The following is a 576,716-nucleotide window of genomic DNA, read 5'->3' as shown; positions in this document are numbered from 1 at the left end:
GAAGACACTCAAATCTTGAAATGCTTGTATTTTTCTGAATTTTAATGAACAGTGTGGCAGCTGAGGGTACAGTTGTTTGGAGAGGTTATTGAAGAAGAGCTCTGTCCTGTCTGGATGCCCTGGCAAAGTTGCCTTCTTGCCTCCTCTCTCTCTCTCTCTCTCTCTCTCTTTTTTTTTTTTTTTGGTTCTTTGTCTTGCATGAAACTCTCTCACTTTCAGAAAACATTGATCTTCCATCATGTATGGGAATGTCAACAGGAAGTTAATGGGGCTGTGAAAGGTGGTAAGTGAGAGAATGGGGGTAAGAGGGGGAGGTGGGAGACCATCACACATGGTTAATAGTTGCCTCTTTAATATTTCAGTAAATCATGAGATGATGGTCTTCCCTGCTTTCCCTTTCTGCTGACTGTACTCAGGAGATGAGAGAGTGTGTGCGCGTGCACGAGTGCAGTGCTGGGGTTCTGTCTGAGCCTTGGCTGAAGGTCCACAGCCACTGGTATCATCTCTCTCACGTTCTGGAACCTGGTGTGCTCTCAGCCTCCTAAGCCTACACTGAGGTACAGAGACCATAGCTGCCCACCCACTCCCGGTTTATAGAGAGATTGAGAGGCCCCAGAAGAAGCTGAAGATTAGGTCAAGGATTTCTTTGGAGAGCTCTAGGCTCTGGGTCCTACTCCTGCCCCTCACAGAGGGGTAATGGGGCGTTTCTCTCTTTCCTGATAAACTGAGCTTTGAGAAGCCATTGATCTGTGACCCCTCAAGTCTGAAGAATGGTGTCCCACCCCCACTATAGAAATCTGAAGGATTTCGGGCTGGCTGTATTACAGAACCAAAGAAAACCCACAGGGGAGAACAGGGGCTTGAGAGAGAGGGCGGGGGTGCCGGGCAGGGGAGACCTGTCATCACTGTGCTGGGGGCCTGCAGGTCGGGGAGGCCTACAGAAGCGTATCGGCCAAGACTCCAGCAAAGCCCGCCATGAAAGGACATCTCCCACAACCTTGACCACCGCAAGGTCAGTGTCGGTGAAGTAAGACTTTCAGGCTCTACCTCTCTCTTTCGCACCCTTTCCCCAGTGAGTGAAATAAAGAAGCTAATCACACCTCCCTCCCTCCCTATGACATTCTTGCCTGAAGCCGGCCTCGGCAGGTGGTCTGGGAAGCTTCTAGATGAAGTTTTGAGTTTGATTACTACCTTGGACTGGATACATCAAGAATACTGAAATGAGATAAATTGAGAGATTAAAGAGAGCAGAGGTGCTTTAATTACCCAAGGCTCGAGGCCTCCTGGGGAGTTTCTCCAGGGCAGGGGAGCGAGAACCGGCCATGGAGCAGGTTTGATCACGCGGTGGACAAAAAACCAAAATCGCTTGTGATTTGCCAATGCTAGGACGGCTCTTTCAACATCCCAGGTGCCTTCCTTAGTCAAAAGCAAATTTGAATCTCAAATACAAATTTGAAATAGTGCTTTTTTAAAAATTATGAGAGAGCTGTAAGTTCTATACCTACTATGTAACTCAGACTCAAAGAATTCTACAATCTCTAATCAATATAATACCTCTTGCCAAAGTATTATATGAGTCATGGCACTATAGAAATATAAAAAGACACTGGTTTTAGTTTCTGGGGAAATGCCCCAGGCATAAAATTAAGAGTCCGCCCACCACTGAGCCGCTGCTCTAGGCCTTGCTGGAGCTTCTGTTGTTCCGTCCTCTTCCTGGGGCTAGCAGGCTGGCTGGGATGTGTTCTCGAAGTGACAACAAAGGCCCAAGAGGACAAGGAGAAATAGGAGACCCCTGAAAGCCTCGCTTGAAACGAGCACATTGTCACAGCTGGCCACATCCCCTTGGCCACACGTCTAAGTCCAAGGTCAAGTGGCAGAGATGAGCACTTCCTCTGTAACATGCCCATAGCAGAGCCCCAGAGGCAGGAGGTGCTGGAGAATGGGAGCCCCCAGCATCGACCAGAGCTGGATCCTTGGGAAATAAATGTTGAAGGTTCAGAACTAAACATCGCATTCCGGAGCGAGTGGGTACCTATTGTTTCTGCAGTTTGTGCCATTAGTCCAGATCCGTGTTGGGTGCAGATACCTTCTTACGCTTCTGTAGCGCCATGACCCAGACAAGGAGCCGGCAGGGAGAATGCGTGGCCAGTCTCCTGAGGGGTGAAAATTCAATGTCCTTTCCTTTCGCCATTTCAGAAGGCAGTTAGAACGGAGGAGCCAGCTTTGTCATTCTAGTCAATAGGCCTTAACATTTGCTATTTTGGGGGTGCCTGGGTGGCGTAGTCCCTAAGTGTCTGCCTTCGGCTCAGGTCGTGATCCCCAGGGTCCTGGGCTCCCTTCTCAGCGGGAAGCCTGCTTCTCCCCCTGCCCCTCCCCCTGCTTGTGTTCCCTCTCTTGCTGTGTCTCAATCTCTCTGTCAAATGAATAAATAAAATCTTAAATTTTTTTTTTCTATTTTGGAAGTCTGTTTCTATCCCCTTATTATAATTATTAGAAAATCCTTGAAATCATCGTCCTCGAGCTCATCTGGAGGTATGTTTTAGCAGGGAGCCGAGGAAACCCTATGCTGCCCTCAAGTCGATCTTCAGAGGAGACAAAGCAGAGCAGACTGAGCAGACGGTGGTAGCTTCTCTGGGGCAAGAAAAGCGGACTGAGCCCTGGGCTCTACGCAGTGGAAGCATAGCAAGGGAACCGTTATTTACTGCATGCCGACTGCATTCCAGGGCTGATGCTAGATGCTAGGTTTTGTGGAGCATCTGACTAATCTCCACCAACAAAATGCTGTGTGGGCGTCAGTAACCTCCTCATTTAATGAATGTGGGAACCAACGCAGGAAGCGGGGAGACGCCCGACCTAAGCTAACACCCCGGGACCCGCATGAGGTTCATGGAGAAGCAGATCCGTCCTGTGTCCACTGCTGCAATCAAGCCAGAGGCACGGGCTCCATCACAGAGAGAGTTCCTAGGGATCCGCAGGGCTCCAGGCTCACACACGTCTGCTGCGGTCCACACTCACACCGAGACTCGGGAAAAGTGCCCAGTGGGGGTGGGGAAGGTGCCTTCTCAAGATGAGACCCGTGATGGGACTTGAAGGGACTTGATGAGACTGTGGAACTCCTATCAGCACTTCCAGAAAAACCTCGCTACCCAGTCATTATGAAATCTTGCCTTGTCCCTCAGACGGAGGCTCCCTGTCTCCCAGAGTGAACAAGTCGAATCCGTATCTGGTTTCTTCTTCAACAAGAGAGTACCTCTGCCTTTCTAAGGTCCCAAGCAATCTCTCCATGTGATTCCTGCCCGTGGCAGGCCCAGAGGCGTGCTCCCCGTGGGCCCCAGCCTTCATTAGTTCCCAAGAAATAAAAACACAGGCCCTGCATCTCACCATCATCTTTTCCTGGGCCACATGCAGGAGAGCGTTGTCATGGCAACTGCGGCAGAATTTAGGACACAGGATATTTTGGCCCTGCAGCATCTTTGACCAAAAGCTACGCCATGTCACTGTGACAGCATCATGACTGCCCATTTGGGCTGTGGATCACGTCTCCTTCTCAGAGTTATGAGCATTTCGGTTAATTATTTTCTCTTCTCATAGGCTGAACTCACTCTTGGTACCCTGCTTCCCATCCAACTCTCCAGTCAGGATACGTTGCCTGTATTCAGACGTCTGATTGCCAGGCAGGTGGCGGGGGAAAGCATGCTTGTGGGCTCGGCTGAGCTGTGTTGGCCCATCCTCACAGCTGTCCTCAAGTCTCCCCGCCCCCCCCACCCCACCCCAACACACTGAAATATCCATCCCACACAGACTTCTGAGGTCAGTGACTGAGTTGGGGACATCTTTGGAGGATTTCTCCAAATTATTCTTTTTTTTTTTTTTTAAAGATTTTATTTATTTATTTGACAGAAAGATATTACAAGTAGGCAGAGAGGCAGGGGGAGGGGGGGAAGCAGGCTCGCCACTGAGCAGAGAGCCCGATGTGGGGCTCGATCCCAGGACCCCGAGATCATGACCTGAGCTGAAGGCAGAGTCTCAACCCACTGAGCCACCCAGGCACCCCTCAAAATTATTCTTAAAATTCATGTTACAGGGCACCTGGGATGGAGCCCCGCATGGGGCTCTCTTCTCAGCAGGGAGCCTGCTCCCTGCACCACCACCACCCCCCGCTCTGCCTACCTCTCTGCCTACTTGTGATCTCTCTCGGTTAAATAAATAAATAAAATCTTAAAAAAAAATTCATGTTACTGTTTTCTTTTGGGACAACTGGGGGGAAGTTTGAATGGATTGGATGTTTGACGTGGTGAAAATTAATTGACAAGGAAAAGTGGCAGTTGTTAACAGATCTGGTAATGACATGAAGATGTTATTAAGATTCGTCTCTGATTTATGGGCATATGATGTATCTACTTTCTTGTTTTGCTTAATTTTTTAATAATGCATATATATGTGTGTGTGTGTATATATATATATACACACACACACATATATATACACACATACACACACACACACACACATATATATATATACACACACACACATATATATATATGCTGCTTTTGTAAAAAGGAAAATTTGTCTTAAATTATAAAATAAGAAGCCAGTGTCCTTTTTTTAATACTACTAAGATTCCAAAACTGGCTAAAGTTTGTGACTAAAAACAAATGAAAACAGAAGACATGGCTTCTGTTTTCTTTTCATACCGCACACACAACCCCAGAAATTCTGATTTTCAACCCCTGAAGAATCACTTTTGAATATGTAAAAGTAAAAACATGAATGAGATTATGGAAATCAGTGCTTCTTGACCAATTGTCACTTCCTCCATCCAGGAGCCTAAGAGCCTAAGATACTCGAAGTGCACAATGAGAAGTTTGACAGTGACTGTTCTTCCTCTGAAGCATCACACCTGGGACACGTGGGTAGCTCAGTCGGTTAGGAGGCCACCTTTGGCTCAGGTCATGATCTCAAGGATCCTGGGATCGAGCCCCACAGTGGTCTCCCTACTCAGTAAGGAGTCTGCTTCTTTCCCTCCTTCTGCCCTCCCCCTGCTTGTTGTCTCTCTCTCTCTCAAATAAATAAATAAAATCTTAAAAAAAAAGTCACACCTTCCACCAGTCTGGATTATCACACAGCGAGGACCCTTTGTAAAGGGGGATATTCTACCACCTTGGCCTTGACTGTGTCATCTGGGAACCAGCAGCATCAGCATCACCTGGGAGCTTGTTAGGAAAGCAGATGCTCAGATGCCACCCTAGACTTATGGAATCAAAACTTGCATTTTGGTAAGATCACCATGAGTTTCAAACAACATTAAAATTTGAGAAGCACTACCCCCTTTACCACCTCTGGGCCCGAGAGTGTTTCTTACCTCTCAGACAATGGGGAGCCCACTTATTCTTGGTTCTCAACAGCTTGTACCCCTATCAGGTACATGGCACACCCTGTGAACGGGTCATTTTTCAACCAAATCCAGTACATGAAACAACAGATGTGGACCAACATTTGGCTCTGCTGTCCTACAGCCAACACTTGTTCCTGTTTAATTCCTCCTTGTTCTGTTACCTCTGTTACAAATGCCCCCTTGTATTAATTACCTCTACAGCAGACTTAAGCATAGTGTCTGAAAACAAGTACCTGTTATCTCGCAGTTTTCTGTGGGTCAGGAAGAGCCAGTACAGCACAGCTGGCTGGTGTTTCTCTGTCAAGTTCTAGGTCATCAGATTTAGGAAATAAAAAAGCAAGGTGCCCAGTTAAATTGGAATTTCAGAGGAACAATGGATAATTTTTTAGTACCAGTCCCATTCAATGTTTGGGACACACATTAAATACAAAAGTTATTTTTTGCAATATGGTCTAGGCCTCTTGGGAGGGAGAGCAAACTATTGACTACGAGAGTTACCATTCTGAAACATTACAAGGAATGGTGGGGTCATTAGTTTCATGTGTCAGCTTGTCTGGGCCAGGGGCTCACAATGCTTGCCACTTGGTCAGTTATTATCCTGGATGTTCCTGTGAAGATGTTTTTTGATGAGATTAACACCTGAATTGGTAGACTGAGTGGTCTCATATGGTGGGCCTCATCCAATCAGTTAAAGGTCTAAATAGACCAGAAAGACTGACCCTCCCATAATTAAAGTGGAACACTTCCTACCCGACTGCCTTGAGCTGGCTCAGCAGTCTTTTCCTGTCTTTAGACTTGAACTGAAACATTGGCTCTTTTTGGGTCAGTCTGCCAGATTTGGGGCTAGTAGTCAACATCATCAACTCTCTTGATTCTCAGGTCTTTGGACTTAGATGAGAACCACACCATTGGTTTTCCTGGGTCTCCAGCTTGTTAACGGTAGATCTTGGGACTTCTTAGCCTCCATAATCATGTGAGCTAAGTCCTTATCATAAATCACACCATACATGTATGTATGTACATACATACATACATGTACACCTACACACATCGTATTGGTTCTGTGTTCCTGTAGACCCCTAATACAATCTGCTTCTGAGCACTCTTACATGGTGGTTTGATTCGGTCCTCACCATGTGTGTCTGTCTACAGGACTGCCTCAGGCCCTGGCTTCTGGGTGAGCCATCCATGAAGGAACAAGAGAGAGTATGAGTGTGGGAGCCGGTCTTTTCATAACCTAATCTTGGAAGTGATATCTCACATTCCAATACTTCTGCCACATTGGATTTGCAAATCACTAAGTCCAGCCCACGTGCAAAAGGGGGAATTACATAAAGAAGTGAAAATCAGGAGACAACAAGTACTGTGGGCCATGTTAGAGGCTGCCTACTGTATTCTTGCTTCTTGAAATATGGAAATATGTATACGTGTTTCCTGGAAATACGGGTTAGAAGGGAACATAGATACTAACGTGCAATTTATATTCTGGAAGCCTAGAAGAGTTACAGGAAGGTAGTGAAGGCTGAGCCTTACTCATAAAGACATCGATGATCCTTCCAATGATATGAAGATGGTGCAAAGAGCCCTGGGAAAATGGATCTGGGAATTAAAGTGGCAGGAGGGCCCTGTAGGGTCCAAAGTCCATGCCTGGCAGCACAGCCCCTGGTTCCACCACCAGGAGTTGCTGTTGGGTTTCCCTTGGAGATTCCTATATAGACACCCTAATTTTCTCCGATTTGCCAAAATTCATGCTAGGATCGAAAGAGATATGTCCCCACAATATTTTATTTAGCCTTTTAAATACAAAGTGTCTTTAGAAGACTGAGGAAGTAGGACCAGGGATGGGAAGGAGGATGTATTCTAGAAAAATCATCCAAAAGGGATTCTTATTTGAAATTGCATTCCCAGTGCTCATTCCTGCAGACAGAAAAGTAACTCCTTTGCTTCCTTCCATTATGCCTTTCCCTTCCCTGTGTATAGAGAGAGGAGTCACAGATGTGACTGCCCTGTAGGCCAGCCCAACTCCAAATCCAATTGTGCTCAGTACGTTTTATGGTTGGGGAAAATGGGACCAAATATAAAGGGAAATAAAATGGCAGTGATGAAGGGCTTTGAGCCAAAAGGACCATTAAAATAAAAACATGAAATAAAATACATTTAACCATCTTAAGGTGTTTTTGTTGGTGGTTTTTTTTCCTTAGAAACTATGCTATGCAAACATTAAGAAAATTATTTTCACAGAACTCTGCTTCATTTGAGGCAGCCATGCAGAGCCAATTCCTAATAATTATAAGGCGTTCACACAAAAATAAAGCTAATTTCATGGCAGTCTATCAATTTAAATTATCACAAAGCAAATGTCTTTCCAGTTTCCATTAAGCATGGGCTGACCTTGCAAGCATATATGTATTTGGTTAAAAAAAAAAAGAATTAGAAATAAGTGAAACAATTGAAATAAGTGGTTTTTACATTGAGTTCTCAGAGCATTTTGTACATCATAAAACATCATCTGTATTCCAAAAGTAGTTTATTCATTTACATTTAATAGGATAAAATTGAAACCAGGTTCAATATGGAGATATCCCCAGTGACCTGAGAATTTTCCTTTTACTTACGTGACAAAATTTGGATAACATCCCTTGTTTAAATTTATCACAAAAACAAGGCTTGTTGCAGGCTTCTCTTCCAACTCCCTCTATTCCCTTCGGAAAGAAGGAATTTCTTGGAGGGTCTAAGAGTTACAGAGTTGGGTATGCTAAGAATACTAGCATTGGTATTTTCAAAAGGGGCTTTGGTCTTGAAAGGCAAGAAAAGAACTGGATTAGTTTTTCTCACAGAACTGTGTTCCCTTTATCAGGTTTTCTCTGTATCTCTCTCTCCCAGCCCCCAACCAATTCAGCGGTTTTTTAAAAATTCATTAAGTGTTCAATTCAAAATATAGCTATTGTGTTAAAGGCCATGTCCTAACAGCAGAAGAAAAAGGTGGTTATGAAGCAATTTCTGCCCTCTAGAAACTTTCTGTCTGGTAGAGGGGGAGTCCAGGCCAATGTGCCATGCACAGCCATTGTTAACTTTGTTGATGTGCACACTTATGTTTTAAGCATTGTTCCTGGTGCTTTATGGGAATTTACTCATTTAATTCTTTTAACAGTCTCATGAAGGAAGTTCCATTATCATCTTCATATTATGAGTGAGGTAACTAAGGCTAATAGAGATGTCAAGAACTTTTTCCAAGGTAATATAGCTGGGCTGTAGCGTAGACAGTGTATGGGATGAACCGTGTCTCTCCAAAATTTATATGTTGAAGCTTTGACCCCCGGTACCTCAGAAGATGACTGTGCTTGGACTTGGGGTCTTTTAACATGTAATTAAGTTAAAACGAGGCCATGAGGGTGGGCCCAAATCTCATATGACTGGTGTCCTTATGAGAAGAGGAAATGTGGACATAGGTAGAAAGGGAAGACCATGTGAAGCCACAGGAAGAAGATGGCCGCCTACAAGCCAAGGAGAAAGGTCTCAGAAGAATTCAGTGTGGTCAACACCTCAATCTTGGATTTCTAGCCTCCAGTACTGTGAGAAAGCACTTGTGTGGTTTGAGCCACCCACCCTATGGTACTTTGCTATGGCAGCTCTAGCAAACAAATACAGGTGGGATGCAGACCCAGATCGGCTCATGTAAGTGTTCACATTGCTTACCACGCAGAGCTCTGTTATGTCACCTCTTTTAATTTACAAACCACATGAGAGAGGTACAAGCATGTGGCAATAGAGTCAAAGGGTGGAGCAGTCGACTATCTCTGATGGTTGGGGGAAATAAAAGGGCTCTTACATAAAGAGGTACTTGAGATGGTCCTTGAAGGTGGGAAGGATTCAGAAAAATTCTGACACTGGGGAGAAGGCATTTCAAGTGGAACAAACGGATGGAACAAAAGTGCTGTAGTCAGAAAGTGTGGGGTAAAGTTGTCAAACGAGGTGCTGCCCTGGCCTGGATGGAGTGCTGGGTTTGATAGCTAACACGGCGGGTGGGGGGAAATGACTCTTCAAACTTTATTATTATTTTTTGGGTACCTTCTACTTCTTTGATAACATGGCCAAATCTGTGCATGTCTTTGTAGATTAATGTTTTAATTGCTTTAGAAATATTTAAAAAATGTTTAAAAATAGTTGTCAAAATAAATATTAATAAGTCAGATTAAGAATTAAGAAATTAATAAATTAAGAAACACATGTGCTTCTTTATGAATACATTCGGTGAGCCGATCCAGTGGTAGGTCTAAGTGCTTAATTAACTTCCGTAATTTGGAAGTGAGGATGCGCATGTGTGGCATTTTGAAATGTCTGCTATATATGCAGCATGATAGGAAAGTGTCTGGAATGTCGGCTGAGAAGAGCATAGAGGCTGCAATTACTTACGTACTTTGTGGCCTCATTCATAATCAAAAGAAATGCTAGATTTCAGAGATTAGTAAAAATAAGGATCTACTTTTTCTTTTTTCCATCTAAATTCATAGAACCCCGACCTTGAGCAATGGTGTTTAGTCTCTCTGGGTTTCTTCACTCCTTCTAGAATCTGATGCAAGCTGTAGATCTTCCTACCTCCAACTTTTGATAAATAAATAAATAAATGAGTAAGCACATATACATGTAACCCAATTCTGCATGCAATTTGGGAAGATAAGTGGACTGCTAGCCTAGAAGGAGAGCAGACTGGAAAGACAGGTTCAGACTGTATTATACAGGATCATGAATAATAAGAAGACTTTCTACTGAAATAGATAGCTAATGATAGATAATTGGAAGGTTTTCAGTAGCAAAGTCATGCAGCTAGAGATGTGCTCTCAGAAGACTTATCCTTATCATAAACTGTTTCTTGAAAAGTCAATCTCATCTTGATTGTCCCTTAATTTAGTTTTTACAAATCTATGCACTGTTTACTTTTTAAATACCTGCATGATCCTAATAATGCATTTTTCATGGAATTTCTTAGTAATGCAGTCTTCTTGCTTACTGACATGTGGAGAATCAATAGTAGAAGAAGCTCCAGCAGAGTTTGCATGGAAAGCCCTGGTGACCACCATATCTCCATGTGTGTTCATGGTCATGGCTGAACACTGGACCATTGATCACCTGCCAAGTATTCAATCCAATTTATTTGTTAAAATGGCTGGAACAACTAGACAAGTACCACTACAAATGCTTAACCACAGAGCTGGCTTCACCACTCATCCATCAATTGATTTTCTTTTTTTTTTTTAGCCCATATGACAGCCAAGAAACCGAAGACTAATCCCCCAACAGTTTACTCATTGGCATTCCACAGACTCAGCTGCTCAGGTGAGAGAGCACCCTTCCTTTTCTCCCTGGTGCCATCTGCAGCAGGATCTATCACCACACTCTTGGAGGAGGGAGTAGGTCACAGTCTCTGACACAGTGAGGATGGGCAAGAACCTTTCAAAACTCAGCGCCCTGGGGCTCCGCCTTAGGGAGAACCCATGGTTGAAGCATACAGTCCTGGGGAAGTCAGCCAAATACTTGACTCCACTTTGCAAAAGCCACATGGGGATCCCTGGCAACAACCACTGGAAGCCTCTGACTTCTGTTTACTTCCATCACTCCCTGCAGGGATTCTTGAGAACTGTCCCCACAGTCCTTTGCCAAACCTTTCTCCACTCCTAGGCAGGTCCTGCTTTCAACTCAAGCTTCCCCTTTTAGTTCCTTCACTTCTTTATTATGTAGATAGACCAAACCTTTCTCGAGCTGGAAGGAATCCTTCCTGTTTTAAAGGAGAGTGGACGACGGAGGGGCTGGCGGTTGTAGGACTGTCTTTGCAGGGATAGATCCTCAGGGGGCTGTGAACAATCCACAGGAATCATTTTAGTCTTTGCATCCAAAGTGAAGGCTGCCTTGGAAACCATGAATTTACGGATGAAGAGAGAGATGGTATCAGAGAGGTAGAGTTATTTCCCTCACTCTTTTGGCTCTAAGTGACAGAAAAACTTAAACTGGCTTGAATCAGAAAGGGGAGTATGTTGGCCTCTGTAACTGAAAAGCCCTGGCATAGTAAGTAGAGTGTTCAGGAGTAGCTGGATCCAGGTGTTAACATGAATTTACCAAAATATCTTGTTCCATCTTCCTGTTCTCTGTTGAACTTATTCCTGGGTAGTTACTTCTGAAGTGGTAGCAGAGTTGGTCTGCAATAGCTCCATGTTACAATCCCAACAGAAAGAATGAGCTTCCCAGCCCTCATGGTTGCAGAAAAAGTTCCAGGGTAGACACTTGGGTCCAGAGGAGTCCATGCACCCATCCCTCAAGAAGCCTGTCTGACTGTGATTGGCTGTGCCTAATTCTTGTGCTTGTTGCTGGAACTAGGATCCGCTGAGCATGTGTGCATTGGGGAGAGATAGATGTTTGACCGAAGAAAACAAAACACTATTAGTAGACAAAGGGTTGAAAGGATAGTTGGCAGTAAGAAAAAGAAATAAAAATGCTCAAAGCCCTGCAGCCTGGTTGCTGGCAGAGGGTTGCTACCCAAACAAGATTCTGCAGGTACCCTCTGGTACAGTTAATTACTGTTCTTCTGTGAGGGCTCCTGGCAATATGGCTGAAATACTGAGGATTTCAGCAGAACTCCTAGGACTAATGCTTGCAAATGCTGAACCTCTGAGTGGTTCAGTTTGCCAGCCTGGCCTCTTCACTCTGGGTTAGCTGGGAACCTGGGTTCCTCTAACCCCACCTGCAGGACATGGCTAGATCATCCATCTAGGACCTGTTTCCTGTCTTATTGTTTCCAGGCTTGTCTGCTAGGTATTGGGTTTCACTTTTCCTGTTTTCTTGGACGTCATGCTTGCTCTGTTTGGCACTCCCCTATTCCATGCTGTGCTTCCAAAAACAATGTCTGTTGCCAGTCCTGCTTGATTGGTTTGGTTCTCCTTGTATTTCAATAGCTTCTTGGAATTGGGCAAGTTTTGTTGCCCCTTCGCTTGGACTTAGGTGCTATTTGTCAAGATCTCATTGTGGTTGACATTTTTGCACCCATATTTGCCTACATACAACTCTGTATCCCTAGACCTTGGGTCCTGTGCACCTTACATGTTTGGTAGAATTCATCAGTGAACCCATCTGGGCCTACTCCTTTCTGTTTTGGAAGGTTATTAATTATTGATGCAATTTCTTTAATGGATATCTGCCTATTTAGTTTGTGTATTCAAATCATGTTTCTAAATTAAAGAATTCCATATAATCCAAATCCAGTTAGGGAATCTCATGCTATAAGACAATTGCTTACGTTTGTTGAATTCCTGCTTTGTGCCAGACACTGTGCTAAGCACCATGGATACAGCAATTAACTAGGAAGATCATAGTACCTGACCCAGGAATTATTAAGAATATTGGAAAAAATGCATAAGAAAATACTTATAATTAGTTAACTATAGTTCTGACAGTATAGTAGCACAACAGAAGAGCACAGACCCCCGTGAGAAGAGGATTTAAATTAGACCAAATTAAAGAAGGGCTTTCAGAAAAATTTCCTACCTGCTTGATGACTCCTATTCACTCTGCCAGGCTTTGCCAGAAATCCTGAGCACCTAGCACCATGGGTTCTCAAAGTACCCATGAAATCTTCCCTGCTAGTACTTTACCTCTCTTACTCATTTTAACATTTCCAGAATAAAGTACTTGTAAATTAACATATGCCCAGACTTCTATGCTCTGCTTTGTAACCTTGAGTTGGGAGAAAGAATGGCCGCTCTTCCAAGCTTCTTAGTTTTGAGCATCCCATCCTCTTTCTTTTGTCCCCTCAGTTCTGGGGGTGATAACTGTTTCCTGATGTTTCTAATATCTGGCTAGCCCACCAACGTCTTTTTGTCTTTTGTTCTTTTAACATTGTGCAATCCATTCTTTGTATTAAATCTGCTCTCTGTGAAATAACCCAACATGGTTTCTGCTTTTCTAATTTGATCCTGACTGATACAAAAGTCAAAATATATGTGTTTCAATCTCAACTGAATTTGGTCTCTCTATGTGAAGCAGCTGTTGTGCAAAGATGTTGTTTTAGGGGGGAGAAATGAGTTCTGGTGATAGCTCAGCCAGTATTTCATAGTTTGACCTTAGGCCAACCACTTTGCCTCGGTGGGTCTCCATTTATTCATCCACAAAATGAGGGGTTGAACTTCATCACCTGTAGGGTTTCTGCCACCTAAACATTCTATGATTCTGCGGTTTAATCATTTTAGCTTCATCTCCAGTTTCTTGTGAACAGTTTTCTAGATCTTCCAGTTCTCTTTTTGGTGGATCTCTTTATACCTCCTAATCATTTTAGAAAATCCTTCATTTTTACAGGCGTTGTTTTTCCTACTGAGAACAACCTCCCTAGCTTAACTGTGGTTAAGTCATCTTTTGGCTGGACTGGTTTTGTTGAGGAGAATTTAGCCATCCTAAATAAAATTACTTCATTCTTTCTAAGACAGCTTAAGGATGACTTTACTTCACATCTTGGTTCAATGAACTCCTAAACTCTTCTCCACCCCTCTGAGTTTAGTGCTAAACTACTTTCTCTCCTTAGTATGAAACTACATGTCTCAGCAATTATTGCGGGCAAGTCAGTATTCTGTCTACACACTCTTCTTGACACGGAGCAATAATAGCAATCATAAAAAGAGTAGACCAAATGTGTAACAGATGCCAAGTGCAAATTGAGGTGAATGATTGTGGATAAAGAACTGTCATCACCTACATCACAAACATATCCAGCTGGTATCTGAGACATAATTTATATGGAAATGTGGAATATACCCTCAACCTTGAGCCCTAAAGTAAAATAAATATTGTATTATAATGTTGATGAAACCAATAAAACACTTAGGATATCCCTCACCAGTTTTAAACATGTATGCCTTTTAGAACTTGGTTCATCGCTATGCCAGAGTGGCCCGGTTGTTATTCTTGAGGAACAATACCAGAATCTTGGGCCAAAATGGCTGAAATGATTGTGGGGTCCTCATCAATGGACAACGTCCTTCAATGAGGCGACATGTGACTTTCATCAGTGCCATGGCAACTGCTAAGTTGGAGACTGATGTTATTGCCAAAGTTATTGCAAAGAAGAGAAAGAACACAGCTGTAGGCAACAGGGTTGATTTTTTTTTTTTTCTATTTCCAGGCAATCTTTCATCGTTAATTTTCATTGGTTAATAACTCTGATTTCCAGGAAATAACAATGGAAGAATGTTAATTTTTCAGTGTCCAGTTTAAGTATCTCAGACTATATTATGATGGGCTTTATCCATTGTCCTGAGAAGCAGTAGATGAGGAAATGCACATATCCACTGAGAAGGCAAATCTTTCTCATCTCTGGGTTGAGTACCAACAGCACCACTAGTCTCTTAGGGGATTCTTTTAGGGCCACTTAACCACTTTGACAGCTTACCATAGATTGGGGAAGATGTCAAAAGGAAGAGGGACTGGAGTTTGGATGCCACATACTGGGAGATCTTTTCTAGCTTTAGATCCATGAAAGGAGACAATGCTTCATGCTATAATGTTTACTATCATTTCAGAGCCAAAGATCTTGATTCCTTCAATTTACATTGTCATCTTCCAATTATTTTCCTTTCAAACCTCTCAGAGACTCTTCTACATACCCAAAAAGTCCTTCCACAAGATACTCTATTGGGAAAGAGTTTAGGGTTTATTGACATCAAATACTGTGAATGGCATTAATGGTATCAGTGTCCTTGGTTTTATTAAATGGTGCTCATTTGAGTGATTGCCTGGTGATGCATGGGGTCATGGTACCCCTCAGGAAGAAAGAGACACAGGGGTATTAAGTACTGGATCCCATTCTCAGGTCCAGACAATATTGTTCAGCAAATAGGTTTATTTCTGTCTATTGGTTGTCGTTGTCTTCTTGTTTTTGTTTTTTGTTTTGTTTTGTTTTTTCTTTTCCCTTAAGACATCTCTTATCTTCTTTCCTTTTCTCTCAGCCTGGTATCCTCATTTTCATTCTTCCTTCAAAAATCTTTCAATAATGGATCTAATAAACTCATTTACATTGAATTATGTAAGGCAGATGGGACTTAAAATGTGTCCATTATCATAATCAGTTGAGATAAAAGATAAGAAAGCATGATGGGGGAAGTACCCAGAGTAGTTCACATTTAAAAGGAACTAAACTCCCAAATGGAAGAAGTAAGTGTCTAATTACAAAATGGAAGACATCAGTGAGTTGGTGGAAATGTTTTAAAACCCCAGAATTATTCTACCTCCAGGATCATCTATTCATGGGTAATCTTGCCCAACTCTCGAAGTCTCAACTACAGACGTCAAAACTGACATATCCAATTCTAGGAGTTTGGTCTTTTGGGTGTTCCTCACTCTGAATTGACATTGTGAGAATTTGCATTTCTTGTGGGGTGGAGATGGTCCAATTTACATAGAAAAGTCAATGGTCTCATTGTATACATAGCTGACATGCTAAAGGAGCATGTAGTCAAACATATTTGATTTTTTTCACCTCACCTTTATTTTATTTATTTTATTTTTAAAGATTGTATTTATTTATTTCAGCAAGAGAGGGAGAGAGAGACACACAGAGAGGGAGAGCATGTGGGCTCACGAGTGGGGCAGGCAAAGGGAGAGGGAGAAGCAGACTCCCCACTTAGTATGGAGCCTGATGCAGGGCTCTATCCCAGGACCCTGAAATCATAACCACGAGTCGAAGTCAGAAGTTTAAGCCACCGAGGCACCCCCTCCACCTCACCTTTAAAGTATATTGTATGGAGGAATCTTTTATAAGTCCTCTGGATGAAAACTTTACTGGTCCTGGACTTTTCTAGTCATTCTTATGTAATAGACATCCTTACAGTAACTTTACAGCATGGAGATGGTCCCTTTGAATAATCAGAATGTCTAGAAGACATCAATCAAAATTATGGAGCTCATTTAAAGTGAAATTATCTCTTTATCTGCAACTCTTGAGAAAATGTAGTTTTCTGAAGCTCTTGAAGTGGTCCCATGAAACCTCATTCCCTGGGCTTTAGGTAAAAAAGGTAATACTCCTTCCCTCACTCTCTTGGGGAATTAGAGACTCAGAGTAGCAACAGATATTTTTAAGGAGCTATCCCCATTCTCTTCACATTATGTCTAACTTTTCTAGCCTTGGCATTGCTGAAGGGTCAAGGGTATGAAACTAGTTCTCCATCATTTCTTTGAAAAATTATGTATGTGAGTATTTGTCTCACGCTCACTTTGATTAGCTGATTTTATCTTAGAGATATTTTAGTTGAAATTAAGACAGGAATAGTCCGTTCTAACAATGGTCTTTTATCATTTAACTGGTCTTTCCCTTAGTGGTTTCAGTTTGTAAGTTAGAGTTTGGTAGGGTCCCCCTGATCAGAAATGTTGGGTACTCTCTATTCTGTGGCTTCAAGCACAGAACTGGTATTTTATGTCCAAACAACAACTACATGGATTAAGAAAGGCAGTCATTGATTAGAGACATCTGTTAGATATCACAGAGACTTTTATTTGAAGCTAATTTAAATTTTCCTTTCTGCATTAAAGTTCCATGGGACAGTCTGTACAGTCTTTATAATCATGGATCATTATTCTATAAGTGTTGTTCTTACTCCCTGGAAAATGAAATATAAGAACTATTTTAGTTATGATTTTACAGATGGAAGGGTGAATCAGAGATATACTCTTTCCACTGTGCCAATGAAAAACATACTAAAATCAGCCCTTGGTCTCATTTCACCATTGCATTGTTTCCCCAGCTACACCTCATTACAATTCTATGCCAACGCAGGCACATCACTGTTCTACTTAACTGCTGCAGTGCTAGGGGTGATAGTGTTGGCTGAGGGTGAGACAATCATCACAGCTTATGGTAAAAGCAAAATGGAACATAGGAACATAACTGTCACCATCCCCACAGGTTATTGGTCAACATGAGTGTTTCTCTTTCATTCCCAGCTTATCTTTTATTTTTGTAAGGGGCCATTGTCTAAAATTCTGTAAATATGTGGCATGACTTTCTGGATTCCCTAAAGTTTATGGAGTTTATGGTGACTTTTTTGTGTTATTTCACACCTCTGCTAATAAATCTTTTATTAAACTTAACCTAGAGAGAATAACAAATTCAGTCAACTGTCCAAAAGGCTAGGCTTGATTGTAAAGAAACCAGCATTTATACTCTTATTCGGAAGAGTACTTGGTAAAGTCCTTTGTTGATTAAAAATATTCAGCTTTTTCATTGATAATTATAGCCCCCCTTTAATATGGTTCTATTTTTATACTTTGCTTTTATGTGCCTTCTCATTATGAATGATATTCCTCTAGTAATGACCAGAGATCGCCATGGGCAGTGGTGAGGTGATTGGCATGAGGCCAATGCCAACAGTTAGAATTCAGAGATAAAAAAAATATAATGAACTTAATTATGAGACAGTAAATCTTTTGATTTAATGGATACATGACTAGTGAATCCATATACTGCTGGTGATGCCTTTGAACTATGTCCAGAAATTCTGTGATACTCCTCCTTGCGAGAAGTGGAGTTTAGTTCTCCTGCCCTTGAGAGTGGGGACATAGTGACTCACTTCTAGTGAATAAAATATATTGAACATGATGGAATATTAACTTTGTAAAAGGCAAGGCAACTTTAGCCTGTCTCTCTTGGGTCTCCCATCCTGGAGGAAGACAGCATGATGGCATGAGAATGCATCAGCAGCCATGGAGGGGTCATGTGGCAGAGAACTGAGCCTTCCTGTCCACAGCCATGTGAGTGAGTAGTCTTGGGTCCACCAGCTCCAGTAAAGCCTTGGGATTATTGTAGGCCCAGCTGATATCTTGACTGTAAAGTCACGAGAAACTCAGATTCAGTACGACTTAACTAAACCTTTTTCCAAATTTCCTGACCTATAGAATCTCTGAGGTGATAACTGTTAAAAGCCTCTAAGTTTTTAAAAAAATTTAATTTATTTTATTTTTTTCAGGGTTCCAAGATTCATTGTTTATGCACCACACCCAGTGCTCCATGCAATACGTGCCCTCCATGATACCCACCACCAGGCTCACCCGACACCCCACTCTTCTCGCCTCCAAAACCCTCAGTTTGTTTCTCAGAGTCCACAGTCTCTCACAGTTTGTTTTCCCCTCAGATTTCCCCCAACTCACTTCTCTCCATCTCCCAATGTCTTCTGTGTTATTCTTTATGGTCCACAAGTAAGTGAAACCATATGATAATTGAATCTCTCTGCTTGACTTATTTCACTCAGGATAATCTCTTCCAGTCCCATCCATGTTGAGACAAGAATTGGGTATTCATCCTTTCTGATGGAGGCATAATACTCCATTGTATATATGGACCATATCCGTTGAAGGGCATCTTGGTTGTGGCCTTTGCTGCTATGACTATTGGGGTACTGATGACCCTTCTTTTCACTACATCTGTATATTTGGGGTAAATACCCAGTAGTACAATTGCAGGGTCATAGGGTAGCTCTCTTTTTAATTTTTTGAGGAATCTCCACACTGTTTTCCAAAGTGGCTGCACCAACTTGCATTCCCACCAACAGTGTAAGAGGGTTCACCTTTCTCCACATCCTCTCCTACACTTGTTTACTGTCTTATTAAGTTGTGAGGGTAATTTGTTATGCAGCAATAGATAACTAATACACCTCTGAGTCAAGCAATACTTTTTCCATGTCTCTGAAATGGATATTCATTGAAGTCTAATTGAGTTGAAGATTCACCCAGGTCCTAGTGATGAAATGGAGGAAAAGTTCATTAAGTGTTAGATGGTTTGATCTCATTAGGAAGAGAATTGGTTGGCCCAAAAGTGGAGTCTTTGGGAAACTTGCCAGTAGCAGTAAACATTATTGGAGGATTTTCTGGTAAAATTTCTAGTCACTGAAATTATTGAAGAAGGCAACTGGTAACAAGAGGTTTTTTATATTGATAGAAAAGGAGAAAATAGAACACATCTTCGAGGGCATTTTCATTTACCAAAAATAGAATCTTAGGGACATTCACACACTAGATTTGGCAGTGAACATATTCAAAATATAAAAGCTTAATTCAAACCCAATTTGAATATCCCAACAGAATTGAGGAATGCCTATACTTGCTGTAAGAAGATTATCCTTCCCTCGTGCCCCAGGCTCCTGCACTATCCCTTACAGTTTGCTTTCACCGTGCCCACACCTAAATGATAACGAAGGCCCAAACTCGGGCCTTTATCGCTCCTTGAACTTCTTAATTTGAGAGTATCATCTTTTTTTTTTTTTTTTTTGCTGGTACAGCCCTTGGAGATTTTCCTGAAACCCACAATGTTGCCTCTTTGTCTACAGGTAGGGACTGAGCCCTATGAAAGGCAGGGCCACATCATTTTTATCTGTGGCCCAGCAGCATGTCTGGCCCATGGTAACTAGTTAATACAAGCTTGATAAATGTGTAAAGAAACAAACTCAGAGGAGATAGAATCAAAACATATACAAAGCAAGGGAGTGAGAGAAAACACATTCATCAAAGGAGTGTATTCTGTATGAAACGAAGAAGTAATACACTCTATGTCCCATATTACAGAACTTGGGAATAATATAGAAAGCTGTATATCTTTCAGTTCTTTTCATATAAAGCTTGACCTGTAAGGGTAAGTTTTGGGTTTAAGAGCCTTCTTTGCTCTTTCCAGTTTTCTCTTTCCACTTTTATAAACTTAAGGCATTTAAACTTTTGTACCCTCAGTTCCTTCATCTACAAAATGAGGATAACAAAACCTATATGTAAGTGTTGTTATAAGGGTTTAATCAGGTTATGTTTCTAAAGCATTTAGTGTAGGGTCAGACACTGGGACAGAGCTCAGTAAATAAAAACTTTTATGTTTTGTGTGTGTGTGTTTTTCAAGGCATGATGATTTCCCAAAAGACGTACTAGTTGAAAATTAGGTCAATATAAAAGCTTAAGCCAATGTATGCTATGGATAGTATTTCTTCCTTTATGCTACATTATAAATCCTGTACTCAAAACACATTAGGCTGTCTGAGTCTGTATACTTGGATGATTACTCAATCAAGAATTATGCGTTGGGCATTTCCATCCTGGCCTCCTTCCTGTGTCAGCTAGCCTTCTACCTTAGGACCTTTGCACTTCCTGTTTTCTCTGTCTCAAAAGCTCTTCTCAGATATTAACATGTCTCCATGATTCACTTTTCTCAGATTACTGTGCATATGTAACCTGTTCACAGGGGTCTTCCCCATACCAAGCTTTACTTTCCTTCATAAACCTTATTACTCTCTGGTATGTAGGCATAATTACTTCTTGGTGTATTATCTGTCTTCCTAATCCCAGTGTAAGAGCCAGGAGTGCAGAGATTTTGCTGTGTTCACTGCTGAGGCCCAGTTTGTAGAACAGTGCCTAGCACCTGATGGGTACACAATAAATACTTGAAGGATGAATGATTGAATAAAATTCTAGGAGTTAACGAGGATAGTAGTGTACGATGTCTCACCATAATGACAGACTATCCACCTGCCTTTGTCTGTTTCTTCCCACTCAAAATACCCAAACTCTAAATTATTAAATCCCTATTATAAACTCCATTTTTAAAAAGATTTTATTTATTTGAGAGTAAGGGGGAGCAAACAAGTGAGAGAGAGTGAGCAGGAGCGGGGGGGAGGAGAGGGGGAAGCAGACTCTCCACTGAACAGGGAGCCCAATGTGGGGCTCCATCCCAGGACCCTGAGATCATGACCTGAGCCAAAGGCAGACGCTTAACTGACTGAGCCACCCGGGTGCACATAAACTCCATGTTTAAGGTTGATCTTCAACTCCCAGCCCCAATTCTCAACTTTCCCCAGAAAGATTTCTTCACTCAGTGCAATTTACAATGATATATCCCTTCTTTGATATCCCTTAGGTTAGATAGACCCTGATCGACAAAGAATAATTGAACAGGAGAAGATAATGTGATGGATTGTCGGTTTAGGAAGGATGGTCTGTGCTTTGGTGGAGGCAATGTCTATTGAATTGCTTCAGCCCAATAGTTTTGTGAATAAGCACAAGTTCCTATATACTCACCTGGGGTTTGCAGCTGTGTTTTCCTCTTAGAGCTTCCTGTGCTGCCCCATAGGTGGCCGGGGCCGGGCAGGGGATGAGGGGGGAATGGGCACATATACTGCATGACTCAATTTCAAATACATTCGCTTTCTGATCAGACAAGGGAAAGAATATATACGATGTTATAATTCTATTCCAGATCCAGGAGACCTAGAAGATGACTCAGTCATCAGGCAGAGAGGTGATGGGAACATGAGGCATTTCCCAAGATCCTAGGAGTGCATGGAAATTTGGCTCTAGGGTCAGATGGTCTGGGTTCAAATTCTGCTTCTCCTTCTCCAGGAGCTCTGTGTTTTTGAGTAATTTGCTTAATTTTTTTCAAAATTCAGTTTTCTCCTCTAAAAATTGGGAATAGTATTTGGCCAACTTCCTGCATAAGGATGATCTAGGGATCCAAGGACTGCCTGTCTGAAATGCCTTCATGAGATAGATAGTAAGAGTTTTCTAGTAAGTGAAATTTACCTTGGTTTCGGTGCCCAGATTCTGTGATTTTTAGCAGAGAGCTCCTGCGTTCTGTAACCAGGCAAACACAGTGGGTGGGGGAGGGGCTTTGATAGAGCTACAAGCTGCTGAGCTTGCTTGCCAGGACCACCGTGACAGAGTACCATAGACGGGGTGGCTTAAATGACAGAAATGTATTATCTCAAGGGGCTGGAGGCCAGAAGTTCTAGGTCAAGGTTCCTGCAGGGTTCGTTTCTGCTGGGGGCGGTGAGGAGAATCAGTTCCATGCCTCTCTCCGAGGTTCTAGTGTTTTCCCAGAAAACATCTTTGACATTTCTTGGCTTCAGAAACATCACCCCCATTTCTGCCTTCTTCACGGGGCATTTTTCCTATGTGCATGTGCCTCCACTCAGATTTCCCCTTTTTGATACAGACACCAGTTAAAATGGATTAGGTCCACCCTAATAACCTCTGAACTTAACTAACTGTATCTGCAAAAACCCTATTTCCAAAGATCACACTCCGAGGTACTGGGGGTTAGGACTTCAACATACGAATTTTGGGGAGACACAGTTCAACCCATAACAATTGTATGCCCAGAATCCCAATGCCTGATCAGGTTACTGAGAGGCAGAGCTTTGTTTCTGACTTAATCTAACATACCTTCTCTTAGGATACATCCCCTCTCCTCTATCCATTATAATTTTGTGATAACTTTCTGCTGGTTTCCTGGACAGCAGGGGCATATCCAGGAAGAGAGAAGAGCAACCCCTTGGGAATGAATGCTCTTTAATTCCTGTTGTCTAGAATTGCTGGTATAAGGTGATTAATATTACAATATTAATATTCGTATTTTAGCTATAGATTTCTTGCAGAGTAACTTTGAGTCGGTTTTACTGTTGCTGTTAAACCCTCTGCAGACAATGCACCCCCTTACTGCCAGCGCCCAGGGCCAATTGCTCCCACTTCCCTGCTCTTGATAAACCACCACCAGACCTGCCCAGATATGTCTCAGCTCATCAGCAGGAACAGCATAAATAATCTCCCAGGATGCCCCTCGGTCCCTATGCAAATAGTTTCACCAAGACTCATCCACAAGTGAGCACACGTGCCCAGGTGTGCTTGTTAAGAAAAATGATCCAGAACTTGTACAAGAAAGTACACATGACTTTCCAAGGACATAGTGGGGTGTGGTTTAACAAGTCCACCCAGAGACTCTTTAACTCTCTGTGGGAATGTAGCTTTTATGGCTCTGTTCTTCTATTATTAATTAAAGACTCAGACTCTGTGAAGTTACATGTTAACTCATAGGTCTTTTCTGGCAGAGATGGAAATAATTCTTGTCCAGTAGAAAAGATAACCCCTTTAAGGAATATACTTAGCAATATTATTCTAATAATTATTCTTTCTTTTTTTTATGATTTTATTTACTTATTTGACAGAGATCACAAGTAGGCAGAGAGGCAGGCAGAGAGAGAAAGGAAGGGAAGCAGGCTCCTTGCTGAGCAGAGAGCCCGATGCGAGGCTCGATCCCAGGACTCTGGGATCATGACCTGAGCCGAAGGCAGAGGCTTTAACCCACTGAGCCACCCAGGCGCCCCATAATTATTCTTTCTTAAATGGCTGTAAATACCTGGTTTGTCAAAATATTCTTGCCATCAAATTTATCATCTCAGCGGGGTCATAATGAATGAGTTAATACAAATTTGACACCAGTGAAAATGCACCGGTCAGCAGCAGAAGAATACGCTCAAGCCACATCCCAATGTTTACAGCGTGTGGCTTATTTCCACTAGAACCCTTAGTGTTCTGAAGTTTGGGAGCTAAAGATCCTGATAATTTCTTTTGCTGAAGAGACTTCTGCCCCTTCTTTCCTTCTCACTCCGGCCCTTGTCAGTGCCTCTTCAGGTCAGTGCCTTTTCAGGTCGATGCTCCACACTCCTTTACTCAATGTGAGAAAGAGCAACAGAAGAGGCAGGGGGCACGTTTTGTTCTGATACATGCACAAGAGCATTTAGAAGAAAACTTCTGAGGATGTGAGGGCAATCTGGCGGTGACATGCTATTTTTGCTTTTGCAGGTACTAATGTAGGTCTTTTGTAAAAGTGAAATGGTGTTAACATGCACTTTCGAAAAGCGGGGTGTTCCTGTCGAGTGAACCGTCTTGCATTTGTACGATCAATGTTAGTTTCTGGGCAGTTGGTGCCTGAATAGAGAGAGGGGATATGAGCTGTTACTGGTGGAAAACCCAGAAAAGTGACTAAATGAGGGATGTCACTGGATATTTATTCCCTCTAGAACTTTTTCCAGGACTCCTGAGTACGAGGTTTTTCTATTTTTCTAACCAAGGAGATTGATCGCGAAGAGAGAGGGCAAATTCTCCATTTCATTGAAATTAAAATGCTTTTTTGCAAGCTCCCAAATTGGTCATCGCTGTGTGCATTGCCAGGTTTTGGTTATAGAAGGGGGTGTTAAAATGGAAGCTTTGGTAGAGACCCTTATGCAGGAAGTATCAGATCTTAAAGTGAGTTACAGCATATTACCCTGCAGGATTTCAAAGAAGAGAATCGAAACTCAGTTACTCCCCTAACCTCCTTCAGACTATAAAAGGCTCTAGATAGGAGTAGATGAAGGGAAGATTGGTGACAAGGTTTCTTTGAAGGGAGTTGTGCTGAGCCCTACCCACCTTCCCTTCCCTAAGAGAAGGGATGCTTCCTCTTTAGAGAGAAGCTGTACCCGAACTCCTCTAAGAGCTTGTCTTGGGTCCCCTGAACTCAAGAGTGCACAGGGGTTCTTCGATGTGGAATTTTACCTGATTAGTAAAACGTAGTGCTTCCATCTTCATCTCCTTCCTTCACCTCACCTGCCCTGTGACTTACCACTCTACCATGTGACTTGATTTGTAATGGGATGTTAAGGGATGCGATTCGAGGAGGGGCGTGGAATAGCGCGCGTGGTTGGCCACGCCCTCCCAGCGCCTCTGCCTCTGACGCCAGAGGAATACGCCTGGCTGGCCCCCTGGCCCAGGGAGCATGAAAGTCACGTGGAACAGATCTTTTGCTCCAACCAGTCTACAGGTACAGGTACAAACTACTGTTCTTTTAGCCCACCAGCATCTGGGGTAGTTCCATATGCAGTGTCATCACGGTCCTTGCTCACCACTACTTTGGCTGCTTAAGGGAAAGGGGGGTTGCCTCTTGCTGCGTTAGAATCAGCCCCCGCTCTCTGTTTGTCGGAAGACAGGCCCCATTGTTTTCTGGGGATCAGATGTGTGCTGTGTGCTGGCAAGAGACTCAGCACGGGATTGTGTCAGGAAAGACTGAGAGTTTCGGCTGGTAGAGAAACCAGGATCCCTTTCTCGATTCAAGCTGTTTATTACTCACACAGCAAGAGCAGAGTAGCAAATGTGCTAGCTGTCTGTGTCCCTTGTTCCACCAGACGACACCAGAGCAAAAGAGGCTGGATGATTACACGAGTGATGAAGCCTTCCTGGTGCTGCCGAGCCCGTGCCCTGCTGTAGCTACACGTTTTTATAGCCTGCAGCTGTACCCAAAGTGGGAGTGCGACAGAAAGCCTCGTACCTTGGAATCCAGGAGGCAACGAGAAGCTGTCCCATGAGAGCCTCCTGGGAAGACCGGGCGGCCAGTGAAAGAGTTCTCGCAGCAGTTCCTTCCACTCTGTACATTATCATTAGTCTTTCAGCTCAAAAAAGTGTTTGAATGGACTGCTACCAGAAGTATTTTCAGATTCTGAAACTGCAAGCACATTTTCAAGTGCCAAGATGAAATCTACTGTAATAATAAAATATGTACTAGCTCCATTTATAATTACAGAGATGATCAGAGATCTTTTTAAGGCATAGCCATGGATAGAAGCAATCACAATGCAGAAAAAAAGTTTCCCTTTCCTTGTGCAATATGTATATTTTTCTTACAAGAAGACTGGCTTGTAGGCTACTGTGAATAAAATTCCTTCCAGATAAAAGTTCAACAATAATAGTGAATTTTGGCTGCGACTCCATGGTTGAGTTGGACTTGGTGTGTGGGGGGAATATATATATATATATATATATATATATATATATATACACACACACACACATGTATGTATGTATATATCTATATCTATCTATCTATCTATCTATCTATATATATATTGCTTTTAGGGGAGATAATACAAACACAAATTTTAGTAAATATTTGGGTAAAAGTGCAGATAGTACTTATTCAGGGTTGAAGCAAAGCACAGACAATTCTATGGAAGATATGGTCGTCCTATCCATAGTTTGCAAAATGCTCTTCAAATAGCATCTGATATCTTTTCTAATGACATCAAAGTAATTGTCAGGAAATTTTTCTTGTATTTCAGGCATTTATATTGTTTGAACTGAGCAATTAAAGGATTTTTGCGACTTTGTTGGCATTTAGTAGTCTTCAAACATTCTCACGTTCAAAAAGCCCATTGGCTCTCTTTAGGAAATCTTCAGTTTTATTTGAAGCACTGAAATCGTATTTTAATTCTGAAGAAAAGGTCCTCCAAATTCTTGTTGACTTTTTAAATAATCTATTGAATGAAGTCTTCTTATTTTTTTCTTACAGTTTTCAGTATCTTTAGCAATAGGATTATGCAAATGGAAAGAAAAGCAAATAGCATTACTGAAGACTCCATTGCTTACAGAAACTCATTGAATGTGTTAAAGAAAGAAATGACAGAGAAATTTACCTCTTTAAGTGGCAAGGCTGTTCTTTTTTTTTTTTTTTTAAGATTTTATTTATTTATTTGACAGACAGAGATCACAAGTAGGCAAAGAAGCAGGCAGAGAGAGGAGGAAGCAGGCTCCCTGCTGAGCAGAGGGCCCAATGCGGGGCTCCATCCCAGGACCCTGAGATCATGACCTGAGCTGAAGGCAGAGGCTTAACCCACTGAGCCACCCAGATGCCCCCCCCCCTTTTTTAAAGATTTTATTTATTTATTTGACAGACAGAAATCACAAGTAGGCAGAGAAGCAGGCAGAGAGAGAAAGAGAGAGAGAGGGCAAGGCTGTTCTTAAAAAAACAAACTTACTTGTGAACAGGAAAAGAAATTCTGACTTGAAATGGATAATTATCACCACCATGACTTGCCATGACTATCTTTTGAAATGGATTTTATCCCCTGAAGAATTAAATTATGTTGTACGGATGTTACTGAGAACTCTCAACAGCATGTGTAGTGCTGAAAAAGAAGGCATTTAAAATGGATGACCGTGATCTTCTTTTGCTTTTGTTTTTGGTCAGTGGACATTTAAAAAATTGGTGAGATTCAATGCACCTGTGAAGAATGGAAAACAAGTTACATCGTGAAAGATGCCCTTATATGTTGCTGGAAACCAAGTTTGAGGAGCAGTGCCTAGACTTGTTAGCTTTCTGTAAGCCTGTGGTTAGTATTCGAGCCCGTAATGCTTCTGTTGAGCATGGCTTTTCATTGATGAACATTTGACGGACAAAAGAGCTAAGTAAGTCGATGGGATTTCTGTAGAAGCTATGTCATGGGCACAGAGTCTATAACAGCAAGAAATTTTATGAGCAGATTCTGCAGAACAAGTAACTGGTCAGGCAAGCCAAATCGTCTAAGAAATAGAATTAAGAAAAGAAGGAGGCAATTTAGATCAGCTTTATCAGATAAGCAACAAGTAATGCTTAAGTATAATATATCCCAGACTAGATTTTTTTTCCGCAATTCACAATGCATGAGCAATTCAGAATAATTAAAATGTACCTAGGTATTATAGATGTTTATTTGCTTAATCTGACAACTGCAGGGAGGGGTCAAATGGAGGGTGACTCAGGGCTGTCCTAAACTGTCTCATTTACTTAGCAGCCAGTCTTTGGCAGAAGCAGAACATGAAACAAAGAAGTAGGCTTGAGGGGCGCCTTGGGGGCTCAGTTGCTTAAGTGTCTGACTTGGGCTCAAGTCCTGATCCCAGGGTCCTGGTTTCCAGCCCTGCAATGAGGGGGTTCCCCTTCCTCTCCCCGTGGAGCCCCATGTCTGGCTCTGTGCTTGCTCCCTGGGTGGGGAGTCAGCTTTCCCTCTGCACCTCCCCCTGCTTATGTTCTCTCTCTGAAATAAATAAATAAAATCTTAAAAAAAAAAAAAAAGAGGTAGGTACTAGAACCCCAGAGGTTGCCTTGTCCAACAGCAGAAGAAATTCCATCACTGCGGACAGCCTTACGGCCCTGGGTCTCAGTAGCCGACGCTGGAGAGGCGCAAGTTGACGGTCAGTGTGCTTGTTGTATAAATTCCTCAACACCTTATGGGCTTTTTTTTGAGGTCACAGTTTACATAAAAGCCATTTCTGGCTCTTGCTGACTCTAGATGAAGCGGACACCGACCTCTGGAAGATGTTTCCCTTGAAGGAATTTGCTTTGAGCACCAAGGAGTGTGGAATCCCGATGCTGAGGCTCTCCCATCCCTGGGGGCAGTCGGAGACTGGGAGGCCTTTTTAGTATTTCTTAAGTAGCAGGAGCAATTCCATTAACATACTCCCTAGTTAGAAGGTAAACTTCATTCATGTAAATGTTCTCTAGGGTTTCTTGTCTTTCTAAAATGCTTTCTAAAATGCTTCTCCTAATGGTCTCTCAAAAAAAATTACATTTTCTATTCCTGTTTTAATTTTACACCAGGAAGCATTGCTGTATCCTGGCAGGCGTGTGGGGGTTAGTCCAATCCTAAAACCATGCTTCTGCCTGCAGGTTATCATTAGAAGTGATAAGGAAAAGCAAGAACAGCAGCAGGTGGGACTCACAGCAGAAATAAGACCGCCCTCAGGTCGCAGAGATCCTTCCCCACGGGGAGGTCACCGAGGGAGGATGCAGAGTGCCACTGACCAGAAGCCTAGAAGGCACCTTGCACACAGCCAGAGTTAAGCCTTAAGAAGTGGAAGTGAAATTCATGATACATTGGTATAGGAAGGAAGGAAGGAAAAGAAAGAGAAAGAAAGAAAGAAAAAGAGAAAGAAAGAAAGGAAAAAAGAAAAAAGAGAGAAAGAAAGAAAGAAAAAAAAAAAAAGAAAAAGGAAGGAAGGAAAGAAGGCCGGCAGGCTTTGGAAGAAAGAGCAGTGGACTGATGCTCTTAAACATTTGTATTGTGACAGGTTGAGTTCAGGTTTTTGCCTCTTCAAATGTGTATTTTCTTCTTTTATTTAAGAGAGAGGCGGGGCAGAGGCAGAGAGGGAGAGAGAATCTCTCTCTCTCTCTCTCTTTTAAGATTTTATTTATTTATTTAACAGAGATCACAAGTAGGCAGAGAGGCAGGCAGAGAGAGGGGGGGAAGCAGGCTCCCCGCTGAGTAGAGAGCCCGATGCGGGGCTCGATCCCAGGACTCTGGGATCATGACCTGAGCCAAAGGCAGAGGCTTTAACCCACTGAGCCACCCAGGCACCTAGGGAGAGAGAATCTTAAGCAGATTCCCTGCTCCCGAGGGTGGGCTCCATCTCAGGACCCTGAGATCTTGACTTGAGTCAAAATCAAGAGTCAGATGCTTAACCGACTCAGCCACCCAGGAGCCCCAAATGTGTCTCTTCTTTTGGAAAAGAGATGAGGCAGATACCTTTTTCACAAAATTGTGTGAGGATTAAACACACAACCCTCATTAAGTGTTATTTGTCATTTGTCTTTCTTTCCATTTAATCATATCTCTATAAAGTCATTCAATCGACAAATGTTTATTGAACACCTACCTTGTGTTGGCCAAAGAAAGACAAAACTGTAAGCTGCTAAATAAAATATGTGTTTATTCAGGATCTTAGAGATTGCAATGTGGAAGACACAGAGTCGACCTAAACAGAAAGCGAGCTCCAGAGAGACAAAAGAGGTTAGAGTTTTTACAGAGGAACACAAAATTTACACAGGTTGTTTTGAAGGAAATGTGCTGGTGTAGCTACAGTTATGCTAATCTTCATGTGATTGTTCGCCAGGTGTAGTGTTTCATGGAAAGTCCATTTGTCCTCCTTTTAACATAGTGCTTTTTAAAAATTTTTATTCTTATTTATTTCTTTTTAGAGAGGGAGAGAAGGAGAGGGAGAGAGATGAGGGCAGGGGAGGCAGAGGGAGAGGGAGAGAGAGAATCTTAAGCAGGTTCCATGCCCAGCACAGAGCCCAGCTTGGGGCTCGGTCTTGAGATTACGATCCGAGCTGAAATCAAGACGTGTGCATCTTTTAAAAATTATTTATTTATTTATTTCTAGAGTGGGGAGAGCCCATGTCTTGGCTTTAGGTGGAGGTCAGCAAACGTGCCAAGAATTTGAGGCAGAAGATGTTCATGAACCCTACTTCTTCAGCATCCTCCTGGCTCCATTTTCAGTCGCCCTCTTAGCAATGCTTACTGCCCTTTATTCTCTCCTTTGTCATATGTGATGGCACTCTTGTAAGTGCTAGACATACAGTGAGACCCAAACTCCACATCCCCCAAACAAAACCCCCAAACCCCACGACTCTCACCTTTTAGGGCATCTATGCTGGCCAATGAGACAGACAATAAATTACACCTTAGACCTTGAGTATAACTGGGATGCTTGATGGGAAGGGAGAAGATTAGGGGGTATCAGGTAAGCTTTCCCTGAGGAAGTTAAGACTGAGTGTGGATTCCGGGTAAGTAGGAGATAGCTATGCCAATAGGGACTAGTGTGTACAAAGTTGGGAGGGAGCAGGAGGCACCCCAGAAAAAGAAAAGGGCCATCAAGGATGAAGTGCATTGGAAGGCATAAAACAAAGTGGGGAGGGTTAGCAAATGGGTTGGTCTTATTGGCAAAGCTGAAGTAGCCGGTATCAGAACACTCCTATCGGCCCTAAAATTCAGTTCACACAACCTCATGCTCCACCACACTGACCCTTTGTGGACTGACTCAGTGCACAGCGATGGATTAGATTTTCCCTAATGGTCACTCAATTCAATTATTCATTGACCAAAGTAACCAGATCATAAACAATTATTTCGGTCTTCTTAATAACACATTAGCTTGATTACAGCAATAATTGCGAAAGATGACCCAGTTAATTTGTTTAGGGGAAAATGGGTTTTCCCATATATGTAGGACTTAATGTAACCTAATATGGTTTGGTTAGAATCTAGTTGGAAATGGAAAGATGTGTTCATGACAAGCTAGTTGAGGTTTTAAAATTATGTCTTTGTTTATGATCTTGTAGTACTGATCTCATACTGACCTGGTGTGACCTGATGTATTATGCATGGCTTCCAGGGTCCGAGGATATGTCCATATATCTGTCCAAGAGTCTTTAGCTGCAATACCAACCCTGAGTGTTTAACAGAACGAGCCACTGCGCTACAGTGGGAGAAGGCTAAGATCATTGCTATGCTGTTTATCTCCAGATAGTTTGACAGATCGAGCTTGGGATTTGGAATCACCCAGACTGGGGTTTGAATCTAACTTTGGCCATGAGCTGTGGGCCTTTGGACAAATGGCCTAGGTTGCATGGAGCCTTAGTTCTTCATCTGACAAATGGGGACAATAATTCCTATTTCTCAAGATTCCATGAGATGAAATACACAAAAGCAGACAGTGAATGAATATTTCTTGCTTTATCTTCTTCCTTTTGTAAGTTTACCTGAGGATCCCAACCATCCACAGTGTGGAAGCTTCCCGGAAAGCAGAAAAGAGTGCCTCAGGGAATGACGGCAGAGTCCAGTGGAGAGAGCGTCAAGACAGGACTCAAGGACAGAGGACAATGTTTGGGCTCAGAGGATTACATCACCCAGAGATGGGGATGTCTATCGTGCTTGCTGCTGTACCCGTTCGGCCTGTCTGCAAAGGGGCCAGTGTGCTTGAGAAGCCAGGAATAACTTAATGTATGTGGCTAAAAAGACCAATATACAGATGGCTGCCCTTTGCTCTGAACAAAAGCATGGCTCTAAACATTTTTGTTTCTTCAGCTCTGAAGACACTGGACTCAAAAGGCCCGGGGGAACTGGTTTGCCAGATCTGGGGTCAAGTTATTCTTGTACTGACTGAGTCTACACAGGGGGGCTGGCTGTCCTTGCTACCATCCTCTGCGCAAGAAACAGGGCGCACATTCTGTGGTGTTCCTAGATCCTTATGGACTCCTCAGGCCGCCAGAGAATTCTGTCTGCCCTCCCTCGGAGCTGGCTGCAATCTCGTGTTAAAATCATGATCCCATTAGCCATGGAACTATTAATCTTCTTATAGACTGTTAGGCAGAAAACCACAGGCAGTGAAATAACAGCTGGTTGGGGGTGCTGAAATTTTAAAAAGGGCATGGTGGAGAGGCCCGGAGTGAAACCACACCAAAGCCCAGGCTTCGAGCAACAAACCTGATTACTCTCCCCCACAGGCTGGCTGAAACACGTCCAGAGCTGGAGAGATCCACAAGGTGGGTGTGAGAAGCCTGAAATGGTCCGTTACTCATGTCACTCACTGCTTAAGCCCTGGAAGAGCCAGCCAAAAAATAAAATCTCCGAGTTCACAGAAATTCTGACCAGCTTACAACACATTTCTCTCCCTTCACTTCCCACACTTATCCTTGTCAGTAATGGCAGGGGCACTGGCGAGGTGCCTGGAGAAAGGTCTGGGTGCAGGGCGGAGAGTTTCTTTTCTATTAGGACTCATATTTGCTCTCAGAGCGATTTTCTCTGTACCGACTCTGGGCTTCAGCTCTGTGCTGGCATAGAGAGCTGCATTATTTAAGCAGAATTTAGCCCTGTGACTCCCAGCACTTAAAATGAGGATAACGGTAGCCAATCAGGTCAGCCACAGGGGGATTATCGCTTGAAGGACAAGAACCACTGCCAAATTTCTGAGCTCCCAATGGCTCCCAGTGGTCGCTAGGCCTGGATATGTAAGTTGGATTTGGTGCAGATATAAAATTACCCAGTCTTCTTCCATGAGCCTGGCAGAATATCCATGATAAAGAGAAATTCTAATATTCCGCTGTGAATTGTGACACATGGGGCCAGAAGTTATCAGAACAGGACAAGGGTGCTCTTTGAGGAAGAGCCAGCAGAGCCCCGTGTCTTTGGGGCAGGACAGCATTTTCCTGGGTGACCTGTGAGATAGATGTGTACTGCGGTGACGACTCAAGAGTTACCTTCTCTACTTTCCAGGGCTTTGCTTTCTCAGATAGTTTCCTTTTATGATTTGCCAAAAGAAACCTCCCCCATGAGGATGTGGAGTGATCGGAAGCCTCTTACCTTGCTGATAGGACAGGCACTTTGCAAAAAAGCCTGGCAGCACCTCAAAGAGTTAAACACAGAATTACCATATGACCCAGCAATTTTATTCCTAGGTATCTACACCAGAGAACTGAAAGCACGTCCACAAGAAAATCTGCATATGAATGTTCATAGTAACACTATTCGTAATACCCCCACATGAAAACAACCCAAATGTCCATCAGCAGATAAATGGGTGAACAGAATGTGGTATATCCATATAATGAAATATTATTCATCCATAAGAAGGAACAAAGTATTGTTCCGTGCTCCAATATGGATGAAACTTGAAAACATGCTAAGTAAGAGAAGCTGGACACAAAAGGCTACCTAGTGTGTGGTTACATCTAAATGAAATGTCTAAACGAAGCAAATGCATAGAGGCAGGAAATAGATTAGTGGTTGCCTGGAACTGGGGTAGGTGGGAGAGGGAGTGACGGCTAACGAATATGGGATTTCTGTTTGGGGTGAAACTGATTGGGAATTATTGGTGATGATTGCACATACAAACCCCCCCCCCCTCACCAAACTGCAAGGTTTAAAATGGTGAATTTTATAATCTGTGAATACTATCTCAATTAAAAAAGAAGGAATCTCCAAAATGAACTGACAGCCCAGAACTTTATAACTAAGAAACAGATCCTGAATTTGTGTTTGGAGATTCACATGCTTATTTTGACTCCGGATAGATATATTTTATTTTGAGCACTTTATGATGTCTCTAAGAGGCAGTTTTTAAAAAAAGGGTAAAATCATGAATCTCATACAAGTGTAAAATAAACCCATATCAGAGGCTTCATTTAATTCATGAATTAATGAGGGAATTAGTAAGATTAACAGCAGGTTCAAAGGAGAATTCAAAGAATGAGAAATATATGAGCAATAAGGGATAATGGAATGAACCTTCAAATAATTATAAATAACTGGTCTATCCACGAGGCAATAATCAATTGTGTCTCACAGGACATAATTCATTTCCATTTCTATGGATAAGAATCATTTGCATTATTGTCGATTTTCTCCAACTTACGAAATTGTAAAATGGCTCAAATCAATAAAAGGCAGAGGAAAAGCCCCAGAAGGATGTGCTAGAGAGGAGACCTAGTAATCAAAACTTTTTGCCCATTTCTAAGGTCATAATTTTCTTGGCTTGTCTAAGATACTGTAGGCACTTTGATGGTTGAACGGAAGAATGAATGAATACTGTTATTTTCATCATGAGTATTCAGACTTACAGATTCCATAAAAATGACAGCCATGTCGATCACCACCCATTTGATAAACACATATTTGGTAGCTACTGTGTTCTGGGCCAGGAGGTTACAGTGTAGTTGGGGAGAGCTGGGTGGGAGGCACAAGAAGTATTGAATATGAAAGTGATTAGCCTCTTAATGAGAAGCACTGAGTGTGCAGGATGGATTCCAGAGAAAGGAGAAATCATTGTGGGCAGGAGCAATCTTTGAAAGGAAGTGGTCCTTGGAACTGAAACTTCTGCACAACAAATATTTAATAACCTGTCACTAAAGGCAACAGACAAACCTATGTGCTCAGGTTCAGGAGATAGCCAACCGGACTGCATCCCAACTTTACTATCTGTGCAAACTTGGACAACTACATAACCTTCCTGCACCTGAGTTTTCTTGTTTTCAAAACAAGGCTAATAAATGGAATTTATCTCATGGGTTTCTTGTGAGGCTTAAATGAGATAGGAAACGTAACAGCCCCCTGCACATAGTAAACCATCAGTAAGTAATATGTACGTCCATCAACTGCTACTGAGGTCCATTCCTTGCCCTGTAATAGTTCGAAGTCATGCAGAGGAAAAGGGCACTGATTTATTAACATGTCTGTGCAGTGAAGACCCCACTTGACTCTTGTATATATGGCATCTCCCCTAATTCTTACAACAATTCTTACACAATTCTCCACTGTGAGTTAAAGAGCATCATACCCTTCTTAGAGGTTAGGAAAAGCAAGCCCACCTTGGGCTGGGAATCAGGGTTTGGCACATGTATGCACTGGGCTGAGAGCAGGGATATATGTGCATTGTGCTAAGAGAACACAGAGGAGGACTCTTTCCTTCTCAGGAGATATACTGTGGCAGGAGGACAGCCTTCTGTGTTGGGAAATGGCTGAACAGAGGTGCAAAAGCAAATGAGAAATGGTGTGTGTGTGGGGGGGTGGTTCTAGAGATGATGACAATGGACACTCGCAGCAATGACAAGACAAATGGAAAGGCTAATGATATCTTCATATTTGGATGTAAATGCACAGGGAGAAGGGCACAAACCTGAGAATGGGGTCAGAAGGAGGGTGTAGGCTACCTTATCTCCTTTTGGCCTTGCCATTTTCCCTGGCTCAGTGTTGTCGAGCATTTCATGAGGGCATCAGCATCCTTTTGTTCGAGCACAACCTAAAACAGGTCAGTTACAGATGGCCTGTGATGGAGGCTGAAGCTGGAGACAGACCTGGAGTCTTGCCCACCTGGCTTTCCCTGCCTCCAAGGACAGAATTTGAGGAAAGTCTTTGAGGCCACAGGGTTTCTCAGGGTTCCCTGGTTCGTGGAACATTGTGCAAGAGCAACTGAATTGGGTAGAAATGACTGTCAGTCAAAGCAACCTGGAAACCGATAGGCACAGGGCAGGAGTCTGGGGGCAGAGACAGGATGTCAGTGGTGGAGATGGTGATGAGGAGAGAGTGAGGCCACTCACAAGAATCAAAATCTGGATCCGATCCACAAAACCAGGGTAGTGGGCTGGAACTCTATAGTGTCAAGTCCAAGTCACGGGCTGGAAGTCCCTGAGGGGGAGATGTCACTCCCAGAATCTTTGGGATACAATAGATATTTGTGGATTTCTGGTGATTTTATACCATTGAGAGCTTGACCATGTGCCTGAGTCCCTTTCTCTGAGAATCTCCATCTGAACATATACTCTACTGTCATGTCAAAGACAGAGTCACATCTTGGAGTTGGCCACAGCGTGGTGATGTAGCAGGAGGTTTTCAACCCCAAGACATTCATCATGTCCAACTGAAAGGGTGGTTGAAGCTTCAAAATTTGGGCCAAGCCCTTCTCATCACTTGAAACATTCTTTTTTGAGGGTCTTGGAGGTCTCTGAACTCAAAAACCTTGATGGTAAACACTATTGGCTAAAAGTCATGAGGTGTCTGAGGGCTTCAACTTACACTAATCAGTAGAAACTTACCAATATTTTTGATGGGTCTTGTCTTTGGATCGAAGCCCAGATGATTTCAGGGTTACACTCCTCCTGGTTTTTAATTTCAAATTTTCCTTAATGAAGAACCTTTAGAAAAATCAATAAAAAATGTTCTAGCCAGACTGCTGATGAAAGGAATGGCCTTTCACTTGTAAAAGGAAAAAATATACTAGGCTTCCCCATGGTGAAGAAGAGACGAAGTTACGGAATTTTCTTTGCTAATTGTGAATGTCTTTGTGTACAGTAGTTTGTATAATATTTGCTAAGGGTTATTCGAATCTGATAAGCTTCTTTGTTGCTTATGAACAGACCATGCATGCTGAGAGTAACAATCTAATTATCCAAACTGCTGGTATCCAAGATACTGTCTCTCAAGATTAATGTGTTTGCATTATGAGTTTGCCTCTGAGTGAGAGACAGTGGTCCTAAATAAATTGCACTGAAACGCTGTAACAAACAATAAAAATAAATCAACTTCTTGTGTCAATTCTAGACTAGGGTGATTTCCACTGTGGCTAGATCAAGGCCAGTCTTGTGTGCTAGAATTAAAACAAAGTAATTTTGTGGACCGTGAAGAACCAGGGCAATCCTTCTTGGCTAACGAACTTACTTGCTGCCCTTCTGAAAGCACTTTCCACCACAGTTGTCCTTTTTTATTATTCCTTCTGCAGATGTTTGTTTCGCCCTGTGGCTTTTGAACCTGCCCAGAGACATTCTCCTAGTCCTGCAGGCTGTCCCACCTGTGGGAGAGAGGTTCCACGTGTCGGGATTGGCTCTAATATAGTGATTAAAAAGTGACCCTGGAGCCACATTGCTCAGGTTCAAATTCTGCTTCTCGATTTACCGTGCACCCTTGCAAAGCACTTAAAATGTTGTGCTTCGGTTTCATTGTCTGTAAACGAGGATGATATTGCAGAGATATTTTATTTTACTTTTTATGAGGATAAAATGAGGTCTGGATGTAGGTCTTTAATAATGCTGGTTATCATGATCTTCGCTGTCATTACACAGTGTGATGGACAGGGTCCTGGATGCAGAGTCAAAATCGCTGGGTCCAAATCTTAGTTCTGCTGTCAGCGTTCAAGATCTATGAATTTGGGAGATGTTATTTCAACTCTGAAGTCCGTTTTCCATCTATAAATGACAGTGGCATCTACCTTCTAGGGTTTCTGAGAGGGTGAAGTAGGAAAGCACATGCAAGCAGGGGCAGAGCGACACGGTGACCTGGGGCATAGATTCTAGCACTTATGACCTGGGCACACATCTCAGTCAGCTGTGCGGCCCCAGGCAAGTTATTTTTTCCTTTCCGAACCTTAGATTGACCATCTGTAAGATGGGAACAGTGATGCTATTTATGGCTGCAAGGGTCCAGTGGTTTAGTGCAGTTTCTGGCCCCGGGTTCTACTGAGCAGTCAATAAATAGTGGTGAACCATATTGTCAAGAAAGCAATCCACCAACGCCTGGCTCCCAGTGGGCACTCAGGGGTCATATTTTCCACCTCCAGTCTCTCTCTTTCCCCACATACCCCTCAGGAGTGGCCAGTAGCCTCCTCCCCGTGCACCTAGTTAGTATCTACTTCTGAGGGTGGTCACCATTCTCAGAGCCCTTCTCCCCAGTGTGAATGATACCTCTTCCCAGGAGAAGCTGACCATGAGGTCCGAGCAAATAAGATCCTGGCCTGAACTCCTGGGAGCGAAGGGCCAGAGCAGGGTGGGGAGGAGGGAAGAGATGTGTTCCACGGGAGGGGCCTGACCTGAGTCCTGGTTTCCTTGTTCCCGCTGGCCAGATAGCAGGTGCTCTTCTGAATGGCTCTCAGCCAAGGTATTTTTCAGTGACTTTGGTGAGATAAGGCTTACCAAACACTGGTGCAGAGTTTTATTTCTGAGGCCTCAGCTCATGGAAGTGACTATTTCTTCTTGCTCATGCTAACTCAGGGAATAACACTTCACACTTTTCGTAATGCTCTGCGCTTCCCAACAATACAATTCTATGGGATAGGGATGTTTCTTCGCATTAGATCAAAGGAGTATGGGCCACAAGTCACATTTACTGCAGGTCTAGGAGGCGTCAGACACTCATGAAGTAGACTTCATATCCCAGGTTTGCGGTTGAGGAAGCTGAAGTATGGAGAGGTGTGTGGGCTTGCTCACCATACCGCAGCTCCAGATCCAGGGGTGATACTCAACCAAGGGTCTGTTTGATTGCCAACGCTTGGGGCTTAAATGCAAATCACAGAAGCAACCAGGGGCTTGCCATTGATTCTTGCCAGAAACTCAGAATCTATGAAATTCATTTGTATAACAGAGAAAAGCATACAGTAATTCTGAAATAAACTTTCAGTAAAATCTAAACCTGTTTTGCACAATATGGTAGCTACTGGCCATATGCGAATATTTATATTTAAGCTTAAATCAACTAAAATTAAATACAGCTAATGCAATTAATGCAATGCTCTCAGGGTCTCCGGCCTGTGCTGTCCAGGTCAAGAGCTGGGGGGAGCTGTGCCCTGTAGACACCTAGCAGGGGCTACACCAGCCTAGAAGAGAAGTAAAAGGGAAACTCTCCCAGAGACGAAAGAGAAACCACCGTAGAACTGGAAAGGGAAGGGTTCGTCTTCCAGACCCTTTTCTAGAAAATTCAGAGGGACATGAGGTAACTTTTGTGATATGGAAATATTCTCAGTGTTTATTGTGGCAGTGGTTTTATGGGTGCTCACATCTGTCAAAGCTCATCGAAATGTATAATTTAGGTGGGTATAGTTTTTTATACATAAGTTATACCTCAGTGAAATTGTTTTAAAAAGAAACACACGATAAACACTAAACAGACATATCCACACACGTGACCTCAGGATGGCTAAAATGAAAAAGAAAACACCAAGTTTTGGTAGTGATATGAAACATTTGAAACTTTTCTGGTCCTCTTGCTGGAAAAATAAAAGGTACAATGTTGAAAATCATGCTTCTTTTGAAGGAACTCTTGAAACTCATCTTGGGCATATCTTTGATCCAAGAATCCCAATAATTAAGAGAGGTGCAAACCTGTGTTCACGAGAAAGATGTTCAGTCAGATGTTTCAGTCCATGGTCTCAAACTGGAAAGCATCCAAGTGGTCATAATAGAAGAGTGGGTTAATCCATTGTCATGTGTTAATACAGTGGAATATTAAATGTCGATGCCAATGAACCAACTATGACCACATAACAATGTGGGTGAACCTCACTGATACAATGTTGAATGTAAGAAGACCAACACAACAGAGTAGAGTATGATTCCTTTTATTTAAAAATTTTAAGGGCAAAAAATTATGGTTAGAAGTCAGGGCGGTGGTTAGTCCTTTGGGCGATAGTGACAAGAAAGGAGAAGGTGAAGAGATTCTGGGGTGTCGGTCCTGCGTTCCTTCTTGGTGCAGGTGATAGTCATGTGGGCACGTTCGGTGTGTGGAGATTCCCTGTGCTGTGCCCTTAGGGTTGATGCCCTTTCCTATATGGATGTCATACTCCAATTAACAATGGACTTTGAGAAACAAAACGGATGAATGTAGGGGAAGGGAAGGAGAGATAAGATAAGATGAAAACAGAGAGGGAGACAAACCATAAAAGACTAACTCTAGGGAGCAAACTGAGGGTCGCTGGAGGGGAGAGGGGGTGGGGGGATGGGGTAACTGGGCTATGGGCATTAAGGAGGGCATGTGATGTGATAAGCACTGGATATTATATAAGGCTGACGAATCACTGAGCTCTGCCTCTGAAATTAATAATGCACTCTATGTTAATTAAATTGAATTTAAATAAAAATTAAAACCTCAGCACTGCTTAATACGCTCAGAACTCACTCACAACCAGTTGGGTTTGACTCTATCTTGGGAGAAGTTGTGCTTCTTCAGAAGGAATGAGCTGTTCCCATTTTCATATTTTGTGAATCTGTTCACCTTGAGTGTACCCCGGGTACCATTTGCAAGAACATATGGGGCCATCACAGGCAGGCAGGACAATTAAAGTGCTCTTCAACTCTGTTGCACCAGACTCCACAGGAAGAGCCTTCCGGTCCAAGGCTGAGAAGCCCTTGGATGGAAGCAGGTGAGCCTCCTTCACTTGGTAGAAGTTTAAAGGAGCAGTCGTGAGTTTTTTGGTTTTAGGTTTTTTGTTTTTCTGGTTTTTTGTTTTGTTTTTACTTTACTTGGTTAGCTGGCTGTCTTTCTAGCTCGTGCTTCTAGGCAAGGGGAATTGAAGATATGCCAATACCATTGGTGTGAGTCTGGATGCTGATTGGTGGAAAGGCATCCTGCATGGCAGAAGGAGCTCAGGGTTTGCGGACAGACAGGCCCTGGACTTGAGCTCTGAGTCAACACTTGGAGTATCAGGACGAGCTGGGAGAAAGTTATGAAACTACCTAAAACAGAAGAAAATGCATCCCAAGGATGCTTTATTAACATCAAAGGTCAGAGTTTTACATATTTATTTTTTTATTTTTTAAAATGTTTATTTATTTATTTATTTATTTATTTATTTATTTATTTGAGAGAGAGAGAGAGCACAAGCAAGGGAAGAGTCAAAGGGAGAAGGAAAGGGAGAAAATCTCAAGCAGACTCCCCGATGAGCACAGAGCCCAATGCAGGGCTCCAACTCACGACCCTGAGATGAGGACCCAAGCCTAAATCAAGAGTAAGATGCTTAACTGACCGAGCCACCCAGGTGCTCCCAATTTTATTTATTTATTTTTTTTAATAAAAGGTGCCAGTTGTAACCATCTAGATCTATTTCATCATCTATTAATAAACCACTGCCCAACAGTCTGGAAAACATCAGTTCACAACCCCTAGTATAAGGCACACGATTGTCAGGCATGGTCAAGACCACTGTAAAGACTGGATCAGATCATTTCTTTAAAATCCATCAGATGAACGTCTGCTGTTCACTAGCAAAACTGGGTCTTTCCAAAGCAAAAATGCCCCCAAAGAGCAGTTCCTTGTCAGACTTCTGACTTTAGGAAATGGTTCTTAACCATCAGAACCATTATATTAGAATCACTTCTTATACTCTAAAATTATTAGAATCACCTCTATCTTAGAATATTAGATCTATATTAGAATCACCTCTTGTACTCTAAAAACTCTCCAGGCCCAGATCACACCCCAGACCAATTAAATTACAATTCCTGAAGCAAGACACCCCCCCCCCCACACACACACCAATGCCTCCTGCAGGCACCCCATTGATGCCAGTGGACAACCAAGGCTGTGAACCACTGGTCTCATGGGCCCTGTGAACAGTCTGTCCTTATTCCAACCCACTTCTCTTCCTTTCAGGAGCCAGAGACAACTGGACACTCAGCTGTCCATTTTGCCCAGGCCTCAAATGCCCATCAGGAGCATTACCAATGCCCCAGTGATAATACCTTGATACCCATTATTGGAAGATGGGTAGAGGAGAACTCAATTTCTCCGGCCCCCAAGCAGCAACTAAATCTGCAACGATTCCTGAACTCACCAGACATGGCACGAACGGGAGCCTGCCAACCTCCTCCGGCTCTTGCGGGGATTAGCAGGCTAATGTTGGTAAAGCAAGTTGAGGTCCTTGGACCAAGTGACTGGGAGATTATACAAAAAACCTGTGATATTTCATTTTTACTATTGAGCAGATATGAAAATGAGATAGCATCTCCCTTTGGGATATGCCCAAATCACACACTCTGCTGTTTTCCTTCAGCTTGCAAAGTGTCTCAGCATGGGATATGCAGACATTTAGCTCAATGGGAGACTTTACCTTTTTACCTGCATTCTGAAAGACACTTTGGACCCAAACATGTCATGGTCTGTAAGATGCTTTTCCAGTCAGCTCAGAGCCTAACTGTAAAGATGCCCTACATTTCCAATCTGATTGTAGGACTTTGTCCTACCAGAAATCTCCTGCTTCTAAAGAAAATGTGCCTGAAAAGGGACGCAACAGATATGCTCAGTGTGCTTTCTTCTCCTGATTTTTACGGATCCCCAGGGTTTAGCCTCTTGCAAATAAACATTTACAAGCAAAGATTTATTTGCTTGTTTACTTCTGGTATAAAGATATATTTCCATGGAACGTACTTTAGCCGCCCTGAACCACGAGGGAGGAGGGAGAGGGGATTGAGAGAGAACAGAGAACATCCATCTCTGGGCTGCAGCTCTGATCAACCACTGCATTTATCACAAGATACCAGGCACGTGGGTTATTGCATTATGGGGCTTATCGAGCTCAGATCTCTGAGACCCCATCTCCTCTTCCAGAACTATGCGCTCTGATTAATAATGGATGGTTAGCCACATAGTTAAGTAGAATGACTGGCACCTTTTATTGGTTGTCTTTAAAACTAATTTAATGAAGCGGGCTGACCAGAGAGCAGAGGTTTGTTGCTTGGCGGGCTGACAGATGTGCCGCTTGTTTCTAAACCAGGGGAGCCCTCTTTCCAGAGATCAAGCTCTTGGTGCCTCCTCTGAATGTCTGCTCCATCGCCTGGGGTGCTCAAAGTCTTTTGGAGACGATGGCCCCCGAGTCTTCCCTTCTTTTTTGGATAAGGAGATTTCGCCCCTTTGGGAGCTGGCAAAAGTTGTTGCTGACACTTGTATCCCTCCAAGCAGGTGACATAATTGGGGGTAACTTCCGCTTTGGTGCACACCAAAAGGGGATTGCGAACCTGATAAACTTTGCAAGGACAGGCTGAAGTTGGGTGGCTAAAAACTCCATGAAAGAATGTGTAGGACAGTGCAGCCAAAACCTCGAAATTGAAAACTCAAAAATATAAAGCCTGACGTGCGGTGAGCGTTACGTGCATGTGCGGGTGTGTATGTTGAGATCTCTGCTGAGCGTGGGGCAGGGACTGGGGCTGCAGAGTTCTGGGTTTCTCTGTGAAGGCTGCGGGGGTGGAAGTTCCCTGCTCTCCTATCATGTTCAAGACCGTGACCTTACACACTGACTTGTTCCATGCTCATACTGATGTTTCTTGGGTTTCTTCCGCTTTACTTCCTGGCTCCCAACCCAGACCCACTCTTACCTTGTTCCGTGCCTCCAGGAAGCTGGTCTGGAGCAAAGGAGTCAACAGGTCCTCTGTCCACTTGAGTGTGACCAATAGTTTAGTACTGACAGAGAAGGAAGCAGGAGAAAAGCAGTTAATTTACTCTTCTGGTCCATTCCTGGGAAGTTGCCAAGGGTTGGCTGCATCTCTTAGGCAAAGATGAGCCTGTCTGCAAAGTTAGCTCTCTGGGTTCTGACGACCATTCCTCTCCCAGCCCTGAGGTCTAAGGCTGGTAGTGGCCCTCCACTGCTCATGTAGTCCCCTCTACCAGCCCTTGCTGGTTTCTCCAAACCCTGTAAATAATCTCTTCATTGAGGTTTCCCCCAGTCATCCAGCCTGAGTGGGCCCTGCCCGAGCCTCCCCAGCACTAAAGATGAGGCATCGGAAGCTCAGGTTGCATATATAACTTGGTTGAGGTCTTGAAAAGATTAATGGGAGAAATTTTGTTGTCTTTTATGAGCACAGAGCAAAGTATCCTCAGACATGGCAGTAACGGAGAACATGGCTAGAGCTGAGCTTCCTCAAATGGGATTGGATGGTGACTCAGGTGGGCATATGAAACCAGGTGAGGAGAATGGGCATGCCAGCCGGCTCTTCTCATGCTTTCCAGTGTCATTCACCCCTTGGGCTGCGACAGGATCATAAACAGGGAAGTGCAGGCCTCAGTACATCTTTGCGTGATATGGTAATGTGGATACCAAGATCATCTACAGGCCAAATGGAACTCCTCAGTGACAGGAAACCGCTGTCTGACATTTTCCTTTGTTCTCTCAGTTATCTGGCAACTCACCAAAGGATTCCGACTTTCCTCTAGCACTTCTTTAAACTCTTGCGGTCTAATGGGAATTACAGATTAACAGGAATGCTGTATAGCAAATCTGTTATGCTGGGGGGAGCTTCTTACTCCATTAAAAAATAATAATACAATTAATATTTACTGAGTGGCTTTAGTGCACTAGACATTGATCATAACTGTGTCCACTAAAGTACTCACTTCTTCCAAAAACCCATGAGGTACATCCTAATAATGTTTCCATCTTACAGATGAAGACTTTGGGTTGTAGAGACACTCAGAAACTTGCCTGAAGTCTTAGAGCTCATCAGTGGTCAAGCGTACACTGAAATCCACATCTGTTTGTTACCAATATTCTTGCTTTGAACCATACACTCTATGGGTATTTAGGTAGTTATATGGGCATTCTTCTTTACCTTGTTATTGCTTTTCTAAAATTGGCAATACAGTGGTAATTATCTACCCATTATGATGCCCTCTTCACCTCCTCTTTAATACACATTTTCTCTTACTTCTTCCCAACCACCCCAAAACTGTCCTCTCCATGATCAGAGAGCTCCTTTCTCCTTGTTTAGTCAAGACACCAACTTTGATCTTTCACAGCTATGAAATTATTGACTCTAGATATTGTCCAAACTCTCTCATCCATTCTTGAAGTGGAGAGAGCCAGTTTGTACTAAATGTTAAAAGTAATGGACCAATATTTAAAAAGAACTAAGAGGTCTTCCACTCCATGTTTTCCCAGAACATAGAAGTATTTCCAATTAAGCTGCTTTTCTTCAAAGCCTGAATCAACAAATGAATAACAGATGTCAACTTCCATGGGAGGAACACTCTCCGAATGCTAGCTGTTCTTCCTTATTAGAAAGCCTTTAGCCTGGGTTCTTTGTGTTTCCGTTACCATGACAATATTTGGCCCCTTCCCGTGTTTTTTTTTTCCAGATCTGAGGCACACTTCACATGAGTGAACTTGGCATTACATTACTTGCCACATACGATAACAGTCTTAAGTAGGACTGGTTTATTGTCCTATATCAGGTTCATATTGTACATATGATCCCTTTGGTTTGTCAAGTTACGGTATTTAGCACAATTGATATTTCCACCATTCATGCTTCAGCCTTTAGCTCAAAGGTTGCTTACGATGAACTGTTTTCCTGACTCTGCCAGACTGTGCTGGATGGTTACATTCCCTGCGTGACCTCTCTCATTGCATTTCCCAAAATTGGTGTAGTTTTACTTAAAAAAAAAAAGAATGAAAAAGATTTATTTTTGAGCAGTCTCAAGTTCACAGAAAAATTGAACAGAAAACAGAGAATTTCTAGAGACCTGCTGCCCCGACACCTGCATAGCCTCCCCGACTATCACACCCAGCTCCACGGTGATACATTTGTTATAATCGATGGACCTACATTGATTGAAACATCACTCTGCCCCCAAGCCCATGGTTTACTTAGGGTTTTTCCTTAGTGTTTACATTCTGTGGGTTTTGACAAATGTGTAATGACATGTATCTGCCATTATGATGTCACACAGAGTGGTTTCACTGCCCTAAATATTCCTCTGTGCTCTGCCTGTTCATCCCTCCCTCCCTCCAATCCCTAAAACCACTGATGTTTTCACTGTCTCCATGGTTTTGCCTTTCGCCAAGTGTAACCTAGTTGGAATAATATACTATGTAGCCTTTTCAAATCAGCTTTTTTGACTTATGATATTCATTTAAATTTCCTTCATATCTTTTCATGGCTTAATAGCTCCTTCCTTTTCAGTGCTAAGTAATATTCCAGCGGGTGGATGTAACAGTTTCTGTATCCATCCCCCTAAGGAAGGACATCTTGGTTGCTTCTGAGTTTTGGCATTTATGAATAAAGGGTGTTATACACATCTTAGTGGAGGTTTTTGTGTGGATATCCATTCTCTATTTATTTGAGTAAATACAAAAGAGCATGATCGTTTGACCGCATGGTAAGAGTATGTTTATTTTTGTAGGAAACCACCAAAATTTCTCCCAGAGTGGCTGCACCATTTTATATTCCACCAGCCTCTGAGAGTTCTTGTTGCTTCACATCCTTGCCAGAATTTGGTGCTGTCAGTATTTTGGATTTTGGCTGTTCTGATAGGTGTATTGTGTTTTAACATATGATGTTGGACATCATTTCATATGTCTATTTGCCATCTGTTCATCTTCTTTGGTGCAGTGTATGTTGATGTCTTTAGTCTATTTTGTAAAATAAGGTTGTTCCTTTTCTAGTGTGATTGTTTGATGCTTATGTTCCCTGAAGGAAGATGAAGTCCTTGAAGGCTGGACCTGTGACGTTTTTCTTATAGCTGTATTCCCAGCACCTTATCCAGGGCCTACAGGGGTACAAGAAATCTTAGTTTTTTTTTTTTTGTTTTGTTTTGTTTTTTTAATTTTTTATTTTAATAAACATATAATGTATTTTTATCCCCAGGGGTACAGGTCTGTGAATCATCTGGTTTACACATTTCACAGCACTCATCATAGCCCATACCCTCCCCAATGTCCATTTCCCCACCACCCTCTCCCGTCCCCCTTCCCCCCCGCAACCCTCAGTCTGTTTCTTGAGATTGAGTCTTTTATGGTTTGTCTCCCTCCCAATCCCATCTTTTCATTTTTTCTTTTCCTACCTCCCCCCAAACCCCCCCACCTTGCATCTCCCCTTCCTCATATCAAAGAGATCATATGATAGTTATATTTCTCCGATTGACTTATTTCGCTAAGCATGATACCCTCTAGTTCCATCCACGTCGTCGCAAATGGCAAGATTTCATGTCTTTTGATGGCTGCATAGTATTCCATTGTGTATATATACCACATCTTCTTTATCCATTCATCTGTTGATGGACATCTAGGCGCTTTCCACAGTTTGGCTATTGTGGACATTGCTGCTATAAACATTCGGGTGCACGTGCCCCTTCGGAGCACCACGTTTGTATCTTTAGGATATATACCCAGTAGTGCAATTGCTGGGTCATAGGGTAGCTCTATTTTCAGTTTTTTGAGGAACCTCCACACTGTTTTCCAGAGTGGTTGCACCAGCTTGCATTCCCACCAACAGTGTAGGAGGGTTCCCCTCTCTCCGCATCCTCGCCAGCATCTGTCATTTCTTGACTTGTTAATTTTAGCCATTCTGACTGGTGTGAGGTGGTATCTCATTGTGGTTTTGATTTGTATTTCCCTGATGCCGAGTGATGTGGAGCATTTTTTCATGTGTCTGTTGGCCATCTGGATGTCTTCCTTGCAGAAATGTCTGTTCATGTCCTCTGCCCATTTCTTGACTGGATTATTTGTTCTTTGGGTATTGAGTTTCATAAGCTCTTTATAGATTTTGGATACGAGCCCTTTATCTGATATGTCGTTTGCAAATATCTTCTCCCATTCTGTCAGTTGTCTTTTGGTTTTGTTTACTGTTTCCTTTGCTGTGCAAAAGCTTTTGATCTTGATGAAATCCCAATAGTTCATTTTTGCCCTTGCTTCTGTTGCCTTTGGCGATGTTCCTAGGAAGAAGTTGCTGCGGTTGAGGTCAAAGAGGTTGCTGCCTGCATTGTCCTCAAGGATTTTGATAGATTCCTTTCGCACATTGAGGTCCTTCATCCACTTTGAGTCTATTTTCGTGTGTGGTGTAAGGAAATAGTCCAATTTCATTTTTCTGCATGTGGCTGTCCAATTTTCCCAGCACCATTTGTTGAAGAGGCTGTCTTTTTTCCATTGGATATTCTTTCCTGCTTTGTCGAAGATTAGTTGACCATAGAGTTGAGGGTCTATTTCTGGGCTCTCTATTCTGTTCCATTGATCTATATGTCTGTTTTTGTGCCAGTACCATACTGTCTTGATGATGACAGCTTTGTAATAGAGCTTGAAGTCTGGAATTGTGATGCCACCGACTTTGGCTTTCTTTTTCAATATTCCTTTGGCTATTCGAGGTCTTTTCTGGTTCCATATAAATTTTAGGATTATTTGTTCTATTTCTTTAAAAAAAATGGATGGGATTTTGATAGGGATTGCATTAAATGTGTAGATTGCTTTAGGTAGAATAGACATTTTCACAATATTTGTTCTTCCAACCCATGAGCATGGAATATTTTTCCATTTCTTTGTGTCTTCCTCAATTTCTTTCATGAGTACTTTATAGTTTTCTGAGTATAGATTCTTTGCCTCTTTGGTTAGATTTATTCCTAGGTATCTTATGGTTTTGGGTACGATTGTAAATGGGACTGACTCCTCAATTTCTCTTTCTTCTGTCTTGTTGTTAGTGTAAAGAAATGCGACTGATTTCTGTGCATTGACTTTATATCCTGACACTTTACTGAATTCCTGTATAAGTTCTAGCAGTTTTGGAGTGGAGCCTTTTGGGTTTTCCACATATAGTATCATATCATCTGCAAAGAGTGATAGTTTGACTTCTTCTTTGCCGATTTGGATGCCTTTAATTTCTTTTTGTTGTCTGATTGCTGAGGCTAGGACTTCTAGTACTATATTGAACAGCAGTGGTGATAACGGACATCCCTGCCGTGTTCCTGACCTTAGCGGAAAAGCTTTCAGTTTTTCTCCATTGAGAATGATATTTGCGGTGGGTTTTTCATAGATGGCTTTGATAATATTGAGGTATGTGCCTTCTATCCCTACACTTTGAAGAGTTTTAATCAGGAAGGGATGCTGCACTTTGTCAAACGCTTTTTCAGCATCTATTGAGAGTATCATATGGTTCTTACTCTTTCTTTTATTAATGTATTGTATCACATTGATGGATTTGAGGATGTTGAACCAACCTTGCAGCCCTGGAATAAATCCCACTTGGTCGTGGTGAATAATCCTTTTAATGTACTGTTGGATCCTATTGGCCAGTATTTTGGTGAGAATTTTCGCATCTGTGTTCATCAAGGATATTGGTCTGTAATTCTCTTTTTTGGTGGGATCCTTGTCTGGTTTTGGGATCAAGGTGATGCTGGCCTCATAGAATGAGTTTGGAAGTTTTCCTTCCATTTCTATTTTTTGGAACAGTTTCAGGAGAATAGGAATTAATTCTTCTTTAAATGTTTGGTAGAATTCCCCTGGGAAGCCGTCTGGTCCTGGACTTTTGTTTGTTTGAAGATTTTTGATGACTGTTTCAATCTCCTTACTGGTTATGGGTCTGTTCAGGTTATCTATTTCTTCCTGGTTCAGTTGTGGTAGTTTATACATCTCTAGAAATGTATCCATTTCTTCCAGGTTGTCAAATTTGTTGCCATAGAGTTGCTCGTAGTATGTTCTTATAATTGTTTGTATTTCTTTGGTGTTGGTTGTGATCTCTCCTCTTTCATTCATGATTTTATTTATTTGCGTCCTTTCTCTTTTCTTTTTGATAAGTCTGGCCAGGGGCTTATCAATCTTATTAATTCTTTCAAAGAACCAGCTCCTAGTTTTGTTGATTTGTTCTATTGTTTTTTTAGTTTCTATTTCATTGATTTCTGCTCTGATCTTTATGATTTCTCTTCTCCTGCTGGGTTTAGGCTTTCTTTGTTGTTCTCTCTCCAGCTCCTTTAGGTGTAGGGTTAGGTTGTGTATTTGAGACCTTTCTTGTTTCTTGAGAAAGGCTTGCACTGCTATATATTTTCCTCTCAGGACTGCCTTTGTTGTATCCCACAGATTTTGAACTGTTGTGTTTTCATTATCATTTGTTTCCATGAATTTTTTCAATTCTTCTTTAATTTCCTGGTTGACCCATTCATTTTTTAGAAGGATGCTGTTTAAATCCCACTTGGTCGTGGTGAATAATCCTTTTAATGTACTGTTGGATCCTATTGGCCAGTATTTTGGTGAGAATTTTCGCATCTGTGTTCATCAAGGATATTGGTCTGTAATTCTCTTTTTTGGTGGGATCCTTGTCTGGTTTTGGGATCAAGGTGATGCTGGCCTCATAGAATGAGTTTGGAAGTTTTCCTTCCATTTCTATTTTTTGGAACAGTTTCAGGAGAATAGGAATTAATTCTTCTTTAAATGTTTGGTAGAATTCCCCTGGGAAGCCGTCTGGTCCTGGACTTTTGTTTGTTTGGAGATTTTTGATGACTGTTTCAATCTCCTTACTGGTTATGGGTCTGTTCAGGTTATCTATTTCTTCCTGGTTCAGTTGTGGTAGTTTATACATCTCTAGAAATGTATCCATTTCTTCCAGGTTGTCAAATTTGTTGCCATAGAGTTGCTCGTAGTATGTTCTTATAATTGTTTGTATTTCTTTGGTGTTGGTTGTGATCTCTCCTCTTTCATTCATGATTTTATTTATTTGCGTCCTTTCTCTTTTCTTTTTGATAAGTCTGGCCAGGGGCTTATCAATCTTATTAATTCTTTCAAAGAACCAGCTCCTAGTTTTGTTGATTTGTTCTATTGTTTTTTTAGTTTCTATTTCATTGATTTCTGCTCTGATCTTTATGATTTCTCTTCTCCTGCTGGGTTTAGGCTTTCTTTGTTGTTCTCTCTCCAGCTCCTTTAGGTGTAGGGTTAGGTTGTGTATTTGAGACCTTTCTTGTTTCTTGAGAAAGGCTTGCACTGCTATATATTTTCCTCTCAGGACTGCCTTTGTTGTATCCCACAGATTTTGAACTGTTGTGTTTTCATTATCATTTGTTTCCATGAATTTTTTCAATTCTTCTTTAATTTCCTGGTTGACCCATTCATTTTTTAGAAGGATGCTGTTTAGTCTCCATGTATTTGCGTTCTTTCCAAATTTCCTCTTGTGATTGAGTTCGAGCTTCAGAGCATTGTGGTCTGAAAATATGCAGGGAATGATCTCGATCTTTTGGTACCGATTGAGACCTGATTTATGACCCAGGATGTGGTCTATTCTGGAGAATGTTCCATGTGCACTAGAGAAGAATGTATATTCTGTTGCTTTGGGATGGAATGTTCTGAATATATCTGTGATGTCCATCTGGTCCAGTGTGTCATTTAAGGCCTTTATTTCCTTGTTGATCTTTTGCTTAGATGATCTGTCCATTTCAGTGAGGGGAGTGTTAAAGTCCCCTGCTATTATTGTATTACTGTCGATGTATTTCTTTGATTTTGTTATTAATTGGTTTATATAGTTGGCTGCTCCCATGTTAGGGGCATAGATATTTAAGATTGTTAGATCTTCTTGTTGGACAGACCCTTTGAGTATGATATAGTGTCCTTCCTCATCTCTTATTATAGTCTTTGGCTTAAAATCTAATTGATCTGATATAAGGATTGCCACCCCAGCTTTCTTCTGATGTCCATTAGCATGGTACATTGTTTTCCACCCCCTCACTTTAAATCTGGAGGTGTCTTCGGGTCTAAAATGAGTTTCTTGTAGGCAGCATATTGATGGGTTTTGTTTTTTTATCCATTCTGATACCCTGTGTCTTTTGATTGGGGCATTTAGCCCATTAACATTCAGGGTAACTATTGAGAGATATGAATTTAGTGCCATTGTATTGCCTGTAAGGTGATTGTTACTGTATATTGTTTCTGCTTCTTTCTGATCTACTACTTTTAGGGTCTCTCTTTGCTTAGAGGACCCCTTTCAATATTTCCTGTAGAGCTGGTTTGGTGTTTGCAAATTCTTTCAGCTTTTGTTTGTCCTGGAAGCTCTTTATCTCTCCTTCTATTTTCAATGATAGCCTAGCCGGATATAGTATTCTTGGCTGCATGTTTTTCTCGTTTAGTGCTCTGAATATGTCATGCCAGTTCTTTCTGGCCTGCCAGGTCTCTGTGGATAGGTCCGCTGCCAATCTAATGTTTTTACCCTTGTATGTTACAGACTTCTTTTCCCGGGCTGCTTTCAGGATTTTCTCTTTGTCGCTAAGACTTGTAAATTTTACTATCAGGTGACGAGGTGTGGACCTATTTTTATTGATTTTGAGGGGCGTTCTTAGCATCTCCTGGATTTTGATGTTTGTTCCCTTTGCCATATTAGGGAAATTCTCTCCAATAATTGTCTCCAATATCCCTTCTGCTCCCCTCTCTCTTTCTTCTTCTTCTGGAATCCCAATTATTCTAATGTTGTGTCGTCTTATGGTGTCACTTATCTCTCGAATCCTCTCCTCGTGTTCCAGTAGTTGTTTGTCTCTCTTTTGCTCAGCTTCTTTATTCTCTGTCATTTGGTCTTCTATGTCACTAATTCTTTCTTCTGCCTCATTTATCCTGGCAGTGAGAGCTTCCATTTTTGATTGCACCTCATGAATAGCTTTTTTGATTTCAACTTGGTTAGATTTTAGTTCTTTTATTTCTCCAGAAAGGGCTTTTATCTCTCCGGAGAGGGTTTCTCTAATATCTTCTATGCCTTTTTCGAGCCCGGCTAGAACCTTGAGAATTGTCATTCTGAACTCTAGATCTGTCATGCTACCTATGTCTGTATTGATTAGGTCTCCAGCCTTCGGTACGGCCTCTTGTTCTTTTTTTTGAGGTGAGTTTTTCCGTCTTGTCATTTTGTCCAGGTAGGATTTGCTTTCTCCTGCTGTGGAATTCCGCTGTTCTTGGTGACTGAAGTTGGTTTTGGATCGGTTTCTTGTTGATCTTCTGGGGGAGGGGCCTGTTGTAGTGATTTTCAAGTGTCCTTGCCGCAGGCGGAATTGCACCGCCCTTGCCAGGGGCCGGGCTAAGGAATCCGCTGGGGTTTGCTTTCGGGAGCTTTTGTTCCCTGAGCGCTTTCCGTAGAGTCCGGAGGACGGGAATGAAGATGGCGGCCTCCCAATCTCTCGGCCCGGAGGAGCCGAGAGCTTGGGGTTCCGCTCCTCAGTGCGCTCTCAGAGCAAAGCGCCCAACAGTCCCGCCTCCCTGGCTTGCGGTCGCGCCTCGAGGAAAGCAGTCAATTGTTGGAGCTGGAGAAAAGCGCCGGGTCGCTTTTGTCTCTGTGGCCTCCGGCCGCGCTCCGAGCCCACCCAGACTGCGACCGGCACAAGGTAACCCTGGGCTTAGAGCTCACTCCTCGGCTTTGTCGCTGTAGCCGGCTTCCCCGCTCCAATACCTGTGAGCTCTGCGGCACTCAGACACCCCCAGTCCTTCTGTGACCCTGCGGGTCCTGGGGTTATGCTGACCCCGCCTGGGTTTCCCCCCAGTTTAGCCTCTGGAGCGATGTCTCCCAGTGGAGCCGACTTTTAAAAGTCCCGATTTTGTGCTCCGTCGCTCCGCCGCTTGCCGGGTGCCGGCCCCTCCCCCCGGGGTCTATCTTCCCGTCGCTTTGGATTCACTTCTCTGCAGGTCCTACCTTTCAGAAAGTGATCGATTTTCTGTTTCTGGGATTGTTGCTCTTCTTCTCTTTGATTTCCCGTTGGATTTGTAGGTGTTCACAATGGTTAGATAAGCTATCTAGCTGATCTCCTGCTACCCGATGTCGTCTCAGCCTGCTACTTCTCCGCCATCTTGACTCCTCCAAGAAATCTTAGTTTAAGTAGAGAGTGATGTTGTGTGTGAACTTGAACTGTGTTCCAGTAATAAATGAAGCAGTCAGTCTGGTATCATGGATCTCCATATTGGCCAGTGTGCTTACTTTGTGGCCCTGATTTAGTCTGTTTCCTCATCTCTAAAGTAAACATAACTGTGAAACCAACATTTCTGAGAGTTGTGAACATTATATGGGATAATAAACTTGAAAACACTTGTGAGCTTATTTTTTTATATTTGTAAAACATTACTTATGATAAAGTCAAGCAAACTTACTTTTTATATTCTTAAGATATTCATAGGATATCACTTACAAGAGAGTCAAGCAAACTGGGCCTTAACTAAACATTTCAGAAGAACTCTAGGTGCAGGATTAATTGTTATCAACTTCAACTCTTACAACCTAGTTACAGAAGAGCTGAATAATAGCTCCTGTTAAATGAGCATGTTCTATATGCTGAGTGCTTGCTCAACATGACTTGGAATCATTACAACAACCCTGCCCTGAAAGTGTGATTTTCTTTTTCACAGATGACAAACCTGAAGCTCAAAGAATTTTAACAACTTGCTCAGGATCACGGTGAATGAGCACGAACCGAACCCTGGCAGGGGGTCTGACGGCAAACACAGAATAATTTCTTCCTGCCCTGAATGGACGCTGACAACAAAACCAAATCAGCCCAAATAAAAATGGTTAATCTGCATATTTTTAGAATTTTCTGGAAGAATAACAGTCGCTGCAAGAGAAAATTGAGAAACTGGAGAATTTCATCACTTGCTTTGGGTTGTCGTTGTGCGAGTGTCCTACCACAGGCCCCCTTCCTTTGATCTGTGTGTGTTGGGTCAATGGGAGCCTGAGGATGGAGGCCTTCATGTATAGACTGGAAATGGGCTCAAGAAGGTACTGTGGTGAGTCCTGCCTTGGCCTTGCTGGGAAGCCAGCTTCTTCAGGCCAGAAGGACAGCAGTGAATCCCCAAATAGAATTGCATGTTGGAGCCTGAGGCCCAGATAGGAAGGCATGGATATACTTATTCCTGACGCATGGGCTCAACGTAAATCCAAAGATCAGACTTAACTTGAGGAAATGGTCCTTATTACCCATAGCAGGATTGTCCATTCATATGTTTCTAGTGACTAAGATACTGGATTATGGAGAGTTGCTCTCACAGGGAGCCTTCTTGCCATCTTGCTACAACCATAAAATGCTGGCGGAGAAGGATCGGGAGGTTACCTGGAAACAGAACACCTCGAGAAGGGAGTTTGGAGCTACATCTATTCCTGTAGTCACAACACAACAGATGCAGATCTAAAGGAGTCTGTTAGAACCAGTCCTGGGCACATTTTAAGTGCTTGACAATTGGATTTCTATTTCAGTCCAGAGTCTGAAAATGTGTTTAGTGCTAATTCTGCAGCCTAGGTACAGTACTCTCCCAAAGAATGCTGGTTCTTGCCCTAGTTTTTTCTTTTCTAAAAAGCTCTCCAAGGCAGAAATATTTCTCTTCTCTACATTGCTGCAGATTTCTTCTTCTATCACTTAGACTATGATAGAACTTGAAGATGCTAAGTGCTCTGTCATTAAGGGGCCACACACAGAAGTGGCCTTTCTTTCCCACTCTCTGCCCCTGGCCTGGCCATCATCCCCGTCCAAAGGCATCCGACAAGGTCTTTCAGGAACTGCCAGTGTGAAAGGGTACCCCCACCACTGACTCTGACTTCTGCCCTGCGTCAATGCATTTTATTACCCTTATCTGCTTATGGGATTACCATTAGCTACTTATCTTGACAAATGCACAACCATAAATATAATTTACTGGATTTTGAAGCTGCAAGCCATGACTTGTTTATATCATTCTTTGTTTCCAGGCAGGAGTTTGTAGTACATACATTTTATTAAGGAATCTTTCCTCTGCTCCACTCCAAGCAAGGGACTGTATTTCCCAGCTCTTTTGTTTCCCTGCCAAAGAGGCCCACATAGAAACTGCTGCTTGGTTTATATCCTTTAAAATTTCTTTTTCCTGGAATAGAAGAACATGGCGTTTGAGCAAAATATGGCACTTCCTTCACAGAAAGTTGTATGTTCGTGATGATCATGAGCCAAAGAAGAATTCAAAAATATTCCTGACACCTATGTCTCATATATGTGCCAGTGAAGTTTTAGACAGGAATTCATGAAGCAAAGAATCTTTTCATATTTTATCCTTAATGAGTGCATGTCTTTCTTCATCTGAGCAGCATGTATCTTACTGAGCCCTCGGAGCTAAAGCACCTACAAACCGGGTCCCAGCTGCTAGGCATGGAATTTTCCATCGGCAAAACACTACCCTGTCTCAGTGTCAGCTCTGGAAATTCTTTGAAATGACTCTTTTACTTGTTCTAAAACCACTGAGAACACCTTACCCTTTTTTTGCCTGTGCATGCTTTCCCCCTAGTTAACTGATATTCCTCTCTGAAACACGTTCCTGGAATCTGGCATGGGAAACTCTGGGCCAGGGTATGAACACGTGGGTTGAACATTTTTACTTGGCGTTGAAGGCAAATCCAGAAATAGATTTCAGTGGTTTGGGCATGGAAAAATTTCAAGAGTCTGCAGACTCTGCTAATGGACTCAGCAGTCGCTGCTTTTTAGGCCTCTTATCAAGCTATTCATAAATAAGCAGGGAAGATCTGTCCTTTGCCTGTGCACTAAACAGATGCTCTCCTAACTTCAAGTCTCAGAACCCTCAAAGGGATCTCGAGGCTTCCTTCTGGCCTCTAAAGCTCCCGGGTTGTCACAATATACCCTTCAGAGCTGGGAGAAGGGTAACTCATTCACTCACACAGGCAGATGCAAGGAAAGAGCATTTGTAAGTGATTTTAATTATTTTTACCAAGTGCACTTGTGAAAACAAAATACTTTCCTCAAAAGACCCTAGAATTTGCCATCCAAGTGTTTCAAACTTCCGGGGGTGGCCCTTCATCTTAGTGTGACACAATAAGAGAACTCAAACACCCATCCTACCCTCCATGGGGTACTCCTCCTAACATCCCAGGTGATTTCTGGGAGGCTCTTGGTTTTCTGGTAAGTCCACAGAGTAACCAGTTTGGCAATATGGCTTTAGGTTTTATCTGGTTGGTTTCCTTCATCCCACGCTGGAAATCACTCCAAAAGCTTTCTTCCTTCTCTGTACTACCAAGTCTTTTATGTATAGTAAAATTCACAGAAAGTTTGAACTAACAGAGTATTTCAGGCAACTTCACCTTAGATGTGAGACATCACTCTCCAAAGATTCTCTCAGCCATTCCTCACCAACAGGCAAGTTATCAGTAGTCAAACTCTCTTGGGCGCCATCTTGTCCTGACCTTTTGGGGCCTCCTTCTCTTTCTATAGCCTCTCTTCCTTTCTGCTTCCTGTCTCCAAAACATAAGTTTCTTATGTTCCAGTCCAGATTTTGACTTTCTGCCTCACATTAATTTATAAGGCTATCTTTGCATAGCCAAAAATTTAACTGAGGTCTTCTCAAAAACAAAGAATGATTGACTCCATCCAGTATCCCATTTTACTGGCAGAAAACCAGGGGGAATACTAAAATATTCAACAACTGGCACAGCATAACTATGGCAACCAAGTACCCATCATAAATTTCCACATGGCCTTACTACGTGTACAATTTTAAAAAATCAACTATGGGGCAGAAAGCATGAACAGAAGCTATGAAGTTATGGTTTTCCTAGGCAGGAGATCTTCATTCACCAAAATCTGCAAGTACAAAAGGAGTAGTTTAAAGAAGTACTCTCCCACTGGTCAGGGCAAGTCACTTGTTTTTCTCCTTCCATTTGTACTGATATTACTTATTAGTACATGGAATATCTAGAAAAGGGAAGTGAACATTCATTAGATTCCTGCTGTGGGCTGGGTGCCAGACATAAATTATTTAAACCTCAAACACTGATGCTTGGAGCCAGGTAACATAATCTTTTTAATGAAGGAAGAATGGGCGTTTCAGAGGCTTGAAGATGCTAGGTAACTTGCCCAAGGTCAAGGTAAGTGGTAGACATGGGATTTGATCCAAGGTCTGGCTAGTTTTTTGGTCCATGCATTTGCCTGCACACACAAGAGTGAGTTCCCAAGAGAAGCTTCTTCTAGTCCTACACCCTGGCCTTTTGGGTAGATAGGGAGGTTAATCCAGGCAGTTAAACAACCTAGGAAGCTTCAGCTCCTGTCTTCTGTCTTCTAAACATACACTGAACTCCTTGGAGGAAAACTCTTATGTTCCCCAAAATTTCATGGCTGTGTGGAACATACAGCCCTCCTCCACGAACCTTGAAATAGAACATTCACTTTGCAGAAAGCCTTGGGCTTCATCTACAAATATCCATTGTGTTTTCTCTTGAACACCCATTGACACAAGGCGTTAATATACTCCTGCTGTTAATATTGTAGGAGAGAAATTATAATAGATAAAATGACCTAGAATGTAGAAATGTTCTCATTTCTCCATTCAAGTAGAAGTTTCTCAGGGCACCTGAGTGGATCAGATGGTTAGGTGTCTGCCTTCGGCTCAGGTCAGGATCCCAGGGTCCTGAGATTAAGCCCTGCATCAGGCTCCCTGTTGGGCAGGGAGTCTGCTTCTCCCTCTCTCTCCCCACTGTCCACCCTGCTTGTGCTCTCTCACTCTCTCTGTCAAATAAATAAATAAAATCTTTTTAAAAAAAGAATCTCTTTTCTCATGTTCTCCCATTTCCTACACTGACGGCCCCCAACATCAGCATCTTGTCCACTTGTTTGGGATTATGACAATGTTATGGCAATGTTGGGGAGATGGAGGTCAGAGATGATTCTGAGTGGCTCAGGCTTCTCTTTGTTCCTAAGCTCTTCAGATTACAACTCTTTCTGCTGATGGATGGAGACCTGCTCTCTCACGCCAACAGAGAAACAAGAAATCTTCCTATTTTTTCTTGCCATCTTAGAGTAACCAAGTTTCTTAAGAACTTCTTCCTTGTGGGAAACACAGAAAGGATTTGCTGAGAGTTCAGACCAGAATGAGTCATTTAATAAAGACAGCCTAGATTATGTCAATTGCCATGAATGAAAGGTATCCTTCCCCTGCCAATGAGCTTCAAAAGTTTCAACAGAAATCCCCAGGATATTGCTGAGACAAAATCATGATGGACAAGCCACCATCACCTCTCACATGGATTAATGCACTCACCTCACTGGTCTCAGCTATTCCCACCATGTGTTGGGGGACCCAAAGACCACTCTCATGTTCAGTGATTTGCCTGAAGGACTCACAGGACTTAGAAAAGCTGTTATACTCATATCATGGTTTATCATAGTGAAGGCATGCAGATGGAAATCAGCACGGGGAAGAGGCAATGAGGCAGAGTCCAGGAGAAACCAGGCGCAAGTTTCTTGGTGTGTCCTTCTAGTAGAGCTGCAGAGGACATGATCCATTCTGTTGGCAAAGATGTGTGACAATATGTATGAAGCGTTCAGCCAGGGAAGGCTTGGTGTCAGGGTTTTTACTGGGGATCCATCATGTGGGCACACGGCATCTGCAAGACTGACCCCAGCTACTCAGACTCCAGCCTTCTGACTTGGTCCAAGGCTTATGGGCAACAGCAAGCAGAGCATTCCAAAGTCTCAAAGACGATGTCCAGGAGCCTAGCAAGGACATCTCCTGAAGCAAAGCTCTTTTTCTGTTGAATATGCACGGTTTGAACAACCTAGGCCTGCCAACTTAACTGTTTCCTGCTCATACCCTCATTTCCCTTGAGTCTGTTCTCTGGGCACCCAGAGAATTCTATTTAAAACTCTTCCCTTAGTGATAACCTCCATGATTCCACACGATCTGGTGCCCCATCATGACTTTGTTTACCTCACTGCACTCCAGCCAGCCACACTGGCCTCCTCCGTGATCCTCATGACCACAGGCACATCCCTCCTTCAGGCATTTGTTCCCTCTGCCCAGAATGCTCTTCCCTCACATGGATACATGACTTCTTTTCCTGGTTACACCATCTAACATTTGGCCTCACCCCCAGAACGTTATATACTTTATTCTTGCCTATTTTTTTCCTCCTTATCACTTACCACTAACTATCCTACTCTGTAACGTCTTTATTGTCCATTACTGTTTTCCCTCCCCACCTCACCCCCGAATGTAAACTCCTTCAGTGTTTTCTCTGCTTGTTCACTGCAGTATGAGTGCCTGGAGTACACAGTAAAATTGTTGAATGAATATATAAACGAGGCAAAGATGGTGGCATCTGTCCCTGTTCTCAGCAAGTCAAAACAAATCTCATCATCACCAGCATCAGTAAAGCCTTACTCTTTTTTGGCCATTTACAGATTACAAAGACGTTTCATATCCATTAACCACCTGAGCCTCTCCACCGTGTGAGACCAGTAAAATAAGAGGTGTGCACCTCTTCTGTTCTAATGTGACTGCGGGCGAAGGGAAGTGGAAGTAAAGCAGGGAGATGCAGAGCAAAGAATGTTGGACCCAATGTCTTCCATGCTTTGGGTCTTCACAGATTTTCATTCTATGGGGCTTGCATGAGTCTGTTCCTCATTTATGGATCATTTCACTTTGTTTATAAACTAGAGAAGTTGAACTTGTATCTGATCATTCTAAATCATTCACCTTGCAGAAGCTGAGTGTAAAATTCCAGTTTTATGAGCTCCAGTGTGGTGTTTTGTTTTGTTTTGTTTTGTTTTTCCAAAGAATACTATCTACCTCTCTTTCTGAGAACTAGCAGCTTGAGCCAATAGTTTTCTTAAGCCACCATGGTTGTAGGTGGGGCTCTAGACCTGTCCAGAGATTCACCTAAAGTTTTCTACGGCGATCCTTGCTGTTGCAACCACCATGGGTCATTAACACCTTCTAGGTCTACCTGCTCATTCTAACCAGGAGTCTTTTGTGCTCTCAAATAGGCAACAGTGTTTTAATAACCTGGAAAAATGCTTATGCTATCTTACTAGGTGTAAAAACCAGTATCTAAAGTAAATCTAAAATATCTTAGTTATAGAAAAACATGTATAGCAAGAACCCTTGGTAGAAATATGCAAAATGTTACCTGTTGTTCCCCTCAAGTAGTTAACTTATGGTTTCCCCACCTAGCTATTTGTACATTTCTGTATTTTTCAAATATTCTAAAATAAATAGGTATTGTCAACTAATATTTATTTAATTAGAAATTTTAAAACAAAACCAAAAATTAGTAAGACATGAAGTATAGAAAAACATAACTTACAGTGATGGTTTTTATTTTCCAAGATAATACTGTGAGATTCTGAACATAGCTGATAATAAAACTTTAAAGTTTGTATTTCCTCTTCCTGAGTTTCATGTCAGCACTTAAGCAATCCCGACTCATCGCCATGCTCGCCTTTTGGGGATGTAAGGTACAAAATCAGAAATTTATTTGAGAAGGATAGACATGGGAATCACAAGTCTTAATGCAACTGAAATTGCTTTCAGAGTTATCTTTTGCTCCAATTTCTACTCACCACAGTTCACTGAGAAGTAACTCAGAACCAGAAGGCTTTGCTCCTTATCCGTTCTGGGACAGATAGACCCGAGCAGGAGCAAGTTCTTATTCAAATGGACCAACCCAATGATACTGACAGTGGTTCAGACTAATGTAGTACAGTTTCAGGGCAAAAAGTGTGTGCCTGTTTGTGTGTGTGCCTGTGTGTGTGTGTGTGTGTGTGTGTGTGAAAGAGAGAGAGAGAGAGAGTGAGAGGGGGAGATTCTTGCATTCTCTTAAACTAAGTCACGTTTCAGTACTCCGTCATTGCCCAACCGTGACTGTCCCTCATTTTAGGGAAACCATCACATACAATAACAACAAAAACAAAACCCTAAGTGAGCCATTTCCATGCCTCATTTACACACCATCATTTACATCCTGAAGTACTTGAATTTACCCTCTCTCTGTCTCTCTTAAGTGTGCCCAAACTGATTATAGATTCTTCTACATGAAAAGTAAACTGTTTTCCAAGGCATCGGGTGTTACAGGAGGCTGTCACATGGAAATATTTGTGTGTGTTTTGGGTAAACATTTCGACTTCCATTATGGATGGTAATTTACCCAGTTTATACCTCTGCCAGCCAGTCTCTGCCTAAATATCCAGGGGATTGGGACTCAGCTGAGATTTTGATAACACTAATTGCCTAATTGTGTTCTCTATCCTTTATGTCATCTTCCCTATAAAAAATTACAAGCTCTTAAAGATTAAGGCTGAATCTACTTTTAAAAAATTCCCGTATCCCAATACACAGTGTCTTTGTAACAAGAGGTGACAGGTTGTCACTGAGACTACCTACAACTGGGCACTAAGTGGCCCATGGTTAATGGAGGCATGGGGACGAGAGAAGGCAGGGAACAAAATGCACTGAGCCCTTGACAGTCCCTGGACTAAGTACATTATAAAAGCTCCTTTCTTCCCCATAATATATTTAAGGTGTGTGTTATTAGGCTCACTCTACAGATGAGGAAAAGGAGACAAGGGAGACATGCGATTTATAAGTGGAAACATTAGGGTTCAAAATCAGTTCAGCCTAAGACCTCAATCCTAAGTCTTGTGATCACCTGTTCAATGATCTCACAATGCCCTTGGCTTTGAAATTTCCTCCTGATTATCTGACAGCACAAAAACTTCAGGACAGCAAGAACTATCCCACCTCTCTCTTGCATTTCTATAATGTCCACTTCCCTATTTGTGAGGGGCGTCCAGAGCCTGGAAAGAACTTGGGGTTCTTTTGAAACTTGGCTTTGAATATTAGACCCATTTATTGAAAGAGCCCACAGGGGCTAATAGCTCCAGCATTTGTAGGTTGATTCCTGTCCAAATAGAGATCACCTTTCACAGAATAATAGCTCAAGGCAATGGTCTGTCTTTTTCTCTCCTTTCCTGTATTGTTCATGGCAGATAACTCAGTCGTCAATAGCATGTCAATCGAATCTTAATTCGATTCAATTAGTAATCTTATTTACTAATTATTTAAACCTCAGGAGGGACATTTTAAAAATGCACATATAGTGTGGCACAACCCTGAATATGTTCGCTCGTGCACAGGATAGTCTATAAATGAATCACATGATCCAATCCTTCAGTGACTCCAGAAATGGAATATGCTGGAACAGTTTTAAAGAAAGTGTGTGTTATGCTTTATTGATCACTCTGGTGAGCCAGTTTCTCTCCCTCCTGCTCACACCACTGCAGGCAGCCAATGATGTTGGGGACACATCTTACGTATTTCAGGAAAGTGGGACTAGGAAGTTGTTGGAAATTATAGGAATGAGTCCCTCTGCAAGCTCCATGATGTCAAATACTGCTTGTGGGTGAAGGCGACGTTGGAAATTTAGAGGGGAAAGAGCAAGGAGTAAACAAAATGACCACCTAGTTAAGAACCCCCTCACCCTTCAGGGATCATGGGGCTCCCTCCTAACCTTTCCTTACCCCCAGCTTCCACCAAATTTTTCTGTGCCTGTAGAGGACTTGGCAAGAACCTTTGCTCATTCAAACATTACACACATCATACCTGTGCCTTATGAGCTCACCCTGAGATTGCACAAAGCCCTTGACATTACCCAAAAAGAACACTGGGGAGCAGGGCGAGTGGGAGTGTGCCTGCCCACATGCAATGGAGACTTGAGGAGAAGAGCCACGCTGGACATACATGGATGGGCCAGTGCAGGGAACTCAGCGCATACGTGTTCTGTGCTCTTCCCAAACAGGAACAGACTATGGAATTCTGTGCCCCTAGTTTCTGTCAAGTTCTTTCCTCTGAAGATTTTATTTTCCTTATGCTTTTCTTGGAAGAAAGCTGGGTTTGACTCATGGGGGGATTGTTCATCAAAAACACAATGCATACCACTATTCATTTAAAATTAGACTTTCATTCCTCTAATCCTGAGTGACCACATGAAATGAAACACCCGTGTAGACAAGGCGCAGAGGCTTGAATAACCCTGACCACCTGCTTTTCTTTTTCTGTGATGCAGTAGCCTTGCTTCTGGGTTTATAGTCACGGGTGGATTGTGGGAAAAGCTCTAGGCCGAGGTGCTCCTGAAGGAACATGCTGATAAGATCCACCCATTATGAGCTCATTCTCTTTCCCTCACTCCGCCTCCCAAGTGCTTCCTTCATTACCAGGTAGAAGAGGAACTGATTTGGTATAGAAATAAACTTAAAATGAAGTGTTTGACTCTGTCCTTCACCTTGGCAACTTCTTCCCATTTGAGTTTCTCTATGCCACACATCTGTGTTTTCCTACACTGTTTTAGATGTTCGCCTACTTTCAGGAACAGACAGTCTCAAACACGTTGTGAATATGTTCCTCAGCCACTTACCAGTTTGTGTTGGAATCCAAGAATGGGTGGTGTTTGGAGGGTGGGTTTCAAGACCAGCTCACCAGGGTCTGAGGTTCGCTGTGGTCATAACCGACCCTAACCATCGAGGCCCAGTGTTGGTACGTGAATCAACATTCTGATTCCCACTTGCTAAGGCAAGAACATGGCTGAAGTCTTACAGAAAGACGGGGAACATCCCTACCAGGGAGGTCAGGGGAAGCTGCATGTGGGGGATGGAGGAGAGATGGAAATGCAGAGGGTCTGGACTGAGGAACTGACTTGGGGCAGAGGGACTTTGGACCCAAGCTCTTTCCTTCTGTCTGTCCTTTACTGAATACTGAAAAGAAGAAACAAGCCTAAGAAAAGTCAGTTCACCTATGCTCTTCTGGACAGATGGATGTTTAAGTGACTTTCTGCACCAATATTATTTTCTTCCCATGTCTAATACTCTCACAGGCTGGTGCCTCAAACAAGAAGCTGTAAGTCTCTGTTGGCCAGCTTTTTTAGGCAATGTGGCTGTCAAGGGAAGATCATGTCAATTCTTATCAAGGTGTCTCCTGACTGTCCGTGTGAAGGCTGGCTTAGGCAGCCCACGCCAACACCAACATGGGTCGGCCATGCTGGAGGACAGGTGCTACATTAGCGAGGCAGGGATGTCCTTAGTCAGGAAGGAAACCCTAAAGAGAAGGGTTTCCTCTTACAGTGGGCTTCACGCCCCATTTCCCCAGCTGCCTGCTCCCTGGAATGGCATTCTTGTATCCCAAGCCCTGGTGCTAGCCCATCATGCCTGGAACTATACTTTGGAATGGCTTGGCATCCTGTCAGCGTGCACATCTGGGATGTGCAGCTGGATTCAGAACTTTCCAGTGACTCTGGCACTTGGCGGCGTGTTGGGCCCATTAGCACTGACTCAGCTTGGAGGGGTTAGAGCACATCTTTCTTTGGAAGGCCCTTCTCACTCCATCAACACCTGGAGCCCAAGGTGGGGAAGAGGAGCCACTGCTCCGCGCAGGCGAAGAAAGTGAGTGCGTGATAAACTTTGAAGAACGAGCACAGCACACCAAGTCCAGATGTCATTTGACTAAGGAATGAGGTTTTCTGACCAGAGTGGAGCAGTGAGAGGCGGAATGTGGTGAGGGGGTCACAGAACTAACTGGCTGCTTCCCATCTCTGCGGCAGTCCTGGGCCACCTCATGGTGCTCCCAAGTCACCAGATTGCCAACGTGAGGCCGGCAGTTGAAGCCCTTCTCACCCTTCCTCCTGTCACCCTACTTCTTTAGAGTGTTGGACTCCCGAGTGACAGCAACAACTATTTGTTGAATATTTATCAGGTGCCCGGAACTTTATATATGTTGGCTCACTTAACCTTTACAATAAGCCAGTGATATATTATTCTCTTCAAATCTGAAGCAAAGGAAGCTAAACTCAGACATATTAATTACCTTGGTCTTACAGACATAGCTAGGAGGTGTCCACATGGGATTTGGTGTCATGTCTACGTGACCTTAAAATCCATACTCTTTGAGGCTATGTTGTGCTACTTCCCAAACCCTTTTAATTCTACCTCCTAAAAGTTTTGACAGGAATTGCAGCTGTAGGCATAGCATTGGAATGCCTGGATTACCTGGGATCCACTGTGAGTGCTGTGACAAAGACCTATGCATGTTAAGAGTAGCTTCTACAAATTTGAAGTTTAATTTCTCTCAGGCCAAACAAAAGCAATCCAGTACCAATGTGGCAGCTTCACAGTGTCCGGGAGATTCTACAGCCTTCTCATCCCTGTGCTCCAATGTGATTCTTCACCATGTCTGCTTCTGACTTGGCAGGATGAAGAAAAACAAGGCAAGACAGGGAACGCCTCCAAAAGGGCAACACCCAGTTGGCCAAAACTTGGTCATAGAGCCATGGACAAGTAATAAGCATAGCTTGAAAATTAACCTTCATTCTGAACATTTGTGTGGATAACCAAAGTAGCATGGAAGAAAGCAAGAATGGATATTAGGGTGCAACTTTCAGCCTTTGCCTTATATCTTACTGGTCAATCTGGATTTCAGAAGAGAGGGAAAAAATGCATTATACCTCTGATGTATTATACCTCTGGGAGATCCTGGAGGGAACTGATTGAGTATAATAAGAGTCTGAGGTACAATCACATCATTCTCCTGGAGAGGGACACAAATGAGAGAGAGAGAGAGAGAGAGAGAGAGAGATTGATTTTTAAGTCACAGTGGTTAAAGCTACTTCTGTTCACAGACCACTGGACAAAATTGGTAGTGTGGCTCTAACCGAACTTCAAGGGAGGCTGGAAAGTGTAGGGGAGCTCTTGGATTTGGGGTGAGCACCATCTGTCTCTACCATGGAGATTTTCACATAAAAACAAGCATTTCTAAGTTTTCTTAGAAAATCAGATGTAGCAAAGTCAGTGCCAGTGGAACTCCTCAGATGCCCCTTTAATCAGAGAAATTGGTTTCCTGTGTGTCTTAATAGCCATTTTTACACCCCACCTTAGGGACTGATATTGTCAGAACACAGTTTCCAATGATTTTAGGAGCCTTTTCGTAAGCTGGTCTTGACAAGCTAGGGCAATCATCTTGTAACCAGAGTTAGAATATTTTCTCTCTAAATGTATTGCCTGGTATTTTCCTCAATAGCTCTCTACACTTCCTCACTTTTTACCTTGTGAGAATTACCTTAATGTTTCCTTGTGGGGTTGATATTTTACTGCTCAAAGATCTTGGGAACCACCTAGCATGAGCTTTGTAAATATGCATAAGAAATATCATTTTGCCTTTTTTTTTTTTTTTTTTTTGAGGGAGAGAGCTTGTGAGCAGGAAGGGGCAGAAGGAGAGGAAGAGAGAGAATCTCAATTAAGCAAGCTCCGTGCTCAGCGTGGACCTGGATGGAGGGTTCAATCTCATGACCCTGAGATCATGACTGGAGCCGAAATCAAGAGTTGCCTGTTTAACTCAATGAGTCACCCAGGGGCTCCTCATTTTGCACATTTTAATCAAAGCTTCATGGATGTCCATGCTTCCTCTTTTAATTCTATTCATGGATGTTAGGTAGAATTTGCAAATCTAAAGATGTAGGTTAAAGCTGTAGTCCTATGACTTGCTAGCTATCTGACCATGTATATATCTCTGAATCTCTTGGAGCCTTCATGAAACATTTAGTACAAAGGTGGTCGTGAGGGTTTTGAGTTTGTGAAAGCATTGTAAAACCTAATACCAATCCAGTTTCCAATCTAGTTATTTTCCAAGTTTTGTTACTTTCCATTTTTTCCCCATTTTCAGTGATTCATTCTCCTCTACATTTTACCTTTTTTAAGAAGATTTTATTTATTTACTTATTTGATAGAGAGAATGAAAGAGAGAGCACGAGATGGCATAGGGTCAGAGGGAGAAGCAGACTCCCTGCTGAGCAGGGAGCCCAGTGTGGGACTCCATCCTGGGACTCCAGGATCATGACCTGAGCCGAAGGCAGTCACTTAACCAACTGAGCCACCCAGGTGCCCTCTACATTTTACTTTTTATTTTATTTTACCTAAGAAAAGCAAGGCAAGAACTGAGAAACAGTTCTAAGTATCTAGAAGGGACATTCCAGATTTGTGATTGTGCTTAGTGGTCAAAATGTACTGGTCATTCCAAAATCAATACTCTGGGAACTTTGCTGTCGTTGGCAGACATGTGCAGAGCAGTGAAAAATTTGAGTAACCCAATGTGCATGTTCCTAGCTGAGCTCAAAAAAGAGGCTGCTCCTATAAACACGTGCCGTACAATAAGACTGTAAATTATACTATACTCATACTACAAATGAGGGTCATTTTTTGCAGGCTTTCTTTTGCATTTTTTATGCTTTTTGATGGTGCTTTCACTTAAAATGGCCCCCAAACACAGTTGTCTATTGTTCCTAAGCACAAAACTGTGATACGCCTTATAGAGGAAGCAAGTGTATTAGATGAGATTCATTCAAACGTGTTATATTGTTTGTCATGAATTCAATGTTAATGAATCATATGTATATATGCTAATGTGAATCATATATATCACATATACACACATATAAACACATATGTATATGTTGTCTTTAAGTAGAAACACATCAAACATGATCAAGTACTGATGGATTGACAGAAATGTTGTGACCACAGTCCTGCAGGAACTTAACACTGTTCCTGTTAGGAGCAATGGTTCAGTATTAGCTAACTCTATGTTTGAGGCAACTTTGTAAAATGTAATTATTGTGAATAATGAAAATCAACTGTACATTGTCAAGTGCAAACCCTTCATCATAATTAAAAAATTAAGAAAATATTGCTTTCATTTCAAGCCCACTTCAAGTATAATGATGCAATCAGTGCCAAGCTCTGTGTCTTGGCGAGGATCCTTGATGTACCATTGATATTATCTGGTAACTTTGGAAATACATGTTCCAGCACAGGTGGCTTTGGGTTCCGTAGGAGGGAGGCATGATCCTAAACTCAGGATTTAGGTTCTGCACTCAGAAATGAATGTACTTCATTCTTCTAGACGTCACAGTCAAAATGAGCTAAAAGTTGAGTAATTGCTAGGTTTGGTTAGTGTGACAGTAAATGAAACATTCAGATTTCTGATCTTCTCTTGAAATAAGTTAGATAATCCAATTATTCTGCCTTTCTTCTTCCTGGTCTTCCTCCTTTTCTTTTCTTTCATCTCTCCTTCTTTATTTTCACCCCCTTTTCCTCTCTTATGCCTTCTTCCTCATTTCTCCTTTCTGATGTCATTACACTTTTCCTGTAGATTTGACAATTATTCATTTAATTTTATGAGTACAGAGAGCCCACCCAGCAAGTCCGTCTTGAGAACTCTCAAAGCGCAAAGACCAGAAGGCAATCTGAAAGGTGCTGTGTTTTGGGATAACCTTTAAAATTCCAGTTTGTTGTTCTCATAGCTCAGGGCAAGGGAATGAAATATAATGGGAATCCATTTTAAAGAAATCCCTAAAAGTCGTGTTGTATTTATAGGAAACTTAGATACCAAAAGTGGCCTTAAAAAACAGAATTAGGTGTTAACTGCATTGAACAAAGTCTGGTAATGAAATTAAAAACTGATTTCACTTGGAGATTCAGTTAGGAATTAAGTACAGTTGAGGTCTCCATTGCTCTTCATGAAATGTTGGCATGGTTTGCTTTTTGGGACATTAACCAGCCTGGCTTTATAAAGAGGTGTGCATGTGAGAGGTAATGTGCTTGAGCCAGATCAGACTTGCTTGGGTTCTGTCTCTTTTCTCCCCTAGATGCAGAAGTTTCAGTCCTGATCCTTCATCCCAAGAGAAGACCCAGAGAGCTTTTAGTGGGAGAGGAGCCATTTAGTGTATCTGAAGGAAGTCTCAGGGCCGCTTCTCTGTTTGCCTGGAGTCACTTTAATGATGCAGGAGAGCACATAATGCACTTTACCCTGACATTTCATTACTTTCGGCACTAACCCATTGTCAGATCCACCATCAATATCTTATTAAATTCGTCATTATGTCCTTGACATTATTTTAATAGCACTGGCAAGTGCGTGATAGAAATAAATAAATCACGAGCCTGAATTTTCTTTTATGTGACTTCCTGACTCAATCCACCACTCAGTTTCCCTTAGCTTTAAAAATCCTTAGGCAACCAGTCACTCTTTTTTCTTTGATGGGAGCCTGAAGATGGGAGCTGCTCATGGTTGCTTTCCATACAGTTGACTTTAACACTGCAGACCGATACATGGAACCAAACCCTAGAACATCAAAGGAAAAATGTGTTTGGTTGGCCTTGGTAAAGTAAGAATTTGGCCACAGCATTCTCCAATTCAGACACCAATTCTAGGTACCTGGTAAAAGCGTGTTCTCGAGATTCCTTTACGGAGGGAACGTGTGGACCAAAATGCTTCCCTCAATCCTTGCTACATGGGAGCAGTGTTACTATTTTGAACTTAACAAGCAGTCTGGATTTCTATATTTCACAACTTGAATAAACCAAACATTTCATTCTGAGAAGTTCTCTGCCCTTTACTTTCTTTCTTTCTTTCTTTCTTGTGTGCGTGTTTTTTTTTCCTAGCAACATATGAGCCTTTACACCATTTACTGATGCTAACTGTGGATTTTTTTTTAGAACTATGCTGTGGCTAGCTTCTTTAGGCTATAAATACTCTAGCTTGACTGTTTTAGAGACAGATAAATTATGAATTTTGTGGAAAACCTGGATAAGCTCAGGGTCCCATTAGATAATATTATGTCCGATGGGGCACAATTCCCCAAATCATACCTCTGAAGCATTCACCCTTCCATGGAATGTGCCTGAGAAGCAGATGTAACCACAGGGTGATAAGCAGTAAATAGAAGACAAAGCAACACTATTTTTAGCTCATCCCCCATGCTAATGAAGAGTGGGGTGGACTAGGTCACAGGAAAGCAACTTCTCCTTCAAGTTAGACCCATGGTTCTCAAACTTGAGCCTGGATCAGAATCATCTGCAATCCTGGTTAAAATACAGATCACTGGGTTCTGCCCCCAGATTTTCTGATGTGATCCTTCTAGGGTGGGGCCTGAGAATTGGTATTTCTTACATGCTTCCAGGGGACATTACTGCTACTGCTCTGGGAACCTCACTTTGAGAACAAGTGAGTTAGACCTTCATTGCTTTAAAAAAAAAAAAAAAAAAAAGTGATCTGACCTACCTATCTTCTGTTAAAGCCCACACCCAAGTTTTTGGTCTTACCCCTATGGTGCTGGGGAAGTCCCCTCAGTTCCTGGCACTAAGCACACCCCAACCCAGGACTCCTGGCGTCTAATGGCATTTTAGTAGTTCTTGGCCTGCCTAGTGGATGAGAGAAACTCACTACTGGCCTCTATGGGTAGAGAGAGGGAAACAAGACAGTGCCCCTTCCTCAGCTGCCCTGATCAGCTCCCAGAAGCCCTGCCCTCCACATTATGCCACTAATCCATGTGTTGGTAACTGACCATTCAGCTCAATCCCCCACTGAGTGTGTCCAGAATCATTAGAAGAGGAAATTGTATCTCTGGTTCTTTCGCCAGCGGTGAGCTTCCTTTGATAAACCACAGCCAGTGGTAATCTCTGAATGTCATCCTCTGCCCTTTCCCATGAGTCTTTGTATGTGCGCCTCTGGGCAATGAAGGGATGTCGTAAAGTTGCACACGGATGTTTAAAAACAGATTCAAGTTCTAAATGGGTTAGCAGAAAATATCACAGAACATAATCCTTTGATGAGTATTTCTATGAATTATGTCCTTTCTCCTTAAAGGATCCATTTTATATATTCCCCCTCTCATGCGTAGAGCATGCTCTAAAGGAGACATCCAAGTTTGTGTTCACTTGTTTGCCACTTATTGCTAACATTGTATTATGGAAAATTTCAAACATGCTTTTGTTTTTCAAGTAAAACAAAACAAACCAAAAAAAAAAACCCTCTTTGCTCAAAAAAAAATGTTTTACCCAACTTTTCTGTTGTTCTAGCTTTATCTGGTGCTGAGAACATAACTAGAAAACTCTCTAAGGAATTTACTCTAAAGATAGTATACTTCTTGTCACATAGTATTTCCTTCAGGAGGCTTCCGTGCTAGGAAAATCTATGCTTTCCTTGAGGAACTGGTACATTTGTATCGTACAAACAATGTGAAGCTTGCTCTGATCATCATTCCTTTAACTTCGGCTCAAGAACACTTAGACTAAATGTGCAATCACCTTCTAACAATTGTACAGACCCTTTGGGCACTCACTTCAGAACACTAAAGTTGCCCTTACTTTCTTTTCCTTGTCTCTTTTAAAATTCTTATTTAAAACACTTCTGTGAGCATCACTGAAAAAAGAGGGTGAAAACAAACAGATGGTTTTTTTTTTTTTTTTTTTTTTTTTGAGAAAGGCACTGTCTTCCTATTCTGAATATACACCACAGTGTGGAATCCAGGTGCCATAGAGGAAAAGTGTTTGATCTTAGAAGAAAAGTTGTGCTCAGAAGCCAACTGACAAACTAATCCCATATATATCAATGGCCATTGTAAGAAATGAATTCTTGTGGCCAACTCCCATGCCTTTTGTCATTGGGGATGGTGGAAAGCTTCCATTATTGTCATGTGGAACTCATTTACTTGACTGAACTCCAGTGAATAAATGGTCTTTCCAATTTGGTCCCTTCCAAGCTTCAAAAGGCTGTGAGTCCATCAAGTTCTACTATTTTTGGGTCATAGAAATCTTTTATATTAAGGTAAAATACACAGACAAGGTAATTGACAATACATAAAGAGCTCCTACAAGTCCATACCAAAAAGACAAAAAACCCATTAGAGAAATGGCATTGAGGTGAACAAACAATTCACAGAACTAAAAATGACCCCACCATGGCTGAGAAAATTCTTGGCAACTTCATTCATAATAGAGGACAGGCAAATTCCATAACCAATAAAATAATGTCTTTGGCCTACCAGATGGGTGATATTTTAGGAAAAGTAAGAACAAGTATGAGAAATAACTGCTGTTGATTAGACTGTAAATTGTCCTTTACTAGAGGGCAAGCTGCAAAGAATCATTAAGAGTTTAAATGCTGGGGCACCTAGTGGCTCAGTTGGTGAAGCATCCAACTCTTGGTTTGGCTCAGGTCATGATCTCAGTGTCCTGGGATTGAGCCCCACACCAGGCTCTGCGCTCAGTGGGGAGTCTGCTGAGATTCTCTCTCCCTCTCTCTCTCTGCCCCTTCCCCCTGCTTGTGCTCACTTGTATGGTCTCTCTCACTCTCTCAAATCAATCAATCAATCAATCTTTAAAAAACCAAAGTTTAAATGCAGAGACTGCACCAGAAATTCTTTCAGGAATTTATCTTCCACGAATATTGGCACATGTGCACAGAGACATGCATATGTATGTCATGACCATGTTAATTACAATACTGGAAAAGGAGATCGTTACATTGCCTATCAATAGTTTCTATCAATGTATATGTAATTATAGAATTGCATAAACTCTGACGTTGCCATACAATGGCACACTATGCAGCATTTCAGAGGGTGAGAGCTCTCCAAGTGCTAGCATGGAAAAACTCCTCAAAGCATATGGTTAAAAGGATGAAAGCAAGATACAGAACAATATGAAGAGGGTCTGAGTCCACATATGTAGTGAACAAACTACCACAGACAATATGTTTGTGTGTGTGTCTATATCAGAATGCAAACACATAAAGAAAGGGCTTTTTTTTTTTTTTTTTTTTATAGCTCTCCTTGGTTACGGAGGAAGATGGAGATGGGGGTGGAGAATGAGAGTACAGAAGGACTTATGTTGTTCTACCCTGTATCACCTATCCTCTATAGTTTTTCTTACATAGCCTATCCTATATAGCTTATCTTACCTAGTATACCTATATAGTTCTATCCTATGGAGTCTGTCCTCTATAATTTATCCTATATAGCCTATCCTTTAGCTTATCCCGTCTAGTCCTACCCTGTATAATTTTTCTCCTATAGCCTATCCTATTTGGTTTGAACTTTTGCCTGTTTGCAATCCGCGGTTGTGCAATTACAAAAAAACCCTTTAAAATAACATGAAAAACCAACATTAAAGGACGACATAGCTGCATACTAAAATATAATCTAGGCAATGAGATTGTGGATAGGTTTTACTTTCTTTGAGCTGTTGTTTCCTGTTTTCCACAATGGATATCTATTATGTTGTAAGCAGACAAAACCGTCTTCAGCTTGGTAACAGTTCACCTCTCCCTTTCCGAACACACAGAGAAGGGCTATGACAGACTGTGCTGGAATCTCTGTGATTTCCCCTTCTTGTTCTTTCAACCACTAGCGTCATTTGAGAGCATCTCTGATTTCCTCCCATGATTGTCCTTCCCTGCTGTGGCTGGGGTGCCTGGGCCAGGCTCTCTGTGAACACTCCCAACACCCAAAATAAGGTTGAGCCACACTAAGCATCCGGTTTGTAGAAATGCCTGTCAATCTCCTCTCCCTCCAGGAGGTTGTTAGGGGAAGATGCTGAACATTTTTCAAATTTGTCCTTACTGTTTGGTACAGCATTATGCAAACCTAAGTCTCTGTCTCCTGTGGATTTACCTGGATACCTGGAAATTTCTTTTTTAATGGAAACATATTTTCTTCCAGCTGTGCCCTCCTGGGCAACTCCCATCTCCATTTGGTCTGGAGCTTTTGCATGCTGAATTCCTGCCAGTCTCCCTTGGATGGGCTCTAAGTCTTATTTTTTCCTGAATGTGCCATATGGACTACTTGTGGATGATTTCCCACGGCCTGCTCACCTTTTGTTATATGTGCGACATGTGCTTTCGAGAGGTGAAGAATATTTCACAGAAATAGATGTTGAGGGCTTCCCTTTCAGCACTTGCCACCCCGGTTTATCCCCTCAATGGTATCTCTTAAGGATACAAAATGTCTCCAGACCGCAGACTTCTCCACCAGTAACACACTTGCAAATTGCCTGGACATCTTGTTGAAATGCAGATCTTGCTTCATTAAGTCTGGGAGGGAGATGGATCCCAAGACTTGGCATTTCCATCAAGCTCTCAGGTGATGCTGATTCTTCTGATCTACAGGCCACATTTTGAGTGGTAAGGTTGTCAGGGACATCAGGATGAGTAAGTCCCATTGAAGCCTTGCAAGGGTGAGCACATGGCATTTGTTTAATCCCAGAAAGGAAATGGTCCATGCACTAGCAAGTGAGAATCAGAGATGTGGCTGAACGTATGTGTGTAGGTTTCATTCAGATTTCCCTTCTTCAGAACAAACCAAGAGACCTACAGTTTTTCAGAAAGATGGGCTGTGAAACAGAAGATCACAGCAATGGAAGGGTAGCCCAGAGGTGTGAGGGGTTTTGGAAAGAGTTATGCAAGCAGCTGCTCTTTTCTGTGGGCTAAGGGAGAGTCGCCCACAGTGCGCTGGATTGAAAATTGCAGGGGAGGCGAGGAGGGAAAGGCAGAGAAGTTGCATTGGTAAAAGAGTTTCTAGTTTATCTGAACTGGAGGCTTGGGGAGCTTGCTGGACTGGGGGAGCCAGTCCCACAGCCATCACCCAATCATCAGTGGCCCCAGGGTGAAAGTGGGGCACTCCCTTTTGATAAGCAATACGTATTTTTGTCCATTATTCCCACTTGGAAAGGTAAGACAGTTCCAACAGCAAAGACTTCCAGAGATCCCTACAACCCCTCCACCTCTTTAAACACCTCCCTATTCTCCCCACAGAACATACTGCAGAAGCCTGTCCCTAACACATTTCAGGCATACTGCTCGGGCTGTCTGATGGGGCCCATTCAAATGCGGCATCAGAGGGCCCCACTGTGAGTCCCAGATCTGCGAACCTTGGCTATGTGGTCTGATTTTTTTTTTCCTGCTCAAACAATTTTTATTGTTTTTTTTATTTATTTATTTATTTATTTATTTATTTGTAATTTTAAAATAAACATTTAATATATTTTTAGCCCCAGGGGTACAGGTCTGTGAATTGCCAGGTTTACACATTTCACAGCACTCATTGTAGCACACACCCTCCCCAATGTCCATATCCCCACCACCCTCGCCCGTCCCCCCTCCCCCCAGCAACCCTCAGTCTGTTTTTTGAGATTGAGTCTTTTATGGTTTGTCTCCCTCCCAATCCCATCTTCTTTCATTTTTTTCTTTTCCTACCCCCCAAACCCCCCACATTGCATCTCCACTTCCTCATATCAGGGAGATCATATGATAGTTGTCTTTCTCCGATTGACTTATTTCACTAAGCATAATACTCTCTAGTTCCAACCACGTCGTTGCAAATGGCAAGATTTCATTTCTTTTGATGGCTGCATAGTATTCCATTGTATATATATATACCACTTCTTCTTTATCCATTCATCTGTTGATGGACATCTAGGTTCTTTCCATAGTTTGGCTATTGTGGATATTGCTGCTATAAACATTCGGGTGCATGTGCCCCTTCGGAGCACCACGTTTGTATCTTTAGGATATATACCTAGTGGTACAATCGCTGGGTCATAGGGTAGCTCTATTTTCAGTTTTTTGAGGAACCTCCACATTGTTTTCCAGAGTGGTTACACCAGCTTGCATTCCCACCAAAAGTGTAGGCGGGTTCCCCTCTCTCTGCATCCTCACCAGCATCTGTCATTTCCTGACTTATTAATTCTACCCATTCTGACTGGTGTGAGGTGGTATCTCATTGTGGTTTTGATTTGTATTTCCCTGATGTTGAGTGATGTGGAGAACTTTTTCATGTGTCTGTTGACTGTCTGGATGTCTTCTTTGCAGAAATGTCTGTTCATATCCTCTGCCCATTTCTTGATTGGATTCTTTGTTCTTTGGGTACTGAGTTTGATAAGTTCTTTATAGATTTTGGATACTAGCTCTTTATTGATATGTCATTTGCATATATCTTCTCCCATTCTGTCAGTTGTCTTTGGGTTTATTGACTGTTTCCTTTGGTGTGCAAAAGCTTTTGATCTTGATGAAGTCTCAATAGTTCATTTTTGCCCTTGCTTCCCTTGTCTTTGGTGATGTTTCTAGGAAGAATTTGCTGTGGCTGAGGTTGAAGAGGTTGCTGCCTGTGTTCTCCTCAAGGATTTTAAAGGATTCCTTTCTCACATTGAGGTCTTTCATCCATTTTGAATCTATTTTCATGTGTGGTGTAAGGAAATACTCCAATTTCATTTTTCTGCATGTGAATGTCCAATTTTCCCAGCACCATTTGTTGAAGAGGCTGTCTTTTTTCCATTGGACATTCCTTCCTGCTTTGTCGAAGATTAGTTGGCCATAGAGTTGAGGGTCTATTTCTGGGCTCTCTATTCTGTTCCATTGATCTATATGTCTGTTTTTGTGCCAGTACCATACTGTCTTGATGATGACAGCTTTGTAATAGAGCTTGAAGTCTGGAATTGTGATGCCACCGACTTTGGCTTTCTTTTTCAATATTCCTTTGGCTATTCAAGGTCTTTTCTGGTTCCATATAAATTTTAGGATTATTTGTTCTATTTCTTTAAAAAAAAAAAAGGATGGGGGAACCTGGGTGGCTCAGTGGGTTAAAGCCTCTGCTTTCGGCTCAGGTCATGATCCCAGGGTCCTGGGATCGAGTCCCGCATCGGGCTCTCTGCTCAGCGGGGAGCCTGCTTCCTCCTCTCTCTCTCGGCCTGCCTCTCTGCCTACTTGTGATCTCTGTCTGTCAAATAAATAAATAAAATCTTTAAAAAAAATAAAAATAAAAAAATGGATGGGATTTTGATAGGGATTGCATTAAATGTGTAGATTGCTTTAGGTAGAATAGACATTTTCACAATATTTGTTCTTCCAATCCATGAGCATGGAACATTTTTCCATTTCTTTGTGTCTTCCTCAATTTCTTTCATGAGTACTTTATAGTTTTCTGAGTATAGATTCTTTGCCTCTTTGGTTAGGTTTATTCCTAGGTATCTTATGGTTTTGGGTGCAATTGTAAATGGGACTGACTCCTCAATTTCTCTTTCTTCTGTCTTGTTGTTAGTGTAAAGAAATGCGACTGATTTCTGTGCATTGACTTTATATCCTGACACTTTACTGAATTCCTGTACAAGTTCTAGTGGTTTTGGAGTGGAGCCTTTTGGGTTTTCCACATATAGTATCATATCATCTGCAAAGAGTGATAGTTTGACTTCTTCTTTGCCAATTTGGATGCCCTTAATTTCTTTTTGTTGTCTGATTGCTGAGGCTAGGACTTCTAGTACTACGTTGAACAGCAGTGGTGATAACGGACATCCCTGCTGTGTTCCTGACCTAAGCGGAAAAGCTTTCAGTTTTTCTCCATTGAGAATGATATTTGCAGTGGATTTTTCATAGATGGCTTTGATAATATTGAGGTATGTGCCCTCTGTCCCTACACTTTGAAGAGTTTTAATCAGGAAGAGATGCTGTACTTTGTCAAATGCTTTTTCAGCATCTATTGAGAGTAGCATATGGTTCTTGTTCTTTCTTTTATTAATGTATTGTATCACATTGATTTGCGGATGTTGAACCAACCTTGCAGCCTTGGAATAAATCCCACTTGGTCGTGGTGAATAATCCTTTTAATGTACTGTTGGATCCTATTGGCCAGTATTTTGGTGAGAATTTTTGCATCTGTGTTCATCAAGGATATTGGTCTGTAATTCTCTTTTTTGATGGGATCCTTGTCTGGTTTGGGGATCAAGGTGATGCTGGCCTCATAAAATGAGTTTGGGAGTTTTCCTTCCATTTCTATTTTTTGGAACAGTTTCAGAAGAATAGGAATTAATTCTTCTTTAAATGTTTGGTAGAATTCCCCTGGGAAGCCATCTGGCCCTGTATTTTTGTTTGTTTGGAGATTTTTTTTTAAATTTTTTATTTCTTTTCAGCATAACAGTATTCATTGTTTTTGCACCACACCCAGTGCTCCATGCAATCCGTGCCCTCCCTAATTCAATCTCCTTACTGGTTATGGGTCTGTTCAGGTTTTCTATTTCTTCCTGGTTCAGTTGTGGTAGTTTATATGTCTCTAGAAATGTATCCATTTCTTCCAGATTGTCGAATTTGTTGGCGTGGAGTTGTTCATAGTATGTTCTTATAATTGTTTGTACTTCTTTGGTATTAGTTGTGATTTCTCCTCTTTCATTCATGATTTTATTTATTTGGGTCCTTTATCTTTTCTTTTTGATAAGTCTGGCCAGGGGTTTCAATCTTATTAATTCATTCAAAGAACCAGCTCCTAGTTTCGTTGATTTGTTCTATTGTTTTTTTTATTTCCATTTCATTGATTTCTTCTCTGATCTTTATTATTTCTCTTCTCCTGCTGGGTTTAGGCTTTCTTTGTTGTTCTTTCTCTAGCTTCTTTAGGTGTAGAGTTAGGTTGTGTATTTGAGATCTTTCTTGTTTCTTGAGAAAGGCTTGTACCGTTATATATTTTCCTCTCAGGACTGCCTTTGTTGTGTCCCACGGATTTTGAACCATTGTGTTTTCATTATCATTTGTTTCCATGAAGAATTTTAGATGTTTTATATGCTCTGGGTTATTTTAAATACTACTAAATCATTTGCTTTTTACAGATTTGGCTGGTTTGCTATGAAACTATTTGGATAAGACACTTTTTTTTTTTTACAGGTTTTGTTATTTTGTGGAAATCAGTGTGTTTAGGGGCACCTGGATGGCTCAGTAGGTTAAGCATCTGCCTTAGGCTCTGGTGATGATCCCAGAGTCCCGGGATCCAGTCCCAAGTTGGGCTCCCTGCTCAATGCGGAGCCTGTTTCTCCCTCTCCCTCTGCTCCTCCCTCTGCTCCTTCACTCTCTCTTTTGCTCTATCTCAAATAAATAAATAACACTTTTTTTTTTTAAAGATAACAGTCTGTTTAGGCTATTCTGTCTCTTCTGAGGTCAATTTTGTTAAAAGTTTTTCCTGAAAAAAGCCCATTTTCTGAGGTGTTAATATACTACACAGAGTCGAACAGAATTGTCTCTTAGCATTTCTTTTAACTTATTTCTTAACTTATGTGCCTGTTTCCTCTTTTATTTTGTGTGTATGTAAATTTTTTTCTTTATTTCCTTATCTTGTGACTTACCTGTTCTAGTCTTTTTTCCAAAGTACTAACTTTAAAATTTTAAAATGAATTTTAATATTTTTCTGTTTCAACATACTTTTTATCTTTATGAATTCTTCTATTTTTCTTTTGGCCTATACTTCATTTTTCAAAATTTTTGAGCCAGTCATTTCATTCTTGTCTATTGATGGCATTGTTTAAGACTATGAACAGTTTTTTTCTGAGCAGATTTAGCCATATCTAGTTGTTTTGACAAATTATGTTTGAATTATAAAGCATTTTGGTTGATATTCCCATTTTGTAATTTCTAGGAGGAAAAAAATTGACATGTTGCTGTTAATTTTTAGTTTTATTGTATTATAATCAGAGACTATTATCCTTGCTATTTTACATTTTGGGATGTATTGATGTTTTTTCCTATGGTCTCAATTTTTATGGTCGATTGTTAAAGATGCCCTATAGGCACTGGGAAATAAGTTTTATCTCTATTTTCAGAGTATAGATTTTGAAATATAGCAATCTAATTGTTGTATTCACTTCTTCTGTATGCTTAGTTTGGTTTGTTTTTTTTGTTGTTTCTTTTTTGTCCTTGATCTTCATCATCTGGCAGAAGTGAATTAAAATTTCGAACTACACATGCATTTCTTTTTCTCTTGGTATCTTTTGACTTTTTAAAAAATAATTGCTGATTTTATTTGGGGGGTATACATTCATAATTGTCATGGCAACTTTACAAAATGTCCCTTTTAGCATAATAAAGTGTCCTTTATTGTTTTAATTCTGTGACCTGAATTCTACCTTCTCTAATTCTGAGTTTTTTAGTACTACCTTAAAATTGGGCATTGGAAGAGAGTGCCCGCTCACCTCACCTTAATCCCTGCTCGCTGTTCATTTGTTCCTGCAAACTAGCTTATCCTTGTATTTGCTAGGAAAACCAGGTTGGAAACTAGAAGAAAGGAAGAAAAAACAACATGATCCCCGAAACTAAATTAAATTGAGTTAAAAATATAGCAAAAGTCTTGAAAAACAAAGTCTGGGCAAATTTGAAGAAGATAAATCCAAAGCCAATGCCATAAAAATATGAGAGAAAAATTTTAAAAATTAAATAGACCAGAAAATCTAATATCAAACTATTAGGAATTACAGAAGATTTTGGATTTTGTTGTTGTTGTTGTTTTTAAAGCAGCAACAGTGGAGAATTATTTATTAACTAGGGCATACCGGAAAATTTCTCAGACCTCAAAGACACATGTCTCCCTGTTAGAAAGGCCCAAAGAGTACTTGCCCCAATGCACGATGGAAGATTCAAACTCTGTAACATCGTTGTGAAATGTCAGCACACCAAGGATAAAAGTATATGGGGCAGAAAAGGAAAAAATAAATTGTAAAGGAAAGAATGAAGGTCACAGTGGCATCAAGTTCTTGACAGAACACTTTTAAGCATAGGCTGAATGGAGCCTGTTCGCCCCTCCAAGACACTCTGCTCTGTGCTGGCTGCCTGGTTGGCCTCATGGTGAACGACTGTATTATGTCTGAACATAAAAATACAATAGCATTAAATGAGATAACAGTCCCCAATTACAGTCGCAATCAAGAGTCTGAAATAGCCAGGACAAGTAGAGGGTGAGCAGCTATCCTTAGAATGAGGTGTCCATTTGTCCATTTGGCATGTTGCACAATTATCCTACAGTATAAACTTTGCAGGAGTTGGGACCCACTCTGTTCACTAAGGCACCTGGGGCATTTAAAATACTAGGTGGCATAAACAGGTCCTCCATAAAAATGTATTAAATAAATAAAGGAATGAACATTTATCTTTGAAGCTCATCACTTACTGTCCTATGAGGAAGGCAGATACCATGGGGGGAAAAAAACATAGGTAGGTGGGAAGCAAGAGAATCCTGGTGTGGCATGAGTCAGAATTGGTAAGGAGCACAGAAGGAGCCAATCTTTCAGGTATGTATTGAGAATTCAGATGTTCCTCTTTGGCCTACTTCATGGGACACACTTAGCTTTAATTAATAACAGAGACTTTAATCAAACATTTGGAAGCACAGAGCTGTTCAATAATAACACAAAAATGCTTGTTATTAGAAGCCCTAGTTTCTAACACATGCCCTCTTATTACTTTTAAGCTTGCTTTTATGTTTTCCAACAGTTTAAAATGCATATTTCTTAGAGAAGTCGGCAGGTCTATTTTCAGAGTTGGAAGAAAACATATTTTTGGCACTGATATAGTTTCTGTCTTATTTGGTGGTCTAGTTTTTCTTTTCTGGTATTTGTTTTTTCTCCTTATTTCTAATCCTTGTAATGAATGTAATCTCTTCCCATGTGCATGCCCAATCCAGTGTTATGAACCCTGGAAGGTCTCAACTAAATACTTTTTAATTAACCCACTGCCGCTTCTATCCGGTTTCATTCGGACAAAACAAGTCCTCCTGTCTCTCAGCAGATGCCTCAGGTGCCCCACAGAAAGTCAACAGACTTGCCAAGAAACCTGAAGTCTCCTCCTTTTGACCTTCAAATAAGTCCCGATTTAAAAAGCACTACAAGACACATCTCCTTACTACCCCCAGGAAGAGGGAGCAAGGAAAGCTGTGCCATGTTTCTGCTTAAAATCTTGTTAATCTGATTTTCAATTATTTTCCCTCTGCTAAATGTACCAGATACGTGCATGTGATTCACTTCGGGGACCAAGACAGTCCGACATCAGAAACAGGCTAATCGTGTAAGTGATTAAAAAGTTTCCTACAGGACTAGTCCATGCAAATTGGACTTAGCACAAGATCTGACTTCAAAGGACAAAACTGATGGTTAAGTGGAGAAAAATTATTCCCTTATGATTAAAAAAAAAAATGGTCTGTTTCGTGCAGACTAGCAGCACTGCTGTTAAAACTTTCTCCCGTCCTTTCTCTGCCTTCTGTGAGGAAGCAGGGAAAGAGAGAAACTAATCACACCCTTAGAGTTCTCTCTCCCTGGGGAGCTCTGGACCAGCGCTACTCTCCATGAGGTCTCCTTGACAGGCGCCATTCCTCACACTGCTGGTTCCCGTCCATGAGACAAAAGACTTTGCTAAGGAATATAAATCCATTCCATCTGAGCGCACTTTTTTGGTTCAGCTGAAAATTACAGTGAGGTTTTCCTGAGGAAGCAGTGCATAGATTCACATTCTGGCGTAAGCTTCTCTTATCAGTGGGACTGGGGTAACCCGGCTGCGCTTCACAGCAGAGGGAAAACTGTTGAGCTGACTCCGGAAGAAGTTACGGAATTACTTCCGGTGGCATCCAGCAGCTACGGAAGTACTTCAGTTGCACAGCAGCAACACATGGGAGGCAACCTGAGAAAAGCGTTTATTTTCGGGAGACAGAACTGGAACCTCATGGAAGCCCGAGAGCTGAGATCACAGAGCTGAAAATACCGCAAGCGAGTGCTAGAGGCCAGTCCCATGCCCAGGTGCTCTAGCAAAAGGCAGCAGCCAGACTGTGGATCGACATACCCGTGCTGTGAAATTAACAGGTTTTGCTTTTGCCTGCAATTTCTTCTCCCTCCTGACAAGGTATGTCATCTTACCCTGCACTTGATAAATCAAATCTAAAGACAGTATTTAGGAGACCAATCATGAGAGACTATGGACTTCGGGGAGACAAACAGGGTTTCGGAGGGGAGGGGTGTGGGGGGTTGGGTTAGCCCGGTGATGGGTATTAAGGAGGGCACGTATTGCGTGGAGCACTGGGTGTTATACACAACAGTGAATCATGGAACGCTACATAAAAAAACTAATGATGTGCTATATGGTGACTAACATAATAAAAAACTTATAAAAAATAATAAAGGTCACTCTTGTCTCAATGAATGCACCAAAGTAAAGAAAAGCTGGACTTAGTAAGCCTTTGCATGGGAATGTGGGGAAATACAAAGCCTTAAGTAATGTTTTAGCAAAATCTTTTCCTTCCATTGGCAGCGATTCAAAAATATGTTTGATGAAGGTGTAGCGCACAGTGCCAGTTACCATAGATAAGAGGAAGATGAATAACAGTGTTTAAAACAGACACGAACTGATAGTCTGAGGGACAGATCTACCTGGCAGATATGCTTTGTTTGGCCTGCATGTTGCTTTTATACATACACACATAAACACATGCGTTTATATGTGTATGTATCTGTATTTGAATTAATTCATGTGTATCAACCCATAATGTATTGTCAGCCCATATGAATTGGTTCCCTGTGGCTGTAACAAATTGCCATAAACTTGGTGGCTTAAAACAGGACACATTTATTCTCTTACAGTTCTGGAGGCCAGAAGTCCAAAATCAATTTCACTGGGCTAAAATCAAGGTGTTGGCAGGGCTGTGCTCTACCCAGAGACCCTAGTTCAAGACTTGTCCCTTGTATGTTCAGCTTCCATTGCCTGCCAGCATTCCTTGACTTGTGGCCACATCACCCCAATCTCTGGTCACATTGCCTTCACCCCTTCTGTGTGAAATCACTCTCTCCTCAGTCATAAGGACATTTGTGATTGCGTTTAGGGCCCACCCAAATCATCCAGGATAAAATCTCTTCTCAGGGTCCTTAACTCAATCACATTGGCAAAGACCCTTTTTCTGTATAAAGTAGTATTTACAGGTTCCCAGGGTAATCTTGGGGACCTTTACTCAGTATGCCATGCCACATGAAATTAAGAGGTGGCTGATTTTGATCTATAAAAGTGACTTTCATATAGTAAAATTTAATAGTTGCCAGCAAGTAAATCAGATTTCATATAAATACAGACCTCTCTTTCTCACTCTGTCTTTTTCTCTCTTTTTCTTTAATGGGATAATCTGGATACACTGGAGCCAGATTCTGGACAGAAACATGGCTGGATGTCAGCAGCATCTGCCCCTGATCAGGGCTCACCTGTGAGCTCCAACTCACTGCTGCTTCCATCCACAATACTTACTTGGACTCTGAGTGGATCTGAGTTTATTACCCAGGACTTTAAATCTAGACAGAGCTGCAGCATCCACACACATACATACACACCGCTAATACAGTGGCCAGCAGCCTGTTCTACAAGGCCCTGGCAGGCAACTTGGACACACAAATGATATACAAAATGGAAAGTAATAACACTCACTGAAAATAAAAAGAAAATGTAGTTTCAGTTACTTTCATCATGATTCCTAAAATCTTCATGGAGGGAGATTCTTAGCTAGTTTGGGTTTGTTTGTTTGTTTGTTTCTTTTTGGCACCTGGTTGCAATAATGTTAAATTCTATTATTTTTTTGAAATTATGAATTATACTTTCTCAAAAATCTGTGGACTAGACAAATCATGAGAGACTGTGGACTCTGAGAAACAAACTGAGGGTTTTGGAGGGGAGGGGGGTTGGGGGTTGGGTGAGCCTGGTGGTAGGTATTAAGGAGGCACGTATTGAGCGAGTCAAGATGGCGGAGAAGTAGCAGGCTGAGACGACATCGGGTAGCAGGAGATCAGCTAGATAGCTTATCTAACCATTGTGAACACCTACAAACCCAACAGGAAATCGAAGAGAAGAAGAGCAACAATCCCAGAAACAGAAAATCGATCACTTTCTGAAAGGTAGGACCTGCGGAGAAGTGAATCCAAAGCGACGGGAAGATAGACCCCAGGGGGAGGGGCCGGCACCCGGCAAGCGGCGGAGCGACGGAGCACAAAATCGGGACTTTTAAAAGTCGGCTCCACTGGGAGACATCGCTCCAGAGGCTAAACTGGGGGGAAACCCAGGCGGGGTCAGCATAACCCCAGGTCCCGCGGGGTCACAGAAGGACTGGGGGTGTCTGAGTGCCACAGAGATCGCAGGTATTGGAGCGGGGAAGCCAGCTATTGCGACAAAGCCGAGGAGTGAGCTCTAAGCCCAGGGTTACCTTGTGCCGGTCGCAGGCTGGGTGGGCTCGGAGCGCGGCCGGAGGCCACAGAGACAAAAGCGACCCGGCGCTTTTCTCCAGCTCCAACAATTGACTGCTTTCCTCCAGGCGCGACCGCAAGCCAGGGAGGCGGGACTGTTGGGCGCTTTGTTCTAAGAGCGCACTGAGGAGCGGAACCCCAAGCTCTCGGCTCCTCCGGGCCGAGAGATTGGGAGGCCGCCATCTTCATTCCCATCCTCCGGAACTCTACGGAAAGCGCTCAGGGAACAAAAGCTCCCGAAAGCAAACCCGAGCGGATTCCTTAGCCCGGCCCCTGGCAAGGGCGGTGCAATTCCGCCTGCGGCAAGAACACTTGAGAATCACTGCAGCAGGCCCCTCCCCCAGAAGAGCAACAAGAAACCGATCCAAAACCAACTTCAGTCACCAAGAACAGCGGAATTCCACAGCAGGAGAAAGCAAATCCTACCTGGACAAAATGACAAGGCGGAAAAACTCACCTCAAAAAAAAGAACAAGAGGCCGTACCGAAGGCTGGAGACCTAATCAATACAGACATAGGTAGCATGACAGATCTAGAGTTCAGAATGACAATTCTCAAGGTTCTAGCCGGGCTTGAAAAAGGCATAGAAGATATTAGAGAAACCCTCTCCGGAGAGATAAAAGCCCTTTCTGGAGAAATAAAAGAACTAAAATCTAACCAAGTTGAAATCAAAAAAGCTATTCATGAGGTGCAATCAAAAATGGAAGCTCTCACTGCCAGGATAAATGAGGCAGAAGAAAGAATTAGTGACATAGAAGACCAAATGACAGAGAATAAAGAAGCTGAGCAAAAGAGAGACAAACAACTACTGGAACACGAGGAGAGGATTCGAGAGATAAGTGACACCATAAGACGACACAACATTAGAATAATTGGGATTCCAGAAGAAGAAGAAAGAGAGAGGGGAGCAGAAGGGATATTGGAGACAATTATTGGAGAGAATTTCCCTAATATGGCAAAGGGAACAAACATCAAAATCCAGGAGATGCTAAGAACGCCCCTCAAAATCAATAAAAATAGGTCCACACCTCGTCACCTGATAGTAAAATTAACAAGTCTTAGCGACAAAGAGAAAATCCTGAAAGCAGCCCGGGAAAAGAAGTCTGTAACATACAAGGGTAAAAACATTAGATTGGCAGCGGACCTATCCACAGAGACCTGGCAGGCCAGAAAGAACTGGCATGACATATTCAGAGCACTAAACGAGAAAAACATGCAGCCAAGAATACTATATCCGGCTAGGCTATCATTGAAAATAGAAGGAGAGATAAAGAGCTTCCAGGACAAACAAAAGCTGAAAGAATTTGCAAACACCAAACCAGCTCTACAGGAAATATTGAAAGGGGTCCTCTAAGCAAAGAGAGACCCTAAAAGTAGTAGATCAGAAAGAAACAGAAACAATATACAGTAACAATCACCTTACAGGCAATACAATGGCACTAAATTCATATCTCTCAATAGTTACCCTGAATGTTAATGGGCTAAATGCCCCAATCAAAAGACACAGGGTATCAGAATGGATAAAAAAACAAAACCCATCAATATGCTGCCTACAAGAAACTCATTTTAGACCCGAAGACACCTCCAGATTTAAAGTGAGGGGGTGGAAAACAATGTACCATGCTAATGGACATCAGAAGAAAGCTGGGGTGGCAATCCTTATATCAGATCAATTAGATTTTAAGCCAAAGACTATAATAAGAGATGAGGAAGGACACTATATCATACTCAAAGGGTCTGTCCAACAAGAAGATCTAACAATCTTAAATATCTATGCCCCTAACATGGGAGCAGCCAACTATATAAACCAATTAATAACAAAATCAAAGAAATACATCGACAGTAATACAATAATAGCAGGGGACTTTAACACTCCCCTCACTGAAATGGACAGATCATCTAAGCAAAAGATCAACAAGGAAATAAAGGCCTTAAATGACACACTGGACCAGATGGACATCACAGATATATTCAGAACATTCCATCCCAAAGCAACAGAATATACATTCTTCTCTAGTGCACATGGAACATTCTCCAGAATAGACCACATCCTGGGTCATAAATCAGGTCTCAATCGGTACCAAAAGATCGAGATCATTCCCTGCATATTTTCAGACCACAATGCTCTGAAGCTCGAACTCAATCACAAGAGGAAATTTGGAAAGAACGCAAATACATGGAGACTAAACAGCATCCTTCTAAAAAATGAATGGGTCAACCAGGAAATTAAAGAAGAATTGAAAAAATTCATGGAAACAAATGATAATGAAAACACAACAGTTCAAAATCTGTGGGACACAACAAAGGCAGTCCTGAGAGGAAAATATATAGCAGTGCAAACCTTTCTCAAGAAACAAGAAAGGTCTCAAATACACAACCTAACCCTACACCTAAAGGAGCTGGAGAGAGAACAACAAAGAAAGCCTAAACCCAGCAGGAGAAGAGAAATCATAAAGATCAGAGCAGAAATCAATGAAATAGAAACTAAAAAAACAATAGAACAAATCAACAAAACTAGGAGCTGGTTCTTTGAAAGAATTAATAAGATTGATAAGCCCCTGGCCAGACTTATCAAAAAGAAAAGAGAAAGGATGCAAATAAATAAAATCATGAATGAAAGAGGAGAGATCACAACCAACACCAAAGAAATACAAACAATTATAAGAACATACTACAAGCAACTCTATGGCAACAAATTTGACAACCTGGAAGAAATGGATACATTTCTAGAGATGTATAAACTACCACAACTGAACCAGGAAGAAATAGATAACCTGAACAGACCCATAACCAGTAAGGAGATTGAAACAGTCATCAAAAATCTCCAAACAAACAAAAGTCCAGGACCAGACGGCTTCCCAGGGGAATTCTACCAAACATTTAAAGAAGAATTAATTCCTATTCTCCTGAAACTGTTCCAAAAAATAGAAATGGAAGGAAAACTTCCAAACTCATTCTATGAGGCCAGCATCACCTTGATCCCAAAACCAGACAAGGATCCCACCAAAAAAGAGAATTACAGACCAATATCCTTGATGAACACAGATGCGAAAATTCTCACCAAAATACTGGCCAATAGGATCCAACAGTACATTAAAAGGATTATTCACCACGACCAAGTGGGATTTATTCCAGGGCTGCAAGGTTGGTTCAACATCCTCAAATCCATCAATGTGATACAATACATTAATAAAAGAAAGAGTAAGAACCATATGATACTCTCAATAGATGCTGAAAAAGCGTTTGACAAAGTGCAGCATCCCTTCCTGATTAAAACTCTTCAAAGTGTAGGGATAGAAGGCACATACCTCAATATTATCAAAGCCATCTATGAAAAACCCACCGCAAATATCATTCTCAATGGAGAAAAACTGAAAGCTTTTCCGCTAAGGTCAGGAACACGGCAGGGATGTCCGTTATCACCACTGCTGTTCAATATAGTACTAGAAGTCCTAGCCTCAGCAATCAGACAACAAAAAGAAATTAAAGGCATCCAAATCGGCAAAGAAGAAGTCAAACTATCACTCTTTGCAGATGATATGATACTATATGTGGAAAACCCAAAAGGCTCCACTCCAAAACTGCTAGAACTTATACAGGAATTCAGTAAAGTGTCAGGATATAAAGTCAATGCACAGAAATCAGTCGCATTTCTTTACACTAACAACAAGACAGAAGAAAGAGAAATTGAGGAGTCAGTCCCATTTACAATCGTACCCAAAGCCATAAGATACCTAGGAATAAATCTAACCAAAGAGGCAAAGAATCTATACTCAGAAAACTATAAAGTACTCATGAAAGAAATTGAGGAAGACACAAAGAAATGGAAAAATATTCCATGCTCATGGATTGGAAGAACAAATATTGTGAAAATGTCTATTCTACCTAAAGCAATCTACACATTTAATGCAATCCCTATCAAAATCCCATCCATTTTTTTTAAAGAAATAGAACAAATAATCCTAAAATTTATATGGAACCAGAAAAGACCTCGAATAGCCAAAGGAATATTGAAAAAGAAAGCCAAAGTCGGTGGCATCACAATTCCAGACTTCAAGCTCTATTACAAAGCTGTCATCATCAAGACAGTATGGTACTGGCACAAAAACAGACATATAGATCAATGGAACAGAATAGAGAGCCCAGAAATAGACCCTCAACTCTATGGTCAACTAATCTTCGACAAAGCAGGAAAGAATATCCAATGGAAAAAAGACAGCCTCTTCAACAAATGGTGCTGGGAAAATTGGACAGCCACATGCAGAAAAATGAAATTGGACTATTTCCTTACACCACACACGAAAATAGACTCAAAGTGGATGAAGGACCTCAATGTGCGAAAGGAATCTATCAAAATCCTTGAGGACAATGCAGGCAGCAACCTCTTTGACCTCAACCGCAGCAACTTCTTCCTAGGAACATCGCCAAAGGCAACAGAAGCAAGGGCAAAAATGAACTATTGGGATTTCATCAAGATCAAAAGCTTTTGCACAGCAAAGGAAACAGTGAACAAAACCAAAAGACAACTGACAGAATGGGAGAAGATATTTGCAAACGACCTATCAGATAAAGGGCTCGTATCCAAAATCTATAAAGAGCTTATGAAACTCAATACCCAAAGAACAAATAATCCAGTCAAGAAATGGGCAGAGGACATGAACAGACATTTCTGCAAGGAAGACATCCAGATGGCCAACAGACACATGAAAAAATGCTCCACATCACTCGGCATCAGGGAAATACAAATCAAAACCACAATGAGATACCACCTCACACCAGTCAGAATGGCTAAAATTAACAAGTCAAGAAATGACAGATGCTGGCGAGGATGCGGAGAGATGGGAACCCTCCTACACTGTTGGTGGGAATGCAAACTGGTGCAACCACTCTGGAAAACAGTGTGGAGGTTCCTCAAAAAACTGAAAATAGAGCTACCCTACGACCCAGCAATTGCACTACTGGGTATATATCCTAAAGATACAAACGTGGTGCTCCGAAGGGGCACGTGCACCCGAATGTTTATAGCAGCAATGTCCACAATAGCCAAACTGTGGAAAGCGCCTAGATGTCCATCAACAGATGAATGGATAAAGAAGATGTGGTATATATACACAATGGAATACTATGCAGCCATCAAAAGACATGAAATCTTGCCATTTGTGACGACGTGGATGGAACTAGAGGGTATCATGCTTAGCGAAATAAGTCAATCGGAGAAATATAACTATCATATGATCTCATTGATATGAGGAAGGGGAGATGCAAGGTGGGGGGGGTTTGGGGGGAGGTAGGAAAAGAAAAAATGAAAAGATGGGATTGGGAGGGAGACAAACCATAAAAGACTCAATCTCAAGAAACAGACTGAGGGTTGCTGGGGGGAGGGGGGAGGGGAGAGGGTGGTGGGGAAATGGACATTGGGGAGGGTATGGGCTATGATGAGTGCTGTGAAATGTGTAAACCAGACGATTCACAGACCTGTACCCCTGGGGATAAAAATACATTATATGTTTATTAAAATAAAAAAATTAAAAAAAAAAAAAGGAGGCACGTATTGCATGGAGCACTGGGTGTGGTGCATAAACAATGAATCTTGGAACACTGAAAAAAAAATTAAGATGTTAAAAAATAAAATAAAAGTTGGTATTCAAAAAATAAACAAAATAAAAAATAAAAATTTATTGTATCTTTTAAAAAAATCTGTGGACTAAATGTATTTCATTCTGAAGAATTGATACACCTTAAAAATGTGTATTTTGCATTAGTCATTAAAAAGTGAGTTGAGCTGAGGTTAGGTTGACATTTTTGTAGCTTTTTTACTGAATAAAAGGGAAGAGGGTGGGCGTAGAGATGTGTGGTTGGTACTCCTAGGTCAGTTGGTGTCTTTGAGAAAAGTAAAATTTTGTAAATTCTTTCTTTCTTCCTTCCTTCCTTCCTTCCTTTCTTCCTTTCTTTCTTTCTTCTCTCTCCTCCCTCTCCTTCCTGCTTTGCTTTTTCTCTTCTCATGTCTGAAACAAGTCTATTCCATGATTTGGGGGCAGGGTAGAAGAAGTTAAGGGGGAAAAAAGCTTGATATTTTGAATTAAACTATAATGATTGAGCATGCATCGTTAAACCTGTGATGAGACAAGATGAGCATCTCCTCCAACTCAGGATCCTGGGCAGGAAACTCAACAGTTAAAAGTTCTGGCTATGATATAGTTAACTGTTTTCTCTTTATAGCAATAATGTGGATATTGATAGTCAAGTTTATAGGTTCTTCTCCAGGGAAGACTAAGTGAAGAGTTTAAAATACACCATTCATCAAAATCCTGATCATGGCCAGCAGTCCCTTCCACAAGGCCCTGGCAGGCAAATTGGACACACAAATGATATACAAGATGAAAGTAATAACACTCACTGAAAATAAAAAAATGTAGTTTCAATTGCTTTCATCATGGCTCCTAAAATCATGGTTCCTAAAATCCTAAATGTGGTTTTGTCTCCACCTTCTCCTCCATCACATCTTAAGTTAGTATCTTTTAATTTTTTTATTCATTAATTCAGCAAATATTTCATGAATATATACACATGCTTGGAACTGTATAAATTGATGGGAATATTTCAGTGAAAAAAAAAATAAACAAAATCCCTGAATCTTGAAGATCACACTCTAGTGGGAGGAGCAAATAACAATAAACCCAATAAAGAACGGAATGATCTCCTACAGCAGAAACTGGTAAGACACCTGGGGGACTAAAAGGAGTATGATAAGGGGCTAGGGGGCTAGGGAGTGAGTTGTGACTTTAAATGGGGTGACAAGATGGGCCTCATTAAGAAAGAAACATTTGCTCAAAGACTGGGAGGAGGAGAGGGAGGGAGCCACATGGATATCTGTAGAAAGAGGAAATGTGTATCATGCAGAAAGGACAGCCAGGACAAAAGCCCTGAAGTGGGACACACCTGGTGTGTTCTGGGAGCAGTTAGGAGGCCAGTGTGCCTGGAGTGAAGGGAGCACCTGGATGACAGTAGGAAATAAGGTGAACAAGAGGGTCTTACAAACTATGAAGGGATTCTGCTTTTTACTCTGAGATAGGATAATACAGTAGGATTTTGAGCCGAGAGGTATTATTATCTGATTTGTGTTTAACATGCTCACTCTGGCTGGTCTCTGGGGGTTAGATTATAGTTAGTCCAGAGTCGCAGTGGAGGGATCACAGAGGAGGCTTCTGCAAAGAGCCACACAAGAGAAGATAATCTCTACGCTGGTAAAAGGAGGGAAGGTAGACGTATTTTTGAAGGTAGAGTCATGACCATGTCCTCGCAGAGATGGTATACTGAGGAGAACCAAGACTATCAGAATATGACCGTGTCCCAACTGAAGATAGTGTAAGAAGGCTTCAGGGGAAGGACCGTGGCCTAGAAGAACAATAAGACTCTATGGCGTGCCTAAAATGTAGTGAAATGGCCAAAAAGTAAGTTTAAAAAACTGAGAAAATATGATCCCAGAGTCCCAGGATGGAGCCTGGTGTCGGGCTCCCTGCTCAATGGGGAGTCTGCTTCTCCCTCTGCTCTTCACCTGGCTCTTATGCTTTCTTTCACTCTGTCACTCAACTAACTAAATAAAATCTTAAAAAAAAAAAAAAGAAAGATTAGACACACGGAGGAGTAGAACAGAAGAGAGAATTCATAAACAGGCCTGCACATCATAGCATCTCCTGACCTGTGACAGTAACATTGCAGTACATCAAGGAAAGAACAGTTTTTTTAATAAATGGTGTTGGGCCAACTGAATATTTATATGGGAAAAAAAAATCTTGGCTTCTATTCCCCCCCCCCACACAAAAATTGATTCCAGATGAACTGAAGATGAAAATACAAATGGTATGACAATGAAGATTTTGGAAAAATATCTTTGTGAGTATAGGCAAAGATTTCTTAAATGTGGTACATAAATCTATGGTTGCCGAGGAAAAAAATTGATATATTGAGTCACGTTAACATTACTAATTTCTGTGTATGGAAATATACCTTGAAAGGAACAAAAAGGCAAGCTATGGAGTACAGTTATATTATTTGCAATACATATACCCAAGAAGAGATTCATGTGCATAATAGAATATATATATATATAGTACATGATTTATTGTATATTTGTAATTACAATACTATAAATTTTATGTAACATATACATAGAGATATAATGTATAAATATTATGTGTAAATATATGAATTCTACTAATCAATTAAAAAATAAAACAAGAAAGCCAATAGAAAGAAGAACCAAAGACTTGAACAGACACTTCCAGAAGAAGGTATCTATATGGTGAATAAACCTATGCACAGAGGTTCAAGTCCATCAGCAGGGAAATGCAAAAATAAAATCACAATGCATCACTTCAACACACCCACCAGAATTATTACAATCAAGGCAAAAAGCAAAAAGGCAAAAAGCATCTAGTGTTGGTGGGACAATCATCACTTGTGTGCTGCTGGGTGGGAGCATAAACTGGTGAACCGCATTGGAAAACAGTGTGGCAATATCTGCTAAGCCTGAACCTGTGCAGACCCTGGCTTCGCATTTAGGTAAATGCCCAGCAGAAGGGCAAACGGATGTTCACCATGAGCACGTATGAGGATGTTCATAGGAGTACAACTTGTAACAGCTCAACACTGGAAGCGACCAGAGTGTCCATCAAAAGCTGGCTGACCGGGGAACCTCGGTGGCTGAGTCAGTGAAGCGTCTGATTCTTGATCTCAGCTCAGGTCTTGATCTCAGGGTTATGAGTTCAAGCCCCGCATTGGGCTCCACACTGTGCATGAAGCTGGCTGACCTGAAGGGAAGTCATGGTCACAAGCAGGAGTCCTACAGCAGAAACTGGCAGAGACCCTCTAGCAGGGGACCTTTGGTGTCTGAGGGTCTGGGGGAAGGTGGCGTCATTGGTTGCCTGAAGAGATGTCCCAGGCACTACTTCCTCGTCTCCGCTGTTCCCCAGGACGTCAGGTGAGACCACAGAAGAGAGACAAAAAAATTCTCTATTGCCTGAGCTTAAATCTAAGAATCCTGAGAATAACACTTAAGTGACTGAATTTCTTTGTAATATTTTAGATTAATCTTTTTTTGTAAATTACTCTCTTGTTTCTCACACACATAATACTTACCATCTTACCATTTTTAAATATATAGCTCAATGGCATTAAATACTTACGTATCGTGCTACCAGCATCATAAGGACTCTTCTCATCTTGCAAAACTGAAACTCTGTACTCATTAAACACTAAACCCCCGTTCCCTCCTCCCACCAGCCCCCAGTGACCGCCATTCTACTTTCTGGCTGCAAGAATTTCACTACTCTAGGGACCTCATGTAAATCATCCAGTATTTGTCCTTTTCAGGAAGCATAATGTCATCCATGTTAGAGCGTGTGTCACGATTTTCTTCCTTTTTAAGGCAGAATGATATTCTATTGTATGGATATACCAATTTTGTTTGTTCATTCATCTGTTGATGGACACTTGGATTTCTCCTGCCATTTGGTTATTCTGCTCTAAGAATGGGGTACAGCTATCTCCTTGAGCTTCTGCTTTTGACTCTCTGGACTCTATCTGAAAGTGAAACTGCTGGGTCATGTGATGATTTTATGTTTACGTTTTAAATTAATCATGGAGCAACCACATTTTGCTTTCCATAGCAGCTGTGCCGTATTACATGGGATGTTTTGGATAAGCTTGTGAGTGAAAAGGAAACCCAAGACAGAAGCAAAATTCAGTTGCAGGAAAACAAAGAAAATTACATTTATTTTCCACACTGGTGTTTGTGGACTAAAGAATTGTGTATCTGCTGTACTAGCTTGAATGAAGAATTCTGCTTTTGACCTCCTGAAGTTTGAATTTGTTAACTTGCTCCTCATTTTTTTTTCTAGTTTACAAACTGCCCCCAAAAAAAAGATTTTCAAGAATTTTTCCCTTTGCATTTTGCATCTGAATATCATGGAAACATAGCCTTTCCCTTACACTTCACGGGATGAGAAATAAGCAGCAGCTCTAACTGTGGAACAGTTTTCCCTCCAGACATCATCCTCCTTGACATCTTTATTGGATTGGGTGTTGCAGGCCAGCCTCCTTTAAATTTTGTCAGTCCTTCCTTTCTATTCCTCTTTCTGCTCTGCATCTCCCTCTGTTCCTGAAATGTCAACAAGGATATGCCCTTGGCCTTCCTCTCTGCCTGGCAATGTCTGCGAGCTCTGTGGCCTGTGATCCGGGGGAACCCTAGGAAAGCAGGGCAGAGGCAGCAGCCTCTTGACATTGACATAGCTATCTGTGGCCAAGTTCATGGTGCGGCTGAGTGAGCGGGAAAGCCAGGGCTGAGATGACTCAGAGGTTCCTTCCTGGGCAATTGGATTGTTTCATCATCGGTAAGGATGAGCGGAGGAAAGGACAGACTCCAGAAGGGAGGTAACAACTTCAGTTTGAGACACGTTGAGTTTGAGCTGCCCGCAGGACATTCAGGTGCCACGTGCCACGTGCTGCTGTCCTCTCTCTCGCATCGACCCCTGTTCCAATGCCCTCATCACCGTCACCTGGCCCAGCCCAACAGTCTCTGGCAGGCCTCTCTGTCTCCTAGTTTCTGCTTTTCCCTTCCAAAGCCCCCTGTGCTGCTGGATTAATCTTCTTAGAGCACGACCTTAGTCATATCCCATGTCGTCCTGGTTGCACTTTGAGTAATACACGCTACTACACATGGTCACATCATGTCCTACCACATACCATGTGGCACGCAGTACACACCACCACTGTCCCATCACAGGCCACCTGAGACCATGTGTCACATGAGACATGCTACACACAGTCACATCATCTACTCTGGTCACATACTACGTGCCAGAGTCCACACCACCATATCCCACGCTATCATACATCACACTGCTTGCTATACACTACTGCATGGTCACACTCCATGCTTCCTTACATCACACCACTTTCCAGAATGCATACTGTCACATAATCCTATCACCCATGAACACTGTACACCCTCAGCAACCTAGAAGACATGGCCTGTTCACTTATAAATTTCCTACTCTGAAATTCCATATGTGTTCAGATATTTTTGGTTGAAAGACACAAATCTTGGGGGCACCTGGGTGGCTCAGCGGTTGAGCTTCTGTCTTCGGCTCAGGTCATGATCTCAGGGTCCTGGGATCGAGCCCTGCATCGGGCTCTCCACTCAGCAGGGAACCTGTTTCCCTTCCTCTCTCTCTGCCTGCCTCTCTGCTTGCTTGTGATTCCTGTCTGTCAAATAAGTAAATAAAATCTTTAAAAAAAAAGACATAAATCTTGACTTCAAATGTCTTAAGCAACAAGGATACTTAATATTTGTTATGTCCAGTTAGGTGGATAGCATAAACTCCAGCTTAGAAAGAGGAAATGAAGATCCCAAATTCTTAACTGACTCACCCAGCACAAAACAGCTAATGCATGTTTAAGTCAAGAATTAGCCCCATATTCCCTGTCCCCCAGGCTCCTACTCTGTGCCCTCCGTACCCAGCCTGATTAGAGTTTGCCTTTGTTTATCCATTCCTTTTTCTAAGATGTTAGCGTGAAGGAGATGTTGGTGGGATGTCAGGATGAACATTTTTTTCAATTTTGTGCCAGTAAACTGAAAAGTCCTTTTGGAGTATCTGCTGTGTCCCAGAATGGTGGGAAACATTAAAAATCGCTCGGCCTAGTTCTTGCCCTCAAGGAGCGTCCAACCTGGAAAGAGAAAGAAGGCACAAAAGCACAGGTAACCTTCAGAGATCAATGACGAGGGGGGAGTGTGTAATCTCAGAGAGAAGCTGACTGCTTCCTGCCTGGGCCTGGTAAATGGATAGGGTTTTCCTAAAGCAAGTGAGAGGGGTAATCCAGGTGAAAGCAACAGTGTGAATAAGGGCACAGGCACAGGAATTCTTGAAGGATTAGTGTTCATGAAGGAAGAAATTCCCCCTAGTCTGCTCCCTTTTCTGTGTACTGCCACCACTCCTTTCCTCTCTAAGGGAAGAGGAAGGCATGGCTCAGGCTGCATCCCCTACTCCCATCCTGGAGACCTCTCTCTGATCAGTCTACCTTCTGTTTTCTCTACAGTCACAATCTCTTTCTCCCTATGGACTCCTTCCCAGTGGTATCTACACATGGTTAAAAAAGGAGTGCTTCTGCAAACACATCTGTTTCCATCTCTCTTCTCTTCACCACCTGCTTTCTTAGGAGAGATCTGTGCACTGTATTCAATTCTTCATCCCTCTTTCCTGGTCATCATGGTCTGCATCCCCATGATGCCTCTTTATGTTTCCACCATGATCCCGAAAGGCATCCTTACTGTTAAACATTGCTAAATGGCAATGGCCATTTCCAGTCATTTATGCCCCTGATCAAGCAGCAGCATCTGGCACTGGTCATGCTCCTCTTGGGGGCTTCTCTGACCCCACCCACCCCTTATTTACCTCTCTTGTCACTCACCCTGATGTCATTGAAAAGGTCCTCTCTCTCTGCCCGACCTCCACCCCCTTAAATCCTGGTGTTCCACATTGTGCTGACCTTGACTCGCATATCCTGTCACTACACACTCTGTCTCAGTATCGCCTACTCCTGCCTTGACCTTGGTTGCCATGAGTTCCAGTTTTATGTCTGTCGGCCAGAGCTTCCACCTGAGATGCAGACCCACAGTGATGTCCCCAAGAACCTCAAAGTCACCATATTCAAAACCAAACTCATTGTCTCCTTCCTCCTACCCTTCCGTCCACCCCTCCTTCTATTAGTCCTACCTCCATGAACTGCCACCCACCCAGAACCAGAAACCTGGCCCCTGCCCTCAGCATCTCCTACCTCTCACCCTGCCGTGGCCAACCTCTCACAGATTCTAAGTATCAAACACACATCTCTCCAACTCTTCTCACCATTCGTCCTCTAACACCCCACTAAGCCCACCATGTCTCCCTTAGCTGGGTAACTGGTGCAGCCTCCTAACAGAGCTCCCCACTTCTAACCTTCCTCTATTATAGGTTGATCTTAGCATGGTAGTCCGAACTAACTTCCTAAAATTCATTTAGGAAGATCACTTCCTAAAACGTGGCCATGCCACCCTCTTCCTCAAAACTTCTCAATGGCCCTTAGGCTATTGCTTGTCACTTTGGGTGATCTGGCTCACCTCTCCTACATCACCTGTCACCATATTCCCCTCACCCTCTGAGTCCTGTCCATCTGGAACTTCTTTTGTTTCCTAGAATATGCCATTCTCTCTCCAGCCTCTGGGTCTTTATAGATGCTGCTTCCCTTTGCCTGCAACACTCCCAGCTCTGCTTCCCCAAGACTTTCCTTTATATCAGAGACCAGGAGAGGTGCTCTCCTGATGTGACCACTCCACAGCATCCTTACTTCCCTCTCATGGTATGTATCTTATTAGCATTTACCTGCCTGATTTGGGCTAGACCATGGGCAACATGAGGAAAGGACTGTGACAAACTCATCAGTTGCTGAGTCCCTTGGGTCTAGCATTGTGCCAAGCACAGAGCAGGCACTCAGCTTTCTGTTAAATAAAGAAAACAATTGTATGAAATGACTCTGGTGGGTTTACTTTCTTTCTAGGTGAGTGGACAGAAAAAGAGGACCAAAGATGGTGAGTTGAACGGATAATAAGAAGATGCAACTAAGAGAAGACATTAGTACGGAGAAAGAGCTAGGCTTGGAGTTCGGCTTAGAATCGGGAAGTTTCTAGTAGTATCAAAGAGATTGCAGAAAGTTTGGGCTGAAAAGGCCATCAGCTGTCAGCATAGATGAGGAAATGGACATATAATTTGTCTTAATCTGCACTGGAAATAATTGAGAACCAAACTCTTTGATGCTTGGTGATGGTTATACACCAAGAAGCCACACAGCTTCTCAAGATTTCATGGCTCTTCCTACAGCTGTGGCCAGCACCGGCTCTAGTTCCAGACAGGAAGCTGGCCTGGACACACAGAAGCCACATCCGCGCTGTGGTTCCCACAGCCTCCGCCAGTGACCGCATCTCATTTCCCTCTGCAGACCTGCCCCAAAATCTGAGAACCTAGCAGACTGCCTACTCTGAAGCAGCCTTCATGCAGCCCAGGTAAAATAAATTAAACCCCCTCCCGATTTTCTGCCATCCTTTGCCATAATGACAACATGCTTATCTATCAGACTTGGGAGTCCCCTGTCTTTTTGTGCTGGAGGCTAATACCAGAATCCTTCCTCCCTAATCTGATGCTGCTGCTAAATTTAAAAAGAAAAAACAAACAAACAAAAAAGTTCTTTCCTGGTGCCTGTTTGTCATTATCAGATAGTCCTTCCACAAAATGGCCAAATGGCCTTATGCACACATTTCTCTCCTAGGCACTACTCAAAGCACTTAGGGCTAATAGTCAATGCTGCTCTAGGAACAGAAATTTTAGAACTCACATGACAACGAGCCTACTAGAAGCCAGATGCATACAAGGGAAGATACGCTGGGGCTGGAATCAGGACTGGGAGATTTTGGTTGACCTTCCCAGCAGACAGAGTTCTGGAGGGTCAGAAAGGGAAGGAAGAGAGAGCCTGAAGCTAGTTCTCAGGTGAGGGATGGAGTCTGTTACTTCTGTCTACCTCTTAGAAGGGTCAGAGAGGAGAGATTTACCCAGAAGGTGGACATAACCTGTCTGTGGTTGGGGGGCGGGGGTGGGATGAAGTGAGAGATGGAGGACAGAGGGGTTGGGATGTGCTTTCACAAGAGAATGGAGAACCCAGATCTCGACTTACAATTCCACCTCCTGTACCAGGAGTGTAGCAGGTTGGAGAAGTGGAGAAAAGTGCAGGCCCGGAGACATCCATCTATGGGGGCCCAGACAGGCTGCTCATCGGTAAATGGGAGGCAAGTCACAAAACCATCACATTGCTCATGGCTCTCTGCTGCCCACTGTGAGCTGGCCTAGAGCAGAGGCCAGCAAATGCAGTCAGCCTAAAGCATTGACTTTCTGGCGCTTTCTAGAAAGAGTTTACTGACCCTAGCAGAGAGGGCCTGGCCTCATAGATGACCCGGAAAGCATTGCATTGACGGTATTTCCACTTACGGAATGGCCTTCATGGCCCCACATGCAGGTTCCCAAAGGGCCAGGAGGGACCAGGCCCTCCTGTCTGAGACAGCACAGCCCTCTGTATGTCCCAGCATTGCCTCATGGGAACTCAAGAACATTCTAGCATGCATGATTGGCCTCACAAGTACTGTATAAATTCAGGGGATGGTTTTTTAAATTAAAGAGTGTTTTTCAACTGAAAGACTATATGGACATGTGATCTTTTAAAACAAGTTATGCAATGACAAGAGCCTTCCTTCCACCCTAGACTCCCAATTAAAACTAACTTCTCTTGAGAGTTTCTCATGTATCTTTGTGTGTGTGTGTGTGTGTGTGTGTGTGTGCGCGCACTCGCGCGCACGCGCATACCCTTTTACTTTATACAAATGGAAGCTCTTCATGTCTTGCTTTTTTAAATTTTTTAACTTAGTGATACAATGAGAAGTTCTTTCCACATCAGCAAATACAAATCTGGCTCCTTTTAAACAGCAGCTTTGTATTTCTTTGATGGAATCTAATGCATTTGAATGAACTACTCCCTTATTTTAAAAAAGTTGTCTTCTGGTGCACCTGGGTGGCTCAGTCAGTTAAGCGTCCAACTCCTGATTTCAGCTCAGCTCTTGATCTCGGGGTCATGTGTTTGAACCCCACGTTGGGCTCCATGCTGGGTCTGGAAATTACTTAAAAAAAAAAAGTTGTCGCCAGTGTTTGTCTATTGCAAACAGTTCTAAATTTGTAATTCTTACACTAACTCCTTTGTGCAACAATTGAATGTAACTGGAACATGAATTCCTAGCTGTGGGATTGCCAAGGTGAAGGGCAAGAGAGTTTTAGATTTTTAAATGTACTGACAAATAGCCCCCCAGAAAAGTCACACCAGTTCATGTCCTCATCAACAATACATAGGGTAACTTTTCCCCTAACATCTTCCTTAACATTAAGCGCATCATTACCAATGTAGTAAGTGAAAATGACATTCCACTGTACCTCATTGAATACCATTGTATAAACTGTCATCTTTTATATGTATTTGTATTGGATCTGCCAGTTCAGGCTTTTGTTCATTGAGATGTTAGAAGTTTCTCTTTTTAACACCTCCCACACCTCATTACACACACACTCCTCAATATAGAGACTTTATCCATCTCATTTGCCCACTGTGTATCCCCAGAGGAAAGCCTCAAACTATACCTGACATATAGTAAGTATTTGTTAAATGAATGAACAACTTAAAAAATCATTACATATTAAGACAGTTAGGACCTTCACTTGTTACTATGTGATGCAAACCATTTTTTTTTTCACTGCCATATTTCTTTAGTTTTGTTATTTATTTATTTATTTTTAAAGATTTTATTTATTTATTTGACAGACAGAGATCACAAGTAGGCAGAGAGGCGGGCAGAGAGAGAGGAAGAAGCAGGCTCCCTGCTGAGCAGAGAGCCCAATTCGGGGCTCGATCCCAGGACCCTGGGATCATAACTTGAGCTGAAGGTAGAGGCTTTAACCCAGTGAGCCACCCAGGCACCCCTGTTATTTTTATTTTTATTTATTTATTTATTTATTTTTGCACTGTAAAAGGTTTGTGTAACTTTTCCATGATTAAGGATATTATCTTCAATTCATTTAAAATATATTTTGCCATAAGATATGTGGCAGGGCTCCAACTTATTTTTTCCTGCCTTGGTGTGTTTTTAAAGACACTTAAATGGGCTTCTTCTAGAATGCCTTCCACATGCTGGCTGATCCATTAAACACCATTCTAAGCCCACCATGCCATTATGTCAAGGCTCTGGTTCACGTTCCTGAGAAGCAGTCTTAACATTGCAGGCTCTTATGCTTGGACACAAACAAATCCATAAACTATTCTTATAGTAGGTTTTGCTACAATGAAATGATGGGACATGGTGATCAATTTGGAACACTGGTTGGTGTAGAGAGAGAAGGGTGGTGTAGAGAGCCAAAAACACAGGAAGAGAACAGTGAAAATTCCAAGGATGACTTTGCTTATTGCACCATAATTCTGGCACTAACTTGATTAGGATATCTTACTTTTTAAGGTATGTGTAATTTTATTTTGGATTTTGCTCATGTAACACACAGATATCAATTTTGAGCCCCCTGGTCCCTTGAGGGGGGATTGGGCAGTGTGAAGCCCACTCAAACATTTTCAAGAATTCCTGGAAGTACTAAGTTCTCCTGCTTTCTCAACCTCCTGCACTCCAGCTTATGCACCATTTTCTGTGGGATGCCTCACTTGAACCCCAGTGGAAAAACAGATCCTTTTCCACTGTCTTTGCCTAATCACCAACAGAAATCCTCATGTCAAATCTTTGTACCTTTAGTGGAGTTTACTGAAGACATTTGGGTAAAACTCTCTATCCTTCTTCCACCCTAACCCTCTGTCTCTGCTTATCAGCATCTCCACGGGATTGGTTTAAGAGCTTGCAATTTTTCTTCATCTGTTAAGACAAGTAGCATACCCCCTCCTGCTGAAATTTTGTCTAGCAGAAAAAGGAGAGAGTGGGTCACCTTCAACACAAAATTTAACACAAAACACATTTAGTACAGAATTTTCCCAACAAGGATAGTTTTGTCTCCAAACAGAAACCTGGTGTTGAAACAGAAAAACTGTTAAGAACATAAAATGTTCTCCACCTGTTGCATTTATGTTACATTTTAACAAGCTCACTATTTCTTTCTCCCATCGCATTCCAACTGCCATCACACACAACCATCCACATGCACCCACTTCTCCCCTTGCTTCTCCTCATCCATTATAAAACAGCTTATCAACTAATGTGAAATCAAGTGAATCAAAATGATTGCTAGTCTTTGGAGCAAGGCTGTTTTTTCTAGTTTATTGCATTGCAGGAGATTAGACACATGAGGTCTAGAACCACTCACCTCTCAGAGCAGATATTTAGTGGGATGGTGGTCCATTGATGACTGAGGTCCTAGGAGAAAGTCCAGACTGGTAGATGAAAAGCAACAGATAGAAGGGGGTAATTTAATACTTCCTCTGACATTGGCAGAGCCTACATAGACTTAGCCACACAGAGTCCAGACAGGTGGACAGGGGTCGATGACAGTGATCCTGACAGCGAATCACACAAGGGTGTGTTAGCCTTGTGCCCAATTGTAGGTACTTGTAAATCTACACTGCCTGTCAGGGAGCACCAGTGAAATCTGACAACAGGGAGCTGACATTTGCTGTATTCCAATAGGCAGAACTTTTGGCCCTGAAAACAGGGGGCAGGAGTCTAAAAAAATGAACTGGGTATATAGTAGTCTCCTAAGACTGAAAATGGGAAAAAAAAAAAAAACAGAAAAAAAAAACCAAAAAAACTAAGGGAAGCTAAACTTTATCATGAAATCTCTGGAAGAGGGGTCAGTAGACTATGGCCAACTGGTCAACCCAACCCACCACCTATTTTTGTAATGAAGTTATATTGACACACGGTCATGACCATTCATCTGCATCATGGCTAGGTCTGCTTTTGTACTCTAACAGCAGTAGCTGAAAGAGAAATCACAGGACCCGTGAAGCCTAAAATATTTACTCTCCCAGAAGAAAGTTTGCCTATCCCTGCTTTAGAATGTGCGCTCCTGAGAGCAGAGAGTTTTGTTCATCTTGTCTACCTGTCTATTTCCAGCATCTACAAGAATGCCTGGCACATATTAGGTACTCAGTCAGTATTTGCTAAATGAATGAATAAGCGAATAAACAAATGAAGGCCCAAATGTCAAGAATCTCATACTTTCCAAGCTCCTTTCACCGAAGAGCAGGACTGGCCATGGAGACTTCAGTGGGGTCCCTCCCAGCTGTGGAGAGAGCAAGGTCTATGGAGAACCTACCAGAACCTAAAGATCATCCTGGAGGCAAAAAGAGGTTTTTAGATGTCCCTAACTGCTTTACCAGCAGAAGCCTCCCTGGTGTGTCTATTTCTAGAAATTAAGCCTAATTTTAAATCTGTAGAAGTAGCTAAGCACCCTGAGAGTCACTAATGAATTCTAATGGTTAATTATGCTTAGTCTCTTAATGGTTTTCTCCCTCCATCAGGGCCCTCTGCGCTGACTCTGCTCGGAGGGCACAAAAATGATACCTACTGATTGTATTTCTTCAAAAAAACAAAAAACGAAAAGCTTCAAGTTCACTGCAGGTTTCTTTTCTTTCGCTTATTGATCCTCCTTGTTTTTGCTGATTACTAAGAGCTGAAAGGAAGAAAAATATAAGAAAGGCAACCAGCTACTCGGGTTCAATTTTCAGCTTTTAAATGACTGCAGTTGACTTTTCAGACCTTGGGCTGGAGTGAAGGTTGGTGTTAAAGTGATTTCCCTCCCCTCCCCCACTCCACAACCACTGAAATTTCTAAGGAAGTAAAATAAAGTCCTCATTTTTAGGATCAGAAGGTGACAAGGATATCCAATCCTGTCAAAGGTACCAAAACTGCTAAGCAAGAGGAACCCCACTTTCTTAAACCTCCTGGGTAGCATTTATCAAAGGACATTCAGATCCTTTTCTTGGACATTTCCTTCGAGTTTTTCTTTCTTAAGGAAGAAGGGAGATTATGCCGTGATTGACAAGTCTTTAAACCCATAAATGTGATCAGCCCTCATCTTAGTCTGTTCAGGTTATAACAATACTATAGCCAAGGCAGCTTACCCAATGGAAATTTATTTCTCACAGTTCTGGAGGTTGGGAATCTCAAGATGAAAGTGCCAGCAGATTCTGTGACGGGCAAGTGCCCACTTCCTGGTTTGCAGATGGCCATTTTCTTGCTGAGTCCTCACATGGAGAAGAGAGAGATCATTTCTCTCATGTCTCTCGTGAGAGCACTGATTCCCTTCATGAAAGATCTTCCCTCAGGCCTAATCACCTCCCAAAGACTTCACCTCCAGATGCAATCAGACCTCAACATACGCATTTTGGAAAGACACAAACATTCAGTCCAAAGCACCTGTCCTTTACCATCAAAGCACTAACATGAGTTAATGAAACACATGCTTTCCCAGCTTTGCTGTCACTGTGCTGGCTTTACATCCTTTGAGGTTTTTTCAAGGTGATGGTCGGTTGTGGGTTCCAGTCATCACATATCCACTCTTCTCTCTTCTGCATTCCATGTGCACTGTTGGAAAGCTAGGCTCCATAGTTACCAGAAACTGGTTGTAAAATTGGGGGAAAAGAAAGGGAAGATCATGGAAGCAAGCAAGAGATGGGCAGTCAGACCCTCTGTATCTGTGAATCTGCACATCTGTTGGACAATTGGGCTTCAGCACATTCCAGGTCTGGAGGGACATGAACTAGGAATGACTTTGGTCAGTGGCTTTCCCTGAATCATGGTAGAAGGCATCCAAAGAGTCGGTGTGCTTTCCCCTTCAAAAAAGTTAGTAGAGCAAGTGTTAGCATAAATTAAAGGTATCATCTTGGAGGGGTTCCTGTAACTGTCCCTTTCCTCAGCTTGCCTCTCTGTGATGATATATGTTAATGACCATGACTTCTAAGTCACAGTAGCTATGCACCTCAGCCCCTTGTAGACATCTTACTCATGTGTGAGGAATAATCCCACTGTGAGGCGATAACTGCACTGCTGTAAAGAGAGTGTGAAGAGTAAAACCCCCTTTTGTGGGGAAGGTATGTTTGAGATATGTGTGGTATATGCAAAATAAATAGCTTGTAAGGCATAATAAGGCAAAATAAATAGCTTGTAAGGCATATGAGAATGTCCTCCCCCACGACAAAAACAATACAAAACAACGCAAAAAACAAAACCAAAAAAACCAAAAAACTCACACAATGGTGTGTATCACACACCATTTAGTCAGTCTTAAACCCTGGACCCTAGAGTGTGATACTGGCCCGAGAGGAGGCCTCCCTTGACTTTGGGACTGTCCAGGAGACCAGAGGGTTTTGGGAGTTGCTGAGGCCCAGAGAGCCTTGGTAGGTAGAGGAAGGAGGAGGGGGAGCACAAGGACTTGAACTTGAGGCCACAATGTCACCCGGTCACCTCTGACAATGCAGAGTGCTCAGAGGGTATCCAGGACAAGTGGGGTGGGGCCACTGAGTGCCCAAGTCCCCCAACCGCATGCTAAGAACTTTCTAGCAGAATCTACTGTGCTAAATAAAGAGTCTCTACACTCAGATGTCCCCTGGGAGAAATAAGAAAGGAGGAGGATTCCGAATTGACTGGGATTCACCCAAAGGGCACTCATTGAAACTAAAAGTTACTGCATTTAATCCAGAAAGGACTTAATGTCAAGGTTCTAATTCTTTTTTTTTTTTTTTTTTTTTTTTTTTTTGCCATTAGGAGAACTAGGTGTTTGGAGCTATTTTGTTGATGGCAGACAGACACCATTCTGGTTTTGCACACTGCGTTACTCGGTTCCCGTTGGACAACAGTAACATCTGCCCTGGGCATGCTTAAGAGCAAGGGCTGTGGCTAAAGACGGGGTTTCACTTCTCCGAACCCCCACCGCACCCTTTACTAACTGTAAGAGCTAACGGTGCCTCGGTTTCTTGTGTGGGGACATCTGGGTACAAGCAGAGCCTCACTTGTCACCACGATGACTCAGCGAGCTCCTCTGTGATACATGTTGGGCAGTCATGGATGGCCACTGCTTACCTAACTCCGGGGGGCGCTCTTGCCTCATGTTCTGCACGAGCTCCCCTGCACTGGTGGTCCTGTTGCGGGGGGCTGGCAGATAGCCTCAGTAATGTCAGCCATTATTATCCTAGGTATTATCACCGAGTTTGTATTTCATCACCTCCTCTGGGAAGTCCTCCCAACCTTGCCTCCATCCTTCTTTCTACCCTGGGGGAAGGAGCTTGGGAACACCTGCGCGGTCCCTGACAGCCCTGCCCTTTGCCCATCCGTCTCACCTCTGAGCTGAGCTCCTTGAAGGTGAAGGTCTTCGCTCTTATTCATCTATCCTCGGGCCAGATACGATTTAGGGAACTCACACTAGTTGCTGAGTGAACACAGGTGTTACACGAGGAGTGGGCAGATGAGGTGAGGGCTTCTGATGGTAGATCTAGTGACCTTCTGATCACATGTTTTGGGGCTTCAAAAAAATGAGAAAGAAGTAGGTGCAGAGACTGGGCCAAAATAGGTAGTCTATTCATGTCCTATTGCTACTGTAACAATTACCACTCGGTGGTTTAAAAAAAAAAAAACAAAACCACAGAAATTTATCTCCTTACATCTAGAAGCCACAGTCCAAATTCAGTGTCACCAGGTTGAAATAAGGATGTTGGTAGGTCATGCTCCTTCTGGAGACCAGGAGAGAATCCATCCCTCGTCTCTCCCAGCTCTGGTGGTGGGAGGGCTGGTGGTGGTATTCCTTGTCTCAAGGCCTCCTCATTCCAATTTTCCAGGCCAGCATCTTTAAATCTCTCCATCTTCACATGGCCTTCTCCACCACGTGTGTCAGAAGTCCCCTTTGCTTGTCTAAACACAGTCATGATTGCATTTAGGGCCCACCTAGATAATCCAGGATAATCTCATCTGAAACCCTTTAATTTAATCGCACCTGCAAAGACCTTTTTCCCAAAAAAGATAATACTTACAGGTTTTGGAGATGAGGACCTGGATATTTTTGGGGTCATTATTCATCCCACTACAGGTGGGTTTTTTCCATAGAATTTTCCGTAGAATTAACCTGCACTGATTTTTTCCTATTTTTGTGCAGGAAGAAAACAGTAACAGCCCAATTACCCAGAAAATGAACTGGTATCATGGCATCGTGGGGGCCTGGGGAGAAAGCCTGTGACTGTGACATTGTCCCCCGAGAAGCAGAGCCGCTGAATTGAAATCTGTTCAGTAACGCATTTATTGTGTGTCTTACATGTGTGTATGACACTCACACGAATGTGTGCTGGAGATAGAAGGATGTGCAAATCAGATCAGGGTGCATTTTGTGGAAAAGTGAAGAGGAAGATACAACTCAGAGGCACACATGTAGTCACTAGTCAACAGGTGCTTGATTAAAATCCCAGGGTTATCTTAAAGACCAACCAAGTAGAAATTTAATGGAAACACAGAACCTGGTCCAATTACCAATATCACCCAACTGTTCCAGCTCTCCCAGATGAGGCTGCTGAGTACTGTTGACAAGGCAGTGGAAGTTGCCCCCAGTGATCCTTGCAGAAAATCCAGGTGACAGATCTTATTGCCTCTAGACACTGTTTGTTATTTGTTTTTGCTTTTGTTTTTTTGTTTTTGCTAAACTACAGCTCAAAATAATATCTACAGTATCTGCAAAGGACTGTGAAGACATGTCAGTTTCTGAATTGTCTGGATATTTGCCAGGATTGATGCTGAATTGAAAAGACCAGTAACTGATTATGGGGGGTAGATATTAATATTTTTTCAGTGTCTTGTTTGTAACCTGCAATTTTCCTGTAATCTATCTTCAAAACGAGTTTAGAATTGGTTTTGAAAATTAGTGATGCATATGAAAACCATGCTAGCATAAGTTTTGCAGATTTAATGGAACACCATAAAATGATGAATATTACATGGAGGTTTCAGACATAAAAGCACACTCCCAAATGAGCCCCTAAGAGTATTCACTGTGGAGATTTGAGTATTGGATGGGTGTGTTTGGGTCATAATCACAGAATCTCAGTTCCTAAAAATAACACTCTGAGACAATGTCTTCTATTATATAAATCTCTGTCTGTCCTTGCTCCTCCTTACCAAATTGCATTACTCAAACTGTGCCAACAGAAGCTATCCTTCACTCTACACTGTCTCTTCTCCCTTCTTCAGTACCTTTCCCTGATAAATCCCCCTGTCCAAGCAGGAGAGCACAGCAGCGCTTTTTAACGTGAGAAATCTGCCTTCTGAGTCTTCAGTTCACCATTAAACAACTATCAATCATGCAAGACTATTTTTCAATTTGGAGTTTCATCCAACTGACTGCTATTTGTGGGGGCAAAGGTGAAACCTTGGGATGCCGCTAGCAGGGAGAGGGGAAAGTGGGCTATTTGCACCCGCCTCCCAGGCATAAAGGGCAACCTGTCATGGAAGCACAGGAATGGGACTGAAAGCAGACGTCCATCATATGGTTTCAGACTTGTGTCCTGCTAGGAACGATGATCCATGTCTTAGAAACAAGGCGAAAGGATGGCTTGGCACTCTTCGATGTCATCTCCAGGGGGATGTAACTTGGTTTTTGCACAACTGACTCAGGGCCGGACATCTGCCGTTCTGCAAAACTGATCAGATGTGATGAATTTCTTTTCTGACTCCGAAGCGAGACAGCCACAGGTTATGATTTCATTACAACGGGAGACCATTCAGTGTTAGGATCTAATTTAGTAATCTTATTTTGGCATTCCTATATCTCCCATTGACCATAAAAATCCCAAGTTTTCGTGTTCTTCCCGTGAGCTAGTGCTGTCATCCTATTTCCCCATTCATGAGCTGAATAAGACTTTGGCCCTTGTGTTCACTATATAATGTGCAAAACTATTTTTAAGGCTTTTTTTAAAATTGTATTTTCACACCTGTTATCAGGCCACAGCCTATACTGAACTGTGACACGTACTATTTATAAATCCCTCAGTGCCCTTCTGAATGGCTCATTCATATGGCATTGTGTGTTAAAAGGTTTGGATTCTTCGATGTAAACCTTTAAAATGTGGCACAATTTTTGTATCTCTGTTTTGACATTTCCTTATTTTTAATACATCAGGAGTCTCAAAAAAATGAAAGAGGCCTCTCTTGACTTCTGAGAAGCCTGGTTGATCATCACCTTCTGAAATGTGCCCAAAGACGTGAGAAGGTCTCTCCTTGTTGCCAAATTGTCAATGGAATTTTAAAGACTTATTGAGCATTGAGAAACATTAACACATATCTCCCCCTGCCCTTTTCTTTCCTGAAATAAGAACTTAAGGATGTCTCAGGGGGAAAGAAACCTTTCCCTTTGATTTTGTGTTTTATGTCTCCCTCACAGCCTGGGTACCATTAACACCTGACATCAAAGTCACAGACTAAAAGCGTGACCTTCCTCAAAGGAATTTGAGAGAAAATTACTTTTCAAAAACGGCCAGTTAGGATCATGGAATTTTGGGAACCTAAGGTAAAGACTAGAGGTAAGGGACCACCTTCTAGATCTGCCCTTGACAATTTTGAACTGTGTGCTATATTGGCAGGGGCCCTGAATCCGTGCAGTACATCACTCATATATATGCCAGCTCTGGATGGGGGGGTCCACGAGAATCAAAAATCAGGCATGTCCAAAGCTGACCTCATCATGTCCTCTTTCTTGCATTTCCATCTCAATCAATAGTACTTATTTACTCATGATAAACCCTGTAACCAATCTTAAAATGCCCTTCTCTTCTGAGGCAAGCTGACCAAGCCCAATGAGGCTACCTTCTGATAATCTCTTGAATTCATTCACAATTCCCCGCATCTTTTGCTTCAGCTAATGAGACACCATTATCTCTCCCCTGAATGACTGGATAGTTTCTTAACTCATCTACGCACATCAATCTTCACCTTTCTCCAATTCTGATAAAGGCACATTAATACCCATTCATCAGCCTACTGCTTCCTTAGAATAAAGCCAGTCTAGATATGGCTTACAAGTTCCAGAATGACTCGTGCTCACTCACCTCTCCAAACTCATTCCAGTTCCTCTCTCCTTTGCTCTCTTATTTCTCTTATCCAGCTGCAATGGCCTTCCTTCAGTTCCTTGACTATGCCAGGCCGTATCTGCCCCAGGACCTTTTTATATGCTGTTTCCTCTGCTGAGAACACTCTCTTTCCCCCTTGCCCTCTTAGAAATGACTTCCTGACTCCCTAGGTTGGATCAGGATCTCCTGTTAAAAGATCTCCTCTTACTTGGTATTTCTCTATCAAACAATTTACCATGAGGTAAATTGTAGTGATATCTTAACTGTTTGAGTCTATTCAATGTATCACTGATATGTAGAATTTTTTTTTCTGGGTGCCTGGGTAGTACAGTTGATTGGGCATCTGATTTCTGATTTTGGCTCAGGTCGTGGTCTTGAGGCTGTGGTCTTGGGGCCATGGCCTTGGTGTTGTGGTCTTGGGGTCATGGTCTTGGGGTTGTGAGATCGAGTCCAGTGTTGAGCTTTGCACTCAGCACGGAATCTGTTTGGGACTCTTCCTCTCCCTCTGCCCCTTCCTCCAGTGTGCTCCCTCTCTCTCTAAAATACACAAATAAAGCTTAAAAAAAAAGGAAAAATTTGTTTCCTTTCTACCTCTTTTTCTGTGTTTATTGTAGAATGTGTCTTTTTACCCACCCTTGATGCAAGGGCAACTCCTTTTTCAGGTCACAATGGAAATGTACCTCCTCCCCTCTATTTTCTCCACTGCATGCAGACAAGGCAAGTCTTTTTAAAGACTAAGATCATCTTACCTTTGAGAGAGGAGAAACATGTTGTCTGTTGAAAATGGTTTGGGAGCAGGTCTAGTAGGGACCCAACCTTTTCCTGATGGGTGGAGTTCTATTGGAAGAGACACAGGGATTGTAAGCTTAAACATTGAGGCTGAAGCAGGGAGCTTGGGACAGCGGGGCAGGGGCAGATCTGTGATAAGAAGGAGAGACTTCTGGATCTGGGGATTCCACATGCAATCCCTGTGTGGGGCTTGATCCAGACCAGTTCTCTGTGAGTGAATCCGCTGCTAGGAGGCATCTGGCAAGTGGACAGACAGGAAAGGCCACTAGGACAGCAGCAAGCCTACCCAACAGCCTTCACCCAACTGGCAATTCCAAATCACCCATCCTTGAGCTACTCTCCATCCATCTGAGGACAGCACAGGGCATCTATAAACCTAAGGGGATCTCTGGAACCCCAATGGGGGCTAAGGGAGAGTTAGACTTCTAAAGAATCTATCCATGCACTCTGGAACATTTCCAGCTGCTCTAGAGCTCAACCTTCTCAATAATTTAGAAATGTTGCCTTTAATATCTGTATGTCTTCCACTTCCACCCCTGTGGAATATAATTTCCAAGAGAGCTAGGCTGTTTACATCCGGATCTCTACTGTATACCCAAACTGGATGCAGCAAAAGCATGCAACCCTTGTTGAATGTCCTTACCATGGAAATAGGGAGACTGGGTCATGTATGGTTCTTATGGTGACATTAGCCTCAAAAGTGTCCCAGATTTTAAACAAATCTTAGAACCCCAATATGAATATCAGTTAAAATGAGGGTGTTCTGGCTGAGTCAGGATGGGGATGTGGCCCTCAGCATCTCAGAAGACTCTTACTTTCCCTGCTCCGTCCTTGAGGCATGCCCACCTGGGCTCCTTGGGACATCATCCAACACCCCCAGCACTGGCTCATCTATTAATGAGCCTGCTCCTCAGTTGCATAAAGCTTTCCAGTTACAACATGCTTTCCAGTACATTATTCTTACTAAATTGGTGACCTCGAAATGCATCCTGTTCTAAGACTCTGGAATTAGTGTGGCATGATAGGGAGCTAAGAAACTTGTAAGCTCTAAGACTCTTAAGGGTGAGGCTATTTTCTTGATGCCTGGGGCTGGATTTCCTGGCTCTCAAAACAGCTGCCTTAGCACACTGCAATGACCTGATTCTGGTATTTCAATGAAATAAGGAAAAGGTTGCCCATGGCTGTGGCCTGTCTCACACCAGCTGATCAGAAAAAGTTGACTTAGCCAATTCCTGCTTTGGACAGAGAAGTCTGACTGACTTCTTTGATTATCATTTGACACCCTAGCCTCGTTTTAACTCCCCAGCCTTCTCTTACTTATAGCTCGGGAATGGGTGTGGGAACCCCATTCGGCCAAGTCTGTGCTCTGTCTGCACTTTTCTCCACTGCCTTACTCACACCCACTGTCGGTCACTGTGTCCAGACCCCCAAGCAAATCTCCCTGCACACAAATAAGATCGCTCTCCTGCTCTTCTTCTCTCTCCTCATCACTGGCCTTCAGACTTAAGGGACTGTCCCCACTGTGTAAAGATGATATTGTTTAGATTGCATTTTCCTAACATGCTGGGACCAGATTTTCAGCATCATGTCAGCCCCTTATGACAGACATGTGAATTAGCTTAGATCCCAGGGCCTGTGATCTGTAAGAAATTAAGGGGGATGAGAGCTAATCATGTGTTGTAGGAGAACACATTTTATGTTGAAAACATGACTCCCGGCTCTAGAGTGGGCAAGTTAGCCAACACCTTCTCTCCCACCCCAGCTGATTGAGAGCAGTGCCTGGACCCTGCTGTTATAAAATCTGTAGATGCTTAGAAAGAGGCCTAAATTCTCCAAACTGTAAGAAAAACCAGCACCCACGCCTTCATAGGCAAAGGTGGTTATGATTTTAGACCTCAATTTAATATCTGATGGACCCTGAAAAATATCACCTGTGCTTTCATAATGAAAACCATTTATGTTGCTCTCTGTGCTCTGAAGATATGTCTGTCTGACAACAGATACATGTGATTGATGTTCGTGAGAACAATTTCTATAGGCCCTAATTGCTCTGATGGAAAACAATGACTTTCAAATTCTTTTAGTGAGGGAAATATTGTCTCCATCAACCACAAGTCTTTCCCTGACATATTGCCTGCCCCAGTTTTCCCCACTCATGACTTTTCTCCGGATGAATTACCCCATTACACCAATGGGAAATTCAGGCTTATGGTTGGCAAGTTGTGAAACCAGCAATTGAACTCACATCTGCCAGTTTCCAAAGGAGATATATATATATATATATATATATATATATATATATATATATGTGTGTGTGTGTGTGTGTGTGTGTGTGTGTGTGTATACACACACATATATATTTATACACACACACACATATATACACACACACACATATATATATATTTTTTTTTTGCAAGCTCCTGGAATGGATTATCTATATAATCCTTTTTCCACCAAGCTTCTATCCAGTTTTATTTTTTTCTTCTCCATTTATTTCAACCTATCCACCTACTTTCCAAACCACTTCCCACATCACCTCCAGATTAAGCCACCTTTTTCTCCTTTGTTCCTATTTCACAATGGCAGAAATAGCTGTAGAAAGAGGAAAATTGATTAGAGAGTGTTGGGATGTAAACATAATCACCTTTATTCTCCATTAACTGCACTAGATAGTCAGTGATATCAGTAGCTTTCCAAATAAGTATCCTCATCTAAATTTGTTCATCATAAAACAGTTTCCTAATTTCCTGGGGGAACATTACTCTTTTGGGAACTAATACTCCACATTAGGTTTCTTTTACAATAAAATCTCATTAAATTTGGCTTAAGCCATTGGGAAAGTGTTATAATGTTCCTGCACTGGGAGAAATGGAGAAACGACTTTTTAAAAAGCATCAATGAAGAACTAATATGCTAAGCAAGTAATAGTGTAAACAAGGGACATGTTTGACCTACTTTAGGAACAAATATTTAAAGAACCATGGTATATGCATCGTTAAGCTTCTTGCTGGTGTCATTCAAATGAGGCACTCAAAATTTTGTTTTCTCTTGAACCACATACATTGCTTCATGAATATTTTTCTTTATATCTGCTCTTTCATTTTTACACGAATAAATATACATATATATTTAAGATTTTATTTATTTGAGAGAGAGAAGTGAGAGAGAGGGCACAAACACAGGAAGGTGCAGAAGGAGAGGGAGAAGCAGGCTCCCCACTGAGCAAGGAACCCAATGCAGGCCTTGAACCCAAGACCCAGACATCATGACCCAAGCCGAAGGCAGACACTTAGCGAACTGAGCCACCCAGGTGCCCCGCAAATAAATATATTTATAAAAGAAATTTTCTATCACCAGATAAACAGAAAACAAGACTCAGTGTATAAGTAAAAGCTATCAGTACACATTAACTCAAAGGACACCACAAATTACTAAATTTTGGTTTGATATCGCCTGCGGAGGCTCCCAGCTGGAGACTGGCAAGTGTCACACAGTGTCAAGCAAATAAACTCCTGCATTGGGTGTTCCTCCTTTAGGGAATCAGAGCATATAAAGGGAATTGCAAGTAGAGTAACTTTTTGTTATGCAATTTTGTATTATTTAATACACTACGCCCTTCTAACGTTAGTCTTTTATGCCAGGAGTGGTACTCTTCTCTCATCCTGAGAAGCCCAGGAAGTCTCACTGCCAGATTTATTCCTCACATTCTCTCTAGAATTAGGACCATCACATCTTCATGTAAATAGTTTCTATCTGGTGGATTTCTAAATGTGAATGTCACAAAATTCCATTCCTATAAAGTACTCGGTAATTCAGATTCTTACTACTTTGTGGTGACCCTCGGAGACTTCTCCTTTCTCCTCAGCTCCTTTGTTCTGTGTTTCTATATAAACAACCTGAAGCTAAAAAGTTTTGGGGGCTTTCCAGACACAGTTCTGAATTGTGCTGGCCTACTCAGAAACAAAGTGGGTGAGCTCACCAGGCAACTGTTCCTCAAGACACAAATCCTCCACCACGGAATAATGGCAATAATAACCAAAGTCTTGAGTGATTCCCTCTTTCTGGAAGCCTCTTACTCATTTTAAAGAAGCCCGGGACACTCTCTTCTGGTGAGGTTGGATTTCTTTCGCACCCACCTACTCCTGCAATTGATGAAAAGGACAGCAACTAGCCGCTGGGCAGAATATGGAGGGTGACCTGGAGAACAATGAACAATAATTTAGGGAGGGAGGTGCATGGACAGGATTTCATGTTCACAAAGCAAAACCAAAAATCAGTCTTCACATCTGTGTGAAGTCATGGAGAATGATTAGGTAGTCACTTGGATGTGCTTATTTCTGTACGAAACTGCATCTTCCTCCTGAATCTTTAAATGTTTAGAGTGGGAAACTTTACTTTCCAATTAATGGATTTTCTTGATACCCCAGTCTCTTCCTGTGTATAAGGAACCCCCCCCCAATTTAGCATAGTCTCTTTGGGGGTAACTAGACTGTGAATTCAGTGGAAGTACCCTCCTCCTCATTTCTTTCTAAGAGGGTTTCTGACGAAGTCACTGTTGGAGGCTCTGGATGACAATGAGACACTGAGCCAAGGTAGCCTGTCCAGGTGCTGTCCCTTTCCACTGGGCTCTGGGTGAGAAGCTTTGCCCCACTTGTTACTGAACATAAGCTTGCTCTCTGCCAAAGTCCCTGCTTGAAGGGAAGTTCCATGATGGCAGGGATTTTAGTCTATTTGGCTCATTTCTCCCTCCCCAGTGCCCAGAGCTGTGTCAGGCCCACATTGGACCATGACTTCTTGAACGAAGTAGAGTATAATTGGTTCCTCCTGTTCTCCCCCCATTACCTTGGGGGCTCATATAGAAATTTTCCTCTTCCAGAAGACTCAGACCCAGAACAATGTAGAAAAAGGGACTGTGAAGAATGTATTTTCTGGCTCTTTATATAAAGCAGAGAAGAACTCAGAAGTGCTGAATGGTAATGTTGGGTCAGTGAGTGAAAAGCAACAAACCTTGCTTAAACATTTAGGAAAATGTTTCTCTCTTGCCAAAGACTATTGTCCTGTCCAGAGATCCTATTTTTTTAAGATTTTATGTATTTATCTGAGAGACAAAGAAAGAGCACAAGCAGGGGGAGGAGCAGAGGGAGAAGGAGAAGCAGACTCCCCGATGAGCAGGGAGCCCGATGGACATGGGGCCTGACCCCCAGACTCCAGGATTATAACCTGAGCCAAAGGCAGATGCTTAACCAACTGAGCCACCCAGGTGCCTTTCTATATTTATATGTTGGAAGAGAACACTGGTCTGGCTATTCTAGTTCTTCCTATAGGGAACGCAATTCTCCCCAAGGCAAAGGGATGCCTCCCACAGAAAAGGAGATTGGTTGTGTGTTGTGTCCAAGGCAATGCAAGAAAGAAAGACATTCTATTTCCAAACGAATTAGCTAACAACTTTTTTGTATATGGACATATATTTTTCATGAATCTGGAGAAATGTTTGAGAGAATAAATACCCCATTATTAACAGTGCTCCTGCATTGGGGAAGGGGGAGTGGAATGGGCTTAGTGTAAGGAGATGCTATTATTGATCTGTGCGTGTTTATTGTTTGAATGGCTATGATGAACACTATTACTTTCAAAATCAAAATCTTGATACATTGGAAAAGTATTACAAGAGTAAAAATGATAAAACAAGCAGCTGTTTGCATCTTCAGAGTTTTTTGTGTCTGTGTGTTTATGGGTTGGCTCTGAGGCAGAACGTAGACCCCTGACCTTCATGAAGATCACTGAGGAACTGAAGAAAACAAAACAAACAAAAAACCTCGAAAAACAAAAAAGCCAAAAAAAAAAAACCCCCCAAAACCCTAGGGCCCAGGCCACACCCCAGGAGAACTGACAGCGATTGTCTTGGGATGGGGCTTGGTGTGATCCTTATGCGGTGTGGACACTGAGAACAACACTCCAGCATGGATGGCAGTCACAGTGATGTCCTGTCAAGAAGTCCTCCAGGAGACAAACTTGGGGGAGAGACCTGTGGCTTATGACCTATCTGTCCTACTCCCTACCTTCAAAGTGGGGCTGCAGACACACCCTTGGGGCCAACAGTAAGCAAGACATTGCCAGCACTGTGCACATTCAGCACAAGTCATTAATGATTCCCTTCACAAACATGTATTAGATACCTACTTGGCTTGTGGGGCACACGCATGGCATGGATCGTGTGGGAATGTCTATAACAGGGTGCCAGTGGTTGTGGGGAGTGGGTGAGAGCACATGCTGAGGTCTTCAAAGAGCTGGAACAATCTGCAAAAGGCCCCCAAGGAGCCTTCTGGGATGAGTTGGATGAGTTTGGAGGCATGCAAATTTGGAGCAAGAGCTAGAGAGTTAGGGTGATCACAACACAATTCTGTCACCCAACGTGTCCCGCTCCCCCTGCGGAGGGGTATGCAAGGAAAAGTGAGCCCAGGACCCAGATGCTGATATTGTATGATCTCAGCAATGCCAACACTGGCATCTTCAGTGGTAAAAGCAAATAGGGGCAGTAGTTTTGAAACCGTAAACACCGGCTGGGGCTAGCTTATGCAGCGAGGGCTGTCGAGAACAGCCCCTCAGAGGAAATTAGCGGCTGTGCTGTTGGGGATGAGTGATTCAGCTATGGGGACCCTCACAGTCAGCTTTGTCATCTGTGCATTGTCAGTCTGGTACATCCCAGGGATGGGGAGCATGGGCGTGTTAACCTGCAGCCCACAGAGCTGATCCGTGGAGTGCATGTGAGACACTACCACGGAAACGTCTAGAAGTAATTGTCAGGAGAACAAGCTAGAGAAGTAGTGTTTGTCACATCATTAGTCTCATTTAGTCTCAGACTCCCTTCCAAAAAAAAAAAAAAAAAAGGTATGAAATACCAATCGCCCTTGACCAGCGTCATGCTCTGAGGCACAACCTGAGCACCTGGGAGAGGAGGCCAGCCAGGCTGAGAGGGGCAGGCAGGGTGTCGCTGAAGACTAGACAGGAAGTTTGCCCCCGAGGGGTCTACCATGCAAAGATTTGGTGGAAGTTGTTTTGTCTCTGTCAAAACCCACTATTCCTCAGGGATATCAAGGAACCTCAGACAGGGCCTGATCTCCTGGAATTCACCAGTTAGTCTGTGTGTCTGCCTGTGCCTTGGTGAGAGGGAGACTCTCTGCTTAGCATGTTGTCTGAGAATGTATTTGTGGTTTCATCAGAGTAGAATTTCCAGTTACCAGCTTGCACCAACAGGAAAGGAATTTGTCACCAGCTACACTCCAAACATGAGGTTCAAAGCCCCAAATATTTATGAAAAAAAAAAATCTGAAGTTTCTTCTATCTTCTTCTTCTCCCTCTCTCTCTCTCCCTCTCTTTCTCTCTCTGTTTTTCCCCATGTCACTGTTTGGTCCTTGGTGTTTTCTTATTTGTCATGGACCATTTCTCTCTGGTTCTATGTCTTCTATCAGCAAGGCCCAGACCAACTTATGGGGTTTCTGTTGTAGCTTCTTTTTCTGTTGAGAAACAAAAGAAGTAAATGTGATTATGCTCAGAAGAACAAAGAATCACTCTGCTGCCTCTTTTTTGTGAGTTTTGCAATTTTATGTTTCAACCCTGTGAAAGAAAATTCAGAGCTAGAAGTCAAAGCCAAAGATATCAACTTACCTTTTATCTTGGGATCCTTATAGCCAAAAAAGAAATCAAGGCATTCTTTGCCAAAACCTGTGTTTAAATTATAAATATATTTCAATAAAATTGAGGTATGTTTAAGACATGGAAGCTCTGTATTTTTGAGGCATATTTAAAAGTGAGTAAATACTAAAACAAAGTTGTCAAAACTGAAGTCCATTTTACACATTCCATTTAACAAATAAAAGTTTTAGTATGATAAAAATGTAATTATGCTATTTGCAAAAGCTTTCCAGAATTTACCAAAGTATTAATTTATCACGAAAACAGAAACGAGGTCTGGGAATAAGACCTAAGATCAGAGTTGTATGATGAATGTCCTCTTTTATTCTGTTTTATGCTTCTTTGGGGCTCTGGTATAATTTAATTTGAGGTCTTGAGGGGGGCATGAATGACCATCCAAACGGCTCTCTGGCCCCCATCTAACCCTTGCTCCTGGCTGGCTTCATCTTGATCTACCACTGGGGTCAGTTTTGTGCTTGTGGCCAAGGCCAAGAGAAAAGGCCTCTGCTTTCCACTCAGCTTGCTCTCCCTTCTTGCAATGGCTTCAACGTGGCTGAACCATGAATCCTGCCCATGGTGCTTCCCCACTCTGGTCTCCTGCCTCTGGAGGCCAGGGGGCCTCAAGGGAGCTGTCCACAGGTTCTACTCATTTTCCTTTACACCACACGTGCTCTTCTCCTCCAGAATCTGTACAAAATGACAAAGGGAAGCAAGACACATAGACTTACACTGGCATAGAAAGATGGTACAATGGGCCTGGGGCCCCAGCCTAAAAAAACCAAAAAACCAAAAATCAAAACAAAAGAAAAACAGAATGGGGAGGTATAAATTTTACCTCAGGTTGAGAAATCACCTCGAGAACTCCTTTATCCATAGCTGCATTAGATACAGACCTGTGGTAGCCCTTGGAGACTAGTAACCATTTTCAAGGTTGATAGAATATTTGTAGATTAACAAATAGACCCCATAACTGTGCCCTACCCAGGCAATTTTCTTGAGCAAAACTCTAAAAGAAATGAATCTTCTAGAGAAGTTTCTAATTAACTTCCAATATGGACCTCCAGAGCGATAGCCACATACCTTGTGGATTACAGAAGGGGAAGGGAGAGCACCCCAAGACAGGCGGGGGATTGGCACAATAGAGAAACCCCAATGTTTTCCATGCAGGAGCCAAGTTACTGTGTCTCTAAGGTACACATGGGACAGAGAGATGTGCATTAAAAATTTGGGGTTAAGAAACCAGAAAGGTGTCAGTCAGAACATAAAAAGGAAGAACAGATATGAATACCCCTATGAATGATCATCCGCAAGAAAGCCAAGTGAACTTTCCAGATCTTCTTTGAAACTTATGAGAGGGAGAACTTAAAAGGGTGGGGTGAAAATTCATGGCACAGTCCTCACGAGTATGGCTCTAAGGTATGTGGAATGACGCTCGTATTGCCCTAATCCAGGGTGCCATTTTTGTCTTGGTTCATACACATGCAGTGTTAAACATGGAGGCTTCATTTGTCTGTTGAAAACTTGTTGCCATAATCCTGCCAGTTCCATGGAATCCTGCAATCTTTTAGCTGTGTTCTACTTTCAGAGTCCCGAGAACATAAACCTTTAAAATTCCTTCCAAGTCTGTATGTCTTGATAGCGAAACCCACATCTGTCACCGCTGGTCCTCGTTTTCTGGGGCTGGGAGGGACAATGTGAGCGAGTTCAGGTGATCTTGCCCGTGAATGCCCCACTACCTCTCCAGGGAAGGAAAACAGAAGCCTCTGGAATACTGCTGACATGGTGTTTCGAGAACATCTTTTCTGCCTGGACTTCAGCAGAAAGAAGGGGATTCTTTCACAAAACATGAGCATCTACTATCTACCAGGCCCAGGTAAATGCTGGGGATCAAGAGACACCTGCCTTTGTGCAGAAGGGGCCCCTACCTAGGAGTCAGAATGGATCAGAACCCAAGATGACTACAAATGTCCCATCAATTCTCCCAGCTGGTCCTCCCCCACAGTTTGTCTGGAAGCCAGTCTGCACGCTGGACTCACACTGGGATCCAGTGTGCATGGGAAATGCAAAGCAGTGTTCCTGCCTTTCAGACTGAGAAGGCCTTATATCCCTCAGGAGGAAATTGATCTTTAAAAATATCCTATCTGGATGGGCACCTTGGTGGCTCAGTGAGTTAAAGCCCCTGCCTTCAGCTCAGGTCATGATCCTAGGGTCCTGGGATCGAGCCCCATATCGGGCTCTCTGCTCAGCGGGGAGCCTGCTTCTCCCTCTCTCTCTCTGCCTGCCTCTCTGCCTACTTGTGATCTCTGTCTATCAAATAAATAAAATCTTTAAAAAACAAAAAGAAAAACAAAACAAAACAAAAAACGACCTCCTATCGAAATATTTTGAAACTCCTGGGGAGGGTTCTTATGTCTACTTCCCTTCTTTCCTTTTGTATCTTTTGAGAGAACTCATGTTTGATTATGGATGTCTGGGTTATGGTTCCTGAGAAACAATAGATGCTCTTAACCCACAGAGATATGAAACTGTGCAGGTGCTGAGTAACACTGGGTTCTAAGGAGCTGGAGTCTTGTGTGTGTGTGTGTGTGTGTTTCCACAACATCTTGAAAGTATTTTCTCTGTGTCAACTACAAATTCTAATCCTAAAAGAAAGATATTGCTATTTGAAATATACAATGTGCCGTTCTCTCCCAGCAAGGCGTGCGATTAATCCCTTAAGTTCTTAGATAAAATGGTGAAGCAGAAAGGCCCAGGCCAACTTATGGGGTTTCCCCGGGGCCTCCATGCACACAATACGTATGTTTATCTTTTCATTTTCAGAAGTGATCACTGCATACTCCAGCTTGCGGAGAATGAGTAGCTAGGATTTCTTTCAATTGTTTTCCCAGCGAAGAAGTAAATGAAGTCATCAAGCCATCTGGTCGACCTTCAGCAATCGTTCACCGTATTCATTTATCGTATCTGTAGGTAAACGGTAGTAACAAGTAAAGAGCTAGCTAGAGGAATAAGAATCCTGGGAAAAGTTTAAGTGTTAAACGTTAAAATTTATAAAAGGGGGAGATGGGAAAAGGGAATATAGCCTCCTCCCGCCTGTCTCTCTACCTAATCCTCCTGTGCTTCTCCATCTGCTCTATAGTCCTGGATATTGGTTCTGCCTGTTTATGGTAACAAGTGGATTTTGTATGTCCCCACTCTGGAGGAAGGGTAAGGAGGGAATCAAGTCTGGGGGACCTCTCTCTAAAATCAGGCCTCTCTGCCTCTCAGAGGCTGAGCAGCTGCCCCCCAAATTATAAAATTTTAGACAGATACCTGGAATTCAAAACGCTGGGCTGCCAGGCTCCTAAGTCGTTATCCCACTCCCTCAACTTTCAATCCTGGAGACCTAATTGGTTACTTAAAAACAAAAATCGTTATCAAATTGGAGCAGGATACACAAAACTAACAAACTAACTGGTGGGCAAATGTTTGCAAAAGTGACCCAGAGTAAAATCATTCCTTCCCAGTGTGTCCTCATCTCCTCTGAAGGTGTACAGGGTCGATGTATTCAAAGGAAATCTTGTTTGTAGGCTATCGGGCAAGAGGTGACATGTGATTAGCTGGTGCCACTATAATTCTGGACATGGACCTCTTGGGCATTTTATGAAGCCATCCTTACGTCCTCAGGGGAAAGACAGAACGATCTGAGAACTAGGTCTAAGTCTTATTTTCTAGAGTAGTTCAGCTCCCAAGCAGAGTAAGCTTCCAGCCCACACACTGGACAGACAGTTGTGGAGATGGTGAATGGAACACAGCATGTTCATGGGGTAAAATAGATGGGAGGCTAACAAGGATATTCTCAATTTGTGATACTAAGAATGTCAAGGATGGATGATTAGAAGTGACATCCCATTCACCATGATCTACTGGTTAAAAGCAAGTCACAGGTCCTGCCCACACTCAATGGGAAGAGATTATACAGAGCATGAGAGAGACCTTAGGGTCTCTCTCCCTCAGTGGGTAATCTGAAATGTTGCCAGCTTTCAGTATCTGTAACAGGAAAGGGCTTCGCAGCTGGTCTGTAGTCAGTGCAAATAGCCTGGGACACCCTATGGTATTAGGGTATTAGTTCTGGGAAGAAAGAGTGTGTGGAGTTAATTAATTAATTAATTAATAATTTTGGTGTCATAATTTTGTATAATACAGTAAATAATAATGCTTTATTAATGTACTATCTTGATTAGTCATATGATTTCTCTGACCCACTTTTCTACAAATTCATCAAAGTGTAACAAGTTCATTTTCAATGGTCTAATTGAAAACCATGTCAGTTGCTCTTGGCAAATGTAAGAACAACAGTGATTCTTGATCTTGAGAAGGATCTTTCTGCTGATGCAACCATAACTGGAGTTAAGAGTATGTTCCAGGTTGTGACAATATCAGGACAAATTTCTGATGTTATTTCAAAGTAAGTTTTTAGTACATCTAGACTAGGTTTCTAAATCTTTTTCTGAAAAGACTTAACCCTTTATACAAATCATTTTTATTTAAGTCTGAGTTTAATTTTAAACATAAATTCATACAATGGCAATTTAATGTTTCCTCTGACATTTACTGTAACTTGTAGAGTTTATACAAGAAACAAAGGGACTTCATGATTTGTATATAATTCAAAATGCCCATTATGTAGTCAGTTGTTGTATCTTAAATGACAAGAAATTTTTTTTTTATTTCTTTTCAGTGTAACAGTATTCATTGTTTTTGCACCACACCCAGTGCTCCATGTAATACATGCCCTCCTTAATACCCACCACCTGGCTCCCCCAACCTCCCACCCCCCGCCCTTCAAAACCCTCAGGTTGTTTTTCAGAGACCATAGTCTCTCATGGTTCACCTCCCCTTCCAATTTCCCTCAACTCCCTTCTCCTCTCTATCTCCCCATGTCCTCCATGTTATTTGTTATGCTTCCACAAATAAGTGAAGCCATATGATAATTGACTCTCTCTGCTTGACTTATTTCACTCAGCATAATCTCTTCCAGTCCCGTCCATGTTGCTACAAAATTTGGGTATTCATCCTTTCTGATGGAGGCATAATACTCCATAGTGTATATGGACCACATCTTCCTTATCCATTCATCCGTTGAAGGGCATCTATGTTCTTTCCACAGTTTGGCGACCATGGCCATTGCTGCTATAAACATTGGGGTACAGATGGCCCTTCTTTTCACTACATCTGTATCTTTGGGGTAAATACCCAGTAGTGCAATTGCAGGGTTATAGGGAAGCTCTATTTTTAATTTCTTGAGGAATCTCCACACTGTTCTCCAAAGTGGCTGCACCAACTTGCATTCCCACCAACAGTGTAAGAGGGTTCCCCTTTCTCCACATCCTCTCCAACACACGTTGTTTCCTGTCTTGCTAATTTTGGCCATTCTAACTGGTGTAAGGTGGTATCTCAATGTGGTTTTAATTTGAATCTCCCTGATGGCTAGTGATGATGAACATTTTTTCATGTGTCTGATAGCCATTTGTATGTCTTCATTGGAGAAGTGTCTGTTCATATCTTCTGCCCATTTTTAAATATGATTTTCTGTTTTGTGTATGTTGAGTTTGAGGAGTTCTTTATAGATCCTAGATATCAACCTTTTGTCTGTACTGTCATTTGCAAATATCTTCTCCCATTCCGTGGGTTGCCTCTTTGTTTTGTTGACTGTTTCCTTCGCTGTGCAGAAGCTTTTGATTTTGATGAAGTCCCAAAAGTTCATTTTCGCTTTTGTTTCCATCGCCTTTGGAGACATATCTTGAAAGAAGTTGTTGTGGCTGATATCGAAGAGGTTACTGCCTATGTTCTCCTCTAGGATTCTGATGGATTCCTGTCTCATGTTGAACCTTTGATTATCTGTTTTGTGTGCGTTGAGTTTGAGAAGTTCTTTATAGATCCTGGATATCAACCTTTCATCTGTACTGTCATTTGCAAATATCTTCTCCCATTCCGTGGGTTGCCTCTTTGTTTTGTTGACTGTTTCCTTTGCTGTGTCGAAGCTTTTGATCTTGATGAAGTCCCAAAAGTTCATTTTCGCTTTTGTTTCCTTTGCCTTTGGAGACATATCTTGAAAGAAGTTGCTGTGGCTGATATCGAAGAGGTTACTGCCTATGTTCTCCGATTCTGATGGATTCCTGTCTCATGTTGAACCTAACCAAAGAGGTAAAGGATCTGTACTGGAGGAACTACAGAACACTCATGAAAGAAATTGAAGAAGACACAAAAAGATGGAAGACCATTCCATGCTCTTGGATTGGAAGAATAAACATTGTTAAAATGTCTATACTGCCTAGAGCAATTTATACTTTTAATGCCATTCCTATCAAAATTCTGCCGGTGTTTTTCAAAGAGCTGGAGCAAATAATCCCAAAATTTATATGGAATCAGAAGAGACCCCGAATTGCTAAGGAAATGTTGAAAAACAAAAATAAAACTGGTGGCATCATATTACCTGATTTCAAGCTTTACTACAAAGCTGTGATCACCAAGACAGCATGGTACTGGCATAAAAACAGACACATAGACCAGTGGAACAGAATAGAGAGCCCAGATATGGGCCCTCAACTCTATGGTCAAATAATCTTTGACAAAGCAGGAAAAAACATACAGTGGAAAAAAGACAGTCTCTTCAATAAATGGTGCTGGGAAAATTGGAGAGCTATATGTAGAAGAATGAAACTCAACCATTCTCTTACACCATACACAAAGATAAACTCGAAATGGACAAGAAATTTTTTTAAAATAATTTTAAAAATTACCTTTCCTGTTAGTAGGAATTGGTTCATTGAAAAATTCCCATGAAACTACTGTTCTTTTTTGAATGGATGCAAAAATTTTTAAATATAATTTCTATTTCTAAATTTGCTCTCCAGTCTTGTTGCAAGTTTCCAAACCAGAGACTCTAAATTCTTTGAAGAATTCTATAACTCCTGATATGCTTTATTGCAATGCCCATTGGTATGCTTTCTACAGAGCTCTGGTGCTAACTTCATTGTGTATATGGTAGTCAGAGGGTGGTTTTTCCACACATTCAAGTAATGCTGGGGCATGGGCTGGGTGTCCCACAGTTCAACTCAGTTCTGACACTCTCTACCTGGAGATAGTGTCTGATTCCACAGGTTAAGGTTTCAGTCCTATGCAACTGCCCCCCACCCCAAACACATACAATTCAAATGCTGCTTGCAAATCTGAATCATCACCTGGGCTTCTAATGATTTGCTGTAGATTGGAGGGTCCAATGACTCCTCTTTGGCTCGATTAATTTGCTAGAGTGGCCCTCAGACTCTGAGAAACATTTTACTTCTAGGCTACCAGTTCATTATAAAAGGGACAGCAGATAGAAGTGACATAAGACATAGGAAGTGACATAGGACAGGTGTGGGGGAAAGGGTGTAGAGCTTCTGTGCCCCATCCAAATGTGCCATTTACCCTGAATTTCCATGTTTGTGTCAATAGTAAGCTCTCTAAACCATCCCCATGACACTTTTTTTGGACTTTTAGGGAGGCTTCATTACATAGACCTGATTGTTTCAATCATTGGCCATTGGCCTTGATTCAACCTCCAGCCCCCTCCCCTTCCTGGAGGTCAGCTGGGTAGAACTGAAATCATGTGGTTAGTTCTTCTGGCAACCAGCCCCCTACCCTTAGGTACTTTCCAAAATTCACCTCATTGATGTTCATTGCTCTTATCCATTGGGAAATTCCAGGCGATTTTGGAGTTCTGTGCCTAAAATAAGGATGAAGACCAAATATATATATATTTCTTATTATAAATCACAATATTGCACTTTCATTTTGTAACATTTTACTGAAATGTCTCCTGGCTGAACACAGGCAGTTCCCACCCTGGTGCTCAGGATAGAGAGCTCGTGTTTGTGCGGGTGCCACAGGGACAGGCTCCAGAGACAGATGGGAAAGCTGGCCTCTCCCCACAGGTCCCATCATTGAACTCTTGAGGTGTCTCTCCTTTCTTCCAGGGCTGTTGCAGCCACCAGTTTCTGCTGCTGCTCTGTCATCCCAGCTCAGGTCACCTTGGGAATCTTTAGGGCTCTGACCTGCCCCAGGTATGTCTGTATGTATCCAGTAAGTAACCAGGCCGGCTGCTCATCCTCACATGCATGCTGAATACTGCCTGCTGTGCCCGTGGACCCGAGCCCACACATGTAGATACTATCACCTGGGTATCTCCCCTGCACACATGCATGCTTTGTTGTCCCACTGGACTTTGCATAAGTTCCAAGATAAAATCATTGAGAACTTCAAGATAGTCTCAGCAGAGTATTAAACCAAGTATGCCGCTCCTTATGGCAGTGGGGTCCTGAAAGACTACACTGGTTCTATTACCCTGCTGGAAGAATCTTCTAGAAAATTGAGTGTGATGGATATCCTGCATGCTGCTGGCTGCTACTTTGTCGCAGGAGCAAGCAGGGAAGAGCACACAGAACCAGGAAGAGAAGCTCCTTCCTTTTTTCATGTTCGTCTACTGTCCTTCTACTAACAAAGATTAATCATGCCAATTAGCAAAGAAAAAAAGTTTAGAGGGTCCAGCTTCAGTATCTGTGCAGGATAAAGAATGGATTTAGAGGAAGAAAGCATTGAACTAAGTTACTTTGAGAATGAGTGGAGTCTGTAAGGCTAAAGGCAAAAAGGAACTGTACATAAGCACTGTACTCCAGTTGATAGGCTTCCTTCCAAGAGGGGACGGGTGAGCAATTCTAAAACTACTATGTAAACTTAGATAGATTTACTTGAATTAAGTAAATGGTAGGAATCGAGTTTTACACTGTTGGTTTGGGAGGTTACAGCTAAGCAAAGTGGGGAGCCTGGAATGTCCCATGTGGTAATAGATCAAACCTGGAGACACCAGCATGAACCCAAGTGTGGCCCAATATAGATAAACATGGTTACCTATGGAAATACTTATAAATAGGCATACATGCCCTGGTTAGTATGCACACATATATCTCCTTGATCTGTCAGCTGAGTGGGAGGACCCAGAAGCCATGACATCCCAGGTGCAACAAAGATACCCAGAACCCAGATCTTGGTTTCTAATACTATTCTCTAGTAAAAGGAACCAGGGCTCCTTGGAGAAGTGGCTGATTCAGGACTGGGGCAGGAAATACACAAGATAAGCTTGGAGGATCTCTAATACTTGAAGATGAGAAAGTCTTCAAAAACAAAAGCAAAAACATGCCATAGTAAGCAGGATATGTCAAAGGGATCCAGATGCCAACTAAAAGAGTTCCAAATAGTTGGAGCTGGAATGATGTGAGCAACAAAATAAATAATGTAGTTTTGAATTATTACTCAAAGTATAATATAAATACCAATATAAATAAATGATTGAATAAATGAATGAGTAGGAGAAAATAGACAAATTTCCCATACCAAAGAACTGTAGATGATTTATGGAGCCACTCCTCCACCCTCCAGGTGATAGAGCATAGCAAAGGAAGAGACAAAAAAGACTAATTTTATGATGGAGAATCTAACAAACCTCATCTCAAGCCAGGTGATCAGAGTTAGCATCAACAGTGACAAGTCACACTGATAGCATGCACTCTTTAAATGTGGTAAGAATGGCCGTAGCTCTATGGTCTTCCTTCCAAAAGCACATTACTACATGACAAAAACTTCAGACAAATCTCAACTGAGGAATATTCTATATGATAACTAATTTCAAAACAGTCAAAATCAGCAAAACTGGGGAAGTCCAAGAAACTGTCCCAACCAAGAGGAACCTAAGGAAAGATGATTAGTCAATGGAATGTGAGTTCCTGAATGGGATCCTGGGACAGACAAGGACATTGGGGGAAAACTGAGGACATCTGAGTAAAGAATGTATGTTCATAATCTATCAACATTGGGGGGTGTCTGGGGGGGCACAGTTGATTAAACATCTGACTCTTGGTTTTGGCTTGTGTCATGATCTCAGGGTCATGGGATTTAGCCCCCCTTCACCCCCTACTCTATGCTCGGTGATGAGTCTGCTTGAGACTTTCCTTCCCTCTTCCTCTGTCCCCTCCCCTGCTTTCTCTCTCTTTCTCTCTAAAATAAATAAATAAATCTTTAAAAAATAGTCTGTCGACATTGGTTTATTAACTGTGATTAGTGTACTCTGTGAACGTGGGATGTTAATAATAGGAAAACTTGGAGAGCAATGTACAGGACTGGAGACTGTACTGTCTTCACAGTCATTCTGTAAATCTGAAACTACTCTAAAAACAGTTATTTAAAAAAAGAATGGATTTGCCAACTACCTGTACCCAGGTAATTGGCATAATGTGTTAATCTTCACAGAGTATTCACCGCTGAAAGAGGCACAAACCAAATGGACAATATTCTTGGATCTACTCACCTCTGACAGCCTCTGTCCATATTCATCCCAGTAAAGGTACAAAGAGCACATGAGTGAAATGGTCATGGTGCCAAGGATGAAGGCCACACATAGACCATCAGCATGTACTCGAATTTGTCAAGGCTGATCCAGCTGTCACCACTGATGAATGTCCAGCTTGCCCATTATGGGGACCAATAATGAATCCTTGACATGGCACCATCTCTCAAGAAGGCAAAGTGGCCATTTGTTGCCACATTGTCAGGTGGATGGCATTAGACCCTTTCCACATTCCCAGTCCTGCTTCGTCGTCTTCCACAATTGTTCATCCCAAGGGCAGTCCTTAATAAACATCTTACATGCTGACCTCTGTCCCAGTGGCTGGTACCCAGGGAAACTTACCTGTGACAAAGTCTACTAAGTGTCAGGATCTATGCCAGGAGAATTACATTTGTCATCTCTCGTATTCTTCTCAACACACTGAGATGTTCTCAATGGTGGTTACCTTTGAGAATCAGAGCAGGGAATCCCAGAGATTTATTAGCTTTTCCAGGGTCCTGTCACTTTTAGGTCCAACTCCCAAGGCTGTGTCTGGGAGTCTACCATGCTAGCTACAGCCATTGTAGTGAAAAAGATCAAGACGCTAATAATTGTTTCCCACCATAGACCAGACACTGTGCTAGGCACTAGTATCCGCACATCACTTGATTTTCACAGCAACTCAATTATGGAGTGATATCCCCACTTTTACACATCTATAAAACCAAAGCTAAGGGACTTTCCCAAGCTAAAAGACAACATTTGTTCTGGAACCCAGGCCTGTCTGTCTCCAAAGACAGTAGCTTCTCCTGTCAGCCAGGTTTCTCACTCTAAGTGAGAGAACTGTCCAGGGAGAGTATGAGATCTTGGAGACCTTGACACATGCATTTACCTACAAACAGCTCAGACTATACAATATCCATGGAAATACCTACCATAAAGATGGGTATCTTTTTTCCAGAGTGAGCCTTAGAAATTTCTTCAAAATGTCTCTCACCAGCCTCTTAAACCCTGTTATTACCTGTAATAAGGGTGCTCATATAAGCTTTGATCCAAAGCATGATGCCTGAGAGTGTCATGGGACAGTAGGAGCAAGCCAGAGTGGCCGTGGAAAAACAGAGAAGAATGCTTACCTTGCTACTAGGAAAAAATGTTATGCTTCTTAGGTGATACACCTTACAGTTCATATTTGGTGCCTCTAACCAAACCACACCATAGGTTGGGTCTGGGAGAGAGTGCTCCAGAGTGATTCTCTCAATGGCTCCAGCCTTAATGCATTAAGTTTTCCCTAGCAAATTCAACCACCATCCTGGCCTCTTAATCACATAGCCACTCAGTTCTGCTCTGATATAAACACTGTGCATTTCCGATTTGTGGAATTGTTTTCCTTTAATTAAATGAAGTGGGGTAAGGGGAGGTGTGGCTATTTTCAACTCTCTGTACAAATTACTACCCCGTAGGAACGAATAATGTATCGTAAGTAGTACTTATTCTATTTATTGTGCCGTCTATTGATATGTGTTGGACTTGTTCTATTTTGGAGGCACTGCCATGGTAACTGGGCTCCTGACAAAGGCCTGTGTCAGAGCAGAACTTGAACATGCAGAACTTCAGATAAGTGATGAAAATAAAGAATCAACTTCAGAAAGCTCAGAAATAACAATCTGGAGGATTTTTGCTTCGCTCCTGGGTCTATTTGTCCATGAACTTGGTTAGTTCTGAGAGACAGTCTATGGCATTTACAGGACAGCGAATTGGTCCTGAGCAAAATGGTGGAAGAAAGTCCATTTTCACAGTCTCTCAACACCCCTGTCGATATCTGTTTTGGCCTTTGGGTCAGGCCCCCGGTTTTTAGAAAGTCCAAACTGGTATTGAGCCTTCAGAGAGTCAGGGTGGTCTTAGAGGATTGGCCTTGAGTCCACAGATCTGAGATGCTCTTAACTAGTGGAAAGGCTTCCCGAAACTGGAATTCTGTTTCCCACCTATGCACATGGGTGCCCTTGAAAGCCTTAGAGCTCTGACCTCAGGTTCCTCTTGACACTGGTGTGAAGGGGAGACAGGGAAGAGTCCTGATGGATTCACCCTTCTCTGTAGACTGAGCAGATTTCAGTGGGCATGTAAGCTCTGCTGACTTTTCATAGTCTCCCTGTACAGGGTCTGAGGACACCAGAAGGAAGCCACAGGAGCAAAGTTCCTTTTTCCAAAAGATTTTCCTTTGGATTTTGCTGAGGAACAGCAGTCTTGTCACGTCTACTCAATTTCTCACTTCATAAACCCAAGCAGGGAGTAGGTTCTGTGCTGCCTTCTTCATCTCCCCCTGCATCCTCCATGCATTTCTCAGAATCCCTCGGCCTATCAGCCCAGGCTTGGTGTAGCTCCTGAGCTGGGCCCAGGAGGGGGGAGGAGCTCATGTGCCCATGGGTGGCTGTAGGCCCCACCATGGGACTTGTCCTGGGATTCAGAGCTAGTGTGAGACTTGTCTTTCTTCTTTTCGTTTCGACTAGAGTTTTAACCATTGCTCATGGCTTCATAAGCTAAATTGTTCAGCCTTGAATTCAATCTAGAAGCAAGATGGTTGCAGTCTCTCAGGAACCGTCTCAGAAGGACTAAAAATGGACAGTCTGGCAGGCCTCCATATGGCAAGCCATGGGCACCAGAGGGGAGCCTATAGAATTGGTATCATCTGTGCAAACTTCCTGACTCCAAGAAGAGCAAACTGGGGCACAGGCAGGCAGAGGAGGGGAGGGATTTCCTCGTTTATTAGAGAAACAGACTCTTGCTTGGCTGAAATAAAATTTGTAGGATTATCTCGGAACCCCAGTTTCTCATCGTATCCATCCCAACAGGCGGTTGCAAACTTAGTACAGAATGTCAGACTCGGGGCCCCCTCCTGTTCTTTCAATCAGTGCTCCTGCAACAAAGCCATGCTTGTCCCACCTCCTGATCTTGGATGCCCCCAACCCAACCCAGCCCCCTGAAAGCATTTCAGTCTTTGGTGTTCGTATTGACCCTTACTTATTCCCAAGATTTGGCAAGAAGGTTTGACCTTCTGAAGGGGAGCCTGAGTCAGAAATAACAGATGTGGGGGCTGCATTTAGAGCAGACCCAGCTCTCCTCAGCCCCCTCACCCTTTCAGTTTTCTTTGATTGCTAATGGAAATCTCCCTTCTCTCTCTGATCCTACCTCTATGTCTCTTTCCCCAGATATCCCTCTCCCATAAACAACAGGAACAACTGCCTTTCCACTCAACAGCCTTCTCTCTTGGGATCCCGAGTATTTCCAGTTAGGGGAGTCAGCTCTCAGGCTAGCTCATACCTTCCTCCCTCATTTAATCAATTCTTACTCCAGTTTGTCAAATATTTCTTTCGATGATGACACGTTTGCTGTAGGGGAGGGTGGAGTAGAGCTGGAGAATGGAGGCGTTGGGACAACAGGTGTGGAAATCTGCTTTGGCCAGTCATTTTAGGTTAAAAAGCAAGCTGCGTAAGATGTCCAGTGACTTTGATTTTTCTAGAAGGCAGAGTTCACAATTTGCGGGGGGCGGGGAGAAGGAAGAAGAAAGGAAGGAGTGCTTGACTGTCCACATCTGGGGTGAATATGTGTAAAGGCGAGAGATAGCATGGAGGAAGTAGAAGACTGGCCAAATTCCTAATAAGCCACAGGAAGAAGACCAAGATGGGGCTCTGTATTTTTAGGGGTGACGGAATACTTCCGGCCTGTGAAGGCTTAGGATGTTAATTATAGGACCTGTGGATGTCAGCAGAGATCTTTTAAAAGAATAACTTAAGTGCCTAAAATCCCCCCAAGAATACAGAGCCAGTTTTAGAAATGGCCATCAAAGACAACAAAAGCGAAATGCGCAAATGCTTTCTACGCAGGGTGGTGCTGGGCAACCAGCTCGCTTTCCAGCCTCCCCCCCAAGCCGTTGCTAGGAGACGGAAGGGCTATACTTCCATCATCTCCATACTTGCTGGGAGATTGAGTAATTGGTCTCTGGATGTGCGTGTGCTGCTTCCCAAAATATCTCTTTAAAAAGATGTGAGAGGGATGCGGAGCCAGTAGGTAGGATGATAGAGGGCAGACTGTGTCCCAGGAGGGCAGCGGGTTCCAAGAGCCAAGGGGGAAGCTGGGTGGGGGGTGGGGGTACCCTCATGGGGGATAGAAATGGGGAGCTGTTTATAGCTTTCCCGGATTCTTTCCCATCCTCACTCCTGTTATTTGGGACTAATCTCCTAAGTCGACTCTGGAAATTGGTGGGGACACCTAAAATTTAGGGAGCAACATGGTTTGGTTTTTTGTTCTTACTACTGAGATGCAGTAAGGCTGGAAGAAATATTTCAATTTTATTTTGTAGATATTTAAACTGTAAATACACGCCCTTCATTGTGCTCAATGATAGGTGTTGAACCCTGTTCTTGGGGGAAGGGAATGAAGGAAGAAAAGGGTACACACATGCACACAGGCCACTGTGATGAAGAGGAAGATACAGATGCATCAGCTCCAAGAAGCCAAAGAAATAGGACACCAAGGCCCATAGCTGTAGGGTCTCTGGAAGTTAGGAAACCTGGGGATGAGACTCAGCACTGCCCTTAATGGCCGTGTGACTCTTCTTGACACTGCCATGCCTCAGTGTCCTCATCTGTAAGCTGACAGGGGTAAGCAGGTGTATCCCCAAAGCATGCTCCCAATCTCCAACTTCATGGGGTCTACAACTAGTCCCACATTCTCTCCATAGCCAAGGGAAGATGTCCTATTATTTCCTCGTGGAGGTCTTCAACTCTCCCCTTTAGTTAATGGCGGGGGGCGACTGATTGATTCCTGCATTTCTCATTTTTAAAAAAATCTATTCCATTGACTGATGCTGGAAGTCTTTAAGAATAGATGTAGGGATGGAGTAGCTGACTTTTAAATATTATTATTTTCCTTTTTTTGGTCACACTTTCACACAATACTTATCATGTTCAAAAATCTAATTTTTTTAAAAAGATTTTATTTATTTGACAAACAGAGATCACAAGTAGGCAGAAAGGCAGGTGGGGGTGGGGTGGGGGAAGCAGGCTCCCTGCCGAGCCAAGAGCCCAATGTGGGACTTGATCCCCGGACCCTTGGATCATGACCCAAGCCAAAGGCAGAGGCTTTAACCCACTGAGCCACCCAGGTGCCGCCAAAATCTAATTTTTTTTTATTTTTTTTTAAAGATTTTATTTATTTATTTGACAGAGAGAGATCACAGTAGACAGAGAGGCAGAGAGAGAGGGAGAGAGGGAAGCAGGATCCCTGCTGAGCAGAGAGCCCGATGCGGGACTTGATCCCAGGACCCTGAGATCATGACCTGAGCCGAAGGCAGTGGCTTAACCCACTGAGCCACCCAGGCGCCCCAAAATCTAATTTTTAATAGCATCACTTTTTGTAGTTTTGACCCAAGGGGGGAGTGTGGAAAGAGACGGGGGGTTTGGGGTATATTGTCATCATATCCTGATCTTATAAATGAGAACTAAGAATCTGGGAAATTTTTCTTCAAGTCACTGGCCAGATGATTGAGTGTCGTAAAATTCTATCAAGAATTAGGAAACTCCCTGTCTGTAGTTCTGACTCTGTCTTTGAATCACGAGACCATGACCAGACCCTTATCTGCAAAACAGGGGGTGGAGGGGTTGGGGAGGAGGAGGAAAAGCCCATGCTCTGGTCTCACTGGGATGTTAGGAAGCAAAATGCCGTAATATATGTAAATGTGCTTTGGAATGTAGAAAGGGTGTACAGAATGTTCTGCATTCTTTTCACTGCGTGCCTTAGAAATTTATTCATTTATTCAGCAAGCGTTTTCTGAGATGCTGCTGCCACCAGGCCCTCGTTAGGTATTCATTCACATGGCACGTACACATGGTCAATGTCATCCATCGTCCACCCTGTCCCACAGTTCCAGAGAGATGACTCCCAGTTACTACAAACGACTGAGCTCTCAACGACCATGCCCCCTGAATACTAGACATTCTCTTAGGCTGAACCTTTGCACAGTGTGAGAAATGCTCTGGAATCACTCCCACGAGTGTCTGTCTTATTCTGTTCTCGAACACTCCCAGTGACACAAACCTCAGACACTTCACTTCCTGTGTTAATGAATGCCAGTGTCTAATCATTGTGCAAGCAGATGTTCCTTAGGAAAAACAAATAAAATTAAGGCTATCTTTAGGTTAGCAAACACCCCCACCCTTGGCTGAGCAGGCAAATAAGCAATGCCTTTCACCCCCCCTTTTTTTTTTCTGTCATCAGAAACTGCAAATCTCACTGTCCCATGGGACATCCAGATTCCCTTACTTTCTTTGTTTTTAACAGAATCCAGAGGAAATTTTAGATGGCTCTTAGGTATATGGGCTGTGGACCTCTGTTAGTTGTGTGTTTTATCAGTGGAGAAGGGACACACCTCACTTTTAATCTCTCTGATTCCTTAAAAAGTTACTTTCTGCTTGTGTCAAGAGGAGTTGAAGCCTGAAGAACAGGTAGGGGAAAAGGAGCTGATGGGAATAAAGAGGAACTAGGGAACTGTGGGCTGGGCATTGGCTTTACCAGGCAGAGCTGGGTTCCTTGCCCTTTCTCCTGGGTATTTGGCAAGCATTCTAGAGTTTTCTGTAGGGGGATGGATGTGGGAGGAAGAGCACAAGGGAGTCATAAAGGGATGCCAAGTAATACTGAATAAGAGTTATTCTGTGCACTCCCAGGAGATTGGAGCCCATGGGAGGCAGATGTTGGTTCCGCACCAGGAAGTGTTTGCTAAGGAAGCTTTGTAAAATGCAAATGGACTTTGGTGGGGGCACTGGAGAGGGGGGCAGGAGGATGTGTTCAAGTAAATTCTCTCTCACTAGGGCTGGGCCCCCCCTGACAAGGATGTCCAAAGGATTGCCCTCTGTAGCCCCTCCAACCCTGTGAAACTGTGATGCTATGGGAGGTCCCGGACAGCCATTCTGATCCATATTCATCTCTCTACCCTAAAGCTGGAAAGGCCACTGTTTGTCTCCAAAAAGCTCTCTCTCTAAACTAAGAAAGTATTACATAACTTTGCAAATGCTTTTTGTAAGTCCACTATAGAAAAGTCCCGTGGTCAGGCTGAATTGAACAAAAATAACTATCATCCTAAAGATGCTACAGAATTGTTCTAGCTCATTCTGGTTGTAGGAAATGGCCAACCAGAAAATGACAAATAAAAATTACAATATTGTCATACCAACAAGAGCAAATGGCTAGATAGTGAATAGAGCAGAACTATTAGAATACTATGATTTAAGAGAAGATTCATGAGGATAAAATCAGTATCCGGTATGTGTGTTCCCAATTCAGCTGTCCATCACTCTCTGGGATTGCACACAGCAATCTGGTAGGACTGGATGTAGACTCCCGAAGAGGGACCCTCAACTTGGGGCTGTTGCATGATTAAGGAATTGTCGGCATTGCCCCTTGCAGTGATCTAGGGTTAGCATTTCATAACAATATGGCGGAACTCCAACTCTAGTGGATCCTGCGAGCTCGGTTTTCATGATCACAGGAGAGGTCCAAACCTTGTGGTTGCTCTGCATGTTATAGCAAGCTAGCAGCAGGATGGTCCTCATCAGAATCTACAGTTCCAGAACTGCCAGCTGTTCTTCTGGCATAAGGGGGAGCTGGAGTCCTAGCCTTTTAGTTCATCAGGACTAGTTGATTGATTGATTGCCTTAAGCACTGGGCCATAACTTGTTTCCATGGAGTTGTGCAGGAAACTTGCTTTCAGAGAGAACATGTAGTTCACTATTCAACTTCTTGGATACTGATGATCAGCTTCAAATCTATCTAGTGCTCCATCTAGCATTCTTGAACTTAAGTTCTAGACCCTTCTCTGTCTGGCCCATTCTCTGTTGAGTCAATACCCATAAGTCAAGACCCACAATACCTAGGTCTGTCACCAGGTGTTTTTTTGTCTGGATGGTTGAAATTTTGGGCCTCGCTTTTCCATCCCCCAGAAGAGTATTTCTCCACTCTAGCTGCACATTAGAGAATCTCAGGGGGAGAATGCTTATTTTTTGCCCCACCTTGGACTAATAGAAACTAATTCTCTCAGGGTGAGGCTTTGACTTCTACATTTTCCAGAGTTATCCAAATGATTCTGACCCACAAAAAAAGGTGAGAAGAATTGCTCTAATATTCATCTTGCCAGAAAAATAAGACTATGTGAAAAGAACCCTTATCTCAAATTAAGGAAGAAAGCTTTGAGATTTCCAAGGAAGATGGAAGATTGAACAGGTGCACGGAGCCTCCCATCTTGTTCTGAACACATACATATGCTTGATAAACTATAATAGAATGGAGGAAAAAGAAAAAAAAAATCTCTCCAAGCCAAACAAAAGTGAAAGTTAAATTAAAGTCGTGGAGGTAAAGCCTTTTTACCCTTCTTGAGAGGAGATAGTCACAAAACCTAGTAGAGAGGGTATCAGGGAGGTGGTGGGATTTCAGGGATGGCTCCAGCGTGACTGATGTCTCTCCTCTGGATTCAGACTCCCTCAACTCTGGTACCAGCACCACTGGATGGTGATAAGCAGTAAATTAAGATATTTCCTGGGAATCAATGAGCCTTGAGACCCATGGCCTACCTGAGCAGAGGGAGGCATACCCAGTAATTGTTGAGATTCATTTTGCCCCCATGCAATGTGGACTTGAGTCAAATATAACCTATTTAAAGGAAAAGAAGAAAGTAGCATTTCCAATACTTGGGTTGGTATCTACAGATCCATATTTCCTACAGGATAAAAGGCTGTTCTTGTCCTTAAGGAGGTGGTTACATTGTCCACATGGCGATTAACTTTATAGTCTGTGTATACAAGTTAAATCCAGCCTTTACACTAGAAGTGATTAGATATCGTGACGTATATAATGCCATGTAGATATCCTGTAGCTGGCATAAAGATGCAGTGCCCATGGGAGCAATGACTTGAGTAGTTAATTGGCGTTTAAAATATTGTTACCAAAGCAAGAAGGTGTATTAATTAGCCTCAGGGACATTAGAGGTTTTTGTAGTTATGGAATGACTGGTTCTGAAGCACCATCCTTCCCACATGAAGGAGGCAAAAGAATCTGGCAAGCCCAGCTTTCTCATGCCAGAAAGGCGGCTTCCTAGGTCTTATGTTGTCCCTCCCTGTCCCCTGATCTGGACGTAGACCAGATCTTTGTGTATCATGGCATCTGCCTTGGAGCGTGACTTCCAAGAAAGGACCAGGAGGAATTGTTTCCTGGCTCATGTAGCAGGGCTGTGGTCTTGATGAGACATCATTGTTTGTTTGTATGAGTGTGGTCTGAAGCTTGCATTCATTGTAAAACACTATCTGCAGATGGTGGGGTGGAGGGAACGGGTGCAGGGTAGTTAGCTGTTAGATAGCCCTCACCACGGGAGCCTATTGCAGAACATGGCATGAGGGAAATGGCCAAATGCACAGGGATCTTGCTGCAAAAGAGGTTCTGACATCCCCTTAAGCCTCAGAACCCCATTTCAAGGTGGTTCCCTCCACCTGCAGGCTCATCCTCCCCCAGACTGATGAGTGGTTGAGGGTGGGGATTAGGAGCACTAGGAAAGTACCCCAAAAACATTGCTGGGGATGCTCAATTGACCCTGGGTTTTGGCTTAGGGGCCAAATGCTTGCCTTGTCCCTAATGACCAAAGACCTTGCCCCCCTACATTGAACTTCCTAGAAACTCCCTAGTCTCCTCGAACCTTGAATCTTGGCATTAGCTCCCACTGGTAACCTTGTTCCCAGAAGACTGAGCTGATGGGTTGTTTTCTACCAGACCCCAACACCAAGTCACAGGGCCAGCCCAAGTCTCAGCAGCAGGCCCTTGGATCTGCAGGCCAAATGCCTGCGTGCCTGCATTTCTGTCTACTGCCTGGTGGAGGAGCCTTTGAGCATCAGATGCCTCTCTTCCTGGCAAGTAGGAAGGACTGCATCCACCGTCATCTTATTTTGATCAAACTTCCTGGCAAGTATCTTCACTTCTAGTGTCTCAGTTTCTCGTCCGGGTATAATAATAGTCCCTGCCTCACAGGGTTGATTTCAGTGTCGGGTAATACACTGTAGTTGATGGTGGTCTCCAAAAAGATAGGCCCATGGTGTAATCCTGGACCCTTTGGATGTGACCTTGACAGCGAGAAGATGTAAGGATCCCGAGACAAGGGACGTGTCCTGATTATGCAGGTGGGCCTTCAACACAGCCACACATATCGTTGTAAGGCAGACTCATAAGAGGAGAGGTACGGAGAAGAGGAGGAGACAAGGTGACTACTAAGGGGAAATTGGAGCAATGTGGTCACGGGCCAAGGAACATCTGGGCCACCCGAGGCTGGACCGGGTAAGGAACAGATTCTCCTTTCGGGTCTCTGGAGGAATGTGGCCCTGCCAACACCTCCATCTCAGACCTCTGACCTCCAGGACTGCAAAAGAATCAATTTCTGTTGTGTTAAGCCACCGAGTTTGTGGTCATTTTGTGACAGCAGCCCCAGGCCACTAACGGACCTACATAATACTGTGGCATGCCGTAAGCATCAGTGAGGTTACTCATCACAGTTCTGCGGGAGTGTTGCTCCCAACAGGAAATTAGGCGTCTTTCAGGGTGAACCTCAAGAATGTGTTTGAGGAGGAAACAGACAAGGGCAATGGAAACCTTGACCTTGGATTTGGAATTTAAACTGATACTGTTGTAATTGTCCCAACAAAGGGACTATCAGAATATGGTCTGGAGGAAGTGTGGATCTTTAATAATCCAGATTGGTTTCTAGCTGGCCAGGTGCCAGTAAGTTTAACCTTTGTACTTCAATCCGGTTTCTTCGAGTGGGATATCCTCTCCATCCCACAGGGACTCGTGATCTTATTCGGATTTTTGGACATGTTGTTTCCCTCCCTACGCAGCTTTGAATTCCCCAAGTCCCCGCTGAGTGTTAACCGGGTCTTATTTTTTTAACTCAAGGAAAACATTATCTGCACAGTGAGAGGGGCTTTCATGAAGCAAAGTTCCTGAGGAGCTGGATTTGGGGATAATCCACTGCCAAACTTTACGTTCCTGAAGCCTCCACCAGGAATGTTGCCCAGATGTCTCCTTTCCTCTCAGAGGAGATGGAGGGGAAGAGGTCAGACACTGGAAAATAGGACTGAGAGATCCCGAGATGTAGGTGTGTGGGTGGGCCACCTGTTGGCGAGGCAGAGACAGGCTACGAGACCCCTGACAAGCCACCTGCATATCACTCTCTACCTTTTCGGTTTGGAAAACAGTTACCGCAGAGGCCTAGAGAGTGTGCCATTTTTCTTTGGGCTACTGCTCCTGGGTCATTATGATCCTCAATGATGCCGCTACCCTGGGATGCTGTGATAGTCAACTTGTCTCTTGGCAGGTTTCTTAGGTCTGACCTGCTAGAAACCCAGTGATTCCTTCTCCTCACTCTGTGCTGTGCAGCATGGTAGCCACGAGCCACACGTGGCTATTTATGTGGGAACTTATTGAAGCTAAGTAAAATCTAAAATTTGGTTCTTTAGTCATACTGGCCACATTTCAAGTGCCGGATAGAGCAGGTCAAACATTTACGTCATCACGGAAAGTTCTATTGGGTGGTGATGTTCTGGTTATCCAAGATAGAAGCTGAAAGTGCCAAGTTATGGAGGGATCAGCCAGGAGACTTCTTCCAAAGGCCACATACTCTTCTTTCCTTCAACTAATGAACAGTGCAGGCATCTGCAGTGACCGTAATTAAAATACAGACAGACGGACATGAAAAAGACAGACAGACTGCCAAAAGAGCATACATGCTGTGTGAAACGCTCTACATTTTTAAAGGAATCGTCATGTAACCTTCGGTGTCTCTTTTGGAGGATGTTATTTATTGTAAGACATCATTTTTATTAAATACACTGTAGTACAAGAGACTTTCCATGTCAGGTTGAGAGAAGCTGGTCACATGATTTACAAACAAAACTTTTTTTTTTTTTCAAACACTGTTATTCTGGTGTCACTTTGAAATCAGCCAAGATGCAGTGGGTCTTAGTAAAGCAATGGACCTCAAAAACAGATCGCAAAACAAGAACCAGTAAGTATCAGCACAGAGACGTCACATTAAAAGGAAAATAAAGCAAATAAAAAGAGAGTTCCAAATACCAGGTCACAATTTAAGGGGCAATGTATCTTCAGAGAGATATTGAAATGTGTGTGTGTGTGCGTGTGTGTGTGTGTGTGTGTGTGTGTGTGGCCTGGGTATATACAAACATCTCTCTGTGTACAGAAGCAGATGTAGAGAGTGTCCACATCTCTCGGCAGATTTGTAAGTGATGGGTAACAATCAATGAATGCAGGGAGCAATATTTCACAAGAATTTGGTCATTTGTCAAGGGATTACATATTTAAAATCCACATTTAATTCAAAGACCTCGTATTTAAAACATTTCCAGTTGTTTTATACAGTATTAAAGCAATAGTAAGATATACAAGCTGCAAGATGTAGGCCTTTACACGTTTCATTTTCTCCGATTTTTCTTTTCCGGTCCAAACATGTGGCTATTAGCAGCTTTTGTTACGCTTGCTCCATTATGTTGAACGTTCAGCTAACCTTCGCTCAGAATCATTTGTGTTAATGCACAGACCAAAGGAAAAAAAGAAGAAAAAAAAAGCAAACAAAAGAAAACCACGGACCTGGCCTAGAATGCATAGACTAAAAAAATGACATCCCCATGTGTTCTCGTTTCGTCTCCTGAGACGTATGTAAAGATGGCAAAAGAGTTGCTTGGTTGCTGTTGTGAATTTCACAGTGTTTTGCCTGCAACACATACACACATATATATATATTTTTTTGCTTTGCTTTGTGTTGGTGATGAATGGAGCCAAAATATATATATATAAAAATAAATGAATAAATAAATAAATACATAAATAAATAAAGGTAGAAGGAGAAGGGGGGCACAATGCAAAAACTAAGAATATTTAAGAACCTTTGACTTGAGCAGCAGTGATTCATTCCAGCCCCAACAATGAGAAAATACCCTTGCACGTGCTGTCATATCTAACTGCAAATCCCTCCCATCCCAGATTCTTTAGAATAACATTTGCTATCACGACCTGGGAGTCTCTGCATTCCATGATTATGTCCTGGGAAGGAAGTGCTTTAATTTCCATTAGCCATCTGAGGATTGGGTCACCAGCCATTCCCCTCATGAGATTTTGTGATGGACGGAACCGAGCTCAACATTGGGAATAAAAATCCTCAAATGGGAGGGAAAAAGAGAGAGAGAGAGAGAGAGAGAGAGAGAGAGAAAGCAAGAGAATTGAGGGTGCGTATGTGTATGGAGTCATTTATTTAATTAGACAAACAATTTAATACTATTGGCATTATAGAAGATCCAATTTGCAATTTGCAAAAAGGGAAGGTTAAAAAGAAACATCTGTTTCTGACCAGGGGATCCTTTGTCATGGCTCTTTGCAAAGGACAGCATTTTATACTGTTTCTTCACATCCCCACTCAGCTATGGGAATTCCTAGGAGTTGCTCGCCTTGCGGGGGGGTCTTGGACTTCTCACTATTGGCCTTTGAGACACTGGGCTCCCGACATTCCGGTTCTCTTCTGGAATGCTTGGACTCTGAACAGAAGTGTACAGGGGTCACTGTGGGACAAGGTGAGCATAACATAAATGTGCAAAAAGATGACCAAAAAAAATCAATTTTCCTTTCCCGGACCTTTACATAAGGAGATCTATTTCAGTCTGCATTCTCCTTTGCAAGGAGCCAAGGGAAGGACTCAGTGTAGTGGGATGGCTTTGATTCAGTTGTTTTGGGAAGCACATTATCTTAAATATGTCTTCCACCCATGCAGTACTGCACAAAGTTGAAAAGTGCGATGTAGTCCTACCCACATGGAGAATGGAAGCACTAACCGCAAAAGGACATTAAAAAGTTTTGGTTATTTAGCAGATTTTAAGCAAATTAGTCATACTGCACCCTACTTATCATTATCTCTAGTATTGTGTGCCTATACATTTATACATAAGCCCACAAACACACTGTGTCTGTGTGCCCGCATATGTATAAATCCAGTATTTATAACACACATATAAATACATGAAAATACCACAGGTAGTGCGGATGTGAACACACGAGTATATTATGAATTCTTAGAGGATCTTTTATAGCATAGTTCAAAATGTTTTCTAAAGAAGCCTGATTATGACGCTGGTTCAGTGTACAAGGATTTAGCTGAAGCTATAAGCGTGATTCTATATCACGATGTTTCAGCTGCTTGTCATCTCACGTATTTCCTTTTGTTCTTCGGACCGTGTTCTGCTTCGTGAGTTTTATCAGTGGGCTTGCTTTCTTGGACCATTTGTCTGTATCCTGGAATCTTTAGCGGGCAGAGTCATGAACTTCAGAATCAGAACACTTAGAGTCAATCCCCCTGGTGCCGGAAACGAGCCTGGAGATTTCCAGCATGCCACTCAACTTCTCCGAGCCTTGATTGCCTCACTTATAAAAAATGGGAATAATTTGCTAACAGTGGTGAAAAGTGCCTGGAAAACTATGATGCGATCGGTAAATGGAAACGATGGTCAGGCTGAGTTCGGGCGAGGGAATTAGGTTCGTCCCTACTGCGGTTGGAGTTTTTCACGAATTGGGTAGCAGGCCATATTCTGTGATCGTTACACTTCAGAACAAGGATGTTCCTTTTCTAAAAATCAAAAGAGCATGAGCGGAGGGGATGGTGGAAGAACAGTGATGACTATTTTAAGCTATTCTCTGGTTCGTTCAATCTGGTATTCTTTCAATGCGAGACGTCTCTGAAATCACACACTCTTGAGACAACAGAGGAAAAAAAATAATCAGCAATATAAATAACTATAAAACTTTGCACTTGCATAGAATCTTTCATTTCAAGACCTAGAGGGACTTGTCAGAAGGTAAGGAGTTTTTGTTTTTGTTTTTTTTGTTTTTTGTGTTTTTTTTTTGCTTTTTTCTTTCAGAGGAAAACACGTTGGAATGGTATAGAATGCTTCCATCTTCTCATTTGCCTTAAACAAATCCTTGCTTTAAAACTGCGCAGCCCTTCTTGAATTTGATCCCTTTGTGTAGTTACCTCCTTTGCTCTCTGTTAAAATAAAACAAATAACTTGCAGCTTCTCCCCCCCGCCCCGCGCCCCGCCACCCCCCTCCACCCCGCCCCCCAAGCAGCTGGCAGGTCACGCAGAATGACAAACCCGTGCAGGTGTTCAGGTCATCACGGATGGAATTTAGAAAGGTTTGGTACAAATCTGCCCCTTCGTTACTGCTTCGCAGAGTGCCACAGTGTTTTAACAGTACCGTGGTCCTTAATACGATAGATTCGTGCAGGCATATACCATGGAGATATGGCTTTCGTTATATTGTTATGTGCATTCTGAAAGGTTTTTTTCACCAACAAAGAGAACGATCAGCTCAAATCCCGTGTCTCCTAGGCCAGCGTGGAACTTGAAGGGACTGTAGGGATCATCTTGTCCAACCCCCTTCACTTGACTGCTGATGCTACTGGGTTTCCTTTTGTTGTCTGTTAATCGACACTTTCGATTTTTTGAGAACGGGCTCTCAAAAGCCTATAAATGGAAAATAAGGTGCTCCAGAAATTAAGGGCGCAAGCAAAACTGAAACAGAGCAATTGCACCTTCAGAAACAAATACGAAATAAAATGTCCTAAGATGAATTAAAATCACTCACTTTCAATCTGGCTTGTGTTATAAAGATGTCAAGTTAACAAAAGTCCCCTCACAGAGGGTAGCAAGTTTTCTTGAGGAACAGAAATATTTTTCTTTCTTGGTAAAACCGATCATCCAAATAACTGTAAATTTCTATTTAAATTTACAACCTCTTTTCGCAAAACTCATCACTAGACCCAGAAGCACACCTCCAAAGCTTGGTCTGGGCATAGCTTCCCATTGGCGTGCTGTGCCTGATTTTTTTTTTTTTTTTGAATTTTTACGTCTTTTAATGGAGTGGAAAAAAAAACAAAACAGCATACTGACAATGGAGTACACTGGGAATGAAACCACTCTCCCAACCAGAGCCCAGAGCAAGGTCTCGGCCTGTGCACACTGAACATCAATGTATGTGATGCCCCCAGGGTGAGGTTTCTTTTTCCTCGGGGACTGAGTCTGCCCTTCTCATAGTCCCACAGTCCGTTCCACGTGGATGAGGACATCCAGGCTTCAGGGTCCATCTCCGCTAAAACCCATCACCGTCGTACAAAGCAGAGACATTGATACTCAGCTAATGAGCTCCATTAGCTTCCCCTAATTATATAAGTTATATCTCTTTATGGATCTGTTCTACATATCAGGGGCACGACGTCTGGAGCAGTAGTTTCTGCACACAAGGTATTAATCGACGAAGACCATGCACAATTTTGCTTGCACAGTTTAAAGGACAGGTGGGGTGGAGGGGAGGGGTCGGAGGGAACCGCTATCTGAAAAGTTCAATATAATGCCTCCGAATTTATAACTTGTCTTATCTTTTCCAAGTCTTTGGCTTTCCCACCTGACCCTGAAACGATCTCTGGACAAGAATTCACCCATTTTCAGCTAAACTCGACAAAGTTTCAGCCAACAACACCTGGAAAGACAAACCAGGGCTATTACCATGACCTGCAAAGACAAGACTGTCTGGGCATGTGATGCGCCATCTTGCGTCTCATGGAAGCCATCTTTTCTCTCGACTACACCCTAGTGTTTCTGGTGATGGGAAAAGAATAGTCCATGGCACAGAGTTCAACAGTCTTTGTACTCCTCAGAAAGCTCCTCAGGGGAAGGTGCCGAATACATTCCTCCCAGCTAACAGTCGCTGGGTTTTTCCTAAGTAGGGACTGACGCCAGCTGATCCCAATGGTTGTCTTTGTTCCTCCCATACTGTGGTTTGTAATAAATCTTCTTTCTCTCTGGTTTTAATCTCCCATAGATAAAGGCTTCCCAGATTAAACACAAGTTTTCCTGTTTCATACACAGGCTTAAGCCATCCAAAAACAATAAGAACAGTAATAATAATAAATAAATAGAAGTGAATCCATAGAAACTCTCGATGTCTGTACAGCAGAAGTGACAAAGTTTAAGTCAAATATTTGTTTTCCCTTTTTTCATCCACATCAAAGGCAGGAATACAACAAGGCATTGTTAGTTGTGGTGGGCAAACTAGAGTGTCTGCTGATATAACAAATCAGGGTTGTTAAGGCCTTTGTCTATGCAGAGTTAATAGGAATGCAGAAGCCAGATTGATTCAAAAGAAAGGGTAGGGGCTATAAAGCGAGGAAGACCAAAAAAGAAAAAAAAAAAACAAAACCAAAACCCAAAAAAACAAACAAAAACCAGGGGAGAAACCAAGGGAGGTGGAAAGAGAGAAAGAGACAATGCCAAAAAGTAGTCCATACTGTGTCTATGGATGGAGAAGTGCACATGGCTTCCCTCGGAAAGCCTCTCCGTGTCTTTGTTGTTAATACTGTCGGAGTGAAGAACAGCAGATTGATGGCATCCGGCGGCAGTTAAACGACGTTCATCCTCTCGGCCCATCTGAGGAGGTGCATTGGGAAGGATCGGTCTGGGGGAAAGGGCCCTAGCCTAGAATATCCAGGTAGACCGGAGATGCCTTGGCCAAGTTCTGAAGGAGGGTGTGGATGCCCTTGATGTTCTTCCTCATATGGGGCTCTCGCTGCCAGCACCCCAGCATCAACTCGTAGACCTCCTGGGGGCACGTTCTAGGTCGCTGCAAGACTCGGCCCTGAGTGATGCATTCTATCACCTGGACGGGATGGAGATCGAAGACAGTGTCAGACGGGAGGAAAAACAAAGCCGATAACACAGATGTCTGTGCAAGGGAAAGGGAAAGTCTGCTCTAAAGAAACCCGTTCAGCATTTGCTTTTGTTTTTTTTTTTTTTGAAGGAAGAGAACAGTTACTGTGGTTGGTCAATCATGGTTAATTTCATTGGTTTAGATCCCTTTTTCTGGGCACACCGAGGTCACCGACCTGGTGGAGAAATGCTTTCTGTCTGTGGGATGCTACCTCACTTAGGAATTCCAATGTGTTTTTAGTCTTACTGGCCTGAGATGGAGCCTGGAACTTTCACGTCAGGGCGCTGACTGACAAGGGGACCTCGCTTGAGCTGTGGAAATGTGTGGAGTTGGGATAGAAGACAGATGTGGGCCTGAAGAGGATGTGAGGTGCCTGACCCAGAAGCTATGCCTCAAGTAGAGACAACGGTTGCAAAAGAATTGAAATAGAGAAATAAAACACAAGAATGTTCTAGTGAAATGTGTAAAACAAAACAAAACAAAACAAAAAACCAAGCCTAAAACCTTATTGGAATACTACCAAAAAACCTGGCTGGCCTCTGAAGGTACGGGGGTATCACACCTGCTACGAATTTACCAGATGGGCAGCACAAAGTGATTCCTCAGTGCCACCACCGGTGAGTCCCAGGTGTGTGAGCAAACACTGCTTTTCTTTCTCTAGAACTTTTAAACTCAGAGAGTGACTAGACTCTGCCCATGACGTGTAGGTCCTGAGAGGCCATGTGGGAGGTGCTGCTGCCCACAAAGCCACACGGCTTCGTCTGTCTCCTGGCCTCTGGACCTCAGCCCTCGGGGGTCTTGCCCCGCCCACTGCGCACCTCGTTGTTGGACAGCTGGTACCAGGGCTGTTTGCCGTACGTGAAGATCTCCCACAACACAACGCCCAGGCTCCAGACATCACTTTCTGTGGTGAACTTCCTGTACATGATGCTCTCTGGAGGCATCCAGCGAATGGGCAGCATTGTGTGGCCACCAACCTGGTGGAGAAGGGGGAGAAAGGAGGTCTCAGTCACCCGAAAACCAAGTTCCCCTCATCAGGGGGGAGAAAGGTAGAATACAAATGGGGGACACTTTTGTCCTTCCTTTATTTGTATTTGTTAATTTTAATTATTTATAAAACATGAGAGAAATACAATTTCTTTATAAGAAAAAAGCAACAGAGAAGCAGGGCCAAGAATGGTCAACGTATTTTTTAAAAATATTTTTTACTATTTTCTCTTTCTGGTAACTAGATAGGGCAGAGATGACGTTGGGGCAGGTGTTCATCCTGGATAACACACACACATACACACACACACACACATACACACGCTTCCTGGTATAAAGGTGACTCAGTCTTTTAATTAACAAGATCACGTTGACCAGGAAACAAGCAGGAAACTGTGTCCAGAATGACCCACCAAGTGACTCCAGTTTCTTGGCAAGGCCAGAGCTTCCTTCCACTTTGAGGTCTTAGGATGAGTGCACAGTGCTGCCTCAAATGCCCTCCCACAATCCAGCCATGGTCAGGGTGGAAGCGATTAGTCCCATTTCACAGATGAAGCAACTGAGGCTCGGGTGGTTATGGACATAAACCATTCAAGTCTTTAGACCCCGAGCTTAGGACTTGCCTCTTAACTACAATTGAGCTTGTGTCCAAAAATAATAGATACAGTTTGGGGAAAGTCCATTTTAGTGAAAACAGCACAGCTGAGGCATTAGATGGCGAGAGCATTACCACAGGCATAGGGTACTTCGTTTGATAAGGACAGTTTGTTTAGGATTTCTGACTTCCTGGAGAAAAGTTAAGAATTTCACGTTTCAGTTTGTAGCCCACTTGGGCTGTCTGATGTTAAAACCATGATCAAACTGGTGGTGGGTCCTGGTTTTCATGCTGGAAAACCCAGCACTACCAGTTCAAACACGCTGCCTGATACCCGGGCAGCAGGGGAGCACACAGAAACACAGGCGTGAGACCCGACCGTCAGCCCCGTGTTCTCAGATGGATGCCGCATCGAGTTTCTGCCCGATTACAATGGTCGGTGTCCATTTCTGTCTCATTAAAGGAAAGAAAGAGACGAACAGTGCCTGAAAAATGCTCCTAACTCCTGAGCCCAAGGAGCTGAGAGTGTCAGGTCTGTTTAATATGCTTGGCCATTTCCAACAACCCTCTTAGCATCAAAGAGATCTTGAGGTCGAAGGAGGAGAACGTTCTGTGGGTTTTTTCTCCATTCTCTGTACAAGGACTCTAAATCTGACAAGGAGGGACTCAAATTCCTGGGTCGGGGTAAGGTGTCCTCATATGTTTACTGTTCACTTCGAACACACCCACAGCTCTGACACTAAGTGGAGGTGGGTGTCCTTATCTTTCAATTTCATCACTCACTTCTCACCATGCAGCGATGGGCCGACAGTCTTCCATGGGCACAGATTTCCTTCATGGAGCTGCCCGGACATGCCTGAAGGTGATGTCAATCCTTCCCATCAGGGATGATATTCAAAACAGAACCTGTGTGGCATAGGCAGTGATGGACCAAAAAGGACGCCATGTTGGTGCTGCTGGCCCCACTGAGGAACTGTCCATCCGGCTCATGACCCTGGAGCCCCACGGGCCCGGAACTTTGGGAAAGGAAATGTGTGCCAATACACAAGGGGTTTCCCATGTTTCTAGACACTCCCAAGGACTCGGGACACCAAGGAGGAAAGCTCCCTTCAGGTGCTGGTGACCCACAGACCTGCACCAAGGAGAAGACTCGTGGTGAGTGCGGGGAGCTACACGGTGCAGAGTCCTGTGCAGTGAGAGCTCTCTGTGCAGGTTTTTAGTGGAAAAGACATACTTATTGACTTTATGGGAATATTTCAATTAGAATCCAGATTTATGATCAATATATAGTTGGTGTGTGTGGGATAAAAAGAGAACTAGGACCTTATGGACAAACACGTGGTAGTCTTTTGGATACTGGGCCCTCAAAAGATTAAGAGCCAGCTCCCCACAGAGGTTTCTAGGTCAGGCCGCCAAAAACGCTGTAACCTGTAAGTTGTCTCACTTCTGTGACAGTCATGATACACGGAGTCTTAAGGTATCTTGGGAGTTTGGCGGAAAAAAACAGATTTGATTTTGTTTAACTTAGTGAATTAACTAATTTGCATGTGTGTTTGTGGGGAGAGGGAGAGAGACAGAGAATCACTTCCATACGTCTAGAATCAGATGGCTAAAATCCCACTGTGGGATGTGCTAACCTAACAAGATGCCGTGCTTTCCATATTCCCGTGCATACACACCGGTAATGCCACGGGCAACACTTAGTTCGCGGTGTTGGAGGCCGGGCTCCAGGACTTTTAGTCAAGGACTAGTTGCTAAACCACTCTGTGTCCTAGTTGCTCCAACTATGAAATAAGGGTAACATTTTGTACCTCCCGGGGTTATGGTGAGGTAAACACTCAAACAGTCAAAAGTCTGGGAAAGTGCTTCGTAAATTCCAATGCACTGATGCATTCAAGGTGTCTTTTCCTTCCCTGTAACCTTTACTATCTTATCTCCTCCATTCTGGAGACATTAGGAAGAGTCAGTGCACACAACTCCCCTTTGTGCCTCGCTCTGCAGGGACAAGTGCTCTGATGATAGCCCGGACTCGCCCAGTTTCTCTGTCCGATGTTGGAAATGGCCAGAGAAAAAGCTCTTGTTTCCTTTAAAGGAGGAAAAAAGATCCCACTTTTGATTTACATGTTTTCCCATCTGATCATTTGTTTTATGCTTGCAGTCTCTTTGGGACACATTTTTCACGTTAATTCTTTCAAGAGTCCCTTCTGGGATTTCACACACGCTGTTATAAATAATGCTTTCCTTGTTCTGATGTCAAACGGGTGAGTGGTGGGAGAACCTAATAAAAGTTCAGACAGGGTTCACAAGTTTTCCAAACCCATTTAGAACATTTCTGAACATTTCTTTTGCAGGCCTTTCTCAGGATTTTGGAGCATGTCACAAAAGTAGACCAAGGGGGCGGGGGGGAATAGAGTCACCGTTGTTACAAATTACTGTCACATTCCAGTCACAGCGACTGGATGGCTTTTGGACTTCACAAGGCCACATACGGCGCGGCCACAAACACAACAAGGCATTTGTTTTGCAATGTGCCACCTGGCAACTTGCCCTCACACCCTGGTTTCAGTATCTGTGAGATGGAATGCCATCCCAAGTATGACACCGGGACTCAGAGCCTGGGCTGCAAGCACCAGACCTGCCGCAGGGCGGGGTGGGGCGGAGCGGGGCCCTCCAGGGATCAGGCCCCTGCTCTGCGCTGAACTCACCGGACTGAACTGAAGCCAGATGAGAAACCCACGTCGCCGGGAAGTTGATTTGGACTTGAGATTTTTTATTTTCTTCAACCCAAGATCCTGGGCACCTGGTTCCTGCTGTGCCATTAACTAGCTTAGCTGAGTCACTTCAGGTCTGGCTTACTGGTAAAATGTGGACAGGTTAGACCAGCTCTGGATTATTTTCAGCACAAAACCCTGTGGTTCTGTAATCACTCGCCAGCACTTGGCCACCATCATGTCCACCAGCACAGAGTTGTTCACCTTTCCAAAGAATTTCCACTCAAAGAATTTCCACTTGAACCCAGTAGTTACACTCAAGGGTAGATCTTGGTTTGCTTTCACGCTGCAAATAATGCACCCAAATTTTGGAGAGTTGAAGGAGCTTACGTCAGGGCACACAATAATGGCTGCCCACTGGATGTCTTGTACTTGTTCCCACGGGTCGTTCTGAGTGTCTGGCTTCTGTGATCTCTAATGCAGAGATTCAGTATTCCCTGTGTTCAGTCCCCAGGGCCAGTCATGTGGTGCTTTGCCATGGCCAAACCTACTCATGCCTCTTGGTAGTTTGATCCCTTTTCATTTCTACCCACTCCCCAAAAGAGCTCCTGAAGATGAGCTCAAATTGCACCATTTCAAGGAACTCTCAGTCCTGCTGCAGCTCAGTGAGTTGCCCAAAGACAGTCTGGTGCCCCTCAGCACAGCTCTGGCAACATGACAAGCATCCCTTTCTTCCCTTTTTTTCTGCTAACAGATCACATGCCTCAAGAAAGATGGCTGCATCTTAGTCATGTCTGGCTGGGTATGAGGGGGTTGGTTGGTAAGCATATCATGTCTTCGAGCGGTCTACTTATGAGTGCTGATATTTGGAGAGGAATTCTCAAATGTTCTTTCAAAGAGATCAGTGTTCACTACACTCCTATCTAACCTCCAGTAACTCACTGAACTCATGTCAGAACCACCTTAAATTAAATGGATGGAAACTGGCTCATTTATTCGGTGCGACAAATAAGAACTGTTCAGTGAAATTCATAACTTCTTAGAATTCAGCCAAAAATTCTGGCGTCCACATGGAGTCTGAGAGCTCCCTGAGTTGTGTGGGGGACCCTATTCCTTTCTTGATTTGCCATCTGTGCAGTAGACGGGGCAGTCTATGGTACTGACCTGAAACTATTTGATCTTGGGAGGAAGTCTAGAATGATGTCATAATGCATAGGATGGAAGACTATTTTTCTACATCTTGTGATTAGCATCTCACATCCTCTGAAGCTGGTGAAAAAGGACAGACTAAAGAAGAAAGTTAAAGCGGGGCACCTGGGTGGCTCAGTCATTTGAGTGTCTGACACTTGGTTTCAGCTCAGGTCATGATCTCATGAATCCTGGGATGGAACCCTGGGTCAGGCTTCGTGCTCAGTGGGGAGCCTGCTTGAGATTTTTGCCCTCTGACTCTCCCCGCCCTTGCTCTCTCTCTTTCCCTCCCTCTCTTTCTCTAAAATAAATACATAAATCTTTTTTAAAACAGAAGAAGAGAGTTAAATAGTGAAAAACGGGAGGACTGATGACCACCTTGGCCTTTTATCATGGCAACTTGCTTAAGTCAGCAAAGAGAATCTGAGGCCTATGGTCAAAAAGGAATTCCATAGTGTCTAAAATAGATGAAATTATGGAAAATAATGGATCTTGTTTTTAAAGCATATCAAGAAAAGGACTGTTCAGCTATCTCTTAGTGTTTGTTTCCCTGACACCTCATAATTTTGATGGTGACATGTATAGAGTGATCAGATTAATCAAAAATAACCACTGTGCTCTAGTTAAAATACCTATACCTGAGCATCCTTTAAATACACCTATGTGAAAAGTGTTTAAGTCAATAAATCCTGACGAAAATATTAAAAGACAATTGGTAAAATTTTCTTGTGTTAGTAATCAATGACTTTACTATTTTTAAGTCAAATTGTACACATCTAATCAGTTCAACAATATTTCTTACCCAAGGAGCACTCTTTGGGTACACACTTTTTGGTCATAAGGTTGTAAATTGTGAAAATATCCCCATGGCCTAACAAACAATATGTTTTATTTTTCCACATTGGAAAACTAGGATTAGGGAACTCTTGGTGCTTGCCACTTTGAAACCACTCTTCACAGCAGGAGCCTAGCTAGGTTCTTTCTCATTTTTACAAATATACAAAGCATCTTTATTGCTGGTACAAGCTAATGAGGAAGGCACAATCTCTTTTCCTGGTGTGCTGGGAGATGAGAGAGGAGGTGACAAGCTTAGCTCTCCTCCTTCCACTGGAATGAACACACAATGCATCTACCATCCTCCTTGTTCCCTTATCATCTTTTCTACCCCCTCCCCACTTCCCTTCCCTTCCTTTCTCTTCTCCTATTGCCTCCATACTGCTCAGTGTGGTCCCTTCCAGGTCCATTCCTGCTCCCTTTCCTTGAATTTCCTCTTAAATATCACTTGTCCAGTTCCATTCCAAAATCCCATGTTGCGTTTCGTCTTATCCAATTCTTTCATCTCCCCCTAATGATCATGGCTGACCCCTCCACAACTTATTCTCCGGCTGCCATGATGTCTGGTCTCCCTTCTGTGTTTAAGAGAGGCATAATGGGAGAGGCGTAATGGGAGGCTACAGCCTATCTCCAGATCCAAAGCAAATGCTTAGGTGGCTTTGAAACCACTGGTGATTTAAAGGTGAGTAATGCTAGTCTGGGACCTTCTACACTCAACTAGCAAAGACCAATGATGCCTGGGAGGCCACTTTCAGCTTGTGGTGTTTAGTCAATGAGTGAGTGATAACTTGTTTGGAGGCCAAACATTTTACTCCCTTAGAAACACACAGGCCAAAGGGCATGTCCCATTAAGAGATTATTAGCTGTCAGAGGCTTTTGGGCACATGAAATATTGAAGAGGCTCCTAGACCTTCTTGTCATACCCTATACCCAACTGCTTTGCTTCAGCAGTTTCTCCTGACGTGTTCCTTAAAAATTCATGAAAGCTGTAAATTTTAAGAAATAGCTGGACCTTATTTACTTATTTGTTATGTGTTGCATCTGTAATATGAAGCTTAAAAAAGGAGAGAGAAACAATTTATGGAAAATATTCTCCTTGAAGAACATGGAACTATTGTGGTCAGACTGTGGGCACTCTATGACCACATCCAGGAAGATCAGAATCCTTCTATTATGAAGAGTGATGGGATGCTTCCATGGCGTGTGGCTACTGAGCCAGGGGATACTTCATGGGAAGAAATTCAGCCCTTCATACTCTGCCTAGAAGCCCCAAATGAACCCAGATCAGGCTGAGTCAAGCAGAGCCCTGGTGACAGCCTGATGATCATCATCTCCTTTACAGTGGGAACTGATTATTGCTACGCTGGAAACCACTATTATTCATAGCTCTGAAATCTCTCAGTATCTTTTTCCATTACCAATGTGGTCATAGACATAAGGGTTATGAAGTAGTAACTTCAAGCCAAGTATTTTTGAATTAGTCAAAGAGAGGATGTGCTGGACCCTATTGCTAACCATATATATTTTTTATTAACATATGATGTATTATTTGCTTCAGGGGTACAGGTCTGTGAATGCTCAGTCTTACACAATTCACTGCACTCACCATAGAACATACCTTTCCCAATGTCCATAACCCAGCCACCCTATCCCTCCCCCGCTACCACCTAGCAACCCTCAGTTTATTTCCTGAGATTAAGAGTCTCTTATGGTTTGTGTCCCTCCCCAGTCCCATATTGTTTCATTTTTTTCTCCTTACTTCCCCACAGCCCCCCCGCCCTGCCTCTTAAATTCCTCATATCAGAGAGATCATATGATAATTGTCTTTCTCTGATTGACTTATTTCACTTAGCATAATACCCTCTAGTTCCATCCACATCGTTGCAAATGGCAATATTTTGGGTTTTTTGATGGCTGCATTATATATATATATATATATATATATATATATATATATGCCACATCTTCTTTATCCATTCATCTGTTGATGGACATCTAGGTTCTTTCCACAGTTTGGCTATTGTGGACATTGTTGCTATGGTAACCATATTTTTGCAAATATTATTTTTCCCACAATTAAATCTCTGTTGTCAGAATAAGGCAAATGATCATGTTTTGAAGGCAAAGGACACAGCTAAAATTGTTCTCTCTGGAAACTTGGATTCTAGGTGAGTAGATAAGGCAAATTGAATATAAAATTTCCACTGAAAACTGATTTTGCTTTGTTCTACCATGAAATAATAATAAAAATGGTGAAAATAATAATAACACCTCATGTTTATATAATACTTTTTTGCTTTTTCTTATCATTTTATATCTATTCATCTTATCATTATTGTACCTACCCCAAAATATGTTTATGAAGATGAAATGATCAATTGTTTAATCACTTAAATTATTATGTGACTAATTGAATTAATGGATTCATTAAATCAATTAATCAACTGATCAATTAAAGATTAAATTCTCATATTAGAAAAGCTCTGTGATGCCATTGTGTGATGCCATTTATATGACTTTCTTGAAAAGGCAAAATTATAGGTCTAGAGGACCCATGTTTGTCAGGCAATGGGAATTGGTTGGTGGGGACTTACTTCAAAAGAATTTTGGGGGATGATGGCAATGTCCCACAACTCCGTTATGGTGGCAGTTAAGTGATTGTGTTTGCCCAGACTCAGAACTTTACACTAGAGAAGGTGAATTTTACTATATTATATCTCAGTAAACCTGACTTTAAAATCAATCAATCAATCAATCAATCAGTCAATTTCTTAGAATAGTGCCCAGTATATAGTAAATGTGCAAAAAACCACTAGCTGTTGTCTAGTTATGCTAAGTATTTGATTCTTCCTTCTCCAGTAATCCTGTGGGCTAGTTAGACATGATCTTTTATCCCAACTTAAGAGCTGAGGAATCTCCAGGCCCAGAATTAAAGTGATCTACCCAAGGCAACACAGCTAAATCATGGTAAAGTCTACAGTAGGACCTAGCTCTCAAATTCATGACACCCTTCCCATTCTGTCCCAAGTCTGACATGGAGTCAGATTCAGAGCTAGGGAAGTCTCTCTGCATTAGACTGCTTGGGGTGTCATAACAAAATACCATAGATTGGGTGGCTAAGACAACACACATTTATTTTCTTACATTTCTGGAGGCTAGAAGTCCAAGATCAAGGTTCCAGTGAGTTCAGTTTCTGGTGGGAGCTCTCTTTCTAAACAGAGCTTGTATGTGTGCAGAGAGAAAGTGATCCTCCAATGTCTCTCTTTTTTTTTTTTTTTAAAGATTTTATTTATTGGACACACAGAGAGAGAGAGCACAAGTAGGCAGACAGGCAGGCAGAGAGAGAGGAGGAAGCAGACTCCCCACTGAGCAGGGAGCCCGATGTGGGGCTCGATCCCAGGACCCTGAGATCATGACCTGAGCTGAAGGCAGAGGCTCAACCCACTGAGCCACCCAGGTGCCCCCCAATGTCTCTTTTTATAAGAATACCAATCCTATTGGATTAAGACCTCATCCCATGACCTCATTTAACCTTAATTACTTCTTTACAGGCTCCATTTTCAAATATCCTCACACTGGGGGCTAGGGCTTCAACATATGAATTTTGGGGGTTGGGGGGACACAGACATTTAGTTCATAATACTCTCCTTGCCAACGCTCCCCTTTCTGGCTCCAGTACATTCTGGGGAAGCAAGAATAGCTCTAGGTACTACGATTTGTGTAATTCCGGCCCAGAATGCAATTCCGCGGTTCTTTGTCAGCATCTTCATGTCCCCAACTGAAGATTTGACCCCATTGTTCCTTTCCCTCCTGGGTAACTCTTGATTATTACCAATTAATTCTAAAGCTTATCAAACAGTTTAAACTGCTGTTGTCCCACAGAAGATTCAGTTCATTTCCAGGGCAAACCTTGGGGCAATCTCAATCCTCACCCCATTTCTGTATCCCCTCCTCCACCTGGGGTTCCCTGGGGGATGGCAAAGGGAGAGTAGGCAGACTCGGGACTCCCTAGTGATGTGTAGATAAAGGCAGAGGGCTTCCCGGACTCTGTGTTGCCGTAAGCGACATCCCTCATGGGTCCTGTTGTCTCCTGCTTGTGCGCTATATACAATTCAAAGAACAAAGAGCCTAGTCTCAGCAGTGACTGTAGCTTCATCTTATTTTACATCTGGCTCTAATCAGAAGCAAATTAAGTCTTCTCTCAGTAAAGCATAAAACTACAGTTGTGCCGACGTCTAAGAATCACATTCGGATCTAGAAACACAGATTTCCATCTTAATCATTAAGTGAAACTAGAAATAGCAGCACGTGTCCCCCTGCCTCCGATTGCTGCCCCCAGCCTCATCCCACTAACTCTTATCAACCTGGATGGGAAGTTTCCTGAGGGGATCAAGGGGAGGGTGACACTTTGGAAAGCACTAATACAGCAAGCTGGCTGGAGTGTTGTTCACTCCAATCATAGACATTTCATCAAGCTGCCATTTTTAAGTGTTCAGTGTTCCTGAGCCTTTTATGGCCTCCTAAGCATAACGGGTAAACTCACGAGACCATCTGACTCTTTTAACATTTGAGACCAAATCACTGCATCCTTTCATGGTGAAAAGCCACCAGGGACCGACATGCCCTGAGCAAAGGCAGTCAGAAAAAAGCGAGACCAATGTATGCTCGTGTCATTATCTACATTAAGGTGGTTTCAGTGTGTTGGTTCGGCACCCAAATTCCAACATGAAATCGTTTCTATGGAAATAATTCCGAAAAGCTGCTATTCTAGCTAGCTTTTACAAAGGAAGAACTCAGCGATTTGTCAACAGAGTAGGAAAACACAACACAAAAAGCTTCTCTGTAATAGAATGAGCACTCCCATCATCAGCGGTGATTACTGTGGTTACTGCTGCCCTGGGTGCATCAAGTCCAGTAAATGGAGAGATCGGGTTTCTGGGTGGACACCATCCATCTGTCCCCCCATTAACCCCAGCCTGTTAGTTAACACTGAAGACCCCGCCAGCATGTACATTCCACCATTAGCCTGAGATGAAGACTTAATACACCAGAGCCAGTTTCAGATGAATAAAGTCTTCTTTCCTCCCGGCTGCAGACATTCATTCTGTTAGAGAAACTGATGTCTTGTGTCCAAGGGAATGTAATGATAATGAGAAAGTTGCTTCCTCCAGGGAGCTCTGAATGCCTACCTGGGCATCATTATGGTCCTTTTCTGCAATGTCTGTGATACATGTAATGGATAGAGATTGTGACCTTGGTTACAAAAGATTTGTGGTTCTTATGATGATCATGAGACCTAAAAAATAATATACATATATATGTATCGACAAGTTTTCAATGTAAGCTAATTAAAGCTAAATGAAAGGCAATGTCTTTAACACAGAGCCTTCACAGAATAGGTAACTGAGAGTTAATGTTTTATATATATATATAGTATATATATATATGTACAATATGTATATTGTACAGACAATATATATTGTATATATTGTGTATATATATATTTTACATACAATATATATAGTATATATTGTGTATATATATAGTACATATATAAATATATACAATATATATAGTATGTACAATATCTATAGTACATAAAAAGTATATTGTACGTACAATATATATGTTGTACATATACATAAATATATTGTATGTACAGTATGTATATCGTACGTACAACATATATATTGTCCGTGTGTGTGTGTGTGTGTGTGTATGTATATAAATAAAATTAACTCTCAGTTACCTATTCTTTGCAAGGCTCTGTGTTAAAGACATTGCCTTTCATTTAGCTTTACTTAGCTTACATTTAAAATTCGTCGATCTCCCATCTCTCCAGACATACCTACGGACAAAATATACCCATAGAAAGTGCACATATTATGATAATTGAAGCTCTCTTTCCTGTCCAATGATAGCGGCAGCTCAGTGTTATGGAAAGCCAGCGTGGTGTCACCGGGTGCTTCTCAAACTTTCCACCAAAACACCCCAAAACACAGAAAGAAGTAAATGATCATGAGTGCAGGGGAATAACTGGGACCATGTCTGTGGGTCACCAGCCCAAGGTGCTGACGGCAAGTGTGGAATTTCTTCAAAGTTCTATGTTTCATCTTTAATATCTAATACAATTGACGCATTAGACTCCACGATGCATTATACAAAAGGAATGATTTGTCTCCAAATCATTTATGAAAATTGATGCTTTAGAAATATGGGCCATGTTCATTTTGTGGCTTCATGGGTTTCTGGTCTTAACACAGCATCCTGTGTTCAAAGGCTACCCAGACTCCTGGTTAAGAGGCATTGGTGCAGAAACACAAGATGGCAAGTCCACACTGAAGATCCACGAAGCAACAGAATGAACACGGGTTTGGGAGTCAACAGACCTGGTTTCCTGTTTTAGCTTAGCCACTTTCTAACTAGATGAACATAAATTACTTTATGTCTTAGAGCCTCTCTTTTGCACGGCAATAGGAATAAAACCTATAAGCCAAATGTAACAAGTCTGTGTGAGGATTCTGTACAGCCCTGCCCACTACTGCCCATTCCTGAGGGGCACCCTTCACTCTCTGGCCTGCATAAATGCCCCCTCCTGGAGTCGTCCAACACGGCGACCTGCATCAGAAGCCCAGGGCTCTATTCTGGTGTGTGCACGACTCTCCATGTGACTTTGGTAAGTCAAGGCCTCCCATAAAGCCATCAGTTTTTCCTTTATGGAGTGGAGATGACTCTACTTACTGCATCACATCTGGGAGGCTCAGTGAGGCTGTTGACACAAAGCATGGTGTAAGTGGTAACATCCAACCCACATGCAATTCCTCATTAATCTTGCTTCTTTTCGTGTATGTTTCTCAGAGTATATTTCAACAAATCTGTATTTGGTTAGTGTCATGTCCACAGTGGGGAAACAACATTGGATGAACGTCCCTGCCCTCTGGAGCTCGTTCTGTAAACACAATGCCAGGTTGAGGACTATGCCACGGTGGGAATGTGAACAACTGGTTATGCATCATGATCCTGGTGCAGTCTGGCCAACAGCTTAATCTACCGATGTTTTCCACTCCCTTCCACTAGGGCGTGTATATTTAGATGGCTGAGCACTTGTCACCTGTCCAAAGGATCACAGGAGGGAGATGACTAGGAAATAGCAAGACGGGGAGTTTTCAAAGAGGACTGATGAGCTGGTCCTCCCTGAAGCTCCTCAGAAGAAGTTGGCGGCAGAGCCCCAAAGATGCTGTGATGGAGTTGTGTTCAGCTTTGTGGATGACGTTTAACATCTAGCTACCATTTGTTGCAGGCCTACCATGAGCAAGTCATGGCCATGAACTTCACACACATTATTTCAGTGAGCTGCATTGAACTATAAACCAAGCTAAAGCAAGAGCGAAGAGGGCACGTCAGTTAGGGATCGCCTGCAACTGCGTGTCCCTGAGACAGTGGCTTACCCACGGAGGGCATTCACTTTTCTCACTTACGGGAAATCCCAAAGTATACAGTCAAGGGCTGGTGGGATCTCAGATGTCCTGCAGGGGTGCCTGAGTGGCTCAGTCGGTTAAGCGTCTGGTTCTTGATTTCAGTTCAGGTCACGATCCCGGGGTCTGGGGTCAAGCCCCCTACACTGGACTCCGAGCTCAGCGTGGAGTCTGCTTGAAATTCTCTCTCTCCCTTTCCCTCTGCCCCCTTCCCCCGCTGCTCATGCACACATACTCTCTCTAAATAAATAAATAAATAAATCTATAAAAAGAAAAAAAAAGTCTTCCCAAGGACCTTCTACTTCTTTCTACCTCCATTTTGATCTCCTGGCTCTTGGTCCCACTCTCTCCTCCCTGGGCCACTGCAACTGCCTGCTGACTAGTCCACCCACTTCCCTTCTGATCCACCGTCTGCGCACTAGCCGAGTAGTAGTCTTAGAGTTTTAGTCGTATCAAACTGTTTCGTTTTCCGCTATAAATTCTTTAATGACTTCCCATTGCCCTTAGGATAAAATGAAAAGACATTAAAGTGACGGCTAGAACCCCTGTTGGTCTCAGTGTCTCTCTCCCCCAGTCTGCTCCCAGCGCTTGACCCCCTTCCTCACACTGACCCACCCACTTTGGTCTTCCCTCTTTCTTAGGCATCCCCAGCGCTCTCTCGCCTCAGATCTTTCACACATACAGCTCCTTGAGTTTTTCCGGACTTACACTTGTCCCTTGGGACTTGAATACCATATTCTTAGACATCAAAAGCAAGTGAAACTATCAGGTAGCATGACTTACTTTCCCCTCAGCACCGATCCGCTGTAATGATGTGCTTGTTTGTGTGGCTATGTGTTTGTGATCTAACCTCGGCCTCTAGACTCCAAGTTTCATGATGGGTGCCCTCTTCTGTGCTTGGAGGCTCAACAGATATTTGTCAAATGAGAGGATTGCATCTGACTGCCTCCGGGAATGGCCCTGGCAGCCAGACACTACAGTATGGGATAAATATGAAAAGAGAACCAGGGGCTCAGGCCAAAAAGGCAGCTTCCTGTCAGCCCCACTCAGGGCTGTTAGCACAGACCCCTTGGAGTTGAGGGGGTTATCCAGAGGGGAGAAGGAAAACATAGACAGTAGCTGATTAGCTTTAGAGAGTGACACCCGTTTTTAATTTAAACTGTAAATAAGGAATGGAACAGACATACGCAGTACACAGAGTAAGAAACATATGGGACAAGTTACCAAGAAGAGCTGGGGAGCTGAAGATTAATGGGGCTGAAGTGACCCATTGGTAGAGAAGAGGGTGTAGGTGCTGGGGAAAGTCAGAGAGAATGGAAGGGCTGAGTGCCCTGTCCCATGGGTTCCCTTTCCTTTGCTTGTCTCTTGGGATGTCCTCTTGGCCACCCCAACTTCGTTCTCTGAAGCGACCCCACTTACAGATGCTACCCCTGGGTCCCACTGGAATTTTCCCAGGGAAGCCTCCCATGGGAAGAATGTTGCTTGAAGTTGGGAGAGGCTTGTCCTCGAGTGGCTTTGGCATGGCACCATACCTGTTCACTCTCGCCAGCTGCAGAGAACAATGTGGCAGAGGGGAATTAAGGAAAGGGCGTCTGCAGCTCCCCAACATCCCCTCAGCATTCCCACTGCCTCCTTACAACCTGCCCTCTGCCTCTCACCTCCCACCCCAACTCCACAACTCTTGATCATGACCAGTGTGCTAACAACTGAAGTTCAACTAAAAGCCACACCCCCATCCCTCAAGGGGCTATCCACTTCTGGCATGGCAGATAATATTAAGCAATCTATTATAACATTATTTGGGTTCTCAAACCCTCATTGCTCAGAGTTTAGATTAACCTTTTTAACTGTTCAATTGATAATCATTTGCTTGTCTTGGTATCATTCACTCACTCAGCAGAATTGTTTTTGAGCTACCTGCAGTATTCTGGGCATTATCCTAGACCCTGGGGACATGGATGTGAACCAGTTCCATGTTCTCATGAAGCTCTCATTTTAGTGGGACATAAACAGACGTCTATGCATCATGAAGTCAGGTGGTGATAAATACTATGGAGAAAAGGAAGTAAATAGATGCAAAGTATAGAGAGGCATACTAATTTAAATAGAAAAGTTCATCAAACACTCTTCTGAGCAGGTGATAACTAAGCAGAAATCAGAATAACAAGACAAGCAAACACCAGGAAGAAGTGCATTCGGGGCATTGGGGTCAGGAAGTGCAAAGGCCCTGAGGTAGGAAAAGCCTTGATATGCTTGAAAAATAAAGGGTCCAGTGTGTTTGGAGTGACTGTGGCAAGAAGGTGAGTGTAGGAAAAGAGGTGGACTGTTTATCTGGGCATCTTGGTGTGTATGTGTGTGTGCGCGTGCGCGTGCACGTGCATGTGCGCATTATCCATATCTGTAACCATATTAATATCTTTACTTTTATATCTAAATAACATGTTACATCCAGATAGTATTTTAAGGCAAGCCACTTAATACTATTTTACGATAAACACATAGTCTATGACCTAGCTACCATTACCATTTACTGAGCAGGGAAACTAAGACATAGGAGCTCAAGACCATAGAGTCAGTCTGAGCTGGCAATGGAAGACAGATGTTTCAAATCCACCGAGCTTGCCGCTTTCTCTTTGACTTTTGCTCTAAGTTTGCACCACTTGCTCTAACCCACCTGGTGGCATGGCCAGCTTTGTAAGCCACCTACAGAAATCATTAGTCACTTTCCCTGAGCCCTGTTCATGAGGAAATCCCTTCTTCTCTGATCCAGAGAGGTCAACAAGGACCTAATTGCACCACCACTTGGATTTAGGAATGGAGTAAGGTCGGACTATGTGGGTCTCCCACACCTTTCTTTCAGTGCAAGGAGGACAAGGTAGTAGAGGGGCCCTATTATTTCTATGCTCTTCAGTAGCACAGATGCATTCCTGCGTTTTTCAGAGCTTGGAATCTCTAAGATGCTTAGTTATAGCCTCCTTGACGTTCAGCCTTAAGACGGAAGCTGATGGCCCCTGCATGTTTGTCTCTGTCAATACATGAGCAGGGCATGCCTCTATATTACCTTGTTTTTCCTGATTATTTCCCCAATATTCCACCAGCCATATGGTCACATCACTGCCGAGGCACCTTTGACTCCTGAAACAACCTGAATTTCCTTTAAGGAAGAAAGATGTCCTGGGGTATCCCAGGGGAGAAGAGAAAAGATTTCATAAACCTGAACTCCTTAATGATGGTCCCTGAGCATTCTTTGTGCATCTCCCTTCCTGTCTCTATCTCTTTATCAGCCCCTACAACCATTTTTTCCTGAAAATTCCCTCTCAAGGTCTCTCTCCCCAGATATTACATACTTTTTTTGGATACCAGAACATTTATTTAGGTACAGATCATTGGCATTTAGAATACTGTATTTACAGGTTAATATCTACTTGAATCCACTTACAGAAATAGCTTCATGAAACATATAAAGTTCTTTAAGCACTACTATCTACTCTATGAAAGCAGACTCGGGGAAAACAATTCCCTCCAGCCCAGATTTGTCTTTTGAGATGAAGACAGGAACACTCCAGAGAGGGGCAAGGTTTATACAGAACAAACAAGCCACTGCAAATTAACTCAAGACTGCAGGAAAGACAGAGGTGATTCCCAACTCAAGGAACTTTTAAGCGATCTGTCCCTTTCCAATGCTGCTGTGTCCTCTGCTTCTCCAAGGGTTCAATGTCCTCAGATTCCCCACCCCACCTTTGGACCCCTATTCTTCTCCCCATCATCTGAATCTCCCTAAATGGCACCACCATCCCCATGAAACACCACTATTTTTGTTCAAAGCTAAAAACCCAAGAGTCATCGTGGATTTCTTATTTCCCTTTGTCCTCTGCATTCAAGTCATCACCGGGTTTTTTCACCTCTGACTGCAAAATACACCCTGAATACACTGCCCTGCTTGTTTCCAACCCTGCTCATAGTTTTACGCCATCGCATGCTTTCACCAAAGCCTCCTCTGAGCGTTGGGCTCCACCCCCAAGAGCTGTCCCAACTCAGTGGGGAACCTACCTGAACTCCTCTCATTCTAGCCTGGCCTGCCTCATGTTGAGGGCATCACCTGAAGACAGCCTAACCCTGTCCCCCCAAACTCCACGGTCTCTGTAGCCTGTCCCTGCTGCTTCTGCCCCACAGGAGCAACTCACGGAATGAACTACCTCTTTGCTCCAGGAGCCAGATTTTACCTTTTCCTTTCACTGTAACTAGATTTGAATGAAATTTAATGCTGGAACGGGTCAAATAACAACAACAACAAAAAAGCATATGTCCAGGTGGCTACTTCTTTATGGTCCATACTTGTAAAACTTCCAGAAGACAGGAACATAGATTTTTTTGAGAAACGTGTGAAAGGCTTTTTACCCATTTGCTAAACACTTTAATGGTCACTTCATTGTTTCTCTAAATTAAATCACGGAAGTTGCACCATTATTGTAAAGCAGGAAAAGTGGTTACCCCTGGAGGGAAAAATTAGGTTCAGCAGAAGAGGAACCCAGAGTGATCTTTATAAAGCAAAGCACTGTGGAGAGACAAAGGCAACTAATAGCATGTGGGAAGCCCTGCACACCCACACATCTGAGGCTCACACCAGACATGAACCGTGGAGCCTCACGGGTCAGACTCTTAACGATCTCTACTAATGAAAACTCAGCCAATCAGAACTGGCCTCATTTTGATAGTTATCCTCTTGGGGTCTTCAGAAATTACAATCAGGCTTGCTTTGCATTTATATCACCCAAGTCCTGGTCAGGAAAACTGGGAGCTGGGCAGTGGGGAGGGGGGAGGAGTCTATTTCCTTGAAGGGAAACGGGCTAAGATGTGGTCTGACACCATGTTCAAGGGATGAGGCGGTGTCACCAGGGAAATAATGCTTGGCTGCTCATCACCAAGGGCAGGTCAAGAAAAGGTGAAGGTGAATTGTGGCCCAAGGTATAATTGTTTTTTGACATTAATGGCCAATAGGTCATTAACTGCTTGAATGCTCAGATGGGGGTGGCTATGATGTCCCCTTCTCTCTATACCTCTGATGTCTTATATTAAGAGCCCCAGGGAGCTTTTCCAGCTGTCCCTCTGATTTAAAACTTGGACCTTAAGCTGAGGGAAAAGGAGATTTGGGTACCCCAGCATGACATCTCACAGCAGGATTAGAGTCTTGCTCTAATAAGAGAACATGCCCTACAATAACCACCATGACCCCAGGTCCCTCTCCTCTTTGGTCTGTGGGGGGAGAAAATGGGGGAAGGGAGTGAGCAAGAGCAGTGGGACCATTGGCTTGGGGGCCATTGGAAAGTTCTTGAAGAGGGGTCACCTCCTTCCTTTCTCTTCTCTCTGCTCTCCCCATCCTTAGCCTGAACTCAAGGAAAGGACTTCAAGAGAATTCCTCATAAAGACTGGAGACACCTTAGGAAGGGAGGACTGAGACCTCATTCTGCATTTGGGCCTCTGTTTGGGCAGCAGACTGTGTGCATGGCAAAGGCAAAGGGGAAAGACAGTAGAGCTGAAAGGGGCAGCAGAAGAACCTACTCCCCCAGCACCAAGAAGGGCAAAGATGTGTGGGCCTCTCAGGAGTCAGTGGGAACAATGGAAAGTATCTATGTTTGAGACTTCTGGTCTGTACCCTGGCTGCTCCCAGGGTGACACCTGACCCCTGGAAGTGTTATCAGAGAAGCAGTGATGGTAAAGCAGAGGATGACAACAGAGGTGTAAAGAGAGGTTGCCCTTTATCCTCAATCCCTCTTCTCACACCCTAACCTTGTAGGAACTGGAGATAAGATGAGAAGGGAGAAGGCTAGCCTGTGATGCTGGATGGAGCAGCTTTGAATCTGTTAGTAGGACAGGACAAACTGGATGCAACTGGTTTCATAGATGAAAGTGAACAGAGGGGCACCTGGGTGGCTCAGAGGGTTAAAGCCTCTGCCTTAGGCTCAGGTCATGATTCTAGGGTCCTGGGATCAAGCCCCGCATCGGGCTCTCTACTCCCTGGGGAGCCTGCTTCCTCCTCTCTCTCTCTCTGCCTGCCTCTCTGTCTACTTGTGATCTCTGTCTGTCAAATAAATAATAATAATAAAAAAGAAAGTGAATCTATCTAAGATGCTCTCTTTTTTAAAAGAGTTTATTTTTTATTTGGGAGAAAGAGAAAGAGAGAGAGAGTAGGAGTAGGGCAGGGAGAGGCAGAGGGAGCTGGAGAAGCAGGATCCCCACTGAGCTAGGAGCCTGACCCAGGGCTCCATCCCAGGACCCCAGGATCATGACCTGAGTTGAAGGTAGACGCTTAGCCCACTGAGCCACCCAGGCACCGCTATCCAAGATGCTCTCACTGCTGGCCTCAAAAGCATCGTGATGCATACCAATCCATACCTATTAGGATGGTGAAAATCTGTAATGCTGACAACACCAAATGCTGGCACAGATACGGAGCAACGGGACCACTCCTTCATTGCTGTAGGGGATGCAGAATGGTACAGCAACATAGGAATGCAGTTCAGTGGTTTCTGACAAAACTGAACATGCTCTTCCCATATGATCTAGCAATTGTGCTGTTTGGTATTTAGCAAATGAGTTGAAAACATGTTCACACGAAAATCTGCATCTGGATGTTCACAGAAGATGTATTCATAACTGCCAAAACTTGAAAGTGACTTGAAGATGTCCTTCAGTAGGTGAATGGGTAAACCACCTGTGGTCCATCCAGGTCGCGGAACATTATTCAGCATTATAAAGAAACATGTCACCAAGCCATAAAAAGACATGGAGGAACTTTAAATGTATATTAGTGGGTGAAAGAAGCCAGCCTGTAAAGGTTACATGTTATATGACTCCACCTGTATGACAGTCTGGAAAAAGCAAAACTATGGACGTAATAAAAGATTGAGAGTCTAGGTCGCAAGGGACTTGAGGGAAGGAAGGATGAGTGGACACAGCAGAGAGGATTTCTGGGACAGTGGAGCTACTCTGTATTGTAATGGCGGCTACCAATACACATTACCAAGAGTGAGCCCTTAGGTAAGCTATGAACTTCGGGTGACAATGTGTCAACGTAGGCTCATGATTAGAACAAATATACCATTCTGATGGGATATGATAGTGGGGTAGGCTGTGCATGGGGGGAGTCATGGGGGTATGTGGGAATTCTCTACTTTCTGCTCAGCTATGCTGTGAAACTAAAGTTCCTCTAAAACATAAAGTCTTTTATTTTATTTTTTTTAATGTTGCTTTGAGGACATAGGCTGTGGCAGTGACTAAGGCTCCATTGCATGGTTTCCATCCATGACATTCAAAAGTTCAGGAAAGGAGGTTGCCAGCCTTGCCCCGTCCTCACTGTGATCCCCCGGCATTCATGGGACAATGGGCACTGATCTGTAGAAATCAAGAAGCTGAGAAGCAGGTGCAGGAGTGTGGCTTGGAGGAAAGGGACAGAGAAAACAGCTGGATGGACTCCAGCATGGGGTAGCCTGTGTGCCCATACCCCGGGGAGAAAGTCAGTGTGGCCAGAAGTCCCCTCTCAATAGGAAACAGAGAATGGTGCTCCTTAGGAGTCTTGGAAATGGGGACATAGTGAGGACTTGGGAAGGAGGCCAAGAGAATGTGTGACCCAACCCTTCTGACCAAGATAAAATTGTTTACTGTAGAATGTACATGATGTTTCTTCCACATAGGACTTCAAAAACTTTTTTTGTTTTAATTTTGGGAACTTGATAGCTACACTTGCCAGGAAGATTACAAGGATGTTGGGCATATCAGGATAGCCATGGTGCTGAGCTGGGGTAAAGAAAGATGAGGAAGAAGTAAAGGATATTAATGAGAAGAATCTTTAATTCTTATGATTTGTGTCTTAATGGGCCAACAATGTTGGCTGTACCACAGCTAAAGATATTAGGTTGATTTTAGTCATAATTGTTCTCTCCTAAGGATACTCTTAAAAGGCCATAGAAAAGAGCTTTTCCAGCTTACTGATGGGGATGGTTCACAACTGAGAATAGTGAATGTCTAATGACCATTCTGATAGTCTTCTATAGGCTTGGGCAGTTGTAGAAGTTGGGTGATCAGAAGGGTGTTCAGTTAAAGAGGGGAAAAAACAAAAGGCTAAAATGGACTTCATGGCTGTCTGGGTGGTCAACCCTGTCCATTGGACACATATAAATAGCTGGGTTTTCTTTCTTTCTTTCTTTTTTTTTTTTTTTGAAGATTTTATTTATTTATTTGACACACACAGAGAGAGACAAAGATCACAAGTAGGCAGAGAGGCAGTCAGAGAGAGGGGGGGAAGCAGGCTCCCTGCTGAGCAGAGATCCTTATGTGGGGCTTGATCCCAAGACCCTGGCAGAGGCTTAACCCACTGAGCCACCCAGGCGCCCCTTAAGTGACTGGGTTTTCTTATGTGAACCACGAAGAGGGTCCCCTGGAGGCACTTGAGAAAAGCGTGTGGAAGATAGTCTGAAAAGGTCAGAAGACAAGAGGGAAGAGTTTCTTTGGCTGAAAGAAAGGAAAGGCTGTTTGGGGTTTCAAGAAAAGGGACTGACAACTTCCACTACAGATGAAGGTCACTTTGGGGCAAACTTCCACGTGCTGGGGCTTCACTAAAATGACACTATGTGAGTCTGGATAACAGAACCACGGTGAGTGACACCATGGCGGTATCATGTATAAATGAGGTGTTTCCAGTAGCAAATTCCTTCTCTTTCTGGAATGGATTCACCTTAAATCAAATTCCAAGAAATAAGAATGGCGGCAAATGGGAGGTTTTCTCTGTGCAGCAGAGCCTGAGGACAAGTCTTCTATTTTCTCAGGAAGCTCCATGTGATGGACGTCTTGCTCACAGGCTCCTTCCGGGAGCCTACAGGAAGTACTGGATCTCAGGAGAGTCTGACTAAAGAGAAGAATGGGGAATAGCTTTTCTACAGTTGCCTTTCCCCTGTTGCTCAAGGACGCCAGCACTGGGTGTTGGCTTCTCTGCTCTTCCCAGTCAAGCAGACGCGGGTATCAGAGGGAGTCGAACAGAGTTTCGTACCTTAGCATCAACAGGCAGACATTAGGCCATTATGTTTGAGGTACACAACGTGGGCAAGATGGAGGTGCTGTGTGGCCAGTTGGGAACACACACAGGGGCTGGAGCAGAACAGCCAGCCAGCGGTCCCAAAGACAGGCAAAGTCAAGAGAATCTGAAGCAGTGCCTGACAGCTATGCCCCAGGAAGGGGATTAGGCAGCAAGACCCTAGTATCTTTCCTTTCTTCTGCCATTCCATTAGGGATGGATCCAAATTTCCCTGCCCACATTTTCAGACCCATCATGATCTAAGCGACCTCAGTTTTCCTCGACCCCCTTCCCCAAATTGCTTTGCTGAATATAGAATCAACCTCCATGTCAGGCTGACTTGGTGTCCCTTTGCTGACCCCCCAGACCCCACCTTATGCCTAAAGTACCTCTTCTTTGCCTCCTGCCCCAGGGGTGGCAGGCAGCTGGCCACCATGAACCCCAGCTCACAGCACTGGAGCCTCTCCACACAGTCCCTTTCCTGGCCCAGTGCTTCTGCTTGATCTCCGTTCTAGTTATCACTCTGGGTTGCCTCATTTGCCCCCCAGGCTTCCAGAGATATGTGGATCTGTGCCTCTAAACACAAGCTCAGTCCTTGGGACCCTATCCCGCAGGATAAATATTTTTGTAGCCGATTCCTACTTGATAGGATTTGGGGACATCTGTGTATAAAACTCCTCATTTCTGGGTCCATCCTCTTCAGATGCTTTCTCTTGACCCCTAGCCTGGACTGGAGACGTCTTTGCATCTCAGACACCAGTTTTGGCCCTGGGTTACTTTCCTCCGATTCACTGGACTTGCTCACCATAGTGTCCAAGCCTAAAACCTGGCACCTGGCTGCCCTACACCCACCCCGCCTGGCTGCTACTTCTTCTCTGTGAATCCTATACTAGGATCCATCACAGGTCCACAGCTGATAGAAACTTCATCCTTAGTTGGCTTCCTGCAACTGTTCGAGCCTCTCCCTGTGCACATACTCTCACCTTTACAGCCAGATAGAGTCAGGGATACAGATATGAGCTACTAATTGCTGGACTGAATGCGGACAAAGCCCCCGTGGATTCTACACGTGGGCAAAACTGGGCTCCCCAGCCTGGAAAGAACCACATTGAGGAAGAGGGTTAATCAGTAGGGGCACTAGAAAATCAGTCAGATCACAAAGCACCAGCTGTCATCTGGCACACCCCGGGTAGGGGACAGGCTATTGTCTGGTACTCTCTCTCTCTCTCTCTCTCTCTCGACCTCTTCTCTACTCTGAATTTCTTTCTGTTTTCTCTTCCATATAATACCATGATTTTCATGACAGTTTTGGTATTTAAAGAACTGCCAATGATAGCAGTTGCTGACCTAGAATAGAGCCCTAGTTCTCTGACTCGGAATCCAGGGCTGGCTACCCTCCACCGCGTGGTTTCCTGGCAGCAGCCTGTGTCCTCTCCTGGAAATCACACAGGGAGGGCAGAGTCTGGGTTCCCAGCGCAAGGTCTCTCTCCTTCAGCCAGGTGTGGTCAGGAGATAGGCTGACAGGGAAAGAGCTCCACTTCCCTGCTGCAAAGCTGAGCTTTAAATGACTTGCCTCTGGGCATCTGGGTCTGCCCACTAGCCCACAGACACCTGGGGCAGAACTGCTATCTTGCTTTAGCCGTTCCTCTGGTGAGACTCCCTAAAGCTTTCTTTGGCAAGGTTGCTGGAGTGAGAAACCAGGATGACGGGTCATTGCTGAGTCTCATCACGGCAACGTCTTTCACGCTGCATTAGTAAATTTTGAGTGCTTAATAAGTGACATAAATGGGAAGGGGTTTACATCTTTAGAAATGCTTTTTTTCCCAAGGTTAATATTTCATGCTAAATCTATTCACTCTTTTGACATTTTAATGACCTGTGTACAGCAGTCTCATATGTTCACAATAATGTCCAAATTGAAAGAGTATGATGATCACTTCACTGCTCTTTGTTAAGTCAATTTTAAGCATCTTGTTCCATTTGGGACTTGTGTCCAATCAGATATTTTCCTTTTAAAACTCTGCCTCCCTTATTTTCCCAGGATTGTAATATTTGGAAAGACAAGAAAGAAACTGTTGACTTTTCTGGGGATCTCAAGTGTCCGTGTGTTTCTTGTCCCCTCTTACAGTCTAATTACCTTTAGACAAGTGAATGTGATTTATTCAGTTAAAAAACTCGACGAGTCTGGAATGGTTACCCTAAATTTGGACCTGGTCTCGAGTTGTTGTTTTTTTTGTTTGTTTGTTTTTTTTGTTATTGGCTCGATAAAGGGGGTAGGTCCCAGGGTTGGAAGCAGAACCAACACATGTTCCAGACCACATGCTGGTTCTTTACATACATTAATTTAGTTAGTTTCTCGCAACAATCCAGCAAGCAAGGCTTTACAGTGCCTAAATCTCAGCTAAAGAACCTGGGGACTCAGAGAGGATAAATGACCGTCCCAGTGAGTGGCCGAGTCAGTCCTGCCGTGCCTTGCCCCTCAAGCCAGAATCAGCTCCAATTTTCTGGGATTATCATCATGTTTTGGATTCAGTTCAGAACCTACAGAAGTCAAACATGCTCTTTACTTGAGCACTTGGGATTCCAAGATTCATAAACTACTTCATGCAAAAAAAAAAAAAAAAAGTGGGGGACAAAGAAGGGTCTTTCCTTAAATTCCACCAAAACTGTAATTATTCTGGGGGGAAAAACCCCAGTAACAAAGGTATGTAGTCCTTCTTCTTAGAAATGTGGTCCTGTATAATGTGATTCTTTCTGAAGCCCAGCGGGCTTTTCTACAGGGCACCCTGGCCTGAGACCCCCGACGGCCTGCCTTCCGATAGGAATCTAACTTTTCCAAGACTTGTCTGTTTCTGAGGAGTCACATGGAGTTTATAATTCACTTTGCTATTTTTAAAATGGTCTAAGGATTACCCTCTAAAGCCCTGAGCACAATATGGCCATTTCTTAGGGAAAAGCCTACCCAACTCCGTCTTGGAGTTGGGGCAGATCCGTCCTTGCTGCCCATTAGTGACTCGTCTGGGTCTAATTTAGGCCACAACACACACCGAGCAGGAACTCTGTAATTCCATGTTCTCCTCAATGTGCAGCAGCTTTTGTTCACTCAACAAATGTTAAATGCCAGTAATAACTAACACCTTCTCTCTCTAAATAAAGCACTATTTTGAGACGGCATATACATGACCATTCTGATTTCATCTTTTATTTAGAGAGCAGGAAAAAAAAAAAAAAAGAAAAGAAAAGAAAAGAAAAAGCCACACACAGATTCTGTCAGCAGCGCCTGTATTTCAAAGTCTAAAAGTGGGTCATGGAGATGGGCTGGAGCCTAAGGGAGGCTGAAGAGCCTGGAAGCCCTTCGAGGACCCGGGGATGGTAGTCATCAAAAGTATCTTCTGCAAGCCTTCAAGGCAGAGACAGAGCAGGAGGCTGGAAAGAGCACTGGTTAACGACTTGCCGCCGAGGGGTGGTCTGGGCTTGGCCACTGCTGTTGACACCAGTGCAGGTGACATTCAGGAGTCACAGCAGAGGCTGCCTGAGAAACGTCTGTTGATTCACTTGATTCACTTAAACTATTCATTTGCTGAGCACGTATTTCTCAGAGGCCTTCTCTGTAGGCCACACGGGGGAAGTCATGGAGAACGTGGCCCTTGCTCTCATGGAGTTTGGCGGGGAAGATATTAAATCAAATAATCTCAAAAGAAATATGGAATTTCAGCGCAATACATGCTGTGGGCAAGAGGTTCATGATGCAGAGAAATAGGAGAGAAATTCAAAACAGCTCACAGGCCCTGACCCACTGCCCTACGTAGGTCTTGGTGCCTGAAGGCTCCACGCTGTGCCTGGCGGCCACTTTTAGTGGCTGAAGGAAGCAGACGCAGGGTGGTGGCTGTCTACCAACTTGTGTGGAAATCTTTCAAGTTTTGCAACCAGTGTTCTGGCTGAACACTGGCATTGCATAAGAGCTTATAATAGAGGGATTTGCTCTGGGCTGGAAGGCTGGTAAAAGGTTTCATGTAGGGGTGATATGTGAGCCAAGACCCGAAGAATAAGTAAGAATTAACTAGGTGAAGACAGAACTGATTTTGGGCGCCGTGAGTGGAGAGCCTTCAAAGGCCCAGTGGCAGGAGGGAACAAAATGTGTTTGAGAAGCTTTAGTCCAGCGTGACTAGAGTGCATGAAGCAATGGCTGTGTAATGGGGTGGGGGAGGGCGTTTCATGTGAACCAGAACACGCAGGATCGTGCAGGTCGGTGAAAGGATTTCACTTATTTCCTTATGAACAATGGGAAGCCATTGAAGATTTTCGGCCCAGAAAGGCATGGTCAGATCTGCGGTTTACAAAGCACCCTCGGGCTACTGGGGGGCATCTGGAAGGCCGCTGCGTCCATTCTGTGACGAGGCTGGTGGCTCAGACCAGGACTGGGGACAAAGGGGGAGAGAATCTATTGCTTCTTGGTTGCTAAATTGCTTAATGATGGCCATTTGCTGAGCTGGAACACACTTGAGTAGGCCTGGGACGTGTTGGGGTTGGGAGCCAAGAGAGAGACTCTTGGAAGACAAGGAGGCTGAGTGTGTTGTCCCGGGGGAGCCACTGTAGCATCCCGCAGGAAACCAGGGTGCAGGGTAAGGTTCTAGACTGGAGGTGTGCATTTGTGAGTTAGGTCTGCACCAGTGGCCGCTGACCCCCGGACCAGGAGGAGGCAGGCTGGGGAAGAGCAGGACACTAGGTGGGGCCTTGAGAAATTCTAGCGGTTAATGGTCATCAGCCCTGTGAAGGGGGTTAAGAAAGCATGACGGGAAGGGATAGGGAAGCCCAGGCCTGGTATCAAAGAAGCCAAGGAAAGAGAACACTTCAAGAAAGAGGCAGTAGACAACTGTCAAATGAAATGAAGACCGAAAATGCCCATTGGCCTGATCACTGCAGAGATTTCCCCGAGGGGTTCGTGAGGGGAGCTGTATTTTCCATTCAACTCTTCACTTTAAACCAATTACGGGCTCACAAGTGATTGTATGGTACAGAGCGTTCCCCCATAACATCGCCCTGCTTCCCCCCGGGGAAAACATCTCACACAGCCATCATGTCGCAGCCAGGACCCTGACACCGGCACGGGACAGAAGACTCCACTGCGGACCTCCGTCAGATAACCGTAAGATGAGAGGAGGCAACGGGATCAGAAGTCAAATCGGAGTGGGTGGGAAAGAAGAGACAGATGCCGTGGAGACAGTAAACACTGTATTCCGCTCGGCCCTAGGCACCATGTCAGGTACTGAGTGTGGAGTGGGGAGCCCTGCGGAAACCTTCACAGCCACAGGATTGGGACAAGAAACAAGGGGAATAGGACGCTGAGGGTAGGAATGTCTCTCTGGCAGTGGGCACCAACAGGAGAGGCCACAGTGGGCCTGGGATCAGGGTCTCTAGTGGGGAGTCCTTGGGAACACGTCCCTGGCGGTGGCCGAAGGACGCTCACCCAGGCTGTGGCAGAAGCATCGAGGCGCTTCCTTCTGGACAGATTTTTCTGGGCAGTCTGTCATCCCAGGGTCTCTCAGACTTTACAAACTGGTAAGAGCAGAGGATCCTTCCACACCTGAGTCTCAGACATTTTATAGCTGTTCCATTTTCTAATGGAACATTAGAAGGCACTTTAGCGGGTGGGTTTGAGGGAAGAATTCCTAACAAACCCATTTCACAGATGAACACACTGAACCCCAGGCTCCAGGGGAACTCACATTACCCAACCACATAGGGCAAAGTCCTCCCTGGGTCTCAGAATTCTGGTTTTTGACACTTCTATTCCATTTTCTCTCAGAGTGCCTTACGTCCTGGGCTGCTCTGGATCTCCAGAAACAGATTATTTTTGAGTCGTGCAATTAATTAGCCACTGCTTTCTAGGAAAGTTTGATCATTTTCTTCTCCCTGATATCACCCACGTTGGCCATCCCCAGATATCCAAAACTCAAAAAGATCATGGGAGGACGTGTTTTGTCCTCATCTCTCATTCTAGCTGATGGATGGCCAAGAAACAGAAAAATCAGTATTAGAAACCTTGAGGGTATATCTGACTATCATCGCACATTCCAACCCCTGCTCTACTTGGGTCGTTCCTGAAGCTCTGTTGTCAAAAGGGAGGCCAAGGAGAGGGGGTCAGAGGAGGAGAAGCAGGTGGAAGCCGGCGGCAGGACCCGGGTCCTCACGGGGCTGGGGCTCGTTTGGTCTCATTCAGATGGGTGCGCGGGGAGGTTCCCCTCGCCCGCCTCACTCCATCTCCACGGGAAGACAGAGAGCCTGGCACTGGCTGCTCCTGTGGGAGAAGCTGTAAGAAAACTCTGGTCCTGCATACTAATTGGCCTACTTTAATGACTCTTCATCCCCTGCCTCCGACTGCAACAAAAATCCCCTCTTCCGAAATCGCCTGCTCCTAGCAGAGGAGGCTCGCTGCCATGGCAACCAAGCCTTCCAATGCTGGGAAAACTCACCATAGAGATGTGGGGAGAAAAATTCCACTGGTGCATTTCCAAAGAATAAGGGCTTCAAGGGGAGGGAGAGGGGGAGAGCAAGGGATTTGGGGAATGATGTGGCTGGAGAAGGGGACCCTCCCTGGCTGAAGGCAGGGCGGAATACTACACAAAAATATGCTTGCAGACCCAAAAGCCCGCAGAGAGAGGACCAGCGGAGCCTGGTGCTGGGAGATCCATCCACATATGCTGAGGCTCGTGTCACCTTGTCCACGGGGTGCCCCGCACCGAAGAGGGAGGACAGGAACAGGTCCGCAAACGTCTGTCTGCACCGAGTCAGTGACATGCAGTACCGAGGCCGAGTGTGCTCTCACTCATGTGTGGACCTGGTTACTGGGGGCTCCCATTAGTGCTCTGACTCTGCTAGAAAATCATGTTTGAGACACAATTATATCTCCTTTGAAAAGAGAAAAAACATGGCCAACACAAGGTGTGTGCCTCCCTACCGAGCTGCTGCAGGAGAGGAAGTTTTCACCGAGGTGTGTTTGCTCAGATGCCGCTGCTCCCACCGGAGGTGACGCGGGGCTTCTGGGGACAGACACTGGGGACTTACACTGGGCCAACAGCGCTTGGTGCCTCCATGTCCTCTTTAGTGGGATGCCAAAGCAGCAGATGGGTGTTTGGGGGATCCCCTCTAATTCTGGGGCACCCCTTGGCATTGTCGGAAGCGCTGTCCCCTCTGAAGTGCTCTAATTCACCCCCCTCTGTTGTTGGGAGCGCTCCCCTTCAGAGCCCTTTTCTTCCTGTTTCTAAAGCAAGGCAGTGCCTTTTGCGTCCTGAGCCCAGAGCATCGTTTCTGAAACACCCCAGTGTTAAGTAGCTGGCACACATTAACGTCAAAAAGGGGTGTTTAGTTCCCCAAACCAAAGCAAACACACACACAAATGTTCTCTTTGGGACCAACGTGGAGAGAGAGTTTCTAAAGGCCGACCACAAGCTGATTGTGTTTCTGACAGCCCCCTTCTCTCAAAGGAATGAGCAAAGCCTGCCATGCCTTTATCTGGGCCTGACAACTCCCAGAAGCAAGCCAGGACTGGGAGCTCGCCTCCGATCCAAGTCAGGAAAGCCTGAAAGCAGGAGGCGGCGGGCGCTTGGAGGAGGAGGCCCCCCAAACCACACAGCACCGGGAAGCCCTTCATTCCCAGTCCAGCGAACGACGCCGAGGAAAGCCTTATTGGGTCACATTTAAATAAGATAAACCCGGTCACACTCACCTTTGTCCCTCTGATGTCATTTTGGACACAAAGACTTTGTAACATACTTGACTCCCAGGGCCCGGCTTTTCAATGTGACATTAGACGAATCTTTCATTCATTTCTTTTCAACCAGTATTTCTTGAACAAACTCTGTGAGCTGCGGGGGTGGAAGGCAAAAGTGACTCCCCACCTGTCCTTCCTGAAGAGAGTGTTTGGAGAGAATGGCCCTCTCTTACATTTGCAGACGACACTCAGTTCCCAAAGCGCTTCACACGTGCCATCTAATTTAACCCTGTGCCCAGTCTGGCAGGACGGCAATAAAATTTGTGCCTCCCAGCAAGGAACAGGGGGCAGGGGGCCATTGACAAAGGATGCCAACAATGTTTGGGGGTGTTATCCTGGCTCTTCCCAACTCACTTTGCACCTAGGAAATTTAGGTGCTAAAATTGTATGTTCTCTGGGGACCGGGGCACAAGATGGCACTGGGTATGAATCGCCCTCAGGAGATTAAATAAGTTCGCCATCAAAGAAACCTTTGAAAGTGAGGACACTTTATTCAGAAAGAAAACTGGCTTTGCTTTCAAAGAAGACTGCAAAGGAGACATTTCAAAGCAATGGCTTAATGAGGTAGAAAAAACACTGGCCAAGGAGTTAGGAGGTTGAGAGCCTGGTGCTGTCCTGTGGCTTTCAGAAAACGAGGAAATCGGGCCAGATTATTTCTAACCTGCAGGTCAAAAATTCTGCATGTTTTACTAGGCAGGTTTGCCATCATATGTGTCATGAGGAAGTTCCTGAAAAAGATCCGATCAAATGTGGTTTTAGGAGTTGATGCAATGGGTTATTACAGGTGGGTGTCTTTATTTAATCGCCAAGACTGGTTGAATGTCAAGAGCTAAACAGAACTTTCAAGGGCTTGTTATTTTGAGGTCTCCTCTCACACATACTCTAACCTAGACAATAGATTATAAGGATGGAAAGCAGAATGTCTGGGACAAAACAGACATTCCATAAATATTTGCTTCATAAATGAATGAAGATGTGGATGGATAAATGAATGCGAAGTGGGTGACTTTACAGAACAAGGGAAGAGGATTTTGTAGGAGCGGAGAGGAGAAGTCAAAAGAAGGTCCTTCTGAGAAGCAGATCAAGGTGTCTCCTGCCAAGAACAAAAGCCACGTAACCAAGAAACCAAATATTGTGTCGGAGGGAGGCAAGGAGGGGTGGGAAGGTACCTCTGTACAAGAGGTTAATTTTACCTTACCTTAATTTTACAGCTTGAGTCCTGCTACTTTTTTCTTAAGGTAAGACTGGTGACTTGTTATAGCTAAGGAGCCACAATGCCTGTTGTCTGATCCTAGATATCTGCACTGGGAAACTGAGGTTCTTCCTGTACCAGCTCCAAGAGAGCAAAGCTCCGTGTGGATCCAAGCATCAGACTCAAATCCAGACTCCCAGCGTAGATCAAACAGGTCCACCATTTCAGGTCATATTATGTGGTCAAATAAGCCACTTGGGGGTACCCTCAACCCTCAGCATCTTGGCCTGTGGGCTGCTCACTGATGGTGTCTCCAAGGTTCTGCCAACCCTGTCTGGTGTGTAGGTGCATATTTAAGAAATACATGCCTTCTAGAAACCTCTTGCTGGTGGAGCTCTGGGCTCCAGCCATGGAGGTCCGTCTGTGGTGCCCCCTGTACCTCTGTTTGCCAGAGCTATGTTTCCTGGGGGAAACGTGATCTTGTTGCTTCTGGATCTTGTCAACTTCTGACCATCCCTGAAGCTAAAGTTTAGCCTTCTTAGTAGCACTCTATGAAGCCCCCAACCCAGGGGAGCATCTAACATTTGCTCTTTCAGATGAAACCACTTCTCAGATTAAACTCTAGTGCTGTTATTACCTTACAGATATTCTTTTTCTTTCCCACTAGGTTAAAAACCCTTCTAGATTATAATCATTATAATCATATTACAATATATAAATTTATCAAAGCAACACGCTGTATACCTTAAATTTACACAATGTTACCTGGCACATGTGTGGGATAAAGAGGAAAACAAATTCCTCCTTGTAGAGTGGGAACAGTATTTGGTACACATCTGTGCCCCCACAGTGCCCAGTAGGGGCTGAATAAGCATATGTTGATTGATGGCTAATAAATACATCACAGTGATTTTTCTAAGGAAGTCACCGCAGTACTTAAGGAGTCATGAGAAATTCACAGCTTTGAAGTGTAGACAAATAGATAAGCTTTACATGCGACCAGAATCATTTAAAACATAAAACAGAAGTTCAGAAGCTTCACCATTAGCATTCTTGTTGTAAAAATAACTTAAAATCTGTATTTTCTGCATCCTAAGTGTCATTTAGTAGTGGTGAGCACAGCCATCAAGAAGAATTTATGTAAAGAGAAAAGTGGGAGCAGAATTATTTGCTCACAGGGGCCATTGCTTAGTTAATGCTTCTGCTCCGAAAAATAACTTTCACCCTGCTCGACTTGATGTTACTGATTTTTCATTCTTAATGCTTCACAGCCCTTTGATTCCTCAAAAATGAATCATGAGCTTTGAATGTGAGGCCAAGAGGGAGGGATGTAAAGAAAAGAGAAAAGGCGGGAGTTTAAGTGCTAGGAGAAAGAAAATACGTACTCTCCGATTTCTCCAAGGACTGAGCAAGAAACAGAAATCTCTGCCCAGAGAGAACAATGCTACTTGCATTGTCCTAACTTAAAAAAAGAAAATGGGGTGGGGCTTCTTCTCTATTTAATGAAACTTTCGCAGTCCATGCGCTGAGTCATCTAAAGGTAGTCCCGGGATCCTTGCTGCTTTCACATAAACTGGTTATTGACCAGATATTGATGAGAGCCCAAGCAATTTATAGCCTGGGGTTTAATTAACATAAAACTGCAGTAATGCCCTTCCAGCGGCGGGCAGGGTTAGAAGGCTGAACTTCCTAATCGTTTTTTTTTTCACCCTGAATGCAAAATTAGAGCAATTTGGGGCGGGGGGTCTTGAATCCTCACACTTTCATATCAGAAGATTTCAAATCTATGATCTCATTTACAGGAGAAAGTGTGGTTTTTTTTTTTTTTTTTCCTCCATCATCCTCACCAAAACAGCACCAGCTCACTGATTTCAGATTCCCTTAGCCCAGTATAAGCCCAATAGATGCTCCCTTCTAACCTCCAGGATACTTCTGCAGGGTTTTGGGATATACCTAAGAATGCTCTGAGTAGAACAGTTCCATTAAAATCACCTCTCCGGACCTAGTGAATGCAAATAATGGGATCCCCAATTGTGGACACAAGTTCTCTCTCTCTTCCTCTCTCTCTATCCCTGTTTCTGTCTCTTGCTTGCTCTCTCCAACAATTTATCTGATAGTTTCAGTCGATCTAAAGGAATTAAGCCTGCCAACAAGTGCAATGCATAGATGACCATGAAACTGACATTGCAAGTGGGAGAAATTCTGAGGGTGGCAAGAACGGTTGGCAGTGGTGACCAGAGCATCTCTCCCAAGAATTACTGTCACACTGTCTCCACCGGGGAGGGCTCGAGAACTTTATAATTTGGCTGGAGGACTGCCTGTCAAATGGCAGTCATCTCTGGCCTTCAAAGAGCAACCAGATAATAACTGTAATTTAACCTGCTCCTGCCTTACAGACAGCAGCCACCTTTCCAGCTCTGGGGGGTCGGGGGGGATGGTTCTGCAAAGAACACAGAGCGCATCTCTGTGTAATTAAAGCTCCAGCTGCATGGATCCGCTCATCAGAAATTCAAAGAGTCCGGGAGACTGGTTTCTCTCTGTCTTCCTCGTCCCTCCCACATCCTCCTCTGGTTCCCTCCTCTTTCCCACCCTTTCTGGCGGTATAACTCATCTCTCAAACTGCTACAGAAAAACTGCAAAAACACTGAATAGTCCCACTTCCCAACTAAAGGGGGTGCTCCTCGAAAGCCTGTCCTATTCCTCATGACAGAGAGCCTTAATAGACATTGGCGGAAGTAATGAATGTTCTCTTTGCCCCCCGTGATGCTGGCAAAAATATCACTTCTACATAAATGACTCCGTCTCCTTAAAATATTCCACTGTATCTCAACGTATGCTCAACCAATTCAATTAATTAATCAATTAATCTTTAGATGAATAGTTTGGTATAAATTTGGGTACATTCTTTGGGAAGATAGCCCCATCAAATGTACCCAAATTTATACCAAACTATTCACCTAAAGATTAATTGATTAATTAATGAGTCAGTTGCTTAGCCAAAAAGGCAGGCTACTCCCCGTTAGCTTTTTGGCAGAGGAACTGTGCAGAACTTGGGCTGTGCTGTGAATACTCTGTAGGTTCAGATCTGGGCTTACAACACTGATTGATTATGTGACTATGCAGACCTTCACCTTTCCAGGAGGGGCCTGTGTACTCACTGACTCGTAGGGCAGCATCTGTGAGTAGCACTTACAAGGTGCTCTGAGGGGTCCGTCCTCCATAAGACTCAGTAAACATCAGTCACTTCAGTCAGCTGGTCATAGCTCTTCCAAACAGAGTTACAGATTACAGAGTTTTGGGGTGCTTGGGTGGCTCAGTCAGTGATGCGTCTGACTTTGGCTCAGGTCATGATCTCAGGGTCCTGGGATCGAGCCCCGTGCCGGGCTCCCTGCTCAGCGAGGAGTCTGCTTCTCCCTCTCCCTTTGCCTCTGTGCTCTCCCCCTGCTTGTGCACTCATGTTCTCTCTCTCAAGTAAATAAATATATAAAATCTTTAAAAAACATTACAGCGTTTACAAAAGGGCAACTTCCCTTTGTTTCCATCATAGAAAAGGGACACTAAAATAACATCAAGAGTTCGGTTTATACCTGATTAGTAATTCCCTAGGTTCCTGGTTTATCTAAAAATAATATATCAGCAAAGGGCTTGGCTGTTTCTGCAAAAACCTTTGCAAGGACAGATAGGTGATTGTTTTTACCTCCTTTTCCTATGGAGAAAACTCCTTTCCTACAGAGTTTTTACCTCCCTTTCCTCCTTTTGACCTCCTTTTCCTTCTTATCCTATGGCATAAGTGTTTACCTCTTTTTCCTACAAGTACACAGTCTTGTACTGGTGGCTTTTCTAAGGCCTGTCTCTGGCTGGCGGACCAAAGCAGCCCCAGAGCCCAGTGGCAGCAGCGCTCCTATCTCAGTTTCAGATACTCATACAGTTGAAAGCCTTCATAACCCAGTTCTTCCATCTGATCTCCAGCACAACCTGCTGAAAATGCAGCCAGAAGACAGCTAAAGATGAAGCGGAGAGGCTGAGAGGCTTTCCTTCGGCGATGCTCTGGGTTAGGGGCAAGAAGCCTGGAGCTTAGGCACCGTGTCTTTCAACAAGCTCTTCCTAGTTTACATGCGAACCACCCCCTCATGAACTACGGTTGATTTTTAAAAATCTGAATACGTGCTGTCAACAGTCCCGGTGGTTCCCAGCGAGGGATCGACAGACCAGCACCACGGGCTCTATCTACCTGGGAGCTTGGAAGCGGAGTACATCCCGGGACCCTACCCCAGCCCCACTGATTCAAAACACCGGGGGGTGTGGCCAGCCTTCTGTTCTACCAAGGCCCCCAGGGGACTCCCGTGTACACCAAAGTTTGAGGACCACTGCCCTAGAACAAGGAGGCCTATAAGAAGTTATCTCATTTAATCCTTGCAACAACTCCAAGATACATAATACTGTTAGCTCAGTCTTGGGTAGAGGAAACAAAGGCTCTAAAGGAACAGTCAATCCTTCTAGCATCATGTGATCGGTAAGATAAAACCTTACGTCTGCCGACTCTTGGGGCCCAGCCTCTAAGCCCACTGTCCCACTGCCTCTCAGCAAGTGTTAACTGACAGAGAGAGTTTTACTAGCAAGGGTTCATTCATCCTGTCTGTAATTCCTGCCCAGATCAGGCTAGTCCTTTACTTCGCGATAGACTGTTACATTTTTTTTTAAGATTTTATTTTTTTATTTGATAGACAGAGATAACAAGTAGTCAGAGAGGCAGGCAGAGAGAGAGGAGGAAGCAGGTTCCCCACTGATCAGAAAGCCCAATGAGGGGCTCAATCCCAGAACCCTGAGATCATGACCTGAGCTGAAGGCACAGGCTTTAACCCACTGAGCCACCCAGGTGCCCCTAGACTGCGACATTTAACATGATGGGGATTGTGGCCCTGTTCTCATCATACAATTTGGCGTATGGGCTGGTAAAATAATTAGCCCTTCGCACTTGACAGTGGAAATCTGAGCTCTTCTAGGGGACCATCCTATGAATGCCCAATTCCAGTGGGATCCAGGCTCACACAGCTTTGGTCACTTTCTACACACTACTCCAAGTTTTAAATTGGAGAGCCCTTTGATTCCTGAGATCTCCAAATCATTGCGACTTCTTTTCGAAGGGAAGAAAGAAAGGTAACTGACCTCAATTTCCCTTAACTAGAATTGGCTCAGTGTTTCAAAGAGAGTCGTTTATAGTCCAACAATTAACGTAATGGGGAAGGCCTGCATTCCCCTGATGGAAGTCTTGACAGCCGTCCTTCAAGATATTTTTCAAAGAACAACAGGTGCTCTGTGGTTTGGTCCTAGAATCTGTGGAGGCTGATCCCCGGATGGGGTCTGTGCATAAGTGGTCGCATATGTCATTTTATGCTGCCTCTGTCTATCAGTCTGACCTCGGGGTCGTTAAGTTTTCAAGCGATCATGGGAACAGAACTGATTATAAACTTAAAGGACAGCGACTTGGCCCAAGATGCCGGTAAAGGGCGAGCAGGGAGTAATTTTTAAGACTAGAACCTCTGGGGGCGGTTAAGGGACCTTTTAATCTCAGCCCATACATCTGTGAAATGACCACATTTCCAAGACCTAATTCAGAAGGGTCAGAAGAGATATGTTTTCCCATTTCCCTACTCACCCAACCTCAGTGGCATAGGTGGGGGGTGGGGAGGAGAATGAGACAGGAGAAGGGAAGAATCTACTGGGGCTCTTAAAAGAAAATCTATATAATTTGCTCAACCCCTTGTTGTCTCTCCCCTCTGATAATCAGTTACGTATCGTTACATTTTGTGTACATATCTTTGTGAAATGGAGGTTGATACAGGATACATTCTACCTTTGAAGTGATTTTTGAGTCAAAGTGTGCAAATGACATCCTTGAAACCGAAAGGCCGTGTGAATGTTGAACAGTAGCTCTGCCGTGTACCCGAGAGGTGTTGCTTTCCCAGCGTCTTAATATCCCGTGGCGTGTGCGCGAAAGCGTGATTTTGTCATAGCTCACTGATTTGTAGGTAAGAGGGGCCAACGTGAACCTAAGTGGAGAAGTGGGGACAGAAAGGAGATGGTAGCTTTCAAAAAAGCCAGAGGGTTTCTGTGATGCTGACACTGGCATGTAGAAGAGAAGGGTACTTGGCCACCACATGGATTTAGATTAGATTAGATGCCTCCTTTAATATAATGCCTCCTGATAGTTTAAGGTCAAGGTCCTGCTGAGAAAGAAGCCTGCTCCATTGTGCTTGGTTAGTCCTCAGTCAGTGAAAGCCATCCAGGGCACCTGTATGTGTCCTCTCTGTGACAGTAGACAGAATTTTCTAAGAGAGATTGTGGCTAAAGGTCGCCCATGCTGCTCCCTTTCTTAAACCTCCAAATGCTGACATAAAATACTAAAACTTCCTTCCATGGGGGTGTCTAATTCATAATTCCACCCAATGAAGAGAAAAAAACAATACTTACTACTTGTAAGCACTAAGAAAACAAACAACATTCTTAATTAAGTAGTTTACGTTTTCATTAATTAGATTGTCTACACAATGACAAAGATGCTGGATAAAAATCTAGAAATTAAACCCGTTGATTAGTAGTTCCACATGATACCAATCAATCAACTGGATTGATATCCCCTTCCCCCACTGAATTAGCTAATTTCTTGGCTAAGCCAATTTAATTATTTTGGCCACATAGACTTCTCTTCAGACTAATCAATAAAAACCCAGAAACTATCATTTTAAAGGTTAAACTGCTAAATGATTCAAAACATAGGCATGTTGAAATAAGTTCTCTCTCTAAAACTCCTTCCTTTTTTATCCTGTGGACATAATGGCCGAAGTGAAATGCTATTTAAAAAGTATGGTTCTTTCACTTACGGAAAAAAGGGATACCACGGTATCATGCTTTCTCAAGTGACTTGAGAAGACAAAGAAAAAATCAGCAAGTTCCAATATTTATACAACTTGAACTATAGGTTAAGTAAACTCTATTTCCTTTCCAAAAGAAAATGGAAAAACAATAGATTAGGAAGAAAATATTTGCTTAATTACATATGCATGAGTAATCACACACACACCCCCACGTATTTTAAGGGATTATTCACTTAAAAGAAAAAAATCAGGACCTCAAAACATAAATATCAAAATCACAAGAGACAGAGAATCTACATAAGAAAAATAAGAATGGGTTAGAAAAAGTGGACGGCGGTTGATTTTGCCATTTGTCCTTTCCAGCCCTGCCGATGAAGGCATCACCGAAATGCATCTAAAAACCTGGCTACATATATCTGAGGCACTTATTTCGGACTACTGGCTTTCTCGCTGTTTGACTCACTCAACCTTGTCTTTGTCCTCACAGGTCCTGCATTTACCTCCAACCCGAGAGGCATTTTCAGCGTCGCATGTTTTGATGTTCGATTTTGGACACACTACCCAAGCTCAACCCGGCACGCCCCGCCTCACAAGTGCAACCCACATTCAGCCTCTGCCCTTTGTGCTGGCAAGGTGGGTAAAGGACCTCATTGGCTATTGACTTTCTACCTTGCCCCAAAGGAAGTAATCAATAGTCAGAGGGACAGAAAACATGCGCCAATAACCAAAGAGAACCATGTTCACATCCGGGGGATGGTGTTTTATTTAGGAATTTGCAAAACTTTTAGTTTAATCACTAATCGTCTTGGGGTTGGATGCCATCCAGACTCAGGAATGGGGACAGTAGTTAGCAATATTCATATACTGGTGGATCACCTGTCATTGTTTTATTTATTTATTTTTAATTTTAATTTAATTTAATTTAATTTTACTTTATTTTAAGATTTTATTTATTTATTTGACAGACAGAGATCACAAGTAGGCAGAGAGGAAAGCAGGCAGAGAGAGAGGAGGAAGCAGGCTCCCTGCGGAGCAGAGAGCCCGATGTGGGACTCGATCCCAGGACTCTGGGATCATGACCTGAGCCGAAGGCAGAGGCTTTAACCCACTGAGCCACCCAGGTGCCCCCTGCCATTGTTTTAAAAGCAGGATGACAACATAGGTCAAGAGTCGTACTAATGCTCAGATCCTTTGATTCTGTAAGTCCACTCCTGGGAGCTTATCCTAAGTGAATAATTCAAAAGAAGAAAACAGTCCTACATACAATCATGCTCTCTGCACAATTTTTTAAAATAGTAAGGAAAGGAAAGATTTAGAAGTTCAATAGTAGAAAGTAATTAGGCTAACCTTGGTAACGCAACCATAAGGAATATTACTTAACCATCAAAAAGTGATCACGGCACAATGATCATTCATTGTTAACAAACAAAATGTTTGTAATAAAAGACCAGGTAAAACTGAATGAACACTGTAAGTTGTTACTTACACTTACCACTGTTACCACAACTTACCTCTGTAAGATGGTTAGAACTATATCATGTGTGTGTGTATGACATGTACACAGTGTATATACAGCAGACAGAGCTTGCAAATCCTCCTGCTCTCTAAAATTTCCTTGTAACCCCCGAATCAAGACTCATGGCTCTTTCAGTCATTCACAGACCTTTGTAGAGCAGGGATAATTTTGCATCAGATAAAGGTGAAGCTCTGCCCTCTTGTTTTAGGTCTCATGCTACAAATGAGCATCCTTTTGCCATTGAATTAGTGCCACTTTTTTTTTTTTTTTGCATTTTTTGTGGGTTTTGTTGGCAATTCCACTGTTGAAAGTGGCCTGTAAGAATAATGCTCAATGCTGTTCGGCATTCCTAAGGGCAAGAAGATATGATGTATGTTACAGAGAAAATACGTGTGTTAGATAAGCTGCCTTTAGGCAGGAGATGGAGGGCTGTTGCTGCAAGCTCAAAGTTAGTGAATCCACAGTGTCTATTAAATGAGGTGTCTTTCAACAAACACACATAAAACAAGATTATGTATTGATCAGCTGATGAAACGTGTTGTCACCAGAGCTTCACAAGAACCGAACTCTGGGGACGCCTGGGTGGCTCAGTGGGTTGAGCGGCTGCCTTCAGCCCTGGTCATGATCCCCGTGTCCTGGGATCGAGTTCTGCATCAGACTCCCTGCACGGCGGGGAGCCTGCTTCTCCCTCTGCCTCTCTGCCTGCCACTCTGCCTGCCTGTGTGCTCTCTCTCTGACACATAATAAAAATAAAATCTTAAAAAAAAAAAAAAAAAAGAACCAAACCCTGTATCTCTTCTAGGAGCAGTGGTTCGGTATGTACTAAATCAGTGTTAGTTTCTAGAAGATGACTACCGGTAATAGTGAACTGTAATTCACTGTGAACTGTATACCAGTAATAGTCAACTGTACACACATATGTGTGACGACATGTTTGTATGTGCATATATATATATATATATGCCTACACACATACCTATAAACGCTGCAAGAAAACTGTGTGTACAAATACACAGTCACGCAATTATCTGGGTTTAGGGATCCTTGAGTTTTTCTCTTAAAATTTCAAAATTGTTTTTATGATATTGCTTTCACCATGTAAACATTTAGAATGAACAAAAGCCAAAGAAACCCTGCTGACTGATAGCAGAGTTCTCTAGTTGTAAGTATAGATCGTTTTGGAATACAGTGGCCTTACTATCTTCGTCAAATAAAACAAGTTGGCCAGCATGCATCCTTCATGCTCATTCTCTGGACAGGCCGCCTGATCTTGCAATGTTTTAGTTGGCTCCACTAAGAGGTAAAGATAATATCAGGACTTGTACGAATGTGTACATTAAAATCTTGCCGTAAACTTTCCAGAGAGATCTTCTGATTCTTTTAGGGCTCTAGCACTAGGGTCTTCAGAATGTTCACCCTAAACCATTACTTGGTGCTAGGGACTGAAGTTTGTCCCCCAAAATGCATATGTTGAAACTCTCACCCACCCCCCAGGGGGATGGTATTAAGAGGCAGGGTCCTCATGATGGGACTAGTGCCCCTACAGAAAGAGGAGATGAGGGATCTTTCTCTCTCTGCCTACACATCCCAAATAAGGCCATGGAAAGACATAACCAAGTAGAGGACCCTCACCAAGAACCCGACTGTGCTGCACCCTGATCTCCAGACTGTGAGAAATAAATTTCTGTTGTGTGAGCACCCCCATCTGTGGTATCACGTCATAACAGCCAGAGCAGACTCTGACAAATCTCCAACTGCCCCCCCTCCCAGTGATGGTCTCAAAGATAGATACTTTAGGGAGCCGATTCAAGCAAAATGAGTTTCATCAGGGTGGAGTCCTGATTCAGTAGAAGTGATGCCCTCATAAGAAGAGGAAGAGACACCAGAGAGCTCGCTCTCTGTCCTCTGCCATGTGAGGACACAGTGAGAAGGTCGCCATCTAGGCCAGAGTGTCCCCACCAGAAACTAAACATGCTGACACCAAGATCTTGGACTTGCAGCCTGTAGAACTGTGAGGAAATAAATTTCCGTTGTTTAAACCACCCCGTCTGTGGTATTTTGTTATGGCATCCTGGGCTGATTCATATACTTGGGTTCCATCCTCTCGCCCTCTAGCTTCCCACTGGGTTCAAAAGATGGGATATTGGATCTGGAGTCATCACCGTCCAGCCTTCTATCAGGGTCACATTCTTGTTGGGCAACTCTCAGGTAATCACCCCTCCTGGATTTAGGTAACCACTCCCTCCCCTTGTCACTTGGATGGAGTCCAAGGGCGATGGGGTTTTCAATCATCCCTTGTGTATTCCCTAAAACCTACCTACACCTTTGTAAATTGTCCTTTTATCAAATACGTATCTATTACTTCATGTCAGTGTGCTACCTATTTTGTATCAAAATCCTGACAGGAACTAACACGACGTGAGAATTGCTAAAAAGAATATTTTTCAAAATACAATTCCGAATATCGTGTCGCTGATCGGGAGACTGAGGCCCAAGAACTCCTAATGAACTGTTGATCACATCACACACTCAGGGTCACCCGAGTCATTACCAATGGGATCACCCATGGACAGTGGCTGCTCATTGCCCGTACCACTTGACTGGTGATAACAAGGCCGTGATGGGAAGAAAGGAAGCCTCCTTGTTCTGTGGAGAACACAACTTATTAATATTACATTTTCCTTCCCCTCTCTATAAGCCAGACCTTCCATAATCTCTCCGGTTCCATTTTTTTTTTTTTTTTTGCCATGTCTTTTTCTCCATCTTGGTTCCATTTGCTGAAAAGTCTCCATTGTTCTAGGGGTCAGGAAAAAGGGGCAGGGGGAGCGCTTGTTTCGAAGTGATTGCCTAGCAACCCATCTTCCTTAGTCCAAGGACAGAGGCGATTTGCATATTGAGAAAGAGGGAAAAAAGCTCCCCTTCTCATGAGTCCCGGAGTAAGAATGTCTCACTGACCACTCCTCAAAGGAACCTTCCTTCCTCTGAGAACTCCCCCTGGGTGGCCTTTCTTTGCCCGCAGCTGCTTGTGTGTACTCCCTTGGGGCCGGAGCTGCCTTCCGAGGTGCACCCAGAGCCGCCGCAGCAGCAAGTGCCTTCCGGCCCTGCCAAGCTACAGCCCCGGGCGGGCGGCACCAGGACAGGGCTCAGAACATCCTGATCTCATTCAAGTGGACATTTCTTTCCCACACTGTTCTTTCCTTTTGGAGCTTTCTTTCCTGGAAACATGCCACACCCAGGGGATGTCAAAGCCTGCTGCTCTTAACCCCCAAACTTCCAGTGACTTCCTTGAGCTTGCTACAGGAGAGTTGAAGCCAGCAGACAGACCCGTAGAGAAGAGGACACATAACCTCCCCCCGGAGGTTCTCAGCTGACCTACAGGAGGTGGAAACCAAGGGAAGAGAGGCTGATCTTCACCTTGTTTGAGAAACTGATTGACTTGGTAGATGGAAAAAATCCTTATTGTAAACTAGAGACCTCCTACCAAAAACATCTCATCCTCCATCCTGCTCAGTCTCCATACTGAAGGAGAAAGGGTGGTTCTCTAGAAAGGCAGTGAGGGGAGGAATAAGATTGGAGTCCTCCCTGATTTATGCTTGAAAGACGTAAAGAAAACTCTTGGGTTCTCTGGCTCCACATTGGGCAAGACCTTTAACTTTCTGAAGCTCTAAATTGCCATCTAGAAACCAGACCTTTAAGAAGTACATTGACAACTGTTGATAGTATTTCACTTATTTAAACTCCACCAAGTAACATGAGGAATGTGGCCTTTGTGTATTGTTGCATAAGGACCATCTCGTGATTATGCTTGTGTTGGTTCCTTTGTCTCCTTATGCTGCTAGGATATTTGTAAAGAGGAGAGGCTCCGGCTATCCCCAGGTAATATTGACCTATAACATGATAGCAGATATGTCTGTCATTAAGAAGATGTTATGGTGTTTTTTATATCTTTGCATTCCATTGCCATCTTATGTATTTCCATCCACACACACACACACTCCCAAGACAAAGAAACCATGGAGGTCTGCATAAGGCTAATCGATAACAAACAAAACAAAACGAAACAAAACTTCTTTGACTAATATAGAGATAGTCCTCTAAGAGAGAAAAAGGTAGAAGATAATGCCACTGAATCCTCTTATCTGTAAGGCCAGGAGATGGATGCATCCAGAAAAAAATTCTAAATGATTCATGCAATTGGTCAATGAGCAGGAAACAAAGAAATTTTTTAAAAATACACTAAAGCAAAAAACTTGACCTCATGCAGAAGAACTCAACTGTGGCTTTGTTTTTATTTTTTATTTTGCCAGATCAGTATGTTCTCTAAGAATTGATCTTCAGTCTTCTCTGTGCAGAGGATATTTTTATTTAATCCAGTGCAACTAGAAATTGACCTTAGAATTTTAAAGCCAAAAGGACTTTAGAAGTCATCTGATATAAAAACTGTCCTGATTTCACAACTGAGATCCACATTCTGAGGCCCAAGGAGGTTCGAGTTTGCCCAGATGACGTGCAGATCACATGGGTGGTACTCAATACACAGATATCATGACTTAGGATACTTTGGGTTCAAGTAACCACAGGTCATTGACTTCATTAAATGATGGGAGTACCATGTTCATGAGAAAACCAACTTTGTTTCTCATTTGAAAGGGTTTTGAGGCATATGCTTTGGGGAATGAAGAACCTGTAATGTTGAGTGAGGGGCTGGAATGGGCCATCATGTTCCTGTTCATTCCTGCAGGAGTATTTGAGGACAAACTAGGTGTTCTAGCACTGAGTGAGCAATGGGGAAGACTTTCATGGCCAACTGTGTCCTTGGGTGAATGTTCTATCTGCTGCAAAGTTGGTGAATTTTACTGAGAGTCTGGGGAACAGTGAGGCAGTCATCTGGTGAAAAGTTTAATCAAACATTCTTTGGGTTTCCCTGAACTGCTTACCATTTCCCCTTTTTCTCTTAACTACTGCCACTTCATTATTTACAGTCAGTTGTGTTTCAAAGCCGTGAACATTTGGGCATTCTCCTCCTTGTGACATGGAGAAATCATTGAGCATGGCCCCTATGCTATTTAAATAATTATGTCATAAGTATAATGAGATACTAAGCTTCAGACTTTTGAGAATAGTCCATGATTGCCTTTGAAAGCCTTGATGAAGTTTGGCAAGTCTGAAAGAAGCAAGGAGAGTGTAGAATGAGGGATTACTGGAGGGCATAGGGTGAGTTTGAACCATAGTTGATTCTGGAAGCAGAGTGTTTCATAAATTTTTCCCTGTGTCACAATCTGTTCCTATTCATTTTGTTTGGGCTAACATAATTCACAGAAATGAGAATATGGTACCTGATTTTAATTGTCAGAATAAAAATATCATGGAACCTTTGAGTTAGAGAGGTTTTTACAAGTTCTTCACAGCACGTACATTCTTAAAACCAAATCTCCCAAACTAAGTCAAATCAAAATGCATTGTATCACTATGAGTTTACGTCTAGAATTTCAAATTGGTAACACTTATGTATTGTGGCTCAAACCCTAAAAGCACATTAAAGTTTGGCTGTTGCCAAATGTGTTAAAATTATATATACAGCCTATCCAAGCATGTTGGTTTCCATTAGTTTTTGTTAATGGTTAAAATGTATTTTGTACTAATAGTAATATTAATGGTTATAGTACACATCAGCAGATGGAATTTTAAAAAAAAATCAGCTGTTTACAGAGCCAGTCACTGAAGCCACTCCACAAAACACTAGGGTCCACAGAACACAACTTACAAAACACTGACTCCTTTCTATGGTACGGGGGAAGACAGAAAGCCGGTGCTTACACACTTCCTCCAGGGACAAGAAGCTCATCTCTTGGAAAGGCGGTCTGTGTCACATCTCTCATTCTCAGTCAATTCCTCTTCACTTAGTGCCAAATATGCTTCATGAAACTTCTACCCAAGGATCTCAGTTCTGGCCAGCAGAAGACAGCTAATGTTTTCACACCTGTGTCTTCCTCCCTCTTGTCCCAGTGTCCCTAGCCACCTCACTTATTCCTTCTATGGCATGGTCTCAGACTTCTTGGTCACCCTCCTCTGAGTGTTTTCTTGCTTGTTAGAGACACTCTCGAAATACAGATGGCTTAAAATGACTTCAAACTCAACATGTACCAAACTGAACCCACAGAGTCTCCTCAGCCCCTTCCAAAACCAGGACAATGAATGATACCACCATCTGTCCAGCGATGCAGGTCAGAAGTCGATGTCACATCCTTGATTTCCTCTGCTCCACACTTTTCATGCCCGATCCACCACCAGGCCCTGCCATTTTGCCTCCTAAATAATTTAAAATCTCCTCACTTGGCTCTGTCTCCATGGATAGCACCCTTCACGGCCACACCATTGTCTCTTTCCTGGACTTCTGCAAGAGTCCTTGAGTCCATCTGCTTTCCATCCCACATCTTGGTTAAAATTCTTAGCAGTGTGCCACTGTTTCATGATAATGAAAAATCCTTACCATGGCTGACAAGGTCCTATGTGATTTAGCCCCTTTCTGCTTCTCCAGGTGGATTTTGCTTCTCATGCTCTGTGTCCAACACACTGGCTCTCCTTCACCATGCTCTGCTTCTACTGCCACGTGGCCTTCCTACCTGTGGTTCCCTCTGCATAGAGTGTATGTTCTTCTTTTTTTTTTTGCCCTTAAACCAAGTTGCAGGACTCAGTTCAAAGATTCCCTCCTTCAGTCTTCATGGAACTCTTATACCAGGTCAAAGTCCCCTGTTTGTAGGTTCCTACAGACCTCAAGACATCTGCCTCATGACACGTATCACAGTTCTTATTTACATATATTGAGATTATCTGATCAGTGCCTGGCTCTCCAACTGGATCGTTAGCTCCACTAGGCTAAGATGTGTCTATCTTTGCTGACTTTTTCCATCCTACTGCACAAAGGTTGTTCAAAGGTCTTTGTTGAGTGAATTGACTATGTAATTTCTATTTCAATTGTCTCTATTCCTTCAAGGGACCTGATCTTCAATCTAGAAAGGGTGGCACAAATATGGTTGAGAGAAATCTGAAACCCAAAGGAGATGAGATTAGGTGGAAAGCTCAAGGTTGTTTTTAAAAGACTGTGTGTCTCTACGCATTGTTAATCAGTGCCCCAGCCTACTCCCTTTGGCAATGTTAAGTTTGGCATCCACACAGGCAGTGGGAACCAAGGAAACAAAGAAGTGAAGATGATAAAGGGACAGGGACAAAAGTTGACATGATTTTCAAAAGAGAGTAAATATGTAGAACTGATAACCAAACATGACCTTTGCCCCTGAATTTTCACAGTAACTGTTTAAAGTTGGTTTGAAAGCCCTTGGAAAAGGAAGTGGAGATAACTGGGAGCCAGTACAGGTTCATTAAGATGAAGTCATAGCAAAGGATCATCCAGTGTCTGTTGGGATGGGAGATGAGGGATTGCCATGGGCATGAAGTATATTGATTTCAACAAGACTCTTGGCAAAGTCTCCACAGGATTCTTGGGAGGTAGAGATGCATGTGCTGAACCCACGGCTCATCAAGCACCAGTGTGGGCAAGCCCAGCTTAACACTGCCCTGCCCATGGCTGATTCACTGTCAGACGATTTATTTCTGAGATATTCTCTTTAAATGTTCATATAGAATTAGAAGATGGTAGCTGACATGTAAAATGCCCACTGTGAAGTAGGTATTGGTTACAGTGATTGAATCCTTACACAAGCAATTTGAGAAGGCATTAAGATGATTGCTATGTAACAGCAGAAGAAATTGAATATTGTGACCTTAAGTGACTCATACAAGGTCACACAGTAAGAAGTGGAACTGGAGTTTGAACCCAGGAGGTCCAGCTCTAGATCTATGTTCTTTCCAATATCCTCTAACCCCTACCTCCATGCTTCAGATGCTCTAGAATGTTCTTGGCCAGCAGGACTTGACTGTACCTGACAAATGAGTCTTTCTGCATCCTGTTCTACAATGGTCTAAGGTAGGACTTCACCTCTAATGCATCCACCCTTCAGGGATCCATGGATAGAATTCACCAGGTTCTATAAACTTGGATTGCTTCTAATATTCACTAATCTCTCACAAAAAGCTAACATTTCCTTCAGGTAGGAACATGGACAACAAACCACAGTAGTATCAGCAGCGTGTGTAAAGTTGTCACCTGAAGAAATGAGATACTTTCATATTCCATTATTGTTGTCGCAGATATCTCAAAACATCATTTGTGTTCATCACTCTGAAATTATAGGGATTAGTAGACCCGCCACCAGATCTCATTATATAATATTTTAACAAAACCACATGCACTATAATATCACATTATTGGCGTATTCTAACTGTACTGCAGTGTGATTGCGCTCCTTTGTAACTCTTTGTGTTTTATGTTATACACTTAAAGCCTTATTTGGAGAAGGAGTCCCTGGGCTTCTTCAGACTGCTGAAGGGCAGAGGCTGGTCCTGTGCTGTCCAAGTCAACTTAGGCGACAGCGTGTGTGGTTTATGCCACGACGGTGTCCCTTGATGGCATGTGTTTCATGCCCAGGCAGATGGTTATGACTCATAATGGCTGACAAAAGGTAAGTGAGTGATAGTTCTGGACCAATCACAAAGAGACAAAGGAAGTCTATCACATAAAAATGAAAACGTGCTTTCTGGAGTAGCAACTAACATTGCCTTTAGGGGCAGAGGAATAGGAACACAGAGTTCAGATCAGCAGGCAGGAGGGATAGGTAGAAGTCCTTTGACATTCTCAAAGACCTCATAACAATCACGGCTAGCATAAGAGGTTGACCAACAGTGTATGAAAAGTGACTTTTAAGTGGCTTAAGGTACTCATGGGACATAGGACATGAATTCAGGAGATATAAAGGGAAGGAAAAGGTGATGGTCAATGCATGTGTCCTGAAGACAATATCCTGGGACTATTCCATAAAGATCTGGGACAGTGCTCACATTTCTAGGAACTCATTCCAGATCCAAGGATGTTTATCCAAAGACATATTTATCCAAAGACATGGAAGGTAGAGCCCAGCATATGCCACAGGATTTGACTTTGTATACTTCACATTTTCCATTGTGGCTTCATGACAGCATCAAGTAGCAGGCAGACTTCTTTACCATTTAACTAAGATGGGAAGTAAGGTTCAGAAAAGTATAATGAGTTGTTTGGAGTCACACACTGCAAACATATTGCAAGGGAGAGTAGATCCAGGTCTGCTGTCTGTTGGTTCCATGTTCCCTGGCATATTAGCCAGATTTGGACTCTGGAAAGACTCCAGAATCCCTCCTGAAGAAGGTCCTATTGGCTTCTCTGAGGCCCCTCCTGATCTAAAAGGTTATGGTTCAGATATTTAAAATATCCCTTTTGCTCCTCCAGCCAATATTAAGCTTTAAGACTATCCTACACAGTGAGCCACTATCCTGGATGAACGTGTTGTGACTACTATGGGCAGAGCTCTGCAAATCAACCAGATGATACTTTTCCAATCACAGGGAGAAGACAGACGAGCCCGAGGGTCTCAGGGAGGCCCAAAGTGAGAAGAGCTTGGATTTTTCCTTCGAGAACAGGGGTTCAGATGACAGCTCTGCCAACTCAATTAGCTGTGGTGTCTCAGTAATGTGACTTCACCTCTCTGAATATTACTCTCCTCATCTGTATTGTTAAAGATGGGTGGGAAGGTTACATGTCAAGCTGGTGTATAAAAGGTGGCCAATACATGTTAGTCTTTCTTACAAGACCCAACATCAAGCCTCTAAGACATTAAGGAGAGTCTTATAAGGTCATAATCCTTCCTGCAATGAAACTTAAAGAGCTTTCCGGAAGAAATTCACCTCTGCCCTTAAAGACCTTGGAGGAATTCAAGTAGCTGTAGTAGCCAAAAGAAAACATACAGATACTGGACTTAATTCACTCTGCAGTTTCCCTGTGGGGCACATGTTCCCTCTGTGCCCTTAAAATGGTGCAACACTCCCTGTACACCCTTGCAAAACTCAGGAAGTTTTCTGTGCCATATGCACAGGCAAGGCATGAGCCACAAGTCCTCCTCAGCCTCTGCTGCTGCTTCCCCGTCATCAGCAACATGTGAATGAACCAAATTATCTCCAGAGCTGCAGGCGTGGGCCACAGAGCCAGGCTCCGCCGTCAAAGGAGCCCAGCGTCATGTTCCCCACCCCCTTAGGAGATGGCTGACGTTGTCGTAGGGCTGGGAGGGAGGAAGCCAGCCTGGAAATGCCATGTAGGGAAGAAACTGTTCCATTTCAGCGTTAGGATTCTAAAATAGCTGCTAATAAAAAGCCTTCATACTGTGACACTTCAATACAGACACCCACAAGCATACCTTAACAAGCTGTTTGACTCCTTACAAGCCTTTTCTTGCTGCAGGGCCCCCACCGGTCACCCACACAGATACACAACCATGCAGTGACAGAGAAGGCCAGCAGGGGTCTGCCTAGACTGCGGGCCAGCCCCAGAGACCTGGCTCCGTGCAGGAGGAAGGGCTTGCTGCTCTGATGTTGGCTTGTCCAGGAGTATGTCGCCTCGCTTTGAACTTCCTGCTCATTCTGTCTTTCTTTCCTCATGTTGTCTTTGGCAAAACTTACCCAGAGGATGAGCCCTGCTCCCTTCCTGGAGTGGGGAGTGGGGGGAAAGGTCAATGAATATGTAATTTACCGATTCAGAGATGCCATGGTTCAAAGAATCTAGACTCTGAGGATAAGGAGGGTTGAGTATGATCTCGTGACAGTGATTACAATTTAGAATCTTTCCCATTGGAAGTCCTAAGAATTCATTAATTACTATAATAGCATCTCCATCAGGAAAATAATGGGTCAAGTTTGAGAAAATTTTTAATAGCACCTATCCTATTTTTGAAGCTGTATGATTTAGATCTGTCATAATGTTACCACTTGAATCGTAGCATAGGTGAGATCATGTTTTATCCTTAGCTACTTTCTGTAAACACGGCTGATTAGGACCAATTCAATTCTTAAACTGGGCTATACATCAGACTTACCTAAGAAGCTTGTGAAAAACACAAATTTCCCAGTTCTCATCTCCTTACTCCCAGATGCTGAATGCGTATGTCTCAGGTGAGGTTCAGTAATCAAGATTTTGACAAAAGCACTCTGAGCTATTGAGGTGTGCAGTCAAGTTCAGAAGTCTATATAGTGGGGAGCTCTTTAGTACCAGGTGAAAGAACACTGCTATGTCCCCATTAGCATGGGAAGAATTTGTCAGTAACTTTGTCTTTAAAAATTCTCTTAGTGGAGCCCAAATTAAGATGTGTTTTGATTTGGTAAGCAGAAATTTTCAATTTATATGCCTGCACTCAGTTCTAATGACCAGTAAAATAATCAGCAATGAGAAGCTGCCACAACTCTGCAGAAGGATCAGTCCTATTGTTTTTAACGACTTCATATGTATCCATTATTAGGTTAGATGATTGTAACAATTTCTGAGCGTTTTATGGTTTTTTGTATCTGGACAAAAAGACCAAGAAGAAATGGGAAATGACTACTGGAGGGTAGTTCTAAGTCTTATGGAGAGTTGAGAAAAGAACTGAAGTCATACTTGAAATTAGGAGGTATTGCCATCCTGAAGACCCACCATAGTGGGTAGCATCTTTACTTTCAAACATTTCCAAGAAGAATATCATACCATCTTTCTCGGAACCTCCTTTTAGGCAGTTACAATCAGTAAGAACCTAGTAAGTGCCTCATACTGAGCAAGATGTTATGGAGGTCAAATTTAGAAGAGAAATATTCTGCCCAAGAATCACGTGTCATCAGGTCCCTGAGTTGGTTACAACTTCAGTCACATGCAATAGTCTTTAAGTTCCAACAATACCCTCCATCCACTATTCTTTCTTTAAGACCCTGGTCAAATCTTGTTTCCTCCAGAGATCTTTCCAGGTTTCATCCCACATCTCAATAAAAATCAAAGTAGCTGCACTCCTAACATGTAGCACATGCATAGTATCAGAGTAATTTATTTATGTGTTTTCTCTCCCAGGAGACTTGTGATCTTCTTTAGGGAACAGAAGATGTCTCACTCAGTATCTACAAGTTGAAGAGGCATGGCTAGGAACAATGCATGCATTACCATCTTGGACTAATTCAGTTATTTATCCATCCAAGGTGTTCTGTCCCTGAGCATAGAACGAAGACTGTGGGAAAATGTAAAAAGTATGGAGCATTCTTAGTATTCAACCCACATATTTTTACCCAAAGCCTTCTTGAACCAATTCACAGTTTGAGCCTGGGGAATCTCTCAGAGGTAACAGGGAAGCTAAGGTAATTTCTTCTTGTGCAATACTCACTGAAGATGGAGAAAATCTACTCTCGTACTTAAGTAACAATCTTGTGTAGGCAGGAAAACTTTAATTATAGAAGAAGAAGTATTAGGTTAATGTAAGTTATTGAATTAAAAAGGAAACAAAAAGCCTTTACAGGAAGTAGCTGATCTAAAGACGTGGGAGAACTTGTTTTCTTTACTGTAGCTTATAAGTGGTTCACAAATAGATTTTTGGAATGACATAATCATCACCAAGAGAGATGACAACTGTCTTCTACTTCTATTCAAGGCAGAGTAACAGAGAAGAGATTTACCTTCTTCTGTGAAACAACTAAAAAGCGGCTTAAATTCATATGAAACAGTTATTTTCAAGACATTAGATGACAGTGAAGGACAATGATCCCTGAGAGATGAAAAACAAATGTGTAAGTCCTATGATTTATTGCTAAGCTTAATTTACTGCAAGAGACAGAGGTGGGGAAGCCCAGCACATCCCCTAAGTTGAAGAGTTGGGAGCTGGGAATCTCGGGAGATTAAAACAGCTAGAGCAGAAAAGACAGTATTCTAGAAATGGAAGAGCTGCACACATAGGGAATTCTGAAGATCTGCAGAGGGTGCCCTCAAGTATTCAGCTGAGTGTTGGTGAGTGCATGCATGTGCAGACACTATCAAGGGCTGGGAAAGACCTACCCCAGAGGATCAGTGGAAACAGTGCCCAGTGCTCACACAGGATCAGAAATACTGTTGGTTTCCATGAAGCTGGGCAAAAACCTCATGATTCGTGGGGACTTGCATAGACTACCCAATAGATCTTGCCTCAGTAGTAAGGAATTATTAACTCCAAAGTAAGCACTGGTCTAGTCCTGTCTAATCTTAATAGCAACACACAAAATGATCAAACTGTTTCAAGACAATAAAAATACATTCCAGAACAAATCTCAAAAATATTTATAGGAATGCAAAAATACCCAGCAACAAACAAGATAAAATTCACAATGTCTGGCATCCAATCTAAAATTACCAGGCATACAGAGGAACAGACAATATGACTCATAATTAGGAGAGAAATCAACCAAAGGAAATTGATTCAGGACTGATACACATGTTAGTCCTGCAAACAAATGTATTTAAACATTATTATAAATGGATTCCATATATTTAAAATGTTACTAGAGGCACATAAGATGTAAGAAAAGCCATAATGAACTTCTAGAAATGAAAACTATAATGCATAAGATGAAAATATACACTGGTTGGAAATAATGGAAAAATAGACATGGAAGAAGAAAAGATTATGGAACTTGAAGATACAGTAAAAGAAATTATCTCAAATGAAACATACAAAGAGGGGCACCTGGGTGGCTCAGTGGGTTAAAGCTCTGCCTTCGGCTCAGGTCATGATCCCGGGGTCCTGGGATCGAGCCCCACATCAGGCTCTCTGCTCGGTGGGGGACCTGCTCCCTCCTCTCTCTCTGCCTGCCTCTCTGCCTACTTGTGATCTCTGTCTGTCAAATAAATAAATAAAATCTAAAAAAAAAAAAAAAAAGAAACATACAAAGAAAAGAGAATCCAAAACCATGAAAGATTTCAGGGAGCCATGCGACAGTTTTAAATGGCTTAATATAAATGAAATTGGAGTCTCTTGGTCCTGAGTAGGAGAAAGAGAAGAAATACTTGAACAAGAATTGGCCAAAAAATTTTCCAATTGATGGAAACTGTGAGCCCACAAGTCCAAGTTATCCATTGCATCCAAGCACAAGAAATATGAACAGAACTATACCAAGACACATTAAAATCAACTTTCTCAAGACCAGTAATAAAGACATTATTTTAAAAGCAGCCAGAAAAAAAAAAAAAGAAGAAGAAGAAGCATTGCATACCGAGGAACAAAGATCTCCCACTGAGAAATTCCAGTAGTTTTATTTTTTAGCAATGATTATGTGCCACTTCAATTCAGTTTTCCCAACAAACTTTAAAGGCAGGAACTCACTTCAAATAAAGAAAGAGAGGCTAGGAGGGTATATAAGGTGAGTATAGCATAATTTTCTTTACTTTCTTCAAAGACATTCACTTTTGCTTCCTTTCTTTCTGCAGTAGAATCACAGTTTCATTTAAGTCTTTTACTGAAAGGTCACAAATATTTTCCTTCCTTTTTCCTTGTAGTAGAATCCCAGTTTTGTCTAGGTGTTCAGTGACAATCTGTGACAAACCCACCTGAGACCAGGTAGGTGAAAGGAGGAGTCTGCAGAGGGGATGTTCTGAGAAAGAATTACTTTCTGATTAGAAGAATGCATGCAAGGAGAAAATACATGTTCCCTGAAGCTGTTCTGTCTTTCTCCTCTAAGTGAAGTTCAGTTGTGTTTGGAGTTGCTGCAGCCATCTTGCAGCCATGAGGAAAAGACAAGGATATATCAAGTGCCAGTCCATAGCTCTGACACTGAACAGCGTGGGAGCCAACCAGAAGCTGCCCACATGTGAACTCCTTGGCATGTAAGCAAAAATGACTCCCTACCTGCTTCAGCCAGTGCTAGTAACATATTGCTACCCTAGGTTAAATTCATTCTTCCTTGATAGAAGGAGAAGATTAGGAAAGAGAAAGTAGATTTGAACCTTTGCCTTTAGGACCTCAGTCTGACATTCCTTCCTCTTTAACCCAGCTAGCTTTTTGTTGCCAGCTTCCCTTTTAAGGGGCTCTGGTATGAGTGATGAAAAATATAGAATGTCATGAGTGTGAGAAGCTAAAGCTTGACTATTTTGAAAACAGGGCAGAAGGAGGAGGAAGTACCTGCTCACCTCTTAGCACCTTGAGGAATCAGAGTCCCACTGGCCCACCTGAGCTGATGAGCTATGGCCTACCTTCATTCCCAGAGCATCTAACTGCTTACTAAATTTCTGCAAGTAGCTCGTCTATGCACAAGGTGGACAGGCTAGCGATCTCAGGAATAAGGAACTCAGGAGACTGAAGAAGCAAGGGAGCTTTATTCTATGTCCTGCTAATAGCCTTCACTAGCCTTCACCAGGAAATTAATAGGACCAGGGACATGGGCAAAGAATTTGCAGGCCAGCTCCTCTACGCTGGCTTTGGGCACTTTCCATACCCATTCACATGACACAATGACAGAGTAAAGGGTCTGAGGAGTTCTGCAACAAAGAAAATGATTACTTAGCTTGGTGATCATGGATCTCTTTTACTGGCAAACACCCACTGACAACTCAGGGATGCGGTTTGAGAGACACTGTTCTACTATGCAGGACTGGGGATTTGGGGATCTGTTGGGCAGATCTATTTTCATAAGCTGACAGAATGCAATCTGACATGTTTCTTTCTGGCATAAAATCTCTCAGTGGCTCCCTGCTGCCAAAAGGACCAAGTCCAAAGGCTCTGGCATGGCAAACAGGTCCCTGCAAAAATCTGATAATAGCTTCAACAGCCCTACTTTGTTAGCCTGCCTGCAAAGGTTGCAGGCAGAGGGGCCGCCATTCCCTGGCCGCACACCATGATGTTTACACTGCCATCTCTTTTCATAGTTCCCTCCTATGCCAAAAACGTCTCCTTCCCTGCCTGGCCGGGGCCCTCTTGCCAATAGAACAATTTGGGGTTCATATCTTATACTCCAGCTCAAATGTCACATGTCTGTGAACCCTACTCTAATTTCCCGAAGTAGTCTGGTGGCCTCCTCTTTAGGGTACGTGTCTCTGTTACATTTATCACATTATCACACGTGCAAGAACTCCTCAGAGTTACAGACCACGTGTCTTTTGTATCTGGAGGCCTTGAGTATCCAGTGAGGCATCTAGCACATACATAGTATCTGCTTCATACATGTGTGTCCAAAAAATGAATGAATGCATGCAAGGACACTCACCCACCCTTTTGCGACGCCAAAGCATATGTAAAAGGCTCTTAGGAAGGCTTGAATACAAATTAAGCCAATTTAGAATCTTGAAATAATTTATGCAAATCTAGTTTAATATAGAATTCGTCTGAACTCAATGTTCTGATTTCTCCCCAGCAGACAGGTTCCTCTGAACTGTGCTCTCTCTGAGTGCAGTATGAAGCATAAATTGAAGATGATTTCATGAAATAAATAAGCTCTTAAGTTTCGGGGGCCACTTTAATCAAAAGAAGTCAAATAGAAAGGTCTATAATTGTTCATGTGGACATTGAGTAATCGTGTCTTGTATATGAAGGGGGAAATGAAGGAAATGATGTATGCAAAGAAGAGTTAATGACCCAGAGGACATTCCTCTTTCAGGAAGGGGTTTTGCTGCCTCTGAAAATGAACAATGTGACTGGTTTCAAAGGTTCTAGGCAGAGTATACCAGAGGATGTTTTTCTACTATGGTATAAGCACAAATCAGTTTTAGCTCCAGGATCACAACTGAAAAAAAAAATGGTCGGAGATGAGGACATCCTTATATCTCTACCTTCACTTCCTGAAGCCAGTGCGCCTAGCCTCAGGGCCAAGCCCATCTGCAAAAATCTGAGTATCTTCTTTATTCTTTTACAGGGTTAAAAAGCAAAGGCTTTTACTGATACGTGTGCTGTTCAGCAATCATGCACTGACCACCCCGTATGTCCTGTGCCCAGGGGTAGTCTCTACAGATATAAAGATGTGTAAGACTTGTCCTCTTCTTGCTCCCATATTAGTGAGAAGGCACATATAGGAACAAATTTCCATGATGCGATGTGCCCTGTGCTGTAACACTTATTTATTTATGCATTTATATATGAGAAGGCATTTGTGAGTGAGATGCTTTTTTAAAGATCTTATTTATTTATTTATTTATTTATTTATCTGTCAGAGATTGGGGGGCACAAGCAGGGAGAGCTGCAGGCAGAGGGAGAAGCAGGCTCCCCGCTGAGTGAGGTGCCCAATGTGGGACACTATCCCAGGATGCGATCCCAGGACCCAAGGATCAAGACCTGAGCCGAAGGCAGATGTTTCACCGACGGAGCCACCCGGGCATCCCCAGTGAGATGCATTTTTAAGAAATTTGAGTATAGTTGACGCACAGTGTTTCAGGTATACGACATAGCATAATGTATAAACTTGTTGAATCACTCTGTTGTACTGCTTATTTACATGAAGTGTGGAGGCATCAAGGGTTTGTGAGCAATTAATGGGCTTGGAGGAAGTCAGGGAGGGGTTGAAACAGGAATTTCCTCCTAAGAATTAGCAGGCATTCACCAGGGATATTCAGTGCTGCTCTTCATAGAAGGAATGACATTGGCATTTTACACAACAACCCATAGAACATTTGTGAAATGACTCATGATTAAGCTATCAATCTACCAGTCTATTTACCAACTGGTCTATCTAGAAGTGCTCATATTACATTAAAATAGTCCATAAAAAATAAACACATTATTTTCAATACCAAGATATGAAGAGTTAACTCTTGATTGTTTTCATGTATTTGTCTGGTTCTTAACTTACATAAGTCTTCCCAGCGTCTCTGTGTGGAGGACTTTATTTTCCAGTTGGTACTAAAGTTCCAATCAGTTCTTCTTGCTGGTTGTTACAACAGCTGATTTCAGTATCATCCATTTTCTTTTCTCTCTGCAGTAAATTAGCTGGTGTTGAGCCATCAAAGATGATTTCTTAGATGTTATCACTGGTCTCACTTTAATACCTTAGGGCTCTGACCATGGCTTTGCTTAGCCAAGGTATACTCATTTGCTTTTCTAAATGTCCACCATAAATCAATTTGCCTATTCTTCTTCCTTGTTTTTTCTCCTTAAGTGGAAGATGAATTAAAGGACAGGGTTTCTTACCACTTCAATATGAAACTAAAGACCAAAGGGGAGCAAGATTTAAAAGCTAGGATTTCAGATCTTAGAGATCTTCAGATCTCTCCTCACCAACAGATCTCATTCATTTTAAGCACACATTGGACCCAAACAGTGAAAACCACCAAAGTGCACGTGGGCATCCACTGTGGTCCAGTCTTGGCCAAGCAGACTGAGATCCTAGGACTCCGACAGGCAGAATATGACAGAAATCTGGTTCAGATGTTTCTGAAATGCTAGGTTTTGCCAGTGGAGGGAAGCAATAAAAGCTAAAGAAAAGACTGGTACTGCAGAGCTGCTAATTAAAACAATTCAGAGGACATAAATGCTCGAGTAATTCTGAACCCACCATATCAGCCTGGTTTCAATGCAAATGGACTGTTCCGATTTCTCCCTTCATTGGGAGGATATAATTAGTTCAGCTGCAACAGGGTGGAAGCCTTAAGGCAGCCGTCTTCTGGTGCTTCCAGCTCCCCCATGATGGAGGAACAGCTGCCACATGCCCCTCCTGCCACGGACTGCATGGAGCTGTGGCCACCCCACAAGGCTGCCCATAAGGCACCGTGAGCAGAAGGTTCCGCTTTCCAGTGGGACTGGCTCTTGCTTAAAGATAAGGGACATATTACTCCTCAACCTAGCTGACTCCAGGACCAAACACCATCCTTCCAGATTCAAGAGCCTTGGCTGACACAAAAATCCTCCCGCACTGCTGTGGCGGAAGAGATTTTTAACATTGGTGATGACAGCCCGCACCAGCTACAGCAAACAGCTCCTCACCCTGGGCTCTGACACAGGCTTTTGGAGAGGATAGGAGAATAGTGAAGGAAAGACATTCTTAAGGTGCTGGCACATGAGAAACCGAAGCTCTGAAGAAGGCACATTCCCCAGCTCCAGTGAGAGGATGAAAAGATACCGTGACGGGAAGGGATGAATGCAGAGCTCAGAGATGATCCAACAGGTCGGTAACTAATGAGAAAGTGAGAACGGTCTGGGAAACAGCCACTGTAGTTCACATGCAGATTCGGCGGCAGCTTCTGCTTGTCCATTGCACAAACCCAACAGAATGGATCCCGCTGATTTGCTTTGGGTATTTTTCATAAGCAAAAATATTCTATAAATGGCTTCTATGTTAATCAATAGTTTCAAGGAACCAAAAGGCGAACCATCATTTGTTTGCCTAGGCTACTATCAAACTGTCTGGTCTTCGTATCCGTCATCCACTTTCCTACCCCCTCCTGCCCATCCCTCCCATAACAGAGGCCAATGTAAGGCTGGTTCTTCCTCCTCATCCTTGGTGGGAACAACAAATTAGCCAAGTGAACATACAGATCCCCCAGCTGCCACTGAGTACTCATCCTGGTGGGAGAGGGGTGGGGAATGGGGAAACGGGAAGCATTATTTCCTCCAATCGATTCAGAAAAAAGTACTTTGGGAAATGTCACCTGAGTGGTGAGCTTTCCTTTTAATAAACGATAACAAAATAAAGTAGATAACAAATGACAGTACTTTCATAATATATAAATAATCCAGACTAACTTCTTACGTTCATAGTAATGGTCACTATTTAGCTAGTATTGTGCTTTTTAGACTTTTCTTTTAGACATGAGATATAATTCATATATCTTAGAGTTTTAGACTTTTTAGACTTTTTTTAAAGATAGGAGATACAATTTATACACCATAATATTTACCTTTCAGTGGTATTTAGCAAATTTATCAATATACTAAATAACCACCACCACTATACACTTCTAGAACATTCTCATCACCCAAAAAAGAAACTCCATATCCAGCAGCAATCACTCCTCATTCTCCATCCTCCCAGCCATTGGCAACCACTCTCTGTTTCCATGGATTGGCCTGTTCTCGACATTTCATATACTTGGAACACATATGTGATCTTTTGAGGCCTGCTTCTTTCATTTACCATAAAGGTTGCATTAGGGTTCCTCTGTGTTGTGGCATGTGTCAGGACTTCATTCCTTCCTACTGGTGAACAATAATAACCCATTGTATGGATCACCACGTCTCATTTATCCATTCACCAGTTGATGGACACTCAAGTTGTTCCCACTTTTTAGGTAAATTTATGAATGATGCTGCTATGAACATTCGTGTACAAGTTTTTGTGGGCAAATACGATCTCTGTTCTCTTAGGTAATATACCTAGGACTGGAATCACTGAGTTCTATGATGAGTCTGTGTTGCGCATTTGGAGAAACTGCCAAACCATTTGCCAAAGCAGCTGCACCATTTTGCATCCCTACCAGCAGTGCCTGAGGGCTCCGATTGCCCCACACTCCCATCAACACTAGCTGTTGTCCATCTCTATTACAGCTTCCCATTGAGTGTGAAGTGCTCTCTTGATAGGGCTTTGGTTTGCATTTCTCCAATGACTACAGATGTTGAGCATCTTTTCATGTGCTTATTGGCCATTTGTTTATCTCCTTTGGAGACACCTCTACTTAGAAATTTTGCCTACTTTTTAATCAGGTGATTTATCTTCTTACTGTTGAGCATATCTATTTCACTCCTCTGATTTATTTTTTCCAGAGATTATAGGAAAGGACATTGGACCCCACCTGGCTCAGCCGTGGCTTTGGGAATGAAGCATGATGTCATCCACTTGGATCATGGGAAAGTTGAAAACTCTTACTGAGTACCTATTTTGTGCCAAGAATTCTAAGACCTTTATTAACTTACTGCTAAAGAGGAAGCTCTTGCTTGGGCCATATGTTTCTCCTTTCGATGCTTATCAAGATCAGCAAAGCTTTTCTGTAGGGAAGGACTCATGTGGTTCTTCGTCTCTTGAGACAGGGAAACGTCCCCAACTCCACCTCCCAGCAAAGGAATAGAGCTAATGGTGGAGATGCCTCCATCATTGGATAGTCTCCCACCATGTTTTAGTTATCCGGAATAGACTAGTCATCGTTAGACTCAGGACAAGGGCTTTAAAGCTCCATTTTGAACACTTGAAATTAAGACCATACTCAAGTTTTCTACAGACACACCCAAGAGAATCTTTTTCAATTTGGTCTCCACTTCTTTTTGTCCCACAGACTGTGGACAATGTTTCTCAAGGTGACAAAGGAAGAAACCCCATAAAAAAATCTACAGAAGAATATTCAGCAAAGCCCTGGATTTATTTTCTTAGACTACTTGTGGTGATGTTGACTTAACTAAAATGCAGGGGCATGAGAAATAAGTAAGGCTGCAGAGAGGGACATAGGAAACAAACAAATTCCTCAAAACTAAACCATAAAGGGAAGAACAAAGGTGAGGAGAGTTATTGTCTCTGCCAGTCCTACCTTACGAAAGCTAGTCGAGTTACATGTTTGACCTTCTTAGGCTATGTACACACAACACATTTATTCCTTTTACTTCCTATTCTCTTCCTCTGTGCATGAAAATGAAGCAAAACCACAGGAAAACCTTCAATTCACTTTCAATATCATGACTTCAAGGTTTCTAGAAATGTACTTTTCCTCTCCTACCCAAGTTCCAAGATCTCAGTTAACAAATCTTGTCAAGGGGACCAGTTCCTGGTAACCAGGGGATCTGACTTGTTTCTGTAACTCTGGCCCTTAGTGTTTCTAGTGGTGGAAGCCCAGATAGCCAGAGGTGGGTCTCTCTAGGAGGAGGCAAGACAGAACCTCTTATACCTCACAAAGAAGGCCACCAGACAATCCACTTCCAACCAGGATGGTTCTGGATGGGAACTTCCAAGGTCTATGGTGCTATTATTTATGTGAACAAGTTTGTCTTCAGCCACACACTCAGACAAAGGCTCCAGGTAGAATTTCACAGAATCAAATATAAATTTCAAAACCCTTTAACCTCTTGCCAAGCAGGGATTCCTCCAAGCCCTCGGGCTTCCCTGGCAGAACCCTCATGGTGAGGGCTTTTCTCTTGGAGATATCACACACCAGTCTGGAGAACTATGGAAAGAGCAGGATGGGTTTTATGTGGTGCATTGTGTTCCCCAAAATTTGTGCATGGAAGCCTTAACCCGCAGTTATATCTCACACAATAATTGTATTTGGAGATAAGGTCTTCAAAGAGGTGACTAAATGAAAATGAGGTTGTGGTAGACCTCCATCCAATCTGGCTGCTGTCCTTATAAGACAAGAGAAATTACATAGAGAGAGACACCAGGGATGTGCACACAGCAACAAGACTGTGTGAGCAACAAGTCCATGTGAGCACGCGGAGAAAGGCATTGTCTACAAGCCAAGAAGAGACGCCTTTGGAGAAAGCAATCCTGCCATCACCTTGACCTTGGACTTTTAGCCTTCTGAGAAAATAAATGCCTATTATTTAAAGCCCTTAGTCTGTGGTATTTTGTTATGGCAACCCCAGCAAATGAATATGAGGGACTCCTAGCGAAAGAGGGTCCTGGGGACCCCTGTGGGCACAGCCACTCACCCTGTAGTAGTCAGTGCTGTACACGTCCCGGGACATCCCGAAATCCCCGATTTTCACCAGGAGGTTCTCGCCGACCAGGCAGTTGCGGGTGGCCAGATCTCGGTGCACGAAGTGCTGGGATGCCAGGTAGACCATGCCCGCTGCTATCTGCTGGGCGATGTGCAGCATCTGGGACTGTGTCAGCTCCGTCGGCGGGTTGCCTTCGGCCATCAGCACGGCATCAGGCCCATGGGCCCTGTGGAGGGCACAGAAGCGTTGCTGAAGCTCCAGCACTTTCTTCCAGGAGCGCTGTCTCCCAGCAGCAGCTAGGGCTCAAGGGCAGCCTGACTTAGTGAAAGAATGGGGGGGGGGATGCTTCACCCACAGATGTACCCCTAAAGCTTCAATTCCCTGGAAATCTAGAATTCTCGGGACCACGTGGGTCTGCATGGTACCCTCCTCGATACACAGACACACACACACACAGGTTTGATTTTGGGGGCTCTGGAGCTAGTCTGGGGCCAGGCACTGGCCAGAGCCCCGACCCTGAGAGGCAGTGGTGCAAAAACCTGAACAAAAATAAAAATAAACCAAAACCAACGCCAAAACCAAAACACAGGGGGAGAGTTTGGCATTCTTGGAGTGATGGGTCACCATATCCCAGTGGGAGTCCCAGCCGTCCCCTCCCAGCTACAAGCTGCAGCTGGAACACCTTCCCCACCTCCGCTGACCTGGGCCAATGCCTCTAGGGTGCCCCCACTGGGGCCAGAGTTTCCAAGCTGTCCTGGTCTCCCTCAAGCCCACCTGAGCAGAATCCCAGGGCACCCTCTGCCTGGACATTCATTTGAGGTGAAAAATGCCCACCCCTCCCCCCACCTCCAGCTCCACGCATGCACTGGCCACCACATGGAGAGTTCTAGAATCACAACACATTGTTTCTTTTACTGGCCAAGTTTTATTTTTTATACTATGGCAGGGAGGGGGGAGTATTGTATTTTATATCTTCTTTTTCTTCTATCTTGTGCACTTGGCCTTTCCCTAGCCCTGTGATGACTTAGGGCATCTCAACATCGGCGTATGCTTCAAGGAGGGGGTATCCCAGTACCAGGATGTGCCCTCAGCCCCACCAGTTCCCGCTCGGGAATCCTGCCAAGACTGATGTCACCAGCCCCTGATAGCCTGAAGGGTGCTGCAGGGCAAAGAATAAAGGGTCCCTCTCTTCCAGAAGCCTTGGTGGAGTGGTCAAAGGGCTGCTCCTCCCAGAGGCAAATAAGGGAGAAGATTTCCTTCAGGACAGCTGGAAGCACTCAAAATCAATACGGAAGATTTTGAATGGATTTTAAAGTAGATGATCCCACCTGCAGGAGTGAGAAGCTGTAGGAGTATTTGAAAAACGAAAGGGTTGGAGTTGTCCCAGAACACCCTGCTCCTTCGGCCTCTCCCCGCACCGGCCAGCCCCACCTCAGTTGGCCCATTTCCCGCTGCAGGTGTATGCCCCTTCTTCCTGGCTCCAGCCCCCAGTGATTTCCCCCTTGCTGGATTTCCAAATCCACCATTCTTATATTCTCGGAGAAAAAACACTGGACAAGGAGGAGTGGAGTTTTCTGCCATCAGGATCTAGGGAAGACTTTTAACTTGTCCAGTCTGTGATTTCCCCATCAGTCAAACAGACAGAGGGATATTAGGCTAGGTGATCGTGTAGGTTCCTTGTATCGCTAAATATCTGGGTTGAACCATTCCCAGGGAGGAGCTTCCTGTTTTTATGTCAGGAGGAGCTAGCACGGCTCACCTCTATATAGTGTGGGTACCCACTGCACCCTCCTAAGCTCTCTTATGGGAGTAGTAACTGAGACTCAGCATGAACGGAGCTTTGTGGCCTTTCACGGAAAGCCAGCATTAAGGATTGCTCAAAAGTTGTTCTTCCCAGCACTAAGTGGGCAGAGGAAGGGGGGAACGTCTTCGCTGATCACAGGAGACAAAACCTTCACTGTGACTTCAACACCAGCAGAGAGACCTAGAAGAACACATAAACTGGGAGAAATCCTGAAACATCCAGAGGCTCTAGGCCAGGCTGTAATCTTCATAGATTTGAATCAAATCTGGCTCACTTGCCAGAATCTTATGTCAGCTCCAGGAATCTGGACCCCTCTAAGAATCTATGCATTGCAAAGATTCCAGAGAAGAGGAGAAGTCTTAGGGCAGGTTCCTGCATTGTAAACCAGTTGTCTCCTCTGCTTGCTTTTGAGTATTTGAACAAGACTCCTTTTAATGGGAGAAGCCTTTGAGCAGAAAGTGCTGCTCTAAAAAGAGGGCAGGCAATTCTTCTAAACAAGTTCTCAAGAGGAGTATAAATAAAGTTAACACAAAAGCCCTCTGCTTCACTCTCCAGGTTACCCTGAAGCTCCTGGAAATAAAAACATATTTTTACCTCTTCTGGAAGAACATGACTTAAAAGGGGAAAAGTGCCATTAGCACCCTGGCTGGGGGAGCAGGAGGGTTCAGTGGGCTTCTAATGAGGGAGGCTGTTCATCTTTCCTTGGCTTATTCTCTCCAAGTGTGGGTTACAGTGGGCACTTAACCACATGGTCCGGCTCTGAATTCCACAGCATGCTACTTTCCTTCTGATTTTTTTTTTTTCCCACTGGCTACCTCTAGAGGAAGCAATGCATGCTTAAAGCTCTGGGCTTTGCAGCCAGGGGCTGTGGGTTTGAATCTCAGCTCTATTACTCGGGCTTTTTTTTTTTTTTCTTAACCATAAAATAGAAATAATTATAATAATAATTTATTAAGTTTATACAAGTTAAACCATTTAAGATGCTCAATAACATTAGCTGTTGTTGCTTGCAAACTTGTTGGAAGGATTCCGGGAGAGATTCTAGAGGAAAAACTGGCATCTCTTTGCAAGCAAGAACTATGTGTTTCTCCTCATTTCCCAGTCACCCTAGCACAAGGTGTTGGTGTTTGATGTATGGCTTTGGGATGAATAAAAAAGGGTGAGAGGACACTGTAGACATTTGCTTTTATAGGGCAGAGCCAGTGACACATGGGGACATGGTCATGGCATTTAGGGGCTGGGTTCCCTTCCAGAAATGGAGGATGGACTGGAGTTCACAGTGCATTATTATGCCTGAGAACCTGCTTCTTGGCATTGAAAATCTCTTGCTACCAGAGTTCAGCAGATTCTGAAATTGAGCGGGAGAGATTTCTAGTAACTCCATGCCTTGTGCAAGACGCCCAGGGAGAATCAGGTGCCTGTTCCTTCTGGAAGCAGGAAGGAGAGCTAGGGAGAGATTGGCTGAGCCAAAAGTGAAAGGATAAACACACACACACACACACACACACACTCTCACTTACACACATGCTCACACATATACATACTTGCATACATGCACAAACACAGTAGGAGCTCTCAGAAGCATTTAGTTGCATCTAGCTGAATATGTTTGGTGTATTATGCTCTGTTTTTGGAAAGCACCATTTTTAATTAGAGAAGTAGCCTAGAATGTGGGAACGAAGGGAAAATACTTCTACGAGCAACTAGACCTCCACCAAAAGTAGCTTCTTTTCCTCCTTCCACATGAGATTTGAAAGACAAAATCTGTGATCATTCCCTCTCCTCTCACTTGCAAGGGAAAGTGCTGACACTGAGTAATGCGTCAGGATGACCGACTCTGAGAGCCAAGAGTTGGCTACAGATTCCTAGTGTCACTGGTAGTCCCTCCCCCAACACCACCATAAGCAAGGCTGAGAAGGGGCACCCATACCAGTAAAGGACAACTACATTACATGGGTATGCATGAGCCTCGTAAAAGTGACCCAGAAGGTACAAACTGCACAACGACATTTCTAAGCACAGCAGTACGCCGCCCCCCCTCCACCATTCTCTCAGTGACAGACTTATTAAACTTCACAGTTTCTGAATTTTCCAGAGGCTGCCTGGTGCCCATTCCTGCAGAAAGCCCTTTCTAGGACCCCCAGGAACTGGAGGAGGACAGAGAGATCTAGATGTCACTGTAACAGAGGTCTAACATCCCCAGGATTGCAGATCCCTCAACCATGTGGCCGTAGGGACAATATCTGTTGATGGTCTATTATCACAATCATCCTGACACTAGTCCTTGATGTGGATAGTATTATACCCCTTTCATAGTTAAGAAAACTGAGACCGACATCTTTCCTGTTTCTCCTCAATTATGCTACCTGCCAAGACACCACAGGCTGAGAGGCAGCCATGTTTGAAAGAACACAGCGAGTTCGAGCCACAGATGACATACAGAGGGTCCTGCTCAGGCCCACCTGAGTTGAGGCAACTGGAGACCCACCCAAGAGGACACGGCTGCTGATATAGATGAGGAAGGAGAATGCAGTCTCCCAGCCCACACTACTGGGACCATGTGTTCTTCATGCTTGTAAATGGGCAACTTCCATTTGTACCTCTGCTCAAGGCAAATAAAGGCATTGCTTGGTTCCCTTCCCCAAAGAGTAAGTCAGTTCATTTCTCCTGTCCCTCATTTCTCCTGTGTCCTCCGTTCCTTTCTCTGTAGAACGTGTTGGTGTTGTCACCAGAGACTGTTCCAGGGGCACCCCTGGCCCTTCTCAGGAGCTCCCTGTCCTCTCCCTCAGGCCGTCTGAACAATGGAGACCTGCTCCCTCTTCCAGCCCCTTGCCGAGACCTCCCCCCACGCCCTACCTGAGGAACTTGTTGAGGTCCCCGTGCTTCATGTACTCGAAGACCATGATGAGCGGGTCGCCCTCCACGCAGACACCGTAGAACTTGACGATGTGCTCGTGCTGGAGGTTGGTCAGCAGCTCCGCCTCACGGTGGAAGTCCTTGCGCGCGTTGTCACTGGCGTCCTTCAGCGTCTGGGGACAGGGGTGGGCAGAGAGGGGAGAAAATCAACACACCTCAAACCCAGAACATCTAAGAGAAGGTTGAGTGTGGAGAAGGAATGACTCCAGCAGGCCCTGAGGCTCCTAGATGCAAAGGAAATTCATCTCATTCATTATACAAAAGTTGGGAAATGGCCTTGTTCCCAAGGAAATACTGTCTGCATTAAAAACTGAGGAACAGCCCCTCAGGGCTCTGGAAAGCATTGCAGTTTATGAAGCGCTCATACAGATGTCTCCTCAGAAGTAACAGACATGAGCTTTTCAGAGTTTTCATCCTTTTTATCCCTCCCCCAATTATTACCACAGACTCTCTTCCATTTTGATATCCATTAAGCTTTCAAGGATGCCACGTGCCGCTCACTTCTGCTCATGTAACTTTTAAAAAACTTCATATTATGGAACCACTCAGTAGACAGAAGTGCGTAAGGAACCCTCATGCACCCATTTTCTAGCCTCGACTGTGATCATTGTGCCCGGTTTATTATGTAACACTTTCAAAAGCCTTCTCCCCCCTGTGCCCATGCACACTGCCGGCTCAGCAAATGCCCCCATCCAGTCAGCGCCAAGCAGGCCATCATGTCACCAAGATGAAGATTCCCGGGAACATGCCAGCCAGGCTCTGGTGCTTATAGTTCTCTTCTCAGAGCGCTCCACCACCGCAGTGGTGGGCAAAGCTGGCATTTGTTGAGGTCACACACCTGTGCTCAGCTCCTGCCCTGGGTTGGTCACAGAGCCAGAGCTGTGGTGGCATCGGGAAGACGGTGACCCAAGTCCTGGCCTCAGGTGCTTATGGGCAAAGAGGCAGATATGTCACCTTTATAATTAACTCTAATTCAAGCTTGGAACACACAACCTAAATGAACTAGCTCGCCTGCATCTCTGTCTAGTTTGATCACTTTTCTTTTTTTTAAGATTTTATGTACTTGAGAGAGAGAGAGGGAGAGCACAGAAGGAGAGGGAGAGGGAGAAGTAGACTCCCTCGCCGAGCAGAGACCCTGATGCGGGACTTGATCCCAGGATGCTGAGATCATGACCTGAGCTGAAGGCAGACTCTTCACCAGCTGAGCCTCCCAGGTGCCCCAGTCTGATCACTTGATATGTCCCTTTTCCGGAACAAGTCTCCACAGCTGCCCATATGATAGTAGGCCAGGCCTCCCTGTCTCTGCTGCTGTTCGTCCCTCTGCCTGGAATCCTCACTCAGTCGTGGTCACTGGGGTCGGATGTTGAACAATGACCCCATGAAGGCATCCACATGCCAATTCCCAGAATCTATGAATGTTACTTTCCATGGCCAAAGGGACTTTGCAGAGGAGAGTAAGTTAAGGGTCTTGGTGTGGACGGATTATCCAAGCGGGCTCCAGGTCATTCCACACAAAGGACCGTGGGTGAGAAGCCGGGGTCAGGAGAGAGCAGGTGTAAGGGTAGAAGCAGAGGTCAGACAGAACACTGGCTGCTGCTGGCTTAGAAGAAGGGGCCACAAGCCAAGGACTGTGTGTGGCGTCCCAAACCAGAAAAGGCCAGGAAATGTTTTCTGTCCTACGGCCTCCAGAAGGAGTCAGCCCTGCTATCACCTTTCCTTTCACTTAGTAAAACTGACTTTGGGCATCTGACCATGAGAACCATGAGACAAACCATTTGTGTTGTTAGCCCTTGAGTTTGTAGTGATTAGTGACAGCAGCCACAGTAAAGGGACAAGGAGAAGGAATGCCCAGAGGACTCTTGCTGGTAAAGGTGGCATGTGAGCCCATGAGCCTGTTCTCTGGAAACTCATCAGACCTTACCAGTGTTAGATGGCAAATGTCAACATCCCTAAGCCACAAAACATTGAACCTTGGAGCAGACTGAAGGCACTGTCATCCCTCAGAAGTGTAATGAGTTCGAGACTATGCACTACACCCAGGATCAAAGAACACTGCCAGGCCCCTGACGGTCCTACTGTAGCTCGCTGCCTTGACTCTGCTCTCCTGGGGGGGACACCCTGGACTTGGGAAGCTTCTAGACCTTGGGATGTGCCATAAGTCAAGGTTTCCATGCTAGTGTCTGAGGAAAAGACCCTGGCATGGAAATTAGCAGCCAAGACACTTACTAGGACACACCCTTGCTATTAACACCTGCTGTTAGGGTCTGGGCAGGGCGGACATTGAGCTGCGACAGACCTCGTCTGCCCCTCCAGGAGGACCCTTCAGAGCTGTCCTGAGTAAGGGGGCTGGGCCTTCGGAGACTCATCCCAGCCCACCACTGGATGGAGACCAGCCCAGAAGGGGAGTGACCTTGAGTGGACTTCCTGAGTCCCCCCAGGTTGAAGCCTTCCCAGCAAGTGAGGGAGCAAGTCCTTCATTCCCAAAGGGGGCAAGAGGCTCGTCACCGAGTCTGTCACACGATGAGCTTGCACTATGTAACTTAGCCTGCCCAGGACCGCTCTCTACACAGGAGGGCACGGAGGAGTAGGCAGGGCCTGCCTCACCTCAGTGACAAGGAAACATCAAGATGACAGAGGCAACAACAAGGTCGCCAAACCTTTTCCGCTGCAACCCAGCATTTTCACAAACTGCCTTTAGCTGGATTTGAAGCTTTCTCGCCAGGGACGACCTGACCCAGAGAAACAGAAATCATATCTAGAGTTTTCTTGAGGTTAGAGGCAGTTGTGTCTCATGCCAAATTCTGGAGATACCCATTGAAAAAAAGGGTCTGGTGGTGGGGTTCCCCATTCTCATGTTAGTATGCGGTTTTCTGAGAAGGGTCCCTTAAGGGTACCTGCTTTGAAAAGTGAGATGTGGTCCAGCAAATATTCAGAGAGGCTATAAAACTTTGGTAGGGTTGTTGCCATGGAAACTACACATTTCTTCATTTAATAACAAAATGAACAGTGGCTGAGAGCCTGGGGTTTGGGGCTCTGCTCCCCAGAAGCTCCAGAAACAAGCTTTATACCCTCCCAAACTCAGCCCCTTCATCCCTGTCGCATAGGGAGATGTGAGGTGTTTATCTCGATGACTTGTTTAGGTTGGTTTTTAATCCAACCACTGTTTTGTTGAATTCCTAGGTAGGAAAAAAATCATAGTTAAGGCAAGCAGATAGACATGGAGGAGATGGATGTTGTCATTGGCTGGAACAAAATACACACATGGGAACGTCTCTCACCCTTGGATTTGAATTATGGTTTTGGGTACGTGTCTGTCTCCACTACTTCCTTTGACAGCAGAATCCAGAGTTGGGCAAATAAAAGAACCCTTGACCCATGAGGTCTGTGTAAACTAGAGATAAAAGAGCACCAGGAAGGAATGAAAAGTGAGCGTTCTGGAAAGGCGGTGCGCGGGTCCAGGTATAGGCAGAGAAAGCAGGCAGGACGATATAAGGATCAAGAGGAGACTTCCCGAGTCACTGGCTCCTGACGGGCTGGCCACAAATGTTTGTGTTCTCCTTCTAGTCAAAAGACAGGTCCTCACAATGGTGGTACTCAAAAAGAAGGTGTTCTAGCTTAGAGTTTAAAAAAAAAAAAAAATCTGGATTCAAATTCTGACACTGCTCTGGACCTCTCTGAACTCTGATTTTCTCCTCTGTGAAGTGAGGGGAACGATATCGTCTTATTCACAGGGTCACTGGGAGGACTGAGTGAGGTCGTGTAAGCTGAGATGCCTCCCAGGGTCCCTGGTAGAGAACGACATTTGAAATAAAAACCACAACGAGGTCTGCATTCGATTTGCTCACACGAAGATCCGGGGAGGCCGAAAGATGCATGGATAAGGCACGGAGATGGCCCACCATGAGAGCAGCGGGCCCTGGAGGCAGCCCCCATTCCCCTCTGAAAGCCCTTTGAAGCCTGTGGTGTCTTCTCAGAGATCAAGACTCCTTACTCAGAGGCTGCTCTGTGTCTCTGAGAAAGCTTATTTCTGGGGCCTCGGCCTGTCTTTAACAGTGAGCTAGAGAAGGCCCTTTAAGCCATCACTGCGAGACGGGAACAAATTCTGTACGTAAATTCTTTTCTTAAGTTTAGCTATATAGCATTGCTTCAAGAACACTAGACTGTGTGTATGTGAGTGTGTGTCCAAGTGTGTGTACATGTGTGAGAGAGAGAGAGACAGAGAGAGTCAGGCGATGGGGAAGAGGAGTAGGATGGGAGAGAAGACAGGATTTTCTCTGGGGGGAGGACACCAAACTAAAAGAACTAAGGAGCATCTAACATTTCCATTTCCCCAAAGGAATCTACTGCAGGAAGAGACCATTCTCAGTGTAATGTCAGAAGCTATGCTTCAGTAAAATTTTTGGATTTAAGAAAGATTTAAGAAAGATTTCACTCTTTGTGGGGCGAGTGCATCTCACAAACCCTAGCTTCATCCTATGTGCCCATCCATTTTTGCCTGTTGGGTCCTTTTTCTAAATTATGATTCAAATCTATTTTAAGAGATTCAGAAAATATGGCAGTAACAAGTTGGGCAAAATCATCTTCTGAATTTGGCACTCGAAGGACAGAATTTTTTTCTAAGGGTGGAACCATAGCCAGACAGCAATCAGAAGCTGGAAAAATCCTGCTATCAACCCTATTTATAAAAATCATCTCTGTTTTCGTACCATGGCTGATTGTCATTTTACTCAATTAAGGGAGGCTTGGCTGGTTCCCCGAGTCCTTGGCAATGGACATGAGGTGGCAGCTTCCCTCACTGACAATCGCCTCCACTTTGACAGGCATATTTGCCCCATCATTGAGCATTGCTATTTTCTTACTCCTGGTGTCTGCTTTGTAGCTTCGTTTCTTCTTATTCCTGGTGAATTTCCTGACACTTCAAAGCTACCGTCCTTTCTGAAGACATTCTCAAGGGAGAGGTCTCATCCAGAGCTACAGTGAGTTACTGCCTTGAGCACACACCGTTTCAGAGTTGGAGGAACTGAACAGCATGTGGTAAACTTCAGCACAGAACCGAGAAACTAGTGAAGGCAAATTAGAAGTCAGGAAAAAAAAAATGAAAAGAAAATTAACCTTCCTCTCAAATGCGTCCATGAAATATTAAGGTTAACTAACAGGAAGCTAGTAGGAGAGGCACGAGAGCTTATTGGAAATGACCCATGTGATTGGATGCTGTAGGATAGGATAAATGATCATGCATTTCAAAGTGCACGTGGTTTAGGAGACACAAGGTTAAACACAGATTGCATCCTTTTTTAAAGCACTGATCTTATATTCTTCTCCTATAATTTTTAACATCATAGAAACAAAGTTAAGCTGAAGGATAAGAAAGAAGAGATCATCGTGGTAAGACTTCATCGTGTCCAGTGCCCATAGCCATGCTTAAAACAGAGGCCAGTGAGTAATCTCCCATAGGAAACAACTTAGATGCGTGAGAATGTCTATCAATGCGCCTAAGTTCTTCTGGGTCAGGTTCACTGGGGCAAGACCTGTCGCTAATGGAGACTGTTGACTCTTCTGATATCTCTTAAACCTGCACTGTTCAACAGGGTAGCCAACAGTCACAAGCAGCTGGTGGTCATTTGAAATATGGCTAATCCAAATTGAGATGTGCTGTAGGTATAAAATACACACCAGATTTTGAAAACTTACAGCAAATAAAGCATCTCGTTAATATTTTTATATCAACAATATGTTAAAATGCTATTTTAGATATGTCGAGTTAAAGAAAATGTATGAATACAGTTAGCTTCATCTGTTTCTTCTTACTTTTTTCATGTACATACTAGGAAATTTAAAAATACAAATGTGGCTTGCATTTGTGGCTCTCATTGTACTTCTGTTGGACAACCCTGTTCTCAATAGGCTATCGGTGGGTCAACATGACTTTTGGGACTGCTGGAAAACAATACTAAACTGAAATAGAATTAAGGCAGATTCCCTTCTTGTAAGGTTCTCTTGGGCAATGATTAGCCAGGTGTTTAGAGTAAGCTGTAGTCCCAGTGCTATGAGATTCTTCTAACTTATAGGGTCTCTTCTAAAGGATGGGAGAGGAAGCTTTTGTCAAGTTCTTACAATAGTGAACTTTGGAAGACTACGTTGTAATAAATTCAGAGACAGGATAGAAAGAAGATCCTAAAAACCAAGGAGGGCTCAGTAGGTGGCTCCCCTACATCCTGACAAATGTAAAAATTAATGAAGTGATTATATGAAAATGAAATTGATCGCACTCAGTGCTCACTGTGTACTAGAAACCAACATTCTGTGTATATCAACTCGATCATATGTAACTGGCCTTTGCGAGGACTTTAATTATGTACCAAGTGACAGCTTCAAATACAAGATTCATAGCCAGGGTGTTGATTGCTGCTATCTTTATTTTCACAGCCACGCTAACTCTTACAGTTTGGAATCTAACGAGTCGACCATCCAATGGGAAACGCAAGGCCAAGTCCTATTTCACACGCCTTAAAATGCTTGCAATAATTTGGGTGGTGAAATTGACGGCTTCTGTGTGCATATTACATCAAGTCGCATATTATAAATGCTAAGTCTTTGGAAGACATGAAACTAATTCATAGCAACAGAGAGATATTGACTCAAAGGAATGAAATAGAAGTTGTCCTCCAGTAAGGAGAGCTGCAATATATTTACCAGCTTTAAATACAATTAAAAATGGGAGCTGATTTCACTAAAGCTGCTGATGGATCGTGGTAGACTGGGACTCAATCGGGAGCTGGGTTATCATGCTAAAGTCAATGAAAAAGCAGCACAGCTACTGAGAGGCCCATGTTCCAGAGATACAGAAGTGTGAAATGAAGTCTCCAGCTGTGTTCAATACCAGAGGAGTCCTCATTCCAGTGAAATGCACTGTTTTGGGTTTAGCATTTCTGAGAAGATGGGGATGAATTGGAGATGAGCCAGAAAATAGGGTTAATAAGACCACTTAACAAGACAAAAAACAGACTTCCTATCACAGGTTAAAAGTTGAAGTTTCTGGAAAGCGGACGTGGATAGGGCAAGGTAGTAACTGGAACCTACCAGACTCAAGCACAGGAGGGGTCCTCACCAGGAAGATGTCACTCTCCCTCCTATAGCCTACGGGAGTGTGCACGTATGCACGCACGTGTGTGCACGCACACATACACACACACACACACGCATGCATGCACCAGGAAAAAATGGGCTTACACTAAAGGACATTAGAAATCTATTAAACAATGCCTGGGCCATAAAGACAGTGAAAGCTTTTAATGAGCCACTATTAAAAGTTGGATGATTTCTATTCCTAGAGACTTGTAAAGATGGGAGTCGATAGCATTTTCTGCAACACTGTGTCCTGTCAAGGTACACAAACTCCTTTTTTGGGACAGCACTAATGAATGTTCTCTTAAATATACTCATCTTGTCATCTTCCATTTCCATTTTGTGGGGACAAGGATTTCACATGCCAGTATCCATGGAGAAGTGGGAAGGGAGCACAGGAAGAGGGAGGAATGGGAGGGAAACTTCATGATTAATCAAGATGTGAGGACTGATAAGGTGACTGCCACAAAAAAAAAAAAAAATTTAAAAACCCTAAAATGAGAGAAAGAAAGAAAAGAGCCCCCTGTCTTAGAGATAAATGTGCCTGGGTAGAGCAGTTGAATTGATGAACTCTTGATTCCCTACAGACCGGGAGGAATAGCTCTTCACCCTTTTTTTTAGGGATGGAATCTCTAATATTCCTTCAGGGAACCATGGCTCCCTACATTCAGTCTCTGTGTGTCATGTAGACCTGACCTCACCTTCCATTTCCAAGGATGTGTATGTGACCCAGGCCTGGGTATTCAGATTATTATTCAGCGAGTCAGAGGACCTGGGGACCCAACTCAAGACAAGACAGTAGGAGCTGTCCCTTGGACTTCAGTGTAATTGTTGGGGAAGAGGAGCTCTCTTTGGGGTTGCTAGGATGGCAGGATCTAAGCCCAGAACCATTGTCACCAAGTCTTTACCACAGTGGAAAGGAGAGAACTGGTCTGGGAATACAGTCAATACAGAGGAAAGCAGAGCCAGGAGATACATACACGGAGAATTGATTTTCTGGATCCAGCAGTACCTGAAGCAAGGACACTAGTAGCAAGGTTTTCCAGTAGCTTCAGCAAATAAATTTCCTTTTCTGCTTAAATCAGCTTGAGTGAGGTTTCCCATGAGCATGCTACAACTGTTCTTATCAAAGCTGATAATGATGTTTTGCTTATATTCACTCCAGAATCCAGTTTTCTTTATTTCCACCTATTTCCTTAAATTGCATTTCTACTCAGAAAAATGCCAAAGTGTCTCTCGTCCTTACATACAGATGAGCACAACTAACACATTCCTTTGCATTACTTGGTAAGTGGCATCATGTTGAATTTCCTCACTTGGGGCAACCAGGGCATGTGCAAAATTCAATAAGTAAAAAATGCGGTGCACCACAAGCATCAGACTGAGGGGAGGCCTGAGTTTCAGTCCTAGGTCTGACATTAAGTGCCCTTGTTCAAGCTACATGACCTTGGATGGGTCATTCGTCTTCTCCAGGTTCCCATTTCTTCATTGGCAAAATGTGGGAGTTAAGCTAAAGAACATCAGTTAATAGCCATCCCTTCATTCATTCAACAAGCATTTATTCCATGCTACTAGATATTGGACAATGTGCTAAAAAGCATGGTTTCCACTCTCAAGGATATGTCACTCTCTCTAATGGAGGAGGCACGCAGTCATACCATTGATGAAATAAGCTTGCAGACACATCTAGAATTAACAACCTTGACAAATGCCATAAAAGACAAGTACAGATGCCTTAATGGATATGATGAGGAGGTCTGACCTAGCTGGCAGAGGAGGCATGGGGAGGTCTCTCCAAAGAGGAACAACTTGAACAGAGAGTGGATGGATTAATGGCAGCTGTGTGGACCGAGGGGCTGAGGTCGGGCTCTCCAGACGTAGGAATGGCAAAACATGTTAGATGCTACTTAGGGTCTGCAGAACGGCAATGTACCAGAGCACTCATCAGTCAACTCTTCCAAAACCCTTGGTGAAGAAAATCAGCATTATTTCTTCCCTTAACAAGAAGATATTCAGAATCGCAAAATGCAAAAATCCGGAAGGAAGTGCTTGTTGAAGTCAGATCTCACCATTCCTGGTCTCAAATGTTCCTGTAGGGTGCCTCTCACTCGCTTTAACTTACACCTCAAGGAAGTCACTCGACTTCCCCGGGTCTCGGATTTCTCATCTATAAAACATGAGACTTGGGTTCTATATAATTTCCAAAGTCTGTCTTGCATGCAGCATTTTTGTGTTTCTAGAAATACACCTGAGTTAGTGGAGGGGGGAGGAGAGGACATGAATCCGACGACGCACACTTGTGGCTATATTTAAAAAACAAAAATCAGCGTGCATTCATAGTACAGGAAAATGTTGTAGGCATTGTAGCTATCGAAACGCAGGTTGGATGGAGCCAAAAATAGTTAACGCACCCACAGCTAATGCAGGGAAACTACCATGAAGCGTTTCCTTGGTAATTGAGTTACTTAAAGGTAAAGTAACTCATTCTGATCAAAGACCGGTTCCTCCGCTTCTCACCCTCTTCATGGGTTCTGCAATCGTGATTCAGTGTAAAGGGAAAAAAATAGCTGTTGGCGTCCATTTCACTAAAAAACGAAGGTCATCCAAAAACTATCAAGAAAAGGTCACTCTGGTTGGCTCCCAAACGGGGAGATAGTCTTAATGGGAGAGGGACGCTCAGCCCATGTGGGCTCCTGAGTGCCTTCAGATCACGTCCATCTTAAACTGGTTCCTGCAGATCCCTCAAGTTCTTAAAATCCTTTGGGGCAGGCGATGCCCGAATTTACAGGAAACTGACGTCTGTCAGTCTGCGTGCAAAGCCCTGGATTTCAAACCAGTCAGCTCCTTCCAGAGAAGGAAAGAGGACAATAGCTACTATTTCTTAGACGCATAATCAATGCTGCAGGGGTTGCTAGGCAACGGGCAGAAAGCCTGTCAAACACCCCTGGGTACCTTCAATGGTAGAAGTGCAGCTCCAGGAGCAACTCCTCAGAGGTGACAGGCTGGGCGGGGCCCCGGAAGGGGCATTCCGTTTGTCTCATTCCTGAAAAATTTGCTTTACTGTAGTTAGGACTGAACCATAGACATTTTCCTCCAAGGTTCAGGGGATAGTCTTTGAACACACTTCCAGTTGGCCGAAAAATGGGGAGAGCAGCTCTGTGAGGGGTCCGTGTGCCATTGTGATCCAGCCGTCCTGGAGCTGGGGAAGGCCTGGCTCATGCCTGGGGGGGGGAAGGGGGGGCTGCAGCCTCTGAATCCCAGAAAGTGAAAATGCGCACCCTCTCTGAAGCCAGAAGTCATTCAGGCAAACGTAAGCAAAGCCTCTGATAGCAACAAGACTTCACAGGCAAGGTCGTGGAGAGGAGACGTTTTAGGTGTGCAACCTTGAAGTTGAAATGAATTTTTGAGCTGCAGGCGTTTTCGTCCTCTCGGCTTGAAATAACAGTTTCATTTGAATTTCAACAAGAAGGAACGAGCCCACAAAGAATCGGGAGTTGATAAAGGGGAAAATTCAAGTTCTTGTTGGTTTGGTTGATTTGGGGTTGGTTTGTTTCTAGCAGTCTTGCTTCACAGGCGCTCACTGTAGGTCATGAATTTGCCAACTTATTCGGCAAGAGGACCGGGTCCTGCGTCTTCGTCAAAGGTGGGATTAGGACTGCGACTGGATTCAAACCAGGGAGAAGCCTCAGCGGTAATGGCAGTGGGAGATGAGCCTCAGGAGCAGCAGGCTGTGTGGGCTGGGTAATTGTTTACACTGCACTGACCCTGGCTGGTGCTTCTTCAGGACCAGCCCAGGCCCTGAAACCCTGTCCTAGCATGTGTTGGGAAGGAAATGCGACGCATGAGTTGAGGGTGACCCAAATGTAGCCGGGGAACACCCTCTCTTCAAGGGCGTTCAGAGAACAGCGAAGCAGGCGGAGAATACGGAACGACACTCCCATGAAAGGCTTTCCCCACTAAGAAATTTGGTGCCTCTCTCTCCGTATCTGGCTGAGGTCCCTCAGCTACTCCTACACTGTCATCTAGGATTCCCTAATCTCCCAGAATTTTCTCACATTCCAAGATGCTCACCTTGTGACCCCAAGAATCAAGAATCTGAATTCAGAGTCTGACTTAGGTCCCTGGGGGACCTCCAAATATCAGTGGGAGGAAACATGACTCCAGAACGTGAATCCCTGGTCTTCAGGGTCCTTGCGGATAACTCGTGGCTAGATTAGGATCAGATTTTCCCTAAGCTGCTTCTAGCTCTCATATTTTATCAGTCTATGAATCTACAAAAATAGAGGCACCTTTTGGTCCCATTTATCCAAAGTGAGGGGAAAAAGCAGCAGAGGAAAGCAAAGACTGCAGAGAGAACACTGCCAAATGTTCTGAACATTTTGTGCTTTAAAAAATAAACTTTCTGGGTAAATGAAAGAAAAGAGGAAGCAGGCTCAGAAGCAGGAATAACCACCCCTCCCCCCCCCCCCCCACCGCCCAAATCATGGAGGGATTCTTACTTTACACCTTTTACCCCATCTGACCTCCCATCTTTCCAGCATCTTCCTGTCTCCTCTCCTCTGGCTCCCTCTCCCCCTCCATTTGCCTAGCTTAGTGAGACGATGTTTACTGATATTACATTTACCCTCCCTAGAAAGTTCTGTCCTTTATTCGTTCCAAAGTGCAGCTTTTAGAAACCTTTGGTGAGAGTCTAAGAGCCTCCGGGCCACTCAGGTTGGGATGATATCCGGGAAGCAAATGCACCGTTTCTTCATTTGGATGAATTTTAACAGAAAGTGTATTTAGTCCGCAGGATGAGTAAGTTCCAGAGGTTTCTCTCTCCTCAATTACCTATTATGTATACAGTAGAGTACTTTGATGCTAAGTACAGCACTAATGGAATGGACAGCTGACTTTTAAACATGAAGTTTGTCCTGGTTGTAACTAGTAAATGAATGCAACGTTCTGTTTGGCAGAAACAAAGAAAACCCAATCATCTTCCGTGAAGCCAAGAAGCTCCATCTTATTATACTAGCCAAGCCCAATTCCTTTGCCACTTAATTCATTTTATAAATATAGGCCTCTTTTAAGTCTTTTACATATATTATTCAATACCTTGGTGAGTTGGGATTTTTTTTTAGTTTTGACAATGCATATGTAAAAGATCTGCTGAAGTCTTTTGTGCTATTTTTGTTAATTCCTATGTTTTAGAGAGCTCAGTGGAAATTTCATCCCCTCCAGTAACATTTATCTTACTGAAGACCAGGTCTCCTTTTTGAGTTGGGGGGGGCAGTGTTGGGAATTAGGGACTTTCAGCCTCCATTATTTCAGTAAAACCGTGTGTCTCCTGGGGTGTTGGAATCACAAGAGATGCCATCCACCGCAGGACGGAAACATGCCCGCCCTGTATGCAATCCTGGGGCTCTGGGGACATTCAGGAGGGGCAGGGTAAGATGTAACAGAAGATGTCAGCAGAGCAGAGGGCTGAGAGGGAAAACGGACTCCAGTCTCCCTCGTAGGGCCCCCACCGAGGACAAGCTATAGCTGAGCTTGGCAAAAACACCAAGCCATCCAAGGACACAGATTGAGGCTCCAAGATGTGTCTGGGGGAATTCTGTCGGACCTTACCGACCTCCACCCAGTGTTTAGTTAGCACTGACTTGGAAGAATAGCCCAGAGCTCTCCACAGCCCATGGACTGGTGGGTCGCCCCTGAGAAGAAGCTCCACAGTTAGATGAGCCCCAAACACCATTCCCACTGTCCACTTAGTTCCAGAAAATTTGAACACATCCACCGGAGCAGATGTAATTTGCTCCTGAATTGGCCAACTACAACATGAAATAATGTTACTTCCACATATGAGTGCAACCACGGATAATGAGACATTCTGGAGTGTTCTCTTACCTTCACTGCCACCAAGATCTTGTCCTGCTCAGGACAGAGGTTATAGCATTCAGCTAGGAAAACTTTTCCAAAGGCTCCTTCGCCTAGCTCCCTTTTCAGAACAATGTTATGTCTCTTGATGTGCTGAACAACTGTAAAACAAAGACAGAATGGAAATTGGAATCGAGGCACGCGGAGGTGAAGGCGGAGGGTGGGAGTCAGGGGCCCGCCTCCTGAGCTTCTGCCCTCTGCCCCAGTCAACCAAAAGAGAGGCTCAGTACCCATTCTCACTGTGCACCCCAAATAACTGGAAGGAGGTTACACCAGCGTGCTCTCCAGAGCTCAATTATTACTTTCGCTAGAACTGAAGAAGTGACTTTCCCATTGGCTACAGAATGTCATTAATGAACTTCCCAAATTAGGAGAGGGGAGAAATGGAAAAGATGAGACATTAACAGCAGACCTCTTACAAGCCAGATGCTTTGCATATACTTGTTTGTCATGTGTCTCGTGGGGGAAAGGCAGAGAGAGAGCCAGGAATCCCTATTTCTTTGTCAAGATGCCTCAGACTTCTAGAGGAGGGAGGCAAGATCTGGGCATGGCTAATTAGAGCTTTGTCCTCCTGGTAAGCTGGGCTTGACCAGGGTTGAGACTCTTTTCTCATTCCAGAAATGTCTAGAACATGCTACGGCTGGTTTCCCGAGCCCTTTCTAAGATCATGCCTTAGTCTTGGCTCTCCAAAGCCAAGTAGAGACAAGAATAGATGCATGGTGGGAAGAGAAAATATTTCCCCCTCTTGTCTAGAGTGGACCTGGCCCATGTCCACTCATCTATACGCCTTCCTGAGGAATAAGGCAGGAGGCCGCCAAGGCTCTCTGGAAGCCCGTCCGTTGCAAGGAGGAGAGCAGAGCAAAGCATTGCTCAGAAGGACAGAGCCAGTGGGAAGTCCAAAAGAAGACTGTGTGGAGGACAGAGCTGTCATGGGAGCTTGTTCCTCTTCCCCCTGACTGTCAAGTGCTCAGCCCTCAGCCCAGGCTTTGGCAAGGTCATTGGCCGCCATTCTTTCCAGGATGCCTCATCCTTGAATGGCAGTATTAAAGAGAGACTGGGAAGCCTTCTGGAGCTTGGAACACGTGTCCCTAACGGTATTCTCTCGTTTTACTCCCACATCCCTGGGAAGCATCTCTCTCCGTATTTTGTAAGTGGGGAAACTGAGTCTGGAGAAAATTCAGTGATTCTCAGCGTGGGAACGGAGGAGTTGAAATTTGAATTCGGGTCTGTCTGAATCCAGAGTACACGCACGAAGTTGCTTTTCCATAGTAAACTGTGCTACACATGGCAAGAGAAATAGAAATATGTAAACAATAAAAAGTAAACATACTCTCCCAGCTTCCTGTTTAGTTCACCCTTCAAAGGCCAGTTCAAATTCTCACTTCCTGAAAAGGGTTTCCAAGATAACTCTGACCATCAAAGACCTCCTTCTCTGAATTCATAGTACATCATGACATGCTTAGTTGAATTCTGGCTTATCTCGCAATTATTGCACATCTGTAAACACACTGAGACTAAGAGCAACCCCCTCTATCTTCTATAATCATGTGTAATGCCTCAGGTGCTGAGCCCATAGAAGATTTATTACTGTGGTTTAATTTGATGATCTTTCTTAAAAGCCTTTTTTTTTCTTGAATGTGAACTTCACTGTGAAAACAAAAGGAAATACTAAGCATATTTCTGTAATTTAAATAATGTAAACCTGTCATTCCATCCAAGAAACAGACTATCACCAGTATGGTGAAAGCACCACTATGCTACCGTGTTCTTTCTTGATGGTATCCACTTCCCCGCTCTCTTCTGGGGGTAATTACTAGACTGAATTTTGTGTTAATCATTTCCTCCATAGGTTTGTTACTAACGCTATATCCCTAATGAGATGTTGTTTGACTTTGCTATGTAAATGGAAACATACAGTGTGTATTCTTCCACGTCTTGCATTTTTCACTCAACAATGTCCTTGAGATTGAGTTACACTGAGTTACAATGTGTATAATAGTAATTCCTTTGCTTTTACTACTTTATAATATTCAGAGAAAGGACTATACCACCACTTATTTATTCATTCTATGTTGATGGATCTGCTCTGCAGTTTCTTTTTAGATACAATTTCTTAAAAAATGCAAGTGGTAATTAAGGTTTTGCTGTAATAAGATTTTTCCCCTGATAATTCATGTGGTTTGGAGCTATGATGGCTTCCATGAGCCTCTGGGAACTCAGGGTGATAAAAAATCAAAAGGTCTTTTATGAGCAACAGTATTAATGAATATAAGAATGTATATTAATTTCTCATGCTCCAGTAGCAACGGCCGAATTTAAGAGAAGAGAAATGTGTTCATTAGGTAGAGTGCCCATATAAAGAGACAAACGTAATTCTTGCAGAGAATTAGCTGCCATATTTAAATCTAATATTTAACTTCATGGTTGTCACACGTTCATTGAGAATTAAATTGCCACTTGATTTACTTTCTCACCCAATCAAGGCAAGTATTTAACTTTTTTTTTTTTGCTTTTAATTTACACTTTCTTTCCTGCTTTCTTTCTATTTATTTATTTATTTATTTATTAAAAAATTTCCAAACAGGAGAAGAATTTGGTGGAGAATGAGTTGAAGTTTATAAAGCCATGAATAAAGCCACAATTCCATCACCTTTAAAACTAAAATCAATGGGACCAGTTTTCCTATGCTGACCTTGAAAGCAGTATATAGGCACTAAAGCAGCCTAATTCTCTGAGGTCAGGGGTGGGGACAAAAACTAACCTGAAGCTCTCACATCACTGAGCTCAGAGTTTCTTCCCAATCTCTTCTAAGATAGCACTGGGACTCGTCCCCACCTGCCCCATCTCCTGTTTCCCTCCATCACCACAGGAAGTCCTCAGAACGTCTCAGGGCGTCCCTCCTTATTCAACCTCTTACTCCAACACCACTCATCAGTGCCCATCTCTTCACCTTTCTTACAGACCCTCCCACAGGGCCCTCTGGTCTCGTTTCACCCACCAGCTCCCTATATCCCCAACCTCTCCCTAGGTCTCCCTCGACCTCCCTGACTCATACAAAATCTTGGCTATGCCCCCAAAGAGCTCCATGGCCTCAAATGGAGGCCACCCCCAACCTTTCCCCAGTCACATGAGGGTCCGTGTGCCTGACTTCTGACCACTACCCATTTTCTCCTGCCAGAGCCCCAGCTATCTCAGAGAATCTATCTTGAGGATCCAGCAGTCTATTCCACTTCTGCCCCCTCATTGCTAATTACTCCTCTTACCCATCGATATCCCAATTTACACTATCCCTTTCCACCCTACTCATGCCATCATTCCCAGTGACCAAGGTACAGAGACGCTTAGTAACTTGTCTAAGCTGCAGAAACACTGGGCTGCATTTATCTGAGTCTTTTATTGGTGTAGCTAAGAGCCAGGCGCTGGGAGGTTTGGATTGGCTATCTAGATGGCATTAAGCTAACTTTCTCTGGGAGCAAGACTGTCTTAATGAAGGAAGGAATGCACCGATGCACATTCCTCACAAGCTCTTGATTTTACTGTGGACGAGCACTGGGAATCACACTGTCTTAAAGGGCCCTGTGAACACTTGGATTCATTTGATTCAAAATATTCTGACTGAAGTGAGTCTAAAGATCCCACGATAAATAAGCTATCAGGTAAGCATGTAAAATTTTTACATGCTTCCTTTTCTGGGATCAGTCAATTGTCTGTTCTTAACTCCTGAGACAGGAGTAAAATCATCTCAAACCCAACATGGACAACTAATAAAAAAAATAAATATGAAAACACAAACTCTAGCATCGGTGTCTTCCTAGACTTGGAGGAAAACTCAAAACAACAGTTGATTTAAAAAAAAAAAAGTTTTGTAGAAAAGTTTCTCTTTAAAACTTGCCTTGCCAGAAGACAAGGAGGTATCAAGGCGAGATGGAAATACACCAAAGTCATGTGCTCTGCAGACTGATCTATGTCCCCCAGTACAGTCAAAACAAAGCACAGGATTAAATTACTGCACAACTCAACCTACTCTATGGAATCAGAGAGAAACTGAGGACCGGCAACAGTAATCAAGATGAGTGCCTGAAAACTATCTGGACATCTTTGCCATTAATGGAATTTTCCAGAGTGGAAATTTGGTGCCCTTGGCCATTTGCTTCCTGAGGATCAGAAAACTGAGCAGATCTCCAGTTTCATGTTAGTATCACGTTACAACCCCTGACAGATGTGTTTCCTCCCAAGTACCTTCAGTAGCACACAGAGATGCCTGCAGGTTCAGACGGTTTAAATCAAATTCCTGGTATTGATATCCCCCAGAAACAGATAATCTCTATAGACACACAGGTTATAGATGAAGTGTTAATCTCCATCCACATTCATTACTACCAAATCTAAAACTAATGAAATAAATGCATAAATAAAACTACCCACTTAAGGGTGAAATCGAAAATGTATTCTTCCAATTTCCTCAGTAATGGGGTTTCATAGAAAGCCCCTTGGCCCAGTGGACATATCCCGCTTAGCCTATGACCCTTAAATTGAGTCATTAATTGAAATCTCTAATATATGCCAAGTACTAAGTGATCTGCAGTTAAAAGGAAGACTATTCTAAAGTTTGAAGCAGAAAGATAAAAAGTAGTATGTCCTAGAAGACAACATTCTACAGTAGATGCAATCTCTCTGTTTCCCTACAGACCCGAATGTAGGGTCAGCCTCAGCAGTTCCGTCTCAAGGGACTGGGTTCTATGATGGCAAAAAGAACTTCAACCTCCTCATGTTTGGTAGTCGCAAGTGAGGCTCAGAACAGCGATGCATCTTCCCGGGGCCACACAGCTAGGAGGTGACTGAGCCTGGACTCTCTAACACAGACCTCCATTTGAGACCCACCTGAGGCAGTCAGGGCCTCCTGGCATTAAAGTGGAAATAAGCATTGCATCTAGTTAATATCTCTTCTATCAGAAATACTTGAAACACTTACATGTATCATCTGAAACGGACCAAGCCTCTTGTAAGGAGGAATTTCATCAGAAAACTGCTAACAAAATAAAACAACTACAAAAAGTGAGAAATGATGGGGCACCTGGGTGGCTCAGTGGGTTAAAGCCTCTGCCTTCAGCTCAGGTCATGATCCCAGGGTCCTGGGATCGAGTCCCACATCAGGCTCTCTGCTCAGCAGGGAGCCTGCTTCCTCCTCTCTCTCTGCCTGCCTCTCTGCCTACTTGTGATCTCTTCTGTCAAATAAATAAATAAAATCTTTAAAAAAAAAAAAAAAAAAGTGAGAAATGAAACCTAAATGCCTTGGAAAAAGCTCGAACTTAATTTTTATATAGGATGAACAAATGTCATTTACCGAATATCTTAATGTCTGTTTCACGGGCAGCATACTGAAACAGGTAAAATCACCCACCTTGTAAAAATAAAGTTGCATGAAAGACTGGAACTATGGTTTTGAATTTCATCTACATTTTTATCAAAATACAAGGCGGTGCTAAATTGGAAATAAATGCAATTAAGACCACAGACATAAAACACACCAGGACAAGATAAGGCCAAATATTCATAAATAATATTAATGATGAAAAAGAACATGGAATCATCCTGAGCTCTTCTTAAGTACATTTCAGCAAAAAATCCCAATGTGCATTACCGTCAATTAATTTTCATATCTCCCCGAATGAGGTCAACAGTCACATTTATTTTACAGATGACACCGCAATTAATTGACTTACTGGTGGTCATAGAGCAACCCACTTATCCTTTTCCAAGTGCTATTTCCAGTGAAATGAGGATGCAGGGAGGGGCCTAACATGCATGGATTGCTATTATGGGCCAGAAAATGTGCTGTGGTTTACAAGAATTATCAATCTTCATAGTAATCCGGTAGGGTATCCTTAGGTCCATTTTCAAATTAAAGTAAAAAGAAGAGGATCAGGTGAGCTAAGTAACTCATCCAATGTTGTACAACCAATAAGGGGCAGAGTTAAAAATTACTCTACTACAATGTCCTACTTTGCCTTGGCCTTCTGATAGAAAACAAAGTGAAAGAAAAGCCAGATGAACTGGACTTTTTCTATCTAGCGATACGTGGGTCGACTTTCACCAGTTTAGTTCAGTAAGTTTTGACTAAGCACCTACTATAGCCTGGGCATTTTTCTGGGGCCCAGTGAAAAGGATGAGCAAAATAATCCCTGTCCTCAAGCAACTCACAACCTCAAGGAGCAGAAAAATACGCTTATATCTATCGTATCTTTTCCTAACACCTTTGCTTCATTCACAAAAGATTGTAGGTACTTGATAGGACCATGCAAAGAAAAACAAAACACCCAAATAAAAACTTGAGTCAGGGAAAGTGGAATAGAAGACCAAGACAAGGTGCTAAGTAGAAATGCAAATGTGCAGATTCTAGGGGTCCCACGGGGTTACGAAAATTAAGTCATAATTTGGATCCAAGCCTCCTGGCAGCAGAAACCAAAAGAGAAACCCAATAATTAATAAAATGTGGATGATCCAGAAATAAAAGCACAAAAAATCCTTACGGTAAGTGAGATTCTTCATGGCATTTAGTTTTTGAAGGAATATATCACATGGATTTTACACAGGGCATCAGCGTCCTCAACAACACCCACAGAGTAAATAGTGATCTTCGTAAGAAATAAACATATAGCACAATAGCCACCCTCAGAGAAAACAGTGCAAGGTTTGATGGTATCCCATCAGAAGGGCATAAAAACCAAGGTCTAGGGGCATGCTCAAGAATGTCTTGGGGATGTGATATCCCCACACCCACTGCTGGGCCTAGAACACACCAGGCGATCAACACAGAGAACAAGGAGCCATGGGACCAAAATGGGCACCCGAGAAAGGCAGGAGAAAGGGCCAGGAGTGAGCCTGCTGGGGGCACAGGAGTTAAGTGAGAAGTAAATGGGAAGAAGGGAGGGAGGGAACTAATAGGAGAGATTCCTGGGGAAGCCACTGAGGGCAGAGTGGGCAAGAGATATGGAAACATTCTGAGACAGAGAATAGAGATTTTGAGGGAGCCGCCTTCTGAGGGCCGCAGCTCTGCTGCTCACCACAGCGTGCGGCCACGGAAGGAGGAAGAAGACTTCCAGGGATTCCCGAGTTGCGCATTAAGCACAGGCCATCATAAGCTTTTAGGCTAAGCCTGCCATGGGGTCTGGTGATGGGCAAGACACTCTTGGAAACAATTTTGCATTCCTGGGAGGGCACCAACTAGCTACGTGGCTGCCCCAGACAACATCCAATGGCAGCAAAGGACTCTTCCATCCTAAACCAAATTTTAGACCCCGTGCTGAACGAGCGCAGGGCAGCTGTGGGGGAGAGGAGCGGGAATGGAGATTATTGAAACCCTACATCACAAGGGATAAAGGTAATGGGGTTATTTGAACTTAAATACAAAACCTTCTTCTAGAAAACATCCGGAGAGGGGGGAAAGCCCCAGAAACCATCTTTCAAGCTGTGAGACTGAAGGGAACACCACACTTCAAAATACACATACGGCACATCCTTCGCTTTGACAGCCCCTAACAGCCAAAATTATATCTGTTTTACACACTGGCAGGTGGTGGAGTTGGATTGATTTGCCCTGACAGCCCTCCCTGCTGGAACAATACTTGTCAGTCAGCCCCGGCAATGTTTATATTTTCAAGAATAATTATGCCAAGTGATTGCACGAAATCCTGGCAGGTGGGCAAGAAAGTCTTATCTGTCTACCCCTCTGACCCTGTGTCCCTGACCTCTAATGTTCCTTCTGCTCCCAGGGATGGAAAACATCCCTTTCATGACCCGCGCCCCCTCCTAAGCTGTATGCACAAGCCTCCATTTGAGGGTTCGACACTGGTGCCTGTCTTACCATCTGGGACCCTCCATTCCAGGGACCTCCCCATGCAAACTTTCTCCCCTCCAGTAACTTCCACTGGTAGCCATTACAGTTTCCTAATTGACTTCTTCAAGATCGTTGGGTTTTTCCAACATACACAGATGTGAATGTCCCCATCATGCAACACATCTTTAGCTGTGGGTGAGGGTAATTCTGAACTCAGAATGGTGGGCATTCAGGGCTTCCCTGACCTGTGTCTAACATGAACATAGTGACTATCTTCTTGGTGCGCACAATTTAGCACACACATTCTAGATCACAATGGGATCAATGGTGATGGGAAGGACAAGCAAAGTGCTAGGCAAGTGGGCCACTCAGGAAAGGCTTGTGGAACCATTGAGCCAACCTCAGAAATTCAGATTGGAGTCTTTTTTTTTTAAGATTTTATTTGTTTATTTGACAGAGATCACAAGTAGGCAGAGAGGCAGGCGGGGTGGGGGGGGGAAGCAGGCTCCCTACTGAGCAGAGAGCCCAAATGTGGGGCTCCATCCCAGGACCCTGAGATCATGACGTGAGCAGAAGGCAGAGGCTTAACCCACTGAGTCACCCAGGTGCTCCCAGACTGGAGTCTTTATGAGGGAAGCTCTGAACTCAAGAGGGAGCAAGGGCTTAGCTTAAGGTACAGCGGGAGGCCAGTGGGCATTTTATGAGGTCCGGAATTCCATGCCAGCTTCTCAGGCTGCTTTCTATGGCCCTAGACTCTGCCCCAATTCCAGGAGAGCTCATAACCAACAATATATGGCCAATATCTGAAGGATGGGAGGTGACAGGATTTTGGGGTGCATCCCAAAAGTTTTCCATCTCTAGAGGGCTTTCTGTCCAATTAATATGCATAGCAGAGTCTGATGATATTTCCTCTTTAATATGCTTATTTCAGAACTCATATTTTGGAAGGTAATGCTAATGTTTATTTTTTTTAAAAGATTTTATAATACTTGTAGCATCTTTCAATTCCTCCCCCCACCCCACCTCCTCATTTCACCATTTAAGCGTCTATGTGAAGAGAGCTGTGTTGGGTGCTATGGAAGGCCTAAGGATGAAGAAGAAGAGGATGTCAGCGGATGTTAATCACACTTCTGCTGTGTGCTAGGCATTGTGTTAAATGCTGTACATACATTATCTTCTTGAGACGTTCTGAAGGACTTGGGGAGAGACATCATTGTCTCCTTTTAGGGAATGTAGTAACTGAGTCCTGGAGATGTTAAGTAACTTATCCAAAGCCACACAGCTGGAAAGTGGGTTGTGAAACCAATCAGATTGGTTTCAATCTGATTGGTTTCACAACCACGTACTCTCCCCCAGGAGAACATGGCTCTTTTCCTCAAAAGATGGGCAGTCTAATAGGGAGATGAGGCAAATATACAAATAACAGTTGTCAAGGCAGAATATCAAAATGGCTATGACAGATGTAAGAAATATAGGGTTAAGAGTATCTAGAGTATCCAGAAGAAAAAGAGTCAAATTCTTTGAGTAAATGATGTGGGGTTGGAGGATGTGCCTTGTGAGTTTTCCCTTATAAGTTGAGCATCACTTGGAATGTTGGTTGGAAAGAAGGGCCATGTTGGCCATAGTTGATTATGATATTTCCCAAATGCCAGGTTGTCAAGGACTGGCTCGTCCACTGGACCTATCTGTTAAGACGTGTCCACATTAAAGTCCCAAATCTGAAAGCCGTTTAGGTTGAACTAAGTGAAGTTTCGATTTGTGCAGGCCCAACTGTGACAAATATCAGTTATTTCGTGTGGCTTAACCTAATTTATCACTTGGCTGTTAGGTTTGCAAACAGAACTTCTGAATGTTAGGAAAGGAACCATATCTTTTAGTTTTCAAGAAAATATTAAGGAAAGCAATACATGGACAGGGTAACAAATCAAATAGTACTGAAGAACTCAGGATGGAAAGAAATTGCCCCCTCTACAGGCTTCCCTATCCTCAACCCCATTCTCTTGGGTGTCTGATTCAATACAATTTGAATTTTTGTTTTCTAGGGATTTCTTCCATGACTCTAATCAATATGTATACTTTCTCTTCCTGTTTTCCCAATTTCAGACACTTCGCAATTGTCCACTACTCAAGAGAAGGATTTCACTCACACTATCTCCCACCTTTTCCCAATAACTGGGAGCTGAAATATTTTCAGTTCTTCTACTGATAGTCTATCATACTCTTACCTTTTTAAAGCCATTATGCTAGACTCTTCTGTATACCATGAGCCTATTAGCCCCCTTACCTCTACCCCAGTCACTTCACGTATTCTTTGAGCTTCACCTTTACTGCAACTCTGTCATGACTGTTATTATATGTGGTTCAACTTATGATATGCTACAATTAAGTGTCTTATGTGACTAAAAATTGAAAAGCGATAAACACAGTTTATTTCAATACAACCAGTTAAACACTGTATGCCACAAGGCTAAGTAGGTGACAGGACTTCATTTCCTTTTTGATGTGTCTAATGTCACAGAGAGAACTTCTGGGCAGCTCAAAGCAGGACGTTATCTAAGCATCAAGATGAAATGCCTTCTTTCCCCTACCATCAAGACTGTCCTAGAGTCTAATTCAAATCAGATTTTTCATTTATCCTGTTGGGACCTGGCAGACCTCTCAATCTGAGGCCTGGGGCTTCTTCAACACTGGGAAATTACCTTCTGTTTTTTTCTTTGTTAAATTTCCCTCTACCATTTTTCTGTGTTCTCATTGCTATTTGGAAATCTTAGTAGCCATATGTCACCTCTCATATAGTTGAACTGTATGAATTCTCTCTCATGAATTGCTTCTCTATGTCTCTTATCTTTTCTTCTCCAGCTTTGTCTCTCTCTGCCTTTTTGCTCTTGTTCTGGAAAATTTTATTGACTCTCTCTCAGACCTGCTATGGAAACCTTCAGTTCAGCCATCATGTATCTAATTTTTACGAGTTCCTTCTTGTTTTCTTAAGATTCATTTTTCATAGCTACCTGACTTTTATTTTTGTATATAAAATTCTCAAGTCAGAGAACACTTGCTTTTTTCCAATTCTCTTCTGATTCCAAAAATACTTCTGCTTCTCCAAGGTCAGTTTTTCTCTTTGGATCCTTTCTTTCAGTGCTTATCATCCTCATGTGTATGATGGATCTTGAATCTTATTTATATTTAAGGATGGGTAGCTAGTAAGGGTTTCTTGAGTTCTTATGTCAGTAATTCTGTTTTTAGATAGTGCTATTGCTTAGGAATTGGGTCACTGGTAGAACACATAGATAAACAGGCCTTGCTTTAGGACACATAGGCAAAAAGTGGACCATTAAGCAGGACCATAAACATGCTAGACAAAGAGAACGTCACTCTGGGGCTTCAATATCCATACTATTAGCCCTCAGCCTCTAGGGTAATCTGGCAATTTCTGCATAGATGTGCTTTCGATTTTTTTTTTTTTTTGATCTGAGGATAAATAATGGGAGGCTATCTGTTTCTCTGCCAGATTGGAGGGGGTGGGGCATACCACTCATTCAGTTGCCCTCCCAGTATGTGTAAGCCCTTTCCCACAGATACTCACTACTCTACCTGCTGCATTTGTTGGCTCCAAACCTGGAGAACAACAGGGCAGTCCTGCCTCCACCTCAGAACCCCTACAGCATATTCTGAGATGAAGATTCTTCCACTGTGTTTCATGCATGCATATGACGACCACACACTATCTCTCTTCCAGAAATCTATTGAGAAATCTTACCCATTAAGGATTTCCACCTCTCTTTCCCTTCTCTGTATGGTTATGCTCAGCTCAACAGTCCAGATGGAATATCTTCACTACCTTTCTAAGGAAGTGCTTCTTGGAGTCTCCAGAGCAGATGGGATGTTCTCCAAGAGCTCAAATAAGACCTTAAATAACCTATCCATTTTATAAATGAGGACAGTAAGGCACAATAAAAGTGCTTATTTCCCAGAGCTGAGCCAGGACCCAAAACACATTTGCTTGTCCTTAAATACAATGCCATTTTCATTATACTATGATCCCTCTCATTATAGACATTTATCATCCAAATGCAATAAATAGCTCAAGAGAGTAAGAATGGAGGAAAGCAGGGAAGATAAAGGTGATATGAAGTCAGTGGAATATTGCTATAGTCTGTCCCTGGAAGTCAAATTACCCTTCTTCCATAGCTATTGGACTTATCTCTTTTGTCTTCTGCCTATTTACACTCTCCATCTTTGATAAGCTGCAAAACTTTGGGTGTGAATTCATGTCAAGAAGCATGGTGATGAAGGCAGTTTATGAGCTGTGAGCAGATTTATAATGTGAAAGTCATGGTGCTCGGGTCTCTTTCCTCTCTGTCTTATGATAAAGACTTGTTCTGTGGGCTTCTGTCAGCTGGAATGCTTTCAAATTTTGCAGTTAATGATACAAGCTCTGTTTCTGGACAACGGTTGTAAGAAGTACACAACTAAATAACATTTACTCAATAGCACTGCTTGAGAGAGGAGAGAACAGTCCCCACCCATTGGGTTTTGGGGTCCTGTTGGGAAACTAGAGAGGGCCAGACAAATCTAGCTCCCCTTATGGTTCCATGGGTTTTATAATGAAGTCTTTTATAGAAATTGCCATCTCCTGTGAGAGTTTCAATGCTGTTATTACAAAGGGAATGACTTATACTGAATGAGATTAAACCTTCTGTTAATACAAACCACTTACATTCAGGGTTGGTGTGGTCCAAAGTATTGAAATGATATCTAATATTTGGAGTAGATTATATTAAATAAATTCATTCAAGAATAAGCCAAAGTTAAATTCTATGGTATGCTGAAGTTGAGGAAGAAATGAGCTGAGGACAGTTTGTCCCTGGGGCTATCGCTAAAAAGTGTCCAGCCCTGCTTGGTAGTCCCACTGGGACCTGGGCAGACAAGACTCCAGGAAGAACCTGATTTCTCAGGAGAAATAGTGTACAGTGGGGCTTACCATGGGACTCTGGCACTAACTTGGTCTGGGATCCCCCACCTCGCAATGGTTGACTGAACCAATGATGTTTGTAAGGTACTGCAAAATATTCTTAGATTTTGTCACTCCATCTTATGCAGGTGCACGGTGATCACAAGCCTAATGAAATCACACTAACCACCCAAGAACCCATGAAGGCCAAGGAGGAAAATGCCCATGGAGGAAGAGAAGTTGGAAACGAGGAGGAAGGTATTCCCTATGCAGGGTCCAGGGGGCATGATGAGTGAAAATGGCCACAAATCGCAGGCAGGGAGTAATGGGCAGAAAGGAAGGCCCAGTCCAATCCCTGCTAATATCTAACTACATGACTAAGAGCAATTTACTTAAACTCTCTGTCCAACTTCGATTTCTTTCCTTTGGCTATAAAGTGGGAATAAAAATGCCTGCCCCATGCCCCCTAGGGAGAACGAAATGGTATGGTAAATAACAAGTACTCTAACAAAGAAAATGTGCTATAAATGTTTCGTGGGGAGAGCACTGCTGTGTAGCAACGTCACACTCAAGATTACACGGTGACACATACATTTTTGTGGTTCAAGGTAATATTAACTATGACACACAACTACAATAACATTGGGGCCTCCTGTTCTTCAAGTACTTTCAGGCTCATAAAGTACTCTCCCATGTTGTTTTATTCAAATGTTAAAACAGCTCAGTGAAACAGGCTGTGAAAATTTCCTGAGTTCCATTTCACAGCTGAGGACACAGAGGCTCAGAGAGGCCAGGGAGTTCGTCCAAGGCTGCACAGCAGGTCCGTTCTAGAGCCAAACACCCAGTATGGCCTTTTTATTCCAAGTTCAATGTTCTTTACGCCCGAGTGGCAGAGCGGGCATTCTGGAGAGCAAGAGAGTAAGAAACTTCATTCCAGACGTAAAACTTACAGATGAGACACTAAGATCAATGCAAGAGGCTAATGCAAAAATAAGGGCCAAGCATTTGCCTACTGGAGGGATAGGAAGTCAAGAAGGAAAAGTTAATGTGGGTGGGAATTAGAAGAAAACTTCACAGATTAAAAAAAGAAGAAGAAGAAGAAGAAAGAAAAGAAAAAGAAAAAAAGGGCTGGGTTGAACTGTGAAGAATGGATCTCTTTGAATAGTTAGAGGCAAAGTTGGGCAAAACTCTTAAGAAACAAGGAGAAGCCAAGGCACGAAGGCAGGGTAGTAGGAATACACCTGCTCTGGTTAATTCAGGGTGCAGTGAGGGGGGGGCAGGATTAAGGTTGCAATAGAAGTTTCCATTGGTTAAATAAGAGCAGATCACAGAGCTCCTGTGGGCTAGCTGAGAGGTCTAGATTTGATCCAATAAGTAGATGGGAGCTATCGTAGGTTCCTGAGGGAGGGTGTGGCATTATATAAGCAACGTATTTTCTGGTAGGAATATGCACAGTGTGTTTTAAGTGCATCCTGAAATAGAGAGAGCAGCTAGATGTTTGCATTAATAAAGACCTAATCAGGAAGTCCTGGGTTACAGCGAGGCGATGAAAATAAAAAGAAAGCTATAAATCCTAACAGCCAACAATCTGAGCAAAGAATTATTCACTCAGCTACCATACTCCACATGACTCTCAGAAACATGACCAGCTTTTCTCAATCACATTTCCCCTTAGCCATGCTGCCAAGGGATCCAGAGTTGCCAAAGTGAAGAGTTCATTAAAAATCACGTGAATTTGGGGGGCCTGAGTGGCTCAGTCGATTAAGCAGCTGACTCTTGATTTCGGCCAGGGTCATGATCTCAGGGTCCTGGGATGGAGCCCTGTGTCAGGCTCCGTGCTCAGCATGGAGTCTGCTTGTCCCTCTCCCTCTGCTCCTTCCCCTGCTCTCTGTCTTGTGCTCTCTCTCTCCCTCAAACAGAAAAATAAATAAAATCTTTAAGAAATATCACATGAATTCATCAAAAAGATTCTTATTTCATCCCTTGGTCTTCTATCCAAGAAGACTTCTCAGAAGTAAAACAGTTATACACACGTGCAAACACCTTCAGGCTCATCTCCAGACCTTCCCAATGCGGTGAACTATGGACTCGTGTCATGTGAATTCCTGCATCTAAGTGTCAGAAGGTGTGGTCCAGTGTCGCCTTTCACTGGACCCATATCACCTCCAAGGAGATGCAGGAGAGGATGAGGAACAGAAGCAAAAGAGGCGAGCCGCCGGTGCAAAAGGCGAGAAGGAGAAGGAGAAGGGGCCGGTCACGGACAAGTCTAGCACTGGTGATTGGAGAGCCTGGATCCCAGCAACTCGATCGTCTGGTCCAAACAGAGTCTCAGGGTTTTGATCCAGCCTCTCCGGCACCTTGGATCTGAAGCCACATTCAGAAGCAAAACAGGTTCAGGGCTGAAATCGGTTCCCTTTTTCTGGCCTGGCAGGCGTGTTTGTAGACATGATCAGATTTGAACACAGCCACAGCCTCTGCTGTCGTCAGTGAATTTTAATAATGGCGTCCTTCCCCTTTAAATTTCAATGGCTGTGTCATGCTTTCCGTTCCCTCTTCAATTCAGTGTGTGGGCATCACACACACACACACGCACACCCATGCTGTACCAACAGCTGCTTGCCAGTCAATGAAGTCACATTACTCTGTCATGGGGATGTGTGAAATAAGCCGCCTCACAGGAGGTAGGCAGAGGCAAGCAGGATGCAGTCAGTGTAACCGGGATTCTTCTCTCTCCTGCGCCTGACTGTTTTGTTGGCTCATTGAGCAGAGGAGTGAACAAGCTTCATTGGGTGCAGAACTGTATTTAGGAAAAACCTTTTCTTTTTATTGTTGCTACATGTGATAATAACTTCATGAGGCTGTCACCCTTAGAGTCACGCTGCCTGGAGATGCACGGTGGTTGGACAAAGCAGGCACCCTGCTCTCAGAGAAAAATCCAACAGAATTGACCTTCTTTTGCCGTGGAAATGTCAATAGCAATTACACAACCAGCACTCCCTCGGCAAATATGCCAGAGCTGCTCTGAGGGCAGCAAGGCTGCGGACAGCCTCAGTCGCCGTGAGGGTACCCACGACACCTCGAAGCATCTCTCTGGGAGCTGAGCTTTCCAGTGCGCCCGACTGGACAGCTGTCACTGTGGCCGAGAGCTGCCCCTGCCCGGGTCCTCCTTGCTGCCCACAAGTATGGGCTAGCATTCCAGCACAACGACCTCCGCCCCAGACTCCAGCTGCCCAGAAAGGGATGGCCTGACCCAAGTATCCTAAGTTTAATTGTATTATTTCACAGAAATTCAGTCCTTGGTAAAAAAGAACTTTCGAGAGACAGATGTTCATTGAGGGTCAAAGGCACTGGAATCACGCCTGATGGTATGCAAAAAATTATTTGTCTCACCTGACATCATCAGACTACCCGTAAGGATTTCTCTGCCCCCAAGGTCAAACCTTTATCCTAAACCAAAGCAAAAAGTAGGCTTTGTTGTTTAAATAAGAAATATACAGGGAGGGGTAAGCTACAGGACCCAGGGATAGAATGAGACTCAGAAGACTAATTAACAGGACCAGGAGAAGGGAGTGTGACAGACTCTCACACACAAGTGAACTGGCAGCCTGGACTAATTAGCAACAATTAATTTTATGGTAGGAGCAAGAACACATGTATTATGTTCTCTAAAATCTTAATAGCTGTCACCGTAAATCACTCCCATCTCTCCCTTGAAACTCAACTTGCAAGTAGGCTGCTTTGAAATCGTTAGGAATTAACAATATAGAGTTGCTATGTGTTGGATCTTAATACGAAAAGTAAGATGGTTTTTTTCTCTGCCTCTTGGCCCTTGAGCTGTTGTAACCGAGGTTGGCGTCAACAGCTCAGTCCTGAACCAACTCTGACTGAGAGAAGTGAGAAGTGAGCAGCCCCAGGCTTGCTTTGGAGGGATCTGGGATCCATTGTGCTACTCTAGATTGAACATCCTGTGCAGCCAGAATGGGCTCCTTGCCTGAGATGGAAAACAGATTTTTTTCATCTATGCCTTCTCCTATTGTTTAGAAGTACCTGCATTGTGCTGAGAGAATTGGGGGCTTAGTGAAAGAGTGCCATGATCAATTAGTAATCTCTGCTGGGCACAGGGATGAAAAATACTGCCGAGTTTGTTGTTTTTTTGAACTTTTTTAATTTCTTTTTCCTTTTCAGAATTTATTTAAATTATGTTAAGATACACATCAAATGTATCATTTTTAAAGTGTACAGTTCAATGGCATGAAGTACATTCGTAATTTTGCACAACTCTCACCCCAAATGGAAACCCTGTACCTATGAGGCAGTCACTCCTCATTTCTCCCCTCCCCTCAGCCCATGGCAACCACTCATCTGTTTTCTGTCCTGACGTGTTTGCCTCATCTAGATAATTCAGATAAATGGAATTATACAATATGTGTCCTTTTGTGTCTGGCATCCTTTCTCTGGACATAATGCTTTTAGGGTTCACCATGTTGTAGCAGGAATCAGCACTGTTATTTTGGTCCCCCTGACTAGCCCCGTTTGTCAACAAGTGTCTCCTTCAGTTTCCTAAACAACATCTTGGATCTCTACTGAGCTAAGAACCCACCATGAAACCTAGCCAAATCTTCCTAGGCTCCTTCTTCTAATGGGTGCCCTTTATTTATGGTCCATCCTTAAGATTCCTCAACTTGATATAAAGCACCTATATAAAAAACTACATTATATTTAATGTAAATCTACCATTGTGCTCAATGGTAAAAACACTGAATGCATTCTCATCAAGATCAAGAATAAGGTAAGGCTCCCACCATTTTTACTCGACACCTTAGTGGAAGTGTTAGCCAGTACAATAAGGCGAGTAAAAGAATATAACAAGAACAGGATGGGAAAGGAAAAAATAAACTATCTCTGTTTGATGAGGCCATGACAGTCTATATAGAAAAAAATTTTTTTTAAATCTACAAAATTTAAAAAAAAATCTCTTAGAATAAATGAGTTCAGCAAGGTTGTAAGAATGCAAGTAACATGAAATAAATTGTATTTTTCAGCCTAGCAATGAACTGTGGACACCAAAATTTTAATTGCAATACCATTTTAAATTACTCTTCCAAAACGAAATACTTGGGTATAAATCTAATATAACATGTACCCAGCTTATATACTAAAACAATCTTGATGAAAGAACTCAAAGAAGATACAAATAAATAGAGAAACATACCATGTTCATGGATTAGAAAACTCAACAGAGTAAAGATTTCCATTCTCCCCAAATTAACACAATTCCTACCAAAATCCCAGTGAATTTTTTTGTAGATATTGCAACATTGTTCTAAAATATATATGGAAATGCAATATATGGGATAACTAAAAATAGTTTTGAAAAGGAAGTAGACTGTGAAGAATCAGTATATCTGAATTCAAAACTTACAATCATAATGGCTATGTATTACTGGTGGAGGGATAGATATGTAAATTAATGGGTTAGAATAGCGTACCCAGATATAGACCCACACAGCTATGCCCAGCAGATCTTTAACAAACATGAAAATGCAATTCAGCAGAAGGGAAGACAACTGTACTGGGCTGAATTGTGACATCAAAAAGACGTCTTGCACCCTCAGAGTGTGAACCTATTTAGAATAAGAGCTTTCGTAGATATAATTAAGGTAAAGATTTCAAGATAAGGTCATCATGGATTCAGGTATGCCTTAAATCCAATGTGATGAGTGTCCATATACAAGGCAGAAACAGGGAAGTCACAGAGAGACACTCAGGGAAAATAGCATGTGAAGATGGAGCCAGAGATTGGGAAGTGATGGGTTTATAAATCAAGGAACACAAGCATTTCCAGCAGCCACTAGAAGCTGGAAGAAGCAAGGAAAGATGTTCTGCTAGAGCCATTACAGGGAGCACAGTCTCATCAACATGATTTCAGGCTTCTGAATTCCAGGAACATGAGAAAATATATTTCTCTTGTTTTAAACTACCACGTTTGTGATAACTTCTAGGAAACTAGTAGCCTTTCAGCAAATGGGGCTTGAGCAATCAGACATCCATGGGCAAAAAACAAAACAAAACAAAACAAAAACAAAAACAAAAAACAAAAAACCCTGAACCATGACCTAAGTCTCTCACCTCATACAAATACCAGTTAAAAAGTGAATTATGGGGGCACCTGGATGGCTCAGTGGGTTAAGGCCTCTGCCTTCGGCTCAGGTCATGATCCCAGGGTCCTGGGATCGAGCCCCACATCGGGCTCTCTGCTCAGCAGGAAGCCTGCTTCCCCCTCTGTCTCTCTGCCTGCCTCTCTGCCTACTTGTGATCTCTGTCTGTCAAATAAACAAATAAAATCTTTTAAAAAAAAGTGAATTATGGACTTAAATGTAAAACATAAAACCTAAGGACTTAGAAAAAAAAAAAAACACTAGAAAGAAGACAATCTTCAGGATTTAGGGCAAGGCAATGATTTCCTAGATTTGACACCAAAAGCATGATCCACAAAGGGAAGAATTAATAAACTGGACTTCATCAAAATAAAAAATTTTTGCTAAGATCCTATTATAAGAGGATGAAAAGGTCTAAAAATTTGCAAACAATGTATCTGATAAAGAACTAGTATCTAGAATACATAAAGAATGCTCAAAACTCAACCTCAAAAAACAACTCACAATTCAATTCGAAGATGGACAAAATGTATGAAGAGACATTTCATGGAGATGCATACAGTTGGCATGGTAACTAAGCACATGGAAAGGTATTCAAAATAATTAGTCATTAAAGGACAGAAAGTGAAACCCCAATGAGATATCACTACACACCTCTTGCAATGGCTGAAACAAAATAGTGACAACACTAAAGGCTGGCCAGTGTGTGGAGAAATTGAATCACTCATCTGTTGCTGAAAGAGATATAAAATGGTACAGCCATTCTGGAAAATATTTTGGCAGTTTCCTTTAAAAAACTAAATATGCAACTACCATTTCATTCAGCAATCGCACTCCTGGGCATTTATTCTAAAGGAATGGAAACTTATGTTCACACAATGTACATAAATGTTCATAGCGGCTTTATCCATAATACCCTAAAACCAGTAACAGCCTTGATGCCCTCAGACAAGAGACTGGTAAGCAAACTCTGGTACATCTGTACCCTGGGACACCACTCGGAAACAAATTGATACACACAACAACCTGAATGAGTTTCTGGAGTGAAAAGAAAAATCCAGAAGATTCTATCTTGTATGACTCTCTATATATAACATTCTTGAACTGACAAGTTTACAGAAATAGAGAACAGATTAGTGGTTGCCAAGGGGTTAGGGCTGAAAGAGAAGAGTCTGGGAGGGAATTGGGTGTAGCTATAAAAGGACAGCATGAGGGATCCATGTGGTGATGGAAATGCTCTGTATCTTGACTGTATCAATGTCAATATCCTAGTTGTGATACTGTACTATAATTTTACAAGCTGTTACCATTGGGGAAAACTGTGTAAAGGGTACATGAGATTGCTCTATATTATTTCTTTTTTTAAGATTTTATTTATTTATTTGACATAGAGAGATCACAAGTAGGCAGAGAGGCAGGCAGAGAGAGAGAGGGAAGCAGGCTCCCTGCTGAACAGAGAGCCCAATGCGGGGCTCGATCCCAGGACCCTGAGATCATGACCCGAGCGGAAGGCAGAACCCAACCCACTAAGCCCGCTCTGTATTATTTCTTACATGTGAATCTACACTGATCTCAGAGTAAAAAGTTTAATTAAAAAACACATCAGAGATGCGCCTCGTGCCGTCAGATATGTTTTTAATACAGACAAAGCATGTTCCTTGCTTGTAAAGAACAGTTTGCTGCTGAAAGCTACCATTCATTATTAATTACGGCTTTGGTCCCACCTGCATCATCAGTGAGCTGCTTGAAGGCCTGACTCATGTATTATTTATCCATCAACCCCCCACAGTGCCTAGCAAGCACCCTGCTATGTAATAAGTGCTCAATAAATGTTCATTGACTTCATATTTTTATCAGTAATTCACTGAGTATGCAAGTAGGTGTATTGTGCACTGTTAAAACTTATCACTTGCTGCAAATGAGAAAAACATTGAAGAAACGTGTCAGGAAGTAAATTAGTGCCATCCTTAAAAAAGCAATTAGATCCCTTTTTATTTATTTATTTATTTATTTTTACGAATGTTCTGTTTTTTTCTTTCTTTAGTTGTATCTGGTTCCAAAAGTAATCAATACTCACTGTAGAAAAGTTTTCAAGTCTAGAAAGGTATAAAGGCCTTTCACTGCACCTGTTATAATGACTAGACGAGTCCCTTCTGATCTGACATGGAATGCTTCCAAAATGCTTGACCTCAGTTTTCTTGTTCGTGGAGTCATCTATTCATCAGATGTATGTAAGGACCTGCCAAAGGCAGTCAAACAAACACAGAGGTAAACAGGGCTCCCTTCACTTTACAAATGAAACAGATTTCTTTGTTTGAAGGGTCCAGCCAGAGGGAGGCTGTATCTCTTGTCTGGTATCCAGTATCAGAATAACTTCAGCTTCCTGAATTTTGACCTCTTAAAGGAAGAGTGCTCCCTGGTTAATGATAAACACAGCTGAGCATTCCTTTAGCAGTAAAGGTTTACAGAGAACATCTCCACGGGCCGTCTCTTGGTCTGGCACCACAACCAACAGAGAAGGCAAGAAATAGCTAAATGGCCTTCATACAAGACATTGGGGTTTCAGAAACTATAAACTTGGACAAGATTTTGAATGTATTCAAAAATAGAACAAAGCAAAATACAACATAGGATGAGATGATGGGGTCCATAACCACTTATATTTACATCAAATCTATGTTCTTGGGAAAAGTAGGAAGAGCAAAGCAGGCACTATTCTGTAAAAGAACAACAAAAAAAGGAATATCTCCAAAGATAACCAGGCAAAATCCATTACTTTATCCACAGAAATGGATTATTTTCATTCCCTGCTACTTGTTGATGGTGTAAATTTTATCCACCAGCCTGAGCAGAAGTAGACAAAGCTCTTGGATTTTTGCCAGACAGATACAAAAATATGTGTGCCAATTTTTGTTCCACGTGTTAAAAGACAAGTTTAACTAACTCAGTGTGTTTCTGTTTCTTTACTGTTCCTGTTGATAATAATGGGGACCAGAAAAACCCAGACTTTTACCAAAATCTAAGTGGGATTCAAAATTCAACATGTTTCTCAGCTCATTTTCTAAAAATGTTCTGTTGCTATAGAAATGACTGTATGATTTATCCAATGAAACCCCTTCTTCACAGGTGAAGACCTTCTAACTGGGTTTAACACCCTTTCTTTCCCCCTTTCATATACACCAATTTAGTTGAAACCTTCATGGGAAAGAGTCCTGCCCGCCCCAACCAGAGTCGTAGGTGTCAAGTTCACATTGGGCATCATTTATTACTAATGGTAGGTGATGCTAAATACATTTCTTTGTGGTTTGAAGGAGATACACGTATTTCAGTTCAGGGAGTACTGATTCCATACTTAGTTCAGAACTTCCAGAAACATCCTACCCTCCACTGTACTTTATAGAAATGATCTAAATTTTCCCAACAGCATACTGAACATTTTTGAACCTCATAATTGGTCAAGTTTTTCTTTTCTTTCTTTTTCCTTTTTTTTTTTTTTTTGTTGTTGTTGTCAAAGAAAACGAGCCTTCTAAAAATTACGTTTGCAAAAGGAAAAGCAAAGAATAATCCCAGGTTGGGGCATGGGGGTTGTATACTGATAAGCACAATTTACAAAGGAATAACAGAAACATTGAAAGCAAAGCAGTCTGTCTACAGGCAGGGCAGACAGCTGCCCACATGCGATTGCAAGGGCACTGGAAGACACCTCTGACTGAAAACTTCTCTCACTTATTACCTTCTCTCTTTGTGGAACTGGTTGTTAGGTGACTAGACAGAGCTCATTACCATCCACTAACCTGAGGGCTCTGAGAGAGGGACAGAGGATGGATCTGTTTGAGGGAAAATATACTATGTCTGGCAAGCGTCCCTGAAGTGGGGGTTGGGCAAAGGTGGGAAGAGGCAGCCAACTACAATTGCCAAATCAAATCTCAGCCACTCTCCCTTTTGTCCCTGCCACACTCAGCGCCTGAGGATCCCTCGACCAGACCACAGAGCCTTGTATCCTCTTCTCCTGGAGGTCTGCCTACCAGTGGCGGTCTGCTGAGCCCGCCCTCCATTACTGATTGTCTCCACCTCACAATTCCATCATCTGTCTTCCTCTCAGCCTCCATCTTCTTCGTCCTCTCCTGTCTTGTTATTACCATGATCCTGCTTCTCTCACTTCCTCATCTTTTTCCTCTTCTTTGTCCTCATGAATTCTAGATATTCCCAAGCCAGGAGTTCTGGAGTTAGCATCCTCTTTTTCTTCCTCTTAACACTTTCTCTCCAACTCCAACTACACACTTCTTTCAGGTCTCAAAACTTTCCTCCATACATATCTTTCTCCATCAACAAGTCTAGCCCCATGGCTCTTCTGAGTTTGTTCTCCATTTCCAGCTTCTTTCAGGCCAGTTTCTGTGGGGTGTCATTTCTGATTCTCATCTCCACATTATCTTCCACAGTGTCCTTATATCTCATCTCTCACTCTTCCCTCACACGCTGTCTCCTCATAATCAATGGCCAAATCTCACCCATCCTGCCTCTATCATCTTCCCCATGTCTGTCTTCCTTCACTCCCTTCACTGCCATCAGCTTGCCAAGACCCTTCCACCTATCTTCTGTATTCACTTGGTAGTCTCCCATGTAGACTCCACCTACGGGAGACTTCTGATTAGCCATCCTAAGGCACCCCACAAACAACATCATTCCCTGATTTTGATTGCAAGCCAAATGAAGAAATATGTTTTATATTGCAACCTGGTTTTACAACCTAGGTTACAACCAGCGTTCCCCTAAAATTTTGTGCAGCGTGTTCACTCTCAATAGGGTGATGCACTTTTCTAAAACACAACTTAATTCAACTTTATTTTGATTTCTCAAAAACTGACTTCGATGACCCCCGAATGAGCTGACACATGCAGTTTAAAAAGCACTAGCTTACAAGACATGTTCCTCTTGTCCCCCCTTATATCCTACCTTCTGTCATTCAGGAGAAGCAGAGAATTACATCATTCTTTAATTATGTCCACTACATCTTTTTTTTGAAACTGTGATAGAATACACATGAAATTTAGCATCTTCACTCCTTAGAAGTACACAGTTCCGTGGCACGAAGTACATGCACACTGTTACATGATCATCACACCATCCATCTCCAGAACTCTTTTCATCTTGAACAACTGAAACTCTATACCCATTAAGCAGCTCCGCCTGCTTCTCTTCCTCTAGGCCCTGGCAACCCTCATTCTACCTCATGTCTCTATGAATTTGACCTCCTAAAGTGGAATCGTAGAGTATTTTGTCCTTTTGTGGCTGGCTTACGTCTCTTAGCAAAATGTCCTCAATGTTAGTATATGTTGTAACATATGTCAGAACCTCCTTCCTGTTTAAGGCTAACAGTACATTATATGCATGTGTCACATTTTTGTTTATCCAGTTATCCATTGATGAATGTTGTCCACACTTTCAAAGCCCTGATCCTGGGGCACCTGGGTGGCTCAGTGGGCTAAGCCTCTGCCTTCGGCTCAGGTCATGATCTCAGGGTCCTGGGATCGAGCCCTGCATTGGGCTCTCTGCTCAGCAGGGGACCTGCTTCCCCCTCTCTCTCTGCCTGCCTTTCTGCCTACTTGTGATCTCTTTCTCTGTCAAATAAATAAATAAAATCTTTAAAAATTTTTTTAAAAAAATAAGCCCTGATCCTGTGCCCACATCATTTCCTTGTACATTCCTCGTTTCACATGCTCTCTGTCACACACACACACACACACACTCTCTAAAACCCTCCCTTGGTAGATAGGGGATAATAGTGTCACCTGGTGTTTCACTGAAGGAAACTCCCCTTCCCTCAACACCTTTGCCACCTTCTTCCTTCCCCTCTGACGTACTCTCTTTCTTCCTTTCCCATTGTCTCATAGCTTCCAGAATAAAGACAGCTCTGTACCAGCAAAGCCCTGCTCACGTATGTGTGCCTTTTCTCTATGTGTGCCTTCCACTCTCATGTAATGCTTACCATCACATGAGTTTCATCTCACGGTCTTCCTATCTTTTCTTCTACTTATTAAAGTAAAAAACAAATAGTTAATGCTCCTCAAGATTGATGAACAGTGTAAGCATTGGAAAATACTGGTATAAAGAAGAAAAGCCAGAGATTTCTGGATGAAAATGCAGATGTTTTGGTTGCATTCATTTCTTTCACCTTTTTTTCACTGCAAACTAGAGATTTGGCTTTGAGTAAAATAGACTTATGTGCTAACCTCATATGATAACCACCATCTATAAAATTGTTCCTATAAGAGTAATGCTTCTAAATTTTTTAAAAAACAGCTTTGTAGTCAGGACACAGTCGCCAAACTGTGGAAAGAACCAAGATGCCCTTCAGCGGATGAATGGATAAGGAAGATGTGGTCCATATACACTATGGAGTATTATGCCTCCATCAGAAAGGATGAACACCCAACTTTTGTAGCAACATGGACGGTACTGGAAGAGATTATGCTGAGTGAAATAAGTCAAGCAGAGAGAGTCAATTATCAGATGGTTTCACTTATTTGTGGAACATAACAAATCACATGGAGGACATGGGGAGATGGAGAGGAGAAGGAAGTTGAGGGAAATTGGAAGGGGAGGTGAACCATGAGAGACTATGGACTCTGAAAAACAACCTGAGGGTTTTGAAGGGGCGGGGCGTGGGAGGTTGGGGGAGCCAGGTGGTGGGTATTAAGGAGGGCATGTATTGCATGGAGCACTGGGTGTGGTGCAAAAACAATGAATACTGTTACACTGAAAAGAAATAAAAAAAATAAAAATAAAAGAAGCATATGTAATGTGAGGGAAATAGCATCTCTCCCTTCATACAGTATACCTTGTTACTTGAAATAATATCATTAAAGTTCTCTCTCTGATATCAGAGGAGAAACAGAATTTGAATAGAAAAATTCACAAAACACTCAGATGTCTTCTAAGCAATTAACTTCTGCTCTCTTAACTACATTTTCTTAAACGACAGTTGTTATAAGAAGACAAGAATATTACGGTGGTGGATGATGGTAAGAAAACATCCACAGTGAAGGTAGGAAGAGGAGGTCAAAGCAAAGCGTGTGAGAAACCATAAATTAGAGGCCATGCTTGAAGAATGAATGGTTGCCTTGCAGAGAACTTAGCTTATTAAAATTCAAAGGTATTTATAAAGATTAAAAATTAAGGTTGGCTGGAGTTATACAGCGAGGCAAGTTCTTTGCAAATTCCATTAATAATTAAACCTTTTAGAGCATTCTATGTGATTCCTGGAGGAATGCATTAAAGACACCGCGTGTCCTCTGCCCAAGGTTAGGCAAGAAGCCAATTCAATGATGAGGATTAGAATTCATGAATTCTCAACGCGGAACACCATGCACCCGGCATACAGGGTAGAGGAAAAAAATCCATCTCTAATAACTTCTGATTAAGAAAGGGAGGCCAGAAATGAAGGTGTTTGGAGGTAAGGGCATTTCCATAGTTTAGTGGGTCTTGGCACCTGTCAGATTTTTTTCTCACTTCTTCTCTTTGGCATCGCAGGTGCTGTTCATTTAGGTTCACTAATTTGGAGCAGCCCGAAGCAGCTGTTAGGTAATAGTTGAAGCATCTGCTGAGTGATACTCCAGCGGGGGAGCTCTCCGGGCTCACAGATTAAGCAGCCCCCTGACCCAGTACAAAGACCACTGCCCCCAGGCCAGGTAAATGTCTTTAATACACCCGGAAGGATGGGAGGGAGGGAGGGAAGGAGGGAGGAGGGAAAGAAGGAAGGAAGGAAGGAAGGAAGGAAGGAAGGAAGGAAGGAAGGAAGGGAAAGAGAAAAGAAAGAAAAATGGCGGTCAAGAGAAAGAAAGGGACACTCTCCAGCCTGCTAAGGATACACTCCTTCTTCTACCTCGTCTCTTTTCACACCAAAATAAAAAACGAGGGGTGCCTGGGTGGCTCAGTGGGTTAAGCCTCTGTCTTCAGCTCAGGTCATGATCTCAGGGTCCTGGGATTGAGCCCCGCATCGGGCTTTCTGCTCAGCAGGGAGCCTGCTTCCCCCTCTCTCTCTGCCTGCCTCTCTGCCTTCTTGTGATCTCTGTCTGTCAGATAAATAAATAAAATCTTAAAAAAACAACAACAACAAAAACGATCTGGGGCTCCTGGGTGGCTCCGTGGGTTAAGTGTCCAACTCTTGATTTCAGCTCAGGTCATGATCTCAGGGTTGTGAGGTCGAGTCCATAGCCACCCCGTGCTCAGTGGGAGTTTGCTTGGAATTCTCTCCCTCTCCCTTCCTCTCTGGCTCCCCTCTTCATGCATACGCATGCGTGCTCTCTCTATCTTAAATACATACATACATACATACATAAACAAACACATAAATACATAAAATCTTTCAAAAACTTATTCATTGAAATCAAAGACTGCCCAAATTAAGATCGAGCTAGTAAATATCTTAGTTCTGGGATGATTATTAAATGGGAATGGACAGGAGGAAATTGTGAGGATACGATTAGCTATAGAGCATCCTCAAATGAGCAGCTCTGAAGTACTACCCTGCTCCATCCCATGGCTGCCACCCTCAGAGGCACCTGTAGCCACAGCCATCACCCTGCAGCCCCGGCTGCCTCCCAGGGAAGTTCTACCCAGGACTTCTGGTCAATTTGTGGGCCAGAACCATGTCACACCTCTTCAAGAAAGTCCAAAAGGCCAACAGATCTTTCTGCGATGATAGAAATATTCTATCCATGCTGTCCTCTTCCATAACTATTTGAAATAAGGAACTGAAATTTAATTTTATTTCATTTTAATTCAAAGAGCCATGTGTACAGATTTTCAGCTGGGCAGCCACATAGACTCAAACTTCCCTTATCTCTTGCTTACATGGTGACTGTCATGAGGTGGGACGGGGTGCAGAAAGGGATGAAGAATCATGGAGATCATTTTTTTGTACACGTGGGAAACTGAACTAGTCACCTGACCTTTGCTGTGGCACTAGACCTCACCGAAGCTACAGCAGGCTTTACTGTACCCACTTTACAGATGAAATAATTAAGGCTCCATTTGAGTAACTTGGCTGACATCATAAAGTTAACAGCAGCAGGGTCAAATTTTGAACCCAGGGCTCTCTGACAGCAGAGCCCATGCTGTCTCCACCATCACAGAGACACAGTGGAGAGGAATCAGGGTTCCTAGATCAAGCACCCATAAGTTGGGGGGGGGCAGTGTTAGCAGATGTTTTTTAAGTCCAGTGGCCTTGTGTCATCTCTATCTAGCCACTACCAGCCCTGTGGATTCATTTGTCTACTTTCCTCCTCCTCATGATAATCTGAAATTTAAAAAAAATTTTTTTTGTAAAAACCAGCGTATTCTGACTGTTACAAAAATTCAGATTTCTCTTACAAGTTCCCAAAATAGAAAGCAAAACAGCATCCCAAATCCCACTCCCAGACCTAAAGCTTTTCACTTCACTTCTTTTTCTCTTGGCCTGCTGCAAAATAGGAGACAGAGTCACAGATTTCCCCTAAATCCCAAGTCCCTAAAGCATGCTTATGGATCCTCCGAACCATTCAAAGAAGAACACACAAGAATTGTTAAAGTTCCTCATGGGTAAAAGACAAAGACCCTTGAAGTCAAAACCACCCAGAGTATTAATGGTAGTCTTTAGATTCAACTACCAGTAAGCAATGTTACTAAAGTAATGTGCACCCATACTTGGAAAGGAAAGGTGAGTTTCTGGGCATTTGGAACAGTGGGGGTTATGGTGTAGACGTGGGCTGAGCTAGAAGCTGGTGGAATGAAGGGGACCCAAGACCCAGAAGTGAGCCACCTTCTCCAGCTCCCTCCCCCCACCCTGACTCCGCGTTAGACACATCCGGCATATTTAGAAAAAGCAGGGTTATAAATAAAGACACAGACAAAAATAAATATGCTCTTCGTAATAATTTGGGGCTTGTTATATAATCAGTAATTATGGTGCATTTATGCTTATTTTATAGGGCTTGGAGCAGTGTTTAAGTTTTTAAAATTTTAACAGTGCTTACGGTAATTTATATTTATCTCTTCATTTTGGGAGCTATATCTGTGAGCTACGGGCTGGAAAAAAAAACCTTAAATATGCAACATAATTGTGCATTGTCCTTTAGAAAATACCATTCCATTTGCAACATTGCGCCTAGTAATTTTACTTCTAGGTTGAACTGTGAAGCAAGTGTCTATGGGGGGCCGTCCGTCAGCACCGCCAGCTCCCTATGGCCTATGACCTACTCAGTCATCTTTATTTTTTTTTTAAGATTTTATTTATTTATTTGACAGAGAGAGATCACAAGTAGGCAGAGAGACAGGAAGAGAGAGAGGGGGAAGCAGGCTCCCCGCTGAGCAGAGAGCCCGATGCAGGGCTCCATCCCAGGACCCTGAGATCATGACTTGAGCCGAAGACAGCAGCTCAACCCACTGAGCCACCCAGGATCCCCTCAGTCATCTTTAGATCCATGTTCTGCTTCCTGACTCGTGCAGGAGAAAACCTTCTTGAACCCAAATTGAGAGATGTTTTCAGGTGTTGAAAACTTCATTGAAGACTCGGGCAAAGTAGTTCCAAACAAGTCCATAAAACGGGGCCTTTGCATTTTTATTTTATCCAGACTGTCCCCTGTCCTGTCAGATGAGCCAAAGAGGCTCTTTGATGTCACTGAGGACACGGATACACCGAGAGCACGATAAATACCCCTTCCTCAATAACTTTTAAGCCTCTATATACTTCTTCAGGTCTGAGTGTGTACATAGTAAGAACAAGGACCGTCTGTCCAAACGGAAATATCTACTTCCCCCAAGTGCCTTGTATCCGGCCACAGGCAAACGCACTTTCATGTATCATGGTGTTGCCTGGGCCACCGCAGATAGCTGGGGCCGTGGAGGCAGTCTTCAGGGAAGGGGACGGCACCCCAGATGCTCTCTCTGAGACCGAAGCCCACATCCTCAAGCCCGGACACCAGACATTCTGGGGGCTTCGGTGAATCCCATCAGCTGGGGTCACTTCCTACTGGGGTGGCAGAGGTGGCTCCGTCTTACCAAGCTGGTGTTCAAAGCCAACTGTGGCTATTAGAAAAAGAACAAGCAGTAGCAGAAAGGACCTTTTGACTTTGTCTTCTCTGATCAGCTCTTATTGCCTCTTGGTCTCCTTGCATGACAGAGGGAGCACTGAGCCCAGGACAGTGGGTCCATCCACCCCAGGGCTAGGCTATGGTTCCTCTGGCTACAGAGATGCAAACATCCCTGGGTCTTTCCAGCACAGGAATTTTCAGCCAACATTTCTGCTATCCGCTGACCCCCATGTGGCACGAGGTAGAATTCACCACCCTGCCCAACGTGAGTGGCCAACAGGTGAGCCATCAAACAGAAGAGCCCCGAAGAAGTGGTTTGTGAGGGCACGGAGGGAGCGAGCACTTGTTCCTGTGTCCTTCTGGGTCCTACGGTCCCAGTCCCACACGGGTCGGGTATTGTCCTCAGCCTCACGCTGTCTTTGACCAGGGACAGGACTCGAGGGGCCAGCACCCAGGGGACTCCTGTTCCAGAGCAGGCAAGTGACCATGGTGACGGGTGTCACAGGCCCTGGAGCAGAAGTCACAACCACAGCATAAATGACGTCACAGCAATGCCCACAGCACAGGGTGCTGGGGGAAGCAGGGCCTGGAGGTGAAGAACCTGGGCTTAGAAGGGGACCTCTTCTACTGGTGAGCTGTCTAGCCACAAGAAGTCACAACACCCGCCCCCTCAACCCCAGGCCTTGGCTGCCTCCTGTGTCAAAGGGGCACAATGACATTAACAATAACCTCATCGCTTTCTTGGAGCTGCGACAGTGACTCCAGGAACAGACCGATGAACCATTCTACAAAAGGAAGGTGTCCCCCTACTCTGTGATGCCCGCTCCTCCTGTTTCTAATTCCCAGCTACTGTTGTGGAATTCCCAAGTGCTACCTTGACTCTCCACTGACCCATTTATTCTCACCTGTCCTAGTGGCCATCCTCGCCATCCTTCTTACCAGGAGCCACTCCGGGTTGTGAGATCGAGCCCCGAGTCTGGCTCCACACTGGGAGTGGAGCCTGCTTAAGGTTCTCTCTCTCCCTCTCCCTCCACCCTTCTTCCACTCTTTCCCTCTCTATAAATAAATAAATAAATAAATAAGGAATGATAGGAGATACTTTATGTGTAAGTAGAGTCAAAAGGAACAGGGGAAAAAGGCATTTTGTTGAAATGTCTTTTCCTTTAACATAAGCAGAACCCCCCTTTTTTTTTTAAAGATTGTATTTATTTATTTAGAGAGACAGTGAATGAGTAGGGGAAGGGGCAGAGGGAGAAGAAGAGAGAGAATCTCAAGGGGACTCTGAAAGCTCAGAGCGTGACATGGGGCTTGATCTCATGACCTGAGCGGAGATCAAGAGGCAGATGCTCAAGTGACGGAGCCACCCAGCCTCCCCACAAGCAGAGTCTTTAAATGCACAGATCCTCTGGCAGTTTTCTTTCAGAGATGTGTAAAAGGGCTGCAGAGACCCGAATACCACAGGACACAACGCTTTAGGGACACACCATAGAGAACTAATATGAAATCTCTTCTTTCCTTCCCACTTTGAGGGATTTCACAAGACATGAGAACGGTGTTAGTCTGAGGGACAAAAATCTGCGCTTTCAAATTCCTATCACGCATGCTCCGTCCATCCAACATGTTACTGCACCTCGTCTAGGACAGGCAGTGGCTGGGCACGGGTATGACAGTGGGTAGAGGAAACCATTATCCCTCCCCCTGTGGAGCTTGTGCATTCTTACACGGGGCTTGGCACCAAAGAGCACCCAACAAATAGTTGCTGAACAAATGCGCCCATGCACTTTCACCTGAATGACCAGTCAGCCACTAAATCGAAATTAGCTATACGATTTCTTCCAGAAGTGTAGCGGCACGCATAACCAAAGTTGCATTGTTCAGGAAAAAAATTAAAAACAAATCAACCATCTTTGATTTGGTTCCCAGAGAACCTGTCTTAACAGAACAATAACAACCAAGAGAGAAAGAGAGAGACAGAGACAGTGACAGGAACAGAGAGAGGCTTACTCAAATGGCGCAGCCTTCGAGTCCTAGGAAAACGCTCTGTAGAAATTGACATGGTCTCTCGCAAGGGAACAGAGCAGTGCCCTATCACACCCTTTAAGAATCTCAGCGAATGAGTTAAAGATCACAAGGCACTGTTTGTCCGTTGCTGTTGAGCGGTCGGTCCCCACACGCCCTGCACCCAGGCAGCAAGTCCTTTGTACTCAAGTTTCTCCTCCTGCGGGGGGAGGGGGGGGGGGGGAGTAGGAGAAGGGAGCAAAACCCAGCAAAGGCAAGCCTTAAGAGCTTTATGTTCCCTTCCCTGCAACACTCTATTGATTTGCTCACACTCCCCAAAGATCTGAGACATTTTATAATCATGACCGTAATTGAATGCCATCAGGGGTTCGAAGGGGCTTCCTTCTTTAACATTTAAAGAGACAATAAGCATCAGTTTAAAAGCCCTTAAACCTTACCTAGAAGCCAAGGCAACCCCGCATACAGACTCTGCCTTTCTGAAAAACCTCTGCTTTCTTTTTTTTTTTTTTAAGATTTTTATTTATTTATTGGAGAGAGTAAGAGAGCATGATGGGGGAGAGGCAGAGGGAGCCAGACAAGCAGACTTCCTGCTGAGCACAGAGCCCAATGTTCAGCTTGATCCCAGGACCTGGAGATTATGACCCAAGCCAAAGTCAGATGCTTAATCAACTGAACCGCACAGGCACCCCCAAAACCTCTGCTTTCTTCATTGTTGTTCTGGGTGCCTGGCCATGGGCTCCAGAGACACCTGGGGAAAATTCCCCATCCCCCTCTTAGGATTCCACTATCTGGCTGCCAGAACAGGATGAAACGCAGAAGGGGAGATCTGCTTGGGGAGAATCACTTCCAGGGAAAAGCAATTTAAAAAGCCTTTCATCAAAGATAGCTGCTGTGAACAAGACAGGGAATGGGTCAAAAGTGCCAGGAACTTCCAAACCTATTCACCTCTAAAATTGTATCCAGGCAGCATCCCCAGGTTCAGGGAAAGTAGAAATCCTGGCATCAAAATAATTGCTTAAAAGTTGGGACTGGAAAGTTGCAAAATAGGTCTTTAAGATTTAAAAGACATTAAAAAAAAAAAAAGAATACAAAGTCCAGTGAGCCTCCTGTCCTTATCGTTTGTCTTATTGTCAATATTCTGTTGTCTTCCACCCCTTACTTCCTTCTCTTTGTCCTGAGTTTAGTAAACTGTGAAGGTATTGTCCCCACTTGCCCTGTTAGCTGAGGATTATATTTTTTCTCATTATTGCTTGGATAAGCTTGGATAATCATAGATCTATATATTTTCCTGCAATGGTATTCCAGCCAAGCCAAGTTGCAAACGCCTTATCTTCTTTGATGCCTGGCCAATTTCCCTCTATTTATTAGGCTTTGCTTTAACTAATTATAGGAAAGGATTTACAAATTGTGTCCCCCATCCTGGATAGCTGTTTGAAGCCATCATCGACAATATTAAAAAAGATTGATAGAATCTCTTGGTTTGAGATGCATACGGCATTTATTCATTTGATGCCCGTCATCACTCGTGCTTCTATATATTTGTAAATGAGACTTCCTAGCAAGATTTTTGTAGACGAACTATTTTGCTTGGATGATAATTTAACACTACCACCGTATTTCCAGACTGTAAAACTTAAAGCTTCTTGCTCTGGGCCAGCCTTAAGCCAGGCACTGAAGTTCAGATAGGACTTTAAGTGGAGATGGGGTGGTAGCAGGGGCAATCCGTTCTGTTACTTGCCGAGCAGAATCTGACTAGTCCATGTAATGAGATAGAACCGAAAGTTGAGTTGGCTAGAACTGCAGTAAGCCCCCCAAATTGCTCAACTTTGCCTTGGCTCAGCAGCCAATGACCCATTAACGTACATAGCTAAATAAAATCATCTGTTAGTGAAGATAAGCGTGATTGCTGCTGGTCTGGTTATACAAACTGTGTCCCATTAAATTAAGCATGTGAGATGCAAAACAAAGAGAACCAGCTCACAGTTGGAATGCTTTCAAGGCACTGGGGCAGCAGCTCTCTTAGATTAATGTGGGTGTGCAATGCCGACTATTAAAACCCCTCCAGGCGTGGGGTCTGAGCCGTGCATGCAATTTCTGGGCACCTGTTAGATTTTTCATTTATCGGAATAACACCGAGCGGCTCAGCCTTGGGAACATACTCGCTGCGGTCTGGTCTCCTGGATTTAACAGCCTGATGAGATCTCTCCTTGCAACACTTAGTGGGAGGGGCCTCCCGGAGTGCATTTCATCCGTGTTGCCCTCTCTTTGTTACCGAATGTACCGCGTCTCGGAAAGTAGGGTGAGCTGTTCCTTGTTGTCAAAATCGCTCTGCGGGTTTGGAAAAGCCTCCGAGTCAATGTCAGCGCCGGCACGCTGCTTCTCTCTCGACACTGGGGGCAGAGCGGGCAGCATCTGTCTACTTGGCCGAGCAGTCTCACCCTGCTCCAGAGATACACACCATTCTCCCCGCGGATCACACTGCGCGCTCCGAGGCAAACGATTTCCTCCTTTGTGTCATGGAACAAGCAGAATAAAATCAGTAACAGAGAGCCTGGCTGGTGGACGAAAGGCCAACACGCTAATAAACACAGCCGTGGCTGGGATCCACAGGGTCTGGAGGGGCACGCTGTGCCTTTTGTCCCCTGCTGGTGCCAGCCTGCGCATCTGCAGCCACCTTGTCGACGAGAGGCTGCTGTAGGCTCTGACGTCGGGGACTGGTATCAGGACACAGGACTCCCTGCTCCCAAACTGGGAGTCATCCCATCAGGGTTGACTCCTGGAGCCACCGATCTTGCTTCTGTGAGGCAGCAAAAGGGGCAACAGGCTTCCGAGGCCAAAGAGTTTTAAAAAGGATGGGATAAAGAAGTCCGGTTCTCACACAATACATGCTAGAGGCTTCCATTCACGTGAAACTCCAGAGCAGGCAAAACGAGGCTATGGTTTGAAAAGAATTAGAGTGGTGACTATGTCTGATGGAGTGTGGCTGGAGGGCATTAGCGGGAAGGACACGGGAGGAAACTCTACGGCGTGATAGTATGTTCTGGATCGTGATGGGGCTTCGGGTTACATGGGAGCACGCATGTGTCGAAGGTCGTGCAATAGGACATTTAAGACTAGTCTGATTCATTGCCCATAACTTTTGTCTCAAAAACAGAAAGAGAAAGAGAAGGAGAGAAGGAAAGACAGGAGGAAGGAAGAGAAGATAGAAGGGAAGCGGGGGGGAGGGGAAAGAGACAAAGAGAAAGAAACCGTAAATAAATATTGAACTCTAGCTTGTGCTCCTTGAAGTCTTCAGGGTTGAAAGGTCCTGTTTTCTACTCCAAAATGCTTCTGAAAACCAATGGGCTGTTACGATCGAGAGCGATTCACTGCAGATTCCAGCTGTCTCTATGGTGTTCACTGGGCACTTCCTTTAGCTTTTCTGTGTGTTTGAGACTTTCGTTATTACAATATAGGGAGGGGGTGAGAAAATTCAATTCTAGTTTTCAGAAGTCAGGTTTCTGAGTTGGTAGTGGTAGTTTGGCGGATGTACCAGATGGAGTGTGTCACCCAGACAGCTGAGGGTATGGGAGGCGAGGCTGACGCTAGCCACAGCAGGGAACACAGCAATTCCCGCACTCTGGGTGGATTCTACACGCTTGGAGGACCGCCCCCCCCCCCCGCCCCCACTGCTTCTCTCTGGGCTCTATTGGACTGTGATATACAGCTCTGGGTGGGCACCAGAGCTCAGATAACTTAAGCAAGAAATATGTCTTTTGGACAATTTGCAGACTTTGACCTGAAATAAGGGCAGATACATTTAGATACATGATTTGTTTCCTGGCTGCCATGCTATTTCAAAGTATCCTTGTTACTGCTTAGGGTGAAAAGCTCCCCTGCCGTCAGAGAAATGAATCAGGCTGGGTTACTAAAACCATACCCGAGAGCTCCCCTAGTCTATATTCATCTTACTATCATATCGGACCAAGTTCACCTCTTAAAAAAATACTTCCAATGTGACACATGCAGGAGAAGAATCCTTTGGTTTTTTTGTTTTTTTGTTGTTTTTTTTTTCAAGCAGAACATATTGGCTGAGCCAAACAAGTTAAGTTCCATCCCTGGACATCTGATCAAAACAGGGTCCTTTCTATATTTTTGTAGCCTCTAAGTTATAACTCTCAATTCTAGGGGTTAAATGGTGAAAGCATGGACATGAACACCATTAAAAATCGTTGCTATTGGCTTTGGGATTCAGCCATAGATGTGTACTAAGTGAGAAAAATAAATGAACGTATCATCTGGGCCATCTCCCACTTTCCTCCCATATCAGCCCTACTGGGTCTCAAGACTCAGCTGAGAAAAGAAAAAAAAAACTGTGAAACTTGCTTTCCCAAGCATCATGACCATGGTAGTGTGCCAAGGTTAAGCAATAAAACCAGGGAATGATTATTGCCATAACTTCCATAAGAATTTATTTTACTTGACTATTTGGACAGATATATTTTTAAACTAAAATATAACAGATATATTCTGGAAAAGTGTACAAAATTCCCATGTTGTAGTAGACTGATACTTCGATGACATCCAATAAGCCATATCTCCCTGTTTTCATGCTCTTGTGCAAGTTCCTTCCTTTGAATCCAGGCAGGTCTATGACCTGCTTTAACCAACGGAATGCAGGGAAAGTGGGACAAGGCTGGTTCTAGACCAGAAGCCCCCAGAAGACTTAGCAACTTTCACTCTCGTGCTTGTTATAATAAATTTGACTACCTCGTGTCTTCCGTGATATGAGGAAGCAAAAGTGTCCATGTGGAGAAGTACATATGGAGGGAACTAAGACCCTTGCCAGCAAAATTCCTAGCCAGCAATCACCAAGCACCTGCCTGAGCAAGAGACCGCTTTGTACCTTCCTAATGTCCAAGCTGACATTGTATGAAGTAGAAAACCACCATCAACCCACAGAATTATGAGAAATCATAAACTGTTCTTGTTTCACCTGCCAAGATGGAGGTAGTCTGTTACACAGAACGAGATAACCAAATGACAGTAAAATTTGTGACTTCGAAGAAATATTACAATTGAAGAAAACATTCTAGAGCAACACCCTGAGACTTCTAACCAGTCAGGATACTTCAGTGAAGATGATCCAGAAGCATGTCCTGGGAATATAACTCACAAGAAGAGAATCCCCCAGATTCAGGTATATTTCCTAGCTGTTACATGATCAAGAAGAGCTTTGTATCCTAAACCTTTGTTAGACAATTGGAAATAAGCATTTTTAAATCACACCTGTTCCTACCAAGGTGATTGCTTATGAGATCATTTCAAGACACATTATGGATGGAGAAAGTTCATTTGTATCTGGCACTCTCTTCCAGATCCCTGAAGAATTTTTCTCCCAGATTCCACTCTGGTCACTAAGAGCCTCCCACCATATGGCCAGCTGTGAACTAGTCCCAGGAGGATGATGATGGTCATGGTCATTAGCACTGAGCAGTCACACCCATGGACCTGTATGTCCCAAAACCAGAGCCAGAGTGACCAGGAACCTAAATGTGACCTGAGCTGAGGACGAGAAGGAAAGGGGGAGACAGGAGAACAGGAACGACATTTATTGACCGCAATGAGCCAGGCATTGTGCTAGATACATCAGATGCATTCCAGATCACTAAGGATGCTCAAGCCCTAGGGCAGGTGGGCTTTATTGCCCTTGTTTCATGCATACTGCCATGAAGTCGGCAAAGTACTTAGCACAGCAGCTGGCTCTTAAGAAGTGCCCCCCCCCTCACCCTGCTGAAGAGCAGCCATTAGAATTTTTATGCTGTTGTTACTGTCATTCCAGAGTGGAAACTGAGGCTGGTCAAGGTTCTGTGATGTGTCAAGAACACCCAGGAGCAAGAGTGTGGCAGCAGGATGAAGACCCCAGGAATCCCTAATGCCACTGTCTCCCCCCAGGCAGGTAACAATGATGGTGTTATAAGGATAACACAGGTGTCACTTCCTCCTGGTGACGGCTAAAAATGGTATACCCTTAGAATATGCCATCAATGATATTTTCAAGTTGTATCTAGTCTAACATACAAAAGCATTTTTGGGTCCTGTTTAATGCATCGAGGGTAGGTATTTTAGAATTACAGAAAGGAAAAAGAATCTGTTTTCAAAGAGCCATTTTAAAAAGTCACGGCCGTCACTAATAACGAATGGAGAAATTCTGTCCATGAGGCAATTAGTTAACAGATAAAGGTTGAGATTATCAGGGATTTAAACCAACGCAGATTTTGTAACCTGTGATTTGTCGTGATTATGGACCCACCAGTCTGCCATTACGGGTTGAAGTGGGTCTAGGGTCAGGTCAACTTCACAGTGTGTGGAACGTTGTAAAGTTGGGGTCCGATCCCTTTAGGATCTCCATGAGGCTGGTGACAGGATGGTCGGTGACACGCAATGGAGGCAGAACCTGAGTTTACATCCTGTCTCCTCCACTTTCTGCTAAGACCGTGATTTTTACTTAAATTCCCCTTGAATCACATTCCTCATCCATAAGTAACTGCCTAAACATGAACTTCAGCTGAGATGCTGTGTTGGAAACACTTCGGACATGGTACATCTCCAAACAAGTTTCCTCTCCTTTCTCTTCTCACACTGGTTAAGTTCTGTCAATGTTCATCTCTACCATCTGAACCCAAGAATAACATTTTCTTCTGCTTTCTTTGTCCTGGCTGAATTCTGTTTGCATTATTAACTACTTGGAAAGTAATTGGGCTGGGTTTGTTTTGTTTTCTGGTCTACTCTGTGGTTTGTCAAGAAGCCAGGTATCTTTAAAAAAAAAAAAATGGGTTTTGTCAATTCTTATAAAGAGTATTTGAATCTTAAGCAAATAGAACACAGAACAAGATTCAGTGTCCATCTGTCCTCCATCTATATCAAGGAAATAATGTGTAACCTCAAATAATACTAACAAATTATCTTTTCCTTGAGGAAAAAAAAATGTGGACCCAGCCCTTCCGTAGTTTCCCAACTTAGATTTTTCTAGTGGTGTCCAAGGCAGAAAGCTGGAATCTATATAACAAAGCTAATCTGAGATGGATGTTGCTATCTTATTGTTGATGGTCACCCAATACCCCTAGAGGCAGTAACTGGTGACAGCCAGAAAGAGAAACATTGTGTTGGATCACATTCTGGATGCGAGTTTGTGTGTTACTATGGTCTTCTGTGTGAGGAACACTTAGCTTATGGTCAAGCTCTAGAGAAGTTGCCATTTTTGTTTTTGGATATCAAATTATTTTCCTCTTGAACCTCACATCATCTGGCCCCAAGGCCTCTTCTAGTTGGCAAAAATAATGCTAGCGTATTATTTTTCAGTTCCTTTGACAGCAGGAAAATATCCCCTCCAGGGGGCGCTTAATTTCCTGCTAGTCACTTGGACAGGAGTATCTCCAGGCCCTTCACACAAACAGGCCAGATTCACACAACCAGGAGAAGATGCAGGGCAATGGGAAATAACCTTAAGACAATCCTTAAAAATTTCACTGGGTCTTGAACGCTCACCTAGGGAAAGTGCTCGGCTCAATGGGATGAGAAGAAAATGAACAGTACCCTCCCACTTGGTTTCAGAAGACCAGTTTGGGTCTTTATAAGAACCCATTCCATTTCTTGAACTACATCAGTTCTCCTAAAATAGAATACATGAAGAAGTGCCACAAGTCATTGATCTCTCTCTCTCTCTTCTCTCTCTCTCTCCTTTTTATTTTTTGGTTGAACCACGTACCTTCCGCCCAAGCAAAACGTATTCTCGGGAACAGAGCCCAAGCCCACGCGGATCTTCATCTTTTGTTCCAACCCACACTTGTTTTACCCTCAGCTAGTTTAGGCAGAAACTGATCGCTAATGCTTTTCATTAAGCCAGTCAAGAAAAAATTGCTTACCAGGTTTTACTCCTTCATCAGCCTGACTAATTACACCCATTCACTGTTCCTTTCATACAGAGACTTCAAATTCCAACTCTCAAAGACGCACACCACCCAAGAGACATCTGCTTCCTGGCTCACTCTGTCTCCGTTTTATATTACCCAGTGAAAACTATTCTGTGGCCCAGAAAATACCAACTAAGCAAAATCTAGAAGTAAGAAGTGGTTTCAAGCTGATAAAGGGTCAGGTCAAGGAAAAGGTGTTGAAATAAAGGTAATGGGAGGTAGTGGGCAAACAGGAATCTTCTCATTCGACGTGTTCGGGGAAAGGCATTTGGCGTCCAGAGTCCAATGACAAGTCCCATATACTGCTACACAGTGGGACAAATGGAATGTGCATGTGTTCCAAAGGCAAAACTGGTCTGAAACAGTTCGAGGCACCGAGCTGGAGTGGAAGCTTGAAGTCTGAGTGATAACAACCAAAGCTGGACTTGACAAAAAGCCTAGGCAATGCTTGGTAGCAATCACATGCTTCCAAATCAGCAAATGCTGGGCTTTAAGTAGGTTAGGGGACCAAAAGCTCCGTAAGTTTGGGAAGAACTTTCCATGGATCCACAGTTCAAACTGAAATTTCTCCTTTGAAGCAAAATATGGGAATACATGTTAACCTCACAAAATATTAAAATCCTAACTTTCTTGCTGTGGGAATTTCTTTGCATGGACTTGCTTTAGCCAGGACCTTTCCTAGCGGTCATATCCATCTCCAGAAGCACACAGTGTGGACCTACAGAGCCAAAATCCCATATCCCATCTATAATGTGTTCTGAGTTCTTTGAAGATCTTGTCTTTCTGGCTAATTAAACCATTGTTGCAGGGGCACCTGGGTGGCTCAGCTGGTTAAGCATCTGCCTTCCTCTCAGGTCATGATCCCGGGGTCCTGGGATCAAGTTTCCTGCTCAGCAGAGAGCCTGCTTCTCCCTCTCCCCCTGCAGCTCCCCCTGCTTGTGTTCTCTCTCCCAAATAAATAAATAAAATCTTAAAGATAAAATAAATGAACTGTTGGTGGAAACTTCACCAAAAAAAAAAAAAAAGCATATCATCTATGAGATTGCTCCCAAAAACCATGCCGAATGCTTTGTTTAAATGAGCCTCATAAGAAATGGGTCCTCCTAACACCTTTTCTTCTGAAGTTGCCCAAACTAACTTCAGCTTCAGGCTTTCACATGTGCTTCTCATAATGCTTTTCAGATTATGAAAAGCAAAAAAAAAAAAAAAGGGTAACTTCTATTCTACTATAAGTTCATTTCACGTACTCAGCTTACTACTGCACAAAGAGCATGAGGTCCATTGCACATCTAAATTGTGTTTTTAACATAAAGCTCTAGGGTCTCTGAAATAGTGAGTGTGCAATTGCCGTCCTTCAAAAAACTGTTTAATAGCTGGAGATTGTGTTTCGGGGTCTCGACCCCGCTATTCAGAACTTGATTCCCTTTCAATGATTTGTCACTCAAGCCTCATTTTCAAGGGATCATCGGAAAATAGGCTTCTAGTCTCTTAGGCTTCCAATTAGTAAAGCCATCTATAAAACGCTAACTATTTTTTGATCAATGAGGCAGTATTAGATCACAGATTTTGAAGGTGAATAGCCTGCAGGGGCCTCAGTCATCATCTCTACCCCAGAGTCACAAAGTTCTAGTTCATCCCGGAGTCACATCTCAGGCCGGTCAAGGCACGGCTCCTTTTACCTGACCTCGGCTAAGCAGGAATCAAGAACGTTGGTTTTTCCCATCCATTACCTCAACCACATGTAGAACATAATTTACACACTGTATGTTTAGCTTAGTGGCTTAATCTTTTTCTTTTTAATTAATTAATTATTTTTTTAAAAAGATTTTATTTATTTATTTGACAGAGAGAGAGGGATCACAGGTAGGCAGAGAGGCAGGCAGAGAGAGGGGGAAGCAGGTCCCCTGCTGAGCAGAGAGCCCAATGCAGGGCTCAATCCCAGGACCCTGAGATCGTGACCTGGGCCGAAGGCAGAGCCTTAGCCTGCTGAGCCACCCAGGTGCCCCTAATTAATTTATTTTAGAGTGAAAGCATGCACACAAGCATGCGTGCAAGTGGGGGGAGGGGCAGAGGGAAAGAAAGAATCCTGAAGCAGACGCCCCCCCCCCGAACACAGAGCCCAACGATGATGATGATGATGGGCTCGATCCCAGCACCCCCAGATCATGACCTGAGCTGAAACCAAGAGCCAGCTGCTTAACTGACCGGGCCACGCGGGCGCCCATGGCTTTATCTTTTATGTTTAGCATTTGGAGAAGACACGTCAGTTCTGAAAAATACAAATAATAGTGCAGTTGCAAAATATCCTATTTGCAACGAAATACATTAAATAAAGGAAATATTTTAAATAACCCTTACTGGCACTACACACAGTATAATTAGTGTTAAGCGTCTGTGATAAATTGTGCCTAACAAATTGCTCAAGCATCATAAGCATTATGAGAAGACCGCAGTTTCATTAAACACTGAAAATTGTATTTTTCCCAGCGGTTGTACTGCAAGATAATGAACTCCCTATGAGTGGCGGCAGAGATGCAAATTCAATTTTGCACAAGACTCACAAATACCGTAATACATTACGCCAATGGAGACATAGCCTCCGTCTAGACAAAATGAAAAACCTTCCTCATGTTCAGTAAATGTGTATAATTAAGAAAATATGAAGAACAGCTAATCATCAATATTATATCCACGTCTGTATCTGCAATCTTATTGTTAAACGAAAGAAAGAAAGACAGACAGACTAGCTGAGAGTTGAACCTTGTTCTTCCAGGCTTCAAATTTCAGTTTTCAAAGGGACTATTGATATTGGAAAAATTAGAAAGCACCCTAGGGGTGCCTGGGTGGCTTAGTCTTTAAACGGCTGCCTTTGGCTCAGGTCATGATCCCGGGGTGCTGGGATCAAACCCCAGGTAGGGCTCCCTGCTCAGCAGAAAGCCTGCTTCTCCCCCCACACCCCCACTCGCTTCTGTTCCCTCTCTCGCTATGTCTCTCTCTGTCAAACAAATATTTAAAATCTTAAAATGAAAAAAAAAAAGAAAGAAAGAAATCACCCTAAACTTGCCCCAAAATTTATTAACTCTTCCTTAAATTTTTGCTTTCAACTGAGTAGCACGACAGGGTTTTAATTTATAAGAGCAGCTTCTGTTATACAAATAAGCAGACGCTGTCTGGGGGACAAAATTGAAGCAGCTCCGATAGTTTTATTAATTTATTTGATTTACTTCTGGTTTCTCTTACCCAATCTTATTTATGTCAAAGTAAGTTGGAGCAGAATTCATTATGTAGCAAAATGCAATTTGACCACTTTTTATTGGGACACGATGATTCAATCATTTCTCTCCTTAAATCCTATTATCTCTTCTTTCTTTACTTTGCACAGATCAAATCACATAAGATGAAATTCCAAAAGAAACTTAAGAATTTGTGGGAGGGATGAAATCAGATCCCAGTAATTCCTTCTACTACAAATACTAAGTTACGTAGCAATCAACATTCTTACCATTTTGCGTTACGATAGTATATTTTCTCTGAAGAAAATAACCGAGTTCGTGAACTTGACTTTCTAAAGCAAACTTTAAGTTTCTTATCATTTAGATACAGAATTATCAGAAGTGCTGAGCCTAATTTGACCCAGTTTGGGCATTTCTGCATTTTGTTGATGATGCGGGTTATAAAATTAGCCAAGTGACTAGAGGAGCTTTTCCTCTTCAACTAGTAAAGTTTAGGAGTTTTTGCATTTTAGTAATTTTATGATGTGTCTGTGAAATAATAAAGTAGAAATTCCTCCCCTCTGCTATTTATTGACCTTTTTCATTGTGTCCCATATATTGTCAGCACATTGGGAACCCTCAACTCATGAATGGTAACTATATCTGGTTACCAAAGTCCATTTCCATACTGAACATTTGGAAATAGGAGTTCTTTTATCATGAAGACACTGCTTTTATGCTTAAAATAACAAAACTATTCCTTAAATGCCTTTTGAGCCCCTATACTACTATGTCCTCCAAATCCCACTTTGATGTCCCAACCCATCATGAGGGAAATATCTCCATGTTCAGAAAGACCTGTCAAAGCTTTTTGCAGACCAGAGAGGGCAGCCCAATGTCAGCAAAGGAGGGAGGGCCAGGAAAAACTCACTGGCAACAAAAGTACCAGCTTGGACCCAGAGTGCTTGTCTCCACACCTCACCAAGTTTCATGGTCCTTCCAGAAGAGAAACTTCCATAGTGAGTCTGGCCCGGAGCAACAATCCTAAACTCTAACACGCATCAGAATCTTCTAGGGGCTTCTTAACAATACAGATTCTCTGACCTCACTTCCAGTGACTCAATTTGGATAGATATGGTTGTAAGGACTTGATTCTTAGTATCTTCAGTTGTTCTCTCTCCCTCCCCTCTCCATCACACACACGCATGTGCACACATGCACACTCACACAGAACAAGAGGTACCGCACAGTGAGGATCACAAGTCCAAAAGCTTCTCTTGCTGATGATTGCCAAGAGCTGGCTGGCTAGCTGGATGGTGCAGGGTCAAGGGTAACTAGGTACCGATCTCCTCCAACAGTGGTGTCCCCCAGCTTTGCTGGGTCTTTGAGAAGGAAGGGGCTGGGCAAAGCTCAAACAGGAGGCTCTACCGTCACCTCCCAAAGCCATGCAGCTGTCGTCGGGTAGCTCTCCATCAGAGATGAACCCTTGAGACCCTGGTCTTCTCTACTGTGTCATCGCAGGTTGCTTAGAATGCAAAAAGTACTTTTGATAGAACAGGAGGAAGTCTGAAGATTTAAACTACGGGCAAAATGAGAACATTGTAGATATACCACCTCATTAGTCACATTAGCTAGATTCCCAATGTAAACTGCCTCAAATCCTCTGTGGTCCCATGTGTGCATGTTGGGGAGCATGAGAGAGGACTGGCTGGCTGGCTGGCTAAACAGAGGCAGACAGACGGACACTCGGTCAGCACGTGCATAAGAAAACAGTATCTGGACTCAGGCTGCCTTGGTTCCAGCCCTAGTTCTTCTGCCCACTAGCTGTATGTCTTTGGGTAAGTTGCTTAATTCTTCTGTGTCTTAATCTTTTCCACTGTGCAGTTAATGTAATAATAATACCTCCTGCAAGGCAACTGTGTGAATCAAGTGAGATAAATGTATGTAGAGCCCATTACACAGTGGCTGACATGTATTAACAATAAATAGTCACTTGAAACTTACATATTAGTCCCAGGAAGGAGCCATCCGACACACCTAGAGGGTTGGCCCTGAAAACCCCCTTCCCCTTCCCTAGACCTTTCTGAGTTTCTTTCTTTCTTTCTTTCTTTTTTTAAGATTTATTTATCTGAGAGAGGGCATGAGCACACACCCGAAGGAGGTAGGGCAGGGGAAGAGAGAAAGGAAGAGTCCCAAGTAGATCCCCTGCTGAGTGTAGAGCCCCATGTGGGGCTCGATCCCAGGGCCCTGAGATCATGGCTTGAGCCCAGATCAAGAGTCGGATCCTTAACCGACTGAGCCACCCAGGCACCCCACGGGTTTCTTTTAGACAAAGGGCACCCAATCACCTTTCTAAGCTGCCCTTCCTTGGTCCCTGAACTTCAGATCTGCCCAGTGGCCATTGCTTTGGTCCCTGAGGGTCAGTCTGTTCTCATTTTTCCAGAATTTCTCTTCTTTCAGGGCTCATATCCCTTCTCATTTTGGTCTCCTTCTGGAAGCCTCTATGTGCCTTGTGACCAGTTCTCCTCCATAAAGTCACCTTTGAACTTGAACACGAGGCCTTCTGAGACATTATTCTCTCCTAATACAAAGCATAGAGCATGATCATGCCTGAAACCCATTTTACAAAACCATCTAGGAGAATTCTCGAAATGTAAACCACTTGGGAAGTGGCGGGAAAGAACAGGAAGAAAGCTTTCAACCCAACAGCGAATGGACATGGCCACAGGCGTAGATAACATGCCACTCACATGGAAAGTCTGCCTAACTTCTGCTCCTAATGGAATCAGAGGGACGTTTCACTTCTTAACCACGCCTGACACTCAGTGAAGTAGAGTTTTTCCCTCAAAGCTACAGTGAGATTCCAAATACAGTAGACACAATTATCCTTCTGTCTGTTCATTCATTTATTCATCAGGTTTATTACACACCTACCATGTCCTGGGCACTGTTCTAGAAGCCGGAGATGCCATAGCACTTGTTTATCCACAGAACGCTCCATGATTGAAAACCTAGAAAATTGTCAGGGCACCTGAGTGGCTCAGTGGGTTAAGCTTCTGCCTTTGGCTGAGATCGAGTCCCACATCGGGCTCTCTGCTCGGCAGGGAGCCTGCTTCCTCCTCCCTCTCTCTCTGCCTGCTTCTCTGCCTACTTGTGATCTCTATCTGTCAAATAAAATAAATAAAATCTTAAAAAAAAAAAGAGAGAGTAAACACTGGGTCAGAAAAGAATGTGTGCGTTTTGACTAACCTCAACATTCTAGCTCCTCTGTGCTCGTCAAGCCCAGTGAAGACTTCTGAGGTTTTGGGGAACAGGTGTTACTATTTATTAAAAATGAGCATGAGGTACTGGTCACATATATGAATGTGTCTTGGCTCCTTGATGTCCCCTGACCTTACGAAGCTCCTGACTGTGTTCTTCCAATGGAAGAAATGCCACTTATGAGTGCAGACTCATGTTTTTCAAAGAGACCCCCCCCCCCCCGCCGGAAGCTAAATATCTATAAGAATTTTGACCCCTTTCAACAAGGCAGTTTGGAAACGGGAATTTTTGCACGGAAAACGAAAGAATGAGTCACTGAGTGTAAGCCAGAAAAGCGGCTCATCTGTCCTACGAGATGCCCATACGCAGCTGGCATCAAAATCGGTTGCCTGTGGAATGACTGGGGAGAAGGCATTACTAGCCTCTGTGTCCTCTCGGGACCCCTAGAAGAGGGTGACCAGGTGGGAACCGTGGGTGCCCCAACCCTCACAGCACTGCCTACAGAAACTCAGTAAATGTGTGCACCTCCATTCGCTCCTAAAACACTTTGCACTCTTTGAACTCTGGCCTCTGAAAGACGGACATCAAGTTCACCTAGGAAACATGTGCTAATCTCAGAAGCATGAAGGCATTCCAAAGAGTCAGAGGTATCTACAGGACAGAGTGCTTTTCCCAGGAGTTTCTGCAATGAAACAAAAAAGGAGTGGAGAAGGGGAAAAGCTGAGATTTTATGTGATTTAAATTAAAGAATAAGGACTGATTTTTCATGAGTGTTTAGTATTTCTGGTAAGGACTCTATGGAGAAAAGCTCACTGGTGAGCCAGCACGCCCTGGGTCAATCGACCCTTATATACGAAACTGGGCCTGGGATCAGCGACTCCTGGCTCCTTTTTATACCAATAGCAGGTTCACCACCTGCCATATGGCATTCCTTGGCCTTCGTGTTTGAAGGTTAATACACTCAGCCCACCTTGATAAGCTCACATGAAAGGTGCAATGCCAACACTATCATTCCTCTCGCAGAGTTAGAAAATTGCTAGACATTATTTTTGGAAAAGGTCAGCAACAACATTAGGCTAGATGAAGGAGCCGCAGACATTAGGGAGGCTGCTTGGGCCTAACTATAAACTCTCCCATGTGTTCGGGGTGTAATTCGGGTTTGGTAATTCTCCTAACCTCGCCAGGCCCCAGTTTGCTCACCTGTAAAACAGAGTAATAATATCTGTTCTGCAGCATTGACCAGGATTCCTGTTTTTTTCAATGTAGAAATGCCAACTCATAGGGCCTGGCGCGTAAAAAGCATTAGATACTGCTTGTTTAATGATAATAAAAATGCAGACTTTACAAAAGGGGCTTGTGACATTAAAGAACAGGTTAAGTGAAAATAAACTATTTTAAATCTCAAATATTATATCTTTAATTCAGCTAATATAATGCTAAAACTCCAAATATGGGAAAAGAAAACAATATCTAATAAATTTTTTAAAAGAATTTTACCTGTATGTTAGATTTTTATCTAATTTTCTTCCCTAGATTATTTCTCAAAGTTACCAAGAAAGGTCCCCTGACCCTCTTATCTTTTCTACCTTTTTAAAAGAATCTCTGTCTCTCTCTCTCTCTCTCTTTTTTTTTTTTTGGCAGCTTTGCTCATTTCCTCACTCTGGAGAGTTACGTACAAAACAAAAAATGCAGTGAGAAGACGAGAGTGTATGTATCTCTACAGATATTAATGCTGGCCATGCTGAGCTGACTGAGCAAAAGGGAATGAGAGAAATATTTCTTCAGGGTCAGACGGGGTAGAGGTGAAGAAGGTCAGTCAGTCCAGGAATACAGGAAGGAGAGAAGACTAGACCCTGATCAGCCCAGCCATTCATGTATACAAAACTGGGCTTTGCCATGGTGAGGTTGACACAAGATCCAGGTCAGAAAGAAGCCTGTACCCAGGGACAGGCCTAGCATTGAAAGGAGAGAGATTCTCACTTTCTGCACAAAATTTAAGAAAATGCCCAAAATTCAGTGATTGAGATGCATAATACTTTAATGCAGTATTTTTCAAAATAAAAATTAATGCAAACAGCGATAATGAAGAAAATAACAAGATTTTAAAGAAAGGCAGGATCTGACCCTGAACTTGCAGGACTCAACTCACTTAATCCCAGCCCTCTCCGATCCATTTTTCTTTAAAGTTTTGAGAGTTTCTTGCAGATTTTTTGCATTTTTTGTCCTTTATTTTTATATTATTTTTCTTTTTTTTAAGATTTTATTTATTTATTTGACAGACAGAGATCACAAGTAGGCAGAGAGGCAGGCAGAGAGAAAGGAAGGGAAGCAGGCTCCCCGCGGAACAGAGAGCCCGACGCGCGGCTTGATCCCACGGCCCTGCGATCACGATCTGAGCCGAAGGCAGAGGCTTTAACCCACCGAGCCACCCAGGCGCCCAGTATATTATTTTTCTTTTTAAGTAGGAGCCCAATGCAGGGCTCTAACTCATGACCCTGAGATGAAGAGTTGGATATTTAATGGACCAAGCCACCCAGGGGCCCCTATTTTTTGTCATTTATTTTGGCATTAAAATATCATTTATCTTGATTTCTGTGATTGTTGGTGCCCCTTTAAATTCTGTGCCTTAGTGAAGCCCTCACCTGCCTTACCCTAGTCCTGGCCCTCCCTGGGTGCACAGGGAGCTGCATGAAAGCAGAGAGAGCCTGCTTGGGAGCTCACTGGGAACCAGTGGGGACAATCTCTACGCAGTTTTTCCTGGTGCTTTTTGGAATCCCAACACTCAGTTTATCTTCTTAAGTCCATGTAAGAAGAATCATTGGTAGGTGACAAAAGCAGGCAACGGAAACATGGATCTCACAGTTGTCTTTATTGGTAAACGTGTTTGGCTCTGAATGATCAACTACATCACAAATTCCAATACAACAGATCTCATTTCCATGTACATGTCTGCATAATAGAGAATTCCAAGCTCCACTGCTCACTCACACATAGACAAACCCTGGAGTCTCTGAACAGAGCAAAAGAATTTAAGTCACATTTTAGGTCTGCTCTCTTGCATCCGAGGAGAGAGGGCAATAAAGTGGAACAAAGTGTAGCAGTCCACAGAGACCTCTCCCGAACGCACCCCCTGACGGCGGTGCATCAGAGGGCTGAAGGGTGAGACATGCCGGGCAAGGCAGCAGGCCGGCGTCTGGCTATGGTGGGGAAGCAGGGAGACCTCAGAGAGGGGATGGGTGCAACACCCAGATGTGGTATGGAACCAGCATCCCCTTCTTTCAAAAGTGGGCAGAGGGTGTGGGCCCCATGAATTCATCATCCCCCATCAACCTCTCCCAGATCTCTGCCCACACGCAGAAACTCTGCCCTCAGTAACATGATGGCATTGAAATGTTATCACCAACAGCCATACCCATGTGTCAGCTGTCAGACCAAAATCTGCCTAGGATCTACTTCCACTGGAACTTGGGGTGTCATGTGTAGGAAAAGGCAGAGAGTACATCGAGCCCAGAAGAGAAGCAGGGTTCAGGAAGTGAGGGACGATCCTACTCCCTTTGCTAATCTGCCATCTTATCCCTCCCCAAGCTCAGGAGTTCAGGAATCTAAGGGAGAGCAACCCATTGCCCATTTCCTACTGATGAAATGACTGCTCTCCTCTTCCCAAACCGAGGTTGATAAAAGTCTAGCTGGGCTCAAGGAAAACCTTATATGTCAATAGAGGAATTTTTACCATCAAAGTCAAAACAAAAGCTCTAAGGAGGGAAACACCCTTGGGGAGAAACAAAGGGCCCTCTCTCAATGAGGCTCTGGCAAGGAGACAGGAGGAGATCTGCTCCTGGGGGTATCAGCAAACGGCGCTGCCGGAAGTAGGAACTGGGAAGAAATGTGCTCCTTAGCATCATGGTTCCCAAACCATGGAAGAAGAAGAGGCAGAGTGGCAGCTTGAGAGGGGCAGAAGGATGGATACTTATGGTTCAGAAGGAATATATAGACCAGGAGAGAGACAGTATGAGGCCCCTTAGTACTCGACTAACAGAAGGTAAGAATCTTGAGTCCTGTCTCTGGGCAACAAGTTAATTTCTTTCTGTTCTTTTGGCAACGGAGGGAAGGCCAGCTTCCGTTACTCCAAAAGTGAACTGTGGTCCGGAGCAAGGCTGGAAAGAGAACTGGCTATGAGGGTAGAAACGGACGCAGACATCCGACCTTCTTGGAGGAAAACAATTCAGGTGGCTTCTCCATGGTTCTGTCTCTGCCTATTTGACCAGCAGACACAGCGCGTAATCTGCTCTGGAAAAGGCATTCTCTAACACGGAGATGAACTCTTTTGATATCATTAGGTAGCATAGGATCTTATCTTGTCCCCTCTACATCAACCACTTTGTTGGGACATTAGGACTATGCGACTCAGTCTACTTGTCCTCATCCCCTGATAATGAGCTTGGTTTCCACCTAAACACACCGAGAAGGTCAATGGCATGGTTCAATAATTGTGCTAAGTAATAGCAGCAGGATAGAGAATGTTGCTGTCTACCCATATTCATAGCGTGTACAGCAACCGATAAGATTAATTTAGACCCTAGGCATTAGCATTCGATTTTTATTTTCTTCCTAGAATTCTTCCCTCCCTACCACTCCTGCTTCGATTCAAGCTCACACCAATCTCATCTCTTAAAAATGATAGGAATCTCTCTGTTCTGAACTCATTTTTAGACTCTCTCAGTGTTAATCCAACCCTGACATACTTCTTAAGTCATACTGTTGCTAGAGGTCCCCTTGCCAGAAACTCAGTGCAGGCCTTGATGCCTGAGTCACCAAAAGAGGAAGGCTTTCAGGGTAAAAAGTCTGGAGAACATCAGGCAGCTGACTCCATTAAGTTTAGGTATGGCTGAATGGCTAAGGGGACATTCCAGCTTATCAGAGGCCCTTGCACAGCGTGGGGACCCTGGGTGGAAGAAATAATGAGAACTAATATGAGAATAGATAATGGGAAACATACTAGATGTAAGCAGCTAGGCCCGTAAGATTCAGTGCACTCAGGTCCCTGAGAGGAGCTAAGCGGATCGGGCTGACGACTAGGGGACAAAAGGTAGTCGTCTGTTTCAGCTGAGCAATGAGCCACATTTGGAGTCATCGACAGTGTTGACCCTAAACCAGCGCTGTCAGCCTGCCTTGGCCAAGCCTCTTACTTCTGGAGTCTTCCCAGCTCACGACACAGTCCTCATTTCCTCTATGACACTCACCATGAGAGAGCCGAACACCTCTGGATTTAGGGTCCCCCTAGACCAGACCTGAAGTGGCCACGTTTGGCCCCCCAGCCTACCTTAGCCCCCAGGTACCACCAAGTAAATAGGAACCCTGAAACTGGCAATAATATACTCAGCGTGCTTCCTACAGACCTTCTGGCACAATCTACCCAGGGTGAACCATTACTACAGAACTAGGAACAAAGCCCAGCGTAAGTACAGGCAGAGAAAAAACCAATGGTATATCACAGGATGTTAAAAGGATAGTCACAGGACTGGAAAGCCACCTATGTATTCCAGTGAGATCAGCTGCTATCTCTAACCGTTGGACTTATGGCTGGTTTTTTAATTTCATCTTTATTTCTTATGTTTTCCAAATTTCCTACTGTAGCCTATATTACTTATTTTTTATTTTAATGTACCTCATTTTGGGGACACCTGAAGCCTCTCAGGGAGTAACTAAGACTTAATTCTGTCTTTCCAGCAGCAATCACCGGGCCTATACCTGCCCAGGGTGACCTGCCTAGGAGAGGGTTCCTAGGAATCCTCTCGTTCCTGGTGGTCACTCTGACTCCCACATTCCTTTTTCCTTTGGGCACAAGGACTGCCTTTTCATTTTCCCCTCTTAAGGAGCTCACGCATGGCAAAAGACACAGCCTTGTCTCAGCTGAGAGAGGACAGCAGGGACCCAGCAAGGATCCCCAAAGGGGGGTCCCGCTTAGGCGCCGGGCCCTCGCAGTAAGAAGACCTTTGTGCTTGGCTATCAGGTTGAACGAAGACGTAGTTCTCCCTCCACTTCTTTCCTGTCCCTAGTATGGAGCAAATTCGTCTCACCCGCTTTTCAAGGGAAGTGACAACAGCCAAGGAAAAGGACACTGAAACGAACAACTGTAACATGAGTGACCGGAAGGACAACGTGGAGAGCTGGAACGGGGGTAACGGGAGACGAAGCCCAGCCACGGTGGGTCACCGTCTGGGACGGGCAGAATGAGTGAAGATGGAAAAAGTCCGTGCATCACGAGGAGGAGACCTGCTCTCCCTTGGAAGTTCTGCCATAGAGGACGGAGCGTCACGCCCCAGAAAACCTCCCATCATGCCGTCTCCACTTAACCACAGGGAGCACTCAACTGCTCCCAGCAGCTGGGTCGCGGGGGCCTCCTCGCAACCGAGGAGGCTCCCCTGCATTTGTGTTTGCTGAGCTGGCCCCCGTCCACAATCTGCCGGCACATGCAAGGGTGACCAACCGGAAACCAAACCGGGAGGGCAGCTTGATTCCAGTCCCCCTGCTGGTCCCCGTGCTCCGCTGGTGGCTGGGCCTGGGGCAAGGCCCAGAATAAATGCATTAGGATCCTGCCTCTACTGGCAGGCTTCCAGGACATCACAGATGAGTTGGTGAAATCAGAGGGAAGTGTCTACAGTTGGTGGGGAGTGGGGGGTTATGCTTAGATCCACCTCAGGCTGGTCGATGGTGTGCAAGTAAAAACAGTTCTGAGAACAACCCTGGGAGTGTTCCCCTCAATCCATAGTCGTTTTTCCCTGTTAGCCATTGGATGTAGGCTTGGAGTGGTTTCTCTAGAAGGTCCAGGTAGCCTATGACAGGCTGGCATTTCTTTCTTTCTTTTTTTTTTTTTTTTTTTTGAGAACAAATAATATCACCCAGGGGTCAAATGCTGATAAAATGACGTCTCTTATCTCACTTAGTCCTAAGTGCGCTTGGAATGGGTTTGCTAACGTATCTTCATCTCAGTGGAATTTGTAACATGGCTTACATTTTAAATGTAATTATGCAGCATGTATTCATTTCCTTTCTTCTAGGGAACTCAAGTTGCTTTTTAAAGCATTATTTGATAGCTTTTTCCCATCTCCTCTGGAGTTGAAAAGAGAATATGATATCAAGCTGTTCTAGCTAGCAATGGGGAACTATGGCACCGAGAGGGAGACAGAATTAGACTGGGACCTACAGTTTCGAACCATGAAGACCCCCGAGGGACGAGTTGTCAACCCCGTGTGCTGTAAACGAAGCTGTTTCTAAGGATCCAAAAATAACTGCATTCTCCCTCCGTCCTAACACTCGCTGGGCAGAATGGGCTATGCTTATTTTTAAAGTGCAGGTCACAGCCTTCAAAGGGATATAAACAATTCCCCAAGCAGCTATTACTTGGCCGATTAGATGCTTAGAAGAAAGTATACTTTTTTTTTTTTTAAGATTTTGTTTATTTATTTGACAGACAGACATCACAAGTAGGCAGAGAGGCAGGTAGAGAGAGAGGAAGGGAAGCAGGCTCTCTGCTGAGCAGAGAGCCCGATGCGGGGCTCGATCCCAGGACCCTGGGATCATGACCTTAGTCGAAGACAGAGGCTTTAACCCATTGAGCCACCCAGGCACCCCGAAAATATACTTTTGAAAGACAAAATTAATAGGCAAAAGATAGAGAAGAGTGCTAAAGCAATTGTTTCTACCTGGTCTTAAATCCCATTCCTCACCATGGAAATTGACCCCAGGCACAAGCTGTAGGGAGGCTTGAAGATAAGCCTGGGGAACTCTGAGGACCCCCATCCCTTGATCTAATGAGCTCATGGGGTCCTGGACATGATTCAGAATTTGTGCTCGTGGGTACTCAAAGTAATGTTACAAATATGTTTAAAACCTCCGCAGTTGTGTGAAAAATATTGCCTCCAATCCTCCCCTTATTGGCAACACGATGATGGTGTGGGAATGGCAGTTAAGGGAGCAGGAGGAGTGCCCTGTGCGATCTTTTCAACTACAGTGAAACACGCGCCTCGTCCTTTTTATGTCTTATTTCCCTAGTCTTAGCTGGTCTAGGTATCTGTGCTCATCTACATAACTGCCTAATAAGCATGAAGCCAATGAGAAGACAGACAGACAGACACACACACACACACACACACACACACACACACGCGTGAACTATAATACCTGGAGAAGTATGGCACACTCTGCAGGAAGTCAATAAATATCCATTTTTCCTTGGAAGCAGAACCAAAGGGAAGAAGTCAGAATTCTTTATATGCATCTGCCGCAGGGAGTTACAGCCCTAGGTACTCGCAGAGGGCATGCATTACAAGGACAAACACATACAGTTCATGTTCAGAGACAGTTCTAATTTAATTCTGGCCCCAGGCCTAGGACCCTAGCTAATTTACAAGGCTGCTCTAAGAAAGACACACGTTTGGGGATGACAGTAAGTCTATAGCATTTGCTTTTCTTGCAGGGGAAGCTATAACGCCTTCCCACCCTTCAAATGAACCCCAGATTGTTGATTCGGAGGGTTTTGCTGGTTAGTGGTTCTTTCTTTGTTTCTTTGTTTCTTTGTCTCTTTCTTTCTTTCTTTCTTTCTTTCTTTCTTTCTTTCTTTCTTTCTTTCTTTCTTTTTCAGCTCAGAAGGTGTATTTCCACTGTACCCTGTCAAAATCTTTCCCAGCCGTCAAGGAGAGGATAGCACACGGCTGCCCTTGAGCCGAGTTTGTGACTCCTACTGGGAAACCACCCCATGCTGTCAGATGATGTGGTTTTCAGACACGTCTACACAGACTAGTTGAATTAAAGACCAACTCCAGACTTGATGTTGCTGAGCCCCTCAGCTCCATCTTGCCATCCTGATTGGTCGAGGAGATGGGTCTAGAGTTACAGTGGCACAGCATTTTGAGGGCTTAGTCATTAGAGCACACTGCTTTCTCTTTGGAAGGCAACTTCTTGCTTGGCTAGGTTATGGAAGCTAAGGAGTGACGTCAAGGTGTTGTCTGGCCACAATTTGCAGATAACCATAGAACTCTTCTCCTCCATCAGGCATGGATTTAGCCTCCTTTAGTTCCTGCAGTGACACAGGAGCCTCCAAATACCAAATTATTATCAGGCGGTCTTGGGGGAAGCTCTGGGCCCTGCAATAAAGTAGACAGACTTGCTATTGGAAAGTGCTCGGGAGCAATGCAGCCCTGTCCAGCTCGCTCTAAATTTCCTACCAACCATCTCTGGACTTTTTTAATGAGTCCACTCACAGAGCTCCTGAGAGTGGAAAGGTACTTCGGGGGATATAATTGATCATCTTTTGCTTAAGCAGTCTTACACATCATTTAAAGCAATCTGGTTTGATCCTCTTTGTTTGTTGTTTTGTTTTTAAAGTAAAGCTATGCAAGCATGGAGGCTGTGTCATTTTGGATGGGCCACTGCTGAGCGCTGTTTGCAAAATAAGGTGTATTAACTGATCTTTAAGGTCAGACTCAGAGGTCACAACAGGATGCTGGACTAGGGACCAACTCTGACTCCCACTGACAAAATTTATTGATTCCACACAGTGTTTTAAATCTGAGGGAATTCATAGAAAAATAATAAATGCTGTTCTTGCTGGGAAAACGAGAGGATCTGGTAATAGCAGGCCAACGTTCTAGTAAGGTCTTCACTATGCCACATCATCTTTCTGACCCAGCCCGTTCCTCATATGACCTGCCTGATCCTATAGGTAAATAGTGGTTAGGACTCTTGCTCTGAACCAATCTATCTGGGTACGCTGTGATTATATGATCATATCTGTAACCACCGCTGTGCCCAACAAGACTCCCTGAGGGCAAAGAACACACTACCATCCTCACCAAATCTCTGGTTGTCTAGCATTGTAAAAGTGTTGTGGGTAGTCAATAAATATTTATTGAATTGAACTTCACCTTCTATATTAGATTCTTACAATTCAGTGAAATGAGAATGGGACCATTCCAGGTAAGATCACGCATCTATTCCAAAGCCAACATCTTTGAATAGCATGTCGATTTAGGAAAGAGAAGTAAATGTGCTGGTTTGTTGCCCATGCCTCTAACGGGGTCCAGAGGTTGGTGGTGTCCCATCCATGGGGTGTTTTGCTTTAAGTATATGGCAAACGTCCTAAACTTTTTCTGAGATCTTCTTAAATTTGTTTTTCAAATGCAACATATCCAACTTCTTGGAAGACCTGTTTTTTTCTTTGAAGGTTAGTTTGTAAAAATATTCAATGGGATTCACTTGATTGAATGCTAAGCTCCCAAAATTTCATAGGCCTCTAGCAACAAATCTCTCTGTATGTCAGTTCTATGTTTTTAAATATTTTAATTTCTGGATGACTACAACTAGAATGCTCAAAGAAAAGGGTTTTGCGGGGGGTCAAAAGCTTTTTTCTGCTAAATTGTTATCCAAATCTGGTGAAGCTGGCTAATATATTATTAAAAATATGTCTAACAAATAAACTACTGTGTAGGCAAGTTTAGTAGGAGGAGAGCCAATGAAAAAGACTATGGTTCATCTTTACTTGTTATAAGTCTGTTGGTAATTAATATTTCAGTAATACATAACCACATCTGGCCAACATCTGGCCAACAGCAAAGGTACACCATGTCCTTTGCTATGAAGTTCAACAGATAACAGTTCCTGCTCTCTAGGAGCTTACAATCTAACCTAAATAAGACTACAGAAACACATACACGAGGATGGCCAGAGCCAGGACTTAACATGAGGCAACAGATACATTGAAGATAAAGGAAAAAATTATGGGATAAAGAAGGACATTTAAGAAAGAATGAAGAGAAGGAAAGAAGTAGACTGCTTCTTCATTCCCATTCCTTTGAAAAAGATTCATGGAAGATGTGTGATGTTAAGTGTTCTTAAGATTATGAAAGAGCACATGACTTAATGCCTGGAAAGAAGAAAATTTCTTCTGGTGTAAGATGCTGGCTGAGTGGCTAGGAACCCTGAGCCGGGTAAGGACCACGGGGTAGAAGGGCCCCACAAGACTTTATAAGACAGCCAAATGGAAAATCAATGGTCTAGAGTCCTCTGGTGGAGGACAGAAACTGAGGGGAGGCTACAAGTCTCCTAAACTTGCTTCCCACGCCTTCTAGAGAGAGATGGCATAGAGTGGCCAAGCCACAAGTACAAGACTTCTCCAAAATAACCAAAATGTCTAATGAAAACCATTTGTAAAATCTCTATGGACTCTAGATTAAGGAAACCACCTTGAGAAAGTTTCTGTGAGACGTCTTAGGGCCGAAAGCACTTCCAGACAGAACTACAGACTCAGCAGCCACTTAGCCCACTTTGTTTTTGGTTCTCATTTGTTTGTTTGCTTTACTGCTCATTGGTTCATTTTCTCTTGTTGAATGTGTTGGGCTGATGCTTGGTTAGAGATAACCAAACCCATGCTTCGGTTAGAGAAACCAAAGGAGATCAAACTTTTGAGGATAGGTTATAATACAGCTTCGGGCTAGCTGAAGTAAATCACACAGCCTGGGACTGATCGGGGGGCAGTCCCAGGGGTGGCAGGGGTGGCAAAAGACTCTCTTTCTAGGGAGCACAATCAAAATGATGACAGATTCTCACATCATAGGACTCTGCTTTACCTCATTCAATATTTGACTATCAGGCATGGAGGGTATTTCAAGGACCTTTGGAAGATAGTTATCTCTACAAAGAATGCACATTTTAATGCATCTTTTTCACAATGGACGATATTAGGATTAATAATAGCTTGATTTCAAACAATATTTTTTTATTTCAAGGAGCTCAATATTTCTCATATATGCTATTCTATTTATCTCGTCATATCACGTATTCAACTGAAAACTATGGTGGGGTCCAGTCTCACACATTACAAGCTCATAATACTGTTCTTCCTAATGATTATATTCAAATCCAACATTCACCATATCTTGGGGTGATATGAATAGGTGAATGAATAGGAAAAAATTACAGGTGTTTCCTTATATACGAAAAGATACCCATTGCTAACCCCCTTTATCCTGTGAGAGGTCTTAGTGGAAAGTCAGCCCCAAAATCTAACTTTGTAATTGTCCCACCTTACCTCTAAGGCAAGGCAGAAGAACAGTATTTAAGATGGAGTAAGAACATGCCAAATAGAAGATGCCCATTCATCATTGTCAGGTGAACCCCTGGGATCTAGTCCACCTGATGTTCTAGCCCTCATAGCCCCTTATTCGTGTATGAAGAAAGGCCTGCAGTTCCAATGGCATAAGCCTATTTGCCGACTGTGTTTTATTTTTTGCTTTCCATAAGGCCATGTTCCGTTTCTTATACTTGAGCAGTGGCTCTAAAGATAGGATAAGAGTCTTTGAGAGAAATCCCAAGCTTCTCAACAGAGGCTAACAGGTTATCTGTTGTGATGTCTCTTTCCTATTGTGGCATGATAACAAATCTCATACTGGGAAGAAGGACCGAACAAAGAATACAGATATACCCAAATTGATACCACCTGTGAGCAACACAGAACCTTGCTGACTACCAGTGCTGTATATTTGAATGACTTTCAGTAAATCAAATTTAAACCCCACCAATCACCTATCTTTTGTAACTGATGAATATGCTGTCTCCTGATACTTCTGGTTTCTGTCTCTATCTTTTCCAAGATAAGCATGCCTCGATTCCAACTTCACAGTGACAAATGGTTTGGGAAAATGGATCCCAAGAGAAGTCGGTACTACCCACAGTTCCAAGCCCAGCAGGACACACACCCTGAGAATTCCATAAGCAGCAAACTAAAGGAGCCATTCCATAGGCCCAAAGCCCCACGAATCCTCAGACATTTCACAGCCCCCCCTCCGCCCCGCTCATCCTCGTCAGGCACTGTGATAAACACGCTGATTGATACCGCTGTGCAGCAAACAGGCCAGTAAGTATAAACAGCTGTACTTACATGTGTCTGGCTTGAGCTGACTGTTGGTGATGCCAAAGTACTGGGGATTTTCAATGACAGGGATCTTGGTCATTCCAATAATGACGGCATCGGGGCCGCCCTCTGAAGATGATGGGGTGTTACTCCCATTGGAGATGTGATGAAGTGGGCTGGCAGAGTCATCGTCATTGCTGATAACCGAAGCTGGGCCTGGAGTTGGAAAAAAAATACACATTCTCCTGTAATTTTTCCATTCCCTTGTTGAGCTGTATTCACATACATAAAGTTCACTCGTTTAAAGCGTACAACTCAGTGGTTTTCAGTATATTCAGAAAGTCGTGCAGCTACCACTATAGTGTGATTTCAGGACATTTTGATCATCCCAGTTAGCAGTCACTCCCCAGGCCTCCCACTCCCAGCCCCAGGCATCTACAAATTTGCTTTCTGTCTCTGTGGATTTCTTTCCTGTCTCTAGGGATTTATTCTGGACATTTCATAGAAATGCAATCACATAATATGTGATCTTTTGGAACAGGCCACTTTCACTTAGCATGCTTTTCAGCTTCATTCGGGTTGTAGCATAGGTCATTACTTTATTCCTTTTTGTTGCCAAATAATATTCCATTGTATGTATGTTACGTTCTGTGGATCCATTCATCCACTGACGGACATTTGGGTGTTTCCGCATTTTGAGTGTTATGAATAATGCTGCCATGAACCTCTGTGTATAAGTTTTTCCATGGACATACGTTTTTCATTTCTCCTGGGCAGAATTGCCAGGTCATGTGGGAGCTCTCTGTTTAACATTTTGAGGAACTGCCAGACTGAGTTCCAAAATGGCTGCACCATTTTCTATTCCCAAGAGCAATGTGTGAAGGTTCCAATGTCTTGACTTCCTTCTCTGGTAAGTTAATATGCAGCTTTGCTCTCTGTTCTCTGAACATCTTTAGAACACTCATTCATTGAAACTCGCAGCATGAGTGTAGGATTCCTGTGTCACCATATACTGAAAAGTGTCCTAGCAGTTCAAAGATCTGAGGGCTTTTCTCCACTCTTTGGACAAGTCACTTACCGGTTTTTTTGTACCTCTACACCCACTTAAATTTGTAAGATGTGCAAAAGAATATCTGCTTGTTCTTTATGAGACTCTAGATAGGGAAGTGCATTATAAATTTAAAGGTGCTTCATGAGTATGAATTACTATTAGGTATTACTAAAGAAACTTACAACTGGAGGACTGAAATTACACCAGGTGGTCCTATTACTATGTTTCTCCTTCTGCATACAAAATACTTTCATGACAATAACGGATCAAGCCCATGGCAAAGTTGCCTGCTTTGCCTTTAGCCCTAATCTTATTTGTAGATCATTCCATGGATGTCTTTATAGTAACACAATAAGCATAACATTTTTCACACAAGACTTAAACTTTCTAGTCTCAAGTCTAAGAACATGTGTGCCCATAAACAGGGTCTACTGTGTCTTGTCTAAACAATTTATCTATCGACCACTAAACCCAACCAGTCTGCAAACAAAACCAGATGCACAGTGACAAAGGTCAATGGGAAAGCTTCAAAGCAATTAAGGTCTCACTGGCTCATGATCCACACTCTACACGTGGGACATAAACAAACACCCTGGACTACATTACATGGGTTTCGGCAACGTTTTGAGCGGCTGCAAGATCCCACGGAAGCAGACCGCTGGCCACAGCCACTGGCACAAGCCAAGAGAAATGTAGGAGGGAAAGATACGGAGGAAAAGCAAAAGACAGAAGCGACTATTAGTCAAGGCAACTGTGTTCCAGGGGAAGAAAAGACCGAATTGCTACCTGCTGAGTAAGGGATTGTGTTTTCATCCACTCCCCCAGGATACAGGTTTCCCCACCTCCATCCTTCTCTACCCTATCCCTCTCAGTTAATTAAGGATTTCAGGGAAAGGCACAGCAATTCGAAAGACAAAAGTCATTGTGCCTTACCTTTTTGAGCCCCTTGTGAAAGAAAGACACTGATAATCCGTCCAGACCTCCAAGATGCATATTCCCCCTCAAAGGGATTATCACAGTTTGCAGTGATAACAATTGGACGTTCCCCAGCTAGCTGAATCTTAAACAAACTACGCAGGAGGCAGCCAACTGCTATTATAGGTAATTTTTTAAAGCATCTTCTCAAGGGGATGTACATTTCAGTTGCCTTTAGTGACACGCTCTGGCTTAATTCTGCAAACAAGTCCTCACACAGCCAACTTAGAATCTGCAGAATGCTCAGAGTGAAAGCAAGCTCGCTGGTTGTGCTTATCCTGTGCCTAGCTCACCGGCATTAGCAAAGAGTGGAAATTCTGCCAAAAGTAGCTATAAAGACAAGTTCTTTCCAATATCCTTAACCATCTCTGTTTTAAGATTTGCTTCCTGACAGGCTTAGATCACCCAGAGCTTAAACCAGAGATGGGAAATGGAAATGTGTTATGTTAGGGTTTCTGCATCTTGCCAATAAAACCTTCCCACCGCTGGCCCCCTTGCTGTGTTTCTGGCGCAGCTGCTTCCCCCACCCCTACCCCCACCCTTCGAGGTTACCAAAGCATGCTGCCGCCTGCGCTCCCCGAGGGGGGTACAGTCAAGGTCGCACATTTCTCAACGTTCACCCCGAGAAATGCAGGAGCTGTCATGTTCAAATACTCCACGTGCTGTCAGAAGGCCGGTGATATTTGCTTCTGGAGCCCTAGCAATCATTAAAACGCACTGATCACGGTTGCTTTTTTCTATGACTCTCCCCTGGCCCAGGTCAGGCTATCAACCTTCCTCTAGCATTTAATCATTTTGGAGGAAGCTTATATCTAGACGACAATGCCGAGATTCCTCCGGGAATTCGGCCTCTGAATCATCCGCCGTGTCCACCGTGGAGCCCTTACAGAGTAACAGAAGAGGCTTATCCTTGGCTTTTATTCCTCCACCAAAGGACACTCTTTCCTTTCCTTGGTTTCTCCGAGTAAAACCCCCAACTCCGAGGTAACACAGCCCAAGGGAATGGGCTCTCTGTTCGGGGAGGGGGGTAAAAAGTTAAGCATAAAGGTGGCACGACGAAGCACCAGAGGTCATTCTTCAAACGCCCTTTCCCTTTGCCAGAACGTCGCTGTTGGCAAATCTGAGCAACACAGAAACTTCAACAATTTATCAGGTGGGATATTAATTCAAGTGCTATTTTCTTCATCATCTGTGTTCTAAATCCTGGAAGACTGATACGGCTGGCAGGGTTGCGGGGAGTCAGCCCATTTTTCTATGAACATTTTGATCTAATGGAGCACAGCATAGTTGGGAAGGGGGAGAAGCACTCAGCAGGGACAATGAATGTCTATATAATTTGACAGCAGGCTGTCTGTGCCTATCACGGGGTGTGTCATTGTGTGTCTGTGCACCAGCTTGACGAGACACCACAAAAAGACAGACAGAAGAAAAGTCAGGGGCACATCACAGAATGTTATAAGAAATTCATCTGAGGGTTTGGGGGAAAAAAAAAGTCTTCTAATATTAATAAAAAGTTTTAAATTGCTGGGTATGTGCGACTTGCTCAGTTTGGTGGGGGGGGGGTAGTTCTAATTACCGAGCTGACAAATATGAGCTATATCTGGAAACATTTTTAGCCCGTTTTTATTTTAATATGTCTCAGGTGCAAAGAGGCATTTTTCTTCCAACAGAGCTGCTTGGTAATGTGTTCTGCACATTTGAGTTATAGACATTTCTTTTTTTCCCCAAGGTTTATTTATTTTAGAGAGAGAGGGAGTGGGGGTGGGGGGCACAAAGGGAGAGGAAGAGAAGACGGGGAGCAAATCCTAAGCAGACGCTGTGGCGAGCGTGGAGCCCCACTCGGGGTTCGATCTCACAGCTCTGAGATCACAATCTGAGCTGAAACCAAGAGTCAGATGTGAAACTGACCACACCCCTCCAGGCACCCCAAGACTTACAGATATTTCTAAGCCTCACACTTGTTTTCCCACGATAAGAATTGCTGAAGGTCATCTGGGAAAAGAATTTCCTTCTCTCAAGACCAATGATGTCTTTTTAGGTAAGGGGAGAGACTATGGTTCTTGAGCAGCTGCATTAAGCACGACTTTCATACTCTGCAGTCTGATGCTTCAGCATCCGGAGCCTCGCTGACCCTGAAGGAACTGCCCTTCCCAGAGACAGTCAGTTCCTAGAGATGGTAAAGAACTTACCCAAGAGCAGACGTATCTTAGACCAGCCAACCCATCCAAAGTATGCACCACGGTGTCCGGCCGTCCTATTCCGGGCCACTCTCCACCTGCCTGTCACCCTCAAGCCAGACACCGGACAACTGAGGACTGCCTGTCTGCCCCAGAGCCTGCCCAAGTTCCTCAAACTGGCCGATCCTAATCGCACTCACCCCGTCTCACCCATTCCTTCCCACGGAAACCACCATAGAGGCTCCTGCCCAGCCTTCTCTCCCTCACTCCCCCTGCCTCCTGCCCGACCCCAGTGCTCCCCCGGGAGTCTCTCCACTGGGCTACGGCTGCCCTCTTCTCTCAGGAACGGTGAGTAACACACTATCTTTCCTCTGACCCGTTGGCCTCACCAGACCCGAAAGATAATAAAGCCTCCATTTTAGAACAGCAGTGCCTCTGTCGGACTGTGGCTCAAAGCCCAATTCAGAAGAAGCATCTCTCTGCTGTGGCCTGAAAGGGTGAAGACCTGTTTTTGAAGTTCTCCAAGAACGCACACCTCTCAGCAGGGCAAACTGGCCTGGAAAATGATGACGTGGTTATAGTGATCTTCTGTTTAGTGGCGAAAAGACCCCCATCTCATGGCGCTGTTGCAGGAGAGCTTATCAGCCCGCTCCTTACGCCTCCTGCCCTGACCCTACACACATACAGAACACAAAGCCTTAACGCAGGGCACCTTTAAGACTTCCCAGCAGCACATTCTCTGGTGGCAAAGAGACTGTGATTAGCTGTATCTGAAATGTGCCCCTGGGGGAATCACTAACAAATCCCCGAGCTGGTTGAGTTTAAATGTTCCGATTCGGGCACATGTCTTTTTTCACTTTACCAGTCAAGAACTTTTACCTTGGAACTCATGTGGCTACTTAAGGGTCAGAGTTACTGATAATCAGGCTCAAAAAAGGAAAGGAAACAGAGTTCCTTGCACAGAGGGGATGAACACAAATGGGGCGGAGGGCTCAGGACGCCAAGGCTCCATGACACTGGTACATTTCATGTACTTTGCAGTTTAACCGACAGCCGACCTTAATGTCAGAATATATACCAGTGGAGAGATGCCCAGGATGGCCAGATCTTGGATGCACACACATGCAGAATGTGACAGTTTGTCTTTTTGTGTTTTCTAATGAATTCCTGTTCATTGTCGCTGTACCCACACAAAGTACCGAACAAATTGGAGGTCCCGGGAGATCACACCTGATTTCAATCCCAGTGATGAGCTACATTATGTGCACTCATTTGGTAAGCTACAAACTCGGCTTTTCAATTGTCAGCGCACAGTCTGAATGCAAGGAGTAGAATGCAATCAAGGACGAATCAGAGCGTCTGGACGTTAGAGTCTTGTTTTGAAAGAGAAACGGTCATAACGAACAGCTGATTTACCAATTCAGAAACGTATCGCATCTTGGCCAATGGAAGAAGTTAAGATCCCCACTTGTCCAGACTTGATGTGAAGCCAACTTTGCTGTATGTGGAGTTTTGGTGCCATTGCATTTTATTTCCTGAACCTTCTTAAAAGCCCAGCAACTACCTAGACCTGGAACAACGGTTGGCATTCCTCCTAGGATAAAAACATGTCAGCTTCAAAAATATAAAACCATTTACTCAGCTCAGTTAGTGAAAGCAATGCCTTTTCTGGAAAAATCCTAGTCCTCTTTCTTCAGCAAATCAGAAACAAGGAACACCGAAAATTAACCAACGGGCCAACAGGCATGAAGAGGGACGAAGGAGTTTCATCCGAGTCAAGCAACACAAACCCGTTACTTATCCAAAGAAGGAGTGAGTAACTACTTACCAACACCTTGTCTTGATTTTACTTTCCCAAATCCAAACCATGAGAAATCTGAAAACCACAACAAAACATAAAATAAACTTCGAAAGAGAAGCGTAAACCAAGGGTATTCAGCAGTGTCCTTAGAGAAATAACAAACTCTCTGAAAAACTTCCATTGGGGACCAAAGCTTCCTCTCAAACACCTGGAAACAAACACTTGAATTTTTCTGTAAAGATGTATTTCTCATCCCGAGAACATGGACGTTCGACTCAGATAAGATACAGTAGCCTGTCTTCGAGAAAAATGGCCAAAGCCCAGAGTTGATGGCTCTGAGCAGTTTTCTTTCTTTCTTACTTTCTTCTTCCTAAGTAACTGAGCTCTAGGGGTGAAAATACACAACGCATTTGACAAAGGCACTACGGTTCTCAACCGCAGCTATGTGGGGAAATAATAAGAGAAAACAGATCTTTGGCGAAGCAGAGACAGTTAAAAAAGGAACACGTAATCCCGTGGGAGAACTGACACTTGGGCTGGATGGGGGTTTGGGAAGAAAAAAAAGGGGATCTTCATTCTACACGGATTCTACCACTGACTTGCTGTGTGGTGATGGGCCGTTCACAGCGGCTCTGTGCCTTTGGTAACACAAAGCCCCACTAAGCACGTGTAAATAAAGATCTGACAAATGGTTGGAGGTCTCCAGGGAATAAAGCCACGGTGAAATGCCTATTTGTTTCCTGGGCCTGACTGTTCCTCTCTCTGAAGTTTCCACTGGGTTCAAAGTGAACGCTACCCAGCAGGGAAATCCCTGGGTAAGGATAAAGTGTAGGGAGCCCGACTAAGTAACTGTTTCTGAGATCTTCAGATCTACAGGGAGTTTTGCAGGCAGTGAAGACGTACAGCTGTGTAGAAGAAGCCAATTTAAGTGAGACGATGTAGAGGAAAACTCTTTGCATGCTCAAAAATGCCCCACGAAGTTGTCATTGTGATTAAAGTTCTTGCCGGTGTAAGCTAGCCTCCTTTCCCTGGTAGCCTGCGACTGGCTCTGGGGCCAAACCCTAAGGCAATTTTTACTTCTGATTGATATTCCTCTGAATGCTTTCTTCCAGGTTTTAGAAGACAGGATGAAGGTCTGGCCTCTATCCAATGCCAAATAAAGACCCTTTTGCACAGAAGACAGTGACCCTCATTCACTGCGTCCTCAGTCTAACGAAGCAGAGCTTTCTCAGTTACCACGAATCCTTTTGAAAATGGAGTGTATTTCCCACTGGTCAATTTTCATTTTTCTATGTTTATTTGATTTACATAGTTTTCATTAAATAGTAGAACGGATTTTTTAAGCCTTCCTTTTCACTTGAGTAGTTTTTTCAAAATTGTTCTTATCTTACAGGGAACCTGCTGAAGGGCCATGCCATAGCGGTTCCCTCACGGATCGTACATTCCAGATTATTGTTGCTCATTAGAAGAAACATGACTGCAAAGGGACACCTGTTCATATGTTAGGTACATTCACCCCTATTTTCAAAAATCATGCCTTCAAATAAATGCTAGAAATGGAATGTGTGAGTCCAAAGGGATGAATGATGTTAAGGTACCCAACCCACGTAAGTCAACTGCTTCCCCTCCATACCTAGTCTTACTTCTACCAACAGTGTGCGAGATAGTAGGAGTGTATTTTCATTCTTCGCCCCATGGGAAATCAAAGGGTGAAGCCATTTTCTACTTCCGTCCTGCCATTGGTGTATCTCCACCTACATGAACAAAAAAAGCAAATACTCCCCTCCCACCTTTGCCGCTCAAAACGCCTCGCACCCCATGTCTTCTAGGCCGGCTCTGGGCATGTACAGAGAACACAGATAAGAAGAGGGTCAGAGCACCTCTGACCTGTCCAGACATTTTAATTCACCAAGCACCTTCCCAACGCAAGACCCGTCTCCCTTCATCCTCAGCCAGATGCTCTAAAATACCGTCCTCTGCTCATGGGCAAGGAACTAACACTCACAGAGGCTGACAGACTTCACAAAGGTCACAGCATGTAGTAATGGAGCAGACTCGAATCTGGGTTTTTTTTTTCATTTCTTTCACAGTTGCCTTTCCGATCTTCCAAAATGTGTAGCCAAAATTAGCCCAGGTTGACAACATTGGGGTCAGGATTCAATTTTAGATATAGAAAAGCACTATATATAGTAATTCATCCTCACTTGTTTCAACAGGTGCGAACCTGCGTAAAACCTCTGAACACGACAGACTCCATTTGGAGACTAAAACTTCATCCTGTTTTTTGAAACAGGAACTACCTGGAGCTACTGAACCAAGCGACGGAGTTACAACAACTCAGGGAGGCTGAGTCCACATTCGGGATAAAAACTGGACACTCTGCGAAAGATGTTTTCCTAGTAATTGACATCATGTACTCAGAAAACCAATGATGTGAAATGTCATCACATCTTCCAAACACAACTTTTGGAAAACCAACTTGTGTATGTTTTCTCGTACTTCTGCCATCCGCAGAATAAAGACCCCTGGCTTGTATCCCTTAATGGGACACCACTGGGGTTGCAACTGTATCTGTGCTCCCCAAATTACAATTCTAAGACCTCTCCCCCAAATGCTTTTGTTCTATTTCAGTTCTTCCCTTCTTTCTTGCTCCACACAGGTGTACCAGAGAATTCAAAGATAAATGAGCTGCCCTCATTTGGACCCGTCCTTAGGGGGCTGACAATTAGGGATTAGCTCTCTGAGAAGTATTGGTCAGGGTGCTTGGGAACACAAAGGAGAAGCATATAATCCAGTCTGGGGGAGGTGGTCGAGGGAGAGTTCTCTGGCTTCTGGGTAACAGATTACAATCAGCCAAGAATGGGGAAAAGCAGAGAGGGATACTGTCATTGTCCACTTCTAGCTAGAGTGGGGAGCCCTGTATGTTTCAAGGGGCTGAGGCATCTGGAAAGGGTAGGAAACTGAGAAACAGAAGCAAGGGTCAGGCCCAGTTTGGGTTTTAGAAGAAAAATTACGGGTAAGCTCTAAACAAAACCAAACAAAAGGAAACACCCTTGGGCCAAATAGCAACACAACAGGATCAAGTTGAATTGTGGAAAACTCACTTTGGCTGTAGGATAGACAACAGGATTGTGAGAAGGAAAGACTGAGGGCAGGAGACCCGATAAAGGAAGCTGCTAGAGACGTCAAGGCGTGAGAGAGCTGTGGCCTGAATGGGGTCATGGGGTGGTGGCATGGGCACAGGAGATGGCTGTCGGTCATATTTACGGGAATCAGTAGGACTTGGCAACTGATCGCACGTTGAGGGGATTATGGGAGGGGAACAAAGAAGGTTTGGGGTTTGGACAATAGGACATACAATGCTGCAGCCCGGAGTGCCTGCCGGGAACTCAGAACTCAGCTGAGTGGCTAATCTGAGAACATCAGTGTGGGCCACAAACCCCAGATAAGGCGTCTCTGTGGAGAAACATCCAGGGTTTGGACCTCTGGTCTCGAGCTTGGGACACAGGTCTAAGGCCCACGCTCTAGAGCTTATAGTCTAACCGGAGAATGCAAGCTGGATGCCGTACCTGGACACATTTCTTGTTTGGGCAATTAAAACCCCTCTTTTGCAGGCACAAATGAAAGTTCCCAGCAGCAGCTAACTCTTGACAAACTTAATCCCTAAATTGCTGAAATATGTCTAAGTTCTCCCTAACAGTGACATAATTATTATGAAAGAGAGAATAGAATCTTCTTGGCCACTGCCCAGATTTCTTGGAAAATATAAGAGACCAGATATAGCAAGGTCACATTGGTCCTTCCCCCTCGTCCCCCGGAAGCTGTCCCTTGTTCAATGGGACAGTAGTCAAGCAGTAGTCTTAAGACCTTAATACTAAATTTCACCAGCAAATTTCTCCCACAAGGCCAAAAAGAAACAATTTCTCAATTTCCTGTGATGTTTCACCCATTGGGAGTAGAGTCCTGCCAAGCATTCTTTTATTTTCTGTTTAATAAGAGACACTTTATTCACTGCAAAATAAAGGGCCCCTTCAAAAGCAAATGTAGTTGCAGTGAGCTTAGAGGAACTTCTCTTTCTGCAATCTAGACCGACAAGGACTCTAAATTATGAAATTAACCAATTAAATCCTTCTCATATTGAAGAAAGTTCAATCCTCCCTGACCAGAGAAGGAGAATGTAGAAAAAAAAATGCATTAACACATTAATAACTCTAAGAGGAGACCCAAAACAAATGGTAATAAAGATTGCTTTTCAAATGTCTCTCAGAGGAAACAGCTAAAATGTATGGGCTGGAAAGGCGTACTTAGGATACAGGCGAGAGAGTCACGGGCAGGAATGTGAAAAAGACAAGGTAGAGGAAACCCAATCTTCCCCGTGGGTACTGAGTCACACAGACTCTAACTGTGATCATCAAAATGGCTCTGATCTCCAGACAATAGTTTCTAGATTTTTTTTTTTCCTCTTTCTAAGTTTCAGAAAAATGGTTTCAGTATGTTAGGAGAAAGTCAGCTTTCCTCCCTTTCAATTCGAGAGAATTAAAATTTGCTGTGTTCTCAAGTGTAATTTCTTTGTATCTTCAGACAAGACTCACCACCTTCCAACCCCAAGAAAAGCGTCTCTAACACTGTAATGGCAGCCAATGGGAAAATATGATTCACTGACAGAATGAACTTCACCTCTAACTTCCTGGGGCCACACCCACTCCCTAAAGGACACAGGAAGGAGGAGCCTCGGGCGCGCTGCGTTTCCCCTCCAGGGAAAGTGTGAACCAGACATTGTTGAACCCAGAGGAGACGCTCAGTAAGAGCTTGACTGAGTAGCCGAGTGCCTGTCCCCTCAAAGAACCAGGGGGACTGGTCCTCGGAGGGGAGGGGAAATGAGCGCAAAGAATCACTTTGTTGACGATACGATCATCTCCCTTTCCAACTGACACACAATCGGAGTGAGTAAGAGTTTATTTCAAGTGAATTCCAGCTCTTCAGGGCACGGAACAGTGGAGTCTGAGACCAACATTCGACTTCAATTTAATCTTAATCTTTCACTTAAGGACACAACCTTTGTCTAAGTCCCATCTACACCGGCTAGGAGGAGGGTTTGCTTGTAGTTAACTGATTCTGGACATGATGTAAAGGGTCCTCCTGCCCAGTTCTCGTTGGCTTCATCCCTTTCCATACTTATCCTACCGTTCTCGAGGAAACGTAACACTGAACCCCTCCGGTGTGACAAGTGTAGAAAACATATATGTGTGTGTGTTATGGCTGCAAGTGTTACTTGCCCTCTGAAAGCTCTATTTTTCTGGACCCACAGCTAGACTACATGGCCCATACCCCCCTGAGGTTGGTTATGATCATGCCATTAAATTGTAGCCAGTGGGAGATGAGAGAGTGATGGGTACCATTTCCAAGCCAGCCCTTGAAGACCTCCTGTGTAGGACACTCCATGCCCTTTCCCCTCCTATTTTTCCACAATGGGAACAGTGCTTACAGCAAACTTGGAAGTTATGACATGAAGATAGCAGAGAAGTTCTCTGCTACTTCGCCCAGTGTTGTTTTTGCATGTATAGGCAATGTAGAAACCGAATTATTCTCCCTGACACCCGGTGAAGCTCTTGGTCCTCCAACCGTCATCCACATACAAGAAATAAACTATTGTGTTTGAACCATTACCTACTTTGGGACTTCTTTACTATGGTAGAGAGGCTTTGCTAATCCATGTAGACACAGAGATATATAGATCTATAGATTCATATAGATTTGTATATACACATATAGATTTGCATATAGATTTATCTCTTTGTATATAGATCTATCTACATCTACATATATACCCATGACTTCCCCATCCAGCGTCACAAATTCAACATTGTATATCCATGTATATTTGCATCTTTCTAGAGCAAAAATCCGCAGATTTCACTAGATTTTTCAAAGGGTTCTTTACTGCAAAATGTCGAGAAACACTGAAATTTAAACAGTTTTAGAGACAAAGACGTGAAGGCATAGTACTCCGCATTTAGGTTCTATTTAATTATGCACCCTGCTGACAGTCAAACCCGGGTGCCGAGAGCCGTCCACCATGTCTCAGCTGGACTTCCAGCTCCGTCCTGCTCACCCTCGCCTCCCCCCATCTCTTCTCCACGGAGCTTCCAGAGTAATCATTTTCGAGGAGAACTCAGATGACCGCACCCCTGCACTTCACCTCCTCTAGTGGTTTCTTGTGTCTGGGATAAACTTCTGATCCTCACTCCCGAGACCCGTGCACCGTGGCCTCAGCGATCTCCTGTGAAGCAGCCACTCTCGCCTCTTTCCTGTCCCTGCTCACTTGGCACATTTTCTTACCTCCTCCCTGAATCTTCTTCCAGGCTCTCTTCCTGCCCATGCACGGCTCAGCCTTCTGGCTTCTGGTCAACCCCTCCATCCCCCCCCTTCCCCCCGCCCCCGCCGGATCCCAACCTCACCGCTTTTGACAGAACTCGGTGACTGTCATAGACGAGGCTCCCCCCAAAGCAGACCCTGACCCAAGGCTTCCAGCACAGGCAGGGAAGGAGGCGGGCAAAGGATGTGCTAACCAAGGGGGCACACTGTGTGCAAATGGAGTTCAAAACCTGGGGGGTCTTTGGGAGATGGCGGTCAAGGCACCTTGGAGCCATCCCACCCCGAAGGTGAAGAAGCTGGGTCCTTTCCCCTCCAACTGCCAACCGGCCCTCATCGAGTGCTTCCAGCTCGGATATAGCACCAAGACAGGAGTCATGGGCGCTTACTGCTGGGCCCTGTAGGCAAACGCGGACGGCGTGCCCCAAGCGAGTATGGGCAGGACAGCGACAGCATTTGCTACCGGAATCCTGTCTATGCAGTATCTCTGGTGCCTGGCACAGACCCTCGGGAAATATTTGTCGAATAAATGAAAACGTTTTTTAATAAGCCTAATGATAAAAAGTTCAGCGAGTCTAATGAAAATGCCAATATGCAAATTATACACTCAACACACAAACTGCTGTGTTTGGCAAATGTATTTGCTACCTCTCTCATTTCTTCATGGCATTCCAATGGAACCTCACCGAGGACAGTATTTAAAGGTGAGAGAGGGGTACCTGGGTGGCTCAGTCGGTTAAGTGTCTGCCTTCAGCCCAGGTCATGATCTCAGGGTCCTGGGATGGAGTCCCACATTGGGCTCCTTGTTCAGTGGGGAGCCTGCTTCTCCTTCTACCTGCTGCTCCCCCTTCTTGTGCTCACTTTCTCTGACAAATAAATAAATAAATAATTAAAAAAAAAAAAGGAGAATGAGACAGAGAACCCTGCACTCCAGGCAGGAGTGTGGAATAAAGATGTTGGACTAGATGTCAGGTGGGAGGGTTCTCCCTAAACACTGCAAGAAACTAACCGCATGACCTTGGGTGAGTCACTTCCCCTTCCTAGGCCCCACTTCCTACGCCATGAAGACAGAGGTTGAGAAAAGGCATTGAAGGCCCATTCAAGTTCAAGCAGCCTATAGTACTAATCATTAGGCACTTAAGACTGAGAGCAGAGTGCCATGTATATAGCTGCTCTGAGCATGGGTATTTTGGGAATGTGAGATCATGTGCAATTTAAAGAAAAGCACTCAGTCAACTGGCCTAGATTTTCTCCTGCTAAATAATGTTCAGATGCTTTTGGGTCACTATATTCCCATCTTAAGAGAAGGGCCTGGTTTGTACAAAATTGTACAAAAGCAATTTTAGAAAACAGTACTTACTGAATAGTTCTGATATGCCAGGAAACTTAAGGGAGATTGGATATTACTTTAATTAAGGAAAATTGGTCAGCTTCTATTGCTGCATTAAAAAAATAAAAGCAGACTAAAGCTTTAAATCCTACAGACTTAAGTTCAGAAGCCTCAAGTGGCAATGGATGAAACCAGACTTGCTAGGAGTGTAGCAAAATGCCCTGATCCCGTATTTCAAACATTTAACTTTGAGGCAAAAAAAAAAAAAAAAAAAATGCCAGTGACTTTTCTCTTTCATTTAGAACATGTGGAATATTTCCAAGAAAATTAATTTGGTCCACATCTTAGTCATTCACAATTAAACTGTACAAACTGTTGTTGTTGGTTTTTTTGAAAGATTTATTTATTTATTTATTTGACAGACAGATCACAAGTAGGCAGAGAGGCAGGCAGAGAGAGAGGGGGAAGCAGGCTCCCTGCTGAGCAGAGAGCAGGATGTGGGCTTGATCCCAGGACCCTGAGATCATGACCTGAGCTGAAGGCAGAGGCTTTAACCCACTGAGCCACCCAGGCGCCCAACTGTTGTTGTTTTTAATCTATTGTAATTCTAAAGGCTTTTTCTTTAACAAAGGCAGTCATAGTCTTTCCTGGGCAGGGAAAAAAAAAAAAAAATGGAACCTGGAACTCCTAATAATTAGTTTCCAAGCTGGGAATTTTGAGAGAGGCAGGGGCAACCTCTATTTGCTAATAAGAGTTGACAGACATGAGAGTTATATCAATGCTTTGTCTTTCTAGAGGACATCCCCAGCGAGAGCTCAAAATGCCCTATACACATATTTTCCCCCAGTCATCACAAGCTCCCCTCGGGGAAGGCAGATGATATCTGATAGCACACACCCCAAATTTCTCTGTTAACACGGTCTGTTGGGTGAATGACTGCCTGAGATTCACCCCAAATCCCTCTCTTTCTTTAGAGCAATGTTGGTAAGCTCTCAGAGCAAGTGTTTGGGAAGGAAATTGTCTGAATATCAGGGAATCATCTTAGAAGTGATATTAGTGGCCCTCAAAGAGAATGACAAACCCAGAGAGTCTGGCAAACACTTTATGTCAAATTCCCATGAGCTTTTGTTTCCATGGAGAACCTCAACAATGACTCAGACCTTGGCTGACCTGCTCAGACCTGTCTATTGTGCCCAGTCGCCAAGTGAGGCCAAAAGAAAGGCAGGCTATGCTCCCCACTCCTCTGTCCATGACGTTTGCTGCCATATTAAATGCATTTGGAAATGCCTTAGCAGTGTCTGCCATACATTTATAGTTCTATTCATATTTAGCTTACATGATTTATATTTATGTGTATATAACATGAAAATTCTTTTTTTTGTCTTTTAGTGTCTCTAAGCTAACACTTGCTGTAGCTAATGCAAAGCACCTGCAGGCATTTTTTTGCTGTTGTATTATGGAATTTGGGAGGGAGAAAGGGGGCGGTGGCATTTCTAACCATGATTCTACTATAGGATACTTTTCACTTCCTTTTTTTTTTTTTTAAGGATTTTATTTATTTATTTGACCTATATATATACAGAAAGAGAGCACCTAAGAAGGGGAAGGGGCAGGCAGAGGGAAAGGAAGAAGCAGGCTCCCCGCCAAGCAGGGAGCACAACTTGGGGCTCGATCCCAGGACCCTGCGATCATGACCTGAGCCAAAGGCAGATGATTAACTGACTGAGCCACCCAGGTGCCCAGAAATTCTCCACTTTTAACTGGACTCAAATTCTTCCCTTTGATCTGGGGACGTGATGACCTGGTCAAGTCATCTTTTGGCACCTTTGTCTTTCGTTTCAGTGACCCATTGTCTCTCCTTCCCATCTACCACCTCCACACTCTCGAATCCAGCCAAGGTCAGGAAACGTGTAAGGCCAGTTCAACGGCTGGAATGTTTATTTAATTTTATTACTGTGTGATTTTCTATTAGGAAGCTTCCATAATGGAATAGAACATAATGGGATTATATCCACTTAGAAAACTGGGTCCTGAATTAAAATAACTGAACAAAATGACCATAAATAGAACAAAATGAGAACCCATTGTTTAGGAGGGAATGTCGGTCACATGAATTAACTCTCAGTGGCCCCTGCTTGGTCTCTCTGGAGGTGGCCACACGCTGCCAGGGGAAGAAACCCAAACCTTAAGATGGAACAGGATCTCTTCCCTCAGTGTGTTCCCACCAAATGCTCGATGACTCTTTCAGATCCACTGCTTTTCTGGAAACAAATCCAAATTGACCGGCTAGGTCAGTGGTTGTCATATGGGGACAAATTTTCCTCCCAGGGGACGGTCAGCAATATCTAGAGACATTTGGGGTCATCACAGTGTGGGGCGGGGATATGGTGGGAGGTTTGCGCTCCTGACGTGTAACAGGTAGAGGCCAAAGAGGCTGCTGGCCAGCCAGCGATGCCCAGGCTGGTCTCCCATCATAAGGGCTTCAAGGCCTAAAATATCAGTGGTGCTAACACTGAGGAACACTGGCCTAGGTCATGGGCCAACAGAGGGGGAACTTATCCCAGAACCTTTTATCTCTGTTAAAAAGAAACTTTAGCCTGTCTACACTCCCTGTCACCAGAGGAGTTCAGTCTGCCCCCATGTTATTCCAATATTCTCGTCACTGCGGTCTGCGCTGCCCAGCCCCTTCTTCCTGTTTCTCTTATACCTCAGGAGAAACAGCTCTGACCTTGTCATTTCTGCTGCTCCCAAACACCGAAGAATGTTGTCCCCACGACGGAGAGGCCGTGCAGTGTGGGCAGGATCTGGGTTTGGACTCCAAGTATTGGTTTGAGTCTTGGACCCACCATTTCCTGACAGACACCCCACAGTGACTGGGTCTCTCCAAGAGTCTCTCCTCAGAGCAAAAACACTGCCCTGCTCACCTGACAGGACTTGACTTGTCTTAGGATCACGTGAGCTGATGTGTCTGTGAGACTCTGGTATTATATACACAGAGAGGTAAGAAAACAAGAAAGTCCAAACTCTTCCAAGCATTCAAAACCTTGTCCTGGTCCCATGACCAGGCCCCAGCTTTATCACTTATGACACCCCTGAAGACCCACAGATTCTAGTATAAACTGTGTGTTTGGGTTTGTTAAATGAATATACCTTGAATTTTCCTATTCATCCATTCGTTCATTTGAAAACTGTTCTTTGACCACCTGATGGACGCAAGACAGTGTGACACATTCTGGGTTTGTAATGCAGCATAGAATAGAATAACTATGGTTGCTTCCAGATTTCGTGTCTTTGTACCAGCCACTTTTTTCTATCTGGAACGTAACCTGCAAGCTCTGTTTTTGATCCTTAAACTCCGTTCATCCAGTAAAATCCACCTTAAAAGTTAGTCCCTCAGAAACCACTTCTTCATTCCTCAAATCCGAAGTACCCCCCCTTGACAATGAGGTTGTTCATCTCACATTCAATACCTACCACATTCTCCGGTGTATAATTTATTTACATGATCTTATTTCTCCTATGAGCTTTTGAGCACTCTGAGTTGAAAAATCATCTTCTCCAGTTCTGTTCCCTCTTCCATAAGAGCCTCATAACCATTGCAACAGTCAAGCAGAACACTTGAAGCATGGTAGGTACATTAATAAATAGCTCCATTGCTGATCGGGTCCCACTAGAAGGATTTAAAAATAGGGCATGAGATGTCCCCCCAAATATAGTAGAGACTGTGTTGTCCAGTAAGAGCTAGACAACAGTGGGGACATTCATCACCGTTGACTACCATCCTCTGTATTTCCAAAACACACTGTTCTTTCCCTATCACAGCTCAACTCACTGTGAGTTTTAATTATCCACTTGCGTGTTGTAAACTCTCCCCAAACTGTAAGTTCTTTATACACAACAAATATTTGTCTCTTATCTCTCTATCTACAGCATCGAGTACAGTGTCTGTTATATCTTGGGTGCTCCATAAAGATTTGTTGAATGAATAAATGAACAAATTCCAACCTCTCACCCTTGCCTGCTTCGATCAGGAGCCCAATTTGGTATCACACAGGTTCATGGTTATTCACTGAGTCATTCACTGAGTTGCTCACCTGCCCTTCCTGGCCCAGAAGAGAATGGGACCTGACCCTCCTCCACCTATCCATGTTGTTTACTTTTGCTAATAAAAACATGGTAGAAATGACCCATATCACTTTTAGGCAGAAGATTTAATAGTCAGTCCTGGGTTTTCCACTTCCTCTTCCTTCTGTCTCAGTGAACCGGGAAGCCTCATGTTTAGGGGGTAGCATCATAAAGTTCGGGGTTTCTAAGAAGTTTAGATAAAGAAAGGCCTCCTGCCAATGTGTTGTATGTGTAAGACAAGGAGACATCATCTTTTCTGCTTTAAGTCTTATTTGTTTCTGCAACCTAACCTAGCTTATTCTGACTGATACAAGAGTGAAGTTCCAAGTCCACCTTATTAAGAGGCAGTGTTATCCACAAAAATATGGGGCTTTTATTTTTTAAAAGGACTCCAATGTGTGTAAGAGAGTACTCATCCTCATAAGTACCCCCTAAAGCATGTACAGGTGTGTACATAAATACATAATCAGTAAATGTTAGTGATAAAGTAATGCCAAAAAATTTTTGAAAACTCTTTGTAACTCATATTGTGAAATGAGTTATGACCTTATCAGCCAGCCCCGTAGAAGGCCATGCCTTTGTTCCAAACACACTACTTGTTTGTCGCATTTTCAGAGCTTGTCTTGGGGAATTATTTGGAATTAACATAGTAGAGTCTACCAACTATGGAAATCTTCATTGTTTGAGGGGAAATTATATATTTTTAATAGCCAAAGATCATTTGGAGCCAGGTCTGATGGAATATGTGGGTGATTAAACTGGGTCACAGTACCATTATTAAAAATATAAAGGGGTCTGACTCTACGGGCTCAGGCTTCTCTTTTTTTGGTGGAGTTCAGAATTTTTCACTTCTAAAAGATGAGTTCCAAAAAGGTACAAAGTCTCCTGTCTGGTGATTCTCACATTTTTTCATATTTCTAGAATTCATATTTCTAGAAACCTTTCTCTCTCTCTCTCTGTCAAATAAATAAATAAAATCTTAAAAAAAAAAAAAAGAAGCTACTAAGCACATTTACTCTCAGACTGTAAATCCATAAAAACAGTTGACTCCTGATGGCTAACAGCCTACCTAAACAGGCTTGATTAGAGATGCACAACTGGCAATTATTGTTTTCATTTGTGTTCTGGAGTGAATGGTGTCCCCCCAAAATTCATGTGTTGAAGGCCAAATGTGGCTGTATTTGGGCTCTTAAGGGGACAATTAAGGTTAAACGAGGTCATAAAAGTGAGATGCTAATTTTACAGGGCTCATGTCCTTATAGGAAAAGACCCCAGAGCTTGCTTTCTCTGAGAACCACAGAGGAAAGGCCCTGTAAGGACACAGTGAGCAGGTGGCCATGTGCAAGCCAGGAAGAGAGCCTCACCAGGATCTTCACTTGCTGCACCTTGATCTTGGACTTCTACACTCCAGAAATGTGAGAAAATAAACGTCTGTCGTTTAAGCCAACAAATCTGTGATATTTTGTTATAGTGACATGGCAGAGTATTCCTTGTTTGTTTTTTTGTTTTGTTTATCCTTGTTGCCATTGAGATTACCTCTTGTATGTGCTTCCTCTTCCTTAACTGGTAATGATTTTCATTTGGGTGTCCACCCACCACCAGGCAGCCAGTGTGATTCAAGATGGAACCAATGGCTCAGGCATAAAAAAAAATTGGCAATTCCACTCCCTGACCACAGGGAGGGAGAACTGGCAGGCAGTCTGATCAAAACCAAGTCTAAGATGCGTGTACAATGGTTGACGTAAGTGTTGTGCTCTCTTTCCTGCTGAATGGGCGTCTGGAAGGATGTAGCATCAGGAATGGATCAAAGAAGTCATCTTTGCTACAACCATGAGAGAAAAGTTTGTTTCCAAGGAAGAGGACCAAAAAGTGGATCCTGGTCCCAGAGTTTGGGCCTTGGATCAAGCCAGATCTAGAGCTTGGTGTTGACTCCCCCAGTGGTATATTTATTGTTCAAGACATTTGCAACCGTAACACATGCACATGGAAACTGGGATGGGTCAGTAGTCGTCTTAACCATCGGCAAGTCAGACCTGTATCACCAGAGGCCCGGAGTGAATGGGTGCCAAAATGTTGTTTCATGCACCCAAGCATTCCTACCCTGGGCTCAAGCTGGACAGGGCTCTTGTCCTGCTCTTCAATGGCCCATTTGACAGGATGAAAGGCATTGGGATTTCAATGACTTTGACTCCTCTGGAGATGGGAGGACAGCCTATGTTAGCAATTTGCATGGGCATTAATAGACATATACTTTAGCTATTCAAATATTTAACTAGCTCTTTTGTTGGTGTTTTGAATCCCGAAAGGCTGCAGCTGCCTGTTTGTGTCTGTTGTGCCTTTAAGGGGCTTGCTGATTCAGTAGGATCCCTTGAATGCATTAATTAGCCTTCCCTCATTTTCCCAGCCCATGCCTATAAAGAAATGAGCATTTGCGGCTCCAATTGCGGAACGATGTGAGTCTTGGGGGTACCAGCTAAACGGAGGCTCGGAATTGCTTGCTTTGTGTTGGGCAGTTTTATACTGGCAGCAGCCTGTATGGCAAAGGGGTGCATGGAGGCATGATTAATTTATTGGCTATCACTACTGGCAGGTGAATGAAACACGGGCCCCGGATTAAAGTGTAACGAGGGAGATGGGCATTCATCAGCCCAGGTACATGAGTCAGAAAGACGTAAAGATCCAGAGAAAATAACATGTTATGGAAGACTGGAAAATGATTTATCATTTTTAATATATATCATCTAAACCCACTCTTTATAACTGCTTGTAGGCCTCCATGTTATAAAGACTCGGACAGGAGAGCACTCCTTCTTTAAGACACGAGAGCAAAAGATGCTGGTGGGGAAAATAAAGAAGTATGAAGAATGAATGGACTGTAAGGGAAAAAGCATATTTGGCTTAAAATGAAATTTCCACTCGTTTCTTTTTAAATGTTTTAGAAATATGGCTTTTGCTTGGGAAAACTGCATTCTATCAATCAGATGGGAGGGAAGACAAAATTCCTGGCCATGGGGGCCAATTTCTCAGCTCGTTTTGGAAATTATTATAATATAAGAAAATATACGTTCAAAGGGTAAGTGTGCATGGCGGGCTGACCTGTTAATCCAACTGACTGAATCACTGTAAACTATGAAGCTTTGAGTGGGAAGGTTGGTTCCGCATCACCAACCGTTCTCAGATTTGGACATTAGCAAGAATCAAGTCTAGATTGAATTGAAAACCTTCATGTATGAAAAGAGGCATTTCGTCCTTTGTTAGCAGTTAACTATTCCTCCTTGGGTTTTTTCAACCCAAGGAATGATAAGAACCATCTTCGGGAAGGCTTCCCTTTCCATAATGGGCACAAACAACAAGCAACCCTTTGCATTCTGTAACACTTTACAGCTTCTAACAGCAACTGTTTTTCTCAGTTCCCCTCCGGAAATGTCAGGTGTTTCTAGCAAACAGGCAGAGAAAGACAGAGGATTTAAGCAAGTTACCCAGAAAGGTCAGGAAATGTAATGATTGAAGGATATTAAGGGATCTGGTGTCCACTCTCTTTTTTTTTTACCCCTTTTACAAAAAGTCTTTGACTTGGTGTGAACATGGGAGGGGTCTATACTATGTCTATAAATGCAGAGCTCATTGTTTCTTTTGCAAAGAGTGAACCATCTGTGGCTGGGCCAATGCTAGCTGGAAGCACAAGGCCACTGCCCTGGTCCAGGCCCATCCAGCTCTTAAGCCAGCTGCTGCCTTGGCCATGTCCCGGAGTCTCTCCTCCTCCTATGTGCTCCAGTCCATCCCTCATGCTGCAGTTGAGAGAACTTTCCAAAATGACCCCTGTCCTCTTCTTTCTTCGTTACTACTCAAAACCGACTGAGGGCTCCATCTCACTGCCTTATGTCCCAAACTCCTAATCTAGGTCTTGGCCTCAACTTACTTTCCAAGTCTTCTCATCTAGACTCTTTCTCTCATCATGTGCCCTCACAGTGGAGACAGTAATCGATAGTCTCATGCCCACACTGGGCTGTCTTGCTGCCTCTGTGTCTTGACCCCACGTCTCTGCCAAAATCAATCTTTTCCCCAGTTATGCCTATCTACCCTTTGCTAATCAAGAGTCACCTCCTCCAGGATGCTTCCCTAAGCACTCCAGATCAGACTATGTTTTCTCTTCTCTACTCACATAAAACTCTGTGCAGATCTTGAGTGTAGCTACATATTGCAATGAATCTTTACACTGATCTTTGTCCTCAGCTAGATTATAAACTCTTTGAGCAGAAGCTTCTAGTCTTTCAAGTGTTTATTCCTACTCAGAGGCTGACATAAAGCCTTCATACCCTACAACAGTCCAGGCGGGGGTAAGGCACTGCACTGCGCCCTGACTAGTGTCCCCTGGAATTGCTCAGCTCAGAGCAGGCTACATACAGCCAACCCATAAAAAGCCACAACTCTGAGCTCTGGCTCTCTGTCTGCAAAAATCAACCCATCTGTAGGGCCCTGAGCAGTGAAAGTCAATGGACAGATGCCTATATGTGAAGGACTGCAACCAACAAGAAGGCCAGAAGTTTAGGAGACCTTCTGGGGGCAGGGAGAGTATTGCACTAGGAGGGGAGGCAAGGAGAGAGAGGCAGTATGGAGGAGTCAGGCCTTATCTACTTCCCAAGCCTTTCCAAACACCTTTAGCTATAATCACTGTTTAACTATTGCAGAGCCAGAGAATGGATCCATCAACTAACATGTTTATTTTTTTAAAAGATTTTATTTATATAATGGAGACAGAGCACAAGCAGGGGAAGCAGCGGGCAGAGGGAGAAACAGGCTCCCTGCTGAGCAGGGAGGATGATGTGGGACTCCATCCCAGGACCCTGAGATCATGACCTGAGCCAAAGGAAGACACTTAACCAACTTAACTGAAGACCAGTGCCCAACTAAACATGTTTAAATTGAAAAGCTACTATGTGCAGTACTATGGAAAGGGCTAGCATTTACTGTGTTCTTCCTATGTGCCAGGCATCTTATTAAATCCTCACCATTACAGTATCACGTAGGTATTATGTGATCATACCTGATGGGATCCCCTGATGGGATCCCCATCCCCCAGGTACAGAGGAATCAGGAATCTTCAGGTCATACAAACAGGAAATGGAGCAACAGAAACATGTAGTCAAGAATTAGTCAGAAAGGCTGGATCACAGACAATCAGTTTTTATTTTTTGTGGTATTTTTGGTTTTGTTTTTTTCAGATGTGGGGAATGACAGTCTATTATTTTTTATTTTTTTAAGATTTTTTTTTTTTTTTTTTTTGAGAGAGAGAGCATGAGCTGGGGGAAGGAAGAGAAGAAGGAGAGGAAAAATCCCAAGCAGACTCCCCACTGAGCACAGAGCCTAATGTGGGTCTCGATCTCACAACCCAGAGATCATGACCTGAGCCAAAACCAAGAGTCGGACGCCTAACCAACTAAGATAGGCAGAAGCCCCCAAATGACAGTCTATTTGTAAGCCGATGGGAATGATCTAGTAGAGTGTGTGATGCTGCAGGGAGAGAGGGGACAATTGCCAGGGTCATTGATGTCTTTCATCAGGTGAAAGGGGGCAGAACCCAGAGAGCTGTCTGTCCTGGAGAGAAATTGTGCAAAGTCACAACAGTGCCAACAGACCGGGCTACATGGGATAGGGGCGCCCTTGGGTTCTCTTCTGACACCTGGCTTTGATTTTCTCATGGCAATGAGAAGCAAGGCAGGGTGCTAGGGGTGAGTTGGTGGGGAGGAGGTGCAGAAAGGAAGGTAGGGGGTGATGGGGGGGGCTTGGGCACAGCACTGCAGAGGGGATGCTTTGCGGTGCCTGGGCTGCAGGGACTGGAGTGAGCCCAGGGATGATTTGGTCAAGAAAGGGGCAAAGACACTCTGAATAAGTTCAAAGGAGGCATGACAGCCGGTCAATGACCATGAAATCAAAGTTAGACAAAGTGAGGGGGGGAAAGAAAGGAAAACAAGCAAAAGGTAGGGTTGATGTTTATGGACTGTTGGCTGGCGTCAGGGTAGCAGAGGGAGGAGAGAGTGAGCTGGAAATAAGATTGAGAGGGAGATTCTGGTGATTAGGGAGGGGCTGGTCTGAAAAGGTCAAGAAGATATCTAGGAGAACATGACCACAGCAGGACGGAAGGTGCGTTTCTCACGAAAGACCAAGCTTTGTAAGAACGGGCTGAGTATTTTTCTTAATTGGTGAGAATTGTCCATAAAGGGATCTTATTTTTTTTCCCCCAAGGTCTTTAAGAAGGAGGGGCGGGAGGGAGCGAGGGGGAATGGGAGGGAGGGAGGGAAAGGGAGGGAAAGAGACGTTGGCAGCAAAACACACCACTTAATCACATCCTATTTCTGAAAGTAGAGCTTGAGAAAAAGTAACTAAGAAACCCGGCACCCTGTAGTTTCAGGGCTTCCCGAAGTCCTTCATCCATACCTCGAATAAAGAGCAGCAATTTGTCTGAATTTTGCAGACACACTTGATGGGTTGGCAGCCTCCCGCACCAGCCAGTTTGCAGGGATTAGGCGGAAGGCGGCATGACTCCGGCGCGGCTAAGCGGAGAAAAACCGCAGGCACCCTTGCTCTGCGTCTGCTGGAGGCTTGCAATCAGCTCCCTGTCCGAAAAGCCAACCCTTGGCCAAATGAGGCCCAGACCTGGGCGTGGAGCAAGCACTCCATAAATATTTGGTGTTGACCAAAGGAAGGAAGCTGCCCCTGCTCTGGAACTTAGTGGGGCTTGGGGGTGCCCCCAGGGGGTGCATGCCTTCCGGTGAAGGTCAAAGGTCCCAGACCCCACCAGGTCCCCACCTGGGTCCCCACCCGGGTTGGGTGGATCACAGGGCCAGGAGTCTGAAGCCTCAGGGTTTTCTTCTCCCTTCCATCCAGTCCGCAAACATTTAGTGAACAACTGTTACGTGCCCGGCTTTGTGACAAGAACTGGGGGGTCGCATGGAAATCAGGCAACTGTACCTGTTTATCAAACAGGACACAACTGAAGCCAGTGAAAAGTCAGGATGAAAATGAGTGCTCCCCTGTGGGCTGTATTATTTTTTTTCTCTGTTAAAGATTTTATTTATTTATTTGAAAGAGAGAGAGATACTAAGGCAAGAGCACAAGCAGGGGGAGCAGCAGGGAGAGGGAGAGGGAGAAGCAGACTTCCTGGTGAGCAAGAAGCCTGACCAGGGCTCCATCCCAGGGCCCGGGGATCATGACCTGAGCTGAAGGCAGATGCTTAACTGACTGAGCCACCCAGGCGCCCCTATTTTACGCTTAGAAAAAGTATATTTGGACTCTTTGGATGAGAAGTCACAGAAGAGCAGAAGAGTGCTATCTCAAAGTTTCACCCACCAAAATCATCTGACAGAGATACCCATTAGGTTGACCACCAAACCACCACAAATGGAAGGTCGTAAATAATATATACTGGTCAGAGTCAGTATGAATGTGGGTTAATTACTGCAGTAATAAAGGAAGTGAGGTAATTTATTTTTCCAAGAGTTAATGAAATGGATGTTTCACCTTCTAGTGCTTTGTGTACATCTGGGCATTTCCTCTCTTCCAGAAACTGAAGCCAAGTCTTAGAGCAAAACATTATGAAAAAAAAAATCATTAAGGCTTCTCTGCAAAATTTCAAATGTTTTTCAATCAATGAAGCAGAGGTAAACAGTGCTATCTTTGATCTATTTTAAAGACTAGGACTGTCTATTTTGAGTGAATAAACCATTATCTCTTTTACTTTATATATCCCCGATGAAAGTTCACAGAATAGTACACATTATGGGAAGAAAAGTAATACTAGGTAGGTAAATTCATTCCTTTGGTATTAAGGTTTTTTCCTCAAAAGCTTTCAAATAACTTTTTGCATGATAAAACACATGCTTGGCTTTTCCTTAGAACATTTGAAAAATGCAGAAAGTATAAAAAAGAAAATGAAAATTGCCCGTAGTCCCACATCCCATAATTATTAACATTCTGACTGTTTTATCTCATCTTTTATATAAAAAATAAGTTTTGGAATTGTGATGCCTATAGAATACTTCCAGAGTATAGTTTAATATTCTAAATTTTTTCCTTAACATCACAAGGAGGAATTGTTTTTTCTTTTCTGTTTATTGTATCTATGTGAGAAGATGGATGTTAGCTGCACCTCGTGTCATCATCATTTCACAACACGTGTAATTCAAACCACCATGCTGGTCTCCTTAAACTTGTCCAGTGAGGTAAGGCAATTATTTCTCAATGAAACCAGGGGGAAAATGAACATAAACATATGGCATCTTTATTGCACAAAGGAGGTACTCTTTTCTTCTTAGTCTACCAATTTTTAGAAGATATTACTTAACTTTGTCAACACACAAACCAAATGGAGAGAACCGAATTTTATTTTGTGACTTAGGCTTTGTCACTGCTTTCTGAGCTTATCACCGTAGCATGGGGTTATTCTTTTATAATTAGGGTACCAGAAGGTTTTCTGAAGTTTTACCTTTCTGTCTAAGAGTCCTCTCCATGGGGCGCCTGGGTGGCTCAGTGGGTTAAGGCCTCTGCCTTCGGCTCAGGTCATGATCCCAGTGTCCTGGGATCGAGCCCCACATTAGGCTCTCTGCTCAGCAGGGAGCCTGCTTCCTTCTCTCTCTCTGTCTGCCTGCCTCTCTGCCTACTTGTGATCTCTGTCTGTCAAATAAATAAATAAAAAATCTTTAAAAAAATAAAAAATAAAAGTCCTCTCCAGGGGAGCCTGGGTAGCTCAGTCAGCTAAGCGTCCGACTCTTGATTTCACCTCAGGTCATCATCTCGGGGTTGTGAGTTCGAGACCTGCGTCAGGCTCTGAGCTGAGCATGGAGACTGCTTGCGACTCTCTTTTCTCCCTTTCCCTCATTTGGTACTAAAACCTGACCCAAAGTGCTGTGAGGCTATTTGGAGACTATTAATTCCGGTTAGTGTAACCAGTTGTCAGACTCAGTGCAGAAATCCCACTGAAGACAACTACAAAGAGCTCGCTGCGGGGGGCACCTGGGTGGCTCAGTTGGTTGGGCCACTGCCTTCAGCTCAGGTCACGATCCCGGAGTCCTGGGATCGAGTCCTGCATCGGGCTCCCAGCTCTGCGGGGAGTCTGCTTCTCTGACCTTCTCCCCTCTCATGTTCTCTCTCTCATATAAATAAATAAAATCTTAAAAAAAGGAAAGAAAAAAAGAAAAGAACTCCCCTTGGCCCCACTGGAGGTGGTGGTAATATTCACTACAGCAACCATATTCCATTTCTAAAATCCAGAGTCCCCAGATCCAAAGCATCCATTTCCGGGAGTTTGGGATAGAAAAGCATGTTTCTGTATAACTGTAATAATATTAGTCTATGCTAGAAAAGAATCACATATCATTCTAGTGTGATCTAATAGTGCAATCAATTTGTTCTCTCAATTGGAATGCAAGTTGCTTGAAGGCCCAGACTTTTCTTACTCCTCACATCATCTCCTATAGTAACTTTCATGCTCCCAAGTCCCTGGTGGGTTCTCAGTAATCAGTTTACTCAAATTAATTCTCTCCAAGAGCATCTTCCTTAATTCAAGATATTCCAGTTCCCTACAAGGCTACTTCCCTCAGATGAAAACATCAACGTAACCGTCAATTTCCAACCAACTGTTGGGGCAAATGGGCTGGGTAGACCCTGGGAAGGGCTGCCCTTGACTTGCCCTTCTGTATACCTAGTGATGGTTCCCTACCTCAAATCAAGTAGTTGGCCTTAAATATCTGAAAGTAGTTGTTCTATTTAATAAAACATTCAAAATATGTCAGCACATTTTAACGATTTTACTTCTACCATAAGGCTCACTCAAAACATTTTTGGCAAAGAGTGGAACTATGGCATTTGTTCAAATGGTATAAAACTACATTTCTTTGAGGTTTTTGGCCCAAGGATGGCCCCAAGATGTGATGGGATCTTTGGCACGTGGCACAAGATATTAATTCCTGTCTCACACCTCAACCATGAGGGCGTCCTTATGTTTCTGGAGCTGTTGCATCTTGTCAATTGTTTTGAGTTTTCTATTAGATTACGGTTTGCTGGCATTGCAAGGGGGAGATCCTGAAACTACCACAAGCAGGCTCTAGAAACTGTAAACAAGAACAACGACTTACATCACTTTCATATATCATGTTTTCCCAAAGGACTTCCCATACATGATTTCCAAATAACTTCCAATCAGCTGTCTTCCCCAGGACAGCCTTGTATTGCCATTACCCACAAGGGTATCTTCAGCACCGATGGTGGGAGGCAGTGATCTCGCAGAATTTTATGACTCGATATTATAAAGGAGGTGACCCAATGCATCATCTTTCGATTTCTGTAATCTTGTTGTTACCTCTGTCTGAACCTCATGGTGGCAGGTGCCAGAAAAATGATCCCCGAGATCTAGCTCTTGATGGACAGACCCTTCTTTGATGTGAAGAAGCTCACTGTTCCAAAGGCAACAATGGCTGTCTTTCAGAGTCAGGATATTTTCATGGACAGAATACAGCTTAGCGTGCTCCATCTCGCAGGGCAGAGCCAGGCACGGATGGACCTCGTATACATCTACTGTGATGATTGATAATGATGAGGGGGCAGGTGAAGGAAGGTTGCCTTTTTCAGGCTGGGTACTCAGTAGTTGTTGATCGACAAATGGTGACAGCTACTAGATGCCACTCTAAAAGACATCTACTTTATCCAATGCTCAGACGAAATGCCTGGGAGTATGCAACTATGTCTCAGTTGAGTTGAGTTGTGGACGTCTTTCTGAGGGCAAGCACATCTGGAAGCTGTTCTAGGGTTTTCCCTGCCAAAGGAATACCACCTACCCATACCCTCTATCAGTCAAAAAATCTCCTGTCTAAGCAAGGAGGCCACTACTCTTGGCCTATTTTGCATATGTGCTCTAGTATGAGCTTGACCAGTGACATAATTTGCAGTGGCCAGTACTAAATTAAATGCAGGGCCCTTGTTCATAAATCAAGCATTCAAAGTGTTGACAGCAGAGCACTAAACTAAGCATGGAGCCCTTCAGATCCATGCCCATGAGGATACTCCATATACCACGGAGCATGAGTCAGAGAACCTTATGGTTATTCTTCTTGTTCCCTATCCCTCTTGGAGTCCTAGAAGGCTCAGCAGGTGGGCAGAGCTAATAACATGAGCTAGGAAAGATGAGGCCCATGTTACATTGGCTCCACATGAAAAACTTGCCTCAAATTAGAAAAGGAAAGTAAGCAGGACAACCCAAATGTTTCCTAGATGCTCAAGGCTAAATGGTGACCTTGATAATCAAGGGAAAAGATGATATTGGGGTTAACTTCATGTGGTGGGGTCTAAAGTTGTTTCCCTCCTTGTAAACAGAGGCTTGGTGAAGAACTACGAATGCTCTGGAGTTCGGGAATAATTATCCTGGAGGCAGGCTCCAGGGGTCGCAGGAATGTAAAGCTGGACACCACTGTCAGCTGTAGAATTAGAAACCTGTCACTTTAAATTTTTTTGGATTTGATTTAACTTCCTTTACAGGTAGGATAAATACAGGATGCCCAGTGAAATTTGAATTACAGATCAACAAGAAGTAATATTTTGTGTAAGCATTTCCCAAATATTGCATTGGACATAATTATACTGAAAAAAATCATTTGTTGTTTATCTGAAATTCAAACTTCACTGGGCATCTTGTATTTGCTTACTAAATCTGGCAACATTGCTTTTTTTTTTTAAGATTTATTTATTTATTTTTGAGAGAGAGAGAGAGAGAGAGAAAGAGAGAGAGAGGTGGGGGGAGAGGCAGAGGGAGAGAATTCCTTAAGCAGACTCCCTGCTGAGTGCAGAGCCTGATGCAGGGCTGGATCCCAGGACCCTGAGGCCATGACCCGAGTACAAATCAAGAGTCAGATGCTTACCCGATTGAGCCACCCAGGTGCCCCAACAACATTACTCTTGATGGGTTCTTGATAGGTTCCCCTTCCATATTTTGTCAAGTTCTGTAAGAAAATGTCAACTTCTCCGAGCTGATCTGGAATTCTGGGGCAGTGACAGTATAACCCTCAGATAGAAGGGGCCGTGGAGATGCAGCAAGCTGCCTGAGCGGAAGGGAAACTCAAATGAAGCAAACTGTGGAGCCGCCTTTGTGCACGTCCTCACCTGGGCCTTCTCCTGCTGTTCTCAACCCTCCCTGCACACTGGAATCATCTTGGCAGGGGGCGGGGGGAGTTAGGAGGGTGGTAAAAACATCAACGCCAAGTTCCCACCCCACAGACAGCCTTATTCAATTGGCCTGGGAGGCAAGCAAAGCAGGTGGAGTTTTCAAAGTTTCCCAGATGAGAACCATTGCACTAAACCTCAGTGTTAAAGCCCCAAATACACATATATCCTCAAAATCCAAGTGTCAGAAATGGATTAGATGTTCACTTTAATACCTGCGGGTATGAGTGTCTCTTTTTTCTTTCTTTTTTCATAGAAAGAACTAAAAGCATGAGGTTAGTTAGCCAATCCTGGTTGTTCTCGGACCTCACCGCTCATAAGAATCACCTGATTCCCAGCACTGGGTCCCCAGAGACTCCTATTTTCTGAAGCTTAGTGTGGGTCCCAGTGGCTCTCAATTTTAGTGTGTTTTACAACCAGGTGGAAAGCTTTTTGAGCGGGAAGATTCCTGCCCCCCACCCCAAACCAATGCCACCACCATGCAAGGCCCGGGATGGGAGTGGGTGCTCAGACACATTGGTTCTGATGCAGACCACAGCTGGGGCTGTGGGCCCCTCTGCCCCTGGTGTCCTCCTCCACCCAGCTGGGGATAATAATTCACTAATTATTACCTCATGGTCCCAACAAGAAAACCAAGGACTGGGGTGGATCCTCTGTATCCTTCAATGAAGCCACAGCTATAGATAATAACATGATATTTCTAATGCATGCTAGAACAGTAGCTCATCACGAGATACAATGGGCCTTGGCTGCTTCTGCGTCTCCCCTTCCCTGGCATGTCCACCCAGGTTGCCCCTCACCTACATCATTTACACATTTTACTCCTCTTCCAGGGCTGGCAGAAATGTCAGCTTCCCCACGAGTCCTTCTCTTGATCTCCACAAAGCAAGTAATCACTATAACCCCATGCTTCTTTGAATCCCTTTAATGGTGTCTATCTTATTCTCTCTTGCTGTATCTGTTTTGTAAACTTAAAACTCCCTGTGATATTATAAACCCCTCGAAGGTAAGTCTTATGTCTCTGTATCCCTTTGAAATGCCCAATATCATTGGGCGGATACCAAAAGCCTATGTCCTGAATTAAATTGGGATCATTAATACATCTCAAGCCTATAACCAAGAATCAATGAAACCCACTATTTCAACTTAAAGGGAGCACAACAGAGGTAACAAGAATACAAGAGTATCAAGGTCGCTGAACTCATGTTCTGAAGATCAGCATGACCGGAAAATGTGAACAACTTTGCATTTCCAAATTAACTGTGTTTTCTGGACATAGCAACGAATGCAACTTCTGAATCTTTTGGCATCAATTTCAGCCTTACTATGAAGAATAATGTACAAAGAGACTGGACATGTTCTTTCTTACTGGCAGTGAACACACACGCACACTCACACAGACACACTCAACCACAGGTGGACATGTATACAAAACATCATATAAAAACTAAAGCCAAGACCAGGAGGAAAAATTAACAAATCTCAGTGTTAACAAAGGGACTAAGAGATGGGCTTTCTTAAACATTTCTGGTATGGCTGCAAATTAGCCAATATTTCCAAAAGTAAACTGGCCATGTGTTATAAAGGTCTTAAAAATATTAAAAACTTCATGAGAAACTGTATGTCTGAAATTAGTGCCAAGGGGAACAGAGAGATGGACAAAGATGCTCATTATGTTATTTTTAATAATGAAATTGGAATTTTTTAAAAGTCCCTTACTAGGAAATTATTAAATACATTATGGTTTAGTCACAGGGTGAAATGTTACAATGCCACAAAAAGACTAAGTTCTGAGAAGTGTTAACTCCCTAAAGAAATCTTTAGCATATACTGTTCAGTACCTATACTAGGAAATAAAAATATTTATAGGCACTATTATTTCACCTAAGTAACAATTATATACATAGAAATGTACTGGGGCGAAAAGGTAAGATATTCCTGGGTTGAAAGCATTACAGGAAATTTTTACTTCTTTCTTTGTACTTTGTATATTTGTTAAAAAACACATTGCTGGCATAATTTGCTAAATCTCTTGGGAAAAGAAGTAAACACAGAGTAAGGGCACCAGAATTAGTTCATTACCACTGGATAGCCATTTTAAAACTTCATCTTATAATACTGAGAACAGCTTTAAAGATTAAACAGGGTGGGCGCATATTTGCAGGAGACTCTACCTTAATTAGAGCACATTCTTTCTCTTTTGTTCACTAAGAACAGCTCAAAGAAGGATGAAAACAAAACAACACGAAAAAAACCCATAGGCTGCTCACGGAAGCATGCTAGGAAGGAAGGAAGGAACGTAGCAAGGAGCCCCTCTCTGGAGTCAGCTTCTCAGAGCTACTTTTTGGGGGAGTGCGTCTGCCACACTTCAGTCCAACATCTCGAAAGGAGAAGTTAAGGACCCCATAAAACCCTCCTGGGTATGAACAAGATGAGATGGTGTAAAACCTTCCAGGTACAAGACACTGCTCAAGAGCATGAAGGTAACTGGGGATGGGCAGGGACTGTTGGTGGGGCTTGAGCCCAGAGGGCATGGAAGGGGCTGGAAAAGGCCAGAAAGACCAGATGACAATAGGGTCTGAGGAGCACAAAGCGCCCTAGCCAGCAGTGGTTGCCAGTCACTCTGAGTTCCCATGTTCAGCATAATTTTACATGAAGCCCATAATGTCTTAAATGTGACTGCACACGGGCTTGGTGAGTGTTCCCCAAACCCTTCCTATTCCGGATCAGCTTGGCCCCCAGATGTTGCTGATGGCATAATCCCAAAAATTCCTAGTGTTTTCCCCTCTGGTAAATGGGAAACAAAACAGACTCAAATTCAGTGAGAAAAAAAAAACTCTTGCTATTTGCTGTGGATAGGCAGGAGGCCACCCAGGATTTCCCGATATAAAAGAAAAACATGGGTCTTAGCAATGAGGATTAAGCTACGCCATCCATCAAAGGCTAAAGGAGAGATTCATAAATCCGTGAGCAATCCCAGAAGGTATCTGATGGCTCACATCGCCTATCTTGGAATGTCAGAGAGAAGCGTATGGCGTATGTGGGTCTTTGAAACGTATCTACCATCAGCTTCCTCTTATACCAGGTCTGGAGCGCCTGGTATAAGAGCGCCCCAACATGCAAAGGGTTGGAACATCACCTCTAGTGAGGCTAACAGAAGGAATATTTTTAACAAGTCAGATCCCAAGAAGAACATGAAAATAAAACTGAATTACAAATAGTTTCATTATAGGAAACAAAGCCATTCTCAGCTATTGGGTGGCATGGCTTGGGACAGAAATCCCACCTGGAGGGTTCATAGGGTGAACTTGCCCCAGATGTGCTTTGACCATGACGTTGTTTAAAAACAAAAAACTAGGGGCGCCTGGCTCAGTCAGTTGAGCATACCACTCTTGGTTTCAGCTCAGGTTGTGATCTCAGGGTCGTGAGATAGAGCCCCCATTGGGCTCTGTGCTCTGTGGGGAGTCTGCCTGAGATTCTCTCTCCTTCTCCCTCTGCCCCTCTCACTTGGCTCTCACTCTTTACCTCTCTCAAATAAATGAATAAATCTTTAAAAAGAGAGATAGAGAGAAAAGAAAAAGAAAAAAAAATACATGATCTGCCAACATTTTAAAAATTAGGGAATTTCATATAAAAATACTGATCTCTGAGTTCTTAAAAAAAATAAAATGAAACAGACAATTCTGCAGAATGGTCCACATTCTGCCGCCAGAAAGAAAGAAAGAACCGTCTTTGGACTGGCTATGCAAAGTCCCCAGGGACCCTCTACACTGACTGATATATTTTCCTGGCCCTCAGTTTGCAGTCCCCAAATCACAGATCACACAAGTAAATACAATAACTAAATATCTTACTCTTCTCCAGCACGTAGAAGAGATTGACAGACATGTTCTTCTTTTCTGTCTTTGAGCTTTGTTAGCCAAAAAAAAAAAAAAAAAAAAGTCACCCAATAAGAAGATTGTACTTCATTTTTTTTTAAGGCAACAAAAATCATATTGAGGTAGAGACTCAAGGGGGATAATTCTACTTCGGGGAGGATACTAATGAGTGCATTAGAGTTCTCTTTGGAATGGCTAAGAGAATTCATCTGTTTGGAAGGGAAGGGTGGTAAGAGATTTGTCTTATTCTCTAGAAAATCTTCCTCTGAAGCCTGAATCTCCCTAACTGCAAGCAGATCTATGGAAATACAAAATTTCCCTGTCATAAAAATAAATCCTAAAAGATAAATTTTTAGCTTCAACATCGAGTGAAGTTACAGCTCTTTGACAAATGATGTTCTGGGTTGCCATGACAACTGAGCCCGCTAGAGGTGTGCGTAAAGAGGCCTGCCCATAAATCAGAACACTTTAGGAAGGGGTTAAAACAAACACTACTAGACTATTCCCAAGATTTAGTGCCAAAAATGTAATTATAGACATTTGTATCAGTCTGCCATAAAGCATGACGGTTCCAATATTACAAAATGTTAATTAAAAAAATCTATTAAACCCATGTCCCTCTGAGAGAAATTAATATCACACCTAAGGTTGGGTGTCAGTGCAACCCAGAGGCCAGGAAAATTGGATGGCCAAGCAGAAAGGGAAGCTTAAAAGCAGACTAAGCCAGGAGCAGTTAAGAGTTCGGGCTAGATTCTGACCCTCGGGGCAAGGGTTGAGGGCCAGACAACAGGCTCAGAGCCTTTCCGGAAGCCTGAGAGAGTACAAAGAGTAATCAAAGATTTGGAGGTGGAATTAGAAAGGAAAAGCTGAGAGATGGAGGTTAGCTCACCTGAAAATATAAGGATGAGGCACCAAAGAATCATTCAATCTGGGAGGAGGTAAACAACATGCGGTAACCATAGCAACTTCCAAAGAGGGCAGGGAAAATGAGAGTTAGCTTAAAATCCGACACTGGAAAAATGCTTCTTAAGGCAAAGGTCATGATAGGCCACTCCAAGGGTCACAAATGAGCTGCCTGCAGGCTCAACTGAGTCAAGAGACACATTCCACTCTGGCCTGTACGGTATTCTTTTAAAAGCATACAGAGCTGGCCAGCATTGAAGAAACAGGAGATCGCACATAAAATTCTGGCATCTTCTCTTTCAAATGCTGACCCAGTGATAGGCCTGGATTCCATGTGGCAACTGGAGTTGGGTTCATGGAACAGAAGCTCCTTGAAGACAAAGGGTTCGCCTTGTTCAACCCTGTCCTCAGCACCAAGGACAGCGGAGGGCATTCTGAGTTGAATGAATGAATACTGAATTATGATTGAATTAATGAATGGGGAGCAGCTGCCCTCTTTAAATAAGGGCACAGTCTCCAAGGGGCTCCCCCACCCGGACTGTCTGGCCTGCCTGGACCCTAAAGGCATTTCAATTTTCTACCTCGCTCTGTGCAGTAAGTTTTTCTTTAGTTGAGACACCCTGTTGCCTTTGACGTGAACGCCCCCACAGAACCCACGTTCGTGGCCACACAGGCAGGCTGCTGAAGCCAAATGACAATGTGGTAATATTCATTAAGGATTTTAAAGAATAGCCCTCCAAATGATCTTCCTTTAAAGGTCTGGCATCGTCGTTCATCCTGCAGGTAGGAAGCTATACCAAAGGCTTAACCAAAGCAAGTACTTCTGATAGGCTTCAGATCACTTGTTTATTCATTCAACAAACAGGGAAACATTTCTAAGTACTAGTATGATGCAGGGCCATGTGATACATCTTTTTTACCTCGATGGCCCGAGGTTTAAATTTTTGTTCAATGACTGAATGAACAGTGAGAATCACGATAGATAGCAGCCACACCACAAATCTACTATATGCTGATGTATCCATTCTTAATGAATCCTCGCAAGCTGTGTGCTAGAAGTTATTATCACTATTTTATAGAAAGGGAAACTGAGACTTAGAGAGGTTAATGACCAGGTCCACAGCATTGGCCAGAGGGGCTGGAGGGACTTGTCACCTACACTATGTATGTGAGAGGTTATGCCTCCCAGCTCTTAAATAATCCCTATTCTCAAGTGTAGTAGGTTCAGTAGTAGCCTCAAAAAAGAAAAAAAAAAAAAGCATATTTCCAATTATATCCCCTGACACCAGTGAAGGGGGTCTTAGAGTCTTGGCAGAAGTAAGTAAGGATCTCAAGGTGAGAATATCCCAGACATCAGATGGGCCATAAATCCAATGATAATGATTCTTCTAAGAGGAGGTGAGGACATGGAAGCACAGAAAGAAGCCTAGTGAAGACAGGCAGGGACTGGGGTAGCACATCTACAAGCCCTGCCGTGCCAAGAATTGCCAGCTGCCACCAGACGCTGGGAGGGCCCTAGAACAGATTTGCCCTCAGACCCTTCAGAAGGAACCACTCCTGCCAACACTTCAATTTCTGACTTCTGGCCTGTGGAAGGAGGTATTTCTGTGGTTGTAAGCCACGAAGTGTGTGACATTTTGTTATTGCAGCCCTAGGAGACTAATACATCACAATACTCCCGGGCTGACATACTGAGTCCCCCAGAAAACTTAACCTGTCTTGTTCATCGGGGCGATAGGGCTGCATTCAGGACCCTAACAGGGTCCAGTGACATGCATCTCAGGATGACATGCAGTCTCCTAATAGGAGACTCCCTATTTCCAAACAAGACTGAGATCTGGGCTTTGTTCAGAAAATCAAAGTGAACTCAACTAAGAATTATATATATTTCATTTCCTGCTTCAAAAGCATGGGCATCCTCAGACAGGAATGGTGTGTGACCCTTAATGCAGCCATAGAGGACCCACTAGATAATCAAAGACAACACAACGCTATTATGGGAGAATAGGAAGGAAGGTGTCACTTCCATGTGGGCCGTCTCGGGGAAGCTTCTAGAAGGGAGGCAGGAGTGAAGCTGGGCTTTGGAAAGGACAGTAGTCATGACCATCTTCATAATGTTATTTTTTTATTGAGCATCTACAACACATCCTGTCCTGCCTACCCACCATACTTTTCCCATTAGATGCTCCGAGTCACCCCACAAGGTAGATAGCTGCCACCCTTATTTCTCTGAGGAAGGATCTGGGACTTGGAGAGCAAAGTGCCAAATCCAAGGTCACCTAATCAACAAGTGACAGGACTCTGACGCACGAATATACCAGGTGGTAGGAGGAAGAGGGTCAAACTCAGTATAGCCAGAGGTTTGGGGAAACACAAATGTGGTGGTGGATAGGAAGGCATGGTAGAAAAGACAGGCTGGAGGAAGAATGTTCTGGAGTTTGGAGCCCCATTTTGAGGAGCATGGACTTGATCTACATAGCTGAGTCAGTTGTCAGAGTAGTGTGAGTCCAGGGCTGACCGACTAGCTCAAGTCTGTGTTTTAGGAGGAAAATATTGGACTCACCAAGTCGGTGAGCATGGTGACAAGAGTGAAACCAGTCTGCCCCAGACAAATACAGATAGCCTAAAGGAAGGCAGAAGGGGTGGGAATGGAGAACACCAGGTGGGTTTGAAAGACAGCAGGGAGGGAGGTACCTGGGGGTTCAGTTGTTTAAGCGTCCAACTCTTGGTTTTGGCTCAAGTCGTGATGGGGCAGCTATGGGATCGAGCCCAGCATCAGGCTCTGGGCCCAGTGTAGAGTCTGCTTCAGATTCTCTCTCCCTCTCTCTCTCGCTCTCACCCTCTCTCAAATAAACAAATAAAATTTAAAAAAAAAAAAAAGAAAACAAAGATAGCTGGGAGAAAGATGTAGCTTGATTTCAGGACAGCATTCAAGAGGTAAAGATAAGGAAGACGTCCTGGCTAGCGCAGAGGTGTGGAAGGATGGACAAGGTGTGGGCCAGAGCACAGGACACAGGGCAAGGGTTGTGTGGGCACACGTGGTAGATTCTGTTTAAATAAACAAACAAACGAACTTTTTTTTTTTTTTTTTTTTGTCTCTGGGACCCTCAGACTCCAGGGATGGTCATTAGCAGGTGGTGCTGTAGCTTCTGCCTCCTCTCCCTACCTGATGGCTTTCTTTAAGGGGATCTGGTTGGAGTCAAGAGGGTATTTAAATGAAACATATGAATACTTTAAACTCTCCAAAGGAAACCCTGCACTCTAGGTTTGAATCAGGCAAGATGTACAAACCACCGGCCTATTCCCCAGAGAAGTCCCCCTGGCCAGGGTCAGGATGGCCATGGGTTGCAGGCCTAGAACTCGGCATTACAGGACGGAGCACCCCAAACTCCGCCTGCATCTCAGATGAACAACCGGCAAACTAAGCGAAGAGAAAGAACTCAGAGCAGGGACTTGCCACAGCTTTTGGGAGCCCATGCGTGGCTGTGTTGAAGATTGCTGGTTCCAGAGCTCCTTCCTAGCTCCTATCCACCTGCCCTACCTTCTCTGGGGAGCCATGTAGTCCCAGAGGAGAGATGAGCTAGGAGTCTGGGGCCAATACATAGATATCCAGCATTTAAAATAATCTGAATTCTGCACATTGATTTCCTCAAGCAGCACCTGGGATGCATGTCAGTAAGCTGAGGCCCCTTGCCAGTCCTGCACCTTCCTCTCCCTCCGCAGGGTGCCCTGCGGCACGCCCTTGTTCAGCACCTGCTCCGTGAATCCTCAGTGCCTTTGCTTCCAGGAAGCCCGGCCGCAGCCCAGCGTCTGTTCCAGGCTGCTGTGGAGGAACCGTATCTTAAAAGCGATGAGCAGCATCTCCAGCAGAAGGGTCACCAAAGGCAAAATCTGGCAAAAGACATTTTAGTTTGGCTCACAGAGACTTGAAAAACTGTGAAGGATCTTGCCAACATGGAAAAACTGGGACATGTCCCATAAAAACCCAGATCTCCCCTTGTCTTTGAAAATCAGACTTGGCTGCCCCGAGCCCGCGTTCTGACACAGAGGCAGTGGTGGGGGCTTGGGGCAGCGAGCGGTGCCCGTGCCCACTCGCCAACTGACCGACCTCCTCCTACGGGACCTGGCTGGTCTCTGCAGTCACTGGGGTTCCCAACCTAGGGTCGAGCCCATGGAAAGTGCTCCGGGAAGTCTGCTGAATCTGAAAAAGGCATCGTTTTTTCTTGAAAACAATGTAACCACGGGAGAGCAGGGGTGAAAACCATGTTGGCGGATGCATAGCTCTTCTCCCCTGCAAGCTGGGTCCTCTGACCTGGCAAGGGATGGATGGACGCCGCCACGAGCGCTCTCCTGAAAGCAAGGTGAACCGGGAGGAGAGCAGCCGTGACAGGAAATTTGATGGGGAGCACACAAGGAAATGAAATAAAATCACTTGTGGTTTTGGTATGCAGGGGAGAGAAACAAAAACAGGTCTTTGTTTCAGATGCTGTTTCATGTTGCCATAAATAAAAGGATGGCTACAGCTCTAAAACGATATTTTAAACAGTTCAAAGTGTGGACTTGCCTTGTTTCTGTACTTCTTACTTTTTCTTTTTTCTTTCTTTCTTTCTTTTTTTTTTTTTTTACAGGATGGTTATAGTTGAAACTCTTTAAACCAATGTAACTGGTTCTAAGTCATTTAGGGGAGCAGAGGTTCCCTTGAGCCCTGGACCTCGGCCATCCAGTGGAGGGTCCGGATCACTAACAGGTGGGTCGCTGTGCTTGGCAGGGAGATGGCGAGCAACAATTATCAAGCACGTTGGTTATGTGGACAAGATGGACATGATGGTGCATGTTGTCCAAGAGGGCTTCGCAGACCGTCAGCTTCAGTGAGCATAACTGACCAAGGGCTCCACGACATCCTGAAACCCATCTGTGCTCTGAAATCCATCCCCTCGCCTGCACATGATCCACGCTCCCTGAGGACTGGGTATGGCACAGAATACCACGGCAGACCCGTCCTAGGAGCCAAGGAGCTCTTCTGATGGCCAGCTTGGCTCCACGCCTCCCCCGCAGCCTTGCCCAACCTTCTACGGAAGGGCGCATGGAGTCCAGAGGCCTTGACCTCACCTCCCTCCCTCTCATTCATGGGAGGTGTACTTGCACTGTAGCCTGAAGCTCTCACTGCCTTCCCTAGCTCCTTCCCCAATTTCTCTCACACAAGAGTTTCTCCTGATTAGAATCCTGGCAACTTCCGTCCCATCTTGGCATCTGCTTCTCAGAGGACACGTTCTGCATTTGAAAATTCCTACTGCCTATATTCGGCAAAATCTGTCGACTCTACCCAATGATCGAGGCTCTCAACTTCTGTGTGGTTGCATGAATCCGAAGAAGAAAGTACTTAAAAAGAGAACTTAAAATGAGCAGGCTTTAAGGACGCGGGTAAGGAGTTAAGAGAAGGAGAAAAAGAAAAAGCAGGAGGAGGGAGCAGAAGGCTGAAGAAGGTGAACAAGTTTTCAGTTGTTCTTGCATTTTGATAATTTTCCATTAAGAAAATGGGGGCATGGAGGTCCCCTGAAACACAACCTGTTCACATCTCTAGGAAAGACGCTCAGAGACGGTCTGGGTTACATGTCTTGCTCTGGAATCCCAACTGTTCAATTGCCATGTGGGGATGAGACATGTGATCCCTTAGAGGACGGATGGCCAGGAAGTCCTTTGTGACCACGATGGAGACCACAAGGCTCTCATTCTAACACCCCAGACTCCGACTGTCATTTTGGGGAAAGGCAGGAAAAGGGAAGAACACTGCCTACATGAGATATGTAAAATGTGCCTCATAACAAAGAAAAGAAAGAACACAGTCACCTACACACACACACACACACACACACACACTCACACTCACACGCATACTCTGCTATGAGGGGTAATGTTAAAAGGAAACCTTCAGGCTGGCTATTTCATAATTCACAGCAAAATAGGAAAGAGAGACAAAATCAGCAGCATCGTTTATAAGCCCTGGAAAATGGAAGTTTCCAAGCTGTCATAAATAAGGATGGAAGCATTTGCCAAGTCAGAAATTTTGCCAAGTTTGAAATCCACTCAATCCTTACATCTTGGAGCTCAGAACGGAACACCAACCTTTTGGGATTTGTAATCATTTCTTCTCAGCGAAACTTCTTGCTATTTATAAGGAAGTAAAAACAAAAAGCAAAAAATACAATATGGAAAGTTTTTAAAAGAAGCTGGTTGGGAACATTACAGCATGGTGTGCTTTGGGAAGCCAATAATTTAGGTACAGATGGTGTATGTACTGGGATTAAATTCCTATTTAATCAAACAGGGCTTAAAGTATGCAATATTCCGTGTATGAGTGTGTGTGTGTATATGTGTGTGTGTGAGAGAGAGAGAGAGAGAGAATGAGAGGAATTATGTCTTTCCTTGCTGGTAACTCTCTCTCTCTCTTTCATACACACACACACACACAAACACACACACACCCTCTCTCTCCTGTGCAATTACTCCACCCAACTCATTCTAAATGCTTAATGTATGAAAATTAAAGAGAGGTCAAAGCATATTTCCGTGTGTGGTTTGGCTTGGGAAAGGGAACTAGAGAAAAAGAAGGGAATGACAACCCTTTTTAAAAAAAGATAAAAGGGAAAGAGAAAATAGGTGACAAAAGTGGAGATTCTTGTCACCAATTTCTACTGGGTGAATCAGAGCCACCAAAAGGAAGGGCAGAGGCCTGATGGATGTCTCAGAATCTGTAGCCATGGGGTCCCCCGAGAGGGAAAGGGAAAGCACCAGCCCCAGAGCATCAGGGCCCGAAGTCTGGGTCTCACAGGCGGATGGATCTGATTTGTGTGACTTCGGACAAGCTACTTAACTTTCTAAGTCTTTGTTTTCTTAGGCGTCAATACGGCCAATCGTGACATCAGTGTTAGAGATATTACCGTCAGACCCCAGCCCATGAGGCCAAAGATGGCATCTGTTCCTCTGACTGTGGTATCCCCCCGTGCTCGGCTCACCGTCTGGCCTGTAACTGACACAATAAATATTTACTGGGTTTGGAACAGACCTGACGTAAGATGAAACAAAATAATGAAGAATTTAGGATATGTCTCAGTGGGGGGGCGTGTCAAGGAGAAGGAACTCACCAAAAATGGTTTGAAGGAGGGATGTGGGCACGCTGTGGAGAGGAACCAGCAGATTAAAGGGACAAACAAGAAGGCGTGAGGCACTGGAGACGGACCGCGGCAGGAAGCCTTTCCCCTCCACTAGAATCGAGGGGAGCAGATGGAGAAAAGGAGAAAAGGTGGTCTAGCTACAGGACCGCGCATGCGCAGGGATGAGCCCTGGTAGGGATGAAACTCCACGCGTGGGAAGGGGGCAGGCTTATGCCGACCCCTCTCCTCCCCCGGACACCTGCTAGTCACCCAGCTGGTTCAACACACCGGGGAGCCAACACACCAGCACCCCGGAACTAGAGCATTCAGCCCTGTTTAGTGAAGGACGGTGATGGAGAGAGAGGTGACTGGCCATCCCCCAAATCCAGGAGCCCAAGTGCAAAGAGAACACCTGTCAAGGGCATCCTCTTTGCAAAGTCTGAAGCACCCTACATGCAGTACCTCTTAGTTCGTGTAAACACTGAGGACATCCCCCCCGGAGTGCTGGGGGCTCTACTTCCCACCCCAGCTCAAGTGTCTCTGCACGACTTACCTGAAGCTGGGTCGTAATCCTTAAAGCAAGCAGCCACGACCTACAGTTTTATTTAGCAATTCAGCAAGACTAAACACCAGATGATGAGAATTATTAATAAGAAAAGAACAGGTGTCAAATAAACATGGAAGAGTCTTTTCCTTTCCTTTTGGGAAACACAGTATTTTAAAAGGAGACAGGAGGAGAATTTACTGTCCATCAGCTTATGGTTGGGCAGAGATTTTAATTCGGTAAACACAGGCACCCAGAGTCTTGTGCTGTGTGACACGAGCTTTGACCAAATGACTGGGAGCTCAGAGCACACCCTTGGCAGTCTCTTTCAGTCCCCGGCTGCCGGACGGGATCTTCGGGGAGAGGAGTGTCCACGTGACTGAGTTACTCAGATGCGGCTCTGCCTCGTTGTGTTTCAGAGGCAAGACGCTGCTCCGGCCTCCTCCACCGCCTTGTTCCAGCATCTGGATGGTCCTCAGACAAACCCTCCGGCCTCACCCACCACCTCCATCCCCACCGAGGCCGTTTCCCTCATGGGCACTCACCAGAGAGCCAAGACTTCTCCAGATAAGCTGGAAGGACTGGGGTTCAGGAGCCATGAGAAAATTCATTTCAGAACAATCAAAACCAACAAATCTGTCTTCAGTTCCAATGGACAAGCAAACATATGCTGGGTTGTCATGAGCTAATCAGCCAGGAGCCCATACTTCATGCAACTTCCGTGTTCCATGAAGTAAGACTTAGAAAGCATGTGCCAATTCACTACTGTGCCACATACTTGTAAGTTGAGATGTACAAGGGCTTTGTCAGTGGCACGTTTAAGTAACCAGGGGCTTACTGGGGCAGCAGGTGCCTCCCTGGTGACAAAGGCTGACCTTACAATTTTACTTTTCTAAACAATCATCTCTGCTCAACCTCTAGAGCCAGTAAGAGCGACCTCTGGGCATTTGCATGGCCCTGACAGTGCCCCAGGCACCTCACTGGCCTCACCCCAGTCCCAGCCCTGCTCAAGAGTCCATATGGGGTAGCCATTTCAATCTCCAGCTATCTAGCCAGCCTGCTGGAGTTCAAATCCTGGTGTAACCTGGACCAAGTTCCTCAATCCCTCTGTTCTTCAGTTTCCTAACCTTGACAATGGGAGAAATATTAGCATTGGTTAGTTTTGAGAGGATCAAGAATTAATCCAGGAAGCACTTAACAGAGTGCTGGGCATACAGTGAGACACCAATACCGTTAACTAGTACTACCATTTAGCTATTGTAGTCAATCTCCCTTTAATACGCATTAGAGGGGCGCCTGGGTGGCTCAGTTGGTTAGGCGACTGCCTTCAGCTCAGGTTGTGATCCTGGAGTCCCCGGATCGAGTCCCACATCAGGTTCTCTGCTCAGCGGGGAGTCTGCTTCTCCCTCTGACCCTCCCCCTTCTCATGCTCTCTCTCTCTTTCTCTCTCTCACAAATAAATAAATAAAATCTTAAAAAAAAAAAACTTATTAGAAAAGGCGGTAACAACAGCAAAAGTGCCTTAAATTAGGTGCTGGTAAGACTTCAGTACCACTTATTTAAAATGATTTAAGAAGAAAAAAGCCCAAGTGACAAAATATTTTTAAAGGAATGAAACTGCATTGCTTCCAACACGAAGGAGCTTCAGCAAGGCCGGTCGTCATGCGTTGCCTACCACAGCTATTACAAGAAACTACCTCAGGAAGTAGAAAGGAATAATCTAGTTATTTGTAGCTCATTGCCTGCAAATACTTGTTTCTAAGGCTTGAGGGAACTTGAAACAAGTCTTTTCTTTCACACAATCTCTCAGCCAATTCGTTTATTTTTATTCATAGCCAAAGATTTTCAGATGGATGATTTAACAGTTAAAGATAATGTAAACTCCTTTCAAATGATCAAAAATTCTGAATTAATAACGTTGAGAAGAAAAGAAGGCAGACCATTTTGGGAATATGACCTTCAATGCTTTTTCCTCCAGAATCCTCAAACTCTAGAGCATCTTTTGAACTCACTGAGCTATCATAATATAGGTCCAAACAAATTGTATGCTCTTATTTTATCAAAATCAAATCTGAAAAAAATCCATGTGTAAGAACTGCTTGGGCAGAATGAGGGATCTAGGAGGGGAATCTCTCTAACTCCCAAGAGGGCATCATAGGCTGGATCACACCCAGAATGACCCAGTGAGTGAAGTTCCCTTCCATTGGGCTCCATCATTTGCACCCACATGGTCACCATATGGCCAATACATAAAAATGAGTCTGTGATTCTGGGGCCTTTACTGAGGGATACTCAAGCATGAGGGCACACCCAAGTCCTTCAAAGTATTTTATTAGCAACACCAAGTGCCCCCACATGCACACTCTCGTAAGAGCCTGGGGCGGGAGGGGGTAGATAGGTACTATGAATATTAATGTCATCTCATGAAGAATGGAGCCATGACATGTCCTTCCCAAGGTCATTTAGCTTGTGAGTATTACTGGGATTCCAACCTGCACAGGCTGGGTTCAGTGTCTACTGCCTCAAATTATTATGCGACCTCCGAATGGCCATTGAAACCTGTTTAGAAGGGTGTTCAGAAAAAGTACAAGTCACCAGCACCAGCCAGACTCTTAGAAGAGGTCAGTGTGCTTGGGCTGATTAGACAGCAGGTCGCACTGGATTGGTTTTTCCAGTCCTTAGCCTTCAACTTGGTGCAAAACTGTTCCAAGTTTCCCAGAAGGTGAAAATAGGCTCAAATGAATCTGGAGCCCCACAAACCTTGCTTTTTCGGTCCTATCCTAAAAGGAAAACATAAAAAAGGGACAAACCTGAGGGATGGAGACAAGAGGACTGTGAAGTGTGGGTACCAAGTTAACGCTTATGGTTCAATGGCATCCTATCTCTATGTCCACTTGTCTTTCTCTCTCTCTCTCTTCCATGAAAGCACAAGTCATCATGTTCATTTGGCTACATGTCACTTAGAATGGAGGGACAGAGCACTGAGTGTATCCTCTTGCTAGGACCTGGGTCATTCCAAGTTCTTAAAATACCAAAGGACTTTCCCACAGAAAGTAGGTTGTTCGTTATTTGTTTGCTTTTTTCTTTTTTTTAATTCCCTTCAACTTTTGTTTTCTAGGACTGCCTTTTAGCCAACAAAAACATGTCCAATGCAAGAATCAGTTAACAATAAATGTATAATTCACAAAGATGGAAATTTTAAAAGTCCCTTTTGAGGGAGAGAAGATGTATTCCAAGACCTATCATGAGTTTGGGACTCCCCCAAACACTTGGTGACATCTCTCACACTCTTCCTTCTGACACCTTTCGTCTTGATCACCGTCAATGCCACACAGGGTGATGCTATGTGTCTGAGGGAGGAAGGGGAGGTATACAAGGCCCTACACAGAATGCAAGACACATGGAGATGAATTATAAAACTTTATTGGCTTGTTAAAAAAAATGAATGAATTCAGCAAGTACATTTATGGTGTATCCACATTGTTAAAACAGCACTTAAAAATAAAATAAAAATGATTATCCATTATTTACAGGAAATGTGAAAAAATGACTTTAAAACCTGGAACATTATGGGGAAAAACAGGACATGCTTATGATTCACAGACTGCCTATGGATTACAGCAAATGGTTTTGAACAGGAAGTGAATGAAACCCAAGTATTTGTCTTCCTCTGGAATCTCTTGCTAATTTTTTTCTTCCTTCCATTTTTTCCTTTTCAGCTTTATTGAAGTGTAATTAGCAAATAAATTTGTAAGAGAGTTAAAGGGTACAATGTGACAATTTGATATACCTAAGCATTGTGAGCAGAATCTCTTGTTCTTTTATATTTGATTATGCTCCATTCATAAATGGAAAAATAAAGGGGGTTAAAATCTCCATTCTTTCCTTCGCTTCTCATGCATTTTTTTTTTCCGTGAAAACAACCTATCTCGGGTGCTCGCTAATGACCATCCCAAGACTCCACTGTGTCATTTGCCTGAATGAAACCCCGAGAGATCTCACCATCAGAATCCGATGGCCAAGGGTTCCCTTGTCCCTGATGACCGAAACAAGGAAACAGACTAACCCGAGTGGAAAGCCGCCTTCTGTGACAACTGTTTTCATGTCATCCTCTGGGTTGGGAGTTCTGTTCACTTAATTCCATCTGGCAGCACCCCACAGAAAATTATATTCTTGCCCTGACTGGGAGAGTCCTTAACCTTCCAGATGCCCTGGACTAAACCCGGCACAGCTCGTGAGCACTGCAGGTGTGTGAACACAGCAGAACACACTTAATGAAATGGCGGCCTCTGCCCCAGTTTCCTTGGAGTCCAGTCTGCGGGACCCCAGGGGGCCCCCTTGACCTTGGCTAGACAGGAAGGGCACAGCCCACGTAGCTGGCCACGGGCACCCAGTGAAGGCCCCGGATGATACGAGCCCCATCCCTCCAGCAGCCCTCCCTCTGCCTCTGGTCTGGATGAGGCAAGGTGAAATGAGCTTCTCCTGCTGTGTGAGGGGATGAGATGAAAACCAGGGAGGAGTCTAGATAGAAAGCTCCAGAACAGAGGAAAAGTGCATCTTGTGGCCTGCGGTGGCATGAGAGAGGTTAGCTGCGGCCCCATTCACGTTTGGTCTCATGTTGCAACGAACAACAACGAGAAGAAGCATATGCAAAGCAACCAAGAAAGCAAAGGGAAACCAGCCTTCTTGTTTGTCATGGAGTCAGTTTAGACCGCTAGAGAGAAAGAGAGAAAAGTCAGGAATTTTACGCAGATCGAGAGAAGAAGAGAGACAGAGGGGAAGCGCCTCCATCACACGTGCTCTGGCACCTGGCAGGGAGCTGAATTCCTGCCTTGCTCTCCTTGAGCTAGTCGTGCCTCGTACGGCCCCGCAACCATGGCCTTGGCTCTGTCTGGGGGGAGCCTCGAGCCCTAACTACCGGGGTGTCCCTCGGAAGAGCTGGAAGCAGCAGCCCACCCCCTCTGTGCCCTGTGTGGCGGGCAGGGGCTGAGACAACTTCCTTCTCCTCTGTGCCCCCTACTTTTGGAAAGAACATTCGATTGATCAAAAATGAAATGGGTCTGGGCTGAGAGACCGGGAGTGAAACCCCAAGAGTTTCTCCCATGGGGGAAGCTTCTTTGGCCCTTTTGGCCTCAAACTAGTGTCTCTGGGGACATTAGTGGGGTTGCCATTGTCTCTTAGTGTGTCTCAGCTGTCTCCAAGGATCTCAGGGGGACCCCATTCAAGACACACGGCCTGAGCCAGACCTCCTGAGGAGGCAAGCCTGTTTCCCGCTTACCAGCAGCCACAGAAGTGCACCAAGGACCCGGAAGGGGCCTGCGCGCTCTCCCATCAAGTCCCGTCTAATGGGGCCAGGCAACAGGGACGCTGGTGAAAAGAAGGCCACGTCCGACAAAACAGGAGGCAGGACTTTCTAGGTTGTCTCCAGCCACTCAGAAGCGGGGCCAGTTGGGAACAGTGTCGCAAGAGTCCCAGGCAGGGTGACAGAGCCAAGACCCCAGCTACTGGAAGTCCCAGGAGAGCCCCAAAGGGTCAGGGGCACGCTGCAGATCCCTGGGGCCCCAAACTCCATGGCGAAAAAGCTCTCAACTGCTACACAGGGAAGTGTGTTTGCAAAAGAAAGATAGTAGGAAACAGAGGAACAATGATGTTGCTTTAAGACAAAAGTAACAAACTAGCAGCCCGCAGACACGTTTTGTTGGCCTACATAACGTTTTAAAAATAACTGAGCCAACTCTTTAAAAATAGGGACATTTCACATTAAAAAAAAAAAAATCCAGGTTTCAAGTTTCTCTTAAAGAATCAGATTTGGGAATCCAGGGCCCCGTTCCCAGGAGGCAGGAGTTGGCTCCGCAGGGCCCAGCGCACGCCTTTTACGAAGGGCACCTGCCTGGCACTGAGACGCCAGGTCCTGGTCGGGGGGCAACGGACTTGATTTCAGCAAAAATGCTGCCTGGTCTTTTCTAATGCTGAAAAAAAAAAAAATGCACGATACGTGTCATTAGGAAGCTGTAAAAAGATGTCTTGTAGGGGACATAAAAAAGCAAAGGATGAAAGAGGGTGGTCTAGAGGATAGAAATGAGAAGATATGTCACTGACTGTGGTCTTCAGGGATTAAAGAAAAATGAAAAGCAAGGAACACAAGAACCATATGAAACAATTTTCTAATAGCCTGCTGTTTTCATCGTTCCCTAGGAGATGTCAACTGCTCTTTGATATATTAAATTGCCTTATCTGTCCACTTCTCTTCATTTTAAAACAAAAATCTACCCTGCAAGTCTTCTAGATATTGAGTACAAATATTTTTTTTTTTCCTTTCGGGTCTGGGAAATGTACAAAATAGTTCTTAAACAATTCATTGCCTTTTTCTAGTTCCATGGAATAAAATACAAAAGGTTAAAAAAAAAAAACAAAAAAAAAGTTGTACCGAATGGCCGATATTTAAGAATGCTTGGGGTACTGACAGCCTCTGCTCGGCTCTCAGTGTGAATTTCCTTTTCCTCCAGGGTTCAAGATTTCTGCAATTAGCTGGGCTCTTGGTAAATCAACAACTTTGGGAGAGATCAAAATCTAAGTGGTGACAGGACGTGTCATTTAGCAAAGAGCAAGAAAATGGGAATTCAGGGAATATTTAGATTCCCCCCAACACCACGGGCCAGCTGCTCTCCCACTCAAATGTGTCTTTGGAAAGCACAGGTTTGAGAACAAGCAGCCCGTGTACGCTTCGGAGAAACTGTCCTCTGTCAGAGGCAGGGGCATGGAGTAGCCAAGTTCAATGCTGTAATCCATAGGACCCTGTGAAATGTCTGTATCAAGCAATAACATACTTAGTGGCTAATGTAAAAGATACAGTATAAAATATTCATCATGGATAATCCTTTTATATCAAGTGGTGCCTAAATGGATCCTGGTTTATTAAGATTAATGTCTGGGTTACACAGGATGCAAAACAATGTTTCCAAACACGCTGGACTAGTTAAAACTCTATATCCTTAAAGCTGAACTGCAAAACTTGAGTAACTACTTCCTATTTCAACCCCCCCCCCCCCAAAAAGGAATTTTTTTCAAATATCAGTAAGATTCCAGTCCAGCCATGGTGTTGATGAGCATGACTTCACGGTCAGAGCCGATCCTGCTTTCAAGCAAAATGTTCCGGGCCTGGCTCTGCCGTCCACCTCATGAGAAAAGTTGAGGGGAGGTGGGGCGAGGGCAGCCGAACCTGTCAGCGGGACAGGGATCCTACCTGGCAGAGGCTGAGCAAAACGGACCAAGGTCACTGCAGTGGCCAAGTGAGGGAAACAGGGGTCTGTGATGGGACTGAGGCTGGGACGCCGGATCTGTCGATCCCAGGCTACCCTCTTGCAATGAGGCTGGATCTGATAAAGCACAGACTCATTACCTCTGTGCTGCTGGGGTCAGGAAGAGCCTTCCTGCCCATGAAAACCAGCAGCAGTGTAGTATGGAGTAGGGGACTATCCTTCTTAGAATATGGTCTCCTGCTCCCAGCAGGCCAGCCATTCTGCCCGCAGACCTTTTCAGAGTAGAAAAGCTACAGTTCTGTCATGGGAACAGCATGAGATACTGCGGCCTTCTCACTAGGAAACTTCTAAAAAGCAGGAGGATCGCAGGGGGCACATAAAAGGACAAGCGCGCCCTATGTGTCTGTTTCACTCTTGTAGTTATTCTGAAACTGACTACGCCTAACCTAAATCTACAGCCCCCGACCACTGAACTGCTTTTATTTTTTGCCTGCTAACAAACTTTAGAAAAATCATTAGCGTTGATTGCATGACTCTGGACCTTTATTGCTAGTGAAGGAGAGGACCTCTCAGTGGCCTTGCCAAGTCCCCATAGCAATGCCCTTCACTTTCTCAGTCACTTCACTGTAGAAGGAGAAGAGAGACTTTCTGAATTCAGTCTTCGTTAGACATCAACAGAAAACAATACTAAGCTACATGTTATGTGGAGATTAGGCTGTTTAGTGTGTTCTTATACCTGTCCCTAAATTTAGATTTTTTTTGTTTAAACTTTGCAGTTCACCTTTAATGAACAGAAACATAAGAATTAATACATTTCCAGTATGGTCAAAGAGCACTCCTTTCAGAAGAGAAGCATAATCCAATGGACTTCCATGTCACTTTCTTATTTGAACAATTAATTGCAAGAACAAAAGAGAAGCATTAATTTAAGATGTTTTCTTGAGTGTTTGCTTAGCAGCCTGGGAGCTGCCTCTGCAGCGGATGCTCCCCAAACATAGCTCACGACAGCCGCAGGCTTCACATGGGACCTCCTGCAAACACCACCCACATCTACCAGAAAACCCCCAGCTACGCGGCACCTCCCGGGAGAAGCCAACGCCCGTCCCAAGAGTCCAGCTTACAAGGCAGCATCAACCAACAAGCACCACAGCCCCCTTCTCTGTCTTTTCCTTTATTTCAGCTACCCATCCAGTGGGATCTTATGAAACAAAACAAAACCTAAAAGAAACACAAAATAAAACATAAGTCATGCTCAAAACAAAAATCAATGGAAATTAACATACAAGCATAATCAATTTTAAAAAGAACTTAATAAATAATCAAAAGCAAGACACAACATGGAATATGCTTTAAAACATAAAGGAATAGATAATCACAGAACAGAAATTGGGAGAAAAACGTGCATCTTATTGTCAAGCCACATGGTTTTAAACTTCCAAACCAATTTTACGTGGCCCAGGAAACACATGGAAAGACATACAAAGGATTTCTGCGCATAGCTCTGCACAACGGTCTCAGATGTTAACATCCTAATTCAAGGAGGAGAAATTGCATGTACAATATAGACGAGCTCTGGAGAATTTTTATGCATAGCAAAGGAAAAAAATAAAACTCAACAACAAATATCTACTCAAATACTGATTTTCTTTCCCCACTTCATTTCATCAGATTATTTCTAAAATGATGGATTCATTACTCAGCAACCAGATCAGAGAACTGGCTAGTTTCAGCTGTGAAATACTGGACCACACAAAGATTTAGATTCTTTTCCAGGAACCCTAATATTAAATAATTAATTGCCTAAATTCACTGAAGTATCATACCATATACATGACATTCACACATAGATAGATGGAACATTTATTATATAATATATGATATGTAGCATACATATGTGGTATATTGCCTTATATATATTGCATGTATAAGACATATAGTATATGTAAATATTATATATGTAATATATAATAATATTAATTAATCCTGCAGACATTAATTGAGCAGTGACCAAATAGGAGACACTACAGTAGATGATACGAAAATAAAGAAAATGGACCTCAAAGACTTCACTGTCATGCAGATGTAGAAAGATGAATACATTACTTGCACAATAAATAACAGCTAATCCACTTGGTACCAAGCTTTCTTCTATGCTCTTTGTCCAAACGAGCCCTTGTAAGTTCCCATAGGGTGCCCATAACCCCATGAGGTCGGTTCTATTATTGCACCCACTTTCCTGGTGAGAAAAGTGAGGCCTTATGGGCAAAGCAGTTTGCTGGAGGCCTGACAAAGTGTGGGCCAGAGATCGGATTCTGACCCAGGAGTTTGTCCTCTGCAGCCACCTTGCCCTGGCACTGCGGGGAGGATGAGATCCCTCCAACTTCACTAGGAAAACCCAGCGAGAAGAGGGGAGATTCAACCCATCGAGTTCTTGTGTGTAATCCGCATGAAGCTTCATCAGATCCCTAGGTGATAAAATCGATGACATCATGGTAGAAACCCTCAAGACATGCTCAAGTCCAGCTTCGGAAGGCACTTCTAAACCCAGCCCTCCAGACTCTGGATCTTCCGCAACCTGGAGTCTGGTCTGCCAGGCGCTGGTGTCATCTGCCTTAAGAGCTGTAATTACCACCACCGATCTGTGTCATCATTTACAACAACACTAGAAGAGTCTACCAAGCTCATTTCCACGGCTCTTCTCCCTCCCGCCCTTCCAAGTCTCAGGAAAAACACTCTATACGGACGCCAAACATCGCTCATGGATTTAATCATCCACAAGGCACAGAGCGCGCAGGACGTGCACAGCAGTGCCAGTGAAGGCTCCTTCATTCCGGACATGAGTCTTTTCTCTCCAAGTCCAGCCTCCAGGCAGGCATTAGTGCCCTGGCTTCAGGGTTCACGGCAACACATAGGACAAGCATGCCAAACACACTACCCAAACACCTTCGGGTTCTAAGAGGGTGGGTCTCAAATTCCTTCCCACTGAAACAATAGGATTAATATCAGGATGTCAAGTTTGCCAATAAAAACAGGAGAAACTCGTTGATACAAATGGAAGACATCATCCCCAAACCAAAAGACTGGTGGATTCAATATATCACTCACTCTCTGCACACTTAATTTTGAAAAGCATTTGACTTTAAAACAATAATAATAATAGAACGGACTAAACTGTTAAAGTGAGCCCGGTTTCGTTCCAATGAGTTGATGGCACAGGAACTCTTAAGCGTTTATTCATGTCAGAGGGTTTACAGCAGGCCCCAAGCCACCCTTCCTTTGCTTCCATTTGCCATTTTCCTCCCCAAGGCCTGCCCAAGCTTGTTATTACAGTTTGGGAAATAATGCGCTTTGCCAGATGGGAGATCTCGGGGCTGCCATTCACTCAGGCTGCAACTGCATCCACCCCTACTTAAACAGATGTCAAGTGTCCCTCTTCAACCTCCTTCTGCTTTGCCTTTCGTGATGCATCCTTCTCCAAGAACCGTACCTCAGTGCCACACACCCACACCACCAGTGGAGTGAAGCCAACCAGAATAACACACGGGACGTCTTGTGAGGAAAAGCCAGGCTGCTGCTATGATAAGCCGTGCACCATGTCAGCATTCAACTGCTACTACCTCCTCCCTCCGCCTCCAGGAAGGCAAGTCAGATTCCTCTCTGATACACTTGATCTTCACAAGCCCACTGACGCACTAGAGATACGTCACCAGATAGTGAAAACCAGTTTGATTTCAAGATTTGACTGTTTTTCATAAGGAAATGTACCTGGTGCTTCCTATTTCTAAGGAAGATTCAATCAGGGCCCTAGTTTACCTACCAGGACCTCCCTAACGTTTGCCTATTCGAGTTACAAGAAACTCAAGGAAAGGGACACAAAATGATATCAAACAATAGATCATTATTTTCTCCTAGTGAGGGGGAAAGTTTTTAGACCACAACAAATGGCTGAACATCTTGTGGGTTTAGCAGCCAAACGAGCTGTCTAGCTTCTGAGCCTGAAATATAGATATTTTGACAATGTGACATTCTGAAGGATTTGCAGCATTCCGATGGTGCATGGTAGTTATCGTGAGAATGGCTCTTTTATCAAAAAAAAAAAAAAAAGAACGAAAAAACTTGCGAGAAACTTTGCCGCTGCTGCCGGCACGAGCTGATCTAAATAAGAAAAAGGATAAAGCAGGTGCTGTCAAAAATGGGATGTAAAGTCGAAAGCAGAGAGAAACCCAGGATGTGTCCTAAAACTCCGTCCCTGCTGCTTGCTGATTTCAGATCTGCTCATTGACCTCTTCAAAGGGGTGGACGGGGCGGGGGAGGTGAAGGTCAGTGAAGCGCTGTGCTTTCTTTACCGCTGGCTTCCGATCCATTTAGATTTATTTACATTCAAACGTGCACACATTTCCCTCCTATAACTCAGAAGCAATCAGCCATAAAATGGCAAGGATCTGCAGCACATTTAAATTAGCAGCAATTTATCTGGAGCAAAAGGAAAACTGCTGAGTGGAAAGGAAGCGAAAGGAACGGAAGAAAGACGCAGCTGTTTGTCTAAAAAAGCAAATCTTATCTCATTTGGAGAATTCAAGCAGCGAACTGCCAACTTGGGCGTCCGTGTGGCATGCTGCCACTTTGGAGACCGGATGGTGGCCGGGGTGCCAGCAGAGTGGCTCACCTTCCTCAAAGAGCAAAGCAAAGCCTTCTCGAACCTTCTGGGAAATGGCTACCAAGTAAAATCAACGGATAAATTTCTATGTTCTCATCGCACTAGGTGCCTCGAACCCAGGGAGTGCAGAGAGCTTTCCATCACCCTTTAGACTTGAGCTGGGTGTAATTCTGCTTTATTTCAACACTGGAGCTTAAACACCCATCGTCCTAATTTGACATTTGTGGGGTACCTAATATACGTTGGTTGTTACACCAATGATCCCTTGCCATTTGCCTTTTCTATTTCATAGGTGACTTGCTGGACCCGCACGGCCAATGTGATGTGTCCAAGGTCACCCACAAATCCAAACTCAGACCCTCTGGGTTATCAGTCTCTCTTGTACAGTGGCATCACCTGTAGCAGAAATGTCCCAACACATAAGCCAGGTCCTGGAGCTTCCTTCTTCAAGCTCATTCCAGAAGTGGCTTCCCCATCCTTCAGATACCGCTGTCCCTTCCTGAGTACAGGTTTTGTCCACATGCCATCTCTTGCCCAAGATCCCCTTCCACCCAGCAAGCTCTCCTTACAGAAGCCTTGACCATGCTTGAAGGTCCACGCAAAAGCCGTTTCTACGAGCATTTAGTTGACAGGCCTCCCAACCTTTATGACATTCAATTCCATTCATTCACAAAGCCCACGTCTCTACCTTTTTAAACTTGTATTTCTTTTCTACTTCCCTGCATCCTAGACTATAGGCCACAGGATGGCAAAGAGAACACGTCTAGCCATCCTCTGTGCTTGCACAATACCAAGGTGCCTTGCACAGTTGCTTGCACAATACCAAGGGTGGGATGCATTTTGAGTTTTAGAATAGTGATGTTTAAACTTGGAGTTTTATCAGAGGACTCTGATGCACTCAGTAACAGAGCCAAAACGGAGGGGAGTGGAGCATATGACACAAGGTAGGATCTACTGTGTCTCACTCTTAACTGGGCTCATCAACGCATTTCAAAGCTTCCTGCAAAGAGTCACGTATTTGCTCAGAAGTGTAGTGAAAGTTACAGTTAGACGCGCAGACACCCAGTGAGTGCCTCCTGCAGCATTTTAAGCTCCTGGGAAAAAGGTGCCAGACTTAGTTTATTTTTTCTTGTGATGATCAAAACCACTGTGGGCGTTGGACAAAGGAAACTGTTGTCCATTTCTTCATGGAAGATGAACAACTAAAAATAAATGGCTGAGGATGGTCAGCGAGATTTTCTAAGCTCTGGTTTGACTTTACAAAATACAGTTTAGTTACGAGCTGAACGTTAAAGCAGGAAACACAAAGTTCTTGGCAAACTCGGCGGTGTAAGGAAAGCCAAAGCTATTGCACAATTAAAACTCAAGGATTCTAAGGAGGATGTGGTCTGATCAGCAGGGCCTGATGACAAGTGTCCCAGGGCTCAACGGCTCCCACATCAGGGACTTCAAAAAAGATCGATGATATGGTCTCTATCTGGGGAATCTCCTAAAAATGCTACAAGTAGAGTAGGTGGAAAAAAAAAAAAAAGACTGAATTTGTGGTCTGAGGGGCATTAAGATTAAGCAACCACGCTGAGACACCCCAATCTATTGTTCTCCCGTGGGGTGTGTCTAGCCTTCTGGCTCCCTTCAGTGAGTATATATTGCAAAATCCATAGGGTAGCTCTTTGCAACAGGAAATGACATCTTCTTACAGCCATCGTTCCGCAGTTCCCAGACCAGAGAGGCTTGCCAGTAACTCTTTCAGTACACATGGACATGGCAATAGAACTCTCCATACAGAAGACCATGCGTTCCCTGCTGCCAACACAGATTTGTGTCTGGTTTTGCTTTTGCTGAAACACTCTAGCTGGCGATTCTTCCGAGTCTATGAAGCCAGAGTACTAGAACCTTCCATGTCCAAATAGGAGACAAGTGGCCTCAAATCTATAACTTAATTAACTTACAGCGACATCAGATTTGCAAGAACCTCCAACATACCCAGTGGAAGGTGCCTGGCTCTGCTCGAGCATGGCCGAAACCATGACACGCAGACCACGGATATGTTTCTAAAAGAGCCAATTACACATAAAACAAGCAAGAGGAAACAAGTGCCGAGAGTCGGCCTGAGCTTGTCTGATGATGACCGTGACGGTGGTGGTGAAACTACAGCGGATGGAAGGAGACGAGCAGGGAGAGGAGAAGGACTTCAAGCAAGAGGAGTCGCTGTCAATGCACGCGGGAGACCTCAAGCATGTAAAGGGGGTGGCCACGGTTATTGGAGAGTGCAAGGAGAGATCAGAAAGCCGCAGAGCAGGATTCGGAGTGCAAGTCCGAGGTTAAGCTGACCAGCAAAGGAAGAAGAAAGTCAACATCTAGTCTGTGCTGGAGCGCCAGCTTTTCAAGAGGCATCCCAAGCCCTAGCTCAGAAACAAAGTCTGAAGACTGTTCCCATTAAGGATGCTTGCTGAGAAGGGAACAGTCAGGCGGCCTTTCCTGTGCCCCCTGTCTGCCCCGTGTTGCAAAGCCTGGAGGTCAGAGCGGTTAATGGTTCCAATTAAGCAGAGAAGATCAAACAAATTATCTTCACTTGAGTAGAGGTAGCTTAGAAATCTCATCTGCATTTCAACGAGCTCAGGGCACAAGATAATGAAACCCCAAACACCACGGTTCCAGAATGCAAAACAAAGAGAGGTGGGGTTGATAATCCCCAGGAACCCGCTACACTAAACTCTGAGTTACCCAAACCCCACTCCCCCCCACCCCCAGAGCAGGACAGGAGCAAGGCCTTCGTTCTATCTGGTCGTGGACATCTTGCAAAGTAGGTTGCCTCTGGAAGAGCTGCCAAGTCCACTCGGGGAACGGAGCTCCGGCTTTGCCAGGAGTCCGGCCCGGGTGGTCACTCCCCAGCCCTGGGATGGCTCCCGTGTGTTACTGCCACATCACCTCCTCCTCACTGTTGCCTGCCCCCATGCAGTGACATTACCTTCCACGGCCCATGGTCCTGCTCCCAGACCACAGATCTGTTCTACACAGGAAGCTCCAGAGATATGTCCCTGGCCTCAGCCTTTTCTCTAGAAAAGTGGAGGCACCCCACCTCAGAGACAAACACAGATTATGGGGCAGGAAGGAGGCCCTTCCCCCAAAACCCACCCTTTATCTCTAGTGCCTTTTCCCCCAGAACACCACGAGCAGAACAACTTCCACATCTCGAAGTCACCTTGCTGGGACAAGCACTAAAACATACCTCTCCTCCAAGAGGGGCAATGTTGGGCTGGAAAGAAGATTCGTCGTGCCATTGGCCAGACTACCTGGGATGTAACTTGACACTGCTCTGTAAAGCCAAATTTAAAATCCCATATTGGACCCTGCAAAGATATATCCAACTCTGACCCCAAAGATTATCCTGCACCCTAGCAAGGGTCATAAGGGAATATCCTTATACCTGCTCATCAGTCTGAACGAGCACCAGCCCATTCACACCACCAGGAACGGGATTCACCATCCAAAAATGCTTCCTCCTCAGGAGGAACCTCCAGAGTCTGGTGTCACAGCCCGTGGCTCGGCACAGCCCTTTCTAGTAGCACGGAACCCACTTTAAAAAGCCCTGGTAAAATAGAGAGCTATTTTATTCTCAGTAGGAAGCTGGAGAAGTATGAAGTCAACTCTTTTTTTTTTTTTTTTTTAATTTATTTGACATACAGAGACCACAAGTAAGCAGAGAGGCAGGCAGAGAGAGAGGAGGAAGCAGGCTCCCCGCTGAGCAGAGAGCCCGATGCGGGGCTCAATCCCAGGACCCTGAGATCATGACCTGAGCCGAAGGCAGAGGCTTTAACCCACTGAGCCACCCAGGCGCCCCTGAAGTCAACTCTCGTTGTCACCCTTGGACGCATCAGACTGTCAGCCTGCCGAACCCCCGACTTGACCCAAGCTAGCCCTGTGTTCTAGAAGCCTCTGCTGCTCCTGACATTTTTATTTCTCAAAGAGCTCATTTTGGAACAAGTCCACGCCGTGAAGCCATCCAACTCTCCTTACTAACACCTCACAACGTCTTACGGCAGCTGAACACGGGCCAACCCCAGCGATTTTACCTGGCAACACCCTTTCCTGAGAAATGAGGATTCTACTCTAAGGCCCTTCAGAATCGTTTCGTTCGGGTACAATATCTCCACGGAGAAAACTCTGGGTTTTAAAGAGAGAGTGCATTTTTACACACGCCAGATTTCACAGTTTATTTTCCTTTTAAAATAAAGTATGCATGGCATATACGGCAAACCAAACATGACAGCTTGGTTAAGAATTAGAGCAGTCACGCCAAGAATCAACCAGAATCAAGACACTGGGAAAACAATGTATTCTGGTGGTTGTTGCGGTGGTAGTTGTTTTTTAATAAAAATTTAATGTATCCAAACATCTGACATTATTTTAAGAAATGCTTTCCAAAATGCACAGGAAGTTCTTTGCCAAATCAAAGTGATTAAAAGGGAAGGGCTATTTACCCTGTAACTCTACACACATTCTTAGTATAAAACAGAAACCAGCATCTACGTGAGCATGAGAGGCATTCAGACACATGGGATGGACCAGTGCATTGCCTTACGCAAAAGCAGAAAACATTTTTCAATGTCACCCAGATGAAAGGACGCAGTATAATTACATGTGCATAGCGGGGAAGACTGGATTATAAATTAGGTTTTTTTTTTTTCATTCTTCATAATTATGGCCATTTACCATCCACTGTTTAACTATACAATTTCCTGGACCTTTACTTCCAGCTACTATTGGAACTAGAATTTTAATAAGCACAGTTACCCCACATTGATTATCTCCTTTGGCAATTGTGTGCTAGCAGATTCATTTCCACCATGAAGCCTGAGAGAGACCTGGTGTGGCTGGTTAGACAGCAAGAAGCAGCCTGAAGCCAGATAGACCTGAGTTTGGATCCTATCCCTCCCCTTCCTGAGCTGTGCAGCTCTGGCCAAGTCAAGCAACTTCTCTGAATCTCAGTTACCCGACACTAGTTACAGATAAAATGAGTCTATCATAGTGGGATGACTAGAACATGAGTACCTAATACTGTCCATGCCACATACAAGTTCCTCAGCTTGGGGTAGCTGCTCAAATTATGACTCTTAACATTTAGACAAAGTGCCAAGCCTTAGACCTTCCAAAGTATCCTACTAGCTTAAAAAACTACAGCTGGAATGACCCTGTCATGGAAGACAGTTCTAGGTTTTATCAAATATGTGTTATTTATCAAAAATATGTTGAGGAAGATCGACTGCTGACCCCGAATGTTCTAGATTTGAATATGTTGTTTCCCCTTTAAAAGCCCAGTTGGAGTACTTTTCTGATTGCAAGTTATGCCCCAATTTGTGTTGCTGTGATTTGTTTTTGTTTGTTTCTTTTTGGTGTTGGTTTTTCACTCTGCTATAGCAGAACTGGGGGGGAAAGAACATTAAAGCTAAGAGCCAACCAGAAATGAAGAGACCCCGTTTCCTAAAATAGTATTAAGTAACATAAGCAAGACAAATATGACAATTTATAAAACTCGTGTTTCTGTATACCTTTCCAGGTATATATAAATCATATTTCATATGCTTCTTTTGGGAAGGAGACTATCACTTGCATATTGTGAAGTGAAAAGGAGGTTAGTGCTTCCATTTTATAGATAAAAACATTTAGGTAGAAGTGGGTTAAGTGATCCTACTTTGTTTGATCTAAGGACATGTTTCATTCATTCATGAATCACACAGTAATAAACCAATTCCCACCAAGATAAAGGAAATCTTTTTAAAATATGATCTCGTGTAATTCAGCTTAGCACTCTAGGACAAAAAGTTCTCTGACTTCCTTTCCAAAGCGAGGACTTCTGTTATCCACCAAGAAATAAGTGTTTCAAAAACCAAAGGGAGTTGAAAATAGGTGAACCCTGGCTACCCCAACCACTGGAGTGTTGCTGGGATGCTCTCTCTCTACTCATTGGAATCATCCTGCCTTTGCGCTTTCCCGATTTCCCATCATGAGCCTGAGCAGTGAGCTCTAACCTTGCATACAGCTCAGCGGCCACGGCAGATCATTACTTTCAACTGTATTTCCAAAGATAGGCCTAAATATACCCTTCGTTAGGAGCTATCAGGTAAAATCTCATAAAAGGAACTTGGCTCAAAAATTTCATCTTCACATGCCTGGAGTAGGAGGGTCCTCTCTGTTAGAGCCCTGGGGAGGCTGGACCATAGCCATCCGAGCCATTGAGCCATCGGAGGCCCTGCACTGCTGGGTCATGCCCTTTCCCAGGAGGCAAGATGCCTTTCCAGGCCAAAATGGTGGCCGTGGCTGGTGATACCACTCGGAGCCCGAAGGCTGGCCAGTGCCAGAGATTTCACAGACATGGAAGAATGTCTGAGAACAATTCCATAGCTTCAGTTCCCCTTCCAGAACCACACAGAAAGTTTTCACCTCCATCCACGGCTATAGGAATCCACAGTTCCATAAGCGGGGAATACATACAGACGATCAACATGAAACCACATCTCCATTGTCCTAGACGCCTCTACTAGCTGCCCGGAGGCCAGGAAGGAGCCTCTCAGCAACACCTTCTTCTAGACCCAGAGTTGCTTCAGAGGCATTGCCTAGTTTCCTCCTTTCTAGCATCTTCCGGCAGCAGCTAAATGAACCAAACTAACTAAATTTAACAGGCTAATTGCACCTAAATTACAGTCACAAAGCCCCTTCAGAAGATTCAGTCAATTTCTTGAGGGAGAAAGTAAATGTTTTACTATATAATTATAAACTTAATTAACATAAAATAAATTAATTAGGGACTTGTGCTGGTAATGAACACCATGGTTTAGCTGTTTATTGCTGTAGTTTCCAGGGGAAGATAAACCTTGAGAAGAGGGCTAACTTCTACCTCAAACCTAATTCCATCTCACCTCTCCCACCCCACTGAACTGCTCGAGTTCTGGGTTAGCCTCCATGGCATGGCATCTAAAATCCTACAGTAATCCAACATGGATGGTTTCTGTGCTAATCTCTAGGAAAAACAAACAAACAAACAAACAAAAGAAAACAAAAAACGAATAAACCAAAAAAAAAAAAAAAACCCTAAATGAAAACAACCCAACCCGTCCCAAACCATCCCAGCTACAATAGTTCTGAGCTGGCAGCTCACGAAAATAACAGATGATTTTCCAAAGTGATGGTTTTCTGTCCCGGAGTATAATGACAAAACTCACCTAGAGCCGAAACAACCATCTGCCACAGATTGTTCCGCGTGGTTTGTTTGCTTGTTTGTTTTTTAATTCTCAGAAAGAATTCAAAATTGGTACTGGCAAAGAAGGATGATTTCACAAAAATGACCCAGTTTCCAACCTGTATTTTCTCAACTGTTGTTCTACTTTTTTTTTTTTTTTTTTTTAAATCTGATGAAGGAGAGGAAGCTGAGAAAAGGAGCTTTTGAGGGTGATCTCAATGGCATGGGGTAGGTTTGGGCTAAATGAAAAAAGTCTCAGGTAAGTGTCCATAATTTCTAGGAACCACAATGTGTCTCTCTCATATTTGTCTTCTCCTACACTGCCGTGTGGCTGGAGACCAGTCAGACCCACTGGGAGGTAGAAAGAAGAATGGTCTAGAGTGTGGGCTCTGATGCTAGAATGTGCCATGACTGTGTGAGGTCAGCAAGCTGCCTCAGTGTCCTCATCTGTGAAATGGGGCTGATGATAGTACTTAATTCAGGGCTTCTGTGCAGAGTAAATAAGCTAATACATGTCATGTGTTTGGAAATATGTCTGGCACACAATACGTGGTCCATAAATATTAGTTATTTCCATTATCTTCAGATGCTAGCACTCAGCTTTTGTCCCTTTGAAATAGCTTGTGTTTCATGTTCAAAAAGAGTTGTAAATGTTTAATGGACAGGTCTGGTTTGTTGGACAAACTAGTCCACACATCACCAAAGGGGAAAGAATTCAGGACTGAGGCTATGAACAGAGAATCCTCTTGTTCTGATAAGATTTCTCTCCTCGGGGCACCTGGGTGGCTCAGTGGGTTAAAGCCTCTGCCTTCAGCTCAGGTCATGATCCTGGAGTCCCGGGATCAACCCCCACATCGGGCTCTCTGCTCAGCAGGGATCCTGTTTCCCCCTCTCTCTCTGCCTACATCTCTGCCTACTTGTGATCTCCGTCAAATAAATAAAATCTAAAAAAAAAAAAAAAATTCTCTCCTCACTGACTGACAACTTTGGTGAAGAAAGGAAACTCAAAGACCCCAACCCTGGACCATGCACCCAGCCAGTCTCACCCTCTCACTTAGAAACAAGGAAGAGAAGTTTCTGAGAGCTTGAGGAGTTTGCTCAGTGGCACAGAGCCAGCAAAGGGCAAACTCGAGACCCTTGTTAGTGTGTTGGCTACAGACTCCGAGCTGGATCGAAACGTCAACATGGCGAGAGTCTCTCTCATGACAGGCGGAAGCCAAAGACAGAAATGGAACCGGTTGTTTTTTGATACGAAAGTAAACATCCTGATGCCTCTGGTCTGGGAGTTCTGAATTCATATCTGCTTAATTACTCGCATATTTTACTGTATTTTATTTTTACCCGAAACTTGATTTCCACATGGTCGGGGGGAAGCAGAACCTGGGGGCCTGGTGTTCAGCTATCATGGAATCAACCCAGGACTGATTTCTACAGGGGCTGGCAAACGTTTTCTGTGAAGGGCTGAACAGTAAATATTTTCAACTTTGCAGACCATACGGTCTCTGTCACAACTACTCACTCCAACACCGTAACGCAAAAGCAGCCATACAATATGTAAAGAATGAGCTGGCTGTGTTCCAATAAAACTTTATTTATAAAAGCAGAAAGCAGGTCACACTGGGGCTGTAGTTTACCGACCTCCAATTAATGCAACCACCTGCCTGATGTTGTTTTTATCTTATCTCCTTTACTTTTTCACAACTTAACCCATCTCCTTAAAATGAACGTTCATACTGTTTCACTATTCTTACGAGGATGTGATCAACAAGCAATAGAATCGAATTTATTGTATACTAGGAAGAAAAGCCAGCATGAATTTATGAAAACTCTAAATTATGAAATATATTTAAAGAAATACACTTTTATTACTTTCATATACATATAGGAGTTGAAATTAAGCCAATAAAACATTTCCAGCTTGTTTTGGCAAGTAGGGGGTAATTCAGCCTTATCCAAGAGAAAAGAAGAAATTGAAATTGTATAATTCATCAACTTTTTTCATGAGATTTCTTCTAAAGGACTTTGAAAGTTTGCTCTCTAAGATGATGGAACAGGATTCCTACCAGTCCCATTTTTTTCCCACTGTTAATTGATTTGGGTACTCCTCTGTTCAGAAAAGATGCCCAAATACTCTACCCAACCAATTCCTCCGTAAATTAATTATTTGTATCAGCAAGAATTTTTAAACTCCAGAAAAGCTGGATCAATTGTAATCTTACGATATCATAGATTCACGCCATCTATGAAACACCAAACTTCCTGCTCTCTCTCTAAGGGCTTCTATTTGGCCATCAGTAGACTGTGAGTTGCATATCCAAAATCCATTCACAAACCCCTTTTCCCTTGCTTTCCACTACTTTGAGGGAGAAAAGCCAGTATACGTGATTTCCCGGTATCCCTCAAAGCTAAACATGGGCATAATTCTTTGCGGCTGAGCGACAGCTAGAAGTTCAGGGCAGGTGGGGTCCTCTCTTCCTGAATTAAAAGGCAAAGCCTCACTGGAAGAAAACCTCACTGCCCTTCTTCCTTCTATCTACTTGGAGCACAGATGTGATGCCTGGAAGACACGCAGCCGTCTTGCAACCACAGAGTCATGAACATGAGGAAGAGGCCTACCTCTAAGGATAGCAGAAGGGCAAGGTGCAAAGAGCCAGAGTGTCCCTGCCCGCATCATTAAGCCACCATAAGACTTGGACCCAGAACTCTTGTTGTGGGAAACAAACTTGCATTTCACTGATTGTTTGTTTCTGTTGGTTAATTGTAGCCAATGCAATCCTAAGTGACACAAGTAAAGGAGGCTTTGGGTTTCTTTCTATTATTCTGGGGGCAGGAGAGAGAGACAGAGGAAGGAGGAGAGGGAGAAGCTGAGGGCTAGAAGGGCTATAAACTACTACCACGGGAAAGGAATCAGCTCTCAGGTGACACTGTGGCATCTGGGTGCACGCGGAACTCTGCAACGGCCCAAGTTACGATAATGGGCTGGGTGGGGGGCCAGGGCAGAAATGCACTAAAGATGGCTATGCTGTGGCCCCATCTTTCCCCTGCCTTTGAGAGGGTCACAGCAGCAACCCCGAGAGAGGGGAGATGCGCTGAGTTGCATGACTCTGGGAGTCCAGGAGAAGAGAAGGAGAACCAGGAGAAGAGAACCAAGTGAAGAAAAGACAGAGCCTGAGTATATAACTCAGGGAATCAGACACGAGGAGGAGGCACCCTGGCTGAACAACCTTGAGGTGGAATCCTAGGGTTAGGGAGAACCAATAGAACCCCCTCAACATCTGAGGACTCGAGAGCTGGGCTGTGGCTGCTTCCACCAAAACCTTCAGGAAGCAGTTGCACCACATATGCCCCCTCTTCTGGGAGAGCTGTGGGACGGCGTCCAGCTTGACCTGGACCCATGTGCCCAATGGCCTCATGGAGCCCTCTGGGTTTCCCAAGAGCCCTGAGCACCAAGCAAGAACACCCACAAGTGCCTCTGTGCTCAAGAGGGGCACAGAAGGGGCCAAGATTGTCACTGGGTATGAAGGCAGCTGCTGAAATATGGGGGACACAGAAAGACCCATGCAGACCGGATGCTGGGGGCCCCAGCAGGTCTGAGAATGTCAGCAGTAGAGACCCACAATGGAGGCCAACTCCCAAGACCAAAGGCCGGCAGATATCAGCACAAGTTCGCTAAGAGGCAGTCCCCACCATCCCACAGGTCCCCATGGGGGACAACATATCCCTACACTCGCTCTGTTTACTGGACGTGACAACATGGAGAGGAAAACAGAGACCGTACATGTTAGAGTAGGGAGGAGTTTTAACGTTTCCCCCAACTTTCACGAGATGTGCTTCTGCCTACCCATGTTCCCTTACTGAGACACAGCGAGATGGAAATATGCCCAAGAAAGGGGAGAAGCCTGTGTTTTAGATCCAGACACAGAGAAAAGGAATCCAAGTCCATGTAACACTAGAGGCAACCTCCAAAGTCCCTTCATAGCCAAGAACTTCCCTCCCTGGAAGATACCGGCCGCTGTTGGATTTCAATGCATGAAAGAAGGAAGACAGGACAGTAACTCAGCTCTTCTCCTCCCCAATTGTGTAAGGTCCTTTGTATACATTAACAAATGTAAAGCATGACTTATCCTCGCAGCAAAGATGAGAAAACCAGGAAGATAAGTAACTTGCCCAACAGCCGATGAAACAGCTATATCCAGCCTCAAGGAGTACTGCATTGTTTTGTTGGGGGTTTTGTTTGTTTGTTTGTTTGTTCGTTTTGCTTTGTTTGGGGAGTCACCAATCCGAGCTGCCTTTTGGACCTGTTTATTCTCTCCCAGAGGGGAAACGAAGGTGCCATCAGTGGCCTTCACCCCAACCCATAAACAAAGGCACCCATGGCAAGGTTCAAGGATGCCCCATTTTCAGACGATGCCTCATTCTCATTTCTAGACAACTCCTCCCTAACCTCCTTTCTTATAATTTAATATTTTCACAGATACAGTGTCCTCTCTAAACATGTGGTCTATCTCCTGCCAAATACCGTAGACAAAGGCCAAAGTATTCCTACACGTAGACATTGTCCGCCCCAACAGACACATGCGTCAGTACCTGAGACCCCAAGCCTCCCTGCATCACTAGATACAAAAAGAAGATGGCGTGCACTGGTGTGAGTCAACTGGCTTATCTGGATCTTCCTCACGTTCCAAAGCAGGGACCAGCACAGTCTTTTGGTAAAGGAACAGGTAGTAAAGATTCCCAGCTCTGCCATCTACATGGTCTCCCTCCAAAGCAACCAGTCTGGACTCTGCTGTTTCATGGGGAGAGCAGCCACGGATAATGCCAAGCAAATGGACGTGGCTGTGATCCAATAAAACTTTATTAACAAAACCGGATTTGGCCCACAGGTTCCCAGACCCCTATTCTGTAGTCATTGCTTGTTCTTCCCTCCCTCTGAAACAGAACAAAACAGAAATTCCTTACCATTAAAGGATCTCAAAATATAGAATAAGCTTATCTATGCTGCACGTCAAATGCCTTGTGGGGAAAAAATGAAAAACCCTGTTTCATAAAATTATCATCTGTGTTTGTGACTGGGGAAACCAGTGCCGAGGGCAGGCAGATGTGCCCGAGGCAGCACAGCCTTTGTGGGACGCAGCTGGGAGAAGGTTCCTGGTGGCCACATTCTCCATTCCCAGCTTCACCATAGGAGAAATGCTGCCTCGCAATTAGTAACGTACAAATAGTAGTATTTTCATTATGACTCACGCTCTGCAATTTAGGTCATGCCTACGGCAATCAATAAAACCCTCCACTTAGATTCTCCATGGCTAATTTGATGCCCCCCTTTCCCCGCCCCTAAACTGGGGGATTTTTTTTTTAGTTGTTTTCAATTAAGCCAATTTGTCACAGACACCTCTGTTCTCGATAGTGTATTTTCGCCCAATTTCTCCTTTGTTTTGAAAATAGCAGAGTGGGCAAAATGCATGCCCAAGTGTTTGGCTCAAACCACTACAGTTCATGCAAGGAGTGACTCTCAATAGAAGAGAGACCTCTCAGTGATCACACACACACACACACACACACACACACTCTAGCTGTCTGCCTTCACTGTCACACCGGGCACGTTCTGCTCACACCCTCGAGTGACTAAAATGTTAGACACTCATGGTGCTGCACTCACGGTGACAACGTCACACACCATGACGTGTCCATGACACGATGGCCACCGTGGGAAGCATCTTCATGATGTTTCTGTTTCCCCAGTTTACAGACCAGGAAATGGAGGCTCGGGGGAGTTATCTGCCATCGATTTTGCAGGGAGGCTTGGAACACCAGGGTCAAAGACAGCTCAGAGTTTAAATCTCCACCTTACTACTAACTTGCGACCCTGAACTACTTTCTTAACCCTGGGTAAGGCTAGATGTTCTCATTTGTAAATGGGAATAATTAGGTGTTCTTTAAAACTGTGTTGAAAGAATCAAACGAGATAGCATCTGTAAAACTCCAACGTGGTGCCTTAGTACCTGGGTGAGTCTGAGCTGTAGGAAAACGCCTGTATTTAACCACTGCCTTAGCCCAGAAGAATCATCATTTCACATGACTCAAAACTAGTAATTGCTCAGCAAATGGTGTTGTTAGTAGTACTGTTATCATTGCCCATGGACAGTACTATGTGGCAAGGAGGAGATTTTAATCTGAATTTAACTGATGGCAAAAGCCAATGTTTTTTCCACTGACTCATTGATTTTCAAAGACAACCAGTGATATTTTTTACTGAGAGTTCCCATGATAAGCTGAAACTGACATCAGGGAGTGAGTAAATGACAAGAACAACATTGTTGTTGGTTTTTTTTTCCTTATTTTACTAGCAGCATTTTATGAACAGGACAAAATCCATCTCATAATCAGCGCAGTATATCCAAAATTTGTTTGAAGTGTTTGAATGTCAGTCGAATAAAAATGTGAACTGTCTCTCTTCTTTAATGTATGAAGGGTCATGATCTATTGAAAATTGGGACCTGCCTCATTAAACAGTTATAATTAACTCTGCTCGTGATATTCCACCGTGGATTTGCTGCTGTGGCTCATACTTAAAACTAGGAGGGTAATTCGGCAGCTTTCCATGAAGGAACAATCAGGTTTTCTCTTTCACATTCCATGATGGGGAATGGGAGTAAAAATAACATTCCTGTTCCCAGGCTGGGGAATCATAGAGTAAAGAGGCTTCCCTTCAAATGTCTGTCTGCTCACTGACAAGCCTAACAGAAAGAAATTCCCATCTGAACCTAAACCAGTTCTGGTTGTTTTATCATGTTCCCAATAGCTATGTATGTTGAACGAGTCTAGACATTTTTCAAGCTTGAGTTGCATTTTAGACAACGTCTTTCAAACTCCAATATATTTCTGAAAAAGCCTTTCTCTCCAAAATATGAGATACTCATCTCCAGGGTGTTGCCTCATAGGGTTGTAAAATGCATCAAAAAAAGGAATTTCTCCACTTGCTTTTACTGAATAAATAACCAAATATCATTCTACAGGCAATGTATAGAGAGGAAATACCATGGTCAAGAAAATGTTTGAAAATATTTGAATGGTATTTTAACTGGAAACCACATGTGTTTTCTGGAACTTTTCAGGGTATCTACCCCTGATGTGTCCACATCACAGAGAACTCCCTAGAGATCAGCTTTTTAAGATGACCGGCATCACCATGAATGAGATTTCTTGGGCTTTGAGTTTGCTTGGAATGCCGCAGAGAGAACAGTTAGGTATTTGGGTCCTTTTATTATTACTTTTTCCTTTTTGACTGATAGAGACATAACCAACTCTAATTAAATATTAGGGCAAAGGCAGTTAAGTCCAAGATTTAAGCTTGATATTCTGGTCAAAGTCTGCAAATAATGAGATGACCGAAGGGATCACAGCTTTTGGAGGGACAGGGGTCATGGGGCAGACCCCCTTTCATCTTCTAGGCACCATTTTGAACGTTGGACTGTGCAATAATCAATTTCTTCTTAAAAGGTCCCAACAAGGGGAGCTTGGGTGGCTCAGTGGGTTAAAGCCTCTGCCTTCAGCTCAGGTCATGATCCCAGAGTCCTGGGATTGAGCCCCACATCCCTCTCTGCTCAGCAGGGAGCCTGCTTCTCCTCTCTCTCTGCCTGCCTCTATGCCTATTGTCAAATAAATAAATAAAATCTTAAAAAAAAAAAAGTCCAAAGAAAATGTTATACTCATCCTGGTCAGCAAAAGTGGTAAGAAGCTTATATTTTTCTAACATGAGTAAGTTAGAGAATCTTTATTCTAAAAAAAGCTCAACTTAACAAGTAAATAAACAGAATGGGATAGGCCACTACTAGGCAAATCCTAAGGGGGCACTGTCACTTTTGAAATGAAAGGGCTAACTAAAATAAGACAGAGATCATTGAAGACCAAACACACTGATAAAACCACCTTACACCCAGGGTTCATTTTAGTACTAATAACGGACTTATCAGTACAGATTGGCATTCATGGGATGGTGGCTCTCTGTCCATTCCTCAGAGTCTACCTCAAACTAAATTAGTCTTTCAACTCATCAAAACTCTGCTGTCGACATCCCTTCATACCCCCACCACATATACCCCCACTCCCTCCTTCAACATCTCATTGGGCTTACATGGAAACCCTCTCTTCATGCACTAACTCCACACAATTCTATCAGGGTGGCTGCATGGGATGGTTTTCAAAACTCTAAAAAAGACCAGCTGACATAGCAAATATCAGCAGTGACCTTGAGCGTATTGATCAAGCTCTGTTTCTCTGCTCCGGAGGGAGGAAGCTAAGCAGTCTTCTAAATCTTTCACGGATTCCCTTCATGTTCTCTTCTGCCCCCCTTCCCTCACCCAAGCCAGGAATCTGTGTCCTTACATCTTTGGGGGGGAAATAGTAAAATTTCTTCTATCAAAATGCTCATAGAGAAGACTCCGTTTTCTTTCACCTACTGCTTAAGAATAGCCCGGGAAAAATTTATCCACAACCAACTAAATGACTGCCTTGCGAAGATACCTGCTTTTTGCTTCTTTTGTGGGGCTGATGGTTGAGTCTCCCTCTGAAATGTATTTATATTGATAATGAAAAGATAATGAAGAGGAGAAGGCTTTAAGCGCTTAATTTGTAACTGAAAGTTTGCTTGACTTCATTTTTCGAGCTTACAGTTTTTTCTGATAGAGAATTTGAGATTGGCATATAAACCAATTAGATTGATAGATTGAGGGTCTATGTACCAGGGAGAGACCCATATTAAAAACGCAAACGCAACTGTAGATGTGGGCGCCTGGGTGGCTCAGTTGGTTAAGCAACTGCCTTCGGCTCAGGTCACGGTCCTGGAGTCCCGGGATCGAGTCCCGCATCGGGCTCCCAGCTCCATGGGGAGCCTGCTTCTCCCTCTGACCTTCTCGCCTCTCATGCTCTCTCTCACTGTCTCTCTCTCAAATAAATAAATAAAATTTTAAAAAAATGCAACTGTAAAAAATTGCATGGAAGAAATAGAAATATCCACTGCCTCCATTGCCTAAGACCCTAACCTTTAAGCGGTCTGTGGACCAACCACCTAGTGAAACTCTGGGAGGAGAGGAACAAGGGCCACTACAGGTAGAAAGATTGGCGATAAGAAAGCTGCGGGTTAGGATAAACCTGATGGATAATCTCTGTGGCCAGAGGGCAAGAAAGGGCACAGGGCAAAAAAGGAGGGGAGAAGGCTGCTGGGAGGTGTGCACTGGACACGTGCATGGACAAGAAAGTCTTCCCGGATTTAAGTCTCCCACCAACTCCAAGGCTGACCTTCACAAGTTCAAGGGTCACACAGGCCTCGGTTTCCCCAGGGAAGCTGTACTGACTGTGTGCCCCGCATTTCCAGGCCTAACACCCAGAGGTTCTAGCACCCAAACCTGTCTTTCCTCACCGACTGTACAACAAATTCTGGGTGTTTTCAATTGGTGGACGCTCAGACAGCTGCCTCTGTGGCCCAGGTGAGCAAAGCAGTCTGCGCCCCTCCTCTGTGAGGCTAAGTCTCTGCACACAGCTCTGGGCTGTCAAGATCCGGCACGGATACAATGAATCCAGTTCACCTCACTACCCCCCGACTTCTGGCTGCTCCCCAACAGCTCAGCAATTTCACAGGCTGTAGCTGGTCCGCCCAGGGGCCATTTCTTCAGGCCACACCTAAGGACAGGCAGCAACCATTCTGCGTGTCCCTCAGTGAGTTTTCCTGCTTCTTTTCTCCCCGGTATGTCACCAGTGAGAGGCGGGTATCGCAGCTCCTGCCACATCAGAACTCAAGCTCCCCAGAAGCCCCTTCTCCAGCCTCTTCCATCAGATTAAGCCGAAGCCTTTGGCACCGGTGAGCAGACTCTACTTCTAATTTCTCCACGCCCTTGATTTTCCCTACTGCCATATCTAGGCCTCTTTGTTCACAATCTGGCCACGTCCCCTCCCCTCCCTCCAGTTTTGGTTGTCCCCAAGGTTCTCTGCTTCACACCCTCTGGCAGCCCAGCCTCACTCCAGGCTCTCACCTGGAGTTAGGCTACAGCTTCCCAACTGATGGTCTCTGGCCTGTGTTCTAATTCCCTGTTTCTCACTGCTGGGAAAGACACCCGTTCCAGGGAGGACCGCAGCCCTGCATTCAGCTCAAAGTAGCTCACGAAGCTGATGCAGCCCCTATCCTACCTAATGTTCCCTCCAGGCCCCCTACAGGAACACGGCCATCCCAGGCCACCCTGATCGCCCCCTCCCTCTCTGTCTTCTCCCTTCCCTGTCAGTCCACCTGGGCATGATTGGATACTTCTCTGTCCTCGTGCATCTGTGTCTCAGGCACATAAGACTGCCCCCTCTCACCCCCAGCAGAACACCACACCCTGTCCTCATCCCACAAACCAAAATCTGCGTGGAATTCCCTTTACCACTTCCTGCCTGGGGGCCTCTTACCCTCAACAGCCAAGATCAAGTGCCTTCTACATAAAGTCAGCCTTGAGTCTCTGAGGCTGGGGCGCCCTCTGAGCCCCCATCAGACACATTCATGGCAGAACATACTACTTTACTCTCTGGGACTGGCTTTTCAGCAAATACATTGAGCAATACTTCTCAAGGGTGAATCTCCCCTGTCTACAGCCCCAGCATATTAAATACTAAACCACACATCTTAAAAACTGGCAGACCAACACAAAGAATCTGATCAGCATCTGCCAGATTTACATTTTTGATAATTCTCATTTTCTTCCCATTTCCCCAATTTTTAAAAATTTAATTTTCAGTTCTTAGTAAGTATAGCTGCCCCTTGGGCAACAGGGGGCATAGGGAAGCCACAGCCCCACACAGCTGAAAGTCCACAGGCAATTTTTGACTTCCTAAAAACATTACCATTAATAGTCTGTCTACTACTAGTAACTACTGTTGACTAGAAGCCTTACCAATAATATAAGCAATTAGCACTTGTTTCATATATGTATTATGTACTGTATTCTTACAATAAAGTGAGCTAGAGAGAAGACAATGTTTTGAAGAAAATTATAAGGAAGAGGAAATACATTTATAGTATTGTATCTGTCAGAAAAAATCCACATATAAGTGCACCCACACAGTTCAAACCTGTGTTGTTCAAGAATCGGCTGTATATTATTACTGGTCTTTATAAAATATTTTAATTCCCAAAAGTTATATTATATTATGATATAATAACTATTGTTATTATATAACCAAAATTAATATTTTTAAAAACATTTTATTTATTTGACAGAGAGAAATCACAACTAGGCAGAGAGGCAGGCAGAGAGAGAGAAGGAAGCAGGCTCCCTGCGGAGCAGAAAGCCCAATGCGGAGCTCGATCCCAGGACCCTGAGATCATGACCTGAGCCGAAGGCAGAGGCTTTAACCCACTGAGCCACCCAGGCGCCCCTAAAATTAATATTTTTAAAGTAACACTTGTTGATACTATATACAATAACAGTGGCTAATACATGACATTAACTACATGCCAAGCTTCCTTCTAATTGTCTTCACATGCATTCATTCATTTGATCTTCAAACAGCCCTATAGGTAGTACTAGGATTATCTCCTTTTAAGGGAGAGAAAACTGAGGCACAGAAAGGTTGACTCAGTACATGGCACACCTGGGTGGCTCAGTCAGTTAAACATCTGACTTCGGCTCTGGTCATGATCCCAGGGTCCTGGGATGGAGCCTGGTGGAGCGGGGAGGCCGATTCTCCCTCTGCCCCCCCCCACCTCTGTGTACCCTCTCTCTCTCTCTCAAATAAATAAATAAACAAATAAATAACAAAAGAAAGAAGAAGAAGGAGGAGGAGAAGAAGAAGAAAAGAAAGAAACATTGAGTAACACAACCAAAGTCACCAAGTTGGTAAGTGCCAGAGCTTGGGTTCACATCCAAGAAATCTGGCTCTGCAGTCCACTAGTGAGCCAGACCGGTCCCCTGTATGCCACGGCACCCACCATATTAAGGGCTTCATAGATATTCTCTTATTTAATCCCCAAAATTGCTCTATCAAGTAGGGTCATTATTATCATCATATTTTGTAATTAAGAAAAACAGAGGCTTTGGGGGGTTAGGAAATTCACCAAAGGGGTGCCTGGGTGGCTCAGTTGGTGAAGCATCTGCCTTCCACTAGGGTTGTGATCCAGGGGTCCTGGAACTGAGTCCCACATCAGGCTTCTGGCTCAAGGGGGTCTGCTTCTCCCTCTACCCCTCTCCCCTGCTCATTCTCTCTCTCTTTCTCTCTCTCTCTCAGATAAATGAATAAAATCTTAAAAAGAAAAAATTCACCAAAGGTCATACAGCTAATAAAGGCTGGACTTTAGAATTGAAAATTCCGTGTATTGCTTAACTTCCCACAGCCGAGAAGATGAGACAAGGGACGAACATACGGAGCTTATGAAGGCACATCCACCCACACGGTCAACACTGCTCTTGTAGCAGCATTTCACCATGACCCAGGGCCCCAAGTAACTGGGGGATCTGTCCAAATCATCCTAATTCAGCAGACGGGTAGAGAGCCAGTGATTAGCCCAATCCCAAAGCCACGTCCCCCGGGATCCCAAGACTCTGGAGCGTGTCCCGTTCCATTGTCCCAGTCATTATTCATGAGATCATTTTGTGCCTGGTCATTATTCGTTCACATTCATTCTGGGAGCATCATGTCAAGCTTCCGGAAATCTGAGCAGCACAACATAGAAATGCTTCTCCTTTGGTTCAAGGACAATGAAAGGTCAAAAAACGGAGCTATCAGCTCCACCGTGGCAGGTCCACAGTTCCTTAAAGCAGACAGAGTGTCTGTGATCACAGACATGTGATGATGTCCTGGAGCTCCAACCCGGAGAAATCAAACATGGTGCAACACACAATCTTCCTCAAAAACAAGCTTTTCTCCCCCTTTTTAGTTTTGAGAGAGCTCCTCGCTTTCCATCGTGTTGTCACTTTCCCGGTTAGATAGGATTATTAAGCCAAAATGATGAAAGGATTAGACTATAAAATAAAGAAAAAGCATATCCAATTTTGGAAAGAAACAGAAAAAGAAACCAGAAGTAGAGACAGATGGATCAAAATAACCAAAGGGAAGAGAGAGAAAAAAGCATAAGTAAAAGAAATAGTAACGCTGAACATCCCGGAAAATTTGGCCAGACGACTGGTGGCTACCCAGGTTTGGGTCGTGCTACTGCCACACTCCGCATATGCAGAGGTGACACCAGGCAGGTGACGTCATCTCCTGGGAGCTCAGCAACTTCTTCCTCTAATACACGAGGGAGCTGAGGGTTACGTGAAATTAACGTATGTGTGCAAAGTACAGAAACATGCTTGGAACAAAGCAAATACTCAATAAATGATTGAGCGATGGCAGCGCCAGTGGTGACTTTCGGGAAGTCATCGATTTTACCAATATGGCGGTTTCCCAGGGGACTCTGGGAAGATCAGCCTCTGAGATGAGACGGGGTTGGCACAAAAGTAAGAGGCTGGAGCTTCACACTGCGACTCAACATTCTCCGGTTTTCTTGGTTTTGTACAAAGACGTGTGCGGCTTTTGGAATTCCCAGGTCATGTTTCTAAAAGATGTCTCAGTTCCTTCCACACCAGAGCTGCAATAAATTCTGGCCCACATTGCCAGGGGAGAGGCACCAAACTGGTGGTTGTGTGGAAGTCACCGATTTGGCTGGAAATGAATGAAAGCCTCAGTTCATCCTTCATCTGCAACGATTAACTGCCCCTGCCTCTTGCATTGATGTTTTAAGAACTAAGTTAGTCCAACAACTAACGCCTTCCAAGGACACTTTTGTAGAGTAGGTTACGTCATTAAAGCAAGAATAAAAATCTTACAGAAAAAAAAAAGGCACAACAGATGTCACAAACACTGTGTAATTAGGGATTCCTCAAACTGGAAGGTTCTAGAGGCCAGTATTTTGGAGGTCTGACTGGAAGCCCGTTCTCCGATTTTTTGACAAAAGCATCTCGATAGCATGAGCCAGAAGTAATCTTTCTCTCTGAATGCCCACAGCAGTATTAGTGCCGCTCTTCTAGAAAATACAGGAGCCACTTGATTGCAAAGTACTACTTACTTAGCCTCATAAGCACACTCCTTTCTCCAGGTACACACACACCAGGCCCTTCACACACATTCAGTGAATCAGTGAATACACTTGTGAGATTCAGATCCTAGATCCTCAGTGTTCTAACGGGTGTGGATGACAAAGATGACCGAGACAGCTAGAGTCAGGCAGCCAACCTTTTCAGGAAATGACCGGTTTTGACCTGTACAGCATGATTCTGGTTTGGGGCTTTGCCATTCCTATTGATTAAATAGGGAGAAAGAAGCGGGAACAATCCTTTTAAAACTTCTGCGATGTGATTTGCATTTTCAAGTTGCTGCTAACGTCATCTGTTTAGAGGTCTCCGGAGAAATACAAAGAGAGGATTAAGAAGGGGCCTTCTTTCATGAAATGCATGAACTCGAATTAAATAGGATTTATGACTCCCTGGTTTCTCTCCCTACCTCTCCAACCTCCCAGAGAAAGCGGATTCTACTGCATAAATGGGTTTGCCAGCAACATTTTATAAACGTCCAGTCCTCAAAGTAACTAAATTGTGAGAAGGAAGAAAATACTCAGAAAGATAGGAAGAAAACCCCCAAAGGGCTGATTTTTCCTAATCGATCCAAATTAAAACGTTAATCACTCAGATGGATGGAGTTCTAGTATTTTGATTTATGATGGATATTGGACACATTTGTCATTGTTCGCAGACATGGATTAGTTGATGAGCATTAATTAATTATTAAACATTCTCTGTCCCCACCCCTCCAGGGATACCGCTCAGAAGAACGTCCTTGGTCTTGAACCAAACATGGTAAATGAAAGAAAGGTAGTTGTTAGGTATCTACCATGTCAATGAGACATTTGAAATAAGCACAGAGAAAACCAACATCTGAATGAATGAAGGTCTTCTCTCCCTCTCACTCTCCAGAGATACACCCAAATAAACACACACATTCATACCACCTTTGAGGATAACCACCAAACTCTTCACATATCACACAAATAACCTCACTCTACTCCCAGAGCACACACCATGAAGAACAAGCAACCTCTCATTTTCCAGAAGATGAAAAGCCAGCCAGGAGAGGTGAGGAGTCCATCCAAGACCACATGGCTAGTAGCCCACACCACTGGGACTGGAACATGAATCTGGCAGCCTTGGCCTGTGCCTTTCCATTGGGTTCATGCTGCTTCCTTCAGTCATGATGCCCTTGCCCACAACATTTATGGAATTCATTTTTAAATCTCACCTCTAACAGCCAATACTATTAGCTTGAATTACTTAAACTCATCATCCTTATTGGCGGTTCTACCCCAACCCACTCTCCTCCCTGCCCCCAAGTGTTCTTTCCATACATACACATAATTAGGATGCCGCCCCTACACAAAGTCCTTCGGGATAAATCCTACCAAAGGGGTGTCCAAGGGTCCCAAGGGTGGTCCCCCCAACTGCCCTCCAGTCTCTCATCCCAATTCTCTGCATCCACTCCCCGCTTGCCCAAACTGAAGTCCTTGCAAACGTATGGTTGCCATAGGGTTCTCATTTGTCCGTCTTCGGACAGGAAATTCCTACCTGGAATATTCCCAACCCCCTCCTCCATGAGCTTCTCCCAACTCTCCCACTCTGCAAACATGAAAGAATATTCATCTTTGGGATCAATCTCCAGGCTAGTGTAGATATCCCTCCTGGGGGCTCCCACAGCACCCTGTACCTGCCCTCTCTCTCGGAGCACTTTTCAAATTCCATTTCAAGGAGCCACAGACTCTACTTTCACAGCCAAGTGTATGCTCCCGGCGAAATGGGGCCATCTACCCCAGTGCTTAGTAGAGTTACATGTTTGCAAATGAATAAATGGAAGTAGGAAGGGATGAACCTGGGGGTGAGCCTGACTCAGAAATAGACGAGAATAATTCAGAGCCAAGTTGAGCAAATAATGTGATTGACCTACCCAGGTCACACTGTTTAGGGTGTAAAACCACTGCAACAAAAACACATCAAGATAAAGACCACTGTCAAGGCGTGCAAGTCAATCCCTGTACCTACCAAATGTGCTCAATAGTCTTGAATAAACATCCCTGAGGGGAAGTGTCATGAAGAGTGTTTATGACATTATACTTCAGTGGTCTCTCCTACTGGAGATGTGCAGGATGGGCAATGAGAGGTTGTTCACCCGAAGACAACAGCCGTGAACTTCTCATCTGAGAAACAAGCTCTCGAAGACCTTCTAGAAGCTTCCACAAGCCTCAGGGGCTTCTTTTGGTCTCTCATGTATGACTCACCTTCTCACACATGGGGAAGTGAAGCCCAGAACCCCCACCCACTTCAAGACAGAGGCCAACGGAGAACATAAGATGGCTTGACCAAAGGCACTGGTTTAAGAAAAAATCATTTCTGCAAAAGTCAATTCTCACCAAGCTGTGAACATATCTGGCAAGTTAAGAGGAAGACAAGTTAACAGAAGATGTCAGGCTGGGCTGCTGTACTCCAGAGGGCAGTCCCTTACAAATGCTGAGGCAAAGAAACGTCACTGCCTCAGAAAATGTGGCACTTGGTGATATGACAAGTACAGTGATATTTATCATCCACATCCACAGCCTAATGGACACGAGCCATATCTGAAAAGGGAAAGGGTGATTCAGCCCATTAAGTATGCAGAACATCGTCTTTCAACACAAGATGATTTTGATGATTTTTTTTTCTATATCCAAAGGTTCCCTCCAAGTGAGAAAAACGCAGAAGCAAAACAAGCCACAGCTTCTCTGCGACAGTCACAGTCACAGCAAAACTAGGTATTGCTGGGTGGGGAGCGGCCCCGTGGAACATGCGGAGGGCTCTCCTCACAACGCTGCTCCGCAGAGAGGGGCCCCAAGCTCATCCCCCAAAACCCTGCTTTTCCTTTCCTCCACTTCCCTAGAAATGCTTTGCAAAGTTTTCTGAGAGCTAGTTTTCAAGTGGGCCTTGATGAGAGATTTCCAAAAGAAAGCCTTCCCTAAAAACTTGAGCCCCGGCCAGCCCGCATTCCCCTGCTTGCCGAGCCCTACCCGCTGAACTGAAGATGAATTGTCTGGCCATTAATGAGACAGACGACATAAAGTTGTCCTTCGGTGAGACTTTAATCCCCAACCCTGCTCCTCCCTCCCACCGACGTGTTTTCCGGGAGGCCATCTTAAAACAATCCTTTCAACAATTCTCTCTTATGCCACGATTTCGTTTTAAAACACCCTCCGAGGTATTATCTAAAAGTCATCCATTAAAAAATCATTACAAATGGCCAGGCTATAAATGACTCTACCAGCTAAGAGATTCCCAAGTTAAAGTAAAAAAAACACTAAAGGAATTACCATAATAAGGGGTTAGTTAGCTCCTTGTTGAATCTTTTGCTCTCAGTCAATATAAAAAAGACTCAAGACTTGAGGTTGTTTTCAACTCACTGCCTTTAAATGGAGCGTACACTAAGAGAACTAAAGAGCTGTCTAAGTCCAGTCAGTTCTATCCCTGCATTGTCCCATGAGGATATTTGATCTAATCGTCCATGGACCCCCCAAATCAGTGCAAATGTTTGCGACTCCTTCCACCAGGGGGCATTCGTCTCACTGAAAATAAAGATTTTTTGACCGGCTGGATTCCAGGTACCAAAGAGTGCTAGTTACACGGAAGTGGCCAAGATACAGATTTTGTTTATTAATCTGGAAATTCACGCTTTCCATGGGACGCAAAAAGGCTGTCTTTAGTGGGTAGTTCTTGAATTAAATGCAAAGGTATTAAATAAATATGGAAAAATTATTATGTTCCAGAAGGCAAGATACACTTGAGACGGTTATGAGCTCTTCAGAAGCGTCCACAAAAAATACAGGCAAAGAGCATCCAGCTACAATGAGAAGTTAACTTTAGGGGCTAGAGTTAACTTTAGGTTACTTTGGGGAACTGGTAGTGTCTTAAGATTCTTCTCCATCCTTGAAGTATTAAAAGACTCCTGCAAATGCATTTTTTTCAAATGTCTGCTTCTAAAAGATCTATCACCTTTTTTTCTCATTAGACCACACAGTCAGTTCGCACACACCCATCTGGACACTGAAAGATAAAAACAGGACTGGCCTTCTTTGGAAAAGTTATGAGAAGAGGAAGAGAAGTCTATGGAACACACAGAGGCTGCACATTTAACCCATTTATACTGTGAATCCTGACAATCTTTCATAAAAAATAAAATGCATGTGAAGCTACAAGTACCCTCAGAAAGGACTCAAAGGGAGAATCCCTGAGCGACTCTGTATCAGAACCAAACCACTTTTTAAAAAAGATTTTATTTATTTATTTATTTATTTAGGAGAGATGGAGAGAGAGAGAGAGAGCGCACGCACGCAAACTGGGGAAGGAGCAGAGGGAGATGGTCAAGCAGACTCTACGCTGACCATGGAGCCCGACAAGATTCGGTCCCACAACCCTGAGAGTATGACCTGAGCTGAAATCAAGAGTCAGGCACCCACCTGCCTAAGTCACCCAGGCACCCCAGAACCAAACCTTTTTGTTTATCTACCAGGACTATATCACACAAAGCTGGCCATATCCCTGGAATGAGCACCCACATATAAGCCAGAAAACTTCTTTTTTTTTCTTTACAAAATAGGTGGAAAAGAACTATTTCAAATATAAGAGCTCATATTTCTACCTGTAACCATCTGCTACACAGCTCTTACCTAGGAATCAATAGATCAATAAGGACTGTTGATCAGTGAGGTCTAGCACCACCTCCAACCCTGAAGCTAACCTGGAACATATCTCTTTCACTTTATATACAGTCTGTCCGTTTTCATATATAAAATGGAAGCGTCCACAGTTGGAATTGCAGACACTTAAGGCAAAATTGCACCAGAGTGTTCTCTCCAGCTAGAACTTCTTTCTGCTGCCAAACCAGCAACTGTTATAAAATTCATAGAGTACTGAATGGCAGGTCATTACTTTGTTAGATATTTTGCTAATTTGTTCTTTTAAGACAGGGGTCAGCCAACATTTTCCATAAGGGGTCAGATACTAAATATTTTAGGCTTTTCGAGCCATATTGTCTGGGTCACAACTACTCAGCTGTGCTATTGCAATGTGAGAGTAGCCCTAGACAAGCCATAAACAAATGGGTAGAGCTGTGTTCCAATAAAACTTTATTTATAAAAACAACGCACCAGATTTGGCCTGCAGGCCTTAGTTTGACAACTTCTGTTTTAAGGGGATAACTTAAGTTTTTTCTTCTCCAGAGGCTAGGAAACTGATGTGTAGCACATTCCAGAGGTTTCCTAATGTCGGGCGTGTTAATCGTAACTAGATTCTTAAGAGAAACAATAATGGAGGATCCCGTCCACAATAACTTATTATATACTCACAGAAGCCAGCCACCAGGGCACTCCTCGTCAGAGGAATTAATGCAGTTTGTTCATGTCAGACACAGTCTGAAATGTCTTGATTTCTTCTTGGCATCTCTGGTGTTTGCTTTTATCAGCAGTGGGCAGAAACAAAGAAGGAGGCTTCTCCAGAGAGGAAGTCCAATGTAGCATGAGGCTCTCATACCCAGTACACGTGAGAAAATTTCTTCAAATTTGTACTCTTTGCTCACCTAACTAAATGCCCCCCCTTCTTGTTCCTGAACATTTGAGGAGCAAGTAGGGTCATCCACACCTCACTGAGCCTTTAAACAATCTGCCACCTCTGTGCTATTCCCATGACAGAGGCATGAGAAGGTACAGCAGGTATATGGGCTGGCAAGGCACACCCTTCTCAGACAATCTTCTCCCTCTTACGGAGCATGAACATTTCTGAAGCTAATTTGTCTCAGCATGTCTAGACAAAAACTTGGGGCAAACAATGCAAAACACTCTTAAAAAAATTCACTCCTATTTTTGCTTTTACCGAAAAAGGGAAGATGGGGGTAAGGGGGTGGGTGGGTGGAAACTGACCTCTCCAACATGGCAGCTGAGTTGTCTTTTCAACTTGGCCTTAGCCCAAACAGTAAATCTATGTGTTTCATCTCTTTGCTTGTTAAAGCATTTTCTTATTTTATGTTTTAAAGATTTATTTAGTTATTTTAAAGAGCAAGAGCCCGAGTGGAAGGGGCAGAAGGAGAGGGAGAGACAAAATCTCAAACACACTTTCCATTGAGCATGGAGCCCAATGCAGGGCTCAATCCCAGGACACTGAGATCATGACCTGAGGAGAAACCAAGAGTCAGATGCTTAACCGACCATGCCACCCAGGCGCCCCAGAGCATTTTCTTTCTACAGAGAACAAGTCCACTTGGAAAGAATTACATTTTATAAATACAGAAAAATCAAGTTGCAAAGGAAGTTCTAAATCAATGCTATCAGACTTCCAATGGAGTTGACATAAAACCTTCAGAATGTATGTTTATCTACGTGTATCTATGTTTGGGTGGATTTTTTTTATCATTGTTATTAATATTTTTACTCTTGTCAGTGTGCCCAGAGACCTTGGTGAGCTGAGCATTTTATAAACCTAATAAATAAATAACTAAAGCCTCCCAATCAATACCTCCCAAGGGAGGGGGGAAGGAGGGACTCAAATCTGTGTTAAAGTCAAGGTCCCTCCTTCTGGGAAATGCTGAGGGAAGGAAGCAGAGGCCCGGAAAAGCTCACCTCACTGGGTAGGGCTGCAGGCAGCAAGCTGGCTCCAGCAGAGAGGAGCCTTCCTCCATGTCAGGCGCCACTTGGGGTGCATGTCAGCTAGGACGTGAAAATATGACATGGGCGCCCAGAAAGCCAAGTCCTCCAGAGTAAGCTGGGCCGTCCGTACTGGAGGCGGGAGGGGGCACTGGCTCACCACGATCTTCATTGAAATGGTGGCATCTGGGGCTCACACTTGAATTCCCTGAGAAAATTCTTCTGTCCACACAGCAATAAAGCGCTCTCGAGAGGGACTTCACAGAACTCGGCAGCCACGCTGAGCCCAAGGGGAATTCCAGGTTAAGTCTCTTGAAGAGGTATAAAGCCTCATTAGTGCAAAGAGGATTTACCATGCGCCCGGTCCAGCCACGGGTGCAGGTGCCTTGTTTCTGAATTTGTGACTCATTATGCTTCTGCAGATCACCCAATTATAAGGAATCATCACTGGCTGGCGCCGGTGGAGACTTCTTCTCTTCTAAAAATACCAGTAACAATCGGAAGGCACCTACAGGCCCTTCCATAGAAGGGAAATTCTGCTGAGCTGGCCGTTGGTTTATTTAAAGGAAGCAAACAGCCAGGCTGGTGATACCCACAATGTAAAAGAAGACTTTTAAAAAAAGAAAAAAAAAAAAGGGAAGAAAGAAAGAAAAGAAAAGAAATCACACTGTTCAAACGAAATTAAAAAAAAAAAAAATCATTTCGGCTGTCATCCTGCCTGAAGGTAAGTCTTATCTATGAATCTCCAGAGGCAAACAGGACATCATGATTGTAGAAGACCTTGAAAAAGAGAAGCACCTATGAGCAAACCTTGTGCATGATCAAAAGGTCATGCCAAAAAAAAAAAAGGGCCCACGAGCACTGTTTTGCGATGGACTGCCGTGGTTTGGTAAATTGTGAAGATTCGGGGGAGCTGGCTGACTTCACCTCAATAGCCTGAAATAAACCGTGTTAGGAATACCTTCCTCCACAGACATCAGCAGACGGTACACATGAGGGCCCCAACCCCACTCCCCCCTTGTGAGCTTTTTGTTAAAACACGCTCCAAAGTACGTTTGTCACCTGCTTTGCGGAACAGCTCCAGATCTCTCTTCTCCAGATTCTTAATGTTCTTTGAGAATGGAGAAAAACTCTAGTAGGAGTCGATGCAGGAATTGCACTTACAATTTTCTATAACTCTTACAGAAAAATTTTGCTCTAAGTAGAGCAAAAGAAAATCAGCTGCTTTGTAACACCATCCCTTTACAGATGACAAAACTGTTCTATCAGAAAGTTGCCTCTGCTATTCTCCCCAGTGTTTGCCAACCCTTCGAACACCTCTGAGGGTCTTCAGAGCTCTCTAAATTAGGTCAGATTGCTCAAAGCCCAGGATAAGAACAGGTTTGGTATTTGAATGGCACAAGGGACACGGTGAAGAGCCACGGGTGACCTTGCTATGTGGATACACAACCCCATCTGGTTTCTTCGTACAGCCTCTCCTTTCTTGTGATGAGCGAAGCTGAATGACCAGACTGGAAGTGATTTGCCCGCTGGAATCTTTCTGACAGAAACAACCCTTAGTGCAACCTGGGGACTGGGAAATGTGTCTTCTGTGGCTTCCAAAAAAAAAAAATCTATTGGCCCTAAGACCCCAAAACAAAGATGTTTTAATACCAACGGTCGGGAGATGATTCTCCGTGGATCCCTCCCATTTCCATCTAGCTCACAAAGAGAGGCACCGAGTGCCTTTTGTTCTAGATTATTATTTTAGGGAAGTCTGTCTAGCAAACAGCCTCAGAAGACAGAGATAGGGGCTCTGGAGCAAACGGAAAGCAGGTTAACCGCCCACTGAAAGAATCTGGATTGTTTAAACTTTTCTCTAACACAATCCACAGCACGGGCAGGCATCCATCTGGGCTCATCTGCATCTCCCCCTTGGGGCTTCGGGTCGGAGAGACATCAGGCACATAACTGCTCATGCCCTTCCTTTGTCTCTGACCCGGGAGTCTCCTGTCTTCTGCCACGATCTGTGATATTGTGGCAGGTGAACCGGCCAGCTGAGGAAGAGAGTGTAATTTCAGACCCTTCACAGTGCTTGCCGCCTGCTACTTAGATGGCGTTTAAAAACTGATCGGTGTCTGTAGCTCTGTCTCTAGCTCGATTCATCACACACCTGTGTATCTAATAAGGACTCACTGTGTCCCCCAGAGATTCATGGCAGCTCCCTTGGAAAACAGCGAATAAGACAGCTCACAGCGAAGTTACCAGGATGAAAACTGCTGAGCTGTCACCCATGTGCAGGACGCCTGGGTGGCTCAGGCTGTTAAAAGCGTCTGCTTTTGACTCACGTCATGATCCTAGGGTCCTGGGATGGAGTCCCGCATCGGGCTCCTTGCTCAATGGGGGGCCTGCTTCTCCCTCCGCCTGCCGCTCCCTCGGCTCATACTTGCTTTCTCTCTATCTCTCTCTGACAAATAAATAAATAAAATCTTAAAAAAAAAAAAAAAAGTACCCATGTGAAAGTAGACAACAGGAACAAAATGATGACTGGCCTTAACCTCTTCCATGCACTCCGGGGCAGGCCTCCTCAAACTCGGAGGAGCATATAAATCACCTGGGAATCTCATTAAAATGCAGAGTTGGAATCAGCAGGTCTGGGGGGAGGCCCAAGGTTCTGCATTTTTAACAAGCTCCCAAGTGATATTGAGGACACCGGTCCAAGGACCATACTTGGAGACCAAGGTTCTGACAGCAACTAAATATAAATTCTATACCTGTTAACACCCTAATATTTGCATAAACTTGACGTTTTTAATAAAAAGACCTATGACAACTCAGGAAGTCATAAATCAGAGAATCCCTCCACTGGCTTAGTAAAGAGTACTGAAAAAATTCCTGCATACATGAGGGCGACTGCTTACATACTTGTATCAAAAAAAAATCTATATGTGTCATAAGCTATTCTTTATTCCAAAAGATAAACATTCCATACAAAGAAGGGAATACGCAGAAGACCATTGTGGGTTACACGGTCCGCAGCTCAGCAATCAATCCACAGGGCAAATCACTGTCCTCACAGTTTACACCGTTGATGGCTCTATTTCTGGCTCAGCTAATGCTGATGGCCTAAGCAGATCAGGGAGAGAGAAGATAGCATGTGGACAGAGGACTAACTTCATAAAGGAAGTGTGCTTGAGAGAAGGCCCCCATGGGCAAGGAGGCAGGGTTGAGTTGTGGTCCCCACACTGTGACTCGCTTGTGATGGGAGCTTAGGGAAAACAAGTCAGTCCTCACTGGGAAGTGAGGTGGGAGGGGAGAGGGTGCTTCTCGCCACGTCTCACTCCTATCTTGGCTGTAAGCCCCCAGTCACCTGCCCCGAGGTTACCTCTTAGCTTCAAGGCCTTTTGTTAAAACTGCTAGCAGCCCAAAGAAATCAATCTTTCTGTCTTATTTTCTTGATGTGAGGAAAAGTTGGTGTGCCAATTTGAAAAGCATGGCAGAGAGAGAGCGAGCACAGGAGTAAAAGAAAGGTGGAAAACGTATTTGACGGTTTTATTGAGAACGACGGAGGGACACCTTTCCTTGATTCCTTTTCTTTCACCTTGCCTTTTTTTTTTAAAGATTTTATTTATTTATTTGACAGAGAGATAGAGAGCACAAGTAGGCAGAGCGGCAGGCAGAGGGAGAGGGAGAAGCAGGCTCCCAGCTGAGCAGGGAGCCCCATGTGGGACTCGATCCCAAGACCCTGGGATCATGACCTGAGCTGAAGGCAGCCACTTAACCGACTGAGCCACCCAGGCGCCCCGACCTTGTCTTTCTTTTGACTTCTGCCCTCCTTCCTACCCTCTGCCTCTACTACAAAGACAAGTGGGAAGGCAGAGAGGTGTCCTTTGGTTTTCCAAACATTCTTTTATTCTCATGAGGTTGGTGACAATTCCTCTTAAAAAGACTTCTCTGGTCAAATATGCTTGAGAAATCCTGGGTTACACAGAGTTCAAAGGTTTCTTTACCAAGGACTGTCTCAAAGCCTTAACGGGCCCCTACACGCCATGACTCACCAAGAGCGGGGCGGGGGGGAGTGTGGGGGGGGATGGGCTGCAATGTTCCAGGTCTCCCTGCCAAAAGCAGTCTCAGCCCCACTTGCTAGTGTTCTGAGGAAATCGTTCCGAGAACGAGAGCTCTGGCCCGAAGATTTTAGACACCACAGCCAAGCTGTTGTGTTTAAATTAGTTCTACCTGGAAAAAGCTTTGTGGCCTTGGGCAAGTCATAGAACCTCTCTGAACCTCCAGCCTCTTTGTGTACAGAAGGAGTCAAATGACATCTACCAGATGGTGCCCTTGGTTTTGTGACAAAATGAAACCAAGTGTGCAAAGTGCGAGGCACAGAGTCCCCTCGGCCACCTGGCTTTTCCAATTCAGAGGTGATGTTAATCCATGTCCCTTGAGGGTTGGCCAGAAAAGTGTCCATCTTACTGAAAACCGCTCTTGGAGACGAGGCACTGGCCTCTTTCCTGACCTCACTCATTGTGTCAGAGACTGACATGGGTCTCATTCCTTCCGCTCAAACCTGAAGATTCCCTTCCAAGGGCTGGCTGCCGACCAGGCTGCATCGGTCTGTTGTCAGTCCCAATGAATGACAGTCACCAAATGAACGGGGAAAGAAAATCAACAGTGAGACAGGAACGGTCTTAGAAAACAAACAGGCAGGACTGAGGCCAGGCCAGAGATGGGAAGCATGACTATCCTGACAGATCAGGCTTCACTTCTCAGGAGGAACATGGCCCCGGGGCAAGTGAAGAGACCTCCCTGAGCCTCACTGTCCCCATTTAAAAAAATAAAGATAACCATGCCTCGCTCACAAGGCCACGTTGAGGAATGAAGAGAAACTGTATATGCAAAGCACTTCACGCAAAACCTAGCACAGAGTAGGAACTTCACAAGAAAAGTCGAAACTGAGGGAAGTGTTCTTATTGGAGTTAAGAAGGAAAAACAGAGGCTGTGATTCTCAACTCCAGTTCTCTGAGTTCTATTTCTTTTTATTTGTTTATTTGACAGACAGAGATCACAAGTAGGCAGAGAGGCAAGCATAGAGAGAGGAGGAAGCAGGCTCCCTACTGAGCTGAGAGCCTGATGTGGGGCTCGATCCCAGGACCCTGAGATCATGACCTGAACCAAAGGCAGAGGCTTTAACCCACTGAGCCACCCAGGTGCCCCAAGTTCTTTGATTTCTAGATTAGAAACTGGATATCATAATCCTTCTGAGGAAATCTCACAAAAAAGGAAATATACACAGGGTAGAAAGTTTCACTGCCTACAACTGACTTCAGATATGCCCAATGAGTGGTGGTGGGTACAGCTCTCATGATGCCTTCTGATGGAGAGAGAGAGAGAGAACCTTCTCCTGGACTCCAAGAAGAATAAAGTCAGCAACAAAAAAGCCATAGATTTCAGATTTGCTGAACAGGGACCTCCACCCTGACCATCCTCATAGGTAGAAAGGTTACTTCCTTCCGACAGGCCATCCCTCACTTCCTCCGGCCACTACTGTGTTCTTCCCACACCCACCCTTCCACATTTCTCAATCTACGGTCTGTCTCCCTCACTGGGGAGATTTCTCCACAGGGCAGGGACCATAACTGTCCCCATGGTCTATTACAGGCTGGCCCGAACAGGCTCTCAGTAAGTATTTGTGGAAGGAACGAACGGCTTCTACATTAGTTATTTAATAAGTATCGCCACTCAAGGATTTATAGTCCATTAAAACCAGATGAAGACATGAGACCAGAAATTTTTAAAAATTAGTACGGTTATTTATAACTCAAATGAACAGCTTTAATAGCAAATCAAGGAAGAGAGTAAATAGGCTTGGCAGTAACCAAATCAACATAAACATGATCTCTCTTCACATTTAGATGATCTAACCCTGCCTCTTAATGATTTCCCTCTCAATCCCTCAATCCAGTGGCTCTGCTGTGACTTTAGGACCAGTTCCAAACTGTATAGCATGGGAGGAAGGCCCCTGCTCAGCCCCCCATCATCTTCCCGCCACCATCTTCTCCTACCTTACACTCAAGAAATATCCAAAGTGCCCCAACATGAACCTCCAGACCTTGACAGGCACCTCCTTCTCCACCACGTCTGTGTGGTGAACTCCTACTCACCCTTCAAGACCCCACCTGAAGGTCAACTCTCCTGTGAAGTACTCCCTAGTCTCTCTAGACAGAATTAATCTCCTCTCCTGTGTCAGCTGTCCTCTGGATCACAAACTTCCTGAAGGTAACTGGTCACATAAACTTATGTATTTCCGGTGCCTGGCACATTATAAACCCTCAGTAAAATGTACATCAGAAGAACAAACACAAGGATTCACGGCCACTGCTACCCCTTCTATTCCCCCACCACAAGCCCTCCCAGCTACTGACCTTACAACCAATGACAAGAGACCCCGGGGAAGGTTCTGAGGTAAACTTTATGGCGGTTTACAGAGCACCTAATATCTTATTAACCTTTAGGTTATCTTTAGAAATCCTCTGAGTTGGTGCTGGTATGCCCATTTTACAGATAAAATGATACTCAGACAAGTCACAGAGAACCTAGTAGAGACCTGTGTCAGACCTAGGTCTGTGCTTTTCCATTACCCTGTCTGGCCACAAGTGCAGATATCACATCACTCCTTACAACTATAGAAGACTGTTCTCTTTCCACCTGTCTTCCCCCCTTCTTGTCACCTCTTAAATTATATCCTCAGTTGACCCTCAAATGGCACCTGGCTGCCCAACTTCTCTCAGCCCACTGCCCATAACGCACATTCCTCTCTTTTACAGGTCCTCTTGTCCCAAAGCCTAACTAACCGCTACCTTCTCGCACTTCATTATTTCTTCCGCCCAAGTCACCTGAATGATTTCGAAACAATTTACGAGACTAAGTCACGTACGCCAAAAAGACATGGCATAAAAAACATTTACTGAGGGTCAACTCTGCCTTCCATCACGCCAAGTACTGGGACAGAGATACGAATACAGTTAGTATCCTTGAGGAGTTTTTAGGTTAATAGAAGGATGAACAGGTAAGACTATTCCTTCACTATGATGGTCTAAGCATTTTTCTGGATGACTACTCACAGTAATACAGATCTACACAAAAGGGACTTTGTCAGGAGCACCTGGGTTGCTCAGGTGGTTAAGCATCTGGCTCTTGATTTCGGCTTAGGTCATGATCTCAGGGTCATGGGATCGAGCCCCACATCCGGTTGCATGCACAACACAGAGTCTGCTTGAGATTCTCTCTCTCTCTCTCCCTCTGCCCCTCCCCCATCTCTCAAACGAATAATAAAATCTTTTTTTTTTTTTTTTAAGGGACTTTGTCTATCCTAAGGGGCCTTTTCTTTCTTTCTTTTTTTTTTTTTTTTTAAAGGGACTCTGTCTATCTTGAGGGTATCAGAGAAGGCTTCCTGGAGGAGGTGATGCCTGAGCTTCATCTTTAAAAGATAAGTAAGAAATAATCAGGCAAAGGGAGAACATCCATGGTCTGTGATAAGTGCTGATGTCATCACACAGAAATTTTAAAGGTCTCTGGTAAGGTTTTCATGAATTCTTGTTGAAATTTTCACAAATGTAGTATTTGTATCCACAATGAATAACTCACATAGAGGTCAACGCAGATGCTAGATGCAAGTCCATGTTATCATTGCCATTATCCCCTCATTATTTCCTTAAGAATCTCTCGTGGCACAGATTGGTAACTCCTATGAGGTACATTAGGGCTTTCAGGACCCAGCGGTCCATTTATGGGCCTAAGAGTGTCACTTGCTGAACCTATCCTGATATAGGACTATCACAGGACTAGGCAGGACCATCTCTGTCCACTGTTCCAGAAGCACATTCCTGAAGCCCTGTGCTGTTTTCACCTTCTCTATACCTTCATGTTTTTATGAACCCCCCACATTCTGTCACAAACCAGACAAAGCTCTCTTGTATACAGCCAATTCATATGGCTTGATTCAAGCACTTGTTAGAAATTATTTCCAATCACTCCCATTCTGGGAAATTAAGTGTGGTGTTTGGTAATATATTCTGTTATCTCTTAATAAAGAGCTAGTCTCCTCCAATTTTATTAAGTCATGAACTTTGATGTTGGAATGCCTCTTTGAGCATCTAGAAATAGACATTTTAATACCCCAAAAAGGAAAGCGAGTCAGCAGGGTAGCAGCTGGAAGAGCTCAAGCATTAAAACCAGAAAGATCTGGATATGGATTGTGGTTCTGCCAATTCCTAGCTCCGTGACTTGGGCACCCTAATAAAATCTCTGGACTTCAGTGAACTTATTCTGAAAATGCAGGATCGGGGCGCCTGGGTGGCTCAGACGGTTAAGCGTCTGCCTTTGGCTCAGGTCATGATCCCAGGGTCCTGGGATCAAGCCCTGCATAGGGCTCCCTGCTCAGCGGGGTGTCTGCTTCTCCTTCTGCCCCCTCCCGACTGCCCTGCTCTCTCTTGGTATTTCTCTCTCTCTCTCTCAAATAAATAAATAAAATCTTTTAAAAAATGCAGGATTATTAGAAAAATCAGAGAAAATGTGTCAAGGACATGGCACACAGTGCCTCTTCCCTCAATAACTTGTAACTCTTACCTACACCTCGCTTGATTTTTTAATTAAATTTACGATCATCCACTTGCACACCTGTAGCCCAAATTAGCAAACAAGAGCTAAAAATAGTTTTTTGGGGGTTTTTTGTTTTTTTTTTTTAAGATTTTATTTATTTATTTGACAGACAGATCACAAGTAGGCAGAGCAGCAGGCAGAGTGAGAGAAGGGAGGACGCAGGCTCCCTGCTGAGCAGAGAGCCCAATGTGGGGCTCGATCCCAGGACCCTGGGATCATGACCTGAGCCGAAGGCAGAGGCTTTAACCCACTGAGCCACCCAGGTGCCCCAAGAGCTAAAAATAGTTTTAAACACACTGATAAAAATCATCAAGCAACACTACATTTCTTAGAGCTCTGACAGAAAATATTGTCTTAGGTCCACTGCTCAGAATTAGACCCGGAAACAGTGTCCGTGGACAAGTGATTGACTTCAAGAAGACTCTCCAGGAGAGGGGGAGGCAGGAAAGGGAAGAAGAAACCAAGCAAGCCTGCGATTTGCGTGAGGACACAGTCTCAGTCTGATCCTGCAGGGGGCTCCGGAGTGTAAGTGACACCACAGATCCTGCAGAGAACCTGTAAATGACCCGCCAGGGGCTGGCCAGGCTTCACCTGTCAGCCTTCAGCAAAGGAGGGGTTGAGGGAATGGGTGGGTTGGTGCTTAGGTCCCAGCCACTTTCAGCTATGTGTTTGTGTGTGCGCGTGCACACGTGTGTGTGTGTGTGTGTGTGTGTGTGTGTGTGTGTGTGTGTGTTGGGTCTGGGAGGAGCTCTGCCAAGCTCAACCCTCGCCCTCTGAAGAAGGTTCCAGGGGTTAGGTGTCAGAAGTAAACAGACATAGAAGCCAGGCTGAGCACCCAGGGCCCATGAAGGGAATCTGAGGGCGGCCGGGGGAGCACAGACACATATCTGCCACTTGAATCAAGAGAGTTTCATGGAAACGTATCTTTGTTGACTCTGCCTTCCCGTCACTGCACTTGGTTCCCCACCAAGCGCTGTGCACTTTACCGTGACTGCATTCATTTTTCTCCGGTAATTTGTAAAGAATTAAATTTGACGTAACTATTTCCTGGGCGTGTAAAATTCCGTTTTGAAGGTTTGCCCTCAGGCATCAGAAAACGCCTTCTCCAACCTATGACGGTTGTGGTTTTCTGCTGAAAGAAGTGCTGTTGGTCACGAATAGAGGGGTACGGGCCCTGTACAGACAGAACTGACTGGGAAGGGGAGCCGGCCAGCTCAAGTACCAGAGAAAGAACTGGCAGCAACGTTCTACAGCTCTTTCTACATGTGCATATTCATGTCACCATCCACGCTGCTCAGAGAGTCTGGGACGCTATTTAAATTGCCTTGTGGAATCCATGAATTTGGTTAACACACATCTAGAGCACAGAGATTCAAGACTCTGCCTTATCCAAATAAAGTTCTCGTAATTAAAACAATATCTAACTTTTTCTACGTCTATGCCTTTGTCTGTAGAAAGAGGATGCTGACCTAAAGACTTCAGGTAATGGGGGCTTCATGGAGACAGCCAGTTGGGTCGGTAGCCTGGGTCACAAGACCAGCTGAGAATTAACTGTCATTATAAATTACTAGAAAAACATGAAGCATCCACATAATTATTAAATAACACAGGCAATTAATTTGTTAGGGTCATGAGCGGTTCAGGACGTACACCCCACTTCTGAAATTTTCCAATAATGTGTATAATTTGGTCATTTGTAACTTAAAGCAATTAGGTCAACACATCTGGGGGACCCAAACTAGAACAGGAGAGTACCTACAAATGCCATATAAACAGATACGTTAAAACAAATGTCATGTCGAATTTCTGAGGGCTCGACAGAAAGAGGACACTGAAAATTAATGGGCACCTCAAGTTTTCACACCTGGATAGGAGTCCCAGTTCTAACTAACTAAAAAGCAAGTGACCACCATGGCTGTCACCAAGGGACAGGGGCTGTTTCCTATTTCAGGGATTCTCAGAACACCTCAGGAGCTCAGGAGATGAATGGAAAAAGTCTATGGATCCAGGGAAGGGGTGAGGTAGGGGACACGATGTACCCTAAGAATGACTGAACGTCTTCCTCAAACAAAATTCTCAACCATTACCACAGTTACAAAATTGCTGCAATGAACTCTCCTCCAAGGTGAGACATTTGCTAAAGTCAGTGCTAAGATCAGGAACAAAGCTCCTCAGTCTTGTCGTCTCCCACTTTTGGCATATTTGAATCCCAAGAATTCAGAGTCTGATTATAATTCCCGGCTTCCGCTTGCATTGTTTCGTAATTGAAAAGAATCTGATATGTAGTCTAAGATGCAGAACAGAGGGAAAACGGAGAAGTCAAACCAAAATTAATACCATCCAAGAATCCATGCCAATGAATGGGATTATCCAACACTGAGGCTATTGTTTTCTGTGTGTAGGTTTTCTTGTGCAGGTCTGTACATGGTAGATTTGTCTTTGCAAATGTGCTTTTTTGCTGGTAATATCTGGGTTAGTTTCATTGAATTTGCGGACCCCAAGCTCATTAGGTGATGGGTAAGAAAACAGACTAGAATAAATAGGGAATACTGGGCAGTTCATAAAGAGGAAGGTCTACCTGACGATAATGAGAACTTCCCAAGGTCTTATAGGGTCTGATGCAAAAAATTATGCTCCATACCACCCAGGGCCAGAGAATAGGGACAAGTGGTCCAAGCTCCCCAAAGGTAGCAGTCAATCAAATACTTCCTAAATAAGGAATGAGGTGTGAAGCATCAAAAGAGAAAAATGCATTTAAGGGGATCTGGGTTTTTTGCCCATAGAACCCCAACACCCCATGGTGATTCAAAAGAAGACTGATCCAGTCCACAAGGTAGCAAAGTGCTGTTAGTAATTTGTTGAGAGGACAATAAGCAGGAAAATCAAGTACTCTCTTCTTCTCTGGAAATGCACAACTTCGAAACTTCCAGCCCGATCTTAAATTCTAAGCCTTGCCTCTCAAGCTGAAAGGCACACATTCAGAGAACTTGGGTTCTCCTTAATGTTTAATCACCGTAATGAAGGAAAACAGAAGGATTCTCACAATGCCTCTGCTCACTCCAAAATGCATCATTTGAGTTTTCAGACAGTGGTGTTTTTCTCCCAATAGCAACAGAGATTTCAAAAGGAGGGAATTTGACACAAAGTGTTTCAGCCATGAAAGTAACTATAAAGCCCCTGTTCTTGGAGGGAACTCGGCTGCATGAGAGGAATCAGAGTTAATTCAGTGAGAAGGATCAGAAGGAAAACTCAAGACACAACCCAGAGCCTGGGTCCTACCTGCTTCTGGTCACAACTGGCCAGAGTCATGTGATTACCAACCATTTTTTTCATGACAGCATAATGCCGGCGGAATGCAGAGAACTAACAAACTTTTTACAAACCCCCCTTTCGGGGTGTATGTGTGTGTGTGCATTTGTGTATGAATGTTGAGGAAGGGAGGAGAGTGGGGGGGGGTGAACTATCATACTCCTGAAGTTGTTCATGAACCTGCAGTGAAATTTTCTGCACTACCTTATATCATGAATGTCTCGTCTCTCCCCTACCCCTCAGCAACATCTTCCCCAAGTCATCTTTTGTTGCCAGAAATGAACGCATCATAAGAATACATCACTGTTGCCCCCACCAGCGTTCTTTATACACATTTGCACACATATGCCCTACCCAAGTACCACCTGCACCAAGACCCCGCATCAGACAAAAGCCCCCTAAAGGCCTGGAAGTCCATATGTGAGCTCATTTCTGCCCCTTTCTGGTCTCTCCTACTGCTCTCCACCCTCGCTGTGTTCCAGCCACACTGACCTCTGCTGCTCCTTCAATGTGCAGAGCTCACCCCAGGCTCCCTCGCTCTTGCATTGACAGTTCCCTCTGCCTGGAAAGCTGTTCCCTCGGGTATCAGCATGTTCACTCCCTCACTGCCCTGACTCTTGGCCTGAATGTCATCTTAGTAGATAGGCCTGTCCTAATTATTTATGAATGGCGAGTCTGTCATTATCCTCCTCTTCCTCGTGTCCTTTACTCGTGGCGTTTGTCATTACTTGTACATTTCTTTCTCTGTCTTGTCTTCCCTCCAGTAGAGTTCAAGCTCCATGAGGCAGAAACTTTGTTCTGTTTAGTATTAAATTCCCAGAGCCTAAGGATAGTCCTATTCAAACACTCTTAAAATTTAAATTTAAATTATTTACCTAATATTTTTTCTTTATTTCATGTTCTTAGTTTAAGCCTTATCTTAGATAATAATATCATGGAATCAAGGATAGGAGGCACTAAGGATATTTTCTCTAAATAATAGTAAAATAAATACAGAACTATCAAAATGAACGATGTTCGCCCCTGAGTATCTGCTAAAGCCATCTCATTATCACTTATCATATATGTCCCCAGCTTTGACAAACACAGTACCATCCAGTGGCAATGGCTACCAGTGGAAACACAGGCTAGGCACATTCAATGGGGATACAAACTAGCATGAAAGCAGTGACCTTGACATGGAAACAAGTGTTATTTATTCTTTATAATGTCTCTTAGTTTCACGGGGATACAAACCAGCATGAAAGCAGTGACCTTGACATGGAAACAAGTGTTATTTATTCTTTATAATGTCTCTTAGTTTCACGGCATAAAACATCAAAGCTGGAGTCACAAGGCCTGGCTTACAGCCCTGGGTCAGCCACAAACCAGCTATGTGTCTTCCCTTAGGCAAGCGACTTAAGCTCCCTGGGTCCAATGTCCTCACCTCCGTAACAAAGGCTTTGGGTGATTCCTAAGCCCGCTCCCAGTTTTCTGTTTTTATTTCTACCAACCACCACACAAATGCAAGAGGGAATCCTAAAGCAATTGTTACTAATACCTAGTTAATATTTAATCATTGTGACAAAGAAAAATAGAAGTAGTCCCATAATATCTTTCTCAATGACCTTGAGAAACAGAAAATAAATAATATTTTATAAGATAAAATAATATTTTTTATATACAGAACAATGAGTCTTCTATAACCCCATGACACTTCCCAGTGTAGGCAGCTGGATATCAGCCAATGCCTCAAGGGAGAGTTATTCAGGTAGAACTAAAATTAAAATTTGAAATCTTTGGTCAAGGCCAGAATGCTCCCCGTCCCCCAAGTGGAAGCCAGTATGTATAGAACTATTGAATTTAAAAAACACCATTCTGCAACCCTTAGAAACTAAATAACTATTTCAGAAAAGGACCAGAGCTAGATACCATGCTCAGGAAGTTCAAATTTTAGGGGAAGAGGATATTTGCTAGATGCCAAACTATCACTCCACAAATTACTTACCCAATTCCAAGGGAAACTTAAATTTGTAAAGAAAAGATCTGGTGGTGACCTTCCTTAAAAAGCAATCCAACTTATGCTAATAGTGTAACAGCCTGACATTATGTGCTTCTAAATGAGATACAATGTAAGTTCACAGCATCTGTGATGCCTTCTTCCCAAAAACATTTCACTTACACCTAACCTAACTGAGCCTTTAGAAATAAGTTCCACTTCAAGGAAATACAGGGGCTAAATGACAGGTTAAAGAATCCTGCAAAAGGGGGCGTGTGGGAGGCTCAGTCAGTTAAGTGTCTGCCTTTGGCTCAAGTTCATGATCCCGGGGTCCTGTGTTCGAGGCCCACATCTGACTTGCTGCTCAGCAGGGAGCCTGCCTCTCCCTCTCCCCCTGGAGCTCCCCTTCTTTGTGCTCTCTTTCTCAAATAAATAAATAAAACCTTAAAAAAAAGAATACTGAAAAAAAAAGTCACTTATACTGCCAGAATGAAGGACATCCTACAGGACAACTGGCTGGTACCTTCAAAAAGTCAATGTCAAGAGGGGGAAAAAATGAAGGTAGCATTCTAGACTGAAAGGGACCAAAGAACCAAAGCAGCACAGTCACCACATGCAACGCGTGAGCTCTGAGTTGATCTCGGTTTGAAACAGAAGCTGTATGAGCACTGGGTGTTATACGCAATGGGTGAATCACTGAACACTACAGCAGAAACTAATGATACACTAAATGTTGGCTAATTGAATTTTAAATTAAAAAAAAAAGAAAGAAATGTAAGCTGTAAGAAGCACTGTCAAATCACTGGGGGGATCTGAAGATGCACTAGGTGTTCTCTGTTACTACAGAGCTGCTCTAACTTTCTTGGGTGCAATGATATCGGTATCAGGTTGTGCTTTTAAGAGATACTGTGTCTTTAGTTTTAGGAGAAATATGCTGGGAATTTTAGGTATGAAGTGACATGATATGGATAACTTCTTTTCTTTTTAAGATTTTATTTATTTATTTGACAGAGAGAGACAGCAAGAGAGGGAACACAAGCAGGGGGGAGTAGGAGAAGCAGGCTTCCTGCTGAGCAGGGAGCCCAATGTGGGGCTCAATCCCAGGACCCTGGGATCATGACCTGAGTCAAAGGCAGGTGCTTAACGACTGAGCCACCCAAGCACCCCGGGCAACTTATTTTCAAATAAGCAAAATGTGAAACAGAGGGTGAATCCTAGTGTAGACTATACAGATGTTCACTGTAATATTCTTTCAAATTTTCTTCATGTTGAAATTGTCATCAGAAAAAGCTGGAGAGAAACACAAGATCCACATACGTGGCACAAATGATTTGGAAGAAGATGAATCAGGAAAGAACATTTCATATTCTTTCTGTCCCCATAGGAAAGCAGGGAGACAGAGGGTAGCCCAACAAGTCAGCTGCAGGTAAGATGAGCCCCATAACCTGTCCCCTCATAAAATATGGGGGTTGGCGGAACCATAGAGTCTCTAGTCAGGGTTGGAGATTCAAAAAATGAACAAGCCTGAATCCATCTTTCTGGGAAGACCTTAAAAAAAAGGTGGCTAAGAAGCCAGAGCAATCCCAAGCCTATAATGGCACGAGTAATTAATGAGGGAAACCACAGTGTGTCTGGGGAGGGAGAACAGGGGCCATTTTCATGGAATTTCTTGGTCCCAAACCTCCAAGGATGTCCCTGTGGAGATGTGTGTGAAGCTGACAGAACCTAGTTGGGACACAAAGTGGTGTATCTGTGACTGGCCCGAATTTGGTGGCTGAGGATGAGTGGAAAGGTGAGCAACACAGCAGACACCAACATGAAGAAGAAGTGACCACCCACGGCCACAGATACATCCCCTCCACACAGTGGCATGTCATGACCCCTGAGGATTTAATCCCACATGATCCCACATACTGCACCATCACCCAGAAACTGAAATGCCACCGGAGGAAATGGAGCCCAGGGACCCCTGTGAGACACCCTGACCTAATGGAACGAACATTGAATGTTCTGGGATTGTCCAAACTTGCCACACAGACATGATGTTTCCTATGTTAATAGTAAGGAGAATGTGGTTCCACAGTGGAGAATGAAAGACTATTTCATTACACACCAAAACAATAAAAGATATCACCAGAAGTACACGGCAGACTCTTCTAGTGAGTGTGTGATTGTTCTGAATGGTTGTGTAACAGGATGGTAGATACTGAAGCTGGAGAGGACCCTCAGATGCCCTTCAGTCCTGCACTGTTATTTCTGGTCCTCACACAATTTCCTCTCAAAGATGATCCAGGAAGTCAGTGTGGGAAAAGCTCAGTTGGGTGTTGGACTGTCCTCGGGTGGGACCCTCGGTGGGACAACGAAAGTGGACAACCATGACTGTACACAGAAATACCACCTCATTCCCAGGACCTTCCCACTCCTGAACTCATGTCCCCTTCCTGTCTTCCACTGTCACTACTTGGGGTGGAGATGGCTCTTCTGCCTTCAATTCAGGATACTAATCTCTTGGTACTAAAGACTTGAAAAGTTAAAATGAAGATGTCTCTCTCTCTCTCTCTGTCTCCCCCGTTTCCTCCCTCCCTCTCATTCTCTCTGTCCTCAGACCGCTAACGCTCCCAGATGCTCACAGAAGAAGCCAGTGACTTCTACTTTTGCTGATGCCTTGAGGAAAACGAAGACCTCCCACTGTCATCTGTCTGCTTCCGCCTTGGCTGCTCTCACAGGAAATTCACTATCTTGGTCTATGGATATAATAACGTGGATGACAATAGGCAGTATGAGGAAGAACTTATTTTCTCCAAAACCCCTCTTCTCATCTCTAGCAGGCTGTGAGCACATCAAAAATTAAAGCCTATATTTGGGGCTCAGTCAGAAGAGCATACGATGCTTGATCTCGGGGTTGTGAGTTTGAGCCCCATGCTGGGTGTAGAGATTGCTTAAAAATAAAATCTTAGAAAAAAATTAAAGCATACTTTTGTTAAAGAGACTGTTTCCAGTCTCTTTAACTTGCAACCTCCTCTGTGCAAAGGGGAAGCACCTTCGAACGGGAGGCTCCATGAGCTCATGTTTTTGAGTTTTAAGCGAATGGTTACTGGGTCTCTTCCGAATCCCACCCCTACATGCCCTTCCTGCCCCTTCCCTGCAGTAAACGCCCCTCCCGAAAGAAACTAGTAAAACCTCCATACCCAATCCAACCATCAATAAAAGAAATTTCTTTAAGCAGGTGAATCCTTCAATGGACAATAAAATTAAGAGCTTGCAGTAATTCATACCTTTAAAGAATGAAGGGCTTAACAGAAACATGTTTCAGCAGCTTTGCTTTCATAAAACATGTTTATAAAAGAGAGACACATTGTAATTACAATTTTTTCTATAAACTCAACTAATAAGCTTGAAAACACTATTATACACTGTCTACATATGAGACCTTTTTTCAGACTCAGTATCAATTCAGATAGGACTCTCCACGCTCTTTTCCTTAATGATGTATTACTATAACATAAATCTGAAAAAAAAAAAAAAAAACTGCCTCTTCTGGAATTAGTTCAATAAGCCCGCCACTAAATTAAGCACTAATTTAATTCTTGTAATTGCCTGAGAGATGGGTATTATTTCCATATTTTTCCAAAGAGGAACCAAAGATTTAGAAAGTTTAAAAATTTCCCCCCAAATTATGGTTAGCCAGTGGCAGACCTGGGACATGAACCCAAGCCCATCTGATTCATGAGTCTCTAATATTACATTCCTCTACACTTCTAGGTTTGAAGACTGAAGATTTAACAACTTACAAACATGAAGGATGTGTGGTACTCAAACAGACTGTCTTTCAAAGTGCCACAGGACAATTCTGCTGATTTGGAGCTAAATTTAATCCCAGAGTCATTCAGTCTCTTTGCCCAAAATAAAGGAAGATAAAATCGAAGCATATGTTAGAATTTAAGCCAAGCTATTATCTGTCCTCTTCATAAATTCTGAAAAGCGTGTCCACCAAAATCAGATTCTAGGAATGAGGGGGAAGAAAACCAAATGAGAAGAAGAATGTAAAGTTAGGGAGCAAGGAGACGGGGAAAGACAAAATGAAAGGCAGGAAAAAAAAAAATGAAAGTTTAGGAAAAAGAGAAATGGGAATGGAGCTAAGGGGAAGAAGAACACCCCTGTCCCGATTTGGGAAGACTTCTGCAAAGTCTGCCCGTGATCTGCGTGTAAGGAGGTCATCTGAGTGGCTCAGTTGGTTAAGCCTCTGACTTGGTTTTGGCTCAGGTCATGATCTCAGGGTCCCAAGATCGAGCCCCACGTTGGGTTCTGTGCTCTTGCTCGAGGTTCCCCCCTCTCCTCTCCCTCTACCTCTCCCCCAACCTCTCAAATGAATAGTCAAAGTGAGTTCACCACAGGGTTTCTAGAGAACCTAGGTTTCTAGAGAACCTACGAATGGGGAACAATTTTTCTTGACTTTGAAGTTCCAAACCTAATTTCTTAAGGGCTCCTTTATCTTTTCAGGAAACACTAGTGGTGCAGAATACGTCTAAACAGAACCGTGTGCACTTTTTCCATCCCAGACACACCTGGGCCCTCCCGTGAAGCACTCGAAGCTGCCCAGGTGAGGGAGGTAGTTTACAAAGTTCAAGGTCAGGGCAGGGGCCGAGGGGGAGAAAAGCTGCTGCTCCCTGCTGCCAGCTGGAGCCAGTTCCCGAAAGTTCTACACCCATGTCCAATCTGCCGCAAAGAACAAGCATGTTCTGCCCTCACAGACATAACCCAAGTGCTGTCCCCGAAGGAAGCGACAGTGATCAGAGATCAGATCCTCACGTCGCAGATGTATATGGGGAAAAGTTTGGTAATAACATTCCTCTAATGACAGAAAAAGAACGCATGGGTTCTTTTTTTTTTTCTTAATTTCCAATTTGCTAAATTGCCCATAATTCTTTCAACTGAATGTCTTTTCTGAAGTATATGAAAATTCTGTTAAAACCAACAATTTTTTTTTCTCTGCTAAGAGAATGTGACATTATACTCTGAGCTCAGTTAGAAGCTGGGGGGAAGGGCAGGGAGAAAAAAAGTTTCCTGTGAAAACCTACGTTCTCTGTTACTATTTGGTGAGGCTTACACTCCCATATATTATATGAGAACCAACGAAGCTCATTACTTACTTTTCAAAAGAGTTAAATGCTAAGTCCTTCAAAAATTCTCTTCTGTTTTATAAGGGGGCTTTCTGATTCCAGAAAGATAAAATAATATTCTTGGTTTCTCTGGCAAGTGTCACACTAAAATTTGTTCAAATATCTTTATATACTTCTGGGGAAAAAAAGAAAAAAGCAGAGTACTTGATACCAAGTTGGAAAAAAAAAAGAATTTCAGGAAGATTAAAGAGCTAACCTAATACACACAGAGTAAAACTAGTGAAAGAAATATTAAGAATTATATTTACAACCATAGAGAGGGGAAGGCTTCCTAAGCCAGATGCAAAACTTAGATGGAAAAGAGGGGCAGACTCACTTTTATAAGAACATAAATCTGCTGTTTGCCAAAAGACACTATTAAAAAAAGGTAAGACTAAAAAAAAAAAATCGAAGCAATATATATAACCAATAAAAAATGAACGTACATGATTTATAAGGTATGTCTGCAAATCAACAGGTAAAATGAACATCTCTTCTTATCGGTCACCTGATAAAGACATTTCACCTTATTCTCCTTTGGCTAAAGTTTTATTTATTAATTTGAGAGCAGAGGCCATGAGCACATGGGGAGTGAGGGGCAGAGGGAAAGAATCCCAAGCAGGGTCCCCGTTGAGCAGGGCTCAATCCCAGGACCCAGATACCATGACTGAGTGGAAATCAAGAGTCAGATTCTCAACCAACTGAGCCACTCAGGCACCGGGTTTCACCTCATTGTGAATCAGAGGATCGCTTTAACTGAATTGGCAAAAATAGAAAAGATTGATAAAATCTGATATGGATAAAAGTATCAACAAAGGATGCCCTTCTATACTACTGTGAGAATATAAATTGATAATATGTTTCCTCAAGATAATCTATCAACATATAAAATACACAACCCCCTTTTGTCTTGGCAATCTATTCCAAGTACCTATCTCTATATGAAAGGCATTATTCGAAACACTTTTCTGAAAACTTTGTAAAAGCATAAACATTTGGGGCACCTGGGTGCCTCAGTGGGTTAAGCCTCTGCTTTCGGCTCAGGTCATGATCTCAGGGTCCTAGGATCAAGCCCCACATTGGGCTCTCTGCTCAGCGAGGAGCCTGCGTCCCTCTCTCTCTCTGCCTGCTTCTCTGACTACTTGTGATCTCTGTCCGTCAAATAAATAAATAAAATCTTTTTTAAAAAAAGCATAAACATTTAACCATAACTTTAAACCCTAACAACATAAACAGTCAAAGAAGAAAACAAATCACAATTTGTCAGTAATAACTATCATAATAACTAAATGCCAGGACCTTTCCTGAATGCTTCCTATACATAAACTCAGCATGTTTCCTAGCAACCTGATGAAGTGGGTACAAGGCTTGCCCCATTCCAGATGGAAGTACTGAGGCGAGGGAGGATGAGAAAGTTGCTCAAAGTCACATAGTTTGTCACGGGCAGGGGCAGGTTTCAGACCCAAGGAGCCCGAGAGCAGCCGACTCCAAAACACTTACTAATTCAAATGCAGGAAATACCCCGGTACTGATGCAGGAAGATCCATAGGCAAATGGTCTCCCGAAAGCAGACGCAGCCTAAGCCTGGGATTACAATTTCTTTATGGAACCAAAAATGAGTCTGTTTGATTATCTACATTGTAAGTAAAGCTATGGATTTTATGATCTGCATACTATATGCATTCTGGATGGTTAAAGAAGGTCATCCCTAGCAGTAGAAAGGGTAGCAAGAAAGGAAGGTCAGGAACAATCCTGTTTTTAGCTCCATATGTTTCGAAACCGCTTGAAACTGTGAAAAGCAAGAACGCATTCATGTGTTACTGTTATAATTTTTTTAAGTTATTTGTCTTCAAATAAAAAAACAGTGGGGGTACATATGGAAAACAGTTTGTCCTTACAGATGTTTCTACAACTGTGCTTCTGGCTTTCGAACACATTTTTCCCTCTTTTAAAAGTTGATCCAAAGATCTGTTCAACTCAACCTTCTCAACTTTCCAGATTCATTTTCAGTTCACAGAAAAGTCTTTAACCTCCAGCTTCTCTAGCTTCGGTCCCACTATATGTTTATGACTCTTTTGAAATAGCCAAAATTTTGGTTGCTGTTGAAAGACATTTAGGAGACCATTTATAAGAGGAAAAACAAACTGTGGACCTTGAATCTGGAGTCGAGAAAACCTGGCTCTGCCTTCTCAGGGAGTGCGGTTCTCTGGGCAGCTAGGAATTGGAAATTTCTACAGCTCAAGTCATAGGAATGAGTGCAGATCGGCGGATTACATGCAAGGAGAGGAGGCTGCAGATAAAATCTGGAGGCTAGCAACACTGAATGAGAGAACAGGCCTCCTAGCCCAGTTCCTCCTGTGGGACGTCTTTGGGTCACTTAGATATATTTACTCTCAATGGACAAAGGAGGCAGCAGTCCTCAGGGAATCAATAACATTATGTGGGCTTCCATCAGGAAATGCCCGTGGCACAAAGCTGATGGTCACAAGGATTCTCCATCAGGGTGACGAGTGCCAGGCCCCCTCCACGCTTCTGGCTCCCTTAGATGTTTTCCAAGCCTGCACACCATCCACACCATCAGGTGGGGCTCCCAGAGGCGGAGTGCTCTTGGAAGGCCCCGCAGTCCTCATGCCCCCGGATGCTTCCATTTCCTTGTCCTGAGCCCTTCTCCATCTTCTGTGAAGAGTGGGAGCCAGGAAGTAATGTGAGAACTAAACACGAGGCTTGGTTACAACACAAGAGCGTGCTGAGGTCTCGTTGCCTGTTCTTTTGGCAATACAGCTGCTCTGGAAAAGTCTTGGAGCCCTATTTCAGTGGAAACTAAAATTAAAATCAATCAGAGGCAGCCTGAGGAGAAAAGGGATAAAATTATGCATTTATGTATGGGGTACGGATACAGACATAGATGGCGGTAGTCTGTTATGTATTTTAGGCATCTATCTTAAGCACACATATAAATAAGCCCTACACGGATGACCAAGCACTAACAGAAGGCCTATCTCCGGGGCTTCCATGATGACGGTAACCAGATACCCAGTAAGCAAATAGGGTGGTGTACAGACACGAAAATGAGCATGGAAAAACAGATTGAGGCAAATTCTACCTCCTGACATCTCTATTGACAAAAGGCCAGCAGTCCACTGAACATTGGCAACAAGAAGCTTAAACTATAACAAGCAATAGAGAAAGATACATTCCAGGTTAGCGCCAAGATGGGAGCCACCACCAGGCACCTGCGCCAGTTTCAAAGCTGACAAAGACACATATTCCGAGGCCGTACATTCACAGGCAGAGAGGCAGAAATCCACGAGGCTCGTGGGGTAAAACGGAAAGCCAAAGTGGACCTCCGAACTGAAATAGTAATTGTATGAAAACTTAGAGATTCTAAGCAAAAATCTAGCAAAATGACCTCCTGTCTAGGGTCATTACTTATCCGGAATAATGAAAGAAAGCAGGGATTGGGGGAGGAGGGGGGCTCTGGTTCCTTAAAAACTTAGAAAAGCTCTCTGGTCTCTCTTGAACCATCCACATGCAGCTGTCCTCCAAACACCAACTGTTTTCCAATCACTAAACTGAAGTGACTTAAGTTGAAAATTCTCTGTGAACGAGACCTCTACGAACCCTGTCTTCACAGAGCTCCCAGCCAAAGCTCCATGTGTAAGACGGTCCCTTCACAGTGAATTAACAGAACAGAGAATAAACCCTACGAGGCTTCCAGTCACATAAACCCACCTCCAGAGAACACACGGCACCACTCACTGGTGGTATTCTAAAATCTAGATTTAACTTCCAGGTTTGGAATTGAGAGACCCTCTTCGCACAGAAACAACACTGTCAATCATGTTTGGGTCCTCGGTCGAGCCACAGGGCTGGAGTTGACCTGCAGTCAGCTGCAGTGTGATTTTTCAAAGAGGTTTCTGGTCCCTCCAAGGCCCTTTTGGATCAACAGTCTTAAACTATGGGTGTGATCCCAGGCGGCTCCTGTGATGATACGGTCAGCACTGGAACCTCAAGCGTGCAATGCGGGGATGGACGAAAACCTGCAAATGCTTGGTGGGTGGGCCGACTGCCACCTCCAATCTCAGCCTGTCTCCAGGACAAGGGACTAGGCAAGCAGGTAGAATCTCCTGAAGGGGCTTTTGAAGGCAAGAATTACATTTGGAAGAGCTCATCTGCACATTACACGGAACGGAGCCATAGGTCCCCGCCAAGGCTATGCACATTTCCCGGCCAAGGCCATGCATGCACATTTCCCATGGTTGTTACTGAGAAATCACCACTCACATGTTTCCTGGCGATTTCAGGAGGCATGATACTATTTTTACATACGTCTTTTTCAGCAGTGATCCTGGCACTAACAGCATTTAAAGTACAATGACGTCTATTAATGTTTAAATACCACTTTTTAGGCAGTTTCATTTGCCCTCATCTTGTCTTCCAGACCCCCACCCGTCCCCCCAAATCATCAACTCCACATCTGACAGGTAAAACTGTAACCTCAGCTCAAGCCTGATGAGTTCAAACCACGGCACGGAGAACAGAAAAAGCAGCTATTCTGAACAAGACCGGGAGTCTCCGAGATGATTTTTTTCAAAACAACTTTATTTATGTTTGGAAATAAGGGAGTGAAACATACGATATAATAGCTACCACCTGAAGGAAGTCATTTACTGGCTCTGGGACAAGGTTCAGCAAACTCTTTCCTACAATTCATTAAGGATCCCCTTAGGTTATACACGTTCGGGAAATGTAGGTGCTTCCGTGGTAATCATCCCAAATTATCCAAATAAAAATCTGTTTCAGTCTTCGTGTGGGAGTCTCTACAGGAAATACAATCTTCCTTGAAACAAATGTCTACCTTCTATTCCCTCTCTCCCTGCGCCGAACAGACCATGTGAACACTTACAGACCATTCTGGAGGTTGTTTTCCTAACACAAAGCTGGGTTGGGGGCGGCTCCTAAATATTGCTGCTGGGGTTCCGGTAGCTTCTGTGCAGCTCCCAGGAGAACCTAGACAGATTGTTCTCTCTGAAGAGCCCATGCGATGAAAGGTCTCAAACTAAACCCTCGGGAAGGTCTCAAACGAAACCCTCTGGCTCTCCCCAGTAAAATCCCTGCTTGGGGACTTCCACTCCAAGTGCCTCTAAGGAAAGAATGTACTTGATCAGAATGAGGAAAACAAAACGCCGTGGTGGGTGGCTGACATGCCGAGAACAGTAGCCTCGCCCGGACCTAGGCCCAGACAGGTCTGCGAAGCGACCCCCCCCCCCCATCTTGTCATTCAGTGCTTGCCCACGTTGATCCCATAGAATGCTGATTCTCCAGGAACACTTGGGCCACGGTAGTGTGGGCATCCCTTGGAAACTGTTAGAAATGCCAAGTATCAGACCCACTCAGACTTTTTAAAACAGCAACTCTCGGGGTGGGGCCAGAAACCTGTGTTTTCACAAGCCCTCCAGGAGCTGCTGATGCAAAGTCACGTTTGTAAACCAGCATCGTAGTAGGACTAATTAAAATCACTGTAGTATAGTCTCTCCTCCAGGCCTTATTTATAATTGGAGAATGAGAGAGCTTTCTTCCACCAAAAGAAATGTCAAGAATCGGCAGGTCAAGAGAAAGTCAGGAGCCAGTCTGGGGGCCATTCAAGGCCCAATTTACCACTACGCCTCCCTGTTCATTTCAGGTTTAGGGATTTCGATCATGGGCACCCACAGAGGGAGAGGAGAAACCGTCAGAAATAGATCCTCTCCACCCCAGAGCCCAGTGTACACTGGACAGCATATCGCTCCATAACATCCCTTCCAAGTGAGTAGGCGACGTGAGTAGTGATTATGATGAACCAGACAGATCAAGAAAACCCACCACTTTGTCTCCAACACAGCAAAACCACCACCAACCCTTCTTTGTGGCTTTCCCAAACTAGTGGCTATTTGTAAGAGACCACACAAAATTCAACAATAGCATCTTAGTCAATACGTAACGTTTAAACTTCAGAGCAAATTCTTTTCTATCACTGAGACTCTTGCCTATTTATCTAACAACATTTAAACAAGTTCTCTCCCCTAAAATGAATTTTCAGTCTTCTGAAAGAGACGCCTAGTCTATTCTTGGGCAACATGGCCGCCAATTTTTAATCGAGCATTGGGAGTCTTTCCGTTAACACATGCGCACACGCGCGTGCACACACACGCACATTCACGAAGCTTCAATGTACAGCCGGTGTTCTGATTTCACTTCCCAACACAGTTCAAATCTCAGAAGATGAGAATCTTATTCTAAAAGCAATAGCAACTACAAAAGCTACCATGGAAGGGTCTGGAAGGCACCTGCACAGCAGAAAGGACCCTTCTGCACAAAATATCTGTGTCCCTAACTGACCTATTGCCACCACACCTCGCCTGCCTTTCTGAAGCGAAAGGGAAACCCAGGCACTCTTCGCCTATATCGTTATTAGTCACTTGAGACTCAGGAAACCAGTTCGGTGTCTTCTGAGACAACCACCCTCCTTGGAAAGTGGGTACTGCTGAGTAATCAACATTTTTTTGCTCTGCCTTGATTTGTAGTATCATAGCCTTGTTGCTATTTTTTTCAGCGTTAAAACCTAGTCATCGTAAATCTAGCTGCTTCTTTCTTTAGTGGTAATTAGCATTAGTCAGAAGCCAAAAATGATTCCACATAAGAAGTAAAATAAACACAACCCTTCTTACCTTTCATGCCAAACTTGGAGTGTCTTGCCAACTTCAGCAGAAACAGCATCACCAGCAGACAAAATCCCACCACAGACGCAATTACCACCACAGCATAGACCTAGAAGAAAAGGAAGGAGGGTGGTCATGACCTTGCTCCTTAGTTCCCTACACCCAGATGATGATGACGATGAGGATGACGTTCATATTTACCACTTGCACTGCTAGGAACTTTGTGTCAATCTGTTCATTTACCCCCCAAGAACTCTACAATGAAATATCGTAAGTCTGAATATTATCCTTGCTTTACAAATGAGAACACGTAAGTTAGAAGCTTATTAAAATTTAGACACAAAGATATATTACTCTCTCCCCATGTATCTAGCCTCCTACCTACCCACCCGGAGAGAGGAGACAGAATATACAAAACTTGAATAATAAAATACTGATTATTTCTGAAGCTGATGAAAGATATAAAGGGAATTCATTTTGCTATGCTCTCTACTGTTGGGCATCTAGAAAGCTGTCCATAATAAGGAAAAAAAATTTTTAAGTTGGCTATGGATGCTCTTAGAAATCAGAGTCCCATGGAGCTGGAGTAGACCTAGAAGGGAGAAGGAGGGGTACCTGTGGGTGAGTTCACTTCTGAAAGTTCATGGGGTTGCAGACTCATGATAGGTACACATATGTGTATGTATGAAAGAGGTCAACACAAAGTTTTTTAAAGCCTAAAAATGTAATCGCAACATGTGGATGATATAAGTAGGGGGGTAGCTGCAGATCCACGTGAATCCTGCCACACCCCTGAGCGAGATCACAGAGGTACAAGTGTGTAATGCTGATGAAGTACATAGTTAACATTCCAGAAACAAAGATGGAAGTGGGACAATGCATCTCCTTCCATTCCTGCCACTCACTCCAAGGTCTTGCTCCCAAGAAAAGTGTGACTCGCTAAACCAGGAAGTGGCAAACTTTTGCTATAAAGGGTTAGACAGTAAATACTTCAGGCTTTGGGAGCCATACGATGTCTTTCACAACCTCTCAACTCTGCTGGTGTAGAGTGAAAGCAGCCATAGACAATATGTATAAGCAAATGGGCATGACTGGGTGCCAATAAAACTTTATTTACAAAAACAGATGGGTATAGTTTGCAGACTGCTAAACTGTTTAAGACGTCCACACTTAATTAGATGCATAAGCTTCTTTTTGTTTCATTTCATCTGCATAATAATCCTTAAGACAGATATTATTATTCCCATCTGTGGTAATCATTAATGTTATTTACCAAACATTTCTATTTCTCCCTGCATTTCTCTTTGTAAGATTCACTTCCTGGCTTCCTTGTGGTAAGATGGGTGCATGTGACCAGTTGTGGCCAATGAGGTGAGACTTGTCTCCCTGACAACGGAGTATTTCACTGCTACATGAGATCTTAGACTGAGGCAGTTATTCACACCCAGGGATAATGTTATACCCAGGGAACATTGGTCAATTTGGAGTTGTCACAACTGGAGGAGGGTGCTAGTGCATCTAATGGGTCAAGGCCAGGGATGCTGCTAAACATCCTACAACACTAACAGCCCCTCCCCCCCCAACAACAAAAAGTTATTCGTCCATAATAATGATGCCAAGAGCTCCAAGGTTGAGAACACTGCTCTCATACTTCTTTCTCTGGACCTTCATAACTGCTAACTTTCCAAAGTTAGCTTTGTGGCTGCCTTTCAACCTAGTCTCAGTTAGAATGAGGACAAGGCTGACAGAACTCCCATTAAACACAAATAACAAAGCAAGAAATAAACCTTTGTCGTTTAAAGCTGCTAAGATTTGGGGATTTTTGTTACTGCAGCACAACTTATGCTGACTGATGTACCCATCTCAGAATGAGAGGCAGTCCAGGGGAGAGATTAAGAACATGAGCTCCTCATGAGTTTGGAATTTAGATTTACCACTTATTAGGTGCCTGACCTCAGAATCACTCCATCTCTCAGCATCCCACATGCCTCATGTGTGAAGCAGGGAAGGAATATAATCATTCTACCTTGCAGATTATTTAAACACTCAGTGAGTTAATGCAGATAACAGGTTTGAAACAGAGTCTTCTATAATAGATAATAAATTAATGTTGGCTATGAAGATGGTAAAACTGAGATTTATAAAAAATTAAATAAGCAACCCAAGATCACAGCTTTTGAGCTTAGGCTTCGAACTGAAGTCTGTCTAACTACAAAACCTGGGGCTTTTCCATGATTTAGCCTTTATACTACTTCTTCAAAACCCATGGCTGAGAGGGAAGGCAGGATAATAAAAATTCATGGCTAATCCTCCTGCGACATCCTCTCTGATTTCCACTGGGGACAGGACAGCACTAAAGAAGATATAAAACCCGGGAAAGGGCACATGCCATGCTCTTGGCCAGAGGGGCACCAAGCTGTGAGAATCCTCCCCTTGGCTTGCGTTGTGAGTGGCTCTCCCACAGGACCCCTCCGCCAAAGTCCGATGCAGACTTAACCCTCTCTCTGTGGCCTATGTAGAGTGCTTGTGATTCCTAAAAGGTTAATTATAGAACAACCTGTTATAGCTAAGACCATTGCCCTCAAATGTACCTAATGATTTGGGTTTTATTGTTTTGTTTTGTTTTGTTTTCTCATCTTTATTTCTAACTAACATTTGCACGGAAAAGAGATCATAGTATTTTAGCTCTCGGTTTCTCGATCTTATTAAATTCCAGACTTGTACTGATAGAAGGAGAAAAATTGAATAAAGAAGTTCAATCCCTATTTCATAGATAAGGAAACAGGGATGGAGAGATTTTAGGGGACTTGCCCTGAGCCCCGCAACCTCTCTTTAGAACCAGAGACAGCCTCAGACCCACTTCAGAAAGTACTCGATTGGCATTCAGAAGACTTGGTCCTTATGCTCACAGGACACCTTGCCTTTACAAGCTGGGAGAGCTAACAGATGCTTCACTTCTGCAAGCCTCCAGTCCCTCATTTGTATGCAAAGATCATACCTTCCCTGACTTCTTTATTCATAGAGTGTTTAAGTCAACCTTAAAATGGAAAATGGATAAGGGTTCCACCACCAGGGAGCAGCTAACGATCTGCTAGCAAATATTTAAAACTATGGAAGCAGTTCTGTATGTAAAATATCCTTTAATAAACAAAGAATCCAAAGACAATGAGAAGAATTGTTTCCTCAACAATGAATTGTTTGATAAATATAGTCCCATGTACTGTGCATGTGTGGGGTAGGGGTGGTCTTTATGTAAGAGACAAGCAGGGGTGAATGTATTTGTTCATTTATTTGCTTGACTGGTTGGTTTGGTTGGCTGGCTGGCTGGTTGGCTGGTTAGCTATTTGATTAGCTGGTTGATTGTTTAGTTGACGGGTTGTTTGGTTAGTTGGTTGGTTATTTGGTTAGTTGACTGGTCGGTTGTTTGATCAGTTATATGGATGGTTAGTTGATTGATTGGTTAGTAGTTTTTAATCTGAGCTATCTCTCCGCATAGAACAAGGATCTGCCCCACTTGAAAAGTCCAGCAAGGTTCATGAGGATTACTTAGTGGACCAGAATCGAGAGCATTTGAGGCTGTCTTCCAAATGCTCTCATAACACCTTTAACTCTTCTATCAGTTCCCTGACTCTGACACTCTTCTTCTAATTCAACAATCCTCCCTGTGATCAGGAACTATTCATATGTTAAACATCTGATCCAGACTTAAGTTTTACATTTTCTTTAAATTCTACAAAGCATTACCTTGCACCTGCTATGCAGATTTCCAGGGACCTCAGGTGGAACTTTCAACAAAGATTAATTTTCATTGATCTCACCTTCTAGCGGCCCTACTGCAGACAGTCCAAATATCCCTGAGATATGCCATACAGGGACTTAAATTTGTCATTTGGTCTCAAAAGAGGAAAGTGAAGTTGGCATGTAATTTTTAGTAACTGGGATAGGTACACACCTGTGGGCTTAACACATGCTCCCTGGATTCCTTACATACACAAACAACTTTCTCAAACCAGAAAACACTAAGTGGTTTGGGATGAGAATAAGCCGAAACAACTGCACAAGGAAGGAAGTAGAAAACATTCTGCAGCTGATTTTCCCTGGCATTTGTCCTTGCTGTTTCAATGCAGTGTATACCGTCAGCTATGGAAATACGTGTGTGTGTGTGTGTCTCCAGGTACTGGATATGCATATTTTGAGTTGCAGCTGAGCTACATCTGTTATGAGCCTCCCGTTCCCACCACCAGGGTGCTGGTTTAAAGATAAATCACATCTCTTTATGACTGCTCCAGACCCCTAACTAATCACACTACTTCCAATCTCTCTGTCCTGCAACCCACTCTGGAATGTTCACCATTAATCAGTCTCCAATTCTTATGATCTCTTAGGTGCCACACACTATTCAAGGGATGATGGGATACAGCTCTGAAAAACACTGACCGGGTTGCCTAGACTTGGAAACTCACTAAAGAATCTAGGGAAGGAGGGGGTCCGGGTGGCTCAGTTGGTTAAGCATCCGACTCTTGATTTTGGTTCAGGTCATGATTTCAGGGTTTGTGAGATCGAGCCCCACCTCAGGCTCTGTGCTGAGTGAGGAACCTGCTTGAGATTCTCTCTCTTCCTCTGTCCCTCCCCACCACCCAAGCGCAGGTGTTCTCTCTCTAAAAAGAATCTAGGGAAGGAAAAAAGACACACAAGTAAACAATAAAGAAGCAAGGGAATTACAGACCATAATAACTGCTCTGAAGAAAATGGAACATGATCATGGCTGCCTGGTGGCTAAAGCCATGTGATGACCACTGGGAAGTGCATGCCTTTAGAGGGAACAGCAAACATAAAGGCTGTGAGACAAGAGTAGGCCCAAGGTGTGCGAGAGAACATGAAGAAGGACAGGGGGCACACACGAGGGTGGGGTGCAAGGTGAAGACAGAGGCTCAGACAAGGGCAAGATATGTGGGGCCTTTTTGCCACCATGAGGAGCTGGGCTTTCGTAATAAAAGTTCTCTTACACTCGCATTGGAAAGACTCTGAGAATGACAATAAAAGTGATCTGAATTGTGCTTTTCAAAGGTCACTCAGGCTGCTGTATGGAGAAAGGCCGGGAGATCACAAGATGGGAGAGGAGGGACAGGTAGAGGCTGCGGAGGTCATCCAGGAACGAGCATTGTGGTAAACGTCTTCTGTGAAGGGCCAGATACTAAATACTTCCAGCTTTGCCAGCCATATAGTCTTTGCTGCAGCTACTCCAGCCCCCACTGTAGCAAAAAGTAGCCACAGACAATATGTAAACAGGCACGACCGCGTTCCGATAAAACTTTTTATTTTTTTACGTACACTGACATTTGAATTGCATAAGATTTGCACGTGTCATGAAATATCATTCTCCTTTTCCTTCCCCCCCCCCCCAAACCACTTAAAAATGTAAAAACTCATCTCAGCCTGCAGATGGCACAAATACAGGGGGTAAGGCGGACTGGACCTGTGGGCCATGGCTTGCCCACCCTCAGGTTAGGCTGTGTCCGTGGCAGCAGAGGTGGGGAAATGTGGATGGGCTTGGGGTTTATCAGGTGGCAGACCTCACAGCACAGGGGACTGGGTGCATGTGACAGTGAGGAGAAGAACGAGGGACGCTGCTGGTGTTTGAGCTGAGCAGCTGACAGACCAACCCTGCCAGAGTCCTGGGGCTCAAGCACATCCCCTTCAGTGGTTTCTCCCTGCATGATAAATCTAACGCCTGGCACCGTGTTTCAAAACCCCATGACCTGGCACAACCACCTCTCCAGCCGCGCCTCTGACTGGCCCTCTTCACACCCTTCACCTTCCATCAAAACTGTTTCCCAGCCTGCGGGCTTGTGTGTGCACACCCAAAATGCCCTTCCCTTTGTTTCCTCTCCGTCTAAAAACCAGCCATCCCGCCTTGCTGGAAAATGCCCCCGGCTCTACCAAGATGCTTCTGGCTCTCCCAGCGGGAAGGAGCCGGGCACCTGCCCCTCTGTGTGGAGCCCTCCCACCCCACCGCTTCTCTACCTGTGCCACAGGGGCTCTATCCGTTCACATCTCACGGCTCTGACCGACATAGAAACTCCTGAAGGACAGACCTGCTATTCCTTCACAGTCTGTCTGTCTTCCCACTGCCAGTCCCTCCCAGAACCTATGGGATCCCTTAAATTTAGTGGGCAACAAGACTCTTATTAAAATCCTGAATGAGACAGGTGTGACAGTGGCGAAGACGAGAATAACGCCCAAATGAGACACTGCCCTTCTAGTGATAATCTTTCCAAGGACAGACATTGAAAATAAGAACGACTAGCAATTAAAGGGGCGCATAAAAGGGGAAACAAGTAAGTCAGAGGCTACCTGGCACATTTATCCCTTCTCTTGAACCTTTCTGTGATGTCTTCCAAATGTCAACACCCTATTCACACCTGAACAGTAAAAATGTGTTGAAAGACACACGCCGAAGCAGTTCGGTTCCCCCAACATTTAAGCTCCCACGGCGTTCAGAGCCCACCTAGGAAACAACTCTTTGTCCCACTCACCGAGAGATGTTCCCGACCGCTTTTGTCAGCAACATCTGTGGAAGGGATTTCGTTACTTCTGTTCGTGGTGTCCCCAATGTCATTTGCTGCAGTCCCATAATCTTAAATGGGAGAAATGGGAAAGAAAAGGAACCATGAAGTTGTCACCAGGCTACCAACCAGCACGAGGATGCAGTATGACCCAGAACCACGAAGCGACACACGTCATGAAGATTCCAAGCCCCTGACAGCCTGGCTGCGGAGGAACAGGACCCAGCTCTTGGTTGAGAGCCATTGTAGTGCTGGGATCGTGTGATGCTCAAATGTTACGCAACCCAGATCTTTCCATCACTGGTCTGGAGGACAAATTCTGAACCAGGTTTCCCTTGGTAGGTAAGAATGTATCTTTTTTTTTTTTTTAATGAAGTCTTTAATATAAATATGAAAGGAAATCGATCCTGTAAGAGTCATACATTTCTAGACCTGGAAGAGCCTTCAGATTAGGATTCTAACTGCCAGTTTTATAGCTGAAGAACGTCATCTGAGCAAAGTCAATGACTAGTTTAAGGTCAACTGGTGGGAAGGAAGGTGGCAGAGCCTAAACTTGGGTGCCCATGTGAACTTTTTTGAAAAGGTCTGAATCGCCAACATTTCAGTCTCTGAATTAATACAGAGGGAGCTACACCAACACAGTATTTAGAATTGTGGGCACACACACTCCCAAGCACATCTCAAATATCACCACCATCTTCTGAATGGATTTTCATCTATAAGGATCAGGTTGAACATAAATGATTGGGGGGTAGTGAATGTTTTTATTAGTAATATTACATATAAAAAATCATAGAAAATTTTTGATGAACTTATTGCAGACAATGTTTATAAATGTTTGGTACTTTTCTTCTCAATAGATACGAGAAATGAGATTTCCATCCTAAACACACCACTTCATTAAGTCAGCCCCAGCTGAACTTCCCTCAGTAGGACTATCAGGCTGGCTTCGGGGCAACAAATTTAAATTATATTTGTGTTAGCAGAGTGCTCCTTTCCATGCGAATAAATAGTAACTGAAAAAGCATCTATTTTCTGTTTGCTGTTTTATCCTTAACTTTGAAACTACATTGTCACCGTTTTCATTTTAAATATACTAGAACATTGATTTCAACCAAACACTAAGAAATATCATCCATTTGCTAATTTTTTACATCTTCATATTCTAATGAGCCACATATGCAAAATTAAATCACTAAAGTATTGATAGTTTAATATCATATTTGGCACAGAGATCCAAAGTGGGATCTGAGGGCAATGGGAAGATGGCCTTTTTAAAATCTTGAGGTTACCAGAAAAGAGCCCAAAACATAATTTTAAGATATAAAATCACAATTCAAACATACCTCTCTAGTGACACAATTTGAGATTTTTTTTTAAGCCATATTGGGACAAATAAAAACAAAAATACACAAATCACATGCACAAAATCATCCATAACACAATTTGAAGGAAATATAGTTTAACGTGCGTAAAACAGGTAAAGACAATATAATCCTCCGTTAAAATTAGCTCAAGTTAAATACACATACATATAACAAACATACAAATATAGAATCTTTTTATAAAAAAATAAAATGTCCACATGTACGTCACGTTAAAGAATGGAATATTTAATAGAATAAGTTATACTTGTCACATTTTAATCAAACTAACTTTTAATCAGTCTTAAATTTTGAGCCAAGTCTTGAAATTGAGGCTGTCACTTCCCTAAACAGAGGCTTCCTGGTCATGAAGGGAGTTTGGGAATCTGTTAAAGACGGATTTTCACCCACATCCCTGGAATTCCATTAAAATAGCAAAGCACAGATGAGAGGTCCAGTTAAAAGGTAATGTAGTTCACCTTCTGGTTTTTCCCTTTCCACATTCCTAATAGAACCCCATCTTTTTCAAAGGGTTCAATGATATTCTCTGAGGAAGACTTAAACTCCAGGGCTGGTTCTAGTAGTCAAGGGTTAATTTGTCCCTCTTATCAATAATGGAGGCAAGAATGGACCATGACCCACTGGACCTTGAATCAAATTCAGGGAAGGCTGGTGGAGATCTCTGGGACAGTTCCCTTTCCTCTGGAACACTTTCAGAAGCTCTTCCATTTCTCCCAACAATGTGAGTGACAGCGCCCCCTCTGTCAGCATCATCTTACTACCATGAGGGGAGTCAGCCTTCTGGAAAGTGGTTGCAGCGCACACAGGGTATAGAGATGAAAAACTTAGATGCCTGATGATATGGTAGAGCTGCTGGGTTAACCAAAGCTAAAAGCATGCCCTACTTTTGAGGTTCCTGTCTGTGAGCCAAACTTCCTTATTATACAAGAAATATAATTTTGAATTGGGTTTACTGTCAAAGCCAGAAACTGATACACCTCCCTTTTCTTGGTAGTCATGGCTTTTAAACAGGTAATTAGTTCCCAATTATAGAAACAAAATGTCTGTTACAGTGGAATGGATTTACTACTTCCAAGAACAATACATGAGAGAGAAAACGCTATTTACAAGCACTGTAAATATCAAGGGAAAGCAGCCATCAATATTGAATGATTTTTGAAATATTATTGTGGCCTGTGTAATGCTTAAAGTGTATATTTAACTGAGCTTAAAGTCCTCTTTTAGTTGATTTGTTTCATTTTAGACAAACAGTTTGAAAAAATACAAAATAAAGACAACATGATAACTACCTTCATAAATTACATCAGGGTAATTTGGGTTGGCACCTAAAAGGCAAAACAAAGATTTGTAAGTATGCATTCAGAGTTAATACTAAGTATCCCCACTAAAATGAGCTAAATAGATATTGAAGGTTTTATAGGTTTATAGGCTATTTTGTAGGACAGATACATGAAACCTGAAATTCTTGGTTTGCTTCATGTGAACTCTTTCCCTCCCCAGTCCCAAAACCTCCATCCCTTCAAAAGAAAAGAAATGAATGAAGAGAAATTGCAAAATCACTGCAGCTGGGAAAACTTTAGCAATCAATGCGTTACAACCGTTTCTAGTATACGGTTGGCCATTTTAATGGCAATCCTGGTACCTTTTTTTATTACAGAGACAGATTGTCTCCATATCACTTTAAAAAACAAAAGATAAAACCTCTGATGGCTTGGGTATCACTTTCAAAGTATATTTCAGCAGGTCTACTTGCTTTCACAAACACATTATTAACCAGCCCAAATAATGATACCTAATGCATAATCTTGCTCCCTACTTGGTGGTCAGATGGGGTTTGCCAAGGTTGAATCAACAAACCCTTTCTTCACCTTAATACAACACAGAAAGATAAATGTGCTTTCTCTATTGAAATGATTTATGTATAAGAGATTACACATAAATGTTATGTCAGGGACAAATGCAAAAGTATACCCACTTAATCTGGGGGTTGGGGAAGGATTCTTTAGTCACCAAGATGATCAGAATATTCTGTTTTAAAATATTCCCGTGAAAATTTGCAAAAATGTTTTCAATTTTTTTTTAAACCATCATCGGCAAGAACTGGTGACAAAACCATTTGCTATTTACTCTCCAATCAGAACTAACTGGGTCTCTATGTGAAAGCCTACTTGGAAATAAAATTAAAATTCGATATAACATTTGTGTGATTACAAAATAAATTTCCAAAGTTACTTCTTATGCTTTTAGGCTCCACTTACTTACTTGTAAACCGTAAAGCTTATTTAGCTCTCATTTCACTTCTAAACCCTTCAGCAGAAAAATATCATTTAAGATAACTAGAGCCAATTTTCTGTTCATGTATTCCTAGTAATTAATAAGGGTAGTCTAAATAAAGAACCAAGTAAACATGGCCTTAACGTTCAAATCAGAATTTTAACACAGTTCAACTAACAGGGGAACATTAAGTAGATGGTTGTGTACGTCGATTCAGGGAAGCTTCAAACTGCTGAGTATTCCATGCTACATGGGACTCCATTCAGGCTGTAGTCTATGTGAATGACACCACCCGAAATTGTGCAGTGCACACCCTGTGCCACCATAGGAGATGGCTCTGTATCAATTTATGCAAAGTCATCGATTCTAGGATATTTCAATAGTATTTTGACTTTTATTATCTCAGACACCATTTCAAGGTAGTCTTGAGGTATTATATGTTAGTATGTGTTATCAGAATTATTTGCAGTGGAAAAGGGCCTTGAAGGCTGTCTTGCAGTCTGAAAGATAATTCAGTGAATAAAGCAGCATGAAATCCCAGTGGCAGCCTTGGTGACGTCATATGCAGGGCACCCACCCACCTGCTGAAATCCTTTCCCTTTGCAGAGTCCCTGGACTGAGTGGGTGTCCTATCTCTGTAAGGATTTCCTACCCTCACTGAAGGAAAGGATCTGTACCCCACTGTGAGCAAGTCATTGAACTGCTCACTAAGTCAAGAGCTGCTCACTAATGCATTCCTTTACAAGATCCCCCTCTGGTCCCCTCCTTACAGTGCCCTCAATATAGAAGTCAGCTTCTGTAATTATACCTGCCCACCAGAATTCACACTCTACTTCTAGACCTCAATCCAGGACCCAGGACCCAGGACCCAGGACTCACATCTCCTTCCCCGTACTCCCCGCAGACACACATCCTAGGATTAGCTAGCCTTTTCCCTTCATCTGTCAGCCCACAGATGGCCACACCACCAGGATGAGCACCTTCTGACCCAAGACCCAAGGGAGGGGGAAGGGTTGAGCAAAGGCAGGTGAGCTGTCACATCCATGAGCCTGCTCACTGCCTCTCATATACCTCTCATCGTATAGTGGGAGGCACAGGGCAGGGGCAATGGCTGGGAACCGGCTCTACCCAAACTGCTAGGTTCCAGCATGGAACTCCAAGAATCCACAAGAATCAGATCCTCGAACCCAGCCTTTCAGGTCATTCTACACATATATATGCCAAAGTAGGAAGACAGAAGCTATTTTATTAAACAATTCATTAACTTGATTCATATTTTTTAAGTATCTGGATATAAGTATACAGACATTCGTTTGTACTAGGTTGGCTGCCTGGGACCCAGGGCATTCCGGAGACAGTGAGCTTTAAGTCTCAAAACTGGGATAGTCCCAGGCAAATCCTTGCAGCATGTCCAGAAACAAGGGCTTTCCCCAGACATAGGACTTTAAGCGTGAAAACTAGGACTAGTCGGTCACCCTGATTTGTCCTCAGGCCCTGAGGGACCTCCCACACAGTCACCTCCTGCCTTTACACATGCAATCCCATAAAGAAGTAAAAAGGCTGAGGATCCAGAGCCAGATTTATCTAAACCACATACTGGGAAGACTGATGTACAGGTGTAATCGACCTCGTCACAGAAAGGGAACACCTAAACACATTACTCACACAAGACTCCCAGGGAACATCCAGAACGTCAGATCAGTTCAATGCAGCAAATACCAGGTATAGAAAAAGGATTTGGGATGGGATCAAAAGTAAATAGGTTAGCCCATAATCTGGAAAACTAGTCTTTTTCCAGACCTACAATTCCTATTGGCGCATGCCTTTCCTACCAAGTTCACCAGCAAAACCATTAGATCACATCTATGCTTTCTGAAAAGTACTACATTTTCCTAACTTCGTTTTCGCAAACGTATGAGAAGAATTGTCACTTGACCTTTGTGGTCTGAAAGACACAAATTTAGTGTGGGATTATGAAACTCACAGGAAGACAATGAGGGAAGAACAATAAGGTGTTTTCTATTTGCCCCTCCTGGCCATACTATACAATGTCTGAGGAGGGCCAGCTCGCTACAATAAAGAAACACCTCTTCCGTACAAAGATTTAGAAAGCCCGGCACATGGGCGGACACACAGACCTAAAGTTTAGCACAAACAGGGGCGCCTGGGTGGCTCAGTGGGTTAAAGCCTCTGCCTTCGGCTCGGGTCGTGATCCCAGGGTCCTGGGATCGAGCCCCGCATCGGGCTCTCTGCTCAGCAGGGAGCCTGCTTCCTCCTCTCTCTCTGCCTGCCTCTCTGCCTACTTGTGATCTCTGTCTGTCAAATAAATAAATAAAATATTTAAAAAAAAAAAAAAAAAAAAAAAAAGTTTAGCACAAACAAGGGTCACAGTACTCCAGCTAACCCCAGCTCATCGAACACAGTATTTTGCTTCTAGCAACTTCTCGGTCAAGCTAACCTCCTGTGGTGCTTATACTCCAAGAGGAAGATAGTTATTAACATCATGTTAAATGCAGACACAAGACAAGGTCACCCCTTCCTTTTCAGACCTCTGCCAATGGTCATATTGGGAAAATATCCTGTCATTTTTAAGTCTAATTTCTAACTGGTTTCTTCCACTTAGTTTAAACGTGCTCATTATATATCATTATAGGCTATAGGTAGAAATGCCTGTTTGAGATATTCAGGACGAAAAGGTGGGCAAGGAGAGATCAACACTGATGATGAGAGGGAAAGCCAACAAAAAGAGAACGAACGTAAGATAAGGAGGTTGAGCCTGTAAGGGGGCTGAGAGCAGAGTTGTGCTTCCTTGAATACCATCCCAGTAGCTCACCAAGCAAGAAATCTCATATTTAAGCATCAAACCCTAAAGCTTCATGTTGAAAACCACCGGAATAAAATATGGAAATTTCTGGAATAAATCTGAAAACCCGGGAACTCCGTCAACCCCACTCCATTCCAAACAAGCAGCACATGACCCTCCAGCTCGCTCCAGCCTGGAAGGAGCTGCTCCTCCCCAACCCAAGGAAGGTGACTGCCAAGCACAAATTGTTGCTTATCTCATGTTCCAATTCTGTTTTCTGGAGAGTGTGTCAAGCGTTGGCAAGTGCTACACGCACTTGTGCTTTGTTCTGGACCTCGGGCCTGTTGTCGGGAATCTGGGGACTGGGACTAACAGGTGCAGGAGGCAGCCTGCCATGCTCCCGGTGCAAACAGGACACCTCATATACGGCCACACACACGCTCCTGACAAAGCTCCAGATTGCAACGGGGCCGTCTGCACCTCCAAAGGACGGACCTTAGGGCATTCAGGCTTCTGAACATCAATGATAAAGTCCTTGCTCCCCAACGTGTCAGACCAAAGCACTTCAGCATCCTCTGACCTCTGTGCGAAATACCTTTAAAGGGAAGACTCGAGCTTCTCTATTCTAAGCTGTTACAGCTCGTGAGTAAATCTTAGGACTCTGCTTAAGTCCTCGTGAGTAAAACTCCATGACTTTTTAACTGTAAGACTCTTAGTTAAGAGTGGGAAGGCAGGAGGGTTCCCTTTCCAACCTGCTGCATAGATAAAAATGATGGTGAAGGCCAGAAGAAGACACAGTGGCTTCCTTCCTTTCAGCTTTTAGTCCCTCTCTAATGCCCTATTTAAAAAAAAAAAAAAAAAAAAAAAAAAAAAGACTTCTCTCTCAATTCTGTTCCCAGACTCTGTTTAGTGTGTTTGTGAAAAATATTTCAAAGAATTCCATATGATAAAGAAATCGCAAAAGATTCATTCTTTCCAAATCGACTGTCCTTGGTTTGTCAGCACTGTTGTCTAACTCATGGCAGTCCCTCCTTCTGATTTCCGGATGCTTCCCTCTTCCTTTTCTAAATGGCAGGCAGAACTCAGGGCCCCCACACAATGGGGGTCCAAACGTCTGGGTTTCATTTTTGGCTGAACCGCTAATGTGCTTTGCAGCATGGGGGGTGAGGGGGGAGCTCTTCACTTTTCCTGTGACAAAGGAATGTTCCATACCTCAAGAGAGGATAATAGCATTGGCCCTGGCAACTCATCAGGAGCTTCGGGAAGCATAATTAATTAACATGAGTACTCTTGAGATTTAAAGAACTATTTAAGTATAAATCTTAATTATCATGATTATTAGGAGCCTATAGCCAAACCATACCCTTCTCGGTTATTTAAGCCAGAAAAGTCCGTCGAACTTTCTTTCCTTTCGCTCCCAGGACAAGGAACGAACGGCTCCTGACAAACGGCCAAGGAGCAAGTTGTGGGGGGCTTTATATTTTCTTAATGTGTAACATTTGGAGAAATTTCCTCTCCCTACATTCTTTGGCCCAAGTACACCAAAACTAAATCTGCCAGTTTGAGGGCAATTCTAAGTGCTGCAGAGAGCTCTAGTTCATCCAGACGTCATGAATCTTTTGATAAAACAGCACGAATGGGAAGCTGTGGGGAAAACTCTTCCAATATTTATAGTTTGTTCCCGACGCACATTTTGCATAGGAGACAACTGCTCCCGAATTTAGGAAGCATAAGTCACTAACTCCCACTGCTTGTGTGAATGAGCATTCTTGAGCTGTGACATTCTTCCTGAATGAGTGGGCCATAGAGAGACTCTTTATGTACTGCTTGAAGAATGGGAAGCTTTCGAACATGGGTGTTTTATCACCCGGTGCTCTGGCTAGGTTCGTGGCAAGGCTAAAGTATTAATCACTTGGGTGAGATTTTGATAAAAGAATCTACTCTTCAACAATCAACGCATTCATGATTACAGAAATACCTGACCTTGAAAATTCTTGACACTTGTGCTATCTGATCCAAAGAGGCCAGCAAAGGCCCCAGGTTTCTTCCTGATTACGCTCACAAGTAATCTCTCTGCCACTGATTTCTGTTTACCATTCTGCTTGAAAAGACGCACTCACCGCTTCTAACCTCCACTCATTCTCCACGCCCACTTTTGAGTGCCCAAGAGGGCTTTTCTGGATGTAGGACTAGATGTCAATGACGGCCACCTAGTGGATCACTGTTACCCCAGGTAAGTCTTATCTCTGGCTTCTAAGCAGAATTTTTGGAGCTTCTCAGGATAGCCCCATGCTTCCTATCTGTGTGCCCCATCAGGGCTCAACTTTATCCACTCTCCCTAAACCTCCTTAAGGCACACATTGAATCCATCCTACCTTTTGCCAAACCCTGTTAGAGCTCATCTCTGTGTATAAACTATTCTGTATTTTTATCATTATTACTCGTAAATATTCTCAAGGAGTCAGTGCCACCATCTTGGCGAATGTCCATGCAGTTCGTCCAATGGCTTCCCCCAGGTTCTGCAGGACAGAAGGGAACTGTCCACACTCCTCAAAGTGTGGTCTGGGACCTGCAGCGTCCGCATCAGCTAGGAACCGGTCAGAAACGCAGCATCTGAGACCCTTTCCCAAATCCATGGCATCAGAACCTGCATTTTAGCAGATGTCCAGGAGAGTTATGCTCATTAAAGTTTGGGAAGCCCTAACTTATAAGCCAAAGTCCAAAGGCTACAGTGGGCATAGAGGATGGCAACTTTACAATGAAACATAAAGCAAACCTAAAAACACCCAACTACCGAGAGAGGTGGGTACTCTTCGGCTGTGACCGTAACAAATGTTAGGGGTAAGGGCGGGAGATGTTTTGTCCCCAGTGACATACGTTTGAGCCCATTCTGAATGGGAGGGGAAGGAGGAGGAGCTTGGACACCAGAAGGAGCTTTCATTTACCTATCCTCTCCAGGAACCCAACTGTGACTTCATTTTCTCTTTAGAGTGCCAAGTCTAGAAAGTTCATGTAGTCAAGTGGCAGAGCCCTGAAGTCTTCCTCTCTGGGCATGTACAAGCTTTTGGATAAGGAGGACAAAGCAGTACTCAGAGAAAAGTGGTTGTGGGTACAAAGTTTCTTCCTCATGGCCACAAAGGAGGTGAGGAATGGGTACGCTGGGGAGGCTATTCTCAGGTGCCTGCCTAGGCTGGAGGTGGATCCGTGTCCTTTGAAACCTTGGCTTCACACTGAGACTTCCAGAGGTCCCAAAGAGGACGGCAGGTGCTTATACGGGACTTCTATGGAAGTTTCTACGTAGCCATGGGGCCTCAGGACAGCATTCTGAAAACCCAAACTGCGTTCCCTGCAGGCAGAAGGCTCTGAGGACGAGTGCCTGTCTCTGGCCAGAGAAGGCTAAGACAACCTATGGTGGCAAGAGGCAGGTGGCATTTGAGTTCGACCTGTAAGCCCAGAGGAGTCAGGATGAGGGACTACAAGGCCTCCCTGTGGACCAGAAGGAGGCCCTATGAGAGAAAGTCCATCCTGACCACAGCTCCTTTGAGGGGGCAGAGGGACCCCTGCAACAGAAGCCTTGCCCCTGGGTGTTGAGGAAGGAGATGCTTCCACCAACTGGAATGGAGACACGTTTGCTTGTTGTAAGGGAACCATAGGAGAGGGGCCCACAGAGAAAGGAATTGCCAAGATCCCATAAAGCTATCCAGGAGGAAGGTCTGCGAATCAGCATTGAACACACCTAGGTCCCAAGAGACAAAGCCACCAGTAAGCACACTTGCTGGCCACTGGGCCCCAGGCCCCCTCCCTTCTACTTGGGCAACAGAAGGCCTGAATTCTCCTTAGCCAGCTCCGGCCCCCACCCGCATCTTGACAGCCTGGACTGGCAGAGGAGAAGAAACTGGGCCTTAAATTAAGTCCAGAGTTCTGATTTCTAACTCAGAAAGACATGCTATTTTCAATTGAGATTTTAGTCTGGAACCTAAAGTGACCAAAGGATTGTCTGTTACTCAACAAGGAACAGAAAAATCTTTCTTGGGTCAGAGTTCTCATCCAGACTGGGGACACTCACCTTTGGGTGCATACTGGAGTCACCAGGGATCTTAAAAATAGAAGAGGCCAAAGTCTGAGCCTCATCCGGGAGCCGCTGAATCAGAATTGCTAGAGGTGGGCCCTAGAAATGTGTGCTAACTAATGACATAACCATTAAAAATCCCCAGTTGATTCCAATGCACAATAAGGAGACAAGGAGCAGGATACTAGCATTCAGAAGCCAGAGAAAATTATTCCTAATGAATACATGTTCCAGGGACAATGGAAAACAGCAATGAAATAAAATTAGTTTGATGGTTACAAGCTGCACTCCTCAGGGTGCTGGAAGGATAAATGCTACAGTTTCCTAAATTTCATTTGGAAGCGAACGGTTGAGTTTTGGGCTTTAAATGTGACCCCAAACTGATCAGAGCCAAGTTCAATTCTAAACGTGGCCTCCAAAGTGATCAGTCTGGTGTCTGGAGTTTGGGAAAGTGTTCCCTCCCTTTCTCGGTCACTAGCCAGGTTGCCAGTGATTAACAGATGGGAAGGCACTGGCTTGGTGTCTGGGGCCCTGCTGACATCGAAAGGTCTCATCACACCTGTCCGTCCTCATTAGCACCCTGGCTGGGTCTGGTGTCAGAGTCTGCGAGGTCCCGGCTCTCTGGAGAGACACTGTATGGGGATCTCTGCCGACGGCCTCACACCCCACGGATGGTGCCCTCTTGACCTGGCCGGTGCCGGCTCCAGGTCTCTCTGCTCCAAGGAGGAAGGAGCAGCGTGTCTTCCCTACCATGAGGTATGAAAGGTCATCAAGGCTATCACTACATCCCGCCAGTCCATCTTCTTCACCAGAAAGCTCACCAACTTTTATTTGAGGGACTTTGTTTCTTTGCTTTTATTTCTGTTTTTGTTTCTTTCGTCGCGCTTCATTTTCCATCTACAAATGGACAGTGAATTCCTACACCAGGTGACTACCCCCATAACAATCTCGGTTCTGAGCTGAAGAAGGCAGGCACTTTCTGAAGACAGCAGAGCCACCATTTAAGTCTCCTGGCCGCATATGGAAAAGCAGCTCACTTCACCCCTCCCAGGCCACCTGCTTCCTCACAAGCCAGGAAACTTGCAATCCAAAAAAAAAAAAAAAAAGTCTCTTCAAATAAAGTAGCTGAAACATCTTATCAAAAAGATTTGTAAGAGCTAAACTTCTTCTTACCAATTACTATGGGACAACAACAGAAATACTAAAGGAATATAAGCCCACATTTGACGTGTCATCCTAAACTTGTAAACTTTAGACCAGCAGGGAAATATATATATATTAATATTTTCTATTTGTTTATTTTTCTTTAGTTTTAAAGGAGGGTAAGAGGGAAAGGAAGCAATTCTTTAAAAGGCCATTATCTGTATTCTATGACTACAAATCTCATAAATACCAAAGATTCTATCACACAAGCCAAGTGAGGTCAATCTCTAATTGGTCACACTGGTTTATAGCCCACAAGGGCCATTTATATCCACTATCACCCTGGGCCAAGTCTCTTTTATTTCCACTTTCATTTATTACTCCATGATAGCCGGCCCTTGAGTAAATACTTAAAGGGGGAAAAATCGTCCTTCCTAAAAGCAGATATTTATATTCCAAAGATTTGATAAAAACAAGAAGAAGGAAAGAACAAATGTCTTCATAACGTTAACCTTGACTTTTATCTTTTGAAAGATGATTATTTCCTTTAAAGGGAATACGTGAGTGACTCCAGGTGATTCTTACACCAGAAATCAATTCTTTCCTATCATTAGCTAAGTTAAAACTAACAAAAGCAATCGATAAAAACGAGGCCACATGGGTAAGAGGAGTGGAGCGCTACCAAATATTGGCACCACACAGAAATGTTCAAAAGAAAATACATCAACGCCCTGTGTTAAATAGAAGCCAGCAGCTTTACCCTGGCAGGACCGAGCATCAATCAAAGTGCACAAACCACTTCTAGAACCTTCCGATGCCAGACCCTCACCCTGAATCAAGTTCACCTCCAACAGTTTCAAAAGGCAACTGCTGGCAACATTCAAATAAAGTCTGAAGTTTAGTTAATAGTCATGGGCCCATGTCAGTTTCTTCCTTTTGACAAAGGCCACCGCAGTAATGTGAGACGTTCCCAATAGTGACAACTGGATGAGGGGTGTCTAGGGACCCCGTGCTGTCTTTGCAACTGTCTGGTACATCTAAAATCATTCATAAATAGAACATTTATTTAAAAACATACATAAAGCGGCTGTCCCCAGGCAGAGTCTGTGGATTTTACTCTAAGGCTGTACTCCCCCAAACGTGCAGGAAGAAACACAGTGATCTAGAGATTTACTACAGCAAACGGAGCCAAGCAGCTAAACTCTCAATGAAGAGGAAGATTTAATGGCACAGAAAACAACCGCCAAGGGTAGCCTGGGCAAGGTGTCCAAACATAGCTTGTTTTATGTGCTCCTGAAAGGCTGTTTGTAAATCACATTCGCATAATTCAAACAACGCTTTGAACACGCTAAGGAAGCTTGTGCATTTAAAAAGCTATTTAATAAACACCAGGGTATTGGAGAGGTTTATTGTGTAATGGAATAAACCGTTAGCTACAGGTGGCTTCTCAAGCATCATCTCTGCCCTTGGGGCTGCCCGTTGAGCCCCCAAGTTCACACTGCCCATGCAGCCCCTGCCTCCCTGGCCTCTAAGTTTCCATCTTCCCTTTCCTCTGCCAAGCCATCTTTGTGTGGCTGTGATTAATTCAGCGTTGTTACAGCGAATTCTACTCAGGTCCAGGTCCCAAAGTCCAAACAGGCCTCAGCCTCCACAGTGTTATCAAGTACTCAGGCAACAAGATTCAGCAAGTAAGAACACTCGCCAAACGACAGTTTCTGAAGCAGGTAAAGGCATGACAGTTGTCCCTGCCATAACTGGGACTCACACTGGAATTCTCCTGCTGGCCACGAAATGGACTCCTGAAGGCCAGCCATCCTGTGCCTAGTCCAAATCATCAGTCAGAGGGAAACAGTCACCGCTCCTAGAAACACAACTCAGGATCCAACAGAAGAACGTCTGCACTCGACCCGGGTAAGCCACACATTCCAGGACCCTGGTCTCTCACCCATGGTGGGAGGGCAGGATTCTGAATTCCAAACGGATAAGGGGGCTAGGAAACACATCTTCACCAGTTCATGAGCCAACCAAATATGGTTCACCTGCCCACAGTTTTGCATGGGTTTTGCCATTTGGGGTACAAAACATCATTTGGTACAGAACATCATTTAACACATGAGATAGAAATAATGGGTGCATCTGACTATTGTTCAAAATGATTCATCCTCCCATCACCTCCTTGGGAGTATGAGTCCCTGCCCTTGGACTTGGCTTCGGCCCTATGGCTTCCATTGGCTGGTGGTATGCAGCCCGAAGAGACCATGCACCGGTACCGAAGCTAGTCCCCGAGAAGCCAAGCCTATTTCTAGTTGCCTGCTTGCCGTCTACACTAGCTACTACGAAGCAGGTCTCTTATGTAGCTGGTAGTTCTTTACCTATACTCCAGAATAAAGACACACGGAACAAAACAGCCCCTCTGACCCATAAGCAAGACTAAATAATGGTGTTTTAAGCCACTGGGTCTGGGGGTGGTTTCCTATAAGCACCATTTTGTCAACAGTTGGTGACATGCCCTATCATCTCCCCTCCCACTCCCCCTGCCTTCCCCCCTCCGTGCTGAAACGCCAGGTACTCACCGTCATCGATTCCAGGCCAGCCCATGAAGTGAGCAGAAATCTGTTTCTCGTCCTTCCCGTACTCATTCTTGGCTACTAACTTGTAGTCCCCATTGTTCATGTGAGTGGGATTATCCAGCTGGAGGCAGCCATGGTACTCCGTGTGATTGGTAACATGGATTTTAGTGCAGATGTATTTGGACTCATTCAATATGGCCCCATTATAGAACCACTGAAGCGCTGGTTTGGGGTTGCCTTTCACAGTGAATGGAATGCACCAGTGGTGGTCTGAGGTTGGAGATTCGAGAAATGTGATAGTTGGAGCAACTAAATTGAAAAAGAGAGAGTTAATAGCACCAGAACGCTCAGAATTCTCCCCATCTCCAGATTTCTGTGTCATCAATAGGGGATTTTATTCAAGGACCCTTTGGTTTAAGAAAATACAGGACCGGCAACTCTGGAATCCATCAATATTTTGAATCATCATCAAGGCTGATTGAATTCCCTACAGAGAGTTTCAAAGAGACTCCTTTCCCTATACTTAAGACCCATGAATCATAGTCATTTTTCAAATCTATTCAGTGTGAGAACCAGCTCCAAATAGATTGCGGAGATTTCTGACAGCAGAAGAGGGTTCATTTGAAGTCAACTTTGGTTTCAAATAAATATGCCTTGATCTTATGTAGATTTGTCACCAAAATGCTGAGGGCCACTGTTTTTTATGGTCCTTCACTAAACAACACAAATACGGACAAAAATGACCTCGGAAATATTGCCGGAAGCCCAAATCTCACATCATTTATCGAAAACAGATCGAATTGACTAAGGCTATGAATGCTCCTACCAATGCAGACTGATTATTGTAAAGTATGATTAATTGGTACTTTTTGCTGATTGCCAATAGTAAATGCTCTTTAAAGGTGCCTTGGTGGCTCTCAAGTCATGACCTCAAGAGTCGTGAGATCAAGCTCCACTCAGGCCCTGCACTCAGGGGGGAGTCTGCTGAACATTCTCTCTCTCTCTCTCTCCCTCCACCCCTCCCCCTGCTTGTTTTCTCTCTCTCTCTCTCAAACAAATAAATCCCTTTTAAAAAAAAAAGCATGACATTTCATTACAGCACACTCCATTTTTGCTAGATTTCAGAAGCCAATGTTTTGATCCTTTCTAAATGTCTGGGGTTCTGTCCAAACTTAGACAAACAAACTAGAGATTACTTAAACTTTAAAAAATAAAGCACTCTATCCTTTGGGGAAACAAACATTCAAGTAGCATCTTTAAACAGAGTACTTATTCTGAGGAAAGGTACTTAAAGTCCCTCATAATTGTTTATTTTAATGCGGTCTGACTTTGATAACAATATAATTGAGGACTGGAAAATACCTCCAGAGACCTCATAGTGTCTTTTCTCGGGTCAGGAAACCCAAGTCCAGTGAGGTTAAAGGACTTGGTCAAGTTTAGCGAGCGAGACAGATCTGGAACAGGGATCCTGATCTCCTGATGTCCGACCCAGAAGCCCTTCCCTCTTGACCTGCTTCTTGTGGTACGGGTTCATCACACAAGGAGGGGAATTACAGCCTGCTAACACTTTGGCCAGAGGCACTACCAAAGCTGTCACAGTTGTTAAAATTCTTCACCATTTATTCCTTTTATTCTTGATCTAGATTTTGATAGATAAGGTCAATTCCTCAGACCATGGCAACCACCATAGATATTACAAGAGGAAATTTTGAATGTGAGCGTCCTGATTTGTAGGTCTGTGTTACAAATACAAGGACCCCAGCAGGGTAGGGACAACACTTACCTTCCTCCCACCAGCCCAGGCCCCCATGCTCAGGACCCATTTATTCCTTCCACCATGCTCAAAAGAGCTTTTGGTGAAGTGTTGACTTACAGACATAAAGTCGGAAGCTGATTGCATGTGTTTGGGGATTAACATTGATTTCAGGCTTCTGGGTGGGTCAAAATGATGAGAAATTATAAGTCCAGTACCTACTGAGCACAGAGGTTGTGCTCACAGTGACAAAGGGTTACGGTTGGTGATTGCAGTCATGCACCCCAACAATCACATACAGAATTTGTGCCGTGGGTGAACACTAGCCAGCGTATCCATGTGTCTGCATGTGCGCAATGTGTATTTGTACATACACACGTGCCCACTTGTGGTTTTCTCATCCAAATCCTGACCCAGACACAGTAAAACCTCATGAATTTATACTGATTAGCTCAGAATTTGGAACGATGTGCAAAGTACATGTGATTTTTTTATTGGAGTACATGTTCGCATGAAACGCTACAATCTGGAATGTTAAGATAAGTGTGGTGTGATTTTTAATACTGGAAAATAATGCACATACGCTGAAGAAGCATAATAGCCCATATCTTAGTTTGAACGTATACAGAAATGTAAACCCATCATAATAAACGTTTTCTGCAGCTGATAATAATTTTCGGTCATTTAGGCAGGACTCCGCCAACCTGCCCACAAAAACTTGATGTCAAGCTAATGAGGTTTTATCGCGTCAACAGCACACTCGGGTGTTCGTGAATAGACCGTGCTTTAGGTGAAATAAATTTAAATCTTCATATTTTCAAGAGTTTTCAAGATTTTAGAAACTGGTATATCAGAACATAAACGAAAACTGATTAGCAAGAGGCGGATAACCAGCTCAAAATATGTTCTCTCAAAAAAAAAAAAAAAAAAACCACAGAGGAAGACACAAGAGGACAAATTTAAGATTAAAAAAAAAAACAACTTAAAAGGAAGACATGCATGTGTAAGAGAGATTTGCAGAAATAGAACACTGATATTTCTTATATTTCTTTAAAAAATACACACAAAACACTGTACACACTTTTTTTTTAACACTTAAGCAGCACCCAAAGGGCCCCAATGACAAATGCATGTATGTCTATGATCATTGGCTATTAAAAACATATGCCCGTCTGATTACGTACAATGTACAGTGAGGTTCACAGAATCTTGGTCTTCTCCTACAAGATTTTCTGCCACACAGGAGATCTGCTTTCCACTGTCATCAGATGAAATGTTAGTTATCCTTAAGGAGCCCTGCGTGTGGCTTGTTTCATTCTACAAAAGAATTAACAGACAAAAACAATCCTTATTAGGGCTGATCCCAAAGTGATAAGACTTGGGGTTTCTCCCCCTACCTAAAGAAAAAAATATACACCATTGGAAAAGGGTTCTGGCCTGAATTGGGGCCAGGCAGAAGTGTAAATCCAGAGCTATTCTATTTCTCTAGAGTATAACTGTTCAATGAGCGAAGTTTCTTTAATCCCCGGATTCCTATCTACCTCTCTCCAAGGGAAAAGACCACAATAAACATCCCTTACCTTGCTCACGAGGACATAAGAAGCTCACTAGAGACCCAGAGACTCTAATCTACTGGATATACACAACTCAAATGCAAACCTGCACTCCTCTTTGTTAATTACAAGAATGAACAGAAAGTAAATGTACATCAAAAACTCATCATAAATTTCTCTGTATGGTCCTATAAAATAGTAAGGGATCATCACTAGATGAATCCAATCTCAAGTTCTGAGACACTCTCATCTCTCTAGGAACCCAGAGCCAAACAAAAGCCTTACCATATGTTTGGAAACCAGATTACCGACATCCCAGTACAAATTCGGGACTGGATCACCTTCAACGCTACAAGATAATGTGATAGACTTTCCCTCCTCCACAGTGAGGTTAGGTGCGGCCAAATTTGCTGATGGCAAACCTGTGGAACAAGAAAAGTCAAGTGGAGACATATATGAATCATTCGATGCATTGTCAAAGTAATAGCAAAAAATCAGAAACTCTTCATGCTTTAGAATCAGTAATTATTTACTTCCCGAGACAGATTTATGTTGATCTGAAAAAGTGCTGGGTTGGTAAGCTTTACAGGTTTAAGGTGCACCAAAAATGTGCAGTTATGAGGTTTGAAAACAAATTTTGCACACTGCTGAAAAATATTATTGCAGCATAACTTTTTACTATTAAAAAATCTAGTTTATAAAACATAAATTGGTATCTGTAGACCATCTTGTCTTGTCGTTCCCCTCATTTTCCCCTTTGTTGCATCTATATTTTTGTATAAATCCATTTTTTATGCTAAGTGACTCATAAAGATGACCCCACCATCAGACCTAGATTTTGAGACAGTCAGATTACAGAAGAGAATGTAGCTTTGGGGGGTGTTTTTGTTTTTAGAGGGAGGGAGGGGCACAGGGAGAGGGAGAGAGAGACTCTGGAACGCACTCCACCCTCAGTGCAGAGCCCAATGCGGGGCTCGATCTCAGGACCCCGAGATCATGACCCAAGCTCAAACCAAGAGTGGGATGCTTAACCGACTGAGGTGCCCCAAGAAAATGCAGTATTAAAGCATTCTTCACACATGAAGCTGGACCATTAAAATACCAGAATGTCCCAAAGTTATATAAGTCATAGTTCAATATCAAGGGAAAAACGGGTTATAGTAAAATTTCCAGTATGATTAAAAAAAAAAGTCACATGGATCTATACTCCCACATTTCAAAAGCTTTATTGATGCCATTACCACTTCCTTAAACTATCACACCTATTGGGTGTTTACACTGCTTTAACTCACATGGGACTCACAGTATTTTCTGTATGAAAGCGTGTCCCAGAGAGCGTAATAACCATATGCCAGGTCCTGCCTGTCAAGCTAGTCTCTCACTTGGTATCAGAAACTGCTCAGGGCTGCATTCACCCCGACAGTTATGTCCCGTACACCTACAACGCCTCATGAACTCAGGAGCAACCCAGAGGTCAGAAAAGGCAATTCATCTTCAATACTCATTAACTGCAATAAAGCACCCACCTAGGGCTCCCTGACCCACTGTCTCCACAGAACTGTGTATAAACTCCTCTCCCATGACACAGTCCTTACTGACAAAGCCATTCTTCTTTATGACCAAAACCAGCCTGGAACGAGACTGTCCCAGGGGTCTGTCTCCCGGTGTCCCCACCATCGGCAGAGGACTTCCCAACCAGACCCGGCTTTCAGTGCCCGCAAGACTCTTCAGAACCTTTCCTGTCAGCAACCCACAGAAAGCCACGTTCTTTCACAGGGTTTCAAAAATGCCCCCTAAGACTCTGAGTTTCCTACTCAGAGGTTTTCAATCTGTCATATTTTAGCTTCCAAGGCTCTTCTTTTGTTCCTGAATGGTCTATTGGTATAGGACCCTGTTTTTGTCTCCTGGGTGCACTATCGCCTGATCTCTTTGAGATCTTGCTCATTTCTTTTTGAACTTTTCTTCTCTCCACATCAACATTGTTTCTGGCAACTTGTTTTCCTTCATCTTTTTGTTTGGTTATTTGTCTCTTGTTATAAGCTTTTCTCAAACAGTGGGTATCACTGGCCGTTCAGACATCTTTAAGAACAAGGCACTAGAGGCATTGTGCATTTAACGGTTGGTTTCCTTGTAGGGCCATATTCTTAGCCTCTTTCCTGGGTACCTCCTGATGTCGATATCATTCGGTCATTTTGGGACAGAGTCTGGTCAGATTATTCAGATAATGCTCTTCCAGTGTCCTACCCGGAAGAGGAAGGGGGACGGAAATATCGATATTCGGTATATAAATCCATCCTTCTCTCTGTGGTTCTCACAGCCTCAGCTCTTTCAGGAGTTCCTCATAATACTGACTTTATACTCTTTAGAGAATAAACCTTCAGTTTTCTGCTGAGGAGGGAGGGGTGCGGTCACCTGGAATGTATGGAGTGAAAATGGGACTAACGGCTCCATCCGGGACTTGACCCACTCTCTTGGGATTGGTGCTGCCTGCAAGCCTGCTTCTTCCTGAGCCCGGTAGCCTGCATCCCAAACCAATTTCCTCTTGCCTTTGCCCTCTGCCAACCTGGTAACCAGCATTCTCAGGTGTCAGCTCAGTTTCTATTCGTCTGTCTGCTTTCCAGCTTGCAACTGTTTGCGTCCTGTTGACTCCTCTGCCATTTCCTTGTGCTTAGAGATTTATCTGCTGATTGTGGAGGGATCACAGAGCCAGAGCCTGCCCTGGTGCTTGTCCTCAGGGTATGACCTCCTCCACCAACAGATCGTGGACATATCTCTCTTGGCACCTTGAATACAAACTATGAGATGAATTTCCCACTTCCTATAAATGTATATAATAGTTTGGAAATTCTGAGCAGAAAAAAAAGTTTAAAAGAGAGATTCTCAAGAGAGAATGCTATGTCATAATCTCTATTTCCCCAAGAAAACGTAATGTAGTCTTTTCCATCAAGCCTAAATTTATATAAACAATTCTAAAAAATGTGTGTTTAATTACAGTAATAGTACTATCATTTACTGGGCTTTCATTGAACCAGAACCTTTTCTTCTAGTACTTTCAGTGACTGGTTTATGTAACCCTTACAACCATCATGAAGTTAAGTGTTTGTCCTCATCTAATTAACAAAGAATATGAGTTCCGGAAAAGTCTAATACATCTCCCAAAATTGCCTACGTACCTGTAGACCTTGCATTTGCACCCAAAGCTCGAGGCCCTCACTACTACATCTACTTCCTTCCCAGACGGCATAGATCCATTTTAGCATAAATACCAACATGTATCTATAACTAAGAATTTAGTTCATTTAGAAAATAATTACGTGTCTATTTGTGAAGGAAGAATGAGTCTCCTTTATTTATAGAGAATTGTATCACCCTGTCACAGCAGTCTCCAAAAGAATCTGCAAAATTGGCCAAGTCTAGATCTTCTAGATGTAAAGTCTTCCACAAATGAGTAAGCATCTGACTCACGTTAATTCTAAAGCATTAATATGCTGGCCAGAGATTCAATAATGGAAAAAACAATCTGTACTTGAAATATCACTTGAGGTTTAATTAGCACAATAAAAATGAATTGGGAGGCGTGAACAGCCAAGGCAGGATAAACCATTTGCCAGGCACTACTTCCTGGCTTAATAAGATTTGAAATCGGCACAAGTACAGAGCAAAGCTCAGCAGTGCTTCCAAGAGCTTCCAGCCCTACTGTCATGGGATCCTGATTTAAGCCTCCGAGAGGTCTTCCTCAACCTCCCTGGACAGCAGAGTTGACCAGCCACCCAGAGCCCACACAGACGCCTCTGACCCGGATGTGTTCAGAAAAGATGCACCAGCCTACGGACCTCGGCAGGAAGTCGCCAGCCACGCGGAGAAAAGGTTGACTTCCTTTCGACCAGGGCTTCCCAAACTGTAATGTGCCTGTGACTCACCAGCAGATCTGATTAGAAACACTGCTTCTTTCCAGTAGGTCTGCATCGCAGCCCAACCCATGGAGCAAACTCCCTGTTCCACAGACCACACTTTGAGTGGCAAGGGTTTAGACGACGGGTGTTGGGGTGGACAATTGCTCACTAGGTTTTGGGGTCTATGACCATTATGCTTAAACTCAGCAGGGATCCGAGCCATCAGCTCTTCCATGGAACTTTCCCCAAAGTGTGTTATGGAACTCAGACTCTTTGACACACTCTCTGTTGTTGGGGGGTGGGGGGTGATGGTGAGAATGTAAGATTAAAAAAAATAAGAGCCTATAGTAACTTCCATAACTCTGGATGTTTACTATGCACATTACGTATGAAAAAGCTCCCAGAAGTCCTGCTCCAAAAGAATCGGTTCACTTCCACGGATCTTATATTCCCCCAGCTGTTTTGAGTACACCCTTTCTCTGTGGTATCTTGTTGTGGCTTTGTTATTTTTATTTGAAGTAACCTGACAAACTAAAAAGGATTGCACATATTTAAATTTAGATGTAAAATATATTTAGGGCTACATAATCATATCAATGGTATGAATAACATTAATAGCTCGTGTTTATTGAGTACTTAATATGCGCTAGACCTCATCTGCAATATTCTAGATATTAGGTTATTTGGCATGCTGAAGACTCTTGCAAGTAGGTGTCATCAGTAACCCCATTTCCAGACGAAGTTAAAGTTTATCAAGTACCACAACTAAACAGCTAGCAAGTAGGAGCTGGGCTTGACCCACCTCTTTCTGTCCGTGGCCTTAACCAACACATGGATTGGCTGCCTCCTTTACTGGGCTCAGCCCTGTCTCTGTTCCCTTCCGTGAGCACACACTTCTGGACAGTTGACTATGTCTTAGGATCACTAATTTAAAATATGCAGGTTCTCTCCTTTCCTTTATCACCATTCCAAAGGGACAAGAAATGCTCATTATTAGCACACTATTTGGGTAAAAATAAATTCGGTCTACCTATCCCCACAAACATAAAAAGAAAATCAAGTAGGCAGGGTGTCACTTTCTAATCATTGAGGAAAACTAACCTCTAATCATTTTGAGTTATTAACTCAGCTTTGCAGTGAGTGAAATGGGTCAGGACTGGGTTTTATTTTTTACCTCTAAGTAGGGATTATGTTCTTTCTCATCTTGTTTTAAACTATCTTGTTTAAGCTCTGTTCATTTTGTGTTTGGTCACCATTCCGTATGTAAAATATTCACATAAATTATGATTTTGTCTACTCTCTCCTCTCCTCTCATGCTCTCTCTTTTTGGCATATCTTCCAAATTCTCTGTCTCTTAAAGCATATATATTTCACTACCAGGAAAGAAGCCAGAACGAGCCTGACCTATTTAGAAGTAGCTGCTTTACACCCAGTTACAAAAATGACAGAAAATTAGCAAAGTGACTTTCCAAGCCCAAATTGGAAATTGTGTTTCTATACTTCTGTGAACCATGTCATTACAGTGAAAGCAACCAGGAAACTTCTAAACACAAAAACTGTGTCAGCGGCTGACAGGTTGGGAAAAAACAGCTTTATTTGCCATTCTAAAAAGACAAAGAATAACAATGGTCCACTGTGTGGCTTGCTGTGTTTTAGGAAACAGAACCTGATCCCCAGTAAAAGCAAAGCAACCTGGCAAACTAGACTTCGTACATGTTTTTTGGGGTTTTTTTGTTTTGTTTTGTTTTGTTTTGTTTTGTTTTGTTTTTTTCAGAAAAGAAATAACAAGTCAATCCAGCTAAGGTGGTAAGAAATTAATGTGTTATACCAATCTAACTTCCGGAGTACCGACACAGCATTTCCCCCAAATCTTCCATAAGCTCTAACAAAGCAGAATTGCAATCAGTCTGGTTTCCTGGTTTGAAACAAAGAAAGACTATGTACAAACACGCTAAGTAGACAGGTACTACAAACCACAGTGCAACAACCAAAAGCAAATCTTAAAAAGAAATCATGAAAACCAATTTACCTCAAGGAACCAGCCTTCTTTTCCCAGGCACCTGCAAACTGACCTCTCCCACCATAAATAATATTTTGTTGATTGGTCTTAAGGAACCTCCACACTGAAAGTCTGAAGGTTGGGGAAGTGGAAAATTGGAATTGTTGTTATAAATAACAAGGAACCAAAGGCAGGACTGATTTCAACTTGTGGGACCATTAAGGGAGTTTTCTATAGTAGCCATACAGTCCAAGCATCAAGTGAATTACCACCTTATATTCACTGTGGGACTAGCATGTTCTACGGTAACCAGTTACTAGTAAAATGGGTTGAGGGATTGTTTTGATAATGACCCAGAGGAATATGCCTTTCTTACATGCATTGGCCGTCTACTTAGAACAGAACATCTCAGCCACTATTAACACCTCCTGAAGAAACTCTCTTCTGGAGATTTAAATCCTAATTATAGGATAAAAAAAAGTTTAAAGTATAAAGTATACTGTTCTTTAATAATCTCATTTAGTGAGGGGAAATGATTGCAAAACTAGATGCTGAAGATCAATCAAAGTGGCAGACGCGTTCTTGTATTAGATCAGCACAACAACCTTGGCAAAAGAACCTTTCTTTAGAACTTGGGTGATTTGATCTCTGTCTTCAGAACCAGTGTGCCTAGCGACTCTTTTTTCAAATTACTGTGGAAATTTTAGAAGAATGTGTTTTGTTGCCTTGCAATTAATACAGTTTTTCTAAAGTTAAAAAGGACCTTGTGGAGAAACAGACCACAACATGTTTCCCAGCATGAATAAATTTACAGTAATTCACGCCAGGAGGGGCTGCTAGAAAAATACTGTGAGACATTCTGACCGTGCTGCTAATGGTAACATGGCCATTAAACTTCCCAGCCCCACCTACCATGTTCGCTTGATCACTAAGGGTAGAAGGAACGTGAGACTCTTTCAAAATGGGATGATGACAGAAATTTCAAAGGGAATGACAAAATGTTAATATATGGAATAATTATAATTTATGTAAATTATAATTTAGCTAGAATAATATAAATCTTTAAGTTATCGTAACTGAAATATCTGCACCATTATATAAAAATCTGGTCCAACGCGATCATTACTATAACATCCGTGGCTCATGCATTTATTAATTGGTGAATTCAGCAAACACTAATCAAAGCCTATTACATTCAGGGATACGTTGATACCATGGAGGATGTATTTTTGTTTATAAAATGTAAAGAGTTTGTTCATATAATACTTACATGGTGAAATACTAAAAGAGGAAGTTTTTAAAGAAAACCCACCTAATAAATGAATGAAGTCTCAGTAGCTCTTTCTTATTGAAATTAAGATGTTACCAGTTGCAAATTAAGGGAGTAACCATGGTTATTGCAAATTGTTGGCTTATGATGACAAAACAAACACACAAGACCATACAATACTCTGATGAGTGACCCCTACACTTAGCTAACAAGTTGCATCCAAAAAAAAAAGAAGAAGAAAAAATGAAGATGCGTTCCATGAATCCATGATGTAATTAAACACAACAGATATATTTTAAGTCTGCAAAGGGCAAGACCTAAAAGAAAAGCCAACCAACCACAAATCTATGCTCTAAACAAGACATCTAAGTTGAAGACAGTGACATATTATCTGATTTCTTTAGTATGGACTTTCAGAAACAATTTAAATCCAACCACCTTGTATAAATCTACTGCTCAATTTGTCTAACTTCTCTTTAAAGAGTCCAAACTGGGAAAACGTGATGAAGAAAAGTAATATAAGACTAAGCTCCAAACTGAAGCGTCCCCTTCTGATCTCCAATCTCTAGAAAATTTTTGGAAACTCCAGAACCATGTTGGAAAATGAGACAGCATACTGCTAGTGGAAAAGACACTGTGAGAAACCCCTGAACAAGAGAAAGCAAGACAGTGTGACAAAAGAAAATGAGCCCAGCCCCAAAGGGGCACATAAGTATTCCCTACACAAAATAGGGAGGCTCTAGGCTGACCTAAGACTGAAGGAGCAGACGGCAAGACACAGTGCCTCGGCTGAGACACGGGGCCACTGGTTCAGGACACACACAACAGGAGGAATAGCCTTTCCCCATCCTGTCCCTACCCACTCATTGTGGACACAGCATCCAACAAGAAGCAACAAGTGTGGGAAACTTACTAGAAAAAATCAGTAGTGCTAGGTGCTGGTGACACCCTAGAGATATGATGAACTCCAACATGGGAAAAGGTGTTTCAGTTACAAAAAACAAAACAAACAAACAAACAAAAAAAAACAGTCAGTAGAGATTGCAGAAATTAGAAACTGAGAAAAATTCAGTATCTGCAGAAACAGCCGAAGGCCAAAGGAGTGAGTCAAGCCATTTCCCTGTAACACAGCACAAAAAGACAAGCAGATGGAAAGCGCTACTGAGGCTGAGGGGTACGGTGGGTGGAGCTGTAAGTGTAAACAACCATCTACATAAATTAGAAAACTCTTCCAGAACTAGGACAAAAACCCTGAAAGAGTAGGCTGCGTGTCAAACAATAAATTTTTAAACACACACACACACACACACACACACACACACCCCAAAGTACGTTGTGGTAAAAATTTTAGAATAACTTGCAAGAGGAGAAACTCTTTAAAGCTTCTAGAAGGAAAAGAAAAGCATAGGTTCCCTGTCAAGAAGCACGCGTAAGACTGGCCTCAATCTCTCATCAGCAACACTGAATACAAGAACATAATACAATATCTGCAACGGTCTAAAAGGAATTCTTTCGAGTCTAGGGTTTCATACTCAGCCAATTCCACTGAGAAGAACAAACACAATCTGATTTTCCACCAGGCGAGAACGTGAAGATTTTATGCTTCTTAGCTTCTCTGAGAGAAATATTAGAGGATACACACCAGCAAAAAGAAAAGCCACTCCAAATGGCAGTAGGATACAAAAGTTAATGATACATACAAAGAAATGGTAAATCTTCAAAACAGTCAAGTAACAACCTACAAATAAAATCCTAGTTGACAACAATCTGAGGAATGGGAAGAGAAAGTAAAAGGAAATAAAACTCTCCCTTCTTCTCTTGCTGGGAGCCATCTCTAGATACTTAAAAGAAAAATATGTTTTAATATGAGTGGTGAATATTTGAGTATCCTATATTTCCAAAAACACAGAAACATAATTAATAATCTTCAAACAAGAAAAAAATAAAACACACCAGAAGTGGTAAAGGAAAACACTATAGAAAAACAGACAAAGGTTATAAATAGGCAAACCACCGAAGAGTAAACATAATGTCCCCTAAACACAGAAGATACCCAACAGTCATCAGGAAAATGCGAACCAAAAAGCAATGACCTACTGTTTTTTAGAAAAACAAACAGATAAGAAGTTTGTTTATATCAAGGTATGCTTTGCTGGAGTGGCTATAAATTGGTACAATTATTTTTTAATGTATAAACCACATAAGCCAAAACTTATGCTTCCTGCTCTGTACTGCAGGAAAACCTTTTCATCTGTATACAGGTACAAAGAGCACATGCAAAGACGCTCCTTCTAACATTTCTGGAGTGACAAAAGATGGGAAATAAGCTAAATGCCATCAATGTGGAAATTTTAATGTAATTAGATAGATTCTATCATGAATCCCATGCATTGATTAAATAGAATATTATAGATCCGTAAGCACTAACCTGAAATGATCACAAACAAGAAAAACACAAGCTTTACGTGTAATACAGGTTCTTTTTAACCACAAAATGTATCAACAATACTTGTACAATCACAAATAAGTAAAAAAAACCCTTGGAAAGAAAAAAAATCAATAGATAAACAACAAAACTGTCTGAGTACAAAATCTGTAGAGAAATAAGTCTATCCATTCGCCTTTTTTGAAAAGCATCACCGACACTGAAATCAGGTGTGAATGTTACCATGAACGTAATCATCCCAACCGAGCAATCAAGCCCATTCCCTCTGAGTCAGGACAGTGAATTCCCGGAGTCCCTCACACACACAATTCATTGACTAATTTGCAGCAAGCAGAAAATTACTAAAAACTGGCAAATTCATCAGGAAAAATGAGGACCAGTTCCCTCCCACTCTCGCCCTCTCCAGTCGCTATGGTCTCACAACAACACATTAGGTGGGTCGCATTCCTGAAAACTGTCAAGACAACACAGCCAAAAATTAAAATTTAAGAAAAGAAGTGGTTTCAGGCAAGGGCAATGCAGACGTCTATTATGGGGCCGTTTGAGGAATCAAAGCAGGAGCTCCCTGCTCTCTCTTCCTTCCTCTCAGTGGTTGCCGAACCAATGTGGTCACAACAGCCATGGACTTGGGAAGCCGGCCAAGAAGCCAGGTGACTCAATGCTGAATTTCTTGTCCCTCTAGGCGATTTCTCTCAGCGGTGCAAATTTATACCAGAACAGAGCACAGTCACCCTCTTATCAATCAGGAAAAGATATATATTAAAAGTTGGGTTTGTTTGTTTTTTTTAAGTGTTGGCTAGCAAAGAAAGCTGAGGGAAGTTGGCAAGAGAACAAAGCCTGATTCCCCTGTTAGGAAGCCACAGGGCTCGAGGAGAGAGAAATCTGTGGGAAGAGTAACTGCTCTCTCGCAAGCCCCCTCAGGGTAAAAAACAAATACTTATCTTGCCTTTCATGACATTCTCCTTAAAAATGAACAGCCGCCCTATCTTCCTTCAAGAAAAATGGATCTCAAACAATACGAAGAATTGAACGTTTGTCAGAGGGTGTCCTCTCCGATTCTGGAGGTGCAAATCGGAGGTGCAGACGCTGAGGAGAAGTGAGGGCAAGACTGAGGAGGGGCTTGAAACTCAAACCTGGAAAAGCGTGTGTAAGGGCATATTCCTGGTGCCCCATGAGGAGACACAGCCATCTGGCAGCAAGACAAGTTGAAGGGACTGTGCTGGATTAAACTGCGTTTTCTGGGTATGGTGAGGACACTCTACTACCACAAGATCCTTCCCGCTCCATTTTCTGGGTGCCAGCCGTGTAAACACGTGGCCAAGGAAGTATCACACGCTTCGCACATAGTTTTCGGAAGGACGGACAAATGGATCGATGGATGCCACGACCAGACAAATGAAGAAAGAAACAGTGGAATGAACAGCACAGTTCTTCTCCGTGCGCGTCAAAGCCATCCATTCAGAATTAATATTCTACTTGCAAAAAATAGTCGGCAAAGTTGCTCCCCGCTGATTTCCCCACACTGCACACAAATGTTGCCCAGCTCACCAGAGACCTCAACAGTATACTATATAAAATCTGGGTAGTGATAATCCTCCCAGACTCTCTACCACACCAAGGCAATTAGAACAATTAATAGCAAATAGAATTCATCGATTCGAAAGTAAATTACCACAATTGGGTATCTGCAGGTTTGCCAGGGGAATATTCTTGCTGCTTTCATTTAGGCAGTACAAATCCTGAGTTTCTGGGCTGGATTTAGTCTCCTGAAGAGTCTTGATCCACATAATGTCACAGGAGCATGTAAATGGATTGCCCACCAGGATCCTACACGGAACAAAAATGACACCTGATCAGGCTCCTCTTTGTCAGTGTTCACGACGCTAGCGATTACAAAGCGCTGCGACATTATGAGTTCTTTCTGGCCAGCAATCTTCGGGAGTCATACCCACCTTTACGGTTTCACAATACTTATTCATTCCTTTATCTAATACTTACTGATCTTCTGCTAGGTGCAAACACCACCGTGGGCTCCAAAGGAGGCAAAGTGATGCAAGACCTTTCAGAATAATAGGGAAACAAGACAGGACTATAATAGAGGCTAGAAAAGGATGTCTCATAGAATGGGGGAAAGTCAGATGCCATAACCAATTTGCCATGGCCATTATATAGCAATTAAGATCTTTAGTGAAGATGCCAATCGTTAAGTTGTCAGAACGCTAACATACTTATTCCTGACCAGGCTAGAGATTCCAGTGTGTTCATTTAATAAGCTCAAACCACAGTGGAGAGCAGAGCGATTTCATCTGACTTTACAATAAGCCTATAAATACAGAGTTAAGGCTGAAACCTGAGGGCCAGTAAGGCGGCACTCTCAGCTTTCCGCACTGGGCGACCACCGTTCAGCGGGGCGGATGCAAGAAAGTTGGAGTAAATGTGAATGAGAGAGCCTGGAGGGGAACTCTGAGACCTCCTACACACACACACACACACACACACACACACACCCAAGTTCAGGGTTTCTTCGAGCAGGGGAAGTGAGCTCCAGACGGAGCCACTCAGCCCACTGCGGGAGGGTCTGCGAAGAACAAGCCACCCATCAGCTGAGCTGCCTGGGCTCCCGTGGCCTACGATGGGTAACGGAGGAAGTAGTCAAGAGGAAAATAAAAACCACAAGAAAAAAAAAATCTTTAAATGCTTATTTATAATACTCAGTGGCCTATTTAAGATGAATTCCATTTATGGTAATGAGCCTTTAAATGAGGCCATTTACAATCGTTACATAGGCTCTGCCTGGCATTAACCACAATACTTAAGATTTCCTTGAGGACAGGACCTGGGCTTTGCAACATCATTTACTCCTGTGGTTTTTCTGGTTGGGTTCGAAGAATCTCAGGGATCCCCGAAGACTCTTCCAGGAGTCTCTTTGGGGAAAATGTGGTCATGGCAGCCTCGTTTAATGTGTGTCTGCTTGATCGCCTCTCAGTATCCCTCCAGCAGATACAGAATCGAAGGCAGAAGAGATCCAGAGGGCCTCGACTCCAACTAGTATAAATAAGAGGTTTCCTGGCCTTCTAAGTCCATGAAAAACTGAAGAATCTCCCAAAAACGAAGGCATGACCGAACCCACAGAAGGGATAAAGAAGCGAGGGGTCTTCGGCTGTGGCCTTAGCAATGTCCGCAGGAGCACACCACGCTGGCAGACAGCTGGCTCCTTTCTGAAGGTCACGGGCAAACCGGTCTTCCAGTGACTGCCACGGCACCTGACACTGGCTCGTTTACGCTCCTAGCTCTCCACGAGACTGCAGAGTACTGAAACACAGACAGTGTCCCCCTTACGTCCCCACGGCCCGGTGCGTGAGTCTGACTCGCAACCAGGCCCACACTGAACGTGTGTTGAGTGACTTGATTAAATCTGCTGCCAGGAGAATACGGAAGCCTCTGGATTTGGAGTCAGAACTTTGAATTCTGACCCGTCAAGGACATGTTCCACAGCGATGTTCAAAAGGTTCACACAGGGCATCTCTCATTCTGTTTCATTATTTCTTTAAATTTTACATGCCCACTGCTGGGTTAGAAAGCTTCCATCAAGACCAGGAAATTCAGTGTAGTCCAAAATGACTGCCCATCGCCAACACCTGGCACCAGGCAACTCTCGTTACAACCTACTGACTCGTCTCTCCATGAATGGCATCTTCTCATCTGCACATTTGCCTTGTGAGCAGGCGTGGACCCTCCAACCCAGGCAATATATACCGTGAGAGCAAAAGCTACATCCTGGTATTCAAAGGCCTTGTCCGTCTAGGCCTCCACTGACACGCAGAGCTTCCGCTTTGGGGTTCTTTGGGCAACTTACCATAGGAATATCTACAGTTTCTATTTGCTTCGTGGGGCCAGCGCAAGAATTGAGCACACCTGGAAACGCTGGCTATCAGTCACTAACACGCGGCAACCTTTTTTCCTACCATTTTGCAAAGGACTTTAGAGCATAAGGATAAATCCTGAGTGCAGGGGCAGACCCAGAAGAAAATCTCACAAGGATGGGCAGGGAGGGAGAAGGATGACCTCTCCTCCAACATCCATCAAGCACCAGCGGGCACCAGGGAGTTCTGCCCGTGGGTATTTCCTCTTTGACTGGCTCTGCTTTCCATGAGGGCCTGGACATCACCAACGCTATGAGACATGTTACCTTGTAACGGAAATCACCACCCCCCCCCCATCTTTTTCCACTTTCCCTCCTTTAGAAAACAAATCTTTATGTAAAAACAACATTTAAACTCATCCTAAATGATACCTCACTGTTGAGATTTCTGAGTTTTGGTTACTGAATCAGGTTTATATGAGAGAATAAAAAAACAAGTGGAAAAAAACCAAGAAATCATTTTTTAAGAGTTTTGATATAAAAATAGATCTGCACATCACTCATTAAAAAAAATACTTAATGACTCTTTCCTCTGAAACTGTTTCCCTGAATGCCACACAAGGATCATTACTTACAGCTCAGACAAGTCAAGGTGACGAAAATGTTTCCTAGACAAGCTCGTCAGTTTGTTTCGAGTAAAATTGCTGAAAGAAACCAAAAACATTAAATGTGAATTTAAAAATGTGACATCTCAAGAAGAAAGAATGCAAATAGAGATATTTTTTCAAAATATAATTTTATTTGATCATTGTTCATGCCTTCCTTCAACCATCATCTCTTTCTTCCATCTGGAATAACAACTTAGTTTTTCCTGCCTCTGCTAAAAGTCTTGTCCAGAGGGTAGGGAGAGAGGTAAGCATAATTTCCAAAAAGTCTATTTTTCATCTCTTTCTTAACCAAATGGTTAATTTTTCTTATGTTGATTCAGAGCCAAGTTATATACCTCCTAGAGATCTCTGACCTCTGAACAATTAACAGAAAGAATTAATTTAATCTAATTTAAAATCATAAAACTCACTAGGGAAAAAGATGATTTAAAACTAAACAGCATTGGGCGCCTGGGTGGCTCAGTGGGTTAAGCCTCTGCCTTCGGCTCAGGTCATGATCTCAGGGTCCTGGGATCGAGTCCCGAATCGGGCTCTCTGCTCGGCAGGGAACCTGCTTCCTCCTCTCTCTGCCTGCTTCTCTGCCTACTTGTGATCTCTCTCTGTCAAATAAATAAATAAAATCTTAAAAAAAAAAAAACAAAACTAAACAACATTATGAGTATTTTGAAATTACATAACACATAAAACTCTGAATAGAAACTAAACTTAATGCATCCTTATAGGAAAGAACACACCCACTGATTGATAACTCGGGTAGGCATTGTACGTATATGACTTCTAAATAACCGGAAGGTTACATGATGAGGACAAGAACGACAAAAAACAAGGAATATGTCAGATTTCATCTGAAACTATTCTAGCAACATATCATTTTACGATCTAGACCAACCAGTGGCTTTAGGGCACCTGGGTGGCTTAACCAGTTAAGCATCTGCCTTTGGCTCAGGCTGTGATCTCAGGGTCCTGGGATTGAGTCCTGCATCGGCCTCCCTGCTCCGAGGGGAATCTGCTCCTCCCTCTCCCTGCCCCTCCCCATGCTCATGCTCACTCACTCTGTCAAGTAAATAAATAAAATCTTAAAAAAAAAAAAATCTGGGGGCGCCTGTGTGGCTCAGTGGGTTAAAGCCTCTGCTTTTGGCTCAGAGTCCTGGGATCAAGCCCCACATCGGGCTCTCTGTCAGCAGGGAGACTGCTTCCTCCTCCCTCTCCGCCTGCCTCTCTGCCTACTTGTCATCTCTGTTAAAAAAATGAATAAAATCTTTTAAAAAAAATCTGGACCAACCAGATGGTGAAAAGTCAAAGAAACCAAGTCATATTTGTGATTGAAAAAATACCAATGAATCTACTGACGTGTTCTGAATACCTAGTTTTGTTCAGTGGGCAGGAGTTTCCATTTCTGATGATCAGGGTTGTGAGGCCCTGAGTTGGAAAATTCAGAGCCATAATCCTGGCAGCTAACTTGTTCCGTGAATGTTTACTGGTTGAATTTATTCAAAAAGTGTCCAATGCTTGGACCTCCAGACACGTGTTTAATAACTAGCAGGAATGTAAAATAAACATCAACTTGGACAGAAACCGCCAAGCCCTCAACAAATTGCACTGAGCCTTTCGGGATCTGTTTCCTGCTCCGGAAGCACTGGGTGGAGAGGGAAGACCTAGTCTTCTATGTCAGCCCAGCAAACTCATGGGTTGCTCAGACATCCCACTATGTCTGACCAGTCACCCTCAGGGAGGGGTTCGAGCCCAGGAGCTAATGTAGGAGCCAAGGCTGGTCACGTGATGCATACAGAAACTGCTTCTCCAGGGTCCCGCAGTTCGAAACTGCGTGTGTCCTCACCCTGCCTCCTTCTATACAGAGAGTCCCACTCACCCAAACCCCTACCTACACAAGTGGTTCCTCTTCCTTTGATGCTTACTTCTTCTGTCTTTACACCGAGCATAAAGTGCTCACCCACATGAAAAAATAATCCACTGGGAAGTTGTAAAATGTGCCCACATACATCTTTTTTCTTTTGGAACGTGACTTAAGAATGAGTTTCAGGGGTGCCTGGGTGGCTCAGTGGTTTAGCTTCTGCCTTCAGCTCAGGTCATGATCTCAGGGTCCTGGGATCAAACCCCGCATCAGGGTCTCTGCTCAGTGGGGAGCCTGCTTCCCCCCCTCTCTCTCTGCCTGCCTCTCTGCCTGCTTGTGATCTCTGTCAAATAAACAAATAAAATATTTAAGAAAAAAAAAATAAGTTTCACTGGAGTATCACACATTGAAAAGTCATTCTGCCTGTGTTCTCCAGGCATCTTCAGAAACCGCCACCCTCTGAAGGAAACACAAACAAAACCAGGACTCTTCCTCCCAAGAAGAACTGGGAGAGAGCAGGCAAACAAAGAGGACCCTCCGGTCAAGGTCTCAGTCAGTGACAAAGCCCCCCGTCGGCACCGGCAGCAGCTGGCCCTCTCGGGCTGCCAGCCGCATGGCCCGGAGTGGGGTCACATGCCAAAGAACAAGATGAGTTTTATGAACCATACTTATTATCGGGGACAAAAGCCAAAAAAGAGGAGGAGGGGAGGAGGAAAAATCAACAATCCTCTTACTGTTTGATGACAGAACTTTGCAAAGGAACTAATTAGCACCTCGGCAAAGCCCCTGGAAAATACAAACACTGGCTTTTCTCACAACCCCTGGGTTCTCAGACACTGGGGAGGAATTGAAGGCACCGAGAAATAAACTCAGTGACCAGTCACAGGGGTGGCGGACAGTCCCCACGCGATGCGGAATATGCCCAGGGCAGAGGGAGGGGTGGTGAGACAGGATCTGATCCGAATCTCCCTAAAACCCGAAGTGAAATACTGCTATTGCGAACACCGTTATATCGTTGGGGAGACTCAGAGATAATCAGGATATGCTCCCCCACACGGAGGAAAGAGAAACAGCTTCTAATGCACATTTCTTCTTCCACACCCGGGTCTCCACAGTGTCGATACCCGAGAGGACTGCAGAAACTCAGGAAAAACAAGCCAGCGTCCGAGTCCTCAGTCCTTAGCGGAGGTCGGGACTCAGGTCTGCAAAAGCAGACACTTGATTTGCAGCCTCCTCCAACCCTGCCATTCTCAAAGCCAACTGCTTAATTTAATTTAATTCTGGTGATGAGGAGCCTCTGTCATCCATGAACACTGTATATGAAGTTTACTGGCATTACTGACTGCCTGAATATTGTCTAACTTCATTCTGTCTTAATATTTGATCATGCCTCTACGTCAATAGAGTTTTTGTTGCTTGACCAATGACCTGGCTTCCCGGCCACTGCCTTTTAAAGAAACCACCTAAGATATGTCCATCTCTTTGGTTTTCCACTCTCAAATGACACCTCTTTGGGAGACAGGGATAGCTAGTTGGTTTTATATAAGTGGTTGACAGCACACAGGATGCCATTAAAATTGTTCTTCCATATATCACCCTGAAAAAATACACCAGCGGCTCTGGTTTTCCTATAAATGGCATGCAACAGGGAGGAAGGGAAAGCATGAAGAGGTAGAGTAAGCCCTCTTATGAATAAGTCCCCTTATAAATAAATACATTTATTACTAAAACGACAATTAACCATAGCCCACTGTACACATCACATCGTTAGGGGAAGTGATGGGGTAAAACAGCCCATAAAATGGGGTCGGGAGAGTAATTCAGGTGGAATGTTAGCTGTAATGAAAATACCAGAACTTAACCACCGAGGTCATTAATTACATTTAAGCGATGGCTTTAGAGCATTTTGACTTTTTTTTTTCTTCTCTCCGACTTCTGTCTTGTTCGTGCCCTCAAGACCCATCAGATCTGTGCAGGCAAAGCAACCACAGAGATGAGGCCAGAAAAGCATTTAAATGAAATGCATGAATCAAGCTCTGTGGGGTTTTATCACAATTTTGCTGAATGTTTTGTATCCTTATTCTACAGATGTCATTTTTAAACAGACTTCATTATTAGCGCCACCTAAATAAAATACAAAGTCACGAAACTGGCTTTAGGAAGTTCAGGTTTTTCATAAAATCAACAAATCTCCATAGAGTGTCCAAGCGCCTTGCTCCAAGACAGTGATTTCTTTTATGACTGGCACGGAAATCTTCGGGGGAGCTGTCCTCCCCAAGAAAAGAAAGAGGATAAATATTATAAGAAGGGCCGGTTCTCTAATTACACGGACGGCATAGATTTTATTTCCTGTGTAAGAGCTCGGCCAGGGGTGGGCCCTGGAGTCATAACTCTGTCGCTTTCCATGTAGGGACCCAAGCAAATCCTTGAACTTCCTCAGTCCGGTTTTATGTCTATGAAATGGGAACCAAAAAAGTCTTTCCTGCCAACTGTCGGAAAATTCAAGTGAGAGAATGTGGGAGAGAGTCCTACAGGTAAACTGTAGAGGAGGAGACAGAAAAGCATCATTACGGAGAATCTGCAACGCACCCAAAGGCTAACGGCTGCAGGCAATGTGTCCCCACTGAACACTCGGGGCTCGGGGAACACCAATCGGAGCTGAGGGGCAGACGAGCCTCTGTTGAATGAAGAAACTTCTCAGGAAGGCCCTACCTTTTGGACAATGGGCCATCACCTGACAGGACGTAGCAGCAAACACCCCGAGAAATCCCACAGTCCATATTTCCAGCCGACTTCAGTTGACAAAGCATCAGCGTGACTTGGGGGCCAACATTTGCTATCTTATAATCATCTGAACCTCGGGCGCATCCCATGATTGATTTTTCTCCACTTTTATCAATCACGACAGAAAGTGTTGAGAAAATGAACTTTGAAAAGCGAATCTATGGGGGCCGGGGGACACTTTGGTGATTTTTAGTTCCCCAAAAAGGCCATGGCTAAGTCAGTTTCTTTTAATTCCACTAGTTTGATGTCTTCCAGGGAACATGTCATGATTCCAAGGAAAAGAATCAAGGACCGTGTACCAGGACATAGTTTTCACATCAGACTCTGCTGCTGGCCTGTTGCTCCGTCCAAGATGGAAATGGCCCAGAAATCCATGAAAGGGAATACACAGTCTGTTCTAAGTACCCCTCTGAAAGCTATTCAAAAACCAAAGCTAACATGTCTCAGCTATTGTCACATGTATGCTAACTTTAAAAAAAGGGGGTGGGGGGAGGTTGAGTCTTGGAAAAAAAGGAAGAGAGGGGGAAAATATTGAATAGTTTGGGACCCAGGAAGCAAAAGAATCAACCTTTACTTACATGTGCTGTAAGTTGCTGTTTTTCAAAAAGGCTTTATGAGCCACAAATTTTAATCCGGAATCCACGATTGTCCTAAGAAAAAACACAAAATTGCATGTACGTTAGAATGAACTGGTAAATGCCCGCTTGACTATAACAGAGCCTAAGAGAAAGTTCTGAAATAAGGTACGCTAGTCCTTAGTACTTACAGATTTTTCAGTCCTGCATAAGCTTCAACATCATCTTCGTTGATGATTTCCAACCTTTTCTGATTGGCAATGTAACTGCAAAAAGCGCAGAGTGAAAACCAGTGACTCAGAATGCAGACAGTACATGAAAAGAATGGGTAGCTTCCATCCTAGCTCACCAGGGCAGCAAGCCCTCCCCACCCACCTGAGCCCCACCTGTTTCCTTAAAATACAGAAAAGGGTGGGAGGGATGGAATGTGACTGGGAAGAAATCATGATTGAGCCGGTTTCAAGGTCAACAACAGGTTCACCAAGTTTCATTTTTTTCCTTGATCCTGTTATCACTTCGAACTAACAAATTCAGTCTGCCTCCCTTTTCAATGTATCCCCTGTACCCTTTTCAAGGTATCCCCTGTGTACAGAGGGGAAAATAACCTGGAAATGCATCCACTACCTCTCAAAAGTGTTCCTCCTTATGGTGATGGCCACAGGGATGCTGGCATCGTCACATGCAAGACAGATCACATCTTTCTCCACATGCCATGATAACCGGTCACTCCTTCTTTCTACCTCTTAAAACAATGAAGCCAATTCTCTCCTTTCTCTCCCTCCTCCCCTCCCTCTTTTCCTGTCCCAGGATCCCCTTTTCTTGCCCCTATCATGTCAGCACTCCTACCAATATCCCCTTTCAGGAACCACATTCACAAAGGCAATGTGGTCCTAAAGTACTCTCTGTAGGAACCCTCCTCTTCCCCACCCGCCAGACCCTCAAATACAGGAGGAAAATGGTGACTGACAGGACACAGAATTCCATCCCCTTGACCATGATGACTGGCTTAGAGATGTTCATGTGGCCTCAACCAGACCAATGAATATTTTCCCTAAAATTGAATAGATGATGCTAGGACAGAGAAAGACTTTTACCCTGGGATCTTACTTGAAAGGTTATACAGGCCCAGGGCCTCCATGAGAAATTTCCCTACCACAATGAAAGAGACCATCTAACAATAGTCAGCACACAGAAGGAAAAAGAGCTACGAGATATAATAAGAGAGAGGACCTGAAAAATACCACTTGAGCCCTTGGATCTAGGTATCTCTGAGGTTAAATGTCACTAATGGAAGTTTGATCTGAATTTCTGTCACTTCCAACCAATAAAATCCCTAGTAATACAAACACAAAGCTATTAAACCTACCGCCGTGGAATTTCCTTGTGCTACAGTTATCCGAGTCGCTGTCTATTCATTTTTCCTAGGTCATAACCTCTTTGAAGACAGCTGAATCCTGTTCTATAATTCTTAATATCACCACAGCATCTAGCAAAGTACCTTGCACAAGGTAGGTATTCAAAAGGTAAAGGGTAAATAGATGAATGGATGGGTGGGTGGGTGGGTGGATGGACAGATAAATGGACAGATGGACGGACACATCCATGGATGGGCAACAGCTGGAGTTCCAAAGGCATTGAAAAAATTTTTTTTCAAAAAAAATTTAAGATATGTAACATATTACCATTAAGACATTGAAAGCAATATGCAGGCCTGCTCTCACCAGCATGAGTTAAAATGAAAAACAGTAACTAGTGGGGGAGAAAATCCAGCATCCATAGGTCCTTTCTTCTACACAATCCAGAAAAGGAAAAATAGAGTTGGGGCACCCATTTTTAGAAAATAAACTTTAGAAATCAGGTAAAATAAGGAAATGCTCTGAGATAGCAAAATCACACCAAAGAAAAATAATTTTCAAAGGATCCACATAAACATTGTTCTCTGTTTCATTAAAAAAAAAAAAAAAGCAACCTCCAAGATGGAAGAAGGCATCTTCTGTTCAAAGGTCTTGGTTCTCCCTGATATCCAGGGTCTGGCACTTAAATAAATGCACAGAAAGGATTCACTCCCTGCTCTCTTTCTACTACACTGGAAGGAAACACTTTTAAGACTCCAACCTAGGGGCGCCTTGGTGGCTCCGTGGGTTAAAGCCTCTGCCTTCGGCTCAGGTCATGATCCCAGGGTCCTGGGATCAAGCCCCACATCAGGCGCTTTGCTTAGCAGGGAGCCTGCCTCCCCCTCTCTCTCTCTGCCTGCTTCTCTGCCTACTTGTGATCTGTCTGTCAAATAAATAAATAAAATATTTTAAAAAAAAGACTCCAACCTAGTGCTCAAACAATTTTCAACATCAAGATTTTTTATGAAATATTTCTAAATCATGACACTTCAGATTATTTAAATCATTCCACTATATTTTCAATACAGACCATAGTGACCTCCCTCTTCTCAATTATCTCCCAATAAGAACTTCATTCCAGAGACCCCCTAAATATTAATCCTTTTTTCATGTAACTGGCAGCAAAAGGGGCAGATAGCAAGGGCATGGTTTCCTTTGCAGTCACAGCCAGGACTTCCAGAGAAGCCTGTTCTTGCCTTATAGCTGAGCTAGCATGGTACCTGTCACTGTTCTGAAATCATATAAGAGTTTTTCAGATCTCTTGGTGAGACCATCACTGTGTCCTCCATGCTTATGGCAGGGGCCTGATACTCAACAGGTTCTTAGGCAACATCTGTGACACAAAGCATTTATCTTTAACTTTTCTTTTAGTTATTGATGGCCTTTGTTTTTTTAATTTCATTTTTCATCAGATTTTTAATTGATAAACTCCCCAGTTGTATTCATAAAAAACAACGAGCTAACACAAATTAAAATGGAGGACATGGAAGAATGAAAAGGGCAGAGATATCAACAGAGCGAGGAATTAGGTTCGAAATACATATGCGGCTAGTAAAGGGTCACAGGCTTAATTCTAAGCTTTCTAGTCACCGAAACCCTAGAAAAGAAGGAAAAGGAGATAAATTTCATCAGTGGTAAATTCACAGTATTCATGAGATGAAAATATGTCAGACGTTAAGCAAAGCCTAATGGTTCTTAGATCTAAGACCAGACCAGAGATTGTGTGGAAAACCATCAAAAGAACCATATGAAATTATGAAAAATGGTCACCAGAGAATACTTCTCCACTGTGGAGGCAGGAATACTCTGGATAAATCGTGAAGGTTTCTCCTAGTTAGAATGGGAAAAACTAACAGAAGAGCTGGATTAAAAGGTGGGTAAGTGCCCTCCAGAAGCCAAGAACTGCCCTTCGCAAGTTACCATCTGCAGACATACCCACAACACAGCTGCCCGCTACAAAGTGCTCATCAATTCTACCCCCACGGCCAAGAAACTTTCCTGAGCTACCTCGAAGTGAGGAATCACAGGGTTAGAATGGAAACCAGTACAGCTAATAACAAACAATCCACAGAAGGGAAACCTTAGTGGCCAAGAAACAGATGAAAAACTGCTCACCCCACAAGAAATCCGAAGTGCAAATTACAGGCTGACAATATAGGGGCGCCTGGGTGGCTCAGTCTGTTCAGCATCTGCCTTTGGCTCAGGTCATAATCCCAGGGTTCTGGGATTGAGTCCCACATCAGACTCCCTGTTCAGTGAGGTGGGGAGTCAGCTTCTCCCTCTCCCTCTACCCCTGCTTGTGCTCCTTCTCACTCACTCTCTCTCAAACAAATAGAATCTTTTAAAAATACTAAAAAAAAAAAAATAAAGTCTAACCATATAAAGCATTTCCGAGGATGTGGGGATTTCTCCTACATTGTTGGAGGGAGTGTAATTTGGTACAATCACTTTGAAGAGCAGTTCGTCCTGCAAAATGATACATCAGACACTTTACAACCCAGTAATCCCATCTCTGGGTATTTACCTGAGAAAAATTCTTACGTGCGCGCGTGCGCGCGCGCACACACACACACACACATACGTACAAGAATATTCACTGTAATACAGTCAGAATTTGAAGTCAGAAACCACCCAGGTGTCCATCAATTAAGAAACAGAGAGGGTGTCTGGCCGGCTCAGTTGGAAGAGCATGCAGCTCTTGATCTTGGGGTCGTGAGTTCAAGATTAGTGATATAAATAAAAAACCTAGGGGAAAGAAAAAAGAAAGAAAGAAACAGGAAACAACCAGAGGGGAGGTGGGAGGGTGATGAGGGAAATAGGTGATGGGGATTAAGGAGTTCACCTATCGTGATACAGGGGTGATACATGGAAATGTTGAACTATATGTTGCACATGTGAAATTAATAGTACACTGTATGTTAACTATACTGGAATTAAGGTTTTTTAAAAAATTTAAAAAGAAACAGAAAAAAAATAAGGTTTAAAGTTGAACCAGATCTCCTATTTGAGTAGGAAGAGATCATCACGCTGAGTGAGAAGGCTACATAAGCAAAATTGCACGCTGATATGTACAGATGATACATAATGATTTATGTGAACTTTAAAAAATACACAGAAAACAACACTGCATAATGCTCACAGTCAAGGATATTTGTAAAACATAAAAAGAAGACTGCGGGAAGCCCACCTGGGGAAAGGAGGATGGTTCTAACTATTTACCTTATTAAACTAGAAAACTATTTCTTATTAATAAAGACTTGTAAAAAAAAAAGACAAAATGCTAGCATGCCAGTTCGGAATGTGAGTACAAGAAGCATTTTTTTTTTTTTTAATTTTTAAACTTCGGAAGAAAAAAGAAAGAAGGGGAAAGGGAAGAAGGAAGAAAGGGAGGGAGACAGGAATGGAAAAAGACAGACAAAGAAAGCCACACAAGTAAAGTGACTTCAGGGACGCTGGACCCCAGGGCTTCGGGGTTAGAAGGTGTTCACATACCCCCCAGGCTCAAGGTCCTGATTCCCTAGACCACTGAAAAGACAGTCTTGAAAGCCTTCTGCTCCTGGCCCCAGAGCCCTGGGCGGGAACCAGGAGATTAAGGAGCATGTTGGACTGCCCCCTACCGGTGATTTCCACGTGCCTCCCGCAGGATATTGGCAACACCAGGCCTGGAGCCCTCAGCCGCAGGGTCCCAGTCAGGGTTAGGAGGGAGAGAGAAAGCGGAGGCCAGGACACACAGCTAGAAGACACATATCCAGGCCAGGCTTTGACTCCAAAGTGTCTTGAAACTCCGAGGGCTCTTGACTGAGTCAAACTTGGCTTAATAAAGCCCAGGGTTTTATTAAAACCAAGAAGTGTTTCGTTCCCCTCGAAGCAGTGGGAAAGCCTGGCATTTGGGGCACAAACCTTCCTCAGGAGCTTTCGCTCCATGATGACCCCTAACTTCTCCGACAAAAACTTAGGCCCCGGGTGTTTTAAGGTACAAGACATCAGCCCAGAGTCCATGTGCCAGCACCTGTCTGATAAGGAATCTCAAGAATTAGCAGTTTTGGTTCTTCACAGACAACTAAGTTTCTGCCACCCTAACCTGCAAGCCCTGCCTTCATTGTCTTTTAGGCAAGTCATCAGCCTTTAAATGGTGACATGCAGACACGGTAGGTTTGGGTTTATTTTGGTACTCCTTAAGAATTTCTCTATTTCCCTCCTTGGCCTCCCAGCCCCTATGGCCCAACCCTCCATCAGTGATCTGTCTAGAATCATTGCTGGCCTCCAGCCCTCCTGTTTTGCCCAAATATGCCTTCCTTCTTTCTCAAATCTACATACAGGACCTCACCTTATGAGCGTTGTTTTAATAGTTGCTTTTCACTTTTGCTACATACCAGAATCACTGCCTATTGCCTTAAAAGCTGAATCGCATATTTAAGGGGTTTTTCAATGAATTCACCCAAATCTATTCTGGGACTCTACACTACCTAGAATACTGATTGATTTTGGGGAAACACCAAAAAGAATTTTTTTCCAATCAGAACATTTTTAGTCCATCAGTTGGCAACCAATTTTTTTTTTTTTTTTTTTTTTGGTTAGCATTTATTGTACTTCTTAACTTTGTACTTAAGAATTAGAGGGGGGGGGGCACCTGGGTGGCTCAGTGGGTTAAAGCCTCTGCCTTCGGCTCAGGTCATGATCCCAGGGTCCTGGGATCGAGCCCTGCATCGGGCTCTCAGCTCCGTGGAGAGCCTGCTTTCTCCTCTCTCTCTGCCTGCCTCTCTGCCTACCTGTGATCTCTGTCTGTCAAATAAATAAATAAAATCTTAAAAAAAAAAAAAAAAAAAGAATTAGAGAGGGGGTGCCTGGGTGGGTTAAGCCTCTGCCTTCGGCTCAGGTCATGATCTCAGGGTCCTGGGATCAAGCCCCACATCGGGGCTCTCTGCTCTGCGGGGGGCCTACTTCCTCCTCTCTCTGCATACTTGTGATCTCTGTCTGCCAAATATATAAATAAAATCTTAAAAAAAAAGAATTAGAGAGAATGTGGAGTGTCTGGATGACTCAGTTGACTGAGTGTCTGCCTTCAGCTCAGGTCATGATCTCAGGGTCCTGGGATGGAGCCCCACATCGGGCTCTCTGCTCAGTGGGGAGTCTGCTTCTCCCTCTCATTCTCCCTCCATGCTCTCCTTCTCAATCTCTCTCAAATAAATAAATAAAATATTTTTTAAAAATAGGGAGAATGAAGGCTCTCTTTGTGCCCACAATTGTATTTTTCTCTTAACCTACCTGACCCCCAACTGAGCTGTTAAACTCCTTAGAGGGAAAGGTCTTATTTATCTCACTGCATCTCGCTTCCTAGCATAGAGCTGATGTTCTTGGGATGTCATTGACTTAAAGCAATCAAACAGATCCACAGGTTCCCCACTTGAGAGTTTTTATTATCCCATTAGAAAGACCAGACATAAACACATATGTGTGATAACAGGAAACAATCAGGTACAAAGCAAAGAAACGAAGTAAAGACAGTAGACAGTAACAGAGGAGGATGGAGAGCCAATTTCAAAGGCAAAATTAGTCCAATCTAGAAGCAAATTTAGATTGCAAGCATACAACATATTTAAACCAATGAATTTTTGTAATGATGAAAACTGATCACCCTTAGAAGAGGAGCATTGATTTCCCACTGGCCCCCTCAGTCTCAAGAATGTTAAGACTAGAAATGGCCTGAAAGAGTCTTCAGATACCGGGTGCCTGGGTGGCTCAGTGGGCTAAAGCCTCTGCTTTTGGCTCAGGTCATGATCCCAGGGTCCTGGGATCGAGCCCGGCATCGGCTCTCTGCCTGCCTCTCTGCCTACTTGTGATCTCTGTCTGTCAGGTAAATAAAAACAAAACCTTAAAAAAAAAAAAAGTCTTCAGATCCGGTGATCCTTGACTTTGAAGGAGATGTCCTCTGAGGGACAGTGGTCACTGCCACAGTATTTGATCAGCAGATAAGAGAAGGGTCCAAGCAGAGGTCCAAGCATGCTGAGAGGATGCAGTGGAAGGAATTACAACACGTGACTGGGCAGGTCAGGAGAGGCCTAAATGGAGGTCAGGGCTTGCAAAGGGACCAGAAAGTGGAAAGGTAAAGAACACGAACATAAGCAAAGTCCATACTATTTGCCATTTAGTTCCAAAGCATCTCCAGTCTCAACCTGACATCCAGGACCTTCATTAAGACATTTTCGGGAGGGGAAAGAATTTCCTCTCCTTATGCTTAACAAAAAGCGTACGGGTGGCTTTTTTGGAAAAGAAGAGAGAAGAGGTAATTTTAGGCAAAATTCACAGAAACTTTTCTGAATTACAGGTTCCTGGAAAGGGTACTCATCCCATTTGAAAAGATTTCACATTGGCTTGAACAGCCCTACCAGATAATTCCTACAGGTAATCTTCCAAAGGAACAAAGAGTGGCTTTAATGCATCTTGTCTTTGTGTGTATGAGCTCAACAGCAGTATTGCTCAAAAGTAAAATTTCCCTTTAGCTTAGACTTTATTGCCTGAACTGTACTTTGGCAACACATTAGAAAGAGAGGGAAACAGCAGTGAATATTTCTAATGGCCACTCTTCCAAATGGAATCGCTTCCTGCTGCCCGAGCCGCCTTCCACAGCAACCCCACGCCACTACCAAATAAATAAAGAAGCAAGCTAATAAAAGTAGAACTCATACGGCCACATGAGATTACGATATGCACCCAGGCTTACAGCCATGGGGGGAGGCATTTCCGTGCTGATGTGGACGGGATCCTCTCTACCAGAAGATTTCTTTCATAAGGAATAGAATAATCCTTAAAAACTACTGCCCGTGGTCTCTGGGTCCTACGCGAGGCAGCTTCAGTTTCTCAGCAAAAATGCTGAAAGTTTTGAAAGTCAATCCCTGAGCAGGTGCAAGCAATAGTTTGATGGACTAAAGCCAGACTCCAGGTAGGAATATCTCAATCTATGCTTACACGAATACACCAGTAGACTGGCCCGTTCTTAGGAGAGGGCGCATCACCCCAACTGTGAAGATATGAATGCAGAGAAGACCAAGTAAGTAAGCATGCTCAAAACTTGAATTCAAACAGCCTACTAATGCATGCTGTGGGGCATGAACACTTCCAACTTCTTTTCGGCCATGGGCATAAAGGAACACCAGTAATTCCCTTCAGTGGAGTGCTGTGTGGCAGGCACTGGGGAACCCAGGATGAAGGGTGCCCTTTGACACAACAACGGTACCGGGAGAACGTTCCGATTGCTTCCACCTTGCAGAAGAGAAAACAGAGGCAGAATCATGCCAGGTCACTTCCCCAAGGTCACACAGCTGTCGGAACAGGATCTGCACACATGTCTACCGGCCTGGAGAGTCTGAGCTCGGGGCCGCTGTATCACACCACGAGGGCTACGGACGTGTAAATCCAGAACCTTCGGTACAGAACATTTCTAAAATGTCTACAAAAGGGACCTTCACAGGTAATCAAGGCCTAAAAACAAGGGTCGATGGAGAGAAACGAGAACATTTTACAGGAGGCTCTCGTGCATTCTGTGGACATAGACCTGTAACCGGTGATCAATGAGAAATCTGCAGATCTTTCCACAGGGCCACGCTCTGGGAACTGCGGTTTCCTAGAAGAGCCTGACTACCCCAGGAATTTAGGAATTCAAGTGGCTGGGAAATCATCTTTGGAGTCGTGCAAGGGATAAACGCACTCCGCTAGCTTCACCTCTTATGAGGTCTATGACGAGGGGACCAGGGGCAAGTCCCCAGGACTCCACAGCCTTGTCTGTCAGGGTATTGGGGAGATTAGGAGACCGCCCCATGAGGGCATCGGAGGTCCCATATGAGGACCTCCATTAATGCTAGTCATGACCAACAATCAGCAGAGGACGGAGGTTCCAGGGCTGTCCTGGTCACCCCGCAGCTGCTGAGCTTACTCTCAGCCCGCCTCCAGTGCCCACACCCGGGAAAGAGGACATTTAGACTTGATAATGTCTCTGTTCCCTTCAGCACACACATTATAAGAAAACGGCAGCAAACTGGTATGAAGGAAAATTACTCTCTGGGTTTCTGAGTATTTATACAGCATTTTCCTCTTCTCTCTCGAGAAACAAGGGCGTTGCCACCAAGGAACACCACAATTCATGACCAGAGAAATTGATGATGGAAAAAAAAAACCTTAAAGTTGGCTTTCTATATAAAATATACCGGTCTTCTCCCCAGGAAAGGAGAGTTTAATTGGACTTATGAGGATAGCCTTCCACATAGACTTATGACTGGACTCCAGCCTACAAATCATGTGACAGGTAAACCTAATAAGCTGACCAGAAGTCACAGCAATCACATGAGATCCAGATCGACATCTACTCAACGCGGGGTCCTTACTTTTATTTTATTTTTTTTACATTTTCTTATTAGCCGCCAACTTTCCACATGTGGTCCAGGTCGACATCTAGTCAATGTGGGGTCCTTTAATTTTATTTTTTCACATTTTCTTATTAGTCACCAACTTTCCAAAATTTCACATTTTAGAATTCTGAATTTCCATATTCTTTAAAACAACAACAACAACAACCTGAAGGTCTGCCAAACTGGACGAGCATTTCTTCCTGGCAAGGGTCGGGACAAGCTGAGTAACACTGCCCCTAGAGGTTTGGGGCACATTTCCAGTTGGTCCCATTCCCGCTGATCTTGGCTATTTCACCGGCCCATGGAAAGATTCTGTGACACCTGACTTAATGCTCCCCTGAGACGTCAATGCTCCAACTATCCTCCTCCACTGATAGGTCATCTCCACACACAGACATCTCTACAACGAGTCTCGTCAAAGAAAACGACACAGCGGCCCACAACAAAAATACCTCGTTTTTGTTTAAAAAGTTCCTTCTACCTGTCCCAGAAGCTTTACATGCTTCCTCTGTTGTTAAAAACTGAAACTGACAGAAACATAGCCAAGTTTAATTTTATACTTGATAGAGTGGTAAATATAAGCCCCAGGAGAAGCAAGGGATATGGGCTTTTTTTTTTTCCTGACCAAAAACACAGTTTTCTTTCCAACTAATTTAATAATCATTGCACAGTTCACATTAGGTCTCAGAGCGTTCAAGAAGTCACAACCACCTACCATGAGTAAATGGAAAGACAAGTAAAAAAACACTCACCGTGATGGAGTTTCACCATATTAAATGAAGAGCCCTAGGGTGGAAAGGGTCCAACAGTCAACTACTGTGAAGAAAGGGGCTCAAGTTCATAGTCAAGCTAAAGTTTTTAGTGTGGGCGGATATCGTCTAATGTCAGTCAGCATGAAACCCCCAGAAACACGAGTCGGCTCACTAGGGGACTGGGGCTGCGCTCTGCAGCTAACTCATCCTGGCATGCCCTCGAGGGGCCGGCTCTCTTGGGGTTGGGGGCACCTCAGGAGCCTGAGCAGGCTTTTCTTCTGGCTGGGAAGCCATCTGGTCACACGTGCTCCTAGCAGCTTCTAGACTACACCCACATCTGCTGTGCTCTGTGGAAGGAACTCCAAGGTCTCAATGGAGCATCTGTCCACACTGTGGGGCCATCGGAGGGCTGCTTCCCTGCTGGCCTGGGTCTGCCTGCCGGCACCTTCCCAGCCCATCTGCAGCTGCGGACAGGGTAGCTTCCACCTGGATGAGCACAGAGGCTGGGCTGCTTGGTCTTTGTAAAAGGGTGTCAGCCCCTCCATCTGCTTGTCTGAGTTCCAAAGAGAAAGGATCTGGCCTTAACCAGTACCAGAGATTAAAATTTTCCAGCCTCTGGTCAGAGGAGACAACATCAAATCGTCTGCCATCCAGCTTCTAGTCCAGCAAAGCCTGGTCAGCCAAGGGGACGGCAGACCGAGTTCCCATGTGGCATCGGTTTTATAATGACAGCCCTGGGAGATTAAATTTGGGGGCCACTTTAGCCTCCTTGCAGAATTGATGTCCTTGTCACTTCCCCCAACTGTCACTGGCTTTCTCAGTAAGAAGAAAATGAAATCTTCTGTGTGTTTCACAAAAGCCGCAAATTACATCACTCATTGTCCCTGCAAAAGAAATTCCTTTCAGAACATAGTGCCAGACAAAGCTATGTTCCTGTGGAATTAGTAGGCATTCTCTTTATCAATAATGAGCTTCTCTTTTCACTGCCAGGAAGTTGAGAACAAATGTTGCACTCAGTTACAGCAACTATGTCAACCATTCGAGTTAGTTGGGAGTCCTAGCCCCTTTTTTCACTCCTTATTCCCTCCCTCTCATTTTTACCTTAGTGACCTTCCTGTGTAAAGCAATTATGGCCAATATTCCGATACTGATGATAAAGTGAATAACCGTGACATTTCTAGCATTCATTCAATGCAAACGAAGTGGCCATTATGACCAACAGGCCAAGACTACAGAATTACCTGGAGTCGTTTTCAAGAAATGGATTAAATAATTTCATCCACCATGTTTTTAGGTTTCAGGGTGACTGTTCACAAAATCTTCCTGCAACTCCAACCCGATGCATAAATTATCTTGCATTAAAAAAAAAAATGTCAATTCCTCTTTCCCCGCTATTCTAGGCCAATCAATGTTTCACTTATGCCTAGTGAAGAACTTCCAATGATTAGCCCAGGCCTTAAGAATTCTAAGAAGCATTCAAGTCAGCACTAATCACAACAGAACACAGTTCTGAAAGCTCTTGGCCTCCGGTCGGGTCAAATCATTCCATATGAAGAGCATTTTTGGAACTAATATTTCTGCTCCAGCTCTAGGACAGATCAAGCACGGCACAGAGAAAAATGAGCATCAGGCACAACGTCAAGAAAAGAGAATGATTCAAGTGGTAAAATTTTAGGATCTCTGTGTGAAGGTCTGTTTTGATTTTGGCACAATTTTTCATCCAACATTTATAGGCCGTGGGAGTAAGGAGAGCGATAGAATGTGAGCAACACTTCCAATTTTATCTTCACTGGTTTCACTTCACATGTTAACCTTTAGTCATTTTTACAGAAGGTTAGAGATTACTTTCTTTGGAGTGAAACTACAAAGATGCTGCTGAAAAGGGATCCCAGTCGTAAGTGGTTGTGTAAGGCCACAGTACAGAGTATCTATTTTGCAGAAAGGAAGTGTGAGTGCATCTAAAAATCCTAAACAGATCTCTTACAAAAACTTTAATTCAAGGAATGCATCACAGTTCAAAAGGATGTGTATTTTTGAGGTACTCCAGGTTAGTCAAATTCACCACAGATCAAAAGTAAAAGTGAGGTTGCCCGGAGCCGCAGGGAGGGGAGTGGGGAGTTGTTTAATGGGTACAGAGTTTCAGTTTTGCAAAATGAAAAGGGTTTTGGAGATGGAGGGTAGGTGGCACACAAGTGTAAATGAACTTTCACCCCTGAAATATACCCATAAAAAATGGTTAAGATAGTAAATTTCATGTTATTCCACCACAATGTTCTGAAAGATCTTTCTTTTTAAAGGCTTTACAATTAAAGAGTGAGAGAGACAGTTAAAAGAGAAAATGATGTACAAAGTAACTGATGACCTCCAGACTCCCAGGGAGCTGTTATCAACAGACTAATAAATAAAATGGACCGGGACTACGGAACAAAACAAAGTTGCAGAACAAAGAGCGTGACCTGAATAATAGCTATAGCGGAGCCGGGACTGCTCAGCACACCAAGGGTCCGTGTCCCACTCGGCGGAGCGTGCCGGGTCCCACACAGGAGAGTCACAGCAAAAGCAAAAGGGCAACAGTTGCACTAAAGGGAGCCAACGCCCTTTACCTCTGTCCTCAACCCCAGCGCCTGTCCAGTGCCGTGCTCCAGGTAGATTTTCCGGCTTTTCCCAGCTCCCCCAGCCCCAGGGAGCCTACTGTCCTTCAGAATATAGTCATGAAGACCCACACAAAATAAAAACATCCGAGCTTTATCTTTTAGGTATGAACATTTTACATGTGTCAGCTCATTTTAACTTCACAGAAACCCCATGAGAAAGGTTCTGTTTGTCCCCTTTGACAGATGGGGAAACTGAGACACAGAGAACTTGAGTAACTCATCCAAAGTAGCGGGGCAAACCAGCATCACAGAGGGGCTCTCCACCCACCAAGCAACCCTGCCTGCCAGCCTGCATCCTCCCTGACACAAAGGCCCAAAGAAAATGACAAATTACATTGTTGACCCTCCTCTGTCTGCCAATGGACATTTTCAGTGATTTCTCAATTGGGGAAAAGAAATGATGAGGAAAGGGACTTTTAGACACAGTTTGCAGAATCCCAGGATCCTCCTAGGGTACCACTAAATATATATATATATATATATATATATATATATATATATATTCAGCCATAATGAGCTGATTCTTAAAATATTGCATTCAGATCTAGACCTTTCAGGGGACCTTTAAAAATCTGTATGGGGAAAAGAGAAAGGTGGGAGCTGGTAACTACTGACGTTGAACAGTCCCCATTCGCTACTGGGGACAGATCTGGGCTTGGCCGGTCTTTCTGGGTCTGTGATAGCTCAAAGCTGATGATATGGTCAGGGGGGAAATCTCCACGCACTGTCTTTGCTGGAAACATGGAGCCCCGTGCTTGACAATCCCTCTGAGGAGAGGACCACGGCAACGGCAGGAGCAGTCCGGGTACCCTGTCCGCCCCCCGTGCACACTCCCATGGCATAAGCCCCCTCTATTCCCGAGCCAGCCCAGCCCAAAACTACGCTGAGGCAGAGGTCAGATCCCCAGGGCAGAGGCCCAGAAGGCATTTCCCTTTGCTCTGGGCAGTGTCCAGGGACGTCAGTGGCCCTCTCTCTGGTGGTCCTCCAGCCAAGTTCCTCCAGATGAAGTAGTGAGTCTACAGGGCCGACAGGATGCTCCTACACTTTTCCTGTTTGACTTAGGAGGATTCCAGAATTCCCCACCCAAGAACCCTGAGTCCACTTCCAGAGCTCATATGGGGCTTCTCTGTAAGTCTGTCCTCCGGAGGGTGTAGCCGTGCTATTTTTAGACACACTCCTTGGGACAGCAGTGTGGGGGACAGGGAATGTCTGGGGTTGCTGTCTGTGGGGGTGTGGATGGAGTTCTAACGTACAGGCTAGACTCTCCTCAGAACTTCAAGAGAGGAGGGTGGGGGGTGACCTGACTGGGCACCCCCACTGGTGCCCTTCAACAGGCCATATAAAATTGGGAGCTCGCCTTAGTCTTGTTACCCAGGACCCAGAAAAATGCCTGGTGGGCAGGACATGTTCAAAAACATACTTGTTGACTGACTCACTGACTGAATAAATGAATGAATTGACCAATCGATCAACACATATATGTATCAACAGTCCACTGCTGTCCTCCAATTCAGCCACCTGTGGGAAAAGAGGACTTTGTCAACAGAATATCTTTTGTCCCCTGAACTGTATGTAGCTATAAAACACAATGAAAGGAGAGGAAAGACTTTCTAGGGTAGACTGAGGCAAATAAAAAGCTCAAGAGTGCCCTCAACATGCCAGAAGACACTCTTCATTGGTGAGAGAGAAATTTCGCGAAAGAATAAATGAAATGGTAGGTTCAACCCAGAGGGTCACCATGAGAGCCAACGACTCAACCAGAACTACGACTTTTCTCATGAGACGTAAACATCACGTGTTGGTTCCACAATGCTCATTCTTTTTTAAAAATTTAACTTTCAAAATACACATGGAGTCTAAACTACTTTCATTTGTATGTATATTATGAACATACTGCAGCTCATAAACATAAATAAATGGATGTTATTTATCTCAAGGGGGAATTATCTTTTTGGATTATTCAACACAATCTGTTCACCTATATACTTCCCCACTCTATTTTAAAAGCCTCCCAATCTCATATGTCTATCAGTTGTTTTATGATCAGTTTTGCAAACAATGATCAAAATTTCGAGATGCCTGATAGTGTTAATTATTATAAATATAAAGGAAGTCCCATGGAACATTCACAGGATCAGGCCAACGCACCTTGATTGCAAAGACACAAAAGTATATGTATCGGATGGTACGTTCAACTGGACCTGACACACTATCTTTTTTATACTCCTGATGTCTGCAGTCCTTAAAGAAAAATGAACAGCCTCGACCAGCCATGGTACAAGAAGGATAAATCACATCTGCAACCTCACACCAGAATCACTTTGTAAGTGAAGCACTTGAAAGGCAGTCACAGGGAAAACTGTAACTGAGCCACAGGGATAGCCATTCTTAGCTCTTACACAACAGAAAAACCACAGATCTTTCTCATTAGACCTATTTGTTTGCTGGAGATCAGATGTCCCTAGAATGATTCTTCTCCCCTGGATCTGCCTCTGGTGTTGAGTTGGCCTGTTGTGCTCCTCTCGTCATCTGCTTGCCCTCATCCTCCCATTTCTTCTCTGTCCCTCCTTCCTGTTGGATACACAAGACGCCTGCCCCAGCAAAGCTTTGCCTCTTTTCCTTTCCAGCTATAGCTACACTATTTTTTTTTTTTTTTTTTACTGTGCATGAACCAGCGTTGTGGTATTTAATTCCATAAAGGTTACTTATTCCAACAAACATCTTAACCCAATGACTAAAAAGTCATGGCTAGAAATTTCCCTAACTGACAGCCCAAAAACAGCTAGTACGCGCTCTCGTTTGGAAATCTCAATGATAGATGTGTAGGGAAGTGCGTGCACGCACGTCTGTACATCCACGTGTCCGTGTACGAGGCGGAGATCTAGGGCACTGTGCTGGGTGCTGGGGAAGAGTGTGACCGAGATGCACGTGGTCCTCACCTTCATGTCACTTATGTCCTCATGGTGTGTACTGATTGGAAGCCAGGCACGCATTTATGTCGCTAAGTGACCTGTTCTGGAGTTGGGAGAGAGCACAGGGTGGGGACACAGCCCAGAGGCAGGGAGGCAGGAGAATTTAGCCAGAGATAGAAGGCAGGGGAAAGGTGTCCCAGGCAGAAGCCAGAGAGTTCAGTAAGAGCATAGCTCCAACAGGGGAACCCAAAGCTCAGAGAGGCTGTATCATGTCACCGGACAAAGGAAAAGGCAAGATAGGAGACTAGAGGTTTGAATTTGAGGATCCAGTGCTTTTCAGACTCATTAAGACTGGCCTAAATATATAAATGTAATGCTGTCTTCGTTTAAAACACCAACACAATATGGGGAGAGCTAGGCAAGCAATTCCTACAGTCTGTATGGAAAAATGATCATGCAAAAATAACTGAATATTCTGAAAGAAAAGACTAGTGAGAAAGACTAATACTTTGAATAGAAAAAAAATAATAATATAAAGCTTTAGGAGATTAAAAGTATAATGCTGACAAGTAAATAGACAGACTGACTAGCATAATGGATAGATCCTAAAATGGCCCAAATTGTTAGTTGAAATTACTGGGGGACAGGTAGAATTATATAATCTACAGCACCAAGAGACCTGATTAACTATCTTGAAAAAAATCACAAAACTATGTTTTAGTTACCTTCTTCTTTGTATGCTGAAAATCCAGATGGAGCAAAGCTTTAAATATGAAATAATGAAAGTAGTAGAAGAAAATGACTTTTTTTATACTCTCGGGGGTGGGGGGGGACTTGTAGCCACATTTAAAACACAGAAGCCATAAAGGAAATAATAAATTTTACTCCAAAAAATATACAATATATTTACTACTAAAATATATAAAATATACTACCAAAAAACATACCAAAAAGAAGACATGCCATAACCAACATCAGAAGACAAGCCAATCATTAGGAAAGGTATAAATTTTCTTTTTTGTTACATAGAGCTTATGAATACATTTCTTTATAGATTTATTTATTTATTTGAGATAGAGAGAGACAGAGTGTGCAAGTCGAGGGTGAGAGGCAAAGGGGGAGAGAAAGAAAATCTTAAGCAGGCTCCCTACTGAGTGTGGAGCCCAATGCAGGATTTGACCTCATGACCCTGAGATCATGACCTGAGCACAAACCAGGAGTCCCGGACACAGGCTCAACCTACTGAGCCACCTAGGTGCCTATGAATTCACGTTTCAAAAGGCCACCCACCCAATAGATAAAGAAAATAGCTAAGGGATAAGACAAACATAGTTCACTGAAAAAGAATACAAACGACTTACAGACACATAGAAAGATTTCCAACCCGGATCATAATTACTGAATTGTCAAATAAAGCAGTGAGTGCCCAGGAATAGGACCGACAAAGGTCAAAAGGTTTGGTAACAAATAATACGGCTTAGCGATAGAAGAACCAGTGCCTCCTGGCTGGGTGGGAGAATGAAATGATGGGATCGCTTTGCCAGACACAACAGCCGGTATCTGTAAAAAATCACAAACATCTTACAAATGTCCCTGCAATTCAAAATCTGGGATCTTTTCCTTAGATAAGATCACGCACGTGTGCGAGAACTTGCGTGCAAGGTTGTTCAAAATGAGGTTGGTTAATGAAGAAAAGCCAATGGACTACTGAGTGGCTTCGAACAGTTAAGGCTGGCGTACATGTGCTGATAGAGAAACATTTTTACGATACAGCCTTATGTAAAAAGCAAACAAAACAAAACAAAACACCGCGCTGCAGGACAGTGGGTATAGTGCGCTTTCATGTATGTACAAACAAAAAGGACATATGTATACATTCATGTATGTGAGTAGACTCTAGGAAGCTGAGAGGTGAGAGGGGTTAACTTTTCATGATATGTTCCTTTGCACTGTTTGCATTTACCACGTTCAAATATAACTTTAAAAAAAGCTAATCACAAATAAAATTTCATATGGTAAAATGAATGCATTTCAGAGAAAAGTTGTGCAAAACCACTTTATGAATCTGAAAGGTTCCCAGGCTTGAGCAAGGCTTGGCTGAAGGCACTAACCTTTCCAAAGAAAGAACGTGTCACTCAGAATTGGTGCTGGGCAGTAAATGAAGGAGAGAGAAAGGAGTGTCCATCCAGGGGACACAGGTCCTCGCCAAAGTACTTCAAGTTCTGCATTCCCTTTGTGAAGGCACTCCCATTATGGAGATGGATGCCTCCGGCAAGCTTAGCTTAATGCCATTTAACATTTTAAATGCAGAATTAAGTGCCCTTGCTCTAATTCCAAGATCACCCAGCAAGCTTCCAGTTATAATTAGTTAGTTCTCCTTTATAGATCTACCGGTGTAGGAAACAACCGTAATGCTGATCTGTGCATTTGGGTCCTTGAGATTGTCATCTGCCTTATTATGGAGCAATGGAGTGACAATCTGGAGTGTTGTTTGCTTTTGAACTACAAAATAAAAACAAAACAAGGACAAACAGGAGGCGCCACAGGGCAGTTAGAAGCAGGGACATAATTAGATCAGCATTTTAGGAAGACCACACCCACACAGTACGGCAGAGATGCGCAGAGAAGGGCCAAGACTAGGAACAAGCCTATCGAGTGGAAAGGTTTTGCTATATTGTAGGCCAAAAAAAAAAAAAAAAAGAGGATTTTTTTTTTTTTTTTGTGGTCCCCATCAGGGACAGTTTTCTAAACAGGTACTGTCCACTTCATGTACTTTTCAGTAATTATATCGGCAAATCCACATTTTCACATCTGCTCAGAACACCAGCCCCTGGATGTATGTTCTGACCATTTCAGCTCCCCGGGGATGCCGGGTCAGATGCTGTGAGAGTGTGGACATGAAACCGACAACCCACCTCGCCGCCCCGTGCCCCTTCCAGTCATGCCAGGCTCCTGGACACTGCTGCTTCTCCAGCTGTGTTGAACTTACGAAGCCATTCAGTGGGAAAGGTCACGGTCAACCCACAGGACCTGCAACCCAACATTTCCTCATGATCCCTTAAAGGGGCTTTGTAGCCAGGTGCCTGCCTGAGTGTGTGTGTGTGTGTGTGTGCGCGTGCGCGCGCATTGGGGGCAGTGGGGAGAAGGATAAGAAACACCACCAGAACCAGAGGAAGGAGAAAGAGTGACAAAGGGAAGAAGCCCAGGAGCAGTCCAGGAGCAAAATCTGCCACCACACTCAGACTGGGCTGCGCTGCAGAGCCCCACCTTGAACCTGGGAACCAACTACAAAGGTGTCCTGGTTTGGGCTGCGCTGGGGTTTCTCTGCACCTGCCAGAGAACGCAGAGGCCATCATGCTGTGCTCCCACTCGCCCAGCCGTGCCCAGCCCTGTTCACGCACTGCACGGATGGGTGCACCAAGGCTTGAGATGGGAAGCAAAGGACAGTCAGAGAATTCGGGGCCAGGCCCCTCTGCCACCTCACAGGAAGGGACGGGGAAGAGAGAGGAGGGCACACGAAACAGAGGCAACCGGTGGCAAGACCTGGAGTTTAGAAGAGCCTCCCTTTTGAGGGTGTGCTATGTTTCAGAGGGTGAAACCAAAATTCGACTATCTTTTTATTTAAATTACACTCTTGTAGAAATGTCCCAAAACGCCTCATTGTTTTGTTGATGTTGAGAAATGATCACAGTGGACAGACACGATGGGTCACTGAGTAGCCAGGTTGGATAATGGTGTTAAAGGACGAACACTCCCTTCGTCACTCAGGTTCTCATCAAAAGAAATCCAGAATGATTAAAACAAAATTAAAAGTCAGGGTGGGGGGAGGTAATGTGCAGCATGGTGGCTACAGTTAATACTGTGTTGTATATTTTAAAGTTACGGAGAGAACAGAACAGATCTTCCAAGTTCTCATCTCAAGACTGGACTCAAGGCGGCGATTGTTTGACGATATACACAAATATCAAATCATGTTGTACACCTGAAACTAATGTTGTGTGCCAGTTACAGCTCAACAGAAAAAGAAAAAAAAGAGTCTAGATGGTTTCAGGAAGTAAATCCTAAATTATTAGGAAAATTTTACACTTCCAGATAAGTAAATCTGAGAGGACCACACCTAATAGAGTTTTACATACATGTTTCCATCTCCACAGACACATCACATACACACATAGAGTCCTGGTGTGTGTGTGTGTGTGTCTGTGTGCCCCAAGGACTGTTGGGATATGAATTTTATAGGAAAGCGTGGGGTATGGAATAGTAATAAGTCCTCATTTGCAACAGAAAAGAGATTCTAGACGGTGTGTGATTGTTACCATTTTTATTCTCTACAAGAGGATGCCATATTCCCAAGGGCACACAAATCATTTATCTCTTGATAATCTAACGCATGGTGCAGGGGGAGAGGGTGATGGGTATCATGGGGAGAAGCCCCAGTCCACCTCCTTCCCACCGCCACGCCGCTTACTTAACTTGTGAACATTTATTTGAAGCTCTCTACACTTCTCCTAAAGCTGCTTCTACTCTCGTGCCAAATTTGGGCAAGTGGGGCTGAGCAAACAGAGCCCTAAGCGAGATACTGGCTGATAATAATTCTACATGTGAGTCAACGATCTTCAAGCTTGCTCAGTGGCTAGTCATTGAGCTCAGCCATCAATCCTGACCAAAGAGAGAAGTCAGTGGCAAAAAAAGGAGGCAGGAATGAATAAGCACACTCTGGCCGCTGGTCTTGCATAGGAGGTAAGACAGGCTTTGCACGAGGGCTGGGGGGCCTCAATGACACAACCACCCTTGACGGTGGCAAAGGCTCCAGGGGCAGCAGCTGGCATTCTGTCAGGTCCACTCTGCCCTCCCTCCACACCCAACCTGCCAATGTGGTCCAGCAAGCACAGGGTTAGTGTCCCACATTGCTGCCAGCTGGGGAAGGTTTTCTCTGGAGCCTGACTTTTGTGTATGATTGGCTTAGAGAAGAAAAGGCTTGAAATTTAAAAACAACAAAAACAAAACACTGTCGTCGAAACAAAAAAATGTATTTCTTCCGACGTGAAAGTAAGACCATTGTTTTGGGGTCCACAGCTCATGCACTTTTGAATCGCTCTGTCTCCAGTAGAGACAGCGTGGCCCAGATTTGGTCCAGTACTAAGCATGTCTTCACATGACCGACACTTCCCAAAATGGTGGGCCGTGGTTGGGGTTAGTCCGCTGGTGCAGAACAAAAGGGAGGAATCCTGAAGCAAGGGCCATGCCACCTTCCTTTGAATGTCAGGAGAAAGAGCTTCTAGACCCACGCTGTCTTTAACATACCACAGCTTAGGAGACTTTCCCGGCCTGGTTCCTGCAAAGGAGGCTAGAATGGAGCATTTCTGAGACCTTCTCCTTCTGTGGTACCAATTCTAGGTGACTCTGTGTGTGTGTGTCTTTGGACTCCGCAGCCCAGCACGAATATGCCACCAGCTTGGGGGAATTCAGGGGCAGACACTGAACACAGGCACATCTGACATTGTCACCAAAGGCCCTCAAACTCTCACACCACCCTCTGCTTCCTAACTGGTGTACAAACCACGTGATCTCCATAACTGAAAGTTGGTGGAACCTCAGAGCCAGGAGAAATGTGGCTGAGCACGGAAATCCAAAGCCCTTGGTTTACATCTGACAAGCTCAGGCCTAGAGAGTAAGGGGCTGCTTCAAGATCAGGTCACTCCCAATTCCAGCTCTCTGTGACATCTGGATTTTCATTGTGTTTTTCTTTTTTCAACAGGTAAACTCAGCACCTATGCGTTACTCTCCTTCCCAGGTTTATAACACTCACAAGCACTCACTTCTTCATCGCCCAGATCAATATTTACTGACTTCCCGGTCCCTTGGACAGCCCAGAGACCAAAGTGGTAAGAAGGCACCCTGATTATGTGAGATCTTTGCCTTCTTTAATGGAGATCGATCAGCAATCAAATGTGGAGTGAAAATGATCAGGCCACTGCAGGGCTCAGACCTCTGCCACCTGGGGGGTGGGATTAGGGAGTTAAACTAACTAGACCAAGTAGATTATGAAAATGGTCAATCAGCTACTAACCCAAGGTTCACGGGTTCCCCTCTCCCTTTCTCTCTCACACACACCAAATGAAAAAAAAAAAAAAGTGCCTGTCAAAATAATCTCTCCCCCAAATCATCCAGTTGCTCTATAAACTCCAAGAGGCACCAGAACTTGGCAGTGCACCAAGGGCCAGCAGGTTCAAGGCCACATTCTACCCTATGGCTTTGGAAGCTACAAGAAGCTCTCTAGAGACATAGTAAGCTAGTCTGAGGGCTAATGTCAGTGTGTGGTGTTCAGTACCAGTTTAATAGTGTTTTTTCCCCTAATAGCCAAGATGAGCAATGAGTTAACACTGAAGGCACTTGCTTAGTACCAAAGGCCAAACAAAAACAAAAACAGAAACAGGAAAACAAAAAACAAAACAAAACAAAAGGAAAAGAGAAAAGAAAGGAATTCCCCTTCCCCAGCTCAACAAGAACTCTAGGTTTTATACTCTGACGACCCAGATATAGTCAAAGAGATCATACAGAATGTTCCTGGGGAGAAAGAGACCTCAATTCTTAGCTATCCAGCCAACTTCTCAGCTTAGAAAACGTCTTTACAAGGGAATACTGAAACAGACACAAACAGAGGTTTATGGGATAGAAACAGTGAAAGATTTTAAACAGAACTAGACTCAGCTCTGGGGAACTGTGACCACATTATCTCAACTTCCCATTACTTGCTTGTAATAACACATAACCCAGGCCCTTCCCCTAATTCTAGTGCTCTGAATTCCCATAAGGAAATATCACTTTTCGGAGAAAAAAAAAAAAATCAAACACATTTTCCTGTATAGTCAATGAGAGGTGATGGGAAGGGGGAGGGGGAGAAAGTAGGGTCAGAAGGGTCGAGGGCCTTTTTAATTGTTTTACCCAATGTAATGAAATCCTCCTTAATGCAGAGATTGAAGGGCTAAAACGAAGGAGGCTTCAAATGGCTGTACTGAGCTGAATTCTGTAAATACCTACACCAGGAAGATTGCGTGTTTTCAACTCCAACTTGCAAGTTGTGTTAATGATGCAAATTAGACTGCCTTATTTATTAACAAGTCCGGTGTGGCTTATGTAACCACACTCAAAACTTAACTGTGCATCTTAAATGCATGGAAAGCACAATCCACAGTTCTAGAACCCCCAGTGGAGGGGCTGAGAGGTAAACATCAGAGTAATAAAAACGGATGCCTCTCACCGAATCCTTCTGAATGCCAAGATATTTGTTTCTAGTACAATTAATTGCAGTGGAAAAGCTTACTAAGGTGAGGGGGCCAAAATCAATGTATTAATGACATCACATTACAGTCGCTTAACCAAGCCAACAATTTATTGCACATAGAGGCTCTGGCAGTGAAAGCTATTTATGTTGTACTAAGAGGAAAAATATTACACTTGTCTCCAAATATGACCCCCAAATCAGAAACTACCCCCCAAAAAATTCAGAGGAAAAAGGCCATCACTGAACTCCATAAAATAGGAGCAATGTAAAAACAAATGCCCCCTTTCACCACCATATAAATAAACTTAACACTTCCTGTTACTGAATGATACACTGAAAATGATTAAGATGGTACACTTAACATTAGGTGTTTTTGACCTCAATTAAAAAAAAAAAATGCATGCTGTATCTTAGCCATGTCTTTTAGCACTTGACTGAGACAGAACTTGTCCTTTGCAGTACATTTTGGCATCTGATACAACAGAGATCCAATAGCCAGTTACATAACTCCAACAACAGGCTTGATTCTTGAATCCCACTCATATGGGACGATGGTACTGGTTTTAGATTTAATCTAGCATGGCTTTGGTATAACCATCTCAGAGTAACAGAAGTGGGTGTAAGCAGCAGTGTGATGTTGGGCAGGTCTCTGTGGACAGAGAGAAGAGAGATGTAGGGAAATAGATCATGTTGGTGGGTAAAGAGTATGAGACAGATTACTAGGACAAAATTTTTGATAAAACAGGCTCAAACGATGACTCTAAAAATGAAATGTCAGCTTGGCTTAAAATATGCACGTAGAAGCAAAAAAATAAAACTCTCCCTCTTAATAAATCTATGCACATAGTTTTAGAATGTTCTACCATGGGCTCTCTCTGAACGCAAAGAGCGCCGTGGTGTACTTTTCCCCAAGTGTATGGATATTAACTGATGGACCATTTTTAAATGATATAGTAAACTGATGCTTCAGCAAGTTCTAATTATAGTTTATTTACTTCCATTTTTCCTATTGAAAAAAAGAGAAACAGGAAGTTTCAGCTAAGCACCCTTAAACTGGAACTTTCAACCAGGTTATTTTAGGAATACCATTGGGTCTCATAACAAAGTAAAAAAAGAAATAAAAAATAAAAAACTGTAATTTGGTTCCAACTGTAGCTGGTATCCACTGGCCAAGAATGCAAAAGCTGTTCAAACAAATATTAATATGTAAGAAAAAGAGCCAGATGGTGTCATATATGGATGACAGGGAAACAAGCTCATCCACTGATGTCATTTTGATATCAAAACAGCAGAATTCAAAATAATCATATGAAGTGCTTTCCAAACAAGGATTTCGATACATTTCACAAGCCCCTAGCGCACAAACCCGCTGGGCTCAGACCAAGTTGAGGGGCAGAGCTGAGCACAGACTTTTTCCCAGAACTCACATCTAGCAGCCCTGTTAGTGTCACTAAGGAACGTAATTCCCCATCTCAAACACTAACCCTACACACCTCCCCATGGTCTCGATCTCAGTGGGTTTTCCAACCAAAAGAAAAAAATAAATAAATAACAGAAGAAATGAGGAGTGCCACTGACAACAAACACTTTGGTAAAAATAAAAAAGCATCCTTTTTTTTTTTTTTTTTAAAGCCTGGAGGTGGGAACCTGCCATCAGGTATTACAGAAATAATAGCAGTTGTGAGAGCTGATAGAAGAAAGCTCAGCTCAAATCTATTGATTTCATTAATACCAGGCAGCTAAGACCACTAAGGTTTAAAACAGTGTTTTTTATATTTAAAGGGAGTTTTATTTTCCTTTTTCCCGATTAGGGCCTTAAAAATATTACAGTGAAAAAAAAATGTTACAGTGAAAATGATTGGCTCAATCTCCTTTCCTCCTTCATTATAGATGCATCATCGAATACAGAATTTCAAAACCACCACCAACAAAACAAGACGTCTCACTGTATAAAGGCACTCTCCCTGGTCTCGAAATAGTCCAAAGGGCTCTGAATTCCATATGGCTTCCTCCATCTGACTACGGACTCCCCATCTCATGAAAAAGACACAGATCCTGATAAAAGGCCACAGACACTTTGACCAGGCCAACCAGGGCCAGCACAGTTGGGACCCTACCCACCCTTCCTCTCCAGCTCTGCCTGCTCTGATCCTTGCCAAAAAAGAAGAAGAAAAAAAAAAAAAAAAAAAAACACAACACCCAGATCCCAGCCTCCTGGATCCAGCCTGACAGTTGGTTCCTTCCAGCACATCTCAGCTCTGCTAGGCCTGCACATTCCCCTCTGTGCTGCTGCCATTTCCTTTTGCCCGAGCCTTAGAACATGAGCATCACCAGCAGAACAAACAACAGAGGCTAGGAAGGTCTCTTACTTACATTAAAAACAGGTTATCTCAGTCAACTACGTTGGCAGAAACAGGGTGTGCGTTTTCTGGGGAGGAAAAAAAGCATGCGCACTCGCCAACCGGAAGGCCACAGCCCAAGCCCTACTTTCAGGGCTGCCTATCTGAGCACGGAACACTGTAAGGAAAACCGGGAGAAACTTTGCCTTATGATCCTCTGCACGGATGAATAAAATCTCATGCCAGTGAAATGCAGGCAACGACCAAGTCCCTAAGGGGAGAAAAGACACCTCTAGGAGAGGTGACAGGGAATGCTGGGGAAGGCACTGGTGAATTCCCACTTGGTAATGTATTTGTCACAAGCCCTCAGAACAGGAGGACAGAAATACATGATTTGGCTTCTGCATCAGAGCTCAGACATTTCCAGGGACATAGGGGTCCGTCCCATGCTGAAGGCAGCATTCTACACACTGCTTGATCATCCCACCTAGTCCTGGGATAGTACTCAATGGCCAATTGAGATTCATAATCCAAATGGTCTCAAAATTATATCTCTGGGAAGTCAAGTCCAAATTAAATCAGACCAGGCTTTTAGGCTTCCGACGAGCACATTTTCCCTTTCAAGAGAGCGCATTTCAACACTCAGAACTTCTCCTCTTACAGACCATTTTCCAGGCCAGCTCTGGATGCCATCTCCTGACAAAAATCTGATCTATAAAATGGAAAGGGAAACCAGTGAACTCCAAACCTCAGCGAATGATGTTAAGGGGGCAACTCTAACCTCCTTCCACAGATTTCCAAAAGTTCATTATTTTAACCTCCTTCCTAGTAAATATTACTGGAACTTAGAACCCAACATACACTCAGCACCTTAGGAAAGAAAAATGTCCAAAACTAAGTTATTGCATAAGGAAAGCCTAAAGCACACCCAGCAGGGTTTTGAAATAGAGTGTATATGGAATCCCTCCCGGAAAAGAACATATATATTTATGTTATTGACACATACAGTATACTTAAAACTTATTTTCAACTGTCCCCTTCTCTCGGCGTTAGCAGCCCCAAGCCAGATAAACAGGTAACTGACGGATGGCCCAGCCCTGCATCTCCCATGTATGTCTGACTTCTCCCCAGACTTGAGATAACATTCATGTCCCAGACAGACATGCCTGGCCAGCCCCAGCCCAAGGGGCGAGGAGAGAAGGAAGGAGGAAGAGCACCTCCAGGAACTCACATTTCGGTGATGTTCTCAGGGTCTGCACTGTTAGGCTCCAACCTGGGAAATGCCACGATGCCCGGAGAAGGGTCGCTGCACCAGATTCGGGAGGTGCTGCATTTGCAGGACGTGGGACAGGCAAGAGCGGCCCTCCAGAAGCCCACAACCAGCCAGCAGAAGCCCCAGAGCCGCGCCATGGCGGGTCCATGCCACCTCGTCCAGGACGACATCCCTAGCCGCCAGTGCCAGCCCGAGTCGGACTGAGTACGTGTCCCCGCGCTGCACCGGCCGGCCTCCCCTGCCCCTGCCGGGCGGCCTGTGCCGCGCTCGCCGCTCCCTCGCCCCGGTGACTGTCGCGGGAGCGCAGAGCCGAGCGTGTCCGTCGCTGAGCGTGTCCTGGCGGTCGGCACCGTTTACAGTGGCCGGGGCATCTCCGGCTGCCTCACAGGGGGCGCTACCGCCGCTCCGAGCTCGGCCGCGGCCGCCACTGCATGGCCCGGCGCGCAGAGCACCGGCCGGCGGCGCTGCCGGCACTCCCCGGGACGCAGGCTCCTTGCTAGACGCGCACTGGGATCCGGGACGCACCTCGGGGCTGAGGACAAACAGATACGCGTGAGACTAAGCTCAGGACCCCTTACAGCGCGCTCGCCGCACCCCCACCCCGACCCCAGCCAGGGAACTGTGGATGAATGCACGCCCAGCTCCAGCCCCAGAAATAAACTTGCCCCTCGATGGCACTGAAGCTGCCGGGACCACCGATGTCCCCCCCCCCAACAAGCCTGAGGTCGAGGGAGGGGAGACAGGGCAAGGGTCCCCGAGACAGGATTCCATGGCACAGGCCGGGCGAAGGACCCTTTAAAGGGGGACGCGGAGACTGCCGCCGGCGGCGATGGCTCCGCGACGGGGGCCCCCAATGATGCTGCAGAATCCGCCACGGCCGCTGGGCGCAAGGGGCGCGGGCAGGTGGCGCGGCGCGGCGCGTCCCACCTGGGGAGCCGCCACGGCCGCCCCGGGAGGTGGGGGGGAGGGCGGGGGACGGCGAGGGCCGAGACGCCGGAGGGCACTGTCCGTGCTGCTCACCCGGGCTCCGGCGCCTACCGCCCGCCGGCGGCGCCTGGGTGCAGGCTCTTCCTGCCGCCGGGCACTGAGCGCGGAAAGCGCGAGCGAAGGAGCGAGCGAGGCTCCTGCTCCAACCCAATTCCGGGAGCCGCCGCCGCCGCCGCCGCCGCCTCTGCTACTGCTGGCGAAGTGACGTGAGGGCTGACGCAGAGCAGGGGCAGAAACTCCAGAAAATTAGTCTGAAATCCAAAAACACACACGCTCATACACACACAAACCCATAACACCCTCCAGACAAAAGCAACGGGGAGGGGAGGGGAATCTGGGGGCGAGCGGGGAGGAGGGAGGCATCGGTGCCACTGGCCAGGAGCAGACAGCAGCAGCATGTGGGAGTTCATACACGCGCACACACGCACACATCCTGGCTGGGTAGACGCGCGCGGCTGTGTGTGTGTGTGTGTGTGTGTGTGTGTGTGTGTGTGTGTGTGTGTGTATTGAGATCCAGGTACCTCCAAGATGGACCGTTCCACGGCTCGACGCCTCTCAGTCCCTAATTCACACCGCGGTCTCTTCTACCATCGCAGTAGAGGCTGTCTCCTTTTTTGAAATGGAAACCGGGCTCGGTTCAGCTCTGAAAAATGCGCTGATTCTTATTATAGGAATCCTCCCTCCCCTCTCCCTCCCCGCTGCGTTCTCCTTTCCCATCCTGCCTAAAAGGGAGGGCGAGCCAGTCTAAAAATAAATAAATATTGTAAACACCAAAACGTGTTCGGCATTGGTAACCAGGGATAGCCGCCCCCATTCCGGGCCATCTATTTGGGGATCCGTGATTTTGGAGGGTCTTCCTGTTGGTGCTTTTGCAGAGGGAGGGGAGTCTCCAAATGCAACTCTAGCTTTCTAAGTGGGTCTTTTTCCTGCCGTGTTCCGGCATCACACGCCGGGGAAATAGAGACATGTGAGGGGAAGGGAGCGCGCCTGACGCGTATTGGGTTCCCTAAATGCGCGGCAGCAACCCTGGCCTGTCCGATGTGTGGCGCCGCGTCATTTTCTCTCATCCTTCAATCTGGCAGGATTCAGCCGTTCCCAGATTGTCGCTTCACTCCCCGCGATGCCCACCCCCGCCCCCGCGGGGCACCCCGAGCCCTTGCTCCCCTGCCGTACCTTGCGCGATTTCGTGTGTGCGCGGGTGTGCGCGAACGCGTGCCCTGCGCCCGCGCTGCCCAGAGCACGACATGCATCCAGCTACCGACAAGCCCGGCGCGGACAGAGCCTCGGGGTCTCACTAGGGACAAACGAGGCAATCCGGGAGGGTCGAGTGACAAACCGTAACTGCTCTGCAGGCGCAGTTAAACGATGGCTGCGGGGCATTCGCAAGCCTTGTCTGAGAATCCTTCTTCCCCATTTGCGGCTCGGAGAGTCTGTTTTTCCGCAGTCATTTAAAAGGGAACTGGGAAAATGCACCGCAATGCCTGACACTTCCGAGGGCTCTGGTGCCCCCGCGCGGGGAGAGAGCGCCCCGCACGCTCCGGAGCCTCAACCCTCCGCCGTGGCCGTGGCGGGCACTGCGCAAGGGGCGCGCTCCGGCGCCAGATGCGCAACCAGCGGCGCCCCCCGCGTGCGCGCCCCTGCCCGCCCGCACGCGGCTCTCCCTGCCTCGCGGAGCTCCTGCCCTGGAAAAAGGCGGGCAGCGCTCGGCTCCAGAAAGGGCGGCAGGATGGGCTCTCGCCCAAAAGATAGGAATGGTCACCGATCTTCTCGCAGAGGCTGAGGGTGGGAAGGATCCGCAAACCCGAACGTCAAGGTGAATGCTTACATACTGGTTATGCCTTAAATATTACAAGGGAACGGAAGGCATTTTGGCTTGGGGGGGGGCGCTTTTGTACAGACCCGGGGCGCTGAGTGTAACTGCGGGAATCCTCGCGCAGCGCCCCCAAAATCTCGCTGCAGGGCCGGAAGACAAGGCCCACAGGTCTGCCTCTTTCCACCATCACTCAGCTGTGACAGGCATCGTGTGAACCGCCGGGCTGAAGTTCATTTCTCAGCTCGGCCCCCACCCCTGCTGGGTGAGGACGTGCTAAGGAAGGGAAGCCAAGGGCAAAATTGTCTTGGTCCAGGACACACAGTAACACTCTCCCGCCTGTCTTGCCAGTACCCTTCATGGAGCTGCCCCTGCAGAACACCTGGGGGAGGGTGTGTACCTAATTATCGACGTCTCTCTCACACCCCCACCCTCATCCTAATTTTCTCAGAAATGGCTCATTTGCGCCCTACTGGCTGCAAAGTGTCAGTGCAGCAGCCAAAGAACGTACGGTTTCAGAGTGGTTTGGGAACCAGATTCTTAATCATGTTCGAATAATTTTAGAATTTGTATAACATATATAGGTATACTACTATTATATTTAGATTCTAAACATACCCCACTATCTCCTACTTGAAATTAGAACTGGCTGCCCCACTTCTAATCACACTTCCCCTGCTGTTTTTCCATAGTACCTACCGCTGTTTAATAGACCGTTTACTTACTAGGTTTATAGTTTACTGTGTTTCTCCCAGCGGAATGTAAACTCCATGAAGGCAGGGATCTTGATTTTGTTCACTGATATATCTGAAGGACATAGCGGGTATTAAAAAATATGTATGTGGAGCGCCTGGGTGGCTCAGTCGTTAAGCGTCTGCCTTTGGCTCTGGTCATGATCGCGAGGTCCTGGACTCCTTGCTCAGCGGGAAGCCTGCTGCTCTGTCTCCCGTTTCCCCTGCTTGTGTTCCTTCTCTCACTCTCTCCCACTGTCAAATAAATAAATAAAATCTTTAAAAAGTAAAAATAAAATAAAAGATAAAATAAAATATGTTTGTGTGTCATGAATAAATGAAATAAGCTGATGTCTGGATTCCTCAAATAGACCCTCTTCACTCTCACTTTCTTAACCTATAACTTTGCAAGTCTGTCTGAATTATTGCCCCTGGAGAGTCTCCTTCCCATCCTCAGAATCTCAGTTTTCTCTGTGTTATCCCGGCCGTTAGCACTTCTGGAAGTCTGACTTTCTACCTCTTCTTCTAGTAGCCAGGTATGTTCTAGTCTGGGCCAGGGAGGGACGCCCCTCACCCATGCTGGTCGCTCGCCATTATCATGCACAATGCCAGAAACACTGGGCAATCAGTAACTATTTCTCAACCCATAGAATTACGGATCTATCTCAGTGTTAAAAACCACATTATTTCAGGGATCCTCAGACCATGACTCTGTAGGAGATGATGAATATTTTTGAGATGGACAACCACTTTGGAAACAAAGAACCATTTCTTAAAAAGTGAGCTTAGTCCTACCATGCGATCCAGCTGTTCTGCTTCTCTGTATTTGTGAGAAATAAAAGCCTCTGTCCGTACGAAGACTGTTACGTGGGTGTTCATTGCAGCTTTATTTGTAGAGATCCCCAAACTGGAAACACCCCAAATATCTATCACCAAGGGGATGGGTGAACAAATCGTGGCGTACCCATGCCACAAGAGGCCACTCAGCAATGAAAAAGGATAAACCACTGATAATGTGCAGCCGTGTGGAAGCATCTCACGCTAATTATGCTGCGTCAAAGAAGCCAGATAAAAAGGAGTACCTACTGCAGGATCCCGTTGTGGTGGAACTATAGGAAATGTAGACTATGGTGACTGCAAGCCAATCATTAATAGCTGGTGGGAGGGGCGGAGAGAGGGGGAGGAGCCATGAGGACCAGTGACACAGGCGCCCAGGAAGCTTTGAGGATGATGAATGTATTCATTATCTTGATTATGCTGATGATTTCCATATTACCAAATTGTGTGTCTAAATATGTCCAATTTATTACATGTCATTCAACCAAGCTACTTTATTTATTTTATGTTTTGAGAGAGAGAGTGTGTGTGTGTGTGTGTGTCTGTGTCTGTGTCCAGGTGTGAGCAGGAGGAGGGATAGAGGGAGAATCTTAGGCAGGCTCTACGCCCAGCATGGAGCTTGAGGCGGGGCTTGATCCCAGGGCCCTGAGATCATGACCCGAGCTGAAATCAGGAGCAGGACAGTTCACCCTCTGAGAACCAGGTTCCACTGAATAAAGCTATTTTTAAAAGACCTTTTAAGATAGAAATAGTTTTAATATAATTAAATATAAAATAGAAATATGAAATATTTATATAAATTTTTATAAATTTATATATTTTCATAAACATACAAATATAAGTACAAAAATATAAATTTTATAAATTTATAAATTTTTATATTTATTACATATAATTTATAAATAAATTTTTATAAATTTGTTTCTATAAAATATTTATATAAATATGAATATTTATTTAAATTAATTTATTTAAATTAATTTAAAATTTAATTTAATTAATTTAATTAATTAAAAATTAATTAAAATTAAAAAATTTTTATTTAAATTAAAAATATTTATATAAATATTCATATGTATATAAATAAAATATATTTCTATAAGTAGAATATAATATATAATAAATAAATAATAAAAATAAAATAAAATATAAAATAATTAAATATAAAAATAGAAACAGACATTGCCCTAGATCCTCCAATCATTAGCTTCTTGTTCCCACTGGAGTGCTATTAGAACCTCCAATTGTAGGAAGCTATTATAAAGGTCAGAGATTTTTTAAAACAAGATCAGAATCTATAATGTTCTAATAGTAGAGGAACCTACTATGTAATACCTTCTACATTCTGGAAGAAGATTGGGGATGCCATCATTTGAAAGAATGCTTGAAAAAATAGCTTGAACCTGCATTAACAGGAGATCAACTCAAGAAATTATACTTCCATTCTTTATTCTATCCTACACTTAATTAAAATGAGTTACACTATATACAATAATCTAGAGACGTGTCCATAGTATGTGAAGAGAACGATGCCAGTTGCCTGGCAATACTGAGTCTGAGCCTCCCAAGAAAGCCGCTGTTTGTGAATGTGTTTGTTGGTGTGTGGGGTGTGCATACGGAGAAAGGAAGTCAGAGAAACATGTACAGCAAACACACCAGTAAACTGGAGGGATCAGAGAGGCTGCTAAGAGGAAGAGAACAGACCAGAAAACTTGTAAGATGTTTCTCGGGCACTAATAACCTCCTTACCCACAATTCCTCTCTGATCTAGAGTCCCTCTCTTTCGTGGAGAACAACTGAATCTAAAAGCATGTTTATGATCTATAAATAATGTTCACCACTGTGTGTGTCGCTCACTCAAGCATATTTGTATGTTAGTAGAAGACACTGGAGAGAAGCATAATCCGAAGGAGTTTCAGGTACCGTGCCATCCACAAATGGGAGAGTATCTGGGGACCGAGGACCCTCAACACAGGCCCCAGTGGAACCAGAGGCTGCTCTTCATGATGAGCCCCACACTTGCTCCCTCTCACTCAATCGCCTCTTTTGTTGTTCAGGAAGTTTCCATCTGCTTCCTATCCCACACCCTCCAGCTCTGAGCTAAGGTCTCCCTTCTCCCCATGTCTGCCCACATAGTCTGAGAACCACATGCTGCCTGTCCTTCTGAACCCTCATCCCACTCCCTGTCCTCCCTGCATTCGAACCTTCCACTTTTAACTCTTAGTCACACATTGGGCACACACTAAATCAACACAGACTTCCGGAACTTTTACAAACAGCTAAAAGGAAGAGCATACAGAGAAACTTTGACAGAGCCTCAGGAAACTGGAGTCTCATATACCTGTGTGACCCTGAAATATAATTTTAATTATTGATCTGACTAGGTCTCATGGTAAACTACAGATTGTTTTCCTAGTCTAGGTCAAAGTCTTACATCAATAGTCACACAAAGGAGTTAGTTCACTTATTCCTCAATAAGAAGTTATAGTATGTCTTTTCTGCTCCACTCAAACTAGATTTATGGAGATAGGCAATTTTTCCCAGTTCCAACTCAGTTGACAATTACAGCCTGTGCACAGATCAGTGTTTACAGCCATGTCACCCTTAGAGTTGCCAAGCCACAAGCATTCAATCGTATCAGACCTCTACAGTTTATTAACTAAATGTTTTTACAACTGAAGTAGCTATTCATTGTTAGTTTTTTGACCAATATCCTTTTAGACCCACGCTGTCCAATATGGCAGCCAACTGTGTGGTTCTCAAGTACTTGAACTATAGCCAGTCTAAAATGGAATGTGCTAAAAGATAAAATAAAATATGCTACAAGTAAAATACACACTTAGTGTAAAGACTTAAAAGGAAAAATGCAAAATATCTCATTAATGATTTTACATTTATTTTGCGTTGGAAGTGATAATATATTGGATTTATTGATCAAATATATCACTATCAAAAACTGATGATGTACTATATGTTGGCTAATTGAGCATAATAATAAAAAATAAAAATTTAAATAAATAAATATATCACTAAAATTAATTTCATCTCTCTTTTTACTCTTTTAAACATGGAGAATGTATTTACTTTTGTTTTTAAAAGTTATCAACTCAACAATTATCCTTCCTAAAAGTCCCATTGTTGTTATCTTTGACTCAAAGACCTAGATCCTTGGGTCTCATTGAGTATTCTGCTTTTAAAACCTTGAATCTGCCATCAGCTATTCCTCCTAAATTTTTTCACCTGCAGGTCTAACAAGTGTGCATTCCTTTAAGTCACTGATAAAAAACATTTAATGTGACAGGCTAAGACACTCAACTAGAGACATAATCTAGGCTGACATTCATTCTTTAACTAATTAATTCATCTTTACATTGAGTGTGCCTGTTTAACCAGCTAAGAATCCATCAAAATGAATTCCATAATGAGGTCTTCCTTGACCTTTGGTCTGAGCCACCTGTGAATCACACACCCAATTACATAAAGACCAAGCTGGTATCGCTCATTCCAATATGGATGTGGGTTTTTGTGGGTTTTGTCTGGGGCCTTTTGTGGGAGGAGAAGCTGGTTTGGTTTGGTTTAGTTTGGTTTGGTTTTCTGCAATCACCCTGGCACTCCTTTCTCATGTGAACTCCATATCCACCTTCATGTGGCCTAATGTCAACTTAGCACTCACATTCTGGCTTTCTGACCTATAAGCCTATTCCTTCCCTTGGTCCCTTTTGATCCTTATACCCTGCTTGTCCAATATTTAAATCAGTTTCTCCAAGTGAATTTTCTTGACTGCCCTTTCAACAATAGGTGCACTGCTTTGTCTTGGATAGGAATTCCTTTTGCCCAGCTTAGACTCATGAAACCTAGCCACAATCCCCTGGGCTAATTGTGCACTCACTCCCCTTTCCCCTGGTGAGAAAAAATTGGGCAAGATTGCTCAGAAAGAAGAATAGAGTAGGAAGTGGGAGGCAGTCTGAGAAACAGAATGAACTGTAATTTAGGTGCATTTTGGAATCCATCTTTGTTCCTTTTTAGAAAATCAAGACATTTTCTCTTCTCTTCTTCCATATGCCATTATTATCAACAGTTGCTCTTTGGTCATATCAGCAAGCTCCGTAATGAATCTTACATCTTTGCAACTATTTAAATATGCCATGATATCTCTTATATAGTCTCATTATCTAAGATTCCAAATTCTTGTTAACTACATGACCTGGGCCATTTCCAATGTAAAGATCCTTTTTCTCACCAGAGAAAACAGAGATTAAGAGGTAAATAATACTGCATTGTCTCTAGGATCTGCTAATATTTCTCCATCTGCCCCTGCGCTGGATCTCTCTCTTCATTCATGCCCTTATTCTAAGCTTGGTTCAGATAGTCCTTTTTTGTGTGTTGCTTTCTGTACTATCTTTTTTTTACAGCTTTAATGAATTCTGGACTTCAGTACCTCTGCCACAGTTCTCACAGAATTGTGGTGCTCTATTTTATTCAATACTTGGCCATATACCCCACCTTCCATCTTGTTCCACACCAAAATCCACAGCCTAGTTACAGAGTAACCTTTCTTCCTCTTGGGGATCATTCATGCCTGTGTGGTCAGAATTTTATATTTTAGAACTTCCCTTCTCTCTCCAATCAATATTCTCTTTTACAGTCAGCTAGTCAAGGGATTTTATCTATTTTTCTTCAAAAAACAAAAAACAAAAAAAAAAAAAACCCAAGAAAACCACACATTTGTTTCCTGAAGTCTGGGATACATTGTAGACTTCTCAGCATCCCACATTTAGCCAATACGGCCTTCAGTGCCACAGCCAAGTCAATCTCATGGGTTTTCATGGCCCTGTCATGAGTGTCCTTCCTGTCCACCCACCAGGTCCTAGGGACCCCTATAATATCCAAGCAACATTTCTTTGGAGTGATGACAATGGCATCATCAGTGACTGAAGTGGAAGCATCCCAACAAAAAAGGATCAAGGGGGCAGAATCAAGCTGAACCAGAGTTGCCTGACACCCCTTTCCAATTAGAGACGTTCTTTCTGTTGTGCAAACTATGTTCTGTTTTAGTAAGGAAAGCTGCTCATTCCTGTGGCCGTGTCTTCTCTTCCAAAGTTGTGATGTCAAATGGAAGAGATGGACAACACCTGGGTTGGGAGCCTACATCCCTGAGCCCTTCCATTAATGTTATAGTTAGGGTAGAAATTAAGTTGCTTCCATAAAGCAACCTCCCTTCCATAAGCCAACCTCCTTGAGATACAGTAGCTCAAACAGGTAGGAAATTTATTCCTTTCTCATGTCACGGTTCAGAGCCAGTGTGCATTCCAGGAAGGATACATGTCTCTGTTCTGCAGGGTTATCCACAGATCCAGACTCCTTCTACCATGTTTCTCTGTCATTTTCCCAGGATTTGACCTCACCTAGATGGTCAAAGCTGATTCACCAGCCTACAGGAAGGAAAGAGGACAGGAAATGGAGGACAATTTCCTTCTGAGGAAATGTTGCGGAAGTTGTATGTTTTCCTTCCCTTTACATTTATCTGGCAAGAACTTAGTGGCCATGTCTTTACTGCAAAGGAGATTGGGAAATAGATTTATTTAACTGGGTGTGACCAAATGTTCTCAGAAATTTGAAGTGGGGGAATCCATTAGTCAAGCAAAGAAAAGGAGAATGGACATGGAAGGATAGTTTCCTAACTAGACCTTAGTAAAAGATAGTCTAGAATTTTCCTGACTACATAATCCTCAGGTTGAAACAGAGTTTGAGAGATAATTTGAACTCTGCGTAACACCCTGACATCTTCACTTTCTGTCACTGAGGGAAAAACACAGGGTCTGTCTGCCACATTGGTCACACCAGCCAACTCTGAAGTCAGCCTTTTATGCAAGAGTTTACTAATAAATATATGCATAAAATTCTGAGCAGCAAGTTCTATTGACTTAATTTTCATTTCTAAGGATAGCCCTAACTTTTGATCATTATTCTAAAAAAAAAAAAATTCTATAGGGAATATAACTTGTTCGTGCTTGTTCTTTCCCGTACCTTTAACCAAAGTGTTTTTTCTCTTACCAAAAAAGAAAGAAAGAAGAAAGAAGAAAGGAAGGAAGGAAGGAAGAAGGGAAAGAAGGAAGGGAAATAGAATAGAATAGAATAGAATAGAATAGAATAGAATAGAACAAAGTCTCTATAAATAGGGATCATCCTGCAATATTCTCACCTTTGTTATAGAAATCATTAGGCTTGAGTTTCAATCACAACTATGCCACTTAATAGCTTGTATGGTACTTTTGGAGAAATGACTTACCTGCCCTAAGCTTCATATTTGCCTATCTGTAAAATAAGAATGGCAGTTTGAAAACATGGCAGCAGATTCTCTGACATCACTCCTATTGGAAAGTGTATTCTGTGTCTCCTCCCCTTGAATCTAAGCAGACTTACAACTGCCTCGACCAAATAAAGTGGCAAAGTCACTATGTGACTTCTGGGTCTAGGTCATTAAAAAGGGGCAAATTTTACCACATGCCTATAAGACTCATTCTTGAACCCCTGAACCACCACACAAGAAACCAACTACCCTGATACTTCCACACTGGAAAGCTTCCCAGTCAACAGTCCCAGCTAAGCCCTGCCTTCCTGACATCCCTACCTACACAGCACTCCCAGGAGGAAGCTCCTTGGATCCTCCAGGCCAATCTAGGCACCGGCTAGATAGCATTATGTCGGTGCTATCTGGAAGAGAAGAATTAGCCAACCCTGCCTGAAATCCTGACCCACAGAATCATGAGGTAGTTATGATGGCTATTGTTTCTAAACCACTAAATTTTAGGTTATTTTTGCTACACAGCAATACATAACCCGAACTGTGAGGAACAGGATACCCTCAATAGCACCCTTTGACACTGATATTAGAGGACTTTTAAAAGAGAAATGAGGTATAGGTACCTCGTTTGCACTGGCCACAGATCCTTACCTGTATTCTATAATTAATTAATTAACTCTCTACCAGGAAAGTAACTGCTCTGCAGCAAAAGGGTAACTTCTGTAATGATACAAACAATGATACAGGGCGCCTGGGTGGCTCAATCAGTTAAGCATCTGCCTTCAGCTCAGGTCATGATTCATGGTCTTGGGATCAAGATCCCTGCATCAGGCTCCCTGCTCAGTGAGGAGTCTGATTTTCTGTCTCCCTTTGCCCCTCCCCCTGCTATCTCCCTCTCTGTCTGTTAAATTAACAAATAAAATCTTTCTTAAAAATGATACACAGTTATTGCTTATGAAGGCAATACTTTATACAGCCTTAGAACCTTCAAAGGCACTCTGAGTCTGCCTTAGGACCAGCAGCATCTACAAGCCAGTGGAGAGCTACCAACGTAAGTTCTCTCTCTCTCTCTCTCTCTGTTTTTTTTTTTTTTTTTTTTTTTTTTTTTTTTTTTTTTTTTTTTTTTTTTTTTTTTTATTTGAGAGAGAGTAAGCTTGAGCAGGAAGGAGGAACAGAAGGAGAGGGAGAAGCAGACTCTCTGCTGAGCAGGGAGCCTGACACAGGGCTCAACCCCAGGATCCAGGATCATATCCTGAGCCGAAGGCAGACAATTAACCAACTGAGTTACCCATGCACACCTAACATAAGTTCTCATACCCTGACTTCCAGAGAGGTGTTTGCAGATGGTAGCCGTCAGACCTCCAATTCTCTTCAAGTCAACTGACAAACACTGCTAACCACTAGATATATAAAGAAGAATAAGTCATACTCCCTGTCTTTTAAGAGCTTGAAATCCTGTGGGAAGACACATGCAAAAGTGGATCATTTCCATTTATGTGTTGTAAGACAGGGGGAATGTACTGGGACCTAGAGGAGACAAAGCAAGATGGAAATGAGGTTTTAGGGAGCCAGTGACCTTTGAGATGAGTCTTAAGGAATACACTGGAATTATCCAGGCTAGAAGACCAGGAGGATGGCATGAGTAAATGCAAGGAGGCCAGAGAGAGTGTGGCGTGTAAACACATGGGGGAGACAGTGTCTGAGTGGTGGCCATGCCTACAACTTTCCTCTCCTCTCCTAAGAAAATTAGCACCAACTGTGTATACTCGCCTCTCGGCCCCAAACTAGACTTTAAGAGGACTTGGTGACGGCTTTCTCACTGCTTCCTTCTGCTCTGATCAGAATCAGCCCTGTGGCCAATCCATCCCCAGCAATGCAGCAGCCTGTCTAAAGGGTGTTTGGTGATTCCTGCCAAGACCTGCAGCTGACAGGCCCTGCAGCGTTTCCAAGTATTTTCATGTGTGTACATCTCCTTCTGTGCTTCCTCCTTCTCTCCGCTGGGTGACCCTAGCCCTTGGCTCTATATGACCTTAGAACTGTTCTATCTCAAGTCTGATGAGCAGAAAGCCTTACAGAGACAAACGTTCTATCCTAACTGCACCTCTGAGGTCATCCCAGCAAAGAGAAAACAGAAAACAAATTATTCAGTAGAACAAAACCTACCTCTTCCAGAGATTCTGTTGTTTTTCTCCTATGTGGTTTCTCGATCTTAAAGACCCTCCTGGTTGGAGGTGGTTGGTTGACTGACCTCATGCCTTATTATAGAAATGCCTCTTTTCTGCCCAGAAGCCTTAGAGGTTCTGCAAGGCCCTTTGCAAACACAAAAACTGCAGCTTTTGCCTTTCCCCTATTGCCCTTGAAAAGTTTTAATAAAACCTTCTCTACTGCTGGAAGACACCTTGTGCGCACATGATACAATTTCTTATGGATGAAGATAGAAGGTTCCGGAGATGGGAGAAACCCTTCTGCCCTCCCGTTTCCTCTTACCCTCACAAGTGAGCCAAGAAGGAGGAAAGAATCTATCTCTAAAGGATAATTCAACTTCCAAGGGTAGATAATGCTATTTCTGAGTTTTCTGTACTCCAGGATGTTTCTAATGGTCTTCAAAAATTATTATCAGGTACTCAAAACACAACTTCCCAAAATCAATTGTTTTTAACTTGAACTTGAAAAAATTTGCCACTCAGTACTTTTAGATTGAGAGCAGACACCCTGAGAGCCATCCCCAGCAGTCTTATAACCCCAAAGACATTATCAGCTACTGTCTTTGGTTCTATTTCTCAGGGTCCTGTGAACTCTTCACTCTCTAAATAACAGAATAAATAATATTCACTGAGAGTTCACAAGATTGTTTATGGGGTTTTAGTTTCTCAACTTGCTTCTCTGTGCCTGCAGCTCCACACTTAACAAATGGGGATAATGTTATCACACGTCCTCTCCTTCACAAAGCTCTTGGATGAGAAACCAGATATTGTCTTTGACTGTGTGAAACTTTAAGTCTGCAACTTCCTTCGTGTGAAGGATATCGTCTCCAGAAGCAGCACTGCTTTTATTAATCTCATTTTGTAAGTGAAGAAAATCATGCAGTGGGGGATCGACCAGGATCTTCCACAAGAATCCCAAGTGTCAAGGTAGCTCTAGCTCTCCGGGATGGAATAAATAACAATCAGCTGAGAAGCCATCTCTCCGGTCAGTTGAAAGGTCTGTCTTGCAGTGTCATCAGGAGAAGTGTCAAGGCATAGAATGACCTCACTTCATCCCAGAACCGGCAGATGCCCAGCTTCCTGTGATCTGGGATTTTGACACAGTTATGGCACTGGCTGTGAGGACCAGCTCACCTCTGTATGCCAGGGCGAAGCTGGGTGTCTCATTAGACAACTTTAGAGAGCTTCTTGTCAAGTTAGACTTTCCTCCTCACCCATCTTTTCCTCCTGGAATATGATTTTTTTTTGGAGGGTGTTCGTTTTCTCCTTCATTATGGATTTTAGCGGCCAGGAGAAAGACAGAGAAAGAGAAAGAGAGAGAGAGACAGAGAGACAGGGAGGGAAAGAGAGAGAAATGGTTTTTAAATGTTCTCTTAAACACCTGCTGAGTAAAATCTTATCTGAACACTTGCTAACATTTAGCATAGGTCTTTATATAAAGAAGGAAATGCCCCATTCTCTTATTTTGAGAAGAACACTGAAAAGAGATCATCTTAGCCTAACCCAAGACCCCTTCCATCTGAGAATCAAAGCTTTTTCCTGCCTCCTCCCCAGCACATACGGTCTCCACTTCCTTCTACATCCCTTGTACTGTCCTAGGGTCTTTGCTCTAGAACAGAGCCAAAACACACACGTGGGACATAAGCCCACACATATCTAGCAGACTCAAGACTGTGATGAGAGCCAATTTTTAAAACAAAGCAAAACACAGCACAAAAAAGCCTTGCATTTATTTTTCATCTTTTTCCATCCCTCATCATCCTTCTTGATTACTATTTATTTTCAATATTTCTCAGCGACACAAGAGTCTTGTTTCTGCTCTGTTTCCTATCAACTTTTCCAGACAGCCTTGGGGAGCGAAGCAGACGTAAGACTGCCATCTTGTGCTCAAGCCAGTTATCATTGTTTCTTTTGAAATCAAATAGGATTTGTGGGATTTGAGAGAAGGCCTTGGAGTCCAGGTCTGACGTTCTCTGACCTAGGTTTTCCCAGAAGCTCTTGAAACTTCCCATTCTCTGGCACTGCTTTTTCTTGGCCTTCCCTCTCCAGGATGCCATGAGTCATCTATTAGTTGAAAGCCTTTTCTTTTTTTTTCTAAATAACTCCAAGTGTGACTTAGAATAATTCAGAACTTCAGATGCCACTCTTATGCTTTTATAACTGGGCTCAGTGGCCCAACTTGGGAGAGTGGGCACTTAATAACTAAAGCACAACAGGTAGTTTATGAACAAAGACCTAGTGAGTATTCCCCACACCCTATCACCATCTCTACATTGGAAACTGACAAGTAGTATACTGTATGCCAAGATCTTGGCTGGAGGTCCTATGGAGCCAAGATCCCAAATGACTTAGGAATACCCTTACGGGTCACTCTTGGGTAACGTGTTAGTACGATCAAAGTTGAAAGTGGGCTTACGTCAATAACCTGAGAAGACAAAGCAAAGGAAAGAGGTAGGGAAAATGGAAGGAAAGGAAAGAAGAACCACAGGCCAAGAACAGATATGTAAGCAGGTCACCAACACAAAGATCTAAAGTGAATGAGGAGAGCTCCATATGGGAACAAGCACCAGACAACTGCAACAATAAAGAAATGAAAATAGTCATGAGGACGGGTGACACTGACGAGGACCCGCAGTGTCAGGGAGTCAATGGATTGGTGCAGACTATAGTGAACTGGAGGATCCCGTCCCATCCAAAGGAACATCTCAACTCAAGGACGCAGCTGTCAAGGAGGAACATTGCTCTACCATTACTGAAGCTTCTGATTTGTAAAGGGATTTCATAAAATCTACATTTGTACATGAAATCTTCAAATGTTTAAAGTTGACTCAAATGTTTTTAAAGACACGGTGTAGAACAAATACATCTGCAGGTCAGATTTGACCTGTGGTTGCTGGTTTAAGACCCTCCCCTATGCCTGATGCAAAATTTTATTGATGTATGGGGTACATAAATGGATACAACAGCCATACCTTCCCCTCCCGCCGCCATCCTCTGTCTCTCATTCAAGGAATTTTATGGAAACAAGAATGTCATGAATGGTATGATTGAACTGTCCTCATTTTTTTGGAAAAAGGATTCACACAATACACATCCATAAGCAAAAAAATGAACCTTGACCTAAACTGCATATCTTATACAAAAATGTATTCAGAATGGATCATGAACTTAAATGTAAAACACAAAATTGTAGAACTTTTTAGAGAATTTTTTTAAAGATTTTATTTATATATTTGTCAGAGAGAGAGAGCATAAGCAGGCAGAGGCAGAGAGAGAAGCAGGCTTCCCGCTGGTCAAGGAGCCCGATGCAGGACTCGATCCCAGGACCCTGGGATCATGACCTGAGCTGAAGGCAGCAGCTGAACTGACTGAGTCACCCAGGCGTCCTCAAAATTGTAGAACTTTTAGGGGGAAAAAAGCATGGGATATAGGGCTCGATGAAGAGTTCCTGGCAAGAAGTGGTGTGAAAAGTATTTATTAGAAAAATGTGATCAAATGGACCTGATTAAAGTTAAAAGTGTTTGTTTTATGAAAGATCCTATCAAGAAAATGAAAAGACGAACTGTAGAGTGGAGGAATATGTTTACAGACCGCATAGCCAACCAAGCACTTATAGCTAGACTTTACAAAGAACTCTCAAAACACAACACGAAGAAAATACATTCAATCAGATAATGGGCCAAGACATGAACAGATATTTCACCAAAGAGAAAAATACAAGCACACAAAAAACCTGCTCCAAATCATTAACTATTAGGAAAATGCAAATTAAAACCACAATGGAGATATCACTACACACCTGTCCGAATGGCTTAAATAAAAAATAGTAATGACATCAAATGCTAGCAAGAACGTGGGGAAACCAGATTACACACACTTTGTTGGTGGGAATGTAAAATGGGACAGACATTCTAGAATACATTTTGGTGGTTTCCTCTAAAACTAAAAATGCACTCATCATAAGACCCAGCAATTGCATTTTGGGGCATTTATCCCAGAGAAATTAAAACCTCTGTTCACACAAACTCACACACGAATGTTCATAGCAGCTTTATTCAGAACAGCGAAACGTTGGGAACAACCCTCATTTCTTTCATGGGTGCATGTTTAAACAAGCTGTGGTATATCCATATAATGGAAAACTACACAGTAATTAAAAAAAAAAAGATGAACTACAGATATACACAACAACTGGGATGGACCTAAAAAAAATCATGCCATATAGTATATGCTTACTGTATATGCTTATGGCAGAAATAGTATGATTCTATTTATATAACAGTCTCAAAATGACAAAATCATAGGAATGGAGAACAGATTAACAGTTGCCAGGGTGAGGGATTGGCAGGAAGGATGAGTGCAGGTACAGCTATGAAGGATAAGCAGTACAGTTCTGTACTGTATGGTGATAGTACAGTTCTGCATCTCGATCACAAATGGTAGTTACACAAAACTGTATGTATGATATACTTGTGCACAACTACACACACACACACACACACACACACACACAAGCGCAGGTATAACTGGTGAAATCTGAATCAGCTCTCAATTGCCCAATGTCAATATCCTGGTTTTAATATAGTTCTATAATTATATACAATATCAACCCTGGGGGAGGCAGTCCAGGTAAAGGGGGGAATGGAACCTCCCTGCACATTTCTTCCCAATTTCCTGAGTCTGTAGTGATTTCAAATTAAAAAGCTTTAAAATTCATGGACTTCAGCACAATCACCACAATTAATAATAAGCCATTTATACATACATACCTTGCCACAGGGTATATGCAATAGATGACAGTGTGTGTCATTGCACCTGAACTGAAAACCCACGCATTTCTCCTTCCCTCCAAAATGGGTTGCACTTAACCTCACACAGTGGCTTTCACAATAACTGACTAATCCAATGGCCACAAAAGTAACCAAATAAAACATCTCAGGAACAAAAGGGCCTTTGTCATTGCATCGGTTCAGAACTTTCCCTCATGTTAAGTGAACTGTGAGTCACCTGCCTTCAAGATGAGTTGACGGATAATGAACGTTCACAAAGACAGTGGCGTGAGCATCTGTATGTATCAGGCAGGACAGGCTAACTGCTCGGAGAAACAACTCCAAATTCCAAGTGGCCTAACACAATGCAAGTTTATTTCTCCCTGTGCAAAGTACAAAGCAGATATTACTGACTGCATGAGTCTCTTCCCACGATGACTCAGGGACCCAAGCTCCTTTCCTGCTATGACTACTTCATCATCAATAAAAGTCTGGCATCACCCAACGGCAAACAGTGGGGAAGAGAGGGAATACACTGAGAGGAATGGGATGCCTTCTGGGTCAACCCTGGAGCAGCATGCATCACTTCCCCCAGTGCCGCTCACACAGCCCCCCTAGAAGCAGGTGGGCTGGGAAATGCGGTTTAGCTGAGTGGCCAGGAAGAGGAAATGGTCTGATGAGTATAGAGCCAGTCTCTGCCACACTAATCTTTCCAGAGGCTCTTTTCCTGAGAGTGGAAGTTAGCTGTTAAAGCACTGAAGAGATGGGTAGGACATGCGCTTAAAGTAACTGGAGGGTGAGACACAGAAGGTTCTATGTGGAAGCTCTATTTTCAGGACCCACCAGAAAACCATAATTTTTGGCATTTAGAAAGCTCCTGAAATTTCTAGATGATTGGAAATTGCTCTCACAGCTGCTGTGGTGTGATCCCATATGTTTTGGCAGTTATTTCTCTTGTTACTTGCACTGATATTGTCCTGATAATTATTCACTGCATGCAATAGTTATGCACTATAAATTATTCAGACCTCAATTCTCCTCTCTCATTTCTTAAAGATGAAATAATTCAGCAAAGAGAGCCGTAAAAAGAGGAAAACTCTCCCACCAAATTCTCCCCCTCATCAGAAGCTAGAACTAAGTTAGAACATAGAATGTGTGGAGTTTCCAGAAAATGCAATTTTCTACTCATCTTATCAACAGCACTGGAGATGGCCAGACCTTGCAAACAAGAAATTTGGTTGCATCATGGGGAGAATAGACCCAGTAACACATCTGTTCCTTGGTCACACTCCCAAATGGGCTAAATTTGGCTTCTCGGTGGCCTAGGTGGGTTATAAATAGACTTAGTCATCATAAAAATGTTCTGAATGTGAAGCAAACTCTCTAAATCCTTATCATAGATCCTCTTCTAACCCGGGATGAGAAACATGGTTTATTTCCACCCAACATCCCTGCAAATTCCCCACTGAAAGGCCCTTTTTTCCCTGACCTCCCCACAAAATCCTTGCCCATACCACAGTCTCCCTCATAAACAAGCCCTGCTCACATCTGCTCCTGGCTTGGGCTTTCTAGAGTGTTCTCTTCTGTTTATGGTGTCAACATGAATCCTTGTCTGGCATATAAATCTGAGTCACCGTTACACCCCTCTTTCCCTCTCACTAATGTATGAGAAGATCAACAAGCTACTTGGAAGGAGATGCAACCACTTCTCTTGAAACCAAGCAACCGAAACTTCACTAGAAGTACTTTACCAAAGCCAAAAGAACTATCATTGTCTGCATTCCGTGTTCTAGGTAGAAGAGAAAAATAACAAGAGCTAAGCTCCTACCAGAGATTTATTCACAAACTCAGCTGACAACTTAGGTTGTTGGATTCCCTTAGCCCCTTCTCTACAGTACCCAACAAGGAAAGCTGACGTTCACATGCAAGGAATGTTCATGAATGGCCCACTGACCATAAACTCTAGACCAGAAGGTTTGGGTAACAGTAAATAAAATAACCAGGGTTCCAGTTAACTGAAGTAATTTCCCAGAGGCTGCCATTAATGGAGGTTTCTACTGCATATTAGAGAAGTTGGTTCCTCAAAGATTGGGAGCACGCTGGAAGGCATGCTACTAGAAATCCAAGTATTCAGAGAAGTGAAGAGCTCAACGATATGTACCTGGTAGACACTCACAAACAACATTGGATGAAACGAACAAAATAACGGAAATAATTCAGCTAGTGTTCGCAGAGACCTACCACAAATCAAACACTTAGTCTTCACCTGGAGCCCACCACATAGGTATCTCTTTGACAAACAAGGAAATCATATCCTTGGAAATCATATCCAAAGGAAATAAATATCCTTTGACCAATAAGGAAATTGAGGTTTTGAAGTAACTTGACCAAAGTCCTACAGGCAATCCGGGTAGAAGCAAACTTCAGTCCTTAGATTCCAAAGCTTTTGTTCTCTTTACTGTTCCACGCTACATGGAAATTCCTGTCTCCAACCCCATCTCTCATTCTTCTTCTGTCCTTTTTGAGGGAAATGAATTTTCCATACCCTGGATCCTCCATTCATTTCAACAAGCCCTCGTTGAATTTATCTTTTATCTCTGAGATTTCTGTTAAACCAAACTCCCCAGTTCTTTCCGTAAAACCCCGCAACTACATGGTTTCACACCATCATGGAAACAGCTCCTGAAATTTCATTCATTGAAAATCTTGAGCTCATTTCAGCAGAGTGCCTTTCACTACTCCCCAGACCATTCTCCCAAATCTCCATCTCAATTATAAAAACCCTGCTTTAGATATAAGCCTTTCTCTTAAAGGACCCCTTTGTGTAGATAAAATGAATAAATATCACCCACAGCAGGGTGGGCAGAAAAAGTAAGCTTTCCAAAAACAAAACCAAAAAATGCTTCTAAGCAAAGCATCCAAAGGTGCCTACCTAGATATAGTACCTGGGAAATGGAAGCAGGCGAACAGAAAGAAGGTCAAAATGACAGAAGGCACCGGGTGGCTCAGTGGGTTAAGCCTCTGCCTTTGGCTCATGTCGTGATCTCAGGGTCCTGGGATCGAGCCCCCCATCAGGCTCTCTGCTTAGTAGGGAGCCTGCTTCCCTTGCCCGCCCCCCCACCACCTCTCTACCTGCCTCTCTGCCTACTTGTGATCTCTCTCTCTGCCAAATAAATAAAATAAAATAAATTTAAAAAATGACATGGAATAGACATAAATAGGATGTTTTTTCGCCAGGGCATCATAGATCATGTGGCACTCAGAGGCACAAGCTAAAAAAGAGTGCCAGACACTGCAAACAGCAGCCAAAGCACCCAGTCAGGAGGGTGCTGGAGAACCTGGGTGCAGAGGGCGGGGGATCACTCAGTACCCCCACTGTCTGCACCTGGGCAGAAGGGCCACAATGCAGGCACACACGTGGGGAGAGAATGAATGAGTCAGTGGTCAGGGAGGGGATTTGAGAACCAAACTGGGATAGAAAATGAGTTTAACAAGAAACAGTAATAGAAGACTAATAATCTAGCACCCACAGCAAAAGGAATAAGCTCCCATCCTTCAGAGACTGAGAAGCTGTTTTAAATATGTGGTAAGGAGTTAAGTAAGTAAGTAAGGCAACAGTAAGTGTCTACACCCACAGGCAGCCAGTGGTCCATGCTTGCAGCACAGTCCCCAGAAATTTGGGAAGTGACTCTACTCCCCAGTTCTCCAAGGTCCTCCTGAGGAGAGAAAAAAGCATCCCCGGTTGAGGATGAGAAGGAAAAGTTTTACAAGCAGGACATGCTCGGGAAATTTGTTTATCATTTTACCTGTGGGTTATACAGTCTTTCCTCTTCACTCAACTTTTAACCATGGTGAGAATGCTTCATGAAATTGGAAGAGTTGATGAAAAATTCTATGATGCATGTACCAAATCCACGCTCACCGGCAGTGATCAGTCATAGTCCTACCCTACTCTAAAAACGCAGGGAAGGAGTGTAGTTTGTAATAATTTTGTAGAAGCAACTGGAGGTTAGCACTGTGGCTGAAAATTGTTTAGAAACTTATTGCTCAAGAAAGCCATGAAAAATTAGATGATCACTCAAGTCGTGGTACGTCGACAGGAGACCATCTCCTTGTCCTCCGTGGGTGCATCCACAACATCCCCCTGATCCGCTTTGTCATCTCTCACATCTTATTGTGAGAGAGGCGGTCAGAATCACTGTGGCTTTGCTACATGAGCCAAAGAACAAATTGGACACATCTGCCAGGAAAATCACACAGAAATCTGTTAAAAAGATATTCCCAATTATCTGTACAATCAAATCTGGGGAATTCTTGGTTAAAAACATAAATAGAATTCTCCAAATTTCTCACCTTGATGATCAGTAGGGGTGAAAACATATGTTTTTGTTTTATTTTGATTTTGTTCTGGTGTGGGTACCTGTTGTGCATAGTCTAGGCACACTGACCCCATCGATGCATTAAAAAATAAAAATTCATCAACATCATTTTGCATAATCACTAATCAAAATATAAATTCTGATGGGTTTTCCAAACACACGTGATGGAATCCAATCAAGGGTCAGCAAACTTTTCCTGCCAAGGGCCAAATAGTAAAAACTGGGGACTTTGTAGGCCATGTGGTATCTGTCATGCTATTTAAGTCTGCTGTTGTCATGGGGCAGCAGCCATAGACATCCATAAATGGATGAAGGTGGCTGTGTTTCAATAAAACTTTATTTGCTAACACAAGTGGTGGGCAGGATTATCCCCACAAGCCCTACAATGCGGAGATTAATCTCCTGTTAAAAAGACACAGCTCTCTCCAGGTGCTCAGGTTTTCTCTTGGATAAAAATGTCTTTCTGGGATCAAGAAACTAATGTTAATGACAATTTCCTCGTCTGAGACAAACACATAAAATGTGACCTTTAGTTGTCTCTGTAAAGTACCACATTTCATGCGCGGTGGTGGGGGGGGGCGGATACTATGGTCAGTCCATTCACCCTCCATTTTGATGCTCTTCAGTACTACAGGTGATTGTGTATAAACTACATTGACCAGACTCCCTTGCAGCTAGGGGACCAGCTGTGATGCCTGCTGCTCCCTGACTGGCGAAGGTGGCAGCTCCCTTGAAGTCCAGGTCTGTGTGTGATTTGGGAGTGGTTCCTGTAAGTTCGGGCTACAGCCTGTTCTCCAGAACTAACGACTGTGACCAACACAAGGGATGATCATTAAAATGATTAAAAAAGTTAATAGCAAGCATCTCAAAAAATTTTATTTATAAGTATATATAATGCTAATTATATAGGTATATAAACACAATTTCGCCACATGTAACATGACAGGGACTTTAATGACCATAAATCTCCAAGATCTGAAGAAACTAAACAATGCACTTTGATAATGTAGCTAAATTAAAATAATTCGCAAATTCCTGAGATCATTTTTCAAATTGTATACAATTTGACAAGTGCTTCCTGAAAAGGAATTTCTTTAAAACAAAAAAAAGTATCAGTAACAAAATAAAGAAAAATAGTGAGAAATAAAATAAAGAAAAATAGTGAGTTTGTCATTGTGATTTCATGTCTCTCTCTTCCTCTCTCTCTCTCCCTCTCTCTCTCTATATATATATGTTGCCATTGTACAACCCTATTTCAATAACTTATGCCTTTTTTTATGCTAAGTTCCCATCACGGATAATAAAATGATTGGAGGAAGGGTCTAATTGCAAATTTAAAAATCTCTCCATACCTGGATGTTGCTGGGAGTAAGGCTGAATTTCTCAGTCTGATTGGTTCAGGGATCTAACATGTTATTAATGAAGAACTTTTCTGTTAGGAAAATGTTAAAAACTGAAGGAATAGAGACTGTATCATGCAGAGCAATAGCTTTTGACATCCCAGTCTAATTAATGTGGTTTCAGAGACATAAGCCAGGCAATCTTACTCACCCCAAGTGACATAATATTTATCAAAAGGAGGAAATTCTACCTTCCTATTGATCAGGATTTTTAATTTATCCTCTTATTAATATGGCTATATAATTGCAATGCTGTGCCTGGCTTCACCCATGATGACTTTGTGCAGAATACACTAGAATACTCCAGAACCCTCTGTTTCCCTCTATGAACTCTCGCCTTTGCTCCTGGGCACATCCAGGCAAGGAAACATGATTCTATAGAATGGATGGTCTTTGCTTTTCTTTCTTTCATCAACCCTAAGTTGCTTGACCCAAACGACCTATTCCCAATGTGCCAGCCTCATCACCTCATTTATAACAGCCAGCTTCCTGCTTCCTAGAATTTCTAACAAAATGTCAGGAAAATTATTCCAGCGGATATTCAAATGTTTGCATTTTAATTTCCTGGCTTATAAAATATTAAAAATTGTAAGGGCATAAACTCAAGGAAACATGAGAAATGATGAGATGGGGATTCTCTCTGAGGCCAAGATACATATAAAAAGCAATGTTTATTGAGCACTCGCAAGGAGTCATACAGTATCTCATTTAATCTTGACCCCAACTTAAAACAGATGTTATTTTTATCCCCATTTTACAAATAAGGAAACTGAGGCTCAGTTTTTTGGCAAAGCCACACACCTGAGAGGTGGCAGGGCCAGGACTCAACCCCATGTCTGTCTGACCTTTGTCACTGCTCTTAATTATTAACATGGGGGCTCCTAAACACCAGTTCACAGCTAAAGCCAGCTGGTGACAATGTTTTTGGCAGTCAGCAGTGCCAGAATAAAATTCATTCAATTTCTTGAAATTATGAGATGATAGCTTTCCTACATCTTTTTGTTTTAAAGCACCCTTCTTTTTATGGAATGGTGGCATATTAGGTCATTAATGTTATTAATGTCATTTATGTTAACTGTTCCCTGTCATATAACAGTCTATTGTGACTCGGGCTGCTTTAAGGACACAGCTTCTCTGCTTGGAAATCCAGGTAACTTCTATTGTAGGGATCCACCATCTTGAAGTTCTTCACTCTAACCATGGGCATGCAGAATGGGAGAAAGAGGGAGAATGCCCTCTGGCTCTTCATTGTCTTGGTCTGGAGCCCAACCAGGTGACGTCTGCTTAGATTCCATTGGCTAGGTCACAATTAAACAGTTCAACCTAACAAGAGGGGAGACAGAGAAATCGTCTTTCTGTGTGCCCAGAAAGGAGACTTGAACACTGGAGGACACTTGCATTTGCTACAAGAGATAAGGATAGTAGGTCCCATATGTTTCTCTCAATGTCTTTATTTAGCAAAATCAACTGTTGAAATAATTGCTGTTGAAGAAAAAAGTCAACTGTTGGCAAGTCTAGGTTGAAATCCAAAAATATTGCTGTTATTCTTCTATTTTACTGGTTCATAAACCCAAAGCTCCCTATTAAATCCCAATCTATATGGTAAATGGTAGAAAAAAATGTTCAAATTAATCATTTTTATAATAACTAGATAGTAGGAAATTAGGGGGCAAAAATCTGACCAAAGCTTAAGGAAAAAGAAGTTCATATAATACTAAGCAATGTTTCTCAACCCTGATGTCTGTAAAATTGCCCTCTGATTATCTACCACTTAAGTTCAGAACAAAAGTAGGTCAAGATTATTATGGAATACTTCAAATAATCTTTCAGAGTGTTGGTTAAAATCAGAAACTCTGAGGGCTGAACACTTTGACAGTAATCTGCAAATCTGCTAAACTCATCTGGTTTTGATTCTCTCATTGGAGTCAACACAATAGTTTAGGATGATGTCATTTGTGCCCAAAGTGATTTCTTAAACAATTGTCTTTAAGGCTGGGTTCATTAAAATTCCGCTACCTTTACACAGTGGCAAAACAAAATCACCACTGAAAGGTTCATATAAACTTCTGATGCAATGAGTTTTAAACATAACCACTCTTCGGGGAAAAAATCTCCAATTCCTAATTTTTAGATACACACATTTTTAAATAGCAAATCAAAAGCCCAATAAATAAAGACCCCATCTGAAACTCTTAACTGCTCAGCTCCTTATTATTTCTACTCTGAAGTTCCATAAATTAGATATAATAGGACCATTTTTGATAAGGCACAAGTAAGAGGCTCTAAGCTCCAGATTTCAATTTCCCCAATATAAATACAATACAAATACACATATTCTGACCAAAATTAGGCCAAACATGAGAGTTTTCTCAAGGAAAAAATTAAATAGCCCCAAATATAAATAATTGTGTATAAGTAGTCAAAACGTGTTTTTCCTCTCCTTCTACATGAATATTTATTTCTTTGTGAATCTAAAATACATAATATAATTTTAAAGCTTTTATAAAAGTTATCATTCCTATTTCAATTTTCAGTTTAAATTTTTGTGCTTCAGATTTTGATTCAGATTCAATTTTTATATTTTATTTTGGGGTAAAATTTTCCTATTTTTTTCCCTCCACCTTTTCCTTCAGATTAACGTCAAAAGTTACCTGAACTTCATGTTTGCAAGTGGAGCCAAACTTACTCAAAATGAAAAAACAAAACAAAACAAAACAAAACAAAAAACCAGTAGCTTTGTCAGAAAAATGATGTTTGTTGAAGGGTAGGAAATGGAACCAGCAGACCCTGCTGTTAGTATCCACTCACCACCACAGGACCAGCCCAAGATTTACCAACAATGTGGAAATTATCACTCTTCACTTAAAGCAACATTCTCTGTTTAAACATTTTTAACCAAAAAAAAAAAAAAAAAAATCTGTTTCCTCCTCTTTCTCTCCCCCAGTTATTGTCTACCACTGTCTTTTTCTCTTATTCTCTTTCCAAAAATACACTGCAAAGCACTTAGAATTTTTTCAGAATTAGACATAAGGTATAAATGGCCACTCTTTGATTTTCCAAACTAAGATGCAAGTCTTCACTATTTGAGTTCCAATTTTAGGGAGAAGGGGGTACGTTTTCCCATGTGAGATGCCTGTGGAAGAGTATATCAAACCAGCCCACAAAGGCATTTTCTTCACTGGGGTTCATATTATAGTAATTGGATTCTATGATTACAATATTCTTTTTCTTAAGAAAGTGAAAATCTTTGTTTCTTCCTTTCCATGTTTTCTTCCTATCATTATTATTGCCACATATTAAGCTAATTGTTTTGGATTGTATCACAGGCTGTTATTCAAGCACAAAGATGATGATACAGACTCACAGCTGAAATTATTTTTCTAATATGGTCAATCTCTCAGGCTTATAATTATGACATGCCTTTTTCCCTGTCATCTCTTTCCTATGAAAACAGAAACCCCAAATGTGATCAGACAACTCCCTAATGATTTGACCAGTGAACCAACAGATAGCGTTGACCACCAGATTGACACTAAGTCCATGGAATCTGCAAGAATCTAGTTTTTAGTGGTGGGCTAGGTCTTGAGTTGACAGGTTAAACCATGCAAAGAATAACTAGTTTATTGCATGATGTGTGGTCAGATCCTGCAAGTAAGCATTGCTGCTGAAACACTTGCACTTTTCAAATCTTCTGGAAAACATATAGTCGGGACAATGTTTTCTACCCTGTCAAAGCATGGTTTGCTTACCTCAGGGAGGACTGATTAGCATAACATTAGGATTCTCCGGGAAAATTCCAATCACTGGTGGAGAATGATCAACATGTTTTTCTGAAAAGTTCATTGAAATTGTTAAAGAAGACTGCTGTTGAACACAGGTGTTTATCTCCCAGAAAATGGGAAGCAAGTGATCAATGAGGATGAGGAGATGTTGTCATGGAAACAGCCCTTACCTAACATTTGCCTTTCAAGGACTTTTGAGGCTTTCATGTACAATGAATTTTTAATAATTTTCTAGATAAGTGACCCTATTTATGAGCACTGCTCATAATTAGAGCAACAAAGAACACTATTGTGTTGAGTTTGAATTTCAATAACGGTAATTAAGATTTTCAATAATTTTTTTTGAAATAGAATTTTTGCCCAAGACTACGTAAGAACCGAAATAAAAGGCTAGTCTTTGAAAAAATTGTTTATCAGCCCCTACCTCCATTTACCCAGAGAACAAGAGCAAAGAGAGATGGTGAACAGTGTGGTAACAAACTAGAACCTCATAGATTTTGTGGCAGGTTCAAGGGACTTCTCAGGATGCAAAAAGAGGGGTTTTCCACCAAATTCCAAGGTGAAAATCATCCCTTTATATTTGAAGATGAAACTGTTCTATTTGAAGGCGGCTAATTCAAGTGTCTCTCCATTCAGTGGCAGGTCTGACATATGAAGGATAAAAGGAAGCTAACGGATCGATCCCCATGGCGAATCTTGCCTGTATGGGTTCTGCCCCATCCCAATCTGTGGCCAGGGACCCAAGCCCATTCGTTGAGTATCCTCTAGGCCACCTGTCTTGGTAGGTAGTTCACTGCAGATACTTCTTTTCCTCTGGACATGCTATATTCACAACTTGTGGTCAACACTCTTAGTGGAAGGGACAGTTCCTGTGTTATTTGAAAATACAGACTCTGCAGTCATTTTGGAAAACAGTGTGGAGATTCCTTAAGAAATTAAAAATAGAGCTATCCTATGACCCTGCCACTGCACTACTGGGTATTTACCCCAAAGATACAGATGTAGTGAACAGAAGGGCCATCTGTACCCCAGTGTTCATAGCAGCAATGGCCACGGTCACCAAACTGTGGAAAGAACCAAGATGCCCTTCAACGGATGAATGGATAAGGAAGATGTGGTCCATATACACTATGGAGTATGATGCCTCCATCAGAAAGGACGAATACCCGGGACGCCTGGGTGGCTCAGTTGGTTAAGCGGCTGCCTTCGGCTCAGGTCATGATCCCAGCGTCCTGGGATCGAGTCCCGCATCGGGCTCCTTGCTCAGCAGGGAGCCTGCTTCTCCCTCTGCCTCTGCCTGCCTCTCTCTCTGCCTGTGCTCACTCTCTCTGACAAATAAATAAATAAAATCTTAAAAAAAAAAAAAAAAAAAAAAAAAAAAAAAAAAAAAAAAAAAAAAAAAAAAAAAGAAAGGACGAATACCCAACTTTTGTATCAACATGGCCGGGACAGGAGGAGATTATGCTGAAGGAGATAAGTTAAGCAGAGAAAGTCAATTATCATATGGTTTCACTTACTTGTGGAGAATAAGGAATAACACGGAGGACATTAGGAGAAGGAAAGGAAAAGTGAATTAGGGTAAATTGGAGGGGGAGACGAAGCATGAGAGACTGTGGACTCTGAGAAACAAACTGAGGGTTTTGGAGGGGAGGGGGATGGGCAGATGGATGAACTTGGTGGTAGGTATTAAGGAGGGCACGTATTGCATGGAGCACTGGGTGTGGTGCATAAACAATGAATCTTGGAACACTGAAAAAAAAATAAATAAAAATAAATAGAAATACAGACTCTGAAGCCAGACCCCTGGTTCAAATCTTCACTCTACTCTGTGTCTTAGTTTCCTCATCCATGAAACTGGGATAATAATAGTAACTTTCCTCAGAAGGCCATGAATGTTAATGAATATGAAGTACTTTTATACTTAAGTATTTGCCACTGACAATTTTCAAGACCACCTCTGAAACCATGTGGAGGAGTTCATAAAAGTGAACGTACATTGTTAAAAAAGAGGGGCATATATTGTTAAAAACAAGAGAACAGACCCAAAATGGAGTCACTTATGTTAAGCCCCACACCACCAAACTGAAACTTAATTGCAGTTCTGGCCCAACTACTTTGTTCCTGTTCTCTCTGCCTGTAAAATCTTGCCTTGTACAGCTCTTCAGATCTCCTTTCTGTCTGCTAGGTTGGATGCTGCCCAATTCATGAGTCACTGAATAAAGTCAATAAAATCTTTAAAATTTACTCAGTTGAATTTTGTTTTTTAACAATATCTATATATTATAATATGAGTAATTTTTAGGATATTTTTAAATTTAAATTCAATCTAACATAAGTAATTTTATCCTTTATAACTTTCACATATGATAAGCAGCTTCTTATTTTTAATTTTTAAAGATTTTATTTATTTATTTGTCAGAAAAAGAGAGAGAACACAAGCAGGGGGAGCAGACTCCCCACTGAGCAAGGAGCCTGACATGGGGCTCGATCCCAGGACCCTGAAATCATGACCTGAGCTAAAGGCAGGCACTTAACTGACTAAGCCATCCAGGCATCCCAATAAGCTGTTTTTTAAACTATGTTTTCAAAACATAGCTGAACCAGAGTTGGATGATTAGAAAGCATTGTGAAGAGAAAAGTACCGTAGCCTAGGGAAAATGCAAGATTTCACTCCAAACCAAGATTTCACTCCAAACCAAAGATTTTACCATCAACACCCAAGCCTCACAAGAAGGAGAAAAGGCACTGTGGCAGAAGCAGGAATGCTTAGCTCAGACCGCCTTTCAAGGAAGGACTGGCCCTGTGGCTACCAGTAGCCTCATTAACAGACAGCCCCAGATACTAGTTCTTAGAGGGTTTGGCCGTTTTCCTTCCCAGGTCACCCCCCCTGAGATGCCCCCAGACAATGACTGCAAGGTGGTGGTCCAAAGACTCAGTATGAAGCCCCAACATGTGGCTTGTGTCACGGGCACCCCGTGCTTCCCAGTGGACTTTGTGGTGTCAGCCTCGGGGTCCAGAGGCTTCCTTCACCCAACCCTGCTTCCTCCCTTTTCCTTCCACTGATGTTATGCTCCCATAAACCTTCCACGTTCCCAGCTGCCCCAGCACCTGCTCTACAGAGAACCAAACCAAAGCCCAGTGTCTTTCATCCCAGCTTCACTAGACCAGCATCATAAGAACCTCAACCAGTCTAGCCCATGCAAAGAAATTCTCCCAGAGGGATTTGCCAGTGTTTCATTTCTTAGGTGCTTAAAATTTGCTCTTTCTATTAAGAAGGTAATTGTATTCAAATACAAGAGAAATTCAAATACAAGAGAAATTCCTAATGTAAAAAGTAAATATCTGCTATAGTCCCAAACCTCTCAGCCACGAGATGCTTATTCTCCCAAGTTCTCTTCACATGCATATGCCAACACGCGTGGTTGCTAATATTTTTACAAAGTAGAATCAGACTACATTCTGTATTATGCTACATAACATTTAGGCCCACACATACAGAAATACCTCATTTGATTACCAGCTCCATGAAATTTCATCCTGTGAATATTTCATGATTGATTTAAACGTTTCCACACAAAATGGGTGTTTGTGTTTCATCCAGTTTTGCATCATTCCAACAGAGCTCTCAGGCCATTTAGCTTGAGTTTACATACTGAAATGTTTGTGAAAGCATCTAAATGGCTTTCATCTCAATTTTTATCACCTATTCTAGTACCTTGGAGGTGGGGAGCATAAAATGGAGTTCCAGGGATGGAACCCACATTTATCATTGTGGCTCTTTACATAGTAAGTCCTTGTGAATCATTGCCTTCATTAGGGGAGGAGCTCTCACACTCCATCCAGCCTCTGTCCCTCACCTTCCTTGTGACCTGAAGAGCAAGTTAACTGAGTGGGGGGAGAGGTGTGGGTGGGTGCATTGTAGGGCTGTCTTGTAGGGCAGACCCAGCCAGGAGCCACCAACACATCTCCTCTCTCTTAGATCTTCAGGGCTTTGTGCTTACAAAGGCCTCCTAGGGACACTGACCGTTGTGTGCAGTAACCTTCCAGATTCTATTTATTGTTCAAACATCACCTAATCTCTTTCTCTAGAAAAGTAAGCTTTTCTTGCTTTTAAGAACTTCTGTCGTACAGACCACCTTTTGTCAAACTTTAAAAAAAAAAAAAAAGACAACAGTGACAAAAGGGAAGGACATTAAAGCTTTAAGCCCAATCGATGCCTGCCTCACTACCAGCTGAGGTGGTTTGGCCTGGGAATCAGATCATTCTTGCCAAGCTGAATCCACCCTGTCAGACAGTCCCCTGGTCTTAGACAGCTAAAGAGCCGCTGGACAATTTCTGCCAGGGGTATTCAAGCGAAAACATCCTTGGCTTACAAATGGCACCTGCATTTCTTTGGTTAAAGCACCCAGATAACGTTCGGGAGGCAGTGGGAGAGGTCTCACCCATGAGCGTGGAGGGCTAAAAATCCAAACACATTACACAAATACCAACAAATACAGGTAGTGGGTGGAATATTCCCACCAGCGACTCAGCTTCATTTTCTTCAAACAGTTCTTTGAAAGCCATGAGAAACACTTAAAAGTCTGCTTTAAAAAAAAGTAAGCAGGGCCCCTAGGTGGCCCAATTGGTTGAGCAACTGCCTTCGGCTCAGGTCATGATCCCGGACTTCCAGGATCGAGTCCCACATTGGGCTCCCAGCTCTTTGGGGAGTCTGCTTCTCCCTCTGATCTTCTCCTCTCTCATGCTCTCTTTCACTCATTCTCTCTCAAATAAATAAATAAAATTTTAAAAAAAAAGTAAACACATTTTTTTTTTCTTTCAGGTTTTCTTTCTTTCTTGAACCAGTTACCAAGTTCCTAAATTTTTCAGTGTATATTCCCATGAAGCCGGGGAAGGTAGACAAAGATGAAAAGCACCACCTCATGAGTCACTCTCGGGCTTTCATTCGCTGAGACCCACCCAAGGAACTCACCAGCAGCAAACTCCTTGATCCACTGTCTGGAACCTCTAGGGCAGGTCCCAGGAATCTGCATTTTCATGACCCCAGGCGATTCCCGCACAGGGGACAGGGAGACCACACCTCGAATTGGCTGACCACTGGCCCCAGGCCTAGAAATTTTTTTTTTCTATTCCTAGTCCATTGATGGGTTTTGACATAGCTTTGGGCCAAGTCATATCCACCATGCCCCAGTTTCAGTCTGTAAAGTGGGGTAGATCATATTTGTCACCTACCTCATGATCATCACGTGTAGCTTCATGAGGTAATGCCTGTGAAGTAGTTTAAATTCCTCAGTGGAAAGGTGCTATCTTTCAAGTACTAGCAACTATTTATTCCCAGTATTACAGTGACACTTTATTTTTTAGGGACCCACAAAATGTGGTACCACTGCTGTGAAAATGTGTTAATAAGACTACTATACCACAGGTTCAATCAAATTATACAGCGTGTACATGGAAGGGGAACAGGCTTTGGCCCCAGTTTTGACATAAAAACTGACTGACATCATGGCCAATGGGATTTTCAACCACAAACAATATTCTGCCATTCTATGGAGTATCAGTCAGGGTTCTACCAGAGAAACACAACCAGTAGAAAATGTTTTATCTTTCTATATGAATATATATGTACATAGGTATATGTGTGTGTGTATATGTGTGTGTGTGTGTGTGTGTGTATAGGGCAATATATATAGATACATACATATATATGGGTATATATATACACATATATAGATACATATACTACATATACATATACATACATATACACACACAAACACATTCATACATAGAGAGAGAGACACACAAAAGGAGAGGGGATTAAAATAAAGTTTCATTAAGCTCCTACTATGTGCCAGGCACTGTACTTTTCACATAGCTTATTTCACTGGATCCTCACTATGGTCTACAAAGTTCTATTAAATAGCTCAGTGAAGACACCTTGGTGGCTCAGTTGGTTAAGCATCTGCCTTCAGCCCAGGTCACGATCTCAGGGTCCTGGGATCAAGTCCTGCATTGGGCTCCCTGCTCAGCAGGGAGTCTGCTTCTCCCTCTGCCTCTGCTCCTCCCCTGGCTCCTTCTCTCTCTTCTCTCTCAAATAAAGAAATGAGGAGCACCTGGGTGGCTCAGTGGGTTAAAGCCTCTGCCTTCGGCTCAAGTCATGATGTCAGGGTCCTGGGATCGAGCCCCGCATCAGGCTCTCTGCTCTGCAGGGAGCCTGCTTCCCTCTCTCTCTCTGCCTGTCCCTCTGCCTACTTGTGATCTCTCTCTGTTAAATAAATAAATAAAATCTTTTAAAAAATGAAATATTAAAAAAATAGTAAATAGCTCTATGAAATACCTATAGATTTAAGTGTTTGAATATAAATAGACTCTATAGTCCAAGTTGACACATAAAACTAAGCATCGCACACAGCGTCATGCTGTTGTTAAGTAATTTATTGGGGTGGGAACAGAGAAGGGCTAGTCAGAGAACCTAACAATTGCAGCTGGTGAAGTAAACAATTACCCTTGATTCATTCTGTTACTGGGTAGCCTACTGTGTAGGCTAATTATGAGATTTCTCATGGGCCTGAAAAGATCTTGTAGCTTTTTTCTAAGTTGTAACATAGGCTTTCTTTGTCAGGTCTTGATATTTTATAAGTAAAGTCCTAGAGTAAATGCCCACTATTTTTGCTGACGTTGACTCCTTCTTCTGGAAGGAGTTTGACTCCCTAGTCTTCCCTTTGGAACCTCCTCTTCCCCATGCTTGGTCCACCTCCCCTTCCAGGCGGAGGCCTGGCCCGTCAGACAACTGTACCCCACTTCCCACAGTGAAGGGTGGATGGGAGTGTCAGGGATGGGTCGATGGCCCAAACCAGACTGACAAGACTCCATGCTGGAATTCTTGCTGGAACCAGTAGGAAAGGAACGTCTCTTTTTGCTGGGATTACAGACCTGGCAGAAAGCTGTCCTGCTATTGTCAGGGACCGTCTTGCCACCATAATAGGAGGACTTGCCTGAGAAAGCAGAGGAAAGATTGAGAGAGACTGATTCTGAAGCCACCGCTGGAGTCCCTGAAGACAGCCTTCCTGAAGCCACTCAGATTCAGGGCGGCTTAACCAATAATTCCCTCTCTATGCTTAAACCAATTTGACCTGTGTGCCTGCAACTTGCCACTAGCCGCTTCTGACCCACTCGATGCCAGTTCTCCCTCTTCACATTTAGGATGGTATTCATGACGAGTTGGCTCTGAAGAAAATGAAATAGAGAAGCATTTCCTCTTCCCTCACCTTCAGGCTCATGGATAGAACCAGCTTCCTGATGTTCCCAGGAGAGCAGAACGTCAGGTGGCAGCCAAGGTCAAATGCAGCTGGGTTACACTGCTGAGCGAAGTGGGCGCGGTCCTCTCTAAGGGCACTGTCAGTCCCTCCTGGCATCTTCTGATGGGCACTCGCTTCTGCCTGGAACACAAAGGCAGGTGGGGCATCACCAATGTAGAAGGGGCAGGAAGTGCCATCGCATCTTGGATCAGCCTCTGTTTACACCGCGTGAACACCATCTGACACCGGCTGCCGCCAAGTAGGCTCAGACTGGAGGGAAAGAAGAAGGCAGGAAGGAAGGGAAGAGGGAGAAAGGGATGAAAATGAACTTTTATTACGCTCCTACTACATGCCAGGCGCTGTATCAGATACTTTGCTTATATCCTATCTCAATGGATCCTCACCATGCTCTACAAAGTTCTGTTAAATGGTCTGTGAAGTACTTATTACCATCCTCATTTTAATTGATAAGAAAACAGATCCATAGAGATGACCTGACCTGCCCAAGGTCGCATGCTTAGATGACCCACGGCAGAACTGAAGTTCAGACCTGCCTGATTCCAGCATCTGTGTGTGTGTATGCAGACACACTCCTTGTTCTGAAGATGTTCTTATAAGGAACTCCAACATATAAAAGAAGGATGGCCTGCCCATTCCCTCTCCTTCCCATCTCCTTGGAAGACCCTGTAGCTTCCCCTACATGTGAGACTTCAAGAGCACATTTTGAAAAGCACTGACAGGTATGGTGGAAAAACCTCTGGACTGGTTAGGACTCATCTCAGACACCAACTTTTTCCATGATGGGAGAGAATAAAGAAAATGGAACAAATAAACTAAAAATAAAAATAATAATAATAATAATAATAATAATAAGGAGCACCCAAGTCCCAGTATCTACATAGAACTGGACACAGCAGAGGTACTTAGTAAGTATTTGTTGAATGAATAAATAAATGACCAACACTGAATGGCTAATTCAACTAACTGCAGTAAAGATAAGTGGAAAAGTTTGGATTCCTGGGTTTCTTTTTCCTTGACTCACAATTTCCCTTCACATCTGCACAGAATCGTGTTCCCTGATGCTGGGGCGTTAGGGATGGTTTGCTGGCAGACTGCCTGATAAGATATGGTAGACACATTAGCACCACTTGATCTCTGGTCTTCCTATAGAAAGGATGTGCAAGGCTTTTAGGATCGCTGGGGAAACATGATGAGTGGGAGTAGAAGGAAATGCTGAATAAAAGCAAGGTAAGGATGTAATTCTTGCAATTCTAATAATGACATCTATTACCCTGTTAAAACAAAGTTCTCCAAAAAGGCACAGCGTAAGGAGTACAGTCAATGATATTATAAGAGGTAATGGAACAGATGGTAGGTACACTTGTGGTGAACACGGCGTACCATAAAACTTGTCAAATCACTAAGGTGTATACTTGAAACTAAAGTGACATTGTGTAGCAACTATACTCAAGTTTAAAAACAAAACAAACAACAAAGTTCTCCAATGCCATTCCAGTTTACACAATCCTGAGAAAGATGCTTTGGAATGGCATCTTGTGAGTCCCAAGCCAAGAACAGGCCTGGAACCAGCATTTGTTGAGTTTCTCACAAGGGTCAGGCACTGTCTTTATAGGACAGTCATTTCTGGGGCTCCACGTCCAGGTAGGCTTATCATTATAAGGGTAAGCATCCTGATTTTGCTTCCAGAGAGACCCCATCCCCCACCTCTGCCTCCAAACGCCATGCAGTATGGCGTCCCCTCCCACTGCAGCACGTGACTTGTGCCTGACCAATAAAAGCAAGCAATGCCCCCAGCTGCAGTGATTGGTTGGAGGAAAGGCATGTGACTCAGTCTGAGCCAGTCAGAGCTCATCAGAGGAAATCCTTCATCCCTTGCTTTCCTGCTAAATTTTTTTTTTTTTAAGATTTTTATTTATTTATTTGACACAGAGAGAGAGATGCTTTCCCGCTAGATTTAAAGGTAGGGTTGGAGGCATCCTTCTCTCATCTGAAACCGGAGAACGAAGCCAGTATAAAAAAGGAAACGAGGGCACCTGCGTGGCTCGGGTTAAGGGTCTGCTTCTTGATTTCGGCTCAGGTCATGACCTCAGGGTCATGGGATTGAACCCCCCCCCCCATCCTCCCCTGCTGAGTCAAGCTACGTGCTCAGCTGGAAATCTGCTTAAGAGTCTCCCTCAGTGGAACTGAAAAGTATGGAATCAACAATACAAACAAAAAAGATCACTCCACTTGGTTGTGAATCCAGTCTGAGGATCACCCTGTGACTTCTCAATGGCAAGAGCAAAGAAATTCCACTTTTTTGCTTAAGTCAATTTAAGTTGCATTTTCAGTCCCTGACAACTGAAAAAGCCTGGCAGAATGCAGGCATTTCGTACACTCCTCTTACTTGATGTCCCTATACCAGTTATTCCAATTCTACAATAAGCAAACCCAAGCCTGGAAAGGTCCATTTACTCGTCCCAAGTCACAGAGGGCATCAACCCTAATTTTAGAGAGTGAGGATAATTCTTATGGTCTGTGACTAAAATCACGCACAAGTCACTGCCCTAAGTGCTGAAGAGAATGATTTGTGGAAAATTTGAGGATGGATAACTTGACACTTTGAGGTTACTTCAACATTGTGTGCGTGTGTGTGTTCATTCAATGTCAAGGAAGAGATGGTCTCTGCAACTGTAAAGAGCCTGGACTCTGAGATACATCCCCTGGTTCAAGTCCCTGCTCCACCTCTATCAGCTGTATGACCTTGGACAAATTAATTGTTCGGTGCCTCTGTTTCCTCATTTGAAAACTGGAATGAGGCTAATGAGAGCATTTGCCTTTGGGGATTACTGGAGAAATGCTTAGAGAGTGTCCAGCATACGGACAGTGCCGCTATTGCTATGAAGGTAATCAGATGGGATGTTCCCCATATGTCCCAAATTATAAAAACATGTACCACTTTTGTGCCCTGTTCGTTTATGCTGCCCTAAAAGACATAATGAAGTACACACTTGCCAATCTTTTCTCCCAAGCCCAATCCTCCAATAAAGTCCTCATACACCAACTACTTCCAGGCCAGAGTATTAAAAAGTTGCCCAAGTTAAGAAACCATTTCAAGACTCTCACGGTGTACTGTCATTATTCAAAGATTAGAAACGTTTTTTTGCAAGTACAGTATCAGCTTCTAAGCAGGAGCTGTTTCAGAGCCAAGTCACAGAGATACCATCACACTCACGAGGAGGGAGCAGCTACATCCTGGCCCAGAGGAGGAGCGATAAGATCCCTCACTATCAGCACGGGTAATTGCAATTCCTTCAGTGGAAATGCCCTCTCACTGCATTTTGCAATTTCTTGTTCCTAATAGGTTTATGGACTTGAATTATATTCACCCGTTGTTTCCATCCTAGATACCCTTAGAGCTGGCTGGTCTAGAGGGAAGATCTTCCTGTTTGAAAAGAAAAGCAGACCTTGTACCAGAGAACCCATGTGGCCCCTACCATCCTCATTATCTTCATCCATTAAAGCTTGTCCCTCCAGAGAAAAAGAAATGGAAGCAGGCTTGCCAGCATCACCTAGATCCTTCTAGTTCTCTGCTGAAATGCAAGGGAAGAGCCCCACCAAAGTCTTATCTTACAAGATACAGAATGGAACAATCAGGAAACTGGCTCTCTCCAATCCAAACAACAAAGACACCTGGCGAAAGGCAGATGGCGAGAAGTGGAAGAATCATAAAAAGTGACAACGTCTTTCACCTCCTCTGTATTGTAATGAGGAGGAACAGCTGGACGAAGAACTTAGGAGTGTCCAAGCAGAGCAAGTCCTCCCACCATTGTTCAGATGGGGTTCTGTGGTCTGGTCTCCTAACTGTAAAATGACCGAATCACTAAGTAGACTTTGCTTCTCTCCAACTCATACCATGTAATGTCCATTGAGAATCACTTGATACAAGACTGATCACCAAAATGAGGTTTAGGTGCAAGCGGGGTAAAACCCATATTAACATAACTCAAATTAGCTAAAAGGACATTTTTTTTTTCCCATCTAAACCAAAGCAGTCCAAGACTGACCGTGCTCCCCAAGAGGACCGAGGATCCAGGCTCACCCTTTTTACTTCATCATGGTCCACGTCATGGTCCAAGATGGCTGCTGCATCTCCAACCATTATTTACATTTCAGTCAACAGGAGGAAAATAAGCCAGAAGAAGGGACAAAGAATGCATATAAGCATTTTTACAAAGTTTCTTGGAAACTGCCCATGTCCTCTACCTAATCTTTGTTAACACAGTTACCAGATACTGTAATGAATAGATACCTGGTCTAATGGACCCTACACAAACCCATGTAATTATAGTCCAGATCCTTGTCCCCAGAGCAGACAGAGTGGGTAAGCTTCATCTCTTACTGAAAGTGTTACCTTAGCCAAACTTCTTGTTTGTGGTGCTAGACATCTCACACACAGAGACTGCCAGCTTCTCTAGAGCCTGTATTAAGGTTAGCATTTTCTCTTTCTCTGTCTCTCTCTCTCTCTTTTTTTTAAACTACAAAACAGACTTGTTTGCATCTCAAAATTTATTTCAGATCATTAAAAAGCTTAAGTTGAATATTCCTTGAGACTATTACCTTATCTTTCTAATATTAATATTTCAATATTATTTATCGTTATGTTCTTAAAATATAATCCTATTCTAGAAAACAGAAGAAGGGTCCAAGATCCTTAGACCACAAATCCTTGATACCAACCTAAGCTTTCAGATGCAGTCTTGCCACAGAAAACCTCCCTGGTTGGTTCCCCTATCTTCTTCCTGCATCTGACAACCTGGAAGGGGATGAGGGGCCCAGCACCTTCTACCCCTCTTATATTGTTCTTGGCTAAAAAATAAGGATCCCAACTTATTGGGATTGGGTCTGGTTGGGTCTGGTGGACACTCCAATGTGGGGTGTTTCTTTAGCAGGTGAATAATTCTTGAGCTGTTGTCCAACAATTATAACGAGGCAGCCTGGACTCATAGCTCAGTTCTACCATTTACAGGGTGTGTGACCCGGAAGAATTACTCTCTGCATCAGGTGAGTAGGAGTCAACATATGTGTCGTCTACATCAGGTGGCTTCTGAGATGAAATGACACCATAGGTGTAAAATGTTTAGCAACAAATGCCTGATGGGCAATGATGTTACAAAGTGTTAACCATGATCATGTAGTTTATGTTTTAGAGGCTGCTTGTGTATGGGAAAATAAGGGAGATAATATCTTTGCCTTTTTAAAGATAATTAAAAGAATTCACTCAATAAATATTTGTTGGTGAATTACTATGGTTTATCTCAGTTAGTTACTTTCACTGATAGAGGTAAAAGGGAAAGAGAAGGGAGGGAGGAAGGGAGGCAGGTGGGCCAGCAGGGCGTGTGGCAGATGGCCTGGAAGCATGTTTTTGAGGACCTGAGTCCATCACTGAGAACAAGAAGACAAGTCCCTCCCTTAGTTTGTTATGCGATTCCTTTCCCCGGGGGGGGGGGGGGGGGGGGGGGGGGGGGGGGGCTCTTCACTGCAGCTAATGGCTGTGTGTGCATCTAGGCAGGGAGCAGGTGCTCATCTACACAGACTAGTTAATAGCCATTAATAGCACTTAAAAATCCAATAAGCCCAGAAGGATGTTCTAACCATTCACATGAGAGCCAGAATTCTGTGAGGCCCTTCTTGGGCAGTAGCACACAACACCATCACCATCACCGTCATCATCACCCTCAGTATCCTCAATGGCAAGCCTTCCTGCCTAAGAACCAGTCACACAAACATTTTTCTGACCCACCCTGTGTTCTAGACACTGTTCCAACACTGAAGATAAAAAGATTAATGAGATCTGTGTACTGGCCCTAGAAGCATATGGTATGGAAGGCAAAGCTGTCTGGAATTGACCATAATATAGTGTGATAAGAGCTATGGGAGGAAAATGAACTAAATTCCACAGGAGACCATGATTAATGGTCTGTTTTCTACTTGAAACTGGACCTCCTTTACATCAAATATTGTCCAAGAGCAAAGGGATTCAGCAAACAAAACAGCAGGGATGGCACAAAGAAAATGAACACAGCTAACTACAGATGAATATGCTTCCAAAAAAAATCTTGTAAAACTTTAGGGAAAATGGGAAACTGAGACACTGTGTCAGTATGTGCCCTTTCCCTGGCCAGGCTCCAAACACATCATGGATAAAATAGAACCATTAAAAAAAAAAATTCTAAGCTGGATTTAAAATAAAGATTTGAATATCCTTCAACACCAGGAAATTAAAAAAAGAAGTTAAAAGCTAGAGGGTTATATTTTAGAGATGATACCATGGCTGCCCAAAGAAAAGGACTAATGGTGTCAGAGACGATGAAGGAATTTTGAGGAGCTAAGATATATGGCCTTGAAACAGACCCTGGAAAGGTTATTTGCTTTGAGAAGGAAGGGTCTAAAAAAAAAAACAACACTATAATAGCACCTAATAAATGGCAAGGAAATATATCCCTTTCATGCTATTGGATGGACGAAGCTAAAAAGTATATGCCTGTGCCACGTGTGAGTTAAAGATCTCAAGGACACCCTTCCCTGCATGGTACCATGATACCAATCCCAGGGAAATGGTCCTAAGCAAGTACAACCCATTGGACACCAGATGGAACAAAGCAAAAAACACTCTATAAGGATGCTTCCACATTCCAGGGGTTGGGGACATCCACAGAGGAAGCAACAGCTCCATCTGATGATGAACTCATACCCCAAAATGAAAAGCCATAGTAGGGAACTATCCCTTCTGAGGAAAACCCAATAGATACAACATAAGATTATAGTAGAATGTCTGAAAGAGACATTTCTATTTTTTTTAAGATTTTATTTATTTATTTGACAGATAAAGATCACAATTGGGGGTGGGGGGGAAGCAGGCTCTCCACTGAGCAGAGAGCCCGACACGGGGCTCGATCCCAGGACCCCGAGATCATGACCCAAGCTGAAGGCAGAGGCTTTAACCACTGAACCACACAGGCGCCCCTGAAAGAAACATTTTTAAACCAACAAAACTGTACCAAAAAATTGCACATGCCAACTTCACATAGCTAAATAAGCCAACATACTTAGTATGACTGAATATAAGAAAGGCTTCACCCAAAGACCACCCCCCACACTAGTGCTCGAACTTCGAATTTTAGTAAAGCATTCCTTCATGTGAAACATTTTCTTCTTTCAGTTATCCTTTTAAAATATGCATATACTCCTGGGAAAATTAATACAAGCTAGCCTTTCTCAAATTTCAGTGTTTATTGGAATCATCTGCGGAGCTCTTTTAAAATGATCCCTACCCAACAAAATTCTGGTTTAAGTGAATTTAGCATGAGAGCCAAGATTCTGTATATTTAACTAGTGTCCCAGGTGATTTCCAGAGAGGCTCAGGAAGGCAGTACAGTGAGGATGGGTTTGAACTGCTGACCAAAGGGTCTCCTGTAGAATCAGTTTAAGGGGCTGGAAGGCAGCATGCTTGGAAACGTTTAGTTATGAATTCTCTATTACATGGTAGAATAGCTAGAACTATACGTAGTCCATAGATATTCTTCCACACACACACCTTTTTTTAAAGATTTTAATTTATTGGGGCACCTGGGTAGCTCAGTGGGTTAAAGCCTCTGCCTTCGGCTCAGGTCATGATCTCAGGGTCCTGGGATCGAGCCCCGCGTCGGGCTCTCTGCTCAGCGGGGAGCCTGCTTCCTCCTCTCTCTCTCTGCCTGCCTCTCTGACTACTTGTGATCTGTCTGTCAAATAAATTTAAAAAAAAAAGATTTTAATTTATTTATTTGAGAGACAGAGAGAGTGAGTGAGTGGGAGGGAGAGGGAGAAAGAATCTGAGGCAGAATCCGTGCTGAGTGCAGGCCCAACTTGGGGCTCGATCCCACGACCCGGAGATCATGACCTGAACCAAAATCAAGAGTCGGATGCTTAACCGACTGAGCTACCCAGGTGCCCCATTTAAAAATAATTTTTAACATCCTAATCTGGTTATTGGTTGTAGAAGTGAAAAGAAAGGAGATCGAGAGGAAAAGGGAGAGTTGCTAAGTCAAAAGTTAAGAATTAAGCAAAAACAAGGAGGAATTATTGTCTTTATTATGTCTGTCAAATACAGCTTGGCATATCAGAGACATTTACTTGCCAAACATCCATGGACTCTTCCACATTTCCAGACAGTGGGTGTGGCCATGTGGTTAGTTCTGGCAGTGACCAGAGGGAATATATGTGCCTTATAGAACTAACCCCTAAGGGCTGTGTGGAACTCTCTGGCACTGCATTTCTCTTCCCCAAAATTGGTGGTCAATTGCCCAGTAGGGCCACCTGGCCCCAATCAAGTTTGTGTGATCCATAAATACACCTTTGTCACTTTGTCACTTCTAAGTCACTGAAATGGAGGGGAGAGAGCATTTGTTACCACAGCATACCCTAACCTGACACAGTAGTCTCTAAGAGAGAGAAATAAGTATCATCTTGTTAAAGCCAATGGCCACCCATGCCCTAGTAGTTATAGATAACAATTCCTGTCTTGTGCCCTCTTTAGCTGTTTATTTTCCACCACTGCTTCCAACATCTTTAAATTGCTAAAGATGAGAGGTGCCTGAGTGGCTCAGTTAAGTGGTCAACTTGTGATTTCAGCTTAGATCACGATCTCAGGGTGGTGAGATGGAGCCCTGTGACAGGTTCTGTACTCAGCACAGAATCTATCCTTCTTCCTCCACTCCTCCCCTGCTTACTCTCTCTCTCTCTCTCAAATAAATACATAAATAAAATATTTTTAAATGAATAAATAAATAAATTGCTAAAGATAATAGAGATTCCCAATAACCTCCAGAGTTCTACTACTTACACATTTGCTTATCGTACTACCTGATCCTTTAGGAAGAGTTCCATAGAGCTCTAAGTGGGTGTGTGTGTTAAGATGTTACTTTCAGGAAGCGAAGGATTCTGATATTTCTGATCCGTAGAGGCACTTACTGTCAATATACACATCTCAGCGACCTCTGCAGAGTTTGTTTCCTTTTGCTGTAAAGAGTATAGCAGAACCGAGCAGATGTTCTGGCCACTCGACAACTGCTTGATTTACAATGTGACACCAAATTTATGAAATCAGCTGGGGGACCCCAAGGCATCTTAAGGTTTCAGGAAAGGAAATTCACAGATTTGAGTCAACCCAGGTTCCATGTTGTCAACTAGTCTGCAATGGGAAGGTGCTGTGAGTCCCCAAAGGACAGCCGTGGAATTTGGGGGAGGGCAAAGAATGAACATAAAGCAACATGCTTCCTTCCTTGACAGGACCAATGGGAGGGCCAGGAGGAAGAGGAAGCATGGAGAAAAGTCCCAAGAAGGAAGAAAAGAGACCCCATTTTTCAAACTGATATTTTCCCCTAGGTTTGCCTTCTAACCCTACCCAGGACAGGGTGGACTCGGGAATCTTTTCCACCCACCACAGTGAGGGAGCACCTGCCCTGGGTTCATGTGGAAGGTTGCACGATTCCTTCCACATCCTTCCCACTCCTGTTGTGCTCACAATAAAAAATGGGGTCTCTGTGGGTTGAAAAGAGGTCTGGTTTCGAGATTAGTGAGCTCAAGAGAGCCAGATAAGGTTTGACAACATGAGAATTGAGAAGTCTGTCCTGAGGCGACACACTTAGTAATCTGCAGTGTTTCAGTGCAGGAACTTGTAAAGACACAATCCCCACATCTATTGTTTTCTGCTTCTAAGTGGAGTGCATGATAATTGCATTTTAAAAGATCTCTTTGAACTCCCTTGCTTTTAAAAAAATTACAAAATCATTGCCCATGAAGTTTCCCGGCCACCCTCACGATAAAAACGAAAACAAAAACAAAATTCAAGTGTCCCATAGACCTTGCAACATTTATGAAAAAATGAATGTAGGGAAGATCAAGAGGACAAAGTAACCGGAGGAACAGTGGGAAAGGCAGTTTTAGACACTTTGAGCCTGAGATGCTAATGGGAACACCCTACACTAGAGTGACAAATTTGAGTATTTAAAAATTTAAAATTCTGTGTGACAAAGGCACCACAAATAAACCTGAAAGACAAGCAACACATTTTAGGAAAATATACACAATGTACTAAATAAAAGATTTTTATCCCAAATATATAGATTTCCAAAAACCTATGAGGCCCATATCTCCATAGTTAAAAGAGCAAAAGCTATGAACAGGCAATTTGCAGAAGATTTACAAGTATCTATAAACAGATGGTGAAAGGTCAGTAAGAATATGGTGAACCTTATTTATAATAAAAGAAATGAACATGAACAACCCAATAACAAAATTTTTGCCCATTGGCTTTGCAAAAAAAGGCGGGGGTGGTTTCAGATGTTGAGGATGCTATGAAGAAATAAGCATTCTCATTCAACGTGGAAGAAATATAAATTTTAAAGCCTTTTGTGCATAAGGAAAAACAATTTGGCAGGAGCCATCACAATTTTAAATGTGCCTGACATGTACAACAGTTTCACTGCTACTGACCTATCCTAGAGAAAAAATACACACAAGCCTAAAAAGCAGGACCAGGCTACTCTTGGCTGCTTTGTTTGTAGTACTGACCACTGAAAACAATTCAAACATCCATCAATAAGGGAGCGGTTATGTCTATTATGGCACACCCTTATAAAGAAATGTTTTACTGCTATTTTAAAAAGAATGTAGTAGATTTTTATATGCTGATATGGGAAGATCTCCAAATCAAAAAGCAAGTCAATTGGTAAAATACAGAACATGTGAGCCCATTAAATTACATGGAAAAAGGACCGGAAACCTATCCATCAAAGTGTTAACATTGGTTTCCTTTGGGATGGATGATGGTTATGGGAAAGGTGCAAGGGTTACTCTTACCTTTTACTTCAACCATTTCCATATATGTTTCACTACAAGGAATTTCAGGAGACAGGAAATTGATGGAGTACGAGACAGGAGAATCCATTTGCTTTTACTGTTCAAAAAGGCAAGAACAGTGCAGTGGTGAAGACCACGAGCTCTTGAATCGTATTTCCCAGTTTCAAATCCTGTCCACCCTGCTCTACTAAACACGGTGTGAACTTTGGACAAGTTTCTTAATACCCTGGCCCTCTGCGTGCTCATTTTTAAAGTAAGATTGGTGGATTCCACTATAAGTGATACCATACAGTGTTTGTCTTTATCTGCTTTATCTCCATAAGGCAGCATGATGTCACTGAAAGGAGGAATCTAAAAAAGCCAGGCTTATAAAAACAGGGAGAGTAGAAGGGGCCAGGGGCCGGGGGAATTGGGAAGATGTTGTGTAAGACCACAAACTCACAACTAGTCAACCAGTGAGTCCCGGAGATCTAAAGCACAGCGCAGTGATTATAGACAACAGCATTATATTTACAAACTTCAAAGTTGCTAAGAGACTAGATCTTAACTATTCCCAGCACACACCAAAAAATGATAATTGCATATGATAGAGGTGTTAGCTAACACTAACAGTGGTAATCATACAATATATAAGTCCACAAAATCAACCCATGTACACCCTAAACTTATGCAATGTTAAATATCAACTCTACCTCAAAAAAAAAAACAAAACCAATTTTAAAAATAAATAAAGTGGGATTTGTGGTGTTCCATATGTACTAGTGCTGTTATTAGTATCACTTTGGGTGGCGACAGTTTATGTTCTGTTTCCTTCTTTCAGAGCCCAATCACAATAGTTTGGAAACAAATAATATTTACATAATAAAATAGTACTGATTTTGATCATTGTTAATACTCAGAACAGCACATGGATGATGAATGGAATAATTAATCATATCCATAAAACAGAAAGCAAATGGTACTAATATTGACATGGTAACAGCAATGGTTGGGGGCTCCTGGGTGGGTCAGTCATTAAGGGTCTGTCTTCAGCTCAGGTCATGATCCCAGGGTCCTGGGATTGAGACCCACATTGGGCTCCCTGCTCAATGGGGAGCCTGCTTCTCCCTCTCCCACTCCCCTGCTTGTGTTCCCTCTCTTGCTGTCTCTCCCTGTCAGATAAATGAATAAAATCTTTTAAAAAATAAAAATAAAATAAAAGCAACTGTTGTTAAAGTTATAAAAATAACCAAAAGAAGAATGGAAAAGAATAACTAATTTTAAAAATGCAAGGAGAGGACTGACACTCATTAACATAGGGTGATTTGGCTGAAACATTTCATAGTGGAGAAGACTGGATCCTATCGGAAGCGGGTGAGTCAAGAATTAAGAGATATGTGCATCTTATTTCAAATATAGGACTGGACGTCAGAAGCGCTAAAAAAATTAATAGTTCAAATAATTTTCCTCAAGGAGAAGCATCAGGGAGACTTTTATATTGTAATTGAATTTTATAATAGAATGTGTTTTTTCCCACGAAATCCAAAAAATTAGGAAGCGCTTACATAGTGGAGGCATGGTAGTGTATGGTGTGTTTGTGTTGATTGTCTACAAATTCCATAGGTGGAGAGCTATGCCCCTAAACCTGATGGCAGTTACTGTCATTGGGGAAGGAAAGTGGGTAGCTGAGGGACAGGACTAAGGTGAGTACTTTTCACTAAATCCATTTTGGATCTTTAAAATTTTATGCCATGTTCATATATCACCTACTCCCAAAATAGTAATTTTGTAAAGCCTCTGCCTTTCACAACATAGCACTGTCCAAGAGAGTAGAGCCCTCAACTTCAAAATACAAGGGCTACCTGGGCTTGTACCACTCTCTAGTTCCTGTGTCTCTACTCACTGTTCCTCTTCTGTCAACTCCAGCAGAATCCTCACCCATGGTAACCTCCAGAACTTCAGGGAGAACAGGTGCACCCCCTTACAGAGGGGTATGAATGCACTTTTGGACTGTCCAGTTTTGCAAAATGTTACCAAGCATGAAAATTACTCATCTCCTCCCATGTTCTGGTTATTCAACAACTGTGTTTAGAGAAGAATGCTAAGCAATATATGTGATTGTTTCCAGGGTGAGATGGAAGGATGTCATGGGCTGGTGGCTGACCCATAACCAGGGGCGGGGAGTGGGGCAGAATTGCCTGGATAACTGTCCAGCTTTCTCGGACATGTGGCTATAGATAGGAAGACTGGTCAAGTACAACCAGTACTCTTTCAACAAGTGTTGTAATTCCAAAGTAATGGACGAACATAGACAATGTTTCAAGATAACCAAAACAACTGTAATAATACATGAAAGTATCATTGATTTCTTTTGCTGGCAAAGTTCCAGGGTTGTAAGTACAGCTAATATTAGTGGGGTTTTTTGCCTACATTCATAATTGAAGGAAATGCTTTATTTTAGCTTGAGGTTAGTGAAAATAAATGTGTATTTGTTCCCATCCAAGATCGTGAACACCTTAAATTTTATCTGTGGACCCAAGATGAAGACCTTGTTCTAGATCCAAGTATACCCAGAATTATAAACTCTATCCAGGAAGGGCTAGGCTTGATCTGCAGCCAGGCTTGAAGCCTTAGACGCATTTTGAGAGCTGTTTCAGACAGAAGCCACATGTCAGACTACGGAGGATTCCATACTGACTCAAAGTCAAATACATTAAAATTCAAAGGAAAAAAGCTCTACTTTTAAATAGATTACCTGGGATGTGTAGCATATATCATAGTTTTGAGCAATTAGAATTGTTCTCATTCACTTTATCTCCCCAGGCTAGTGAAAGATGATTACAGAAACCACAAGTTAGAGACATTTTGCACTTTGGTAAAACTTGACTCCTTTAGCTGAATGGCCTGCTTTATACTGCCTGCCCAAGGATATCAGCATGCCAGCCTGTCTGTTTTAAAACATGGCCTCAAGTTTTAATCTTTGTTTTTGTTCGTTGTTTTTTTTTTTTTTTTTTTTACCTTCTTCCCATCAATCTTGAATTAAGATTGGCTTGTGACCATTTTGGCCAATAGCACCCTATAGAAGTGATGTTAGTTGACTTCCAAAGTTCAGTTAGAGAATATTATGGAACTCCTGCTTTGTTTGCTAGAAATACTTGCTCTAGGAGTTTTGAGTCACCATGTAAGAAGTCTTCCCTGAGGCTGCCATGCTGCGAGGAAGCCCAAACCACGTGCATCCCCTATTTGGGACTGTCCACCGTTGTGGTACCATCTTTGGCAGTCCCAAATAGCCTGGGCTTCACATTTGTGAGTGAAGGAACTTCCAGATGATTCTATCCTCTGGTTGGAGATGTTCAGTTGAGTCCCCAGTCACTGAGGAGCAGAGCCAAGACATTTTTGCTTTGCTTTCCCAAATTCCTGACCCACAGAATTCATGAGAATAACAAAATGATTGTGTATTGTGATGCCATGAAGCTTGAAGTAGTCTATTACATCACCAAAAATAACAAAACACAAAATAAAATCTAGTACCTAACAGAGGAAGCTGGTAGAAAAGTTGAAGCAGTCAATATGCAGACATAGTGACAAGACACTGGTAAAAATTCATCAGAACATCCCCAACCAGACCCTTTTATATACATTAAATTGTTTTTCTAAACCAACATATGAGCTATAGGCCAGAGGTCCAAAATCCAATTGCCATAAGCGCTTATCATATATTACTTCTGATCAGTGTGAAATCTGACCTTTTTCTACCTTCTTTTCCCCATCCACCAGTTGCACGTGTAAGACTCCAAGGCTCAGATGGCTAAGCCATGAGACAGGAGGAACCCGAGTCCCTGAGTGATTGATTGTGTGAAGGAAGCACATCCACTCCCAGAGACACCCACGTTGGATTGTTACATGGGTAATGTGATGTACTTCTATATGTTACTGAGTCACTGGACTGTCCAAGTTTATTCGTTATAGCATCTAATGTTACCCTAACCGAAACAGCAACTCACACTTCACCTCAATGTCAAGAGAATAATAAGCAGGGGTAGAGACTATGGAGAATATAAAAACATCAGTCCCAACTCCACTCCAGCCAATTTTTATCATGTGGACATATGGAACCAGTTGCCAGATGTTCCTATTTATTTGAGAGATGCCAGCAATCATTTTTATAGGCAGTCTTAAGCTTAATGGTTTACATGATTAAAAAAAGAAGAAGAAGAAGAAGAAGCAGCCAAAGAAAACTCACCTTCCAGCCTGTTTTGCTACCTTGCCCCTTTATGGGCTGTAGACCAAGACTGCTGGCATCCCTTTGTAATTACGGTGTTAGATGAAGGGGCTAACCACTGTTGAAAATCCACTGTATGGTGCCACACGTTTATCCCATCTGTCGCATCTTCGTCAGAGCTGTCATCTTGGAACTGCTCCTCTCCCGCTCAGCAGCCTTCCACTTCAAAAGACTAAAGTTCTTCTTTTTCAGCTCAGTGTCCAGAGCCCCCCCCCCCAGTCTGGCCCTCACCTAATCTCCCACAGTATCTTCCTCCAGCTACATCAGTCTCTGCCCTCCCGTGTGTCTTCTAAACCCTGTGATTTGCTCATGCTGCCCGACAGAACACATCCGCCTCATGGTTCAAGGTTCAGCGGATGGACCACAGAGGCGAAGGAGTGAGAAACCAAACAGATCTGTCCTTGGATTCTGTGATGCTTACTGAGCGGCCTTCCTGAAGTCACCTAAGCTTCTCCAGGCTGCACACCATGGAAACTGAAAATGCCAGAAACCCCGGCCATCGATTCAGCTAGCTCAGGAGTCAGTGAACTCTTTCCAGCAGGGACCAGAGAGCAAATATCTTCAGCTTTGCAGAACATGTGGTCTCCGTGAGCTCTGCCACTGTTAGTGTGAAGGCAGCCCTGGTCAACACACACAAACAATTGGACCTAGCTGTGTTCTAATAACACTTTTATTTATGGATGCTGAAATGAGAATTGCATTTAATTTTCATGTCACAAAATATTATTTTGCCTTTGAATTTTTTTCAGCTATTTAAAAATATAAAAACCATTCTTACCTTGTGGGCCAAATATGAGCAGGTGGCTGGTCAGATCTGCCAACCTCAGACCTAGTTCATGGCCACCTGACTAATCCTGGCCAATGGGATCTGTGTCCAAGTTCTCTGGAGTGGCTTCCTGGAAAGGTATTCCCCTCATTGGTCCTCCCACACTGGGCGCACACACTCGTCCTCTCCGCCCGGACCTGGTCTTACCTCCATCCAATGCCAACCTGGGCCATTAGAGGCAATGCTGGTTACTAAGCCAGGATTTTGAAAGAGAGGTGACAGATAGAAAGACCCTAGATCCTTGTTGATATCATTAAGCTGTCAAAACAACCCTGAAACCATCTGACTCCAGACTTTATTTCACGAGAAATGGAATTTTCCTCATTGTTTAGCTGGGTGTTTTGCAGTGGTGTACCAAGTAGGGGGAGCAGTCTGACCCGGGAGTAGGCAGTAAGGGAGTGTGTGGTTTGCAGGGAATTTAAAAACAGTAATAAAACCAACAAAAAGTCCATCTGTTTTTTATTATCAGTATGTACCAGCAAGTCTAAACCATGCCTATGATAAAATACTCACCCCGGTTTGGGTCCTCTGCTCCCACAAATCCCCAGTCTTGTTCCCCAACTAATACTTTGTACCTTGTACTCAAGAAGTTCCTAGTTGATATGCACGTCCCAGCACCCAGCATGCTGTCTGGACTTTACAAATATTTTGCTGAAGTGCCGAAGAACCCACGACCCACACACATGCACATGAGGACATAGATGAATCCACACAGCAGTGAGTCAGGTTGTAATTGCATTCTACGGGCAATTCAAAATGAAGAGTTCTTCGGTTTCTGCCATTTGACATTTCTCAAACCCGCAGCGGAATTATGAGGCCTCTACCCTATTGTGAGCTTTACCATGATTTCTCAAGGCCTGGCTGGGTTGGCCAGGGCAGGCCTGGAGAAGTGTGCATTTGCTTGAAGTGAAAAAGAGAAGGATCAGAATAAACGTAAAACAGCGCACTTGAATTTACTCGAGAAATGCACAGTGTTCCCAAAGAAGAAAACCAGCCCAACCTAGAAAAATGTAGCCCAAGTCCCTAGGACTTAGAACCATATGTAGTGGTGTATGGGCTGCTGGAAGTGGGCACGGCTCCTAGGCAGTGAGCCTTGCTCTCCCTGGCTCTGCTTTGGGATGCCCAACCATAATTTAGCATGTTCTAGAGCTGTTTTCTATTAAAAATGGGTACCCATGAATTACACATCAAGCTTTAATTTTTACCCAGACCCTTTCCCAGCTATATTGTCACTGTGCTATAAAACCACACACACACACATTCATGCATAGACGGTCACAAACATACACATGCATGCATCACACAAAAACACGTGTGTTGACAAAAACACATGTGTAGAGACATGCACACTAATGCATATATGTAGGTGAACATGCGGCACCCATCGGCTGCATCGGTGCTGTCCACCCACGTGTGGACAAAGACACACTTGCCTACACAAACAAGGCAGGTGTATACACACACACACATGTCCGTGAACATGAAGACATATGTGTACACGTGTACACATAGAACAAATACACGTCCATACTCACATCTCTCAGCACCTGGCCATGAGATTTTTTTTTTTTTTTTTTTGGTTTAACTTAATAGAGCAGAGTTATTCAGGAAGGCTCAACACTCAGATCAAACTAGTTTGAAACCTGGCTCCAACTCTTCCTAGCTGTATAATTTGGAACACGTTATTTAACTTCTCTGAACTAACCTTCATTCCCGTAAAATGAAATTTGAATAACAAAAGTCCCTCGATGGTAGAATTTTTGCAGGGATTAGACGAGATGTTATTTGTAAATGTTCCGCTGAACCCCTGTCCCATCAGTACTATCTATGCCCTTGGTATGATCATCAGCATCCCCCTTGTGTTCTGTTTTCTATCAGTACCAACAATTTTTTATATATTCATTGTGTTTTCCCAGGGGAAAGAGAGAAGGGGGAAAGGTCAACATGTGGGTTACAGAACAATAGCAAGTGGGAAAGGAAGTACCGGACACAGCAACCTCAACCACTGAACAAGTACTCCCCGGAGACGGAGTCCCTTACGCCAAGGGGGCTGAGTCTCCTGCAGTTCAGAAATGAGGGGAAGGGATCAGGGAAAGAACACACAGGCGTAAGCTTTCCTCCCTGTCCCCACCCCCGTAAGTTCAAGATTTCATACAAAGCTTTGGTTTCTAACAGTAAACATGGAGCTACATTTGTCTGTGTCCTACTAAACAATCTTGTGGCCACTTTGACATAAGTTTCAAAAGTTCCTGAGTGACTTGGGTATACATTCATCTTCCCTTTCTTGGTATCCCAACTCTGCTTTCTACATGGATGCCCTCCCCCATTGCTTCTGCGTCTCCCTACTCCAAGATTAGAAAGTAAAGGAGGTTTGAGCTATCGAAATAGTAGTGTATTAGTATAAATCCTATCTAGGGATGGTCTTGACACAAGAGATTGGGAACAAGGATCGAGTGTTTGTAGATTCTTCAGGATTTAAATGTGTACATGGTGGGAGGCTTTTTTGGGGAGGGGGATAGAAGGGATAGGGGGGAATCAAGTTTTTAGGACAGAAGATCTGGCCCAAAATAGGAAATAGGGGAAGGGGAGCACAAAAGAGAGGATGATTCAAGACTCTCACACTTTAAAAGGGGTCACCAAGCTAGGCTCCAGATTCTTTTCCTGGTTCTAAACATTTTGCCAAAGATGCTTTGGTGTTTTTCTCAATACAGAAAGAAGTGTGTAAACAGTAAAACCCCAGGAGAACATAGAGAAGACCAACATATTTACACAAAGCAGCTGCCCAATCAGCTATTTGTGAAGTCTTACAAGCCCCAGGCAAATAGATAACCAGAGGGGGCAGCGAGTGGGGGAGGCAAGAACCCAGGATCAGACACACATCACCCAATGTGTTCTGTTGCATTTGCCTGTTTCAACGCAACAAGGTTTGTGGGGATCTCACAGCATGTAAACGAAACCTTATTTCTTCCTTTAGCTGTCACACTAATGACAGCGGCAGTACACAGGACACTGGGTTTGGGCGCCACAAAGAAGCCACGGCTTATAGTCTCTTTGGAAGCCAACAGGAAAAGCCCAGGATTCATAAAGGTTAAGAAATGTAGACTCTGCTTCATAAACTCATCCCTTATACCCAGCTCAAACTGTGTATAAGAGGTATTTTTCTTAAAGCTATCCTTAACCAACTCATTTTTTGAGCGCACACACACACACACACTCCTGCCCCCCACAATCCCTGTTGCAGATAGTAGGTCTACCCCCAATCCAGTGAAGCATGGATCTAGTCTATAAAGTGAGTCCTGAGCCCCAGGATTAGAAGTCTGGAACAGGAATCCTTTATTACATGCAGAGACAACCCTCAGCTAATCTTGGCTTCCCCTCTGCATATTTCCCCTAGCACAGCCTCTCCTCACCCTCCTGTACCACCTTTTCCTGTTCAGACCAATTTCTAATATTCCAGTAGAAGGACATCCAGTCATGAGGCCACCAAATGAAGACCTAGTCTCTCGTGGAACGGGGAAGGTGGAGCAGTTCCAACAAGACACAAGGGCAGGAAAGCCAACTCCAATTGGCAAAGAGGAGGTAGGTCAATAGGTTATGCCTTCTGAATAGATGTCCTCCACTGTGATCAAACAAAAAGCCTTCTGCTCTGCAGAAGGGGAGCTGTGGCTGACTGAGCCCTGAGATTGCTCGTGTACCCGAGAACGCTGTGCAGGGAGGAGAACCTGAAGATTCAAATGCACAAAAACACAAAATCAGAATATTTATACTATCAAAAAAAAAAAGTTAAGATACACAAGATACGTCATATGCACACAGGTCGTGCAGTTGTCATCCTGGACAAAGTGGGGCCCAAGGCACAGTTATGTGCGGGAACAAATAAAATTCTATCGGCTCAGAGTGGGGTGGGAGTTAGTTTAGCAGCAGCAGGTCTGACACCTTTGTCTACTGTCACAACCCATGCCTTGGTACAGTCCTCAGCACCCTCTCCCCAGGGCAGGTTATGAGACAAGATGTGGGAAAACCCTGCCTCACCCCTGAGAGTCTCCATCCCATAGGAGCCAGTGGTTTGAGCTGTTGGGCCCATCAATCTGGTCTCAGGCTCAATCTCTACCCTCTGGCATGGGGGAAGTTATTACATCTCCTTTGAAAAGAAAACCATTTCCCTCTCCACGCCACTTTCAAAAGCCGGACATTCTGGGGACAGAGACTGGGGAAAAGCATCCAGTAAGGGAGGCTCCCCCAAAACCCTTGGGAGCTCCAATTAGCTTGCTCTCTTTCTTTCTCTCTCCCTCTCCTTCTCTCTCTTCCTCTCTCCCTAAGAGCACATTCAACAAGTTGCTATATTTTCCTATTACTTCATGAACTAAAATTAAAAATAGGTTAAAGAATGGTTTATTATTAAGTGAGCCAAAACATCTGTGCCTTAAGCCAAGATCTACAATAAACAGTCTGATGCTATCTTTCCTTGCAGGAGTGCTGTTCTGTCTGAAAGTGCAGAGAGACATACACCAAAAATATTAAAGAAAGAAAATAAACAAACTAAAATCCAGAGAGAAAAACTCCAGGACAAATCTGTTCCCTTTGGCCTCCTGAAGGGCAAGGAGGATTGTTGTCATTTGGAAAATTGCTTTAATGCTTTCTCCTTGTCCAAGACTTGTTGGCTTTCCTGAAATGTATAACCCTTTCATGTTTCACAAGTATGGACAAAACATGGTTGAAACTCAGCAGCAAAGTAGTTTTAAATGGAGGTAATGGATGTAAGTTCCTGATAATGGATGTAGCTTTGCTGGACCTTCCCAAGAAAGAGATGGAGAGGCTGGAATGAGGAAAACCAGTGAGAGAGGCTGGTTTTTCCACTCAGGGAACAGTGCCTACCTCCAAACAAGGACGATTTGGAGATCATCTTTATTGATAGTTTCATATTCTCAAAAAAAAAAAAACAAAAACAAAAAAAAACTAGTAAACATGGAATTTGCCATCCATCTATGAAAAACATGCTTGTAGACACATTTCTATTTTTTCCTATGGCTTCGTCCTTGTTAGCTGTTTCAACTACCCCATCAAGATGATTAGTGGGTTTTTTTTTTGTTTTTTTTTTGTGGGTGACAGCTACACCATTAAGAACTAGAAATTCCTCCATTTATCTATCAGCAGGCATGAAAAAAGTGCTCTACATCTCAACCAGGAGAAACTCATCTGACTAGTAAGCCGAGATTGTCTTTTCCAGGCTAGGCAAAATGGCACCAGGCAAACCCCTTGCAAAATGCTTTGCTATTAAGACTTAGGTAGGACCCAGGGTGCCTGGGTGGCTCAGTGGGTTAAGCCTCTGCCTTCAGTTCAGGTCATGATCCCAGGGTCGTGGAATCGAGCCCCACGTCAGTCTCTCTACTCCGCGGAGAGCCTGCTTCCTCCTCTCTCTCCCTGCCTGCCTCTCTGACTACTTGTGATCTCTGTCTTTCAAATAAATAAATAAAACCTTAAAAAAAAAAAAAAAAACTTAGGTAGGACCCAGTGAGCTAGCAGGAGAGCTTGCTATCTGCCATGGAATCAATGAGGCCCTCAGAAAAACTGCAAAGGGAAGACTGTGGAGCTACAAACATCAAAAGTAAAATTAAAGATTTAGCTTTAAAATATTTGGTGGTAGTCTTGCAGCTCCTAGGTGGCTCAGTTGATTAAGCATCAGACTCTTGGTTTCAGTTTGGGTCATGATCTCAGAGTCCTGGGATTGGGCCCCACATCAGGCTCCACACTCAGTGTGGAATCTGCTTGAGATCTTCTCCCTCTCTCTCTGTCCTTCCCACTGCCCCCCACCACTTGCTCTCTAAATAAATAAATAAATAAAATCATAAAAGAAAATTAGCCGTAGTATGCATAGTAATATAAGGCAATGAGAATGGTACTTTGTCTCTGTTGTCTTCCTCCCAAAACTCATAATCCCAGACTGACTATGAGAAAAACATCAGACAAATCCAAATTTCAGGAGCATTCTATAATACATCTACTGACCAGTACTCCTCAGTGTTGTCAAGGTCATGAATAACAAAAAAAAAGTCCAGGAAACTGACACAGGCCAGAGGAGTCTGAGGAGACATGACAGCTAACTACAATGTGGTATCCTGGATGGGCTCTTGGAGTTGAAAAAGGACATTGTGGGGAAACTAGTGAAATCTGAGTAAAGTTTGGAGTCTTGTTATTAAAGTACCTACCCACGTTGTTTCCTTAGTTAAGCTGACATACCACAGAGATGTAAGCTGTTGACAGTAGGGGAATCTGACTGAAGTCTATGGGGAAATGCTCTTTATTAACTTTACAGGTTTTCTATAAATCTAAAACTTTTCTAAAAAATATAAGTCACTTTTTTATTTCAGTGATCATAACAGAGAAGAAGTAAGTTTACTTTAGTTTAAAAACACTTTAAAAACAAAGCCACCAGAATGTCCCAACATATTTGTGATTTTTCCATATTACTCATAACTATTAAGGCAGGCTACATACCTCGTTTAGCACTAGGACATGGTATAGAAGATTCATTCCTCCAGATAAAGCCCAACTGACTGCAAAATATGGTGTTCAGCACTTGACCCCATGTCCACATATATGGGGTGCCCAGCTCTCTGGACCACACGCTCATGGCCTGGTGATATCATCCACTCTGGCAGGAGAGGCTCACCAAAGTCCTAACTTGGAGTCCAGGAGAAAATTGAGAACTAAGGTTTGGTGTCATACACATGATTCATTCATTCTTTATTCCATCCACTCATTTGTTCACTTAATTTCATTCATAAAACATTCAAAGATGTATTCAAAAATATTCATGGAGAAGGAGAGGAGCAAGATGGCAGAGAAGTAGGAGACTAAATATCATCAGGTCCCAGGAGTTCAGCTAGATAGTTATTAAACCATTCTGAACACCTACAACTCAACAGAAGATTGAAGAGACAAAGAGCAACAATTCTATGAACAGAAAATCAACCACTTTCTGGAAGGTAGAACGTGCAGAAAAATGAATCCTAGGCAACAGGAAGAGAGACCACAAGGGGAGGGGCCAGCTCCCGGCAAGCGGTTGAACAGCGCAGCACAAAATCAGAACTTTTAGAAGTCTGTTCCACTGAGGGACATAGCTACAGAGGCTAAGTGGGGGGGTGATGCCCTCGCAGGGACAGTGTGGTCTCAGGACACACGGGGTCACAAAAAGACCAGAGGTGTCTGAGTACAGCAGAGCTCCCAGGTATCAGGAGTGGGGAAGCTGGCTGTAGAGAAGGAGCTGAGGAGGGGCTCTCAGCTCAGAGTAACCTTAAACCATTATCCAAGATACAGTCGGACCACTGCTCTTAGAGCAGGGTCCCCACAAGTCGCAGATCCAGGAAGACCGCCCTCCTTCCTCCTCTGGGAGGAGCAGCAGAAGCACACTGCAGGAATCTGCTGGGTTTGGAGACTCCAAATGGGGCTGTGTGCCTGAGACAGAAATGCTTGATCACAGGCCCAGTGAGCTCAGAGTGAGGCTGGAGACCAGGGAGACGGGAGGGATTGACTGCTTTTCTCTAAGGGCACACTGAAGACTGGGGCCCTGAGCTCTCAGCTCCTCCAGGCCAGAGATTGGGAGGCTGCCATTTTCATTCCCCTCCTCCAAAGCTCTACGGAAAACGTTCAGGGAACAAAAGCTCCTAAGACCAAAATCGTGCGGTTTACTTAGCCTGGCCCCTGGCAAGGGTGATGCAATTCTGCCTCTGGCAAAGACATTTGAGAATCACTCCAATAGGCCCCTCCCCAGAAGATCATCAAGAATATCCAGCCAAGACCAAGTTCACTATAAATGAGAACTGCAGAACTCCAGAGCTATGGGAATGCAGCACATAGAATTCATGGCTCTTTCCCCATGATTCTTTAGTCTTTCAAAGTTAAATTTTTTTAATTTTATTTTTTCTTATTCTATTTCTAAAATTTTTCCTCCTTCTTATTTTAACCTTTTTTATCTATTTTATCTTAACACCTTTCTAAAAACTCTTTTAATTTTCATTGTTACAGTCATATTCTATCCCTTCATTGTATTTAAACTTATTTTTTGTATACATATAGGTTTTTCTTTCTTTAAAGTTTTGGGATACAGTTTCTTCTGACAGGTCAAGATATACCTTAAATCTAGCCCATAGCTTTATTCTAGTCTCCAACCTGATCACATTCATTTCTCTTTTTTCTTTTTCTTTTTCAAGCAACTTCTGATCAATTCCTTTTTTAGAATCTTTTTTAGTTTTCATCTTTACAGTCATATTCCATCCCTTCATGTTTACCCTTATTTTTGTATAAATGTAAGTTTTTCTTTCTTTAACATTTTCAGAGTTTCTTCTAACAGACCAAAATACACCCAAATCAAGTGTGTGGCTCTGTTCTATTCATCAGTCTAATATATATGTTATATGGATATAAATATAGATATGGATACAGATTTTCCCCCTTTTCTTCTCCCCCTAGCTTCAGGTCTCTTCTGATTAGGTTAGTGTATATTTTTCTGAGGTCGTTGCTATCCTTTTAGTATTTTGTTCTCTCACTCATCTATTCTTATCTGGATAAAATGACAAGGCAGAAAAACTCACCTCAAAAAAATAACAAGAGGCAGTACTGACAGCTAGGGACCTAATCAATAGGGACATTAGTGAGATGTCAGAACTGGAGTTAAGAATAATGATTATCAAGGTGCTAGCTGAGCTTTAAGAAAAAGCATGGAAGATACTAGAGAATCCCTTTGTGGAGAAAGAAAATCCCTTTCTGGAGAAATAAAAGAACTAAAATCTAACCAAGTTGAAATAAAAAAAGCTATTAATGTGGTGCAATAAAAAATGGAGGCTCTTACTGCTAAGATAAATGAGGCAGAAGAGAGAATTAGTGATATAGAAGAACAAATGATGGAAAATAAAGAAGCTGAGAAAAAGAGAGATAAACAACTACTGGACCACAGGGGGGAATTCGAGAGATAAGTAATACCATAAGATGAAACAATATTAGAATAATTGGGATCCCAGAGGAAGAAGAAAGAGGGGCACAAGGTTTATTGGAGCAAATTATAGCAGAGAATTTCCCAATTTAGTGAATGGAAAAAGCACCAAAATCCAGGAGGCACAGAGAACTCCCCCTTAAAATCAATCAAAATAGGTCCACACCCCACCAAGTAATAGTAAAACTTACAAGTCTCAGTACAAAGAGAAAATCCTGAGAGCAGCTCAAGAGAAGAGGTCTGTAATATACAATGGTAGAAATATTAGATTGGCAATAGACCTATCCACAGAGACCTGGAAAGCCAGAAAGGACTGGCATGATATATTCAGAGCACTAAATGAGAAAATATGCAGAATAGCATATTTACTAATAGCAAAAATACTATATCCAGCTAAACTGTCACTGAAAATAGAAGGAGAGATAAAAAGCTTCCAGGACAAAAAAAAAAAAAAAAAAAACAAAGAATTTGCACACACCAAACCAGTCCTACAGTAAGTATTGAAATGGGTCCTCTAAGCAAAGAGAGAGCCTAAAAATAACAGACAAGAAAGGAACAGAGACAAAATATAGTAACAGTCACCTTACATGCAATATGATGGCACTAAATTCATATCTTTCAATACTTACCCGGAATGTAAATGGACTAAATAACCCAATCAAAAGACACAGGGCATCAGAATGGATAAAGAAAATAAGACCCATCAATATGCTATCTACAAGAAACTCATTTTAGACCCAAAGACACCTCCAGATTTAAAGTGAGAGAGTGGAAAACAATTTACTATGCTAATGGACAACAAAAGAAAGCCGGGGTGGCAATCCTTACATCAGATAAATTAGATTTTAAGCCAAAGACTATAACAAGAGATGACGAAGGACACTACATCATATTTAAAGGGTCTGTCCAACAAGAAGACCTAACAATTTTAAATATCTATGCCCCTAACATGGGAGCAGCCAACTATATAAACCAATTAATAACTAAATCAAAGAAACACATCAACCATAATACAATAATAGTAGGGCACTTTAACACCGCACTCACTGAAATGGAGAAATCATCCAAGCAAAAGATCAATAAGAAAATAAAGGCCTTAAATGACACATTGGACCAGATGAACATCACAGATATATTCAGAACATTCCATCCCAAAGCAACAGAATACACATTCTATTCTAGCATACATGGAACATTCTCCAGAAGAGAAAGCATCCTGGGTCACAAATCAGGTCTCAGCTGGTACCAAAAGATTGGGATCATTTCCTGAATATTTTCAGACCACAATGCTTTGAAACTAGAACTCAACCACAAGAGGAAAGTTAGAAAGAACTCAAATACATGGAGACTAAAGAGCAACCTACTAAAGAATGAATGGGTCAACCAGGAAATTAAAGAAGAATTGAGAAAATTCATGGAAACAAATGAAAATGAAAACACAACTGTTCAAAATCTTTGGGACACAACAAAGGCAGTCCTGAGAGGAAAGGATATAACAATGCAAGACTTTCTCAAGAAACAAGAAAGGTCTCAAGTACACACCCTAACCCTACACCTAAAGAAGCTGGAGAAAGAGCAGCAAAGAAAGCCTAAACCCAGCAGGAGACGAGAAATAATAAAGATCAGAGCAGAAATCAATGAAATAGAAACCAAAAGAACAGCAGAACAAATCAATGAAACTAGGAGCTGGTTCTATGAAAGAATTAATAAGATTGACAAACCCCTGGCCAGACTCATCAAAAAGAAAAGAGAAAGGACCCAAATTAATAAAATCATGAATGAAAGAGGAGACATCACAGCCAACACAAAGCAATACAAACAATTATAAGAACATATTATGAGCAACTATACACCAACAAATTTAACAATCTGGAAGAAATGGATGCATTCCTAGAGATGTATAAACTACCAAAACTGAACCAGGAAGAAATAGAAAACCTGAACAGACCCATAACCAGTAAAGAGATAGAAGCAGTTATCAAAAATCTCCCAACAAACAAGAGCCCAGGGCCAGATGGCTTCCCAGGGGAATTCTACCAAACATTGAAAGAAGAATTAATACCTATTCTCCTGAAACTGTTGCAAAAAATAGAAATGGAAGGAAAATTTTCAAACTCATCTTATGAAGGCAGCATTACCTTGATCCCAAAACCAGACAAAGACCCCATCAAAAAGGAGAATTACTAGATCAATATCCTTGATGAACACGGATGCAAAAATCCTCACCAAAATAGTAGCCAATAGGATCCAACAGTACATTAAAAGAAATATTCACCATGACCAACTGGGATATATTCCTGGGCTGCAAGATTGGCTCAACATCCGCAAATCAATCAATGTGATATAATACAATAAAAGAAAGAACAAGAACCATATGATACTCTCAATAAATGCTGAAAAAGCATTTGACAAAATACAGCATCCTTTCTTGATCAAAACTCTTCACAACGTGGGTATAGAGGGTACACACCAGAATATCATCAAAGCCTTCTATGAAAAACCAACAGCAAATATCATTCTCAATAGGGAAAAACTGAGAGCTTTTCCCCTAAGGTCAGGAACACGGCAGGGATGTCCACTATCACCACAGCAATTCAACATATTACTAGAAGTCCTAGCCTCAGCAATCAGACAACAAAAAGAAATAAAAGGCATCTGAATCAGCAAAGAAGAAGTCAAACTCTCATTCTTTGCAGATGATATAACACTTTATGTGGAACCAAAAAGACTCCACTCCAAAACTGTTAGATCGCATACTGAAATTCAGAAAAGTATCAGGATATAAAATCAATGCACAGATATCAGTTGCATTTCTATACACTAACAGCAAGACAGAAGAAAGAGAAATTAAGGAGTCGATCCATTTATAATTGCACCCAAAACTATAAGATACCTAAGAATAAACCTAACCAAAGAGACAAAGAATCTGTACCCAGAAAACTATAAAGTACTCATGAAAAAAATTGAGGAAGAGACAAAGAAATGGAAAAATGTTCCATTCTCATGGATTGGAAGAACAAATATTGTGAAAATGCCTACGCTACCTAGAGCAATCTAAACATTAATGCAATCCCTATCAAAATACCATCAATTTTTTCAAAGAAATGGAAGAAATAATCCTAAAATTTACATGGAACCAGAAAAGACCTCGAACAGCCAGAGGAATGTTGAAAAAGAAAGCCAAAGTTGGTGGCATCACAATTCCAGGCTTCAAGCTCTATTACAAAGCTGTAATCATCAAGACAGTATGGTAGTGACACAAAAACAGACAATGAAACAGAATAGAGAGCCCAGAAGTGGCCCCTCGACTCTGTGGTCAACTAATCTTCGACAAAGTAGGAAAGAATGTCCAATGATAAAAAGACAGTCTTTTCAACAAATGGTGTTGGGAAAACTGGACAAACACATGCAGAAAAATGAGACTGGACCATTTCCTTATACCACACACAAAAATAGACTCACAATTGTTGAGAGACCTCAATGTGAGACAGGAATCCATCAATATCCTTGAGGAGAACACAGACATCAACCTCTTCGACCTCAGCCACAGCAACTTCTTCCTAGAAACATCACCAAAGGCAAGGGAAGCAAGACAAAAATGAACTATTAGGACTTCATCAAGATCAAAAGCTTTTGCACAGCAAAGGAAGCAGTCAACAAATCCAAAAGAAAACCAACAGAATGGAAGAAGATATTTGCAAATGACATATCAGATGAAGGGCTAATATCCAAAATCTATAAAGAACTTATCAAACTCAACACCCAAAGAACAAGTAATCCAATCAAGAAATGAGCAGAAGTCATGAACAGACATTTCTGCAAAGAAGACATCCAAATGGCCAACAGACACATGAAAAGGTGCTCAACATCACTCGGCATCAGGGAAATACAAATCAAAACCACGGTGAGGTACCACATCACACCAGTCATAATGATTAAAATTAACAAGTCAGGAAACGACAGATATTGGCAAGGATGTGGAGAAAGAGAAACCCTCCTACACTGTTGGTGGGAATGCAAGCTGGTGCAGCCACTCTGGAAAACAGTATGGAGGTTCCTCAAAAAGTTGAAAATAGAGCTACCCTATGACCCAGCAATTGCACTACTGGGTATTTACCTTAAAGATACAAATGTAGTGATCCGAAGAGGCACGTGCACCCAAATGTTTATAGCAGCAATGCCCACAATAGCCAAACTATGGAAAGAACCTAGATGTCCAACAACAGTTGAATGGATAAAGAAGATGTAGTATATACATTCAATGGAATACTATGCAGCCATCAAAAAACCCTGAATATTCTCATTTGCAACAATGTGGATGGAACGAGAGGGTATTATGCTAAGCAAAATAAGTAAGTCAGAGAAAGACAATTATCATATGATCTGTCTGATATGAGGAATTCGAGAGGCAGGGTAGGGGGATTCCTGGGGGGAAAGGAGCGGAAAAAATGAAACAAGAAGGACCAGGGAGGGAAACAAACCATAAGAGACTCTTAATCTCAGGAAACAAACTGAGGGTTGCTGGGGGGTGGGTGTATGGATAGGGTGGCTGGGTGATGGACATTGGGGAGGGTATGTGCTATGGTGAGTGCTGTGAATTGTGTAAGACTAATGATTCACATACCTGTATCCCTGAAACAAGTAATACATTATATGTTAATAAAGTAGAATAAAATAAAAAACATTCATGGAAGGAGCCACTATTTACCTGGGACCGTGTCAGACCCTAGTCCCTGCATCACAGTCCCGACAATTGATGATAACAGAGTAATTAAAACCATGGGCTTGGAGCCTGAGTTCTGATCCTGGTTTGCTACCTGGTAGCTTTGTGACCATGGGCAAATTATATGCAACTTTGAGACCATTTCCTTATTTGTAAAATGGGAATAACAGCAGCAGGACTTCCCTTACGTCGTTTCTGTGGGGACTTCATGCATGTCATGTGTTGAGCACACCCAGCACCAGCTGCCACTCTTTGTCAACACTGTAAGCTCCAGGTGCTTGGACAGGAGAACAAAGAGAAAGCGAAAGAATCAGATCACTTTTCTGCTGCTTCCAAGCTGGGTGGTCTTAGGACTCACGGAACCACACCAGGACTCTGCTTCTTTATCTGAAAAGTAGGGGAAATATTTCCCACCTTAGGTTTTCAAGAGAATTAAAAGAAATAAGACATGTAAGAAACTCACCAAGGTGCCTGGCAGGTGACAGACGCTCAGTCACTGAGAGCGGTTACTCCTTAAATACGATGACAAACGTGACAGTCACAGAACAAGATGGGAAGGGTTTGTCTGTGCGTGGAGAGGAGCCTGGCCCAATATAATAAGAAGATAGGTGTTACACCTCTGCCTTCAGCTCAGGTCATGGTCCCAGGGTCCTGGGGCCGAGCCCCACATCGGGCCCCCGGCTCAGTGGGAAGCCTGCTTCTTCCTCTCCCACTCCCTCTGCTGGTGTTCCCTCTCTCGCTGTCTCTCTCTGTCAAATAAATAAGTAAAATCTTTTAAATAAATAAATAAATAAATAAAGAAGAGGATACTTATAACAAAACAGCATTTTTGGATCCTCACAAGATGGAGAGGACAGATTTTGCTGAGGAACCCAAACCCACACAACTCAGCAGGAGGCCCCTTTTCCAGGCTGCCCGAAGTCACCCAAATTGTTTTCCTGGCATTCACATGGTCTCAACTCCTTCACCTGACAGCCGAGGCCCAGCCCCACCTGCCCCTCCAATGCCTCCCCAACTGCTTCTCTCCACACCAGTCAGACCAGGCCTCTGAGCCTGGCCTTCCCCGCCTGAGTCACTGGCTCCCCCGCCAGCCCACATCCTACCCGGTGTGCGAGGCTGGGTTTAAATGCCACCTTTTAAAGGACTTTTTTCCTGATTCTTCTGATTGAAATTGATCCTCCCTTGCTCTCTACGCACATCCGGCCATCTCTGCTCTGCTCCTCTCTAAGGTACACACCACTCTCCCCTCGCCTTGGAGAGGCACAAGCCTAGAAGCTGCTTGTGGGCATGCTGCCTTTCCTGCCTCATCTCCGTGCTACCCAGAATCCTGGGGCAGCCCTCCCACACAGTGCATAAGGATTGGTTGAATGTTCTGGACTAGAAGGATCACCCAGGACAGCTGGCGCGCGCGCGCGTGCACACACACACACACACACACACACACATACTGTAAAAGCTGATGGGATCACTCCATAAGTTCTAAGTAGTTACCCTATAAGGAGAGCAGTAAGAAATATGCATTCTCTGGCAAATGTTTGGTCCAGCCGCCCAGCGTGCCCAGCAGCTCAGCCTCCTTAAAGGAAGCTAGGCTGAGCCGGGAAGAGCCCAGGAGCTTCACCCAGCTCTGAACCTGGACCTGGCAGGAGCCCCCTGCTCAAGTGGCCATGGCAGGACCTGAATAAATCAAGCCTGGGATTGACCTCAACTTTGAGGACAACTGTCACATGTTTCTTCTATTGCCCTGCTTTGTCTGGGCTTAGGGCAAAGAGAATTGGGCGGGGGTATGGGGAGCGGCTGTTGTTGTTGTCGTTTAAGATTTTATTTAATTATTTATTTATTTGAGAATGAGAGTGAGAGAGAGCATGTGTACACAAGCAGGGGAAGGGGCAGAGGGAGAGGGAGAAGCAGGCTCCCCCTGAGCCCAATGTGGGACTCGATCCCAGGACCCTGAGATCATGACCTGAGCAGAAGGCAGATGCTTAACTGACTGAGTCACCCAGGCACCCCGGGGCAAATAGAACTATAAAATAAAGTTTAGCTTAGTCCTCAGTGTCACTGTGACCTAACAATTTATTTACACACACACACACACACATACACACACACACACATCTCAGCTCCCAGATCAAATACATACATTGGTCCTGGCACAGAACTCCCAAGACCCTTGTAATTTCCTGAGTGAGAGGAGTTCTAGAAGCATCTTTTGTTCTGATATTTGTTCTTTGACCCTGGTTTCTGACACAGAGTTCCTAAAACCCTTGTAATTTCTTGAGTTGAGAGTAGTGTCTTTTTTCTAATGAGGTGACTCTGGGGGGCTCCCAGACATGGGCTGGAGGAGGGCTGGTCACCAGGAACACCAAACATGATTAAAAGCTTGGAACTTTCAAGTCCTGCCCCATCTTCCTGGGAGCCCAGTGGACCTGGAGATTGAGTTAATAATCAATTATGCCACATGGTGAATCCTCCATTAGAAAATTGCCAAACTTTGGATTTCAGAGCACTTGGGAAGGTAACATATCTGGAGAGAGCATGAAAGCTCCTACCCCCTTCCCCACACCACTCCCCATGTCCTGCTTCCCCCACTGTTCACCTGTATCTGTTATAACACCATATAGGGTATAACATATGACATATAACGTATGACATATAACACCCTTTAGGATAAACATAAATAAATGTTCCCTTGAGTTTTGTGAGAAGTCCTAGCAAATTATCAAACCCAAGGGGGGAACCCCTGATTTAGAACCAGTGGGTGAAAAGTGCACACGACAACCCAGGACTTACGATTGGCATCGGAGGTCTGGGCAGCCATGTTGGACTGAGCCCTTAACCCCTGCGACCTGTGCTCATGCCTGGCAGTTAGTGACGGTGTTGAGCTAAGCTGCAAGGCTCCCAGCTGGTGTCTCCTGAGAACTGGAAAATTGCTTGGTGTGGCAAAACCCACACATTCGGTGTCAGAAGTATTCTGAGAGTAGAAGAAAGTGTATTTTTTTTTTTTTTTGCTTTTTGTCTTATTGAGACATAATTGACACATACGGTGCTTTTTCTTCTACTCCCCAGATCTACTAGCAAGACTACCAACCCCTCTCATCCCGAGAAAGACTTCTAACTTGCCAAGGAAGGAAGGAGGGAAGGAGAGAGCAAAGGAAGGGGAGAGGGAAGGAGGGAGGGGAGGCAGGAAGGAAGGACAGAGGACAGATCTAGCTAGCCGTGTGTACTTATAACCGCACTTCTTGAATTCTGGTCAGTTTAGCCCATCGTTTGATGGCTTACAGTTAACTACTACAAATTTCCACCCAGACTGTGAAGATAGGCTTAATACATCTAGTGGAAGCCGGCATCTTTAAAGAAGGAAACTGACACCATCTGGTTATGAAGTTAAACGCTCAACTCTCAAGTTCCTAGAAGGCCTGCCAGAGCCCTGTAGGACCGTGATTGGAGGACTGGCTTGCCTTTCTGAAAATACGTCTCTCTTAGACCTCACCCAGGGGAAGGGGTAGAGAACCACTTCTAGACAAGGCCATGGTGTGAGCAAATAGACCACGGGGAAGAGCATTCCACAAATGCTTCAGAACGTTTTTTTTTTTAAACAGAGTTTTCAGTCTCTCAAAACGTTGTCTACTTTGACATAATGTTTTCCTCTTCACTTAAACCCTTATTTTTTCCAAAGGAAACTTGATTTAAACAATGTGTTATTGTAATTAAATAGAGGACTTAGTGAGACAAATACCAAAATTCTTGTTTGAAAGTAAAACTTTCCTGGCTTTCAGGACTGCCAGGGAGTTTTTAAAAGAACAGCGGCAGCTTTCGAGCTAAGAGTTTTCGCAGAGCCCGAGTGAGAAAATGAACCAGGCATTATCTGAACATCCCGCGTGGAGCCTGAGGTAGAAGAAACTCATCCATCTTGTCCTCATAATTCTAACTGCACGTGTGGATTAAGTAGTGACATTTCCAAGGAAACTCAGAGGTCTTGGCAATCTTTCATTCACGGTGCGTCCACCACCCCGATGTCACGTGCGTTGAAGAAGAGCAGCCTGCCGGTCTGCAGATCCCGACATGTGGCAGATACCATGGGAAAACTTCCCTGGCACTTTCAGGTGTCTTAGTTTATCCCCAGCGATGTTTCATCCCAGCCACTGACAGCGCAAATGCTCAGTTAAGGGTTATTCTCCTGGAAAATGTGAAGTTTTCAATGGAACCACAAGAGAACGAGGATGCTTGGAAACAGTTGAAAAGCAAGGCAGACCATCCCAACAGCAAAGGACTGAGTAACCGTCCGGGAGAAGACCAGATAAATTACCCTCTGGTGCATCAGGAAACGCCTGATTATTTTCTAGATTCATGTAGCACTGCATGAACACGGGAGCATTAGCTACATGCTTGACCAAGGGCAAAAATTCTATATTTGCATCTGGTTCCAATTATATAGAAGAATCTAATGGGTCTTCCCCAGATAAAACCACCACCCCTCTCCCCCCGCTGCCAACACTATCAATGGTGAGACATGTGGAGAGATAAGGGTGCTAAGACCATAAGGGGCTATGCTGAAAAACAAACCTAGTCCCTTTTCTTCCTCTCGATAACCACCTGGATGGCTAGGTGTCTTCTACTAGATAAGGCCATGTCACTGCCCACCATGACACATGGTGCTACTATCATTTTATTTCAGCTCAATATTAAAGATCTAGGGATTGATGAAAGCTCATTCATAGGCAGAGGACAAGGGTCCTTCATCATCATTCCTCATGAATCGGAGCCAGGGACGATGTAGAACTGCACTGCCTCTTAACTGTGATATAAAAGGTAATATCCCAGAAAGAACATTCAAGGTCATGGGCAAGAAAGCCAATCGAGCAAAATTAGAAGTTAAGAGCAGGGCATGGAAGCCCTTTGAGGGCAGGCCAGACAACCAGTTCAGAGGAGACAAAAAAGAAGTGGGCAGACCAACAGGAACTGAGTAAAATCTGAATGTTGATTATCAAAAGATGAGTTTTAATGGGTGAAACAGGTTCAGTTAAAAGGTCTGTGTAGGGACAAAGATCCCTATATACTCAGGACAACTATAACTGATAACATTTATTAAGCAGTTACCATGTGTCAGACACTTTTTAAAATTTTTAATTACAGGGGGCACCTGGGTGGCTCAGTGGGTTAAGCCTCTGCCTTCGGCTCAGGTCATGGTCTCAGGGGCCTGGGATCGAGACCCACATTGGGCTCTCTGCTTTGCGGGGATCCTGCTTCCTCCTCTCTCTCTGCCTGCCTCTCTGCCTACTTGTGATCTCTCTCTGTCAAATAAATAATAAAAAAATTTTAATTACAGTATAGTTAACATACAGTGTTAAATTAGCTTCAAGTGTCCAAATACAGTGATCTAAAGAGTACAATGCTAAACAAAATAAGTCAGTCAGAAAAAGACAAAGACCATATGATTTCATTCACATGTGGAATTTAAGAGGAAAAAAAAAAGGAATAGAAAACAGACACTTTTCTTAGGATTTTATGCATATTATCTCATTTATTCCTCACAACATAGTTCCCTGAAATAGGTACAATAATCAGCATCCCCCTTTGCCAGGTGAAGAATCAAGGCACAGAGAGACTGAGTCATTGGCTAAGTCACCCTGCTAGCAAACAGAAGAACTGAGACTGAAAGCCAGGCAGTCTGGCTTTATGAACAAGCTTGTGGGCTCTCTGGTGTCTCCTGCTCAGCAAGAGTTTGTATCTTTGCATCATTCACATGATATTCTGAGGCTTAGACTAGGGGTGCCTGGGTGGCTCAGTTCATTGGATATCTGACTCTTAATCTTAGCTCGGGTCTTGATCTCAAGGTCATGAGTTCAAGCCCCAAGCTGGGGTCCACACTGGGCGTGGAGCCTCCTTAAAAAAAAAAAAAAAAAAAAAAGAGTCTCAGACAACCCCCCCAACCCTGTGGCAGGATTACTTTAGTAGTGGGGTAGCATCCAATCTTGAAAGTAGAACTTACCCTTTCTCTCCAGTATGTAGGACCCCAGAGAGGAGCCATGTCCAGTAGTGAGGTAACCAGGAAATTTCCATCCTAAAAGACAGGAAGCTGCAACTTTAGATGGAAGAAGCCCATGTTTCCTCCTGGATCTTTCAGACCAGGATGTAATCTCCTCATATTTACAGTGTTCAGTAAAATCCAATTTTAAATTGTTCAGTAAAATCCAATTTTAAAGTCAGTATTAACTAGCAATGCTTTCATTAGAAAGTCAAATGGAAGAGTTATTTAAGACATTAATTAAAAAATAAGTGGAAAAGTTGAGCATGAAAGTAAAGATCTCTCATAAAATGGTTACTTAGAAAAGTATTTTAAACACTGTAAATATTCACACTTTGAACATCCCAAATATTTGTGTAACTTTATTCCAAGAGGAGTCTCAACAAGGGGGCTTCAAACTTTCAAAGGCTATAAAGAGACTAATGTGTTGTTTTTCATGTGCTTGTTTTTGAGCAGAACTCAGGAATTGTCTGGTTAACCCAAATGTTGGGATCTGCCTTCATTTTGGATCTAAACTCTGCACTCCTGCTCACACCATACCCACTTTGCAACCAAGTCTGTACCGTGCCTCAACAGGTCACCACTCCAGGGGCAACACACAAAACCCTCACACGTGGAACTTGCATCCTAGTGGGCAAGGCAGATGGTAAACAAGCGGATACTTGCACATTGTGGTTAACAGTGGGAGGGAAAGACACAGGAGCATCTAATATGGAATAATAAAATAATAGAAGGAAAGGCTGTTTTGGGACTGATGGCCAAGGATGGCTTCTCTGAGAGTGTGGCGTCTCAAACAAAATTAAGAACAGCTTTTTATTTAAAAAGATAAACAAAATGGACAAAACTATAGCTAAACTAAGAGAAAAAAGAGGTTGTAAATAAATATAATCAGAAATGAAAAGTAGACATTACAGCTGATCCCACAGAAATATAAGGGATCATGAGACTATGATGAACAATTATATACCACCACCTTGGATAATCTAGAAGAAATGAATAAATTCCTAGAAATATACAACCTAGAGATATATATTATACAGAGAATTTTAATCTTGGCAGCTCCTACCAAGACTGAATCAGGAAGAATTTTTTTAAAAATCTGAATGTACCAATAATGAGTTAAGAGATTGAATCAATAATCAAAGACCTCCCAATAATCAAAGACCTCCCGATAATCAAAGACCTCCCTTCAGAAAAGGCCTGAAGCAGATGGTTTCACTGGTGAATTCTATCAAACGTTTAAGGAAGAATTAAAACCAACCCATCTTAAAATCTTCCCAAAAATTGAAGAGGAGGGAACACTCCCAAACTCATTTTACAGGACCAGCATTGCTCCTACACCAAAGCCAGATAAGAACAACATAAGGAAAAAAGAAATTTATGGCCAATATCTCTGATGAATATAGACACAAAAGTTCTCAACAAAAAATAAGCAAGCTGAGTTCAACAGAACAACTACAGTAATCAAAACAGTATAATAGTGGCATAAAAATAAACACATAGATGGATGGAACAGAATCAAGAGCCTAGAAATAAAACTTTGCCTATTTAGTCAACTAATATTTGACAAGGGAGCCAAGAATACTCAACGGGTAGTATTTATCTGAAAGTTGCTAAGAGGGAATTTTGAATATTCTCACCACAAAAAAAGAAAGAGTCATTATGGGACCTGATGAGAGTGTTAGTTAATCACGTCCCAATATATAAGTGCATCAGATCAGCAGTTGTGCCCAATAAACTTACACAATGGTACATGTCAATTACATCTCAACAAAGCCATTGGGGCTGGGTAGATTTTACCGTAGAGAAGGTCCAAGGAGACCTAGAACTTGAGCTTTTCCTAGTACATGAGATTTACAGCTTATTCATGATGATCCAGGCATGAATCAACTCTCAGCAATTTTTTCTAGAATTCTGCAACCTCATGGCTGCTCCCTGTCTACACTTCCAAACCTATATTTTTCAAATCCCCCACCAATAAAACCGCCCATTTTGATACAACTGGTCTACCTGGTACTCCCTACGTTTTTTATGTCTATCCTTACTTCCTCCTCCCCATCTTCCATGTGTTCTCTCCTCCAGGATTGCTCTTCTTCCTTCCTTTGCCCAAGGCCAGCCGCTGCCATCTACTGCCTGAAGCCTTCCCTGGCTAGCTCTAGCCACACCTGACCTGGGAATACCTACAAACCACAGTGCCTGTATCACTCTTGTGACACCTGGCCTTCAGTGCCTTGATTGGGAGCTAATTTCCAGTATTGATATGCAGCCTCTTCAAATAAACTATATATGACTTGAGGTTCTTTGTGGGTTCTTGGCGGATACCTTTGCTCATACCCAGCGATGGGCCAGATGCCTCTAAATCTCTTGTAGCATTTAGCACAGCACATCCCATTTAGCAATTTCCTTGGCTTTCTCCTACGTAACTCCCACATCCAGTTAAAGATCAAGTTCTATTGTTTTGGGACTCTTTCATGTCTCTTGTATCTCTATACCTTTACCACCATCCTTCCACGCTTACTCTAGTTCAACTTACCAGCAATTCCGACTTGAACTAGTGGACTAACCTCCCAGCTGGTATCTCTCCCTCCATTACTGCCCTTGCAAGCCATTCAACATTCAGGGCCAGAGTGACCTTTCCAAAGGGCATATCTGATTACGTCCCTCCCCCAAGGAAAGCTGCTCCTTGCCTTCGCATTGCACTGAGCATGAAGACCAAAATTCTCCCCTGGTCTCCACGGTCCTGCCTGGTCAGATGACTTGTCCCCCTTCCTCTGGTACCAGCAAAAGGGTCTTGTGCTCCAAAATGCTTATTCCTTTTCTCATTCCCTCTATCCATGTCTCCATCACATTTATTCCTATTCGTCCTTCAAAGCACAGCTCACAGGCCACTTCCTGACAGGACATGGACCGTTCCATCCTCATAGCACTCTGCTCTAAATCCTCGTGGCTCTGATTGCAAGCATGATTCAATAAATAATTACACACCATGTGATATGATGTCTGTCTCCCCCATGACATCTATGTTCCAAAGACTCGAAACCTTTATTTTCTTCTTCACTGCTTTACTTGCACTCCTAGCACAGGGCCTGAATTAGAGTCAGCCTGAAAACAGCCTTTTAAATAAATAAACAAATTCACAGCTTAAGCCTGAGCTCTTAAAGGCATAAAATATGTCTTATTTACGAGTTTACCCCCTACATCTGGCACATACCTTTTACATAGTAGGACTCAAAAAGATTCTTTTTATTTTTATTTTTTAGAAGATTTTATTTATTTACTTGATAGAAAGAGGGAGAGAGTGTGTGTGAGGGAGCTGTGGAGAGGAGCAGAGAGGGGAGGAAGAGGGATAAGCAGACTCCGCTCTGAGCACGGAGCCCGACGAGGAACTCGATCCCAGGACCCTGAGATCACGACCTAAGCCAAAACCAAGAGTCCAACGCTTAACAGACTGAGCCAACCAGGTGGCCCCCAAAAGATGATTTTTTAATGAGTGGCTCTATCTCATAGTGTTAGCTTTGTATTTCACAAAAGTTGAAGGATAACAAAAATTCATACATGTGAAAGTTTGAAAAAAAATTAAATAATGGAATTTTTTAAAAGCTCAACTCCAGTGCTGATTTAAGTCAAGCACATGACTCGTATTTGCTTCCCTAGAGAGCCAAGGCTGGGATTGCAGATACGGTCTTCAGCTTGCCAATCTTCAAATAAGATACGACTCTGACCTAAAGTTTAGACATCACCGATGACTCCAGATCAGAGCAATTTCCTATGCTGACCACGGCTGAAAGGTCATCCGCTCTTTGGTTGTTGCGTTACCTGCTCTTACGCTGTCGCACCATAAAAATAAGCAGGACATTTGTTTTGAGTTATCAAAGACTTTTAATCTTGGCAGCTTCTGCGTCTGCTCTCTGCAGAGCCCAGGTCTCTCAGACATAAGCTCCTCTCTCAGACATTTTCTAAAGTTACATTAACTGCTTCAAGCAAGTTGGACAATGCGCCAAGAGCAAATGGAGATGTTTCAGTCGGGAAAAGCGCACAGCCGTGACACAGCTGGACGATGAAACCAAGCCTGCGCGCCCAAGATGGGAAAGGCCTGGTGGGTGCTGCTAACCCGTCATAGCCATCTGACCTTCATCCTGAAAAATAACCCAACCGTGGGACAGCCATACCGCCTGAAAGTTCCAAAACTGCTGTTCTAATTTGTCTGCCGAGAAATATAGGCAGGTGTCAGTAAAGAGACTGGTCTGCTGAGGTTAAGTGTGAGAAAAAAGAGTGCCGCTAGTTGCTTTCAAGTTGTGATTCACGCAACATTTTCCATGGAGCACTCGCATAGGATGATAAAGGTGGGGGGAGGGGGTCCTGTAATCCCTCCTGGAGATTCACGATGCATGTGATCACATGAGAAGCCCTAGAGTAAAGAAATCTGTTAAACCTGGCGTTTTCCAAAATTAATTGACTGTGGAACCTTTTCCTATGTAACATCTTGTTGTCATTTATCATTTTTTGGCTGGCAGGCCTCTGAAGTCGCTTCTTCTGTCTAGGGAATCCCCAGCTGTGTGAGCATCTCCCTGGGAGGCAAGGTCTACCTCTCCCCACAGGAGGTAAAAGGGCAAATAGTCCCCCCACCTCACTTTGGGGGAACCAGTGTCTCATATGCCCTCTGGGCCAGTGGCCTGCTGCCTCCTGGGACTTTGACTCTGGAGGGAGTGGCAGGGAAGCAGAAACAGTGCCATCTCCTTCCGGTGGCTATGGGTGGTCACAGAGCCATCGGCAGTGCAAGGAAAGGGTTAAGTATCTACAGGAGGTGGCAGTGGTGTCCTAGCAGGTGGTCCCCGGGGCATGGTTTGGGCTGTGATTCTGGTCACCTACCTCTCTCTGAGCTCCTGACCATTGTCTCAACCTATTCTCCACGCTCCCTTCAGGACTGTAAAGTCAAGTATCCTTCCCTTCCTATGTAAGTCATCCAGGGTCAGTGTCCATGGCCTGCAAATGAGAATTTCAGCCTGACTCATCCTTTAACATCTGGCAGAACAGGTGCTTCGGGGAATGACTTTGGAACATTCTGCATTCTTGTGCAACATGACCAACCTAGAAACTTTGAAGTATAGTAAATCGGTGAGCCTTTACTTCCTTGACTGGACATACTAATGCTGCTTCCAAAAGCTACTATGCATGAAATTTATGAAAAAAAAAAAAAGTCTCAGGAAAGAACTTTAATCTCTGATTTCACCTCCAGATCACTGAACAGGTCTCTTGCAGGCACCACCTCCCTTCCTCTGACTTGACATGACTCCTCCTCCCTGACCCTCCCTGCACCACAGTCACTTAGTAGTGGCCATTTCGTTTATCCTTAAACAGAATCCGCTCCATCTGAGTGCTGAGCCATGTGAGTTCTGTAAAGATTATGGGGGCTGCAAAACTAAAAAGAAATAATCACTGTGCAACACATAGATGTTTCAGCCAGCAGAAGACTTTAAGCTGTTAAAAATTTTTTATCTTTTATTTTTTTAAAAACATATAATGTATTATTAGCCCCAGGAGTACAGGTCTGTGAATCGCCAGGTTTACACACTTCACAGCACTCACCATAGCACATACCCTTCCCTATGTCCGTCACCCAACCACCCTCTCCCTACCCACCTCCCCCCCGGCCAACCTCAGTTTGTTTTGTGACATTAAGAGTCTCTTATGGTTTGTCTCCCTCCCGATCCCATCTTGTTTCATTTATTCTTTCCCTACTCCCCTAGCCCCCCACATTGCATCTCCACTTCCTCATATCAGGGAGATCATATGATAGTTGTTTTTCTCCGATTGACTTATTTTGATAAGTATAATACCCTCTAGTTCCATCCACGTCATTGCAAATGGCAAGATTTCATTTCTTTTGATGGCTGCATAGTATTCCATTGTGTATATATACCACATCTTCTTTATCCATTCATCTGTTGATGGACATCTAGGTTCTTTCCATAGTTTGGCTATTGTGGACATTACTGCTATAAACATTCAGGTGCACATGCCCCTTCGGATCACTACGTTTGTATCTTTAGGGTAAATACCCAGCAGTGCAATTGCTGGGTCATAAGGTAGCTCTATTTTCAAATTTCTGAGGAACCTCCATGCTGTTTTCCAGAGTGGTTGCACCATAAGCTGTTAAAATTTTTAAAAGCTGCTGTTCAAAATGAAATATGTCACACAAGGTTTTCTACGAGCAAGAACCAAGTTCAAAGGGACCACATGAGTGGAGTCTTCCAGTGTGGCTGACAAGGAACTGAGAGATGATGCAAGCATACAGGTGAATAGAAATGTCAGCACTCAAATGTGGTTTTTTCCTCCTTTCTTAGTTGGTAAAAACAATCTCATATATTTCTATCTAATAATGTCATATCTTGAGGCTAAGTTTGACATATTTCTTCCTGGTGTGGGTGACCTCAGAAACTCCATTTCAAATCTGATAAGTTTCCATATTGTTAATTGTGCTATCTTGGTCTAGCATCTCACTTGTGATAATGGACTGATAATGGATGAAATGGAATTTTCTGCTTGTAAATAAAAAACCCCCCTTGATTTCTGAGCATCGTCCCTATATCATCAATATCTATGGGACACTTCAGCTTACCCATTGTCTCCCACCCATATATCCTGACAGTTCTTCTAAGAAAATGGGAGGTTCTATTCTGTGCCTCTTTAAAAGCTTTGACAAAAACAAAATATTTCTAGCAAGTTCTTAGTTTTTTGCATTCAAAGTGCACACGGTGGAAGAATTGGCTTATTTGGAGAGATGACACGCTGAGATAGTAACTAAAATGTTCTTTCCCTTTTCTCTTGATCGTCCTTCCCTTAGGCTGCAAACATACACCTGTCATTTTCCAGAGGTGGTGGAAAGAGGGTTTAGAGGGTCAGAAAAGAAACAGAACAGAGATATCCAATTTTTCAGTGTAAAGCTCAAAAGCTAGAGGATCGGGCGCAAAATTGGAGAGTGTTGGAAATAATTGGAAAGTAGATGCATGAGTCAAGACTGGAGTCTTCTCTGTTTCACCCACCAAGGGTCTGAGAAGCAGGAGGCTGCAGCTCAGCAGACCAACCCAAGGACCAGGGGATACAAGGCACATCTCAAGGTCTGGCAGCAGAAAATAGTGCCAGGTAGACACCAAGAAACAGCCGAATGACACTTGAGTAAACAGCCCCCTTCCTAAAGCTTGACATCAACGTGAGGGGCAACGAAATTTATGCAAGAGGGAAAAAAAACCCCACATGTACTAAAATGTTTAACCAGAAGTGACTGAGAAATTATGAAAATGCACTGAATTTACCTGAAAATAGTGAGATCCCATTTTCCGTATTAGGAAAATGGAAGTGGAAGCTCCAGGGCAGAGATGAAAATTTTGTTCCTGAAAAAAAATATTCCACTTTATAGGTGAACTAGAGAACCGGGAAGTTTGCATCCATTCCAGTCAGATTTGCATAAAGGACCGGAGTCTGAGGGCAATCCAATTGGGACTGGCCTTTCCGATCTACCTGAACTGCACGGATCTTCAGAGCTTGTTGAAGCGGTGAACGCCAAGATGCGAAAAGACGTGGGATGAGGCAGCACCTGGAAAAGTTATGAGAAGTCCAAGTCGGAAACGAGGCGAGGAGGGGAAGGGGAAGGAGGAAGAGGACTGTGTCGTCATCTGTCTGCTCTGGAGTCCCAAGGGGACAGATCCCTTTGCTCATCACTTATGCAGGCTCTAAGCGGCTCACAAAGGAAAGGTCAGGAGTTCCAGGCAAGTAGAAGGATGAGTGCAGATAACATAGGACAGACAGATGGGATGCAGGATTTGCAGGAATCATCTAGGTTGGAAACGATTATTTCGAAAAATTTAATTATAAGATATTTTCATACATAGTAGTGTGAGAAATATATGGGGCAATATGTAATGAAACTAGACCTCAGTACTCAGTACTCCCTTACATTTGAGCTGATGGAGTGGTAGTACCACCTCGGATCAAAAGTCTGAGAGCTCGTTCGTTACTGGTGATTATGGCCCAGTTCCAGTCCTGATAATTACATTCTACTTCCCGGACTCCCCCTGGGCCATCTAGTGAGCATGTTTCCTGTCCCTTATGATCCCAGGCTATTCCCTGTTCCATGTGTCTGGTTCCCAAGGGGTTGGTGAGCCTTAGTGAGCTGGTATTTACCATACACCTTAAGATCTTTGAATGAGAAGCGCTATGAAAGGGCTCATTGATCTTAGCAAGAGCAGGTTAGCACCCCTTACATGAGGGGTGGTTAGGCTGCCCTAACCATGTCCCCTTCCGTGTATCTCCCTGCTTCATTTGCAAGCACTTCATACTCATCGTGCTCTTTCCCCACTGCCTGCACTGTGAGCATCTCAAGAACAAGGAGTATGTCTTCTCTTCCTTTGGTAGCTTCCAGTGAATAATAAATATGCCATGGCCCTTGGTGACAGATTGCTTAACCACATGTCCATAAAGCCACAGCGGACTCCTACCTCCTAAGACCCCTTATGAACTGCCACCCAGAACCCTCCTCGCCAGTCCTTCTACCCCACCTGTCGAAACTAACATAGCTCTTAAAAATCATCTTTTCCCCATCTATCTGACGGCACAAGAAAGAGGAAAATAGGAACAAATGGATAATGCGAGCAAGATAAGGAAGCGAGAGCCCATAAAGGGCACCACTTAGTGGGTACTTCTATTTCTGAGTGCACGTTTACACTCGTGCCTGAATGAAGTGTTCCATCAGTCACTAGAGATGGAAGCATAAGGCCCTTTTGTTTGCAGTGACAGACACCCAGTTAGATCTAGAGCACGAAAGGGAATGTACTGGTTTGGATCTGACATCCAGAGAGTGCCATACCCCCAGGCGGTTCATAGGGCAGTTGTCCGCCAGGCCTCGGGAACAAAGACAACTGAGTGCACTCTGACCATCTCCCAGCTCTGCTTGTTTGCGCACACCGGCTTCATTCTTTCTCCGTTCTGTTGACCCTCTAGACAAGGTCTCCAACAGCTCGCAAATGTTATACTTACTGTTTACTCACCACCTGGATGGAGACGAATCCTAAGATAAGCCCCAAGTCTAAATGACCTATGAAGGTCCTCCTTGGCCCTGCTAGGGTCAGGTGTCCCATCCCGGACTGTAGGGCCTTGTAACCAGGAGTGTGTGCAGGAAGGAGACGGGGTGGGAAGTTTCTAGGCGCACAGTCCTGAAGGTCAAGAACTTCCTGGAGGAGTCAGCAAAGAGCTAAGAGTGGGCTACACAAAAGCCATGGGATTTTGTAGGACTGGGTACATTCCCACCTAACAGTCCAGTCCTGTCTGGTGGATGAAAGAATTGTCAAAAGCTTAAACTTGCCTCTGTCACCTCTCTCAAGCCACCACTGACGCTGGATGGGGAATACTGAGACTCCAGCCCACTCTCCAGCCAAGGCCACCCACAGCCTCAGTGGGATGCTAGAGAACCCTCCAGTGCCGCTCAGACGTAGGTGATGAGGTAACCAGGAAAGATCTGGGTTCTCATCCTTCTCTCAGTAAGTCACTTACATCCTGACCTTCCCCTTCCCCTTTGTAAACGTGCGGACCGGTCTATGTGTTTTCCATTTTCTTCAATTACAGCTTTCCTCCTCATGATAACAGCTGATCTAGGCAAGAAGAAAAATCAGTAAATTAACAGGTAACATGGCAGCAAAGGACGAGCAAGATGGGAGGCAATCTTTGAAGCATTTTTGAGGTCCCATGAAAATCTACTATGGATCATGCCCCTGCTGGAAGATTCTGACCAAATTTCATCGTCACCCCATAGCCATAACTTTCTCACCTTGGGGAAAGTCAAGAACTCTGAGGCCTTTACACAAAGACTGCAACACTTTCGGTTTGGTGAGCCCAACTATAAAAGGCACCGGTCCCACGGTGATTAACTGGGGTTTTATGGGCAGTGTTTCAAACCAGTGTTGCACTGCGTGTCTTCACTTACTGTAGTTATGATTTCATTAGCCTCTCTGATAAATAATGCAGCAACTTTAATGATGCATTTCCCCTTTAAAAAAAAAAATAACCCACAATGGAAACGCCATTTCATAAAGCAGGGAAGAACAATGACTTCTGTTTAACTTATATTACTTTTAAATTAATCTGTAAGGTTTTGAGACGTGAAAACCACCTCCTGAGGAAAAACAAACAAATGCAAAACAAAATGAAAGAAAAAGGTTAACCTGCTTCAAAGGTTGCAGACATTTCTGGGGGAGTGCAGAATGGATATAGGTCAAGAATCAGCATGGAAGCTCCACCTTCCTCAACCGAGCCCTTTCTAGATCACAAAAGGAAAGTGGTCCTGCCAAATTAAAACCCTCCATAACAATAAAACCTGATTTAATGCAGTCATTATTTTTCCATTAAATCTGAATATCATCTAATGCATGGATGTTATTTTAAACCTACCACGCTAATGCAAATCCAACATTGCCTGTAAATCAGACCTAAACGTTCCATCAGTTGTCATTACTGCTATTGACAATCACAATACTTCATCCCCAAGGACACCGTCCCCTCAGCCCCTGACTCCGGAGATGTAGGGGGAGAATAAAGGAGATGTATTTTAATTTCGAACAGAGAGCTGCTTACTGAAGTGTAGAGGTTGGGTCAGTCACACCCTGGAGGTCTCAGCTTAATTTGGTTCAACATGTAACCCTTGCTTTTCTGGGCCACACGAGGCTGGGGAAAAAAAATCCAAGGCTTAGGTTTGAAACAGCTGGGAAACAAGAAAACTCTTTTAAGTGTTTAAACCAGAGGAAACAGCACCAGGGACTGGTAACACAAGGGGTGGACATGACCGGAAGAGTTGAGAAGCCAAACCAGAGACAGTGATGCAACCCAGAGACTGGCCACATGTTGGCTGCGAGGACAGAAGGAAGATGAAGTGGGACCAGGACACTTGGGGCAGAGACATTGGGAGGATTCTGGAACCACACCAGGCCTGTCTGGAGCCATAGACTCAGAGGAAACATAACCACAGCTGGACGCTGGTCAGGGTTGATGAAATACCCTGACTTTTCTCTTTTCTTTACCCACCTATGTCTGCCAGTGCCTCCCACTGGCAAAACCGTGGTAGGAGCCAACTGACCTCAGAGCGTGGGGAAGGCAGATGGATGTCTGTCCCCTGGCAATGAAGAGCCAGAGACGAACAAGGAAGAGGGAGAAGGCAAACAGACCCAGAGCAGCAGAGGTTACAACCACGTTAGTATTTGTACTCCCCGGGTGGGGCTGTTCCAACCCTGCCTCAGGCCACACCATGGACCCTCTGCTCAGAGCTGCAGGAGGCCACCGAGGCTCTGTTCCCCAGCGCGCCAGCTCTGTTAATCAAGTTCCTGCAACCTCAGGGTCTGTGGAGGTGATGGGTAGCATAGCTGATTGCCCAGTACTTTATACCCCCTCACCCCAGTGGAGAAGCCCAACAGTCTTTGAGGGATGGAATGTCTCCACCCCAACTCCCGGCTCAAGCCTCAGTTGGCTCTGAGTACACCCACAACCCCAGGGACTGGGGCGAGGTGGCCCAGGCTGTCAGAGCACGGTGTCACCCTCGGAGTGACTGACTCAGGCCAAAGCCACTTGCTGTCCCAAGTGGGTGTCTGTGCTACAGATAAAGAAAAGAAGCTCCAGATGAGGAAGCATGTGGCCCCAAGGAACTGAGAGCAGGGAGTTGGCTGGCAGCCTGAGGATGAGGCAGCCACCCAGAGGAGGGCAGGACCCAGAGAACCGCAGAGATCAAGCCCCAGCCTGGATGACCACTGGAGAACAAACCCCTCCCCCCCACACACACACAACTCAGGACACCACAGTTGGGTGACACAACAAATTCCTTCATGGTTTAAACCACTGGCATTTTCCGTTGCTTGCAACAAGAGTCCTAACTGATTAAGGCTAACAGAATTAAGGCCATCGAGAAATGTACGCCAAGCTCCCTAGGAACCCCAAAGGGGGTGGTCTGGATCTCTAGCATGATACAGTCTGACATCTGACTCTTCATATTTGAACCCACGTGAAATCTGCCTCCAGTACAGGACTCATACCCCAACCATTCCTCTCTACTTCAGGGCGGCTTTCCTAACTTGCAAAGGCTCTAGCCTGCCACACCACACCATCCCCTCAGCCCCTGACTCCGGAGGATGGAAGCCGCCATTTATCCTTTGTTCAAATGGGTTCTGAGGGCTAATTGTTCACTCTGTCTCCCAAATACAAGAGAGAATTCATCAAAGCACAGCCTCCTTGGGTGATAAAGACTAGGCTCACCCATGAATCTCCTCTTGTGCAGTCCTTTCTATGAGCCAGATGCGCTGAAGGCTGTGAAGAATAAATTAGCTGCAACAGGAAGTTGTGGGTAGAAACTTTCCCTTAACGGAAACTCATCTGCCTCAGCCTCCACAATGGGCAACGGGAGGATGAAAAGCCAGGAATGCTACTAAATGTCTGACAGTGCACAGGAGAGCCCACAAGACAAAGAATTATCCAGTTTCAAATGTCCGCAGTGTCAAGGTTGAGAAACTCTGCGCCAGGGTTAGGGTCTTAAGAAAACAAGAGAAGAGAAGAGAAAACAATCTGAGTAACATTGTTCAAATAGGCTGGAGTATATTTATTTTCGGTTGTGTGATGCAGGCAATCGTACAACGTTGTCCCTCCTTTCTGTTCATTATGTCTTTCAGCTCTTTATATTGCCTTCCTACTCTGGCTAGGCCATCTAGCACAGTAGAGAAAAAAAAAAAAAAAGTATAATTTCATGTACCCTTTCTTCTTCCCTTCTTCGCCATTAAGTGCAATATTTGATGAAAGTGTTTTTGTAGCTACTACTATCAGGCAGAGAACGTTTCAGTTTATTGTCAATTTGCTAAATTTTCTATCATGAATGTTAAATTTTTTCAAGTGCTTTTTTTTCTACATTGATGGAAATGATTGAATAGTTTTACCCTTTCTATTAATGAAGTGAATTACATTAATCAGTTTTCTTATGTTAAACCAAACTTTCATGTCTATAACATGGAGATGAGATACTGTGTTTCTTTTTTGTTGTTGTTTAAGATTTTATTTATTTATTTGGCAGGCAGAGGTCACAAGTAGGCAGAGAGGCAGGCAGAGAGAGAGAGATGGGGATGCAGGCTCCCCAGCGAACAGAGAGCCAGATGTGGGGCTTGATCCCACGGACCTTGAGATTATGACCTGAGCTGAAGGCAGAGGCTTTAACCCACTGAGCCACCCTGGCACCCCAAAGATACTGTGTTTCTATGTATGTTGAATCCAATTTGCTAGTAGTTTGCAAAGGATTTCAGCACCTATATTCAGGAATGAGATTGGCCTGTGATTATCCTTTCTTTTCATTTCCTTTTCTAATATGGCATCAAAATTATGCTAGCCTCTTTCAATGACTTGAGAAGTGTTCCCATTTCTATATTCTTTGGAAAATTTTATGTAAGACTGAAATCTTCTATTTGTCAAATGTTAAGGAGAATTTGACCTGTACATTCATCCAGGCAAGCTGATTTCTTTAAGGGAAGATTTAAAAAACTATCCATTACTAGTTGTAGGACTATTCTGGTTTTCCATTTCTTCTTAAATCATTTGCAATAATTATTACTTTAGTTATCATTGCAAGAATATGTATATCTCAGAAATCTCCCTACTTCAGCTAACCTTTTAACTTCTTTTGTCACAAAGTTGGTTTATAATATTTTCTTGTTACCATTTGAATCTCTGACACATCTGTGGCTCCTTTATATATTTTATTTGGCTTGTTTCTTTTTATCTCTTTCCTCTTGCCAGAGTTTGTCAGTTGTATTAGTATTTACAAAGACCTCTCCTTTGGCCTTATACATATTCCCTATCTGTCTGTGTTTTTAACATCTATTTCTACTGTCTCAAGGTTTATTTTCTCATTCTTTTCCTAATTTCTTAAATTGGATGCTTATCTCATTAACTTTTAACCTTTTTTTTCTTCAGTGCAAATGTATTTGATGGCAATGAGTCTGAAAACTTAGAATGGGCAATTTCCTAGCAAAATTTCAATAGAAAACTCAACTAGAGCAGTTACAATGGCAGAACTGGGTATGTGATTCAAGATCCTCTTTCAGAATACAACTTTTAAAACAGGAAAGCACAGCACCTTCTAGGGCCAGAGAATGCACAGAGGCTTCAGGGAAATTCCAAAGTAAACAGTTCCAGGAGGGTAGTGACCCCAACCCTCTTAAACACCATGTAATGCGTAATGTGTCCATCCAATATTGAGATAATTAGGGCCAAGAGTAGAAGATCACATTGAATCTTATCAGGAGCCCTGATTCCAGAACTAGCTGGGGCAGATTCGCTGAAAGATGCTGAGAAGATAAGAGCCTTATGGGGATGTTGAGTCCCTTTGGAATCAGTGTGCTGGACAGGTAATAAATAACCTTCAGGTTATTTCTCCTTATCCCAATGCCTCAACTGGAAATTCCAAGTTTTGCAGGATGTGCAAATCATCAAATCCAGCCTTGTCAAAATCTGCATTCCTGAGCTATTGTTGGTATTGGCCATTTCTTGGGAGAGTGTCAACATTATATTCACATGATTAGTGTTCAGATGGAAACGTTTAAAAACTCACGAAAAGGAGAAATTAATGATAATGCAGTCTCCAAGGTCAGAGTCATGCATTTCAGTAAAAGTTTACCTCCTTCCAAAACAAAAAGTGACTCTGAACCGCAATTTCTGGTGGGGGAAGGGGAGATTGGAGAGGAGTAAATTAACCAGCATATTTATCAAAACAGGCTGCAGAGATTATGTTTTACAGGGGAACTTTTTCCTTACCAATAGCCTCACCACTGAACCATGAAAATTGTTTTATTATGTTTTGCTGTAGGGTAACACCCTGAACCTGAGAATCCGGCTAAGACATGCCCAGATCCCTGACCCACAGAAACAGTGAGATAGTAAATGCCTGTGTTGTTTCGAGCTACTAAATTTGCAATGATTTGCTATGCAGAATAGAAAACTAATACACATCCCTGTAACTCCTCACTCTTCCCACTGACCATACAGCCTCCTGCCCACTCCCATCCATTCACCAGATGGAGAATTCCTACCCACCTTTAAGGCTCAATTTAAACATCCTTTATTTTCTTTTTTCTTTTTTTTTTTTTTTACATCCTCTATTTTCAAGAAACTTCTCTGCAGTCTCCCTTCTACTCCTGTTCTTAGGCTCATAAAACCTGTACATACCTATTATTAGCACATATATCACACGTGTGTTTGGATCATCATCATCTTACAGGTGTGTCCCCTTGACTGGATGTGTGCACCTTTGAAACAAGGAGCTGTGTCTCAGTCATATTTACATTTTCAATGTCAAGCATGATGCCTGCTGCATAATAATCACTCAGTAAATATTTGCGTGGTGAGTTGACATCTAAGTCCAAAAACTTATTTTAAATAAATCAACGTGATTACCAATTGCAAGCCTCCTCTCCCAGGCTAGCAGGAAATTGACCCTTAGTCCTTTCTTAGTTGTCCTGCCCCCTTCCTGAAATTCATGTCAAAAATCCAAGATCATTATCTAGGGATACAGCTAAAGGAAATACTCAAATAAAAATTCATACCTTTATTATCTATATAAAAAAAAAAAAGAAAAATCCAAGATCTGGGGCACCTGGGTAGCTCAGTTAGTTAAGCTTCTGACTTCAGCTTGGGTCACGATTTCCTGGTCCCGGGATCGAGTCCCATGTCAGGCTCCCCACTCAGTGGGAAGTTTGCTTCTCCCTCTCCCTCTGCCCCTCCCCCTGCTCTCCCTCTCTCTCAAATAAATAAATAAAATCTTAAAAGAAAAATGCAAGATCTAACTCTGTGCCAGAGTACTATGGGTAATAGTTTCCATCCCCTGCCTGCCCTGGTTGCTACTAAGATACTCAGTATCTCTGTCTAAGGCCTCTTCTGCTACTTTTGCACCAGCCTTGGGATGTAGGAATTAGCTGTTACCACCCAAACATTCTCCTCTGGAGGCTTGCATCATCCTGTGGGATCTACAAAAAGCAGGGCCTGGATCCCCACTGCTCCTGGACCACAGCTCTCTCTCTCTCTCTCCACAGTCGAGGGTCATCGCCTCTTCTAGGGGTGGGGGAGTTCTCCAAGGAAAACTATCTAGAACATCAAGTCTCCTTCACCTTTTTGCCTCCTCTGCAAACCCTCCTGAGGGCTTGTACTCTTAGAAAACAAAAGCCAGAAATCCTTGCTGACGTCTGTTGCTTTCAGTCCTAAGGGGGAATCTGAGATGGTGAAGTGAAACCAGGACCGGCTCAGATGGGAGAAAAGCAAAGGAGGAAAATCATGTGCTTTCACATCTCAAAATCTGACCCGGTCTCCCTTTGGGGAAGAATGTGTTAACAACTGATTGGCCAAATTAGAGAAGGAGTAATAATAACGCAAGGGTATCTAGGCAAATTTAAGTAAGCAATAAAATATTAATCGTTCATTCGAAAGGACTCGCCAGTGCTAAAGAGGTCAAGTCCTCTCCTGAACATAGGAGGAAAGGAATAATGCAGGCAGGTGAGACCTGCTGGTGCTTTTGAAACCGTCAGTTTTGGTCATCAACTGTAAACCCTCAGCTTCACATCCGTCTCTTAAGCTACTGCTGCCTGATTTAAATTTCACCCTCCGTAAGACACTTTTGATAAGCGCACAGATGTTGGCACGCCTGAGGCGGACAGGTGCACTTTCACTGCCCGCTTTCCATCCCGAGTATCATCTCAAAGACCCCCTTGCTCTTCTGCCTCCCTGCCCTTCTCCTCAGCCCAGGAGGAGGGAAGAGTTAACGTCCGCAAGGCAGTCCTCTGCCAATGGCTCCCAGGGTTTGGTGGCTTAGTGTCCCAGGCTCCTGCCATTCAGAAGGACAACTGTTTTGTTCTCCGTGTCCTGGTCACTCCTCATTCCCACATTCTAGCTTCCAGGAATCACTCCCAGACAAACTACCTGTCCCAGGCTCTGTTCTTAGGGGAAACCACCTAAGACAACCCTCTCTCCAGGGCACCTTTCCTGGAGGAGGTCCTAACGAGGAGTGACAAACCCAAGAGGTAAGTTCTAGACTGAGCAGAGGGGATGGGGAGGAGAGGTGGGAATGGAGAACCAAAATCAGAGAATCAGATAAACCCTTACAGTGCTGCCCCAGTGAAAGGGATGTGAATGGCCCTGTAAGAACTCCTCTGTGTAATGTGTGGACCAGGTTCCAGAGGAGGAGCACACAGCTTCCAGAACAAGGGTACTGACAGGTCGCTGACTGCAGACGGATGACAGGCAAGCACACTCAGGCTCTGACAGCACGGCCTGAGCGTGCAAAGCCTGGTGCACCAGCCACGCTGTGACCTCACCCTCAGCCTCTCAAAGTGGGACAGCGGGAGCGGAGGATTGCTTAGGCAGCTGTCTGGGAAGAGGAACGATGCCAGCAGAAACTGCGAGGTGTAAGCAATGAGGCTGCTGGGAAAGATTAGAGCATCTAGAGCAAGTCAATGAGGTCACAGTCAAGGAAGGGAGGGAAAACAGAAAATGAGGCCAGCCATTTCCAGAACCCCTCCAAGGGCCTCTGCCTGGGGCTAAGAGCCTGACACGTCCACCTGAGCTTCCCAGACCACACCTGCCCAGGGTTTAATATGGGCATGGATTGTTCCAAAAGGTAGGCTTGATGATTACTCAGGTCTGGTGGGACCAAAAGCATCAGGAGAGGACTGCCATGGAGAAGAGAGCTTGCTACTCACTGTTCCCAAGAGGAGGGGGCATGTGATGACACATGGGGCCACACAGAGGAGCTCTGAGAGGAATCAGGAGGCAGAGGGGTGAGGAACACGGTGGGTGAGAGCCTCTACTGTGGTCTCCACCAGAAGAAATGGGCAGGACAGTGTGACTTTGGTTTAGCTAATTTGAATAATTTCTGTGGGACCTGAGATGTAGGGGCTGTCCTGACCTGTCTGGTCCCTGGCTCTGGGCTGATTCATTGTTCTCGGATTCACCACCACCTAGCCTGGTATGAGGGTTAGGGTTAGGGTTAGTCCAAACAGCAGGGCCGGACTCCTCCTGACTTTGGACTGCCTTCTCTCCAGGGATGCTCCTTATCTCCCTGGGAGGACAGATGACCAGAGGCCTTGAGTGTGTCAGCAAATCTTCAAAGTTCTTTGCCAAGGTCTTTGGTCCTACCTTTCCTGGAAGGTAGAAAAATGAACCCTTTCATTGTGATTATTCCTGCTTTGGAGGTGGTTCTTGTTTTTAACCAACTGGTGATTCTCCAGGGCTCTGCTCCCAGGAATGACTGAAGTTCATCCACAAAGCAGACCGACATCTGTGTGTGTGTGTGTGTGTGTGTGTGTGTGTGTGTGTGTGTGAGAGAGAGAGAGAGAGAGAGAGAGAGACTGAGAGAGAGAGCTTCCTCTAATGCCCCAAGAACTCTGTGAGTCAGTCTTAGCATTGGCCACTTGTCTAAACCACCCATATGGGCATCTAAAGCCCCATGAGGCCTCTCACCTGTCAGCTTGCTCCCTCAGGCAGGGGCACAGACGTCCCAGCCAAGGATCCCTTGGGTTCTGCGGGATCATCTTTGGAGCACTTGGGTCCGGAGGAGAGCAGCAGCTCTCTTTAGCTCAAAGGCAAGAGCCCGAGCTTGAGGCCACATTGGTTGACCACAGAGCCTTCTCCGCCACCACAGCTTCTTCCTGTTCCTGGGTCCTCAGTACTCCTGGTGGGCCTCCCCCCTGGAAATCATTCAGCCATTCCCCGCCTCCCCCCACAACTCTGACCTACTCCTCCCAGCAGGGAAAAGGCAGACAGGGTGAAGGTCAGTTCCTCATCAAGGACATGGGATCCAGAAACTGTGCCCTCACCACTGTCCTGGGATCTGAGTTCCCGGCTGACCTGGGTGACATGGTTGTGAGCCAGGTGGGCAGGATGGGACATCAGGCTGGCCAAAGAACAACAGCGAGGGTCCAGGGCACAGGGAACAGTGAGCCAAATCCATGCCAGAGACACAAGTGGCACTTCCGGGGGGACCTTCTCATACTCCAGCCTGAGTGAGAAGGGCAAGTGGGGTTATTCCCACAGTCACTGCACCTGTCCCCAGAGCTCCCTGAGATCCTCCTAACTTACCTCACGTCCCGCCCCTTTGCTTGGAGCATGATTTTCCAGCTGGATTTAGCATCCTTTCTCAAGCATGATTCTTACACACCACAGCCATGGTGGGAGACTGTGTTAGTTTCCTATGGCTGCTGTAACAAAAACCACAAACGTGATAACAACACAGCACGCAGTTCTCTCACTGTTCTGGAGACCAGACGTCCAAAATCAGTTTCCCTGGGCTGAAGTCAAAGCGTCGGCAGGGTCGGGCTCCCTCTGGAGGCTCCCAGAGAGAATCGATTTCTCTGTCTTTAACTTCTGGCGGCGGCCAGCACTCCTTGCGGTCCCTGGCTTATGGTCCCTTCCTCCAACTGTGCTGCCAGGATTCTAGCATTTTCACATCTCCCTGTGTCCTTATGACGCTGACTTCTTCCTCTTCTATGTCCAATTTTTTTTTAAGATTTTATTTTACTTGAGAGAGAGAAAGTGCGCAGAAGTGGGCAGAAGGAGAGGGACAAGCAGACCCCCTACTGAGCAGAGAGTCCGACCCAGGGCTTGACCCCAAGACCCTGAGACCGTGACCTTAACTGAAGGCAGATGCCTAACCGAATGAGCCCCCCCCAGCTGTCCCCTCTCTGCCTGCTTCTTATAAGGACACCTGTGAAGGCATTTAGGGCCCACCTAAATAATAATAGGTATTATTAGGTAATACCTATTAATAGATAATACCTATAATACCACTTTAGATAATCCAGGATAATCTCCCCATCTCTAGATCCCTAACTTCATATCTGCACAGACCCTTTTCTCCATATGAGGTAACACTCCCAGGAGTCCAAGGATTAGGACCTGGATATCTTTGGGGGCCACCATTCAGCCTGCCTCAGAGGCACCCCCACCTCCCTCTCAGGCTTAGAGAGAGAATCAGATTCGTGAGAGGACAGGCTAATAAACAGGGGATTGAAACCTGGGTCCTTTTGTCTCTGAAGCCCCAGCTTTCCCTACATGATCATACTGCCTTCCAAGAAATGGCAGCGAATTTCTGGAGCCCGGGGGTGACACATTTTCCCAGGATCCCCAAGATGGAGAAAGACTCCTGAGATCCAGAGTCACTGAGAAGCAAGTGCCTGCTGCCCGCACCAGGGATGATGGAGGCAGCTGGGGGTTTCCTCTGGCCGCAGCCCCGAGGCAGCTCGAGGAACAGCCTAAGTCATTCAAACACCTGGTGGTCAGAGAAGAGAGAGAAGGGTTCAGGGGGGTCGGCAGAGCTTCAGGATGGCTTTAAAAGCACAGCTGGCATGAGGTACCCCACGAGGAGCAGTCAGGGGTATCATTTTCATGGAGGCACAAAAGCGCACTTATTAGATGACAAAAATACCTGTGTTGTCTAAATGCTAAGTCAAATAACACGATGGCCACAGCTCGGCCCTGCCTGTGTGTCATCGCAGGTCAATCCTGATTTCACTCATCTCACATGCATTCCGTCTACCCCTTTGCATTCTTCCCAGGGATGCAATTTCTCACCCTCTGTGTGAGTAAAATAAAGGCAAGCAGCGTCTGCCTTGCCATCACTTGGAAGTCCCAGCAAATACAAATCCTCCTGTGTTTCAGGAGACTTCTTCCTGCTGTTGCCGTGTACGGAAGAGCAACACAGCCCAACCCACAACTGCTATTACCTAAGACGGATCTCTAAGCAATGCACAGAAATGTTGGCAACAATATTCCATTTTGAAGGTTTTTTGTTTTGTTTTGTTTTTTTAGCAGACAGGTGTACTTAGCTTTATGGGAGAAATATTCCTTAAGAGTTGGCTATACCGTAAATTTTGTACAGCAAATCTCATTTTAACATTGATTTCCGTTATGTCAGAGATGTTCTCCCAAATCTTTTGGTCTTCCTGCTTAGTTGTGATGACTGTGCGGACTTGGGGAAGGGCGTGGAGTAGAGCCTCAGAGGGGCCAGCCGCCTCCCTGGAAAGGACAGTCTAACAAACAGAGCGGTTCAAACCCCAAGCATTTGGGCTCTCTCCTGGGAACTCTGGTCCATTCCAGCTCCCATGACCTCTGACCCCTCAGCTATCTTGAACTTGGTGGTGAGGCAGAGGGAGGTAGAGATAGGCCATGAAGAGATGCCAACCCAAGGTGCCTTTTTGCTTCCGGGAGGATCAGGAGCTGGGGCAGCTCAACGGGGCCTGAGGGACCCCTGGGGATGCAATGAAGGCATGTGGAGTTTGGTAAGGACTGGATGACAGTCAAATGCAAGTTTCATTCTGGCCGGCACTCAGCCTCAGGCAAGTCAGGTCCATTTCACAAGCCTGTTTCCCCATTTGCAAAAGAAAGGTAGAAATACTTACCCAGCCCGTGCTTGTAAGGGTGAGACTTAGTCTAGAACCAGGACCAACAAACTTTTCTGTAAAAGGCCATATGGTCTCTGTCACCAGGATTCAACTCTGCAGACCTAGCATGAAGACAGTCATAGAGGATGTATGATGAGTGGGTGTGGCTGTGTTCTAATAAAACTTTATTTATGAAACCAGGCAGTTGGTAAATTTGACCTGAGGGCCATAGTTTGCCAGCCCCTCCACTAGAGCAGCCTGGTACGGCAGTCTGGTGAGGATGTTGGACCTGGCCAGCTTGGCCTCACATCCATTCACAGGCCTTGCAAGCATCTCTACAAACTACAGTTCCCGTCCTCCTCTACCAGCTGGCTTCTGCATGGATCTAGCCACCGGGAGGCATTGGGAATTGGGAACTCTCTGCTGGGTCTGCAAATCTGGCCGTGGCTTGCTCCACTAAACAACCCATCCCCCTACACCCCCAGCTCTCAGCTCCCGCTTGGTGGGGCCTCGGCATCAGACACCAGCAGCCCCATCTCCCCCTCCTGGTTAATCTCCAGGCTGCTTCACTATCCCGTTGGCTTTCCAGCTCTCCTGGCCCCTTTGTTCCCTGAGCTCCATGGTGTCTACTGGACTACTTGGCTTGAGCTCATGCATTTCCCTGATTGGACTCTGACTACAACAGAGAACAATTAGCTCTCCATAAATGGTAATGTTCTTAATTTATTCATCCTAACACTCTGGATATTTTTAGTTTCATGATTTAACATTTCTCCATAATGGATGTAGGATAATGGTTACAGGAATTATATAATTATGTAATTATAATTACACAATACTCTTTATTATATTATTATAATTATATAATTCCTATAAGGCAAAATGCAAAATCTACACCATTCAGTCAACAGCATATATTGAGTACCTACTGTGTGCCAGGCACTGTTGTAGGCCCCGAGGTATACAGCTTAATAAATTAGTTGATGACTTTATCTATCACCCAACCCAACTCTTTCATAGTACACACGAGGAATAAAAAATAAACCCCAAAGATCATCAGAACTAATGTTTATTGGGACTGTAATTTGTGCCAGGCTCTGGTCTAAGCACTTTGCATGAATGACCTTACTTAACACTCTTAATAGCTCACTGAGGTGGGTAGTATTATTACTCCCATTTTAGAGATGACAAAACTGAAGCACAGAAACATAAAAGAACTTACCCCAAAACATGTAGCTAGTCAGTGGCAGAAGTGGGATTTGAATCCAGGCAGTCTGGCTCTACATCTCAAGCTCCTAAGCACAGAGCATAGTGCCTTTCTCCCAAAAGAGTAGAGGATGTGTTCAAGGCCATGGTAAGTGGTACAGTCATGACCAGAGCTAAGTTCTCAAGTTCTAATTACATGTTCCAACCATTAGCGAATTGGCAACCACTGCTCTAATCATTAAGGCAACAGTCATCCTTCTAGAAGAAAGAATAAAAAGCCATTATATGTCTCTTTATAGTCTTTAATATACTTCATAGAAGAATACAAAAGTCAATAAGGAATCTGCTGTATCAGCCATCAACAAACACTTCGCAAAATGTTCAATCTAACAAACACTGGAAAAATCATAAAATCAGAATGTTGTAGATGACGATCATCTACTTAAGTAGTTTTGAAATTTTTTAGTCTCATAACCCTTTCTTTAAATAAAAGTGTTTAGGGGACCCCAGTATGTAAAACAGTCAACAGATAAAGGGGGACCTGCTCTAGTTAGGATATGTAGAAGATGCTGGAAGGGGGCACCTGGGTGGCTCAGTGGGTTAAAGCCTCTGCTTTCGGCTCGGGTCATGATCCTGGGGTCCTGGGTTGGAGCCCCGCATCGGGCTCTCTGCTCAGCGGGGAGCCTGCTTCCTCCCCTCTCTCTGCCTGCCTCTCTGCCTACTTGTGATCTCTGTCTGTCAAATAAATGAATAAAATCTTTAAAAAAAAAAAAAAAAAAGAAGATGCTGGAAGGCACCTCTCTCAGTTCTTATCTCCACTTTCCACAGCCCCTGAGTCGAGTCCCCGGAGCCCAGTTTAAAAGTCATCAGTGCTAACTCACCCCGGTCTCTGAACACCTAAGAAGTGACTTCCCCAAGGTCATTCTGGTCGGTCATAGCACAGTCAAGATCAGAGCCCCAGGTCAGAGCCCCTCACCACTCCTCTTTCCCAGCCTCACCACAGGACACTCTTCTAACTTGGGTTACGGGGAACCATGAAGACCTTTGCAGGAGGCAAGCGTCTGTGTTTTCTGATCCCCTCCATCAGGGCGGCAATAAAAAAAACCAGGATGGCCAGCAGGGGGAGGATGCACGGGGCAGAGCCTCCGTGCACTTGATGGAGCCCACCTCATTTCTGAGGATCTAACAATCCCCGGCTCCATGGTCAAGGCTGCATTGAAATAAACGGAGAGGAAAAGAGCTCTCTGATCTTCTTGGGATAACACTCCAAACCGCTAAGCAAGACGCATTTCCCAAGACATCAAAAGCTCATGTTCCTAGGACCGCTGTGAGTTGGCGATGCACGTCTGCATCCCCAGGCTTGCTGTTTGCAGCTGTTTTTATGGCCTGGCAGCGGGGCCCCCGCAGTGCTGGAGCACAGAATCAGAGGGTATCCGTGGGCTTCCATGCTGCAGTGGCTTTTACACATTATCTGTGTCTCTGAGGCTTTTCCCTGGTGTAATAGTCAACCTCCAGCTGCCATTTAGACTTCATGGGGGTTCCCAGATCTCAGCGGGGAGAAAGGAAAGCCCTGGAAACCCCAGCTTTGAAACAGCCCAACAGCCCTCTTAGCCTAGGAGACCAATGATGCAGAGACAAACCTGTGACAACTGAGCAGAGCAGGCTGGAGAGAGGAAGCGGGGTAGTAAACAGGGTCCCCCTCAGCCTTGTTAGCTGCCATCCACATTCCGGTACCATGGCCACAGCAAGGTCATGGAAGGTCATGGTCATGAACCACGAGGGTTTCACCTCCAAAAGCACATGCCAGGTTTCAGGTCTGCTGGCTTCACATCATCTCTTTGTTCAGATTTCCTCTCCTCCTAAACAAATTCTATTACCCAAATTTATTCTCTGCAGACACTAAACTGAGGTACATTGTTCCTCTTATGACTCCTTTTCTCCGGATGGTTTATTTTCTTTGCCATTAAGGGCTGGTTGAAAACACAGAAGTTTTGCTTGAATTACCATCAAACCAAGTCATATAAAGACATAAGGGACTGACAGTTTTCCATTTATGGATTAGGAACTCGTTATTTTTCTGGCTTTTAACAGCTTTTCAATCTAACTTGTCATTCCAGTGTTCTTCCCATTCCAAGATGACAGCAAAATTGGACATAGACCATGCACTTACAGCTGCCCTTCCAGAAACACTGAGTACCTAATGGTTTATGAGGTTATTGGCTTGTGTTTTTTTCTAGTAAATTCTTTTTAAAAATTCCAGTAAATTGGTTAAGTTCTTGCCTTAAAGAGGAAAAAAACGGTCAATGTCCTTAATTGCTCTCTCGTCTTCCAGGGTGTCCTCTCATGGGAATGGGCATCATCAGACTTGGCCAAGAGTGCAACATCGTCTGCCTTCCTTTAATGTTGCAAATGTTTCCTCTTCCTATTGTTAGAAGACTTTCTGTATTCATGAACCTGACTTAGAAAACTTCGTTTGGGGGTGCCTGGGTGGCTCAGTGGGTTAAGCCTCAGCCTTCGGTTCAGGTCATGATCTCAGGGTCCTGGGATCGAGTCCCGCATCGGGCTCTCTGCTCAGCAGGGAGCCTGGTTCTTCCTCTCTCTCTCTGCCTGCCTCTCTGCCTACTTGTGATCTCTCTCTGTCAAACAAATAAATTAAATCTTTAAAAAAAAAAAAGAAAAGAAAAGAAAACTTCGTTTGCAGGCAGTGACTGAGGTCCAGGATGCCGCAGGCTCTACCCTGTCCCACCCCAGAATATCCCGACTCTAAATTCATCTCCAGGTTCTTGCTCTCTTTAAAAGATGCAGAACAACAACAACAACAACAAAAAATAAGCAAACAAAAACCCAAACAAGAAAACCAAAAACCATCTGACAAAACCCTCGTAATGCTCATCTCTAATTGGTGGAATAATTTGGGGAGATTTTCATTTTCTTCTCTTTAATTTTTTTTCCTAGTTCTATCATGCATTTCCCATGGAATAAAAAAATTACTACCCTTGCTTTGGTGTGAATGAGCTGCCTGTGCTTCATTCTAATTTTATCACCTACTTAAATGTCTCTAAGCAATACACTTTTTTTAAAAAAGATTTTATTTATTTATTTGTCAGAGAGAGAGAGAGCTCAAGTAGGGGGAGTGGCAGGCAGAGGGAGAAGCAGGCTCCCCACTGAGCAGGGAGCCCAGTGTGGGACTCGATCCCAGGACCTTGGGATCATGACTTGAGCCGAAGGTTCAACTGAGCTACCCGGGCATCCCTAAGCAATACACTTTTAGTTTGACTTATTTTGAAATTCCACTTAGAAATGATCATACTTATGGGTGCCTGGGTGGCTCACTTGGTTAAGCATCTATCTGCCTTCAACTCGGGTCATGATCCCCTAGTCCCAAGATGAAACCCTAAATCAGGTTCCCTGCTCAGTAGAGAGCCTGCTTCTCCCTCTGCCCCTCACCTCACTCATGCTCTCCACCCCTCCTCTCAAATAAATAAAATCTTTTTGAAAAAGAAATAATCATACTTTTCAAAAAGTTTATTAAATAAATAAATAAATAAATAAAAGTTTATTAAATAAAGGATGAAAATATGACATGCGGAAAAAGGCCATCTAAAACCATACTGTCCAATATGAGAGCCACCAAGCGCATGTGGCTCTTTGTGCTTGAAACGTGACCAGTCCAAATTAAGATGAGCTGGAAGGACAAACCGCACAGCAGAGTTTGAAGACATGCTTTAGCACGAGAGAAGGAATGTGAAATAGCTCATTAATCCTTTTACATGGATTACTTGTTGAAATGCTAATATTTTAGATATACTATTTTAAATAAAATACATTATCAAAATCAATTTCACCTGTTTCTTTTTGCTTTTTAAATGTAACTACTAGGACATTTTAAATTACACATGTGGCTTGCATTATATTTCTGTTGGATGACGCTGGTCTATGAACTCCGAATTCCTTACATTCAAAATCCACAATTCTAAACAACATTTGATGATTATGGAACATCCACGCCAAGCCACTAATTTTGCTGTTGTTTCTTTTTTTTCTTTTTTCTTTTTGGTTTCCCCTTAGTCTAACTCCTTATATGACAAAGCTCCCTCGGCACCCTCTACATTTCTGTCCTACAACTCGGCTACCGGCCAACCAAAATGAACAGTTCCAATTTCTCAGTGTTCTCCACCAATGGCTGGTGTTCTCATCCTCCAATCCCACTGGCCTCCCCTGTTTTTCTTTCCACCCCCACTTCTCCTGCCCTCTCTGCTAAGACCCTGCTCCTCCCCACTCACCCCGTTCTTCCATCAAAGATGTCCTGGGGCTTCCGCATGACAGATCCTCATGATATCACTCACAGCCAAGTCAAGTTTGCAAGAAGACCTTTCATTCTCCATACAGTTAAAGCCTTGACACCTAATCAAACAAATAAACAACAACAACAACAACAACAACAATAATAAGCCCTCATCATTATTTCTGCTTCACAGCAGATTCTTTGAGACAGAGGATCCATCCTGGTGCTCCTACAACCAAAGGCCACCATCTTAAAAGATGGCGCCGATCTAGAACCAAAAGACCTGTGTCTGGTTGTGCATGTGAACCTCCCGTCCCTGAAAGCTGACTTCTAAGCCCAGGGGTCCAGGGTTCCCTGGGTGATAATATTCTACAGCAAGAAGAAGGGTGGTTTTGTTCCTCTTACCCAAGTCTCACTTCCCTCATCAGCAAAACCAGAACAATGGCCAGGCTTACCCCACGAGCAATGCTAAAACACACTGCCTGATACTTCATATTTCAGACAAGCATGCTGGCTTGTGCAAAAACCGGGAATAGCCTCTATGGGGGCATGTTATGCTCATTTTAATGAATACTTAAATTCCACAGCTATTACTTCAGAAAAGTGTACTGAATTTATCTTGACTTTCTTTGGTTCAGACATTCTCTCAACTTCCTCTCTTCCTGGGGGGTTTAGATCAGTTTCGAGGGGCAACATGAATGAATGGTGGAGTCAAAGACTGTGCAGGTCTCTTTCCAGCTCTCCATCTCCCATTTCTCTCTGCCCAATTTCACTCCAGATGCTTTCTCATCAGACCCAAGTGCAAACAGAGTTTCAGATCATCCTCTTGCCCACTTCGGAGACCCTGTCTCAACCCCTTCATCACCGGAGCATGGAGCCTTATCGCTCCCTGTCTGAGATCATGCTCCACCCCATCGAGGACCCCACAACCACACCGTGGAATTTGGCAAGCACTAGACACATGTGGCAACAGAGCTCTTTACTGGTAGCAAGCCCAAACGGGGATGTGCTGAAAAGTGTAAAGAATACCCAGATTTTGAAGAGTAAGTACAAATACCAAAAAGGAATGTAAAATATCTCATTAAAAAATGTTATGCTAAGGGGCGCCTGGGTGGCTCAGTGGGTTAAAGTCTCTGCCTTTGACTCAGGTCGTGGTCCTGGGGTCCTGGAATTGAGCCCCACGTCGGGCTCTCTGCTCAGTGGGGAGCCTGCTTCCCTTCCTCTCTCTCTGCCTGCCTCTCTGCCTACTTGTGATCTCTCTCTCTCTGTCAAGTAAATAAAGTAAATAAATAAAATCTTATGCTGATTACACATTGAACTGATATTTTACATGCATTAGTTAAGTAAAAATATACTATTAAAATTAATTTTGCCTATTTATTTTGCTATTTTAATGTGGCTGCCAGAAAATTCTAAACCACATATGTGATTTGCATGCTCTGTTTATTGGCTGGCACTGCATGTCCAACGGTCAGCTTCTGTTGCTTACTACTATAGGGTAGTATCACAGTCTTCCTTTCAAACTACTGCAATGAGTAAATCGAACAAATGACTATTTTGTGTGTAAGAATAAAACAGCCTTATTTTCATCTCCCATTGTCCCTTAACTTGCTCAGGAGAGCTAGTTTTTCCCCTGCCCCTGGATGAAACTTGCCCTTCTGCTCACTCTTAGGTAGTAGCAAAAATCCTAGAGTCAGTCGATTCACAAAACACAGTTTGGATCTATACTTCGAATACCCAACACACATACTAAGAAAAATTTCCCACTTCATTCAAAGTTTTTTAAGGACTCACCCTTCCCCAGGTAGAATGTGCTGTTAAAAAGAGAGAGAGAGAGCTGCAGTCAGTGGAAGGGACAGGATGGTCACACTCCTCTTTCCTCCTCTGTCCCTCTTCCCCAAGTTGCCAACCTGGGTTTCTGATTCCTCCAGTGTGGGAGAGCAGGTGGGGAGGGGGGTGTGGTGCCCTTGAGTGTAGGCTGTGGGCTCCCTGGGCCCCACCAGTGTGGAAAGTCGGCTCTTCTTCTCCAACAGATTCTGGGAAGTCTTTTGAAACCTCCCTCTTTGCTAAGGACCACTCACCAGAAACCCCTTTGGTGTGGTTGATGTGCTCTCCTCCAACTTCCTGCTTACTCTTTCTGCAGTCCAGAGGAATCCAGGAATGCTTTTAACTTTTCTCTGATGAGGCTTCTTCATTCTTTTCTTAAAAACAGTTTTGACTGAAGTATAACATAGATATAAGTGTACCACTTGAAATGTCTCCAAGTGAGCTGGGGTAACAAATAGTCTGTTCACTTTTATAATGGCCCCCCTTGGACAAGGGCTAAAAAGGAAGCCCTTTCTCTGGTGTAGCCATCTCTGGTCGCAGAGATACTCATGCATCCTTTACCATCACAAATTCTGGGAGTATGTGCCCAGGTCAGGAACAGCCAGCCTTCACACCCACTACCAGAGTAGAAGGCAAGCTTTTTGTTTCTTCACCTATGAAGCAGATGCTGATCCAGCCATCAGCTGACATCAAGGTCACTGAGTGAACTCAATGTCCCTCCACTTGTTTTCGGGTGATGGAGAAGTACTTCCCACCCTTTCCTCTTAAGAAGTAGAACTGGGACTCAAAGCACCCCAATGATTCTCCCTGAAGATACTCCCTTCAGAATCCCTTTCCTAATCTTCACTCCCTGTGGGGGAAGGGGGACCCCACCCCATTCTCAGCCATTGGCTTTGAACATATTCGCCTTGGTCTGATGCCTCACTTGATATCTTCTACCATCTTAGGATGTTAGCCAAAACATCAATTCTTATATCCCATCTCAGCACCAAAGGCACCCATCACCTTCTCGTCTCCATTCTCCCCTCCAATCAGTGGAGGGGATTGGAAAAAGTGGAGGAGAAGCAATTTGTGCCTAAGTAATACAATTACTTCAAAGCCATGGAAATTTAACCTTTACCTTCTTACTAAGTTCCACTTGCTGTGGGAGATACAAATTGTCGTCCACAAGGTCACAGCTCCCATCTGCAGCCACTTACAGTGTGAGACCTAAGCAAGGTGGATGGAGGGTGGCTCTTTGGTTCAAATCCAAGCTCTATCATCTACTAACCTCTTAGAGGCCTAGTTCCCCAACTGCAATGACAGGCCTCACTTTGCAGGGTGGGGAAGAGTGAGGTTAAATCATTGTAGGTGCTTACTGATAACTTTCCATGCTATTTCCGCTTACAAGCTAGACTCAGTTTCCTTGTCCCTTCTTCCAAAACCCTTCTTAAGGTACTCACTTGTCACATAACTTTCCATAATTATCTTCCACTGGAAACCTTCTCCTGGGTCTAAAGAAGAGGAGAGGAGGGATCTAAAACAAGAAATAAGAAAAAAATGGGCTAATAATTTTGTTCATTTTTGCATAGGTCAGAGAGCTGGAAAGACCTTGAGATATCACCTCTCTGGTCCTGACCATGGTCATGATCCATGCCAGGTCCCATCTTCACTATCCACATTTTAAGTGAAGGAATATCACTGCTCCGAAAAGTCAGATTCTTTTCCTTCACCAACTATGCAATCTTCCAAGCAGACTCACTTAAAATTATACTGACCCTAAAACGATTGCTACATGGCTACAGTTTATATATCACTTTGAACTTGCAAGAAGTCCTTTCTCTTCTAATAGGGAACCCTCCCATTGTTATTTGTTTCTTTGTTTTTTTAAGCAAGATGAAAAGCCTCACAGTCATCTGCTTCTACCACTGATTTATCCGCTTCTCGAAGGATTGCCTCCGTCCTCTACTCCTTGGGGCTGCCTCTCAGACATGGCAGGCAATTTGAAGATGCAGCAGAACAGCTGAGCAAACAACAGGGAGGCTGTTCCAGGAGCAGACAGGAAGCAGTCCCTGGCATCTGCTACAGGACACGGAATGTGTTCCGAGGCTGCCCAGCCTACTCAGGAATCCCACACATGTTTTCTGAAGTTTATGCCAGAATAATCCCATTGCAATGGGAAAAAATGGTGGCTGTGATGGGTCTATTCCATCAGCTCGGCACAAATGTCTACTGTGGAAAAATCGACACAGGGAAACTCTGTCCTCGGTCATGGACTCCAGCCTGAGATCATGCCATGTGTGTGGTTAGTTAAAAAGGGACCAGGACCAAAAGTACTAAGGGGTCATATGACCCAACCTCTTGGTGAGGAAAACAACTGAGTACCAATCTTGCTGACAGTGGGTCATCTCCGGAGGGGATCATCTCACGCCATAGGGAGATGTCGCTGGTCCTGCGTGGGTCTTTTCAACCACGTTCACACGCCCCAGCCACTGAGTTTCATCAGACGCACCATCAGGGATATGAAAGGCCAGAAGTATAATAGAAACCAAAGAGTTCCTGCGGTTGAGAGGGAGAATGATATTTGAAAATGATATTTGAAAAGCAGTGCAGAGTTGCCTGTGGGTCTAGGCCAGTGGCTCACCATGCTGTAAGCAAAGGAAAATGTCTGTTACTATTTGTAGGACATAAAACAGATGTAATAAAACCTGGAATCTGCACCAAAGGACCCATTATTCTAAAACACTACAAAATACCCCTGTTCATTCTCGAAGTTTATAGAAGCTGCCCAGTGGAAGCCGCCATCTTACGCTTTGATACTTGTCATTCAGATGCAGCAGCCGGACTCCTGAATGTCGGTCAGAGGGGCCGAGAGAGGTCACTCTGCTGTGTCCGTGTCCCTCACATCCAGAAGGACAGTCTGCGCTTACTTTCGCATGCAGGAAACACCTCTGAAAATTTCTTCTTCCGACTCCGTCTTCACTTGCCTCTACCAGTTTATTACATGAAGAAAAATAAGCAACGTATTCTCTCACAACATAAGAGACCCTTCAAAAGAAAAACATACACACACACACAACTGGGGCCTTAGGCTAAAACCCCCCAGGGCAATAGAGAATATTTCCAAGCCCAGCCACTATCGGAGCAAAAGTAATTTTTTAATTAAAATAAGCCCCATATCATACTTCACGCAATGATGTAACAGCAGATCCTCGTAGAAACCACATGACATGCAGCAACACATATGAAATGGAGGTAAAAGGAGAGATTAAATGAAAATACATATTTGAGCTGGTTATTAGGAACAATAACATTTCCAGGAATGGGTCACTAGGGAAAACGGTTGATTTGGCTGGGGATAAAGAAGGCCTCTTACGTGTGCCCTGAGAAGACGTGATCAGAACTTAATTTTAAATCGGAGGATTGGAATAAGAACTTGGTTGTTTAAAGCCACTGCCAAAGAGAAGGGAGCAAGCATAAGCCAGCCCCCAGAGGATGAACTGGAAGATGTTCATGTTACCCCTAGGGTCAGAAGGAGGGGCAGAGACTGGTTGAATTTGCCAAAGCTAATTTCTACTTGTCTTTTCAAATGCTCTAGCAATGGGAACCCTCTGATTACGTAGTCCTCTACACAAAGGGTGCAACGATGAGTTTCTGAGATCAGCGTTAATGTAGGGGCAGAAAGGAGAGAAAAGATGCATATTCCAACTCCACAGACAGTTCTCCACAGGCTAGGGGGTTTGGGTGAGATGTCGGTAATCTGATGTTCTTGGTCTCAGTCTTCCCATTTATAGACTGATTTCACATCGCTGGACACTTACTGTTCCTCCCCTACGGATGTTATTTTTGCAGAAGAGTGACTACACAATAGATAATTCTCTTTTTGTCCAAGCTGGAGTGTAAAATTTGAAACAGCTGATGTTCTCTTCCTTCCTTAAATAACTAAAGCACAGCTTTGATACTTAAACTTCGTGTTCCACTAAGTGCGCTCAGATGGGCATATTTGAATTGTGTGAAGGGTAAGAATTGGATGGTCAGGCAGGGACCAGGTGCGTGGCACACCATTTCTTGAGACTGGGCTCCATGGGGACACCTCAGGCCAGTGTAGCTTTCAGGAGGTAATGCTTAGAAATGAAGAATTTGGAGCTTTCAGCCCCTTGCGTAGGAACTTAAGATCATGAGGAAGCTAATGAAAGAGTGATTTTACCTTTTATGTTGGATTCATCTAAAATTAACTAGGATCTTCATTTTTCATATTTTCATAAAGTCAACAAATAAATCACATCAGGTGTAAGCTTCCCAGAGAGTAAAACTGGCTGTATTAATTTCCCTCTAAAGGGTCATCACATTTCCCCTGGCATACAAAATCAAATGCTATGAGTCACAAAAAGTATGAAATTTCAAGGTCAGTTGATACTGTGTCACTCAAGGCTTCCCAGACACCAAATAAAAATGCCATTACTTTGTGTGTGTGTCTTACTCTCTTTCTCCCCATGCCTCACTACGACTCAATGACCTTCAAATGCATATCTATTGTTACAGCTACTTTCATCTTTACCTGAGTGAAGCAGAATCAATGTGCTTGACCAGCAATTCCAATTAAGCCACTGTAGACCATCCTGCTGAATCTGCAAGCTTTGGATTTATATTGAATTAATGAAAGCTGAAAGGGGTTCCCATATCACAGCCACACTTAATGCATCCTTGTCAAAAAGAAATGTAATTACAACATGGCATGTACATAATAGGTTGATCAACTTACGCAAGGTGACAACCATGAACTGATCATATGGGAGTGTCAGTGAAAATTCCAGGAGCTAATAAAGTGTCCTTCTTTTAGGTTATTTAATCCCCGAGAGCCTGGATGGTTCAGATGATTGGTAAAGAGATATACACTTAGAGTCACGGATTTTCAGGTCAATGGTTTAAACAGACAGTGGTTAGTATCAAAGGCAACTGTTCCATATCGATTAGGTTTATTATTTAGACAAAACTGTCTTAGTCTAACTATTGATTTCCTTGGGGTTAAGTCCAAGGGAAAAAAAAATACATTCTAAATGTTTCTAGTTAATCTTTGGAGTAAAAAAACAAATCTTTCCTGGAAAAAAAAAAGTGCAAAGGAATTGCTAAGATGGAGTAGGAAAAGCAATATTGACATATACTGGCAGGGGACTTCTCTGATGTAGGCATTAGACACACCTTACAGCATTAGCTTTGCTGATCAACTCTAATATCAGTTTTTGGGTTGCTAGATTTAATTAGAAAAAAAAATCTAAGTTCCAAAGTAGTCAACAAACAAAAAAACAAAAAAAAACAAAAAAAGAGAGAGAGAGAGAGAGATGCATCTGATTACTTAATTACTGTGATCGATTAAACTACTAATAATGTTGACATGATGGTTGGTCAACTTGACTATTTTTTATTAGTATTACATTAATTTCTTATCTGAGATAATACAGAAAGGAAGTCTCTATTCAATCTTCCCCTCTAAACTAACTAAAACCAACAAGTAAAACTAGGAAAACATCTCAATCTTGAACCACAATTTTTGAAGTAAGACTGTTAAATGCCCTGAAAACTGTGCCCAGGAAAGGAGATATTCAGAAAGAGAAGTCTGAGCTCCGCAGACCCTGAGATAACCTGTTATTCAGACTAGATGGCCCACTAGAGGGGTCACCTCACGATACTCTGATTGGAACAAAAAAGTCAGGGTGTGAGCAAGACAGCTGAACTCTCCATAGAGAGGAAGAGGACCTATTTGTGCAAGAAACAGGCTCTCAGTGGGACTGGATTTAGGATAAACCTGGGGGGCACACAGAGCTGCAGCTCTGATCACCTGAAGAGGAGTAATGTTTAAATTGCTAAATAAGAACATGCGACCAAGAAGACAGAATGATTTCCTCTGGCCAGGGGCAGAATCATAACAACCAGGTAGAGTACTATGACCAAGTATTCAAAGCAACTTAACTAATGTTCCTGTTATCACAGTTTATCCCCAGCTGATCCCTGTATTTTTGTGTGCAAATAGCTGGTCCACGAAAATTTCCACCATTCCGTGATGGACACCAGTATGGAACCAATACAAACACATTGCAAAGAAACAAGGAGGAGAGAAACATCACCAAACAAGGCAAACAAAGAATACACACCAGAAAATCATGCCATGAATCAGTTTGAGATGATGATCAAACATCTTTACGAAAATTAAAGAAAGCAAATGAAATCTAACTTTAGGGGAAGAGATGGAACAGGAAGAAATGTAAGGGCTTATAAGGGACAAACATAAGGGGAAATGTTTTGGTTTTCTTAAAGGATATGAATTGAAAGAAAACATAAGCAAAAGAAAAGTGAAGGTCATATTAGAAATAGAAATTACTGGAGAAAAAATTAGGAGCATATAAGAAATGCTTTAGTAAATTTGAGCATATTGGAAAGGAAAATAGTGTTTTTTTTTTTTAAAGATGACTAGAGGGTAATGTTAGTGTGGGGAGCATTGGAAATACTCTGTCTAAGGTGTATGCACCACCCTTGTTATTTGAAAGTAAACTTAAACTAGTTGGAAAAGTATATTGAAATTTTTGAAAACCCAATCACATTTTTAAGAAATATGATTAAAATGCTAGAGAGGAGAGAAATGGGATCATATAAAGTGTTCAATTAAAACTAGAGAAGGCAGAAAAAGAGGCAAAGATTTTTTAAAAAGAATCAATGGAAAGAATAGAAAACAGTTGCAAACATTGAAGATATAACCTATCTACATCAATAATCACTTCAAACATCAATGGTCTAAAAAAAAACAATTAAAAGGCATAGATTGTCAGAATGAATTTAAAAAAAAAGAATCAGCTATATGTTGCCTACAAGAACTCTCCTTTAAGTATAAAGACACAGAAAGGTTAAAACTAAAGGAATAGATATGCCATAATAATAATAATAATAAAAGAAAGCTAGAAGAGCTATATTGATTTCAGAAAAAGCAGACTTCAGAAAAAAAGAAAATTACGGGGTAAAGAGGAGTATTGCATCATGAAAAAGTGATCCATTTTTTGAAAAGATTCAACAATCCTTAGTGTATATGTATCTAACAACAGAGCATCATGATACGTAAGGCAAAACATGATAGAACTGCAAGAAGAAATAGACGAATGCACTTTGAAGACTCTAACATCCCCCTTTCGTAATTGATAGATCAAGCAGGCAGAAAATCAGTAAGGATACAGTTGACCTGAAAAGTACCATCAATCAACTAGTTCTAATTGTATTATGAAATATTTCAATTAATGACAGCAAAAGAGGCATTCTCAAGCTCACGTGGAATATTCTCTATGACAGAGCACATTCTGGACCACAAGAGGCACTTGAGCAAATTTGAAAGAATAGAAATCACACAAAGTATATTCACAGACCACAATGGTATTAAACTAAAAATCAATAATAAAAAGATTGCTGAAAATCATCTTTGGAGATTAAATATTTGGATATTAAACAAAATGTTATTAAATAACACATGAGTCAAGGAAGAAATCTAAGAGAAATTTTAAAATATTTTGAACTAAATGAGAATGTAATACTACTTAGAAAGCTTGGAAAATACAGTAAACACAGTGTTTAAAGGGAAATTTATAACATTAAATGCATATATAAAAAAGAAGAGAAATCTAAAATAAAAAATCTAATGTTCTGCCATAATTAACTAGAGAAATAAGAACAATTTAAACCAAAAGCAAGTCGAAGAAAAGAAATAATATAAAATAGAAATTAATGAAATTTAAAAACAGGAAATTGAGAAAAATCAATAAAATTAAAAGCTGATTGTTTGAAATGATCACTACAATTGATAGATCTCTGGTCACATTGACCAAGATAAACAGATAGAGAACACAAATTACTAATATCAGAAGTGAAAGAGAGGTCATCACTGTTGGTCCTATGGGAATTAATAATGAAAGAAGATATTATGAACAACCTTGTTTACAAGTTTGATAACTTAGATGAAATAGACCAATTCCTTGAAAAACACAAAGCAACAAAATTCAAAAAGGAAGAAATTGATGATCTGAATAGCCCTGTATCTACTAAAGAGATTGAATCAATAATTAAGAATCTTACGGAACAGAAAGCACCAGGCCCAGATAGGTTCACTGATGAATTCTACCAAACATTTAAGGAAGAAATTATACCAGTTCTCTACAAGCTCTGTCAGAGGATAGAAGCCTCATTATAGGAAGTCAACATTATCTTAATACAAAAACCAGGCAAAGACATTACAAGAAAAGAGAACTACAGGCCATAGCTCCCATGAACATACACGTAAAAATCCTCAACAGAACATTAGTAAATTAAATCCAATAATGTATAAAAAGAATTATATACAATGACCAAGTGGGATTTATGCTATGTATGCAAGTTTGATTCAACATAAAAACTAGTTAATGTAACCTACTGCATAAGTATATTAAAGAAAAAAATCGTATTATCATGTCAATTGGCACTGAAAAGAGATCTGACAAAATCCAACAATGAATAATTTTTATTCATGATTTTTAAAAAAAATTCTGTCAGCGGACTCATAATAAAAGAGAACTACGTTAACTTGACAAAGGGCATTTATAAAAACCTATAGCCAATACCACACTGAATGGTGTGAAACTGATGCTTTCTCCCTAAGATTGGAAACAAAGCAAAAATGCACCCTCTCATCACTCTTAAATAAAACAGAACACCAACTACAATGGCACCAAAAGAAAGAAAGAAAGAATTTTATATATATCTAACAAAATATGTAGAGGATCTATAAGCAAAAAACTAAAACACTTTGATCAGAGAAATTAAAGATTTAAATAAAGAAGAACTATTCTGTGTCACGGATTGAAGGACAATAATATCATGTGAATTCTTCCCAGGTTGATCTATACATTCAGTACAATCTCAATCAAAATCTCAGCAAGCGGTTTTGTGGATATCAATCAACTGATTCTTAAAGTTTATACGGAAAAAAAACGAAAAGATCCAGAATAGATGATAACACGACACTGGTGAAGACCAGAATGGGAAGACTGGCCCTACCCCACTTCAAGAGGTACTACATGGCTACAGGAATTAAGACGGTGTTGTTATCCATGAAAAAGCAGACACATTAGTCAATGGATCAGAATAGGGAGCCCAGAAATGCACCCACAGAAATACTGTCAGCCACCTTTACCAAAGAAGCAAAGGCAATTCAATAAAAGATAGTCTTTCAACAAATGTTACAAGAACAATTGGATTTCCGTATGCAGTAAGAGCAATGAAAAAGAACCCAAACACAGAACTTACACCTTTCATAAGAATTGACTCAAAATGGATCATAGACCTAAATATAAAATGTAATTCTATAAAACTTCCAAAAACAAAACACAGAAGAAAATCTAGGCGACCTTGGGTTCAAGGATGAGTTTTTTCATGCAGCTTTAAAAAACACCATCCAGGGACTCCTGGGTGGTTCAGTAGGTGAAGCATCCGACTTCGGTCATGATCTCCAACCCCACGTGGGGCTCCCTTCTCAGCAGGGAATCTGTTTCTCTCTCTTCAGCCTCTCCCCCCTGCTTGCTCTCAACTCCTCTCCTCTCTCTCAAATAAACAAATAAAATCTTTTTTAAAAATTAAAATAAAAAAATAAAATATACATAAAAAACATAATCCATGAAAGAAAAATCTGATAAATTCGAACTCATTAAAATTAAAAACATCCTATCTTCAAAAGACACCGGTAAGAGAGTCAAAAGACAAGCCACAGACGGGGAGAAAGTATTTGCAAAATGCATGTCTGATAAAGGACTTGTATCCGAAATACACAAGGAACTCTTACAATTCAACAATAAGAAAATCAACAACACCGTTTTAAAATGGGCAAAAAAATCTGAACAGACATTTCACAAAAGAATATATACAAATAGCAAATAAGCATTTGAAAACACGCTCATTATTATTTGTCATCAAGGAACCACAAAGTGAAAAAATGAAATACTACTACAACTTAAAATGGCTAAAATCCAAAACCTGACAACATCAAATGCTGGTGAGGATGCAGAGTAACAGGAACTCTCATTCATTGCTGCTAGAAATGCAAGCTGGTGCACTTTGGAAGATAGTTCAATAGTTTCTTACAAAGCTAAACATAATTCTACCATATAATCCAGCAACAGCACTCCTAGGGATTTACCCAAATTAGCTGAAAACTTGTCCAAACAAAACCTTGCATGCAAATGTTTACAGTGCAAATGTTCACAAGTGCTAAAACTTGGAAGCAACCAAGATGTCCTTCAGAAGGTGAATGACAGACTGTGGTATATCCAGACAATGGAACATTACTCGGTACTAAAATGAAATGAGCTATCCAGCCACGAGGAGACACAGAGGAACCTTAAATGCGTAATGTTAAGTGAAAAAAGCAGGGCATTCTGGAAAAGGCAAAACTAAGGACAGTAAAAGGTAGTGGTTCCCAGGGGTTAAACGGAGGGAGGAAGGGATGAGCAGGAGGACCACAGAGAATTATTAGGGCAGTGAAACTAGTCTGTATGATACCCTCATGGTGGAGATGTGACGTACATGTTTACCAAAACCCACAAAACCATTCAACACAAAGAGTGAGCCCTAAGGGAAACTCCGGACTTTAATAATAATTTGTCAATATTGGCTCATCATTTATAAATACTAAGGCAAGATATTAAAAATAGGGAAAACTGAGTGAGGGAGAGACAGTATCGGGGGACTCTGTACTATCTGCTCGATTTTTTTTATAAACCTAAAACTTCTCTGAAGTCTATTCAATTAAAAATGAGGCAAAAAATTTATAAGGCATTAAAAGTCCCAAGCAAGGTAAACAAATGCAAATCCACACATAGGCACATTATAGCACAATCATAGGACTGAAACACTTGTGTAAATCTTAGAAACTTCCAAAAAGAAAATATAATCTAAAAAAAAAAAAGAAAGAAAGAAAGAAATCAGACTGTCTTCAGGCTTCTCATCAGCACCCCTAAATAGCAGACAACAATTGAGTAATATCTTCAAAGAGCCGAAGGGAAACACCTGTCCGACTACGATTCTATCAAGAAAGGAGGGAAAACAAAAACATATTCAGAAATATAAAGATCAAGATAATTCACTACTCCTGGACCCAGAATGAAAGATGATTAAAAGATTCTTCAACAAAAAAGAAACTTGAATGAGAAGGACATGGGGGATACAAGAAGCATTTTAAGGGGGGAAAAATGGTGAGATATGTTTGTCATTCCAACGATGATGGTGATTACAGACGGGGGTGTTACACACAAGTTGGAACTAAAAAATACAGGGAACAAAGACATGGAACAAGCTGGAACAAAAAAAAA

General features: G+C 43.5%; 1 protein-coding gene across 4 annotated transcripts; it reads right to left on the bottom strand.

The window, feature by feature from the left end:
* Positions 1-147,654: 147,654 nt before the first annotated feature.
* Positions 147,655-468,016, bottom strand: NTRK2 (neurotrophic receptor tyrosine kinase 2; the record flags this gene model as incomplete). Of its 4 annotated transcripts, XM_080819658.1 has the most annotated exons (18): positions 147,655-147,840; positions 148,710-148,868; positions 210,617-210,851; positions 215,286-215,458; positions 228,354-228,484; positions 287,777-287,965; positions 293,781-293,828; positions 395,920-396,019; positions 402,447-402,547; positions 405,151-405,186; positions 416,724-417,029; positions 419,658-419,790; positions 420,312-420,448; positions 431,307-431,461; positions 434,132-434,200; positions 439,379-439,450; positions 439,567-439,641; positions 466,345-466,556. In XM_080819658.1, the coding sequence occupies 18 exons, from the start codon at positions 466,554-466,556 to the stop codon at positions 147,655-147,657; spliced, it is 2,517 nt and encodes an 838-aa protein (XP_080675784.1). The 4 variants fall into 4 exon arrangements, with proteins under 4 accessions (XP_080675784.1, XP_080675785.1, XP_080675786.1 ...); XM_080819659.1 differs by lacking the exon at positions 293,781-293,828; XM_080819660.1 differs by lacking the exons at positions 293,781-293,828; positions 405,151-405,186.
* Positions 468,017-576,716: the final 108,700 nt, after the last annotated feature.

Source organism: Martes martes (genome assembly GCF_963455335.1).
Source record: "Martes martes genome assembly, chromosome: 12".
NCBI classification, from domain to species: domain Eukaryota; kingdom Metazoa; phylum Chordata; class Mammalia; order Carnivora; family Mustelidae; genus Martes; species Martes martes.
Note: the sequence above shows the minus strand (reverse complement) of the source record. Positions and strands in the feature narration are given on the sequence as shown.